Source organism: Pseudoliparis swirei, chromosome 23 (genome assembly GCF_029220125.1).
Source record: "Pseudoliparis swirei isolate HS2019 ecotype Mariana Trench chromosome 23, NWPU_hadal_v1, whole genome shotgun sequence".
Classification (NCBI taxonomy): Eukaryota; Metazoa; Chordata; class Actinopteri; order Perciformes; family Liparidae; genus Pseudoliparis; species Pseudoliparis swirei.
In genome coordinates this window covers 7873837-8438714 of record NC_079410.1, presented here as the reverse complement: position 1 = coordinate 8438714, position 564878 = coordinate 7873837, and the positions used below count along the sequence as shown (strand labels likewise).

The following is a 564878-nucleotide window of genomic DNA, read 5'->3' as shown; positions in this document are numbered from 1 at the left end:
ACTGCTGTGCTCACAAAAACTCAGCTTTACAATCATATTCATATCCCTTTCTGGAGGCAGTAATCATTTGACACACACTCCTCCATGGCAGACTTGATATGAGTGGAGTGGTGTCCCTGAGATGTGTGAGTGCACTGCCAGACATAATGTGTTCAATACATTTGGATATTAGATGCTGATGAGTTCTGCCTTCTCTGTGATGAACTATCAATCTGTCCAGGGTTCACCCGCCTCTCTTCCCATGTGTGCTGGGATCGAATACCCCACAACAGGATCACTGGTTTAGAAAAGGGATGGAGGGATCGTGATCAGTTCTGCCTCTTTTGGGCTGGAATCAGGTCTTAGTAACCACAGACAGAATTCTGTTTCTAGACTTTGTGACTGACACATGGCTAAAATGACATGGCATGTTGAGATGAACATAGCAGTTATTTCAGGATATATGGATACGCAATGTCTACGTGCATTTCCACGAAGGCGAACCCACTAAGCCACATGGGAGAGAGCTGTTCAGTGCTGACTATTAATGTGCGAGTCATAAATATTGTAGATGCTTAATCGCATCTCGCGATGTTGAGGAATCCTTTCGGCAAGCCCAGAGGTAAACCGCCTCGCTGAAATACATCCACAAAGAGAGAGGGAGAAAGACGTTGTTTCCAGAAGCTTAACAAGCTTCCCATTCCTGTTGCAGCATTTGTAGACGTGAATTATTGGGTTGACTCGTTTAGCCCCTCGGGTTTGAAATGGGGCACTAACATTGCCACGGTTGAAGTTTTAGAAAATTGGATTCTCCCAATGACTAACAATGCATTCGCCAAATGGCACACCGTGGTATCTCTTGATGTTATATCAAAATTAGGAGGCACAAACAAATAAAAAAGAGCTGATGTCTCTTGCTTCGTCTTAAAACCCGTCTCAATTCTCTGATCACTCGTTTTCAGTCAGAGGCACTTGAGTTTAGGAAGTGAGCATTCATTGCAAATGGTTATACGGTTATAGCTGGTGCAAAAGGCTGCGAAAGAATTCAAGCAGCAGCAAGGATTCTGCGGGGAGCACTAATCCCCCAGAATAATAAGCACGTTCACTTTAGTGTGGGGAATTCAGAGATAACTGGACAAAAAAGTCAGATCTTTGCCGTAGTCAACAATATTTAAAAAAGCTCAAAAAGAAAGAGGATGTCCGGGTGGTGGGAGGTGCTGCAGAAGCAGGGATTGGAGATGAGAATAAAGGAAACATCCATAATCTGGAACATAAGGACACGGCATTACCTCACCATTTACATATGGGTCATGGGTATGTATGTGTGCATGTCTGTCACCGTTTATTCATTAAAAATGGAGGAGAAGCTGACAGGGTTCAAGCATCCTGCTTCACTGGCATGTTGCGGCTTCATATGATTACAATACAGAAGGAAAGATAAGAAAACAGCAGCACTGGACAAAGAATAATGTAATCCCAATGGCTTAGATCCATCAATGTTCTCGTCAAAAGCCCGCTCCCCACCAGTTGGATTACATCGATTGATCATTTTAATGTTGATCACATATTTTCCAGTCATATTTTCCAATTCAAATCTAAAAAGAGAAAACTAAACAAAAGAAGTCATCTTGACCTTGATCTTTCGAAGTGGTTACTTCTATCATTTGTTGTATTACTTTGGGGAGCATTAACAGGATTATGATGTTAAGAAGCCCCTCCATTTATTTCATTTAACTGTTATTTAAATCCTATTTTAATTCTTCCATACCATAGTGACTGAGTTCTTGCTGAATGCAAAGTGTGAGTTTCAACTTTTCATATTGACCATACAGACAGGAGAAGGGTTTCAATGTTGTCATCTAGATCTTAGCAGATGGCAAGAATATTTCTCAAAATGTACAAATATACCTTTACGGAATCGCCCTTATCCTGAAAATGATGTGCTACAGGATAGACTTGACTATCTTTCTTCTCTGCACCCTGTAATTGTGCTCCACTCAGCATGTTATAAGTTATCGACATACTGGAGGTGAAGGGGAAGGCTCTGCACACAGATACAAACTGTTTCATAGTTTTATCTCACCAATGAAATAGATTTGGGGCATAAAGAATACAATATTATTCCTCGTGTATATGGATGAATTTGTCTCAACTGTGAGTCAGCGATGGTGGGTCATGGTTAATAATGATACAGATGGCAATGACTGTCTGGGCCCCCCGATGGCTGGCCTCTCATACTGTGGCCTGCAGGCCAGCCTCCTACACCCACAGCAACAGATTATAACATGCGTCAACTGAAACACCGATTCAGACAGTAATGTGTCAAATGTGACATATTGTAGTTCATATTTTTATGTATAACACATGTTTCTCTGTTTTGTTCTCTGTTAAACCCTCACTTATATTGTCCGGGTGAGTTTATAAGGATGATTTGGGGGCAAATAACCAGATTGTTTGATGAAAAGATGAGCCAGAGTCACAGTTTTCTTTTTTTTCCTTCTTGCTTATCAAATTTAAAGTTGTTATTCACAGACATGATTGTGATTTCTTTACACATTGTCACAACAATCTACGGAACGAACACACTTCCTTTTTTCTCTCTGCTTATCCTCACTCCCCCTGACTTTGTTCACTCTACGATGAGGATACAATACGATGATGTCAAACAAGGGATAGTAAATGGATATCATTTGCTCCAATACAGTAAGTAGTAACAATACAGTAGCATGCCACATCCTGCGTGTCAGGGAGCAGGAATGCTTTCCTCAAAAGAAAATGTTACGTGCTCCGAGGAGAATAAATGGTCCGTCACGCAACGGTGCAAAAGAAGCAGTGCATGTGTGTGTCGGTGGGTGTGTATGCTGGTTTTTTTTGCACGTGTTTATCCTTCACAGTCGGAGCATCTGCACCCGCACCACACTGAAAAATGGAAGCATGTGTACAACATAGGTGTTCATCTAAACACGTGTGGCTGTACATGCATACATTTTTAACCTTCCATTGTTCTTCCTCAGTTTCACATTAGTATTGTTTGTTTGGGGGTGATGCTTACAAACCTTCTGCACCGCTAAACTAGGCCAATGCCTGGCTGCCGGCAACAACAAAAAAAGAAAGATGGAAAGACAATGATGGGGGGAGAGATAGAGGAGAGAGGAGGTAATGAAGAAATTACATAACAGTGTAAAATACCGTAGAGAACGTCATTCCCTGTCCTTGCCTGATGGTGTTCCTTATGTGTCAGTGACCTGTAGAGTGCGAGTATTATCACATCACATCAGACAGGGAACACTGGTTGGCTGACCAAATACAAAAAAATGGATGGAGGGATGGACAAACAGATGGACAGCTGGATAGATAGGCAGGCAGGCAGGTAGATAGATAGAATCTGAAATGTGTTGATCTTAATGCTATAAGACCTAAGAGGCGTTCATGCTCATCTAAAATGTATCGTTCCATCTTAGTGGTGCAGATTCAACTTAAAGCCTTCTTTATCTTGAACCCTGACACTGGTTGAATGAATGGTGTTCTATGAAACGTTGGGCTTATTGAAAAAATATTGCAATAGTTGTTTTAATTTATGATATTTAAGTACCATTATTATTATTATTATTGACTCCAATGAGGGCAATAACCACGAACAAACTCACACAAGCTGTTCTAGTTAGACCAGAGTTAATCAACAGAATCCTTCGTGACCCATTCTAAGGACAAACAGATTTGGTCCCTGCTGTGACAGTTTGCAGGGAGCAGCTGAGGTGGTACTCGGGGTGATTCATTAGTGCCGTGGTCGGTGGTTAAGTCCCCGTCTCTTCCTGTTGGCGCTGTTGGTGGCGAAGGCAACACAGGGAGGACCCAATGCTTATCCTTATGCTTTCTTTGGCTGCACTCATGCAGGGCCCATCCTGCATATGTGACTACCACTGTGTGATACCTCGATGGTGTTAATGACTCATCCTTCGTGGGAGTTTCTAGCTTTTTTTTTTTCTTCTGATATTTTATCACTGAAGGATAAATTGTAGTCGAGCATCGTGCATCTCATATCAAGATAAGAAATGAGTCACTGTAAATACGACGTTGGCGAGAGCTCAATGAAGAAGATCTATCCATCACGTTTACACGATTGTTGTCAACAATTACATCGTTTTTCTAGACTTGACTTGAAGATGCACAATTTCCCCTACAAATTATTGTGTTGCCTTGGCCAATTAATGATGATGAATGGAGGGCAGGCAAATTACCGGGCAAATGAAAAGTCACAGAAGTCCATTCTCATTTCTCAAAATATATCTGTGGAGCTAACAGTGCAACTGTAGTGAAGGCGAGAGGGCTTGCACCTCATAAATAACCAAGCATTATTATTAATGGGCACAAACTCGATACAAAGCTATTTCCACTCCCATGGCAATATCATGAGAACCAAAACAAACTAAAAGATCATATCCTCAACCCTGCATCATCGTTTCATGTTTGATCTCAAAAACACGGCTCTCGCTTTAAGAATCTAGGAAATGAAAAAGGTCGCTATTTGTGTTGCACCTTTCTAGTCTCTCGACCACTCAAAGCGCTTTAACGCTACGTGTCATCATTCACTCATTCATACACTGATGGGAGGGGCTGCCGTGCAAGGTGCCACCTGCACATCGGGACTAGCTGACCATTCATACACCACAGGAACAGCCTGCGGGGGAATCGGTGTTCAGTGTCTTGCCCGAGGATACATCGGCATGGACTAGCGGAGTCGGGGATCGAACCGCCGACCCTTTAAATTAAGGACGACCCTGCTCTCCCACTGAGCCGCAGTTACCCATTGTATGAAGTCTTTAATTGAAAATTAAAAGATAACACACTAATCTTTCGTTGTGGAGCTGTTATCCACCTTAACACCACCGTGCACTGCTCACCGTGTGATCCACTGTGTTCACAGCGACAGCCCTCGGAGATTACCAACTCCCGGGATTCGGTTTGAGTCGACTTGGTTTTATGTGTGAAGAGCATCACATGCAAAAATGTCAATCTGTCAACAGAGAGTGGTGAATGTACGAGAGACATAAAGAAGGAGAAAATGGAGGCGGAGAAAAGGGGAGAGGCAGGGACATGAGAACTAAGAAACGGGGCTGATAGAAAGAACAAAGGGCTCGGCACCAGATATAAGACGAGCTGTGACAGATCATGTTATTAAAGTCTCCCTCGGCTGTTAAATCTCAGAGACAAGGAATGTGTGCCAGAGAAAGAGTGGGTGAGGATTAAAGATACAGAGAAAGAACATTCTGGACCAGGGTAGAAAAAAAAGTGGCCCTCAAAAAGCCAGAAAGATAAAAAGGTTACATGCAAAATAATAGGTAAACCCGCAGAGGTAAACAAGTCAGAGATGGAGAAAAAAGACAGAAAAGAGTGTGTGGAGATGGAGGGAGAGGTGAGAACAAGAGTATGTCGGGAGGGGGAGATAAGAGAGAGATTTGTGGATTTTGTTCACTCATCGTATCACTCATGGCGATGACTACACTCTGTCTTTCATCGCTTGATTCTCTTAAAAGATTTACAGCACAGACAAAAAGAGGAGGCAAGGCAGACGAGGAGAGAAAAAGCAGCATTGAGTTCACGTGATGAAGTGAGAGAAAATGGAGGACAGGGAGACGGATAAAGACAGAGCGAGCAAGGATGGAGAGGACGGAATAGAGCGAAGACGTAGACTTCTAATTAGAGAGGAAAGTGAGGAGAACGGTGAGCGCTGATAAGCAACACAGGAAACAGGGCAGAAATGAGAGAGAGGGGGGCGGGAGGGGGAGAGAACACATTTAGAGAATCAAATGTGAGATAAAGAAATACAGATTTCAACGGACCAAGAGTAAAGCAGATCTTGAGAGGGATCCAAACATGAGGGTGGCAGATTGATAGCCGGAGCTTTGCAGTTGCATCCGAGCAAAACTAATTGCAGGAGGGGCGTCGGCATTTTGAGATGTATTACCGCCGGCCTAGACTGGTGATAGCTAATGGCAAAGGCATTACAAACAGCTTGGTGCAGCACCACCACACACACACACACACACACGTATATAAAGTCTTACACAAATACACAAATACACAGCTCTCATTTGTCATCGTCAGTTAACCGGGCTTAAATCCTTTGTGTGGTCGTAATGCACACACCTGGATAACCAGATGTGCATACCGAAACCCCAGAAGACGAAACCAGTCTGCCGCTATACTTCAGTGGGATACTTCCAACGTTTCACTGAACCCATAACTCTTCCAGCGGGTGAACATATTGGGAAAAGCCGCTCCATTTGTCTTCCGAGATGTCGGACACAAGATATATAAATTAAAAGTGAAGAGTACTTTGCATTGCAGCTACCTCTTGAAAGGTTAGCCGAGCAGTCAGTCTGTGCTGAACCCAGATTCCCTGCTTGTTATTGCTCCCGCTGTCTCTCCTGATGTCCCCGAAGCACAAACCCCTGTGGTGACGTGTATTATCCCACACTGGGAGTTTTAACTAACTGCCACTTCTCCAAATTAACATTCTGAAAACGATGAGATTTGTCAAACACAATTGCAGTCCTTGGGAAGATGGCGGGCATGGAATGGAACGAGACCAAGAATAAATGCGTCTGAGATGCATCAGTGCTCTTTCAGCACCAGACTCCCTCCCCAAGGAACAACCAGCAGTGGCTCGTTTGCTCTCATGTCGAGAGCCGGGATTGTTTAACACCTTTAACACAGCAAATCCAAGCCATAGTCAAATAATTTGGATATACAGGACTGTCTCAGAAAATTAGAATATTGTGATGAAGTTCTTTATTTTCTGTAATGCAATTAAAAAAACAAAAATGTCATGCATTCTGGATTCATTACAAATCAACTGAAATATTGCAAGCCTTTTATTCTGATTTATTGCTGATTATGGCTTACAGCTTAAGAAAACTCAAATATCCTATCTCTAAATATTAGAATATCATGAAAAAGTATACTAGTAGGGTATTAAACAAATCACTTGAATTGTCTAATTAACTCGAAACACCTGCAAGGGTTTCCTGAGCCTTGACAAACACTCAGCTGTTATAAATCTTTTTTTTACTTGGTCTGAGGAAATATTAAAATTTTATGAGATAGGATTTTAGAGTTTTCTTAAGCTGTAAGCCATAATCAGCAATATTAAAAGAATAAAAGGCTTGCAATATTTCAGTTGATTTGTAATGAATCCAGAATGCATGACATTTTTGTTTTTTTAATTGCATTACAGAAAATAAAGAACTTTATCACAATATTCTAATTTTCTGAGACAGTCCTGTATATATATATATTTATATACAACTAATTTGATGATAGACTCTTCTGTCTGACTGCTAATACAGAAAGATAATTGTTTTAATATATATTTTGTTTCAAAAATGTATTTGAATCTTTTAGAAATGTTTTTTCAATTCCTCTATGTTTGGTACATGTCGGGAAATTGAAAATAAAGCTGACTTTGACTCTTAATATATATATATAAAATATATTTAGTTAGATTAATGTATATATATATATGTTAATATATATATATATATGTGTATATGTATAAAATATATAGTTAGATACATATATATATATATATATATGTATAAATATATATAGTTAGATACAAATATATATATATATGTATAAATATATATAGTTAGATACGAATATATATATATATATATATATATATATATATATACATACACACATTTTACCACTGCATCTCTTGACTGGTTGTGTGGCTTATGCACCACCTGTTGCCGAGTAGAAAGTGTCCCGGTGTGACACTGAAGGGATCCGTCAGCACACCCCAATCCAAGCCCGTAAGACACTGCAAACAACAGTAATGCATGTAAAGCTCCTTGCACCGCCCTGTGTGGCAGCGCTTCCGCTTCACTTGGGAGGTGAACAAAGCTCTGAGTTTGGCTGTTTAAAGTGCGGTCTTGTTTGCTGTTGTTTATTATTGCAATGTCTCAAATTTAGTATCGCAACATGCCAAAAGTGATGCTTCAAAACAAATCAAATATGATCCAATAATTGCGCCTCAAACCTGACACACAGCATCGTGAAAGTGAGCCATTAGCTGACAGGAGGACGATAAAATCTGTAAAGCCCATTGTTCAATGTGTATTGCTCTGCCTGCTATTGTCACATCAGATACAAATGAAACACAGTGTGTGCAAAGCTCATAAAAACATGTCCTGCACACAAACTACGCATGCACATTCACGTACACACACACACACACACACACACACAGAAGCAACGGGAGTTAAACTGGAAGGGTACTCTTTGTTTCTGAGATGAGTGTGTGTTTTAATAAACTCACTGCTCTCAGCTGGACACACACACACACACACACACACACAGACACATTCAGTCCAATCAACATTAGAAGCGGCCAAGAAATACTGCACCAGGTATCAAGCCTGTGTGTGTATTAGTGTGTGTAAAGGGTATTTATTTTGTTTTTTTTGTTTTGTGATTAAGTATTATGGCAGTCTAGAAAAAATACACCATAGGAATCCGAGACAAAGTGATGAACTTACAGAGCCAGAGCAGTATTCACCCCACTGTCCTGGCACCGACTGACAAAACTTGACCTGTGACTACATTCGTGAGATTTATCACCTCTCACTCCAGACTTGTGTTCGGCAGTCCTCTGGCCTCGCAGTACAACATTCCTCCAGTGTTTTACACTCACACTGCCTCTTTCTTCCTCTCAACCCACTCTCCATCCTTCCTCACTTCCACTCTCAGCCCTGTAACCCCACCTCAATGGATGCTCTCAGCGGTCAGTCTTTCTCTCACTCCATCACGATTCCTTCATTCCTTACTGAAGCTGCTCTACTCTGAACCGGTAGCCATTGGTCTCACTCTTGAAAGTAAACTTTCTCCTCACTTACAAAGCCCTCCATAACCAGGCCCCCAGCTACCTGACCGATCTGCTTCACCATCACACTCCATCCCGTCGGCTCCGCTCCTCTGATGCCAACCTCCTCTCCATTCCTCACAGGACCAAGCACCGGACATGGGGTGACAGAGCCTTCTCCATTTCTGCCCCCTCTGGAACTCTCTCCCCAAAATCATCCGTGACTGCACCGAACTTTCATCGTTTAAATCACTAATCAAAACCCACCTGTTCAAAACTGCTTTTAATGTGTGATCGTGTGCTCTGAATGTTCTTATTTGCTTTTATCGTTTGTTTTTATTGTAATTTTTAATGCATAGCTTTTAGGATTTTTTAAATGATGTGTTGTAAAGCGTCTTTGAGTACTATGAAAAGCACTATAGAAATGTTATGTATTATTATTATTAAACTCCTGTGTCTGATGGAAACAGCCCAACATGAGGCCTCTACTCAAAAATAGCACTTCATTGAAATTGTATTCTGCCTAAATGCATTCACAGACATGGATGGAAAATTACAAACGATCTGTGTTACAATTTGAGACATTTCCAGTCGAAAGTTACATTAAAGGAACATTGATTTCTCTCTCAGAAGACTGGCAGTCAGACACTAAAATGGTGTGGAGGTGAGAGGCAGCTCTACTTTATCGACGTGGGTACAACTGAGTGTCGAGACAAAATAACGATTACAAGTGGACGGTCTGCATTGTGTACCTGAGGTCAGCTCGTGGGTCATGTGTGAGGCAGCAGGGAGAAGAGAATGAAATACCCAACAGAAAACAGTGGAAAGACAATGTAGGAGAGAGGGGACAAGTTTGTGATTAACAGGAAAAGGATGCTCGAAAAAAGAGAGAGAGAGTGGCAGAGAAAGTGAGGAAGAGGTGGAGAAACATGGAGGTGGATTAGATGTCACAGAACACCGTTGAGGAAAGTAAACCGCAGTGTTTGAGTTGATAACAAAGACAAGTCTCATTAAAGCTCATCTTGTCCTCTCGGCTGCTTGAGACTCTTTTGAAGCTGTCATCATCAGTGTACCGGCTATTCTCTCTATCTCTCACTCATTCTCTCACACTTCTCACACCTCCCTTGACAGCTTGGCGAGGGTAAGACTATGCTCCCATAATTATGTCTGGCTTTCTTTTCTGTGTGTGTGTGTGTGTGTCTCTGTTTACTACCTGACACCCTCCAGCAAGCCACAGCAGGAGATCCAATTTAAAAAACAGGGCTGGCACCACAGAGCGGTAATAATGTCCAGCACCCACTCTGGTGATGTACACATTGATGGATCTAAGTAAACACACAGGGGAGAGCTCCCAATCGCCTGTCTGTCTGCCTGTAATCATCCAAATTCACATTAAAACCCGAATTAATTATCTCCAAGATAGAGTCCCTCGTCTTACTCCACCTCTATGTTGCTTTTTAGATTATGACTATGGATTATTGATGTGTTTTGTTTGCTTTGGTAATTTGGTAAACATTTCCATATGTGCAGTACTATCACTGAAGCAACAATCATAGGATTAAAAAACTGTAGTTATAAACTTGACAGAGGAAACTGAACTTTTTTACATTACATGTCATTTAGCAGACGCTTTTATCCAAAGCGACTTACAATAACTTGTGGCTTCGGAAATAGTTTAATAAGTTACGCTATTATTTATCTGGCTCTCCATCCATCCGCCCTTCTGTCTAGTTGTCCCTGCCCACTCTTTCTCTCCCTCTTGCCCGTGGGCGACAGCGTTTCTTCCCCGTGCCGATACGTGTATGTAGGCATAACAGCATATGGCCGGTGATGGTACAGAAACAGAAGCTGGCTGCAAGAACAATGGTTTCACACACGGCTGACTGCGACGGCGGTGATCGCTGCCACATTCTCGCTGTTTACGAAGCCAAGTGGGCCTCGGTTGCGCACATAATTTCAAAAGAAGCACACATTAACGACAAGAGGCACATTTGGTGTAAATAATGTTGCCGAATTTCTCCACTTTTCATTTCGAAGAAAAATGTCCAGCGTTGACGGCCAAGGTGGAAAAAAAAATGTTTTGACCAGTAGACGATGACGAAACAACTTTTCATTTTAGTGCTATTGCCCAATTTACTGAACCAATAAGATGCATGAATGGAAGGTTTTAAGTCAGTTACCTTTTACAGACATGCGACAGAGTTGTGATGTCATGAAACAGTTTTGACAATTGCACTAACAGGTTAGAGAATGTTGAGACTTATGAGCACAAGCAATTGACAACAAGTTATATGACAAAATATGACACTGTTAAATATATAATCAGGGTAAACTTGTTTAATGCTTTTAAAAAATACTTTATTTCTTTATCAATGCAGCTAAGTTTTTGTCTTTAAAAGTAACCTTTAGGGCTTTAGACCTATTTACCAACTCGTACGGTGTGCGGTGTTTAAGCGGCTAACAGGTCGCTCTTCTTCTAGGCTATAGATAAGATAACCCTGACATGCTTCCAAAGTTTAAATTTACTCAGGGCTAGGTCTCAGACGACACACTGTTCCTCATGTAGTGCTCCAGTTTCATCTTCTCGGCAATGTGTGCGCTGGTGATACTTGTGTATGTGTAAGCATCTTGATTGACACAAATTACGGCCCAGTAATAACTTCTTAAAACGGTTCCAAAAATACTGTACATCCGCAAAAATAAATAAAACATGTGCTCATTTGAGTCGAGAGCTGCAGCAGAAAGTGACACGACGAGAGGTTGGATGACGCCCCTCAGTTCAGCTCTTCACCGAGCTCACCACGTACTTCTCTAAATCTGGTTTGTGGACACGGAGCCGCTGGTTTGTTCACTGAGCTCACCGGCAGCTCAAGTAGCAGAATACATTTTCGAGAAAATCTGTGAGGTTCACGGCCAACAGAAAATTGTCTGATTTATGTGAACGACGTGTCACGTCGACCAGCTTACTTGACACCAATGGTACTGTACAGTGAGCACATACAGTTGCTAGTGTGTTGAGTCGGTGCAGTGAGACGTAAATGTTATTACGCCCAAGACTGCCTGGAGAAAGTGAAGACCTCATTGAAACAGAAGATTCTTTAATAGCATTTTCATCTCCCTAGAGGGAATTGAGCCATCGTGGATGCAGTTGGTCAGAACTGTCCTGCAACTCGGACGTGTAAATCATGCTACAGTGTGCAGGCTGTGCACAATATGTGCGAGTTAGTGGACAAATATGGTCATAATCTATGAGCACACACCCCCATCTCCTACCCACCTCCCTCTTTCTCTGAGAATAGTGAACATTGGAGACAACATGGACCTAGAAATATCATAGCGCTCATCAAATATACATGCTAGATACACAGGAAAAACACATCCACACATGAGCCAATCCCTGCTGCTACGTATCTGTGCATGAAAACGCACACTGAAAGGAAAGCTGTGTGTGGATGCACAACATCAACAAGGGAGGAATGTTGCTTCATTCCTCTCTCTCAGCCTACTCTCAGTCGGAATATATATTGTTGGCAGAACTGCTGTTGTATAGCAGCCGCTTCTGGATTAGCTTTTTGCAAGCATACTGATCTGATTACACCACTAGATAGGTCAGTTTATGCAACATGTATGGCTCGCTCCATAAGTGGGATGTCTCTTTCTCGCTCACTGTTTCTCCTCCCGGTTTATTGGATTCATACACAAATGAATGACTGAAAGGGACCGCGCTGTAATTAGTTATCTTAATGGGAATGTCAGAGTAGATTAGAAGGAATAACATTAGGCTCATGCAGCCTCCTTTTCTCCCCAATGACAAACGCATATCTTTTCTCCTGTTTTATTTTGCTTGTCCCCATTTTCTCTCCTCCGCTTGCTACACCATTTATTTCTAAGTGTGTGTGTGTGTGTGTGGACTGTATGTTTAAATTGCAATTACAGTTGCATTTTTTCTTTCTGCATTTTTCTCTCTCATCGGCATTCTTACACAAACAAGGGCACATCAGTACTACAATATACAAACACAGTCTAAACTAGAATGGGCACTCGGTAGAGTGCATACCTTCGCATATCACAAGATTGGGCATTGAATTCTGATCATTTTGGCATTAGTTGCATGCCAATTGGATAAAAATTGACCGTGCTATGGTAAAAAGAAGATTTTTTTCTCCCCCCCCCCCCCCCCAAATCTTTTTAATTGGATTTTTGACAGACATCACAATAACGATACAGTAGGTATACAACGTAGAAAATATGGTCTGTAGGAGAATTGCCCTCAAAAAGCCAGAAAGATAAAAGGTTACATGCAAAATAATAGGTAAACCCGCAGAGGTAAACAAGTCAGAGATGGAGAAAAAAGACAGAAAAGAGTGTGTGGAGATGGAGGGAGAGGTGAGAACAAGAGTATGTCGGGAGGGGGAGATAAGAGAGAGATTTGTGGATTTTGTTCACTCATCGTATCACTCATGGCGATGACTACACTCTGTCTTTCATCGTTTGATTCTCTTAAAAGACTTACAGCACAGACAAAAAGAGGAGGCAAGGCAGACGAGGAGAGAAAAAGCAGCATTGAGTTCACGTGATGAAGTGAGAGAAAATGGAGGACAGGGAGACGGATAAAGACAGAGCGAGCAAGGATGGAAGGACGGAATAGGCGAAGCGTGAACTTCTAATTAGAGAGGAAAGTGAGGAGAACGGTGAGCGCTGATAAGCAACACAGGAAACAGGGCAGAAAGGAGAGAGAGATGGGGGGGGGGGGAGGGGGAGAGAACACATTTAGAGAATCAAATGTGAGATAAAGAAATACAGATTTCAACGGACCAAGAGTAAAGCAGATCTTGAGAGGGATCCAAACATGAGGGTGGCAGATTGATAGCCGGAGCTTTGCAGTTGCATCCGAGCAAAACTAATTGCAGGAGGGGCGTCGGCATTTTGAGATGTATTACCGCCGGCCTAGACTGGTGATAGCTAATGGCAAAGGCATTACAAACAGCAGTGCAGCACCACCACACACACACACACACACACGTATATAAAGTCTTACACAAATACACAAATACACAGCTCTCATTTGTCATCGATCAGTTAACCGGGCTTAAATCCTTTGTGTGGTCGTAATGCACACCTGGATAACCAGATGTGCATACGAAACCCCAGAAGACGAAACCAGTCTGCCGCTATACTTCAGTGGGATACTTCCAACGTTTCACTGAACCCATAACTCTTCCAGCGGGTGAACATATTGGGAAAAGCCGCTCCATTTGTCTTCCGAGATGTCGGACACAAGATATATAAATTAAAAGTGAAGAGTACTTTGCATTGCAGCTACCTCTTGAAAGGTTAATGAGCAGTCAGTCTGTGCTGAACCCAGATTCCCTGCTTGTTATTGCTCCCGCTGTCTCTCCTGATGTCCCCGAAGCACAAACCCCTGTGGTGACGTGTATTATCCCACACTGGGAGTTTTAACTAACTGCCACTTCTCCAAATTAACATTCTGAAAACGATGAGATTTGTCAAACACAATTGCAGTCCTTGGGAAGATGGCGGGCATGGAATGGAACGAGACCAAGAATAAATGCGTCTGAGATGCATCAGTGCTCTTTCAGCACCAGACTCCTCCCAAGGAACAACCAGCAGTGGCTCGTTTGCTCTCATGTCGAGAGCCGGGATTGTTTAACACCTTTAACACAGCAAATCCAAGCCATAGTCAAATAATTTGGATATACAGGACTGTCTCAGAAAATTAGAATATTGTGATGAAGTTCTTTATTTTCTGTAATGCAATTAAAAAAACAAAAATGTCATGCATTCTGGATTCATTACAAATCAACTGAAATATGCAAGCCTTTTATTCTGATTTATTGCTGATTATGGCTTATAGCTTAAGAAAACTCAAATATCCTATCTCTAAATATTAGAATATCATGAAAAAGTATACTAGTAGGGTATTAAACAAATCACTTGAATTGTCTAATTAACTCGAAACACCTGCAAGGGTTTCCTGAGCCTTGACAAACACTCAGCTGTTATAAATCTTTTTTTACTTGGTCTGTGGAAATATTAAAATTTTATGAGATAGGTTTTAGAGTTTTCTTAAGCTGTAAGCCATAATCAGCAATATTAAAAGAATAAAAGGCTTGCAATATTTCAGTTGATTTGTAATGAATCCAGAATGCATGACATTTTTGTTTTTTTAATTGCATTACAGAAAATAAAGAACTTTATCACAATATTCTAATTTTCTGAGACAGTCCTATATATATATATTTATATACAACTAATTTGATGATAGACTCTTCTGTCTGACTGCTAATACAGAAAGATAATTGTTTTAATATATATTTTGTTTCAAAAATGTATTTGAATCTTTTAGAAATGTTTTTTCAATTCCTCTATGTTTGGTACATGTCGGGAAATTGAAAATAAAGCTGACTTTGACTCTTAATATATATATATAAAATATATTTAGTTAGATTAATGTATATATATATATGTTAATATATATATATATATGTGTATATGTATAAAATATATAGTTAGATACATATATATATATATATGTATAAATATATATAGTTAGATACAAATATATATATATATGTATAAATATATATAGTTAGATACGAATATATATATATATATATATATATATATATATACATACACACATTTTACCACTGCATCTCTTGACTGGTTGTGTGGCTTATGCACCACCTGTTGCCGAGTAGAAAGTGTCCCGGTGTGACACTGAAGGGATCCGTCAGCACACCCCAATCCAACCCCGTAAGACACTGCAAACAACTGTAATGCATGTAAAGCTCCTTGCACCGCCCTGTGTGGCCTTCCGCTTCACTTGGGAGGTGAACAAAACTCTGAGTTTGGCTGTTTAAAGTGCGGTCTTGTTTGCTGTTGTTTATTATTGCAATGTCTCAAATTTAGTATCGCAACATGCCAAAAGTGATGCTTCAAAACAAATCAAATATGATCCAATAATTGCGCCTCAAACCTGACACACAGCATCGTGAAAGTGAGCCATTAGCTGACAGGAGGACGATAAAATCTGTAAAGCCCATTGTTCAATGTGTATTGCTCTGCCTGCTATTGTCACATCAGATACAAATGAAACACAGTGTGCAAAGCTCATAAAAACATGTCCTGCACACAAACTGCGCATGCACATTCACGTACACACACACACACACACACACAGAAGCAGGGAGTTAAACTGGAAGGTACTCTTTGTTTCTGAGATGAGTGTGTGTTTTAATAAACTCACTGCTCTCAGCTGGACACACACACACACACACACACACACAGACACATTCAGTCCAATCAACATTAGAAGCGGCCAAGAAATACTGCACCAGGTATCAAGCCTGTGTGTGTATTAGTGTGTGTAAAGGGTATTTATTTTGTTTTTTTTGTTTTGTGATTAAGTATTATGGCAGTCTAGAAAAAATACACCATAGGAATCCGAGACAAAGTGATGAACTTACAGAGCCAGAGCAGTATTCACCCCACTGTCCTGGCACCGACTGACAAAACTTGACCTGTGACTACATTCGTGAGATTTATCACCTCTCACTCCAGACTTGTGTTCGGCAGTCCTCTGGCCTCGCAGTACAACATTCCTCCAGTGTTTTACACTCACACTGCCTCTTTCTTCCTCTCAACCCACTCTCCATCCTTCCTCACTTCCACTCTCAGCCCTGTAACCCCACCTCAATGGATGCTCTCAGCGGTCAGTCTTTCTCTCACTCCATCACGATTCCTTCATTCCTTACTGAAGCTGCTCTACTCTGAACCGGTAGCCATTGGTCTCACTCTTGAAAGTAAACTTTCTCCTCACTTACAAAGCCCTCCATAACCAGGCCCCCAGCTACCTGACCGATCTGCTTCACCATCACACTCCATCCCGTCGGCTCCGCTCCTCTGATGCCAACCTCCTCTCCATTCCTCACAGGACCAAGCACCGGACATGGGGTGACAGAGCCTTCTCCATTTCTGCCCCCTCCCTCTGGAACTCTCTCCCCAAAATCATCCGTGACTGCACCGAACTTTCATCGTTTAAATCACTAATCAAAACCCACCTGTTCAAAACTGCTTTTAATGTGTGATCGTGTGCTCTGAATGTTCTTATTTGCTTTTATCGTTTGTTTTTATTGTAATTTTTAATGCATAGCTTTTAGGATTTTTTAAATGATGTGTTGTAAAGCGTCTTTGAGTACTATGAAAAGCACTATAGAAATGTTATGTATTATTATTATTAAACTCCTGTGTCTGATGGAAACAGCCCAACATGAGGCCTCTACTCAAAAATAGCACTTCATTGAAATTGTATTCTGCCTAAATGCATTCACAGACATGGATGGAAAATTACAAACGATCTGTGTTACAATTTGAGACATTTCCAGTCGAAAGTTACATTAAAGGAACATTGATTTCTCTCTCAGAAGACTGGCAGTCAGACACTAAAATGGTGTGGAGGTGAGAGGCAGCTCTACTTTATCGACGTGGGTACAACTGAGTGTCGAGACAAAATAACGATTACAAGTGGACGGTCTGCATTGTGTACCTGAGGTCAGCTCGTGGGTCATGTGTGAGGCAGCAGGGAGAAGAGAATGAAATACCCAACAGAAAACAGTGGAAAGACAATGTAGGAGAGAGGGGACAAGTTTGTGATTAACAGGAAAAGGATGCTCGAAAAAAGAGAGAGAGAGTGGCAGAGAAAGTGAGGAAGAGGTGGAGAAACATGGAGGTGGATTAGATGTCACAGAACACCGTTGAGGAAAGTAAACCGCAGTGTTTGAGTTGATAACAAAGACAAGTCTCATTAAAGCTCATCTTGTCCTCTCGGCTGCTTGAGACTCTTTTGAAGCTGTCATCATCAGTGTACCGGCTATTCTCTCTATCTCTCACTCATTCTCTCACACTTCTCACACCTCCCTTGACAGCTTGAGTGTAAGACTATGCTCCCATAATTATGTCTGGCTTTCTTCTGTGTGTGTGTGTGTGTGTCTCTGTTTACTACCTGACACCCTCAGCAAGCCACAGCAGGAGATCAATTTAAAAAACAGGGCTGGCACCACAGAGCGGTAATAATGTCCAGCACCCACTCTGGTGATGTACACATTGATGGATCTAAGTAAACACACAGGGGAGAGCTCCCAATCGCCTGTCTGTCTGCCTGTAATCATCCAAATTCACATTAAAACCCGAATTAATTATCTCCAAGATAGAGTCCCTCGTCTTACTCCACCTCTATGTTGCTTTTTAGATTATGACTATGGATTATTGATGTGTTTTGTTTGCTTTGGTAATTTGGTAAACATTTCCATATGTGCAGTACTATCACTGAAGCAACAATCATAGGATTAAAAAACTGTAGTTATAAACTTGACAGAGGAAACTGAACTTTTTTACATTACATGTCATTTAGCAGACGCTTTTATCCAAAGCGACTTACAATAACTTGTGGCTTCGGAAATAGTTTAATAAGTTACGCTATTATTTATCTGGCTCTCCATCCATCCGCCCTTCTGTCTAGTTGTCCCTGCCCACTCTTTCTCTCCCTCTTGCCCGTGGGCGACAGCGTTTCTTCCCGTGCGTCGTGTATGTAGGCATAACAGCATATGGCCAGTGATGGTACAGAAACAGAAGCTGGTTGCAAGAACAATGGTTTCACACACGGCTGACTGCGACGGCGGTGATCGCTGCCACATTCTCGCTGTTTCCGAAGCCAAGTGGGCCTCGGTTGCGCACATAATTTCAAAAGAAGCACACATTAACGACAAGAGGCACATTTGGTGTAAATAATGTTGCCGAATTTCTCCACTTTTCGTTTCGAAGAAAAATGTCCAGCGTTGACGGCCAAGGTGGAAAAAAAAATGTTTTGACCAGTAGACGATGACGAAACGACTTTTAATTTTAGTGCCATTGCCCAATTTACTGAACCAATAAGATACATGAATGGAAGGCTTTAAGTCAGTTACCTTTTACAGACATGCGACAGAGTTGTGATGTCATGAAACAGTTTTGACAATTGCACTAACAGGTTAGAGAATGTTGAGACTTATGAGCACAAGCAATTGACAACAAGTTATATGACAAAATATGACACTGTTAAATATATAATCAGGGTAAACTTGTTTAATGCTTTTAAAAAATACTTTATTTCTTTATCAATGCAGCTAAGTTTTTGTCTTTAAAAGTAACCTTTAGGGCTTTAGACCTATTTACCAAATCGTACGGTGTGCGGTGTTTAAGCGGCTAACAGGTCGCTCTTCTTCTAGGCTACCTAGATGAGATAACCCTGACATGCTTCCAAAGTTTAAATTTACTCAGGCCTAGGTCTCAGACGACACACTGTTCCTCATGTAGTGCTCCAGTTTCATCTTCTCGGCAATGTGTGCGCTGGTGATACTTGTGTATGTAAGCATCTTGATTGACACAAATTACGGCCCAGTAATAACTTCTTAAAACGGTTCCAAAAATACTGTACATCCGCAAAAATAAATAAAACATGTGCTCATTTGAGTCGAGAGCTGCAGCAGAAAGTGGCACGACGAGAGGTTGGATGACGCCCCTCAGTTCAGCTCTTCACCGAGCTCACCACGTACTTCTCTAAATCTGGTTTGTGGACACGGAGCCGCTGGTTTGTTCACTGAGCTCACCGGCAGCTCAAGTAGCAGAATACATTTTCGAGAAAATCTGTGAGGTTCACGGCCAACAGGAAATTGTCTGATTTATGTGAACGACGTGTCACGTCGACCAGCTTACTTGACGCCAATGGTACTGTACAGTGAGCACATACAGTTGCTAGTGTGTTGAGTCGGTGCAGTGAGACGTGAATGTTATTACGCCCAAGACTGCCTGGAGAAAGTGAAGACCTCATTGAAACAGAAGATTCTTTAATAGCCCATTTTCATCTCCCTAGAGGGAATTGAGCCATCGTGGATGCAGTTGGTCAGAACTGTCCTGCAATGCGAAGGTAATAATAATGATGACAAATGTGATTAGGTGAGTAAAATGGAAAGTATAAACATATGGGAATATATATTAAACACGGATACATCTACCGTTTTACGATCGAGAAGCGTGATGACAAACAAACGGAGTTGCACATGGTCCCTAACAGCAGCTGGTGGATTAAGCATCAATGTAGACTCACTGGTGGAGGGTTTGATAGCCCACTTGGTCCGGCCATTATTACGAGGGACCCTCAAAGCGAATGCACAAATGGAGTGGAGGTCTGCAGGGAGAGGGTGTACGAGCTGGACTGGAATTGGGCAAATGTGTCATAGTTACTTTGTTCCTCTATTGAGCCTCAGAGACTTCCTATTGCCATGTCCCGCTCATCCACCAGATGTCCTTGGACGTTCCCTCCTCTCCCCATCACCTGACTGCCACACCCATCAACAGACCTGCTGCCACTTCTCTCAGCTGCTCTGGCATTCCCCGCCCACCTTCTCCCCCGCATCTCATTGCATCATAAAGCCCTCCCGACTCGCCGGTCCACTTTCTTTATCCCTATAGTCTTCGTTGCTGTGTGAAGGTTTTTGTTATCTATTGCCGCCTTTCTGAATCTCTGATTCTAAGCTCATTCTTGCATTCAATCATTGTACTTCTCAAAGCTGCCTGTCTCTTTTTTTTCCGGTCCCCTGCTCCATGCATTACCAACCATGACACAACGTACTGATATTCATTTTAAGGTAGACGCTTTATTAGTAGATTAATTAACACTACAAAAACGTGGGAAGTAAGAATGAGGTAAGATATTGGGAGCCAGAAAAATACGAGTTGATGGGATGAAATAACACAGAATTATCTATAAATACAGAGAGCAGCAAATGGAAAAGAACTGAGAAAGCGACAAGAGACATACTTACAGGTTGTATCTTTTTACCTCGTCTCTGGCAGCTTGACTCAAAGCACGAGCTCAGTAAACGTGCACATCTTGTCTGAAAGGAGGAAAGGGCCAATGATGTAACCTAATGGAAGCAGGATTAGTGAATGCTGGATGCAGGATATACTGGCACACTGACTGCCACGGCAACACCACAAAAAGAAGTAGGAGAGGCAGGAACACATGCAGCCAGAGATACAGACATGAGAGTAGGTGAGAGAGTGAGACAAGGAGAAATAGAAAGGACCTATGAAGTATTAATTTGTTTATCTCTGAACAAAATAGGCCAGCAAAGTGAGACAGTGAGCCAGTGCACAAGTTAAAGACTGGAGAAACTGAATGTATTTAAATGAAAGAGGAGAGGAAAATGAAGAGGACATGAGTGGGAAATGTATGTTTCACACTGCATGCCTCATTACAATACAGAGAGTTTACCACACAGGTGGCGAGAAAAGTCATGAATTAAGTGCAGGCCTCGGCTAACGTCTAATAATATCACCAGGTCACTGCTATTTTCATAGTTTCATCACACTGGCCGTGACACAGTAGTTATACAAGGGTAGCCAATACATGGACGTACAGAGCAAATATTGTGCAAATATTATACCTATGATGAATGAAATTGGACTGATAGTGTCTCTAAGGATATGCACATGCACTCCTATGAAGACGCCATTAAAGGGTAAAATAAATCTGCATGTGCAAATAATATGGTATGCAAAAAACAGTGAGTTACCGCTCAAGTAAAATAAACTGACTATCAAAAAGGTCATTTGCAAACACCATTTTGTTTCCCTGCTGCCTGAAATGTGTTATACGAATTTACTGTTGCACACACAACATGCAGAATACTCCAGACAATGCTGACACACACACCCTCTTTCTCTCTCAATCACAAACACACACACACACACACACACACACAGGCAGACATAAACACATTAAAAGTCTCAGTTGTAGGCTGCCACCCGATCGATAATCCCATAATTGCTAAAAATGCTCTTTTATATGTTCTGAATGAGTTTGGGCGGAGGAGGCATGGTTCATGATTAACCCTCTGGAGTCTGGGGTCATTTTCTCGATTTTACACAATTTCTTAAATTCACCTTTTAAAGCAGGACTTTCTAGCTTGATGGTTAAATGGGGTGAATCAGAATGTAAGCAGCCAATTGAATTCTGACATGCAAAAACATTGCTGTGTTTACGACTGTTTAGTATTGTTAGGTTGTAGTGGATTTTATGTACACTTGCACATGTAAATAAGGAAGTCTTATGTTTTAAATAATGCATATAGAAAGATAATTTACATAGTGGATATTAGGGAGGAATATTCCGATTAATGTATTAAGAAGCATAGACAAGTATGATCACTGTATTATATGTGTAACTGTAATGTTGATTTTATGAGGTTTATTGTTATCACAACTGTAGGATGTGGACAGTATGAATGAGATTGGTTTTATTGTGGTAGAGGTGCGTTTCCCTTGAGATCCTAGCTGGTTTCCTGTTTAGGCTCTTATTCTGAAGTCTAAAACCGGGGGTAGGGCTCTAAACCGGAAGCGGAAAGCAGCTGTTACCTCTCTTGGCGCGAAGCTCAGTCTCTTTTGAAATGCTGAGCAGGAGAGAGCACGCCATCGGGGTGGTGATTAAGAACAACACACAACTGGGAGCTTTAAGCTCACTGAATGGAGACTGTAAGTACTAATCTTATTTGTGAGACATTAGATTGACGGTCTGATTATTGGAGGTCGACAGAAACTTTAAAGCAACCAGAAATGATTGTCAAATAAATACTCTTAAATGCATCCCAAGTGTTGAGACTTCTTCCACAAAACACATCGCTCCATCCAGACTCTTTTGAACCCTTTTACTCTTTTAGTATCCATCCCACAAAGCATTCGGTCTCTTCCTCTGTACCCTTCGCTTGATCCATTCCTCTTCACAACAAAGGTGTTTCCCTTCCCTACAAGGTCGTGAAGATGTGTGTGCCGATGTGTGTGATGGTATTGACCGTAACAAGGCCAGTTTCAATACAAATGAGCATGAACAAGAGCCAGAGCCTTAGTTGTACTGATCTCCAAGCAGAGTCGGAAACAACCGGCCTCCGTTCCACATGAAGACTTGCTCTGTCCCCAATGCTGTTTTTGGGTATCAGATGTAGGTCATACAATACACCAAGAGGGAGCATCCAGCTCAGTGTGGGCCGAATGTATCAATCTCTTTCACATCGAATGCAGGCATATGTGCGCTTACAGACACACACACACACACACACACACACACACAAACACACACATAGCGGGGGAGAACCCTCTTGTCTTTAACAGCTTCAGGAACAACAAATAAAAAGCTCAAAAGGATCCTTAACAGGACTAATTTGGATGTAAATTACTGTGGCATTTGGGTCTTGAATAAAAGGCTCGACTGCCATGACACAAATACACAATCATGCACACACCAAACTGTTCATGAGGCTGTCCACGCGTGAAATCAAGCGAATTTCCCGTAACAAACATAACATTAAAAAAACAGTGTGAGGAAGGATTGAAAATGGGTGAAACCCATTTCGACAAGATGAAATTGGTTTCAAAGTGCTTTTAAACGAGGCTCTTCATCTCAAATGCAGGTTCCCTTGTTGACTGAATGGTAAAGTGTTGTCATCCTGGACTCTTCTCAGAACACATGTACAGTGTGAGCACGGTGCTACACCGTGTCCCAGTTCCCTCAGGCTGTTGCTGTGTGTGTGTGTGACAGGCTGGTCCTCATTGGCATTCATGCCGCTGGCAATCACAAGACGAAGTACCTGCTGTGCAAATTGCCAGTTTCGGGTACTTGTTTGCCAAGTTTGATACAGAGCACGGAACAAACAAGTACACTGGAAGCTAGCACCAGTCAGTTTTTTAGTGCACACATACCATGATATTTTACAGATGTTACATGTATAATAAACTTCCTCAAATGCAAAACTTAACTGGCGACAAATGCCGCAGTTAAGTGCAAAGATGAAGAAACTGGACTTAATGTTAGCAGCTATATGTGGACGACACCATCACCGAACGTGGTAATACCAAATCATGTGCTTTCCGTCTGTACAGATATTTCTCTTTCTGCAAATGTTGCCACCAGGAGCAGCTTTAACAATCGAGATGCAGCAGTCAAACCTCTTTCCCTGTTACCTCAATTCCCTGCCTTGTTAGTGGAAAGTAAGCACATCTCTCCAAGAAGCGATACTGCAAAAAACGTCTGACACATGTCGATGAAAGGCTGCAGCATCCCAGGAGCTCAGCCAACATTTTATTGGAAGGAGCCATATGAAAACACCTGAAGCATCAAGCCAATTTAACACCGCTGTTAATGACTTTGAGATCTTAGAGTGACAGGCTGAATGTCTTCCTCGATCTCATCAAGGAAGTCAGTAATTGCCTACCTTAATAGTATCTAATGGTTGATAGTTTCTCTGTTGGTTAACTGAAACCATGTTAATGTTTAAATATGCTCTGCTTGCCACTCCTGGAATGACGTCAGTGCTTATGGCTCACTGCAATCATTATTACTTCAACTAATAACAGCAATTTGACACAGCATGCATTGTAAAAAACGTTTAACGCCCCAGAGGACTAGCTTTTAAATGTAATCGCGTTGAAAATGTAGCCTTGTATTTAGTGAAAAGCACTCACCCTTTAAAAAAAGTTTGGGATGAAAATGTTTAGTCTTGAAATGCAAACTGATTGGTATTATTAAATAAACAAAGAAAGAAAGACAGAGATGCATGTGCATCACTGTATACTGGACAGTGCTATCAAGTGCATTTCCACCCACTGTTGTGACTCAGAAGCTGTTTTACGTTGTGATGTATACTGCTAGGAACACAAAAGCATCAGAAAATTGTATTCTTTTTATTCTGACAGGCTCAAAAAGACCCATTCAGGCCGTTCGGCTTCTATACCTGTCTCCAGCGAAGCAATTTAGAATGACTGACAAGCTGATAGTGCCATCCTCCGAGGGCTAAGAGGCCTTCAAGTATTAAAGGAAAGGGGATTAATGTACATTGGCAGGTTTATCCGTGCCGAACTTAACAGTGTGGCGAAACATACGGTTCACATATTCACAGCTACTGATTTAACAGCTCCCAGCTGATTATGTATGAAACATGTAATTACACTGCATTACAGATGGAGTATCGTATTTAACACGGGACCAACGTCGGATTTCTTCATCTGTCTGTACACGTTTGTTCGTGTATTAGCACTTCTAATTGAATTGCGTGTTTTAAGTCTGTCTCCCTGGATGTGGCTTACACGAGATCCCGATCGTATTGCGGATTCTTGTGTAATTCAAACATAAAGCTTTGAGGTTGTTTTTGCATTTAATGACGATGCAATCTTGATCGCGGGCAAGCATATTTGCCCTTATGCTCGAGAAGTCTGATTACTTCCCAAAGCTGATGTAACACAGAGGCCATTCCTGTATTCGCTGCAGTGGATTTATTTTCAAAGAAAGAAGAATGAGCTGTTCCTTTGATTCAAGGGTTTCCTCATGAGGAGCCAACACTGGGTCCGAGAGGCTCAAGCTCAGAGTCACTGGTGGACATTAGTCATGCCCGCAGAGACTCTGGGTGCTTCTCAATATGCTAACATGTGGCCTCGATTCCTTTCCTCCTCTCCTCCTCCCCATGGGTCTTAGAGGAGAGAGGAATCGAGGCATTTAACAAAATGAGAAATACAGGCCTGCGAGCCGTCTTTTTAAAATGACTTCAATGAAATATTACATGTGGCACTGCTGTCTCAGCTGTCCACTGTTGTGTTACAGTCTACGGCTGTGTTTTATGATCCATGTCAAATGAGCCTAGTGTTCATGACAACTTATATATTTATTATCTATTCAATTCACAACGTGGCATAATGTGACAATAATCTTTGGATACAGTGTTAACTACTCTTATGGAGTGCGGAGCAAAAATAATGAAGATGACGGTTGTCAGAACCATAGAAATCGTTTGTATTTGGGATCTAACATTCACTCGTCAGCAGGCGGACATGCTGCTCCACCAGAAACAATCTCAATGGTTCTGGGAGGTTATTTTAATCTCATTTTAGTTCTGATACTAAGTTAGATAAGATAAAAACAATCATCGGTCATGCCTTTAATTGTGGATCTGCAATCCAATCAGCACCAGCCTGATAAACGCTTTATTTTGTATTATATGTCTAAGCAAGCCTAGAATTCTCTTTGTTTTCATGTATTCAACAATATTTTAACCCCTTCTTGTTAATGCCTAATTTATTACATTTTGTTGCACAGATATTATTTATCTAAATAACTCCAGTCTGTTGTATTCTCATAGTAAAGTATCAATATTGTGTTATACTTATTGAACAATATAAAATACAAATCATTGTGTCTCGTATGATTGGTTTAGACTGGGTTCAACAACATTCTATTGTCAGGGACAGAGTGTCTGATCCGGACAAGACTAATATTAATAACCATATTCATAATAATAATTATTATATTAACCACAAAATGAAGATGAAGGGAGTTAAGTTTACTCTTCATAACATATTTAGAGAAGCAAGACGTTCGTCAATGGCGTCACAGGCGGGGATAGAGCGGAGACAAAATAATTACAACAATTACTTCTTTTACTTTATCTCTGCCTGAAAGAAAGAAAAGCACCCAGCACAATCACACGTCCACACAGACATCATTAATAGCTGTGGAAAGTGAAGTGCTGTCAGCACTAATGACAGTGTTGCCAGTGAAATAAGTGCAATAAAAGCAGGGAGATGGCATAATATATACCTGCGAAGACACAAACTAATGCTTTCATTCCAGTGCTAAACTGGATGCCAAAAGCATCACACACACTCACTGCACAGTGCACATACATGTGTGAAGTCATATCCATGACACACGCATGCAAATAGACACAAATGCGGAATCACAAGAATATTCAGGCGATTGTAAAGTAGAGCACGCGTGTTGTAACCAGAGGTGTCAGTTTCTGTCTTTGAATGTACATTAGATTATATCATCAATGTGCTGTGTGTGTGTGTGTGTGTGTGTGTATGTGTGTGTGCATGTAGGTGTGTGTGTGTGTGTGTTTGTGTGTCAAACTGGGTCTAAAAAAAGCCTTAACTATAATGTATATTGTCAGTGACATGACAGAAGCTGCATATGTGTGTGTGTGTGTGTGTGTGTGTGTGTGTGTGTGAGACACTAGAAAAATGTCAGACATACACCAACATTTGGTGACATAAAAACATAGATTTGAAGCCATCAGCTGCACAAGGGAGTCAAAGTTCAAGAATGAGAAACTCTGAAATACCTCAACTTACGTTTTTTGCAATGGAAAGTTATTAAGACCCGTAACTCTAATTACTTTATTGACCAGGTATGCTGAACCACAAACACAGTGCCTGCTTTAAACTCAGTTGTAATTCTGTAATTCTGAAACAAACTAATGCGAGTAACTTCACAGAGTTATCTACATTAAAAAAATCTTTCTTAACTATAAAGCCTGTGTCTTGAATACCTCACTCAATTATCGATCCCCTGCAACCAGAATACACCTGTACCCAAATAGATAATCACTTTTCAAGTACTGTATATTACTGTATTAAGTACTGTTTCCTCATTGCATTTTTGTTCTTAGCATCCTTCTCATAAAAATACCAAATAGTCTATATGGTATTATTTTATATACTTAGAACATCAGTGAGCTGTTGGCCTGTGGAAATAGCTTTTTATTTGGTGTGTGTGTGTGTGTTAAGTTGTGATAATTGGAAGAGCATATTGTTGTAAATAAAGTGTTTTTCGCAGGATTTTATTTTTGTTTTTGAAAAAGTAATATGCAATTGGAAATTAAAAACGTGTTATACATAAAAATAAATCTCTCACCTGTTTCCTCTCTTTGTTGCCTCCTCTCACTCTTCAGCTGTCTTCATACACAAATGTTCTCCTTTCTCTGGTCTGGCCCTCCGCTCTACGTCCTCTGTGGAAACGTTCTGATGAGGGAAGCTGCTCCTAATACGAGTCGGTGGTTGAGGTTCTACACCCAAATGAGTCGGTTCTTTTGCTCTTCTTGGACTTGGTACAGGTCGTCTGTGGTTCTGCGACAGGAGACCAAACGGGCCCTGAGGCTGAAATGAAGAAAAATGCAAATAAAAAGATGAAAAACTCAACGAATTTAGCATCGCTGGGTATGTTGCAATCCAAAACATTTTTAAATCCTTATTGTTTCATTTGCACGAGTGATGAGGTAAAATAAATGCATATATGTACAGTTGCTTAATTCATTTAATTGACAAGCAATTATTTAAGTATCTCCAATTATGTTGACAAACCAGTAAATATGAGAGACGGCAGTCATGCTAATGATGAAAATAAATACCTTCTGGCAAAATATCATTAATAGAGACACATATAAATAACTGTAAATAATCACTCTGCAAATTCTAAAAGGAAGAAAAAATGCTTTGTGGATGAAAATACTTGAGTTGAGACTACAGTCAGACAGAAAAGGGTGAGAGGAAGAGATTTTCAGAAGCATACAGACTTTTCTCTGCATCATATTAAATAATACTGCTGTTAACTAACTATCTATAACGATGATAACAATGGCTGATCATGTATCAGAAGGGTACAAGGTGCTTGCTGGGTTTATAAGTGCTCCTATAACGTGATGCTTCCTGTTTCAGTCAGAGAGCAGGACACCTGTCACATCACGCCTCAAGTTGTCAAGACACAACATACAGCCTGTCTATGAATAATTTGTGCAAATAACTGTCTCAGAAACTGTCATACATGGCTCCCTTTTCTATGTCTCTCTCCCTCTCTCTCTGCTGGTCTCTCTCTTTCTTTCCTGCCTATCTTTATCTGTCTATTTCCCTCTTTTTAGTACATTCACCCTCTCACTGACAAACACACATACACACAAGCGCACAGACAGCCTGAATCAATTGGGGTGAGCCGGGCCGGCTGCCCCAAAGTGAGCTGAGCGTGACGTCTCATTTCCAGCAGTAATACTCTCCTGGTCCTGCGCCTCCCTCCTGAGTTAAACGGAGAAAGAGCGCTGCATTACACTGGATCATGACTCGGCACAGTAAGGAGACATATGCATGTGAGAAGCAAGAGCGCACACCTCGTCAAAACACATACGCACCCAGCAAAGCACACATCATATGAGCTTTCTGTAACACCCGGTTCTGTTTCTCCTGTGTTCCGTGTCTCCTATGTCTCCTCTCTGTCTTCTCTGTCTTAATTGTTTCATTCCCTGCACCTGCCCTCAGCCACTCTTGTCTCGTTACTGTCTGATGTCGTACACCTGTGTTTCCCCCCCTATATATTGTGTCAGTCTTTCCCTTGTCTGCTGTCGGATTGTCATCTCTAGTTCCGTGTCTTTTTCCCGTCGTCCTGTCTGTCGTATCTGATCCTGCCTGCTTCGACCCTGCCTGCCTGCCCCTTTTGGACCTTGTTTTTTTGTAAACTGTTTTGCCTCATTAAAGAGTGTTTTTTAGTTTTTTATATTGCGTCCAGCCTGTCTCTCTGCGCCTGAGCCTTACCCCGTCACAGAGACCTGACACTTTCACTCACGACACATTATGCACGAGCGCACACTCAACGACACGTTTTGCGTGCACCCTGCAGACACTAAAACTAACACATGCGCTTCTTTTGTAGACGCACAATAGTTCAAGCTTACTCCTGAAATAGATGAGAAGAATCTCCTCAGTGTGCTCTCTCACAACAAAAATAAGCTGAAACTCAAGAAAAGATGCACAAAGCCAGACCTCATTAAAAACCTACACATTTCAGTGTTAGCAAAATAAGCTTCACTGATAAAACTGGAGCACGCTTGAGGCCTACCTGATTGTTGTGTTCCCATTATTTTGTCCATAAGAATTCATAATATGACTAAAAATATAATTAAAGAAAACTCATCTCATTAATTATCTTTAAAGGATGTGTTTTGTACTAGAGGGGTTGATACAGATTTCCTTGGGAGATTTCCTCTCAAAGGACCACACCAGGGTTGTCAGTTGAGCTCTCAATAAACATTGTCCAAATGCAATGCACATTCACGCTTGAACCATTCCAAATTTTTTTTTTAAACCAAATAGTTTTCCTCTGAGATGACCCTAAAGTCGAAGTTTCATATTTCCATCCAAGATGTGGAAATGTAATGGCCAGATTTCTATCCGATCTGAAGGGGATATGTGAGCTCCCTAAAGAATAAATCTTAACATTTTGCAAGAAACCTCTGACCTTTAAAGTCGAGGCAGCAATCTCCAGCTGTGCACAAGCGGTCAGTTCTGAATCTGACAAGGAATTAAAGAGACCATTTACGCACCGTAGAGAATAACCTTTGACACTGAGACTTTGGACACTCCAAGTGACTATTTTCGTGACCACATGGCCTTGCCTTTGATTTGAACACTACTTGTGTAAATCTCATTTGTTCAACACAGAAAAGGCTTTATATCTTTTTTTCTCACAGTATTGGATGGCCCTGGACCTCCTTATCCCTCACAGGGCAATGCATTGAAGTAGCGTGTTTTCTATTGAGTCTCAATGGCATACTAATGGAACGGCAGCGTGTGTGACAACTCTCTCAGCTTCTAGAGTGTATTTAAAATAGGCAAATTCTGTCGAAGCTAAACACCTCCGTAATGTGCCGAACTCTAACACGTCACCATCATTCAAACACTTTTAGTCATGACACTAGCTTTAGCGACGTTTGGAGCTAGTTGACTATATTTAAGCAATAAGGTACGAGAGGCAGTACTGGTGCGCGTCGGGCCTAACAACACCCTTGAAGCAAACATTATTGATGATACAGCATGCCTTGCTCATAGGTACAGTCAGCATTTGTATCGCCTCCTGGGTCCATGGGTGGGTTTGGCAAATGGGTTACAGAATCTCAGATAAGATAAGATAATCCTTTATTAGTCCCACAGTCGGCAATCACAGCAGCGGGTACATGTTAGAGCATTAATAAAAATGTTTTACAAATATATATATTAAATATAAATATATTTAAAAAATATGTGTGGGATATCAAATCTTAACTTCATTCTAATTGCAGTTCAGAGCAGCAATTAGAGAGGAAATGAATGACAGAGCATCACTTACAATGAAATGATCTTTTACATATTCAGTCCTGTACTCAGCATGACTGTCACAACTACTGTATTAAATTACCCTGATAGTGATTGGTTGAATATTCAGCCTGTCAAAGCCAGATTAAAAAAGAAAAAGAAAAATGTTTTAACAGTTCGTCTACATGTGGAATGTTTTAAAGGACCATGAATGTCAAGCGATGCACATTTTCACCATGTGGCCTTTCTATTTAATAGTTTTTCTATTTTAATAAAATTGTTGACATTTCTGGATGAAATGTGTTGATTATTTACTGAAATATTTAAATGTGTGTCTTGATGGGTTCTCGTGGGCCGGTCTGAGTCAAAGGTTCATATAGCGGATTTTTATTTGTCCCTGCAATTTGAGTAAGTTAGGAGAAACGGAGACGTAGTTAGAGAAGAGGACCCAGCCACATGATCAGTTCAAACCTAAAATGGACACCGGTATATGCTCCAGGCCGACCTGCTGTTTCATAAAGCCAGCAATACTCCCTGGAGACGGGTCCACGGTGGTCATTCTTATCAGCATTACTTCTGTCAGCTGTGCAAGGTGCCTCACTATTCCATTCATATTTAATGAAGAAATGAAAAAAAGGTAAGTATTGAAAAGCCTTTCCCCCATTGCTTTTGCCTGTTCAAAATATTGCGAGTAATATTACGAGTGTGCAGTCACACTGTATATTATCTGATTATATGGTGCGTTGAAAGAGCAATGCAAGTTACGTAATAATACCTGAAATGCTTCCATTTTGCTGAATAAAAAGTTATAATATAATCTGTCCTCAACAGGCAAATAATATAGCAGGAAATATCCTTTACACATGAATAAATAACAATATCAGGCAGTTATATAGTGTTCATGTGGATTACAATTTGTAATTTGATTATGCAAACATCCTGCATGATAGCTGTAGCCAATTCAGAATTAATCATGAATGTATAACATTCTGTAATAATTATTTGTATTGCATTCTATGAGACACACACTATGCCAACATAGATTCCTGTTTTCCCAAACAAAATCAATATGTGTAATTATGCTGTGGCTGAATTCATGATATCAAATGTCAATATTTGATTAAACCTAAAAGATATGTAGAAACAAGATGTGGGTATTAATAGTGTTCTGTTTTCCATTTGTAGTCTGAGTCGTATGACACCAGAGCAGACTTTGGTGCAGGTTAAAAGTTTGGAGAGCAAGAGAGGCGGAACGCATGGGCCAAAATGCGAACTTTTTATTACCATTAAATTACTTGTGAAATAATCCGGTTGTATGAGTCATCTCCCAACTCCAGTCTCACAAAGTTGCTAATCTGACCGTATACGATGAGCAGTGCACAGAGAAAGAAGTCTTAGCCTGGAAATCCGCTGGCTACATTGGGAACCCAGAAACATATTGCCCCCAGGGACTTACACGTTGTCAGACCAATGGCCAATGGCATCTGATCTTGGGTTCAACCAGAAGTGCACTCCATCGGCTCAATACACCTTAAAAAATATCAGGCTATGTGTGCATTACAAGGTCCTATGAGGCAAAAGCAGCAAACACTACATCAGTGTTTTAATGAAGACACAGGTTTCTCAATCTGAGGAGAGCAGGTGTGTGATTCAAGAACCAAAGTGATATCACAAAGTCTTTAAAAGCAGGTGGGCCCAGTGAGCGAACAGTTGAGCCGGAGCCCCCGTCTGGTAAATGCGTCACTGTTGGAGAGATAACGACGCCAAAGGCTCGAAGACATGTGGGAGCATTTTTCATCTGGTTTCTGCACGTTTCACAAAACTGGCAAGACAAACTCCACATGTCTGCAATTCCCCAACTACAGAGCTGAACTAGCTTTCTCCAATGCTTTATTAGTTGGTAGCAGAGAGCTGGTAAACTGACAGTAGGCTATGCACATTAACTTTCTTGTGGTATAAAGTTCACAGATTGGAAGGACTGGAAAGGAGGGAGGACTGAAATTGAGCTTCTAACTAATAGGCATACTGTCTATCTCCATTGCCCACCCATCTGTCTTTCTGTCTTTCCTTCAATGTGTCCTTAATAATGCCTGGCAAAATCTGCCACTGAGGCTCCTCCAGAGCTTCAGGCTGGGTGAGAGAGACACAGTGACAGAGAGAGAGAAAGAAATGAAGACAAAAAGAGCATTAATGTGTCAAAAGATAACAACCTTGACATCAGATACTGCTGCAAACCAATGTTTTTGAATACTTTGTTGTATGATTGTGCTGAAGTGTGTTTTTGCATGAATATCTTCTTCCTCAAGGTAGCCTGCTGAATCCTCAGTCTGATTCTTACAGACAGAGCCAACGTTTCGTGCTGTGAACACCACGCCAAGCCAGGCGGAGGAGAAAACAACCGGCGGCTGAAACGCTAACAAAGGCCTGTGGCTAGCTAGAAATGTTAGATGTCAGTATGTCAATCACGAATATATTAATGCTCATAGCTTTCTGATATATCCACATTCTGCTCTTACACAACAAGGAGTTCAGCCGCTTATAGACATTCAATTCTGGGTTCTTTAGTCTCTTGGTGCACCCCACCTTACAGCAGCTTTCAGCCATGTGTCTGTTGTTTGTTAGCAGGTGAAAAACCTTCACAACACAAAGTCAATGGAGAGCAGCACATTGTTTTCTCCTCAGGTGTGGGCGGGACTTAATTGCGCTCCGCCTACATGTCGAGAGACCCTTCATGTTGTGCGTCAGTATATGGTTGTAAGTACAGAAATAAATAATCTGAGTCAATGTGGCTTTTGATGTATGTGTCTCCACACTTAAAGCAGCAATAATCAGAAAAGAAATTATAGTAGATTAGGTTATTATTTTATGTATTTAAGGTATTTAGGTATTATTATTTTACTTTTAATGCAAATGTTGTTTTCTAAGTCTAAGTGTTTTTGTGATAATTGATCATGCTGTACTGCATTTTATGTATTTGTATTGTATTGCAATGTTTTTTTTGCCTGGACCCCATGAAGAATAGTCTCCACTACGGTGTCGACTAATGGGGATCCTTAATAAACAATAAACAATAAACACGTGTTTAATGTGGCTGGGCGGAGTGAAATGCATGCTGGGATATGCTTTAAATATATCCAGAACACAATGCAGCGTATTGCCGTACATATAGACATGAAGACTTTTTTTTTCTCCTGCTGATGCTGGCATCTTTATATTTACACACCTTTTTGGAAGGTAAACAGCTGTGACCATTCATGTCAGATATGCCTGTAAACATAAATCAAAGGTGTTCTAGTCAGCGAGTAACCAAAGTGCAAGCCTGTGCTTTAACCAAACCATCATTAGCCCTCTCCACCTCTTTCGGGGAATGAATGACACATCTCGGAGGGGCGGTGATACTGTCAGGATCAGGTTCCATTGTTTCGTTTTTTGTTTTAGAATTTGATTTCCGAAAACAGAAGACAATAGTAAACAACGATCAGGGTCCGCTGTGAGCTTATGACAGAAGCATCCAATTAGATGGCTATAATTATGTTTGACGTTGTGTCGGACATAATGTCATCGCCACAGCACATGTTCCGAAATGAAAAGGTAATTACATTCCTATACTAATTCCTCAAAAGCGAAAGTAATTAGTGGCTTGATGCATTGCAGTCGTTAAGTGCCTTTGGATAAATCGAAATCCTCCACACACCCACATACAGTATTCCATATTTAACACATACAGTATTAGAAATCATGATATGATGGTTTAACGAGCAGCCAGCCTGCATGTTGACGGTATTTAGCGGCGGAAAGCTTAATGTTAGCCATGGTGGCGGCACGCAGCACGGCAGAAGTTTTACACACACAGCAAAAACCACAGATGATTCCTGAATGACAGCTTATGAATGGCTAGGTCACATCTTAAAGGACACACATCAATCATACATAAATAACAGATAACCATGAGTCAAATGTCGATTTGACCCCTTCCCCACCAGCCTCTGCGTCAAGCTAACGGGAGTTTACACGTTTGTGTTCCTGCCTAACACAGATGATTATGCAGCCAAATAACTGTTTTGTTTTGTCACAGTTATTTACCGTGAAAATAATTATAGATGGATAATCATTTGGTAATAGCAATAGTGAATAAATAATGGCAAATAATGCGTTAGTTATTATTATTTGGGGTTAAAGTTAATGACAGAAATGGCACATTCAGAAAAAAAGAGAGCTCTTCTTGCTCCCCTGAACCCAGTAACAGAGAGGACATATTCCTTGTGTGTATGGTAAATTAAGGTCAAGAAACATACAAACTGTTTTCAAGTTCACTCCGCTATCTGTGTAGCTCCATACAGTAACATCTGGAGACTGTGTGATATTTTAGGGGGTTGTTGCATGCACATCCATAACCATACATGAAGCAATGTGCACGGTATATTGAAACTGCTGTGATTAAATGTGTCACTGCAAATGAGGCCTCTTTTTCCACACATTATAGAACTGTAGAGATAGCTTGCTTTTGTCATGCAGGGAAGGTGTGCTGAAATAAATGCAGAAATAAAACATCATGGAACGAGGTTAGCGTAGATAACAGACATATTCTCTTATCTCTTTTGTTGCACCTGAATCAATCGTGTAACAAAGGAATCTTTGCTTTAGTTTCCAATTGACATTCTTAATTTATTTTTATTAAAGATGGAGTATTTTCCTGTGCCTGAATATAGTGACTTGTCTTTTTGAACCCTAACCCTTGTGTGTGTGTGGGGGGGGGGGGGGGGGGGTCACTGTAGTACTACGTGCACTGTGGTGTGTATTTGGCTTAGGTTTGTGCATACTCCACAGCAGTGGTCGCCAACCCGTCGATCGCGATCGACCGGTCGATCTCGGAGACGTTCCCTGTCGATCTCCAAAATAAAATGAAAATAAATTCAGAAACACATTGTTCCTTGTTTTCGAACATTTTCTGAAGTGTCTTCTGAAACATTTTCATTCTGACTGGAAGATCGACGTCAGAAAAGATCTCCGCCTGATTCATGAACGCCTGAAAACGGGTTCTCTGACAGCCGTGTTCTCAGCTGTGCTCCCCGAAAGAGGGGAACGTACCACTACAGATGAGGCGCAGGGCTAGCTTAGCGTGTACACACTTGGCGTTTTAAAATGAAAACGAGCACTTTTCCTTTTCAAAAAGAAAAACTGCATTTGTTACAAAAAAGCAGCGAGGCGGCTTTGGTGCTGATACTCCGCCTCCGACGCGTCTCGGCACTACTGACCGGCGCTGTGTCTCGCTGAAGCTGAGACCAGCAAACATGGCGAATAATAATGCTTTATTAAGTTGATTCTGGGAGTTTTTCCACGGCAGTGGTTCGGCGCAGACAGGCGCGGTTAAGCGCCATCCACGGGGCGACGACGACACGCCACTGCGCCGCCCTACGTCGTACCGGCGCTGAAGATCCACCTGGAACCGGGCGGCATATTTCAGCGAACCCCGACCACCACAAAGTACAGGACCTCGGCCTTCCTATTGAAGTCCGACGGCGCGCGCAGGCAACAGAGATTACTACACCCGCTGGGCGGGAGGAAGCAATCGCTTTTTTCCTGGCTGGGTGCGGCAACTTCAGACGTGGGAAGAACCGCAAGGGAAACGCTCTTTTAGTGGCCGTGAGTGCAGACACGTCAACCTCTCGCCCGTTTCTTTCTTACACGGGGGCTCAGAGGAGCGTCCTGCTTTTCCGCGGAAGTGGTAGACATGTTAATAGACACTAAGGGCAGGCCCCGCCCCCGCCCGTAAGACGGCGACTCGCTCCCACGAGAGAAAATCGCTAGTCGGAGTTCGCCAACAACATGCGCCTGGGCATCACATTCCCCCTAAGCCAGACGGCGGGGTGTACCGTGGGGGATTACGCCGCCTGAAACGCGCCACCACGCCCGACCGCAATCCCGCACATCCAGGGAGGGGCCGCCCTCTTCCGGTGGGGGCGATTTTTCTTTTCCGCGCACACACACCGGGGCTCCGGGAATTCCTGGGTGGTGCCTACAGCCGCCGCTTTTCCAGTCGCCCCAGGGTCGCAAATACATACGCTCGCGCGCTTCGCTCCCCTCCTTCTGGGGCGATCCTGGCGTATCCATTCCTCCTCCTCCTGGGGAGTTTGGCGGTTTCAGGATCACAAAGCCTGACGCCGTTCTGCATGTCAGGTGGCGAGGGTGGGTCGGCCCGCGCCAGCAGCAGCTGGCGACATCTATCTCCAGTACACACCCCGGGCAGCCGCCTGTGAAATTGGTTTCCTCCTCGGGCGCTTCTGGGGGGGTGGCGGCAGTTCATCGCCGGCACTTGGGCGCTTTGGGATAGCGACCCTTGTTGACCCTCCTCCGGGGTATGAGCGCGCGACGTGCCTGCTGCTTCAAGATGGCAAATAAGTTAATGGGGATCCAATTCAACAAATAATCATCTTAGAGGATTACTAGTACTAAATTATTTGAATTTATTATTTAATATAATAAAACATTAGGGGAAATAGAGAAACACCATTATTGATAACTTCACATATTACACAAGCTCAAAGTACACCGACATAAAACTAAGTCATCAATAAATAAATGTTGAAATGCCTGTACCTTAATGTAAATGTTTACGTTACGGCATTAACAGGTTACGCCTGCGCATGCGCGACAGCCGAGATTCTTGGCGACTTGCCAGGTCTTACCTCCGTGAGTTGGGCTTTTCTGCTGTTGTCCTTCAAAACAAAAGCTCAACATTGAGCTTTTTTTTCCTTGTCTGATGGAGAAATCTGGTTTACTTGAAAGTGATTGCAATTGTATTTATTCTATTATTTGAAAAAGCATCGATGCATAGATGCAGAGTTCAGTCACAGCATCACACTGACTGGAGTCACATGGCTTGATGGCATTGTGATGAGAGCTGAACTTACATGAGTTGCACTGACTGATCATGTTGTCAGTGTTGTGCTGTAATTGGATTGGATTCAATTTATTGTCATTGCTAGAGTCCAGGTACAGAGGCAACGACATGTAAATAAATACAACATTTATATTGGTAGTTCATCCAGCTGCTCATTGCAAATGTGTTTTTTCTTGTTCATATATTGTGCGGTTAACAAATATCTTACTTGTTATATTACACTTAAATTCTGTGTACCTGGTCTCATCAATTTGAACGCTGGACCAAAATGACAATTAGGCCAAATAAAAAGTCATAAGTCCAGTCTGGACCATCGTTTTCTCTCAACGCCTCAAAGGTAGATCTTGCCGGTCATGAAGGCGGAGGTCAGGGATCTTGGCCTCAAAAAGGTTGGTGACCACTGCTCCACAGCATATGTCTGCTTGTGTTTGGGATTCCAGTCTGCCGTAACACCACACCAGTGAAACTGCAGCAGAAGAAGTTTTATTTTTTCAAAGTGCCGTAAAATGAAAAAAGAAGAACAAATGAACATTCCTCGGCTTGTTCTAACAGGGGATCTACAGCAGTCAATATTAGTATTGATCGTGGGGAGAGGTAGCATGTGTTTATCGATCACTTCAACCCAACATTTTAGCCTGCATGACTCTAGACTCTCCGCCTAAGAAGCTGACTAAGGATCACACAGCAGCTGAAGGAACTTGAATGGGAAAAAGGTAAAGTAGTTTTTTACCTGTTTGTTTCTTGTAGTTGTTTTTCTTATTTTTTAAATATGAATAAAGGTACACATGAACACACTGGTTTACTACGTTTGCATTAGGAAATCAGTGGGCAAACTAAAAGCAGCTACTGAGTGCAGATGTGTGTCTGCAGGCTGTAGGTTAAGCGTGAGAGATGTTTTTCTAATCTCTAATCCCCTGGAACAAACAGACTTATTCTGCCCTCCCACCACCCGTCTGTCTATCAGTGCAACATATACATCTACTCAAGTACTGTACAATCAAGTACAATTTCGAGGTGCTTGAGTTTTTACATTTCATGAAATGCTATACTTACACTACACTATATCACAAAACCACGACCTGTATTTGACAGCCATAGCTATAAATGACTTTGAACATCAAAATGAAACACAACATGTCAAATATAACGTTTTTATATAGACTTCCTTGCAGCGTGTTCTCCCCTGTCTGTGTGCAAATACAATATTTTCTATTTTCTAGCTTTGTGTTTTTTCTGTCTGTATTTCTGTATTTGCATTAATTATTCTGGCTATACGAAGGTGATGGTATGTCGAGTTAGTCTGAACATTGTTTTACTCTGTGTCCTATTAATAAATAGTCTGCTTCAAAACCAGAACAATTCAAATTGGGCTGATTCTGGACACATTCTGCTGGCCGAGACATTGAAACATTCAGTTTCTATAAGTCATGTCACACTTGGCATGCAAACAGATGCTTCAGTAGAACACACCGTCATGTACTTATCCAACTAAACTGTGCCGATCATACACACACACACACACACACACACACAAATGGGCAAAAGAGATACTGTCTCTCTGCGAGTGGTTGACAAACCTAAAATATGTATACCCAGATCTTCGCACAGTCTCTACTAAGAGAGGAAGAAAGACGCAGAAAACAATAAGTGAAGAGAGAGAAAGAGGGAGAGATTCAATACAAGAGGCAGGCTATAAAAAAGAGGGTGATGGAAAGTGTCAGAATGTGTGTGTGTGTGTGTGTGTGTGTGTGTGTGTGTGTGTGTGTGTGTGTGTGTGAGTGTATAAAAGGAAGAGAGAGAGAGAGATGAGTGTGCAGCACAGATGCCAAATTAATCTAGGGCAGTCCAGAGAAAAACAAGGCATTATTCCAAAACCCACTTCATATGTATGTGCAAGTGTGTACATAATTGCATTTCTATATTGTGTTTAGTTTGTGTGTGTGTGTGTGTCTGTGTGTCTGTGTGTCTGTGTGTGTTGTGTGATGTACAAACAAATGTGAAAGTTTCTCTCTAATGTGATTTCAGGGGCTGAAAAACAAGTGCAAATATCACAATTTCCTTTTTGCTCAATCTTTGTGCTTCATATTCATCACCTTTAACAATTGCAGTGCTCCGTGCATAACACCCACTTTTCTTCCAGCATGTAACTCTCTCTCTCTCTCTCTCCCTCCCTCTCTCTCTCTCTCTCTCTCTCACATACCCATAGCAAGATGTTTTTTCTTCATCAACCTCAAACGCTGTAGGATGTTGTGTATGTGAACATGGGTGGGGGTTAAAAGGGGGGGGGGGGGGTTGGCACAAAGCAAAGACTGTGGCAGATGGTGTCCTTACTTAACGCACATACAGCACACACACACACACACACAAACACACACACACACACACTGAACACTTACTAAACAGATACTCCATCATACAGTAACATGCTAGCATGCACGGCTCATAATATGCACACATGCGAACATTTCTGCAGAGACTTTGTGAACCTCATCACTCAGTTCAGTTGACATGTATTTGTTCATGTTTTTGACAGTTTCTAAAAATGGTCTTTCATGTCATCATATACTGTACCTTGCTTACTTTGCTGCTACTAATTTCATACCGCTATGTCAATCTTGCCTTGTAATGTGAACTTTAATAAGTATTATATTTGGGGGTTTTGCCCATGTGAAAGCTTCCTGTACAGAACGTGGCTTGTGGTGTTGCTGCTTGCAGCTTTCTCAAGAACCCTTCCTCCAAACAAGTTCCCACTCGACGGCGTACTTCCTTGGCTCCTCAGCAATACACCTGTCATGACATAGTGGTCTCACACACCCAGTTGCAGCTACTCAGAAACACGAGTGAAACGCAGTCGGGTTCCCAGCTAGTCACGATCAGAACTAGAGGCAGAGACATCCACTGACTGAACACGGGTTCACAGGAAGAAACACTAAGGCCAGGCTTTACAGCTTAGGAAAGTGCCTGAGGCAGCGCCCCAACTAAAAGGGCCTCAAACTGCCCCAAAACCATATTAAAATACCCAAAACAACAGAGCTATTTCTTACTGTGTACTTTTTACAGCAGAGGAAAACGTCGGGGAGATGGTCAGCCTATTTGGTAACACTGCAGATTTCTACTCACAAAATATATAATGACATATTTAACTGTCCAGCATTATATAGGAATTGAAAGCTCCATCTTAAATGTAAGTGCTGATAATGCCTCACTTTCACTCTTCACTTAAAACATTTGAACACAGGACTTGTATTGTGCGGTGTAGGGGTCCGAACAGTTTGACGATTACATAAACTGTAGGGTCGGACGCCGTTACCAACGGTAACCACTTGATGAGTCCAGAGCTGAGCTGCAGCATTCAGGCAGTGTGGGACAAACAGAGGAATCCACATGCACAGGTGGTGGGCCAGTTTTAATAAGCAGTCATTACTAGTGTTAAAAAAGTTGTGATGGCAAAAGCTTACACAGTTTTAGTTACAATTGTAATCAATATTTAAAATCAATATTTGTGTACTTTTTTACACAGCAATGTGGTGTGCTCATTATCGCCACAAATACATTTCAGATGGCTCCAATAACTTTAACTCATTAAAAATAATAAAGCTGCATACTCCCACACATGTGACTTTATTTGTAATTGTCTTCCCTCATGTGATGATTTTGAGTAAGACTTGTAATGCAACCATTCCACATTACTGTGCACTGAGAACATGAGTAAACCCTTCTGTGTGAGTGTATAGTTCACTGAAGTCTGAAAATAGCAGCCCGAACAGAAACAGCTGCATGTCGTATGATTCACGCCTTCTTCCTCGGGAGATTATTAAAACCATATGTGTCCGAGTGCTTCGTTTCATCAGAGATCAGACTCGTTGAAATAACTCATTCTCCATTATCGCATCATAGAGGGGTTTTTTTGGGGGGGGGGTGAAAAAAGATCTTATTGATGTGAATTAAATCATTTTATTTGATTCAGAACTGAGAGTTTCAGAATCAATTGATTCCTCCATTCATTTATTTTTTTCAGATTGTATAGTGTAAATTAGGCTCTGATAGAGGCGGGTCAATATTTCTATTTCATCTATCCCATAAAAAAAAAAAGTGACATCTTGAGTTTGAATAATCTTTCAGGTATAAGCATCACTAACACAACATAACATGTCTCTCTGAACTGAAATGCACACGTCTCTCACTTGTGACCACAAGAGAACCGACACCTTCCTTCATGCAGACACAAATTGCTGCGACCCGTTACAACAGCTTCTCCCCGTCAAAAACATTTAGTCAATGTCAGGTCACTTTGTACCACGCTGTCACTCCAATCACCTTAAAGCGCCAAGCAGTGAATCTAATCACGTGTAAGAAGGAATACAGTATCATCGGCTGATTGCCCTCGACAAGAAAACAAAAAAATTGTTTTGTATTCCATGTTGTAATCAACCCCAGAAGAACCGACAGTATATTTACATGGCTCTACTTGCTATTGAGGTCATGAAAAATACTATGCATATGCAACCAACCGACTTAATTCAAAAGAATTAATCAACAATTTGATTGAGGCCAGACTGAGGTGGCACATGTAAAGTCTCTGCTCCTCTTGGCACTTGAACTCAGAAACAGTTTTATTGAACTCAACACTATAGGCTGAAAACACACTGGAGTCTACAGATCTTACATCACCCATCTCCCTATTATATTCACACTTAGGCTGACAGGTGTGAAACATGACCATATACCTGCCGGAAGCCATTCATAGGATTGAGGTGTTGAAGATGTGAGGTTTACTACCTTCCCATTACTGACTCTCTATTCTTTGCCTTTCTTCTTTCCGATTTTAACATTTTTGTTTCCAGTCTTCATATATTTCGTGTTTCTCTTCATTCCCTCTCCTCTTTCCAAGCCTGCGGCTGTCCACTGTCTCTACCCTCCTTTCACATGTCATCCTCCCATGGAACATAAAAGAGCGCTTTCAGCCTATCAACACTTTCCTCCCCTCAAACATGCAGCTAATGAACAAACCCGCAGTTGCTGTTGCATTTCTGACACCTCGTCAGCGAATGGCTGTCTACCATGTCTCTCAGTCTCTTGCCCGAGGGGACCTCCCGCAGGTTCCCGGCAGTGAAGGAGTGACGGTTGTTGTGAAACATGACTGTCGTATTGATTGCACAGAGCACTGCAACAGCTGTTAGGCTGAAAGAGAGCGCAGTGTGCTGTAGCCAAGGATGTGATGTGGTGGATTGAGCAAGTGTGAATGTCTCCCAAGGGTTATCCCTCTCACGATTTTAGCATAATCTCTCCAGAAATCAATTTGGAGGGTGTGGCTGGGAAAGGGAGGCCAGGGGTGAAAGTGAAGCTGGTGGGGAATGCTAAATATTTGAGATTATCAACTGTAAATCAGAGAACTGGCTGTTCAGATTTCCTGGAATACACAGGAACATATGCGCAGAGAGGCTAATTCAAGAAGATGTGCATCCCTTTTTTATACAAAATATGAACATTTGTTTGTTTGTCGACATGATCACTGAAAAATTTACCCATACAGTTTTCATTAAATCGGGAGTAGCACAGGATAAAGAAGAATCCATAGCATGTTTGACATCCGAATCATAGGGGAGCTAAATATCTTTGCACTTTTGTTAAAGTTACAAATAGGGCATTGGGTCTTGGTACACTGCCTAATAGCCTTCTACACTATAGTTATGAATGAACCGCAGTAAAATAGGACTTGCATCTTTTACAACATCGGTTTTATTAATATTGTTGTCTATATATGAATGACTCTGTCAACCTGTCATAGCAGGTTTCAATCCCGTATTTTGAATTTACAGTTTGTGCCTGTACGTTGTATCTAGAATGTGGAAATGCAAACGGCAACAACTCAACAAAGACACTCGTTGATGGTGAGAAATAATGTGGTTCAGTGACACAGTCAGAGGGATAATGAGTGACAGCCACCGTCTGATTTATCAGTCCATTAGTAGTCAAACTACACACTCTGCACATAGCTATTGCATTTTGTGTATATTTGATCAACTTAATATTTCACTAAAGGTATGTTCTGTCAAACAGGAATTGTGGATTCGGATATATGTAAATAGGTGTTTGAATGCCAGCAAACACATTTTGTCGACACTTTAATCGGTTTCTTAATATCTTTAAAATCTCACCCAACTCGTCAGCACATACATACGGAGCAGCGTTCCATCACTGTAACACATCACGTCTGGACCAGCATCCATTTGACCTGCATGCAAGTGCAAGGCAAATTAATTAGGTAAGCGGGGCTCTAAGTGTCTTGGCCTCTCAGTGCACCGAGGTCTGGAAAATGGAAAGGCAGTAATGGCTCTATGGGTGTATCAGCCATTAGAGCCGACTCAAAATCCTGCCAGTCTGGTTATCAATTGGCTCAGACTATTAGTCAATATTCCAGGTTATCTTGGCAATATGTTTAAAAATGGTCTTTCTCTATAATTCTTGTTTTTTCTTTGCTGCAGTAACACAGTCGTTCACATTGTTGCTATTTTCCTCTTATTTTGCTCACCGAGGGAACCCCCCAACATCGGTTAGCATGCCTCGGTGTTCACACAAGAGAAGCCGGCAAGAAGAAAATTGCACTTCAGATTTCTCCCAGAATAACATCCATCAGCTCTGGAGAGCAACCAACAGGCAGCGCTATGGATTCCCTGAATTATGGCAAACATAGTTCAATAGTATTCTGATGAACTGAAGATTACATAGCAACAAGGCAGTAATGCAGTGGGTCGGGGAGGTGGGTGGTCTCCCTACTGATTTCCTCTCGTCCTTTTTCCTGGTCCGCCACTGATTGCAATTGATTGGAGAATGCTCATCATTCCTCCGAGGACAACATCAGGAATCATAGACATCAGAGGCAATGGATTTAGGGACACAAACCAAATGGGACACATAAATGCAACGGGTGAAGAATGAAGCAATGAGCAGAAACCAAAGGCGGGTAACAATGTAGGGCACGTAATGTGCTGCATTGTAGTTTGGCGTGTCTTCCTCGTGTATTTTTCATCAATTCAAGTGGGTGTGGCCAATGCTTGATGGGGCCATGCAGGCTGAGACATGGGTGGTTAAGCCCCTGGGAGAGGTTTTCCTTATTGACTATGTGGTGAAAGCAATTCACTGCACTGTTTGAGGAGGAATCCACCTACTTAGCAAACCGATAGACCCCCTGCGTCATTTTCAGCAGAACCTGATGGAGCACTATTTAAGTATTGATCAATCACTGATTAGAGAAACGGTGCTTTCTTATTGCCGTGCATTTATTTTGTTTAAGACCAACATCATTTGACTGTGGCAGGTTTAGCTGAATTGAATTAAAGTTAATCTTTTCTCAAGCTATGGGAACTAATGTAATGGCACTTTATTTACATTAATTTTGAACGAATTATAGACATGTTCAATCTAAAATATATTGAATCAAAAGTTGCACTTTAATACAATTTATCTTGATGGTTTTTTTCTGCTGGTTTTCAAATACTCTACAATTAGTTCTAAATTGTTAAATAAGTGTCTGTGTCATATTCCACATCCACACTACATATGTTACGTTAGTTATTGTTTCATCACCTCAGTGTAAAAAGTGCATGCTCTAGTCTAGATGATACATGCAGATCATATTCAAGCAAACTCTTGTTCCCAGTCTGTGACGCGTCCAGACGCCCAAAGGCTGTGTGGCGCTGTCAGCACAATGCGCTGTCCGTGGTGCTGAACCACTGCGCTCCATCCACCGTGCCCTAACGTTCAGGACACACTGGAAGACACTTCCGACCGTCTCCAGACGCGGCCCGTTCATTTAACCGGCGCAGTGACGGATCGTTCCCAAATGTTGTGCACAGTCGCTGCGTGTTATCTCGGCAATCTAAAACGTGTGGGCGAGGGAATCTGTGTGGTCCATCGGTCAGTAGTGGGACACTGTTGTTGCTGCTGGTATTGGAAATCTCTCTCTCTCTCTCTCTCGTACACTCACTCACTGACTCTCACGCGCGCACGAGCACGGAACAACTGAAGGCAGATGACAGCGAAGCCCTCATTGCAGGTAAAGTGTGGCGCCTATCGTGCGGCTGAGTAGAGTCACCACTGCTGGAAAGCTGGGCCATTCGAGCTATAAAAAAAAGCAAAGGCTAGAACACACGCGCGCGCGCACACACATACATACACACACGCGCGAGCCTGTGTGGGTGGCATCACCCGTTTTATCCCCTGCGTGATTCCTCCCTCGATACTAAATCCCATCTTTCACATCTGTCCATGTCGCCTACTCTGCCCGCCCGTCCTATCGCCGCAGAATCCAGCACACATCGCAGCCTGGCTTCGTGTGGCACTTTTACTCAATAGACACCGATCTGAATGAATGCGATTTAATATAACAATTACAACATGCAAAAAAAAAATAGCGCTGCAACACTTGTAGCAAAAAGGGGAACATACTTCATAGGCTACCCAGCAATTCATTATTATTATTTTTTTATATCACAAGTCTGCTCAAAATCGTACTTAATGTCAACCCCAACAGAAAAGCCTCGTAAAATCATCCATATATATTTCGGTTGCACCAAGACGGCTCAACCCAACAGCGTTGGAGTCCGTCGTGCAGGTGCATGTTCGCTCCGCCGTCGCTTGTATCATTCATCATACTAAGGAAATCATGAATCATTTCTCAATTATTAAAATAAGTGTCAAGATGGAAACGTGCATTTTTGTACAATACCTTCACTTATTTCCTTTCCAAATTATGCGTCCGTTGGCTGAAGCAAAGAGGTTTTTTTCTTTTTTTCATCCAGTGCTATAACGTCGCAGACTCAGCAGCGCGGCGGGAGAGGGTGACTGAGAGAGAGTGTGTGTGTGTGTGTGTGTGTGTGTGTGTGAGAGAGAGAGAGAGAGAGAGAGATATGGGGGGGGGGGGGGGTGCACAGACCTCTGCTGTAATGTGGTTGAACTGCAGTGGGCATCTGCCTCAACAGCTGGCTTCTTTTTTCATTGAAGTGAATACCTGCAGATACACTCTGTGGTGCCACGTACACTTCCATTGAGGACGGTGGGGTTAAATAGAGCAGATGCCATTATTGATATTATATGGAATACATCATTTATAATTATTAACGGGAACATTCTTAGACACTGCATAAGACCAGGATTCAGCAGATGTTAAACACAAAAGACAGACGCACAAGTACAAGGACAAGCCTTCTTCATTGGTAATTACACGAAGAGAAATGAACAGATGCAGTTGTAAAAAGTGAAAAGGGGAGGGAGGGAAGGGAGTGGAGGAAGAAAGAAGGATTTTGCACCATGATAGAAACAGTTCTTGACGGATTCAGTTACATCAACACACGGGAATTATTAACATTGATGCACATTCTAATGATTCGGGACAATGATGAATTTCTGGAGGTATTGCTCCAAGCTCCCAATATGTACACGAGCCAATAAGGGTGCATCGAGACGATCAGAGAGAGAGCGAGAGAGAGAGATTATTGTCAGCTCTTATTTCTCCTCCCTGTCCCCTATATACAGTATGTTCTTCCAATATGTCCACATGTGCATTTGAAGCTGAAAAAAGAATGTACGATGGGGGGTGGGGAGGGGGGTCCGCTTGTGAACCCAGCTGTGATCATCCAGAGCTGGGACCGAGTGAGCCTGTGTGGGTGGCAGGACGGTTGATTCTGTTTGTTTCACAGAATATGTTAGAGGTGTGATCATACTCAATTAACACTCTTCCACTCCTCATTTCTCACTCACTTTTTTCCCCTCTCCTCGTCTTTCGCACTCACAAAAGCCAGTGCGCACAGACACATGCAAACACACGTGTATGCTACAGCTCATTAACTCGCTTTCTCTCCATCTCTGCCTTTTTTCTCCGTCAGTGGAGGACTATTAGCTCCAGAGACTGATGCGGCACTGAGACTCTCATTAATATGTTCTCATTATCAGTGCCTGTAGTGTTAAGCAAGAGGACGAGGACTTGTCTTGGCTCGACGCTTAACAAATGTGTTATCTATTTCTGCTGGAAGGACGTGTGTGTATCCGTGTGTTTTTGAGCTATACAGCCGATGCTTCCACACACAATAGCCACCATAAGAAGCAACACAGCTGTGCCACTCTACATATTGAGGATTGCTTGCTTTACAACTAATTTATTACTGCAGAACCACATCATTTTCCCACCTTGTCTGGAATGCAGCCATAATAATTGCCACAATAGATTAGAAGAGAAAAGAACAAGAACAGAAGGAAAGATTAGGGAGAGAAACGAGCGGGAGAGTGTTTCCTGACTCATCCCCCATTAGCATGGCTTGGTTTTGCTCCAGCTTTACCTTTCTGATATAATTAATGGCCTAAAGCTAAATGGTTGATCTGTGTGCAAGAGTTGAGCTGGAGGAAAACAGAGGCTGAGAACTGGACTGGAGCGAGAGAAGTCATGAAGGTTTGACCGTGAATGTATCAACAGGGAATTTGTTGTGTCACACAAACCATAAAGAATCCACCTGTACCAAACATCATAGGTCTAAAGCTAGAACAACACTTGATTTGTTGAGATACTCTATCTGGTGTTGTTCGAACAGAGGGCAGACTGAGTAGTCAGACCCTGTTATTATTGGGCCAATATGAAGGTTAAACGACAGCTCATGTTTCATATGCATCTTTTTGTCATGAATGTCAGGTTGTCTTCTGGGACCCGAAATATTCTAACCAGTATGTATTTCTTAATTAACAGCCTCATCCAGCTGTCTAGTCATAAATAATTATTTCCGAACTTCACTCTCAAGTATAAAGCCACTTTGATGAATGGGACTGTTTTTCTGACTGACAATCGATTAACAGCTGCTCAAGTTACTGCCAGGAACTTTAGATAGATAGATAGATAGATAAATACTTTATTAATCCCCAAGGGGAAATTTGTCGTAACAGTAGCAGCACCAATAAACTAAACACACGAGAATAAAAAATAAAATATAAAATATAAAAAACAGGGATAAAAGATATAGATGTATACAAGAAGTATACAAAGTAAAATATAAAATAAAATATATATGTATATATACAACATATATGCCTACACAATACAATTTAATTGTGTATCTCTCTTGTTGAGTGTACTATGTCATCGTGCCACTTGTTAAGGTTTGGGAGTTTATGACATTGGCTGCTTGATATCATTTCAGAGGCCATCTTTCCAGCTGCGTTCTTTCCGCTCTTTCTTAAATATACAGTATACTTTTCCTGAGAAACCGCACAGGAGCCACTCGTCAGCTCCATCTGCGTACGTGTTTCTTCCTCTTGATGTCCATCTGAGATTACATTTGGTAAAGCCTTTTTATAGACGAAAGTGTCGACCTGTTTTTTTAAATGTATGGTTAATAGTGTTTGTACGGCAGGAAAGCTCGTGTGGGTTGTTGTTGAGCGCCTGTGGCTCGCGTGTTGTGTAGCTGCTGTCTGGCTCCGTGTGACTGTCTGCTTTGCCGATGACAGACGTCTCTGCTTTTTTGAGACTTGACTGGCTGTATCGAAGTGAGTTATCAATATACTTAGACCGAAACATAACAGTATTTATAAGGGCAACGTAGGGGTTGCCATCATGAAACCAAAACGTATACAACAGAAAGGCTCCCTTTTGAAACACACAGCAGATGACTTAACCAACAACACAGGATTCGGTTCCAGTTGGACTTCAACAGTGTCGCTTTGATCTTAAAGCAGGCGAGAGGTCAAGGTTTTCATGACTTTGCTCTACTTAAAAAACACTTATCGCCACTTTGAATCGCTAAATGTGTTGAGCGGCTATGTTAAGAGGCCAATTACGTGACACACGTGTTGCCACCAGTCTCACTTTTAATCATATTTACTTTGGCTGAAGACAAGACTGGGATGAATAAATGAAACATCCCTTTTCCGACACATCCGCCACACATTATGGGGCTTTGTGAGGATACTTTTATTTGTTCTCGCTTTCAATATGATAATCCCAAACGCGACAACGTATGAATGTGTGTGTGTTTTCCATGTAATTGTGATGGCTTCATGAGAAAGGTGTCATGCACTCACCTACTATTGATTAAGAAAAGGTCATTGGCATCAAGGACTGTTCTGGTCTGCATGAAATATTAACGCGGTGCTTAATGTGCTGATGATGTATTCAATGCACACACATGGCAGTGCTTCACACATCACAGACAATGAAGATCTGTATGCCTCTTTTTTTAATAGAGTCTTAGCTACGTTAGAAAGATAATTACAGGCATGAAATGACTGCTCTTAAAATCTGCAGGCAGGACTATGCAGTTAAGGTGTAGGAGGCACAGACAGAAAAGTAAAGACGTGTCCGCTGTCTCACCTCCACCCATGGTCCTGCCACCTTTCTGGCACCCATTACTTTGGCTGACGTTGACATTTGACAAACTCCGACACATACGGCACACAGTCAGTTCAGATTGCAGGATTGTTTGCTAAAAGGGGTATCTCAGCTGGCTGGCCTCACGACTCAAGCGCTCCAAGTGTGTTTCCATAGCAACCGAGTATAGTATTGAGGAGAGGAGCAAAGAGTGAGAGACACTGAAGCTAACCCTGAGCACTGTATTCTCTCATGTTTCACTCCTGTCACTTATTTATTTCGGAGGCGGATGTAGCTTGAACACCACGTCAGTGCCGTGGCAGCATGGTTGCCTGTTACGTGTGTTGGCCATGTTAAAAATGTGTCTTGACATATAATTGCGCGTATGCAACTCTGTTTTCAATACATTAACATTATTGCCGTTTACAGCTCCACCTCGGCAAAGATGCACATATTATATATATATATATCTGATCTGTAGGTTGTTAGAAATGCTTTGACACCATTTGGCACCCAAAGAGCCTAAACCACATGGCAGGAAGCAGCGGTAATACAACTGTCTTTAAACAGATTACGGGGCGAAAACGATATACTGAGTTTGGTAAGAAGGACCCATCTAATGTCTTGTCGAGTGAATGTATACATTCAGAGCATTGAAGCCACAGGACTTAATGACCTGATATTAGTGTTGTCATGCAGCAAGCGCAGAGATGGATTAGCTTATCCGCCTGGTCGATCAGAAGTGATTTCTAAAAAACGGTATTTATGATCATGTGATAAAGCTGTTTTATGCATTTCTCAGTTGTCAGTTGAAATTTGCCAGAATGTATCTTAAATAGACTCAGTGTTTAAGACACTGAACAAATATTGAGAGTGTGTGTAGAGTGTGAATGTTGGCTGTGTCATCGGTGGCCTCGTGCCTGGGCAGAGTTGAGGGCATCGTCGCTCGATCCGACTGGGATGCAATCAGCATTCAAGCAGACAGACAGCAGAGTTCCAGCTGATCCTTACACATTATTTAACAAGAATTCAAATACACAAAACGTCTCTTCTAATTAATGTGCACACATGCAAACATACAATCACGCTCACACAACCACAAATTATGAAAGAAGAGTCTACTGTTTACACGGACTGATACACGGTGTTAATTCTAAACTGTGCAAACATATGTCATCATAAATATTTGCACAGCATATTATTTAACGTTTGTGTCTACGCTGTCTCGCTCCCGAGAAGGGGGCTGCTGTGTAGATATCATACTACGGAGCATAAACTAATATTATTTTTATATCAGGGGAAGATAAAGGTGGTGAAAAACAAAAGATAAATCAACTTCCATTGCTCTGCTTTAATGTTTATGACTAAAACAACAAGCTTGCACTGCTTAATGAGTTTTCAGAGTTGTTGTTTAATGTGAGGATGATTACACTCATGCCGATGCAAGTTAATGCATAAAGCTATCAGCACCTAAGCACTGTTTTACTATGTCAGTTACACAGTCAACAAGGGATCAAATCACCAGGAACTCATGGAGGAGCATTAGAAGCCTCTTAACCCTCCTGTTACCTTAGGGTCAATTTGACCCCATTCAATGTTTAACCCTCCTGTTACCTTAGGGTCAATTTGACCCCATTCAATGTTTAACCCTCCTGTTACCTTAGGGTCAATTTGACCCCATTCAATGCTTAACCCTCCTGTTACCTTAGGGTCAATTTGACCCCATTCAATGTTTAACCCTCCTGTTGCCTTAGGGTCAATTTGACCCCATTCAATGTTTAATGTCGGTGTTCTTTCGGGTCAATTTGACCCCAGGCTGTTTTTCACTGTGTCAAACATATAAGAAATATCAACTTTTTTATATATTTAAAGGGCTATTTAGGTAGTCAACAAACAAACATAAAGTACCTCACACTTAAACTTGGAAAACAATATTAATTCTAATAATTTTCTGGAGGTTTTAATTGCTGGGGTCAAATTGACCCCACAGGTAAAATATGTCAGTAAATATAAAGGTAACAGGAGGGTTAAACATTGAATGGGGTCAATGTGACCCTACGGCAGTGGTCGCCAACCCGTCGATCGCGATCGACCGGTCGATCTCGGAGACGTTCCCTGTCGATCTCCAAAATAAAATGAAAATAAATTCAGAAACACATTGTTCCTTGTTTTCGAACATTTTCTGAAGTGTCTTCTGAAACATTTTCATTCTGACTGGAAGATCGACGTCAGAAAAGATCTCCGCCTGATTCATGAACGCCTGAAAACGGGTTCTCTGACAGCCGTGTTCTCAGCTGTGCTCCCCGAAAGAGGGGAACGTACCACTACAGATGAGGCGCAGGGGAAATAGAGAAACACCATTCTTGATAACTTCACATATTACACAAGCTCAAAGTACACCGACATAAAACTAAGTCATCAATAAATAAATGTTGAAATGCCTGTACCTTAATGTAAATGTTTACGTTACGGCATTAACAGGTTACGCCTGCGCATGCGCGACAGCCGAGATTCTTGGCGACTTGCCAGGTCTTACCTCCGTGAGTTGGGCTTTTCTGCTGTTGTCCTTCAAAACAAAAGCTCAACATTGAGCTTTTTTTTCCTTGTCTGATGGAGAAATCTGGTTTACTTGAAAGTGATTGCAATTGTATTTATTCTATTATTTGAAAAAGCATCGATGCATAGATGCAGAGTTCAGTCACAGCATCACACTGACTGGAGTCACATGGCTTGATGGCATTGTGATGAGAGCTGAACTTACATGAGTTGCACTGACTGATCATGTTGTCAGTGTTGTGCTGTAATTGGATTGGATTCAATTTATTGTCATTGCTAGAGTCCAGGTACAGAGGCAACGACATGTAAATAAATACAACATTTATATTGGTAGTTCATCCAGCTGCTCATTGCAAATGTGTTTTTTCTTGTTCATATATTGTGCGGTTAACAAATATCTTACTTGTTATATTACACTTAAATTATGTGTACCTGGTCTCATCAATTTGAACGCTGGACCAAAATGACAATTAGGCCAAATAAAAAGTCATAAATCCAGTCTGGACCGTCGTTTTCTCTCAACGCCTCAAAGGTAGATCTTGCCGGTCATGAAGGCGGAGGTCAGGGATCTTGGCCTCAAAAAGGTTGGTGACCACTGCCCTAAGGTATAACAGGAGGGTTAAAACGGTACAATCAGTCAAATATGCACCTTTAGCAACATCTAGTGGCAGTCATAGAGAACTACACTAACATAATCTGTGACGCGCAATTACGTACTTTGGATTTGACTCACAAATTTAAAGTTTGGCCCAACCAGATGCTGCAGAAACTCTGGTAATGACATCATTAGGCTGCATTCCCTCTGCAAGCCTGTGTGCTCAATTGTGATGTTACTGCTGAGGTCGGATTACTTTTCAGTTTAAATGTGCATTCTATTATTTAATTGTGGCCGACATCAGATTCTAATTGTGCACTTGTGCACAATGAAATTTACCCGCATGAGTAAAAAATGCAATAACTAAAATGTCACTGACGGCATACTACGTCATTTAAATTGATGTGCAGTGGAGATGACGATGATGAGGAGGAGGAGGAGGAGGGGAAAGAGAAACACATGTGTTCGTGTTGATTTTTTGTGAGGCAATGGCAGCTACTTCTGTTCTGGGGGGGGGGCTTAGTCGGAGCCGGGTGCGGTGGGATTGTGAAGGGGAAGTGTGGACAGTCGACACATGTCAATCTCGCATTAATGAACGTCTGACCAATATCACGTGTGGCCCAAATCAGAATTGAAATGATCAGATTCTGAATCAGTGTTATTTCTGCTGTTCACACTGTTCAAACACATCTGATATATGCTAAAATAAATCAGGGTTGGGCCACTTGTATCATTGTTTACCTTGTTTGTATCCAGCCATAACAATGTTCCATATATCTCGCCAACATTTCAAACTGGGCCTCAATGCCTCTAATGACATAGGTGATGTAATCACAGACCTCTAAGCTAAGTGATGGACAGGTTTTACCTGAAACTGATCTATTACTTGTAAGAAATAGAAGTAGAGTAATGTCACTACGCTGAGTATTCTTTTGTTTTTGTTGTATAGAAGCAGCCGTTGAGGTTACAGAGGAGTGGCTGGCACTGTTCAAAGAACCTCCACTGATAAATCATGGTTATTTTTGGCAAATAGGATTTTACGAAGCTTCCATAATCTGTGACCCCCAGTCACTCTGATCTGGGTCTATCGGGCAATTGGTCAGTCCTCCTTATTCTGTGAAATGGATGAGACTGAGAAGTGCCATAAAAGGCTTTATAGCCTCTGTCTATTTCATGACCAGCAGTCTGAACTGGGATTGATGGCAGAAACAATAAGAACAGATATAAAGGATGCAGGAAGTGCCGTTCTATTGGGACATGAAAGTATGATTCTAACCGGAGACACTATATATTCTAATTAAATTATGTCTTAAAAGGATCCAACTGTTATTGCATTGCTTCCAAAGTGTCAACTATGTCATATAAAGCACATAAACTGTCAGGATATGTGATTAAATGCTACATCCTTGAGGCTGAATTATGGATTATACGAGCACACCAAGCAAGCTGACGCAGTGTTCTTTGCCCAGTATATCTGAAATACTGCTTCAAATGTGTTCCTAATGATGTAATCTTTAACAGTATGCTACAAGTTACTTACTTTAATGAAACTCTCATTTGATATCATGACCGTCTGAACCTCTGGTGCAAACAGTATTATGAGCAGTGATGTCCATCTTTGATTTAATTAATTTAGGAGAACAGGCAAAGAGGGCAAAGAACAGCACCTTCAGAAATTCAGAAGATTTCTGTTCCGTCATGTATATATTATGTATACGCATGTCTGATAGAGACCTGTTTGAGACAGTAAACTGGGTTGGTCCTCGCATGTTACCAATCCAAGATAAGGCATGCTTAAATACGTCTATAAATGCGTACAATGTAAATGAGAGATATGCTTGGTGTCGCCCCGGCCTTGAATGTCTCGTGTAAAGTTTGACACACCTCAAAGTGTCCCGGCTCTCATGTAAATTCAGTGCGTATTGAAAGAGAGAAAAAACAACTGAGACACGAATGTTTTTACTTGGGAGAAAGTTTGTTTCTTTAGACTGAGGGTGCAGTCGATAACATGTTGGTGGAAGCTCGCAGATCCAAGCAAATGAATCAGGTGGAGCGATGGTGACAGTTTCAACAAGACTTCTCAGTGTTTTGTGTACACCGAAGGACTTTTAAGGATATTATAATTATTTGATACATATAGTTGTGTGAGCCCTAATGTGTGTGTCACATTTATCTGTTGTGGTAATTTACTCCATGTCCCAAAGATAAAGTGTAGAAAAGACACACAAAAAACTGAAGCTCTCTAAAAGCTTTCAGATATGCACTGCATGACTTTCCAAACTTGAGGAATCTCAAACGCATTTAGCAATTCAATACAAATCAATGAAGTCAACACAACATAAATGAGTGTATTGTTCAACTAAGGACACAAATACACCTGACTACAGTAATTAGATGACGAGTAGCACTTTAGCACTTACTGCTTGAGACTTTACAACATTTTACTTTCAGTCCTGACCAAAGAAAATGCCACGCTAGAACCATGTGTCACCAATATTAATTCAAGGTTTAGAAAGTCTTGTTGAAGTATGTCACCTTTTGCATTCATTATGAAATGAATTATAACTTTAAATATGAAATAAATGATACCTTTTTGTTCCAGCTCTCCCTTCTACTACATCAGTATTTCTCCTTTCCCCCTCATCTCTTTGTCCCTCTGACTTGTCCACATTGTAAGTGCATCTCTCTGTTGAAATAAATCATGAATCAGCGTTAGTGTTGTTGAAATTGATATACAGAACAAACCAACTACTTAAAAAATCCACAGTGTTTACACCTGATTTTCACATACATGGTGGAATCCGTTGGGGCTATGTCACAAATTCATATATTTATTAGGGATGTATAGTATAGAAATAACTTGGAGGACTGCTTGAGGTGATGTGTTGCCTAGTATCTTTTTCCACAAGAGCATGTCCACCATTGTGTACTCCTCTCGCACCTGTAGCATACAAATTAATTCAAAACAATTCAATGCTGTACAAACATACACACAGCGACTGCAAATCAAACCAAAAGGCGAGCTACATCATCTACATCAAACACCATATCCACGGTTTCCAAGATTGTCGGTTACTTTGATCCCATCTGTCTTGGATCAATGAAATGTCCCCTTATCAGGAGGCAAGAGGAAGAACGATCTACCTGAAGAGTCTTCCTCCTTCTGGAGCAGACAGCGGACGATGAAGAGGAAGGTGCCCTGCTGGGAGTTAAGAATGATGAAGAGGATCTGGAAGAAAAGGTCTGGTACAGGCCTAGAATCCAGGTACAGCCCAGTATGAAAAGCAATTTCCAACTTCCATAATTAGAATACCACTAAAACACGTTTGAAGCCAACTTTTACTTTACACTCACGTGTTTTAGTCATATTGTAATACATGAATTACTTGCCTGTGGTATAAATGTCTAAGTACATATGAAGGCATCATTCTCATTTGCTAACATTTTATTCAACTGCATACATATTAATAGCACATTGAAAAGAATAGGTTGACAAGTACTCATAAGTCACAAATCCCGTCCTGCAGTGTGTGACTCAATCCTCCAGGACATCGGGCCACACTGCACGCCACGACACCACAGATAATAACCTTCTGTGGTCCAGTTGTTGGGGGTCACAGACTCAGCAGTTGGGTCAGCAAATTAAATATAAACAGTATTCTGGTTGACACACAGTCTGCACCAGGGTCAGTGGTTAACAAGAGCTGCACCATCTTTATGAACGAAATAGAGGAAATATAAATAGATATAGATGTGTTTCCATTACAAGAGCCTGCATGAAGGCAAACAGATGCAATAATGAGGACTTTAAGGGTGTTTCAATTACAGAGACGTTTTTTCCTCAAGTAAACATCGTTTATATAAGAAAAAGAATAACTAGTTACAGGAAATAAACATGAAAATAACAGATGATCGAAAGTAATACCAAATAAGAGTCTTTGTCCAGAAAAGCTTCACATTCATGGCCGCTTATATTTTTGTTCAGTCATGACACAGGTTACTTTCTTAATTCTCTCAAAAAATCCAATAAATACCGACCTAACTTTTAAAATGTTTCTACTAAGATTTGAAATAGTTTTCAAGGACACATCCAAAATAGTTTGTGGGGAATCGGACCTGATGACCGGTGTTAAGAATAACAATGCAGTATTGGCTCTTCCATCTGATGGTCTTGTTTGCTTATGTTGACAATATCGAGGCTTCAGTATTAAACTGAGAATGTTTCATAAGCAGTTCAAAGTTCCTTGGAATAACTTTAAAGCATCAATGCCTTAAATGTGGAACTAACTTATATTAAGATATGATAAATTACTACGACTCTAACATTCAATTGGGAACATCTTGTTTTTGACAAGCTTATGAGCTTCCTGCTGTCTAGTATACGCTATAGATGAATGAGACAGCACAGAAGTTCATTAGTACATTAGTTTGATGTTTCTTTTTGTTTGTTAATTCCTTAAATATGATTAGTTAGACTATTTCTCCCGAGTTGCTGCCTGTGTTATCTGCAAATTAGGTGGTAATGTTTGTCTTTGCATTACCACTTTATTTCAAAAATAGTCTGAACCCACCAAATCTGTCTGGGAAGATATGAGTTGTGAACACACTGGGTATGTCAGTAAACAACTGGGGAAACTCAGAGAAAACAACGGTTTATTTTACACTCAAAACAAAGTAACCCACAATCGTCAAAGCACTTAATATATACAGATGAGTTAACAAAATACAATGTACACTACCGTTCAAAAGTTTGGGATCATCCAGACAATTTCGTGTCTTCCATGAAAACTCACTTTTATTTATCAAATGAATTGAAAATTGAATAGAAAATATAGTCAAGACATTGACAAGGTTAGAAATAATGATTAATATTTGAAGTATTAATTTTGTTCTTCAAACTTCAAGCTCAAAGGAAGGCCAGTTGTATAGCTTATATCACCAGCATAACTGTTTTCAGCTGTGCTAACATAATTGCACAAGGGTTTTCTAATCAGATATTAGTCTTCTAAGGCGATTAGCAAACACAATGTACCATTAGAACACTGGAGTGATAGTTGATGGAAATGGGCCTCTATACACCTATGGAGATATTTCATTAGAAACCAGACGTTTCCACCTAGAATAGTCATTTACCACATTAACAATGTATAGTGTGTATTTTTGATTAATTTAATGTTATCTTTATTGAAAAAACAGTGCTTTTCTTTGAAAAATAAAGACATTTCTAAGTGACCCCAAACTTTTGAACGGTAGTGTATATGTCATCCTAGAGCCATCTGTGGAGTGATTGATGGTAGAAACACAGAGCTTACATTTGTGAAAACCTTTGGACGGCCCACCAGATCTTGCTATATTTACAAGAACATAGAGCAACCCACTGGCGCTAAGCAGAGCTAACAGCGAGCAGCATTCCTTCACTCTGATTTGAGTAAACGCATGTTGGCTCCATTCATAACAAATGAAACAGAAGTGGTCAGAAAGGATGGATCCGATGCGTTGCTCATGTCTCACACACACATAATGCAGTGGTTGTCATTAGCTTTTACCAGCCAATCATAATCTATGTGCAAAATGATTATTATTATCAGGATGTCAACAAACGTGACCTATAGAACGAACCCTAAACAAACCTTCATTCGAACACGGAAATAATTCATCATTTATTTTAAAGGTATTGTGAAACCAGAAGGTGAGGCGATAAATAATAGTTGAAACCGATGAGGTACACATGCGCACACACAAGTACATTTTATGAAAACAATAAAATAATAATATATAACAACTAATGAAAGTCATTCAAAGTGGACACGGCGTGCACGTCTCCTCGCTGCCGTACGTCTCTTTTGTGCGATGTTCAATCATCACCATGAGCCCGTCTGCTCTTCAGCCTTCTGCCATGTCCTCGGAGACCGACCGAGCATTTTTCTGTGGGAATACATTTTTCAGATTTATTTCTTTTCAATTAAATAAGGGGCATGCACCATTACACAAATGATAATTCCAGCAAGACCTGTGAAAGAATGATGTCTACAGACCAGTGAAACACACAACTTTTTGAATAGAGCCTTGTATTCAACACAGATTCTCACAGGCATTCATATACACTGAATGTCTTCGTAACTCTGTGATGTGGTTTATTATATACACATGACACATGATATTTATTGCACTTCTGTCCATCCTGATAGAGGGATCATCCTCCTCTGCTCTCTCAAAGTTTTTTGGGGGGAGTTTTTCCTGTCGTACATATTGTAATGCCAGAGTCATATGTCAGTAATTGTAATGTCTGAGGCAAATTTGTATATGCAATTTAATATGCAGGCACACCCTGGATGTTGTTTCGTCTGTTCAGCTTACTATTTTCTGTATTTGTGGCTGTTATTAAAATCAAAAATAATTTTCTAAAACAAAAACAAACATTGCACTGGTCCTGGTATCATGCATTGTCGTTGTGTCATCAAAACTCACCACAGATCCTTTTTCTTTGGGCTTACTGAAACAAAAGGACAGCCATTTCTTGTATTCCTCTCTGAGCTAGAAAATACAATGAAACACAACTTATTTAGGTGTAAGTTCATGCTATCAAAAAGAAAGATGGCTGTATTAAATGCTATCATTGCTTGTAGAGACAGGGATCCATGCATAAAGAGTCTACCTCCTTGTTGAGCAGACAGTGGACGATGAAGAGGAAGGTGCCCTGCTGGGAGTTAAGAACGATGAAGAGTATCTGGAAGAAAAGGTTTGTCTGGTACAGGCCCAGAATCCAGGTACAGCCCAGTATGACAAACTGGGCCAGGATCTTGAACACGATAACCCTGTAAACAATGTGAATGTAATGAGTGGTATACAATGACCACTCAGTACAGTATTTATAACACTGTGATTGTGTTGACACTTCCATCTATCAGTTTGCAAAATGTATATAACTATGTGAATATAAATTGAATATCAAATTATGTACCTGCATAAAACTATGAAATTCCACAGATTTTCCATTTCAAACTAAAGATAATCTGAAGCACCCATACCTGGTGTCTTTGGATTCAGAAACACCACTTTTCATGCTGATCAGTGTGCTCTTCAGACTCCATAGAGTGGCACAGAACAATATCCAATTAAGCTTAAAAGGAAACAAGCAGACACAGAAGCTGAGCTTATATAGAGCAGCATATTGCCAAGAAAGAAAGAAAAACAGACGTTTATCCACAGCTGGAAAAGACTTCCTGGCCGACCGCTGCTTAACTTTATCATCGTCACTTTTGCAATATACTCACTCCAAGGATAGCGATCACGGGGCCTGTTAGAGCCCAGTTGAAATTGCGCTTTCTGGAGAGCCAGCACCTGCAAAAGGAATCAGACAATCTTTTGAACCGAGATGCCGAGATACAGGAGAATGTGATGGCACGACGTACTGTTTGTCTTACTCACACCTCTGCTTCAGTAACACCATATCCGTCAGAAAATACCAGTGCAGAAATACCCACAATCACCAATGGGACGCCGTAGCCAATCAGGTAGAGCAGTGGTCTTGGCAAGCCGATCCTCTGGATGACCTGTACCTTTGTCAGTCTCCGGACCAGCAGGTAGAGCTGGATCGCCTCCAGCAGCATCCACACAAAACCCGCTAGAATTAAGTAGTGGAGAAGCCCCGGCATGACGGTGCAGGCAATCTGTGGACACACAGACGTACCTTCAAAACAAAGACATGCTCCTGGAAATAGCCTCAGCAAAGAAGGGTCCAGTTGGGTCACATTTAATACTTGTGGGAGAGACCCCACGAGGGTCTCGCTGTACCTCTTGTTCAACGTATTTGTCGAGCCACAGCATCAGCAGATGGGAGAAGAAAAGGTTGAGGCAGATGTGAAGACGGGCTGTGTTGTTGATCTTGGGGTTGAAGCTACACAGGAGGAAGGTCAAGATGGCCAAAACAAGGAAGAATAGTCCGATAATCACACAGACTTGGTTGAGCCAATCGAGAAAAGGATCCTCTGGTGGCGGCTGAAAAAGACACGGCAACACGTGCAAACACATACTGTCATCAACCTGGCCATGTGTGTGGGAGCATTTATTAGCAAATGCATATTCATACACACACACACACATAGATATATGTAATACCTCCCCAATCTGCATGATGAGGGCAAACGTGGATAGATGGGAGCACCTGCACAGTGTGTAGTTTTCATCTGTGTAGGCAACCCAACAGCCCTCTACTGACCAGCTCTTGGTTTTGTTCTTTTCGCCTTCTGTTATTGTTTCTTTTCCCACTCCTGTCTCCTCTGTCTTTTCCTCCCAGTACACACAGGACACCAAACCAGATTCAGGTACTGCCTGATGAAAGATTTTAAGATAAGCTGAACAATAGCGAGCCTTATTTCTATCTCAGAAGGTAGATGGGTCAATGCACTGGGCAGCACCTTCTTATGTTGGATGGTAAAGTTGACGGGCTCAGTGAGGGTGGTGTTTTTCATTCCTAATAAAATTGCAGTGATGACATCAGAGTTCATCTCTGTCTTGTTCTCCGTTTCAAAGTACTGATGACTGAGGAGACTCTCCATCCCATCTATTACCATTATGGCAGCTGCTGCATAACCTGTAAATATCCAGATGATCAACAGTGGGGTTTAGCATGTTTTTCATCATTAATATGAATATAGTAATGTTTTTCATGATGAGCTTTTTTTCTCACCGTCGTTATTTTTGGCCAAAGCTTTCAGGTTGATCTGTACGATGTTTCCATTAGCGAATAGCGAATAGCTCTCTGTAGTGTTGTCTCCAACCATGATAGTTTGAATATTTAAATCTAAGCCACAGATCAGTCATCAGATTGTGATTATCCACCCAGTACATATACAGTCAATATCTATAGTGAACTACGATGAACTTGGCTTACCCAATATTGAAGTCTTCAAAGATTTCTCACTATTTCTCCGATCTGGCCCCACGAGATTAGACACCACACGGTGTGCGATGCCCAGGATCGTACTGCCGGTGTCCCCGTCTCCTTCGCTACCCGGCTTCACTGACCCGGGATGTTGTCCAACACCTGCCAATTCCTGCAAGAATTTTAATATGATATATGTATAAACTGACCTGCCTGATGATGCAAACACAAAGAATACTTAATGAATCATCAAACGACTGCACTGTAACGGTGGCATGGGTCATTCATGGAATAACCAGTACCATAGATGCTGCGAAGACGTTTTCCACAGTCTGCAGAGAAAGAACACACAAGACAAAGAGGGAAAGGATTATGTAAATGAAGTTGCAGCGTCATCCACACATAACGTGCATCAAACTTCAGAGCATCCAACCGTGTACAATGGCAGAGTTAAATAATTGTTGCATTCATAATCATTGATTCTAAGACAAATAACACAACTTTATAGATCAATATTGCAGGAAGTGGTCTATCGTGGAAATACATAAAGGTAAACAGGTTTTCTACTCACTGCATCTGTTAAACTAACGTCCTCATTGTCTTGCAGTTGTTGATCAATACTTTCAAGAAAAGCTTTTTCTTTCGTCTTATCCTGCAGCAAATACACAAACACAACAACATCTTTCATGTGATAAGCTAAGTGTAGTTTGCAGTGTTTAAACAATAATATATGTTGGCAAATATGTAAACATTTATGCGGCATAAAATATGGAATTATGGTCATCTCTTCCTACTCACATTACAGATTGTATTGAGGCATGCGTAATTTAGATTAGATTCTAACAAAAGCCTCAAACACCTTTGTATTGTTAGAGTTTTTAAAAATCATTACTTCCTCGACATTGCCACATTCCTGGGGATATTTACCTTTTTGGGGGTTAACTCATCTAAAATGTCCGGAAGACCTGTTGAGTCAGTGCAGAAGAAAATGACAAAAGAAATGAGCACATCAGCATTATGCTAGTGCACTTAACACAGTTTACTGTAAGCAATTGCATCCTATGCTCACTTCGACAAAATGTAACGAGCGATTTCCACAAAACTCCAGTTGAAGGGTAGAATCCATTCTGACAAAAGCAATTGAAGGTCCCCGGTACATTAACGCAGCCAGTTAGTTCACCACATACACCAGGTGTGTCAGTGCACTCATCTATATCTGTACAGAGAGAGAAAACACACTGTTAAACACATAGTAGTCAAATATATTGAAGCAAAATCCGACTTATGGTGCCATTCACCTGTGCATGGGTTAACAATGCTGGCTGTCACAACTGGGTTGTTGAGCAGAAAACCAGTGAAGCATTCGCAGGTGTAAGATCCTAATGTGTTTGTGCAGTCGGCATCAGGACCACAGAGGGTGAGATCTTGGAAACACTCGTTAGCATCTGCCAAAATATGTGATACACAAATGAAATAATAAACCAGGCAGCTTTGTGTGTGGCTCTTCACTTCTGCTATAAATCAATAAATAGTGAGTTGCAGTTTTCCATCTGCTCCTATAGTTGCTGAAAAAACATCAATTTCAAATACCAACACAGTCGTTGATGATGTTGGGCTCCAGGAGCGGTTGAAACGGTGTGTATCCCAGCTGACATGTACAGGTATAATCTCCCAGTGTGTTGTGGCAAACTGAATCAGGGCCACAGACGGTCAATCCGGCACACTCATCAATATCTGAGGAAGGAACACGTAACACAGCTGGCATGAAATTGTGAAAATACATAAATAAATTGAAAAGAGTGATTTTACTCACTAACTAAATGCGCTGAAGAAGGGGTTTAACAAAAATATATCACTCAAATAATGTTTTAATACGAATTAATGTTAAGTGTGAACCATGTTTTTCTTGTTCTTCAATGAGAGCCACTGTAGCTGCGTTGTGACACTAAATGCTGTTGAGGGTGGACATCGCAGTGAAGCCTTGCAATACCTTACTTTACATGATCTTGCTTTGTTGGTGGTATATTTTGACAAACGTTCTGGCTTTGTAACATTTAGAACTGCATCTGTTCATAGCTTAGAGGACACGAGAAAAGGTCTGGTTCATTCGGTGGTGTGTCACATGTAAACAGACCGGAGCAAGCCGGAGTTGCGTCGGGTACAAAGTCGTATCCGCTTTGGCATGCACACTCATAACTTCCGGGTAGGTTTAGACAGACACCATCAAGGCCACAGATATCGTCAAGACACTCGTCAATATCTATGAAGGAAGACAAAAATCATGAATAGCTTATCAACCTGAACCTAATAATGTGACCACAGCTCAAGATTGACAGTGAGACATTTTGTAAACGGTACCTGCGCATATGTCGTCATTAGAAGTGGATACTGCTGCAATGAATCCATCCATACAGGTACACACGAATGATCCGAGGGTGTTGTTACATTTGGCGTCGTTAGGACAAACTGAAAAATCCAGGCACTCGTCTCTGTCTGCCAAAAGATGTTACAAACAGGAGTTTAAGCTGCGAAGTACGGTGCATGTTCACAAAATGAAACATAATTGTGTGATGAATTAAATGAATGGGGGGGGAAAAGATAATTACGGTGAATACATTTATCCAACTGTGATTGTCTACAGTTCAGATGGAATACATTTACGTACCAACACAACCAAATGAATCTGATGTGGGTTGGTGAATTGAGGGTATAAAATACCCAGCAACACAAACACAGCCTCCATTTCCTGTACACTCAGCAAGGGGTCCACAGGAGTCTGAATTACACTCATAGTGATCTTAAGAGAAGCAAAACACACACACACACAGAATCAAACAGACAAACAATATATTATTAGTGAAAAGATAGACGTATCTCTAGATACACTAAAGTTAGAATATGGCAAAGGATGTGAGTGAGTAACAACTCCTTACATGTAACAAAACTCATTTGGGAATTTGGGAGTGATGATGGTTTGTATATGTAGAATCCTTCAGGACAGAGGGCCACCGATAGTTGAAAAGAATATGATGTGCAATAAGAGCCAACACCAAATGCAATTTCCGTTTTGAGCAATCCCGTTTCATTTGTTGGAAGGTCAAAGGGAACATAGATAGGTATGTAGGCTCCACCATATTCGCCACCAAAGCAGTTTTGGAGAAGTCTGTCTCCACCAATCCCTGTGAAGCGCCACCAGCTACCAGAAAGACCGCTGTCATCATTTGGATAGCCAGGAAAATAAGTTGACTCAAAGAAGTAATTGCGCCATGTGTCGGTTATGTTCGTGTATTCATCACAACCATCTGTGTGGAACAGAAAAGTGTACATATTTCAATTATAATATATCACCAATAACTAGAATCTTGTTCTGATGTTTGCAAGTGAAAAATTCTAACCAGGAGGCGATTCACAATGGCCAAGGATAAAGAAGGAACCTACAAAGCACAAAGATAGAGAGAGTTATTGTTTTTAGAACCTCTAAATAAATGTTCACATCATTTATATAATCTTAATATTTGTGTGAGATGATATGCAAGTCTTTTATATAAATGAGCTTAATTTTGAACAGGTGCTGATGATCTTGATACAAGACATCATTTATAATTATAACAGCATTTGGGACAACAACATACTGCCAAAACATTTTCTATATTAATTTGAAAACTCAATTTAATTGTTTTAGTCTTGCCGCATTTAGCTACAAAATTAAAAAGCATATGTGCATTCATCGTCTCTCACTCACAGGTCTGAATCCAGATATTAGATATAAATAAATATACTGCCTTATCAGGGTTATTATCCATAAATAAGTTTCATTTATTGTAGTAATTCATTGTCACACATCATCAACGATATAAAACATGAATTTACTCACCCAGGAGCAGTGAAAAGGCACAGCAGTTCATCATGACAGGTCAGACTCCACAGAACATCAATCATCACGGTTTAAGCTCTGTATACGTACATTTAGCTTGTTGACACAGCATCCAAAAACTGTTATCACAAGGTTTGGCACCAATGCAAAAAAACAATGCAAATGTGTTTACGTGTGAAGGAAAAGCTCAAGTCAATTTCTCTTGTAAAACAGTCGTCGTAGTGCAGCCAATCTGTATGTAAATAACTCACAAATCCCTGCAAATACAAATGGAGACAAATAGCCTGCTTTTTTGGGCTTGTTAACTGACATTTTTAATCCAAAGAAAATACTGCATTGAGATCAAGGTTGAAGGAATGAGATGAAAGAAATAAGTTCTTTATTTAGAAATGATCGTCAGTGTCTATCACCATGTAATTGATGAAAAGTATTAATTATATTCAGAATGTATTGATTAATTAGGTTAAACTAGATCTACCACCGAATATTACCAAAAGACTAAATGTTCTGTGTAATGCATTCCAATAATCACATCTGTAATATCTGCGTACAAATCTGGTGGTGGACAGAATAAAAGAAACACGACTAAAAGAAACACATGTCTCGGTTGTTTATCCTTTTTATTCCTGTATTTGTCATGTCGAGTCAGACGAGGTGGATTTGACCTGTATATGTAGAATCATGAGTGTCCATTACCCTCCAGTGGTCAAACTGAGGAACTACAGTACTATAATTAAATTCAATATTACAGTGATTGTTTTTAACAATTCAATTCAATTCAATTCAGTTTATTTGTATAGCCCAATTTCACAAATTACAAATTTGTCTCGGAGTGCTTTACAATCTGTACACATAGACATCCCTGCCCCAAAACCTCACATCGGACCAGGAAAAACTCCCAAATAACCCTTCAGGGGGAAGAAACCTGGAGGAGAGCAACAGAGGAGGATCCCTCTCCTAGGATGGACAGATGCAATAGATGTAATGTGTACAGAAGGACAGATTTAGAGTTAAAATACATTCAATGAATATGACAGAGTGTATGAATAGTTCATAGTAGGCATATTCCACGATGGAGACCTCCACGATCCATCAGGCAGATGGCGGTGGGGAGGAGGAGTGGGCGGAGTCTCAACAGGACAGTGGCGTAGTCATGAGCAGGAATTCCACGACCCAGACGATCCATCAGGCAGATAGGATCTATGCCGTCTCATAGGGTCCGATGACCCCATGAGACGTAAAGTCAAAAGGACTTCCGGGGAGAAAGCAGAGTTAGTAACGTGTGATTGAGAGATGAAAATTCATCCTTAAGGAGAGAAAAAGAGGAGATAGGTACTCAGTGCATCCTAAAACGTCCCCGGCAGCTATAAGCCTATAGCAGCATATCAAGGGGCTGGACCAGGGCAAACCTGATTCAGCCCTAACTATAAGCTCTGTCAAAGAGGAAGGTCTTAAGTCTACTCTTAAACGAGGTGACTGTGTCTGCCTCCCGGACTGAAATTGGAAGCTGGTTCCATAAAAGAGGAGCTTGATAACTAAAGGCTCTGGCTCCCATTCTACTTTTTAAGACTCTAGGAACTACAAGTAGTCCGCATTTAGTGAGCGTAGCTCTCTAGTGGGGCAATATGGTACGACAAGCTCCTTAAGATATGATGGAGCATCACCAATCAAGGCTTTGTAGGTTAAGAGAAGAATTTTAAAAGTGATTCTTGATTTTACTGGGAGCCAGTGCAGAGCAGCTAGTGCAGGAGTGATGTGATCTCTTTTCTTAGTTTTAGTGAGAACACGAGCTGCAGCATTCTGGATCAACTGGAGGGACCTAAGAGATGTATTAGAGCAGCCTGCTAATAAGGAGTTGCAGTAATCCAGTCTCGAAGTAACGAACGCGTGAACCAATTTTTCTGCATCTTTTGAGACAAGATGTGCCTGATTTTTGAAATATTACGTAGATGAAAGAATGCAGTCCTTGAGATTTGCTTTACGTGGGAGTTAAAGGACAAGTCCCGATCAAAGATAACACCAAGATTCTTTACAGTGGTGTTGGATGCCAGGGCAATGCCGTCTACAGAATCCACATCACCAGATAATTGATCTCTGAGGTGCTCAGGGCCGATTAAAATTACTTCGGTTTTGTCTGAGTTTAACATCAAGAAGTTGCAGGTCATCCATGTTTTATGTCTTTAAGACATGCTTGAATTTTACAGAGTTGGTTGCTCTCCTCTGGTTTTATCGATAAATATAGTTGAGTGTCATCTGCATAACAATGAAAGTTTATGGAGTGTTTCCTGATAATATTGCCCAAAGGAAGCATGTATAAGGTAAATAAAATTGGTCCAAGCACAGAACCTTGTGGAACTCCGTGATTAACGTTGGTGGTTATCGAGGCGTCATCGTTTACAAATACAAACTGAGATCGATCTGATAAATAGGATTTAAACCAAATTAGTGCTGTGCCTGAAATGCCAATCGACTGCTCCAGTCTCTGTAACAGGATGTCATGGTCAATGGTGTCGAATGCAGCACTAAGGTCTAACAAGACCAGGACAGAGAGGAGTCCTTTATCTGCTGCCATTAAGAGGTCATTTGTAATTTTCACCAGTGCCGTCTCGGTGCTGTGGTGTTTTCTAAATCCTGATTGAAATTTCTCAAATAAACTATTATGATGTAGAAAGTCGCACAACTGATTTGCGACCACTTTCTCAAGGATCTTGGAGAGGAAGTTGTTCTAATGACAATTGTGTAGCCAAGGGAACACATTTACATAGTTAATGATGACAGGCCTCATAGTCCTTTTAGTCTTTTTTTAAATCAATACATGTGTCAGAAAATGTCCTTTGTGTTTTTCAGGAAAATGTAACTTTCACAATATGGCAAGTATTTGTCATTATTATATGATATAAATACTTAAAACAATGTGTAATAACCAAAAAAAGTTAAGAAACGTAATTTGAATTGTTATCAGGTTTCTCTTTATAAACAAATTGTAAATTGAAACAACACTCGGAAAAAATACCAATACTATTATTTACAACACCAAAGTATTATTTATAATGAAAACGCCACTCGACCCCCACCCACTCAAACTTTCTCTCCCCGCTCTCCTGCTCTGCTCACTTCCACACCTCCCCCACAGGAAATCTCGCTTAGCTTTCAGAATTCGTTGGAATTAAGTCGAAAGCCTAAAATATGGATCTGATTTTAGTTATTGTCATTTAAATGATGTACGTCAATTCCTGCCATTGGTCCGTAACAAAAGAGTGCCGATTTATTTCTATTTTTTTGTCAATGCATACCTAACAATTTCGATCTTTTTGTATAATTATTAGTGTATGACTAACTTCCATGAACATCCGTATGCATACGAATAATAAACACTTGTTTTAAACAACAACCAAAAAGATAACGCCGATATGCCATACTCAATTGTGATTTCAAACACAGTTTACCGAAACCTCTGGTGTACACCTTTCAAAATAAAATCCTCACTGAGGAATTCAAAATCGAAATACATTTAATACTGATGACATGAGATTTTTAATTGCTCTATAAATGAAATACTTGTGATGTGTCCCATGTGGCAAAGTAAAGTGAATTTAAACGCATGGAATTCACAAATAAAGGAGGATGCTAACTTACTAGGAACCACTCTTCATAGTCAGTGTTTCCTCACCGCTATTTATACAAACGGACTACTTACGGTTGAGTACGCGCACCGGTAAATCAGATGCATTTCATTTCAGTTAATTGTCTAAATACATGACTGTATTTGCGTGTCCCTGAATTTAACACCAACGCCGAAGCCGGATAATCTTAGTCAGGGTTTGTACTCAACACAGACTGATACTAAAACGGCTTTTTAGCCTGTTGCAACTGTTTGTGTTAGCATCCGGTGCTAACGGTACAACAACCTATCGAGTAAATACCCGCTCAACATAAGAAGTTACCAAGTTGCATGTTGCCTTTTCTGACTGCTGTATTGTTGATATACTTGTTGTGTTATTAAACAAACGGTAGATAACCCTCGTGGAAACGGGACGATGTTCACTTAATGTGCTGCTGCTTCAATGGATTCTATTCGAGCATCGGATCGCATGTGTACCTAAAAAACACAACTTTAGCTCCTTCAACACTCCGACCAGCTGGCTTGGATACAAGTCCACTTCCCGACCCCATCGTGATGAAGTGGTGCTCCGTCCACGATGCTTTTCTATTCTCATGGTTAAGCCTATCATTAACATAACTCTTCTTTTTATAGTGTAACGACACCCAAATAATTTCAACCCTGGAGACAACCATGACCTCCCTGGTAAGTTTGAGCTCGCTGCTCTCAACGACCAAACACAAAACCTCCCTCGTATACCTGGTAATAAAGTGCTGATCTTGTACTTGCACGTGTAATCTCATGACGAGTTAACTGTACGGTAAACAAAGCGCATTTTTCACATCGCATGTCACGTAGAATGCTTTTTATTATTGTTTATCTCAGCTTGAAAGAGGGTGTCAGTCTGTTATGCTACAGATGGAATAAAGTGCTGAGACCGAAGTCACTCAAAATCTATTCTTTGAATCTGTTTGTCCTGTAGGGGAGCAGTAGTTCCTCAGCCACGGAATACACAGTGCGAGTCCCCAAGTGAGTAGGAAATGTGTCCAGACCAGCCGAGTCATGTGTCTATTGTTCTGGCTGTAACTGTGCCGAGGGTTTGTGTACCTACTGGGCGTTCAGAGATACTCATATATGTTTTGCAGACATGTGTGTAAAATGTGTATATTAAGTGATTGTATGTGTCTGTACTGACCTGTGTGGTAGTCCTTTATGTTGATGTGAATCCTGAAATGTGCCACTACAAACAAATAATTGATTTATTGGACTATATGTTTATACTCTGCGTATTAATGGGAATGTAGTTGTTAATCAGCATTAAATAATTTTTTTATCTGGCAAATATTCTTGTGACCCTCCATTTGTTTTGGTTTATCTGTCCCATAGAAACACCAGCAAAAAGTACAACCTCATGGCTTTCAATGCTGGAGACAAAGTCAACTGTTCAACCTGGACACAGGTGGGCTTCGTCTCAGGGGTGTAGCACAGAGACAAATGACAAGCAGCGTGATTACCCTAAACGAAATCAGAAGTCTAAGATAAGTACCATCTTTCAATTTCACATTTCTTCCTCTCTTCCCAGGCTCGTATGGAAAGAGACATGAGTGGCCGGCGGATATATGGGGACGAAGAGACGGCCGATGGCGCAGCCGGCAGTGAGTTTGGCAAAAAGCAGCGCGAGGAAGCGCGCCGGAAGAAGTTTGGTATCGTCAAACGAGAGTTCAAAGTGGAGGATCAGCCCTGGATTCTCAAGATCAATGGCAAGGCCGGCAAGAGGTGGGGAGAAAGAAACTTCACGTTTGATTCACTCCCATTCAACCATCCCCTTTTGAAACTGGTTAGGTTCAGAGGGAGCACACACGCATAGTTATGACATCACTGACATGTTTTAGATGTAGTTATTATTTACACCAAACTCTCAGCCAACTATTTCAAATCTGTAACGATCCAAGTTGCAAAGTTTTAAAAGCTCTTGAGTGACTAAAGTTTCTACTTTGTACTTTTCTTCAGTGATATCTACTGTTTGGGATACAGCTATTCACTTACTCTGTGTACAGGTTCAAAGGTCTAAAGAAAGGCGGTGTTACAGAAAATGCATCCTACTACATCTTTACCCAGTGTCCTGATGGAGCGTTCGAGGCCTTCCCTGTCCACGGCTGGTACAACTTTACGCCGCAGGCCAAGCACCGAACCCTCACTGCTGAGGAGGCTGAGGAGGAGTGGGGCAGGTGTGAATGGGGGATGAACAGGGAGAGAAACAAATAATGATGAAATGCTTTGTATGTACGAGTACATAGTTGACCTATCAGACATTCTCCCCATTTTACAGAAGAAACAAAGTGGTGAATCACTTCAGCATCATGCTGCAGAGACGTTTCCGGGAGCAGGAGCGTGGCGGTAACGATGATGATGATGACGAGAATGAGAAGTCGGGGAAGAAGAAAAAAAAGGGGGGTGGCAGAGGGGGCGATCTGCGCATTCACGACCTGGAGGAGGACCTGGAGATGAGCAGCGATGACAGTGACAGCAGTCTGGGGGACGGTAAGAAGAAAGAACCGGCATTGTTGACCGACGCGCGTCCACGTTTTCATTCCGCCTGTCATCATGTGCGTTTTCCTTTTTCCACCCACCTCTTCATCGGACAGACGGAGAGAGTAAGGCAAAGTCGAAGAAAAACGCAGGGAAAGGAAAAGCAAAGAAGAAGAAGAAGAGAAAGAGCAGCGACAAAGAGGCCTTGGAGGACAGCGATGACGGCGACTACGAGGGTCTCGAGGTGGATTACATGTCGGATGAAAGCAGGTCAGATCCGTCGCGGTGTTTCACACGAAGACTCCCTCTTTGTGTCCACTCGCCAAACGTTTGTGTTGGCTGTGTTTCTTCTCTTACTAGCATGTCATTCTGTTTTCCAAAGCAGTTCAGAAGAAGAGCCGGAAAAGGGAAAGATCAGAAAAGGAGAGGATCATCCCAAAGGTCAGGCCATCCGCTGCTGGACTTCACTGGTTCATTCATCATTCATTATTGAAAAGAAGACACTGATGACTTTCTGCATGTGTTGTACACAACATGAAACATAGCTCATGATCACTGGGTTAAAAGTTTGGCTGGGAGGGGAGGGCTGAGAATGTTTAGGCACCTTTCGATTCCGAGGGCTACGAGGTGATTATAACACGATTGTGGGATCATCTTGAATTTTAACATGCGTGATGTCTTTTTTCCGTTATCTTTTATAAATTCAATTTAAGTCACAAATAGAAGCGATGTGTCAACTGGAGTGTTACATTTACAAGTGCTGCAAAGACAACCAACAGGAAACTAAATGAAGATGGGTCTATAGCAGCACGCTCGTAGTAAAGATGCATAATTCAGCATGTTCTGAATCATTTGATATAAAAAGCCGCCCTTATTCATAAATAAATATTGAATTATTTGTCTGCTCAAGCTAAGCGACCCTCACCCAAACTCTGCTAGTATTTAGTCTGGTTTAGAAAGTAAACAAGATTCATGTGGATTACATCTGTTGCGTTCAGGGCCAGCGGTAAGCAACGGACAGCCCAGTGTTACAACATTTTACAGGATGTTGAATTTAGTTTTCTGTGTCGAGTCAAAATCGTTCAAGAGAGCATATCTATTTTTATTTTTTTCACCCCACTAAGGGCAATCGTCCATATCAGTGGAATGAGAGTCCTCACTCGATGTACACACACTTTTTATTTGTTAGCAAACATGCATTTTTGTGATTAGTATTTAGATTTTTTTTCCTACCCAAATGTTTGTCCTTTTATAGGGATCGATGAGATGTCCGAAAGTGAGGAAGAGAGTGAGGAGGAGAAAGCCAACGAAGAGGAAGCAAAAGAGGAGGAAGAAGAAGAGGAAGGAAAGAAGACGCCGGTCCAAGCGGAAAAGAAGAAGAAAAAAGGTGCAGATCTGGGTTTCACATCCTTTAATGAGGACTTAATAAACATGAGCAGCCTTCAATGATACTCACTTCTGCTTGATCCATAAAGACACGTGAATTTACATTGTATGTTTTTGTGTCGCAGACAGCAGCGGAGAGTCCGAAAGCTCCGACGACAGTGACATCGATGGAGAGACTCCCTCCGCGCTGTTCATGGTGATTAGTGTGTGTGTGTGGGGCTGCATAAATGGATGTTTGTGCATTTTCTCGGCCTAACCTACACTTTATTATAAAGAACAGTATCATCAGTGACTAAGAGTCAATAATGGGGCTCTATCACAAATCCTGAATGTTTAAAATCACTGTAAAGCAAAATCTACCAGCAGAGCTTTTATGACGTTTTGTTGCGGGTGACTGTGGTTCTGTATTTACATTTCTCTTTCCGTCCCGCTCTCAGAAGAAGCGCACGCCTCCTAAACGTGGAGGACGTGGCTCTGCAGGCAGCTCCAGGACCGGCAGTCGCCCCGGGACCCCATCCATCGACTCCGCCTCCACCTCCAACACGCTCCGCGCTGCTGCCAGCAAGCTCGAGCAAGGTGTTTCCTCATACCCCCATTTATCGATAACTTAAATAAGATGCGTGACATACTGTATTAATGTTCACGGCCATCAACTCTGAATTTGAAGTTGACGAGTTAGTTATTCTATTCCAACTAAATGTCTCTGTCCTGCAGGTAAGAGACCGACTCCGGGTCCCAGCGCCGACTCTCCAGCTGCCAAAAGGCTCAAAATGGAGCCCAGCAGTCAGAGCCCAGCTCCCTCTGGGAAGAGTACGCCTCAACCACCATCAGGCAAATCCACTCTCAGCTCCAGGTACTTGACGGTCACCAGTCTCCCTTCATGCCTTTCAGAAACATTAAGTCATTTAATTATTCTGAGATTTACTGTAAAAACTAAACTGTTTTGCAAAAGTTAAACTTTTGTCATCGTGAACAGGTTAATAACCGAGTTATTTTCTATCCGTCCACCCCACAGTGACGTGCAGCTGACGGAGGAAGCAGTCCGGCGATACCTGATCCGTAAACCGATGACCACCAAAGACCTGCTGAAGAAGTTCCAGACCAAGCGCACCGGTTTGAGCAGCGAGCAGACCGTCAACGTGCTGGCACAGATCCTGAAGCGCCTCAATCCGGAGCGCAAGAATGTGAACGACAAAATGCACTTCTACCTCACTGAGTAAGTGAAGGAAGAGGGCGGAGAGGACATGAACCTCTTCATTCAGAAAGCCATGTTCCCCTCCGAGAGGGTTTGTGTCCGTTTTAAAACATGTTGTGACGTGCCGCGGGATCGGAAGTTGAGACCGTCATCACTGGTGGCAGTTATCAAAAAGTATTATGTTCAGTTAGTGTTAAGCATCCTGCATTTGTTTTTCATTCCCTTAAATCTCACGTTAAATATTAGAAAAACAACTGGATTTCTAGTTGTTCGCCATGTGTGAACAGTTTAACTTGGAACTTAATGATACAATAAAAGTATGGAACTTGTTTTTCTGAGGTAGAATTCTTTCCAATAAAACATCAAATCTGAAGTTGTGTTAGGGTTTACTGTTTGTTCCCCATCCCTCATTTACATGTTTTAATGGTTTAAAAGAAGAAGAAAAAAAGACAATTATTATCTTTATACAAACAGTGTATGGAAACTGAATACAGAAAAGACTTTTGATAAATATGCTTCGTACAAAAGTTGAAATAGTATTTTGAATTTTAATGAGTAATCTGCATTTATGACATACGGTTGTGTAAACAAATCTTTTTCTACAACTTGAATAGGATTATTTCTCCTAAAAGACAATTAAAATATATATATAAATAAAATGGCTCCTTATTTAGTCCTGGAGATGGACTGAAGGTCCACTGTTGTGCATAAGTACGGTTGGAGGAGGAGTTCAGTTGGAAGTCATTTGGTTGTGCTTTGTTTTGAGAAATATTCCATCTTTGCATATTCAGAGATGCTCTGGGACTGTTTGGCTCCCTGATTTCTATCGAGATCATACACTCTTTCTAAATCCTTCCAAATGATGAAATCCTCTTCAAGGAAGGTGTAGCTAAAGAACAACTAATAATACCTTAAGTTGAACTTCCTTAGAGGTTAAAAGAAGAGGCTCCAGTACACCAGAGAGTACCTTCAGCAATGTTTAATGTGGCACTGAATGAAGCAATTTTCCGATCAGAATCAGAAACATTTATTTGCTACAGACACACAAATAATTTAATTTGGTGGCTGGTGTGTACATTAAACAGACAAACAACATAGTGTAAGAATTTAAACAACATTTTCAATCGTATAAAATAAAAGTGCACAAACAACAGTGCTGTAGACAATGTACTGTTATCCGTTTATGCACTTTTATTGTATACCATTGTCCGGTGATAACAACTTTCTACACACCAGAACCAAAGCCCGGTGTACGAGGGCGGCCCCTTTATTTCCGTGCGATGTCGTAGTTGCTCTCGAACCAGCCGCATGTCATCTTTACAGCTGGAAGGAAAGAAAAAAACAAATTACTTTCACCAGGCTGAGGGTGCATGCAAATATCTATACAAAGCTCTCATTTGCATATTGAAAAAGCACATTCATTTGTAAAATTAGTGTTAACAAAAAATTCAATTTGAAGTTGCTCTGCTGCCTCCGTGCAATCATGTCCGCAGCACTATTCAACTTAATTATATAAAATATTGCAATGATACTGTAGGGTTGTGTGATGGTAGAATAGAGCATTGCTTCTGTTGCAAAAGTAGAAGCAGAAATTGCATGGAGAATAGTTTGTGTCAAAGAAAAATGTCAGATGGCGATCTGAGCAGGAAGCGACGTCTCGGGTTACAGGGCGGGAATATACAATACGCGATGTTCCTGTTCTCCGCAGAATTATCATATTATTCAAACTCTGCGGAGAACAGGAACTCTTGCATCACAACTTGGTGACAGAGGTGGGATCGTTTGAAGCTCCGAGAGGCCTCTTCAGAACCCAAAACTGATTCTGCCCCATGGCTCATTAGACAAGAGAGAGGGGCCCGGCGCCCAACCAGCCTGATCGACTTCACAACGATCCAAATGTAATGTTCTTCAAATCTGCTAAGAAGTTGTTTTTTTCAAAATTCTAAATTGAGTTCATAGAAAATGGAACAGATTACGAAGACGCAAATTCAGAACTTCCGAATATAAATGATCAATTCGGAGAATTAAACAAATTCTGTTTAATGATATGGTCTCTTATGATGATACATTGTCTTATCCTGATGTTTTAAACAATTAGTTGACAGTGTCTCTGACAGCTTCTGTGGAAACCTCACGGAACTGTTCACATAAACCAGTTGCTCGGGTGTAAACCGGTTTGTACGCAGTATGCCTGCCTGAAACAAATCGACCCTGGAATCTTTTCCGTTGCATTTGTGGCCCATGGTTGAGTATTTGTTGAGGCTGTTTTTCATCTGTAGTCCCGAGAAATTCTCAGACTCCAATTCCTTTACAGTGTATGTGTGTTTGGATTTGCTGTGTTATTCCCCTAACGACGCGGTGCGTATCGCAGCTCATTCCCGTCCAGGATACACACCTCTCAGACTCTAAAGACATGAACGAGGTCTCATCTGACGACGACAACTCCTCCGTGTAAAACAAAAGGTTTTATGTATGCTTGCTACACACCGATTACACAGTTGTGATTTTTGTTGTGCTTTGGGTACTTTCACCAAATATTTCCAAAGTGAGATTTTTTCATAAATAATCATCAGTAATGTGGATATAACTAAATGGGTAAAGGCAAACAATGTAACAGCTAGAACAGTCTGTTGAGTTTAGGCAAGTACTGTATGTGTCTGTATGAGCCTTTACAACCTGGTAAAGATTGCCATATTAAAATATCCAACATCTGAGATATCTAGTCTTATATCACAATGCCTATATAATAATAATACATTCTCAGTCCTCAAGTGTGTCACGTTAAAATGACACGCTAAAACAACAGCAGCACTGTACGTGAAGTGAGGTCAGACCTTCTGTGAGGGGCGTGAAGACGATGTCGGGGCGGTAGCGTCTCAGCTTGGCATTGCTGGCCGTCTTCTTCATCTGGCCGTCTGATTGGCTGGTGTCGTACTGATGTTGGGGGTCAAGGGGACACTGTCTTTGTGAGTTGTGCGCTTAAAGTAAAAGTGTGTCGCATTTAGGGAGCTCTTGGAAGAAATGGAATATATCATTAATGTTTTACTCTGTGTATAAAATCACCTGAAAATAAGAATGTGTTTTTGTTACCTATTTAGAATGAGCCGTTTCCATCTAGATGAACAGCCGGCCGCCACGTTTCTACGGTAACCCAGAGCGGACAAAACAAACACTGGCGCTAGAGAGGGTTTTGGTGATGACAACCGTAATCTACAGCATGCTCGTCATAGGTTTACCTGAGAAGTAAAACCATATGCATATACACCTCAATATGATGAAGTGCTCTATGCACACAGGGTCTTTGGGGAATGTTGAAAGGATACATGGATTTCGCCTTTGTAGTCCAGAGCCTTTGCAATTATGTCCACGCATTCTTTGATTGAGACTTCATCTTCCTCTCCCACTGATGAGAAATACACAATGAAAAGTGAATGAATGTACAGAGTGCCTCACACCTCTGTTTTAATGCTTCAACTTACTCACATTTGTGTAGGCGTACCACACATTAAAAAAGGTAATTGTATAGTGCCCGCTAAGGACTAGCACAGTACTCACCAGAGAGGATAATTGGTTCAATTTCTTTATATTCTCTCAACACCCAAATAATTAGACGTCCCAAATCCTGAAAGAAAACAACAACAATGGAACTTTCATAGTCGATGTGAACGCATGTTATCACCTATTTATCGTGATACAGTCAGAGATACATTTGGCCAATATACTGTCGATACAGGAAACAATGAAATTGCCATCACAGCACATGTCGACACAGTGAGATCTATGGGCAACATATACCAACACTCGTACCAGAGAGTAGATGAACTGCCTTCTGGGAGCTCCAGAGCCACACACACTCAGTGGAGTTCCCTCCTCTGTGAAAGAGACATGAACAAGTAAACTTTTACCTCTTTTCTTTTTGTTTCTTTGTGTTTGTATGTTTTGCTATTCTCAGTAGGGATGGGCATCGCTTGGGTTTTCCACAATGAGGACATTAAAAACCTCTTTGGCCATATTCCCTGTAGAAGCCGTTATCATGGAGCACTGACAAACAACGGATATCAGACTGTTAACATACACAATATATGTTCTCCATTATATGATGTGATATGTATTGTCATGTGCAGCCTTTATAGGTTTAATCCTGTCACTGTTTTGATGGGCAAAGAGAACAACCAATCAGAGGTACTGAAGATGACACGTGACAAATAAAGTGTTGCTTCTGACAGCGAGAGTTACACTGAAACAAAGTGACGCCCCACGGTCTTTATTCCTCCGTCATTATATTCCCGGTAACACCGGGTATACAGCCGGGATCGCTGTACATCAACACACCTGCTAGCAGACTGTCACGCTCGTAGCTCGTAGCTAGCGAGGTTATAATGGCTAATTTATTATTTCTTGGGCTACTTTTATGAATGCAAGACTTGCAATCAACGATACGGTACTAATCTGAGTTCCGGCTGCTCGTCATCATCGGTCTCCCCGTGTTCAGGGGGACCGGTGACGGTCTCCCCGTCGCGTCCAGCCTGACGCTGGTGTGCTCCACACGGGTTCATGCCGTCACACACGGCTCAGCCTCCGCTGTCAAAGTTAAATATGAGAGGCTCGTAACCTGCTGACAGGGCGGAGTCACCAGAGAAGTTCACAACAACAGTTTTTTTCAATTTCAATCGGCTCAGGCACCGGAATGTGCGTTGCGTTTCGGTCCGGGTAATACCGGTTGTATTGGAACCGGTACCCAACCCTAATTCTCAGTCCTTGTTTATGTATGCAAGTGGTATAAAAACAATCACTTTTTGCCTGGTATGTCTTGTTGATGAGTGCCGACAGCACATGACCATTTTCGATGCTGAAGTTGTCATGGGGACCAACAACGTTGGTTGGGATGACCGCGGTGTAACAATGGCCGTACTGCTGGAAGTACGCCCTGCAGAGAAACAATCAGACTTGATGGAGCACAAACAAACACGATGCTGCCCAACCCCATTTTTGGTTTGTCCTTCTAACCGAATAATGTCCCACCCCCAACAGTAGATGGCATTGTAATTGTACCTTTAGCTAGAAACTTGTATTAAAGCACCTGGCACAGTGCCACTCAAACATGAGGTGTCACAGAGCTTATGGTTGAAAATCAACTAATATACAAATGACTAACTACAAACTATTAAATCATTCAAGCCCTTTGTTGAGCAGTCCAGCGTGTCCACGCCACACCCTTTTCTTACCTGTTCTGGACATCGATCATTCTTTTTGCATGTGAGTATCCAAAATTGGAGGCATGAGGGGGTCCGTTGTGTATCTGCGAGAGTCGGGCATTACAGAAAACATGACGTTAAATCAAAACATGTGGCCAAAGTAAGAATTGACTAACTCCTTTTCATGACTCGATAGCAAGACACACACACACACACATACTTCAAAAGCACTGCAAATCCACCTAATAAACCCACAAATCCCCCTGTAGTGAAGAAAGTAACCGGCAGTGTGTTGCTAAAAAGGTTTAGAGGGCCTACAAACATAGGCGTCAAACTCAAGGCCCGCGGGCCGAATCCGGTTGCAAAATATCGATAAATAATCCCTAAATGTCCAAGAGAAAGATTAATTAAAATTAAATTAAATATACACTTTTATTAATCCCCAAGGGGAAATTAGTTCTCTGCATTTAACCCATCCTTAGTTATTAAGGGGTGAAGCGCCCGGGAAGCAACTGGGGGTTCAGTGCCTTGCTCAAGGACACTTCGACTTGCAGCTAATGGGGAGAGCGGGGATCGAGCCCACGACCTTGCGGTTGAGGGACGGCCCTCTTACCCCACTGAGCTAAAGCCGCCCCAAAGCTAAAGCTGCCTAATGCAGAGGGAGGGCAGTTTGAAGAAGAAGGTGTGTGAGCAGGGAGCTCCACGCCTGCATACATTACATTACATTACATTACATTACATTACATGTCATGTAGCAGACGCTTTTATCCAAAGCGACTTACAATAAGTGCATTTCAACCTAGAGTACAAACTAAGAACAACAAGAATACAGGAAGTAACATTTCCTCAACATAGTCGAACTACAAAAGTACCATAAGTAAGTGCTATCTAAGTGCCACTGAAGTGCTAATCTGTGTTTTAATCCAGATATAGTCGGAAAAGGTGTGTTTTCAGTCTCCGACGGAAGATGTAGAGACTTTCTGCTGTCCTGATGTCAGTGGGAAGCTCGTTCCACCACTGAGGAGCCAGGACAGCAAACAGTCTGGATGTAGAGTGATTAGCTCGAGGTGCAGTAGTCACAAGTCGATTGGCTGTTGCAGAGCGGAGCGAACGTGCGGGTGCGGTGTGACCATATCCCGGATGTAGACGGGCCCGATCCGTCCAGAGCACGGTACGCCAGGACCAGTGTTTTGAAGCGGATGCAGCAGCCACGGTAACCAGTGGAGAGGGGAGGAGCGGAGTGGTGTGGGTGAATTTCGGGAGGCTGAAGACCAGTCGAGCTGCTGCATTCTGGATGAGCTGCAGAGGTCGGATGGCCTTAGCGGTAGACCAGCCAGGAGGGAGTTGCAGTAGCCGAGGCGTGAAATGATCTGAGCCTGGATCAGAACCTGCGCCGCCTTCTGAGTAAGAAGAGGACGTATTCTCCTGATGTTGTGCAGCATGTACCTACAGGAACGCGTCGTCGCAGCGATGTTGGCCGTCAGGGAGAGTTGACTGTCGAGTGTCACTCCGAGGTTCCTGGCAGTCCGGGTAGGGGCCAACACAGAGCTGTTGAAGGTGATAGTCAGGTCGTGGGTGGGGGAGCCTTTCCCTGGAAGGAATAGTAGCTCAGTCTTGTCAGGGTTGATCTTCAGGTGGTGAGCAGACATCCACTGAGAGATGTCCTCTACATGTATGGGCGTGGAGCTCTCCTGCTCACACACCTTCTCCACGCTCACATACATGTATGTACAGTATGCAGGTGAGCTCCACATCCACATACATGTATGTATGCAGGTGACCCCCAGATTACATCCGTCACACATGTTCTGAGCAGCTCACAATTATTTGTTGGATCAGAGTTATGTCCTTTGCAACAAAGGCAAAGTTGTTTTAAGTTTGATCTTTCATAGAGTAATGTGGGTTTCTTAACCCTAGATTAAATGGCTTTAAGTAAGACAAATATAGAAATGTGATTACATATATGTGTCCATGTATATAAATGCATCTGCAGTATTTTTACACTTGAATAAACAATAAGTAAATGCAAAGACAGTTATTTAACAATATGTGAAGGAGTAGTTTACACAGTGTTACAGTTAAAACCGTCCCTTTGAGGGGAACCTGATATAGCCTGGGGGGGGGAATGAGTAAACAAAAGGAAAAAAAGAGCTTACCATGGTCTCATCGATGGGGTATGTGGTTTTGTCAGGGAAGATACAACTGGACAAGCAAGACACAACCTTGCCCACACCCGTCTCGTGGGCAGTTTGTAGAACATTGTCATTGATTTTTAGGTTGTCCCTCTGTGAAAGTGTCAAACTGTCACTGACATAACAGTTTAAAGACAATGTGAATATTTCCTATAGACCCCATGTTGACAGTACTTCAGTCATGATGCTCCATTCACTATCTCACCAAAAAGTGCAGGTTCTCCTTCAAGTGTAGGTAGAGTCCCCCGACCTTTGCAGCCAGATGGATGACATGAGTGGGGCGATATTTCTCGAACACAGCCCTGGTCTGCCCAACGTCTCTGTTTGTGTTTTAAAACCACATTCATTCACAATTAGACAAGGAAAACACGCAGGTTGGAAAGAGGATGTTGGAACCATTGGTGGCTTGATTGACAGGTTTTCTATTCAGTCAAGTATAAGCATGTTTGTTCCAGGCATAGTTGGGGAAAAGAGAAGTATTGAAGTAACTTACACGAGGTCAGCATCCTTAGAAGAGAGGAAGATCCATTCTTCTCCCTCCAGTTTCCCACCTTCTTGCTCCACGACATGCTCAATGGCTTTGCCCACCAACCCAGATCCACCTGTCACCAGGACACGCATAGGCCCCGCTTTGATCGGTGACTCCATCTTCTAAAGATGTGCTGGCTTTTCTGATTAAAAATTACACCGAAAAAAACTAGGTATCCTATCCGCTCAAAACTTGTGAGAGGAGTGAAGCAAGTATTGACAACAGTGGGGAATGCCTTCCAACGCGTATCTCCTCTCTGCCAGTCCTGTTGAACTAGTTCATAAATCTTAAGTACCTAATGCAACTTTTGAGCTGAGGTAAAGTAAATAATTTGAGACTCCGCCTACAACAAGCCTCTACCTTTCTATTGATGAAGAAGATGGGCTGCTGCCATCTGCTGACCATAATGTATTTATAAACACACATATACATATACATATATATATAAGAAATATTAAGATTTCAGTTGACTCATCCATAATGCTGATGTGGCACGGGGGGGAAATGAGTTTGACACCCCCGGCCCAGCCTACAATGAGGGGGGGAAAAGAGCTTACGATTAAGTACTTTGTACTCTTTGACAGAAAATCGCTTTATTAGTGAGAGATATTTCTCGAACACAGCTCTGGTCTGCTGAACATCTGTTTGTGTTTTAAAAACCACATACAATTAGACTGGAAAAACACAGGTTGGAAAGAGGATTGTTTGACAGGTTTTGTCAATTATAACACGTTAATTATAAAAGTGTTCGAGTTCATTAATATGGCAGTTTTCTGTCAAAGAGCACTTTAACTTACAAGTTGGAAAGCATTCTCCACTAGTGTTAACACTTGCTTCAATACTTGCCTTCATACTTGCCTTACTAGAAAACCTGTCAAACAAGCTCCTCTTGGTTGCAACATCCTCTTTCCAGCCTGCATGATTTGCCAGTCTAATTGCGACTTCATTGTGAGATACTGAATGATTCACCATAGCTGAAGTATTGTGGGAATTATTTAGTTATTTTTACAGTATACATAGGTTTATAAAAAATATCTACATTGTCTTTGAACTGTTATTCCAGGTCTCCCTCGAGAAATAGATTTGAAATCTCAAGGGGTTTCACCTGGTTAAATAAAAGTTTAAAAAAATAAAAGATTCACAGAGGGACAACCTACAAATTAATGACAATGTACTACAAACTGCCAACGAGATGGGTGTGGCCAAGGTTGTGTCTTTCCTGACAACCCCACGTACCCGATCGATGGGACCATGGTAAGCTCTTTTTCCGCCTCATTGTAGGCCGGGCCGGGGGTATCAAACTCATTTACCCCCCGGGTCACATCAGCATTGTGGTTCCCCTCAAAGGGACGGTTGTAACTGTTACACTGTATAAACTACTCCTTCACATATTGTGAAATAACTGTCTTTGCATTTAATTATTGCTTATTCAAGTGTAAAAATATTGCACATGCCTTTTGTTACATCCCCTTCTTGGTCTTGGGGATAAGTGGGAGGAATGAACACATGACAGTCAAAGAATAAGTGAGCAAATCTAAAGTAGGAGTAACTGGTTCAAATAAGATATATTCTTACACACACAAAAAAAAGGTTCCACGAAGTGGGAGATTTAACCTGCATACTGATAATTATGGGGGTGTGAAGCTCATCTGCATACATACATGTATGTTGGTATGGAGCTCATCTGCATACATACATGTATGTGGGTGTGGAGCTATACTTTTAGCCATATATTTAGTTTAGACTACAAATCATGTTATTTGATTTATCTGTATGATCTAAAGACTATTTGTCATATGTTATATTGTTGAATGTTATATTCATATTTGAAATAATGCTTTCATAAGGGAATTATTTATATTAAGCTGATGAGGATCAGCTGGTATTCGAGGACGAGGCGGTATACCGAGAAATGATGGAAATGGAATGGAATCAACGTTTCCAGAGTTATTATTTCGAGTGTGCGTGCGTGTGTGCGTACTCAGTCTATTCATGAGTTTCTTTATTAAGCCCTTAAGACAGCCGGGTCCATGTGAGGAGAGCTCATACGATCCTTTGTCTCTCATGTCCACCATCTGATATTTATCACTGTAATTAGGCGCTCTGCTGGGGAGGGGGGATGTGGATGTGTGGGTCGATTTCTATCTGATGAATGGACATAATCTAGTGTTTTCTATTCATTTCCTATGAAGGTCACTTTTGATCAGGAGCACCAGGAGTCTTACAAAGTTGACTAAACCACAAAAGAATTAAATGGAAGTGGTGATCAGCAATTATATAAGTTCAACTGCCTAGTGTGGATGATATATTGAGGCCTTGGTATGTCAAACACAATATTAGGGATCATACGTTTAAAAAATAGTTGCTTATCATTATTGGATTAATAGAAGTCAGTTTGAATCAGTCCCATGTGAGCTGAACGTTGTCCAGCAGCTTGTACGTTTGAGCACGCTTGGGAGTGTGACAGAAAAGTTAAAAGAGCTCCGGTCTTCCAGTGAAGAATAGGATGAAGGAATACAAGTTTACATGAATTTCATTCTTAAATCAAAGAATCCTTCCTGCTGTTTAATAATGAACCAACAAACCAATTAACAAAACAGTGAGTGGTTATTGAAATGATATTGAAAGATAGCACAGTTGTTGTGGAGAAACTGGCTGTCAATTTAAATAAGCCTAAACACGTTAAACGTTAAAGATGCTCCAGTGAAGAAAATCTCATCATACTGTCGAGTTGATTATGATCCCTGAAAATATGAACACTGGGTAACGTACATCGCTGCAAGTATGATGGTCCATTTGAGCACAGGACGGTGAGTGTCTCAACCGTCAATAAATGTCCTGGACCATTCACCACAGATATACATGAGCACAACATATTATCTGCTTAATATCTTAATGGAGATCCTTAACATCCTCTAAATCCAGGTGATGTGTGGAAGTGGCTGTTAGCCTGGGAGGTTCCGACAGATGACGGAGACACGACGTAGCCGAGGCACTTTCTGTCCATTGAACACAGACTCTTCGTCTCTCAGGATTTGGTGAGTGAAGTTGTATCTTGCTTGGTCCCTACGTGGGTGTGATGAGAAGATGATTAATACACATCACTGCACATCTTCTAGTTACTTATCCTGCAGTGAATAATACAACTACAGTACACTCCATGACAAAATGTGTGCAGCATATACTGAACCTCAGAATGTAGAGGGAAAGTCGGGGCAGCAGCAGGTCCATCCATTCACCGGTGGCATCCTCCTTCACCAAGCGCATGATACTGTCTGACAGGAGACTCAACCCGGCGATGGTGCTCCCACAGAACTTTGATAACAGAGAGAATGACAGTAAGAGCACAGTAAAGACCACACAAAAGGTATTCCCCATGGTCGTGCTGAGGATATTGTCCATGTTAGAAACTAACATGTTCTTTAGAGGCAGAGAAGAAGAAAAAAGAGGAACCTACCTTGACACTGTCGATGTGTGGCTTGATGTAGCCCGTCTTGTCCAGATCTAGAACGTGCACAGGCCCGAGGAGTGGACCGCCCTCAGTAAACGCTGCAGATCGGACACGATTCATGACCTCCTCACACGCCGCCCCCCACCTGGCACGCTCGGTCTCCCGGTACCCGTGAATAGCCTCGAGGAGGGGGAGTGTGCGCAGCACAAAAGAATTCAGTGTCACTGACATTTAATTCAGTTCAATTCAGTTTATTTTGTAAAGCCCATTCTCACAAATTACAAATTTGCCTCAGAGTGCTTTACAATCTGTACATATAGAGAAAACAGAAAACATTAGAAAACATTCATGCTATAAGTCATTGAATTTCGAAATAGTTGAAATGATTGTCGCCTGTGGGTGTTGCTGGATGTCACCTAAAGCCAGTGGAAACGTTTGCATACGTTTACTATATGTATATGTTTTAATATAAATATATAGCGTATATGGTATGCATGTGTTTGCATTTTTGCTCAACATCTGATGATGCGACATATGCTCATGTTATCATGTGTTATTGCGCCACATCAAAGCCTGTACTGTCGAAAGTTACTTTTTGTTTGTTGTTCATAAAAACGAACCAAAAAACTTGACCCGGAAACGGAAAGAGAAAGAAAGTACAGGTGACCCACAGGGATACGAGCGGGTGAGTGGGTGGAGTGGCTGCAATGTGGTGACTGTTCCTTTAACTAGCTCACTTGTAGAAGTGATGACACGTTGTAGCTAGCTGTTACCGTTACGAAATGGTCTTAATTAATCATAAAATATGCAACAGGTGTGTGTTAAAGAATATATATTATAGTTTAGCATAGCTTAGTATTGTTTGCATATAGATTATGTGTAAGATGGAAAACACTGAATGGAAGTTAAAACCTCCAGCGGAGCACTCTGGTGTCTGAGCTGATCTAAAGAAAGATAACAGTGACACCTAAGGAATGTTGATGTAAACCCCCCTTCTGCACTGCACTCATCAAAGAAGATGACTAGAGAAAGAGCTCATTGTATTCATTGTTTAGAAAGAGCAATCACAGTCCTTACCTCATCGGGAGGATAGATAACAAGGGTCCAGATGGGGCCATTTATTCTCCTTCTTAGACACTTTAAACCCTCACTGTCTCTCCTCACTGACCCCCCCTTCACCGATCCCCCTCACACGCACACACTCACACGTGGGAAGAAGCCCCCCCCCCCGGTGTGTGGACGACCTTCGGAGAAGATCCAGGCCTCATCCCTGAAGAGATAAGGCCCGAAGGAAGTCTTCTTACAAGAGAGGGTCTATTAAATCAACTATCTCCTCTTCCCCCACCTTTTCACAACATGTGGAGCTTCTCCGCAGACGAGAAGAACCAATGAAGGAGCGGCAGAGGCGGGAGCTGGCAACAAGAACCAATGAGAAGACACCGCCCCCTTTGCTCCTGTCCAATCAGAACTGTTCCTTTCGGCTATTTAAAATGGCCGCTCACACTGAGACGGCGTCTTTTCCTCCGGGGCTGAGGGCCACTGGTCAGAGCTCTGGAGAAGGGTCCAAATGCATGATGTCTACTTGTATCCTGATTTCTGAATAAAACGCTAATAGATATAACGTAGAAGTCTACCGCTCTTTCTTCCAGTGAGTCCTGTCTAGGTGGTGTGTCGCTGTCCAAAACCAACAAATGGTAGCAGAGGATGGTTGTGAAACCCGGTCCAGAAGACCTGAGGAGGACGAGCACGAGAGACCCCAGGACGGACCACTGCGTTCAAGGCCCACTCCAAGAACCCTGATCAAAACACCGGTGTACAAAATAAGGTAGGACTGAACCTATTCATTTAAATCAGTCAGATTGAATACTCTAAATTTGATCAGGAGTATTGGAAGTGAGTATTGAAACTGCATAATTTTTGACTTGAGTTAAAATAGAATAAAGCGTAAAAAGGGAAATCACGATACAGTTTGACAGAAAGACGAGGTGGCCTCGCACGTAGAAGACTCTAAAGAGAGCCGGTGCGGCACCGAAGACGAGGTGGCCTCGCACGTAGAAGACTCTGCAGAAGAGCCGTGTGGCACAAGACGAGGTGGCCTCGTGAGAAGACTCTGCAAGAGAGCCGGTGCGGCACAAGACGAGGTGGCCTCGCACGTAGAAGACTCTGCAGAAGAGCCGGTGGCAATCAAGACAGGTGGCCTACGTAGAAGACTCTGCAAGAGAGCCGGTGCGGCACCGAAGACGGGGCGGCCTCGCATCAGAACACGTGTATGCATAAACTGTGAATGAATGTTGAATACCGGTGGTGAATAAGTGTTGTCAAAGTGGGATCAACAGAGCAGAGTCGAAACCTCACGGTGTCAACGCAAGCTCTAGCCTGTTGAATTGCACGAGTGATAAATAAGGATTTATTGTTTTGAAAGGCACGCTGCCGAGTAAAGAACACATTGTATGGCGATTATGTACTACGTTTAAAAGCAGTTACGAGTTTGAGATTGAGGAGGATACGGAGAAACAAAGAGGTAACTCCGCTTAAACAAGAGCAGAAAACGTAAACACAGGCGGAGGAGACGAGCGGCTGCGCGTCTCCGCGCACGCGCCTTCACAGACAGAGCGGCCCCTCCCCTATCCACTTAGCTGCGCGCGCCGTTTTACACCCTCGAGGCACACAAAGCAGAGAGCAGAATAACAGAGCAAGAACAAGGACGGAAGAATTCCTTCAAGATTGAAGATTTCGCATGAAGATAACTATTAATTGATAGTGTGTGACCATCATTTTCCTTTCTGAAACATAGTTTTTAATAAATACGTATTTTGACAATACTAACAGAAAACGGACATTTGTAGACACCCAGATAAATATAAAAGAACACAACAACAACAATTAGACCCCTTATCTTGTTAGCAGCCCCCTTCCTCCCGTTTACCCTCCCCAACCCACACGGTCCCCAAAGATGAATCCCCAGCCGTTGAATAACGGGTGGTACGGACAGACTGACGACACACGACACCATGACGACTCCAACTATGTACCTGGCAGAGGAGGCAGGACAATAGGCCCATACAATTGTTTCATATGTGAGGAGCCAGGGCACTTTGCCAGAGACTGTAAGAGGCCTAGAGGTAACTATTACGGAAGAGGTGGCAGAGGAAGAGGAACAGGCCCACACAATTGCTACAACTGTGATGAGCCAGGGCACTCTGCCAAGAACTGTAAGAGGCCAAAAGGTAACTATTATGGAAGAGGTGGCAGAGGAAAAGGAGGAAGAGGAAGATACAGAGGAGGAAGTTATGGAGGACCTGGAGGTTATAGAGGACCCCAGGGAACCCCTGTTCAACAACAGCAACAGACTCCCCCTCAACAGCCCCCCCCTCTGCAGCAGACTGCAGCACAACCACAATACATCATAGTCTGTATCCAGCCCCTCCTCCAAATCCATAAGCACTGATCTATCAACAGCCACAGCAAGCCACGTTTGCACCGCTTCAAGCTTAGTTCCCTCAAACCTTATGTCCCGCAACAGGTGGGTCAGCAGCCCATAAATGGGGCCCCATAACAGAGAGATAATATGCATAAAAGAAGCCCGTTCAGAAATAAGAGGAGTAACTACTGGGGCAACGGAGGCTTTAGACGAGCATTAATAATTTTTAATTATAGTCAGGCTGGACATTGGGCTAATTTTTGTCCTTATCCACCATAGGGTTAAGCAGTCTCAGTCAGAACCACTTCAGTACTCTCATAATGTCTAACCCCGCCATAACAAGCACCCAACACATAGCCACAGCCACAAGGCAACAGGGATCCATGGCACCAGGCCCGGACCAGAGACACAAAATTAGGCGTGCCCAGATCCAACAGCTGACAGCGAACTGTACTCACTGAACAGAAGTGTGCCACACCCACTCGCCACCCAATGATTCAACTGGAGACTAAAGAGACACTGAACAGGAAGCAAAGCGTCCGGTGGGACAGAGTAGATGATGATGACATCACACCTCTGCATGACAACAGCCAGCAGTGGAGACTTTGGTTCAAAATCCTGCATCCCTACTCGCCACCAGGGGACCAAAGACATTGTGCCCTTAACTGCACCTTGATACAAGATGAGATCTGAGATCCTGAGGGACTGCCTGCAACACGAGATTGAGGTTCATGAAGACCCAACTGTGGAGGCTTGGAGATCTATGCACTGAACAAGGAGTAGCAGCGGCCGGTGAATGAACACCAGAGTTGCAGATTGAATGCAGTCGTTGACACCGCAGCTCCACATCACAGTGTTTGTCCAGAGTGGAGGCACAGAGAAGAACAATGGTGAAAGCAGAAGTGGAGGCTACGGACTGGGTGCACAAACAAAATGAACACTTTCATTACTCCACATTTGAGAACATGTAAAGAACTGCACACACATCGGAGGTCCAGTTAATATTAGAGACACATGCTTAGACACACACATAGGAGAGAGAACACTGATCATGGGGACACTGACAACATGCTAAACTTATTTCCAGACACTTTTAGGACTAAAGGGTGAACTGATGTGTGACTGATTCTGATAGCTCCCGTAGAGGTAGAGTTAAAACTACGTACGATTCCAATTTAATCATCACCAGCATCCCTTAAGGATGGAACAGACTAGATATATTTTTAAATCATAGAATGGTTGTTATAGGCAGGTGTACTGGAGAGGACGAGGGCGCCCTGGAATACAGTAATTAATTAATCTCCTAAACTTGGAAAACGGGCCTTGATTTGGGGCCAATAAATAAATGTGTAACCCGTTCTTTAATAATTAGGCCGACTTATTATGACATTCCTTACCCAAGCACAATGATGACGCTGTGAGTTCAGACAAGACATGGTTCTCCTGCATTGATTTGACAAACGCAAGCATTTTTTATTTTATTTCTCTCCTTTCTTCTAGAAATTGACTGTTTTGATTGTAGTGTCAGTGTTGAAAATATAGGGTTGGGTTTACTATTGATTTCTGATAAACAATAGTGGTTATTATTACAGTAATGCCATTAGGCTTACGAGTAATTGATTTCCCATCACTATTTCAGTACTGAGTTTTTATTTGTTTATCTTTTTGTTTTTGTTTTTTGATTGACAGTTTTAGAGAATAGTGTTGGGTTTACTGTTTTTTTCTTGGGAAAAGACAGTGGTTATTATTACAGTAATGCCGTTAGGCGTACGAGTAATTGATTTCTCATCACCATTTCAAAAACTGAGGTTTATTTTTATTTTAGTCAGTTTCAAAGGATAGTTTTGGGTTTACTGTTTTTTGGAAAAATAGTGGTTATTATTACAGTCGTCCGTTGGACGTCTGAATGTCGATTTCTCATGAGCTGTTAAGAAACTGACACCTATTTATGCGACGTGCTAAAGTTTTATTTTATTTCTCTCTTTTCTTCGAGAGGTTGACTGTTTATTAAGATTATTATTATTGAAAAGGACGGATTTAGGAATTCCATCCTATTTCAAAAGAGGGATAGAAGCACACAACAATCTATGTTGAGGACAGACTATTAAGAGGAGGGCCAGACAAGTACAGACTAATAGATCAGATATCAGTAGGTTTAGAATCAGGGACCCCAGAGAATCATAAAAATAATTTTTTGAAATCATAATATGCTTGATAAATGAAAAGATGTAATCTTATTTGTGTTCCTTCCATAGTTGTGGTGATAGTAGATGGGGTTCAACGTCGACTGATTCGAAGAAGAGCCGCCACTCCTGTACACATAACTTGCGAGTGTTTGATCACACCCCATATAGTGCACACATGCACACACTCAAGGTACAGAGTTACGAGACGCATCAGGTCCGACAACGGAACACATTTTAATAACAAACTGCTGGGGAAAGTTGATATGCACTGGGCATAACCTACAAGGGCCCCCCGCAAACCACTATAGGAACAGCTGGAAGGCAGACAAACTGTTCTAATGGTCATGGGACTGACCCTTGCCATTATCGTAGGATTAGTCATGTGAGGTTTAGAGAAGAACCTGCCAAAAAGACATTATAATAGAAAAGATTAGGGAGAATATTGTTATTAATGTATGTTGCCTGAGAGTGACTGTATGTTAATATTATAGATTGAAGCCAGTTGAATTACATGAAGGAAAAGAAAGGTTGGAAAGAAAGGAGACAGAAAGGAGACAAGAAGGAGACAGAGAGAGAGACAAATGAGAGAAGAATTAGACAGAAAAGAGAGAGAAATCGCAAGAAAAGAAGACTCTTATTGTGAAAATACTTGGTTAAGCGACTTGACCGGAAGTCAAACCAACACCTACAAGAAGTTGAGAAATATTTCTAGAGAGCACATTCACACGGAGCAGTCTATTGCCCAATCACAGGTGATAGTCGCGAGAGCTAATCAACAATTGAAGCAATTGAGACAATGATGGCTAAATTATCCTCAAAGGAGGGAGAACATTTCTCTCCCATGAGTTATTGACATGAAGACCCATGCGGGGTCTACAAAGAGTTAGGAGACAGTCCTAGACTTGACATATTTCAGAGAATATTCTGGGGAAAAAAATAATAACTGACCAGATCTAAGTTTTTCTCCAAATAGGTTGCTGAAGCCCAATAGGAGCCAGCTGATGAGTCATCAGTGGAACCAGGTGACTGGGTAAGACTCGAGGTTCACATGGGAAGTGGACTGAGCCCAGGTGGACAGGGTGTTTTGAAGTCATAGGACTTCACAGCGCCCTCCAGGTGAGAGGCTTCACCAAGAGAGGAGCACCGTATAACACATTGTACATTTGCAGATCAGCCGGCCGAAGAATCACAACCAGCCGCTGAATAGTTGCCTCATCAGGGTAATTCTGACTAACAGATGTGAGGTCACTTCCACACATTTCTGCCTAAGCGCAGGAGCGAGAGTTAGGACTGCAACATAGGAAGATGGGTGCAGACAACATTGACTCTCACTGCTCACCGTCTCCTGTCATTAATGGCACCTCGATGTGCAAATGTTTTGTTTTTCCCCATAAGCTGGTTTAGGGTTCGAGCACGAGAGAGGAGGGTGCTGGACGAATACCTGCCTGCTATCAGATCCTAGTAGGATTTGAATTTTTCTATGCCCTAGTCAAGGGCCACAGATAGGATCAATTACATTTATTCATAACCAGTAAAGATAAATAAAGTTAGATTGGATTGGATAAGTAATTGAGACTCTGTTGGACGACGGATGGCCATTTAATAGATGATTCCTCCCACACGGGGTGAGAAGCTGTTCCTCCGACTCAGTTAAAGATTGCGAATTCAAGCCTAGAAAGTATTAGATACTTATTAAATATAGAAATTAAAATACAATTTTTCATAGTCAAGTGTCACATTCTGTATAGAGCCGGCCTAGTGGCTGTTGTGTTGTGTTTTCTCATTCTACGTGAAGTGACTTAGAATAACAAAGACAGGACGTTTATGATGAAAATGATTTTAATGCGGACAATAACAAAGACGAGACTCTTATTTTGAAAATACTTGGTTAGTGACTTGACCGGAAGTGACGTTTTGACCGTGGGTTAGTGACATTTGACCCCTCCATTGTTCTAGCGGAACTTTGAACTAATCACTAGGTGTTAAAGCCTGGACTCACCTTTGAGTGAGGATTGGCTGATTTTGAGTCTAAGACTCTGGGGATTAGAGATAGCGGGGTCTCATCAACAGATATCTCAACGCCGGAAGGCTGAGGAAGCAGAGACTGAGGAGCCAATGAAGAGCACGCTCTACCACCCACGATGCTGCACATGGGAGTCATGTCGAATCCAGGGCCCATGCGACACCAGCGGAAGAAGAACAACAAGCCTGGCCAGGACGATCCAGACGAAATCAAGTTCGAGACCACCGGATAAAAGACCCCATCGACAGCAGAGGAGCAGAGGAGCAGAGGACCAGAGGAGCAGAGGAGCAGAGGACCAGAGGACCAGAAGGACTTCCAGGACCCAGACCAGGATGAAGCAGATGGATTGCAGCGGGGACCGGATCGTCAACTGGTTATCAGGATGCCAACCTGCTACTCACCAGCCGCTAGGATGCAAGACCCCCCCCTGCCTGACCACTCTCAATTTCACCTCTTTCCTTCAACACCTGCACACTACAGATTTAACGCACAAAGACCTACTGACTTCCCTAGGATGGAAGATCTAAGAGGGTGGATCGGAGTACCACATGACAGAAACCACGCCCCTATTCCCATCCCTAACAGAGAGAGACACTCTCCCCGAGAAATAGGTATTTTACAGGTCTTATGGGACCTTAATCTAGGCAACGAAAGATTATATTTCAGGAGACTTATTCACATCAAATGGCAGAGCTAAGACAGGACGAGGAGGCCAGGCCATGACAAGATCTGGCATCAAGAGGGAAATAAATATTCCCAGAGGAAGGGTTCACATCCAGCGGATGTGAAAAGAGGGATTGTTAAAGAATATATATTATAGTTTAGCATAGCTTAGTATTGTTTGCATATAGATTATGTGTAAGATGGAAAACACTGAATGGAAGTTAAAACCTCCAGCGGAGCACTCTGGTGTCTGAGCTGATCTAAAGAAAGATAACAGTGACACCTAAGGAATGTTGATGTAAACCCCCCTTCTGCACTGCACTCATCAAAGAAGATGACTAGAGAAAGAGCTCATTGTATTCATTGTTTAGAAAGAGCAATCACAGTCCTTACCTCATCGGGAGGATAGATAACAAGGGTCCAGATGGGGCCATTTATTCTCCTTCTTAGACACTTTAAACCCTCACTGTCTCTCCTCACTGACCCCCCCCTTCACCGATCCCCCTCACACGCACACACTCACACGTGGGAAGAAGCCCCCCCCCGGTGTGTGGACGACCTTCGGAGAAGATCCAGGCCTCATCCCTGAAGAGATAAGGCCCGAAGGAAGTCTTCTTACAAGAGAGGGTCTATTAAATCAACTATCTCCTCTTCCCCCACCTTTTCACAACATGTGGAGCTTCTCCGCAGACGAGAAGAACCAATGAAGGAGCGGCAGAGGCGGGAGCTGGCAACAAGAACCAATGAGAAGACACCGCCCCCTTTGCTCCTGTCCAATCAGAACTGTTCCTTTCGGCTATTTAAAATGGCCGCTCACACTGAGACGGCGTCTTTTCCTCCGGGGCTGAGGGCCACTGGTCAGAGCTCTGGAGAAGGGTCCAAATGCATGATGTCTACTTGTATCCTGATTTCTGAATAAAACGCTAATAGATATAACGTAGAAGTCTACCGCTCTTTCTTCCAGTGAGTCCTGTCTAGGTGGTGTGTCGCTGTCCAAAACCAACATGTGCAGTGATATGATATAATCTCTATGAAATGTGTGTCGAGCCGTTTTTAATCGTAATGAGAGCATAACTTACATTGTCCCAGTGGTCGAACTCGTAGCGTTTCTTCTTCAGGCCCGGCTCCAGCTCTCGCAGGAGAGCCTCTTCCTCCTCCTCGGTGATGAAGCCCGTCCTCACCTCCACCTGTGAGCCGAGTCTCTGCACGAGCTCCCGGCTTGACCCGACAACGAGAGCCTCATCTCGGAGAGGTGACAGGCCGCCGCTGCCGGCACAGGAGCTCCGGCAGCGCTGCTGGCTGGTGCGAAGGGCTGGTTTGTGGATTTGTTTTAACACTGTGAGCAACAGTTTCATTATTTTGTCTTTAATAGTATCCGTCAAACTCGCTACACCGTCCTATGTACCTCGAGCTGTGCTGGGGTTTCGTTGACAGAAGTCAAGCGACTAGCTTACGTGAGACGCCATGTTGAAAGCGCAATGCATTATGGGGGGTGTAGTCTACCAGCAGTTCAGCGCGTCTGTCGTGAGATATTTATCTGCCCAATGTGCGAATAGGAAATAGAAACGTTAGAAAGCGTTTTAAAAAGTTTCAGATACACACACACACACACACACACAACATTCACACACACACAGACCCACACCATTCTCAAATACTATACTTTATGATGTTTGATTAAAAGAAAGTGTTTCCCAGAAATATATTCATAATAGAAGTTTTTTTAAATATATATCAACTAAATGGGTTTTACTGTGGCACCTTGGGAAGGTGACATACAGTCTCATACATGTCTCTGATATAACCTTTTTATATTGAAGATGTATATTTTCCTTCAATATATTTTATTATTGAATACATTTATACTATGACTTGGTTTGGTTTGTTCAGAAATAATTGAAATTTGTTAATTCTTCAGAATTCATAAAGTTTCGTATATTTATTCATTATCACATATTGGTAATATCATATGATAAAGAGCCTATGTAGGCCAGAGAAGCAGATAGCAATGGACAGAGATGAGACATTTTAATTACCACCAATAACTGTGAAACATATTGTTGACAAACTGCTTGAATTATATGTGTTTTTCATATTATTTTCATATGCACGATTCCAGATCTGTATGCATTGCCAGTCTGAAAAATAAAATGAAAAGTTTACGAATTGAAACCTTTTTTCTTGCTATCTTGATTTTATAGTTTTCGGATGTGTGATGAGGTGACAAGGGACTGCAGATGATGCCGTTCTCTCCTGTGGCCACTGGGGGGCAGTAAAGACACATTATTGTTAACACTCAGGTCCCTTGTCCACTCCACACATGTGCCAACATCTGGTGAAAACCTTAAGAGATGAACATTCAGAGAGAAATTGGTGTTTCAAATGTGTCTTTCGCCATGTGAATGCAGCTCGACAAAAGAGTGACATAAGTCCTGACCCCAGGGCCAACACATGTCCATTTGCTGCCTGTTGTCCCCGCTCCCTGACCCTTACCTGTCGAACGGTATTATCCAACAGCACAAAAGCAAAAAAAGAATAGAAAACATAAATTGCAGAATGATTTTTTAAAAAATTCTTTATGTCCCTTGGCCCACAAACTCAAAGATGCTGAACCTATTTGAAATAGTTGAATGGTTGAAAAATAAATGGAGTATCAAAATAAAGAGAAGCGAGCTCTGAGAGTAGATAAAGTGATGTCTTCATCCTCACAAGAGATTCCCCACAAAAAAAAAACACTGGCCTATTTACTACCAAGGACAGGTTATCTCTCTCTCTTTCTCTTGTCTGCTCCCTCTTTTGCTTTGTTTCAAGGCGAACACTTTGTGAGTGAAGTATCAGTATACAAAGAAATATCTCCGTGGACCTTAAAGCTGATGTTTAATTTGTGTATCGGATAGATCGGATCGAAGACGTGCCACTGTCAGGGAGCCAGGAGGAGATGGAGAAACAGATGGAGGAAGAATATTCTGGTTGTGCGGGAGCAGCTGCGTTAACCTACTTAGGAGTAGGTTAATCATTCTAGATGTTTAAAAATGCATTGTGCTAATTTAAGCAGGCTGAAAACGTATTGGGTGTAATTGCATTTTGATCATATTCATGCATAGATACATGTTGTTTTGATACATGTGAGCATAACACACAACATGGACATCCACTGCCCATACACAGGGATTATAGTGCTCCTGCTGCTGGGCTCGGTCAGTGAGCATCCCCTCCTCCTACACACACACACACACACATACAAATAATGTGATGCCCATTTTATTGTTGGATGCCATGTTGCTGCCCCCAGCATTACATCCATCCAGCCATGATGAGTGTTTTGGGTTCACATTCTCATTCCCAGCTCATTTAGAGCTTCTCTACTACTCACTGCATTATCATCGGTCAGCTTGCCCCGGAGGCATCATGATGTACATGCTGTTGAATCACACAATTAAACTACAAAACACCAGAAAATAAAAATACTTACGCAGTGGTTAGTTCGGAAGGTACGTGTGTGGAAACCCGTCTGCAGTTTCTGCACAATGATAACCGCCTAGAGGTCAGAATGTCGCAGGAGAATCTAAAGAAAACCATGAAAGATGAAAGACGCAGCACAGACTGGTTGTTATTGTATCACTTTGGGAGGGAGGTACAAATACCTCAACACTGAGACCGAATTAAACATGAAGAAAGATGATGTATGACTAAGGGAAAGGCTGTAAGATGAAATAAACTGAAAGGAAACTCCAACAAACGTTACACATCAAAGTTAGCTTTTTGTGGCTCCAGAGGTTTGTGAAATCTGCTAAACTGTCCCACTTTTTTTCACTGTCCAACAGTCCAACAATGTTATAGAAGTAGAATAATAAGTGCGTAGATACTCTTTCAGGGGAAGTGAGGTGGACCTTTGGAAAGCAGTGAGAGGGGGAGTGTCGTCTAGTTGTGAGTCTGGCCCGTGTGTCCTACCCTCTGTCTACATGATTTATGTGCATGTGCTCTATTCATTCACTAAATTATCTCACTATCCATTCAAGCTTTTATTATTTTGTTTGTGCTGTAGTGCCAGAATCCATCTTTTCATCCTCTTTGCAAGTTAGTTTAAGCTTCAGTTTAGTTCAGCGTGACCCATTTTTGGCTGAACTTAAATCTTAACTTGTACTTTCCTTTTTACTTCGGTTATGTAAAAATGTGTTATTTCAATGGCACAATAGCAATGTTTGACGTACTGTAAAACATCATGGACCGACGCTATCCACGATGTGTTGTTTTTGATGAAGTCTTGCAGGGGTTTTCATGTACGTTGGCATCGGGTCTTTGGAGGACCAGGTTCAGCAGGGGCGGAGTGCTCTACATGCATCTAACCATTGAATTATTCAGCCTTATGAATCATTGAGTCACGACACTCCTTTTTAGGCCCTCGCCTCAGAGCTCCAGCCTCACAGCTACCCACCATTCCAACATCTGACAGAGAGCGACGCACAACAGAGAACAGTCGTCAGAAGTTTAATGACTTTCTCCGTCTAGTTGTGCTGAATCATTACCTTCATCATCGCTACTGCTTTCTCACAGATGGCAGCATTCAAACATAATGTAAATCAATACCTGACGTTAATCACATGCATGCTAAATATGCTTAATGTCTACATTCTGTAAACTATATTGCAATGCATGAGCATTTTCATATTTTTTTTGATTTTATTGCGTCACAAAGAGGCTTTTTGATTCCCCTTTCAGAAAGAAAGTGTGTCGTTTCAGTGCTTGTTGAAAGACAGCCTATCATGTCGCACTATCTTTCTCTGCCAAATATGCTATAAATACGCAGAGATTATCACGTATCTCTATCTCTTCTATAGAGACCGTGTATGTGTTCTTGTGAGGTAACAATGTGTTATGCATGGGTGGCCTGGGAGCTGTTGCTCTTCAGTGCTTCTGCTGCTGCCTGTGTGGAATAACAGGTTTGGACAGAAGGCTGCTGCTCCTCAAAGGCTCTGAAGGGCAAGAGATCATTTCACAGATCATCACACCCAAGTGTAAACATACACATAAACACAATATACAGCAGGCTGTAAAATTGGGAGGGATTTTTTCTTATGAAATACATTCTTTTTTTCTCTCTGTGTCACTGCATTGTGAATTGTTTGCGAGTTTTTTAAATTTCTTTTATTTTTCAGATTTTCTTAAGACAGCTGGTCGAAGTCAGTGTGTAACAAACTGCAGAGTCTTAACTTTTTTGACACCCCCATCGTAACATGTGCGCTATCATTCAAATGGGAAGCAGTCATAAACTATAGCAAAAGATGAAAAGACAACCGATACACAGACAGCACCTTGTACATTTCTTTGCAAACTACCTTTCTCCTAATTACTTTCTATGTGTCGTGTTGTGGCAAAAATGAAGAGTAGAGAGATAATGATTTTATGTAGCAATCCAGCGGGACTGTATTAATGAGCACAAGGCAACATCCAACAAGTGAACAAGTCCATCTTTTTAGCATCTTTAGCACATATTTGTAATGTATATTTAGCCCCTCCCATCAGACCTTTTAACCAATCACATCAATTATTTGAAGAGCCAGGCACATGATTTACTCTGGTTGGATCAAGGTGACAGTGACCCAACCGCACTGTATAACAAGGGATCGTAGTCCGCATTCAGGAGAACATCTGTTAAATAACAAAGTATAATAGCAAGGTACATCATTATTTATGCTGGCTAACTCTAAGGCGTTCAACCAAGGTTATATGATTTCCCCCAACAGTCGCAGCATGAGAGGCACCCCTCCATCTAACTACACACGTACCCCCTCAACCACAATCATTTACAATGGGCTGCGGTGATGGTGTGGCCATGATTTTGGCACCGGCCATGTTAATGGTGTTATATCCACAGTTTGAGATTGATGATGATGATATGCACTGTGGAGGCGCTCTCCGTGGTCCTGACACGTCCACCACATTAGAGCATAAAGGCAGATTGTGTGACGCTGCATTGTAGCACTTTTTCATGCTGTCAGATCTGTGTATTCATGCTACTTCTGTCTGTCTGGTTGCCTCTCTCTCTCTCTCTCTCTCTCTCTCTCTCTCTCTCTCTCTCTCTCTCTCTCTGGTTATGATGAGGACACAAGGTGCTTGCATTCCCCTTTACAGTGCAGGACAAGGCTTAAAGCCCACTTGGCTCATTTGAAGCCTCCACCGATAATATTTAAATGTCACAATATTAGAGAGGAGATTAATTAATGCCTAAATAACGAAATAATAATTTGTAGGTTTACGGTCGCACTCCTATCGATTGGCGTATATAGCCTCTTGCTATGTATCTCTCCTTATTCAACATCTTGGGGAGGAGTATTAATTCTCCCGGTCTGTCTCTATGATCATTTCCCATTCGCAGAGGTGGCTATTTCTGGAGTCAATCAATTAGGTCACACAGTAGATTAAAAGCATGTTGTCCTGCGACATTGTGGGCTCCAGCCTTCCTCATTTGCTCTTCTCTCGGGCTTCACGCAACCTGGCCCCGGTGGTTCACGGTTATGAGTGATTCGTGACATTCATTGAATCGCCACCACTCTTCATGACCAGAAAATCCAATAAGAATCATCCTTTAAAAAAAAAAATGGAAATACAATCTGTATTCAGGCTGAAACTGGATCCTTGGAGATTTAGTTCGGAAAGTGAAGAGTTGAGCACAGAATAAGTGTATTATATAGAAATGTTATCGCAAGAAAGAAAATACTGCGGCTCTTATTCTCTCTCGGCATTCCATCTAAGTTGCCTTGGTTTTCCTCTGTGTTATGTAATTGAACATCTTTGTTGTGCCTCTATTTTAGTGCAAAGCATATGGTCGCCTGCACCTTGAACAGGCACCAGTGTGTTGGTGGAGCTTGTGGAAAAGCCTCGAAGAGAGGAGAGGATGAGGAGAGGAGAGGAAGCTGCACGGAAGAATATCCTCGATCCTCGGGAAGGGAGGGAGGAGAGAGCTCACTTCGTCCATTAATTTCCAAATGTGTGTTGCTAAGAATAGCCTCCCCCCTCCACCTTCTCTAACAAACACAGGCTGACTCGCGCGCGCACTTTGGCGAGCATGTACTCTACTTACTCACGCGCCCGCGTGCGCGCAGACATTGTCAGTTTGAGTTGCAGCTGTATCCTTGGTCAAGCTGCATGATGTCAACACCCCGCCTCTCCGCCAAACACACGCGCGCATCTGGCTATAATAAGCATAGTTAATAGTCGTAATGACACATATAAAGGTGGAAGGAAATGAGAAACACAGTCACACAGTGGCTGATGCCACCTCATCCTTTACGCCAACAGGCTCTTTAACGCATTTTAAAAAAAATGTTTTGGAGTTGGGTCCTTTGACAGGTCCAGTCCGACTGGGCAGGGCTATAACCCGAAGCGCCTTAAAATAAACGGGCTATGTCGATGCCCCCATCCGCGGCACACGTCTAGAAGTTGGGCGAGCAGCGTGCGTCATGTGCTGCGGCTGCACAACCGATCAGGCTCTCATCACGCTGCACATAAATTGAGACACAGCGATTCTGCGCGCAGTCGAGTTATTTAATCTGTACTCCGGTCTGAATCCCAAAGAAACAGCCGGTCCCCTCCCTTTCATTTGTGTCTTCATCCATTCATGGATCCATCTATCCATCCGTCCGTCTGTCCCTCTCCACTTCCCCTTGGGGCCGCTGGACGAAGAGAGCGGAGGCCGTGAGGAGTGATCTACCCTTCTCCAATGAGAGAGAGCGAAAGGACGCCGTGCCAGGACATTCGGGCTTAGCAGTGCGGACGAAGGCAGACTTTTCGGGGTGGGGATGGTGAGGGACTTTCTCGGCACTGCTGCATCTCGAACAGCTATATCAAGAACATGAGAGGGTGTAAGACGGCGGAGAAGCGGCCGTCGTACCCGTGTCTTTGACGACGCCGTCCGTGTGTCTCTTTCTCAGCTTCTGGATGGCGGCGCAGGTGACTGGAGAGAAGATGGTGTTTGCAACGAGGGAGGATGTTATTGAATTCGTCTGAGAAAAAAATATATTTCATCACCAGCGCTCGACAACAATGACAACGGCCTTTCAAAAGAAAAACGGTATTTCTCCTTCTCTTCCCTATGCTCGAGATTGTGCACTCTGGGGGGGGGGGGGGGGGAGACGCATTATTAACAAATGTCACAATGTTTCTGGTCTCAAGGCTTGTCGGAGTGCACTGGTAAAGCAACTGTAACGTGGCGGGAGGCAAACAAAAAATTGCCACACACTGCCAAACATTGCGGATTTTTCTAAAATAAATAAATAATTTTAGGTTTTCCCCTTGTCAATGCCTTTTAAGTCATGTTTAATGCCACTGACGGGCATTGCTGAAGGCTGATCATTATTTTTTAGATTTATTTCCGGCAGTCTGATTTATTAAGGCCTGTGTGATATTTAAAGGAATTAAGCTATCAATATATGCTGCCATAAGAGTTAAGAAATACATGGTTGTGAGAGTTACATGCTGTGGTGCGATCTGATGCAGGCATGAACCATGGAGAACATGAAACATTCATGTTAACGCGCTACAGTCTCCCCAGGATGTCACGTTGGGGGCAACATCTGCTTTACACGGACATACGAACCAACTAAGACGGAGACACCCGACAGTGCAACCAGTCAGCCAGCCCGAACACACATTGGTTTTCCTCACACCCACAATTGGCTGTCGGCAGAAACGCACAGAGAAGGAGGCAGTCGGCTACATGGGCGTCCTCGTCTGCTAAAACCAGCATATAACTGCAGGTGTTCAGCCGAAGTTTACAAGACAACCCGCTGTGCATATGAGACGTTCTGATCCAGATGGGATGTACTGTTGTGTGGCTGCACAGCTGAGCATTGGTCTCCTTCTCCGCTGCTTCGTGAAGATTGGCTTTCGGTGTCCAGAGAATGGCACGGTTTGGAGATGAGGTACCGGCCAGGTATGGCGGTGGGCCCGGCGGAGGGGGCCCGGGCGGCCGAGGTGGGAGCAGACAAGGAGGACCCCACGGACACGGTCACGGACACGGGCATGGACACGGCCATGGACATGGCCCACCCGGAGGGCCCGGTACCCAGAGAGTGTACAAGCAGTCTATGGCGCAAAGAGCCCGGACCATGGCCCTGTATAACCCCATTCCCGTGCGCCAGAACTGTTTCACCGTCAACCGCTCGCTGTTCATTTTCAGTGAGGATAACTTCATCAGAAAATACGCCAAAAAGATCACCGAATGGCCATATCCTTTACCTGGTGTTGTGTAGTGAGTAGAAGCTACAACTGTAGGCCTTGCCCGAGGATCAGGTAGGCCTAATGTCTGGTTGAGTGGTTCACACGTTCTCTCATTCCACCAGTTGGCAATACGTTACAATAACACAGGCGTAACGAGCAGACGCATCTGTGTACGTCCACGTGAGGAATGTTGTTGGAGGTGACGGAAGAAATGCTTGACATGTAATTTATTGTTAATTAAGAGGAAAGGGCATGGACCAGCGACCTCTTTTATGAGGCTGTTCATCACCATCAATCACATTTGTTAGTGATTCCATGTCACTGTCGCGAGGGACAAGCTTGAAATACTTTTCCCTATATGTGTGACGTGTGATGTGTGTGTTGTTGGCGGTAGTGGTTTGGGGGGGGGGGGTCTAGGGGGCGCGGTTGGTTGCTGATGTCAGCATGTGCAGTATAGGCCCAGCGCCTCGCGCTGTAATAGAGGAACATGAGAGAGTAGGGGGAGGGGAGGCAAGGTGGGAGAGACCTCGAGCGAGGGAGAAATGATAATGAGCTAAAATGTGTGTGTCTGAAGTGTGTCTATCCTCGCAGTGATGCGGACACACACGCTCCCTTATCAGCATGATGCAGGTGTCTTTCCAGATATGGAGAGAGAGAGCGAGAGAAAGAGAGAGAGAAAGAGAGAGAGCAGGTATGTAAGTGTGAATATAGTAGGCTTTTAACTTGTGCCTTGACACAGTATTAATTGTTTCCCCAAGTTAAGCATCCTCTTAATCACACAAGCTGCAGGTGTCACAGAATGAATGTGCCATCATTTTTAACTGTGTGTGGGTGTGTAGTCGTGTGTGTGTGTGTGTGTGTGTGTGTGTGTGTGTGTGTGTGTGTGTGTGTGTGTGTGTGTAGAGGTGTGTGTGTGTGTGTGCAACAACGACAACCACTAAGTGTGGTATAGTGTTCCATTTCCAGCAATTCCCTGCATTTTCATCTTTCATGAAACCAGCATGCACCATTCAGGGGAGAAATAGCAAGTGATTTGAGCATTTTCATTTGCAGGATTGGTGTGTGTGAGTGTGAATGCATGTGCATGTGGAACTATGTTTCTCTGTGAATGTTAATGACAAGAGGGGAAATTGGAGTAATGATTGTATTGATCCATGCTGATGCTTGAGCTGTGACATACACTAATTGGGCTGCTCTGGTAAAATGCAGTGCTACTTATAATTCCTCTGAATCATGTCTATTCACCATCTAAATGACAGACGTGTGTGTTGGTGAGAGAAAGAGTGCGAGAGTGTGCAAATAATGTGATGTTGTATATTCATGGATTTCCTTTCCAAAATACCGTTACAGTCATTTAATCGCTCTAAAACTCAAAGATTTCCATGCGATGTTGAAGAAGTATACTTATTCTGAATTAAACTAGCTGTACAATGTTTCTAAATAGTGGATTTATTACTTTTGAACAATGCGCTTTGGAGTTGGGGTGTCATTCTGGTTATTAGTCAAGATGTATTACTTGCTTACGTATATAAGCAATTGCAGTAGTTTCCATTTCAGGAAAAATGCAGACCTCTTGTGTTTACAGGCTGTACTGATAGAAAAAAAGAAAAGAAAAGTCAAACTAACTAATGGCTGAGAGAAAAACTGTTGTTGAATTAATTTCAACGTTGATGGAAATGGAGAAAGAATACAAATGCTGGCAAGAAAAAAGGGGCCAGTAGCAGGAGTCCCCTGGCGAACCCAACATGTCAGTTGGGAATGCACAGGACACTACAGGTTTACTTTGTACTGCTTTTAAAAGTGGCTAAAGTTGGACTCATTAGTTTGAAGTTCAAAGAACTTTCCTGTGAGTGGTAAGTTGTGATATATCTTTTTTTAAAGATGACATTTTGATACGTCACAGTAGGAAAAGCAAATGTGTAAATAATGAAATTAAAGATGGCTAATTTTGATTCTGATTCTTCAGCTTCAGAGTCGTGTTAATGAGCAGGATGACTTCCTGTCACATTGTGATGCTCACTGCGACACATGAATAACACGGAGCTGTTAATGTTATTAGTAACACCTCCGCACTCTGCTGTGAAAAACAACGTATGTCCCACTGCACAAACTGTCAAATGGATGATCCCAGATAGCTTTTAAAGTCTTTTAGTACTTAATATTTTTTTTATATTTACATATAACATTTTTCCTTCTCTTCCTGTAAAATGGAAATTTAGTGTCTTCCTTTAGTGAAGAATGAATACCAACATTAACACAACTAGTACAATATAAGTTGTATTGTGCTAAGCCCGGATATGAATGAGGCGTTGATCTGGATAACATTCTCAGGTTAATCTAATCATTGATGAGATTTAGAAGTGTAAGTATGAATTAGTAAATTCAAGATTTCAAAATATTATTTGCTCACATGTTGTAATTTAAACTTGTAGTCCCACAAAACAGAAGAAGTTGCTATGTCTTTTGATCATATTTATCATCTCTGTTGACATTAGTGAGACTGGTTGGTTTCATATAACTTCATGACTGGTCCAGAAAGCAGCTGTTGAAGGGTTTCATATCTTGGATATGTTTCTCTTTGGGATATTTCAGGTCTTCGAGCTACACAGTCCCAACACCATCGTCACGTTGTTTGATACAATAACATGAACGCTAGTACGATATAATGTAATCCAGCACAATAGCTCTACAATAACTCTTTGGGAATCTTATAATGTTCAATATTTGCTGAGACTGTGTCTGGCTGCTGATTCAATTCATCGGTAATTCCTGAAGTTGTGCTTTGTGGTGTTGTTATTTATTGAATTGTCATATATGCAAGGTGTAGCTAGTACACAATGTATCCCCCCCCCCCCTTCCCCACCACCAGGGAATATACTTTCACGTCATACTGTCCAACCCTGAGTACGTTTGAGATACAGATGATGTCATTGTGTGGCTTAATGTGGGAAAACTAACCAAGCTGAGGCTTTAAGGAACAAAATGGGTTTCATAATGAAATGCTATTTAGAGATTTTTTTCATAACCTCCTTCAATCAATATTTTTAAAACACACGGAATCTTTTGACAGTATTTCCAGTAAAGGTCTCATTCCTAGTCGTGTATGATATCAACCGTTTTTTCCCCCTCTTTTGTTTGTTTTTGTCAATTAATGGGGTCCTACTGAAGTTGTCACGGGTAGCGAGTGGCAGGCGCTCACGTGCAGAGGAACAGCACAGGACTCAATGTGAATAACACAAACTGTCTTTACTGAGGCAACATGTTCCAATAAGCAAACAAGTTCAAGAAGGGGCAGGCAGAGAATCGGAGGTCAGAACAGGAAGGTCAGGAATACACACTAACACACTAATAACACTGGAAACACACTAATAACACTGGAGAGCTCTGCAGGGGGGAACACAGGTGTACGGCATGAGACACTAACGAGACAAGAGTGGCTGAGGGCAGGTGCAGGGAATGAAACAATCAAGGAGACAGAGGAGACACAGAGGAGACACAGAACAGGGCGTTACAGAAGCACTAAATCTAAGTAAGTTTTACTTATTTAACGTGCTAAAGCTTGAGATAGTTGAGGTACTCACTCTGCAGGAAGTGGTGGTGACAATGCCCTTATCAATCATAAGGTCACCCCCCCCCACCCCCCTGAGGGAAGTGTGGGGTCAAAGTGTGCAGCGTCTCATCAGTGCACGTTTTCTCACGCAACGTGTTAAAGTGACATTTATACAACTTTTGGATCTAAATAATTGACATTAAAATCATATTTGATCGGCTGACAATCAACTTCAATTGATTGTCATTGGCAATGTTAATGGCAAACATTATCTAAATATGTTATCTATTTTAAACATGTTCTAAATACATCATGTGTGATGCAGCTGCGTAACTAGAGCATAATGATAATCATAATAATGATGCGCAGAGTAGCACCCAGTTTCTGTTAGGATATCCTTACTGACAGACGGCAACTGCATTTGAACATCCATCCTCCTGTCAGTCTGTGTCAAGGAGGCTTTCTGTCTGGATATTTCCACAGATACTGCATCAACACATTGGAATTAATAATATCTGTCTCATACTGGCAAACGGCGAAAATTAATGGACCCAAATCAAGATTAAAGGCAATTTAATACTTATTTCAACCAGTTATTGTTGTTATTGTAGTGTTATTACAGTATCTGAAATGTTTCCTTCACTGGCCGTTGGATGGTTAACGTTAGAATATTCTTGCATGACACAATGAAGAAATGGGTTTAGAGATATTGGGGATATAGTTCATTAAAATGTAGAGGATAGTGATTCAGTCATTAGAACCTGCAGCCAATAGACAACTGACTGATGTTTCACTAAACAGAGAGAGATCAGGCTTTTTAAATCCCCAGATGTAGCGTCTCAATGGATTCACACACTATTCAGAAGAATTATGACCTGCAGCTTTATTTAGTTCTGAACTGACTGGACCCATGGGAGTACCATATAAATAACTGTTCTCTCATATCCACATGTAGGTAGAGTAGAGGGATATTTGGTTGTTTAATTAGAATTAGCACTACAGAGTTCATGGTGTTACTGTGCCATTTTATTATTTGAAACAAGTGGTCGGCAAATAGTGCTTTGTTTAATAAATTATTACCGGCATTCATATTTCACACTGAGTTTGATTAACAAACTGAACCTTGGATACAGAGCATAGTGTTCAGACACAGGCCAAACTTTGTATAAAATCAGTGCATTAGCCTACTCAACAGGGAGGCCTTCAACATAATTCCATTACATAAATAATTCCTGTAATAAACCTCATTACATCTTGACATTTGTATATTTCCATATCGCAAAATGTATTTTTGGAAACATATATATACATATTTTCATTATAGCAAGGGAATATACCACATTTCACCAACCTTAACGTTATTGGATATTGTTTGAATTCTACATTGTATTGTATTTGGTAATTATTAATTTTGTATTTTAATAATCAGTGTGCGCAAGTGACCCGACCCTCACCTGCTACCCATAACGTAGGCCACCCCATGGAATACCCACCTGAAATATGAAAGAAACTCGCAACAGTATTAGGAACGATGTCATAGTGATTAAAACGGGCCGCCAGCGAGCTGTGAAATGCGAACGTCAGCATCCAGAGCTGCAAAGTACACTAGAGTCTGACATCTCCTCGTTAAAAGGCAGTAACTTGGGCTGTGGGGTTTTATTTAGTGACAAAGACACGTGCCCACTGTTGAAATAGGAAAACATCAGAAGGACGACGCTGACGCTGGAACCGAGCAACACTCGACAAACACAATCCACCTCCGTGTCGACGAGCTGAAACGTCATCCAGAGTATCACTGTCTCTGTGTGCTGGTCTGGTGAGGCACTTGCATCCATCAACAAGTAAAATACCCAAGCCTATTGAATATGAGCTGAGTCCATATTAAATCATATGATATTGAACTGCAGGGTATCATTGTGTGATCAGATGGTTGAGCATAGCTGTGCATATCAAATCATCTGCGGAGAAGACAAAGGCCTACATGCCCCGAAACTATTGCACAAGACCTCTCCTGTATTAAGAGTGTTTACTCGATATTATGATTGTGCTGATGCCCTCATAATGTGCACACAAAAAATAAAGTTGACCTCTGACCCAAAATGACAATTTGACCTTGCCACATCCATATCAGGAGTTAATGTAAACCATTAAAACCCTAAACATTGATTCTCATCTCTTCAGTTGTAGCTTTAGCACCTGCAATGTGGACATAGATAGATAGATAGATAGATATATACTTTATTAATCCCCAAGGGGAAATTTGTCGTGACATCTGCAGGACACTAATTTTAGCATGTGTAAGCATGATCACACAAACAAACACACATATTCAGCCCTCAATACACACGCATTGCACACACTGTATGGTGTTGTTGCCTGCGTCATCAGCATACACTTAAGTGTGTATTTCTGTTCTGTAAATGGAGAGGAAGTCAATAATATGTTCTAGCTATCTATAGTTACAAGCTCAATAGGAAATATAATACAATTGTAATGTCCTCTATAAACTACCATCCTTTCATAATCATAACATGTGAAGTTAGAACATTCTTTGGAGTACAAAGTTTAAAGCATGCAGTTAGTTGTGCCTAAGAGGCCGTGAGTTGTGAGTTCATGTGCTCGTCAGTTGATCCTATGAGACCCAGAATCAATGAGATCAGATGACCATTCGAGACTAGCGGTGTAATCTCTGCTCAGCTGTTTCACTGAGGATTCTACCTCCATCTTCTGTCTCCAATATACTGCAGAAGAGTCACTCATAGCAGATCTCTGGTGTTTGAGTGGAAGTAGGTTGTGATGACATTTGCATTCTTGCAGGTTTATGTGATGCTTGTTGGATGCGTTACTTCCCGTTTGTGTCAACAAATTGCGACAAGAAGCACTCTAATATGTTCAGAGTGTGTCTGAGTCCGAAGCAGGTTGTTTGTCCCAGTGGTGTACCTGATCAAGCCGCCACCAAGAAACATCAGGTCTCTCACTTCCTTTGCAATAATGTGAGTCGAGACCACACACACACACACACACACACAGAGTGATGAGGAGAGACAGACGAGGAGGAAGTGAGACACAGTCGGGGACAGAGTGAGAGTGCTCCTCCCCGCCTCCACCCTCTTATGTTCTCCAGTTGACGTTAAGGCCTGATTGCTAGGACAGTTTACAGCATTACTACGGAGCATGTGTGTGTTTCTGTACAAGGCACATATTATTATATTGAATCTTTCTTGGGTTCGGGGTTAAAAGCAATAAGGGTAGTGGTCGGTGGGATAACATGAGGAGTGGGGAAGTCAGTAAGACAGAGACATTACAGAGATGGGTGGACTAATGCCAAATGATTGGAGAGAGAGAGAGAGAGAATCAAACTGCCAGTCTGCATATAAATCATTTAACACAAAGCGGTGGAGAGTCAAACACTCAACGACACTGCAGCCAGAGCACTCACACAACCTTGTTTTTGTCACTCCGACAGACGTTGACTTACATCTGATTGCCTCAATCAGAACCCAAAACTTAACCAAACAACGAAGTCTGAACCGGGAAAATGAATGGTTTACCAAATTGGGGGTGAATTTCTATAATGTGACGGGACAGATACTCTCTCTTTCTTTCTCTCTCTCTCTTTGGGATCTCCTCTATACGTTTCACTCCCTGTGTTTTTTGTCTTTCGCTCAAAGCCAATCCATCGCTCTCTTCTCGCTCTCCGCCCTGCCACTGCTGCTCCACTCGCTCCACTGCAGCTCGTCCTCGGTCTAATTGCCCACTTCCGCCGCCTTACGCGATGCTAATTTAAAGCATTTGTTTGAAGTTTTTCGGGGATACTTTGCAGAACATCCTGACAGCTGCACATCTTGTCTGGTTCAGTTCGCTCATAATTGTTGGCAATATGGAGTGCGTCTGTTTTTTTATGTCTTATGATTCCTGTGTGTGTGTGTGTGTGTGTGTGTGTGTGTTTGCCCTCTGGCCTCAATCTGCCAAGCTCATACCTTTAACTGTCTGGTAATAAATGTGTGAATTGATCTGCATCCTGAGTCCGGGCAGACTCCGCACTGGGGATTGCATGAGAACACACAGACAAACACACACACAAACACACACACACACACACACACAGGCATAACATGTACAAAACACTCGCAAGAACTAGAAACAAAATTGAACTAAGTTTAAATAGTTTCACACTTGAAAAATAAATGCTATTTTCTCATTATGTGTTAAATTATTCTTTATCTCTAGCATTATCTTAGGGGGAAAAAGCAACTCAAGTCTCAAGACTAAAGAAATGTGGTGATTTAAAAGATGAACTTTTTTATTATTAAAGACAATACCTACTTCCGTTCAAACAGCAACATCTTTATGGCTTCAATTGATGTGATATTGCTCATCGCCAGAGCATTGTTTTACTTTTGCCGAGCCTGTGTGTGTGTGTGTGTGTGTTTTTTACTGAAATACATCTGTTCTCCCACAGTGTTCTTACTTAGAGGTGGAGCAACACTGAGGTCATTTTGGTGGTGAGGTTTGCCCATCTCTCTCTCTCTCTCTCTCTCTCTCTCTCTCTCTCTCTCTCTCTCTCTCTCTCTCTCTCTCTCTCTCTCTCTCCCTGTTGACTCGAGAAGTGAATTGATCTTTCATTCACATTTTCAAAAATTGCACTGAATGGCTTTTATAGCACAGCCGAGCAGAACGTCTCAGCCATAAAACACGAGAAGTTATTGGAATAAAAGTGTATGTGGATGAAAGATGATCTCTAACATCTTACCAAATGAATACATGTAAATGTGTTGTGACTGGAAGAGCAATGCTGAGGAGGAATGGTTCACCAACAGAAACGGAAATAACAAGCAACAATGTTCTCAGATTGTAAATTGATCCTTTAAAATTATGATGAATGCGTCACGTCAGCTGCTTTTTTGATCCACTGCAGATGGGTGCCCTTGTAACATGTGTGGCGACTGAGAAATGGAAGCAAAATCAATTTGGAAATATGCTGCCGTGTAGCAACTAGGACATAAATCACAATGGAAACATTGGTTTCAATTGCTGATGTGGCTCATTTATAATACAGAACAAATGGCAGTATGGTGTTGTTTGTCTTTAATTGTCGAAATGTAAAATCTATTAGAAAATGTCCGTAGAGTTAAATATGCTTGAGTTGGCCAGGAGAGTATTTGTTTAATCTGATGTCGATAAACATCCACAGGCTTACAGACGTTTTTTTTATATTTCTTATCATAGACAGTCATGTGTAGATATATTTATGTTTTCATTGTTCATGTAAATTCTGATTCTCGTTAGTTGTTAACCGTTGGCACGGATGTTAATAAACTCAAAGTAATTTAGTTCTTGAATTGTTGGCGACAGACTAATTTGCGTCTCTTCGTCCATGTTTACTGTACAGACATGTAGTCATGGCACATTGAAAAGAAGATCACATTTTTCTCTTTGTCATTTTTCTTAATCTCTCTTCTTTCCCTCTGCCTTTTTCTCATTCCCTTTTCTCTTAGCTCTGCATTCTGGCTCCGTTAAATAATTCAGTTCAGTTGCTGGCTAGTTTGGATGTGTATGTGTGTGTATGTGTGTGTGTGTGTATGTGTGTCTGTGTGTGTTGTGTCTTTGAGGGGTGCATTGACGTGGGGCCAGGCTATTTTGGGGATTCTGATACGTGGCGAGAGAGAAAAATAGAGAGTCTGTGATGGATTGATTTTTTTGTATGCCTCTGTTCTTTAGTCACGTGCTGTGGCTGCTACGAGACAACCCGTGCTGGAAACCTGCACTCTATCTGCAGGGCTTGCTGGCACACTCACACACACACACAGACACACACACACACACATACCCTTTGGCAGTGAAAAGCAGGTATCGTGCACACAGTTGAATCAGCAGGTATACAAACACACGTTCTTACTAACACACCCGCACCGCCACCTGAACATACAGCTCATGTAAGAAAATGTCACCCGTACACTGTTATTCCTCACACACACACAAACACACACACAAACACATACACAAACCACCGTCAGCATCTTGTACAAAGTGACAACTCGGCTCTATGTGAGAGGGGTGAGAGAGAGAAGCAGCATCTGGCGTATGGATAAACAGGCAGTGGGCGCCTGTAAAGACGTTACACATTGATGCTAAATCAGCCTGAGAGACGCCAAGCAGGGCTAAACTGGCCTCCTAGCACTTCCATTTCTTTGGCAACGGAGTCAAACGTGGTGCCGAAGTGAGATATGTCGAATCATTGATTACATTTGATTTGATTTTACCTGTTTTCTTTTTGTCACAATATTGAGTGCAGCAGCAAAAATCACAGTTGGTTTTTGGAGCAATATTTTATTGCGTGGCAACGCTTCTCTGTGGAGGCCATTTTCTTGCTGTGGAGTTTCCTGTAGAGAGACTGAGTCAAGGGAATCACTGCCCATCCTCATGAATATATGTGAAATCTCATCGTCATTTCTACTGAGAATATATTGTGGACTTTCAGAGTCTTGGCTAAAGCTTGGAAAACAATTATTATAGCCTTTCATTTTTTCAAAAACACATTGCTAAATGGATAAAATGCAAGGAACGTGTGTGTGATTCATAAGAGTCTATTTAAAAGGTGTGATGCACAAATAAAATGAGGTGAATCAACCTTGGTCTCTTCTATTATATAGCTGCTGATATTCAAAATAATTTAGCTGAATAGTTCTCAAACACAGTGCTTGATCCCATTCACTTGATCAAATCAGTGCTTCTGAGTGAAAAATGACAAGAAAATGAAGTAATCATTTGAGCCGTCCTGCCAGCGCTCTGCTGCATAATGGAACAGGACAGAAAGGGAGAGAGGAAGGGAGGAGAATGTATTGAGGGCCGTAAAAAAAAACAGACGATTTTCTACGTTTTGAGTTATTTCTTTCTTCTTCTTAAAAAGAATCCAATGCAACACGAGCAAAGCACATTCATAAATGATATTTGATTTGTGTTGACTTTTCTACAGGACACCTAAAGTACCTTCTTTATACCGCAAACAAACATACAAAGAGAGAGAGAGAAAGAGAGAATACGAGTGTGATTATGTTGTCCTTGTGGCTCCATTAGTTTTCATATTTGAAAAACTAGACTCTTGTCTTGTAAACTTTAAAATGGAGTATGATAATGATATCAGCCTTTTTTCCCTGACAAACATTTCAAGTCAATGTATTACAGTTAAGTGTGCTTTATCAGACACAAACAAGAGAGATGTCAGAGTGAGAAAGGTCCATTCTATAATGCTTGGTTTTATTAAAAGGCGGACTGGCACATTCCTAAAGGGTAGCAGCTGCTCTGGACTCTATTGGCAGACCAGTGGAGTGTAAGTGAAGTCTCGTGTTGGCCTGTGTGTACAGTGCATGTATGAAAGTGTGTGCTTGAACATCAATAAAGCACTTGCACGGATGGGGTGCAGAGAAGCAACGCCGTGGACAATATGTGAGGGGTAGATATTTGTGTGTCAGCGTTTGTGCGTTTTCATACGTGCGTGTGCTGACATTCTTGCCACGTTGCAACTGTGAGATGTGTGAGATGCGAGAATACAAATGTGGTCGTTCAGGAATGTGTGAAGTGTGTCAAGATATGGAAGCTGTGATGTTATACAGCGCTGTGTGTCACATACTGTATGTGAAAGGATGATGCATCTCTCTCTGTATGTATGCGTGTACGTGTTTATGTATGTGTGTGTATGTATATATGTGTATATAAGTTTGTATGTATGTAAGTGTGTATGTGTGAATGTGTGAATGTATGTCCTGTATGCAAGTGTGTATGTATGAATGTAAGTGTGTATTTATGTATCTATGTAAGTATGTAAATATTTATGTAAGTAAGTACGTATGTATGTAAGTGTGTAAGTAAGTGTGTGTATGTGTATGTGTGTATATATGTATGTATGTAAGTAAGTGTGTGTGCATATGTGTGTATGTATGTAAGTGTGCATGTATGTATGTAAGTAAGTGTGTGTGCATATGTGTGTATGTATGTAAGTGTGCATGTATGTATGTAAGTCTGTATGTAAGTGTGTGTGTGTGTGTGTGTGTTCTGCCACTAACCTACTTGAACAGAGCATACACAACGATCAAAAGAAGAAAATGCTGCCATACTCTCACCTTCTGTCATCCTCGTGCTTTATCCTTCATTCAGCACTCCTTCGCTCTTCGTCTCTTCCTTACTGTTGTTTTCCTCCCTCCCTCTGCTCGGTCCTCCCCCCTCCTCCTCCTCCTCCCACGTCTGTGCCCAAAGGACAGTTGCTCTCTTTCCTAGTGTCCTATATCTTTCATTTAGCCCTCCATATACTTCCCTCCTATCCAACAACCTTTCCTCGTCCCCCCCCCCCCCCTCCCATCTCTTGCTGTCGGTGTCCTCGTGCGTTTGCTCACCTCCTTCGACTTTGAATGGAGATGGCATGATAGAGATATGGAGGACTGATGGGAGGACTCAGTAAGAGAAAAGTGAAATCGGGAGAGATGTAAGAGTCAGAGACGCAATGGGGGAAAGAGAGATAAGAAGAAAAATGAGGAGATAAAGGAATGTAAGAGGAGATGGGGACATAAAAGCAGAGAGATACAGTATGGGAGAAAGAGAGAGGAGGCTCAACCGGCTGAGAGAGAGAGGAATATATCAGTGAGAAACAGGCAGGAGCTTTACTGAGGAGGAGAGAGAGAGCATGAAGACTGTATGGAGCGCTGATGGACAAGGTGAAGGAAAGGCCAGTAGACGTGTGCGTCCATCATTTGGCTACTTTGAGAGCCTCACTTCACTTTTCTTTGTGATACTTCTCTCTTCTACGGCCACCACTGTCCCCATTACAGTGTTTACACACATAGAGACGCACACTTAAAACAAAAGAGCATACGCAGAACACACACGCACAGTGAAAACATAGTGAGGGAGCAACATATTCTCATACCTCTCTCTCTCTCACTCTGTCACGTTGCTATATATAGCACTTGAGGAACATAATTGAAATTGAATGCAGGGACAAAATGTGCCAAATGATCATCACACATCAAACTGTCGCATGCGGAGCATTTCTAATACACAACAGACACACATTTATCCCTGTATTAGTCGCTCTCCTCCTCCCTCTGTCTCCTTGCTCCTCTCCTTCCCCTCTTTCCCTTTCTTGAGTGAACTACACCCGCCTTCTCACAGCCCAATACACGCACACACACACGCATGCATATGCATATATAGATGCACACACACTCACATTTATACACACTCCTTGCTGGGGGGCAGAAAGGCTAATTGAATGGTGCCCTGGGTGTTCTTGTCGATGTGTGTGTGTGTGAGGAAAGCGCGGTCACACGCGCACACACACACACAAACACACACACAAATACACATTGTGGGTTTGAGCTAGAGCAGCTTTTTACACAGAAGTTTGTAACAGACGGGGTGGCTTTAGCTCAGTCGGGTAAGAGGGCCGTCCTTCAACCGCAAGGTTGTGGGGGATGTGGGCCTCCCTCTCTCCCCTAGCGCTGCAGTCGAGTGTCAAGGCACTGAACCCTGAACCCCCAGTTGCTTCCGCGCTCGCATCATCCTGCTCCTTAATAACTAAGGATGGGTTAAATGCAGAGAACTAATTTCCCCTTGGGGATTAATAAAAGTGTATATTTATTTATTTCACACATGCACACATGATGTATGTTTCCATAAATAGAATATTTCCCAGTTCAGCGTCTCCCTCCCTCCCTACTGGGAATGACTGCTCCCGAAGGAAGCAACCAGGTAGGAAAAAGGTGAAGAAGAGGAGAACGACTAGGATAGAGACTAGTACACTAGAAAAGAGAGAGTGAATTAGTTTGTGCAGTCCAAATGTGTATTTCTACTTTATATGTCGATGATATATACACATATAATATTATTCATCTTTTTTTCTTCCTCTCCTACCTCCTCCTCCCTTCTCTTACTCACTCGTTCACCTCCTTCACGTATTTGCTTTTGCATTATTTCTCTCGGTCACTCTCTCCACTCGCTCCCTCTTCTTGAAATGTAACTCTTCATCTTGTGACCTTAACGAGACTGGAGATGGAGATTGATTTAAGAAGACCACCAGTGTGTGTGTGTGTGTGTGTGTGTGTGTGTGTGTGTGTGTGTGTGTGTGTGTGTGTGTGTGTGTGTGTGTGTGTGTGTGCTTGTTAGAGAAAGAGAGCAAGAAACACAATTAGATTTACAATGACACACCCCCTCTTTTTCTCTCTCTCTCCTTCTCTCTCCCTCTGAACCAGCTCTCAGATGTTATGTACAATGAGATAAACGGTGATGTCACAATAAATCTAAATTAGTGTCCAGGCAAACTATTACACACCAACACTTTCATATAGCCTCTGTTTATGTGTGCGTGTGTGCGTGTCAGTATTTGTTTGTCTGTGTGGGTGGTGTGTTACTAGAACATACACTTAGCATATTTAACTGACTCATAATGATGACTCTGTGTGTGTGTGTGTGTGTGTGTGTGTGTGTGTGTGTGTGTGTGTGTGTGTGTGTGTGTGTTAATATAAACAAGAGGGCATAGGTGATATTGTGCTGCATACATTTGCACATCAATTAGGTCGTCTATTTTCATTTATTTATTTATTTGTAATGAAATTCCTTGCCGGATTGACAAAACTGTAACGTGTGTTTTTGATTTGTACAGGTTACAACTAAATAATTGGTTCTGCATGCAACTTTAAGTTTGGGCCCGCTGGCTCATCTCGACATTCATAGTTCTGTCTGATTTGCACCCTCAAAGACAATATGACCCACGGATTTAAGAAACATCAATCAACAATCACTTATTGCTCATATTAGTAAATAATCTATATTGCAGATCTGTATCATCTTGCCAACGTGTAAATAGATGCATATTGACTTGATGTGGGAGTGTTGACAAGAATGACTCATGTTCAGACTACATTCAAACCCGGACTACCCTGACAGGCTTTTTCAAACGAAACAAGTAATATTGATATGATGCAAATCAATGTGTGAAAACAGATACTAATAACATCAACTGAAGATCAATATATTGTAATTATAGCACCTTTTATTGGAAAGTTATGAAGATCAGGCACATTATGCCATGACGATGTACAAAAACCCCTGTAATGTGAAGCTGTGTGTTCCTTGACCCGCCTCACTCCATTTGAGTGGATGATTCTTTCCACCATCATCGCCAACTGCATCGTCTTGGCTCTGGAGCAACATTTGCCTGATGGGGACAAGACGCCGCTGTCTGAGCGCCTGGTGAGTTCAACAGGCATGACGCAGTACGTTAGCCATATGTAATCATGATCAAATACAGGTGACAGTTCTGACTCCTTATTGGTTGATGCGTGCTGCTAGTCGAGTTAAAACAAGAATGATTTTTACCGTTGAAAAAAGGGAATGCTCCGCATGCTCTGTGCTCGACCACAGCACATTATTAAAAATACACATGTATATGCACACAATGTTTATGAAGACAGATTTACAAGGAGATATAATCATGTTATGTAATTTGTAAACCTGTGAATGTAGTTATAAGTTACAGAGCAGGGTATCTTACTTTGTCACCGTCCATCCTTCTTAACCTCTCTTCCTTTCTCTCTCTCTCTCTCTCTCTCTCTCTCTCTCTCTCTCAGGATGATACGGAGCCGTACTTCATAGGGATCTTCTGTTTTGAGTCTGGAATAAAGATCCTGGCGCTCGGTTTCGCGTTCCACAAGAACTCCTACCTGAGGAACGGATGGAACGTCATGGACTTTGTGGTGGTGCTCACGGGGTGAGTGGCCAGCTCACACCTGTTACAACAGTGTGCCCTGGAACACCTTGAAAAACAGTGGGACAATTTCCCACGCATTGAAAAAACACACACAAATGAAAGAAAAAGTAAAGCGTCATAGAAGATCTTGAGTAGTTCAGGAACATTCGTTCTCCTATTCTCCCGAAGCTGAGAATGAACTAGTGGCTATCTATCAGATTTTCCCAAAACAGAAAACATTGCCATCTTAAAGACCTATGTTATGGTCAGGATCATATGAATTGCTTTCTTCCTAATAGTTGAATAATGATAAAGTTGACGTGCAATTTCTAAGCACACAAGAGATGATTTCATAGATAGGTTACAGCCATAGACTTCATCTCTTCTTTGATCAGACTCGCACAGACAGGAGCGTATTAGCGTATGGCTCGACCCCGTATGGTGTACCTGCTACATCCCCACTGCAAATGTCCTGGAAATGTTCTCTCTGAAAGGATCACTGGAAAGGTGTGTGTGTTTGTGTGTTTGTGTGTGTGTGTGTGTGCTCCTTTGCCCTAATGAATGGCCCCATTCTGGGCAAGGCAGCAGTCAGATCACAGAGCGGAACTGCAGGCAGCCAGCAGCCTGGGTAGAGAACAAATGTCACCACAATATCCACAGAGACGAGGGGAGGGGGGTAAGAAAAGAGGATGTACAACAATTCACAGGTGTCGGCAGATAGAAGAGAGGAGACAGAGAAGCAATGAGAACAATATATGAAGCCTCAATGAGAAGGTGAAAGGGAAGTTAAGGGAAGTTATGATTTACAGTGTGGTTGCATTAGGGATTGGTGAAGTGGAAAGTCAGCATTAAATGGATGTGAATATCTTATTGCTGATGAAACTCAGACAAAAAACATTTGCTTTTAATCTAATTTGATGACGATTTTTACAAAGCTTCAGAAATGTTTTTTTAACAACACACTGCATACAGCAGTAATATGGTTTTCCTGTGCCATTACCTCATTAGACAAGTCATGTGTTACTAGAGGCTACTGTGTTCAATGAAAGGATATTGTGTGGGAGTGCTGGCACATATTAATATGTTGAGGTCATTGCATGTTTGTGTGCATGCATGTGGGGATTCATGGGTTACATAAATCATATCCGCATCTTTACTGACAATGCACCAGGGAAACTGGCAATCGCCCCCCTCTGCTCACTTCTCCCTCACACACACACACACACACACACACACTGACTGAGTGAGTGAGCAGTGAACACTCAGTCTTCCAATATGTCCTTGTGCTTTAATAAGAGCAATCATGAAGCCAAGCTCATCTCAGCGTGGCACAGAGCGACCGTAAGAGAGAAGAGGAGTGTGAAGACGAGTGGCAGCGAGACAGCAGGAAGTAGCGAGATGCAGACGGGGACGAGAGGGAGTGCGGAAGGAAGCGAGGCGGTCCTTAAAACTTCCAGTAAATAAATACCCGGTCTCACATAATCCGCCCCCTCTGTTTTGACAGTGAAACCTTCTGAGCAAGCATGACACAGCAGTTAAATAATCAATGTCTCCAGCACCGACATTGCTGGTGTTGAAGTGTGCGGCATTGATCCGATATGCAAGCAGCACATGTTTTCATAATGAATGTCCAGATGAGAGTAACGCCTGTGTCTATAACGATAAACCTATAAACCTGTTTTAGTCGTTGAAACCAACAAACTTGAGCATTGCTTTGGAGGTTGCCTTAGACTCTCTTTCGGCTGCATTCCCAACATTTTCTAAATTAAAAATCTAACATTTCAATTCAATTCAATTCAGTTTATTTGTAATTTCATCACAAATTAAATTTTTGTCTCGAGTTTACAATCTGTACACACAGACATCATCCCCCCAAAAAAAACCATCGGATCGGGAAAACCAAAAAATAAACCAGGGGGGAAAAAGAAGAAAAAACCAGGAAGAGAACAGAGGAGGATCCTCTCTCAGGATGGATGGACAGATGCATGTGTGTGTACAGAGGACACAGATTAGATTTAAAGTTAAAATGAATGATATGACAGAGTGTGAATATAGTTCATAGTAGGCATATTCCACGATGGAGACATCCACGATCCATCAGGCAAATGGCGGTGGGGAGGCGGAGTGGGCGGAGTCTCAACAGGACAGTGGCGTAGTCAGGAGCAGGAACTCCACGACAATAGATGAATTTCTCTCAACAATAGATGAGGTGGTCTGAGAAGTGACGAATCACCCTGGTCACCCATGAAAAGTCAATGGAAATGACACTCTGTGTCCTAAGTTGAGAAGAGATATCACAAGGCACACTTTTGCAAAGGAATATTTAGAGAAATGAAAGGGAAGCAAGATGTAAAAAAAGTGACAAATATAGATAAAAGCAAACTATATATGTTCATTTGCAATGGACACCATGCATACGACACAACCAGTGGCCTTCGTGTTGGTGTCCACCAGCTGTGTTGTGACCATTTTGCAGCAAAGCAGGAAGCTGCCACACAAATGGACAACGAATATGCCGCAGCACTTACAGCACACACACTGTACATCCCCATGATACATTATGTACACTGACGGAAGTCAATACATTTTACACTCACACACACATACACACACTCTTTGTTGTGCTCTCTCTCTATGAATTTGGGCTGCATTTTGAAGATCAAACGCTACTTGGCCTTTCCATTCACCCCTGGATAAAACCTTTGATAGCACACCGACGAATGCACACATACATCTACACACATGCATTTCCACTTCAAACATTTCTTTTCCCACTTAATCCTTGCGTACTTGCTTGCACACACATAAGAAGACAAACATACAAATGACACTTAACATGTCTGAATAGATTAGCTGTTCACACCCCAACCTTGTTGGATGTCAGCGGATTTGTGTGCACCCTTGTTTCCGTGTCCAAGTGTGTGTGTGTGTGCGTGTGTTGTTGACTTATCTGCTGTAGTAAATTCCCAGAGTGATTTGGCTCTAGGAATAAGCTAGTTGTTTTTTATGCCCACTATTGATTATTAGTCCAATTAACCGTAGTTTACGGCCAGCCTGTCCTTGCGCTCTCCCCTCTGTTGCTCCTCCGTATACCCTTGTTCAGGCTCTTTTGATGCCACTGGTACGGGGGAGAAAGAAAGGAAACTTGCTAAATCTATGTGATTGTCAGTAGGAATAATGTCATATTTTTAGCTAAAATATGTCCCCGTCACTCTTTTTTTGTCATTTTAGAAGGATTGGGAAATCACGCTATCTTGAAGTCTCCCAGTTTAAATCGTGTTTTGTGGAGATTGTGAAAAACAGCTGTCACATTCAAATAGTTTAACACTGTATTGAGGCACTACTTGCGTGTGTGTGATATTTTCTTCACCTTACATTGTCTTTGATGTTTCATGATGTTGAATGGAATGTGATTAGAATCAATTGTAGGGTATTGATAATCTAAGTATGTCCAAAATAGTTGAATCATGGCAATAGAGGAAAGCAGGGAGACGAGGAAATGGAGGGATGGAGAATAGAGGAAGCGACTTGGTCAATAATGTGGATAGATATAATTAGCCACATTTAGCTGAAGCCAGCAGGAAAGCAGGCGGAGAAAAGATCCTGTTTGTATAACGTGTTGGTGTCCCAAGAGAACGGGTCAGTGGGGAGGTTGCGTAATAGCAATATTGCTTCTTGTGACAATGCAATTCACGTTTATAATATGTACTGTATGTAGCATCTACGTGACTGTCAAGGAAGAAATATTTTATATATTTGAGAGTTTCCATTGGTTCATCCAAATGACCTACTTTCGAGTGTGCATATGTGAAAAGAATTATGCTCACTCAATATGTTTGATCTCCAACCAGCGCCTGTTTATTGTGCAGATGTGTGTCCCGTGTCTCATCTATGTGTCTATTTCTGTACGTGTGTGTGTGTGTGTATGCGTGTGCGTGCGTTGGGATGCATTTACATTATGGAGAGAAGAGAGGCAGGGAAAAAACAATCAATCAGGCTCCTCCCTTGGCCCTGTTACCAAGGTGATACAGAGATTCTATCAATGAGCCAAGGTCCCTGTTGCCATGGAAACACTTATGAATGAGAATGGGCCGAGTAACCGTGGAGACGGTGTGAATGAGGAACCGCCTCATCGGCTTGACACTGTTTGCGACGGCGGATGCTGTTTAGAAACTGTCCTATGTCCTATTATCATCATTGTCTTCATCATCGTCATCATCTATGTTTTTAGTATCATCATAGTCATGTCACAGAATGAGATGACATAGAAATTACAAGAAAATATGAAATTTCAGGGAAGTTATTTTTCTAGTATGGCTTCTGTATTACATTTTCCAATAATGAAACTGTCCCTCCACACATGCAACCGCACACACCAACGTAAACGATGTCAATGTTCAACATGCAAATTACAAGCCATACCAACCATCATATTATTTCAATCATCCTCCACTGATCTCCCTGTCTGAATATTGTTACTTTATCATTACGCCATTCTATTCATTGCATTTCTCCTGCCTTTCCCACACCACCTGCCTCTCTCCCTTTATTGCCATGCTCTATTTCACTGGTGCAGTGTTCTGTGTTGCCAAGCATCTTCTCGGCTAATGTATCCTCTTGAGCAAAACACTACATCCATACCTGCTCTGTGGGTGATGTTGTGTAGCTGGGGCCGCACTCTGGCCTCCCTTTGAAGCAGAGTGCTCAACACTCTCGTTTTTATTATCAGAGTAGCAGTATACATTTATTGAAAATACAACAATGTGTCAAAGTAATAAAAACAAGCTACTAACTCTAAGAACCTCACAACGGAGTACAGTCAGGTATTATGTAAAGCATTATATGTAAATCACTGAAACAATTGAAGGTGTATATATATATTTGACTTCTTTGTAATGGAGACACTGTTTCTAGATTACCTCAAACATATCTTTGGCATTTCTGAACTGCGACATGTTAGTTATTAATTGGCTGCTATACACCTGACACATGTGGATGCCAAAGGGCAGGAGTGCGCGCTCCTTTATGAACCACACAGACAGCCGAAGTACAGTTTTGCCTCGTGACCAAACCAGGGACCTCTCGGTTACAAGTCGGCCTCTGATGAGGCATTTGATATCACACAATGTCATTACAAGGACCCCAGGGCGTGTGGGGGTCAGGGAGGGGGGGAGGGGTATTTCAGGACAGCATTCACCCATAGATCCTAGGTCGGTGATATTTTTATAGGTTTCCAAGCAGAGCTGGCTGACTTCAAGCCTGTGATTAAAGCTCTGCTGTGTCACTGGGCCTCTTAGTGAAACAGAGGGAAGTGGAAATGTGTTAGAGAGACCGAAACTGAGAGGGAGAGAGGGAGGGAGAGAGAGAGAGAGAGAGAGAGAGAGAGAGAGAGAGAAGTGCAAAGTAGGATGATTCACAGTGTGCGTCAGACGAGGGAACTGACTGGAAGTCTGGCGGCACAAAGAACCATCTCAAACATTTGAATAATACACACACACACACACATGCTGTTTACAAGTCTTTATCAAGATGATGGCGGGTGATACAGGTGCTGTAAAATACATCACATCACGTCTACTTTGCAGTCTGGAGACATTTTAACCGTACCAAGAATAAAAATAGGTTGAAATGAGCAAGTCAGCATCTCTGATTTTCACCATCTGACAGTGCACCCGCTCTCTCTCTCTTCTCTCTCTCTCTTCTCTCTCTCTCTCTCTATCTCTCTCTCTCTCTCCCCATGCCTCAGACTTTCTCTCTCTTCTAACCTCCCTCTTTGTCCCTCCATCTTACCTCTCCTCCCCATCACTCCATCTCTCCTTTTTTAAATTTATATAGTGCCTCCCATCCCATTACAAAACCCAGTCCCTTCAGCCCATCCCTTTCTTGTCCTGATACACTTCTCTGTCCAACTTCACTTGTCAGCTCCATTGATCAGCTCAGTTCTTAGAGGATTTAAACGCAGTGCACACCCAGCTGCTTGTAATGACCTGGCGTGCCGGCTGTGTCGGAGTGTGTGTGTGCGTGTGTGTTGGTGAGAGTGGATGTGGCTGACTGACAGTGATGAGACTCGCTTAAATATTGATTGCCTCTGCACACGTTTGTGCTTTTGCCTCTATCCCTTTAGGATCCTGTCCACTATAGGTTCCGATTTCGACTTGCGGACCCTCAGGGCGGTGCGAGTATTGAGGCCCCTCAAACTGGTGTCCGGTATTCCCAGTAAGTCAAGACTCTTCGTTTGACTTTGAAAATAAAGACTTTTTACTGATTTGTTTTGTGAGCCTGCTGCTTGAATCCCAAACCGCTCCTCTGTTATTCATTCGTTGAGGAAATTACATTTCTTTATGTGCGGATACCTTTTCGATTTTATTGGAGGGTCAATATAGCTCGGCAAAGCATTTTGTGTCCAGGTGTGATGCAGCGACTGTGTTGTTCTGCATAATGCAGCCAAAGTGTTCCAACAAAAGTGGTTCTTCTCCGCTCCTTTATAAAATGTTACAGCGGCTGTAGTGTTCAGCACCACCGCAGTGTTATTAATAGCCTGGACTCCACTACAAGGCTGAAGCTGCAAACCCAGGCATACTCATCATAAAAGTCACCCAGCTTCCTGTGAAAAACCAAATTCGACTTCCATTCCAATATGTGGGGTGATATATACCTTTGAAAAGTGTGATGGGTTCCCACTAAACAATAGTTCACATGAAATTAAAGTTACTGCCAAATCAGAGTCAGAATCAGAATACTATTAGAATCAGAATTAGAATCAGAATCAGAATCAGAAATCAGAATCAGATTTAGAATCAGAATCAGAATTAGAATAATTTATTGGCCAAGTACATTGCACATACAAGTAATTTGACTTGGGGAAAGGTGCATCACAATAAATATAGACATAATGTTGCATTTGAGACCCATTGTTTGTTAAAAAATTTATTAAAGTAAAAACTCAGGTGTAGTTTGTAGATTTTATCTCGACTAAATGTGACCACAGGCTCAGTCCCTCCATAACATACTGTAGTGTGTACCAGGTGACATGCCGCCTTCTCCAATTGGTGCAGAGGAGGTGATACACACATAAGCTGACGGGCCTAAAGAGTCTATGTTTATCATGATGGAAACATTACCACTCCACAGGACCAGCTGGTAGTGGAGGACATGAAGGGTTTATTTTTAGAGGGTTTAACTTCTAAATAAAAAGAGGGAGGAGCCTCTATGTCTTTTCTGCAAATGATTCTAATTGTTGAAAAAAAACATCAACATTGAAATTGGTGATGGATAATAATGTGTTTAACTCTGCGTCCTCCAGGCTTACAGGTGGTGCTCAAATCCATCATGAAGGCCATGATTCCTCTGCTGCAAATTGGCCTGCTTCTTTTCTTTGCCATCCTCATGTTCGCCATCATCGGCCTGGAGTTCTACATGGGCAAATTCCACACAACCTGCTTTGACAATCACACAGGTAAACGAGTGTGTTCCTGTGTGTTTGCCAATAGTGCCGGGGTTCATCTTCGAACTGTTCCAGTTGAGGCAGACTTCCAGTACTTACGGTGCTGAAATTAGAAGAAATTTACTTTAATTGACCTTTTATGTGTATGTAATGAAAAGGGCACTTTCCACATACACGTAGTCTGATGGATTGGTCATTTTTGCATGCTTTGCTCCTTTCCTCAGTCTGGAGTTTAGATAAAAACCTCACTTTCCATAAAAATAAAAAAAGTAAAGCTATAATGATGAATCTCTAATGTACCGAGGAGGTTAGCTTATTTTATTTAATTCCAGAAAGCAAGGGGCAACATCATATTTCGAGCCCCAGAGTACTGGCTATTCTCACAAAACAAAGACAATTTGTGCATATGCCTCCATTGTTTTTTTGAAACACCTCCCCACTTTCATCCATGTGCAGGTGAGATCCGGGAAGAGTTTCCATGTGGGACGGAGCCTCCGTCCCGGCTGTGTCCCGAGGGCACCATGTGTAGGCAGTACTGGCTGGGACCAAACTACGGCATCACACAGTTTGACAACATCCTGTTTGCTATCCTCACCGTCTTCCAGTGTATCACCATGGAGGGCTGGACGGACCTGCTCTACTATGTATGTACTGCTGACACAACGTCTGAACAAATATTCATATAAAGTCAAATACAGCTGCATTGTAGTGTTATGCTTACCCAATATGTCTAGTAGTATAGTCTCTAAAGTGTTTTCATGGTGCACAACCAACATCCAAGATTATTTCCCACTAACATTCAAGTGTTAAAACGCCCAGTGACTTTCACCTGTGCCCACTGAGTCTGCCCAGACAAGAGGTACCAGATCTTGAATAGTGTCATCATCACTCATGCCAAAGATTGAATACTTTCCCGCTGTCAGTGGCAACGGTTGCAAGGACACCAGCGGGAAATGAGGGTCTTTGAGTAGTCGTCTCTCTCCTCATCTCCTCTATCTCTCGGTCCATCTTATTCTTCCCATTTCTTTTTTTCTTTCTTAAAATGTTTTTTTCCCCTCAGCTTTCATTCCTCCCTTTATACCCTTCCTTCCTCTCTTGCCTCTCTCACTCTGTGTCTCTCTCCCTTCGTCCCTCCTTCCCGTTGCTGCTCTATATTTAAAAGGGCCTGTTCAGCCCGAGTTATTCTTACAGCTGCTGGGGAGGGGAGCGATAAAAGTTTAATGCTAGAGAAAAAGAGTCTGCGGTTCATCGGGTCCACAGCAGCAAAACCAGCTTACGCGCAGGAAGAAGGAAAGATGGGGGAAGCAGGAGACAGGGCGACGTTAGACAAGGAGGCTACGAGAAGGAGAGCGTAAAGCGGGGGAAGAGAAGAGGGGGTCTGGAGATGGGAAAGGTTTGAATAAAGAACCAGTGGAAGGTAAGCAGGGATGAAAAGATTGCACAAAAAGGAAAGAAGGAAATTATTAACACACGTCAACATTAAGACAATAAGGAGGAGAAAGCAGGATAAGTGAGTCCCAAGGAAGGAAGTCAAAGGAATGAAGAAAATGGAGGGAGTCTGGACAGTAGGATGGAAGAGACCGAGAGAGAGGGACCAGCGCATTTGGTATATATTATTTACTCTGTACTGAGCAGCTGAATAGAGTGGCATATATGTATTTACTTATTGAGATGACTTGAAGCAAAATCATGTCAGCCCTGCTGTTGTTTATACTTCCAACAGCGGTGGATCGCACTTTTGAGTGCACTGACCTCCATTTGTTCCAATAGCAACCTTGTATTCACATTTAATGACGACTTTAAAGCCATTTTCTAACCTTTGCGCATCTTTTTTTTTTCATTATTACAATATTGCTTTGAAAGTAACACGCCGACCACGTGTGCAGTAGCTTGATGCTAATGAACGCACCTTAATTTGACAAGGCTTAATAAAGGCCACTGGTAATTGATTGTGTGCGCTGGTGCAGAGACGGCGAACAAACCTTTAACTTTCAGCACAAACGGAGCGAAACGAACGCCATCGCATATGATTGATGCACCTGTGCCTGTTTCACGGATTTATTCCACGTGTTCCGGAGACGCAAGAATCTCTAATGTCTCAGTCGATCAAATCTTGGTACATTATGAGTTACCGAGAGCAAAACATGTATTACTTTGTCTTATTTGTGTGCATGTGTGTTTGCAGAGCAACGATGTCTCAGGGAGTGCATGGAACTGGATGTACTTCATTCCCCTCATCATCATCGGCTCCTTCTTCATGCTCAACCTGGTGCTGGGTGTATTGTCAGGGTAAGTGTGTGTGTGTGTGTGTGTGTGTGTGTGTGTGTGTGTGTGTGTGTGTGTGTGTGTGTGTGTGCGTGTGTGTGTGCTTGTGATAGGGTGTTTGTACTTTATTACATGAATGTCACATGAAAATGCAAGGTAGACAATATCTCAATATATGTGGTGTGCATCTGTGCATGTGTGTGTGTGTGTGTGTGTGTCTGCAGGGAGTTTGCCAAAGAGAGAGAGCGTGTGGAGAACAGAAGTGAGTTCATGAAGCTCAGAAGACAGCAGCAGATTGAAAGGGAACTCAATGGTTATTTGGAGTGGATCTGCAAAGCTGGTATGTACACTATATACTGCATGAGTGGTTCATTTCTTTTACACACAAAGACACATTGCAACCATATTGCAATAATCGATCTATTGTCATGATAGTTTGACACTTTCAAAAAAAGTATTGGAGACAGGTGCATCTGGTATTTAGACATTATTAAAGTAAACTCAACACTTTCTGCTGGTGCTTCACAGTAAAATCCTATGAACAAAGACAATGTTGTGGATTTTACTGTGAAGCAGCTGCAGGAAATACTGATCAATCCACACTGGGGTAATAATGATATATTTTAATTGTAAGAATAACATTTGAGCTTAGTCGTGTCGTACTGTAGTTTGAAGCAAATTAACTATCAGGATTCATGAATACACCATTAAATAATGAACATTCAATTCCCAGCCACGTTTATAATGTAGGTTTAGCTCTCCTCACAATGTAATACAAGCTTTATACAAATGATTGTGATGACAATTACCTTTTATAGTTGAACATACGTGCACAGCCTTGATTTGATGTGCATTGCTGTGGAAAGGATTAAAGACACTTGTTTGATGCCTGGATAGAGAAGAGCCACTGTCGTCCCGAGTTCTCTTCATCTCTCTTTTCTTTTAGCTCTGACTCATCTGCTGAGGGCAGGAACGATGGGGAGGCGATCAGAGAAATGGAGGGTTTATGTTGGAAGGAGCAGATAAAGGGGCAGATAGATAGCGCAGACCTTTGATCTTCTTGAAAAGACAATCTACATAAAAACAAGGAAGCTCAAATACAAAAGAGGGAGGGATGAGTAGCGAGCACAGGTGCAGGACAGAGCCTTTGTTTATAGTTTTAAATAAAACCAGAAATGGTAATTGGCGATAACAAAAGATTGATAGATATTGTTGCCATCAAACATTTATTAAATGTGGCATATTAACATTTCTCTTTTTTTCATGTGTGTTTTGTAGAAGAGGTCATCTTGGCGGATGATGACAATGAAAATGATTATGACGGTATGAATTTGCAGATCCTCTTTGCACTGTTTGTGAATGCGTGGCAGTGATTTTTAAAAACGATATTAATACATTCACCACATCAGTACTGTTGGGTTAGAGATTAAACACACCGGTCTTTTTCTTCCATTAACAGGCTCACGGAGAAGAGCCACAAAGAACCATAAGAGCAAAGCAGAGCTTTTAAACCCAGAGGAAGGGGAGGGAGATCTGGCAGTCGGTAAGATACATACTCGCATACACACACACACACAGACACACACACGCACTGACACGCACACGCACACATACACACACTCAAAGGCAAACCACAGGTACATACAGATGGTATCTTATCTTGCATATCAGCATCACCTGATCCTCCTCCCCTCTCCTCTCCTCTCCTCTCCTCTCCTCTCCTCTCCTCTCCTCCCCTCTCCTCTCCTCTCCTCTGCTGCTCTGCACTTCTCTTCTCGTGTTACCTTTGTCTCCTTTCCGCAACCCCACCCCACTCTCCACCTTTCTTTTCTCCTTCCCGTTCTCTCCTCCAACCACTCTTTCTCCAGCCCTCTCATTCTACTCTCCCTGTTTTTGCAATTTTTTTAATCTTCTATGTCGTATATGTTGTGTCCTGGATATCATTTTGGACTCCGCAACAGACGCTGCTCATTATAGCATAATCCGCTCCAACGAGCACAGATCATATGCTTCTGAAAATTAATTATGTGTAAATAACTACTGTAATCAACGGTATGTACAGTATGGAAAGAGGGGTATTCCAAGACGCACAGGGGTTATAATTATGGGAGATAATTATTCAATAGCTGCAAAGAGTTTAGTGGAAGTGATGTTATGCCCACCTGCTCTCCTCATGAGCAGACTGAGCCGGTGAGTCCTGTTTGAAGCTGTTGTTATATTCACTTAGTTTATTCCCCATACGACATACCACATCACCATTGGGACCTAGACTGCATGCGTCATCATTGTTGTTGTGTAATTAATTATACCTCACAAAGCCTACTGTGTTTACATGTAAGTCACAAATCAGGGGAGCAGATTGATTTGTACACCGAGTACAGTTTTGCTTTTCCCAGATACTAATGGAACACAATTATGCCAATAAAGCAGTGTTCACTTCATTGACCCATTTGCCTTGTTTATCCTTTCAGGGTCACCGTTTGCCCGCGGCAGCTTGAAGAGCTCCAAGCTCGAAGGATCGGATTTCAAGCGGCGGGAGCGCCGGCTCCGCTTCCTTGTCCGACACATTGTTAAGTCCCAGGCCTTCTACTGGACCGTGCTGTGTTTGGTGGGCCTGAATACCATGTGTGTGGCTGTAGTGCACTATGACCAGCCAGACCCACTGTCAGATTTTCTATGTGAGTAGGAGGGAGGGGGATACATGCATACTCTGTGCGAGCGTGCACCAATTATCTGCGCAAACACTCTCATCACAGATTACTGGGAGGGAGTGGGTGAGCAAATTCTTAAGTAAATGTGACTAAATCCATGAAAGAGCTGACCTACCCAGCTAACACCCAAACACACAGTGTCGTCTTCTAGCACATGTTCTGGCGGATTCTCTACATTATAAAAGTACATTATATCTACACAAAAAAGAAAAACACAAATGGGAGTCAGATATTTTGAAATTACAACAAAATGCAAATAAGCCAATTAAAAAAAGATTAAAATATAGAAACAAAAAAATGCATTGAAATAATACACAAAAGTTATATAATAATAATAATCATTTATTTTATATAGCGCTTCTCAAGGCACCCGAAGTCGCTTTACAGAGTCCAGTAGTCATACACACTATGTATATATAAGCATCATATGGTTACTTCACCTAGATGGTGTAGTGTATGCAATAAAACAAAGCAGTTTTATATTTATAAAGCATGTTGAAAAACACTGCTATTCCTCCTCCTCTTCTTCCCTCCATGTAGATTTTGCTGAATTAGTCTTCCTGGGGATATTCTTGACAGAGATGATGGTGAAGATGTACGGCCTGGGCAAGCAGGCCTACCTCAACTCCTCCTTCAACTGCTTCGACTGCATTGTGAGTCCCGCGATACAAATCAACACGCATCAGCACAAACTCATGAGCAGGTGCACACGTGTGACATCATAACCAAGCACAGACATATTGGAACTTACACACAACCACAAATACAGGGTTGCTCTGCTGACGCGTGCACAGCTCATCATGATGAATCGCCTCATGCTTGTCTTTGCATTAGGTGATATGCGGTAGTATTTTTGAAGTGCTGTGGTCCATCATCCAGCCGGGCACTTCCTTCGGCATCAGTGTGCTACGAGCTCTCAGGTTATTGAGGATTTTCAAAGTCACCAAGTGAGTCAACTGTATTATAGTTTATATTTAATTTTATATAATAGAGATAGCACTTCACTCAATTACGCACTTTCTGTCTATTTTTTCCAGGTACTGGGCATCTTTGCGTAACCTTGTCGTCTCTCTGCTCAACTCCATGAAGTCCATCATCAGCTTGCTCTTCCTGCTCTTCCTCTTCATCGTTGTCTTCGCCCTGCTGGGCATGCAGCTCTTCGGAGGACAGTCAGTGCTGTTTTCCTTTCACCTCGGCTTCTGTCTCTGTTTCTCTCTATCCTCCTCTCCATCCTTTTTGATATATATTCAAGACATTTATGTCTGTTATTTGCTAGTTTGGTTAAGTCACTTTAGTAGTTTTTGCTGATACTCCTTCTTTTTTTTTTAAAGCATATGTTCTTCTCGTGTGATTCTTCTGTTCTTTTGCCCTCACACTTTTATTTTTCATCTCTCTCTCTCTCTCATTGTTTACCCTGCTAGGTTTAATTTTGAAAGTGGCACTCCTCCAACCAACTTCGATACCTTCCCCGCAGCAATAATGACAGTGTTCCAGGTGAGCAGAGGAGACGACGAGGGAGGGAGGGAGGGAGGGAGGGAGGAAAGCAGAGTGGTAGGAGAAGACGGGGGTTTGATTAGGACAAAACGGTGTAAGGACTTAAGAGGATTTACACATGAGGAAGTGAGACAAAATGTAGCATGCTACTTTTGAATTCTTAAATGTCATTCGTCAAAAACATAATTTTGCTTAAGCTTGCCTACGTGTTAAAGGTGTGTGATTTAGCTAGTATTTAAGATTAATGCATAGTGTGTGTGTGTGTGTGTCCAATGCGCGCTCATAAAAATGAAATAGCTACATGTACTTGGAGTGAATATGACGACTCCATTGTGTGTGTTTTTGTGCGTGTGTGCCAGATTCTGACTGGCGAGGACTGGAACATGGTGATGTACGATGGCATCAAGTCTCAAGGCGGAGTCAACAAGGGCATGGCCTTCAGTGTCTTCTTCATTGTCCTCACACTTTTTGGCAACTGTATCCCTGACCGTGAAAATGCACACACAAAAACACACAAAGCATTCACACATATAGATCTATAAAGCTTTAAAATCATTGTTCGGTCACTAACTACAGACTGAATACACACCCATGCTAATTCAGGCGCATATGTGTTCACACATATATTGACACTTTTCGATCATGCACAAACAGACCCCTACATGCTGGATCCTCTTTAACTCTGTGATCAGACACTCTGCTGAATGTGTTCTTGGCCATCGCCGTGGATAATTTAGCCAACGCACAGGAACTGACCAAGGTACACTGGAGTCCAAGTTTATTTCAAATCTCTGGGCCATTTATTTTCTGAACGCTAAGAATCAATAGAGTATTTCTGATTTCTTCACTCCCACCTAATTCATCTCTTCGCTAATTATTTCCTTCCTAATCTGTCTCTCTGCAGGATGAACAGGAGGAAGAGGAGGCTGCCAGTAAGAAGATCGCCCTGCAGAAAGCCAAGGAGGTGGCTGAAGTCAGCCCCTTGTCTGCCGCCAACCTTTCCATTGCAGCGTGAGTCGCTGTCGCTCTCTCCTTTTTGTTTCCATTTTAAGACAATCTCACATCAGGAAAGAATTATAGGGCATAACTTTCAAACAGTTTTCCAGCAACTCAGCAAGATTCAGCATTTTGGAGAAAGGCGCAGTCTACTGCTCTAACGCCAAGAGCTTTTGGAATGAGGACAATGTTCATAAACCTCCGTCTCACAGTGTGTATAGTGAGCCACTTGACAAGATTACATTAAAATACCAACCATCACTTCTTGATGTTGCTTACATTTGAAACCACATTGATGTTTGGAACTGCCGACTAAGCATTGTGTTGTCACTGCTGCAAATAGTTGACTAAATGACCCTCATCCAGAGCAATCCTTGTTTCTGTTTTAGTTTAAAATGGAACAAACATTATTCATAACAATAACAATTTTCCATTTCTCAAATCCATAGCATTGTTCTGAATCTGTCAACAGTAAATTGACTGATTTGCACACACGCTGCTTACTCTTTCTGTCGAGTTCTCCCGATCTTTACTTCTTTTTATTTCACTTTCTCTGTCTCACTCTTTTGTGCATACTAAAACAGACAGAGAGACACACACACACACACACACACACACACACACATACACAGACACAGACATAAGCCATTGATCCAGGCCGGCCCTCCTCTGGTCAGGAGAGTCAGAGTCTTTGATCTCCTTTCTCTATATACACAGGGGTCTTTCCTTTCACTCCAGGTAAAGTTCACACACTCGCCCTCGTAGAGACACACACATACCACTCTGTGGGCGGTCCTGAAAAAAGCACAACAGGGGAGCCCGCATCTGCTCAGAAATACCTCACGCACAACACGTACGCACACTTCTGACCTTTACCGCTTTGATACATCAGCCTCGGCCCACTTTATATCACACACATATCATCACCCATGGATGCAATAAGAGGAGTCGCCCGAGAGTGAAATAAATACATGCAAGTGACATGTTTCATTGCGTGAATCACACTGTTTCTTGTTACTGTGTGTTAACTGTGCTCTGAGCATTTGTGTCTGTGTCACAGTACACTTGACCTCGGAGTCCTACTGAGGTTAAATATGTATTTATCAATACAATGCACATGTATATGCGTGTGTTGTGTGTGTGTGTGTGTGTGTGTGTGTGTGTGTCTGCATCTGTGTATGTGGGTAAGAGCGAGAAAGTGTGTACGTGGGATTAGTTTCAAAACCAACCTTCGCATAATGAACCAGTACCCTGCAGCTTGCTACGGTCGTGTAACTCGTTGTGTTCTTTAAAACCTAAGAAGCTAGAATAGAGTCAATAGTAGAGTCTTAAATTAGATTTGAGCTAACTGTGGAGATGAAGGGCCGCAGAGTGCATTCCATTTCCCTCTATCAGTGAGAATCCAATTCCCTCATTCACGATATTTAAAAAAAGTAAGACATTGAAATCCCAGTTTAGGAAGTCCTCGTTTTTCCTAGCACGGATTGCAAACTTGGGGATGTCAGTGAAGGATGAAGAATCTCTTAAGAGGATATTCTATGGTAGATGCAGGAGGAGGCGGCCATGAAAGCTACTTAAATCCCTTGGAAAACAGTTGTAAGGCGACATAACTCTAACAAGGACTCTCAGAGTGACAGCACAGTGCGCCATTAAACATCCATACAATCTAAACAGATTTCAGGAATACAGGAACAAGTCGTCTGAATTACTTTATTGATTTGAGTCTCAAAGGCTGGAAGGAGTTTCTCAGTAGTTAATGCACTACTGCTTGTGAAAACAGACTTGAAATTATGCTAAAGTAGCTTCACCATTTTGAATACAGTTTTATTCAGCTAAGTACAACAGTATGAGTACATTTCACAGTGATGGGAAATTAACTGGAAAAACAAAGTTAGAAACATTTCCATATAGATTTGAGCATTAAAGATGCTCAAAACATCAGAGATAATGCTGTGAGTTGAGGAAAACGTGTTAAAAGAAGCAAAGAATAATGCAGGATAAGGGAATGACAGATGCAATTGTTAAGATTGAAGAAAGGAGGACAGTGAAAATGAATAGGATTGTTCTAGATTCCTAGGTGAGTGTGTGTGAATGTGTGTTGCCTGTGTGTGTTTGTGTGTGAAGGGTTGCATTCCAAAATGCTCAATACTTTTGGCAAAACAAATTATTTGTTCCGTTTCTGCATTTCAGTAATATACATTTACTTATTTGAGTTGTAATTCAGTTTTTAACGCACTTTCTTTTTTAATAATAATAATAATGCATTTCATTTTTTATCGTCTTCCTTCAAAAAGAAGAAGAGTGCCACACATATAGTGAAAACAAATAAAACCATTATAGTGACCATTTGTCAGGGTAGGCTGGCTGTTTTATAAATGATAGATGGATAGCCCATTTTGGAATGAAATCCTCCTTCTGTTCTTTCGTGTCATCTCACTCACCAGCTGTTTCCCTCCTCAGCAACAAAGTACACAGTGAGTGTCACAACGCTTCCGACCCCTTTCTGGACTGGTATTTATTTATTTGTTTCTTCATTTCTGAATCATTTCTGTTTATTGACTTTAAAACCATTCCCTGCGTTCTTTTGTGTTTTAGAAAAGCCTCCTTTCCCTGTCCCCTTTGTCCCCAACTTTTTAATGAAGCACCTACCTGGCTTTCTTTAGTTGTTGTTTGCGTTGGCTTATTTTCTGTTGCCTGCACCTCCCAGTACAGCTGTTGCTCTACTGTGGTTGCCTCGAAAGAAAAGGAGTTATTCACTGGAAGCAAGAGCAGGTTCTTGTGACTTCTATTCAATCTAGCTTGGTGGGGACTTTGAGGTGCATAAAGCTTGTTTATTAAACTTTATTGTAGATTATTACAACAACTTCTGACCTTCCCTCGGCGTTATCTTCTATTTTGTGTCCACACATGGTTTACCAAAGCAGGGCGGTGCTGCCCGGTGCTTTGGCCAGCCGCGTAGACTCCTCCCAGAACTTAGTGTTGTTGAGCGTCCTCGTTCGATAGGTCCAGCCAAATGACCCTTTACATGTCTGTGGCCCCCAGTGTGGTTTTGTGTCCTGGCTATTTTCTGTACTTATATTTTGTTGTTAGTTTTCACATCTTTTCTCATGTCAGACAGAGCTGTACATGTCTTTAAACAGATCTCTAATTGTGTCAATCACTCCCCCCCCCCCCTGTCCACCCTGCTTCATGTTGCAGTAAGGAGCAGCAGAAGAACAACAAGGGCATCAACAAGTCAGTGTGGGAACAACGCACCAAGGAGCTGAGGAGGCAGACGCTGGTGACCAGCCGCGAGGCGCTCTACAATGAGCTGGACACCGATGAACGCTGGAAGGCAAGGACAGGGAGGGAGGAGCAAAACAATGTAAAGGACAAGGTCAACAAAGCCCCCTAGACTTGTGCTATCAGTATACACAAGTGATGGGAATGATGATGATGATGATGACTTCTGTTAGCATGTTGCTTACCTGGGGTTAATATGTGTGTCTCGGTCCTTATCTGTTAACGGTAGATTAAAATGTCTTGTGAATTGTAACTTCACAGCCCGTCTTTAATCTCCGCCTCGATGCTGCCTCTCTATCCTTTCCTCGTCTTGCAGGTGAACTGCTCCCGTAACGTCCGTCCAGACATGAAGACCCACCTCGACCGGCCGTTGGTGGTTGACCCCCTCGAGAACCGCAACAACAACACCAACAAGACCACCGCAAACAATTCAGAGCTCTGCTTCAGCCAGCAGCAGCCTGCTGACGAGCTGAACAGACAGACACGCCTCCACGAACACAGCGGCCAAGTCGGAGGTGGTGGCGGAGGAGGCTCGGCTCCGGTCAGGCCTCCCTTGGATCGGGGCGAATCCACAGAGAGCCGACGGAGTCGTAAAGGCGAGCACCACCACCGCAGCTCTCACGTCCGATTGGACGCCACGGTGATTCCTGGGCCAGGCTCGGAGGAGAGGCCTTCCAGGCGGCATCACCACGCCCGCAGCGGCAGTCGAGGGGGCGGGCAGTCAGAGCACAGGAAGCCCAGAACGCATCGGAAATGTGCCGAAGATGGCGAGGATGGCGCGGGAGGAGCCGTAAAAACGGGGAGACACAAGAACAAAGGAGTTGACGGAGGTGGAGAAGGAGGAGAGCGGGAGGGAGCTGGGGATGGCAGTGAGAGGAGGCCAAGAAGAAATCGCCATGGCAACCAAACTGAGGGCGAGGGGAGGAGGATGTGCCAGCACAGAAGGAAGTACGTCTGTAGATAATTGTAACGATGACATTTTTGGTGTATCCTCGTTATTTCTGCTTTCACTTATTTGAGTGTGTGTTTCTATCATACCTTTATCCGGGTATCATTTCTATCCTTTCTCTTTTCTCCTTTTTCCATCTCGAATTTATTTTTCTATCGCCGATTGTTTCTTCTTGCTCCGTATTTTTAGGGATTGCGGTGTCCCGAACCTCTCTACGACACGGCCCATTCAGAAGAGCGTCTCCAGGCAGGACAGCCAGTACAGTGAGGACATGGACAACCTCATGAATACCAAGCTGGTCTCTGGCTCGACCCCGGCCAGCGATGGTCAACCTAATCCAGTTCCCAACCACATTGTGGCCCCAGGCTTTGGATCTGCCCTCCAACTTGCTAACAGTGGCACTCATGGGAGTTTGGTCACATTAGATAGCTACGGGAGCATCGCCCATCACCGTACCAACAGTGTCCTCAGGCTGCCCCACCCTGACTACACAGCATTAGACGTGCCCATTTTTCCATCCACTAATGCCATACTGCAGAGTAAGTGCAGAGGGAATATGTGTCGTTGTTCTTCTATTATCATCCACTTCCTCTTTCATTTTCGTTTCATCTTCACCACTTTGTTTTATCTCCCTCGTTGACCCAGTCAATAAGAATGCCAACACAGAGCCCTTGCCACCAAAGGAGGATAAGGACGACGATGATGATGAGAAGGGCGGTGAAGGCGGACGCAAGCCCATGCCTCCCTTCAGCTCCATGTTCATCCTGTCCACCACCAACCCGTAAATTGGATTGTTACAAATAGCATGCACCCACACTCACCCACACGACATGAATCAACACAGGCTGACACACAGGGATGTATTCTTGAGGTATTCACCCAACATTTCTTTTTTGTGGATCTAGTATTGGACACACACCCTAACACATGCATACATATGCAGAGTACTCTCACAGCTATAAAAAAAAAAGCAAATACATTACCCCTATAAAGATATAGTGGTTTGCACAGCACCAATGCAAGAGAAGAAGAAACATCTATGTTTGTCTTCTCCTAGGTTTCGGCGGTTGTGTCACTACATCTGCACCCTGCGATATTTTGAGATGTGCATCCTGCTGGTCATTACCATGAGCAGTATTGCCCTGGCAGCTGAAGACCCTGTGTGGCCCGAATCCCCTCGCAATAATGTAAGAGAACGAATGCACATTGACGTGCCAATGCTTTTTGTTGCATTCAATATTATGTGCACATGTTATGACAATATATGTCGCTTTTTATTTCACATGCTGGTGGCTTTTCTCCATCCATGTGTGAAGCTGGATCAACACATTAATCATCCAGTGTCACATAAAATCCAATGATACGGACAAATTAAATGTAGACCATTACGATACAATTTTAAAAATATCGCACACCCCAATGTTTGCATCTGAGTTTGAAAATCATCATGTTGCGCATATCCACCCTGTCAAATCGTTTCCACCAGCTGGGTGCAGCAGCAAATCATTCCCTCGTTCTCTTTGTGCAGGTTCTACGTTATTTCGACTATGTCTTCACAGGAGTTTTCACATTTGAGATGCTAATAAAGGTAAGACAATGTGCAGGATCAACAATCAACAACTTTTCGACAGATATTGGGAAGCCTAGCCCAAATGAGGATGGCACACCGTTCCTCCACCCCCGGCGCTTCAGGTCTCATCATCAGTTGTCTTCTGCTCCTTCAGATGGTGGATCTGGGGCTCGTCTTGCACCAGGGCTCATATTTTCGGGACTTGTGGAACATCCTTGACTTTATAGTGGTTAGTGGTGCTCTGGTGGCCTTCGCCTTCACGTAAGTCTCCCTCCTGCTGTCCTCCTCTCTCCCCTTCTCGCTCCACCCTCCCTCCTACCTATCTGCCTCACTGGCACCTTGGAGTACAGCCTCACCTGTTATTCTTTATTCATCCATGAATTCAGTTCTTTTTGTCATACTCTCTCGCACGTTTTCTCTCTTTCTCTCAGAATTTCTATATTCTCTTGTCTCCTGTCTCCTCCTCTACTAGACCTTTTCCAACCTATGCTTACAAATGGCCAATCCTCTATAGTTGGCCATTTTATTCTGCTTTTTCTCTCTCATTCAACTCTACAGTCCTTCCATTTCTTAGCCCCTCGACTAACCCTAAACGCCCAAACATGTTAAAAAAATAGTATCCCAGCATCCCCTTCCTATCCACCTCTTCTACCCCTGTGAGAGGTGAGGACCACCCTTTGCACCTGTAACCCTTTAGTGCCTAGGGAGTTCTAAAGTTAAAAGCCCTATGCGAAGCCTGGCTAGGTCACGCTGAGCTGGCTCTCAAAAATCTGCGCACCTTTCTCCACGGCCAAGCAGGTACTTTAAACCCTACTTAATCTGCATGACTGTGAGGATAAAGAACAGTTAAATTTGCATAACTGCGTTGTGTTAGGGCTTAGTTCATGAGCACGATACTGGGTACAGAGCATGAATTGTGGGATTTAGTCATGCTTTTGCATCGGTGGATAGAATATAAAGGGATGCAGACCTCAGGACTGCAGTCAACGATAAATGTCATGTGATATCGCTGTAGTTTGAAGACATTCGGTATGATACGTTGACAGTGATAATGCTGACCTCCGACACAAATAGTTAGAGGTCATCTGCAGAATCATAAGGTTGTGCTTCATCCGTTTTCATGACTTTAAATATCCAATCTATATTTTCAGGAAATAATCAATGTCTGTGCATACACACCCTGCAAATGTTTATTTTTCAGCCTTGTGTGTGGGGTAACACCTGAGTCACGATCACCTGGGTTATGATAGTAGATGTGGCAGACACAAGCAGCGGCCGCACTTGGAGACCAAGATACTCCGGCCTGTGGATATTGCTTTTTCTTTCTGAAAGACACAAGGAGAAAAAGATTTGCTAGTTGCGTTGATCCTGCCACATGTTCAATGTGCAAGTAAGTGACCATCGGTTTCATGACTGGTCATGAAACAGTCTCAATTTAATACCGATACCTCTATATGACCTACTTACTGGTGTGTAATATGTCTTTTTTTATTTATGAAATACGTCATGAGACATATTATTGCATCAATATATGAATGTATGTTGGTGGCCGACACAAAGCAAACTAACTCTTTGGCTGACATTAGTTGGACGTAGTTAAAGGTTAGCTGCATTTGTCGAGCAAAGCAAGCGCAGCAAAGCTGTCTGTGATTATGAGCATGATACCCAGCATGCAACAGGCTGACAATAGTAGTCTGTATGAAGTCGAGAGGCTAAACCACTGAAGTGAACCAGGAGCTCTATTTGAAGATTAAAATTAATAGTTTTAGAAAGAATTTTCTTCATTATTCAACATCAAGACTTAAGGTGGTGGTGCTCATGAGAAATGCAGTTTTTATTGCGTGGCAACACGACTGCTTTGGTCAGCAGAGGCTGGACTGTGGATTGGATTACATGTATAACGAGTAAAACTACAATTTGGTGTACAAGACAGTCTCAATGGAGACGGTTCCTTCAGTATTATGTGTACAAACATAAACAGGATGATGAAATACAATGCATTTGCTAAATTTTAGACATTTGAGGCCATATGACTGTTTGACTATATTGTCAAATTTCAGTGGAAGTGAATTAAAATGACGTTAGTATAACATCCATAAAAACACACGGTCTCCATAAAAATGAAATGACTAAGTGACATAAATAATTGAATGCATGCTAAATAATGCATTTGATAAACTATACTATCGCCTTTACTCTTGATGTCTTTGATAGGAAGTGGAAACCAAAGAAACCCCTCCACCCGGATTTTTCTTAGCATGATATCCTCCAACATTGTCCCCTCAGTGCTCCGTTGTTTCTATCGGTCTGGACTTCGGTAGCGATCATTCAGCTTTTAAATCATCTTAAATCTGTGGACGCTGAACTGCAGGAAAGACGGAAGTTGTTCCTTATGTCCTAAGACTTGAGCAGAATACCTGGCCGTTCCTGTTTTTAATGATCTCCCCTTCCTCCTTTGCTCTTTTTCTATCTTTTCACCTCTTTCACGCTTCATACCAACATCCAATATCTCTCTTAATTCTTCCTCCACATCCTTCTAACCTAAAAACGTTTCACATAATTAGAGTTATTTCAGGTCAACAAGGAATATGAGGAAGAATGTATGAAGTTGGGAAACTTTTTAATCTCAGTCTTGACATGCTCGTTACAGAGTTGATGTGTTTTTCAAAATGATGTGTCACAGTTCCCCACTAGGTATTTAGGGAGGCAATGATTGCAAACAATGGCCCTCTGCACTGTAGTTTGTACTGCAAGCAGTATCATTAACTTGACGGAAATTATACATTAATACCTAATAATTATACATTACGTTGAGTCCGGAAATATTCTGTTTTGTCATTGGATTCATTTGTATGTATTCCAAGTCCTATGAAATCCATGCACAATGATAAATTAAGATTGTTCTCAAAAGGAACCGATCCTGAGTCCCGTTGGCCTCACATTGTTATGGCAGCTTATTGTGGGCACGCTTTGGAGAATTTAATGTCCCTTCAGCTGAAAGAAATGTCAACAATTTAAACAAATACCACGCCTTTGCTCAGTAGTGCCAGCGTGGAGATGGGGAATGGTGTGTCCTTTTTAGAGTAAATACGAACTTGGCAGGTGCTCCAGGGTTCTAATGGTGGTGCTCCGTCTGTAAGACTGGCTTTTGCTTCTGTCTTTCTCTCTGAATCATTTGTGTGTGTTCGTTAACTCTCTTTCCCCTTAATTTCTAGCTGTGTATGTGTTTTTGTATATATATATTTATCTATCTGTGTGCTCCTGTCCTACCTCCATGTTGTCTAACCTCTGTCTGTTACATATTTATGTGAGGGTCTATATTTCCTCTATCTCTGACTAAGTCTATACTTTCTAGGGAAATGGACTAATAAATAGATGTGTGCAGTGATACAATGAAGTGTTTTTCGAATCAACAGAAATAATCAAAATAATCAAACAGCATGCAAAAATAGCACAGCAGCTAAACATATACATTTAAAGCGATTATTACGTGAATGTTAAATCAGAAAGTAATTATGAGTAAATACATTTGTAACAGAGGGAGAGCATTGTAATTATAGAGGCAAGGCTGGTACATGCTGTATATTAACATAAAGACAAACTCACAAAACAATCAATTAAGCCATTTGAGCCAATGAAGTCTGATTTAACTACGATAGGGGTTTACGACACTGATGGCTGATGGTGAGATCCGAACCAGTCAGAACAGACTCATACACATCCAGATAGTGCCTTAATTCAATTGGTGGAAATCAAATAGCACTCCAGAAAGGCTCAGCAGTCTCAATGGAGATGATTATCGCTCCTTTAATCCAATTCGTCTGGTCGGAGGGCTGCTGGTGTTTTGGACCGCTTGTGCTGCTGTCCTGCACATTTCTGCAGCAAGACTGAGCTAAATGTCCAGACAGGTTCCCGACGCAGAGACACTTGCCTGATGACTGACCACGTTCGGCTTCAGGGATACCTTGACATTTTGCTCATATGGTTTTTCACCAGGCAATATTTGTTCTAGGAGGCACAGTGTGCTTAGAATGACTTCATTTGTGGCCATGTTGATGCATTTCTTGCAATCTTCATGAATAGGGATTTAAGCTCTGACATGTCGTATAGCTTATGAGGTTTCAGCTCACAGTTCATCAATGCATTCGAAAGGAAAAATATGATGTCATTAAATTATTAATGCAATTAATAAAAAGGCATATGGCCTGTAAACTCCTCATAATGAAATGAGGCAGTAGTTTGGTGCTGTGTAACAGTCGCACCTTTAGTCTACATTTTGAGTGTACGTGTTTATGTGCATGTGTGTTAGTTTTGGTAGTGTATGGCTGGGAGGGTTGATGTAAAAAGAAGGTCCTGTGTTCTCTTTTTCTCTCTCTTTGTCTCTCATATTGATGTTTTCCCTCGAAATCCCTCCTTTCTCCGTTCTTTTCTCCCACCCTCTGTCTTTTTGTGTCTCTCTCTCTCTATTCGTCTCACTGTCTCTCACCCCTCATCTCTCCGTTTGGACCAGCAGCAGCGGCGGCGGGTAAAGTCTTTTTCCTCCTCATGTTCTCCCTCTGCACTCTCAGCGCCTGTTCTTCTGATCACACATCTCTTCCCTTTTCATCCATCACAGTTGACTTCTGTACTAGTCTGTTCTTCCCCTTTGTCCATTGTTCACCATGGAACAGCTCTGACTCAAACTAAACCTCAAGTTATCTATCAGGTTCTCAACTGAATCACACAGATACCATCTGAAAAATATCATTCATAGACGGAAAGCAAAAGGACCCAAGAAAATGTGACCAAACAAATCCATGCAGCCATAACGAACTGCATGGAACAAACAACAGAAAAACAATCTGGAAGCTAAGGAGGGTTCACACACACACACACACACACACACACACACACACACACACATTTAGAGCACACACCCATACAAGTGTGTGTTTACTTGCTCACACAAAGTCTAAACACATGCAACCACCAGCAGTCTACCATCTGGTATAACAGCTGGAGACACAGCTGCCTTCTTCCCTAAGAACAACTGTCAGTGACTTTTGACCTTAATCTTTTCCTCTAATATGCAAGAAATTTAGAAAAATCTGGGAAAAGAGTGAAAACTCCCAGACAGTTTTCCATGATGCTAGTTCGGCATTTATCTTTAGTAAACACGTTGTGTTTTTTCTGTTTACATTCAAGCCCTTTGTTAGCATCAGTTAACTCCTGTATTGGTTATTGTACGTAAGTGCATTGTCAGTTAACTGGCAAGCTCACTTATAGTACTTACTTTTTTTCTTTTTATCTGTGTAAAAAGTGTTGAGTGCTGAACCCAAAGTTATTTTCATTTTCTTCACATATGTAGGCTACCTAGAAAAGCCCAAGTTACAAAGCGCTTAAAATGAGGATGTTTGGATCAGCATTTCAATCAAGAAATGCTTCCTAAAATATCGTTGTCTCTGTTTCCATGCTGTTTGAACAATGCTGTGAAACCTGCTTATCCGAGTTGTAGTTTAAAGTGAATAGAAATGAACTGGTTGGGCCATCAAAAGAGAGAGTTTGGCTGTTCATTCAGGTGTTTAACACTTTGTTGACACTGTGACCCTACTACGTTGTGAAATAGTTGTTTTTTTCTCATTTAAATATCTAATGGGGAGCATTTGTAAGCTGTCAGTATGTTAACAGGAGGGCCTTTTACTGTAAGTTAGCACTCTAATAGGGCTCCCGCTAGTCAGCTGCTAGGGCGGCTCTCAAACTCTCTCTGTAAATGTCTCTGTGTAGAATAGAGTTCACCATCACTCAACCTGCTGCTTAAAAGAAGAAATATTGCAGCATGGAAAGCAAGGTTTCAATGCAGCATGAATATATTTCACCATTAGCCGGGCATGTGCACGGAGAGGCTTTAGCCTTCCTTGTAAAGCATTGAAATACATTTCAATTGATTAAGCAAGTGTAGCTTCTAGTTAGCATTCAGACAGGAATGACTCCGGTTGTTCCCATAGCATGGACTGTAGTTGTCAACGACCACCTAGCTCTAGCATGTAGCTACAGCGCTAACCTCACGCGTAGAAATAAGCGGAATATGATCGCAGTGCTGCATGTGTTGCTACGTATTTCACCCAGACGCAGTTACTCATGTTGAGTTAACTCGGACACAATTACCATCAAGGAATCGCTGCTCACTGCCATTTTGGATTTGAAAGGACTGAGCCTGCGATATCCGCTGAACCTGCTGACTCTATTTTCTTTTTTGTGTGTGTGTGCGTGTGTGTGTGTGTGTGTGTGTGCGTGCGTGCGTACGTGTGCATATCTGTTTCTGTGTGCGCACATATAGGGGCAGCAGTAAGGGAAAAGACATCAGCACGATCAAGTCTCTGAGGGTACTGAGAGTGTTGCGACCTCTGAAGACCATCAAACGTCTTCCTAAACTCAAGGTATGCTTACATAGAATATATTTGACCTCAGATTAGAGTTACCCGTACTACTCTGGGAAATCAAAGGCGTGACAACAAATGTCTTTCATTTTTGTTCATGATAAATTGATTCACCTTGAAAGTGATAGAAAGTGATATAGATAGCAGAGCTGCCAACTTTTCAAAAAACCTTGGAGTGAGATTTTGTCGGGGGTGACCAAAATGTTGCCGCGCACGCAGCCACACACGTTGGTGGCTCAAATATCAGGAACTTTGAATTAATGTGGCGTTGTACCCATGTTGTACCCTGCATTCTGGCCTGGCAAAGGTCTTTTACGAGGCATCTTTGCTACTTTAAAGAATTAAAATGTTTTTTAATAACTCTACTCTTATTTACAAAAACATGCCTAATTCTATTGCACAAATGTCCTGTCTTTATGTTAAATTCTTTATAATACATCTTACTTGTTCAAAGTGCTGTTTGGAAAATTGTTGAGAGGGGCCGTTTCCTAGGCCTGCAAATAAAGTGATAAATGCTATGTGGGCAGCCTTAACAAACAATGCTCTGATGTGTTGAGCATGCAGGATACCAAGAGGATAACAAGGTGCTCTCCTGCTGCTTGTTATGACAGCTGAGTTTACATCACCTCACAAAATCACACGTACAAACACAACCAATTATTTCAAGATTGAAAGTTTAACCCTTGTGTTGCCTTCGGATCAATTTGACCCGATTCAATGTTTCACCCTCCTGTCGCCTTCGGGTCAATATGACCCGATTCAATGTGTAACCCTCCTGTTACCTTTATATTTACTAACATATTTTACCCTTGAGGTCAATATGACCCCAGCTATTAAAATCTCCAGAAAATTATTAGAATTAATATTGTTTTCCAAGTTTAAGTGTGAGGTACTTTATGTTTGTTTGTTGACTCCCGAAAGAACACCGACATTAAACATTGAATCGGGTCAAATTGACCCGAAGGCGACAGGAGGGTTAAATATTGAATCGGGTCAAAATGACCCGAAGGCAACACAAGGGTTACGAGAGTGAGAACTTAATTGAACCACATGTCATTAACAGGGCTCTTAAGTTTTGAAGACAGGCACGAGTGACATATCTATCCAGGATGCTTTATTTTCATTGGTTGCTGGAATAAATCTTACCCAGATACAACAGATACGTTCTTTTCTGATTGGCTATTGTGTACCCCATTTCTTTTTTTTGATTGGCTGATAAGTGGCACCTCACAGCAGAACTCCAGGGGAGCGCTTGATTCCTCCACGGTGAGGGCAGCGCGGCCAGCTCATGTTTGCGTGCTGCGGCACATTAAAACATTAAATAGCCGATAGTTTTTTCAGCGTGAGAAATACGATGTGTGGCGGGAGTGCGTGACGTAAGACCGAAATGCGTGACTGTCACGCTCAACGCGTGACACTTGAGAGCCCTGCATTAACACACCGTAGTCTCTGCTCGTTGTGTCTGTTTGAAAATCTTCTTCTGTTGCTAACTTCGGGACTCTGGGGTAAATAGGATGTCTATGCAGCAAATAGGTTTATAGATGCGCTCCTTAGCGCCATCTATCGTCGCGGAGTTTGAAAAGAAACCAACGCGCCTCCGCCCAAAATCAGAATTTCTTTTGCCGTGAGAAATTGGTTGTGTGGCGTGAGAGCGTGTGAAAACATGCAAAAGCGTGTGTCACACGGCGAAACCGTGAGAGTTGGTAGCTCTGAGATAGTGTATCTTAGACATGTTCACGTTGCTTAATCTGCTGCATTACAGATTGGGCCATAATGTACCATCTTAACCTTGTAATGGCATCGAATGCCACAATGTAAGACCAAAACCCAAGTCATTTTAATCCAATGTATTTCTTTCACACAATAACCAACATGTCTCCTTCTGTCTTCCTCAGGCTGTGTTTGACTGTGTGGTGAACTCTCTGAAGAATGTGCTGAACATCCTGATCGTCTACTTACTCTTCATGTTCATCTTTGCTGTGGTGGCCGTGCAGCTCTTCAAGGGGCGCTTCTTTTACTGCACTGATGAATCCAAAGAATTTGAGCGCGACTGCAGGTCAGGAAATCCCCATCTGCGAGCTTCACAATGTCCCGGTCGCCTTCTTAACATTGAGTTGAGGCCCCTTTGTGCATAACGCTTGCCTCTGGTGATTTTAAGAGCCTTTTTTCCTTTTCCACAATGCATCCTCAGAATCTACTCGGGGGACACACATGTACACATTTGGAAACAAACTCTCCCCTCAATGCTGATTATGTGATTTGTGCGTTTCAGGGGCGAGTATCTGGTGTATGAATACAATAACGAAGTGAAGGCGCAGAAGCGGGAGTGGAAGAAGTACGATTTCCACTACGACAACGTGGCTTGGGCCCTCCTCACCCTCTTCACCGTTTCTACCGGAGAGGGGTGGCCGCAGTGAGTATCACAGAACATGCACCGTCACCGTCACATGCGGCACACATGCTTTCCAATTCTAACCCTCCACTGTCCCCCTTCTCTCTCTCCGCAGGGTACTGAAGCATTCAGTGGATGCGACCTATGAGAATCGGGGCCCGAGCCCGGGGTACCGGATGGAAATGTCCATCTTTTACGTGGTGTACTTCGTGGTCTTCCCCTTCTTCTTCGTCAACATCTTCGTGGCTCTCATCATCATCACGTTCCAAGAGCAAGGAGACAAGATGATGGAGGACTATAGTTTAGAAAAGAATGAGGTGAGGAAGGACTCAAATAGGGAAGATAGAGATGAAAATATTGGGGAGGTGACCCTTGGGCAGGAAGAACTACTGGGGAGAGGAAAAGGGGGAAGAAGCCGAACGGGATGAGAACAACAACTTGTTTTTTTGTGTTTTGCAGAGAGCCTGTATAGACTTTGCCATCAACACCAGGCCCCTGACACGCCACATGCCTCAGAACAAGCTGAGCTTTCAATACCGCATGTGGGAGTTTGTGGTTTCGCCGCCATTTGAGTATACCATCATGGCGATGATCGCGCTCAACACGGTCGTGCTGATGATGAAGGTAAACCTTTCAATGCTAATAACATTAAAGCAAAGACATACTAACAACATAACATTATCTACTTTTAGGTTTCCGAAGCTAATATTTCTCTCTCTCTCTTTCTCTATTTCTTGCCGTCTTCACCTCAGTTACAAAACATAAGCACTGGGTTGAACTTACTCAGATGCTGCCGTGTACACTATTTCCTGTGATAAAATAATTGTAATGAATCTGTCTGACTCCCCTCCTTTCTGTGTGTGTGTGTGTTTGTGTGTTTGTGTCTAGTATGACGGCGCTTCTGAGACCTATGAAGCTGTGCTAGCCAACCTGAACATAGTGTTTACCTCCCTCTTCTCCATGGAGTGTGTACTGAAGATCATCGCCTTTGGAGTACTGGTGAGTGGATGCGTGTGAGTTGAGGATATACTGCTCTACTGTATCTTTGTAGAGAGAGCTGAAGAAAAAATCTGTTATTATGACCTGGTGTCACTTTGGACAACACAAATAAATCAGTGCTTGACCACCAGCAGCTGATGACAGCAGCGGCTAACATTCATTGCACTCTGCACACAATCCACTCTTGGCCTATAGCCCAGGAAAACTCTTCTATGTTGTGTTTTTGAGTAATTAGAATTAATAGTCTTAAGAGAAAGTACTTAAAACTAGTCAGAACAGGCAGACTCAATATGCTTGCATGCCTGATAAGCAAAACAATGGCCTTAAAGAGACTAAGATGTAGAAGACATTGGACTCAGCAAATTAAACGACGCTTTTCTTGTTTCAAGTCGTGGAGGCAGACCCATCCAATATTTAGCTAATTTGGGACACATTTTCGGTCTTGCTTTTTTTCTTACATATTTAAGGGAAGACTGTGGGGAAATAATGGCCTATTAAATGTACATGCAAAAAAAAACAAATATACAATGAAATAGCAAACTGCCAGAAGTCATCAGTAAAGTGTGCAGTCATCGGAGCTGCACCGGAAAAAAAGGAGGGAGGGGGGGAAATGGATAGAAGAGATATTTTAGGGGTGAATGTTGGAAGGAGATAAGAACAGAGGGGGAACTGTCATATCCTAATGAGTGGAATGAGATTGAATGACAGACAGGCAGCAAAGATTACAGAGAGGGTGGAGATTAAAATGCAGCGTGCACAATCAAGGCCGGGCCGAAGAGATGTCTGTGTGTGTGTGTGTGTGTTAAGGTGGTTTACTTTAATAACCTCCCCGTGTCCCCCCACTTGTCTAATGCACAGTTTGGCTGCAGGCGAAGTGTAGGAGAGCAAAAGAACAGAACTCGCTGGTCGATGTTCGCCATCCCTCTTTCTCTCTCGTCGCTGGAATTTTAAAGAGAACATTTTCAAATCCATCCTGATGTATTTCTGTTTCGTATACATTAATTACACGTGATCCTGTTTTTTATGATAGATTTTTGAAACACGAAGGAATTGCCCACGACTTTGCGTCGGTTGGGTTGTTTGATGGCGTTGCGTTCTCATGCAGCACAAGTTGTCCGAAGCTTTTCTGCTGGCGTCCGTCCAACATGCCGCCATATGTCTGATCGGATTTATTTCCTGTTCCTGTTCCTGTCGGACACTGACGTGCCTCCCCCCCCCCCTTTCTTTCCCATTCTTGTCCTCTTTCTGTCTGACTTATATTCTCTCTCTGTCTCACGCTTTCTTTCTTTCATCGTCTCACTCTTTTCGTTTCACTGTTGCTGCAATGCCACCATATGTTTTCCCTTGATCCGTCGATGCTTCATCTCATTGCATCGCCCAATTTTTCTGTCAATATTCAATCCTCCCTTTCCCATCTCCCCCTGACACATCCACGCTTTGTCTCACTTCTTCACATCCTCTCATCACCCTCTCAACTTCCCTATTTCTTCCTCTTGCTCCTCTTCTTTTCTCTCTCTCTCTCTCTTTTGTCCTGTTCACAGAATTATTTCAAAGATGCCTGGAATATTTTTGACTGTGTGACAGTTCTGGGCAGCGTTACTGACATCCTGGTCACCGAGCTTGGGGTAAGGAGCAGGATCTGATACATTGTCTTTGTAGATGTGTTAGAGCTCTACTGAGGAGTCAAAACTGTTCACAGGCTGACATGATATTGTGTTAGAAATGTGTGTTGAGTGTCTGCGAAGCTGTTTGTGACGATGTGTTATCTGAGCTTCAGCGTGTGTCTGTGGACTAATACATCTGTCACATGGTCTCCAACACATACAGTAGACAGGACAATAAGTTAGGGGAGAGCAGGAGTTAGAGGCCACTGTCGAGTCTTGCATTGCTCAGTCATGCAGGAGCATAAAAGCCTTCTATAATTGTCCCAGTTGGAGGGCCGAGAAGAGACCAGACTTCAGCTAGCCGGCCCTGAGCCTCTGACAGCAGGGCAGGAGGCATGCTGGGGCTCTGTGGCGAGTCAGTGCACAGCTTCTGCAAGCAATCTAATAGCCAATCTAATTATCAGATTGCATCTCAGGTTGTCCAATGGAGACTTTACGGTTGCATCAGACATCTGTTAGTTACTACGGCTGAAGAACAAACAGTTAGAGCGAAGGAATACAGAAGCATCATAGCTAAAAGCCAGTGGTCTGATTAAATAGATTAGTGTTAGTTCAATTATTGCTACACAGTGCACTAAATTGCTTTCAGTCAGTGATGCCATGACGGCAAGGTAGTTTGGTAATGTAACACCATGATATCTCCACATTATTAAACCACATGATCCTGCTTTGTTAAATGTAGTGTAGTGCCAATTTAAAAACAAGGTAGCACATGGCTGTGAAACTGTGTATGTGTGCTAGTCCGTGTGTGAACGTGCATATATCTTTTAAACTGAGAAAATATTCTCAAGGTGTGTTCAGGCTAAACATGAGGCGATATTTAGACGTACAAATGTGTGCTCCGTTTACCAGAGCATGAAGATGCATCCGTGCGAGTTGAAAATGATTAACTAAATAATTCCGATATATTTCCGCGACTTTATAAATCTATTTCGTAAATGTACTAAAATGAGACGATAACTGTACCTGCTTCTGTGTTAACTTGTGTCTGTGATGACTGTTGATTTCTTTCTTGTTTTTTTATCTTTTTACATGCTCTCTTTAAATCGTCCACAAACTTAACGACGATCTACTGTAAACTACTTCGCCCCTCCCCCTTCTCCCCCAACACCTCCTACTTCCTGCGATTCCATCCAATCAAAATGCACTATGAATCCTCTGTGTCCACCCATGACAACCGGCTTGGTCAATCTCTCTGGTTGTTTTTCGAACCAACCAAAAATCCAAAAATTTGCTGCTATAAACCATATGTCTGCAACATCCACATGTAGATGGTTTGTAATTTTTTGGAGATCTTATTTTACTGCATCTGTTTTAACTGCATCCCAGCAAATGTTATCGCTGTGAAATGTGCACGTTATGCTTGACCCCCGAGCACACAGAACTCTAAACTCCTAGTGAGCTCTAAATTTTAAATTAAATGTGTCACCCCTCTAGCAGTCACTGTATCTATCCATATATTTTTATACAACCGTAAATCCCACCCACACTGTACGCCCTTTACTGAGAACTAGTGTTCAGTTTGTAAAGGATTGGATTGTATAAACTGGAATTTATTGCTATATACTGTATATCCAGTGATATTATCCATCCATTTTATGTGCATACACACACATACACACACACACACATATTACAGTGACTGGGAGAGTGAATCCAAAAGCTTCGCCCGTGGCAGAGAGAACAAGTGATGCATGCTGCCCTTTGCATGTCTCTTGAAGGAACCTTTTATTTTCACAACACACACACACATACACACACATACACACACACGCAGAGCAATACATGACATGCTGTATTGTAGGTGGACCTGCATGTGCCTGCCGCCAGTCCCTTTTGAGCACTTCACGTCTCACTTAAACTCACCTTAACGGCACATCTTTTGTTCTTCACTGTGATACATGGCTGGAGAGCTCTGGATTACATAATTCACCTAAATTGATGTTATTAATTTGTTGTTTTTAAAAATGAAAACATATAGAAATGAATACGCTTTTACTCGATATCAAGTTTAATTGCCACATAGAAACACGGTGTGTAAGGCAACAGACTGAACATATATGAACTTAAAGGTAGTCACTTAAGATATAATGACCGTAGTTGGTGCTTCAGCCACCTTGGTGCTTTCGTTTGTCTGTGACATCACATCAGAACGTCACGGGACTCTGGCAGCCAATCCTATTGGACGGCGCATCAGCTGCCATTAGATTTAGCGGTTTGTGTTAGTTCACATCTGCATGCTGTCGGCTTGCTTCATTTTAAAATATTGCATATGTTGCCTTGAGAGAATTAGTGCATTTTGTTGTCTTTCCAAGGAAATGTCCTGACGTCCCTGCACTGTTAACTAATCACCATTCCGACCACAATTATTACGATGTAACCCAATTGGATGAACCTAGTTAGACTTGGATGATGTCCCTTCCCTTGTGATGTTTGGTTTGGTTTTGTCTAACCTGATGGATATGAAAAGCTTGTTGGAGCCTTGCTGGTTTGAGTTTGGTTTGCTTTGACTTGTTTGGCTCCTGATACTTTTATTTGAGTTTGAATCTTCCTCAGTTTGAGTTTGACTGTCCTTCCTTTATTTATTATATTTCGGTTGTCTAAGAACTTGTTTGCACACTGTGCATTACAACTAACGACTCTTTCCCTTTATCCCAACCCCAAATATATCCTCCTTTCCCCTCTCTATTGTATTGCTTCCCGTTTTCATTTCACTTTCCTATCTTCACATTTCCATCGCCATCCTCTTTCCTCCCCTCCTCTCTATCTGTCGCTCTTTCTCCGTGGTTATGTCGTGGCGGTAATGTAGAATAATTTCATCAACCTAAGTTTCCTGAGGCTGTTCAGGGCAGCTCGTCTCATCAAGCTGCTGCGCCAGGGAGAAACCATCCGTATCTTGCTGTGGACCTTCGTTCAGTCCTTCAAGGTTTCCACCCAATTATACAGTCTAACACACACAAGCAATCCCGTGCATTCACATTTGTAGATTTGAATGAAATACCCGTAACCCATATTGTGTATATATTCATGGACAACGGCCAGGTGCCGCCTTGTATACCATGCACAGTGCACCCGTATCTATCAAACCTCATACCAAACCATTAATCTGTCTCTCCTCAGGCACTGCCTTATGTCTGCCTCCTCATTGCCATGCTGTTCTTCATTTACGCCATTATTGGCATGCAGGTGGGTGAAGGCCTCAACCCAAAAAGTGCTTTTTGGATACATTAAATACATATTTGAGGGATAATGATGCTGAGGAAGATGTACAGAAGGAGAATGATAATGGTGATAAAGGATTTGGTGCACAATGCGAGGGGGATTATGGAAGTGGCTTGTGTGCAGTAAAGGATGTAGTTTTAGGCCCTGCTTCACAAATAAACAGGTACTCCGGTTTTTCAGTGTAAACAATGTGATTGTATTCAACAGCTGTTTGGAAGTATCGCAATTGAAGAAGACGGAGAGAGTGCCATCAATCAGCACAACAACTTCCAGACCTTCGTAATGGCTCTCATGCTGCTCTTCAGGTGTGTGTGTGTGTGTCTGTTTGCGTGTGTGTGTGTGTGTGTGAATCTGTATTTATACAGTGCGTATTACCTTTGTTTGCAACTCATGGTTATCTTCTAAACATCTTATGGGATTCTTGAATAAACATTCGAAACCTGACAGACTCAATACTCCAAATGTGTCATAAATCAAGTGTGTTTTTGTGTTTTGTAGAAGTGCAACCGGAGAGGCGTGGCACGAGATAATGCTTTCGTGTCTGGGGAGCAAGAGGTGTGACCCTCAGACAGGAAATCCGGAGCCGGAGTGTGGCAGCCAGTTTGCATACCTCTACTTTGTCTCCTTCATCTTCTTCTGTTCATTCTTGGTGAGTGTATATTACATAGAGCAAGACCCTCGGCCGCACCCTGTCCTAATTTCATGATCCAGTGCCTTTCACAAATCATTTTATGAGATCACCTTGTTATGTCAGTGCAAAGTCATCTGGCAAAGTATTTTCATTCCAAGAGTCCAGATGGGAAAGACCCACTCTCATTTTTCTTTAATCCAAACAAAGAACTGACCAGATATGCCATTTAAGTCGTTTTGCAGCTCTTAGTTACGACTCAGAGAGGAAGTCAGCTATTCTCCCTTTGACTGGCAACTTGTTTCTTAAAGACACATGATGTATTACTAATTATTACGCTGATGACTTTGTGAAATCAGTCTTGCGTGTCTCTGTTTATCAGAAAAATATTGACCATTTCTGCTTTTGCATGTTTTCATGTGTAGATGCTGAATCTGTTCGTGGCCGTCATCATGGATAACTTTGAGTATCTGACGAGAGATTCATCCATCCTGGGACCTCACCACCTGGATGAGTATGTCAGGATATGGGCCGAGTATGATCCTGCTGCCTGGTGAGTGGTCATGTGCATGCACTCATGGTGCACGTGCACATACACACACACATACCAGTAATCGGGCAGGCCTTAACACATCATGACCCTTCATGATTACTTAATAGCCCAGTGAAAGCAGAAGTGATATCCATAAACGTATCACATTTCTGGTTGTGTTTGCACCAGTAGTCTTCACAAAACCATAAAACCTGCTGGTGCTTGTTTTAAAAAGCGTGTTACTACAGAGCATATATCCCAAGCAATGAAATCTGTAACTTTTCAACCACGCTGTACATGTGTGTGTGATAGTAATTGTGTACAATCAGCACGAGGTGTTTAAGATGGTCCGGGAATAGACAAAAGACCGACAAAGCATTAGTGTCAACTGGTTAATGGAACAGACGTTTTGAGTGGAAGAGCTGCAAGGCGGCTGTAACGGATCTGAGCATAACCTCATCGGGCATCTGGTTATCTCTCTATCAGCCTACACCCCCTCCCTCCTCCTCCTCCTCTTCTCTGTAACGTGTCCTGAAATACCCCTCACTCCTTCCCAAACCCTTTTACTCCTCTGGAATCGGCATACTGTTGAAAGGAAAGTAAATGTGGCAACGTCTACACTCCAAACAAAGCTCCCATGTCCAGCTCTGTAGTCTAAAGGCCGGCGGTAGACATGCTATGTTTCATGGTATCGGTATTCCAGTGTGTTGCCCTCGTGCTGTCCAGTAGACTGCACACAGATGGTTCTAAACAGGGAAAGTGTTGAAGGAAGACGAAATAAGAGAATGTGAGGCATGCTCAATTTCACAGCTAGATCAAATATTAAAATGAGAACGGTTATCCGAAAGAATTAAGGAGAGGGTTAAATAGTTGATTGCAGGTTGTCAAAGGCCAAACTACACGGTTTGAATGCCAGTAGACATTCTTTAGAAATGTATAAAACGATTTCACGCCAACAAATTTAGAATGTTCCTTTCCTTGAAACTAGCATAATAGCTTTTTTCAACCCGACCTCACGATGATATGGAAACCACTGTACATGAATCAGAGGAAAGGGAAGAAAGACACCGGGCTGAAATTGAACACATATTTAAGAGGGAGGGGAGCTGCACATCACAAGCATTTAGCTGTTAACCAAGCACACGCCTTTCTACTCTGTTTGCAATTCCTTAATTACATTGTGCACACATCCAGTTCGGGGTTGGCCTGGAGAGAGGAAGGAAAGGGCTGTCAAGCTAAGGACGAAGAGTAGGACAAAGACAGCACATCAGAGAAGGAGGAAGATTTTTAAAGTGCCCTGTATTGGCTGTGCTGAGGACCACATGCACCACTGTGTGGCATGCAGTGAAGGGAGTAGAGCGAGTGTAGAGTGTGCGTAGGTTCATCCAGGTGCAGATGTGCTATTCACAGTATACATGTTGTATTTTCATATACTGTGTACTTGTCAATCTTGTGCTCTTCCTCCCAATGTTCTTTCTTCTTTCTGAATGTGTGTGTGTGTGTGTGTGTTTTCTCCTGTGTGTATGTGTTTCTTTCTTAACTCCCCTGTATTCTTCTTGCAGCGGGCGCATTCATTATAAGGACATGTACAGTTTATTACGAGTAATCGACCCGCCTCTCGGCTTAGGCAAGAAATGCCCCCATAGGGTGGCCTGCAAGGTTTGACTCCCATTCAAACAAAATCTCTCAACCACACATGCTAGCCACAGCATCCAGGAATGGAGTGAATGCCGCTTTATTTCAATTTTCTTCTTTTTCATTTCAATTTTACAACTTCTTTGCCACCTTGATCGACTTGCATTCTAAACTGCTGTGAGAATGTGCGGGACAATGCAGACACCCAGGGAAGCATGTGGAAATCCACATTAAGAAGCTTTACCACTTTTGTAAATTTAGTTTTTAAGATATAGATATATTCTTTTCCTAAATATTCTTTCATTTTGCTTGGAGCTTATGGCTATAATGAAGCAAGCTACGGTTGCTCACTGTAGTGTTGCATTGTTCTTGGTTTTTTGGGGGTTGGGGGAAAGACAGAAACTGCATTGACACCCCTTCCTCCTCCTCCTCCTCCCCCCCCCTCTCTCCTCGTCCGAGCAGCAGCAGCTTGGTGCTTGCTGTCAGGCTTTGCAAACACACACACACACACACACACACACACACAGGGCCTACGCCTTTATTGTCTTCTGAAACTACAAGAGAACATTTCATTCTCAAATTCCGATCCTCTTGTCTCCCCTCCCTCTGTCATTTACTCCCTCTCTTTTATGACTTGACAAACTGTTAGAGCGTACTGGAGCTCATAGAGAAGCCACACGGCTCAGTCTCTCCCAATCAGCCCAATAACCTTGTCTTTCTGTTGTTTTGTTCTTCTCCTTTGTTTTGTTCTTTTTCTCTCTCTCAATCTCTGTCGCTGCGATCCTTTTCTCTCTTTTCAACTCGACCCTCTGATCAATCGTCTGCTCAATCTCTCTCTCACTGCATCTTTTTCCTCCCAACTCCTCCCCTCTTGTCTTTGCCCCACTTCCAATATCTCAATATCTCTCTCTCTCTCTCTCTCTCTCTTTTTGGTGCTTTTGTTAACGGGGTGATGGCACTGGCTGATGATGCAGTGGCAGGATCAGTTGCAGGGAAATGTATGACATGCTGAGGCACATGTGTCCTCCACTAGGCCTCGGGAAGAGGTGACCAGCACGGGTGGCCTACAAGGTCAGAAAGGACCCCATCTTCGCCCGAGTCTCTTATGGGTGTCGGGGGAGGTTGGGGTAGGGGGGGGGGGAGGGGCTAGGGATTTAAGCGCTTAACGTGGTGTAACATTTAGTGTCGTCGTTTCTTTAGTTCTGTTTCTGTTTCTCTTCGTGGAAAGTGGGGGTGGGCTGGTCGGTGTTGTGGCGTTGTGTGCTGGTGTGGGATTGGCGGGTGGGGGTAGCAAGACAATTCGGGTGAAGGCTTAGGTGGGGTGTGTATCCGCAGGAGGGGACGAGAAGAGGGACCTTCTCAGCTCGTTTGCGCCGTGTACGATGGACACGCGAGCTCACCGACACAAACATGCAAAAGCCACGCACATTAAAATACATCGTGCCATTTTTTAAGCGCATACATCAATGCAGTTGTGTAAACATCTAGAGAGAGCAGACATCAATGATTAGAATTAATTAGGCAAACATTCAACTCATGTAGACACACACACACTGACACAGAAACATGCGTGTGCAGCAGGGCTTGGAAGGTCCGCTAGACTTACGTCCTCTGACTCGATCCGTCCTGTGGATGGGGCAGACACACACACACACACACACATGCACACACAGGAGGAAGTCATATCAACCTTCACATAGATACGATCTGTTATTCCTAATGGTAGAGAGAGCAGACGGGCTTCTCAGCGATGTGTTTTCCTCAGAGAGCCTTTGGTTGCCATACAGAAGCAGTTCTTTTTCAGTCACCCTTCATGAAGCAGCTCCAAGCCCCCGAGCAGCCTTTTCTATCTGCAAGTCCAATCTTCTCTTTGTCCTTTGGTTCTGTCGTCAATGCAGTTCTATTCTGTTTCCAGCCCCCCCCCCCCTCACCTTTGCATATCGCTCCCCTCACATATACACTCCCTCACCTGCCTTCTGCATGGCCGATAACCACCACCACCCCCACCAACCCCATGCACAGACCCCTGTCTGTCAAACAATCAGCACAGACACAATCAGTCTTCGACAAATTGGTATCGGATAGAAACATACAGAAGGATAACAAATGAACCTCTATGTTACCACATGTTCCCGTAACACCTCGACGTGTCTCATGAGACATCATTGGCAGATCACTGTGGGCCTCAGGGGGCAGCCGGCCAAACAGCCTGTAGGCACAGAGATCACTCCATCGCCAACCATCGCTTCATCCGACTCCCTTCTTTTTCTCCAGCAGGCCTGGGGCAAATAGTGCTGACGTTTTAAACTCTTTACGGTTCCATATGGAGCAGGATTTAAATACAAGTGCGGTTTATAATGTGTCAAAGAGGTTGCCAGCCAAGGAAGGTATACCAAACTTTTATATTTACATTCTATGGTTATTTTCGTAAAGAAATGTCCACCTATGATGTCCACTTTGTTACACAAATAGAACAAAAATGAGTTGTTGCCTGTGTGGACTAAAATGTATTATTTGACCCAGGTTTTATTGCACCCCTTGCCCTGTCCTTTTTCTCCCAACTCTACATTTGATGCTTTCCTTTTCTCCTCATCCTTTGGTTTTACCCTCAAACATCATCCCTAAAAGCTTCCTCCCCGTATTAAAAGGTAGACACTCTATCCCCCTGCCCAACAACCCAACATGCTTTAAATGCATGGTTTTCACTTCCCTACCATCTTAATCTGACCCTAGATAATTACCACTGGAAACACTTTCCAGAAGGCCGCCATCTCTGTGTTTATGCCTTACCCTCTCGTACCACTTTCCCTAAGCACCTTGCTTCAAACCTGACCTTTGACCTTCCATCCAGTCCACAGAACAATGACCCATCTAGCTCATAACCCTTTGATCTTCTCTGTCCTGAAGAGCGACAGCAGAGCCTTCAGGCAGGACGGCTTACGTACAGACACCGCCAACTAAGTCTGGTGATGTTTCTTTCTTTCTTTTTTTCTTCTTAATTCTCTCTTTTGTTTTTGTCTATTTTTGGTCACATTTTCTCTTGACACGCTCCAGCTCATAACCTATTAACCTACTGATTTTTGTATCTCTCTATCATCTCTGTCCCTTAGGCTTTCCCTATCAGCTATTATTATATATGTTTGGGCAGAACAGATATTTCTATTCACCTCATATTATCTTCGCCTAAAAAAACAATTATTTTGCATCTTAGCACCAAAACAGAACTTCAATGGTGGCCATTTTTTGTTTCCTCTTCTTTCTTTTTCCACAGAATGCTGCTCTCTCTCACCTATTAACCCTCCAAGTCTGTGCCCATTTTTCACACATTAGACACCAGATAATTCGCGATTGAGCTAGATGCTCTTTTATGTTAGCCGAGCGCCATCTTTTGCAAATTGTCTTATTCCCTTCAATAACATCCACGTTAATACAACTCACAAACTCATTTTAATGTCTCCAACAGAGGATGCTTTCTGTGTACGGCTGTGCAGCTGCTTGTCCTGAGAGGCATATTGCGTGTGCATCGCATGCTGCATGAGGGCGGGATGTGCAAGAAAGGTTTGGGGGAATAGAGATTTAGAGAAAGTGTTGATGGATGGATAAAAGGAGAGGCACTTAATGGGGATATGGGGGAGGCATGATATGCTGCATGTTTGGGTTGTCGCCGTCTTCTGTCACCAAACACACACGAACGTCACTCTGTCATCTGTGAGTTGGTGTGTGAACTCTCTGTTGCAATTATAGACCAACAAGACCTATAAAGGATCAAACAATAAACAACAAACAAAGTGTTCCCCTTGCTTAGATTGGTCCCTTTGTTGTTTTTTGTTTATTGGCTTGTCATCTGGTCTCTGTTATCGTCACTGTGAACCTCCAAACCACTAGGGGGAGCTCTGGATAATAGTAACTTCCACTCAGCCTGTCCTCCTGTTTCTTTGTTGGAGGCTCAGGAGCAGCGGTTCAACCGACCTGTGAGGTATTTGGGATTTCGACAAGCAAACATAGATAACATTATTGCTATACAATAAGTGTATATATAAGTTGAGGGAAAAATCTGAACAACATGTCTTGATTTAGTACCTTTGCACTCACAGGTTCTCTCATATGACAAAACAGATTTAAATCTGTGAATCCCTGAAAATTGCATTAAATATATAATATGGTTAATTTGTCTTGAGTCTGGCCATGTGTTAGAGTTAGACAGACATCGTCTGCTACATACAGATCCTATGCAAAGCTCCTTCGACCTCCTTTCCCCAAACCCCTCCCTTCTCCACACTCCCCTTTTGTCACCTGGAGGTTCCACATACATTCCACTCCACTTGTTTCCCCATCGTCTCACCACTCAACCTGATTGGCTCTCCCACAGCGACTGCTCCGTATGGATCTGCCCGTGGCCGATGACAACTCGGTCCACTTCAACTCCACCCTCATGGCCTTGATCCGCACAGCACTGGACGTCAAGATCGCCAAGGGTGCGGAAGGTTTGGAATCCCTCTTTCTTCCTTTGGTCCAATTTTCACATGCTTTCTTCTCCTTTCTCTTATTTCCCCTGTAGTGCAGCGCTGTCTGCTTATTTCGAATCCTGAACCCAGAAACCTTCAGCTCTTCCTGATGCTTCTCCTACAGGAGCTTAAGTACAGCGTGGTTTCTTTGGCAGCAGATCCTGCGTGTAGCATGTTGTGTGAGGCTGAGGTCCCTTGGAATCGAGGTTCTTTCGAGTCCACTTAAAAAAAACGAATCACTTGTGTACCTTTTCCAGTGCAGTTATGATTTGATCATAGCAATTATTTAAAAACCGTACTAATAAAAATCTTGTGTTTGTTTGTTTTTTCTTTGTTTTCATGTTTGTATGTCCCCCTTATACATTTTTGTATCAATCTGAATGGGTATGAATGGGTTGTATCTATGGATAAACTGTTTTGTGTATATATTCTGTGCATGCCTGAATTTTTCGTCCATGTACTTGGCCATGAATGTCCACGTATCTATCTATATATGTGCGTATGTATCTGTATATATGTGCATGCGCGTGATTGATGAATGTGCGTAGGTGGTATTGACAAGCACCAGATGGACGCAGAGCTGAGGAAAGAGATGATGGCGATCTGGCCCAACCTCTCCCAGAAGACTCTGGATTTGCTGGTTACGCCACATAAGTGTAAGTTGCAGAGTGTTGTGCAGGCGCAGCAATGTGGCTCGGATGCAGCCGCCCTGTGTGCCGCCCAGTGCTCCAACGTTGTTTCTCTTCACGCCACATGAAGGACCGCTTCTCTCAGCCAGTCTCTCTCTTACTGCTGCACCCTCTGATACAGCTGGCACATTACCTCGCACATCCACACCTCTAAACCTCAGACCTGTGAAGACATAAACAGAAGCATCGGAGAAAGCGCCGGCTGCACGGTAGACACAGAACAACGAGACATACAATCCCCTCCCACTCCTGTCCTTTCATTTCGCCGCAGCAACCACACTCACCAGAATACAGCCACCACCAACCCTTCTCAACCTCTCTGTGCCTCCGATCAGAGGGTGCCTCACTATAGATCAACCCTCTATAGACGTCTTTTCACTTCAGGGGTAGTTAGCTGTGTGCCCTAGGCTTGCTGTGCTTGATAAAATATAGTGTCTATTTTTAGTCTTATGAAACTAAGCACAAATGCACAGGTGCTAATGCACTCGTTGCATGATATATAGTTGCTTTAGTTTGTGAAATGCATGATATTTGCTCTCTGGATGTATTGTGCATTTAGCATTACATTTGCAACCAAGATATCACAGATTTATTTATTGTATTTTTGTTGACGACTTGGTTAAATGATTGCAGATTCCTGAAGCGACTGAGTTTTGTATGATCTATATCACAATGAGATGCTTTGATTTCAAGGTTTACCTGTGACAATTATAAATGCTATATCGACTCAAACTAAAGAAAGAAAGAAGATCTGTCTGTGAAAAGACTATTTGCTCAATGTTGTGTGTGAGATGTTTCTCTGTTTGTGTGCATGCCTCACCCCTTTCTACCATTCCTCGCGCTCAGGGTCCATACCAAAAGGTCTAATCTTGCAGGGTAACTTGTCATTCTCTCAGCAGCCACAGACCTGACAGTGGGGAAAATCTACGCAGCTATGATGATCATGGAGTACTACCGGCAGAGCAAGATCAAGCGCTCGCAGGCTCTTCGTGACGAGCAGGTACTGCCGTCTCAAGGGGAATAAATAGCACTCCACCTGCATCCGACCCTTTAAAGTCAAAGGCAGACTGACTTGCACTGAAATCAAGGCTGCGGGGCTGTAGTCCCATTCATATCAGCCTGGGCTGTGACAACCTCTGAAAAAGGACTGACATAAGGATTTGTACAGTCACCTAAAAAGGGGCTGAGACTCAAATCTAACGCTCCATCTCTAACAGCCAAAACAGTGCTGCCACCTGCTGGGCAAAGGGTATTACTCTTTGCTTTGACAATAATTGGAGTATTGGCAGAAAATAATAAAAACAAACATAATTCATGATTCAAGTATACCTTTCACAAGATTAAAATGCGAATTTACGAGATGATTTATATCAAAGCGTAGCAGTTATTTAGCAGTTTGGATTGTTGCCGGCTGACGTGTTGTCAGAGCCCTGAAGGTGCCCATGCCTGAACAACATAGCAGCCCACATAATGGCTCCTTTTGTGTGCACTGCTTTTAAAGATACTGTACCTCCTCACTACCCATCACATGTGCTCGTGACCAGACTTAAAGATGTGCATTATGATACTACTGCACCCTCCTGTCAGTGACAGAGGGGGCCACCCTCCACATTCATTTTGCTTTATTTCATCTTGGTGATTCAGATCATGAGATGATATCCTATCAGAACTCAAATGTACTGGTCCTTAACAGGTTCAAGCAGCCGGCATGAAGCATAAGCATTTCAAGGCCTGCATGCTCGGCAACCTGATATTTCATTGCACGTGTAGAGACACTTCCAATGTCTCTCAAACATTCCCTCAAACCATTATTTCCTGTCCACACATACTGTCCACTCCCCCAGTCCACCTGCTGCATTGTAGGCTGCAGCCTGTCTTGACCGGGTCAGCAGGACCGGCCTACCATACGTTGTAGCAACACCTCTGCAGTGTTTCATGATCCCAAAATATTAGTGTGGATACCTTCAAACAGTATAGTCAAAGTGTTGCATGTGTTTTAAATGTTGTACATCATACTATATTTAGTGTTTGCACTCATTGACGGAAGGTTTGCCACAGTTTGGATTTGAATAAAGGCGGAGAGAGAACTAAAGAATTATTCATTTTAAAATCACATAGCTCAAAGATTAAAACATGTTAATGCGGGAGATAACATTTTAAATGCACTGGAGTTTAATTGTTTTCATCCGAAACATGTAAGTGGCGGTTATGAGGTAGTACGGTAAGACTTTTGAAATGGATGACGAGTGAATTAATGACAAGGAAAGTGTTATTGTCCCATCATTCACCTGCTATGTTCCCCTCCACAGGATTGTTGCAGTGTTTATCTGCCGTGATGTCCATGAGGCCCACTCTATTATTCCTCCCCTGTTATATCGGTCTTCTGTTTTTCTATCAACGTTAGAGTATTTAAAACCACCATCAGATGACAACTGATCTCCAAATGAAAGCCAGAACGATTACTGATCATTATCTTTGAGCCCCAGACCGAGTGTGTGAATTCCACATCTTTATTGGACCTTACAAGCGTCCTAGTGGTTAGAGTCCTGGACCTGGAGGCCTCAAAGGGTCCCAGAATGCCCTCTTTAGTCCATCCATCCCTCTCTCCTGCGAGCTGTTGGGCATCAGTTGCTCAAGACTCCGTTGCTTGCATTTATTCCACTTTTACCTCATTACCTCTGTTGCCTGGCTTCAGCCGACAGCCCTCTCTCTACCTGCCCTCTGTTCCCTGCTCTGCCCCCCCCCCCCCTCCCCCCATTTCCCTGTCAGTCTGCCTGATAGCTGGCGGCGGCCATGTTGTATATCTCACACAGAATCGAACGCCATTACTGTTTCAGCGCGTGGAGCCTCCTTCCCCCGGCCAGGATGGGGGTCCGGGACTTAACAACGCCCTCCCTCCACCTGAGACGACAGAGACTGTCAACGGCCTGTGAGTCGGTCGTCATGTTTTACTTTACGGGAGGCGGTTTGTGGAAAGCACACCAATGAAGGAAAATGAGTTTGGGATGGTGTGTTTTGTGTGTGTCACAGGCCGGTGGAGGGGGGGGTCCCGGAGAGCCAATCGTGGGTTACGGCTCGTGCTCAGGAGATGTCCCAGAAGGCCGGCAGCTGGAGCCCCGAGGGACGCCCTGAGGACGGCCTGGGAAGCATGAGCAACTCTCAGGTAGAACGCTCGTACATGCACACAGCAGGGCCACGCTGAACAGCACTCGCACAACAGACACATAAAACACATCCTTGTCGTACGCCAAGTGCGAGTGGACAAGTACTCAAACACTCGAGCCATTCAGCATTTGTGTTTTACTTTCATATCATTGCTATCAAATGAACTCCCAAAGAAACATTGAGGCCACTTGAATGGTAAAATGAAATGTGATATTCATGTAGTTACAGATTGCAGATCCATCTCCATTGAAATATATGTCCGTTTTATCCATAACCTCTGTGTGTTACATAAATTAGATGAAGCCATGAGGACATCAGGTTTGTGTTTCCTCTTCCTTATAACTGAGTTGAAATGAAAGTTGAAATATAACAGGGCATGGACTTGCTTCTTGTTTCACGTTTTGACTCTGCATTCTAGTGAAGATAGTCTCACATATGAACGTATGCTCATGGTCTTGCCAGTAGTTGAGAAAATAAACAACATTCTACTGCAGTACTGTGTGATCTGAAGTCACCTTGGCACAAAGGAGAGACGCTCAGAGCTCATATTGTTCCATCTTTGCTGCCTTGTTGCCTTCATTATTTATACTCAATAGGTCATTTCCATGTCCTCTGATCTCTCCTGCCTTGACATGTCATGAAACCTTTCTTTGACTAGTTCCATCTCTCGTCACACACAATGTGTTATCTTCATTCAGAGTCTATCTGGCCTTCAGAGTGGTTCACGTCCCTGTCGTCATAAACCTCTCTGCGTGTAGACCTCCTGGAGGCATGACAGGTCTCTGTATCCGTGGGCCCGATAACACAACCACGGCATATCAATCCATAGAGGTCCGGAGAAGTTTACACTCAGGAGGTGGATAGAAGAGAGTGGCTGTCGGCTTCATTCAAACTAGTTTGAGTGAGAAGCTACAGTTAGACGAGGCAAATTAAATGATACAATACGAACAACAACATGAGATATTAGACAAAGAAATGTCTCTAGAGGAAAAACACACATCGCTGCTGCCTGATTCAGCTGCAGTTGCCGAGGTATACTCCAAATAAAATAGAATTTGGCATATTTGCACTGGGGAATTTGTTTGGCGTTACCTGGGAAAGAACTGTTGTATTTAGGCTTGATGGCTGCAGTTTGTGTAAACAAGCCAAACATAGTGGTTTCTACCCGTGCTCTGCCTACATTGTATCAGCGCCTGCACCTGGCCAACACCTTCATGTGATCAGTTTGTTTTTTCACATGTCCTTTGGGCTGCATATGGGATTCCCTTCAAATCCATTCCTGCTGTGACTCACAAGCTCCTCCATCTGGCGTCTTTGCCATTGATCAAGAATCTTTGCATTAGCTTAGCAGTTGCATTTGCTTTTGACAGCAGCCTTTGCAAACACAACAATTTATTTTGTTTGGAGTATACTCATGATCTTAGGACCCAAACAATTGATTCCTTTTTCCATTCATCGCACAGTTTAAAACAAACACAACTAACAAAGAAGAAAAAGTCCCTCCTCGCACTCACACACCCACCAAACTCTCCCACTGACGACGTTCACCTCTCTGAGACCCTCAGTTCTCTGCTTTCTTTGGATAACAAACTTCCCCACCTACCCCTCACCCCACCCCCCCCCCATACTCCGTCAGTTTTCATGGCAGCCGTCACACCATCTCCTGCTCTCCTGCTCTGTTTTCAGACGGTAGAGATGAGAGAGATGGGGCAGGATGGTTACTCGGATACTGAGAACTTTCCACCAATGGAAGGCCATGGCAGGGCCGCTTCCATGCCCCGCCTCCCAGGCGACAACCAAGTGAGCAGCATTCTCACCTTTCCACCCTCTTTCTATTCCCCCCATTGTCTCTGTTCCTCACCCAGTTTTAGTTTGAAAAGATCATCATCTGAAAGGTCTGGCTTGCTGCGCAAAGATTTATTGCTGTGGTTACTGGAATCCATGCTGGAGAAAGTTTACCCCGGGTCAGAAGGGCTTTCTGCTAAATGAAGGCGTTACTGACTAATGACAAATTACTACATGGGCGGTACTGAGCAAAGGCTTATTTTTTAAATACTTTTTTTTAAGCCTAAGAACCACCAATAATGTGAATAACAATAAACAAGATCTGCTATTGTTTCAATATTTCGGGCTAAAACATGGAAATGTTTTGCTGAAATGTTGACCTCCAATCTTGAGTTCAAAAGGACCACAGCAAGGCACAGTGAGACCTTCTGCTCTTATCTCTTCCTCTCATCCGGCCTCCTGCATGGAGATCTTTACCCGTGGGTGTCCCGTTTCCATCTAACACACTCATCCATTTGATCTTGTTTCATACCTTGGTGAGTGCTCTGGTTGTCATATGCGCACAGCATATTTATAAATACAAATGTGCACACGCACACACACATACGATACATACGTACGCACTTCTCTGCCCGCCATTATTTCCTCTTCTTTTGACGAGTCCCTGATTTACATCTCTTTTCTTGATGTTTTGATACTAAACTGTCTCTTCCTTCCTGGTAAAGGTTTTCTCTGTGCTGAACTCGTTGAATTTTGGGGTCTTTTTTTGTTTTGGGGGGGTTTGAACGAGGAGTAGAACCAGCATGATATTGTGTGTGTGTGTGTGTGTGTGTGTGTGTGTGTGTGTGTGTGAGTATGTGTGTGTGTGTGTTGTGAATATGTGTGTGTTCCACTGATCTTTCTGTCCCCTGAAACTCACGCTGTTGCTGTCACTCTGTTGTCTGCTGTTTGAGTTTGGTGTGTGTGTGTGTGTGTGTGTGTGTGTGTGTGTGTCTGTGTGCAGACACCATTTGTGCTCGTACTTTGCTGATTGTCGTCATTGCTGTTGTTTGAGCATTTCCATGGTTACCTTGTCTGTATAACCCTGTTCTGGCTCCAACACCCCAGTCTCTGTGGTAAGTGTGTCTCTTCCACCTTCACTGCTGCTCTAATCAGACTCTCTTTCTCTGTCCCTCCTTCTCTTCTTGTCTTTCTCTTTCCTCTCTCCACTGTGGCACCCCATATCTTTTTGGGTTGAACCTCCACCTAACAATTGTCCTCCACTGTACCCCATTTCTCTTTCACTGTGTCTCAATCCATCCCTCTCTCCCCTCACTTCTCTCCCTCCCTTGGTTCTGTGTGTATGCTCCCTGTGTGACTACACCTTTGGTGTATTTGTGGCTCTTTGTGTGTATGTGTGTGTCTTCTCTGTGCTCATACAGCAGCGGAGGAAAGGGAGACCACGTAGCAGTAACCTCAGTGTATGTACCCTGTCTTCCCTGTATTGTCTCTCTCTTCCTCTTTTTTTCTCTACCTTTCACTCTCACTCTCCCCTAGAACTTCCTTTTTTTCTCCTCATTTGTCATTTATCCATGTTGTCCCTTCTATCATGGCAAGGGCTCTCCTTCAAATTGATTCAGAAAAACCTTTTCTGGCATGATCCGATGCCAGCCCGGCTTCCAAACTGAAGCTGGCATTCTTAGCTATACCTCTCTCGTGCACCTTAGTGCAGCGGGTCTGGAATCCCTGTCATCGTCAACAGTCACGCCACACTGTGTCGTTGGCCTCTGTGTCTCTGTCTCTCTTCTCTCAGCTGCTGCTCGTGCTCTGTTGCTCTCTGTCCTCATGCCTGCAGCGTGCTCGTCTAGAACGACGTCCTCAATGTTTCCCCGCCTGTGTTCGAGTCTCCATTCACACCTGCATGCAAGAAATTGGTTGAAATGCGTTGAAGTGTATTTACGTGTGTGTGTGATGAGAGACAAAAAGAGGAATTTTGGATTTGGGGATGTGTGTGTGTGTGATGTGCTGTTGGGATTCTCAGTGCTTCTCCTATGAGGCCAGATAGATTGGTGTTAAATATACATCCGCCAACCTGTCGGTTGATTTGTCTTACACACAATAACTGGAAAACGGTCCGGCACAGCAGCCAAAAGGATCCAGCACTGAAGAAACCTGATGTGGTTTACATGTCCAGGTCAGCAACTTGTGACGCCATAAGCTCACAGACATAGGCTGTTCTGCTTTCCCGCCTCAGAGTATGAAGCCTCTGCCCTGCAGAGGATGTTCTCATGTGGGTAGAGGGCTCAGGACAACCCCTATGTGCCTGCATGGCTGGAGGAAAGTAGAGCAATTAGAGGAGTTTTGTGCAGCCTGGAATGTGTCATGTTCTGGGGGTTGTGGGTGGTGAGGATGGAGGACTGTTGCAAGTCGTACTAACATCTCTATTTCCTTTATTATTTTACGAAGCAAGTTACAGAAGCATGGAATGCATGGCCATTTGCCATCATCTCTTTTACTTTTACTTTGTTATTCCTTTTTCTTATATACTTTTTGATTTCTCTGTATTAGAGGTCGGCAATTACTACAGTTTCAGCCCTGACACTCAGGTGGCTATCAATGGAGACATGTGATGTGAATGCTTAAAATATATATTATTTTAATCATCTGGAAACATGCAAGATCCATGAAGCCATTATAAATAGTTTCATTTCGAAAAAATGCCATTGGACTTAATTTCAGCATTGGGAGCTCTTCACATTAAATCCTGTTCAGTAACTTAGTGCAGATTGACGGATAGTTTTAATTATTAGATGGATAAGATTGAGATTTTTTTGAAGGAGACAAACTATGATGAAGGAGCACCAAATCTGGCCCATGGGCTGCTTTTTGCCGACCTCTGCCCAATAATCTGTGTACATTTCTAAAACAGCATGATTGCAAAAATGTTACTAATGTGGTAGAGGGTGATTTGGGAGGGGATGTGGGAGGACGGCAGGTGGGTTCAAGGAAATGATGTCATTCACACACAAACATACACACACATACACACAATGTCTCTTGACCCTTGGCAGACAACACCAACTCAACAATGAAAGCAAACATCTATCCCTCCCTCTCTCTCTCCCTCCCTTCCTTCCTCGTGGGTTCTCTCTTTCTCTCTCAGACCATCAATGACAGCAGTCCCATGAAGCGCTCCGCCTCGTCGCTGGGCCACAGCAGGTCTGGGCGGGGCCACAGAGACAAAGGAGGTGCAGACGACTACAACATGGAGAGTGTACCCGAGGAGGGGAGAACTTCCAGACATGGACACCGGCGGAAAGACCGGAATCATCGTGCATCTGAGAGGTCCCTGTGCCGCTACGCAGAGGCTGACACAGGTGGGAAAGAGTACATGTTTAGACAGAGGCTGTGTTGACACAGTAGAAGCAACATGACAACAGCAATTATTATAATGTATTGACTGAGAATAAAAGGTTTTGTACCGCTTTTGAGTGTTGCTTAAGTGTGATGTTGTATTTGTATCTAATGTCAACGCAATCTTTAGTGTTTTCATCACACACCAATAATAACTTTGTTAAACTCCACCACCAGGCGTCGGCACAGACCTGAGCACAACCACCCAGTCGGGCGACCTCACGTCCAAAGACAAGGATCGCGACAGAGATCGCGGCCGGTCCAAAGACCGCAAGCACCACCACCACCATCACCACCACCACGGCTCGGTGGACAAGGAGCGCTATGTAGCAGAGCGAGGGGGCGAGTACGGGCACAGGCACACCCGCGACCGGGAGCACGACCGGGAGCACGACCGGGAGCACGACCGGGAGCACGACCGGGAGCACGACCGGGAGCACGATCGGGAGTACGACCGGGAGCACGTCCGGGAGCACGACCGGGAGCACGACCGGGAGCACGATCGGGAGTACGACCGGGAGCACGACCGGGAGCACGACCGGGAGCACGATCGGGAGCACGACCGGGAGCAAGAAAGAGAGCACGACCGGGAGCACGACCGGGAGCAAGAAAGAGAGCACGACCGGGAGCACGACCGGGAGCACGACCGGGAGCACGACCGGGAGCAAGAGAGAGAGCACGACCGGGAGCAAGACCGAGAGCAAGACCGGGATAGGGAGAGAGAACCGGACCGGCGCTGGTCCCGATCGCCCAGCGAGGGTCGCGAGTGCATGACGCACAGACAGGTGGGCTTCTGGGTACTTGTGTGCATGTGGTGTTCGTAATATAAAAGCAGTGTTCGGACCACATTTGTGTTATGCTGAAACATATCAAACAAGGGCCTATAGTTTGATGGTGCTTAATATATATATATATATATATATATATATAAGCCTTGGTGGTATTTTCTGCGCATAAAGAATCACTAAACTGCTGCCCTCACGTTTCCAATGTGGTGGATTGTTATCTGGGGGACCTCCACATACGTACTATAAACTCACTGTTAACCAGAATGTATTCTATATGATCATTCATAAAGAGATTGGAGTTATTATAGGACAACTTTTTGCTGCTGCCCTCAAATTAGAGGCCGAGATGTGTCGTTGTTCTGAACACCAAGTTGAGTTTAAACTGGCAAAGATAGTATGGGTCCTTCATGTACATTTATATATACATATATGATATGATATGATATATACCTTTATTCGTCCCACAGTGGGGAAATTTCAAAAATCACAGCAGCGGTGCACATCAGAGCATTAATAAAAATAATTATAAAACACAAAACTTAATACTAAATATATATATATATATATATATAAATGTATATGAAGGACATACAGTATATATGTTTGACTATACATGCAAGCAAACATTCATTATTGTGGGTCTAATCATGTGATGGTAAATTCAGTCTCTGTTATCAAATCACTGTTCCAACAACCCCAAAAAAAGATGCATATAAATGTATATTTGATCCCTAGGTGCTGTCCTTATTGCACTTCCTTAACTTGTTTTAACTGCCAATGTTTTATCATGTTACCGTCATTTCCTTTCCTTTTATAGCATCCTTTAAAAACACATAATCTAAAACATTTCCTATTAGAATTGGAAACAAAGAGTATCTCCCTTATGACGCACACCGTTTAGCCTTATTATATTATATTTACAAAAGCAGATTAATTGGGGAAGAATTTTTTTTTCCCCAATTCACTTTTTAATTAATTTCTAGAACTACATACAAAGATAGATAGATAGATAGATATATACTTTATTAATCCCCAAGGGGAAATTTGTCATAACAGTAGCAGCACCAATAAACTAAACACACGAGAATAAAAAATAATATAAAATATAAAAAACAGGGATTAAAGACATAGATGTATACAAGTGAAAGATATAGATGTATACAAGAAGTATACAAAGTAAAATATAAAATAAAATATATATGTATATATACAACATATATGCATACACAATACAATACTAATGACTTCAGTGTAAAATTAAATATAAAATGTCCCACAGCTCACGATCAATACATTCAAACCAAACACATTGGATGTATGTTTAGTCCTCATTTTGACCCTGTTCCTCATCTGTTGCTCCAGAGATCAACCCTTTACCCTTCTTTTCTCCTGTCGTCTTTTATTTCCTTTCCTCTGCGTGACATTTTGCTTCTCTGTGTATGGTGCTGTTTGGAATCTCATCTTTTTTGTCCACATCCTTTGCTCATTTCTGCCCTTTTCTCCTCCACTCCACACACATTATGACTGGTGCTTCTATTCTTGTTCTTGCTGTGGGTCTTGTTCTTGTCTTTCTCTTTTATCTGGACTTTATTGCTTTCTCTCTGCTTCTCTGTCTTTCTTTCTTTCTTTCCTTTATTTGTTTTATACTCTATCTTTCCCATGCTCTTTACTCTACATGTTCTGTCGTTGAATTTGTGGTTCGTTCTTTTTATTTGCTTTATTTCACTTTTTGTGTAGGGCAGTAGTTCGGTCAGTGGAAGTCCCGTCCCCTCAACCTCGGGGACCAGTACGCCACGCCGGGGGCGCCGACAGTTGCCTCAGACCCCTGCAACACCCCGGCCGCATGTTACCTACTCCCCTGTTGTCCGTAAGGCCGCGCCCACACAACCTGGGGGACCACAGAGCCGACCACCAGCCCCCCGCCACTTTTCTCCGGAGCCTGCCCAAGGACAGGGTCCTCCTCCCGCTGGACCCCCTATAGCCCACCATGGCACATCTCGCCAGGGTCATCATCCCCCGCCTCGCTGGGGAGACACAGGTGGGGGAAGTGGCTCCATGGAAGAGGATGGCTGCTTCTACAGCCAGGACTATGAACCCCATCATGAACCACCTGCTTATGAGCAGAGCCCCATGCAAGGTGCCAACCACCCACTGCCACCTCCTCCACAGCCACAGCCACACAACCCCCATCCCCTCCCTCCACCCCAGCCACACCCTGTAAACAACCCCCACCCTCATCCACCGCCCCACCCACAGCCCAGTCGCATCTCGCCTAGAACTGCCGGCCAGGCGCCCCCTCCCACCACCGCCCTGACTGGGCCTGCACAGGGCCAGATGCAGCCTGCCGCCCAGCGCCGCTTACCCAATGGCTACCGCTCTTCTTCGCCATCCACACATCTCCATGGACCCCCACATACTGGGCCTCACAAGGTCCCGCCTCCAGCTGGGCATCCCAGAGGTCCCTGCAAGGGCCCGCATGAACCCTACAGCGAGAAGGAGGCGAACGACTGGTGCTAGCCTCTGGGGATGGGGGAGGGGCGTAAGGAGGGAAACGAATTGATAGATGGACCAAAAGAGGAAGATGGGAGGCTCTGAGCCTGAGCTCTGACTGCCAAGGGAAACCATGAATCTTTCTGTTTTGCCTGTTCAATGTTTTCCTCTCCCCCACTGGTTGGCATGTCCTAGTGATGGTGGGATAGATAAAGGTATAGGTGTCAGGATGAAGGGGTGGTACAAGAATGTTGAGGCAGAATCTGGAGAAACAATTGGTGTCAATGGAAACCACCTCCATTTTCTGCTTGCATTGTTGTTGCATTCATATCTTGATGCCAAATAAGATCAACCTCAAACTGCAGTGTTTCAGGATGCAAGCAGGAGGGGTGATGGACACTAGTCGTTGTGTGTCTTAAATTACGCCTCTGGCAACGAGCTACAGCCACTTACAAGATGTCAAGAGTTGCGACTCGACAAAAAGACACTTTACAGTCAGAGACAAAAGAAAGACCACTGTTTTTGTGTGCATCTCAAAGCTAACTTCAGTTAAGTTAGCTGCAAGAAGAATCAAATCCAACCCTCCCAGCCACCAGTTGAATATTGATGAGTTTTATCATCTGTGTTTTTAAATAAAAACAAAACTGACAATGAGCCCTCCACCTGTATGAGGTGAGGAGGCTAAGTGGGTGAGAGAGTTGGGGAGTGTTGCACGGGGTTGATGTGTCACTTGGTCAAAATCTATTGGACATGATGGCTGTGTTTGGGGTGTTTAACATTGTTCCCGGAGAACGCCCTCCTCCCCGAAACAAACAATGTAACCAACCTCAACCCGTAAGAGAAGAAAAACTAAAAAACGTGGAGATGGGTTTCAGAAACAAAAAACAAACCAACAACTGTTTTCTGCAGTATTTCTTCTTCTATTCCTGCCTCTTCTTCCTCCTCCTCTATTACTTCTTCAAAACATTGAAGCTTGAATCTTCTGTTGCACCCGACACGGCTTCGTTTTTTAGACTTGCGGAGTTGTACACCCTGTGGAATCCTGCATGAATGATACAAAAAAAATAATAATAGCATCAATGAGAATCTACTGTATGTGGGAGGAAGTTTTATTGGTCCTTTCTGTTGTGGTCTCCAGGGTTTCTCTCTTTTTGAGTGAAAATGCCTTTCTATGACATTCCTCTCATTGTACCTTCATTTATACTGAAATCAAGACAGAAGGCTGCAGGGAGATTGGCTAGTTATATATGTATATCTCGAAAAGGAACAAAACGATTACTTTTTGCTTGCTTGTCTGTATGTTCTGTGCGAGATGCCTGCCGCTGATACAGCTGGAATTGCACCATTTTTTTGTGGAGTGAACTTTTTTGTAATTACAGTGGAACAACGATATCCCGGGAAGCAGGGTAAAGTGGATAAAAGATGTGGTGTCCATGTTGGTGACAAAGTCCGACAAATCAGTAACATCTCAAAGTCTTCCAGGGTTTGGGGTTAAAACAGAGACATCCGAGAGGAAGAGATCAATAGAAAGGCCGAGAAAGGAGAGAAACTCTTCATCGTTGTTTTCTTTGTTATTGACCGTGATGATGGATAAACAGACAATATAATAACTTCTAATGATCATGATGATCTTGATATTAAGACAGATTCTCCATATTTGGTTTGATATTCTGTTCCGTATGTTTGTTTTCTTTTGAGCTCAGCTTATCCTTTTTCCAACCCTGAGGTGGAGCTCTATCCCACAGTTGCATTGTGGGAGAATGAGTTGGCGGGAGGCCAAGCATGAGTCAGAGAGCATCCACAGCAGTAAATAGCTCTGTCTTTCTTGTCACTCTTTTTCAAAGCCAATATAGAATTTAGACAGTGGGGGAGTTTCATTGTGAGTCCCCTTTAAAAGCGTGTCAAACACAGCAGTTTCATGCACACTGCATTTAAGTGAATGCATCTTCTCTCCTGCAGATGCTGAAGCAGAGTTCCACCACCGCGTGTGACCTTCCAGTGGCGCTGTATGACAGCGTCCCTCCTAGTTTTTGTACCACTCCTTTTGCTTCACTTGTGATTCAGAGTTGTTCTATCAGTGCACCAAGAACACAGCTCAGCTCATTCTCTCACTTGTAGACCACCTCGTCTGTGCTCCCTTCGTGTAAACACAGTTCAGTTGGGTTGGAGAAAAGATGCCTGGGCCTCGTCATGGTCCTGGAAAACATCTGTGTTCTGTGTGTATCACTCCTGTAAATCTTGTATTTATTTCCGTGTGTTTCTCTGTGTGCCTCAATCTAACACGTGTCACTAACGCACACCACTGTCAGCCCCAACATTATTATTATTTTTATTTATTTGGCCTACGTTTTACCTGGAGGCCTATCACATGTTGACCAGAGAATGCACTGAAAAAATAGAAAAGAAAAGAAAACTGCCTATTAGTGTCTTTCCAACCTCAGTGGAATGTCACAAACAAGTATTTTTTTCAAATCAGAAAGCACACTAAGTATGTAGCTCCAGGTTGTGGTGTGTGTGTGTGTGTGTGTGTGTGTGTGTGTGTGTGTGTGTGTGTGTGTGTGTGTGTGTGTGTGTGTGTGTGTGTGTACACATGGGTAAGTGCGTTTCAGATACATTTTTGGTGTTTTGTTTTTGTGCTTACTGCTTTAGATTTTTTGTCTCCAGAAATCCTTTTGAAACGTTTTAATCAAGTCATCATAACAATCTGACTGTGTGTGTGTGTGTGTGTGTGTGTGTGTGTGTGTGTGTGTGTGTGTGTGTGTGTGTGTGTGTGTGTGTGTGTGTGTGTGTGTGTGTGTGTGTGTGAATGGTAACATGCAAAGCCCCAAACATTCACCATCCATCTTTGTGTCTATGCTGCAGTGAAAACCACTAACACGCTAATTAACCACACAGTCTTCAAAAAGCAATGTAAAGCCGCTACTGAGAAGAGAGAAAAAAAGAATTTTCTTTAAGTACAAAAGATTTTTAAAAACAAGGAAAAAATATCTAGTTCCAGAAATGCATGTGCTATGTGCATGCCACACCGTGGGTTAACAGTCATCTTCAGGACATAAAAGAAAAAAAGCAGATTAATGAATTCAGAGGAATTTAAAAAAAAAAATTAAAAGATATATAGGTAGATAGATGTTTTTAAAAAGCAACGTTTCCTTTTTTTCTTCTATTTTTGAGAACAAAAAAGGTTACAAAATTACCAAAAAAAATGTCTAAAGAATAAAAACACAAAAGAGACTTTGGTGAGTTTGTTTTCTTCTGTTACATGGGGGTTGAGGCACAACACAACCATGTTCGGGACCACCGCAAAAAGAACTGTTTAAAAAATATATATACAAAGAAAAGTAAGTACAGTTCAGGTGGTGCATTCTTCCTTCTACTTTGTGTGGGGGTCAGAGGGCGCAGGAGCCAAGTCTGATGATGTAGCTCCTCATTATAACTGGCTGTGGAACTTTTGATCTCTCACTCACTCACTCTCTATCTCTCTTTCTCTCTCTCTCTCTCTAATTCTGTCTCTTCACACTCTTATCTGTCGCACTCTCAAGCTGTCTCGCCGCTATTTCTACCAGTGCATTTTGTAATTCCAAACAAAACTCTTCCTAAAGAATAAAAACCAGAGAATGCAAACCGCTTTTCCTCATTTCTTGTCCACATTATTGCTTCAGTCTTTTTAACTGTGACGATGTGTGTTGTGTGTGTGTGTGTGTGTCTCATTTTGTGCTTTAAAGGTGTCGCGTGGGGTTTCCTTTGAAACAAACCAAACGGGTGTTTACGAAAATGCACCATTTTTTAATTTAAACGAACATTGTTGACATCTGTTTACAATCTGAGTCTTCTTCTCTGTCTTTGCTTGCTCTTTTCTGTGTAATGTCTGAGCGCATTACCGCCGCCTGTTGGCAGGAATCTGTATTGCACACGACAAACCAAATATGGGCCAACTGATTCATTGGTGCTGGCCAAGTACTGTGGGCTTGTTTTGCTGAAAACTCGATATGAGAAAAACTGCAGAGTTGGGTTATAATTCCCCTAAAATAAAAACATTAGGATTATTAGTTCAGCCTTGAGTGAACAAACCTAACGGGCTGGCTCGGGAACACTGTTATAAATCACCACTTGCTGTGAGTTCAGCTCATATGTTTCTGTGATGCTCGAATAAGAACAAGTGTGGAAAATACCAAATATCCTCAAGAAAAAACAAACACAGTAAGCATTGTAAGCTTGGTTATGCAGAAGGCATAAATGTGGCAGCATATTCCTTCACAGTGAGCTTACGTGTGAGAGAAGGCCATAGGGAAGAGCCCGGGAGGAAAGAAAGTGTGTGAGTGTTCAGAACAGTCTGAATATGAGAAGGCACACAAGGAGAGTGTCTTCACAGACATGTCCAGACGGTTCCGGCCCTGAGTACATAGACAGGGTGCTCTGGTTTCAGCCGGAAGACTAAGCAGCTCAAATGGGGCCTCATGGGCTCACTCAGGCACTTCCCCCCACATTCCTTCTTCTGTTTTCCTGGGCTAACAACCCCCTCCCCCACCCCTCAACCACGGTGAATCCCTGTTGTGCCCACTCGAAAGTCTGTCGAGGCGTTACATCCTGAAACGTAAAGCCAGCCTTAATATTAGACTATTTTAAAGCATAATTATGCAGACATATTTCAAACTTTAGAGTAATACTAATCAATTAATTTGATAAAAACCTCTTCAGCTTCTGGTGGCTCAGCTCAGAACGAGTCGTGCCGTTTGAGATTGAACTAAAGATCTGTACTCTAGGAGTCCCTTATCTTGCTTTATCCATTGTAATGGATTACCGATTATTACCCACACGTCGTCACTTATCAACAGTGGAATTTAGTATTTAACCTTTTGAACCCTTAACCAATGACTATTAAGACAGTAACACATATTGAAGAGCTAAAGGACCACAGTTTTTCTCAAGTGTATGCTTATACAATGTTTCTGTGACCTCCCCCCCCCCCACACACACTCTTTGGACCACAATCTCCTGAATTGTCGCTGCTTTTGTTCTGTAAATCAGACTGGGGGGAGGGGGAGTAAGGAAGGAAACGTCTTCACACCCAAGTCTGTTTCCTATCACACACCTCTTGCACCCAAAGCAAATCCCCAACTATTTTAACAGCATCATTTTGATTAAAAAAAATATATATAAATACCATGGCTGAGACATTATACATTTACCCCTCATTACTGCCATGCTCCCTCTCTTGTAGGTGTATGTCAAATAACAAACATCACTCCAGATTGAGTACAAAAATGTTTAATAAATATTGAGGTAGTTGTCATTGAATGTTTTACATTTGAAATCAACACATTTCCAGTCTTCATGCAGCACTGGTTCCCACACTCACAACATATAACATCTGCTAGGCTGTACATGTTCATTCAGACAGCTCGAGGCCTCATTCGGATGCACCAATGTCCTTAGTTCCGCCCTTCCCAGTCGAAGCCAGTTATCGTGAGCCGTGGCCATTAACTAGGCCAAAAGTCACCGGGGCTGCTTCCGTGTTTCCCGTAACATGCCCCGGCTTGTTCAGAGTCCTGCTCGGGACGTTCAGAACACTCCGTCCCGGCTGTTCCTCCAAACAACCCGTGAAGAGGCCCTCTCTGGATGCGCGTTCACGCTCCCAAGGCCGTGTCGTAAAGTTCATTCCCTTTGATCTGCGCCGGGGTTCAACACGCTGCAATGGCTCTCTGGAGAAGCATGGGGGGTGGGGGTGCTCCCAGTTTACTGCTGCAGTTCACGTAGTCCAGCAAAACTGAATTTACACTGAGCTGCTCAGAGCAGAGTTTGGCTTTTTTGCATGGCAGAAAGTCCGGCTCCATGGCCGCTTTACCGCGTCTTTTCCTGGAATGCTGTGCGGGTCCAGTCGGGCACAGATTCTCCTTGTTTTCTGCGTCGCGCCGGAGCCCGGTGGGAGAGCCCGAGACCTCCACTCGGGTTAAAGTCTGAGGCTTCTCGGTGGCAAGCGAGGCGGCACCCAGGAGCTCGGTTTGGGCGCCAGTTGGCTCGGTGGTCCCTGTGGTCCCCTCGGCCGCGGGCTGCGGTTGTTCGTATCCCGCAACAACACTTTCCACCGTCGCCTGAGCCGCATGGTACATGTCCCGGGCGGATTTCATTACCAGAGTCAGGAGGAGGCTCCGCTGAAGCCGCAGACCCCCTCGCTGGGTGCGGGAGCTGTACAGTTTCCCCAAAGCCACGACCATGATCCTCTTGGCCTCTGCACTGACCTCCATGTCACAGCTTGTTTTGAAATTAGTCCAGGACAAACAATCACAAGTCAATGTTTTTGAATTCAGTCTCCACCCGCTGACTTCACACACAGACACGATACAGACCGGGTGCAGGGAAACTACTTATCACCTCGTTGACGTCACTCCCCCAGCGTCATAAGAAAGAGCCCCGCCTTTTGGTCTGCTATTTCTAACAACTGGCAGCAACTGTGGCTATTTTAATCTATCAAGATATGCGTAACTGTTCAAGTAAAAACCGAAACCATGAGCAAACTTTGATGTGATCAGAAAAATGGCCTTGTGATGTAACAACAAACAAGGTAAACACACCCCAACAGTATTGCAACACTGCTCAAATCCATACCACAACACTGCACATGGTATGGCAATTTATGGTTTATCTATGTTGGCTTTATTTTATAAGCTATAGTGCTAACCTGCATGTTAAACTGACCTATTTAGTTGTAAGGTATATTACATATTACAATTTTGGACTAGCAGTCCACCATCCGACAGTAGTTTTCCAAATCCAGGACAAACACAACATTATCTTTGCACTAGATAGGCTGCAGATCCAATCAGTCCTGACTGTTTTCATGGTAAATTGATTGAGCTGTTGCTTTAATAATCAAAGCTCAACTGGGCATTGAATTAGCATTTATTGGTGGTTATCGAATGAAAGATTGCAGAGGAATATCTTGCCAATAAGTGTTAATTTCTTGAATCTAGTCCACATAAATGGTGTTTCGTCAAACCAAACATTAACCAAAAAATCTCTAATTAATTTGGTTTCAGACTGCTGATGAATTAATCCAGATAGTAAAATACACCAGGCTGTTCTAAATGTTTAAGGACATGTATAAATAAATAAAAGACACATTATAAATTGATCACAATGTATTGGTTCGATTTGCAAAATCTCGAGCAGGAAAAATCTAACCTGTGAAAAACATATATTTTTCGTCTTTTTCACACCAAGGATGAACACAAGGAAGCCATAACAGTCTGTGCGCTCGTTCACTCTCACCCATCCCCCAGTGTGTATTTTACTTCCTTTTTCAGAGAAGATATGCCCATATTAAGCACATCCTGCTCCTGTGGCACATGCAGAGGAAAGCTGATGACGTGTGTGGGAGCCCTCGCTTCCTGAAGCCATTTAAAGTAACAGTCGTGGTGATTGCGTCAGGGCTTGCTACTTCCTTGAGTCCATATTTGGGCAGTGGAATCCATTCCGGCAGTTTTTAACGGCCTCTACAATGTACTCTTAAACCTGTTTACAGTTCAAACTGGATACACTGAATATCACATCGATATGACGGCATAACAATATATATTTGACCCTGTGGTATCAGGTTGAAAGTGTGAAGCAGATTTGAAGAGAAACAGAAAGAGGGTGATCATGTTTTTCCAAGCTGCTCTGTACTTCCAGAGGAATGTGTGGTATGCAATCTGGTGGGGCTGCAGGTCAACAACACACCAGTTGCAGAGGATAACAGCCTGGCGTTTTCTTTTCCTCAAGGCCTGACTGTCAAAAAATGCATACAACATGTACGATGCATTCCTCTGTTGTCGGAATGCATCAAATCGGCAAAAGCAAATACAATTTAGATAATTTATAGGCAATCCTGACTTTATTTTTAATTGATCAGTCTCCTCTCCTGAACAAACAATGTAAGTGTGTTTTAGTGACAATAGCAAATACAAACATATATCCTCCTCCAGATGTTTTTAAACTCAGCCCAGCTCATGGGTATATGTTTCAAATCATTATTCGAAGTGGAGGGACACTTGTTTTGGACATTTCAGTGTAATTGTAGATCGAAGAGGGCCCTCTTGTGGTGTTGCAATAATATTGAAGCAAAATTGTGGAGACTGGTAAATTCAATAAATGATAACGGTTTAATTAATCCAATCGGAAGAATACCGTGTGTCTATCCTGTATTTCCCATTAGATACTACGGCCTGCAGGGAGCATTTCATCTATATCAGGGGCACCCCACCTAAATTCTTTAAAGATATTCCTTAGATGACATCACCATCAGGAAACAGCCAGTATCATTATATAACAACTGCATTGAACTGTAAAATATTCCAGTACGCCTTAAACATATGTTAATTAATGTATTTCCACTAGTGAGCCATAACACACCACAACAGGATGACAGATACAGTACTACATCTCACTTCATATTTCATATTTGCTCTTTTGTGGTCTGCATACACTCTATTTTCTAACTTGTTGTCTGTGCATTAGGTTTATAAAAGTGTTCTTTTATTTCCATGCTGATGCTTATGATGTGTGCTAATTCTGCCTTATATTAAAGGAGCAAGCAATAGAAACAAAACGAAATTGTTGCAATCACAAACATATAGATTATTGCAGGTTCAAAGCAACCTGTAAAAGTCTATCTCAAATGCTGCTTCCTTGGTCAACGTACAGTTAATTATACGGCAACAAAGTAAACCGAGCTGAATAGTAAACACGAGACATCCATCTCCTCTGCTGGATACAGTTAGCCTTGAGCACAACGGTCACATGTTATCCCCTTCAGTGCCAATCCAGCAACACCATCAGGCCTTAAGTCTAGACTGCCCAGCTGCTCTGTGCAGTCTATGCACTGGATGTCCTGCAGTCACTTGTCTTATCAGCCTTACAACACTAGGTGGGGCACCATTATAAGAATGGAAATCAGAAAGACGACTTGCAGTGTTGTCTGGTTTGTGCAAAGAAGAAAGAGTGCCAGTAGTTTATCTCATACCATCAGTAGAAATGTGTTGAGTCACATTTACGTCAGTAATCATCTCATATAGAAGGACCATGATAACCATAACCAAATCCATGTTAATGGGTGCTATTTGACAATTGTCAAACTTAGTTCTCTTTACTTAAGGGAAAGTATAATCACAGTTTAGATACATAACATAAAGTGCACTTTGAGCCCTTATTTCATAATCTTTACTCAAAGTTGAGCTGTGTAATTTTCTCTCAAGTGGTTGATCTGCTACAAAGTAGAATATGAAACACGTCAATAAATACTGGACAGTGTCTCTTCAAGTAAAGTACCGTATATTAAGTGTGAAAGCAAAACTATAGCTAAATGAAGACAGGAACAACTGTGTGGGGTGACATATTCATAATGCACGAGAGAAACTGGTCAGATGCGGCAGCCTCCAGGTGTGAGAACTGAAGTGTGCATGAGGAGGACCATAAAACAAGAGCTTATTATTTGTAGGTTCATGAAAAGGGCTTGCAGTGAACTGCGTTTTAGAAAAATATTTATAAATAAAAATATACATAGAAAAACTGACTTCTTAATTAAGATGTATCCGTAAATGTGTTTTTCAGCATATAAATGAAAAGACAATTGTATTTTGATATTTCAATTAAAAAAGGGAACAATCGTTTTTCAACGCAATATAACATTTTATAATACATTTCAAGATACATTAATAAATCACAACTTAACTTTTCTATTCATACATTTTTGTTCAGACATGAAGTTTATTAAAAACAACCAGACACCCAACAAGCAGCTCAACAGTAACAGCCAGTAAAAAGGAGTCAAAGAGAAATTGTTACAAATCTTTTATTAAGATATTCATTATTTAATCCACTTTGACATTTTCTCTATGATTTGTATTTATTTATTTTACAGTTGTTAATGTGCAATTACCTTTGATAATGTTGGGTCACAGTTACAGGGCTTTCACAAAGTTATTGGCACTTGGAACACAGATAGAAATAGGATGAGCAGGACAGGATATCCACTGGCGCTACAGGGTTACAGAGGGCAAGGAGCAGGGGCAAAGACATGGGCAGACCAATTACTGCACAGGTTGTGAAGAAGCGCCATTTCTGGGTAAATATATACCTCATGCTGCGAGTGCACAACAAACAATCTGACCTCTATGTGTGCGTCTATATATAATATACAGTATTTATCTATACATGTGTATAATCATATTTATATATGTACTGTTTAGTGACAAAAGGTTCCCCATGCCGTGCCACACCTCATCTATTCAAGTGTGTAGGTCTACAAGTGTTGTAAACACATGTTAAATGGTAAAGAAATTGCAATGGGCTAAGAACTTACTGAAAAAAAGAAGCATGACATCATTCTATTCTCAAATTCACACAAATGGTAACACAACCACACTTGCACACCTATTGCAGATGGTTGTGAGTGAAGTGAGAACTTAACATCGACAGGTACAATAACCATAGTTATTCTACTCGAGGCTCATTCAGTTCAGTAGGTCACTATGGTTACTGAAAGAAACTAAGTTAAGTTGTGCCTCGCTTTAAAATCTTCCCTATGGTTTACATTTTCAACTTGTATTCTTCTAAGGGGATCAATGGCAATTGCACTCTGATTTTCCAAATACCTCTGTAAAGGACACACTCAATAACAGCGCTGTATTAATGAAATTGGCAATTGTCATACCTGGTATTTTTAGGCAGAAACATTGACAGATTTAGTAGCCATCATGCTATAAAGAAAATAATATATTTCCATTGCTAGATTGAATGTGAATTTATAATAATGGATTTATTTGGAAAACCTTTAGTTTGATATATTTAAAGTCTGAAATGACATGAAGTCTTGTCATAAATTCTGAAATTATTGGGGAAGAACATGAAAATGTAATCTGAGCTGAATGGTTAACTTGGACAAGTTAAAAGCCAATTGAATGTACATATTAATTTTAAACCACCTAAAACCGCTGCTTTGCCTCTTTCTGAAATGCATGAATAAACTGGAAGTGAAACATGACACCAGCTGCATGAAGGACAGGAAGCACAACGGTCTTCAAAGACACTGGAGAGGTATGTGGGGGAGGGGTGCTCATGTGGCAGCAACAGTCAAATGGAGCGCTTGCTGAGGTTTTGTTGTCATTACCCTTTAGAGAATACTTACAAGTTACTGCATTTGTGTTCCGTCCATAAATCATCAGGTCAAACTTTTATTTCTTTAATAAGATTGACTCAACTGCCTTAAATTAAGACATAGCGATGTCTTCCCGTTTTTCTTTTTACCCTGTACCTTTCTTCAGAGAATCGAACCGTGTTAGAAATGCCCCTCCAGAAGGAGAAAGTAATCAGTCTGTGAGAGTCTTTCACTTTTCTAAGTCATACCCGGGCCATTTTCCCTTCTATCCATCGGCACGAGGAATGACGAATCCCTGTGCTAAACTCCCAAGAGGTCATGTAAGAAGCTTCTAGCGAACACCACCGTACACATAAAAAAGGTCAGTTTTTGACCTTTCATAATCAGATGCATCCAGCAACAGAAAAGGAAGAACACTTGGGATTTAACTCAACAGTCATCTTGATTATTTACAGTAGGAATGTGTGCCACTTCGAAACAATTAACACATGCAGAAATGAAACCAAAGAAGACAAATTCCACCTAAAGGGGTTCAATTGCTACACAATGTTTAAAGGTGCAGGTTCATTAAGGTGCAGAAACCTCCACTCCCATGGAAGGTGCAAAATCATGTTATGCCAAACTCTTAAAATAAAACTGTCAGCCAATTTTTTTTTATTTCCTTATTAGATACATGAATAAACTACATACTAAAATGACACAGCTGCGCAAAAAGGCTCTCCTTCTTTACCAAAGAACCGCTTTGCACACACATGGATAGTACCATAAAATCCATTTGCTTCAAGCAATATGGCCTCCTCATGACATCACTGTACCCACCAGGCGTCTGCTTATTCAATTAAAAAGGCACATTCCAATATTCCATAATTATTTCCTGTGGATGTTGCAGTTTATTTTTAAGAATTTCAGTACAAAAGAATAAACTAACAGTTGTCAGATCAATATAACTGTTATATTTCTACCAGTAATCTTTGAAATCGTGGGCCAATGTTTTATTGAAGGAGGCACACATTGCAGGTTCACAACCTAACAAATGGAGATCATAGACAACAACAACAAGCTGAATCAGTCTCATTATTATTCTATGCTCGTGAACAGAAGATAAAATGCTTAAAATTTAGCAGTTCGACTGCTCATTCCATCACTCCGCACTTTCAAATTAAGATAAAAAAATTAATGGCTATGGGTCTTGTGATAAGACTGCTTTATTAAACTCATTTTTTAATGCAAAAATAGCACTTTTCCATATTTGACAAGACCTCTTTCAATAGAACATGAAGATCGAGATTTTAAAACAATCCCTTTCACTCTCTTTGCTCACACCGTTCCAGGCATGGGCACTTGTATAAATATAGTTTTTCTTCTAAAAAAAATGACCATCTTTGATTACCTTTTGCCCTTCAAATGTTCAATACAATCATCTCAGTAAAAAGCTTTCCCCTTCACTCTGGATCCTTTTTTTTTCAGTTCAAAGATGGAGAAACATGCTAAAAAACTATAAAACAGAAAGATGAGATACATTTCTATCAGACACTGCACAGTGAAACACTCAGGTGCAATTCTCTGGTCTAGAGAAAGATGATGTGGTGAAGAATACTTGCAGGGTGGTGAGTGGAAGATGCGAGGGGAGGAAGAACAGGTAGTGTTAATGTTTACTATTGGATATATTTTTAATTTAATTCCCTTTTCCCAGGCTGGAAAACAAGTCGTCAGGGTTGCGTAGAATACAATGCCACCGACACTTACATTCAGCGTACTCGCCACCTCAACTCCTAGCCTGTCTATCAAGCCATACCTTCCTCCTCAGGCTACACTGGTAACTCACCCCATCACCTGCATTTAAGGGAATGTATTTCATATGCAACAGTGGATGCACTTACACACATTAAAAAGACAAGGGGAGGCAGAGGGCAGTTAGGAGAAAACCCTCTCATTCTCTCCCTTAACTCGACTAACTCCATTGTACAGTCATAAAGCAAAAGTTTAAGTTTTCATGTCCTGGTTACATCAGGGTGACAACAGCTGTTGACCCTAGCAGTGTAGTATATATAGTCAGATGTGAGAGATCAGTGTGGGCCAAAAAGTGAAGTGGCAAGCAGAACTGGGGAATACTTGTGTGGGTGTGTGTGTGTGTGTGTGTGTCACCAAATTTCAAACTTCCCCGGACACAATGTTCAAAATAACGGTCCTCCGTCCCCGCCTACACCTGGTAACGATTCACCTGAAGACCCACCAGACTCCATGCCAGCACCGCCGGCGGCCTCCAGAGAGGCGGGTTCGAAGGCTGGATCCGCCCCCAGGGCGTCATCCTCAATCTTGACCCCGTCGGGAAGGAAAGCAGTGTAGGCGTCGCTCTCAGCCATCAGCAGCTTCAGCTTGGGGATCCAGCTCTTACGGACTACGCGTCTGGCGTTGGTGCACATGTCGGCGGCGATGGCGTTCATCTCGCTCTCCTTGAAGGTGGTGGCAAAGTTCTGACAATAGACTGGCACGGAAAAGGGGGGGAAAAAACATCTGTTAGACGGATTGTACTTTACGATGGGAACGACAACAAAGACAACAAATAACTAATGACATGAAGCAGACAGGAAGCTAATAGAAATAGTGGTCACGGGAAAGTAAGCCCACTTAATGAGGAGTGGTATGCCACTATTAATTATGTCCTTTTAAAAATGTTTTTCTCCACTCGGCACAACCTGCTTGCAAGGTGCATGGAGAGGTATCAGAGCTCCTCCTCTTCCTCACACTTACAATATTGATACTGCATCTGGGCCAAGATTCTACTGTATTTGTAGAATCCAAAATTATCTGAATTACACAAAAAATGTCCAACCTTCATCGACCCTTTAGTTGTTTATTGGTAAATACTGGAAACATCTCCCGAAGTTAAGACATTTAAAGAGATCCTCTTCGCAGGAAGTTCAGTCAGGAAGACTCACTCTACACTCCATTCATCATAATCGCTCAAGTCTCTCTCTCTCTCTCCCTGTGATTACTCCATCAGCCGATTGTGGGCGTTCACTTTAAATTAGCCAACCAGAATCTGAACAGGTCCCTAATCCAATCACATCGATGCTGTCAAACTTTGAAAATATTCTCCTCTGTGCTGCTGTCAGTTGTCTTCTAGCACAATTGGATGCGACCCTGCTCCACCTCCGTCACCTCCAATTAGCATCAGTTCAAAATCCTCAATCACCATCGGAGTGCAGCAACTTCCTTCTTCACCACCACCACCAGTGTCTGGACTCCAGGAGGGACTCTGCCTTATCTGACCTCAGCATCATTACCCCTCGATTACGCTACTTTAGGATGTAGTCGAATTGCCAAAGACTTTGCACCATTCAAATGTTATGCATATGTAATAAATTATCGTTTAATTATAATAGCAGCAGATTTCTTAAACATGTCCTGCAGCCTCTTTCATTTCACTCACGAAATGTCGGGAAATTAGTTTTCATCTTCACAAAGTGAACCCAGACTTCCCTGAGCTATCAAGAGGCGGTACACAAGTTACCCCTTTCCATAAATGTCCAAGCACATTACGACTTATGGACACTCAAACGTATGTGAACATAGGTAGATGTTGCTACCTAGTGGTCACTGTGGGTTATTACCATATGCTAATCAACACCATACGTCACAAGTATGTGTGTTTATGTCAAATATGAATGCATGTAGCACATGTGGGAATCGTTTGCATGCCTGTGCAAACACAAACAGACAGAAAAACATTGCTCACATTTGACCGCATGTAGAACTCTGTTGTCCAGGGGCTTCCGGCTCGGGTCATTGGTGGATGAACGGATGCCTGTTCCACAGCTGTTGGCCAGAGTATTCCTGATGGATCAAAAGTAAGAATGAGAAAACACAGAGCAGATGCCAAAAATTTTCTTGTATCCCTCTAAAGCCAGCAGATCAAAACAAAAACAAATCATTAATCCCGATATTAAAAAGAAAGCTCTCGCTTACTCTACAGGCAGAAAGAACCAACCTGTCAAAGAAGGCGGCCAGCAGCCTCCGAAGCAGCACCTTGTGTCTGGTCCCTGCGCTCACATGACAGTTCATCAGCTGGGCCCGCGAGATATACACAGAAGTACCTGCAAAGAATGCACACGCAATGAAAAACAACACGCACAACCAACCGCCAAACGGCATCGGCACGTATCACCATGCATGACTTATTTATTGTCTCGCTTTGCAAACGGATGTCATGGTTCATGTACAGTCATGAGAAAAGGTCTTCACTTGATGATCTGTTTATCTCGTGACAAGTATGCTTCAGATCAAACATTGCAGCTGTCGGTCGGGAGTGAAGAGGCTCGTTTTTCTTTGTTCGCTCTCTATAAATAAATACATCTGTTTCACAGGTTTCACACGGGGTATAATCTTTATATTAATATTTGTATTAACACCAAGTCAAATGTGTAGCACTGCAATGTGATCCGCATACCAATGCCTGGTCCAGTCATTTGAGGACAGCTTCCTCTGAATACGTGAATAGTTACCCATCATAGATAGATAGATAGATATGTTTATTTATCCCCAAAAAAAATTGCCGTAACAGTAGCAGCACCAATAAAACTAAACACACAAGAATAAAAAAAAAAATAAAAAAAAAAAGAAAAAAGATAAAGATGTATACAAAAAGTATAAAAAAAAAAATATAAAATAAAATATATATATATATATACAATATATGCATACACAATACACAATACAATACTATAATAATATATAAGACAGTGTGCAAAATGCAAAGTGTGTGTATGTGTGTAGTGTAAATGAAAATCATCATTTCGGCTCCTCTCCAACTCGCTTCTGTAAAACTCTGTTTCCGTAAAGACAGGTTTCTCTGAGAACACACAAACCATACCTGAGACTAACTCCAGTTTCTCAGCAGGGTCTCCATCCTCGTACAGTTTGGGATGACAGCGGTTGCCGATCTGAGCAATGAGTTCTACGGGGAGGCATGTGAGGTCTCGGCCTCGCATGCGACCCCGTGTCTCTGTGTGGTCTGGGAGAGCCTCCACACGCTCACCAGCTGCTGGAGAAAAACAACGTTGTGGAATTAGAATAAAACCACATCACTTTAACATACAGAGAAAATAGAAGCGGGGGAATCTAAGTCGTGAAGGCAAAGATTATCTACCATCAAAGATATAAGTGGGTGTCGACCTTAGATTACATGATAGGTATCCTGTCTTTCAGGTGCAACTATACACACCACTCTGTCTCGTCTCCATTACCTGCAGCTCCCATATTGAGCATGCTGTACATGGTATACATGTTGCAGATTTGCCTGTACTGCTCTTCAGCACATTCATCCGTCCCCTCTTCCTCTTCTTCATCGTCATGGTAGCTGATCGGTGAGTCACTGGCGTAGGTGCTCAGGGTGCCGGGGCTGGCGCCCTCTGACATGCCGAGGCCTGCAGCGGCGCTCCCATTGGTGCCGGCGCTGCCACTGAGCCCGCCGCTGGCCACCATGCCCAACAGGCTGGTTACGTTGGCGCCCATACCCATGGCCAGTCCGAGGGCCGCGGGGCTCTGAATGGCACTGCCCCGCGCCGCCTCATGGGAATAACGGGCTGCCTTCCTGGCCCCGCCTCCTCCCCCTGAGCCTGTCCCACTTCCATCTCGGCTGCTGCCTCCCTCCCACAGCCGCTTGGCTACGGGAGTGCAGACCACCGAGTAAGGAGTGGACGCTTCCGGCTGGCTAGAGGGCTGCTCAGTCTTCACCCGTGATACCAGAGGGAGTGGCGTCAGGCATGAGGCAGGCCGGCCCGCACCGTTACTGGTCTGCTTCACCGGGCTCTGGGGCTCCGAAGGCGGGGCCTCCTCGGCTTGAAGGCCCTGTGAGTCGCAGCTTGGAGAGGAGACCTAGAAATGAATGTATATCAACTTTGTGTCAGAATACAGGAACACAGCAATGTACCAACAGGTTGCCAAGCCAAGGATGGTCGGTCTGTTCGTCCAACAGCTCGGCATCTCAACAACCATTGACCAGATTCCCTGTATATTTTGTAGCATTATTTGTGTGTTTTTTAAATAAATGATTAAGTGCCCCCCTTTATTATCTAGAACCATTGTCACACGAGAACTTTACTTCCACCAGCACTTCACTTGGGATGCACCAATCCAGCTTTTTCCATCCTGGGCGTTGGGTATCGACCGATCACGAAGACTGATCTGATACTAGCGTTTCATTATTTGATATAACGGTATCCAATACCAGATTAGTCAATTGTAATCAAACACCCAATCCAGTCATCTGAGTTGGTATCGAACCGTGATCCGATGTCCGTATCAGTAACACAGATGAAAAGCTATTGAAACAACTACAGGGGAGAGTGCTTTCCATTAACAATAAAATTACATTTTAGTAATATAGCTTTCTTTTAATTTTACCCATTGGGATCTCTGACACTGAGACTTTTACTGTCACCTAAATATAAAGGACCCTGTTTCTCCAGATTATATGTCTCAGACCCGGTGTTATTTGCTTTGAAAAGTTTCAACTGAAAACCGTTTCAGCCTTACCTTGAGGAAGAACTCGGTGCCCTTCTCCATGATCTGTTGTATCTGCAGGAAGCCGGCGGTATACATGAGCAAAAACTGGTCCCCCACCGTCATGCTGAGACGGCCTGTGTAGCAGAAAGACAAAATCTGCTGGAAGCTCTGGGGCTGCACAGCCGATGGGAGCTCCACGACGGTCGGGCTCGTCTCATTGCTGCTGCCACCTCCGCTGTTGCTGAAAAGGTCCCGGAAATAAGAACTGCTTGCAGCCAGCACAGCTCGATGGGCCTGAGAAAAAAAACATATATATATAAATCATTCCATTAGAACTTAGAAAATAATATTGAATGCCCGAGTTTAGATTTTGGGTAATTACTCTTCTTTTCACTGAATTATTTAAAATCCGAGAGACTCCTTTGCTATGCTGACATTTTTTTAGCAATTTACTGAATTTTCTGGATATCATTTCAATTTGACAATACCCTAACAGGGTTTTAGTACCAGAATAAAACTAGACTTTGCCTAAAGAAAATACAGTTTAAACACACATCAGTATACATTTAATTATGTAACAAAAGACTAATATATTAACTATTGAGCAAGAATTGAATGCCAAGTATTAGTAAATGTAGTCAGTATTTAACTATCGTGGTTTTATTCCCATATCCCAATCATTTATTTCGACATTTATTCAATAGGTCTTTAACATAATATGAATGCTATAATACTGAATTGAAGTTCTCCCAAAGAAAACCATAATCAAAGTGACAGCTCTCTTAGTTTTGGGGTCGTTGAGAGCCCTAAAAACAAGATTACAGGGCGGACATGGTTCAGAAAATCTGCAAAGATAAGAGTGAGGAATGACATCCAGCCGAGACTCAGGGCAATGCAATTGGGGGCAATCTAACCCATTGTTTTTCCAGACGAAGTAGGAAATGACACGCTATTAAAGAGGTCCAGTTGTCATTCCAAGTGAAGACTACAACGGGTAATTTAACTCATCGTCAAACCTTCAGCTGGAGGGGAAGAATTTCGAAAAAACCTCTCTTAAAATTCATACCGAGATGAAAAGCTGCTCTCTCTGAAAGTGTATCATCATTCCAGGTCGGACTATCCAGTTTCAAAATTACACCAAAAGAAGTCACACGTAACCAAAGTTACCATGGCCGCCACCTGTTTTCAGACTGTCCAAACAACACTTCTTTTGAAGTGTATTGGCATCCCATCCTCCACACAGCCAGGCGGCCATGGAGCCACCGGACTAGTCGTTAACACCCAAGCTTTAGCCTCTCTAAATTCAGCCTGGACTTCCGATCCAAGTGTAATTTCCATTTAAAGACAATAAATCCTCGCTGCCCCATCAGTACCTTGAAGGCATGGCCCTTAACCACCACGGAGACATCGCAGTAGAGGCCTTGCAGCCGCTGCTCATTGAGACACTCTAAGACATTGTTGCCAAAGTTTGGGATCGCCATCTGGAGGGTCTGGGCCATGGTGCGCCGACGCACACCGCCGAAGGGTCTTGTTGGGGGAGAAAGAAAAACAGAAAACATTAAAAAATGTGAGAAGGAAAAAGAGAAATGACACAATCACAATAAATACACACTCTAATATATATATATAAATAAATATACATATATATACATATACGTTATACACCCTGGTTATTACACATAGGTTCAGGTGAAAGTATCTGGCTGTTGCTGTTCATACCTCGAGTCAGCACATGCAGTAACGGACACATTACTGCTCAACAGGGTTTTGAATGTAGTGTTTACACTGCTTTATGGTCATGAGCAGAGTCATGTTTCCAGGTGGGATAAGCTGAGCATGCCCATTCACAACAATGACAAACACGGCATTATCCTGTGCTGTGTCCTTTGTGTAAGAAGCAGGAGGCGCTGCAGCGAGGAGGCGTAATGTAACATGGCTGTGTTAAGACAGAGCGTTCGGGGAGAACGGAGACCGAGAGCAAAACGGGTGAGGAATGTCAGACCCTTACATTAATAGACAATAAAACAGCTGACAGTTTTTCACTGGGACAAAGTAATACCAAACATACACTAAATCCAATGGAAGTTGACTTTTATTGATACCATTGCTACGAGGCGAAGTTATTCACAATGAAACACCTCTATTCCAGAGAGAGAGAACGTCCCGAATAAGCATTCTACCCCTTGGCACATCCAACTGACATAGACCACAACTATTTCTTCACACAGTCCTACTGAAGGCTTTTGGCAGGCTCACGGGACGATGATATTTGAAACTAAGTTTTGTTGAGGCTTCCAGGGATATTGCACATTGCATTAATCCTATACGTCACTTTAGCCTTGCAGTTGTTGTTATTGCCAGCAGCAGGCTGAGTAAAAGCCTTTTTATTTTCTGTCCTCTATGAGCTATATAACCTGAGTGTCCTTAGCTAACTGGGCCATGGTCTGTTATTCCATGTATCTTAACAAACTCCACACGTTCCCATTCACTTCTCCGAACAGTCGAAGGCAAGCATGCCCCCTTGCCCTGCGACCTCAGGTAGATTCCTATTTTATAATTGCAAATTAAAGTGGACCAAAGATTGCCCTGCTGCGGATATGAACCCTGTGAACAGACTCGATTCTGCGAGACAAAGCTTTGTATTCAGTGTCAGGATATGGAAAGACACCAGATATGTTCTTTTGTGTTTCAGAATTTGTACACATGACCTCATTCTACACAATAGCATGGGGAGGATTCTACCTTTCAGTTCAGGGATTCATATAAGCATTATATGCCCTCTGTACCCACAAGCAACATATCACCTCCACAATCACAGCTGAGACAACAGATCCATTGATAAGCCCACGTGGTTGCATTTCATTTGGCCGTAAACCTCGACTTAAAGCAGAACACTGGCCGTAAAGGTTCTCGCATACATACACAGATGAGAGAACAGGCCTAGATAAAGCTGCTTTTCACACGGATGCTTTCCCACTTTAAAATGTTGCATGGCTAAAAAGCTCCATGCACGCACACACACACACACAAAGATACATACCAAACAAAGGCAATCTCTGATACTGCGAGAACAGACTGATTGAAGCCCACCCTGTTGGAGGCAAACAACTAACTTTGGTGTGACTGACTGATGAGGGCTGGAGTGAGCCTCCCCATCATATCCAAAGCCTTTCATTTGGGACCTCGCCAAGCTCCAGGGTAAAGAGAAATGCTCTCTTTGTCTCTGTCTCACTCAAGCTCCATCTCCCTCATACTAAAACACAGATGCGCACACACAAACTCAAACAAACCCACAAAAGGCACACTGAGTCACACACAGACATTAGACAATACTGCTTGTTTACAGTTTGGCGAGCCGCAGTAAGCACACATGCGTGCACATAAAGACACACAAACATAGGGCTGAGAGCAGGGTGTGTTTGCACAGTTTGCCCTGACAGTGAGAGAGAATGTGTGTGTGTGTTTAGTGTGTGCATGTGTGTATGTATGCACCAAGGAGGGGCAGAGAGTCCTGCAGAGATGAGAGGGAGCATCTCACGTCCTTATTCCATTAAATATATCGAGCGCAGCAATGTTCACGAATTAAATTCACCCGAACTCCCCCTGTGGCTTATACCAACCAGCCTGGGGAGGAATGTAGGTCATACATACTCACAACATACTAGAATGTTATGTTATGTTTGGAAGACCGTCTACATATTTCAGAACTTATACTGTGTGACTACTTTCCAGTTCATCCACTTTTACCTTTGAGAACGGCATGGGCTGTGACACTGCTGTGTGGAGGATTAATGTGGAGTCATTGGTGCAGCTGGCACACAATGCAATCCCTCTACAGGCATTTCCTGGTTCCCATGTGTCAATGCCTACACATCAAGACACATGTACCGGGCCCGATTAGTGGTTATTCTTATATAACAGGGGGGGGGGGGGTCCTGAATGAAGCAGCACGGACAGCTTGAAAACTTCTGAACTTCATGTGGTCCCGACTAAAATGTTCTCTCTCTCTGTACAGAGATGTGTACACGGGGGGAGGGATGCCGGGTAATGGGGAACAGATAAGGAGCTCGTTAACACGCCGCGCCGTGTGCCAGTCTACGCGCCGGGAGCACAGTCTGCTGGCACCGGAGCGGGGAGGCGGGGGGGGGGGAGACACACATGATGGCAGCAAAGCCTCGGTGATACCCGGGTGAGGACGACGGTGTGTGTTCCCGTTTACGTGCCGTCAAATGACATTGAAAGATATCAATCTCGATGCCCTCCAGCGGACTCGGCGGTCTCGCGAAGTCCCCCCCTCTCCACCGGGGCTGCCGCCGGAGACATGTTTGATGCCACCTCCCATCCGCAGCAGGCCTATAGGAGGTGGCTAATGGCTAAGCTAACACTACTGTTAAATATTTTTGGGTTCGCCCCGGCGCACCATCCACCTCATGCACACTCAGCCCAGCTGCACAATGTCTAGCATTTCCGCGATATAGTCCGCACTCGGATGTATAAACGAGACACTTACTGCCTGTGCGGACGAGGGAGCTGCGCTGCGACGCCGGGTGTCAAGCCCAAATGTTGCTTATTTAAATATGTTGGTGATGGGGGAAATCGCTCCCCCTGCCATTCTCCATTCTACCGACATCAACAGGTCATCCCAGGACACGCAGCAGCTGAGGGCGAGCCAGACGGAACCAGTGCGGCACGGAGCGGGGGGTGGGAGCACAACAAGGCACAGTTCTTTACAAACGGCGCTCGCAAGTGTTGCCGTGCCAACAACCCCCAAAAAAAGCCTGACTGCCATCGCGTTTTTGCATATTTGAGAGAAGAGCTAGGCTACATTAAATTATATAATTTAACTACACACATTGCCACTCCAAGTTTATGATACGGTGCATTTCCATGGGTGAAAAGGCAACACACAAAAAGTTAAGGGCCGTGCCAACCTCGACCCTTCCCGCAGCATATTTATCCCAAACTTTAACCGTCCCTTATCTAGTGGAGCGTTCATCATCAACCCAAATCCACGGCGCTAACTGAGGACACCGGCATAGACCCCTCTCCCCTCCTCCGCCCTCTCTTCCGCAACCGACGCCGGGGAAACCTCGGATGACCCCGACGGCGGGTCGCCTCACACAACGGCAGGTTAAGACACTCACCCCCACGCCGGGATGTTGATGCAGACTCAGAGCGTCGGTTCAAAGGAGGAGACACGCAGCGCTCTCTCTCCCCGCTGATCCTTGCTCCAGGCAGCCATTCAGTGCGAGCGAGACGCCGATAGCAGAGCCATTGAGGGCGGTACAGTATCCCAGGGGATTGCGGAACACAGAGCCACTGATCGCAGGACGGAACAGGAGAGGAGGAAGACGAGCATGACGCGCTCGTCACTCAATCGCATGATCCTTTCGAGCGCTGCCTCGATTTGGGGAGAACTATCCCACGGCGTGGACTGTTTGCGCATTGGCACAGCGAAGCGGCAGCCGGGAAGGAGGAACCATCTCCCGCCTCTCTCCCTCTCTCTCCGCATATGAGAGATAGAATTGGGAAAAGTAGGCCGTGCGTGTGCCTGTTCCTATTTAACTTGGGTGAACTTGGCGCGCGCATACACATAGTATGAGGATACAGCCGCGCCCTTGTTGCCTGTAAACCAGTGAACCCGTATAAGCAAAATACAGGCTGCTATGACACCTGGCAATTATACCTGCAGGTAACCGTGTTCAACTGATATATAGCTTATAGTTATTAAGTCAACTCTTTATATCTAGACCTCTGCTTCACCACGCTATTCAATTATGAGTATAGCATTCCATGCTTTCTCCTTTCTTTGCATATAGGCCCATGTATTTATTGTGAAGCTGATGTCACAACAAATAAACTCAAATGTTTCATGTGTCAACAATACACATACAATTTCGCATTTGAATGGATTCATGAATAAATGAATTTGCCACTGAATACTGTTATTATTTGTCATGTTTTGTCTAATTTTCTGTGCTTATTTCACAGAACCCAATATCTCAGATGGCAAATTGGAGTTGGAGGAAATGTAAAGTCCCTTGATTGTCTGTTGTATCCATTCTGTGGTTAAAATACTGGTGATTCAATTAACACAACTCTTAATCTGGAGAAAACAACTCTAATGATCCAAAGTGGTTTGCCCTCCTTTAAAATTATGCAAATTGTAATGTGAAAGTATATTACCAACAAGTGAATAACTGAAGTGTCAACTCATGGCATCATCCATTGAAGTCACAACATGTTCTGATATGGCATATATGGACTACATCTAATTTGTGTCTGGCACAGAAGAAAGCACCCTTTTTTTAATTTCTCAAATTAGTGATTTTCCCTATCATGGTGTGCAATCAGTTGCTTTTAAATATAGCATGGCCTTTTGACTGTATCGCAGTGGTATCATTAAATGGTATGCTGTGTTGTGCAAATTCTTCCCTTTCAGCTATAAATAAATATTAGGATTCAAGCAGATAAAAGCACGATAAAAGATGTATTTAATTAAATTGATTTTGTATTGCAAAATTAGAAATGACACATTTGCCTCTGAGGGCTTTACACTGTGCATACGACATCCTCTGTCCCGGGAACTCACTTAAGTTCAGGAAAAATTCCCCCCCAAAAAACGTTCACTGCGAGAAACATCCCTCTATACGGATGGAATGAAGTACAATAGACGTCAAGTGTAAAGAATGAACAACATAACAGAATTGCCATGCAATGCATAAGGCAGAAAGTATTCATATAATGAGAGTTATACAGGCACATGATGGAAAAGTTACAACTACCAATGAGAACAGCAGCAGTGGATATAGTAGAATAATAACGATAATAAAGGCCATTGGCATTACCAATAGCAAAACAACAAGCAATAACAATAATAGCAGGAAAGGTCGGGCAGAAGGACGGTCCAGATATAACCACAATCCATGTAAACTTGTGAGGCGAAAAAGGACAAAGATTCTGGAAAAAGAGCAAAGTTAGTTTAGTGCATTAATGGAGCATGAATTCATACACAGAAGAAAGTAGAGAAATGTGGGCATAAAAAATAAATACAAACATCCTTTACCTTTTACTGTGTCACATCGAAGTCGTCGCTGTGGAGCCAGTTGTTTTTTAGAGGTCACAAGTTAAAAGGAATAATCTAGTGTGAAAAGTGGTCTAAGGTCCAACAGCCATCCAATGGTCATTTCTTCAAAGCAGACTTTGACTTTTTTTAATCATATCTTTTCAATGCATTAAATACACATTTTTCAAAAGGATTTTTAAAAAGTCGTTCAGTTTGGTACGTTCAGTTTGATCATATGTAATAATGTTAAGGCAGCTTCTTTTTAAATCTGCAGTATAATGTAATATACATTTTGAATACAGGGCTATTTCTTTTGTCATCTTACATTATTAAGGATGGAATGCACATACCAGCATAGCATATTATTTGCCATATAAGGATGCTTTTCTCAGTTTATAAATAATAACATCGTTGGCACTTTTATTTTTGGTATATGAGGTAAAAGATGCTGTACTGATCATCAACATCAGTATTTGGAACAATGGAATAGTAAAAAACGAACACACAAAACAGAGTGCCATCTCCTGGTTATTAGTGTCTGTATTATGTTTTCAAGAAGAGCTGATGTGGAATATTTCTGTAAAATCCAAAATTATATCACAACTCTCTTCGACTGTTACTCTCAACTCCAATTTTTTTTTATACACCCCACCCATAAATGACAGTAGCTATATAGAAATAGTCTGAGAAGAAACATTTGCAAAGATATATCTGCAGTATATATATACACAAGTCCAAATAAATTAAGCTTGTATGCCATATTCTTAGCCGCATCCGAGGGCATATTTATTGTCAGTTATAATTGCTCACTACTATCATGTGGCATTTACAAGAACTACTATACTTGTTCCATTACAATATTCTCACTTAACATATTTAGAATAGAGCAGCGAAAACATTCAATTACCCCAATTTCCTCGGTCAAACAAACTCCATGCACCATTTTACCCTGACATGACCATGTCCCACTGACTTCAATGAAGATTCAGACATTTAAGTTGAACCAAAGAGACTATGGTATAGCGAAAGAGAACATCCTTGTTTATCAAAATAGTTTGCAATTAATTTGGATAAAGGGTAGGATGTTAATTGACCTTCCCTTTAGTTGTACTTGTGTATAGGCCTACTGTTAGTTTACTTTGGAACAAAACATAATAGTGTACGTTTTTCACATGCTTATTTAAAACGTCAGATAGTTAATTTCCCTCTGAAATATAGTAAAGTAGAAGTAGAGATTGGCATGAAGAGAACATAATCAAGTAAGCATAGATACCTAAAATGTATATTTGAGTAAATGTACTTGTATGACTTACAGGCCACCAATGGAACAGGAACTCATTCTCGACCCCTCCCCTTCTTGTCAACAGTCCACGCAGGTGAATGACGTCTAACAGATAACGGCTGGCCTTGTACATTATTGAAATACGGTGAAAGTGTAATGAAACAATAAGCCGCAAGAGGCCGTGGTTTATTGGTGTTTTAGATTAGGGTTCTTTCTCTTTGGACATTTCGCCGTTTGAGGTGTCTTCGTTGAGTCACTTCTTTCATCGTTTTCGCCTCGCACATAAAGCAAAATGGCGAGTCTCAATTTCAAATTGACGCTGCAGTTATTTCCCAGTCGTCACTCTTGTTTCTCGTTCAGGGAAAGAGCTGCAACATTAAGCCTACACGGTTTGCAGTGGCTTGTCTCTTTACTTTGCTGTGTTTTATTCAAGTAACACAGAAGAAGCCAGCATGCATAGTGCCGGGATCCTCCAACTGAATCAGTTAAATGCTAATCAGCCATTATCCATTTGATCATTTACACGTGTGCTCTCTGTGAGACGTAATCATGTCTCATGTGAATGAGGCCTGTTGGTGACATTACATTATAGGTTAACATGGTTAGTAGAATATCGCCACCTGCTGGAAGTGTTTATAACGAAAAAAATGCAAATATTGCAATATAAATTGAAATGTTCCTTTTGTTTGGTTCCAACTGTGATTTCAATATTTATTGAGAAGCAACTACACTTGATATCTAAACAGGCCCTCATAATAACTACTCTGGTTTCTAGACAATGACCGTAGAAACATACAAATTCAAACTACCAGCACAATGGCGTGTTCCTGTTGTGGTTTACTGATTGAAACTGCCTGCCTGCATATTTATACACGGTGGGATAGCACACCACTTATTGTGTTGTCCTACACACCGAATGGGTAATCTAGACAATGTGTGTGACTGTGAAATGTCATGTCATGTTGGTCATACAACTCTTGACCGTTATGAAACTTTTCTCCAGAGGTTTTCTTTGTGATGTCTTTGGGGTCAGGTGCAAAGGCAATGCCTGTGACACTGTATTTTTTTGCCTTTGCATATTTGGTTGGTACCAGGGCCTCTAGGCATGTTAGCGTTCACTTCATTGCAGCTTATATTATTAATAAAATACATTAACAGAATACGCATGATGGCATAATGTGGTTGGTGTGGTGTTTTAGGCTTGACATGCTTTGATTTACTGTAGTCACCTTGTCTTTTCTTTTGAAGCAATTGTAACAGTAAGAATGGACAGAGAAAGGACGGAGATCAAGATGCTTTAGCTTGGCTGATAGTGTGTATACTTTGGTATGCTTTCCCCCTTCCCATTAATTTGGTATTTTAATAAAAAATGCATTTTTAGAATGTATCTGTCCATATTTCTCAAGATATAGTATACATTGTACAGGTCATTTGTTAGAAAACCGCCTCCCTGAATAATTATCCTGTTTATGTGAAAAACAGAGATAACAGAGTACAGACAGAGTAACTTCCATCTGATCAATAATGCCCACTGTGGAACATGTCTGCAACTAGAGGTGTGTGTGTCTCTGTCTCTGTCTGTCTGAGCTCTGAAGATGGCATTAAGATTATGCTGATCATGACATGATAAATATAATAACTCTATAACTTTAAGCTGATGTGGTTTAAGAAAGTCCAGAAAGGTCTAAATGCTCAACAGACTCTCTCTTGATAACTCCAAGGAAAAGACAAGATGTGATTAAATGTACTTTAAATCCTTATATCCCAGGTAAAGCTGCCGGAGCATGTGTTCTCTTTACACCACTGCACTATTTCACATTACACACATTAAACGTTGGGAGCTGCTCAGCACAACCACCGCTGTCTACTGTTGGCCACTGTGCACCTCCACCAGGGGCGCTTCAATAGTTGTAACGAGAATAGTTCTCCTATATGTGTCAAGATGTTTGATTGTTACTATTGTCCCTGGTTTATAGACGCACCAGAGGGGTCAAGCAAGGACCCCGTGGGAGGGAGGCTTGGCATATGAGGATGGGAGGGGATGGGGGTGTCAGACTGGGTGACGCTCTCAGGCAGCCTGCTGGGCAAGATGCCCTGCTTCTCCGTTGCTGGTGCCTTGGCACTAAGACTGGCAGCAGCATGCTGTGACTCCATCCCAGCAACAGCGTCACAGATGTGGGCTGGCTGCCAAAGGGTCCCCAGCCAATCAGGGCACACACAGTGCCAGATCACTCCAGAGGTAGCCAATTGGAAGCCTGGATTTGATTAATGTTGTACCTCCCAGATGTGAATTCCTTTAAACCCACAAGGTGTGCGTGTGCGTGCGTGTATGTGTGTGCGTGTAGTACACGCACACGTCGTGTGTTTACGTGTGTGTGAGATAAATAAACAGTCTTGGTTTGTGCTGCCAACTGAATGCAGCTCTGTATCGTACATTTCCAGTTCAGACCTGTCAGTATCTTCAAATTGCGACACAACTGCTGTTCCTCAAAGAGGTGGCGAATCACCCGTGATGTATGTGGTGCTTTGTCTCACTCGAGTGGCCAACGTAAATAAAACAGTGGTGCTGATATTGTGACGTGAAATACTGTAAGGCCTTTCCCTGATGATAAATACTGTTTATTTTATTGTAATCATGAAACACATTTAACATTTTCTAAATGCAAAAATGAGTCGAAGGATGGTGTGCGTGTGCATTTCATTTGATTTTCATTTATTTATTGTCATGTTTCTTCTTACAAAAGTGCCATACAAAATCTTTAAATGTCCACAAAATGGGATCTGATCGGAGATAATCATCATGTATCATTTATCATCGTCCCATGTTGGTTCTCCCAAAACATCTTATCGATGGATGGTTTTCTTACCATGACATTGCATATTAGTTTTCCTTTTCTAGATGCAAACATTTCCTCCATTGTGGGGCCTTCAATCTTTACCTCCACATCTGCACACTCGGGCCGGCATCATCAGGCCAGCTATTTATATTAAAATATAACATCATCAGAATATATTTTTTTTCTAAATATATTCAAATAATAAATATGTATTCAATTATTTCCCAGAGTTTTTTATTATTTTCGCAGTTTCTGCTGGTTTGCTTGTTTGCGCTGCTGCCAGGTTGAGATTTGATTTTGAGGTGTTATGTCCAGCCATATCCAATCATGCAGGGCCAAAATCAGGAATCAGGCCTTCAGAATCTGCATCTAATCAATTGAAATCTTCATCAATGTAGCTGATTTAATCATGTGAATTCAATGCAGCTTTAGGTTGGCTCCTCGGGGCCCCGGTCTCAGCTCCCAGCCAGCAGGCAGCCAGGAGCCAGCTAGCAGGCGGAGGGTTGCACGCCAGTTGACCAATATTTTCTATTGGGAGGGGCCTATGGGCAGGTAGAAGATGCAAACTATAAGAAGGAAACTGAATTTGATACTGGAATTAATATTTGAAAACTGTTTGTATTTCAAACTACAAAGGCGGAAGGAGGAAGGAGTCGAAGAGGTCGAGGAAGATGATATTTTCAATCTTACTTGATGCAATGCCCTGTTAATTGAACTGTTTAGTGCAAGTGTTTTTTTTTTTTTTTTTCTTCTCCGTTTTGCATTCTGCAGCCGAGAGGCGAGCAGAGTGAGATGTGAGAAGAAATTGTGTATCAACTGCAGTCGGGATCAACATCAGACGGCTGTTTAGTCCAACCTCCACCTGTCATTTTTCCGTATTTTGACCCTCACCCTCCTGTTACCTTTATTTTTTATATTTATTTTTTATTTTTTTTGGGTTCAATTTGACGCCAGCAATTAAAAAACCAGAGAATTATTATTATTTAATATTTTTTTTTGTTTTTTAAGTGTGAGGCACTTATGTTTGTTTTGTGAAAGAACAACGACACATATTATATTAAACATTGAAAATTAATCCTAAATTAAGTAATATTGGGTAATGTCATATTGACCAAACAACCTGACCCTAAGGCAACACAAAAAAAAATGAACAAAAGACGTATAGAAGAGGGCGGCGGGCTTTTTTAATTTTATGCGATCTGCAATACCACCACGCCTCCGATCCTCCTATTGAGCAGCCCTGTGGCAAAGCCATGGCATCATAATGATAGTAATAAGGTGGGGATAATGTGGACTGTGTAGACCTCCTCAGGCCCAGAGGCAGGCCCACGGCCCGCCACTGCATCTGCATGAGGACATCCCTCACCTGCCAAGTAAGGAATCGATGAAGAATTATTCAATAGAATTAGCTGCAAGAATCTTACAAAGCAATTACATTAACATAAAAACGATTTTGAAAGAATTTACTCACAAAGTATACCAACTGGATCTTTGTAAGACTCGGATGAATTTGTGAATCTTGGACCCGTTTCACCTTTCCCCTTAAACTTACATGTCAACTCGGTGTTATCAGTCCACTCACTGGATGGCAGTGAGAGAAAACTTGCTGCACTTTACAGTGTAGTTCCATTTTCCTTTCTTTCCTCAGGAGTATGTGTTTTGATTTCATATACCTTGTTGGTGATTTCCTTGTCATTTTTCAGCCATTTGATCTCAAAATCTTTTGGTGTAAAATCTTTGGCAGCGCAGGAGAAGGAAGCCTTCAGTTCATCATCAGTGAAGGCCCAAACTTTAAGAGTTGGCAGCTCATAAACCACAACTGAAAAACAAACATAAATATATGTATATATATCTATATATCTATATAGATATATATATATATGCAGAAGCAATGGTTAAAAATGCTCCTGTAAACTCAAATTACAATAGACTATGCTTTTTCTGTATGTACTTGCACATATGCAAATTGTGATTACGCTCCTCAGATTAACAATTACTGTCGATTATTACAAAATTGCGCATAAAAATGTAAAAAGAAAATCATTATTTCATGGTAAAAAAAATTACATATTAGAACAGCAGAGCTTTAATGCTTGCTTCTGCATATACATTGACTGCTCTGGCAAAGCAAACACAGATTTTATGTTAAGAATCAATAAACAGTGGAAGTGGGGGCAGACTGACTTCAAAAAGAACTAGGATTATGCAGATAGATGGAAAGAAGCAGTTCTGAGACAGGTGCAGAGGACAGACGGTATACAAGCAAAGAATTAAAGTATCAGCAGCAGAGCTTCAGCCTTCTTGTCCACCTCACTCTCTGGTTTGTCTGTGAGGCCAATTATGAAATAAAACATATTGTTATGTCAAGCTACCTTTTTTATTTTTTATTTTAAATGCCTCATTGAGATTAAAAATCTCCTTTTTTTTCCTTCTAATTTAGAATATTTTTATTTTCATGCTCTTCTCCAGTAATGTTCTTTTCAAATGACAGATTGGAGTATGTTTCTTCTCAAATATTTAAAGTATATATATATATATATATATATATGTATGTATGTGTGTGTATATATATATATATATTTATATATATTGAGATCAATTGGATTTGGATGCTATTGTTTTTTAATTTACATGAGTGAAGTGAAAGCAAGTTAATCACGATTTATATTTGAATTAGTTGCAGCTGTTTAAAAAAAAAAACTTTTAATAGATTCAGTTTTCTTATTTCCGCTGTTTTGAAACCACAGACAAACTGAGACGTGGAGCCTCCAGAAGAAGAAAAACTACTTAAGAACTGAAAGTTGACATACAAAAAAGAAATTGCGGTCGTACACAAGAAAACATCTGCTGGCATGTGTTGCACCCTTAAAATGAACTGTTCAGAAACACGTCGTTCTTTTATACATTTAATTAACAAGTTCCTGGTTAAAACAAGCATCGTGTTGTCTTCAGCCTGCATACCGCACCTCTCCTTCACACCCCTCTCTTAAAGAGACAGTGCTCTCTTCCAAAAAAAGGTCAACAAGCACTTTCCTCCCTTCAAAGTGAGCATAGGAACAGGTGTTCAACGCTGTGAAACAACACATGCATTTCAGGGTGCTACACATGTCAAATAATATATATGAAAGCACTCTTTTATATCACAAGTAAAAAAGACTAAACAAAACGGGCGACAACTTGAACTAAGTGAGTGAAGTTAAAAGACTATTTATTAAAATTGGGAGAATAAGTCTTGAGGTTAAGAGACTCAATCTAACTAATTTAACAATACAAATGATGTTCATTGTTAGGTTTCTGCCTTTTCTCGGGAGCCCTGTTATGAAGCTCTGTTATGGAATAGACACATCATGCCTTTTATAGTATGATTTCTACATTCATATCTCACTTTAGAAATATTTCTAATCCCCAAAATTGAGTGGTTTTCACAAAGTGTTCGCTGGAGCTTTATCAGCTCATTTTCTTAGAGTACAACAAGTTCAAGCACTTTCATCGTGGGAGATGATTGGGGTAAGAATGAGTATCTGGGATCGAGATTGGAGATTTTAGATTTTGTTGCCGATTGGATGGCCTCTGTTCTGAAAACTGTGCAGAAATCCTCCAGTTATCAATATAGAAAGTCATAAATCCTTTTAATGCCCAAGGTCTCTAGTCTTCTGTTTTACAGTTTCATGAGGCTGTAATTATCAGAGAGGTCTCAACAAGTCATTTTCATACAGTCATTTTCATAATAGCTGCCAGGCTATGCGATGCTGTTTATGTTTCTCTTTTTGATGCCTGGGACTTCTGATGAAGATGTATACGGCTTGTATGATTCAACTGAGGTGCATTTATGAAAGTACAGTGGTAACCTATTTTTTACTCATTAAGTAGCATATGATTGGTCTAGGAAAGGTGAGGCCCACCTGGTTTTCTCTGTGCCCCCCGACCCATCCGCCTCCCCCTCCCCCGCCTAGCAACTGTAGTCTTTTTGTATATCATAAAAGTGCGTCACTTACTCTGACTGTTGCGTAACACATGTTGTTCTTTCATGTTGTGTCCTTTTAAGCTATTACACATTTTTATTTTTCCACAGTTTAAATATGGTATAATGTAACATTAATGCATCACACCTGCCTTCCAAAATAACAGATGGGAATATTATTAAACAGTAGCCTACATTGTTGTAGAACAACACATGTTGGTAGAAACCATAGAAAAGAGGAAGTCACAAACCACAACCTCTAGTCTGACAAGGAGACAGGTGGTTGACAAGAACTGCAGGAACACTTAGAAAATACCTCAATAAATCCAACAGCACCACTGTGATATTATTAAATGACGTGTATAATCAACAAATATACGATAACCAGCACCTCAACAGATAGTAAACGTTTGTAAAATGTCATTGTGCTCCTGTGTCATATGTGACATGATTTCTTTAAATGGACAAAGCCTATTCAACACTTTACTCTTTTACTATTTCAAGTATAAGGATGATATAACTCTGTGGGGAATTCCACTTTCATTACAACACTTATTTTACAAAAGTAGTCTGTAACTTACATAGCAAGACAAAACCTGTCTGAGTCCTGCTTGTGATGTCAGATATTACTGATCCTGCGACGACATAAAGACATTTTTGTTTTCATGTCGTGTGATCAAAATGCTTTCGTGCTCATTTGTTTTAATCATGGGCTTCAAACAATTCAGCTTCAATGTGATCATTGATGATATCTTCTCAAATTGCACAGAAGCCTTCATTTTACCAATGCATATGGTTATGCAATAGGCTGATGATGTTTATTTAATGTGAAAATACAGCAAACAAGCATTTTAAATACATCTCATTTGTCATTTGTTAATAATCAGATAATGCTGTGAATAATAAACAACATACAATAATAGCAATTGCATATGTAGGCACGTGGTCCACAATCCTATTAATACTATAGAGTTCTTTCCCTCTTCTCTTTCCCATCTGTTGCATTCTGTTTGGTTTCATTTGGGGCTCATGGATAAAAAAGCTTTCAGACGGTCATTTACTCAACTCGCACCACAGGAAAGAAAGCAGTGAGTCAACAGACTGCAAACAATAACAAACTCAATAATAATAAACTCGGGGAATTCTCCAAAGTTTTCCTTCGGCCAAATAAATATAGATTGAAATCCAAAGATAAAGTGAGATACATATTTTTATTATAAGTTAACAGTATTAAATTACAAGATATCTTGTTTATAACATTAAGATGCATTTAATCTTCATGAAATTAGAGTAAATGCTTTATAAAAAAGCACAAGTAATGTTGGACTTTCTATATGAAATGGTGTATATGTACAGCATTAATCTCATCTTTATTTTCCAGCCCAAAGCTTTAAAGATAATCCATATGGGACCTCATCCCTCCTCTCTGGCATACGCAGCTCACTGCTGATTACGGTTTGCACACAGACACAAGCTCGCTCAGAAAACAAGAAGCTGGATGATATCGCGGCATATATAATCATTTCAAAAATACATTCTCAAACACAAGTAGCCACGATCTCGACTACGGCCACCATCATGAGTACAAAACAAGCCTGCATCTTTCTCAGGAGCGGAGCCAAAAGACCCGTAAGTCAAAATGATTTTATGGTTTGACAAGTTATTTCTTAATGGTAGTTGTTTTTTAATAAAAGCATGTGTTTAGATTATGAGTTTTCTGAATATCAAATTAAATAAGTATGTTTATATATCCTGATTATATTTTTCTGTAGTTTACCACGAACATAAATCCTACTATCAGCTGTTGATCAATTATGACACAAATATTGTTTTGTTATTTTGGTCATCCTTATATGGCGCTATTTTATATTAATGGAAAAAGAAGCTTAACACAATAGTCTCGTTATGGAGTAGCGGTGGGACGGTAAACTTTTTAGCACTAGGCAAATATATTGGCACTCAAAATTGTGCACATCAATTTGAATTTGTAGGCAACCTTTGCTCTAGTTGTAATCCCACGGTGCATAAACTTCATAAGATCTTGGATCAATTAGATAACACACTGCAAGATTGAAACAAATGTTTTAATATGGCATATTTAAAGATGTTAGAGGCACACAAACAGTAACGTGTCTGTACACTAATGTCAACCCATATTCACACCATATATACAGTATATATATATATATATATATATAAACTAAACGCTTGTGACCAACAATGACATAAGAAAAAAATGTATATATGACAAGTGTTCTAAATATTGTAAACAATACAGCACATTAATGTGTAAGATTAGAAACAGCTGGTTGAATTATATATGATGGTATACATAATAATATCCAAGATCCTGTGTACATAAAAGCGGATACAAATTGTTAATCCGCATAGATATTCAGAATTGTTATTTGATTTGAATAATGTTGCAATATTCAAACTTAATGTTTCCGAGAGAAATTAATTACAAAAGTAAATTCTGACCAATATGTTTCAGAAATGAATAAAAGTTTTTTTTAAATAGTTCTGAATTGTAATATACCAACATGATATACTATAAATGCATGTGCACAACAATAAAATAGGGGCACAACAATTTAAAACCTGTTCAAAATGTGAAACTTTTGCAATGTGAATAATAATAATGATAATCATATTCTAATGTTATTAAGACACTTTATATACTTTATATTTCATATTTAATATAGACCTTTATATTTATGTTTGCAACTTATAGGAGGAGGTCATTTCCTTGACAAAGATTATTGTGGATATAAAAAAATAGTGGAATATTATTTTTGTCATAGACTACTATAAAACATCCTAAAATGATTTCATATTTATCCATTTAATTATTGTTTTACAGACAAGAACTCTTACATACGATGAGATTGAAGGTAACGTAATTTTACTGACTTTCATATCTACTTGTTAAAGTGTTGCATAATATTGTTCACCTTTTTATATTTTCTGTCAAACGAGATCTAACTTGTTGTGTCTATATGCTCTCCAGAGTTACGTGAAGCTTTTATAGAGTTTGATAAAGATAAGGACGGCTTCATAAGCTGTAAGGACTTGAGGAACCTGATGAGGACCATGGGTTACATGCCCACTGAAATGGAGCTCATAGAACTGAGTCAGAACATCAACATGAATTGTGAGTAATGTCCATCGTTATGAATACGGCTTTCTTCCTTTTGTCAGCCGGTGTGACAGAATTATTATTAGATGCAATTTTTTGCAGGTTACGTAGAATTTGAAAAAGGTCATTCATTACCTCTCTGAGACTACAGTGGATTTCAAACAAGTAGTTCCCTTTTACCAAAACATGTTTCAGAATATATGAAGAAAAATCTAGAAAAATAACCGTTTCTTTTTTTGTTTCAGGAAATGTGTATTTTACGCTCTCCTTAACAATGGTCTCCAGAGACGCAGCATATTTACATATTCGTTTTCTAAATTTGCCGGCAGGAATAATTACTAGTATAGTCCATCTTCTGGCTAATCAATAGTGGGTCACATTCATTTAACAGAAAGATATCATCTTGGTTATTTATCACATTTGACAGTTGAATGTAAACCATCCGATGCACATTTAGGACACTTTACACTCCACTGAGCTTTTGAATTATGTCAGATATTTAAAACCAAGAAGATACATGACCAAAGGAAGTGATGTGTTTGCATTTATAGTCAACATTTTCCTGGTGCAGCAGGGTTGAATGCAACTTATTAATGATTATAGCTAAACTATGCCATCTTTGAGGAATTCACAATGGTTTTACAGCACTCTGACTAATGCCTGCTTATTTGTCTTACTACAGTGGGGGGACGGGTGGACTTTGAAGATTTTGTGGAACTTATGACCCCCAAGCTCCTGGCTGAAACTGCAGGGATGATCGGGTTGAAGGAACTCAAAGACGCATTTCGAGAGGTGAGCTCAATTCTCAACTTGTTGGTCCTTGGCGCTCCATGGTGGATATTACATGAACATACTGTAAGAGCTTAAATCTGGCAAAACAGTATGTTATGATTGCAATAAGAATCTTGAATCTTTCCCTCTCCTTCAGTTCGATTTAGATGGTGACGGTGCAATCACAACTGAGGAGCTGAGACATGCCATGATCAAGTTACTCGGAGAACAAACTAGCAAAAATGAAATTAATGCAGTGGTCAAAGAAGCGGATAAAAACGGAGATGGAACAGTCGACTTCGAGGGTGAGATACAAGCACACACAAACAGTATTATACTTTTTGTATAGCCTTGCATTATCCTCTTCTAAACGTTGAGTCGGCTGAGTGGCTCTAACAAGAGTTGAAGTCACACATTTAATCAATAATATTTAGTAAGTTGCTACAATTGAAAGTGTTTGAGAGAAAGTAGAAACACTCTTGTATTGTTGACTCACTTGTACAGTTCACTGGCATATCTCTGAGCTATGATTCATGATATTAGTTTCACCTTCGCCATGAAAACATCGTGTTCAAATAATGTGGTTGTATTCTTGTTCATGCGTACAATAATGATAAAAATAATGTTTGTGAAAAAAACACATGTAATTTGCCAGGTTTTTACTGTATGCATAATTTACAAATAATATGTATGAGAAATTTTAATAATTGTTCTCAGTTTGCTATAAACCTTTTAAAAAACAGTGTCCGTTTCATAGCGTGTCTATCCTCTTTACAGAGTTTGTGAAGATGATGTCGCAGAACTGAGGACAACGACATGAATGGTTGACCGTGATGAAGAGTGACTGCAGCCTGACCCTGGCATACAATCAGTGACTCTTGGAGAACATGATCTCAGCTTGGCCGTCCCTCGACTGCCGTTGACCTCCCATGCTTCTGTCTCACTAGGGTGTAAAACAGACCACTAACGGCTAGTAGTTCCTTTAACACTGTTATGTGTGTTGGAATGTGGCTCAGTAGATATACTTTATGATACTTTATTCGTGTTTCCATGTTATGCTACTTTGTCCTTTACTTTTCAGAAGCCAATGTTGTAGTTTTTACTCCACGTACTTATTTGAAAATATATGTCACTAGTTGCTTTTCACAATCAGATTAATGAAAGAAAATATTTATCAACAAAAATATGTTATTGTTTCATTAATAGTTGTGGATTTTCCCCACCTTTATCAGCTACAACATCAGTAATGCACCACTACTTGTAGTCCACTAGTATAGATCTTTCTAAAAATGCAATATTCTGCACAGAGTACTTTCCCTGCTATTTGTCAGTATATTTAAATGCCACATACTTTGTGCCAGGAGTAAGATTTAGAATTTTACTTTTAATTGTAACAGAGTAATCTTACGTTGTGGTATTGTTAATGTTACTTAAGTCAAAGAATGTAGTATTTCTTTCACCATTGCATGGGATTCACAAATGTGTTTTCTGGAAGTCTAAATTCCTAATGTTCGAGTTTTGACGAATACTTTATTTATATTTTACAATTTGCAAATTAAAAAAAATAGAAATGCAAGGTGTATACTCCGATATTAAAGAGTCCTGTTTTCTTTGCAAATTGTACATGTATGTAAAATGTAACACAGTAGTTTGACAACAAACATCCTCACATGCTTTTACCCTCACAGACACAAATTCACAGATGCTGTTTTTGAAGAGCCTGTGTTAGTGAGACAAAATATTCCTAATGTTAAGGTAAATAAAATAAGGTAAATAAAAACTGCATGTTGAGTCAGTCTCTCCATCATCGCACTTTGTTCCCAAGCAACACACTGGAAAGCGTTTCATGGAACCCGGACTGACTGACTGTCACCCCCAGGACTACCACCTCTTCTTCCACCTTCCTCTCTCCTCCTTCTTCCCGCTCCTCCTCCTCCTCCCTCTTCCTCCTCCTCCTCCCTCCTCCTTCTTCTTCCTCCTCCACACACTCCTTTAACACACACATGCCACTTTATTTGCATGCACTACACGCCAACTAAAACACACCACTTGAAGCACACACCCAAACACTTTCACATTACTTGTTGTCTTTCTGTCGTGTTGATTGTTGTTTGTTTGTCATGTCCAAATGTTGCACCTTCCACCAAAAAAAATTCCTCGTTTGTGTAAACATTCCTGGCAATAAAACTGTTTCTGATTCTGATTCTGATGTTGGGAAGCTTTGCAGTCTGTTGTGATGATCCTTTTGCCTTTAAAAAAAACGTTTGCCTCATTAAAGAGCGCCTTTTGTTATCCACACCGAGTCCTGTCAATTCCTCTGCGGATGAGCTCCTGCACCTCACTACCCGTGCTACCAGCCCTGACACATTAGATGCATGTGTGCAACTATATCTGAATAAAAATGCTCCATATGAAATCTATTTCATATTTGAACAAGTATGATGAATATTTCTGAATGGCATACTGCCACTGATAATAACAACAGATTTGTTTTATGACCACTTTCGTTCTTTTGGCAACTTTCGCAGAAAATAATCCCTCTCGGGTTGTTAATACTGTTGCATTACAAAAAGGCCATCACGGGAATTGTTGAGCGTGATTTGTGATTCTGTACCGGCCACCAGGTCCATATTCAGAGTTTATATCTGAATTCTCAGAATTTATATCAAGTTTGGTTCTTAAAACCGATAAAGTTATTATTGTTGGAGATTTTAATATCCATGTGGATGTTGATAATGATTGCCTTAGTGCTGCATTCATCTCCTTGTTGGACTCGATTGGCTTCTGTCAGAGTACAGAAACCCACTCACAGCTTTGGCCACACGCTTGATCTTGTTCTTACTTATGGCGTTGACATTGAGCATTTGAACGTCTTCCCACAGAATCCTCTTCTGTCAGACCACAACCTCATAACTTTTGAATTTATACTACGGAGTGTACTCCGTTAGTCAAGAGTGTCTACACTAGATGTCTAACTGATAGTGCTGTAGCTAAATTTAAAGCGATTCCTTCTGTATTTGATTCGATACCACGTCTCAATATAACAGAGGACTCCTGGTCTAACTTTAGTCCGTCCCAGATTGATCATCTTGTTGACAGTGCCATAGGCTCTCTGAGAATGACACTGGACTCGATAGCCCCTCTGAAGAAGAAGACAGTGAGGAAGAGGAGGTTTGCTCCATGGCATAACTCTCAGACCAGCAAAGTGAAGCAAACGTCAGCCAAGCTTGAACGCATATGGCGTTCAACTAATCTCGAAGAATCCCGCTTAGTTTGGCGAGATAGTCTTAAAACATATAAGAAGGCCCTCCGTAATGCCAGAGCAGCCTATTACTCATCAATAATAGAAAAAATAAACAACCCCAGGTTTCTCTTCAGCACTGTAGCCAGGCTGACAGAGAGTCACAGCTCTGTGGAGCCGAGCATTCCTATAAACCTTAGTGGTAATGACTTTATGAACTTCTTTAATGAAAAGATTTTAACTATTAGGGACAAGATTAATAATCTCATGCCCATAACCAGTGCCAATCTGTCCTCAAGTGGAATGGCCTTGGAAACCGCTGTATGCCCTGGTGTATATTTGGAGGGATTTTCTCCTATCAACCGTGACCAATTATTTTCAACGGTTTCTACTTCGAAGACGTCTACCTGTCTCGTGGACCGCATGCCGACGAGGCTGCTTAAAGACGTTTTGCCTTTAATTGGCGGCTCTCTATTAGATATTATCAATGTGTCTCTGCTAACAGGCCACGTACCACACTCCTTCAAGGTGGCTGTTATTAAACCTCTCCTGAAGAAGCCCACTCTGGATCCAGAGGTATTGGCTAACTACAGACCGATCTCTAACCTCCCTTCCTCTCCAAGATCCTTGAGAAAGTGGTCGCAAATCAGTTGTGCGACTTTCTACATCATAATAGTTTATTTGAGAAATTTCAATCAGGATTTAGAAAACACCACAGCACCGAGACGGCACTGGTGAAAATTACAAATGACCTCTTAATGGCAGCAGATAAAGGACTCCTCTCTGTCCTGGTCTTGTTAGACCTTAGTGCTGCATTCGACACCATTGACCATGACATCCTGTTACAGAGACTGGAGCAGTCGATTGGCATTTCAGGCACGGCACTAATTTGGTTTAAATCCTATTTATCAGATCGATCTCAGTTTGTATTTGTAAACGATGACGCCTCGATAACCACCAACGTTAATCACGGAGTTCCACAAGGTTCTGTGCTTGGACCAATTTTATTTACCTTATACATGCTTCCTTTGGGCAATATTATCAGGAAACACTCCATAAACTTTCATTGTTATGCAGATGATACTCAACTATATTTATCGATAAAACCAGAGGAGAGCAACCAACTCGGTAAAATTCAAGCATGTCTTAAAGACATAAAACATGGATGACCTGCAATTTCTTGATGTTAAACTCAGACAAAACCGAAGTAATTTTAATCGGCCCTGAGCACCTCAGAGATCAATTATCTGGTGATGTGGATTCTGTAGACGGCATTGCCCTGGCATCCAACACCACTGTAAAGAATCTTGGCGTTATCTTTGATCGGGACTTGTCCTTTAACTCCCACGTAAAGCAAATCTCAAGGACTGCATTCTTTCATCTACGTAATATTTCAAAAATCAGGCACATCTTGTCTCAAAAGATGCAGAAAAATTGGTTCACGTTTGTTACTTGAGACTGGATTACTGCAACTCCTTATTATCAGGCTGCTCTAATAAATCTCTTAGGTCCCTCCAGTTGATCCAGAATGCTGCAGCTCGTGTTCTCACTAAAACTAAGAAAAGAGATCACATCACTCCTGCACTAGCTGCTCTGCACTGGCTCCCAGTAAAATCAAGAATCACTTTTAAAATTCTTCTCTTAACCTACAAAGCCTTGATTGGTGATGCTCCATCATATCTTAAGGAGCTTGTCGTACCATATTGCCCACTAGAGAGCTCGCTCACTAAATGCGGGACTACTTGTAGTTCCTAGAGTCTTAAAAAGTAGAATGGGAGCCAGAGCCTTTAGTTATCAAGCTCCTCTTTTATGGAACCAGCTTCCAATTTCAGTCCGGGAGGCAGACACAGTCACCTCGTTTAAGAGTAGACTTAAGACCTTCCTCTTTGACAGAGCTTATAGTTAGGGCTGAATCAGGTTTGCCCTGGTCCAGCCCTTGATATGGTGTTATAGGCTTATAGCTGCCGGGGACGTTTTAGGATGCACTGAGTACCTATCTCCTCTTTTTTCTCTCCTTAAGGATGAATTTTCATCTCTCAATCACACGTTACTAACTCTGCTTTCTCCCCGGAAGTCCTTTTGACTTTACGTCTCATGGGGTCATCGGACCCTATGAGACGGCATAGATCGTCTGGGTCGTGGAATTCCTGCTCATGACTACGCCACTGTCCTGTTGAGACTCCGCCCTCCTCCTCCCCACCGCCATCTGCCTGATGGATCGTGGAGGTCTCCATCGTGGAATATGCCTACTATGAACTATTCATACACTCTGTCATATTCATTGAATGTATTTTAACTCTAAATCTGTCCTTCTGTACACATTACATCTATTGCATCTGTCCATCCTAGGAGAGGGATCCTCCTCTGTTGCTCTCCTGCAGGTTTCTTCCCTTTTTTTCCCCCCTGAAGGGTTATTTGGGAGTTTTTCCTGGTCCGATGTGAGGTTTTGGGGCAGGGATGTCTATGTGTACAGATTGTAAAGCACTCCGAGACAAATTTGTAATTTGTGAAATTGGGCTATACAAATAAACTGAATTGAATTGAACCGCTATCTTTGTCTTGTAAATATATGTGCGAGGCTGTAGCCTAATGGCAAAATTGTCCATAAAAAAACATGTGTGTGTTATTATTAATACGAGATGTAATAACACATCATGTTGCATATGCCGCTACTGGTTTGAGAACATCCCAGTGACACAGAGATGTGCAACCTTGGCTTCCAATGACACACTGGACGCTTCAGCAAATTCAGGATTTGCGAGATTTTTAAATTACCAGACTTCCATCCCTTAATGCTAACCTTTGACAGTAACACTCATTATTTTAGTTGTTATAGTATTTATTTGTGAATTTGTCAATGATGTTTAGCTTCCTGTGAAATCCCCGACAACTCCTAGAATAACGTGTTGAACAAATCGCACATCGAATCAACGTACATACAACTTCATATAAAGAATCTCAGGAATAATCCGTTAGTGCGGGGTGGATTAGTTCAGTCTCTGTAATCCTCATCATGGATGAGCAGATGGCAGATAAGACAAAATCACCACTCTAATTCTCATCTACTGACTGAACAACAAAAAAGGAGCTTAATGTACCAGAATGGGTTTTTTGAATGATATTTTGGTCTCTTTAAATCAAGACAGATTCACTACAGGCTATCTCACAATCAAATACATTGGCCATTTTCTGGACAGTTCCATATGAATTACATAAACATGTTATTACATTTTTTTTATCAGGATCATTTTCTACAATAAAAAACAAATACTTGTTAGCTTAACATAAATGGGTCCCATACACATGAATTGTGTAGTTTGAGAATCCTACAGAGCAACTAGTTCTGATGCATGCATACAGTTTCACACGTGCACACGCGTGTACTACTTTATTACTCTGTTATGCAATACACTGAGCCAACACTGATTTACTGATTATTTATTTGTTTTTGGGATTCCAAGCAAAACAGAATTGGAAATAAAACCTAATGTATGCATAAAAAATAAGCAAACCACCAATGTTCTCAATAAACAAAACACAAGCATAGATAGAGGTAATACCAAGTTAAAGAATAATCACAGTTTGGCATTATATATGTTTGGCATTCAAAGATAAATAGAAATGTGCATGTATATGATTTTCATGTTTTCACAGTTTTTTGGTTGAGCTTATCAAAACTATTTTAAAATAAAGCGTCCCAGGCTTACTCGTGCGCTTGTGAACATGCATCAGCAGCTTAAAACAAAGTCCAGTAATCAGGACGAATTGATTTCACATGCAAATAGTATTCACAAGCACAGTTTATGATCAAGACAATATTTAGTTAACACCAGATCTGATCATCTTGTGCTTTTAAGCGACGTCAATTTGTAGTTTTCAGCCTAATTGTCTCACATTTAGCATATTAACTGATGTAATATCATCCGTATTAATGCACTCTTGTGCCATTTGACCCTAAATCACAAATCACTTACATTTGTGGCCAATAGCTTGTGTAATCCTTAGAGCAGAGTCCCACAGTGATTCATCAACTGGAATAATATACAAGACCCACAACTAGCAGGGCTAAGATAAGGCATCCCTGCATGTTGTGTATTATTGGCAGGAAGAAATTCAGAGGTCAGGGCTGAACATGAAGTCCAAAGCTTGTCTCTCTGCTGCGGCCACATTTGGATGCCAGACGTCCACACTCAAAATGACTCGGGGCCCAGCATCTGGAGGCCCTTTAGAAGTAGACATATATATACAACTTTAGGGGAAAGTGTTGAAACACTTTGGATTCAACTGTTTGGAGTAAAAACTCTGAAATCTAAAATGCTTGCTGCTTGTTTCATACACAGAGATCATGTATTGAATTTAAATGTGTATATTTCAACAATGTGAATACAATTAAAAGTAAAAATGGGAGTAAAATGAATTCAAAAAGCATTGTTTATCAAAACAGTATGTTATTCACTAACCCTTGTGGGAGATGGTGTGGAGGAAGGAGTCATCAACCAGGAGGCAGTGTCCTTCTGACCAGCACTGAGGCTCCCCTCCCACCACCAACTCACACAGGGGTGGAGTTTGCAGACCTACAAAAGTGATTTCAGTTTTTAAACTTTGCAAACAAAATATGTTGGTTTTACTAAGAAGGCCATGCACTCCACTCCTGTCTGTGTTTAAAACAGAGAGGATTATAGCCAGGCGGATCGCACAAAACAATGGGCTAAGGAAGAAATTAACCTCAATCCGGATACACAAAGTACCACATTATGTAATAGTTCAGTGTTTAGCAGGTCATTTCTCTTTTCTATTTTTGGTACAGTCAGAGGAGTCAGTGACATGTTTTTTCAGATTAGTCTAAGATGCGGATAAATGCAGATAAGCCACGATGTTTCCCCTGATATCCTATTGTTTATGTTAAGATGGCAACATCTCACCTGCCCAGACAATTGTTTTGTTACTGTTGACATTCTAGTATTGTTTATGTGTGGCAAATAAGCGAGAACTTTATTTGTTGTTTGTGTTGCGTAATGACATCGCCTGATCCTCAAATCCTTTTACTCACCGAGGTGACAACGTAGGCGTGTATTCGTGGGTCCGTATGAGCTCCCCAACGTCGCTCCTGGCCCCAACAGCCAGAATCCAGCAGACCCCAGTGAGTTGCTGCTGATGAATGTGCGCAGAGAGAGAAGTGTCCGATAGGTGCGGGGACAGGAGCGACAGTTGCCTGCCACAGAGACACCTGCACTGTACAAAGGAAACACTGCCTGGCCCTGAAAGAGACAACGACCTGCAGTCACATAGGACTCAGATGAGACGCATGCATCATGATCACATCCTTTGAAAGGAGAAACAGTGGATGATCATAAAAGACATAAAGAGGCGCTGGAACCACAGCACAAACTGGGAGACATCTTATATATTTGGAGCTGATTTATAGAAACCAAACACGTTGTCATGTCTCGTCGATTGTGTTAAGTTTTAGGTTTAAGTCCTGTTTTCCATGTCTGCTTTTATTTTGTAGTAACTGTCCTCTCTCATTTCAGAAACTTTATTTCCTGCCCAGGTGTTTCCTCGTTAGTGTGATTGTCTGCTCCACCCCTGATTGTGTCCACCTGTTCCCCATTTCCTCATGTATTTAAGCCTGTGTCTACCTGCGTCTTGTGTCAGATCGTCTTGTCTCTTGTCTCGTCATGATCGCTCTTTATAGTGTAGTTTTTTGTCCTGGTTTTCTTTTCCAACATAGTATTGATTTTGTTTTGGACTTTGTTCAAAGTCTTTTTCCAGCATAGCTGTGATTTTCTGTTTTTCTTATAAACCCTTTTTTGATACCCCTGAACTTTGGAGTCATGCGTTTGGGTCCTGCTTTTTGAGTCGAGACACACGTTTAAATACGCCATTATCAACGAGCATCCGTTTCTTTTCACAGTGAAACAAATAGCGATGACTTTTATAAATAAGTGTGTTTGCGCTGTCCCTTCACTTGTGATGGGCTTGAGGGGCTTTATTGTGTACCTTTGGTCCCAGACTGGTCCAGCCTAGCTTTGAGTCGATGCCTCTCTGGGAAACGGCCTTGAATTCAGCCAAGATTACAGAGTAGTTGGCTTCCAAAACCTCAACGTCATGTCGATGAGCATCTCGTGGGAAGAAAGGAACACTTGGCACGTCCGGCAAGAAGAAGAGATGAGGCTTCTGTATGGCACAGAGGTCGTTCAGCCTGACCTGAAGTGAGAACAAGGAGGAATCAATGAGTCATTCTTGACAATGTGTTCCTCCACTATTAGCCCTTGAACTAAAGTAGTTCCACATTAGGTGTTAAGAAACTTTTAGACAAGAGTATCCAGTTATACATGCTATGAAGACAAAACGTTGACTCTCATGGAATTTGGTGTATTCAATGACTTATTCCATGAGATCCAGAACATTGGCTAGCATTAGCAATGATGTGTTTATGTGTATCGCCTGCATGGGATGAACTCGCACCTGCTCGCGGAGGCCCTTATGAATGCGGCCCATGCCCACCCAACTGTAGCGCTTGGCATACTCTTGCAGTGCTGCGTACAGTTTCTTGGCTTCTGCAGATGCCTGGGCTGGGAACAAGGCATGACTCAGCACCGGGTTGAGGTAGCCCTGTCTCTGTTCCTCATCCTCCTCCGTCTCCATGGAAATAAAGGGAGTGATTTGATCACTCCTCGAAAGCTTGGACCGTGCAGTACTCTTTGTTCCAGCACAGCTGCCGCCACGGGACATCATGGACCGCCTGGAGCCTGACTTGAGCTTCCCGGCGTGTGCGTGGCCCGGGATCGGCAGGTCGGAGCCCATCCGGTAACAGTGCCACAGAAAGAGTAGCAGGACGGTCCAGAGAAGGCCGCTGAGTGAGTGGACACCCAGCTCAACATAAGGAGGCAATAGCAGTGTGTTCATTGACCAGTGCATCCTTTAAATTGGTGAGACGCGAATAAACTGAAATAGAAAAAGATTGAGAGTTTATGGTAATGCATACATATGTGTAATATGGCAAAGTTCCTTGAAATATTCTCTAACTTATAGAGTAAAATAATGGTTTAGAATGAATTCTGACACTGACTTTGTGGGGTTAAGTAAGACCTGATCTCTGACCTCTCCGATCAAACTGGCTGTGGACGAAGCTCAAGAAGTCAGCAAGGCTTTCTATATGGTTCAATCTTGGCTGCTAATTCATGAAATGTCTGTTTATTCCCTTTAATTCTTTTAATTAGTTATATTTGCCTTTGTAACATTGGTCTACAAAGTAAACAGGCTACAGATGAACCATATCATTTCCCCATCAGCCTCGACTTTTGTCTCTACAAAAAACTGATTTGTGTTAATTAATATCTACTAAATAAATAATAATAACCTTTATGTAATAACAACGTGTGTACAGTTTTTAATTACATTGAGCTGAATTCAAGAAATGTTTTTTTTTTATTAATTACATTTTACTTAATTTAGTTTGAAGCAAATCAGCTGTGAATCATTGAGTCGACTTTATATTTGATCAGGAGAGTCAAAGATGCAGGAAATTTATGAATTGTACTCATTTGGAGGTCTTTGTTTTGAATCATCTAGCATTATGAACATAGTAATTTAATAGACAGATAGTGCGGCCTTTCCTTCATTCGTTGAAATTAGTTGTTCACTTACTTTCAGCTGATGTTGATGACAAAAAAACGTTTGTCAATTACAATATTGACTTTCGGGGGAAGTAATGTAATTTTAGAAAATCACATGGCGACTTATTTGATCTTTTCACCGTCTGCCAAAGTAGACCAGATGTTAGAAAATATAAGATGCCAATACAATAGTAGAAGATAACAGAGCAGGCCAAGTCCTGTGAGCTTTCGATCAAGAGAATTAATTACATTTGATCAACGTGCGTGTGTATGTGGGGGGAGAGGATGGGGGGGGGGGGGAGAGATGGATAGATAGATGGATGGATAGATTTCTTCTTTTTTTACTGTTACCCACAAAAAAACATGTGTGCGAGCTCTAGTGTTTGCACGTGTGTGTTTTAAGTGGGAGGGCTCTTTCCTAATAGGCTTATTCTGACGGATGTGTTTTACATCTCTAACATGCTGTGTGATGATACTGCCCACTATAAACACTATTGCACGGTTACACAAGGTGTTGCACAACGTGTGCTCTTGGATCGTTTGTTTTGCAATCGCTTCAGCATTCATTTTGTTTTTTGCACTGCGCCAGCCCCCACAGCTCAGCTGGCTCATATTTAATGTCCGCATTCCATGTCAGCGCAAACACCCGTTATGGGACACACACACACATGTTCGCCATGCATACAGCTCATGCAGGTATTTAAATGAGCAAACGTACAGTATTTACCCACTGCGTGCTGCGTCTCACATCTCTGTCTGATTGCCTTGATAAACCGTGCAGCGCTTTTGTCGGACGCACTTCAGCACCGGGCTGGTGGACAGCTCCTCCAGCGCTCACAGACTGGATGTGGAGCGCGCCCGCGCGCCGCTGCACTTACCGCTCGCCACCGCTAGGGCGCACCTAGAGCTCCAACGCAAATGCCCTCACATCATAGCCGAATGCGTCAACCACACGGTAACCAGCTCGGGGCATCTCACCAGCACTCACCCCGCCGTGTTCTCGGGGCCTAAAGCAACAGGATACAGTCCAAGCGGAGGAGTGCAGGACGCAGCCGGAAAGATAAAGGTAAGCAGCGAGGCACCTTTCGACGTTGCTGAGATGGCTGTTGGTCTCACAGTGGTGATGACTGATGGCTAAAAAACACACACACACACACACACACACACACAAAATCGTCCTCCGCACAAAGAGGGCCGGGGGAGGTGCGAGCAACGCTGCCTCGTATAGCCCCATCATTTTGACACACACCAGGCTGCCGTTTTCACCGAGGAAACGCCTCGAAGAACCGCGCAGGTGCTTTATGACACGTCGTCAATAACAGGTTGAGACTAGAAGAAGGTTTAGAGGAGACCCGGGCTTTGGGTCGTCTGCTTTGTTGAATTTTGGAATAGCGCATTTTTCGGGCATGTTATTGCAGATTTGGGTGAGAACATGCAGGAGAGAAGCCTGAATATTTAACCCCACACCGTGTGCGATGTGTAGGCCTACCTGCCCTTGTTCTTATACCTGCAACAACAACAAATGCTCGTATTATATTGTCATCTTTTAGCTTCTTCTTCGTTGTATGTATTTAATGGATCTATACCAGATTGAATGAGCTGAGTTTTGACAGTATCACATCGCAATGATAACCGTATCAGAGTAATTGTGGCCTGTATGATGTAAACATGCTACCTGCATTGCGAGTATGTTTTAAAGGATATGACACATATTGTGCTAAGAATTAGCAATTAAGTCAGCATTGATTATTTCCAGCATTTATTTGAAAAATATTTATAGCGATTGAATAACAGTAATTGTTCTATTTACATTATACCATTACAGTTTGTTAATCCGTCTGCTCTCTTTGCCTTCTCTAGTCATTCCATGTTATCCAAAGCCATGGGGTTCACACGCCTTGCTGTGATGCTTTCGGTCACTATGATCCACCTAGTTTCAGGTACTGTATATGTGTTTCCCTACGCATGCTTCTCTGTTGTTCCACCACAAACATGGACAAGTGCAGACTTTGTTTATCTTCCATCTCGATAAAAAAAATGCAATATATTTCTATGCATTTGCTTGCAATGTCCTGCTAATTATGTTTGTTTTCATTTAAGTGTATTCAAATGACAAAAGCCATAATTATTCATTTCAGGTATGAGCTTTATGACTCCTGAGCCTGATACACCGCCAACATTAACGCCAGACACTAACCCTCTGGGTGACCTGGTCCATGCTGCCCTGCAGAGCAAGAAACACTTAGGAGAAGCTTCTGCGAGCACAGGTACATTTACACATCCCTGTATTGCTTGTTTGGGCTTAATGCACCCGAAGAACAGTATGTCTGACAAATCACCGGAGAGGACACACTTTGAATTAAACCTTTGGACTCTGCAGGTACCACCACCAACCCGACACAGGCCGTGCCTGGGCTTGGGCTGACGGAGTCAACAGCAACAGTCATATCACCGGGCCTGCTCACCACGGCTGTAAGCTCCTCTTCTGCAGCCAGTCAGAAAGGATCTAGGAATACCATGTCCTCGCTGCCCATAGAGGAGGAGACGACCACCACCCTGATCACCACGACCACCATAACCACAATGCACATGCCAGGTACCTGCATAGCAACAATAGATAGATAGATAGATGGATGGATAGATGAAATGTCCAGTTTCCAACATAAAGGCAATTTCTTCCCTCACAATTGCATCTTTTCCAACATAAACAGAAGACAGCCACGTTCTCTGTCGTAATCCATTTTCCTAAACCATAGACTAAAAGAAATGATATCATTCATTGCCCCACGTTATGTGATCCTCTTAATTATATTGACCTTTTTGCCTAATTGACAGCGGCCCTACGCCCCCAAGTGGTGGGCGGTTTAACAGAACCAAACCATGACAAAATGGCTCTTACGTCATATTAAATTAACTAACAAAACAATAGTTCAAAGATCTAACCAAACAAACAAACAACAGTGTAAGGTGTGTTATAGGTGTGTGTGATTGATTATAAAGGGGATTTATTGTAAAGTATTTTTACACTGGGCAGGAATGATCTCCTGTAACTGTCTCTGTGACAGCGGAGCTGGATGAGCCTGTTAAAAGTGCTCCGCTGTCCCTGCAGTAGGTGGTGGAGACGGTGGTTCGGGGTTATCCAATATGGATCATATTTTCTTCAGTGTCCTCCTCTCACCAGCTTCTCCAGACGGTCCAGTTTGCAGCCAATGGCAAAGTCACCTTATCAACCAGTTTGATAAATCTGCTGGTGTCTCCGGCTCCAATGCAGCCTACTTGAAGTTCCTTGGCATCCCCTGATTCTGTGTTGTTTATTGATGGCAGCTAATATTGTTCTCATAAATCCACAAGATGTTTGAGCAAATAATTCAGAATCCCACCAGCTGCTTTGGAGCTGCTCAGAAGTCGGTGGGGCCGACAGTGACGACAGATTCCCACTGAATTATTTTGGCTCCTGTTGCGAATTCCTTCATTTCTCTTCTCTGCCTCTCTTTGAAGAAAGAGTAACAAGGAGATCTTGACAGACAACGTAACATGAAACAGTCAAACAATATTAATGATGACACATCAACAGGTTGATGTACAATGTGAGTTACTGTGTGAGCTGTACATATACTTTATATTTTTAGAAACTTGCAACATTGTTACCTCACTGGTCTTTAGTGACTTAATGTTTTTTAAGAAAGCTCTGTAGTCAACATATCTACCTGCTAATAAGGTCAAGTGACCTTTGATAACATCTTCAGTATCCAGAATTTGATGATTGTAATCCAAGTAAACATCCTTATTCCGTATTTCTTAATTCTTAGTCATGGAGACGGTTCCATTGTTTTATTGTGTTTTACTGGGAATTGTCATGTCAACCACTTATGAAGTAGCAAGTAAATATCTAAATATCTTGAACATGTTTACAATACAAAAAAACAAGATACAGTTTTACAGTTAGTTATGCAACTATTTATTGGTTGCTTGACCAGTTGCTAGGCAACCAGCGAAGTTGGTAACCTGTTGAAGTAACTTGTAGCTAAGAAATAGTCTGGCACATAACCTCCGATAATTAACATATTATCTTTTGTATTTAATACTCTTTACGAAATGAGTATTACATACAAAAAATAATCTGTTAATTAGTGAGTTCTAGTCGTGTGTTGCACTTTTCTGACAGAGCAAGAGTAGCTGTATCCTGTCTTTACACAATGTAGACTAACGCTAACTTGCTACTGGTTTTTATTGTTACTGAAACAATATGATTAGCAAATAAGCTTAATTCTCAAACTGTCCATGTTCATTTACTCTTACTTGTGGAAGTGTTGAGTTAACACTGTCAGCTGAATTACTTTCCCCGTTTAAGATCTGTCATACAAGTGAAACGTGTTGGATTGCTTTTCAGTTCTCTTCCTCTTTTACTTTTTTTGTTTCTATTCATTGTTAGCCAAATTGACTGTAAAACCTTTTCCTCTCCAGATACCATTTGTATTACAAGGGGTGGTCAATAATTTGATTCTGCTGAAGCATAGCAGCAGTTTCAGTCATCCAGTCAATAAAATAATTTAGTGTCGGGCAATCCAATAAGACTCCATCTTCACCCACGGCCGTGCTCACTGGTAGCAATTACTTTTCATTTGACCCACCTTATTTTGTGTACTATTACTGACAACTGAATACTGCCACTTAGCGATGATAAGCCAGGTTATTTGTATTATTGCCCCTCGTCTGAGATGAAATGTGCTTCTTGTCGTTCATGGTTTATTTTTTATTGTGACAAACAATATATTCGTCTCACGCAAATAATATGTGGATATTTTTGACACGTAGCGGAGATTTTTGCTCCACAACATCCAGACTAGAGGACTGGCCCCCATTACACAACCGTACCATTATGAAGACAGCTGACAGTCGGCCAATGCCCAGCCAACGTGTGTGTCATTAACCTCGCTGGTCATTCATCTTAACCTTCAGTTCACTAAATCACTCCAGCATCGCCCTCACACACTGGAACGGTATGTGTGGCCCATTGCGTCCTCTAATTTAAGTAATCATTTAATTCCAGCACAATATATATATATATATCATTTATTCAGTGTAAATACTTAGGAGAGTAGGAGGCATTTTGGAGATTCAGTGGACACTTCTTTCTCATACTTACATCACTGATCAACAACAAGGACTCCCACCGATCCTCATCCAATAAACACAAGCTTACTGGGATGCAGGAGCGTTGTGCCTCGTCTGCTAGTTTCTGTGTCATTTTACAATGAAGAGAATTGATATGCAGTCATTGTATTTCTCGACACATTGTTCTTCTCCCGCCCTTTTCCTCTTTTCGCAGTACAATGCAATGCCACCTTGTCAACAATGGAGGATGTTGTCGAGTCACCAGATCCCGCATCGTCGTCCTCATCTTTTCCCCCTCTGGAATGCACCTACAGCATAACTGTGTATGCAGGCTATGGTGTGGAAATTCAGGTAATGTGCTTTAGCATCCTATGAATACATCATTCTTTCAATTATTTAATTTTATTGACATTTTAATTTTTTTCTGGTGTATTCTGAAAAGGCAAATTATCTATAATTGGCTGTATTGAAAAAAGTGTGCAGTGTATTTCTAATTGTAATAGTGCTGCAACAGCAATTTGGTCAATCAGAATGTATTAACTTTAATCTCATGAGGCCACATACACAATTCAACACACACAGGGACATAATGCCTTTTATTATTAAATCAAAGTTAGACCATTTCCCAAAGATCGCTATTCATCTATTGTTTTCATTTGTTTTTCTTAAATATGCAACATCATAGGTTTAATAGTTATGTCATGCCATTACTTAATTAGTTACTAAATTGTCTAGAAAAATACAAGTTGCACGTGAATATGTCCTCTTTTTTCCTGCTAGGTGAGGAAAGTGAATCTTTCTAAGAAAGAGACTCTGACCATCATGGGGCATGGAGGTTCTGGACCAGAGCTCTTGGCCAATGAGACCCTGATGAGAGAGGGTCAGGTGATTCGCAGTACAACCAATCAGGTGTACATTCACTATCGCAGTCTCCAACAGAACAACCACGGCGTGTTCAGCCTCCACTACCAAGGTAAATGAACCCCTCTGGTTTCATAAGGTAACTAGACATGGCAGGTATTTTTGGATCTATCTAAAAACATTAAGATAAGCGTCCTCTCTGCGTAAAAGTTGGAATGAATACCTAACTTGCATATTTGACAGCATAAGCATGGCAGATGTGGGGCAAATGGACATACTTCACATTTTTCAACTCTGGACCTTTGAAAGTTGTTAGATGAGATATTATCCTTCAGGGTTGTCCAAAAAACACTGAGTTCTATACTGTGGATTCGGTTCAACATTTATGAGGAATTGAGAAAGCAACAGAGAAATGTTTTATTGATTAAACTCATGAAATGAGGACCCGTGATGATAGTTGATACTGGTATTGGTGAAGAAACTGCTGGTGGAAGATCGCACCGGCTGAGTCACCGATGACATTCTCACAATCATGGGGGTGAGGATCTAAAGATTTAAGTATCAACATCCAACTGATTACTTCATTAACTATGGTGTGAAAGCTGAATTGGTGAAAGATAGTGACACGTGAATATATTGATTGGAAGAGTTTTGCCAACATAGTTATGTGTAAGATGCTGGAAATGTATCCTCCTCTCTCACAGAGTGGACATTCACCAGGAAAATAATATTTTGAAAATGAGAGAAAATATCTTTTGGGAACTTTATTTTTGGAACATCAACTTTTTATCTTCCACCAAACAAAATAAATTCCTTCCTTTCTGTTTTTTCTACATCAACAGCCTTTCTGCTGTCTTGCTCGTTCCCCATGTCTCCTGAGGGCGGTGGAGTGACGGTGACAGACATCCATCCTGGAGGTCTGGCACACTTCCACTGCGATCCGGGTTTCCAGGTTCGCGGTCACGAGGTGGCTACTTGTGTCAACACAACACAACCACACTGGAGCACCACGGAGCCACAATGTGTCGGTGGGTGAACTCATTTAGAGACAACGCCGCCTTTGGTTACGGTGCGCTTGTTAGGGAGGTGGATTATGGAAAATAATATGTGGGATATTATTTCTCCTTAGCTGTTTCTTGTGGAGGATGGATCCGTAATGCAACAGTTGGCCGGATACTGTCTCCACTTCCTCCCACTGTCAGCAACCACAGTAATGGAAATAACCTGAGCTGTCACTGGTTGCTAGAAACCAAAGAGGGCCACAGACTCCACCTACACTTTGAGAGGATTGCACTGGATGAAGATGACAAGTAAGTTTATGTTTGCACTACTTTGTGTATCGCATGGTCAGCTTAAGACTGTCTGTATGTTTCTTCATGTATCTTTCCTCAAACATAAATGTTCCTTTTCGAGTCAGATCATTCTTCCTACCTTCATTTAATATTCAGTTGAATTGGAAACATTTTTAATCCTGTTTTATTTTTCCAAAGAATCTGGGCAATACCCCATACATATAATGCTTTTTTTGTTGCCTAACCCCCTACCCCATGTAGGCTGGGTAGGTGTCTTTCTTTATTTTTTGGGGGGGTTGGGAGGTTAGATTTCTCACACACTACCCATCCATTTAATCCATTATCTAATGAAAGAAAAACATTAGAGATACCTTCCAAAAATAAAACTGAAAATGGAAGACTTCTGACAAATTTCTATCTTCTAACTAAATGACAACTTTCATAAATGCATCACAAAAGAAAACAATACAATAGTTTTATTTGTACTGTTCTCCAGTGTGATTGCCTTTAATCTGCTCTCCGTGCACATTATTCAGACAGTGATCATAACGCGTCCCCCTCTTCTGGAGCTCACGTCCCTGTGGTTTGTTCCTCTCAGGTTAATTGTGCGCAGTGGAAACAGTTCCCTGTCTTCGCCGCTCTTCGACTCGGACCTGGATGACGTCCCTGAACGAGGGTTGCTGAGTGAGAGCTCAACGCTGTACTTGGAGCTCACAGCTGATTCCTCCGCCATCCCTCTGCTGCTGGCGCTGCGATACGAGGGTGAGACGGTGCATGAGGTCTTATCCACAGTCAGCAAAACACAAAGACAGCGTGTCGCTGTACATCCTTTCAAACTCATTATTGTATAATAGTTAATACATGGGTCAGTATTCTGAAGGGTGGGGCCCTTTTGGCCGTTCCAAAGTTGAGGCTTAAATCAAAGGGTGACCGTGCTTTTGCCGTTAGAGCCCCTCGACTTTGGAAAGACCTACCGGAGGGGATAAGGCTCGCAGAATCAGTAACTTCTTTAAAATCACTTCTTAAAACCCATTTTTATAGAACAGCTTTTAAGTAATATTGTCCTTTTATGCAGTTCTTTGGTTCCCCTAATTTAGTTTGTCTGTTGTTTTTTATTTTATATTTGTCTCTTACCATTCTATTTGTTTTGCCTTGATTTTTTGTAGAACACTTTGTGAACTCTGTTTTTAAAGGTGCTATAAAAATAAAGTTATTATTATTATTAGATATATTATTATCATTATTATTATTATCAATATTATTTTAAGTTGACATATTTAATCTCGAAAAAAACTTCTCAGAAGGTTGACCTTTCTCATCTAGACAAATTAAAGATGATTTAGTTAAATATACACATTTCATAAAGTATATCTAAACGAGGAACGGAGTGCAATCGACAGTCTAGAGAACCAAAACGTTCTATTCATTGGACTGTAGTGTTGAAGAGGGCCATCATGAGCCACATGCAGTCAGCGGTTACAGTCTGCCCTCGCTTCAGTGGCATTTATTTTGGGCTTTGGAGATGCTCACAGCTTAAGCCTTTAGCGTCATACACCTGGTCTTTTTCTAGCCGAGCTTAACGTCACCGAGCAGAAGAGCAATTAGAATAATACCCCCAAGAAATGGAGGGGATAGTGAAATGCTTTTTGTGTCTAATTTCTTTTCATCTTTTTTTAGCTTTTGATGATGAACACTGCTGGGAGCCTTACATGCCTCATGGGAATTTCAGCAGCAGTGACATCACATATCAGCTGGGCACCACAGTTAGCTTCACCTGCTCTCCAGGCTTTGTCATGGAGCAAGGCTCTGGGTCGATTGAGTGTGTCGACCCCAGCAATCCCCACTGGAACGACAGCGAGCCCATGTGCAAAGGTAGGTTTCAGTTTGGAGTTTTTCAGTTGTTATTCAAATAAATGAATTCAATCGGATGCTTTTTTATTTTTTTAGCTAGAATGATAAACGTTCTTATTCCTTGTCTGTTCTTCTGTTGTTTCTGCACTTCATTTTCTTCATCTAATTAAACCAACATTTTCTACGTATCCTTATTTCCAAGACACTCCGCTTTTTTTACATGAAGTGAGAGAGTTAATTATTTCTTTAATATTCTAATTGTAGTGTGTTGAGATGGTGGTTGTAGCCTGAAGACTATCGTCACGCTGACTGTCATCTGCTGAACATCTGGCATGCTGTGAAAAGTGAAGGAAACGGAGCGACTGAGGCAGATGTAAAACTGGCAGAGGCCTTGCACTGGGTCGCACTATTTTTTTTTTCAACCAAGCAAAAGAGATTCTGAAAGCCATATGCTGTCTGGTATTTCTGCTTAACCCTTGTGTTGCCTTCGGGTCAATTTTTCGATTTCCTCTTCCTTCACCCCACTGACCTATGGGTCATTCAACCCCGATTCACCTCCCTGTTACCTTTTTTTTTTTTTATTTTTTACCATTGGTCAATATGACACCAGCTATATTAAAAAAAAAATTAAATTATTTATTAATATTTTCCAAGTTTTTAAGAAGGGTTTTTTATGTTGTGTTTTGTTCTCCCGAAGAGAACACCGATTTTATAAAACTCGGGTCAAAATGAATTGGGCGACAGGAGGGTTAAATATTGAATCGGGTCAAAATGACCCGAAGGCAACACAAGGGTTAAACAAAGCGATGAAGAGGGAGGTGGATGGTAGGATCTCAGTGAGCGGTCTGCAAGGCGAAGAGGTCTGAGTTGTTGTGGTTGTCTTGAGCCTCCACATATGGCAGAAGAGTGTGTCTCTTGGAGCACTTGTATCTTTGATTATAACATTGTGTAGTGTTTATGTTGCTCATATAGGCTTGATATGCTCTCTAAGGAATATATTTGACAAATGGTATAGTGTTTGTGTGTGTGTGTGTGTGTGTGTGTGTGCGTGTGTGTGTGATGCTTATGAACAGTCCTCACTCCACAGTTTCATGCCTAAGTTTTAATAAGACATGCTTGCATGAGAGCGATTCCTAGCAATGTACGATGATTCCGGAGCGTTCTGCAAACTCAATTAAACTGAACACCAAAATGATTTGCATGGAAATAGAAGTTCTACATGTATCACTCCAAATGTGCTCCAGTTGATATCTTCCTAACGACACACGTTCCTCACTGTTTGTGTTGTATTTCTGCAAGGAAAGGTTTCTTAATGCGAATGACTGATGTCCAAAAAAAAAGAGCTTTCTTTTATTCCTTAATTGGTTGTTTTCTCTGCCATATTTTACGCACCACACCTCTCTTCTTTGTGTGCCCTCTGAAATCGTCATCTCATTGATTATTTACTATGGCTTTATATATTTTCTCTCCCTTTATTAGTAATTAATTTTGCTCCAGTTGCTTTGTCTCTGCCCAACTTGTGTTATTATTTCATCACCCCTATCATCATTCTCTCTCTCTCACAATTCCCATCCTCACATCACGTTCTCTCCTCTCTTCTGCTCTGCAAGCTCTGTGCGGAGGGGAGTTGACGGAGCCGTCTGGTACCATCCTGTCTCCTGATTGGCCCCAGAGCTACTCCAAGGGACTTGACTGTGTGTGGCAGATCCATGGCAATGAAGAGAGACGCATTGAACTGGATGTCCAGATGTGAGTATTACTAATTTAAGTTGTTGGTTATTTAATGTAAACGACCATTTATTTATTGTGTATGTTTGTGCATTCTGTCTTAGCAAAAACACACAGTACTCCTAAATATATATATATAGATATATATCTATACATATATATATATGTATATTCTATTTTATTCTTCTCATTTAAAATCTGTTAGCACATTGTGGAAAATGTATATTTATACCAAACTAGACATCTTGTCCGCATGTAAAGTGTACCTAAAGGAGAAAGGAAGTTAACGTGTTGCAGCTTTATATAATCCTCTCCCTCTCCTGTACTGATTACTGACTAATAAAATGCATCAGGTGGGTGGATCTTGAGAAAAAGCAGAATCTGTGATCAGAAATGTCACTTTGTTCTTATCTTTCCCTCTTAAAGTTTAAATATCCGCCACACTGATGTGCTGACCCTTTTTGACGGCCGTGATCTCATGGCCCATGTGATGGGACAATACCTGGGGTCCAAAGAGCGGTTCCAGGTCGTGTCTGGGGGCTCCGAAGTCACCATTCAGTTCCAGAGTGATCCGGATGACTCCAGTTTCATCCTGAGTCAGGGGTTCCTCATTCATTATCGTGGTGAGGACACATCTTACGTCACTGCTTTAATGGCTCAACGTGAAGCATATTGTACCTACAGCCAACCTCGATAAACGTGCATCGGGACATGTGAGTGCTGCCGTTATCGAAGATCATGAACAACCTATTTTATTTCTTTTCGCTGCCCTCCGTGCAGAGGTGGAGCCGAACGACACCTGCCCCACTCTCCCTCAAATTGACTTTGGCTGGATCAGCTCGTCCCACTCCTCCCCGGTGAGAGGCAGTGTGCTGACCTATCAGTGCCAACCGGGATATGACATCAGTGGCTCTGACATCGTCACTTGCCAGTGGGACCTCTCCTGGAGCAGCAGTCCGCCTACATGTGTCAAAGGTGAGACGAGTATTGGGAATAAGATCTCAACTCCACGCTGTCACTTCTGTGTGTATCAACTGAACCGGTACATGTAAAGTGGAGATTAGATGGAAAGATGGAAAAGTTGTTTGTGAGGTTTTTAGTTGTATTCTTAAACAAAACACATTTAAGTTTTGACTTTGGTCAAAAACATTCAACGGCGTCTGCGTCCGCATTGAACTGTATCTGCTGACGTCTGAAGTCTGTCCTGCGTGTCCCACTCTGTCCCCCACAGTGCAGCAGTGTCCTGACCCGGGCGAGGTGGTGAACGGAGCGCGCTCCGTGCGCCCCGAAGCAGGCTTTGCAGTTGGAACCGTCGTCCGTTTCTCTTGTAACCAGGGTTACCAACTGGAAGGTCCCAGCCAAATCTCCTGCCACGGACGCGACACCGGCACCCCCAAGTGGAGCGACCGCAGCCCAAAGTGTGTCTGTGAGTCCCTTTCTTTATGATGCTTGCTGCTGCACGTTAACAGATGAACTGCCAACACATGACTGTCCCCCGTGTGCTCTGAACAGTGAAATATGACCCGTGCCCAAACCCCGGTGTCCCGGACAACGGTTACCAAACCTTGTACAAGCACAGCTACCAGGCGGGAGAAACTCTGCGTTTCTTCTGCTATGAGGGCTACGAACTTATCGGCGAGGTCATCATCAGCTGCGTTCCCGGCCATCCCTCTCAGTGGAACAGCCCGCCGCCATTTTGCAAAGGTAAAAGTTCATCGTCTCTCCACCTTCTGACTGGAAAATGTCCAGATTTTTAATTTTGAGGTTGGATTTTTGAAGATTAGCTTTCTTGTATTGGATTATGAAGATGTTTTGCTCTTGTCTACCATTATTTTAGTCACAGAACGTTGATTTTATTTGAACATGTGAGATCCTCAAGCTGCATTTTAGGACTTCGGTATATCATTTATAATCTTTTATTTGACTTGTCTTTCTCTTTTGTTCTTTTCACACAGTGGCATATGATGATCTTTTGGATGACCACAAATTAGAAGGTGATTTACTCTTTTCCTATTTGTGATGTATATATAGTGCACAGTCATAACAATCTGTTAAATTAAATGCACAACGAAGGTGTCTCTTGTTGATGTGTTTGCCATTTTAGATTCAGAACTAAATCAAGAGTGCATTGTGAACCGAAAAAACATTACGGTTGATGAAAAGCTTATTTCTGTAATGATTGTGGTCGGCTGTCTCACAGTGTCCCAGTCATTCGAGCCGTCCCATCAGATCCTGAGTGAGAACATTGCTTTGGCAATAATTCTGCCAATCATCCTGGTCATCCTCCTGATTGGAGGAATTTACATGTACTATACAAAGTAAGTATACCCTATGTAACCAAATGGACATTTACATAAACATGTAGGGGGACATATTGGTAGATATTGAATATCATATGAATAAGTATGTTTTTGTGTACCTGAAAATAAGAATTGTTGCATTTTAATTACCTTATAATGAGCGGTTTATACACACAAACGGAACGGTTCTTTCTCACAGAAACCAGCATAATGTGTCTACGGTAGCCCAGAATGGACAAACCCAACCGTGACTCTCGATAGGCTCATGTTTATGTTGTCAGTCGGCCACTGGGAGTCGGTTCAGTTGGTTGCAAACTGTAACCTCGGCACAAGCTGTCCCCAACTCCTCCAGATTGCACCTTTTAAATCTTAATTGATTTGTCAAACTGAATTTAAATGTTCTCTTCACATCAGATTACAACAATGTATAAACTGTAGCCTTCATTCATCTGTTCATATGTCCTTTTATTTCCTCCCTCACAGCATATGCAGACTAGAATGGAAGCCACTCTTCTGGAAGTCTCTCTCTCACACACACTCCTACAGTCCCATTACGGTCGAGTCCGACTTCAACAACCCTCTTTATGAGGCAGGGGTACGTCAGTGGCTGATACTTTTCCTGTAATTCTTAGTTAGTTTCATTTCGATTCATGTGTTTATCTAAACGAAAGAGTCTGAATGAATTTTTAGTGATTGATTTCTTACTCTGCCCACAGGATACGCGGGAGTATGAAGTGTCCATTTAAAGGAGAAAGTGCCTGGGTGAGAATTGAAAACCAGATTAAGATTCAATCTACGGGAAGACAAATTCTTTCGTATGCTAAGGCCTCACTCCCCATTTATCATTCATTTATATGTATCTTTCTATTTTTCCATCACTGTATTTTTAGTTAATGAATTTGTGGAAGTGCTTTAGATTTGTTGCACTGATATAGTGTTCTGCCAAACGTGGTCCTACTTCACGGTCCAATTCTCTGTATCGCTATGACTGGTGCCTTATGATGGGTAAGAAATTGAAAAAAAAAGTACAACTAACAATGTGAGAGGAAGATGAGCAGAAGAGGTGAAAAGGGTGAAGGGAAATTGATTGATTAATTTGTTTTAATTAAATCATTATGAGGCCAAAGTAGTCGAGAACTTGGCAATACTTAAGTCATGAGCGTACTCACTGAATGTTTTTCTGTCATTTTTAGAGTGGTTCATGTTACATTTTACGAAGTTAAGGTTGAAATAGGGGGAAATACTTTAATTTCAATCATAAAAAAAGATGTTTAAAATACAACAGTTATTTTTTCTCTTTCCTCACTTGGTCTCTCTCTCTCTCTGTGTGAAATACACACACACACACAAATTGAATGTAAATATCTGACTTAATATTGCTTGAGGTTGATATATATACTAAATGATATATAAAACCCTCATATATACAATTATACATGGTGGTGGGAGGTTATATATTTTCATTATATATGTAATGAAAATTCAGTGCCAAAATATAATGTAAAATAATTGAATGTTCCTACGTGTTTCATCTGTTGTTGCAATACTGTTTACAAAGGCAGTTCATTTTATTCTTCGCTGTTTCTGGAGTGCATTGTCACCCAGTGTCACATGACATATAAGGAAGAGGTGAAGACATGAATGTCATTATGCTTAGAGCATGCACTGATTGTAAATGATATTGCTTCTGCTCAATCTTGCAATTATCATTATAGTTATTGACAGTTATCATTGTTATCAGATTTGATGTTGTATGCACTATGTTGATGAAAAATAACAAACTTAGCTGCTTGCTGTGATGCATTATGTATTTATTTACAACTGATTGTTTCAACAGTGAATAGTCTCATTCTCTGTGCCAAATGAAGGATCCGGGAGACTGTTGCTTTGTAGCTTTAATTATTCTCTTATCATCAGTAGCATTCATTTGCTTCATATATGAATACACTCTTTTGAAGGCAGTACAGTAATTGCTGAATTGGAAATAAAGTTTCTGTTGAATGGTGTAAAACTTGTAGAAATTAGCAATATTTTTTTCTGAATAACAATGCTATACCTACATCTGTACGCACACGCAACATGCACTGTATTGATACATATACAACTCGTCCAATGGAGAGAAAAATAATCACAGTGGGAAAGTGATTTTATCTTTGAGAGATACTTTCGAACTTTGGCTTATTGCTATTTTCTTCATGTATAACAGACAAGGAAAAGAAATAAAAATACACAGTGGATCTTTTTTTTAAACCCAATATTTTAGGGTTCACACACTCAATTATTAAATTTTTAAATGAAAATGTAGCCATGATAATGTTTGTGTATCTTTATTCCACCTAGATTGTTTGAGTTTGGTTACTTTATTTTATACTTACCAGAAGTGTTAGCATGACATTGACAAACATTGAAACTTGAATTGTTATTGATTTTGAAAACCATTGTTGATACCACTAAAAAAGTAATGATAGATCAGAGTAGAGATACCTGTGTTATTCCCCCTGAAGAATGTGGAGTTGTTGTATCTGCAGTGACCAATAAAGGATAGTGAACATGATCAATTCACGATCATTTCTGGTTTTTGATTGTTTCAGTTTGGCCACATTATTTTTTATATTTGTCGGAAGTGGTAGCATACTCTCAAGCCTGCGTCCTAGACCATGACAAACGTATTGTTGATGTTCCTCACTGTGACCACTAAAGGGCAGGCAACACCTGTGACTCCATGTACATGCAGGTCATTCTCATCCCAGAGAGAGAGAGAAAGAGGCAATCAAATATATACTGTGAATATATTTTGTTGCACGATATATACACAAAAACGAACATGGTCATGTTGTGACAATTTCTTAAATTCTTTGATTTCTTCACAATTTTCTAAAAGTATGTACCTCACGTCTGCTTTGACGAATATTGCTGTTCTTCACACAGCACACTAAAGGGCAGTATACACCTATGACTAAATAATATATTAATTCAGAAAAATGTCATCACGCTTGTTTCTAAAATAACATTATTAAATATTAAAAATCAGTTGATAAAATTGAACAATTGTCATTTAAGTAACAATAGGAACAGTTATATTAATATTAAAAACGTTAATATTGATATTACTGTGCAATAGTCACAGTTGGTCACTGGCGGCTAGTAAAGACTATTTATTGAATACAAGTGCTGTGATCATTTATGTGAGTTTGTACAATTATGCCAATGTCCCAGTTGATCATCATCTGGAAAATGGTTATATGGGCATACTATTTATGTAGGCAGTCGCTAGTGCAACGTTAGTGTAAACTTTCTAATAATGTGGAGCTGTTGTATCAATAGTGAATAAGAGAGGATAACGACCGTCGTCATGATCATTTCTGTAAATTGGTCCCTGATTGCTTAAGTACGACACTATATTTCTTACCGGAATATGAACCAACGTTTTAATTCCAGCAGGTGGCGCTAACGCGCGTTACAAGCTGCTGTTTGACGCGCACCTTGTGACGTAGAAGAAGAACGCAGCGGAAGAAGATGTGCGAGTTTCGTTTCCGAGTGACCTACTTAGCTTCTCCTGTTAGCATCAGTTAATAATCGTTTTCTCCCACAATGGAACTGGCCGTTCTCACGATAGCGATTAGCATTTTTTGATGGCAAGTTTGAATTGTTCCCCCCCAAGAAGCGATTAAAAACGAATGCGCATTACGAGCTTAAATCGTCACTAAATAGACGGGCCGTTGTTAGCCCTTTTGATTCAGCTTGCGAGGCTGGCTGCGATTAAGATGAGTTGTCAAACGTTCGCTGCGTTGTGTGTTTCGGGCTGTTCGTAAGAGCCGAGTATCGATTGGTAGCTCATTTATCGCTTACACACCCAGCTATCTTGGCTCAACGTTAGCTAGGTTCACTTCTGCAGCTCCCTTGGATGTTCGGTACACTTGTAAGTACACTTGTTTTTATAAGATAACGTGAACTTAATATTATTTGTAATGTATTAGCCTCATCAGTTAGCGTCTATCTATCTAATAAGTAACGAGCTAGATCGTATTCGTTGTTCAGATAACGGTGCTGTGTGTTCTGTTGACACCTGATCGCAGCGCTCAGCTGTAAACTGAGAGACAACAGCCGCCTCAGTCAGTTTCAGGACGTGCAAGCTTGTTATGAAGGTATATTACATTACAGATTAGGGTCTGTTCTGAAACGGTGTTTCCTTTATCCCACTACGATGAGGTGTGTAAAAAGCTCGGCAGACAACTGATGCCCTTTACACACAGGGACCCCCATCATTACTCGTTAGTTGAATTATACTTGAAATAAAATGTATGTCCATTTAGGGTATTTTCACCTCCTTGTATTGTGTCATGTTAGTAGAGAACGAAAGCTATTTATTCTAATGCAGGACACAGAATGGGTGTGGTAGTGAAGAGGATTCTTCAGTCGCTTGATTGGTGAGAACCATGGGAATATCAGCTCAATTTCAATTTGAGATGAAAAGACTGATCAACAGCAAAGGATATTCATTCATTATTATTTTCTTTATTTAAAATATGTATTGTGGTCGCTCAATTTCTTGCTCAAATATTGTCCTCACCACAATTTTCTTTTACATGAATCCATATTCCCAGACATGATAGTAACTTATTCTATTTTCCTGTGGGTCTTGCGCAATTTGAATCCATTTAAATAGTTCATACTGGATCTTGTACTGCATCTGGTGTCCACTGCTTTTGTGAATACAAATAACCACATCCTCATCTATATACAGAGTATATAAAGACGACTTCAGATTCAGCCATTATACGTGGAAAGCTGAACAAATCCTCATTAACTTTTACATTCATATATAATCCTTCATTTCGTGTACCTTCACTAACAAGTCATCATATTCTTCTGTATTACAGTCAGGAAGTGACTCTTCAGCCCCATGTCTGCTGAGGCTTCAGTAGGCAGTCATGCTGCTGACTCTGCCCAGTCTGCTGTTTCCCAGCCTGCCTTCCACAACACGGATGAGTTTAGAAATCGAGGTCTTCTGGGGAGCAAGTATGTCAAATTAAATGTGGGTGGCTCACTACATTATACCACTGTTCAGACATTGAGCAAGGAAGACAGCGTGTTGCGGAGCATATGCAATGGAGCAACAGAGGTTTCCATCGACTCGGAAGGTGAGTGTCTGATCAGCACTAACATTTTTACTGGATCCACATTGTTGTTGTTGAATGTCTTGAAGGCTGTGCTCGTGAATTTTAATATGATTCCTTGTGCCTTAACAACGCACTTATTTAAGGTGCCTCGTTTTGAATTTATATCGATTCTAAATTCCTGAATGAAATTACAAACTTTTAGTTTTACGTCACGATTACCTTCTTAAGCCCTACACATCTATCATAGTGTGTATTTTATTCAGATGTAAAACATTATTTATACAATGGAGGGCAATTGTGCAACTTTTGTGAACTTGAGTCGTCCAGTTTTGTGCTGTAAGAAATTAACCATCTAAAATATTGTCATGAGATTTGTCTGCAAGATGTTTCACTCGCATGCTAAGGGATTGTCTGCACTGACTGTTATTACCAACTGTATCTTATGTGGCCTTTAGGACTGGTTATATGGGAAAGTTGTGTCTATGCTAGCAGTGTTCATCGTGAAGGACTCGGTGCACACTGGGACCATTATGAAAACAATACTTAAGCTCATTAAATGCTGCAAATAACTGAAAATATGTTTCCTGCTGGCAAAGGTTGGGTCATTTTGGACAGGTGTGGCCAGCATTTTGGACTTGTTTTGAACTTCCTCCGAGATGGCTCAGTACCACTTCCAGAGGACCACAAAGAACTGGATGAGGTTCTGAAGGAGGCCCAGTACTATCAGGTGCAGGGACTAGTCCAGCACTGCCTCAGTGCACTGCAGGTAAATAGCTATTTGGCAGACTAAAGAATAAACTTAAAGACGTTAACGTTGACCCTCGTGTTTTATGATGGTGTTTCACATTTTATTCCAGGAAGGATAATATAATCAATATTTACAACAAGTGTTGCGGCTGTATTTTAATGTTCTTTCTTTGGGTTCACCTTCAGAAACAAACGGATGTCTTTGAAACTGTGTGTCGCATCCCCATGATCACCTCAGCCAAAGAAGAACAGAAGATGATTGCTACTTGTAGAAAGGTAAATTGCATTTTATCTCAATCAAATGAACTGCTGACCAATTTGTTCAGATTGCTTATCGTCTAAATGCCTCATTATCCAGCGGGCTCCTGTGTACCGAGGGTGACACGGTTTCTCTACAGAATAAAAAGTAATAGCCGGTTTGAATTTATTTAGAATTGTGAGTCATATAAATGGTTTATCTTTGTTTTTGTGTTCAATGAATCATTTATCAGTATTTCTTTATGTATATGTCTGTACACACAATTTATGAAGAAAATGTTCCATTTATCAGCGACATAATCACTTGGATTTATTTGTTTTTTGTCTCTACAGCCGGTAGTAAAATTGCAGAACAACAGAGGAAACAACAAATACTCTTACACCAGGTAAAGTAATACGTCTGACTGCATGTGTCCTACAGAGACTGAAAGAGTATCAAAAACAATTTGAAGAGAGCCAGATGCTGCCATAACAAATGATCAGTGGTTCATGTGTCACTCGAACTTCATTATTTGGGTTTTGATGGGAAAGTGCTCATTTATCTTCTCCGTTGATACTTACTTGCTCATTGTCTCTCCCCTGTGAACAGCAACTCCGATGATAACCTGCTGAAGAACATTGAACTGTTTGACAAACTCGTGCTCCGATTTAATGGCCGCGTCCTGTTTGTCAAAGATGTGCTTGGGGATGAGATCTGCTGTTGGTCTTTCTATGGGGAAGGCCGCAAGATTGCTGAAGTATGCTGCACTTCCATTGTCTACGCCACAGAGAAGAAGCAGACCAAAGTAAGCTTGACATATTGTGTACACCAACTCCTTAAAGCAATAGTTTTTAGACATTTTAGCACAAAGATGGGAGGCACCTCCAAAGATAACTAACACACACATATCTGGGACCGAGCAAGGCCAGGTGTTACCTCGTTTCCAGTCTACATGCTAAGCGAATCTATCCTGCTCGATGGGCCAATTTCCATACTCGCAGACTTTGAGGTGCGCTCCCGCCAAGTCTGAGGGTTTAGCGCCGTCCCGCAGTCAAATCATCAGTGTTTGACTGATCCCTGGCAGACATTTTGAGCCCTTCAGGCTTTGCCTCAGGGAATTACCCACAATTCAATGTGCAATGTGACACAAACATGGGATTACCAGTGGAACCATGGAAACGTTTTTTTTTAAACTGGGCATGGGCGTTCAGTCTGGAAAATGTCATTTATTCATAAACATTACGGATTAGACGGCTTTATTTATCAAACGTTTAATTTTGTCATTGAAACTTTTTTTGACAAAAAAAGGAAATCGACTATTTTAAATAACCTCATTTGGTGAGGAAAGAGCTTGGAAGACATTCAAATCAGGGTGAGAAAACACACTGGACTTTGGGATTGGGCCTAGCTTTGTATTTAACTGACAGCTAGAGGGCGTTATCAATATTCTCATCTAATTCTACACCAGAAAGTGAATTGTGTGTATTTTTCAAAATGTGGAATGACTTTGTTAAGCTGTTGATGGCATTGTTGTGTTTAAAGTAGGTACATTTATTATTGCTAATAAGTTATTTTTTAGCTATTGTGTATTAATGTTACTGCTTTGATGTGAAATAAATTATTAAATGGCAAGTCTGAATTGTTTTTTTTAGGTTGAGTTTCCTGAGGCTCGAATCTTTGAAGAGACCCTGAATATCCTCATCTACGAGAATGGCAGAGGATCTGGTCCAGGAGGCTTACACCTGTTAGATTCGAGAAGCCCGGGTTCGTCACTGGGAGGTGATGAAGAGGGTGCTACGGGAGGGGAAAGGCGAGTAAGACGGATCCACGTAAGGAGGCATATAATGCATGATGAAAGAGGGCCTGGTCAGCAAACTGTGTATAAGGACTAATAATGTGAAGCATGAGGCTCGGAGAGTGAATGAATATATGTTCATTTTTTTCTTGATTGCCAGAATGAAAGAGATGTCCTTGATCATAGCAATAGCTCGGTAGCTAGTTATGTCATTAAAATATCCTAATACGTCACTGCACAGAAATGTAGGAGTCGATGACTGATCTGTAACTGAAGTAAGAGTTGTTTGGACATGAAAAATGCTTCTGTTTACAAGAAGACAAATTGTGTACATTATTTAAATAGGAAATGTGTAAAATTACCTGGGACATAAAACTGGCATAAATATTGCTTTTCAAATGCTATGGAACTTCCTGTATGTTAACGAATGGGTTCAAAAGCCATCTCCACCGCACCTGTTAAGGGTGGGTGTTAATGACATGCACTGGCACCCTCCTCTGACTTCTAGGAAACGCCGTCAGTCTGTTGATTCAGGTTGTGAAACATCGGCGATCTATTCATAAGTTGGACTGATATACAGTCATGAACAGGACGGTCAAGTTTAGCCGAGATATGTTAACACTGGAATAAAACTGATTAGCCATTTAAGGAAGGTCGTCTATGAATGAGATTGTTGAGCAGCTCCATTTTCTTTATTTAAATTATTACTGCTGTTGCTTCAAGATGTTTTTATCAATTAATTTATGAACCTAATTTATTGTTTGGTATTTAACTTTTGTATTGTATGCAATCTTTGTGTTAACTAGTGCTCAAGTGAGTTAAAACGTTTGAAATGATATGATGCACTCTATAGCACACACCAGATTTATAATTTACTTCTGTGAAATGACTAAATAGTGTACTTACATTTCAGTTTAATGTGTCATGAGGAACCGTGATCATTTCTTTGATATTGTATTTTATTCTGAGCCATGATCTTTTGCTTTATGTTTTTTACTGAACCACTGAAATTTGCTGCAAGTTATTGACCATAAAGTGACGATAGAAGCAATTAATACTTGGTTTTATTTGTATTCCCCCCCTGAGAGGATACAAAAACAATTTAGATTGTCACCATTGTCTTGAGTAAACCTGTTATCTCTGAATATTGGGGGGGAAAGCATTGAATGAGAAAAATATGTTTCTCAGAACCTTAATAATATCACCTTTTTGAATACCTTCAAATATGCACTAATATGACTTCCGTCCTATTGTGGTCATGGGAATGTTCTGAATAAATTACTTGTGAAATCAAACTTTAGCTTCTTGGTTTTTCTTTCTCTTTTCACCTAAAGTTATAATTAGTGCTGTGAAAAATAACGCGTTAATTCAATTACAGGTTTAGCTAGTTTTTTTTTTTACGCATGCGCAGAATGAGCTTCCAATTCGTCTGTTGTTGGTCGTCGGGACGGAAAAAAAGTCACTTGCAAAATGAGCTTCCAATACACCACTTCAATCTGAACTCTGTCCGCTCTCATGCAGACGGTCTGTTCATCGGTAATGTATGGAGGACTTAAAATGACTTAAGTATAAATAAATAAATAAATGAATGCATGAATAAATACAAGAATAAATAAATAAATGCTTAAATAAATGTATAAATAAATAAATAAATGTATAAATAAATAAATGCTTAAATAAATGTATAAATAAATACAGGAATGAATAAATATAAGTTATAAATCAACAAGACATCATTAAATAAATATATTTCTGCATTTCTGTATTTCTTCATTTATTTATTTCTCTATTTACGTGTCCACACGTATTTCTTCATTTATTTATGTGTGACATTTACGTGTCCGTATATTCAAATGAGCTGGGGCGGTCCGAACCTCTGTCTAAAGCATGATTGGTCACAGGAGTGTGATGCACCTGGTGTGTTGTGCTCTACTACTTCTGCCTGGCACATGACGCTGAAGTTGACTCGCTCAGCTCACCGTTAGCAGAAGTTAGCCTCGACAGCTTTTTTACTTCAGCCGTTTATCAATTCCAAGAACACTGAGTACAGACTCGTGTTCTTTTGAGTCTCGTCTTTGTAGTCTGGTTTTGGGAGTCCAGACTCGAGGACGCAGGACGGTCTTTCTGGTCTTGTGACATCACCACATCAACTGTTCTTGCGCATGAATTTACTCTTATTCACTGTAAAATAATTTACAGTGGAGTAGAATGTGTTGCGGTGTTCACTGTTGTTTGGCGTAGGCTACGAATAAACGATAATAAATATACAACGTCTCGTAGCTTTCCTGACCCAGGGTCGCTACAATATGAAGTTATGAATCTTAACCCTCAGTCAAATTGACGTAACGTTATCTTTTAGTAAATAATAAACTCGTTGTGCTCTTTAGATCCTCAAAAACCTAATTATATCTTATGTTTAGCCGCTACGGAGACGTCAGAGCCAGCGGAGCATTTCAAAAAGTCCTGCCGAGATCAGGCTTCTCTCGGCGGCCACACAGCGCGCTGACCGCCCGGAGCTCAGAGGTCCCGCGAGCAGGACCTCAAATCTCCGTCGCATATCCTTATTAGGCTGAATCTCGATAAACCGACCACAGATTTGATGCTTAAACAACTAACTTCTCGGCTGAAAACATCCTTAAATTACATTCCGTGACTCAACAGTAGTATTTAGAATGTACAGACAAGAATGCATAATAAACGCTGTTCGTCTACAGATCCAAGTGCTAGGGATCGATTGCTTCTGTCTGGCTCCCTGACTTGACCAATCCTGTTCAACAATGAGGTTCGGACCGCCCAGCTCATTTGAATATACGGACACGTAAATGTCACACATAAATAAATGAAGAAATACGTGTGGACACATAAATAGGGATATAAATAAATGAAGAAATACAGAAATGTAGAAATACATTTATTTAATGATGTCCTGTTGAGTTATAACTTATATATATTAATTGCTGTATTTATTTCTGTATTTATACATTTATTCTTGTATTTATTTATTTATACATTTATTTAAGCATTTATTTATTTATTTATACATTTATTTAAGCATTTATTCATTTATTCATGCATTTATTTATTTATTTATTTATACTTAAGTCATTTTGAGTCCTCCATAGTAATGATGCTTCCGCAGGTTCACCTCCGGAAACCTTGTTACGACTTTTACTTCCTGTCGATCAGGGGTCTCAACACGTCGATCGCGGCGTAGTGTCGGTAGATCGCATGACATTAAAAAGATTGGCCCGCCCCCTGACATGTTCTCTATAGCACGTCTTTGTTCTTTTATTAAACTAAACGTCTGTTGTTGATCGTATCTCCACAGCAGCATGTCATTTCTGTCTCTTCGCGTTGCGTTAACACTTATCGATCTCCGTCTCGCGCGCCACAGAGCTCCGTGCGCGCGCATCGGGACCGAGCAAAAAAAAAGTCACTTGTCAATCTGTCCAGTGGCGTGTCCAGACCTTTTTGACTGGGGTGGCCCAAGTGGGGAACTGACTTATGTAGGGGTGGCATGAAGTACGAGTGCACATCGGGGCGGGGGCACGGAATAGCATTAATTTACCATTTTTGTCTCTACTATCCATATCTACTTTAATTACTTTATAGTGTCTTACATTCCTGTGTTTAAAGTTTAATTTAAAAGATAAACAGACCTACCAATCTCAACAGAGTGACACCATACAAATGTAATATAAAACTTCCATACTTTATTCTTTAACAACTTGTACAGTACTGTTTAATTTAAAGAAAATGCACATTCTCAGAGTAAGTGCCAACAAACTTAAAATAAAGTAATAATGCCAACAATATTGAAAACGGTCACAGTATAAAGTAAAGTGCCAATAAAATAAATACAATTAAAAACTGTCACAGTATAAAGTAAAGTGCCAACAAAAAACAGCCCAGATACATTTAAAACAGTTGAATTCTCCTGTTCTTGTGTTGGCTTGCAAACAGTTTTATAAAGTCATCCATGTTCAATGCCTTAGCTCTTCTTGACTCAATGCTTAGCACACCTAAATGGCTTAGCCTGCTATCTACCATTGTTGTCCTCAAATGGTTTTTAATTAGCTTTAGAGCAGAAAAGCTCCGCTCACAGGCAGCACTGCTGACTGGAAGGGCTACAGCTATTTTGCACAGCCTGAAGAGCTCATGAAACACCTCTTGGTACGGTTCTAAAAATCAGATAGAAGATAGAAGAATCTGTAAGCAATAGCCTCTTGTGCTCATTCCAAGCAAACATGGCATTAATGTGAGACTCAGATTTCTCATGCAACTTAAAGCCAGCATCTTTGTACGTTGCTTTTTTCCAGTGTGAAAAGCCTGATTCTGAGGAGAAAACAGATTCTGACGCGCCAGGCAGGGAGAAGTGTCTGCATGCGTAACAGTAGGCTGAATCTTTGCTTTGTGAGTATTCAAGCCAGGAATTGTGGTTAAACCACACTGGATTGAACGCCCTCCTCTTCTCACCTTGGAGGGTTCTTGGAAAAACCTTTAAACGAGGCTGAGAGGGACCTGCTGCTCTTGACTGTGAAATATCTGAAAGTGACAAAAGCATGAGAATTGGATCAGTGTCATGTACTTGTTGGGACAGAAGTGCTCATTGGGGCATTAGTACAGATGAAAGAATTGAATTAAGTACAATATATTTCATATGAAATATTAAGGCATACCATGAGGTCCAGGTGGGGCCACAAGGGTTGCTGCATCACCATCCCCACGTGTCACTGCATGGCCTGCAGGTACTGCTGGATGGTTCTCAGTGTCAGTGTCATTGTCAGAGAGTGGCTTGACACACCTGAAGTAATATAGGATTTAACAGTTGTATCAATTTATTTGTATGTCAAATTAGTCATATTTAGCTTTTTCACACCTGTATTGTTAAAATAGGGCTTTGCCCTGAATCTCAGTATAAGCCACTATAAGTATAGCAAAAGTGAAACATCTCAAGTCATAGCAGATAGTTTTATAAAGATGCATACATTACATACCCTGATGTGCAAGTGAAGATGAAGGGCCTTCATCACCAGTATCCTTGTCTGAGTCTACAAAAACACATACGTTGTCATCAGAATGATAATAAAATCAGCCTTTTTGTAAGTAGGCTAAGTGGTATGTTACGCAACCCAGATGACTAAAATGAAATAATGACTATTGCACTTCTACACTAATTGAGAAGTTAGTGTCAACTTTAGTTTCAATGTCTGGCAATTAACCACAATGTCATTGATATTATCAAGGCAATCAAATAAGTGCTTACTAAAGAGAAATCTGGAACTATCAGGATTTTACATACCCATGTGTACAGCTGAAGCTGGAGGCTCCTGCTGTACATCCCTAGCAGAGTCAAGCTGGCTCTCATCCTCAGACTGACTAGCACTGCTGGCTTCTGCTGCTCTGTTGTTTTGGATTTCTTTCTTTTGAAGAATCCTGAATGTTCTGATTTCTTTCATACTGTAATAGTCGCATGTCATGATGCATGTCACTATATCTTGCACAATACATTTAGCCTAATTATGAATGCATGAATGAATGTGACATGCAAAACTTACTCAGGTCTAATGTTACAAAGTTAGAAGAGATACAAGACAGATTTACATACTGTAACGTTAAGTTAGCTAGCGTTAGCATCAGCGTTAGCATTAGCGTTAGCGTTAGCATCGTTGACAATAACCAAACAATGATGACGACAGGTTTGCTAGTAAGCTGAGTCAGGAAATAATAAAATAAGATGGGAAAACGTTTTAGCTTTTAAACCATTCACACATGTGTATCAATAAGTCTACTCACATCTTTCAGGAGCTAAGAATCCTGGACAGGTTTGCTAGGCAGCAGCTGAGTCAGTCGACACTGTCGACAGTCGCGATGATGACAGACCTGCACCACATATCGTGAAAATCAAAAACGTTTTAGCTTATTACAGTTCAAACTTTTTAAACCACTGACTCATTATGTGTAACTGTTATCAATAATTCTAGCTACTCACATCTTTCAGGAGCGAGTAGCCGCAATCTCTTGATGTCTTCTTGATGTCTTCTTGTCGGTTGAAAATGAAAGTTCGGTAGTCACACAATTCAAACGTTCCCGCCTCCGTGGGCAGATAGCCAATCATAGTTTAGCATATGGGGTGGCACCTGGGGTGGCCAATCAGATTCCAGGGGTAGCACGTGCCACCCCTGGCCACCCCCTAGACACGCCCCTGAATCTGTCCCCGTGTCCGGGCCGGTGAGGTTTCAGCTTTGCAGCGGTGTCCCCGCCGTCCCTTTCATCACGGCCCAGTTCATGAAGAAAACCCACACAGTCAGTTTGCCTCAGCAGCTGCTAGAGGAAGACTAGAGGCCTTTAGATTGTATCATGGTGGAGTTAATGGTTGACAAACAAGAGAAAAATGTTCTGTTTAACCCTCCTGTTACCTTTACATTTACTAACATATTTTACCCTCGGGGTCAATTTGACCCCAGCAATTAAAACCTCCAGAAAATTATAAGAATTAATATTGCTTCCCAAGTTTAAGTGTGAGGTACTTTATGTTTTTGTTGACTACCTAAATAGCCCTTTAAATAAATAAAAAGTTGATATTTCTTATATGTTTGACACAGTGAAAACAGCCTGGGGTCAAATTGACCCCAAAGAACACCGACATTAAACATTGAATGGGGTCAAATTGACTAAGGTAACAGGAGGGTTAAACATTCTGTTTAGGATGAAGATGTATTAATGTTCCATATGGAAGAAAACTGCTAAATAACTGCTGAGTTGCAGCACCATTGTTTAGAAGAATGTATAAATGTATATATATCTCTGAATATAATGAATGAGATTAATATGATCCACAAAACCTTAATAATATCACCTTGAAAATTTCAAAATTTCAATCGTTTCACCTAAAGTTATAATACATAAATTGTTTACTTGATATGCTCCAAAATGTTTCATTCATTTAAACTGCTGATAAAACTGTTTAACAGATGCTCAATTCAGTGGCCTGAATTATTTGGATGTGATTCAGCATTACTGTGCCCAATGTATAGAGGTCCAGATTGTATTTATTTTCCACAGCACTGACATTAAATTAATAGACATATGTACAATAATATTAAGGCACACTAAATTCTAAATCTGTTCAGAAAATGTAATATTTGTGAAAATGTTCTTTGGTGCTACACAATTTTGAGAATTTAGTAAATATTTTAATAGTAGATGAAGAAATTACTAAATAAAGATAACCCTTTAGTAAAACGCATAAATAAATAAATCCATAAATATATATATATATTTATTTATATATATACACACACACGAAGTACGTTGGTGGAGGTGAGTTTATATATTTTATTTTGAAAGGGCGTTTCTCTGGCCTGCTCTGATGTCACTTCCGGTAACTTGTTGCGTTCTTCACTGCCGCCAAAAACAAACCACCATAGCTTGGAATGATGGTGTCAGCTAAAGAGGCAAAGGCTATCCGCAAGTTCGTGTGTGGTCAGCTCCGCGGTGAGCCCGACCTCAGGTACAGTTCACCGGTCTGGGCGGTTCAAATGTTTCCGTGTTTGTTGAGAGTTAATCTTGCTAACTTTGGGCTCCAGACGATGGTCGACACACACGCCCATCGACCGTTCCCTGTTTCTCATTCCAGGGTCATCAGCGAGCTACCCACCAGCTCGCTATAACTCTATCGCCCCAATTTTCCCTTTAAGTTAACTCAATACGCACATCGTTTATTGTCTTAATCTAATTTAAATCAGTATTGTGTGTATATGTAACGTTAGCCAAGTTGTCAGTCTCATCATGGTCTGTGTTAGAAAACTAAATATTCTAATTGATTGCCTGTTGCTTTAAATACCCTTTTCTCTCTCTCACAACATGTCATTTTCTAATTTCTTATTGCAGCACGCTGACCTTAGGGATTTTAAAAAAGAGATATCTGGAACACGTGCAACGTGAATCTTTAAGTCCAGAAGCCAGAAGTGTTATGAAACTGGTGGTGAAAGAGCAGCTGCTGAAAATGCAGGTATCTGAATCCTTCCTACACAGCTTGTTTCTTTAACCCTTGTGTTGCCTTCGGGTCAATTTGACCCGATTCAATGTTTAACCCTCCTGTTACCTTTATATTTACTAACATATTTTACCCTTGAGGTCAATATGACCCCAGCTATTAAAATCTCCAGAAAATTATTAGAATTAATATTGTTTTCCAAGTTTAAGTGTGAGGTACTTTATGTTTGTTTGTTGACTCCCGAAAGAACACCGACATTAAACATTGAATCGGGTCAAATTGACCCGAAGGCGACACAAGGGTTAAGTGTTTTAACTTTCTGCAGGGGGGTACTTTATAGTTCTGTAGTTATTATTGTCACTCTGTACAATTTGTTTTTTCCTGCTAGGACAATGACGAAAGTGAAAGTGAGTTGGAGACCAGCAAGAAGCCTCAAAACAAAAGAAAAAGAGAAAAAGAAAGGGATGAAGTGATTTGTGGGGAAGAAGATGATGAAGAGTCAACAGCAAAGAAAGCACGTCATCTGTCAAACTCCTCATCAGGTAGGTTGTTTTTATGCATTGCATTGCCTCCTAAGCTTTACTAATTTAAGGCATGTTCTACTTTATAATTACGCAATAAAAACATTTCCTTGACCGTCATCAACACGAGGACGAGAGCTGCAAGAACATATTATTTTCATTATTTATTAATCTGCACATCATTTTCTTTAATAATTGTTTGGTCTGAAAAATATTTGCCATTTGCAATATCTCAGGGTTGTTGAATTCATATGAAGTTGGTGGTCTAAGGTCACTGACACCTAACAAAACATGTTTTGCCATAACCCAAAAAGAAATATGCAGTTTAGGACAGTTTCTCACAGATGTAAAATATAATGAATACATTATATTTTGAACAGATAAGTGTTAAAACTGCAGCATGACTGTTTGGCAGAAGCACACTACCATGAGGATGTAAGTCTAACTTTAGTGAGTTGCTCTTTTGTAAACCATTGTCTTTTCTTGTGCGGTGAATGACAGAATCGGTGGAAGAAGATGACTGCAAAAGAGGAAGTGAGGAAGAGGAGGGAAATAATTCTGAATCTGAGGATGCAGAGCAAGAAGTGAAAAAATCACAGCGAAAGACAAATGCAAATGGTAAACAACCTATTAGCAGTAAAGACTCAGTGGAAGAAGACGACTGCAAAAGAGGAAGTGAGAGTGAGGAAGAGGAGGGAAATAATTCTGAGGACGCAGAGCCAGAGGTGAAAAAACCACGGCGAAAGACAAATGCAAATGGTAAACAACCTATTAGCAGTCAAGACTCAGTGGAAGAAGACGACTGCAAAAGAGGAAGTGAGAGTGAGGAAGAGGAGGGGAATAATTCTGAATCCGAGGACGCAGAGCCAGAGGTGAAAAAACCACGGCGAAAGACAAATGCAAACGGAAAACAACCGATGAGCAGTAAAGACTCAACAGATGAGGAAATTAATAAATCGGAAGAAAACGAGGAGAAGGAGAAGAGTCTCTGTGAAGACGATCCAAAAGTGATGAAGAAAGCTAATGCTACAAAGAATGGAGGGAAAAGAAGCAACAATACAAGCCAAAGAGAGAAAACACCTCAGAGCGATGAAGAGAATGAAACTGACACAGATGGCAAGTCAGAAAAGAGTGAGAAAATCAACGGCAATGACTCCTCAGACGACAATACAAAAGGTGACTCCAACTTTATGTTTGCATATCCAGTACTTAAATGTTTATTAAATTCACGTTTTGATTTGACCTGATATGATTTTGTGTCATGCAGAAGAAAAGGTCTCGGAGGAACACACAAATAACGACTCTGATTCATCATCACTCCCCTCATTGGAGGATGAACAGCATAGCAGAAAAGAAAAAACACAAGATGATAAAAAGAAGAAAGCCCCGAAAAAAGTGGCGAAAAAAGAAAAGGGCGCCAAAAGTCCAAAGGTGAGCTGATGGGTGATGTCGAGTTTTGTAAACATTTAATAAGATTTGTCCGACCCTTTTTCCTGACTCTTTATATTGAGTAAATGTGCCTCTAAAGTACTTTTTGAAGTCAAGAAACAAAATATTAGATGAAAAAAGGAATAGGAGAATACTTGTGTAGGTAATCGTGGAGTCAGGGTTAACGCCTCTCCTCTGCAACCTTTCTCTCCTCGGATTCGTCCTGCAGGATGCCGACAAAGCTGTTGTCAGGCTCAAGCGGTACATTTCTCTTTGTGGTGTGAGGCTGAATTACAAGAAGCTCCTGGACGGCTGTCGCTCTGTCCGCTCCCAGGTGGCTGCCCTGAAGAAGGAGCTTGAAGATCTTGGTGTCCACGGTCAGTGGGAATACATTCACCTTTCAACAGACCACACATTCTGGGCACAGTTCCTCCATGTTTCCAGTTTATTCTAAGTGGTGAAAGAATAAAGGTGATATTTCACAGCATTAATGTGCAGGTACTGATGACATCATTTCCCTCAAATTACATTGCTATAAAAATAATCATGTCTTTGACAATAGGCATCATCAACCTTGCCATTGCCGGCTGTAGGCTAATCACGTAGTGTACACTACCCATGTCCATTACTCATGACATCTGAGATGATCTGTGACTCCACCTGCCTCATAACAAATGTTGAGGCCAAATGGCCGGGCTCCGTCCACGACGCCAGAATATTGTAGGAAATTATTGAGGTGGACTCATGAGAAGAATAGAGAGAATCTCACTTTATTTTCACAGCTTCAATTGATTGAATTTCTGATTGTGAATAATGCATGCATACTGATTCGCACACACATATTCAAACTCCTAGTTCTAATATGGTCTTCTCCACATGAATGCATGTATATACAGATATATAGTACGTGATACATAAGTGCATACAGTACATATATCCTCATAAATATTTCCACAACAAGTATAAAGCAGAAATAGTGGTTATTTTCTTCAATAGTCATGGTGGAATCTGTTTCCATGGAGATAGGCCACGCCCCCCTCTCCAGCACAAGCCAAAAACAAAACCTTTCAGTAGACTGTATGTTCATCAGTTTGTAAAACAGCATTTTGCATCTGAATTGTGTAAAAATTTAACTTTTAATTTTCCTGAGTGGTCATAATTTGTTTCACTCGGGGAACCATTGGTTGGTTAAAGTGATTGTGTGTGTGTGTGTGTGTGTGTGTGTGTGTCACAGGTCAGCCATCTATCATGAAATGCAAAAAAGTCAGAATGAAAAGAGAGGAATCTAAGGAACTAGCTGAGCTCGATGTCAGTAACATCATTGCCACAGAAGGTAACTATGTGGGTCTTTTTCAGAGTGTTGACACTCATTACAAACAGTTCTAGATCTGCAAAAAGTATAAATTAATTATGCTAGGCTATTATAGCATATTGGTGGGGAAATGATGGTAACATTGTTAATGTGACTTGTTTGCACTCTGAATGTTAACATAGTTGTTGAGATGAAGTGTAGAAGTGTACTGGTTTTTCCAAATAGAAAACTAGCATCCAAAGCAATATCATATCACATGTGTAGCATTTACCACACACTGTGAAATAGTGTATGTGTCTGTGTGTGTAAATATATATATTATATTTATTAATCAAGGAAAACAATGTGGTAACCTCTTTCAGGTCGACCAAAACGCAGAGGAGCCTCAGCATGGCAGGAACAACATAACCCTCCGTCCTCTGCATATCTGCGCTCTCTGAACTCTGGCTCTGACAGTGACGAGGAAAGCAATGCACGCCGAGGGCGGCGGAGAGCCACCGACTGGGCCAACCTGCAGGGGGTCATCAGTGACGATGCAGACAGCAACTGACCGACACACCTCTTATGCTGTGTCTAGACGCCATATGGATCCTGGGATTCCCTTTTCTTTGTACAACTTGGGGTTTATATGTTATTTTTACAAATGTATTTTAATGTTATATTTCAAATAAAGTTATTGTGATTTTATGGAACTACTTTTTTTATTTTAACCAGCGAATTGAACCGTAGTGTGTCAAATGAACTAAAAACTATATAGAACGGGCAGAAGACATATAAGGTGTTACAGGTACCAGACAACAAAGTAATACACTACTAATAAAATGGCAAAGCGCAAATTCTAATAATTTGAGCTACACGACTTTTATATCGTTACCTCAGGAAATGTGTGCGGAACGAATGTAAGGAGGCTCTTGTATGTACGGAATATTTCGCAGACGGACCGGTCCGCCTTCACCGTTCCCTTCATATCTGCTTCAGGTCAATGAGATGTTTTTTGTTCATTACTATAATGTCAGCACATTTGTTGCATTTTTGTGTGGCTACGGCAGCGTATTGTTGTGTTGTCGCTAATAAATGTGTCGCTACTGTATTCGGACAACGCAAATGCAGAAAGACCTTTATTGATAACTTCACATATTACACAAGGTCAAAGTACAAAGACATAAAACTAAGTCATCAATAAATAAATGTTGAGATGCCTGTACCTTAGTGTAAATGTTTACGTTACGGCATTAACAAGTTGCGCCTGCGCATGCGCGACAGCCGAGATTCTTGGCGACTTGCCAGGTTTTACCTCAGTGAGTTCGGCTTTTCTGCTGTTGCCCTTCAAAACAAAAGCTCAACATTTAGCTTTTTTCTTGTCTGGTGGAGCAATCTGGTTTACTTGAAAGTGATTGCAATTGTATTTCTTCTATTTGAAAAAGCACAGATGCAGGAGTCACAAATGGGGATCTCATATTTATTATTATTATAATTATTTAAATCTTGTTGAAAAAAATCACCAAATCAAAGACCAGGAGCTGGATTACTGACAGACAGCTGCTTATGAACTAACTACAAGCTCACAGACAGAGTTCAGTCACAGCCGTCACACTGACTGGAGTCACATGACTTGATGGCATTGTGAAGAAGCTACACATAGACAGCTGTCTGAAGGTCTGTGATTTTGGGTTAATCATCAAAAAAATTGCCCCCCCTGAGAATTTTTTCAGGAGCCGCCACTGTCCGGATATAAAATATTAACTGCATACTTGTGACCCTCAACCTGCTGCAAGCAACCCGCCCGTGACCCATGTCTGTGACAGGGATATCACATAAAAACAGGAGTAGAAGTGTACGTTACATTTCATGTCCAGGCTGGTTCAAAATGGCTCAAACGAATGTTTTATAATACAAAATGTGTAGTTGTGGCGTTGAATCGTCTGGTACTTTATTGTTATGTGTAAACAGCTGATTTACTAAGTAATAGTCTAAATCCATCAGTAGGGGCGAGATCCCCCTAGCGACGCTGGCACTCAGTGGCACTTGCCAGCACTTGCCAGTAGTTGCCGCAGCTACTCAGTGGCACTAAGTGGCACTTGCCAGTAGTTGCCAGCAGATTTCCGATGAATTTACACCAACTCACCTTTTTGTTTTGAGAAATGCATCTACATGTGTTGACAAACTTCCTGTTGTGGTTGTAGAAAGAGGAGAGGACTGTAAACAAGCAGGAAAAACAACCTAGTAAAGCAAAAAGCAACGCAGGATATTATGTCGTAATAATTCACTAAGTTGGTGTATTTACTTCACTTCATGCGTACGACAGTATGCATTGATGATATCTTTATACAATGCATAAATTATATACATGAGATTACAGATATGTATGTGTTCACGGCCAAGCCTCTTTGCTACAGAATATACAATTTCATACAATGAAAATAATAAATATTATATAACCCTTTCCCTATAAATTGGAGTATTTTATTTGTACTTGAAACCCAAACTACCCTTTTCATGCAGGAATGGATGATGATGCACCAGATGAGGCCTTGGCTGAGTTCAAGACGAAGCACCTCGGAGGATGGGGTGTGGCTCAGATAGCTGCTGGCACTGGGCTTACTGTATATGCCATGTGGGTGGGAATCATCCAGCCAGGCTTCCGAAAAGTCCCCTTGAGGCTACAGGTAGGGTCTTCATTTTAATAACACTTTGAATAACTATGTAACTTTTTGAACAATCTGTACAACAATTGTTTTTATCTGAAGCTTTTTATTTTTTATTTCAGGTGCCGTACATTCCTGCCAGCAAAGCTCAAGTAAATCATGTAATGACATTGTTTAGAGGTCGAAAGGGGGGCTTTGTGGATTTGGGATCTGGTGATGGCCGCATTGTAAGTAAATACAAGTTATTTTGGCTCCCTTTTATTGCGCTGGTGAGCAACGATTTTTAACCGTAGTCATTTTTAACCCTCAAGGTCTTGGAAGCACATCGGCAGGGTCTCACTCCTGCTGTTGGTTATGAGCTCAACCCTTGGCTTGTTCGCATGGCCCGCTTTCATGCCTGGAGAGCAGGCCATCATGAGGAAGTGTCGTACCGACGGGAAGATCTCTGGAAGGTGGGACATGTCTCACTTGTATTATGGCATAACACTCTTTGCAACAACTTGATAGTTAGATTGGAAATGTCTCCACTTCGAGAAGAAAAAGTTAGCAAGAACAACACAGTCTGACTCTTTCAATCTACATTTGTTTACTAGCAGATATGGATGCGAATGGATTAAACTTACTTGTGACTAATGCACATACAGGTACCTCGTGGTCTAGGTTGGCCTTAAACTTAACTTTATTATTCCATTTAAAAAGTACGGAAAAGCACTGGGATTTTTAGCATGTTATCATTGTGTTTTTGTTTTTTAAAGATGTATTGTAAATATAATGGCCTATTTACCACTTAACTTGTATTTCATCACAGGTCGACTTGACAGGATGCAAGAATATCACAGTGTTTTTGGCTCCGAGTGTGGTGAGTAATATATTTAACCGATATAAACTACAATAAAGACTATCTCAATGGAGCACACAGACAACAACAAAAATGCTGAAATAAAGACATTTTAAGATTCTTGATACCAGAAACAAATCTCGAAGAATAATCTTTCAGCACATGGTTCAGATTCATTATTATGGATCATTTTCAGTACATTTCTGTTGACATATTACAGTAATTCTATATTGTGCTCTTGTGTTTATAGCTTTCTTTACTGCAGCAGAAGTTGGAGACTGAGCTTCCCGAGGATGCCTTGGTTGTAGCTGGTCGTTTCCCCTTCCCTAACTGGACACCCTGCAGAGTTGAGGGACAAGGTGTGGACAGAGCCTGGGCATATAGCATGCAAGCACAAAGACAGCACACCTTCAAGAAAAATGACGTGCCCACAGATAGCAACCTCAACAATGAACTAACCAAGACGAAAGGACCCACTTGAAGCAACATGGATGTTCCTGGTATTTTACCCTCTATAACTGTAACAATAAGGCATACTGTAAGTCATTAACTTACTCCTTATAAGATGTAAATACCCCTTCCTGGAAATTGTTGGACATTTACCCTAACTTGACTGTCAGTTGGACTTTTTTGATCTGTTATCATGAGTTTGAACCTGAATCTCCCGAGCAAGGGTTCGCTTCAAGAACACTGTCGATCTTTTTAAGAATGACCTGCCTGGGGTGAGCCAGTTTAAAAATGTTGTATCACCTGTGTTTGTTCTGCTGTGTTCAGTGAATGCCACACAATTAAAGATTATTTTATTTCTTAAGTGTTAATTGATTTGAGTCATTATTAGTAGTAGAATTACTTATATTACTTTATGATTCGTTAACAAGCCTATTTATAATAAGACAACTTAAGTGGACATTTTTGATTCTATGATGCAGCTGGTTTTCTACAGGTGAATTCATGTGTGTGTGAAATTCCACTTGGCCGACATTCAATATTGTGTACAATAAATAATTTAAACAAAATGATGCATTCATTTCACGATCCACGTCCTTTCAGAATATCATAAAAAAAGGCGACATGGGGAGAGAAATATCAATGTTCCGAGAGGTGTAGATTGAGATTTCATCAAATGTAATAATGTTTGGAAGATCCTGTAAATAATAAATTAGTTTTGAAGAAATAAACGTGTCCATGCTGTCCAGCAAAACACGATATGAGATGAGCTTTTTGTATATGGTTTTAAGATAAGAATGTATAGACGAAAAATATATTATAAATTTCACTTAAAATACACTGCTGCTTACTTTTTAAAATGTATTTGCACAATGTTACAAAAACGTGTTCAATATGTATCCCGAAAAAAATGCGTCAATTTGAAACGATTGTAACCGGAGATCGTGCTTTTATTATTGTGACTGATTTGACACGAGCTGATTGGTTTGGTTATTTTTTTTACAGCAAAAGAGGAAGTTGCGAATTGATCCCCGCAACCAGCGAGCTAGCTGTATCCTCGAGCCGCCCTAAGCCCTGAGGAGCAGAATAACAGGAACGAGCGCGCACTGTGTTTTACATTTTGTCTATTTTTTTAATCACGTGTCAGATGTATAACTTAAGTGTGCATGTGCACCCGCTGTGAAAATACAAACGGTAAAGACGAGTTGTCTTGACAACCGGCCACAGAATGATGTATGTTTGACAGCTAGCTAACTAGCTAACATAAGTGTGTCTTCATCCTTCTGGAGGAGCTAGTAGCGAGTTAGCCATCCGCTGCAACGTTAGCAGCTGGGGAACTTCGCTCCGGACCGCTTGACACAGAAAGCTAATTAACGTTGCACGTTTCTCCCGAGTTGGAGCCGGTGTTCGCTAACGGTTAGATGGTCCACGTTTAACTGAACGGGAGATGCAATCACAACAACAATAATGCTGATAACTGACCAACCCGCGATGATTCAGTCTGATGCCGAACTAGGTAACTTTGGCGAAAACGCATTTTATTCGAGCGAGGTGTAAGTTAAATTAACCGTGTTAAACGTTGTTATTGGAGGCGAAGTCAACGAGAAGCTCGCTTGGTGGTGTGTTTCGTGTCGACCCGAGCGGGAGGGCAGACCACGATGAGCCCCCTCTGCGGTTACGTTAGCCAGCAACACCTTAGCTAACGTTAGCTGCAGAACGGACGAGCCAGAGAGCTCATGTTGTCGTATTTCTGTGATTAATCCGAGAACAAGTAAACTGAAGAAAGCATCTCGGTCAACTAAACATGGTAAGTATCTTTTTTTCCCCCTCAACGTGTTATTTGGCTACGCTAGTTATTCACGTGTCGTCCTGTCTTTCTTGCTAACAGCTAACGCGGGTGCATAAGGGATTGTTTCATATATTTGAACAGGAATATCCAAAGTTATATCTATGAGTTCACGTGTAGTTACTGGTGGTAACAAGTGTTTGGTTTTATGCATTTAATGTCCTCCGTGCAATATAACGGTTTATGAGAGGCCAGGTAACGCTATTTCACGGGATGTGACAGCTCATTAAGCCATTTCACTGCACAAGACGCCCATCTTGCAAAACAGAACATTTGCTGCGACGAGTGAGCCTCGGCAAGTTGTGGCTTATTTGAGGAATTCAGACATGCCTGCCACAGGAGCTGCTCTTAAAAATCTCGATTTGCTATCTTGTTTATACTAGGCAGGGCCTACTTCTCCCACCTGACGTTTTGTCATAACGCGAATGCAATTGTTTAAATTATGACTATTGTTGACCTGTATGACAAATACCTGTATGGAATTAGCTTGCAACCCTCAATGCTGAACGGATCTATATAGGAAAGTCAGTTCGCAGTTGTGAACTTTAAAAGGGCCAATCGGTGTAAATTGTGTTTTTCATGAAACTATGCCAGTACATACACAAACAAATCAGATATTCGTATATTGATTTCTTGTTCGTAAAGATGTGTTTTTAGTCGCTTATGATTGGTCTTTATTTGGGCATCTGTTGTGCATGACAACTGAACTGTGTCTGCCAAACTGACAGATAGTAGTCAGTGGGAATTCTGTGATGCTAATGGGTAGATGATTGGGGAAAAAAATATAACATTCACAGGTTTTGGATTTTGCATATTGTCAAATGTTTTGTTCTCAACCTTTTTTGGCATCTGATAGGCTTCAGAGGAGGCATCATTGCGTGCGCTGGAGAGCCTTATGACGGAGTTCTTTCACAGCTGCACAACCAATGAGCGAAAGAGAGAAATAGGTAAGTGTGGCCTTGAAAACCTTGTCAAACATTTATGTTTTTTTCCAATCTGATGCTCTCTCAAATTATGTTGGCAATTGACACATTAGCCTGACCAAGTCCTGATCCCCCTATACCATGTACTGGACACTGCCATATACTCTAACATAGGTTTCGTCGTCACTGTAGAGTATTTAATGTGACCTGAAGTCATTTGCTTTCTATTAAAAGTATTTCTTGCGTCACTTGTTATACACTTCCTGTGTTGTGGCGCATTACTTTCAGTCCGTCTGTAAGTGAACTACTTCAATGTCATGTACCTCTGTCATGTCGACTTCCTTTTTTCTGCAGAAGAGCTGCTGAATAACTTTGCACAGCAGACTGAAGCATGGCGCCAGTGTTTGTTCTTTCTCTCCAATACTCAGAATGAATATGTAATGATGTACAGCCTAACAGTATTTGAAGTAAGTCCTTGCAGTAGGAGATTCATATTTTTTGTTCATAGCACTGCCTAGAGTTTTGTATACTTTAAAAATATAAGAACAAAGAAAGGTATTGTTTTAAAGGGACTGAGAACATAATTTGTTTTACGCTGTACTTGTTTCCTCATTCCTTTAATTCTGCAAAACAAGTTAGCTAAGAACTGGCACAAAATATTGTCTGGATAAACTTGAAGTCTCTTTCAGACGCAGCTTTGACCACTGATTGTTCCCTTTTACTTCCAGAACCTGGTGAACAAGATGTGGATCGGTGTTGCTTCACAAGACAAGATGGAGATTCGCAGCTGTCTGCCCAAACTCCTCCTTGCTCAGCACAAAACGGTGCCATTTTTTATCCGAAACAAACTGTGCAAAGTCATTGTGGACATTGGTCGCCAAGACTGGCCAATGTTTTACCATGATTTCTTCACAAACACCCTTCAGGTAAGCCCTGCTGATGTCATTTCTGCTATTGAAAGATTAAGTGTACATATCAATCATCAGTAAATGGGTGCTTTTTTATATGTTCTTAAATACAAAAAAAATCGACGAAGACACAAAAGCCACATTTTAAAACAACAAATTAACAAAATCATAGCTTCCGTTGGACTAAACAAATAGTTTTCTGTTAATGGGAAGATGCTATAAATACGTGTCCCTCTCATATTGTAAATGCTTAAAGCAAATTTGAGCAATTTGGGCCAATTTGTGTGAAGAAATGTTTATTGTGTGGCATGTAAAGTATTTTTTTTAAATGTTTCTCTCGGAGTGGGCAACATTCAGTAATCTTTATTGGTGGAGCTAATGTCTGTTCATCTCTTGTAAACCACAGTTGATCCAGTCCCCAGCTCTCGCTTCATTGGGGTTGATGATGTTGAAAACCACGTCAGAAGAACTTGCGTGTCCTCGAGAAGACCTGAGTGTCGCCAGGAAAGATGAGTTGCGTAAACTTCTGCTAGCGCAGGTACCGACGGTGCTTGGACTGTTGACTGGTGAGAACAACCTTTAATACTTTGTGCACAAGGGATTTCCCAATGTATTTTTATTCTTCTCCCAGTTGTAATTGCTGATAGGTCAATTGTAGTGACTGTGCAGAACTACTGGTTGATGCATGCACATGGCTGTTTGTAACTGAAGTCTGAGTTAACAGTGTAAGGGATGTAAAGGATAGCCTGAATACAAATCCAATGTTGAGACTATTTTGGTCGATAACTTTCCCTATATATGTAGATAATTGGGTTTTGGTCACGTCTTGTTTTTCAGGCATTCTGGAGAACTATTGGGACAAACACAGTGTCATAGCATCCACCCCTCCTCCCTCGCCCACCTCAGGGGAAAGTGGTGAGTAAATTGTCCATTAGTAAGTTAAAACTGCAAAAACATGTTTGGAATGTTGTGATGATTATTGAATAGTTTTGCTTATTTGAATTTTCTAACTTTGATGACTGCAAGCATTTCATGGAGAGGTTTGTTGTGTGTTAACCTGACCTTTTTGTGTGTGTTCAATCCATCAGTGGAATTGCTGGGCAGTTTGTTTCAGGACAGTCGGTACTCAAAGCTGCTTTGCCAGCCCATGGCAACATTGGACAATGAGAGTCAGCAGCTCTGTTGTCTTGTTTTGGAGTGTTTGGCTCACCTGTTCAGCTGGATCCCTCTGTCCACGAGCATCACACCCACCCTGCTGGCATCCATTTTTCATTTTGCACGTTTTGGTTGTGATCTTCGGACAAAGGCCAAGCCAGGATCCTTCATCTCCTCAAACTGCTGCTCTAATGGTCAGCTTAATCCTGGGAATATGCCACCAGCACCGAACGGAGGGGGGCGAAACGGACAGCAGAGCGAGGGCAACAAGGTGGATCGTGCCCGGCTTGGTGTATACGCCATGACCTGTATCAACGAGCTTGTGTCAAAGAACTGTGTTCCACTGGATTTTGAAGAGTACCTGTTGCGCATGTTCCAGCAGACCTTCTTTCTCCTGCAGAGACTGACGCGAGAGAATAACTCTCATACAGTCAAGAGCCGCCTGCAAGAACTTGATGAGAGGTATGGCTCAAACCATTAGTTTATTATGTATGCATACACAAGGCATGCAGACCCCGGAGTGTATTCTATCATGGCAATGTCACCATGAGGTCTGCAATTAGTCATATTGACTTTTGTTGTACTCAAAGCTAATTTGCAGTCAAAAGTTACAGTTTTATTTCTTGGAGCATCTCTTAAAAATTCCGTTTGTTTCATCACTGCTTCTCTTTCTCTGTGTCTGTGTGTCTGTATATGTATGCATGTATGTATATATATATACACACACACAGGCGATCCCAGACATAAGTCATCAAGCATGTATCACTTCAGCTGTGCCATCTCAATAATTGTTAAACACGCTGGCTGTTTTCATGCGCGGTGTTGCCGTGTGTGCCGACACACGAGCTGCATTTTCTGTTCTCAATATGGAAATTAGGGCCAGGGTAATGAAACATTTGCTGACTAGGCACCGAGCCTTGATTTATATTATCAACCCACATATACTCTGGGAAGGCTACCTGACTTTAATGTTTTATTTGGTCAATGTTTTCTCTTTCATCTTGCAGTTACTTGGAAAAGTTCACAGATTTCCTGCGCCTGTTTGTCAGTGTTCACTTGAGGCGAATTGAGTCCAGTCCTCAATTTCCAATCGTAGAGTTCCTTGGCCTGCTTTTCAAGTTCACCTTCAACCAGGTAATGATAATTGTGTCAAGCAGTTGCTAATTTAGTAGTTTATTGCTACAGGTGTCTTGAAAAATTGTTTTAACAGATTACAATACCTGCTTCTCATTGGTTCAACAGCCTACCCATGAAGGCTACTTTGCCTGTTTGGATATTTGGAGTGTCTTTTTGGATTTTTTAACAACCAAAACCAAAGACAGACTCGCTGACCGGGAAATTGTTCTAAATAGGTAAGTCGTGCATATGCATTGAAGTGTATAAAATGCCTTATTTGCGTTATTAATTTGTTGATACTTTTTTTTATGATGAGATTTTTATATATATATATATATTTATTTGTGGTTGGACAGGTACAAAGATGCCATAGGTCTTTTGTTAAGGGAAGTTCTGAATCGCATTCAGTTCAGATACAATCAGGCCCAGTTAGAAGAGTTGGATGATGAGACTCTGGATGACGACGTAAGAACAATTTTCATATATTTCAGTTGCACATTTCTTCCTTTTTATGCATGTTTCGTGTCTCTGCGGTTCCTTGAACTCGATAGTAAAAGATGATCATATTTATTTACATATTAGCCTCTTTAAGATGGACAGACATTACAAAGGCCTTTATCACCACTCCAAAGTCTGTATATTCTTTTTGTTTGGTAACTATAGCAACAGACCGAGTGGCAAAGGTACCTGCGTCAGAGTCTGGAGGTGGTTGCCAAAGTGATGGAGCTGCTCCCATCCCATGCATTCTCTACTTTGGTAAGAGACCCGTTTTGCTGAGACCGTGACAGTTTGTAAGTTGTTTAGGCATATTAAAGTGGACTTCATTTGCATATTATCATCTTTGAATTCCAGCTGTTGCACATAAACTGCAGAAGTGAATTTACTTATCTGACCTGGAACATTATTTGCTGGGTGCTTAATATGTTTGGTGTCTGCATGAATGCCGACAACAATAAAACGCAACATCTGGGTAGGCACTGTAACTTTCCAAATCATTAAAAGGATAGCTTAGATTTTTTAAGGGAGTACTTATCCCCAGACGGTATTTTACCTATTGTAGATTGCGATCAGCACCCCTAGTTTGGAGGGCCGACAGGAGTACCGCCAACACACTAGCAAAGCAATGTACTGCTGTGGACGGGGTCATGGTCAACATTTAAAATGTATTAATCTGCGTCGTGTGTTGACAGGTGACCTGCCCTGTCGGTATCATGCCTCTGTTAATCATTTGTCTACATACCCTTAGAAATGCATAGTCTATAATCTTGTTCTGTATATTAGTTATTAAAAAACCATACACACACACAGCAATCACTTCCCCCGCCACTGTTTGTGTCGCTGTTTCAGCCTTCAGTTAAAAATGTATTGAAAAAAGATCGATGTAATCGTCTCAAAACGTGTTTTTAATCTAAAGAAATCTCCTGCTTCAATTCTTATTTGCTTGCGTCCAGCGTTTCAAAATGATGTTCACTGTTTGCTCTCCAGCGTGGCGCCACAAACACACAAAGCTCCTATAACTGTGAATGCGTAATATTATTTAGTATTTATTATCTTAGTTTTTTATAAAAAGTAAAAATGTAATTCTGTTAAATATTATTCCATGAGTTAGTCTGGAACCATTTTCTCAAAATCCCTTATGTCTTGGGTGTTAGGTGTTTGTATGTATATAGTATAAAGTAGCATCTAAACCAATTAAAGAATATACAAAAACAGGTTCACATGGCGCTTGATTTTATTAGCTATCAAGATATATTTTTGGATTTATCAGAAGCGGCGTCATCCTTATTCCTCTTTTCTCTCTCTAGTTTCCAGTCCTCCAAGATAACCTGGACGTATACCTGGGTTTGCAGCAGTTTATTGTCACCACTGGCTCAAGTGAGTCTTTTTTTGTCTTTTTGATGAATTATAATAAATATATTATAGTAAAATGTTTTCATTGATCCGTCACATTGTTCTTCTTTCAGGTCGGAGGCTTAATGTCTCAGCAGAGAATGATTGCCGTCGACTTCATTGTTCTCTCAGGGACCTCAGCTCTCTACTTCAAGCGGTCGGGCGCTTGGCGGAGCATTTCACCGGGGAGGTTTTTGCTGCACGTTTCAATGACGCCCTGGCAGTGGTGGAGAGGTCGGTGCTCTCATACTCATCCCACATATTAATAAGTGGTTGTTATAAATACATCATGAGTTCATTTTTAAATATGTTTTTCATAGTACACAAGCTAATGATTATTTTCATTGTTGAGAAATCTGATTATTTTCACAATTAATTTATTGTTTGGTCTATAAATTGTGAAAAATGTATCCCAAATGAAATTTTAAAATGTGAATTTTTAGTCAAAGATATCCAGTTAACTATCATAAAATATCTTCACATTTTAGAAGCTGGATTCAGAGAATTATGGCTTTCTTTCTTGTGTCTGAAAGCAATACATTGATTATCAAAATAGTCAACAGTTAACTCAATGGCGAGTAATCATTTAATACATTCTGCAGTCAATAATGAATCTTGACTAACTCTAAGTTGGTTGGTTTCTGTTTTCCTATTAAAATATATTCATTGTGTCTCATACTATCCCAAGTGGTATACATTTACAAAAAATAAGTGGTGGTGTTGATTTTCAATTTACTGTTACTCCATTAACGAGGAAATTATCACCATGTGTTTCTTTTTCAAGGTTGGTCGAAGTGACTTGCTACGGCTCTCGGACAAGCCTTTATGACCTGGAGACCGCTGTGCCTTCTGTGCTCAAGCCAGACCTCATTGACGTGTGAGTATCACATGTTTAGAGCCGACCCCGACACGGATGTCACACTATTTGTACACAAGTTCTTATTACAAGGTGACACTGTTCTGTTATCAAATGCTCTTTGCACCATAACTGACTCAATTATAGATGAATGGAGAGTTTGAATAAATATACACTCTTACCAGATGTTTTCCCCCACATTAACAAAAGTCACTGCAAAGCCGTTCTGGCTGTTCGCTCAATGTTGGTGGAGTTACCTCCCGTTCATTGCAGTGAGAGCTACTGTTTTACACAATCAACTACGGAACAATTGTATTTCTGTGACTGACTCCAGACCAGTCTTTATGTAATTGTAATGTTAGGCTTCAGGGCTTATTAGAAATGAATAACAAACCTAATGAATACAACCATATACTGAACACATCACAAGTAATTTTGGAAATTAAAATTTGGAAAAAAAAAGGTTACACTCGGTAAAGAAAGAAGAAGCAAGTATGTTTTATTGCGTTCATCGTATCATGTTCTAACTGTGTGTGTGTGTGTGTGTGTTTTATTTATTGCAGACATGCACAGGCCCTTTCTGCTTTGCAGGCCTACTCTCATTGGCTGGCACAGTTCTACAGTGAGGTCCACAGTCAGAACCAGAGCCAGTTCATGAACCTCATCACATCTACAATAGATGCCAGTAGCCCACTCATCACAACAAAGGTAGCTTGCTTCAATATCATTAATGTAGAATCTCTTATTTGGATAAATAAAGACATTAAAATATTTTTATCTGAAGACAAATCTAAGTGCAGTTAGCGGATACTTGATGTAAAACAAAATGGTTGGTTTCATGTTGAGTGGTTCATCAAGGAGGAAGTATGATTTGGGAAATATTAACCAACATTTAAAACCTTGTATCTCATGTTCTCAGGAGCTTCTTATTGTGTTTACATTTAATGTTATTTATCTGGCATTTTGCCTTAATATTAATTTTGCTTGAGTGTTATTGTTAGGTGCAATTTCATTCAATCACATCTTGTACATGGCGGTGTAATTAGTGTGATAAAATATTCATCATTTCTTCCACCTACTGTGTGATGTTAATAATGCAAGCAAATAGTTTAGAACATTGGGGAAGGAAGATGTGACCATGTTAGTGACAAGAGAAATGACATGGTGAGTGTAACCAATCGGTTTGTCTTTATTTCCAGGTACCTGACAAGCTGATGCTCTCAGCATGCCATCTGATGGTCTCCATCACCTCGACAGTGCGGCCTGTGTTTTTGGTCACTTTGCCAGCTGTTCGGAACATCTTCAACCTCATTACGTCAGAAAATCAGACCCGCAGACTTCCCCAAGAGGTAAATATTCGTTGCTTTTGTTTTGCATGTGATATGTTGTCATGTAATGGATTTATTCGGTATTGCAACTTTGAATTTAAATAGTTTTCCCTCAAAGTTGGAAGTTCTTAAAATGTCCTTAATAGAAGTAGAATTTAAGCAATTACTCTTTGTATGTTTGTGTGTACACAGGAACACAGGTTAGTGTGTCGGGCTTTGTCCAACATGCTGCTTCTCCCGTGGCCAAATTTACCAGAGAGTGAGCAGCAGTGGCAAACGCGCTCCAGCAACCATGCCAGCCTATTGGCAGCACTCACTCGAGAATATAAGGGAATAAGAGGGACAGTGAACATTACTCCACGGCAACCCGATCTGGATAACAGTGAGTTTTTAAAAAGAATTCTTGCTCTGTTTTTTATATTTGTACTGGCAGCCCTTTTCTCACCCTGCCATTGTTTTGACCCGCTCTAAAGAGTGTTCTCTGACCGTCTTGTTTCTCCTCCAGTGAAAGCAGTGATGCAACAGACACTGCCTGTGCTTCGCGATATAGTGGACAGCGTCTCTGGGGAATCCACCAAATCACGTCAGATCTGTTACCAGAGTCTTCAGGAGTCGGTCCAAGTGTCCCTCAGCCTCTTCCCAGTGTTTATTCAGCAGCCAGGTCAGTGTCTCTCCTTCCCAGTGTGGTTATCCGTCTACAGTTTGTTATGTCTCTGATCTCAGTGTGAAGATTATCCAACCACATGGGAAGAGATATTACTCAGCATTCTAGCAGCACATGCATTGTGATAAAGAACAGATACACACCATTTTATATTCTTAAAGTCCCATTGATTATGTAAAATACAATATTTATCATGTTTAGTACAAAGATCCATATTCTGTTTGCATATAAATAATTGATAGCACTAAATTAAATTAATAATACATATGTATACAAGTATAAATATTTTGTAAATGTCTCTTTTTTTTAATCCTGGAGACCTCAACAAGCTTGGTCACAAGAGGTTGACTGGCCAGCTTTTTAATTGTCACTTCTCTTTCCCAGATGTGACAGATGAGATGTTGGCCTTCTTCTTGACGCTATTTCAGGCTTTAAGAGTCCAGATGGGTGTTGCCTTCACAGGACAGATCATTCACACTTTCCTCAGCATGTTCACCAGGTAGTATTCCCCCCTGTCTTGATGACTAAAGGTTTAAATGGCATTGGGGGGGGGGCGGGGGGGAACCCTGAGAATGCCGCTATCACCATATCACACTAATTCATGTAATGTCCCTTGTTTGTGCTCCAGGGAACAGCTGGCAGCCAGTATTTTGCAAGAGGGCAGTGCCGGGTGTCGAGTGGTACAGAAGTTCCTGAAAATCCTACAGGTGGTGGTGCAAGAGCCCGGTCAAGCGTTCAAGCCCTTCCTTCCCAGCATCCTCTCCTTGTGCATGGAGCAGGTTTACCCGGTTGTGGCAGAGGTCAGTTGCATAAAGATTCATTCTGGAGTTTATTTTTGCATATGCTACAAAGTCTACCTAGTGTAACGCATCGATAATTGGTCAGTAGAAGAAATGTATTTTTAAATGATGTAATTTCTCAATTTGTTATATATTTTTTTATAGCATTCATCAAATATCCTGGAAAAAAGTTGTTCATTTATTCCCTTGTTGTCGATAGCGGTCTTCCCCAGACGTCAAGGCAGAGCTGTTTGAGTTGCTATACCAAATACTTCACCAAAACTGGAGGTACTTCTTTAAAACGTCAGTCTTAACAAGTGTCCAAAGAGGAGCCGCTGAAGATACCATGGAAAATGAGGCCCAGTTCACAGCTGCCATGCAGGTGTGTGTGTGTATGCATGCATGTGTTGTAATAATCGTCATACCATTTTAATATCATTGTTAATTCTATCCACTTCATTTCCTGACTTTTGCTGCAATGTCTTTCACAGGCTTTTGGACAGTCTTTCCTGCAGCCTGACATCCACATCTTCAAGCAGAATATCTGTTATTTGGAGTCACTCAACAGCAAGCACAAGTTGTATCACAGAGTAAGTTGAGCTTTTATGTCAGTATCTTTTGTTTTTAGAGGTGAAGCATGTCCTGGAACGGAGTTCACTCGCGTTACAATTCTGAATTGAACTCATTCTGCTTTACCAGCCTGCAGATTGTTCCCTCGTCTGCCTTGCACCAAATCTCAGAACCCATGAACATAATTAAACTCCTGCATGATGAAAGTATTCAATCAACTGTTTCGATAAAGACCTGTATCCACATGCGTGTATTTATTGAGAACAACAGTAAGTGCTCATAACCAATGTATACACTTCATTGTCATTACTTTATTGCACTTCAGAAGCTTTTCCGGACCTCGATGCTCTTCCACTTCATCAACGTGCTGCTGCAGGTCCTTCTTCACAAAAGTCACGACCTTCTTCAGGAGGAAATCACCCTGGCTATTTACAACATGGCCTCTGTCGACTTTGATGCCTTCTACTCGGCCTTCATGCCAGAGTTCCTCAACGGCTGCCAGGGTGTGGACTCCAGCCAACGAGCGGTTCTAGCGCGAAACTTCAAGCTTGAACGGGTAAGAATTTTATTTTTTAATTAACATTGTCTTTTTTTTCTTCACTTTACTGAAATCACAGCTTAAATGCGTATGCAGTGAGCCTATGGTTCTATTTAAAAACAAATTTAATGTAAATCTATATTTCTAATTAAATGAGCGGGCAAACAAACACTTATTTGTGTGTGCGAGTCGATTAACCTTTATTAATAGGCAGCAACATCTGGGTCTGAAATTAAAGCCATCGGGAGACACCTCCAGAAAAAAGTCTGATTGAGTAGAAGTCGATGAGAAAATGACAATACTTCTCTCTGGATTTATTGCCTAAATAAACCCTGATTTTATTTTCTCGATCGCTAGTTTCAATTCTTCTTCAATACGGCATGATGTTCATTTTGGTTCTGGTTGCAAAATACCAAAATGGCGACGAACAAAATGCCGAACTCCTGGCGTCAAAGCGGTCGTGCGCAAACCGATGAGTGACGTGTGTTGAATGTTAATTTGGTTTTATTTGTAAATTAATATTCCTGTTCAACTTTTCTCTTCTTTCTCAAGGACTTGCCGTCGTTCACTCAAAGCGTGCATAGACTGGTGAATGACCTCCGCTACTACAGACTGTGTAACAGTAGCCTGCCGACGGGCACCATCAAGCTATAGCACAGTGACTGCTTGAAGCACTCCACACGTCAACTCTGATCTTCAAGGACTGCCTGTGCCGACCACTTTGCCCAACACTCTTTCTCCGATCCGGCGTTGCTCCACCTTTTCAAAGCAATAGGAAGGAACAACACGCATCGTATTGTCAAGAAATTGGAGGTTGAGGATGCTGCTGATGTATTTCTTTGGTCTCTACTGTAGAAGGATGGCGCTTTTTTTAATATTTTTTTTTTTATAAAATAAATATTAAAGCGTCCTCCTAATGTGTTGCCAATGATATTTTTGGCAATAAATGAAACCTGGTCTGCAGTTGGCTTTTGCCCGGACCCTGAGCCGTCTGAGCCAGGCCTTCTTTCCCACGCGTCGGTAACAACGCTGGGACTGAGCACTTTCAACTCATTTTGAGTTTTTTTAAATGTCTGCTTTTATTCATTTTGCCTTCAATTTTTTCATCTCCAAAGGAGACGGATTCTCAACTTAAGATCTTTCATATCATTCCATTCTGATAAAGAGAAAAACTTGCTTGATTAATAAAGTGCTTTTTTAGTAAAACATTCAGGTATTGATTAATTCAAGTTTATATTGATATGTGCCCCACTTTTGCAGTGTTGTCACAGTATTGCTTGAAAGAATAATGGTTGTATAAAGAGATTTCAGACTTTTCTGTAAGTTTCCACTGTTTTGCTTTACACTTGTCTGTGGCTTCTTTTTGATATCCCTTTTAACTTATATGCTACTATATCTATTTATTTTATTTTCCCGGGATCTTTGAAAACACATGCACCGATAATCAAATAGTTAGTTTGAGTCTTTACGGAACTAATGTATAATACAAAGCATATTGATATGAAGCATGTGATGAATGCTGTGAGGTCGTAGGCTGCTGGAGATACGGAGCTTCAACAAAGGAACAATCTAACATCTTCAGTCGGTGAAGCAACTCCACAAACTCCACATTATGAGATGCATCATCTTTCCTGTAGGTTGAACTCTGAGGATCGGAGCTTTAATATAGGTGTCTGTTGCTGTGATGATTTTAGATGTTTAAGGTTCCACCGTGTTATTTTGGCTGCTGTCTTAATGCTGAATGCAAATGTTGGTTCAGTTATGTTAATCGAAAATGCAAAGTGAACTTATTACATTTAAAAAACAGGCTGCAGGTTTGCGTGGCGGCACAACCTACAGGTGAACAGAACTAATCGATTTGATAGCTGGACTTGCCCAGTGTGATTAGAGCTCGTTTTGGGCTCCAAATCTCATGTTTCTGCTAATTATTTACTAGTTATGTCTTTCATGGAGAATATATTGGAAGAAGATGGAGGGGGCCGTTCACCGATCAGAAGATCAGGGGTTCGATCCCTGGCTCCTCCGGTCCTCGTGGGAGATACTCATGCCCAAATTGCGCCCATATGGTTCAATTCCGTTTATTATGTATTGTCTGATATCACAAATTACAAATTTGCCTCAAAGGGCTTTACAATCTGTACACACACGACATGGACAGAAGCAATGGGTGGATATGACAGATTGTATGAATAGTCGGTAGTAGTCATGGACCACGATCCAGACCTCCACAATCCATCAGGCAGATGGAGAGGAGTGGGCGGGGCATTTGTGAAGTCACAAAGACTGGAGAGGAAGCCGAGTTAATAAAGTACAATGGAGAGATGTAACTTCAGTTAAGGTGGAAACATGCAGACACACCCTGCACTATGTCGTCAGTGTATGAATGTGTGTCTGTGAATGGGTGAATCTACGAATCTACTGTGAAAGAGTAGAAAGGCTCCATCTAAATGCAGGTCCATTGTTCATTGTGGGGGGTTCGGCTTACATTTGGTGCCGTTTGAACATTCCAGACGTTCAATGCATCAAAAATGAACCCACAATGTAAGTCTTTTTAAATGTTATGTCTTCTGTATCTGTCAGTGCTGAGACAATAACCAACACATCTGCTTTACAAACTGTGAGTGGAGTTGGGAGTGTTTCTAAAAAAACATGTTGAGTTGCATTGTGGGAAATGTAGGATTCATTATAGTTTTGGAGCTGAAGATAAGAGGTTCTATAACCTTGATTTTGGTTTCTTGCAAGTCCACCAACTTCATGAACATGTGGTTTTAATGTGAAGCTTAAGTTTGGATATGATGTGGAACTTTAATAAGGCTCTCAAAGTGCATAATGGGTACACGTGATATATATGTCTGAATTATGGGTCAGTGCTGGAATATGTTTGGTTGTATTTGTTTGTGCAGGACGAGCAGGACAACATCTGGCTTCACTGGAGTTAAACGTGTTTGAGCCGGAGGGTAACTTGGCAGACTCGGGGATGACTCGTGAGTTTGATTGAGACGGGCTGACTTCCACCGCGAGAGGCTGACACGGCGCACCATGGTCCTGCTGCAGCGCGGCGGCGTGAAGAGAATCCTCCAACACTTTTATTCCGGGAATCATGGAAACACCAAAAGTCTGCTGCCTGCTGCAGACGGAGCTGCGGGCCGCAGGAGAAACTCAAGTAAGTGACTGGATGTGTATCAACTGTCAGTCTGCACAGATCTTCTCTTCTCTTCTCTTCCTCACATTGTGCCACTTTTCTCTTCCTCAATGGACTACATAACACTGTGACGTTTTCATTTTGAAACGTACCGATTAATCCCAAAACTTTCTCAGTGTTGAGCATGCAAAGATGACGTGCATGAAGATTTAAATGTTTGATGTTGAACATTATCAACACTTTCTTTGCGCCAAAAGGGGGATGTGCCCAAACAAATGCGCTTGCCAAACTCCTGGGCTCATGAACTTAGACTGGAGGGTCAGGGGGACACGATATGCTGGTGAAACGGTGACCTGAATGTCTGAAGATTTGGGGTCATAGTTTTTTATTGCGTGTTTTCGTATGTTCCTCCCGTGGCACAAAGACTCAAGGGAAAGCAGCAATGTAGCTACTCAACGATTCTTCCTGCTTTAGTGTTTGAAGCGCGATGCCCGCACACTGAGCTCCTCCTCGTGGCGGGTCACGTGTGTAATTGATTGCATGCAGTCGTTCATTGGCTCCTGTTGCAGCTGCGGTTCTGTGCGGAACAATTATTTTTTGTAAATACAACAATATCTAATGTGCCCATTTCGTGTTGCTCTCAGAGGGTACAGCTGTGTTTGGAAACCGATGTGTGTGTATGTTTGAGTGTGTGTGTGCGTTGGATGTCCCCCTGCATGTTGCTGACTTTGAGTAAATATTTGTCCTCTTCCTTGTAGGCTTGCACTTTTTACTCCACTGTGTATTTGACTTACTTTGTAGAATTAGATTGTTAATAACCTCCAAAATACAAATCAACTATAAGCTGATGCATTGTTTAAGATGAAGCTATACCCCAAAGCATATCAAATAGCTGAAATGATATTCGCAAAAGGTACACATGAATGCTTAAAACTTAGAATATATAGTTTTCTAGATTTGGCCTTAGTGCTTTTAAGTATATTGCATTGCCAATATGTATATGTCGTGTTTTTACATTAAAGTGTTCCTACTTTGTCTGGTGTCCCAGCAGCTGTCCCAGACGTAAGGGAGCGGACTCTTATTGCTGTAAAGCCAGATGGAGTTCAGCGTCGTCTTGTCGGACAGATCATGCAGCGGTTTGAGCAGCGCGGCTTTAAGCTGGTTGGACTGAAAATGTTGCAGGTAAAGAAGTCTGGAATAAATGTTTGGTTCTGTTAGGGTGGTGTTTTCTCCGTTTAATTTCTAACTTTCTCTGTCGGGAAGGTGTCTGATGATCTTCTGTCTCAGCACTACTGTGAACTGAGGACTAAACCCTTCTACCCCAGCCTGCTGCATTACATGACCTCAGGCCCTGTTGTTGCCATGGTGAGGGTGTCTCTATACTCCTGTATTGAATTATTCCTAAAAACATTTTTTATGAATGATAGAATATCATATATATCAAAATACACAGTATTTCTGCTTCCAATTGGTCCATGTCTCGAATATCCTGTTTTTGTGTTTGCTTATGTGGGTTCTTTTATTTTCATCGAGGTGTGGGAAGGGCACAAGGTAGTCCAGACGTCACGGACAATGGTGGGCCATACGAACCCAGCGGAGGCCCTGGCAGGCACAGTCAGAGGAGATTTCAGCTTTCACGTCAGCAGGTAACATGCCATTTGATCTCATTTCGGGTAAAGTAAGTTTCAGGGTTGAACGACAACCTCGTGACACCGCCACCTTCTGGATATTGCATGTGCTTTTTCTGTGTCTGAGGTAAAACATGAATGTGTGTCGGTCATTTAAAGGAATGTGGTTCATGCCAGTGATTCACCGGAAGGGGCACAGAGGGAGATCCAGCTGTGGTTTCAGAGAAAGGAGCTCCTGAACTGGGACTGCTGTGACCAGACCATCACCTGTGAGCTGTGAAGATGCAAAGATCCTCAAAGGTCTGTCTCTTGTGACAGTCATTCAAAAAGTCATTTTCAGTGTTCAAATAATTTACCTCAAAGTGCATGGAGAGTCACAAAGATGGATGTTTAAACAAATGTGGCCGAGTGTTATTTGTTTTCATAAATCAAGCTATATTAGCAAGGACACACATAAATGCATCGCTGTGACCTGCTTCATTGAACAGTGAAGGAGGAGATTGGCCTTTGGTGTCATGGGGAGTTGTGTGTAGTAATCGGACAGATGCATTTTATTAATATATGCAAAACATTGAGGTGGAGCCATAGTGGGTTAACTTAATTAAATGTGAATGACAGATGCATGAATTGTGACCTAATATACAGCTGACATATATGCACATGACTCAAAGCAGGGCTAACATTAATGTTAAATATGATTTTAGTACTATCAAGCAATAAAGACGAGCTGATTTGACAAGTTTTCATTGGTTCATGACGTTCACCCTCCAGCTGCTCTGTCTGATGGCCGTGCACAACTCCACGAGGCAATATTGCAAAAATTATATAGAAATTATGTCTGAGTTGTTTTTGGAAATAATAAGGACACTAAAAACATTTTCGCAAAGTGTTGAACTATGTATGTAATTATTCTACGTGACTGAAATTGTGTGAATTGTATGTAAACAAGTATATTTCTGTGATTGAAATTGTAAAGTAATCCTCCTACCTCTGTTAAAAAGAATAAATTAATTAAATAAGTGAGGGAGCAGTTGCAAGTACACAACTAGTTGACATGGAAATAGTTCATAGTCGAGCCACAATCCAATAATCCATGTTTACACTCGAACATTCAACCTCTGGTCAATGTTATTTGTTAAATGTGCTGTTGCTGTCTGTTAAAACATTTAAGGATCATGATGATGATTTACCTTCGCCTGTTTTTAATGAAACATGAATGATTCAGATGTCATGTATGTTGACATCTTCAGTGTCACTTTTTAAAAATGTTTCATACAGTTGAAAAAAACGACTTCAAATATGTGTATAGATTTTAAATTATTTTGATTATAAAATGGAATATACAAAGAAAGGTAGCAGTCAATTCATAGATATGGTACAAAAATACACATGTTTTAAATGTGTTACTGTTGTGTGTACATTATGTTCTGATAGACTCTAAAGCTGAAGTCACAAAGACAAATCCAGCATCAGAAACATGTTAGTCTCCATAAAACATCATACAAAGAGTCAAACTGAAATTGTGTAATCTTCATGTAACAGTTCAATGTGTATTTGGTCTTAACTCGGATACATATGCAAGCAAATATCTTTTAAAAATAATAGAAATGTTGACGATACTAAATCATAAAAATTTTTAACCAAATTCCCTTTTCTTGTAGCTCAAAAAGCAGTTTCAGTCCATTGTTAACGAAGAACTCTAATCATAAGAATGTTATTAGGTTTATGTTTTCTCCAATATTGCCTAAATAAAGGATGATAGAAATATTGAAATAGTAAAAAGTATAATGTTACCAAATGGTAAGAATAGTAAAACATTTAAATAATAATAATTAAAAACATGTAAAAATCAAAAACAGTATTATCAGTGAGTGAGCTTAACTTTCAACACAGCTTGCTCATGCTGATAAATCTGTAACACAAAGATACAACATGATTAAATATTAAAATCCACCTGTAACATCATGTTCCAGCATCAAGCTGTATATGCAATATCACAGTTATCTCCAAAGATCGGTGTGTCGGTGAATGTTGGAGAGCTCCGTCACATCGAGTCTTCCTCTGAATTCAAGCCAATCTTCAGCTTCTGCCTCTCCATCACCTTCTCTAGTTCAGTAGATTTGTGCACATCCTGAGTAGGATACAAGATCAAATGTATTTTAACAAAGAAATATTAATATTCATTGTTAAACTCCTTTAGTACCAAACGAAGAACATGAGAGCTATCTCGTAATTAACAACTGTAACATCTAAAGCTCTGCAACGATGAGCTCTTTTGGAACTGATGTGTATTTTGTGGTTTTTGAAAAGCAAATACTATTTTGTCAATGTAGGTGACAGTGTATTAAAATGACAAGTCTGTGCATAAGTCAAGGCTGAGCAAACAACTCATGCATAACCTCACATAAACACAGACACACACACACGCACACAAAAAACCTGGACAAACCTGGAGAAGGGCCTTCTGCACCATAATTTGGCTGTAGACTCTTGCACCTTCCTCTGGTGCCACCGCGCGGAGCTCCTCCTTTTTTAGGGAAAAAATCTGCGCTCCATTTAAAATGCCCAGACCCTGAACTGTCCTGAAAGAGGCGGAAGAAGCAACACAGTCAGTATACGTGTCCGTTCAGCTTAAAAGAGCTATCATTGTCAAACGTTCACCTATAAACTGGATATGAGTGCTTTCGTCCGATAGAAGAAGCCAGTTGTATGAATTGAAATAATCTAAAAAGGACATGTAAACTTCTCTTAAGAGTCCTTTTCCTGATGTAAGAGTGTCCTCAATGTCCAGTATCAGTCGTGTTTCTGAGCCCCAGTCTCTTTAGAAGACCTCTCATGCAGTCGGCCCTGAGCACTCCGGCTTCTGCCTGCCTCCCTTCAGCTATTTGGCTTGGGTCTCCTCTATAACCGGTTATAAGTTCCTTAGTAACTTTAAGTTGCAATACATAAACATAGCCAGGACATTTGATGGCGCTATTGTGCACTAAATGAAATCAGCTGCTCGTGCCGCATGTGTAATGCAACAGACTGTTTCGATGTCTTTGATTTAATTCCCTCATTGTTCGCAGCACCTCTGAGGTTGTGCAAATTCATGATCAAATAGTGCACTATTACCACATTGCACAGACGTAGCAGATGAGGAGGCGTGGTCATTCAGGAGCCGACTGGATTGTAAGGGACGGAGTCCGCAGACCATCATGCATCAAGCCCTCTGAGGCTAATTTGTGATAATGGGCTATACAGAAATAAACTGAATTGAGCACTCACGTGTCAAATAATCCCCCCTCAAACAACTTGGTAAGATGTGGCTATAAATTAACGTATACGTTGTATAAACTAGGCTTCTACCAGGGTTGTGTCTGCGCTTCCTCTAGCAGAGCACACTCACTGTGGACTGAAGCCCTTGGTGGTCAGCCAGGCCGCCACCTCGGCCGACGTTGAGCGGTAGTTCAGGGGAGAAGTGTCGGCTGTGCGGGAGACCGCCGTCGGACGGACTGGGGCTCTTTTCTCAGATAACCGCTGAACAAGCTCATCATTTATCATCAGGACTGCAAAGACAATACAGACAACACATCATTTGTTATCAAAGCGTTATATTGTGCTCAAACCCCAGACTTGAGTTGTGTTTAGAATGATAAAATGGGACAGGGATGTCTATGTGTACAGATTGTAAAGCACTCTGAGACCAATTAGTAATTTGTGAAAATGGGCTATACAAATAAACTGAATTGAATTGAATAAAAGTGCATGGAAGGTGTTAACATGTCAAATGACTTTTAGACACACCACATAGAAAGAGGTCTGTATGTGGCCAGTTATCAGTTGCTAATGCAATTTACGAGACAAAATACTATTGTGTGAAAGAGATCATCTGACATGGGATATGAGGGACCAGCGGTGGAGCATGGCACTCGGCGTCTTCCTCATTAAAATGAATACATCCAAATGCTGAGAAAGAGCTCTCTGTGCGCTGGAGAGTCCTTTATAGCACTTAAGTGACAGAAGAGAGACGGCGCTAACTGCACTGCGGTTATATGGTGAAAGAACTTAAGAAGTTTGTGAATTTGATATTCTATCAAGTCCCTCTCGTGTTTGTACACATTGATGATTTCAACATGTATGTGCATGGTACCTCGGTCATTGTCTTCTCCCTGCATTGATGGTAAAAACATGCTCTGTGGTCGCATTGGGCTTATAGGACTGGGCCCAACTGGGCTTGATGGAGCATATGAGAAGAACTTTGGAGGGGAGACGGGCATTTTCTGTTATGGAAACGAAGGAATGAATAAAAACTGTGAGATTGTCTGAAGCACTGACACAAACAACAGTGCTCTGTGTGTGTGTGTGTGTGTGTGTTGTGTGTGTACTTGTACCTTTGACTGACTGTGCACCGCTGGGCTCTCCCTCTCAGGGTTATTCAGAGCGGACAGAGGCTCCAGGATATTAGAGGGGACGAATCCTATCTGGTCGAAGCGATTTTGACACTTCCACCATTTATTTGACATATTAATGACCTAAAAAAGAAAAGATCAGTCAAGTGTTGTGATACATTTGGAGAATACATCTACTTTTACAGGTGGGTAGCAAATTCTAACTATGGATATGTACCTCTAGTGTTTCTCCTTGGAGCACGGAGAGCTCGCTGCTGTTTCTAGCCACAAAGTCATAACTGCAGCAGTAAAGCCTCTCGCCCTCTGGAGGGAGCTCATTCCCATCTCTGAAATAGAAATGGTATTTAAAAGATATGCAACTTGTTAAAAAAACAAAAAACATTAACAAAGTGGAGTCAGATGTCAGTAATATTAATCACTAATTTAATAAATAATTATTGTGAATGCAGTATACTGTCGATTGTGGACATTTGGGACTGGATTAAGTTGGCATTATTATCACATAATTCCACCTGGTTCTGTAATGCTTTTTCCGAGGCCTACAGACTTACACTTCATTATTGCCTTGACCAGGAAGCTCCGCTGTCTGTTGAACTTGGTCCTGTAAACTTCTACTTTCCCTCAAAGCGTCTTGTTTGTGCTGTGACTCGATGGGATCTTCGAAAAGATGACCTGTTGAATCATAGGCCTGAGGCATCCACCCATCCAGGAAGACAGGCGAGTATGGAGGTACAGACACATTAAGGTGCGCACTGAAAAGAGGACACGAGCAGTTTGTTAGTGCAACACTCTCACACCAAGATGTGCACACACATACACATGCACACACACATACCAGGGTGAAGTCCAGTTGGCCCCTAATGAAGTCCACAGGGTCTTTTCCTCTGCAATCAGATGCTCCTGGAGCAGTAAAACTGCACCACTGGTCATAGCAGGACTGACCACCGATGCTCCTAAAGCTGGCCCTCCAGTGGTTTGCATCATCTGTAAAAGAGAGGGTTGCTTGAGTTAGTATCACAGATAGAGAGAGATATCATGTACTAAGAGAAACAAAAAGAACGACTCACCAGTTTAAGAGGCACAAAGATCCGATGCAGCAGCTCTGGTGCATAAGGCGATACAATGGCTGACTTGAGACGGTCCTAAATAAACCAGCAAAATGGATAATTTAACTTTGTCATTTTCAGAGGTTTTATCAAAATGTGCTTTTACATTTACATTTCCAGAGTTGATGGATGCTCTATTATAACTAGTTTAATCTCACCAGCAGACTGAGGGAGTACTTGATTTTCTGAAAGAGGTCCACGAATTCTTCCGCTGACGGAGGGCAAGCTTTCAGGGCCAACAAACCATCTGCACACAGGAGCACAACCACAGCTCCAACTCAACAGCATACCCATAACTCATGCATTATTAACAGCAAACGCATAACTCCACCCCGATCAGTTGTTATTGTGCATGCATTGATTAGAACTTGATATTAGCTTGTGGCATTACCATTTGTTGCATTATTTAATTATCTAGAACAAGTTGCTGCCAAGTGTAAAAGCATTTAGTTTACACCTTTAAGATAAGCGGCGCTTGTTCCAGAAAGTACTCCCACAAAACAAAGACAGTGGTGGTGACTAACAACAATCTTCTATTTCATTATTAATACATGCATACGTGCATTGTATTTCTTTTATTTAGACCACCCTAATCAAACCATGACTACAGTAGAGAGTTTGGATGGAAGGACCCCTCTCACCCTCGTGGTCCGTCTTCTTCTTGCTCTTTCTGCTTTTCTTCTCCCCCCTCTGGTTGAGAACGATCTGGGCCTCAACCGTCTGCTGCAAGCGGGCCATGAACCGCTCCACGTCGTCAAAGCAGTGGTTCATAAACTCCTGAAGAACAATACTGTATGTTAACCATTTACCAGAGCGACTTACAAAAAGTTAAAGTTCATATTACTAGCCATTTAAAATGTTATATTAGTGGGTTAAACAACATACAAGGAGGTGAATCTGAAAAATGTGTCATTTCCATGGATTCTATTTACAAACCAATGCAATAGCCCTTTAATCAGTAAATGTGTAATGGTTATATTGTTAAATATTTGAGTGTATGAAAGAGGCATTGATACGTGTGCAATGTTCTCGGGTATTCCTCTTATGTTGTCTTACTGGAACACCACAGCCACTGAATGTCTTATCTTATGAATGTGAATGTCGTATGGACAACTTTTCAGATCAGTGATTAAGAACCTTGTTCCAAACACCGCCCAAACCAAATAGGTTAACTCTGTTTACTTTTAGTTCGTTTTTTGTTAATGTGTAATATGTATTATGGTTGCTATGTTTTATATATAAAATATTGTTTATATTGTTTGCTTCTATGATGTGTACATCTGTTTTGTTGATGTAGTCTTAATATTTACATTTACAACAACAGCATCGCCACGAACTACAGCTTTAAATAGTGCTCCAGTGCTGAGGTCCTGGATGCATTAGATTGTAAAATAGATCACATGGCGATCTGAGCTCATGATGTGCTGGACAACTCAAACCTCCAGCTGAGCCTCTGCCTCTCACTCAGGAAGAAATCAAATCCCCTCTTTCATATCTGTTACAGGCTCTTGTTAAATTAAATAGTGTACAATTAATTATTCCACATTGTATAGCATTTTATAGCAATTCTTTTTCTAATAATTAGATAATTAATAATACAATTACTAATTATTTTTCTTCCAATAAGTTTTAACGTGGCGATGTCAGGGCTGCTAGAAGTTGATTCATTACTTGTCATATCTGTGAACAGAGAAAAGTCAATTAAAGGTCTTGAATAATGTCAATTTTGTTTGAATTAGTTTATATCTTGCATTAAATAATTAACACTAACATATTTTTATAACGACATAAAAAACAGAGTGTGCTCACTCGCTGTGAGCGCTGCTCGTGCAGACAGCATTTAACGGAGCGGAGCAGCGCATGCGCTCTGATCGCTCTTTTAATGAAGTATCGATACTAAAAATATGCTAAATCACATCGTGTTTAACGTACGGGTACTTTGTTAGTATCGCTACACCGTGCAGCGTGACAGCAGCAGATGTAGCGGGCTAACATTCAAGCTAACCTAACTTCCCAAACGCTGTCGACATCTGAACGCTGATTGGCCGAGACGCGACACGTCCCATCAAAGATGTTCTATTGCGAAGAGCACCACTTCACATTTTCTCCGCGTCTCACTGCAATCTCAACGGCAGCGGGCCAGGTGAAAAAAATAATAAATTGGAACGCGTCTCTGGTATTGTTCAGAGGGCCGGTCCAAATGTGGAGGCGGGCCGTAGTTTGGGGACCACTGGTTATAAGTATGCTAAATATATACATTTTCAACATATATTTGATTTAGATATAATCACTGCTGTCATGTTTCTTCTGGTGTATAGACACAAGTTGCTTTATTGATTAAACATAGATACATTATGTCATATAAATATGGGACAAAAAAATAATAGTAATAATAAGCTATTCTTGATTATTTGTAAGCTTTATACATAAACCCTTTAGTCAGTGTGCAAACATGCATTTACAAATGTATCAATCCAATTACTTACCAATTCTCTCTCTGCATTGAGGTGAGATGGATAGTTTGACTCCTCAATGGCACTTTTTTCTCAGCAGAGATAGAATCATGAAATGAAAGCAAAATTTGACAAAAACACAAAGCCAGCTGTATGATGTCACTAGCAAGAAGCAGGATATTGTGCCCAGAGAATAAACATTTGTTTTTGTGGCAACATTTAAAATCTATCTTCTCTGATTTTAAGGAGAGCATTTCTCCTTGAATTTAAGCCATGAGAAGCAACGTGATGTCAGCCTCATGTGGATCTGTTTGTATGGCATATTATCTTTTTGATTATTGAAATGTGTATGATGGAGACACACACATTAGACAGATGAATATACTTTACCTTTGTGAACATGTGTGTAAATGGGCAGGCCATCGGGAGGAGGCTTCTTCCCTGGCACTAACATAACTCGGACACCTGAATACTTTCCCGGGGCCACCGCAGGCGGTGTTGTATACATCTGCTCTGCGAGGATGCAGAGAGTAAAATCATGCATATACATAAAAAAAGGGGATAATGCTCATACTATAACAAACTTTAACGTAAATGGTTACCAGTATTTCACCTTTTATGTGATGGTTCCAACACCTCATTTCCTGTTTCCTGGGAAATGCATTTCTCCACTCTGCGTTATCTCATTATTACTTAATGAGAATCTTACCTTGCTTCTTAAATGCTTTTACTTTTCTAATTGGACTTGTCTATATGTTTGTCAATGTAAAGAAAATGATGAATGAGAGTTAATTATAATCACATTCCACGAGGTGATTGTAAGAATGCTGAGTATTCACACTCCTACCTTGACGAGCATGTGAGTGACACATGCGCACAACAAGAAAAACCACTGTCATTAGACGCATAGTATGCAGATGACACAACATGACACTTTAAAATTAAACTGTACGAGCTGAATACAAAAGGTCCTCACGAGTGTTTACTTTGCAAACACATTGGAGCTTAGATATATTAGACTTTGTAAAGCGACTTCGGGTATTTAGAGAAGCGCTATATAAGATTAAGATTAAAGATTATATGTCTTTCACTCATCGTCCTGCCTTCCCTCTGTCAGCCCTCGTCTGACAACATGTACTGTTCAAGCAGTGAATATGGCAGAAAATATTTAAATCATTTACAATTTCTCATAAAATGCTCAGAAAAAGCCCTACGCGCAATTAAAAATTATTAAATATTCTAACGTATCAAGGTGAAGTGAAGCTGCTTCAAAAGTCTCCTCTGAACACCATATTACTGACAAACTGTCCAGAGGTGTACTCTCAAACACACATAGACAGTCACAAACACACACACACACACACACACTCACACTCTGTTCGCATAAAGTAAACTCATAGAATCCAGACGCATCACTGTACCTTTTAGTGCGGTTTGAGTGTTTAAATCCGAGGCACAGAGACCAGCTCTCGTGCTGAGTTGCATGAGCTCTGAGTTCGGATACACAAGGACGTCCCACTTTCTTGAGATACGTAGAAACGAGAAAAACAAGTCTGGCTTTCTGTGTTGCATTCACTCCCTTTTTGATTCTCTGATACACAGACCAACACACACACACACACACCCACTTACTCACTCACATGCTGCTCCCTCCCATTCTGCTCTCTGCAGCTGAGCTTCTCTTTTCTAATGACAAGCATTTCATGCAACAACCGCCTGTGCCACAGGGCTAAAGTGACACATGATATTCCAGATAGGTATAAGGCAGTCTTCTTCAAACTTCCCACCTTTATACATCTGGGACATTAAGTTTCATTTTGAGACCAGGCCAAGATAAACTTCAGAGTTGAGACAGTTGAGTGACAAGTGTGTCACTCAAAATAAATTAAAGATGTGAATGCAGCTTTGGCACTTCCTCAAAGGAGACATGTTATGAGTTAATCAGCTTTACTGATTTGATTTTGATTAGAAAAGTAAATGACCGATGTAAGGAACACTGTGGTAGTTAAATTGCATAGAATGTCATTACTGGGATGTCTCAAGATTATAGAGTAAAGAAGAGTTTGTTTGCAACCAGCGACAGGAAGACAAGTCCATTCAATTACATCCGAGAAGGCGGTGAAGGATGTTGACAAAACATTACATATCTGGTTTCTGATCTTTTTCAGAGCACTGCTTCTGTAGATACTAGTGGGTGTGTGTGTTCTTTCAGAAAATCAATGTCAATAGGACCCAAGACAAACTTCAGCTTTATTTATGTTGAGTACAACTACAATAATTAGTACTTTGCGAAGAAGAAGTTGCTTTCTGCTAAACATTTAAAGGAAGAAGGATGTAGTCATACTTTGAAAAACTGCAGATTAAAATCACTAAGATAAGAAAAGCAAAGATAAGATACTCCCTAGGTCAGGCACGTGCACAGATAGAGCCCTAGTGGTGCTCAAGCACCAGCCCCTTTGCCCTGGATGAGTAAAGTGCCCTTTTTGCTGGAGCCACTTTTTTTATTCATCAGGATTTAAGAATAAAAGTTACTCTCTGTCATCAAGTCCCCCCAAATGTGTTTTAATATCCGACGGGGCTCGCCCACAACATTAGCGCTGCTGAAAACATGACGTCACAACTGGTCCGACGATTCCTAAAAAAATAAATAAACAAAAACTCACGAAATCCGTGATTTCAAAGCCTCGTCCAGCTGTTTACTGACGGTAGTTATGTTTAGAGAATAGAGAGAGAGAAGAGAGAGAGAGAGTTCTTATTCCGTTGTATTTAACGGGCTAGTCTAGGATTTTCGTGGCCAGACTGAAAAAAAAATCATAATGCCTCTCTGGTATTGTTCAGAGGGCCGGGCCAAATGTGGAGGCGGGCCGTATCCGGCCCGCGGGCCTTAGTTTGAGGACCACTGCTCTTGGCTGTTGATGTCTATCAATATCGCTCATATTGAAAATGACGTAAGAGGGCAATACGGATCCGTATCAGACCAGCGAGGAGGGCAATACGTGGCTGGCATGACGACCCATTAGCCAATCAGAACGCTTGTACAGTTGTTGCTATATAATATTTAGGGCTGGGCACGTTAATGCGTTAATCTTGCGTTAACGCATCAATTAATTAACGCCGACAATTATTTTATCGCGCGTTAACGCAGGTTTTATTATTTATTTTCTTATTGTTAAAGTGTGTTGCTCACAGGCTTTTATTTTGTAAAAGTCTGCTACTGATTGCTGCGGAACCGGAAAAGAAAGTCATTCGCGGTTTAACAAACATGGAGAATCTCAACAAATGACGGCAGGTATGAGACGCCCTCAAGACACACATCACACGGAGAATACACAAGTTGTATGAAAAGGAGAGGACTGCCAAAGCGACAGCTTCACAACGTGCACCCTGTTGCTCTCACTGGGGACGACTGGACATAGGGTGACCAGACATCCTCTTTTCCCCGGACATGTCCTGCTTTTGAGACCTAAAGAATGTGTCCGGCAGGGATTCCAAAAACGTCGGGATTTTGCTTCGTCGGATATTTGTGTTTCTCTGGGTTTTCATAAACTAGTATTTACCCCTTACAAGTTTTGGAAATGGTATCTCCCTTACGTTCCACCTTCTTGCGTGAGCTGACAGAATAGAGAACAGTCATTGGTCGACCGATCTCAGGGTTGCCAGATACACGATAATTATCCTCCAAATACAACCATTTTGAGCCTTTGGTACGATACTTCACCATCTCCAATCTGGTAACACGGAGCACCTTGCCGCTTCCACTAGTTCAGACTTACTCATGATGTGTATTTTGTGGCCCCCGACATGCCTGGTTATAAATGCATAATAATTATAATTAGCCAACCAAAATCGTGTGAAAATTAGGTAGTGCGCCTTTAATTTAAGTTCCCGCCTTTTTATCGCGCCAGCTCATCTGTTAAAATATTTTGCACCTTAATTAATGATGGCGACAAAGAAAAGGAAAGTGGATGACGAAAACAGGGTTTTCAACTCTGCATGGAAAAGTGAATTTGCTTTTGCGGAGATACACGGGAAACCAATGTGTCTCCTCTGTCAAAAAACAATCTCTGTCTCAAAGCGAGCGAATTTACAACGCCATCACGAACAGCTTCACCCGGAGTTTAAAGATGCCTATCCACCTGGCAGCGACCTGAGGAGAAACTAAATACAAACGTTGCTCAGTGGGTTTCAAGCCCAGCAATCCATGTTCCGCAGCGTTGTTAAAAGCAGCGACAACGTTACAGAGGCCTCGCTCAACATCGCCTGGAATATTGCGAAAGCCAAGAAGCCAGCTACAGAGGGAGAATTTCTTAAAAATACATTTGCGGACTCTGCGGAATCACTGTTTTCGGAATTTAACAACAAGGACGACATCATCAGACAAATCTCAAAGCTGCAGTTGTCTGATTCTACCGTGACCAGGAGAGTGGAAGTCATTTCAGACGATCTTTTATCAAAGTTGCTAAAAGACATTGAAAGTGCCGAGTACTTTAGTCTAGCATTCGATGAATCCACCGACCGCACCGACATCGCGCAGCTTATAGTCTGGGTGCGCTTTCTCAAAGGGGACACATTTGCCGAGGAAATGCTGGCTTTGCTCCCGCTAACAGGGCAAACACGGGGAGAGGATATTTATTCTGCAATGATTAGCTTTTTTCACGGACCAGGCAATAACATCAACTTAAAAAAGCTGGTTTCTCTGACTACTGATGGGGCTCCTTCCATGGTAGGAAAGGAGAAAGGATTAATTGCTTTGCTCAGAAAAGATCCTGAAACGCCGGACTTCTTCTCATATCACTGCATTTTGCATCAAGAGCAATTGTGCAGCAAGCTGAGAGGTGGAGAGCTCAAAGTGACAATGGACTCTGTGACACGAACAGTCAATTTTATTCTTGCACACGCATTGAAACACAGACAGTTCCGTTCCTTGGTCCAAGAGTTTGAAAGTGCATACACTGACTTGGCGATGCATGCGGAGGTCAGGTGGCTTAGTCACGGAAAGGTCCTCGATCGCTTCATGGAGCTGCTACCAGCTGTGCGCATATTTTTGGAAGAGAGGGGCCGACGTGATTTACTGGCACCCCTGGAAGATGACACATTCATGCACAACACCGCTTTTCTGACTGATATAACGCGTCACTTGAATTCACTCAATCTTAAGCTTCAAGGAAAACAAAAGGTTCTGCCGATGATGATGAATGATGCTGTTTGCGCAGCAGCTTGAGGTAGGAAATTTCACACACTTTCCTGTTCTACAGGCCCAAGTGTCACAACCAGGTTCATTTTCACCCACCCCTTACTGCGCCTACCTCATGGAATTGAAAGAGGAGTTTTCCTCCCGGTTCGCGGACGTTAAATCCTTGGAACCCGTGCTGGCATTCACAGAGAATCCCTTTGCTTGTGACATACAGGCTACTTCAGTCTCAGTCACATCTGGGCAATTTGGAGTCGAAAGGGCTGCGTTTGAGGAACAACTCATAGAGCTGCAGCACAACAACATCCTCAAAGAAAGACACAAGGAGGAGAGCATTGACACATTCTGGATATCCTGTGTTCTGAGGAACACATACCCTGCATTAATCCTGTGCGCTCAGAAAATCCTGACCTGCTTTGGATCTACTTATGTGTGTGAAAGCTCCTTCTCTGCCATGGGAATAATAAAATCAAAGCAGCGTTCCCGTCTAACTGACAGACATTTGGCAGACTATCTCAGAGCAGCTACAACTGAGCAACAACCAGATCTGAAAGGACTTGTGAAAAGAATGCAGACTCAGAGCTCTCACTAGGAATAAGTAAACAGTTGTTTGTTATATTGTTATTGTTATTAATATTTGTGAAATGCAGACTCAGAGCTCTCAATAGGAAAAGTAGCAATTGCAAACTTTATCAATGTCATCAATGCAAAGCTATTCACTCCAGTGTTAATAAAACATCAGCTTGACCAACACTTGTCATCCTTGGAAACGCAGTCGCTACACTACATTTGTTACTGAAATTGAGAATATTTGTTAAATATTCCATGATGCTTTGGAATGCATTAAAAATGACTAGCAAGACAGCATATTAAACAGCAGTAGTAAATACAGTGAATAAAATGGTACAAATATATGTTAATAATAATGTGTGGCCCTTTGCACCTGTTGTGGTTTAAATGTGGCCCTCTTGGCCTCCGAAGTTGAGTACCCCTGCACTAGTTCATTGTTGTTTGTGCGGCATGCTATAAACTACTACCAGCGCCGCCGCTCCCATAATGCACTACGCGCTGTGCGTAGGGCACCACGTCCTGAGGGGGCTCCACAAAACAGGCAACTAAAAAATCCTCATAGTTATAATAATTATAATGCCGATATTATTTCAGTCTAGAAATATTAGGCACCTTTTAGGCATGTATATCACAAAACAGGCAGAACAAGAGAGATGTTTAATCTCAGCACCCCCCCCCCCCCCCCCATTCACATGCCCTGACTGTGATGAAAACAGAGGAGAGACATTATGCTGAAACGTGCATGGGACACTTTACTGAAGTTGCACAGCAGTGGAATGTGTTAGATAAAGTCACCACACTGAGCTCAGATAGAGCACGAAATATGATCGCTGCTGCCAGACAACTGCCTTGTGATCACGTCCCTGCTTCACAGTCTCCAGCATTCTGTCACAGTGTCTCTGCATAACAGCGTTTGACAATGTCCTGACAGATTTTATGGCACTTTAGTTCATATGGCAGTACATTTAAAATAACTGTCAAGTTCTAGGAATTGACAAACTGCACTGAAAGTGTTTTCTGGTGTCTCACTCTAACAGGGACAACAAATGTTATGGCACTTTCATTCATATGGCAGAACATTTAAAATAGAAGTGCACTATACACTACTTTTGAATTAATATTTGGATTTTGCGTATACAAATGCGATTAATCGTGATTAATCGTGATTAATCAGGGAAATCATGCGATTAATCGCCATTAAAAATGGTAATCGTTGCCCAGCCCGAATAATAATTCATCTTTATTCATAAAGAAAATTAAGCTAGCGGTCTGATGCTGCCCAGAGGAGACGCAGGTGGAGGACAGCATCATCAGTGTATTGCTGCTTATGCTTCAACTCTGTCAGAATTTTTTTTTGGCATTGGGTGCCCTTTTTTTGGGTTTGAGCACCTGCCCCCCAAAATGTCTGTGCACGTGCCTGCCCTAGGTACAAGAAAAGGAGATATGGGCATGGCGTTAAGGAAAACTGAGCAATTGGTGAACAGTGACCCCTGCTGGTTGTTAGAGGTCATCATCAGCTGCAGCCGCAGCTCTCATCATGTTGCACAGATCCAGAAGGTTATGAACAGGTGGTCACTCAGAAGGGTGGAGGAGAATGAAGCTGACACACAACTGCAAGCAAAATGGATCCAGCTCCATGCCTCATATTTTCTGCACGTTCTACCAACAAGCCTTTAGTGTTGCAATGCATATAAAAGACATTCACTTCAGTGCCATAACACAATAATATATTGTAACTACCACTGTTCGCACTGAACTAATAACAGTTGGTATGCAACAAATTGATTCATATACCGTTTTATTATTACACATAGAAGACTATTTGTTATACAACATTTTTAGAAACAGCACACAAGCATTTCTATCTTTTTCTCCTGGTGCTTCAGAATTTATCGTGGCATTGTGACATTTCAAACATATCCGTGCTAAATGGTGGGGTGGAGGCATATCCGGGTCAACAATCTTCAGGACAGCTGCTCTGAAAGAATCCAGTGTTGATTATTACAACTTTATACAAACAGAAGGTCTTCTTGGCAGCTGCCTGCACCTGGTCTGAGTTAAAGCCAGACTATGGCCAAATTCTTGCTATTAAATCAAGTATAGTCTGCTGAAATTACTCTTTTTGTATGTGTTTAACCTAATCGAATAAAGAGTCATTTACATGTATTACTGTTAATATGATACACATAACTTTGAGCAACAACAGGTCTCCTCGCAGCCCCACAGTTATGTTAGACATCCCCATGCCTCTGTTTTTCATTTGGTGGAAGTGTGCACTTTGTAATTGGCAGTCAAAACATATTCCTCGTCATAACTTGCCTGTATTCACATGCATATGAAAAGAAATACACAAACTATGTATTCTGAATATGATTAATGTTAACCCGAGGGTTTCCTCAGTCACTTAACATACACTTGAATGGTGTCTGTGAAAAATCTGTTCTTCTGCCCAATATACAGGGAACATAAACTTGAGTTCATGCTAATTTTGGATTCCTGAATTCATTCATTTGTGCGAGCAAGGAGCCGATGGTCATCTTGGCACATTTTGTCCACCAGGGAGTGTAGAAATATATCTGGCATATCGCCAACAGGTGGCTAAAAATGTTACCTATACTAACTTAGCTCGGCTCCGTTATCAGAGAGACTGGCTTTGTTTGCCAATGTTTAACTGACATACATTCATAAAATATAATCAAATACACCTTATTATCTTAAAGGCTAATTGAGTGGCCCACATTTATTTTAATTTGTTTAACTCTAAAATAGCCTATATATGTTCTGGTCGACGTGGTATCGTTATGCCTGCTGGTTGATGATCTCACACACATCCCGTTTAACTCTATTATTTAGTCTATTGAGTTGTTCCTCCCTTATTTGCTGTGGCAACAACCCGTCCAGTCAAAGCGCGGATTGCGTGAGCTGATGGGAGTTATTCTGGACTTAATTCGCCGCTAATTGAGCGCACATTATGTGTGCGCTTTTCTTCTGCGCTCCTGCAGAAACCCTGTTCTGACTTCTACTAAAGACACAGTGGGCGCCTGTGCCTTAATTGCACGAATACACGCGCAGTTAATAATCGTCGGCTTGTTTAAATACAGTCTCAAGCGGCGCAGTGAGTCTGCCCACATGTCGGTGCGCGCGACTCTCTCCAGCGGTGTCCTGTGTCCAACCTGCGGGCTTTCACAGCGGAACATCCAGCCGGGTGTCGTCCTGCTCGGTTAAATGTGTTGGGAAGGGCCGTTCAGCCCCCTCAGCCCCCTCAGCGCTCCCATTGGCTCCATCCGCAGTAACGTCTCCTTTATGCCTCCTCCGGTTTGGCGAAGGCAAAGTGTGGCTGCGCAAGAAACGTGGCAGCAAAACAAATACTCTGCTCGAGGCGTTCCTCTCTTCGCACACTAGTCGGTTGTTTTGTTTGTTAGCGCGACTATAAGTCACAGTCGAAGACAAGAAGGGGTTTAAAAAGTAGCGCTGTGAGAAAGAGAAGAAGTGACGAGCAGAGAAACCAACTCCAGGACTTGTGGAAACTCAAACGTCACTCCTCTCCCGGAGCGCGCGGTCAGCATGGTATGTCCACAACACAGACAAGTTCTGCTTTTACCTGTAAAGTCCGCGTGCTCTTATTGTTATCTAACTGTCTGTATTGCTGTACTGACTTTCCCTTTCCCCCCCTGTTGTGACTAGTATGACTTTCCCTACCTAACTCCTTTGTTACTTAACCCTTGTGTTGCCTTCGGGTCATTTTGACCCGATTCAATATTTAACCCTCCTGTCGCCTTCGGGTCAATTTGACCCGATTCAATATTTAATGTCGGTGTTCTTTCGGGAGTCAACAAACAAACATAAAGTACCTCACACTTAAACTTGGAAAACAATATTAATTCTAATAATTTTCTGGAGATTTTAATAGCTGGGATCATATTGACCTCAAGGGTAAAATATGTTAGTAAATATAAAGGTAACAGGAGGGTTAAACATTGAATCGGGTCATATTGACCCGAAGGCGACAGGAGGGTGAAACATTGAATCGGGTCAAATTGACCCAAAGGCAACACAAGGGTTAACAGTCATGAATAGGCTTTGAGGCTCACTGTACATAATCTCTGCCATGCAGCTGATCTTCTGTATGCTCGCTCACATGCTGATGTCTTCCGCCACATATATGTTTAAAAAACCTCCAACAACTGTCAAAGCTATACTTTTTTAAATATGTATTTATTTATTTCATGTCTGTTGAGTCCATTCCCTCTGAGGTTGTGACATTAACAACACTCCTACACCTTGAGCAAATGTGGATGTAAACAACCTAAAATTAGAGCTGTCAGGCAACACTTTAACCTCCACGTCATTGTTTCATTTGAACTCAAATGTGACAACAGGGTTGTGCAACTGTCCACAAACCGACTGACTACAGTGGAGTCAGTATGTAACTCAAAATATGATTTAATAACTTGCATATACAGATTATCCGAGTATCCATTAGCAGTGAAGAGAGGGACGTTTGTGAGTGGTTCCATGAATGACAGCTACTCAGATTGTGCAATAGGATGGTGTGTGTGTGCGCGCTGGGGCTGGGGTATCATATGTGTATTTACCTGTGGAGGGTGTTGGCACTTTTCTTTTGGACAATGCATACTGAGATAGATTCTTGATGTAAACCAGGTTGAGGCAGGTCGGGAAAGTGACTAAATAAACGTTGTTTTGACGAACATGTTGGTGCTAGTGGATTATAGCTGACAATATAGTGCAGCTCCTTGGTGCAGTTGTGCCACAGCTGTGATTTATTTATATAAAAAACAATGTCAATAGGACCCCAGACAAACTTCTGTTTTATTTCTCTTGAGTATTACACAGCTAGAATAATAAGTACTTTACCAACAAGAAGTTTCTTTCTGCTAAACATGCAGAAGGATGGAGTCATACTTTGAACAACTGCAGATTAAAGTCACTAAGATGTTTTGGTTACACACTTTTCTGGTCTTATGTGCAAGTGGAACTCTCCTCTTCCATTTCTGAATCATGAAACATGTCCAGTAAAACTATTCTATCGTAAGTTAGATAACACAAACTGCCAGACTAGATTAAGTCTACATTTGACTCCAGTGCTCTATACCTTACAAAGTAGCAGTTTCAATAAATTCAGACCTTCTATTGCATTATTATTATTGCATTATGTCTTACGGATGTTGCTATTCGTTTTGTGGGTCACTCTGTGTACTTTGAGCAGTTTTTAGAAAAATCTTGACTTGACTGACTTTAGTTATTTAGAGTCTATCTGATGAAATGAATGTGTACTCAAAAAACAGCAGCATGTCAGCATTTGGTTTCTGTGTAAATACAGGGATCGTGGATGACATGGGGTTGGGGTTAACATTCTGGGAATCGAAAGAATAATTTATACTGTGGGTAAAAAAAAAAATTGTTATCCATTTAAATATGATGGAGTACATTCTGGACAACATGTACTGAAAGGGATTTTAACTAAGATTTACGAAAGACGGTTGAATAAATTAATGTAATATGTTTTGACACCAATGTATATATTTACACAAAGTGCTTTAAAAAAAATCCTAACCCATTTCTATAACTATGAGAACAAAAACAAGTGTGTCTTAGAGATAAGCGAGGCGTGTCTTTGTGCGTTTACTTCAATGAAGACAGAAGTGTGGTTTCCATCTGTATGCAGAGATAAACCGCCGGCTATAGACTCAGCTCAAATGAACAACCACTCTGTGTGTGCTGAGCGAGCTATATGGGGCAATGTAATCATTTAAGGTCAGCCAAGTATAGAAAAAGAGAAAAATGTATTTCGCAGAAGACTGTATCCAAGTCACAGAACTGAAGAAGAAGGACGGACGTTTTCTTCTCTACGGCGTTTGAAGATGTTTGAAAAGTTAAAAGTTTCTGAAGAAGTGGAAAAATATACGAGAAATACCTCAGCCTCTCACTTTCGAACACATTACCGTCGTGTGCACAAGACAACCTGATGCATGCTTACTGTGTTGCTTTTGGACCAGTTTGAAGGTGCACTGCAACATCCAAATGTGTAAATCTCAGTTAGAGTTGAACTGAATTGATGCAAACTTAGATTTTAAGGTAATTTTCTCTTTTTCAGTCACTTTTGAAGGGCATTTAGTTTTTATTTGAAAGAACAACAACACTAAGGTTACTCACACATCTGATAGCCAGACTGTATCAGTTCGTAACATACTATAATACTGGATCGGATTCAGGTTTCCTTGTTCAATGACTATTCAAGGTTAGCTAAATCTGGAGATAACAAGGGCTGCAACTAGCAATTGTGTTTCTCAATTATTGTAAAATAGTTTAATTGACTAAGTCTTTAAATATGAAAACATATCTTTCAACATCTTGCTATGCCTGATTAAATGTTGGTTTATTTCAATTCAATTCAATTCAGTTTATTTGTATAGCCCAATTTCACAAATTACAAATTTGTCTCGGAGTGCTTTACAATCTGTACACATAGACATCCCTGCCCCAAAACCTCACATCGGACCAGGAAAAACTCCCAAATAACCCTTCAGGGGGGAAAAAAAGGGAAGAAACCTTCAGGAGAGCAACAGAGGAGGATCCCTCTCCAGGATGGACAGATGCAATAGATGTAATGTGTACAGAAGGACAGATTAGAGTTAAAATACATTCAATGAATATGACAGAGTGTATGAATAGTTCATAGTAGGCATATTCCACGATGGAGACCTCCACGATCCATCAGGCAGATGGCGGTAGAGAGGAGTGGGCGGAGTCTCAGCAGTGGGCGGAGTCTCAACAGGACAGTGGCGTAGTCAGGATCAGGAATTCCACGACCCAGACCTCGATGATCCATCAGCAGATAGGATCTATGCCGTCTCATAGGGTCCGATGACCCCATGAGACGTGAAGTCAAAAGGACTCCGGGGAGAAAGCAGAGTTAGTAACGTATGATGGAGAGATGAAAATTCATCCTTAAGGAGAGAGAAAAGAGGAGATAGGTACTCAGTGCATCCTAAAACGTCCCCCGGCAGCTATAAGCCTATAGCAGCATATCAAGGGGCTGGACCAGGTGAACCTGATTCAGCCCTAACTATAAGCTCTGTCAAAGAGGAAAGTCTTAAGTCGACTCTTAAACGAGGTGACTGTCTGCCTCCCGGACTGAAGGTGGAAGCTGGTTCCATAGAAGAGGAGCTTGATAACTAAAGGCTCTGGCTCCCATTCTACTTTTTAAGACTCTAGGAACTACAAGTAGTCCCGCATTTAGTGAGCGTAGCTCTCTAGTGGGGCAATATGGTACTACAAGCTCCTTAAGATATGATGGTGCATCACCAATCAAGGCTTTGTAGGTTAAGAGAAGAATTTTAAAAGTGATTCTTGATTTTATGGGTAGCCAGTGCAGAGCAGCTAGTGCAGGAGTGATGTGATCTCTTTTCTTAGTTTCAGTGAGAACACGAGCTGCAGCATTCTGGATCAACTGGAGGGACCTAAGAGATTTATTAGAGCAGCCTGCTAATAAGGAGTTGCAGTAATCCAGTCTCGAAGTAACGAACGCGTGAACCAATTTTTCTGCATCTTTTTGAGACAAGATGTGCCTGATTTTGAAATATTACGTAGATGAAAGAATGCAGTCCTTGAGATTTGCTTTACGTGGGAGTTAAAGGACAAGTCCCGATCAAAGATAACGCCAAGATTCTTTACAGTGGTGTTGGATGCCAGGGCAATGCCGTCTACAGAAACCACATCACCAGATAATTGATCTCTGAGGTGCTCAGGGCCGATTAAAATTACTTCGGTTTTGTCTGAGTTTAACATCAAGAAGTTGCAGGTCATCCATGTTTTTATGTCTTTAAGACATGCTTGAATTTTACCGAGTTGGTTGCTCTCCTCTTGTTTTATCGATAGTGTGCTGCCCTCAGTATATGTGCTGTTATACACCTCGGCAGTTAGACGAACTCCTTCCTGACATCATGACTCTGAAGACCCTTGTCCGTTGTCCACAGGTTTATTGACATAGGAAAGTGTAAAACTAAAACACACAAAGAGCATAATGAATACAATGACTCGATGTGCATAAAACTTCTCAAAACTAAACAGTCACGAAAATAATCATCTGCAATCATGAGTAACAACAACACAAATCAATACGTACCAACGATGCTATCAAAAGGTACAAGATGTATGCAGATTCCACTGGATTACAAGACTAATGAAGACAGCGTCTCTGAGCCATGCTCTTGTTTACTTCCTGATTACAAGCTACCGGAAGTTACGGGACATTTCCTGTTTTCAAAATAAAACGTATTAACATGCTGGCTTAACAATTGTAACAAAACACTCCCCGCCTGGCGTGAATACACGCCACTCAATAGATCCTAGACAGTTCTCTTCACTGGGCCTCTGGGGGGAGAAGAAGCACCATCTCAGAAACAGGCCTAAGAAAAAGTTTAGTCACTCCTGTTCGTGTGACCTTGATCTCGACCTTTCGCACCTTCCCGTCTTCGCTGGGGAAGGTCTGCGTTACCAGTCCAAGTGGCCATTCATTTCTTGGTACTTGGCTATCCTTGAGGAGAACAACACTTCCTGGGTTGATGTTCGGCTGAGTGGACTGCCACTTCTTGCGTGCCTGTAGTGTCGGGAGGAATTGCTTTCGCCATCTGTCCCAGAAGGTGTTGGACAGGTGTTGGACCTGCCGCCACTGGTGTTTGTAGAGGTCTGAAACTCCAAACTCTCCAGTAGGAGCAGAAAGGACATTCACTTTTTGAGTGAGAAGAGCAGCTGGAGTAAGTATAAATGAGTCATCAACGTCAGTTGTCACTGGAACAAGAGGCCTGCCATTTATAATGGCTGTCACTTCTGCCATGAAAGTCACTAGCACCTCATGAGTAAGTTTGTCCTTCAGACGAAGGAACATGGAGTCCAAGATTCTCCTTGCAAGACCAATCATTCTTTCCCATGCACCGCCAAAATGGGAAGCGTGCGGAGGGTTAAAGGTCCAAGAGCAACCTTGGCCTGACAGGTAAGTCTTTATCGTTGTGTCGTCAATGTTTGAAGGTATCTTCAACTGCTTGCAAGCACCAACAAAGTTGGTGCCACGGTCTGAGCGGATGTGTTTGACAGGACCGCGCACAGCAAGAAAGCGCCTTAGCGCGTTGATGAAGCTGGATGTGTCAAGGGATTCTATGACTTCAATATGAACCGCTCATACACGTGAAGATCACGGCCCATCGTTTACTGTGGGAATGGCCTCCTCTTGTTCTACGTGAAGAGACATTCCAAGGGCCGAACACATCAAGCCCGACATTCGTAAAAGGCGGTTCCGTCGAGAGACGATCCGCTGGAAGACTGGCCATCTTTTGAATTGTAAGTGGGGCTCTAAGCCTTCTGCAGGTTACACACTGATGGATGATGCTGCTCACTTTTCTTTTGCCACCAACTATCCAAAAGCCAGCTGTACGAACAGCCCCTTCTGTAAAGAGACGGCCTTGGTGATAGATTTGTTCGTGGTGATGCTTGATGAGTAAGGTTGCAACCTGATGTTTACCAGGAATAATCACCGGAGTCTTTTCACTCTGATCAAGGTTTGCATTGTAGAGGCGGCCTCCGACTCTCAGAAGGCAGTGTGTGTCAATGAAAGGATCCAGATTTTTGAGAGGACTACTTTTAGGGATCTGCTCATGTTTTGGATACATTTGATCTCTTGACTGTAGACTTCCTCCTGTACTGCTTTAATGATGATGTGCGACGCTTGATCAGACTCCTCAACAGTGTATCCTGTTTTGCAATGATGCCAGCCCTTACAAGGGCTGTTCTTCAAGGTCATGTTGAAAAGACGGGCTATGTGTATGAGACGAATAATGGCCCGAGTTAGAGACTTCCAGGATGAGAACTTTGCGAATCGTTGAGAACCAAGCTGCTTGGATGTTGTTGTAGTACTCAAAGTGGACACCAGAGGGCGAATGTCTGGGTCTGAACCCGGGTCGACAAGCTCGTAGGTGCTCTCTGCAGCACTTGTCTCCGGTGTGTACAGAGATTTGGGTCCACTCAGCCAGTTTGTGTCGTTCAAATGGCCTGCAGCAACAGAACGTGTAGCGTGGTCTGCAGGGTTCTGTTCTGTTGACACGTAGCGCCATTGATCTGGGTGAGAGGATCTTCGGATACGTAATACCCGGTTACTTACATATACATAAAAGCGCCTGATTTCATTAGAAATGTAGCCAAGGACTACCTTGCTGTCTGAGTGGAAGATTGTAGCATCGAGCTGAAGGTCTAGTTCTGACGAGATTAAGTCTGCTAACTCCGCTCCAAGCACTGCTGCGCAAAGTTCCAGTCTCGGAATTGTTTGTTCCGGACGAGGGGTCAGCTTGGCTTTGCCCATTACAAATCCCACATGGTTGTTTCCAGCAGAGTCAGTTACTTTTAGATATGCCACAGCGGCGATAGCTTTCGTGGATGCGTCAGAAAAGACGCACAATTCCCGTCTGACAGCTGCTGTGGGTGAAGTTGTAGTGTAGGCTCTGGGAATAGAAAGCTGGGACAGATCTTTCAAAGATGATCTCCAAGATGTCCATGCTTCCTCCATTTCTTGGGGTAAAGGTGAGTCCCAGTCGCCGTTCTCAGTTGTGAGTTCTCTCAGAATAGCCTTGCCTTGTATTGTGACCGGCGCTGCAAACCCTAGAGGATCGTAGAGGCTGTTGATTGTGGACAAGACACCCCGTCGAGTGTAGGGTTTTATCTCATCAGAGACGCTGAAGTGGAAGCAGTCGGCCTGGAGGTCCCAATTGATTCCAAGACTACGCTGCATTGGCAGCGCATCTGCATTGAGGTCCAAGTCTTTAAGGTCTTTTGCACGATCTTGGCTGGGAAGGCCTCCATGACCTCCTTGTTGTTTGCTGCGATTTTGTGCAGCCTTAAGTTTGATTTGGAGAGAACATTCTGTGTCTTTTTCAGCAGGTTGACGGCAGCTTCGACTGTGGGCAGAGACTTCAACCCGTCGTCGACATAGAAGTTGCGCATCACAAACGTTGGACGTCAGGGTCGATGTGGAGCTCACTACCCTGAACAGACTGGTGCAGTCCATGAATCGCTATTGCGGGGGAAGGACTATTTCCAAAGACGTGGACCGTCATTCGATACTCCACAATGTCTTTGGAGGGGTCGTTATCTTGGAACCATAGAAAACGTAGGAAGTTCCTATCGTCTTCCCTTACTGAAAAACAATAGAACATCTGTTCTATGTCCGTTGTAAAGGCAATTGCTTCCTTTCTAAAGCGTATCAGTACACCGAGCAGTGTGTTGTTCAGATCAGGCCCGGTCAACAGCACGTCGTTGAGCGACACACCGTTGTACTGGGCGCTGGAATCGAAGACCACTCGTATTTGGTTTGGTTTTCTTGGATGGTACACACCAAATATTGGCAAGTACCACTGTTCTTCATCCTCACTGCAGGGAGGGGCTAGCTCAGCGTGACCATTCTTGAACATCTTTTCCATGAAAATGAGAAAGTGGTCTCTCATTTCAGGCTTCCTATCAAAGTTGCGCCTGAGCGACTTGAGACGGTTTAAAGCTTGTGGCCTGTTATTGGGGAGCCGTTGACGTAGGCATTTAAAAGGTAATGGAGCTACCCAACTGTTGTTTGCATCTTTTCTTAGCCCTTCTTCCATTATTTTCATGAAGGAGATGTCCTGGATAGATGGAGCCATGTTGTCGTCATCTTTGGTCTGCTTGAATATGTTATATCCTAGGCTATCAACTTCACAGTTTGATATCTCCTCAGGATGTGTTTGGAGGTGGTTTGTGACCTGGGTGTCACTGTATTTTTCTTTTACATTGAACACGTTAGGACACGGGTCAAAGAGTGTAGGGCGTCCCCGTTCCGTGGTGTTCGTGAAGAAGGTGCTGACTGTCTGTGGTTTGTGAACGCGGCCTAAACATACATTACCCACGATGACCCATCCCAGATCCAACTTCTGAGCATAAGGTAGGTTGTGTGGGCCATTGACCTGTTTGCGGACTTTATGGACTCTGATAATATCCCGACCTAAGAGAAGCATAATTGGGGCCTGTGGGTCGATATCTGGGATGAGGTGTGCAACTGACTTTAGGTGCGTGTGATGAAAAGCTGCATTGGGAGTTGGAATCTCATCTCTGTTATTTGGAATGTCATCACATTCTATGAGGCTGGGTAGTGGGATGCTGACGGTCCTATCCAAAGATTCCACAATGTAACCACTGGCTCTTCTTCCTGTCGCCTTTATTCCAGCACACGTTTTCAATGAGTAAGGAGCACTTGGACTTTGGTCATTGAAGACTTCGAAGAACTGTGAACGAACTAGTGATCTGTTGCTCTGTTCGTCCAGAATCACGTACATCTTCACTGCTTTGTCAGCGTGACCGGCTGGATACACTTTCACAAGGGATACTTTAGAGCAGGATCGGTCCGTCACGTCTCCGCCACAGACATCTGTACATTTGCTGGTGACATGGGGTTGTGGAGAGCTATCCTGCTCCCCGCCATGCTCTGGAGGCAAGTCCGTGCCTTCAACCCAGGGTGCAGGTCCAGGGTGAAGCGCTGTGTGGTGTCTTTCACTTTTACATTCATAACATCGAACATTCAATGTGCAGTTCCTTGCAATGTGTGATGATGAAGCACATCATTTGAAACAGATGTTATTCTCTTTTAAGAATGTCTTTCGGTCTTCGATATGCTTTTCTCTGAATGTACGGCATTTGCGTAGAGGGTGAGGTTTTTTATGGATTGGACACAGTTTGTCACATTCATCGAATTTCGTTGGAGGCTCTCTAGAATCAGAGATGGCTTTTGGGAATATCTCTGTTTTGTTAACATAGACTTCTCGCTGTCTGTTTGGCTTCCAAGCTGTTTTTTCTGTCTTGGGAGACATGTCTGAGTGAGAGACAAAGCTGAAACTTGGGTCATTTTTGACACTAGCTTCATTGCTAACAAAGTTCTGAAGCAGGCAAATGGGGATATGAAACGTGCTATTGTCGCTTCTAGGATGCCCCAACTGTTGCCCACTTTTCCTGCTGATTGAAGGTGAGCTTCTGTACAATTGGGTTGACGCCTCTCGCTGTATCAAGGAAAGAGAGGCCGGGTAGATCTCCTTCAGCTTTGGCTGACTCTAGTTCCATTAAAAGATCACTCAGCTTTGTTAGTTTAGAATAATCTCGGTTTGTTATTTTTGGAAAGGCGTCGATACGTTTGAACAAAGCATCTTCTATAACTTCTGCGGAGCCGTAAGATTGTTCAAGTCTGTCCCATATCATAGCCAAACCCGCTGCTGGACGATTGATGTGTATCGCTCTTATGTGCTCGACGTGTTCTGCTGACTCTTTGCCGAGCCACTTAAACAGGAGATCCATTTCATCGCTTGGTGTCAGGTCTAAACCTTTGATTGCGTTCTGAAAAGAACGTTTCCAGGCTCTGTAGTTCTGAGGTTTGTCATTGAAATGAAGTAGGCCTGTTGCCACAAGCTCACGACGAGCAAAGTATCTCACGAAGTCGCTTATGTTGGAATTGACATTATTGGTGTTTGAAAATGTGGCATAGGATTTAAGGGCAGGATGACCTTTGCCGTTTTGAGGTCCAAGACTCTGCTCAGGTGTGGCATTATGGTTGTCAAACCGCACATTGCGTTTCTTATCGACATTTTCATCTTCATAGATGTAAGGCTGCTGTGAGGTGAGGCGAGTTGGTTGAAAAGCTGCTTTGTCGCTATGCGTATGATGGGAAGCTATATTGGCTTGGGTTGGATGGAATGAGTTGGCTTCAGATTTGATAGATGCAGCTGGAGTTTCGTAGTTAGCGCTTGGGCCTCTTTCTGTTACAACACCATCATCAAACAGCTGAGCTTCTGTGTTTTGTGATTTGGCTTGGTCAATCACATATTGTTCTGTGCGTTGTGCAGCTTCCAAAGGACTGGAGTCCAAATTTAACATGCAATGTCTTTCGCTATTTGCATCTACCGCAGCTTCAAGGACTTCAGCCTCAGCTACGGCTGCGGCTGTCTCTTTCTTGTAATTGAGCATTTCTATTGAGGCTTCTAGCTTAGCTTTTCCTAGCTTTAGGTTCATTTCCTCTTCGGCGTAGGACATGCGTGCTTTTGCTGCCTCTGCTCTTGCTCTTGCCTTTGCTGCAGCAGACCCCATTGATGATGCACGTGAGTGTGAAGCGGAACATGTAGCGCGGGACTGCGTCTTTAATGAACTTGCTTTCTCGGCCATGGCGTTGTCTGGTGACGTACCTCTGTTTAGAAACCGCTGTGATGGTCATCCACTGGCTGCGTGTGATGACGTTGTTCGTAGCGTCTGTCAGCTGGCTGCGTTATCTTGCCCGCTAGAAAGCCGTTGTTTTACTGTGCTGCCCTCAGTATATGTGCTGTTATACACCTCGGCAGTTAGACGAACTCCTTCCTGACATCATGACTCTGAAGACCCTTGTCCGTTGTCCACAGGTTTATTGACATAGGAAAGTGTAAAACTAAAACACACAAAGAGCATAATGAATACAATGACTCGATGTGCATAAAACTTCTCAACACTAAACAGTCACGAAAATAATCATCTGCAATCATGAGTAACAACAACACAAATCAATACGTACCAACGATGCTATCAAAAGGTACAAGATGTATGCAGATTCCACTGGATTACAAGACTAATGAAGACAGCGTCTCTGAGCCATGCTCTTGTTTACTTCCTGATTACAAGCTACCGGAAGTTACGGGACATTTCCTGTTTTCAAAATAAAACGTATTAACATGCTGGCTTAACAATTGTAACAAAACAGATAGATATAGTTGAGTATCATCTGCATAACAATGAAAGTTTATGGAGTGTTTCCTGATAATATTGCCCAAAGGAAGCATGTATAAGGTAAATAAAATTGGTCCAAGCACAGAACCTTGTGGAACTCCGTGATTAACGTTGGTGGTTATCGAGGCGTTATCATTTACAAATACAAATTGTGATCGATCTGATAAATAAGATTTAAACCAAATTAGTGCCGTGCCTGAAATGCCAATCAACTGCTCCAGTCTCTGTAACAGGATGTCATGGTCAATGGTGTCGAATGCAGCACTAAGGTCTAACAAGACCAGGACAGAGAGGAGTCCTTTATCTGCTGCCATTAAGAGGTCATTTGTAATTTTCACCAGTGCTGTCTCGGTGCTGTGGTGTTTTCTAAATCCTGATTGAAATTTCTCAAATAAACTATTATGATGTAGAAAGTCGCACAACTGATTTGCAACAACTTTCTCAAGGATCTTGGAGAGGAAGGGGAGGTTAGAGATCGGTCTGTAGTTAGCCAACACCTCTGGATCCAGAGTGGGCTTCTTCAAGAGAGGTTTAATAACAGCCACTTTGAAGGAGTGTGGTACGTGGCCTGTTAGCAGAGACACATTGATAATATCTAATAGAGAGCTGCCAATTAAAGGCAAAACGTCTTTAAGCAGCCTCGTCGGGATGGAGTCCAGGAGACAGGTAGACGTGTTCAAAGTAGAAACCGTTAAAGATAATTGGTCACGGTTGATGGGAGAAAAGCCCTCCAAATATACACCAGGGCATACAGCGGTTTCCAAGGCCATTCCACTTGAGGACAGATTGGCACTGGTTAAGGGCAAGAGATTATTAATCTTGTCCCTAATAGTTAAAATATTTTCATTAAAGAAGTTCATGAAGTCATTACCACTGAGGTCTATAGGAATACTCGGCTCCACAGAGCTGTGACTCTCTGTCAGCCTGGCTACAGTGCTGAAGAGAAACCTGGGGTTGTTCTTATTTTTCTCTATTACTGACGAGTAATAGGCTGCTCTGGCATTACGGAGGGCCTTCTTATAAGTTTTAAGACTATCTCGCCAAACTAAGCGGGATTCTTCTTTCAAGCTTTCGTGACGTTTGCTTTAGTTTGCGGGTCTGAGGGTTATACCAGGGAGCAAACCTCCTCTTCCTCACTGTCTTCTTCTTCAGAGGGGCTATCGAGTCCAGTGTCATTCTCAGAGAGCCTGTGGCACTGTCAACAAGATGATCAATCTGGGACGGACTAAAGTTAGACCAGGAGTCCTCTGTTATATTGAGACGTGTTATCGAATCAAATGCAGAAGGAATCGCTTCTTTAAATTTAGCTACAGCACTGTCAGTTAGACATCTGGTGTAGAAACTTTCGACTAACGGAGTACACTCCGGTAGTATAAATTCAAAAGTTATGAGGTTGTGGTCTGACAGAAGAGGATTCTGTGGGAAGACGTTCAAATGCTCAATGTCAACGCCATAAGTAAGAACAAGATCAAGCGTGTGGCCAAAGCTGTGAGTGGGTTTCTGTACTCTCTGACAGAAGCCAATCGAGTCCAACAATGAGATGAATGCAGCACCTAGGCAATCATTATCAACATCCACATGGATATTAAAATCTCCAACAATAATAACTTTATCGGTTTTAAGGACCAAACTTGATATAAATTCTGAGAATTCAGATATAAACTCTGAATATGGACCTGGTGGCCGGTACAGAATCACAAATAAAATTGGCTGTAGTGTTTTCCAGGTTGGATGTGAAAGACTAAGAACAAGGCTTTCAAATGAGGTGTAGTGTAATTTAGGTTTAGAATTAATTAATAGGCTCGATTCAAAGATGGCTGCTACTCCACCTCCTCGACCGGTGCCTCGAGGAATGTGAGTATTAATATGACTTGGAGGAGTCGATTCATTTAGGCAGACATATTCTTCATGGCTCAGCCAGGTTTCAGTTAGACAACATAAATCAATGTTTATGGGCTCAATACATACTGTGTATGATTACTTTATTTCTAAAATTGCAGCAGATACATTTCCCCAACTGCTGATTTATTTCTCGATCGCCGTGTCACCATGACAACAAAAGCCTGTTTTAACCTTTTTCATTAAAATGGTCCTCAAAATGTTGTCAAAAAAAGTCTCATATCCTTCTCATAGCAAGTCTCCTGCCTTGTTACCAACTCTACCCACCACATGGTGCACCCATACCATTCAGCACCACCCACAGTATGAACCAATGTCATCCTAACACCTCCCCCTTAATTTCCCCACCCACTCCCAACCACACAACCCCGAAGACTCTCCCTCCTTCGCCCAGAGAGATATGCTGGGTGGCTGCTGCTCTTCCCACCTCTCTATTTGTGTGTGCACACATATTTGTGTCACTCTCCCGCAGTTTTCTGTGCATGTGTGTTTGAGTGTTTATAAAATCACCTGACGGAACTGCCTGTCCATGTGTGACCAGCCACATACCGTTCTGGGTCACCCCCTGTGAGTTTCCATTCTCACCAGCTGACAGCCGTGGAACAGCTGGGTCATGTTCTAAAACGCCTCAGGCTATTTTGAATCTTGCTCACTCATAAGTCAGCTGGTGAGAGTGTGGAGTTCAAGTACGGTCTGACGTTCTTCTGCTTAGTTGTCTTCTGGGTCTTTTTCTATCCAATCACCTTTTTTAATTTGGATGATTAATCACTAAAAAAAGAAAATGTAGTGGACAACCCAGAACAATCTATTCATTTTGGAAATGTTGCCTAAAGATGCACTCTTGGACAACTTAAACATATACCAGCTACCAAACAACATATTATATGTTATTGTTATTCTTAAGATATTAGTGATATTCTGAATTGGGAAAGTTACTATGGGAACACCCCGGCTGTGGCAAAGCTAGCCGTCATCAGTGAGGCTAAACATTGATTTAAAAACAGTAATTGGTAATTTAGTAGTTGCATAATTTCCTTTGATTCTCCCACTAACAATTATAACTACTACATAGAGAGATGATTACAGAATTTAAATACAATACAAAAAGTTGCAGCCATGAAGTTTCAAAAACTGGTTGTTGTTTTTGTGACTTGAGGTTTAGGTTTAAGTTTTATAAACCGCAGAGTAACAGACGAGATCTCATAGTCATTCTGTATTCTTCCCGCATATCATCCGTGTTTATTTATTAAATTGGAGTTCTGCATGAGTTGCATCACATTATATATGGCACGTCAAATTGAGAGACCACACACTCCACCTTTCATTCTTATATTATTCGTTGTTATATGACTGATGAATGATACGTGGGACTAGTGGGTATCTGCAGACATAGTAAAGGCACTCAAACATATTCAGTGTTGCATCTGGTGCCGAACGTAGATTCTCACCTTACATTATTCGTTTTATCAAGTGAGGGTCTCATTCATATCCTTTCTTCCTCTTTTCTTGGCATGATACATCATTTGTACGTGTGTTTGGACTGTCTCATGTCAAAACGCTAATCACGGATTATCAGTTACGTTTTCCATTCTCCGTCTTTGTTCATTTCTAGACGGAAAAACCTCCACTGGACAGTAACGAGGACCGAGCCTGGCTGAGTGAGGGTCAGTCTGTAACTCGGCTTACAACCGGGGACGGTGGCGATGGAGTTGAGACGTGCGTTGCCGACCGACCGGCATGGGACTCCAAGGTCCAGTATATGTTGGCACAGGTGGGGTTCAGCGTGGGCCTCGGCAACGTGTGGAGGTTCCCATACCTTTGCCACCAAAATGGAGGAGGTGAGAGGTGTGATTTTGAATGACTCATCACAGTAGCGGACGACTTTATGTTGCACTCGTTGGTATTTGTGATGCATTCGACAAACAAAATATCGAATGACACGTTAAAGAAATGCCTTCATGTATTAACATATTCCTTTCCTCCTCCTAGGGGCCTTCATGCTGCTGTATGTTTTTCTTTTAGTCATTGTGGGGGTTCCACTGTTTTTCATGGAGCTGGCAGCTGGACAAAGCATTCGCCAAGGCAGCATCGGTGTATGGAAGCACATCTCCCCAAAGCTGGCAGGGATCGGTTACTCCAGCTGCATTGTGAGAGAGGATTTCTTATTTTTGTTCTCTTAACATCGTTTTGTTCTGGGTTTGTGATCGCACTGTACGAATGAAAAGTTATTCTTTGGTTAATTTGTTAGTGGGGTTAATTAAAAGCCCAAATGGGCCTAACATAGTCTCTATTCTCTTTCCTGACAAGCAAGAAAAAAACTAATTTGTATATGTTGTATCTATGACAATAACCTCTGTAAATATAATATTTAAATTTTTAACAAATACATTTGCAACGATATTACTCATAGATCAAGATTATTTCAGCCATGGATCTAACTTTCATGTTTGGGTTTAAAGATCGGGCCATAACCAATATTTTAGATCTGAGCCCCAGAATGAAAAGTTTCATAAGCATGCATGTCTTCCTCCGCTAGTCTCATGTAGCAGTACTCTCTCATTTATCACCTCAACAACTTTGCTCTCATTACTAGCCACCGTGTATGTATTAAAGGACGCTGATGACCTCATGCTGTAATGTGAGAGAAGCGGTGCGCTGTATTGCTGGCGGCTTGTTGCGTAACACTTTCCCATTCAGACGAAACATGGCGATAAGCGAGTGGGCAACAACGTTCTACGCACACACAAGTGTACTTCATGTACTTCTGTGTGCTACGTGTTTTTTTCTTACTGATTTCTTTAGCAAAAAGCCTTATTTAACTTTTAGTCCCAGTCAATATCAGAGTGACAATTCATTACAGCTCGGCTCTAAACACAAGTGTCAACCGTTTATTATCTCTTTTGGGTGACGCGTGCATTACATAAAAAAATTAATCCTATTTTAGGTTTGCTGTTCTCCTTTTGGAAAACATTCAATTGACCTCGGAATAACTTTTCCCAGACTGCACACAATAGAGGTCAGCACATACTCTAGCCAATATTGCAAAGGCCTTGCTATGTAAATATTAAAAATACCTTAAGTAAATCATTCATGAACCCTTTCTTCCCCTCTAGGTCTGTTTTTACGTGGCTCTTTACTACAATGTTATCATTGCATGGAGCCTGTTCTACTTGGGTAATTCCTTTCAGTATCCTCTGCCATGGGAGCACTGTCCCATTGATGTGACCACCAATAACACAGGTACTGACAGAACTGAGGTGTTAATCCAAAAGGTGTCACGTCCTGTCGATGCCAGCCGGGTCTACAACGTTGTCTGTTCTCTATCGGCAGTGAAAGAATGTGCAGGTTCCTCCCCAACGTCGTATTTCTGGTTTCGGAAAGCTCTCAACATCACCAATTCTATCACAGAATCGGGAGAGTTTAACCCCATCATGACGGGCTGTTTATTGGCGGCTTGGGCAATTGTGTCCTTGGCTATGATCAAGGGCATTAAGTCTTCTGCAAAGGTAAGTTAAATATTCTTCTCTTTTTCACACAGCCCCAAGGGCTTTCCCACGAGATAAACTTCCAATACCTACTCACATTATGTGTGTGTCACAGTTAAAGGACTAAGGTGATATTTGGGGGGATCTGGCAAAGGATTAGACGAGAAGATACAAACCAATATTGTGTGTTTGGTAATAAAAGGCAATTGCTTGCAGCCCGTTAGCTTATTTTAGCACACAGACAAGATTAGTGAAATAGTGTGTTAGTGTTATTGCTGAAAGGCAGATCGTATTTCCTCCGGATGCGGCCAGGCTAGCCTTAATACTCTAAAAATATAGGATCTTTGTCTTTTCATCTAACTCTCTGTCAAACGCCATGAAGGATATTTCCTTGAATGTCAAACCATTCCTTTAAACATGCTCTGGCACAGAAATCATCTTGCGTTTATATTTCCAACTCTCAGGTGATGTACTTTTCCTCAGTCTTCCCCTATGTGGTGCTCATTATTTTCCTCATCAGAGGGTTGATGCTGGACGGTGCGATGGAAGGAATCACCTTCTTGTTTTATCCTAAAGTAAGCCCACATTTCACCTTCTTTTTGATTATCATCATGTGTTGATTTGAACATTTTCTAATGTACAGTAAATTAAGTGTTTTGAGATTTTCTTCAACTGTTGTCTTAATAAGACTTTGTTTTGGAATCATTTTTAGCTGGAAATCTGGGGTAGTGTGCAGGTGTGGCGCCAGGCTGCTACACAAGTGTTTTTTGCCCTCGGTCTTGGCTATGGCTCCGTTATCGCATATTCCTCCTACAATCCAGTCCACAACAACTGCCACAGGGACGCGCTGATGGTCTCCGGCATCAACTTCATGACGTCTGTGCTGGCCTCGCTGGTGGTTTTCGTTGTGCTGGGTTTCCGTGCCAAGAACATTGCGCTGCGCTGCGTGGCTAAGTACGGATGTCTCTCTGTCTCTCTGTCTGTCTGTTAACTTCCCTCAGTTTGCACTCATTAATGTCAACTACAATATTTATAATGCTGCTGAAATAACAAATAAGCCCCAACGTTCTCTCGAAGACCAGACTAAATAATATATAATATATTAAATTGCTATCCAATGTAGGCACCGTTGCAGTGGATTGTTAAATGTAGGAAATTAATTACTCAGCTGGTTGAAAAAAGTATTGAAGGCAAACACTTCCGTGCATTGACAATTGATGAATTACTAAAGTAAAGGTGGAATGCTAAGCAGTATTTCCTGGTAATTAAACATATTCTTGATAAATATTCTGATATTTATTTATATTTGATCCTTTTACTGTAACCTCTTCCAGAAATCTCGGTCTTCTGAGCCTGTGGTCGTCCTTTGAATCCAACCAGCACGTGGATGGCGTTGGATGGCCTTGGATCAACATGACAGATCCAAGCTCTGTGTCTCTAGACGAATACAGAGAGTGGTTCAGTCTCCACGGCGCAACGGTGGGTCCTAACCTCACGGACTGCAGCCTGGAAAAGGAGATGAATAAGGTATACCTGAGATATCATTTTAATTATCTTTCTTTATAAGCTATGCAACACGTGTCATGCTTCACAAAACCAGAAAATACCATCAGGAGACTTTTTAATGGCGATAAATAAAACTCAGAAAACAATTTAAAAAGCAGGTATCAAAGCATGAAGTTAAACTAGTTAGCAAAGACAAATCATATTAACATTTCAAAGAAGGGTTGGTAATTTGTTTTAAAATAAGAAATGAAGGACTTTTTATGTTAACTAGATCTGATGTGGTGGAGGTAATGCGAGTCTTCAAAAGCTGAAGCATGTTCACCCTCGAGGCATTTATTTACACACTGGGGGCGCGGTGAAAATCTGAATTTTAAGGAGAGGTTTATCCATGTACCATGAAAAGTTTTTAAACGGCTACCTTTTCAAGAACACATCTTTAGAGAGAGAGCGAGAAGGATCACCACAGGATGCTTTAAGGTGCAACCTGGCTCACTTTATTCAAACTAAGGGGAACATTTAAATAATAATAGTAAGACGGTGTGGTACCGAAGTTCCCAGGACCCCGGAGGAATCTGTGAGGTACTATAGAATATCCAGCTGGCCCGAGGAAGAAAACATAGGACACAGTATCTCGTTGGTCTCTTGGTGAGATGGGAGCAAGCTGTGATAGAGGAGTGTAAGGATAAACTAAAGACACAGAGGCTGGGGTTCGAAGAGTTATCTTATATAATAGTGTTTATTTTACCCCCCTTCAGCAGACTACTACAGCAGTGCTTCTTGTAGAAAGCTATCAGATTATTACTACAAATAGGGGTCATAACACTGATTGCATAAGATTGGGTAATGTACTTGCTGAGGGAGGCTGCTGGAAATACCAATCCTTACTCAAGTATTTAGTCTTCTCTTGGATGTGCATGCTATCAGAATACGGGTTTGTACTCTTCAGTCAACATTTATGAAATGAATGTTCAGTATAACTCTACCTTTTCTATCTTCCCTCTGTATGTGTGCAGGGTGTTGAAGGGACAGGCCTGGCATTCATAGCGTTCACTGAGGTGATGGCCCATTTCCCTGCCAGCCCCTTCTGGTCCACACTGTTTTTCCTAATGTTGCTCAACCTGGGCCTCAGCACCATGTTTGGGACCATGCAGGGAATCCTCACACCTCTCATGGACAATTTCAGCTTCTTGGGCCGCCACCGGACCCTGCTCACCGGTAATGCACTCAACACGAGTTCTCACGATGCTCCGTTATCGTAGGCACAATTGAAAATGACTCTTCTCCAGGCGCATTTGGTCCGATTGAAGGTTTTAGACAATTCATATGTAAATATTCCACTTTAGGCCAGATATGTAAATGACTGACTATGTATAGGCCCGCCAGAATTGTTTTCCTTTTGTCTTAAAAAAAAAAAGTCAGACATTTCTTGCCTCCAAAGACTACAATTGTCTGCATGCAGTTATACGGTGTCATTAACACTGTCTGCCTTCCTTTTTGTTTTTTAGTGTCCAGCTGTGTTTTGGGGTTCTTAATAGGACTTTTGTTCACTCAGCGCTCAGGCAACTATTTTGTGACCATGTTTGACGACTACTCTGCAACTCTACCATTAGTCATTGTTGTAATCTTTGAAACCATTAGTGTGGCGTGGGTTTACGGAACAGATCGGTAAGAGACCACACATTATTCCTCGTCTGTTAGTCCTTAGTTTGAAAAGATGCATCCCCTGTAAATGTGTTCTGTCCCTGCAGCTTCCTGGATGACATTGAAGTCATGCTCAAATGGCGCCCTCCAGTGGTGTACAAATATCTTTGGAAGTATGTCTGTTTGTTGTCGATGATTGGTCTTCTGGCTGCCAGTTTGTTGCGTATGGTCTTCAAAAGGCCCACATACACCGCCTGGAATCAAGAAACGGTAAGACACCGAGCAGCGGCTGTGTGTCCTGCACCAAACAGTTTAATACACAAAGTCCTCCGTTACAGTTTACAATATATGTGACATACTCACCAAGATGTATATATTTGATCTCCTCACTTCACTCAATAACTGCAAAAACAAATACCAATTTTTTTCAAGCTGTTGAAGCAACTTATTCTGTACTAATTGTATTAATAATGTGTTTTAATGTTGTGATTATGTAATTATTTTGATTTATATCTTTAAATATACGTCTTATCCTCATTAGACATATTGTGGCAGGCAGGGGAGCCTTGGCAGAGGCGGGCGAAAGGAGAGACAGGACCCAGGGGGGACTGGCGACCTGTACTGATATTTATTATATATTGTATATATTATATATATGTGTTGTAATGTATGTTAACGCATTATGATTAAATTTAAGGATTATGATTATAGTTTTATTAAATTATTTATTTAATTTTTTTGCGCTTGAAACCGCCTGTTGTTTTGGCTCCAGCTCCGCCCAGTCGTGCAGCGTGTCGTTCGTGTCGTCACGTTGTCTCTCCGATCTCTGTCTCCTCGCCCGCAAGAGGATGCCGCCGGCGGCGTCGTCTTCGGCACGAAAAAAAAAAAAAAACATCCCCCCCCCCCCAACAAACAACTCTTCGGAGCTCTTCTTTGTCTTGAGAAATGTGTGTATATATATAATTAATTAATCATGATTAATCCACAGAAACCTGTGATTAACCTGATTAAAAATTCTAATAATTTCACAGCCCTAATATATATACATGTTCATATTTATATTTATTGATATTCTAATAACAGCTAAAAGATACTGCTACCTGGAGGAATAATGTAATCTTACTTTGTAATTATTTCGTGGTCATAACAATTAGTTTGGTGTTTTTGACGGTTAACTCTTGAGCAGTTTTGTTTCTCTGACGCGCTCCGCCTCTTCCTCTCTTTAGGCCTCTGAGATGACTCTTGAGTACCCTGGTTGGGCTCTTGCTATGATTGTCATGCTGATAATCTTTGCCAGTTTGCCCGTGCCTATTGGCTACATCTATACCACACTGAAAAACCACAAGACCTCTGACAGTCAATCCGAGGAGCGAAGCGGCCAAGAGATGCACCGTGAGTTGTACACCAAGTGCAGCTCCGCTGAGCAGCTGGATTTCCACCACATAATCCCCACTGAGGAAGACGAGACTCAACCCCGGACTGCTTTCCTGCCGATGGGCAACGAACACTACCGGCTACTGTCCCAGCAGGAGGAGGAAGATGATGATGAACAAGATACAAGGGTTTGAGCATAGCTGTGTGAGGATGTAATGTTTACATGTTGAACTTCAGAGTGCATAAGTAAGAACCCGCAAGAGAGATTGCAAAGGGGAGGGAGGTCAGTCATAAACTTCTTCATATTCATATAAGAGTTGTGGTTTTGCACTCATTTATCATATTCAGTAAGGTCAACATTGTTGGCAAGCCAAAGTATTTTTTAAAGATACATTATCGAACGAATCAAAAGACTTTTAGATGATGTCTCCAGTTATGAAAATATAACTCCTTTTATTCATGTTTTGAACCACTCCCATTGTTCAGACAATACAAGCACTCACCGATATGTCAAAAAGGAACAAGCTGCTATATCTGATGAAACAAATCATTTATTGTAGGTTTTAGAGGAGGAAAGTGACAAGCCGTTGTCTTTGGTTTCTGCCGGCCTCGTTTCATATGTTTGCCGGTGAATTGACGAAGACAGCACTGGACAAAAATAGGCTTTATGAGTATTTTTAGCTAAATGCCAAGTATGAATTTGCATGAAAACATTCTACTTGAGCAACTGTGGTGCTTGTGCGCGAGAATGAATGAATGAATGTGTGTTTGAACCTTTACTTTACATTTCTGATGGTAATCAGTGTGGATGTAAAATCACAGATGTTAATATGTCATTAAAATTACTTTATTTTACATTATATTTGTATTATTATTATGAGCAATGTTTTTAAATGTCTACGTGCTCAGAGTAGCATAATTGTACTGTCCTAGATGAGGACTTTAAATAAACCTCTAGATGGCAGCAACCTGATTGGATGGTGATTTATGATGATGATTTTATGATTTCTACATCAGCAGTGAATCCTGAAGTTATTTACAGCTTCTAAGGGTCAAAGATCATTTTGATTAAGATGATGATTATAACTTGTGATTATTTTTCTAATTTTCTGGAAGGCAAATGAAAAATATTTTAATTGTTTTTTTCATGGAGATGTTTAACATGAACAGTGGCATTGCTGAAGAGCTCAATACACTGAATAGTAAAGTTATATTAACTTTTTGCTGTGTATGAGATTTTTCCTGAACAATGCAGATCACGTTTGTCCTGAAATCCCATGCATGTGGGAGTGATCATCATAAATCTAGTATTTCAAAACTAATGTAGTTAAGCAACAACACCAATCTCAGCTTTAAATAAATTAAGGCTTTTTGGAGTTCAATATTTTAAAAATGTGTTATTATGATTAACTATGTGTAGGTCCTTTTTATATCGGTCTATACATGAGATTGTATGGGTTGGCTTGACGTTCATCATCAAATCTCAGTTACATAGGATTAAAAAGAAGAACATAAAAGGCTCCACGCCAAATGTGCCTCAAAGTCAAACCTAAAGTGTCTCCCCGATCACACTATAAAGAAAGGAATGCCCAATTGTTCATCCCACTTTCCAGTGCACCTTTCTGCGGCAAGTCTGAAATGAATCGGAGGCTGGTGCGTGTAACTGAGGGATGAGAGGGGGAGGGGGGGATAGAGAGAGAGAGAGGACTTCGCGCGTTCAGGCAGGACAGGAGGGCGCGCGGGACATCAACAAACCAGCCGGGTCAAGAAGCTGCAAGGATGGAGATCCGACCAGACAGGTTTAAGGCGGCCGCGGGTAGAACTCTGGGGAAAATTAACAGGTACACACCTTTTATATAATATTCCTGAGTCCACCTTTGACTTCTCCCCATTTTCACGCGTTTCGGTGTTTTTGTTCTGCGGGACACATGCAGTTCATCATGCTGCGGGTTCCCATCCTCTCTCTTCCAAACTAACTCTCGAGTCGAGAAAAAGTTTCTTAGATATTAATTCCAATGGAAACAGAGGCGACTGTTTGGTTAAAGCAGCAAACATCATGTCGCGTAGCGGCAAAAGACCCGCTGTGCGCAGCGCACACACAGATGTCACTGATAGAAGACAATGTTGGGCTGTCTTTTTAGGGATTGTTAATTTATATTTTCGGGAAAAATTAGGTTGATATCCACCATTGAAAAAAAAATCAGGATAAAAGTGCAATGAACTCGTTGCCTGTGTTTGTTCGTGTGTGCGTGCGTGCGTGCGCGTGTGTTTGGGACACGATGTTTTCTCGTTGGATGCTTTGTTGCACACATTTCCTCTGAAATGTTGCTGTTATTTCTGGAACTCTTGCTTTCCTGCAGCCTCTCTTGTTTGTTTGTTTGTGTGTGTGATTGTTTGATTGCTAGAGTCAGATTTGGCCCAACTCTAAGTGGATTAAGTATGTTGGAGACGAGTGTGTAGCGTGGTTACATAATGTTTCCATGCGTTTTCAGAATGAGATGGAAAGTTTGATGGAAAATCAGTCATATCCATCTATTCATCCATCCATCACAACATGTTATCAAACTTAATGTTGTATAAAGTTGTCTGATCAATCAAGAGAATAAAATATATTAATCTTTAATGCAAAGCTGAAACGATTAGCTTCTAATTGATGAGTCGGTCAACAGACATTTAATTGGCAACTATTTAATAATTGGTTAATCCTTTGAGTATTTTTTTAGCAAATATGCCAAACACATTTCTTTCTTCTCACTTATACTTTAGACTATTTTGAATATCTTTTTGGTTGTGGACTGTTGGTTGAACAAAAAAAGCAAGACAAATATTAAATCTGTACAGCTGTGCCATCGCCTTCATGATCTTTGAGAAATAAAAATAAAAGATCGACATATATACTCTGGTTTAGTACGAGTGATGTTTACATGTTAATAAATTGCATATCAATACAAAAGTTGCAACACAGATGCGTGTTTCGACAATATTTCAGTAAAAAGAGAGAGATTAAAGACACTGATGAACCTCATGCAATAACCATTGCTTTAAGCTTTCACTCTCAGGATTTGAGGTAGCAACCAAACGTATAAATCCTGTCCTGAAATAGCCTGTTTTTCAGTCCAGCTGTCGAGCCACGCAAATCCCTAAACTCTCCCCTCCCACCCACTCCCTCCCAGCCCATGCCACTTCCTCCAGCCGCTCCCTCCTCCATCTTCCATCCTCCATCCTCTCCATCCATCCATTGAGCCATTGAGACAACACGGATAACTTTCAGCCTATCGGGTTCTCCCAGATTAACGGACATGCACATCTCCGGCTTCTTCTGACTTACTGATTGTGAGCCATGCGTGTGCACGGCCACAGCTGATGTAAAGAGATGTGATGTGTAAAATGGATCCAGATTGATCCAGATTGGGTTTAGTGATAGTTTCCTTGGATTAGCCAGTTAACTCTGGTGTTATGTGTCCACAGTGTGAGGTTACAGACAATGGTTTTCAAAATTAAATGATGCCGATTGATTTAAGGCAGGCATCTATGTATGTCTGTAGTTGTGTGCATGTGTGAATATGTTGCATCCTGATCACAGGAAATCCCTGCAGCATGTGAATAGATGAGTGTGTGTGTGTGTGTGTGTGCCTGTGTGCCCGTGTGCATGTCTGTGTGTGTACACACATCTCACCACCTCCCAGACAAAATCCCTCCTGATGAAAGCAGCCAGGAGTTCATCTATTATTTAAACATTTTCTCCATCAGAATGCATCTCCTGTTTCTATATTAAACTCCACTAGGTAAGCATAAACTGCATCACTCTAAGGTCAAGCACACTGTACATTCCTACTCTTCCTATTCCCTCTTTTCATAATGTTAAATTATATATAATTTAATCAATTCATCTCCTCATACCAAGGAACTATATATCCACAGCACTATGTACAATATAATCACATACAACCGTCTTCACCACGTTGGGTAAAGTTATTATGAATATCCCATCACACGATGGTGTTAACATTAATACAAAAGAACATCAAAATGAATTTAAAGTTGAATTTAAAGTCAAATCCATTCTAACGACTGCCTCTCATCAGTTTAGGGATGTTGATGATTTCAGTATAATCATTGTCATTATGACAATAGCAGATACTGTGAAACATCATGGACTGGTTGTCAATGTGGTTGAGGAAGAAAGAAATCGCTCACTGAATCCCAGGATGCTTTTGGAGACTTGAAGAATTTGAAAAGAGACCAAAATTATACTTTTTAAATGTTTCAGCTTGTGTTCTCTTTCTTGATCTTTTGACTTTCTGTGTCATTTCTTCGGTTATTTGCAGTTATGCTGCGTTCATCCATGATGTCAGTAATGCTTCAATATATTTACACGGCCTCCGTGCCTCACTGAGTTTGAGTAAAAAAAGAAAAAAGTTTCTATTAATCTTTGTCTTGGCTCAGATCATCATTCGGTTAAGATAGTGAGAAGCTGTGCATGTGTGTGTGTGTGTGTGTGTGTGTGTGGGTGTGGGTGTGTGTGCAGATGCACTCACACCGTGATTGAGTTATTTGATGAATACATCTATGAAGGTCACACATGTGGGTTTTTTAATGTGTGTGTGTGTGTGTGTGTGTGGTCCACAGGAGAGAGTGAAAAAAAAGCAGTGTGACAGGATGGGGAGGAGGGTATCTCCCTGGGTGACACAGTCCCACCGAGACCTAATCTGTTCACTTCAGGGAGAGTGAGAGGCTCATGGAGGAAGTATGAAAGGGGGAGACACCACAATTGAAATAACAAAATTGCTGCAATTTTATTAGAAAAAAATTCCTCAAGCTACCGCCCATATTTTACACACCTGACCTTAAAGGGCGAATAAGGGGGGAATTGATTTTAGATAAAAGCTCTGCAGTGGCTGGGCTGAAATAAGGAAAGTATGGTTTACGTACAGCACAATGAAGGATCAATTTAGCACATGGATGTGGAAAATAATGACCAGGCGTTATATAATATTGTTACTGTCAACCTCCCTCGCTGTCTCTCTCTCTCCTCCAACATCCTCTTATCAGAGGATTAGACAGAATGCTCTGTGAATTGCTGAATTGTATATACACGGTAACAAAAGTCTCAGGTCACCAACCAGCATGTGAGACTTTTGTTATTTTGTTGAAGTTGATATATTATTTTAAAATCCTAAATCAGGCAACAGTTTAACAGCAAATGTGAAAAGATACATTTTAAATATAATATAATCTAACATATAATACCAAAAAGAAATATGATGACGGTCCATCACATTGACTGTAAATAGATATAGTGTTTAAGATGTTTCACATTATATATGATTACATATTCTAATATGATGGGAACATTACAATTAAAAGAGTAAACTAAATATCTAGGACTGTTAATTTAATGAAATAAGATGCATAAATGCGTTACCTTAGGCTGTGGGAATGTAGAATAAGCATGTTTCACTAACTTAAACTATTAATCTCTTAGTGTTCGTGTTAATAGACTCAAAACATCTAAACACAAAGTCGCTTTGATTGACTCTTTCAGGTTGACTTTGTACATTTCTACGTTGTTGGTTGAACTTGCTCATCGTGCTCGGGTGAAAAGCTCACGCATGAGCTCAATTTGAGGTGTTACTGAGTCTCCACTGAGCCTGTTACTATTGTAATTATGATATTTCAGAGAGCCTGAGGTCACGGGACTCCTGCCTGCTCATGCTCTCTCGCTCATTAATGATTGCCAGCTGAGACCAATCAGGGGCTCCGCATGCTAACGAGAGAAGCTACATCAGCTGAGCGCAAACTCACAGGATGGTCCTCACGCAAAGTCAAATGTCTTTTTACTCTGTGTTTCAAACTTCGACTTGCTCAGAGACTTAGCAAGCGCTGACCTATGTTACAAGTATGTGTAAACACACTGGAACATTGTAACTCCAGAAACTTGGGAGGCCCTCAGCTAGTCAGCTATTCTGAGGCCCTTACACACACACACACACGCACACGCACACGCACAAGAGCGCGATTGCCCTTTCGTGGGAAGCATCTGTAATCAACGGTATTTCTGCTGTGGGCTAGCCTCGTTAGCTGGTAGCGTATGTGCAGGTGTCAGGCTGCAATCTGTCGTGAGGTTTAATGAGGATCCTCCCGCAGCTTTCACAAGCTTGGAAGTAGGAGTTTCAATCAGGGGGTGAGTCAGCACGTTTGTCTACAGAGAGGACAGCGGTGTGTGCATCCAACTGATTCAACAGAAAAAAAAGTGCACACCCTCCTTTTCATTACATCAGCTTTTTGATCCACATTTTGCTTTTTATTTATATAACTTCATCTCTCTGTTCTTGTGTGTAATGCACTGTGGAGGCCTGAGCACCTTCTATCAAATAAATAGCCTGTTTCTGTATGTGCTGTATTAAAAAAAGAAAAATAAACAAAGGTTTATAACAGTCAGTTTGTTCATAACACTTTAAGTAAAACTGGTAATTCTCAGAGAAATATGTTATATTTCACTGAGCTCTTTACCTTCACAGGAAATATTGTGTGTTTTTGCACATTTGAGAAATTATAGAAAATAACGACATGTAATTGAAAGTGAAAACAATCTGATTTACAAAATGACAGAAAACTGAATCAAAGGGCCGAATGAGACGCATGCCGATCTACGGCCAACGATATCCTGTGCTTCCATATTAATTTCCGGAAGTAAATCATTTTTGTAATCCTAATCTCAATGTAGTAACGGATTAAGAAAGAGAGAGAGAGAGAGGGGGGGGGCGGGGGATGCAACGCTCTCTCTAATCTCTTACAAATTCCACAATGTTGCTTTACAAAGTATTATTTTTTTGTTTTAATTTGAGTTTTACTTTACATTCAGAATATCTCCTGATGATCCAGTCTTAATTTATTGGCATAGCTTTTATTTTTTGTGTCTGTTTATTGGCGATTTGCATAGCTGCATAAAGAGATTATGCAGACGGGCATAATTGAGGAATATGTGCAGACAGGCTAACAGATATAGTGACAGATCATGATGTAAAAGCTAGAGTGAATTATTTATCTCATCCAAAAACACATCAATAATTTAGCAATGGTGCCAGAGTCGGACTTGTCTTGTGTTAGTGTGCGTGAATAAGTTATCTTGGAGTTTCTTTGTGCTGAGAGAGATGAATTACCTTGAACCTTATCTTGAGACAGAGCCGCTTTCAATTCGTTGAATTTTAGTAAAACTCAATTTTAAGCAAGTTTTTATCTCCTCACCGTCCTCGTCACATGGAGCCAATCCTTGTAGTTATTATGCACGTTACTGTGTAAAATTCTTCAGCTCACTGACTAACTGAATCAGCCCATTGGAAAGTGGACAGTTGACACAAGTGTGTGACTTGTGGTGAAATCACATACTGTATTCTAAAAAAAACACACACGAATGAAAGTGTGGCACTGTCTGATTTAATCTGAAAAAAATGTGTGTGTAGAATATATTTACTTAAGTGTGTGTGTGCGTGTGTGTGTATGAGTGTGTGCGCGTGAGTGTAAATCTGATTACAAAGTCACATTGTGGGGATTTGCCTTCCTTTCGGGGACATAGTGCACATCAACGTAACGCAAGTCGTTACATTATAGGGTAAGGGTTTGTTTAAGGATAGAAGTGGTTATGGTGAGGGTAATTCTAGGTCTCCAGAAAATGAATGTAAGTCAATATAATGTCCCCAAAAGTCATGAAAATGCAACTGTGTGCGTGTGTAAATAAGGGGGGGTTGAGAGTACGGAGGTTATGACACACAGATGGTCGCTCTCCTGTCTTCTCTGTTTGACTCCTGAGGAAAATGTATCACCTCCCATTCAACAAAGATGGTCAGCCTAAAATAAAGTCACATGGGTCTCTTCTAAGGCAAACTGATAATTAACAAAAGCAATTTAATGGTACATACAGAATTTCTTTGTAATGAGAAAAAAAGGAAATAATTTTAGATAGAAAAAATGAAAGTGTGCATAACAGAATGGATTATTGTGAGGAAATAACACCTCAAATATTGATTACTCTGTCTACAAAATGTTGCCGTTCAGTGAATTAGCAATCTGAAAGATGTTAGACTCTTTCTCTCCCTTCGTGGTCTCTGTTCGCCGTCTGAATACCTTCATAGGATAAACACAGAGAGCCTCTAGAGGGCTCCTGTTTGGGTCTGAGAGACTGGACATCTTGAACAGCACCGGTCCTGGAGGAGTGGACGGTGACAGCTGCTACCACACACTGAGAAATGCTGAGTCAGACACGACGCCAACATGGTGCATGTTGTCTGCATTGATTTGTGTGTGTGTGAGAAAAAGAGCGAGAGAGGAACGATGAAAAGAAGGGAAATTTTACAAAATCCTAGCAGTGAAAGAAATGCAGAAAAGCAGAGGGCCGCGTGGTGTCTGGAGGATGTACACGAAAGAAAAATAGAAGCACCGTCTTTCCTCAGGGATCTGACACCATATGTTTCTCGCTTTTCTCTCGATTTCTTTTTAAAAAATCGCCTGAACCACGATTGTTCCTTTACTTCACTTTTGAGCCAATGTTTCCATGTTGTGTTCCCCAGAGGAGATGTGCATCAGCGTCTCACCTTCACTCTCCCCCTTTTTTTCATGTGAAATATCTGTAGTTTATTATTTGCCAGTCTACATTTGAGTGGCTGAACCCTCAACAAAAAGAATAAAGTAACTTATATATTCTTGCAGTTGGACTGTGAGAACTGAGTATCCCAGTCAGGCTCTGGAAGGAATCAGAAAGATGTGTAACTTCATAGTTTCTCCCTCGAGTGTTGTCCGTCACTGTAAACGTATCTTGAAGTGGTTCAACCAACAGAATATACAAAAAATTATGATTTTTCATGGCAGAAAATGTAAATATCTTGTGCATGATTTTATAAACAATTCCCTGAAGCCAAAGATATCTTTGGAAGTATTTTTCTGCAGAGGCTGGCTTGTCGCTCTCCTCTCCTGTACACTCTGTCTCTGTCGCCCTTCAGGCTGATTGAGAAGCGGCAGCCCAATGGAGAAACCATTGAACTCTCAGCCGAGGGCCGTCCTGAGCTGGTGGAGGAGAAGGAGCTGCCGGTGGTGGACTGTACCTGCTTTGGCCTTCCGAGGCGCTACATCATCGCCATCCTGTCTGGCCTGGGATTCTGCATCTCCTTCGGCATCCGGTGCAACCTGGGGGTGGCCATTGTGAGCATGGTGAATGACCACACTGTCTTCAAGGGCAACAAGGAAGTGCTCGTGGTAAGTGGCAGGAATCAAAGATGTTGAATGTATATTATCAGTTTGTCTTTGACAAGGACGTTTGCCTTATTCCTTATCTTAATCAACGCTGTACTTACTCATTTTGTACTGAACATTTTATTATTATTATGAATTAGTTTACCAAGATATTTACAAGCTGAGATCATATCAACCATGAGATCCAATGGCAGTTATCTCTTCCGTTTGGACAGGAGGACACTTGTGTATGAAGTGAAAGTCACATCTGTTCTTCTCTCCAGGCTGCGCAGTTCACCTGGGACCCGGAGACGGTGGGAATGATCCACGGCTCCTTCTTCTGGGGCTACATCGTCACACAGATCCCGGGTGGATTTATATGTCAAAGATTTGCAGCCAACAGGTGAATGTCTTCACATTACAATATAATCGGGCATTCAGTAACCCTGTCTACAGTAAATAGGCTAGCTTTTGTGCAAGGCATGAACAAAAAAAATTAACACCCATGGAGCCTTTTCAACATCGTCCTTACACTCAAAAAAACGATTCAAGCCCTTCTTAGAGGTGACACATTTAAATATTGTTTGATACATTTAAATAAATCAATTACAAAACGAAGATATTTATATTGAATGGGTGTAACACAAAATGTAGGAATACTTTCATTTATTAGATTTATTTTGGTTACACTCACAAAAACGATTCAAGCCCTTCTTCGAGGTGACACATTTAAATATTGTTTGATACATATAAATAAATCAATTACAAAAATAGATATTTATATTTAATGGGTGTAACACAAAATGTATGAATACTTTCATTTATTAGATTTATTTAGGTTAGATGGTGTGCATATCAACTCAAAATGAATGTGTTTCATTGGGGACTACTCTTTGCGCATGCGCCTTCTGAAAATCAGTTGTTTGCATGAGGTGCAGACATTTTCAGGGCTGTACGGTGGTGTAGTGGCTAGCACTGTCGCCTCACAGCCAGAGGTCCGTGGGTTCAATTCCCAGTTGGGGCTTTCCTTCTGTGTGGAGTTTGCATATTTTGTTAGTTAGTTAGTTTATATTTTGAGTTGGACAAACACAAATTTATTTAATTTATTGAATATCGTTATTTTATTTTAGATGTATTTGATACAAATGAGTTGGACTAACTTAATTACATTTTATTGCACTGATGTGCTAAATTTGAGTTGGAGTTGCATATAATTATTGGATGGAAAACCTGCCAAAAATTTAATTGAGTTCATCCAATGAGTCATTTATTTGAGTGTATAAGCAGATGTCCTTATAGCAGGAGTGAGAGGAAAAGCAAAGGAAATAACTTTTCATCTGTTACTGTTGAATATCAGCTCTGAGGCAGCATGTTTGTTCTCCCGTGTGTTTCAGAGTGTTTGGCTTCGCCATCGTGGCCACGTCCGCCCTCAACATGCTGATTCCATCTGCTGCTCGCTGCCATTACAGCTGCGTCATCCTGGTCCGGATATGCCAGGGCCTTGTTGAGGTACAGTATGTCCCTGTGTGCACATGTGCTGTGTAAGAGTTTCCCAAGATGCTGGAGTGATGTCCTAACTGTGTTGTGTCCTGCAGGGTGTATCCTACCCAGCCTGCCACGGGATCTGGGCCAAGTGGGCTCCTCCTCTTGAGAGAAGTCGATTAGCCACGACGGCCTTTTGTGGTAAAGTTTCTCACCTCATTTCCCCCAAAACTCAATATCTCTTTTTTTCGAGATGCAGAAGTAATGAAAAAGCTCAGTCCGTGAAGAAATACAAGTATTCAGAAACTGTGACTTTAAATGAGCCGAACAGTATTTCGGTATGGTATGGTTGTGATGTCACTATACAGTATATATAGACAATTTCCCAGTTTTAAAGTTATATATGTGTCGCAGTTTATTTCCGGCTGCAGCGTATGTGAATGACATCAGCTGACAGTCAGTAAACACAGACCCACGCTATTGCCGAACAACACCATGCTGATGAAAGGGTTAATGAATGCAGGTGTTTATTCAGATAGACAATACGGGAGGGGGGGGGGGGGGGGGTGAGCTTTTGAACATTTAAGCATGGAAACATGTTTTTGTAGAAACCCAACATACAAGTATGAAGCTGGAAAATCGTATGACAAGTAGTCTTTAAAAGTATTAGACATGTGACATATGACCGCTGAATAATAATATGTATTAAGCAATTTAAGCACCAAAATGTCTGTATGATTATAAGGATAACTAATACTTTGTTGCTTTTATATGTGATGCTTTCTTAGGATCCTATGCCGGGGCAGTGGTGGCAATGCCTTTAGCTGGGATACTGGTGCAATACACTGGGTGGCCTTCAGTCTTCTATGTCTATGGTTAGTATCCTATATATCTTACTGATGGGCATATATCTTGATAAACTTAACTTCACAACATTGGCATCAACCTGGAAGGAAGTGTGAGCAGCTCACTCATCTGCCCTCTTCTTCTACTGTACCCATGCCTGTGTCTTCTGCTTTCTCTCTCCTCTTCCTCCAGGCGTCTTTGGGATATGCTGGTATTTGTTTTGGATCCTGGTGTCGTACGAGAGCCCCGCTGCCCATCCCACCATCACACCGGAGGAGAGAAAGTACATTGAAGATGCAATCGGAGAGTCCACCTCCTTTCTTAATCCTCTGCATGTACGGCTCTATATGATTGTAACACTGACAATCTGTTAGACCTGCACACAAACACTGGATATACACATGTATTTATACACACTCAGCGGACTCTCGTTCTTGATCCGTCTCAGTGAATTCAGCAGCTCGCAGTAATATCATGTTCCTTTGGACGGCAGAAATTTAAAACCCCGTGGAGACACTTCTTCACCTCCATGCCAGTCTACGCCATCATCGTGGCCAACTTCTGCAGGAGCTGGACGTTCTACCTGCTGCTCATCAGCCAGCCGGCCTATTTTGAAGAAGTCTTTGGCTTTGAGATTAGCAAGGTGAGACTATATCGTCTATAAAGTGGTTTGATTGGAACTAAACTAAACTGAAACACTTCCACTGTTAAATGGAAATCCTGGTATTTTTCAACCTCATCACTTTGGCGGGGTCATAATAAACAAGGATTGCTGTTGTGTTTACAAATACCTAATATAGAGTTGACTAGTGCAACATTATTATGACATATAGCCAGAAAAGCCATGCTTGAGAAAATAAAAGGCTAAAAAATACAACAGAATTCTTCTTCACAGCGTGGTTTGGTCCGTTAACCACATTTTATGAGAGGTGTCTAATTATCAGTAGGTTATGTACACTTGTGCAGTCCTTATATTGATATTTCCATGTTTAATTCAAAAACAAGACTGATCATTTGGGTCTGGGGATGGCGAGATTACACCATTGTTGTCTTTATGGGCTTTTATTTGATAGCATACAGTAGACGAGGAATAGAGGTGACAGGAATTACCGGGAAAAACTGAAAACCTGAAAAAAAAACTGAAAAAAAGATAATTAATTCTCGAATGAATAACCCTATGTTTATGTCTCTTTTTCACACACACACACACACACACACACACACACACATGCACACACTCTTCTCCGCCTTTCCTCTTTCAGGTGGGAATGGTGTCAGCGTTACCCCATCTGGTGATGACAATCATCGTGCCCATTGGAGGCCAGTTGGCCGACTACCTGAGAACCCACAACCTGATGTCCACCACCAACGTCAGGAAGCTCATGAACTGTGGAGGTGAGTGTCCAACAGGAAAGGGTGATCGTTGGAGGACGGTGAAGCGGAATGAAAACAACTGTGTGAAAAGAAAGCTCAAGAGCAGAAAGTCAAGGGCAAACTGAAACGGAGAAATTAAAATGGTATTTTGCTTTTGTTATAGTGAAAGCAACATAAAAAATGGTGTACTATTTGATTTTGATTGCAATAATGCTAATAATAAACCTGCCTGCCAATAAAGCCCCATTGAATTGAATTGAAAAAAGACAGAGTTGTCCAGTGTTGTATCAGTGTTTCTTCTGCATGTGCATAAACACATGTGTTATTTCGAACATAAATATTATGCATTACTATACAACACGTGACGTTGCTTGTGGAGGCAGAGTAGCAACATGTGGATGGTTTTCTTTTTGCATTAGATGTTGATGTGTTTTTGTGATTCAGGTTTTGGGATGGAGGCGACCTTCCTGCTGGTGGTGGGATTCTCTCACTCAAAAGGTGTTGCCATTTCCTTTTTGGTCCTCGCTGTGGGATTCAGTGGATTTGCAATCTCAGGTGAGAGATGTTATAAACAAGTATGCTGTCTACCAGGCCAAGCAGTAGTCCGGGACATAATCCTCTTAAAACGGAAAAACCAAACTGTTGTTTTTTAAACTTCACCTTGCTGGCTGTTTCCCAATGTTTCCATTAATATAAACTATGTATTTAACAATGACGTCTTGCCTTCACAATTATTTAAACAGTAAATATCTCCTTAGTCTGGTGTTGAGAGAAATGTCACTACATGGTGTCTTTTTTTAAATTTATTTTTTTACTTAACTGTGAAAATCTGCATCCCATAAAAAAAGAAATGGAGGAAATGATGTCGTGCACTGCCTTTGTTATTTCACTCAGGGTTTAATGTCAATCACTTGGACATTGCCCCTCGATATGCCAGCATCCTGATGGGCATCTCAAACGGGGTGGGGACGTTATCTGGAATGGTGTGTCCCATCATAGTGGGAGCCATGACCAAACACAAGGTAAAAACCCTTCATCTGTATCCACTTTACAGTGTCGCTTAAAAAAAGTGTCAAACTCACCTGTTCCACATGTCTTTACATCATTTCAGACACGCGATGAGTGGAAGTACGTCTTCCTTATAGCTGCCCTCGTACATTATGGAGGAGTGATTTTCTATGGTATGACTTGACTTTGACTTTAGTGTTTTGTGAGGCATCTGTAGAAGACCTCAGTCTAAATACTGACCGCACTTTGTCTCTCACTAGGACTCTTTGCATCAGGGGAAAAGCAGCCATGGGCCGACATAGAAGACACCAGTGAGGAGAAATGTGGTATTATAGATGAGGATGAACTGGCCAATGAAACAGAGGAACTCTACCATGGAGGCGGGCAGTACGGGGCCATGAGCAAACCAGTTGTCGGTTCCAACGGAGGACGGACCGGAGAAGGAGGAGGTGCAGGCGGAGGCGGAGGCGGAGGCGGGCCTGGATGGGTGTCGGACTGGGATAAGTCTGAGGAGTATGTGCAGCCACCTGGATACAACTCGTACATGTACGGAGGAGAAGAGGAGAGGGAGCTGACATAGAAGATCCACATGATACAAGTTAAAAGAAAAGAAAACAAGACGGAGAAAAAAAGGAAGATTGTTTGGAAAGGGATTGGAAGAGAGTCACTGCTATACTGAATGGACCTGCTGTGTGCTTTTGTACAATATTTACAATTGCACATATTGCGTGTGTGTGTGTGTGTGTGTGTGTGTGTGTGTGTGTGTGTGTGTGTGTGTGTGTGTGTGTGCGTGCGTGAGTGTAGGCACGTGCATGCAGGGGTTAGAGTGGTAAATGTACACAGTACTCAATATTCATTAGCAAAGAACTGAACTGATATATCTCAGATTATCCTTCCTGCTCTTGAGCTCGTTCTGATTGGTCCGGTGTTCCGTTTCCACGACATCCCTGAAGAGATCCAGCGTGCATGTGCGTTTGTGTGCGTGTGTGTGTGTGTGTGCGTGCGTGCATGGTTGTTGGTGTGTTGCCTGTACAGCAACTCTCTCAAGCCACTGGCATATTTAAAGTTTAATGTGTAAGCCACAAACTTTAATTTCTTTTGCTGGGAAAGCACTTTAGGGGCTCAGTTTAGTTTAACTAAATGCAACATGGGATGCCAATGTTGTAGTTATCTCCCACTTTCTGGTTTATATTTCTCCAAAGGCTCTAAACCTTAATATAAATCACATTAAGCATGTCGTTTAAAGAAAATCAATACACAAAAGAAAAGCTAATTTTTGTTTAGGACCGAGGCCCCTTGTGGACAAACTTGTCCCGCCACTGGTGAAGCATATCGTTAATTTCCCCTTTCCTCTGCAACGTTGTGTTTCCAAAAGCAATGCACATGTTAAGTATTCATTCATGTGGCGACGACTTTAAAACTAGTATGAAGGAGGAGAATGGTGCTTAGGTGTTGTGTCATTCCGTGCTTGTCTTGATAGAGTTGTAAAACCTTTGTTCCAACAGCCTCCCCTTTGTGTGTGTGTGTGTGTGTGTGTGTGTGTGTATTTGAATCTACAGAGGTGTGTGTTAGAGCTTGCTTGTGGTGTCTTGCTGAATCTCACCTGGGTCTGACCCGACTACGTCAGGTCCAGCCAGGCTTATGGGTCACATGATCATCTGATAGTTGGGACTTTCCATTTGGCGAGTGCGCTCCCATCAGAGAGGTGGCCCAGAATATCAAGATGAGTGTGATAGTGCTTAACCAGCGAGGAACAACAGCTATAATATTCCCAGGCATCACAGCATGTGTTGCATCATTTTCATCTTCTCCTGTGTCTCTTTGGCTGATTGTCCCGCCGTCGTCCTCCCGGTATTTAACAGGACGCTTCCTGTCTTCCCCTCCCTGCTTGGTGCTGTTTCCATGTCTTTAGTACCTCAATTTAATTCATGTTTGAGTTGGTAGGTCAGCGATTTTCAATGTGTGTGTGTGTGTGTGTGTGTGTGCGTGTGTGTGTGTGTGTGAAAGAGAGAGACAGTGAGTGTGTCGTTGTGTTGGGTGCAGGTGCTGATACATTGTGCGGTGAGCGTGTTTTAATGAGCACAGCGGTGCAGTAGCTCCCCCGCCATCTCTCCTCCTTTTACACACACACACACAGTAAACCGATATCATGCATTTCATGCAGTCAAGAGCACCTTGCACACTATTTGGTATTTACACAGATCAGAAACACCCATGGCAACAGAGTGAGATTAGGAAGTAGTGTCACACACGTTCAAGGTGTGTGTTAAGCTTTGGTAACAATGATGGCCAATCACATCAGCTCCTCTCATGCCCTTTAAAGCAGCACCATCTCCTTCTTGACGCACTGACAGCTGGGTAATGTAGTGGAGAGTCCAGAGGTGCGTCTCCTGAGAGGACACTAACATGCTCACACAGGAAAGGAACTGTGGTGTTGCTACAAGCTGTACAGTACAACGCTATGCGCCTGCACATGGAGCCAACATGCATGACACATCATGTGCACACACACACACGTGCACACACAACAAACCTCTGCCCTCTGTGTGCTCAGGCCAACACACAACTCTCTCTTTTTAAGGAAATTGGCAGATGGCTCCTTTTCAGATCAAGAATCTAGTTCCTGTCAATTCACAGAGGGCTTGTGATTCTGAGCTCACTTTGTGGGCACTAAACTGCTGCAAGGTTAAAATTAATATCCGATTCAAATCAGGGTTTAACGGTAAAATGTGTTGGTGAGTCAATGAATTATTTTTAAAAAGGGATTAAGGCAAATTTTGTTTTCGAGTGAAATATCTAAAAGTCCTGAATGATTATTCCTGTGAACTTTTTAATTTGTCAGTGTTGTATCTGTGTACTTTTAATCAAGTGTATCTTAGTCTAAGTTCATGTCTGTTCCAGTTTTGTCCTCCTCCTTGATGAAATGTGTGGTGAGTATCAGTGTAAAAATAATAAAGGAAACGATCATATTTAAACGTGGAAACATTTGGAAAATATTCTATGTATAAAAGATGTATATGTGAGATATCCTTGTGTGCAATAAAAGGTAAGCAATTTAAGAGCAGGTCACTATTCCAACACAATCATGTCATCAGGATTTATTACCTATTCAGTATAATGACGCATTCCATGTGTGGTTTTTTTACATCATGAGCGTGATGTCAGTTCTCTCCCTCTCCCTCTCTCTCTCTCTCTCTCTCTCTCTCGCACACACACACAGACAGATGGATGCAGGATTATCTCTATGATTTTAGGCACAGATTAGATAGGAGAGCAGATGCACTCAGTGGGAGAAACATGGACGTCACAGACAAGGGAAGTGAGGATGGAGGGTGGGGCATGTTGATGCTCTCTCTCTCTCTCTCTCTCTCTCTCTCTCTGTGGTGATTTGTTTAGTTTACCAGGGGGCTACGAGCTTCGCGACTCATCTCAATGTTATAGTTTTGGAATACTCTGTTCATTCGTTTCGAAGTGCTTTAGTTGGTCTTTATTTTGAAAAGATCCACCGGAAGTATTCGCACTATAACACCTGTATTTACGTTATTTTGACGAATTTAATATTGTGTTGCAGTTGGTCGCTCTAGACGGCGATATAAACATGTATCTTTACACTCAAATGAGACGTAAACTGTCTTCTTCCCTGGTATCTCTAGAGGTAAACACACCTGCTCTTTACAATTGTTTGGCATTTCCCCCAAAAAATAGTAAAGAGCAGGTGTGTTTACCTCTAGTGGAAAAAAGTTCTGAACAATTTCACCAAAGTGATATTAATAAGGGTTGTACTGTCATTACGTTAAGACTGTGGAATAGCACACGTCATTTTATTAATATAGTTTCTGACCTGAACCACTAGAGGGCAGCAAACACAAACTCCTGATTTTCAATAACTCAGGTCAGCTCCACCGCTCAGCACTCAGCAGACGCTCGGATGTCTGTAGTTAAATCAGCCGACACTGAAATGTGTGTGCAAATAAGTTTATATTGACAATCATGGTAAACACATGCAAACGACCCAGATCGGGAGCGAGCGCAGGATTTAGGAAAGTTAGCGGAAAGATCCACTTAAAACAACGTCCGGTTTTCAAAATAAGATGTCCAAAAATCGTATACTTGCAAATAAGGAAAATACTAGATTAATGGTTTTATATTCACATGTATAAAACATGTGGACTGCAACTAGTGAGTTAAAAATGAATACAACTCAATTGTGCATGAAGTGTATTTCTTTTTTATTTTAGCGGTTAATTGAAAGATAATTAATTAAATTGTATCTGACCGACTGATATGTTCAGGACATGTTCAAGGTTCAAGGTTCAAGGTTTTTTATTTGCCATCTGCGCCTAGACCAGCAGTCCAGACAGATCGGAATTATTTTTGCAGGGTTCTCCGAGTCAAGAGGTACAAAACAAACACACTATAATAACAATAACAGTAACCGTAATAATAATAGAAATATGAAACATATCTAAAAAAACACAGTACAAAAAACACACTGTACATAGTGTGGTAAAGTGTATGCAATATTCACAGTACTAACAGTAATAAGTAGGTAAGTAGGCTAGTGCTGTACCTGGCTTGTAAAAGGAAAGAAAGAGGGGGAGGGGACAGTGATATGGGGATATTGCACATGTTCAGATGTTGGGGGAAGGTTGTGTGGGGCTATTGCACTGATTGTAGTGTTGCACATTTTTCACAGTTTCAAGGAGTGCCTCTTTCTCAGTAGCTGTGTTGTGCCATCAGTCTGTGGCAGGGAAGAAGCTGTTGAAGAAGCGTGTCCTGTGGGTGACGATGCTGTCCGCTCTGCTGTGTCTCAGGTTGTATGTGCAGTGTTTGTGTCTGAGCAGAGAGTGAGCTGGATGAAGTGAGTCTCCAATGATTCCCTCTGCTCTTTTCCGACAGCGCTGCACATACATAGAGTCCATGGACGGAAGTTGTGTCCCTGTGATCCTCTCCGCAGTCCTTATGACTCTTTGCAGAGCCTTCCTCTCTGCCTGTGTGGTGTTTCCATACCACACAGTGATGCCTGCGGTGAGGATGCTCTCGATCAGTCCTCTATAGGCCTGGGTGAGAGGGCGACAGTTCAGACCAGCTTTCCTGAGCATCCTGATGAAATAAAGCCTTTTCTGGGCCTTTTTCACTGTGGCTGTGGTGTGAAGAGTCCAGCTCAGGTCAGATGTCACCTGCATTCCCAGGAATCTGTACCGTCAGCCCTCTCCACCTCAGTCCCTTTGATGATGAGAGGCTGTAGAGGGGGAGGGTTCTTCCTGAAGTCCAGTATTATTTCCTTGGTCTTGTTTGTGTTGAGGATGAGGTCGTTCTCCTCTCCATAGACCAGGATGTTGTTCACCAGGGTCCTGTAGCCCGACTCATCCCCGCTCCCCTTGATGAGCCCCAGGACGGTGGTGTCATCGGCGTATTTGATGAGGATGGTGTTGTCCTGGGTGGAGGTGCAGTCATGGGTGTACAGGGTGAATAGTTTGGGGCTCAGGCAGCAGCCCTGTGGGGATCCTGTGCTGACTGTGAGCTCGGTAGACACCCGTCCTCCCATTCTCACCACCTGGGGTCTTTCTGTCAGAAAGTCCAGAATCCAGTTGCAGGTGGGAGTTGGGACGCCGAGGTCAGTCAGCTTCTTGATTAGTTTTCCCGGGCGGATGGTATTAAAGGCAGAACTATAGTCCAGGAAAAGCATCCTGGCATACGTTCTGCGGCTTTCCAGGTGTTGCAGAGTGTGGTGTAGAGCTATTGCTACCGCGTCATCCACTGATCGGTTGGGGCGGTAGGCAAACTGGAGGGGGTCGACATTGTCCGGGACCGTGTGGTTGATGTGGGTGAGGACCAGTTTTTCTTGGCACTTCATGGCGACTGGTGTGAGTGCCACTGGCCTGAAGTCATTTAAGGTGGGTGTGTCTGGTTTTTTGGGGACTGGTATGATGATGGAGGATTTAAAGATACGGGGAACTACAGCCTGAGATAGTGACAGGTTAAAGATGTCAGCATACACTCCGGCTAGTTGTTCCCCACAGACCTTTAGGACTTTGGGGGGAACTCCATCAGGTCCCACAGCCTTGTAGGGGTTTACCCTCTTCAGGGCCTTCAGGACCTGTGTGTGAGTCACCTGAAAGGCAAAGTCCATGGGGTCACAGGGGGCTTTTGAGGGTGTGTCCGTATTCAGCCTGTCGAACCTGGCATAAAAGTAGTTGAGGCTGTCTGGAAGGGTGGGATCACGGGGGTCTGTGGTTGTTGTGGTTTTCTTGTAGTTAGTGACAGACTGGATCCCCTGCCACATCCTGCGCGTGTTGTGGTTGAGATAGTAGCCTTCAAGTTTTTGGGAGTGAGCCACATCGAAATAAAAATAAAGTATCTTAACTTTTCTAATTCAGATGTTTTGCAAAGTAAAAATTGAACTGATTTTCTACTTTTCAAATAGATAATTTCTGACATGTTTAGGTGGTATAACGATATTTTTCTCAATAATTCAAAGTAATAGATTCTTCAAAATAAAAGTCCTACATTTATTACGATAAACTGGTCATTTCTGAATATTTGAGGCTCTGTAAATATACTTTTCTTAATAAGTCCAGTCAATGAATGATGCATATGTGTTCAGGACATCTCTGACTCCGTATATATCAGTATGTACATCAGTAGAAGCCTTTGATCTCACCCTGTAATTTGATATTTTACTTTGGAATATCTCCTAATTGGTACAGTATCAACTTGTTTGATTGTCAGTATGAGTGAAGATCTGAACACATATGCATTGCCTGGATTTATAGAGAAAAGTATTTTTAAAGACCTTTTAATATTCAGAAAAAAGACGATTATTTTTAATGAAATATTTATATTCCTAGATTTGCTTTTTGAAGTACATCGGTATGACTTTTACTTTGAAAGATTCATAAATTAGCTTTTTAAGTTGATCTTAACAAATGCAGGGCTTTCACTATGGAATATCTCATAATTGATACAGTAAACGTGTTACATGTTCTGTGTATGTGTAGACAGAGTTGTCTTCAACATATATGCATCAGTCATGTTTTGGATTTTTTTGAGACAAGTATGTCACCTCAAATATGACACCAGAAAAGGTTGTAGAATAGAAACCAAAAAAATATTTTTATTGTTATTATTATTATTTAATAACGACTATACTGGTTTCAACTGTGTTTTAGACAGTTTTGTAGTAAATACAGTGAAGACTCATTCTAACTCACTCATTAAGGTTGGTAAAACATTCACAATGATTACAATGATTGTTTCATAAAGTTGGGAACTATTTCTATGAGACATATCATAAGCATTTGGATTTGTATGAATGCCCTTAGTAATATTACATTTCGATCAAATACAAAAGCAATGTATGCATACATTGCTTTTGTATCTGGTATAGTATAGGTTACATAAGTTTACATTTCCCAAGCAAGTGTGAAATACAAAAAAAAGTATGTTCAATTAGTAAAGATCTACTAGGATATATAAATGTGTGCGCAGAGCTGAACATTGCAGCCAAGTAATAAAATATATATATACAAATGTGTCAGAACAGATATCTGTATGTTTAAGAAGAACGTCTTCTGTGAGAGAGAAAAGTTTGCCTGAGATGCCACGCCCAATTGTGGTCCCCTCTGTTTATGATTGGACAGATTTGTTAGCCGTTGGAGGAAGTTCAAAACTAAAGCTCCACTGGGATTGGCTGGTTACGACGTCAATCAGCAGGCCGTCGTTTCATTGGCTGTTGAACGACGGGGATTAACCTGAAAACGCTGCTTTCAATGAGCTACAATGGAGACTAAATAGGAACTCGATCGGGATTCAGGCTTTTAATTTATTCATTAAATCAAGTAAGATTTGTCCTCGTAGCTTCTTAAATCAGCAGTACTTTTTTTTTGACACGTAATACGAGTTAGAAAAACAAAGTTCCGGACAGATCCTGAAGTTTGTCTCCAAGTGTGTCGAATAAGGAAATCGTCTCCGGCTAACGCTATGTAGCGAGCTAATCTCGTTTATCCACTCGTAAACCTCAGCTGCTCACACACCGTCTCAAACTCGACGTCAAGGTAAGCTCGGCCCATTCTTTCACGTGGATTTAGTAACTATAAGGAAGACTGAACAGAAACACGAGTTAACGTCAGCGGGTGTTCCTTAAATCTGAGTCGGTCTTCTTCGCCATGTCGGCGCAGGGAGGAGGAAGAAGAGGGCGACCATATCCTGCGGTTTGATTTGTTGTCTGCTACCTGTTGGTTTAATCCCGTCCAGGAATGACCGAGTACAAACTGGTGGTGGTCGGGGCCGGAGGTGTGGGGAAGAGCGCCCTCACCATCCAGCTCATCCAGAACCACTTCGTGGATGAATATGATCCGACCATCGAGGTGAGAGACGAGCCCGGAGGCGCAGTGGGAGTGTAATGAAATAAATAATTCTTCAAAAGTTTACAGCCAAGCTGCTTGATCAATGTAATGCGTTATTAATGCGAGTTACTCTAATGTGGATTTTAAGGTTTGGATAGTTATTTAAAAACCAATTAGAAGTCCTCAATGACCTGTTGAGGAGAAGAACCGTACACAGGATATGATGCTATTCCCTCTCATGAAAGAAGGACTCGGATCTTTCCTTTTATTTGTGAAGATTAGGACCCCATAACATTTTTTTATTTTATTTTTTGCATTTAAAAGTTATATGTAAGAATTTGTGTTGTGTTTTGGGTGTCTCGTCTCATAGGTCCACGTGGGCTGGACATGTGTATTGGCATCGCACAATACATAAATAGCTTAAATAAATGTGACAATAGGTTATTACAAGTAAAAGTCCTCCATTGAAACCTAAGGAAGATGCATGTTTAAGTAATGTACTTTAACAATGAAGTGAAAGTATTCAATATGCAGAAGAATCCAGATCACAATTCCTAAAGTATTTACAAGAAAAAAAATTAAAGCATGCTTTCCTATATTCATCTTTTTTACATTATTCCCAGATTTTTTTTAAATCTCCATTGTCGGGCAGCGTTTTATACGTTTCTTCAACAAGGTCTTGTTGCTACATGATGCCGCAGTGTGACTTAACAAAAAAAACATGGGAATTTTCATGATGCAATCCATTTCCTGGCAGGTGTGTTTGTTCTACCTGTATGATCATGACTCTGTTGTGTTTCAGGACTCGTACAGAAAACAGGTGGTGATTGATGGAGAGACTTGTCTGCTGGACATCTTGGACACGGCCGGTCAGGAGGAGTACAGCGCCATGAGGGACCAGTACATGAGAACGGGAGAAGGCTTCCTCTGCGTGTTTGCCATCAACAACACAAAGTCCTTTGAGGACGTCCACCTGTACAGGTACGAGATGCTCCGGGACTCGCGGGTACTCATGGCCATTGACGCATATCGGTAATTTAAAAAAACAGCTGGAAGTCGTAAAATGATTAATACTCAATTTTAATAGTGTCTGTTTAACTTGCAGTCTGTAAGGCAGCTGTCTTTTTGTGTGTCATTCTATACTATGGCTTTTAATGATATGATATATACCTTTATTCGTCCCACAGTGGGGAAATTTAAAAAATCACAGCAGCGGTGCACATCAAAGTATTAATGAAAATAATTATAAAACACAAAACTAAATACTATAAACTAAAAACTAAATACTAATACTAAATATACAGGGGGAAAACAAAGTAAAGTGTTGAGTTTGCCAGGATCTCCAGCGATCTAATTACTTGCTATTGGAGCACTTTATAAAACATTTTTACTGTTGTGTGTGTGTATATAACTTTTTGTGGCTTTGTTAGTATGAAAAGTATTATGTTCTATAACTTTGTTCATGACATTTCATTATGACCTCCCATAGTGTCCTGTGCTGGTCAGAGAGTCTAGCACGACAAAGGCTGCTTGCTGCGCTGCAGGAACTTTACTTGTATTCTTCCGTAACACAGATCTATAGTTCTTAAGAGTTCTGGAGTGCGATTTGTCCACGAGAATCTGGCGAACATATTTGAACTGATCCAAATGCATGAAACGATGCTTAAGAAAATCTTAGTTTTAAAGATAAAAAGTAGCGTGGCCTCCTCCACAGAGAGCAGATCAACAGGGTGAAGGACAGTGACAGCGTTCCCATGGTGCTGGTGGGGAATAAGAGCGACCTGAGTACCCGCACCGTGGAGTCCCGGCAGGCGCAGGAGCTGGCTAGAAGCTACGGAGTACCGTTTGTCGAGACCTCTGCCAAAACCAGACAGGTAGACCCTCACCTTTGTAGTAAATTAGCCAAAGTGCTTTCATGAGCCTTCTTTGGCATCTGCAAATCGATGTCTGGAATAAAACTTCTTTTCTTTTTTTTTGTGTGAAAATATTTTTCCGTCTATCTTTCAGGGTGTGGAGGAAGCTTTTTATTCGCTCGTACGGGAGATTAGAAGATACAAGGAGACCAATCGCAGCAACAAGAAGAGCAAGAAGAGCAAGAAGAACACTCATAGACGCTGTGCAATACTTTAGCCAAGCGCACACGCACAAGCTCATCCTTCACAGCACTCGTTTCACACTCGCCCTCACACACTGCACCTCCTCTGTCTCAATGGAGACGTCCAGCACCGCTCCGGACAGGGAAGCAGGCGTGGCCAAATCCATTTCGTCCTGCCGTCACAGTTTCCACCTGCAGTGTGTCGTCGCATGATATGCAGCCGTGTCTGTTGAACGCCGTGGAGTCACTTGTCTTCTTTTTTTGTCGCCCAAACGACTAGAAACTACTTTCTTTTTTGTTCAGGTTAGCATTTGTGCAAACTTAATCCGAGTTTGTGGTATAATTGATTGTGTCTGTCAAGGTTGTACTCTAATTAGAATAATGTCCGGCCAGTGGTACAAACTCTTCCTGTGGACTGGTCAGCGGTCAGTGGGTCCGCGGTGGTGCGTCACAGCACTTTGCACCGTTGCCACGGTTGACGCATTCAGTTAAAAACTTCTGAATTGTTCTAGCTTTATTTGAGAGGTGATGCTTGTGATTTTAACATGGAAATGGTGTCAAATTTACGAGGATAGTTTTAATACAAAACATTTTGCTTTCAGATTGGTTAAAACATCCGTCTTCCCCTCATGTTTTTCTGAGGTGACCGTGTCCTCTGCGGCTTGAGACACAACAGCAATATCTTTTTCTCACTATATGCAAATTAAAATGCTGTAACAGGATAAGATCACGGCCGCAAGAAAGCCTCATAATTGTGTTCGAGACTCCGAGGTGCACTTTATCATTGCCAGTTGTGTGTTTTAATGGTAAAATTAAGGATTAGAAAAGCGTTTCCCCAGACTGTTATGCCTCAGGTCCTGATGAAACACCATATACCCGAGTGCTTTGTCTAATGATTGAGATCTGATGCCTTTGTCCACCATTGACCTCCGATTGGGAGTCAGCGGCAGTGTACTCCACTCTGTATTCCAAAGACAACTTTTAATGCAGTTGTGTCTGTCAGTGTTGATGGTTTGTGGTTCTACATTCAATATTTAAACTCCACTGATGTTGAAACCAGTGTATGATTCTGCAGGAAATCTCTAGAGCTCAGACTCATGTTAACTGATCATGATTGCTAAGGATATTCAAAAGGGCATTGGGTTGTTTTTTATAGCATTGTCCTCTTAAAATTAGTCAGCCTCAATGTTGTGGATTACATTTATATAGATTAGTATTAAAGACAAATTCCTGTGATTTAGAAACTTGTCCACTTAACTAAAATCAAAGTTCAATGAGCTAACTTCAAATTATTCCTGCTAAGGTGAATCCAGCAGCTTTCATTATATGGACTTAATGTGGTTCCAATAAATGTTAAACGTTCAAATCTCTCACTGACAGCTATGTCAATTCTGTAATGCACTCTGCTATAATGAACAATTAAATGATTTCAGCTTTTGTCCCGTCTGTTTTGTTTATCCATGTTTACAGGTTTTCAAGATGTGAAAGGCAGTCAATAAGGTGCGGGGCACGAGAACGGCTCATGTAGTGTATCTGCAAAGTCATCTTTGACAATTAATAAATCATAATTGTCAAACATGGCATTTAAGAGTATCATTTATAATAGCAACATTTCTAGGGGATAGTATACAATTACTTTTGTGCTTTAAAAAAAAAACTATTTTGCTATGACTTACAACATACTATGATTTATTGTAATGCTAATATGAATAATTTATGGTGGGTTGGGAGCAAGCTTTCTATTTCCTAGAAAGGGAGATTTAAGGAAAACAAGCAGCCGCTCAACACTTCAGAAAACCACACGTGCGTCTCTTATGTTTTATACTCACTCACACGCGCAGACGTCCAGCACAGCCCCAGAGGGAAACATTCGACGCGGTCACAGTTTCCACTTACAGCCGTAACATTTTCCATTTGTTCAACCTCTTACAAGTACGGTTCTCAAAGAGATGCAGGACTTGAGAACGTCTCTAAACACACCAAGCGGAGGAAGTGGTGCATTTACGCCAGATCTGATATTAACCACTAATAATAAAGACCATCAGTAGCAAGTGGAGACTGGAAGGAATGTTATAAGACAACAATGTAAAGAGGACGGCAATTAAAGTTATTCTTTCCATATCGGAAAAAGTTTATACTTTTGCCTTGAATTTAGATTTCACGTGACGTGTCCTGTATGCAAAGAGGTTTACGTGTATAGAGACGCCGCACTCGCTAAAGGTGCTTCGTTATCCTGTCAATTTACTCACTTCTATTTTTTGCAGTGATTGTAATGACCATACATGTCAACCGAAAAGGGATAGATTGCTTTTAGATTTTATTTTACAAAAGAGATCGACATGTCAGTCCATTCATAGTAGAAAACATAGAAACATTATGATATAAATGCATTTTTACAAGCACCAAAACACATGGAAAGAAAATACAGTGATGTCCACGGTCATCTGAAACGAGGCACACAAAGAACGAGTGTGTGCGCCTCTCACCAGCCGAAACGATTCACCAGATTGCTCTGGTCGTCCAAATCTTTCTGAACCTTCTTCCTCATGTAAAAGATTGGACAATCCCGACTGTAGAGGGGTCAGGAGGGACGGTGTTACAGGGTAGTCGGGCATAATTCTGCAGTGACCACAGTGACAGTAAATATGTGTGCGCGCGTGTTGCGTATGTACCTGGTGCAGAGCACATCCTCGTGGAGGGAGCCCTGGCAGCGCTGACATTGAGTCCACAAGCGAGAGAAACGCTCCTCCAGGGTGTTCAGGTGAAAGATCTGTCATGAAAAAAGCACAATGGTAGAAACTCATCGGTCATGACGGGGAAAGTGATGCACGTTTTCAGATATTAGCCTCTTAATTCTTAAATTAGTTGCACTTTTCTCCAACAGCACACTAGTATACAGCAGCCCCAAAATGATGAAGTAAAAAGTAGAGAAACTAAACTGAAGTGCATTTGCATTCCCTAATGTACACATTTATATAAAATTCCCTTCAATGAATTCCCTGAGTTCTGAGGGCATTATAATTATTAACACCAGACAAAAACCAGACATTACATTTTTAAATATAGTTATAGATGGGACTTTATATAAATAAACTCAGCCCTTTTAGTGAATAAAATAAGTGAAGCATGAAGTCCTCTTGTATCTTGCCTACCTCCTTCTGGTACAGTTCAGACTCCTTCTTCTTACAGAAATTGCACACTGCCGCTGCAATAACACACATGGTAGATGTCACACATAAAGTTCTTTATCACCTCTCCCAGGCAAAAAAAGACTCATTGAAGCCTCACTTAAGGTTAAAAGAGGATAATAAAGTAGAAAGGAATATCTTTAAATTCTGATCACACCATCCGTCTTGAGCACGGCTTTGCAGCCGATGCAGGTGCTCCTCTTTTGAGCGAAGGCCATGAGGCCCCCGATCTTCGAGGTCAACACAGTCTTACAGCGCGTGTGGTCGCCCCCTGAAACACACCAGAGAATTGACAGCAACATTACGTTTTAAAACTTGAAAATATAGTTCATGCGTGTCATTTATTCAACTAGCATATTGATATTATTTCTTATTCCTTTTAGTATTTCACACGTATATTTATGAGAACTGTTCAGCTTCGGTTGTTATATCGCTGACAAGGTTATTTATTGCACATGATCAATCTTCAGATTATAAAAACACTTTATTCTGTATAGTTACTTTAAAATGTCAAGAATAATGACCAACTCCAAATGTGTATCGAAAAGATCTAAAAATGTTAAAAAAAGTCGCTAAAATGTCAATCAGTAAATGGGAATAAAATAAGTCTCCATGACTAGTTTTACGAAGACTATGATGCGTGTGTTTTTGAAGACCTACTGAGCAGGACGTTTTCTGCCTTGCTCTCTCCCAGGATGGGCTCAAATATTCTCAGCAGGGGCTTGGACAGCTGCTGCTCCAGGTAGTATTGTGTGTCGATGGGAATGTTGTTCTCCAGCACAAAGATCGGGTCCTTAAATGACATGCGGAAGAATCACGATTATTACCAAGATCAATAATGGGATGCACAGATAAAATAAAGTAATTTTGACAATGAGGGATGACATTACGGACCTCCGACTTCATGTATGCCGCTACTCCCTTGGCAGCCTTAATGATGACGTATGGGACTCGGTCTCCCAGGTTTGGGGCGCTGCCAGCATCTCTTTTTCTCATCCTGTAAAACATCCGTGTTAATGAGTCAGTTCAACCACACACTAATATTTAACCTTGGGATTATTTTCTGACAGGAGCCGACCTCTCCGCCAGCTCCACGTGGGCCTGTTTGCCAGCGTACTCCTGGGCAGTGCGCGTTAGCTCCTTGGTGATGACCAGCTGACTGATGTCGATGCGGTTGCACAGCAGGTCGGAGATCACTTCTTTAGCGTGAGCCACAGCACCCTGGGGATCCCTGACGAAACATACCATCAACTGGGATTATTCTCTCACAATTTAACAGCTCATGAATTTCTTGATCCTTGGAAAAAGTTGCAGGGTCATAAAGTTTGAAACATTTAAATTATTTACATTTAAATTGATGAAATCCCCATTGAACTTGTAACATTAACTGACAGTGCATGTACAGTGAGTGAGTGAGTGTACCTGTCTATGAGGATTCTCTGCAGACAGGTGTTGATAAGGTTAGCCACCAGAGGGCAATTGTCTCTCCGGACAGTTTCGATGCCTTTACATTCCATCTTCTCATGCGTGTCGGCACTGGCGGAGAAGTAGAGACCCGCGTAACGCTTCTTGTTGATCAGCAGGTACGGGTAGTACACCTGTGGAAGTGATAGACATAGGCTTTCATTAGCTGAGCGGATGCTCCAACTCTCCTGTGCTCCCAAATCCTAGCTCTTACATTGAGAAAGTTTCTGATTCTCAAAGATGCACTCGGGCCAGATTCGCTCAAACGACAACTTCCACAGATCTTGAAATCACTCGACCAAGTGCTTTGATAAGTTGGTCGACGAACACGTCACCTTCTCAAACTCCAGCTTGATGGGCGGTGTGAAATGGGACGAAATCCACTCTGCTGCCTGCGTGCCGATATCCATTGCCTCCCTCACTGTGGCAACTCCGAACTTAACCATGACGGAATCTGTGTCCCCATAAATAACCTTTAAAAGATAGTAAACAAAAATAAAATGTAGACACTCACACAAAGTGAATTCGTCGACAACCTCAGATAGTCGGTCCCATACCTAAAGTTTGCTCAAAACTAAATAACAGTGTTTATTGGTATACAAAAGCTGATATGAAATTTGTAATTTGTGAAATTGGGCTATACAAATAAACTGAATTGAATTGAATATGTTAATACCATGAATGGTTAACCATTTAAATAAAATAATAAGAGTTTGGGTCAGAATCGGCGACGCTACTTGTGTTTCCCACCTTGGCATCAGCTTGGTAACCATTGGAAACGGTGTACTTGGACTCCACCAGTTGTTTGGTTTGCTCAATCATCTGTCTTCCAAAACCTGTGACGCTCTAGATGAGAAGAAGAGAAAAGTTTTAAAGACGTTGAGCATAAAATTATCTGCAATATTGGAACATGCTTTATGGACGAAAAAACGGACTCATTATAGGCCATAACTTTCAATACGTTAGAAAAACGTTTTATCCCATAACGACATGTAGATTGCAGCAGTTATCTTCTCAACTTTGCACCTAAGGAAGTCAACTATAACAGTCCGTTGGGTTCATCTTTACACGTACATTAGCTCTAATATTTAAGAGTAAAGACTTGTGCTGCAGCGGAGTACGAGAGCAGTTCTCTTTTCCCTTGTAAATGTTTATTTGACGCTCATTCAACGAGCAAATATGAAGGGCGCGGTTATGTTTGTTACTCAGATCAGGAGACAGATTAGCGGGAGAGCTCATCTGGTTTGTTCTTCAGAATCTGTGGCTCCTGTGTTATGTAGCAGGATGCCGTTTGGCTCAGCGTGACTGTCTGCTTTGCCAAAAATAGATCACTGATGTCGACTGCCTGTATTGAAATATGGTATCCCTATCAGCCTATCCTCATGGTATCACGTATTTCAGATTTGTTTTCTCAAAACAGTAACACAGAGTAGATGTCAATTGATTTGGACTAAACATTAGTAGAAGACCCAGAGTCAAGTGCTCACCTGTGAGATCTCTAAGCAGGGCAGCTTGCCCACCTGAGCACCAGTGAAGCCGTAGACGGAGTTCGCGCTGATTTTGAGGGCCAGCTGTCGGCCGTCCAGCATCTGCCTCTTAAAAGGGTCGGTCTCCTTCTTTAGCTCGGTTTTGGCCCTGTGGACCGACATTGGGTTAAGATGAGGAGGAAACCACTTCTGACTGCGACAGCCATTTGATATTTTCCCAGAGCAACCTGAACATAACCACAGCAAGAGGAACAAATTAAACACTAGTTGTGAATCAGGGCATAGCAGTAAATATACATGTGACAGTACAGTGGGAATTTAGCTGTGGTCCGTTTAATTTTGTGACGCATTTGAATAATTCAAACCTCTTTCTGGCGGTCAGCAGGTTCTCCAGGATCTCAGGTAGAAGTCCTTTCCTTACAGAGCTCTTCACAAACGCGTCGCCAGTGGGAGTCTTGATGAAGTCCTCTGGTGCGAGGCTGAATTTAAAAAACGCTTCCAACATGAGCTCATTGCGTTGATACTGAACATAAATGCTTAATAGGTCATTAAGAAAGAAGGGACCAATGAAGATTCAACAAACGGCTCACCTCTGCCTCTCGGTTGAGCCCTTCTGCAGTAAGGTGGTGTAGCACAGATTGTGAGCCATCATGATGGACGGATACAAGGAGGAGAAATCCAAGGTGGCAATAGGTACGCTGTAATACCTAAACAGGGTAGAAAGAGGTGATTGAAATGTTTATGAGAATATTACACGTACCAAGAGCAGAGAGGAGTCACACACTCGCACAATCAAAACATACATACCCTTTCTCTGGCTCAATGACAGTCGCTCCAGTGTAGTCTTCTCCTCCTTCTGGCTTCATAACAGGCATGACCAGGTCCTGTTTCATGGCCTGAACGTGGACAGACAGACACTTACAGTTTCCAACCTTTAAGCCGTAAATAAGCACGCGTATTTGCCCCGTGTGTTTGCCTGTGTTACCTGTCGCAGGAGCTGAGAGACGACTTTGATCTGCTGTCCTCTCGAGAGCAGGTAGGTGAGAGGCACACCGGTCACTCGGGCCATCTCCATGTAGTTAATCACGCACATCAGCTTCTGCAGCAAGCGCAGCGGGAGGTAGGCGTCTTTGAGGCAGTAGACGGCCAACCGCCGACGCGTCTGTTCGTTTCCATTCTGAAATAAGTCAAAACAAGGGGGGGGAGGATAGATGTCAAAAAAGCAGCAACAACTCGAGGTTCGTTTTTTAAGCTCACGTCATTTAATTAAAAGAAAAATTAGCCATGCATTTAAATATTGATTAATGATGGCATTTGAAGCTGCTTTTATCCAGGGCTTTACCTGCAGATCAGTGATGATGGAGTGCTGCACATCCTCTTTCTGTTCTTGCAGGAAGTGGAAACTGACGGCGTTCAGTGTGTACGAGCGCAGTTTATAGTCCCTGAGGAGAACCTGAGCAAAACACAACAAGCAGACCGTGTGAAGTCTCTTTCTGAAAATGTTCCTACCCAAGCAATGCACAACCAACCAACTGGGTATTGACTTCATATATTGGTCAAATTGTGATTGCCGTTGCTGCGGTTGAAACTTACCTGCAGCAGATCAAACTGAACCCGGCCCTCCATGTTAATGATCTTGTTCTCTCTGCGGCCCATCTGCTTGCTCTGGAAGTTTTGGTCTCGCACGACTGACTTCATGTCTCGCACTCGGCCAAGGTAGGAAAAGAAATTTGCCTGAACACAAAAGAACAGGTTTTATTTTATTTTTTTAAAGGGCAAACTTACTCCAAACAGAAATGGGAAATCTGAAGTATTTTAACTACAAATACATTCTTTTTCGGAGATAGTGTTTATATGCATTTATATTAATCTGGTGTTTTTAGGCCTTGGCATTGCATATAAGGGGTGGGAAATAGGGCTCCATCTCACCTTTACAACCGTTGCCCTCTTGAGCAAGTAGGGGAAGTCAAAGTTTTGGATGTTGTATCCAGTGATGATGTCTGGGTCCACAGTCCTCAAGAACTCTGCCCAGCTCTGCTCACAGAAACGTAAACAGAAACTCAAAGACGTGATAGATGATCAAGAAACCGGGAAGGAGGAAAACATGTCAGAATACTTTTTGTTTTTCAGTGCCTCACTGAAGCCAATGTGTATACCTGCAGTAGCTGTTTCTCCTGTGTGAAGCACAGTATCTGTGAGCCCACAATGCTGGCACAGGCCTGGAGAGTGAACACGGTGCGAATGAAGGGCTCCGTCTCACCCTGCCGCTGCACCATCGACGCTATCTGAATCACAGGGTCTTTGTCTGCTTCTGGGAAGATTCCTGGACAGAAAAGAGTTGGCACCACAGTCAAACTCTGCACTCGCTTTTCATCAAGTATGATCGGGCCTCGTAGAAAACAAATGATGGGGCAATAAAATGTCTGGAGTTCAATGATAATGACAAAGAGAAACAAAGAAACACACCTTTTCTTCCTGCACACTCGATATCAAAGCTGAGCACCCGGAGTGGAGCGATCCTCTGCCAGTCTCCTTCAGCAGGGTGGCTTATGAAGTCTGTCCATCCCACATCCACCTCATACTGACACAAAGACACCTGTAGGACAAAAACAGTGAAGCGATAGTTCATGAGCAGTCAGTAAAAGCCTGACTAAACTATTTTTTAAATGAAGGCACTCAGAGGGAAGGGAACTGCTGACCCATGTAGTCACATCCATTTGTTCTGCTGTGTGTCAGACCTACCTTGCCAGGGTACCGAGAGTCTGTCTCCCCCATGCTCTTCTCTTCACGCACTCTGTACTTGTTTTTAGGAAGTTCAATCCAGCAGCATCCCACCACATCACTGTCCACCATAAACCTGTCAATAAAGGAGAGGCTCATTAGGCTGAAAACTACAGCTTTAATGTTGCTTTTACTCATCAGTTGTTGTGAGAAATCTAGTTCCAAAAGCTAACATCTTTAGCATGTTACATTTAAGTCCAAATTGGGTTGAACCTCAATGGAATCCTTGCATTTAAACATGTGAAATGTAATATATTGTAGAATGAAAATCTGCTTTTGTCAGGCTAAAACATCAGCCACTGCATCATTTGTAACTGACAAAAGTATATTCTGAGTTACATACATCTTATAACTAAATTGACATTTGAACATGAGATGTATTTTCATGTTTTGGTTTTATTTGGTTATTTGACATAGACCACAGGTTGCATTAAGCTAGCGCTCTGCTGAGGCAAATAGCCAAAGGGTCGTCAGTGTGGGAAGTTCACAATACTTTCTTTGCTTACATGAGCCTAGAAAACCTTTCGTTTATAATATGATATTTGTCTCTTAACTGTTGCCTTTTCCATATTATGTGCTCACAGTGTGAGTTATGAGCACACAAGAAATGTTTAAATCAATTTAGTGACATCTTAAAATTCCACGACTTTCTCACACACACACATACGCACGCACCTTATCTCAAAGTCGATGTTGGCCTCATAGGATTGGTAACCATTCAGGGGAAACAGTCCGAACTTGAAGCCCAGCTCCAGCAGTCTCTTTGCTGGGGCGATGAGACGAGGCATCGCCATAGTTATCCGCAAAAAATCCAGACTGCGTTTCCCATGGTAACCATACATGCCTGGAGAAAAAAGAAATAAGAACATTAATGGGATCCCCAGAATGAGCTGGGAAATGTTGCGGGTGAGAGGGAAGTCTGGGTCAGCCGACCCCGGATTAAACAGATGAGAATAGATGGAAGAACATTAACGCCAAGAACGATGATAAAGCATTGTAACTTAACTTTATTACATTGCAAATACATTTATTATCAAACGTTTTGGAACTAGGATCAGCATTCTTGGTTCACATCAATGAACATCCTTCAAGAATTAATTTAAACAACTATAGAGAACTTTAGAGAATAAACATTTGAACAGCACTTGTACTCACTCTCTTTGCGGGTGATGTCCACAGCCAACACTGCGACAGAGATGTCCTTATTGGACCGCAAGTCCTTCAAGACAACAGAGTTCAACTCTTTTTTGAATTCACCCAGGTGATCAGATGTGAAACCTTTTCAAATGAAGCAGAAAGAGGGAAAGATTGCAAGATCATGAAGAAATTAGTTATACGGAGAGCATTTTAATAATAATTGACTAAAAGCTATGTAATGAGAAAATGTGTCATAGAAATAGTAAGTATATTTATTCACATACTTTATGTTTTAATAAAATAATGATAGTACTCACCACTTGGTGCTGGAACATAGAAGTAAGGGGCAAAGCCGTGGATGTGGCAACACACACTGTTGCCACTGTCTGTCACCCCAAACATCCGAATGATTGGGGCTTTTCCCTGTGACTGACCCGGCATGCCAGCCACTGTTGGCCCTGCATAACACAAAAGTGGGAACAACTTGTACACCATTTCTTCTCACCTACGCCAACGGCATTTGATCACGTGGACATGTTCTAAACTTATCTAGATTAAAAAACAAAGGAGCAAAGACAATTCTAAGATATCTATGATAAATACCTAAATAATGGCCAAGATCAATCTGCTGAAACACCAATGAATCTGATGATGGGTTCAGTGAAGGGGCAATAGGCCGCCGCCAACGAGGGTTTAGGTCTGTTGAGAAGAGGTCACCTGAGGAAACAAGGAAGTAAGAAAACAAAGATCATTATTTTGTTATCTCAATAGCTTTAGCCAAGAACTGCTAGGGTATCGTAAGAAATTGAACAAACACAGTAAGGGTAATTTCCAGAAACAACAGTTAACTAGTTCCACAGTTTTTTAGACAAGTCTCTATGTCATTATCATAACTCAATAATCTATTGTTGTGGGCTTTTCTCTGCAATACTCACCTACGGGAATAACGTCATGGCTTGACTGGCTCTCCATCTCCTCTGTCTCCATCTCTGTTTCTTCAAACATGGACAATTCCTCTTCAAACTGCGATGGACTGTCTTCCCATTCATTAGTTGTTTTACTCCGTTTGGCCTGGGACGCACCAGGCTTATGAGGGCCACCATTGTGTCTTTTATGGTCCATGCCTTTATGAAACCTGTGTTAGGGAAGATGGTTACAGAGAAGAAAAAACATCTTAACTCAGCTGAGCAGTCACTGGGGACAGGATAGCAATACACCCTTTAAATATAGGAGTAAATAAATAATAAACAGAATAAAATCAACACATTTCTTCTATATTACTTTAAAGCGCTTAACACCTAAGCTTAAAAACTATGTGTATATTCGTCGAACTGTGTCAAAGAATATTTATTATGTAGTGAATACTCTTTGACACTTGTCTAGGCTGGATGGTTTGTGAATAATAGCTGAAATAAGTAGGCTAAAGTGCCGTCAGAAATAAAACATCCAATTAAAAGTTGTTTAAGGTATATAAATGAAATAAATAAACAAGACAACTGGCACCAACAACAGAATAAGAACATAATAAAGTTGCCCGGACAGTTTAAAAGGAAAGAATGCCGCAGACAACACAAGTCATACAGTTGACATCACAACTAGTACCAAATACTAGGTAACTTACATACTAGTATTAGCTTACGCTAAGCCACATGTGCTATATATGTTAATTAAGTGCACTGTTGATAAGATATTCACGTGTTAATGCTGTACTTTCACATTCAACATCTAACGTTAGATGCCAGACCTCAGTGTGTAACTTGGTAACGTTTATGTATGAATTATTTTCTGGGAGTGTGTTTTCCTTTGTGATAAACTACAACAGTAAGCTAGCAAACGCCGTGTAAACACAGCGCAGTCTCGCGCCAGAGCCGATCTTACCGAAACGTGAACGTTGTCTAGTAAACTGCCGATCAACTGATGAAGACCAGCCGTTGGTGCGTTTCTTAAGAAGCTGTAAATACCCGTCGAAGTTACTTCTCGATAACAAGCCCCCGGTTGACAACAAGTCCCGCCACTCGTCTTCAATTTGTGAACTTTCTCCCGCGAAAGCGCGGAGAGCTTCCGGTTTGTTGCCAGGCTCCACAGCGAATGAATGGACAATGACGTCACCGACGAGGTAAAACGGTTGTTTTGGACAACCATCTTTTTTTAAATGAACTTCATCCAATCATTTTCCAAACCTAAACGCTGTGTGTTTCTTTTCTGTATTGTATTTAAAGCATGGAAGTATAGGAGACAATTGCTTAAAAACAAATTATGTTTTAGGTTTCCCTCAGATTAGGTTTAATTACTTCCTTGATGATTATTTTGAGTTGTTTTATTGTTGTCAATAAAATGTTTTATGGTTCACAGTGTGATAATTATATTCCCCAGTAATAATCATCATTATATGGTTTTATATTGTAACGATAATACAGTATATAGGAACCCAGTTTATGGACGGAAGTAATAAACAATAGGCCTATAGTAAAAAAAAGTACAAAAAGGTACCATTCAATACTCCAGAGTGAGTAAACTTGAGTGTTAGATAGTACAGCTGTAGTTGTTGAGGACATTTCATTGAGATCAACCTCTCCTTTGCGAGAGAAATTTCAGAACAAATTACATATATGCAAGATTAAAACTTAAAACAAATCTGTTACTCTGACACGTTTACACTAATCAGATCAATAACTATTAAAAATATTAGCAGGCTATGAAGTACCTTGGAAAAACCTGTTTATTGCTGCAACGATTCATAATTAGTTGTATTGGTCGATCGACAGATATTGTGAAATTAAATGGTCAATTCATTGTTAATGTTATTTTTTAGCAATTCAATATGTTATGGTTATAATTGCTTTAATGTTAGAATTTTCTTCTTCGTTAATTCTTCTTACTTCCTACTTAATTTGCTCTTGTCTCATAATACATGATAGTTAATGCAATATCTTTATCTGTTGGTCAGATAAATCAAGATGCCATGACTTTGCACTGTTTCTTTCCATATATTTTCTGGTGTTTTCACCACAGATCAATAAAATAAGTCTGTAGTTGGAGGAACTTTTCAGGCTAACCTATTATATGGTTGAGTGTATAGTTTTTCACTAGAAATGGGAAATCCCCCAAAAATATTGAACACGTCTTTATAAATAAAACCACAGGACCCCTGTGTGTCGATGCACAGGTTGAATACTGCTGGCTTCCAGACACAGATAAGCACACACAGTCAAAGGTCACAAGTCAACATCTCTATAACTGGCAAAATGTATAGAGCGTTGCTCAGTGACACCTCCATGAAGATCTTTTCTGAAATCAGGAGTCTCCGATAATTACTCTTACAACAGGTTAATTTACCAATATTTACCATCTGTTCAGTCTATTTCAGGATGAAAGATTGTGGGAGGTTAGACCGATGGCAGCCAGTGGAAAGGGACAGTACATATTAGATTACAGAGATATGTAGAGGGGTTGGGTGTCTCAATGTCACTGATCACGTTGTTTTCTTAAAACTATGCTCTCAACCTTAGAAGACATTATAAATAACTCTCTCCAACCTCATTGGAAAAAAAGAGATAGAGTTGGCCGGTTTCCCCTGACCCCCCTATATTGTATGGATGAAACTATAACTGCCCAACCACTGCAACGCGCTTCAACCTCCGCTCAGCCAATCGCGTCCCTCGGCCGAAGAAAACGCCCAGTACCCGTCACGTTGTGTTCAGGGGCGGAGATAAAAACGGAGATTTAAGCCAGTAGGAATAAAGCTCATGAATAATGTGATAGCAGAGACCCCGCATTCACAACACGACCTTCTTCCTGAATCCGAGCCCACACCATCCCCCACGTGTGACAGCAAACGCACCAGACCAATGTGAAGCGCTGTCATTAGAAAATCCGCCCCCTTTTTTTCTCATTCTCAGCTGGTTACATTTTTGGGGGGATTGACTGCGACAGCTGCCAATGTGTTGTTGATCTTCGTGAAGTTCGGACCAAACCGAAAGGTGAGCACAAATGTCTTTTTTTATTTTTCCAAGATGATGATATCTGAATACTTCCTCAACAGACGAGGACGCGCATCGGGACGCTTTGTCCGGTGCGCGTGTCAGCAGCTGCAGTACGTGCTTGATGTCACGTTCGCTCTTCCGCACAACAGCATGCATATTCTGTTGGTTTCATGGTTCGGTTGTCGCCTCAAGTCTATTGACGTGCAGTGTGTCCTCTATTGCCTGATTTGGGTCTCTTCCTTTCCCTGACGTGTAGGCCCAGTGGGCCTTCAAACATATGAGTTAAAGGGTATGACATTGTAAAGGGCATGACGGGGATACTTGTTACTGCATGTCCGTGTGATTGTCAGTAGTTCATTATATAGCATCCACACGAAGGTGCCCCTCCACGGAGACCTCCAGAGAATTCCAGGGGCAGCACTCTCACTTTATCACTGTGGTATTACTCTCTTTAACAGGGTGGTGGTTTGTTCATAACCAACCTATGAAACGCCTATAGGAGTACTGCTCCTCTCAAAAACGAGTTTGGCTTGTCTTTACTTCCCTTAAATATCTCTGCATAATTGTGTGCTATTTTCACATTGAAATAAGAAATATGTGCCTTTTCATAGATTCTAAATAATGTATGTAGGGAGAAGTAGTACATGTCATTTAGGAGATTTTTAATAAAGTAATTTCATTTATATTGTGGGAAAAAAAACATCTGACACACATAATGATTCCAAGCAGATTATTTTGCTCTATTGTTCTTAAGCACGTCTAAAAGTGGTCTCGTGGTCTATCTGAGGAACATGCAAATAAAGGGAAGTGTATTTGAGAAAATTGCTTGTCATCAGGTTGAAAAGCACTTTTTAATCATATGAGTGTTCTTGGCCGTTATCAGTCTTGGACAGTCACAGTCTGACACCAAACTCCCTTTGGTCCTCTGCTATCAGCTAGTCAGAACAATCACTTCAGAAATTAAGATCAACTTGTCAATTGTAGGGCTTAATCTTAGTTTGAATTTCTGCAGCAGTGTAAAAAGTTGCAGCAGGATTGTTGTACAGGTGGAAGTCTGTGTGTAACCCGGTCTTTGTGCACGGGTTAGTTTCTGTCGTTTTTAACACATCTTAACACCATTTCAATATTTCATAGTAGCATATCAACAAGTGCCACAGCATGAATGGCTGCATCAAGTTTCCACCCCTGATCCGTGCCCTTGAGCTTAACACCGTTAGTCTTATTGTCAGTGCATTTTACACTCAGTCAGCAGGAATGCACCCCCTCACAAGTCTCCAGCACTAATAGGAAGATGGGTAATTAAACATATTCTGCTGCAGTAGGATTCAGTTCAGATACCAATTTCACAGAGAAAACTTGTAGTTGTTGTTTGTGTGTGGGTCTGTGTGTGTTTGTGCACATGTGTGCGATGTTGTGAAAAGCAGTTGTAGGCAGAAGAAGCCCTTTGACCATCCAGATTATAGACAGAGCAAATACTGTTGACACACACTCGCTTACGCACATACACGTGTATACCTTGTAGATATCAATCAGTGCTGTGTGTGTGCTACAGGGGTTTCTATAATAACAACCATAGGTTAGGCTTATTAAGTCACAACACATGTTAAATGTTTAAAACATGCAGTATGTTACAAAGTCAGAATATTGAAGAAATCAAATACAAAATATGTTTGTACAAATTCAATCATTTTACCCCAAAGTATTTTTATATTGGTAAAATAAACTAAAAAGACTGATTACACCACAGAGGTATAATGTAATGGTCTTGTGAAATAGGAAATGTGACTGGTTGATGACATACTTGCAAAACGTTACGCTGTTTATAAAATGTGTCATTTACACTGAAGGTTTACCTGCTGCTGTTATCCAGAGAAACTTTGCATTTAAATAAATGAAAACAAAGAAGAGGTTTAGATGTAAAAGCCTTGTTCTAAGTGTGAATTACTCACACATCTCAATACTTTTGGTAAAGTGTGTCATGTACACTACCGTTCAAAAGTTTGGGATCACCCAGACAATTTTGTGTTTTCCATGAAAACTCACACTTTCATTTATCAAATGAGTTGCAAAATGTATAGAAAATATAGTCAAGACATTGACAAGGTTAGAAATAATGATTTGTATTTGAAGTATTAATTTTTTTCTTCAAACTTTGCTTTCGTCAAAGAATGCTCCTTTTGCAGCAATTACAGCATTGCAGACCTTTGGCATTCTAGCTGTTAATTTGTTGAGGTAATCTGTTGAAATGTCACCCCACGCTTCCTGAAGCACCTGCCACAAGTTGGATTGGCTTGATGGGCACTTCTTGGGACCATACGGTCAAGCTGCTCCCACAACAGCTCAATGGGGTTGAGATCTGGTGACTGTGCTGGCCACTCCATTACAGACAGCATACCAGCTGCCTGCTTCTTCCCTAAATAGTTCTTGCACAATTTGGAGGTGTGCTTTGGGTCATTGTCCTGTTGGAGGAGGAAATTGGCTCCAATCAAGCGCTGCCCACAGGGCATGGCGTTGCAAAATGGAGTGATAGTCTTCCTTATTTAAAATCCCTTTTACCTGGTACAAATCTCCCACTTTACCAGCACCAAAGTAGCCCCAGACCATCACATTACTCCACCATGCTTGACAGATGGTGTCAGGCACTCTTCCAGCATCTTTTCACCTGTTCTGCGTCTCACAAATGTTCTTCTGTGTGATCCAAACACCTCAAACTTGGATTCATCTGTCCAGAACACCTTTTTCCAATCTTCCTCTGTCCAATGCCTGTGTTCTTTTGCCCATACCAATCTTTTCTTTTTATTGGCCAGTCTCAGATATGGCTTTTTCTTTGCCACTCTGCCTAGAAGGTCAGCATCCCGGAGTCGCCTCTTCACTGTCGACGTTGACACTGGCGTTTTGCGGTACCATTTAAAGAAGCTGCCAGTTGAGGACCTGTGAGGCGTCTATTTCTCAAACTAGAGACTCTAATGTACTTGTCTTCTTGCTGAGTTGTGCACCGGGGCCTCCCACTTCTCTTTCTGCTCTGGTTAGAGCCCGTTTGTGCTGTTCTCTGAAGGGAGTAGTACACACCGCTGTAGGAAATTTTCAGTTTCTTTGCAATTTCTCGCATGGAATAGCCTTCATTTCTAAGAACAAGAATAGACTGGCGAGTTTCACATGAAAGTTCTTTTTTTCCTGGCCATTTTGAAAGTCTTATCGAACCCACAAATGTGATGCTGCAGATAATCAACTAGCTCAAAGGAAGGCCAGTTTTATAGCTTATATCTCCAGCATAACTGTTTTCAGCTGTGCTAACATAATTGCACAAGGGTTTTCAAGGGTTTTCTAATCATCCATTAGTCTTCTAAGGCGATTAGCAAACACAATGTACCATTAGAACACTGGAGTGATAGTTGATGGAAATGGGCCTTTATACACCTATGGAGATATTTCATTAGAAACCAGACGTTTCCACCTAGAATAGTCATTTACCACATTAACAATGTATAGAGTGTATTTCTGATTGATTTAATGTTATCTTCATTGAAAAAAACAATGCTTTTCTTTGAAAAATAAGGACATTTCTAAGTGATCCCAAACTTTTGAACGGTAGTGTACCTTTGAACACAGTTGGAAGGTACTCCCATATCATCTGAGTGTGTTCTGTGTTTACTCAGAATGCCGCTGGCTCGCAGCCTCTCTGTCACGTCCCTGTCAGGACTGGAGGAGTGGGACGAGGAGTTTGATTTGGAGGACGCTGTTCTTTTTGAAATTGCATGGGAGGTCGCTAACAAAGGCAAGTGTGTGAGTGTGTGTGTGAGTGTTGCGTGTGCAGAAATGTGTTCCTTCCTTGAGGGCTTTTGTGTCTCCACTTACTTTTTAACGTTTGTTTCCATATGTAAACACTTCATGAAAATACATGTTGAATTCACTTTGTAAGTTGCTTTGGATAAAAGCGTCAGCTTCATGTAATATAAAGAAAACGTTCGTAGTTTCCATGTTTATGTCTAATCTTGATCATTATACCTTCAGATCATTTTTAGTTGTAAGAGAGACCCGTCAGGAAAATCCCTCATATACTTCCGGTTGAATCATATTATTTCTTTGTCTCCACTTTGTGTGTGTACGTGTGGCATGTTTGCTGCATGTGTGAAGTTGGAGGCATCTACACCGTCATCCAGACCAAAGCCCGTCTGACCGCAGAGGAATGGGGGGAGAACTATTTCCTGGTGGGCCCTTATGTGGAGAGCAACGTACGCACTCAGGTGGAGCTGATCGAGCCCACCAACCCCGTGCTGAAGAGAACCATTGACAAGATGAACTCCAGTGGGTGTAAGGTACTACCACACGTGCACAGTTAACACATATACGAGTTCAATTTGTATGTTCCACTCAAGGTAATTTATTATTGCTATAAATAGTTTAGGGTTTATAGAGTAAGATTTGAGAATATATGTGGTGAATGTGAACTACACTTACAAGTTGGAGATCATCCCCTCCTTCATACTCGGCCTCAACCACGTCTCTAAATGCAGTGACATTTCCTCTCAAAGGTTAGAGGTTGTATCAGTGTCTCTCTGTCTCAAAAACACACTCCAGAAATAGGTGTGTGTGTGTGTGAGAGAGACACACACATAAACACAGGGAGTAACTCCACTGCACTCCCTGTGTGTGTGTGTGTGTGTGTGTGTGTGTCTCACACACTCTCACACACACACACGTTATGGGTCAAGGCTAGGAGTGGTGCTTTTTTTTTTTTTTTAAAGGGATAGTGCAACCTATCTGGTTCACGACTGACAAGCCAAAGAGCAGAGTTAATTACATTATAATGTGTTTTTAAGATATGTAGGTGTATTAGTACATATAATTATGTCCTGCATTCCAGTTCAGCCATACTTGAAGCTTAAAGTTACTTACTTGTATTGCTATCTATGTCAGCTAGACACACTTCATCGAGGTTAATCTTAGATTGTGTGGTTAGACTATGTTTTACATTTTTTTTCTTTCCTGAAAGTAAATTAAGTATTGTTTAGAAACAGAAGGACAAAACCAATTGAAGTCAATATTTCCTCTCTAACTTGTTTCTCCATTTCCCTGCAGGTCTACTTTGGGCGCTGGCTTATTGAGGGCAGTCCCTATGTTGTTCTGATCGATGTTGCGTTTACCGCCTGGTCTCTTGACAGCTGGAAGAGGGAATTGTGGGACCTTTGTGACATCGGCGTGCCATGGTTTGACCGTGAGGCCAATGATGCCGTTCTGTTTGGCTTCCTGACTGCCTGGCTACTGGGAGAGGTCAGCAGCAAGACAAAGTGACAAAAATGTCTATAAAAATGTGACATTTAATTAGTTTTTAGTCGTGTCAAAAGGAGGAATTTATAACTGTGAAATAGTCCTTGACTATTTTGAATGCTTGCAATTTCAAAACCCTGGAAGATGCATGCAAATATGGTGTATCTGAATACATATTGGTGTGTATGTGTGTAACCCTGTTTTCTCCTGTATTTCAGTTTGCAGCCCAGAGTGAGGAGCCTCCGCACATCGTGGCCCATTTCCATGAGTGGTTGGCCGGCCTGGGCTTAGTGTTGTGTAGACATAGAAAGCTGCCCGTCGCAACCATCTTCACCACTCACGCCACACTGCTGGGACGATACCTGTGTGCTGGAAGTGTGGACTTCTACAACAAACTTGCAGATGTGCGTGTCTACTGTGTGCATTTTATTGAGCAGCAGTGAAATTAAGCAAAAACTAAACGATAGAAAGAGGCCATTTAACTCTCTTTCTCTCTTTCCTGTTTGTGTCCCTTTTCAGTTCAACTTGGATAAGGAAGCAGGCGACAGGCAGATTTACCACCGCTACTGTTTGGAGCGGGCGGCTGTGCACTGTGCTCATGTCTTCACCACTGTGTCACAGATCACAGCCATTGAGGCAGAGTACCTGCTCAAGAGGACACCAGGTGTGTGAAATGCAGAAACCTCCTCTGGTCATTTGCCACTGGTCAGACACGGCAGGCCTTGAATGTGCGAGGATACGATGTGTTTCTCACTGCTTTCTTCCTGAATGCTTTAAACTTGCGTGCGTTACACTTTTAATTCATCCAGTTAGTCGTCTCCTTAAATCACTGTTCCTCTGTGTCTGTGCTTTTCCTCTCCCACCACAAACAGACATTGTCACTCCCAATGGGCTCAACGTGAAGAAGTTCTCAGCCGTGCACGAGTTTCAAAACCTCCACGCTCAGAGCAAGAATCGGATTCAGGAGTTCGTCAGGGGACACTTCTACGGGTCAGGCACGCATCAGTCAACATTCACAGTCCAAACTGTTATGATAGTGAAAGAGTACTCGACCAGAATGTGCTGGTTGTAAAGCGCTACACTCATCCAGCTCTTGTGACATATTTACCTTCGCATTGAAAATGCGGAAGGTAATGTTTTGATCGCCGTGTATTTGTATGCGTGCGTGCGTGTTATTCGCACAAGTCAAAAAGTATTAAACCGAATCGCATGAAATTTGGTGGGATGATTGGTTATTATCCGGGGACCATTTGATTAGATTTTGGGATCGATCGGGTTAAAGGTCAAGGTCATGAAAAAGGTCAATCTTCTCGAATCTCATGAAATTTGGTGGGATGATTGGTTATTATCCGGGGAACATTTGATTAGATTTTGGGATCAATCGGGCCAAAGGTCAATATCTTCTTTTTACCATATTTATATCCAATTGGCATGCAACTAATGCCAAAGTGTTCATAATTCAATGCCCAATCTTGTGATATGCGAAGGTATGCGCTCTACCGAGTGCCCGTTCTAGTTTGGTTTGTGTTTGTCCACCAGGCACCTCGACTTCAACCTGGACAAGACTTTGTTCCTGTTCATCGCTGGAAGGTACGAGTTCACCAACAAAGGAGCCGACATCTTCTTGGAAGCTTTAGCCAGACTCAACTATCTACTTAGGGTAAGAGTGTCGATGTGTCAACAAATGTGCGTGTGTGTGTGGGAGAAGGACGACAGTGAATCTTGGGTGTGAAAATGTAACCCCGTATTCCTGTACGGTCTGACTGTTGCAGGTCAATCACAGTGACGTGACCGTCGTTGCGTTCTTCATCATGCCGGCTCGGACAAACAACTTCAATGTGGAGACCTTGAAGGGCCAAGCAGTCAGGAAACAGCTCTGGTGAGGTTTCTTATTATGTTGAAGAAGATGAAGCCAGACAGCCAAAGTGCTTCACTCATCCACTGTGAAAAGGGCTTTGGAGTTATCTAATAATTTATTTTTTTCCGCTGACAGGGATACTGCTCAGACTGTGAAGGAACGTTTCGGAAAGAAACTCTACGAGTCACTTCTTGTGTAAGTTGGCCACTTACAGTCTATTTTCATTAAATATGTAACATATGAAATGTCTTATAACGCCATCAAATAAAAGGTAGCAAACAGCCCACCTTTAGATACACGTAATCATCCTGTTTCCCCATCAAACCTAGATATACCTTGATTTAAATGCTCTACAAAATGTAGACTTTGTGTCTTCATTGTTGAAAGTTTATTCATGCCACGTTATTGTAGTCATTTTACAAGTCTAAAACAAGCTGCTTTCATCAGTGGACAACTGCCGGATGTGTCAAAGATTCTGGACAAAGAGGATTTTACCATCATGAAGCGCGCCATCTTCGCCACTCAGAGGCAGTGCCAGCCTCCAATCTGCACCCACAACATGCTGGACGACAGCAGCGACCCCATCCTGAACTGTGTCCGCCGTATCGGCCTTTTCAACAGCTCTGCTGACCGTGTCAAGGTGAGGCCAGCTGGCAGCGGTCCATAATGCCCACAAAAAATATTTCTTCTCACCTTTTGTACATGTTGTTCTTCAGCAAGAGTGGAGACACGTTTGCTTATATACAGTACACTAAGATTCATTTGTTGTACTTCTTTTTTCTTGCCAAATGTGTTGATGATTTAAGTTTCTGCAGTGACTAGAATTCCACATTTAGATGTTTTGCTGCTCAAACTGTTTTCTCCAGTAAATATGAAACTGATTGGCTTCTCCCTCCTTTAGATTATCTTCCATCCTGAATTCCTTTCGTCCACCTCTCCTCTACTTCCGATGGATTACGAGGAGTTTGTAAGAGGCTGCCACCTCGGTGTCTTCCCCTCTTACTACGAGCCTTGGGGCTACACACCAGGTATGACTCATGCATGCTGACGAGGTGTATAGATGTACGTGGGTTTATTGTAGAATATACAACTTATTAATCGGACCTCACTGTTTCTATCACCGTCAGCTGAGTGCACAGTCATGGGAATTCCGTCAATCTCAACGAACCTGTCAGGCTTTGGCTGTTTCATGGAGGAGCACATAGCAGACCCCTCGGCATACGGTGCGTTTTTTCATATTTTATTTGTTTAACGCCAAGATTCTCTTCTAACAGATAGCCAGGGATAACTGATTCTTTCTTTCACATCAAAATGTTTTTTTTGTGTGCAGGTATTTACATCCTGGACCGTCGGTATCGGGGTGTCGACGAGTCGTGTAACCAGCTCACGTCCTTCCTGTTTCAGTTCTGCAAGCAGAGCCGGCGCCAGCGGATCATCCAGAGGAACCGGACTGAGCGTCTGAGCGAACTCTTGGACTGGAGATACCTCGGCAGGGTCAGATGACAAATCTGAAAGTAATATTTTGTTTGTGTGATCATTGCTCAACTTCAAGATGGATTCATGTTGTTTTTTCTCCTTTCCTGCACTAGTATTATATATCTGCCCGTCACATGGCCCTGGCTAAAGCCTTCCCTGACACTTACATGTATGAACTTCACGAGCCCACCTCAGTAAGTTAACACATGTTTGGATGAGAGATATGCCAAGTTATCGCTATTTATTTGTTATTTCACAAATCCTTACACACCGATTGAGATTCCGATGCCTTTTTGTTTCTCGCCCATCAGACCTCAGGTTTCCGGTACCCTCGACCAGCCTCTGTGCCTCCGTCTCCAGCTCTGTCCCGCCACTCTTCCCCCCGCCACAGCGAGGCCGAGGACAACGACGAAGAGGAACGCTATGACGAGGATGTGGAGGCGGCAAAGGACAGGGTGAACATCCGCCAGCCCTACGCTCTGCCATTCAAAAATAAGTCTTCTGCTGTCCCGGGGGCCGATGGAAACGGCGATGATGACGAGATGTAGAAAAACTGAGATATGCACAAACACACACGTATACGTACATGCTGAACGTCACTCGTGAAACTTTATCTGCGGAAATCGTTTAAAGTCATCCATGTAATTTATAGTTGTGTGAATACAAGTGATTCATTTAAAATCGGCTTGTTGTGAGAATTGCATCACTGTCGGTGTCTTTCCAACCTGTTTGTACATCAGAATTTTTAGGAAATATCTGTCTGTTGATATATTTTGGTATTGTTTCAGTTCCACCAGCAGTGCAACCAGTGGTTTGCTTTGAGGAGTAAATGCAGCAGCTAGAAAGGGCTAAACGACAGCTCAATATTGAAAACAAATCAGGATTGCTGGATTTTGTTGTGTACTACTAACACTGTAGGTCGAACACATTGTAACAATAATAGAAGATTATTTTGAGAAGCTGGAGGGTTTTAAATACTTGATTCAAATGTGAGTCGAAGCAGGGAAAGAACACAACCCTCCTTTATACCAGAGGGTCAGCTGGGCACTATCAAAGCTATTCTCCTGGTTTAAAAAAGGCTCATGTGGAAACTTTGAGTACAGAAGTACGACAATGATGATGATGATGATACGACTTGAATGCGACTGTCCACCCTGTAGCATCCTTTTCTTTCTTTAAAATGCCTTGTTTACTACACAACTTCCTAGAGTGAACATATAATACACAACAACAAATAGCAACAGAAACAAAAGGTTTTCCTCATTCTGAGAATACTGTGTGTGTGTTTTCATTTCTGTTCTGTGCCTTATTGTATGAAAGCCCTTCAGTGGCATCACAAACAAACTCAGACTCTTTTAATGTCCGCGCTTGTGTGGATTATTCCTGGGTTTGCCTGTTTTGACAAGTATTACATTATGAAGGGAATAAAAGGGAAACAGAAAGGAGGGAAAAGGGACTGCGATGGTAACAATGTTTTCAGGGAAAGAATATAAGAGATGGCTGGCAAATAGAGATTATTTTACGTATGATCCCCCTCCCTGTAGGAGTTTTATCACGTGTCAATCTTGTACCAGATTAACTAATAAAGTTTAAATATGTATATACCTGTTTGTGTTTTACAAATGACAATGTTTGACTTGTTCTTTGTTTGCATGCCGTTTATTGGAACACACATTCAAGGTTCTGTGGGTTTTCAAGTTCTCAGTAACATCCGGCTCCAGTGGCACCGTCCACACCGATTCATCTCGATCTTCTTGCTGCGTCGCGGTGAGTCCTGCAGAGTTGTCCTCCGCTTCAGCACAAATAAACTCGGCCCCCGTGACCTTTGCAAACTAAAAAGAAAAAAAAGAATATAAAGGGGAAATGCAGAACTGCCAACAATTTACTTATTTGCACATCGACACATTTAAGATCTTTTCTCGAATTACCCTAAAAACTAATGTTACGACACACGAACTAAAACACTGTTTTCAACTGACTGGGGACAGCAGTAATGGTTTAAACCCGAAACTACAGGGGGCCTTAAAATACTGTTCTTTTAACTCCACTTAATTCATCTGACAGCAGTTAATACAAGTTACCTTTGTTTTTATGACCTTTTGTCACAAGTTGTCCAGGTTGGTAACCCCTGGATAGTAACTACCTACTGGATATGAACTATAGTTCCTCCCCATTTAGGTTACCAATAAATGCTTCTGATTGATGGATGCATTAGTTTTAACAATATCTGATCCTGCTATATTATTAAGTCACAAGGGCCTTTTGACAATAGTACACTTTGCTGATAATACTTCTGTACTTTTACTTTAGTATGCATTTGAATGCAGGGTTTGCACTCATAATGAAGTATTTTGAGGTTCTTTCACACTAAAGCAAAGGATCCGACCACGCAGGACTCACCTAGTAAACTATTCCAGAAGGAGTTGTATGTTGCACTGCCGGTCACAGCTCCGAGTCTGGCGGGATTCCTCCTCACTGTGTGCACTGTGAAGCCACCGGGCCCAGTCACCTCCACCTCAACCACATGGTAGTCCCTTAACCTGGGGCATGAAGAGGTATGAATAGTGTGATATAAACAGCGATAAATGGCTGCACTCGCTCAATCTGATTTTTAGAAAGACTCACGCTGTGTCAGACACGATCTCTCCCTGAACGCCCATAAAGCCAAGTGCTCCTGCTGCCACTGCTGCGGCTGCCATGGTGTTAACGTTGTTGGGAGCAAGTGGGCACAACTCTGCCACTGAGCCTCTGAATAAAACACGCCGGCCCTCCTCCTCCGTCCAATCAGAGAGGACGTCTCCGGTCAGCCGGAAGCAGGATGGATGCTTGGACATTCTTATAAACAAAGCCTGAAAACAAGAGAAGAAACGGATGTAAACCATGACATGCTTTTTGTTATCGCCACACCTGCACTGCCCCAGTGGGAGTGTACCTTCAAGGCTCCACTGTCATTCAGCCTCTGGATGTCCTGGCCTCCCCACAATGCACCACTGGGGATGTAGAGTGTCCTACCGTACTGCTGAGCCGCCTGATGCAGCTTCTGGTTCAGACCAGGATCAGAGAGGGCAGAGGGAGAGCCCACCTGAGAGGAGGAGAAGAAAAGGCACATGTGTTCTCATTTTCTGTAATGGATAAAGACAGAATGAATTTGATTTGAAGAATTTCATTATCATCTGTTGAAGGCAACACAATGATGCAATGCTATCACGCTGAAATGTATTGTAAACATATCGATAATTCCTAAAATACAGAACCCTAAAAGACTGTTATAACTTAATATCCTTTTTAGAAAAGACCAGCCAAATACAAACCTCACTTATCAACACAAGTACACCTGTCTTATTCTGATCTGTTTAGTCTTCTTACAGTTAAGGAGCAGGAACATAAGAACAATATTATATATATATATATATATATATATAAAATGCAAAAGATCAATAGAAATAAGCTTACCATGAAATGGGACTGAGAGAGGAAGTGAAAGCCAAATTCTTTCACTATCTGTGGATGACACACCTCGATAATAACATCACATCGCCTGTGAAAAGAAACCAGTTTTACGAAACAGTGTTCTCAAATGATGTCAAGCATGTCGTCTACGGTAGCACAGAGATCACATAAGATGCAAATACTGGTGTGATGCATGCAGGTTTCTGTGTGTGCTTGCACCTGTTTTCAAAGGATGACAGGTCACAAAGGATGAGGTCATCAGGAACTACACCTTTGAGCTTGTCAGAATTTCTGTTCCAAACGAAAGCCAGCGTTAGACCGAGACCAGCTCCATCTTTAAGGATCCTCTCCACCAGGTACTGCCCTGAAACGCACACACACGCGATGAAGAGAGCGTAACGTCACAGATACAAAACTCAAAAAGATGTACATCAGAAAGTGTGTGTGAAATATAAGAGGGAGAGTTCAGACCGAGGTGTCCGTAGCCTACAACTCCAATTCTTTGGGAGGAAGAGCTGGTTGCCATGTCCTGTGCTGACAAAGGAAACATGCTGGGAAAAGAACATTCACCTGCAACTTGAACACACACACACACACACACACACACACACACATACACACACACACACACACACACACACACACACACACACACACACACACACACACACACACACACACACACACACACACACACACACACACACACACACACACACACACACACACACACACACACACACATACACACACGTATGCTTTTGACCCTACTTACTATCTTCTTTATTGCTCTCCTCACCAGATAATCTCAAACCCCAGCAGAACTCCCAACGTGAAGCACAAGTGGACCACGACTCCGGTAATTGTGAGCAACCACAGTACAAAGTTTGACTCCGAGGGGCCAAAGTTAATCATTGTTTGAGCCGAGCTCCTCCTCCATTCATTTAAACAACTTCAAATCCAGATGCATTTACAATTTCTTGTAAAGTGTAGCAATTAATTAATCTGACGCCGTGTGAACATCTAGTGACGCTCAAACAATGCCATGTGCTATTTTTCTCTATTTCTTTTAAAGATTGTCAACCACAAAACTTAAAATAATCTTGTGCAGCAGCTGTTTTTTTTGTGCCTACACATTAAATATATTTGAAAATGGGATGGTGTTGGAGTTTAAGTTGCCAGCCTTCACATATATTTATGAACTATTGATCTCTCTTCTCGTAGTGGCAGAGATGATTATGTTACATCACCTACAAGGTTTAAAGAAAGTCTCTTTCTGGACATTTTCTCACTATTAATGAATGCGTCATTACCAACAATAATTGTAAATTCACAAGTAAGAAATCAACTTTAACATATATGTTTTCTACTCGTTCAACTTTTCTCCTCATGTGTTAATGTTAGCAATAAACTCAAACTGTCAAAGGTCAGACATTTGTCTATGAGAACACGGAGAACATTGATTATCAGAGAGCAATCAGACAGCAAAGATCGGTCCAAAGTTCCCTGCTATGAAAGACCAACAGGCAGAGAGACGTGGCAGAGATTCGAGACAGGAGGGAACAAGACGAGCATCTGAGGATTACATGTGACGACAGAAAAGAAAGTAGAAGGCGTCAAGAAGACGAGACCGCTTCATCCAACCGAGAGATCTACTGTTTCTGAGACGATGGACATCCTTGAGACATATAACTATGACAAGCGGCAGAGGAGAAACACGGTACCTACAAACCATTTATGTACATTCACTGGTCAATAGTTGTTGAACAGACATCATTCTCTACGTGGAAAGGCTCAAATGGTCTAAAATCCTTATTCCAGCCAAATTAATGTTGTGACTCGTCTCCCCCTTTCTTTCCGTTCGTCCCTCTCTATTAGTCCTGCGCTCTCTTTCTTTCTCTCCTGCCTTTCTTTTTGTCTGCAGCGGTGTATTTCTACCTGTGGACACCTGACTCACCCGCATCCATCACATCTGCTGGTGTCAAATCAGCACCAGTACTCCTATTGGCTGCAGCCGTGCTGAGCTGGAATGGAGGTCGCAGTGTGCTGGGTGTGGTGGGAGGATTGGTTTTCTCTGCTGTTGGCGACTGCTGCTTAGTGTGGCCTGAGCTGTTCCTTCATGGTAAGAGTTTGCACAAAAACCCATCCCAGGAAATCCGTCTGATGATGGATAAGCATCTGGGGGTGAGGGGCTATAATTCTGGGGTCTGGAGTTGAGAGAGGACGTGTTCGACTGGATTGTTTGACAAGTAGCCAGTTTACAAGATGATTTCAAATGAATATAAAGCTAAATAATCAGGCAATAGCATTTCAGCCAATGTTTTCCACCTCTTTTGCTCTCCATACAGACGGATTACTTGGATTTAACCAAAGCCTGCTCAAACGTGATTGATCAATACTACTCAACAAACCGAAACCAGAATACTTCCGATATCAAAACGGACTGTGCGTTCAAACACCCATACTATAAGTATGGCAGAAAGATGTCGAGTACTTCCTGTTGCATAGTGTGTCAGATGCAGTATGTCGAAAATACCAAGATGCCCTGGCCTACTACATCCTGTCTCCTTTTGCAGTATGAATGCCAGAATGCTTTTCTAGCTATTGACCCACAATCCTTGGTGGCATTGGCGCAGCAGACATATGAGCAAGAGGGTCAAAGTTCATGGTGCCATGTTATGAAGAAGTGGTACGTCTTAATTGAATGCATACTACATTCATCAGTATCTACAGGCAGCATGGATTAAAACTAAAAAGAAAAAGTATGCGATGTGGAACACAGCTCTTGTCCCATTGCCTACAGATTATAATCGTATATTATACTACATGTACTTTATAAATATACATTAATATGTATTTTTTTTATTTACTTGCGATCAGTGGAACCCTCTAACTCAATGGTTCTCAACCTTTTTTTAGTGATGTACCCCGAGAAATATTATTTTCAGCCGAGTAACCCCCGACCAGTGCAAAGCATTTGGGGTTGAAAAAATGTTATGCGCAGCATTTTGCATATAATACATACAATTCAGTTTATGAACTTCCACTTATAGTTTTTTGAATATTTATTAAATAACTATTTTTAAAGGCTTAAAAAAAAAAAGTAAAACAAATCTCACGTAACCCAAGGAGTACCTTCCCGTACCCCCGTTTGAGAACCACTGCTCTAACGTAAAGCTCTAAATATTTGCATTTTGAAAATCATTGATCTAACTGCTGTTTGTCCACAACATCTCGCACATCTGTTCCAGGAATGGGTGCATTCGCTGTGGCTCACCTGCTGTACTCGATGACCTTCCTCTCCAGTCGTTACGCAACATATGCCTCCTCCTCTTCCTTCTGGACTCGCTCTCTCTATCTGATCCTGCTCACGCTGGGAGGAGGTTTCTACATCTACATGTATCCATTCCTGCAGAAAGTGCCAAACTCTGAAATACTGCTTCCAGCTGTGGGGCTCTACATCGTCCTTATTGTTCTGATGGGGGCATTAGCCATCAGAACCCACAACGTGGCAACGCTGTTAGGGAGTTTGTCCTTCATGGTGTCTGACCTGTCACTGGCTGTGCAAGTTTTCAAGGCGACAGCCCCGATGGAGCACGGTCACGCTGTCGTCATGGTCACGTATTATTTGGCCCAGCTACTAATCGCTGTGGGCGATGTAAATGCAGTGGAGGAAGACTTGTCAAAATGGAAGTGGTCCTAAACAACGTCCCAAGAGTCTGAAGTATCTCCATCACCCTGGTAAAATCATACAAACTATAAATCCTTTAGGTTTTGGAGTTTCTAATATCAACCCATCAAATTCTGGAAAAGAGGGGGATAGAAGGAGGACAGTACTGGTCAGCACTTGAAAGCTACTGGCTGGTGCCAATGATGGAGTAAAAGAGCTGCTGGAAAGTCAAGTTTGAATAATCATGCTAATACCCATAACAAAATATTTTATTGTTGCATGACATGAATGTTTATGTGTGGTTGGGCATGTGGTGGCAATGTTTTCCACATGAAATAATTATGTATATAAAATACAACAATTTGTTTTGTAAATCAATGTTATAAAATAAACAAGGATGTACTGAATTCTGTCCTGATTTTAGCAACTACTAAATTGAAAAGAAAATAGTTTCTTCAGACAAACCTAACTTAGAACAATTAAAGATAAGTTGCACATTTAGCATTGGGGTGTATCCATTGACATTTAAAATAGGAAGTACTTTACATAGTACCTGTGATGGGGATTTGGTTTGATATCATGATGAACTTTTCACTGGATTAAAATGACAGCTGACTTAAAAATTATTTTATACATCAGTTATTTACACACTCAAATCCAGCTCCTGCTTGAAATGCAAAATATGGACAACATCTGTTTTAACAGTAAAAAGAAAAGTTGCTTAACATCCATGAGCCAGATAAAGAATGTTCTGTTACATCTTTGCACACTGAAACCAACACAGGGGAGTTTATGAGGACTTCAGCGATCCATCCCATTGTCATCCGACTGTTGCCCGGGGAAACAAATAACCCTCAACTGCTCACAGAAAGCCAGTTCCTCCTGTTGGGGACAAAAATGTGGCTTTAGAAGTTTTCCTGGACATGCAGTCTAAACCTTGATGATTTAAAAACTAATACCTTCATCGGACTACAACGCTCTACAAGTGTCGACATGTTAGCATCTAGTTAGCACTTGAAAAGGTTTATGGTCAACAGTTTGGTTGCTTTTTGATAGACTTACAACTGTGCACAATATTTTAATGACACTAGATTTTGCAATCATGCACTTGTAGTTTTGTACATGAGAAAAGACAACTCCTCGGCTAAATGTTATTTTGGAATTCTCACAACACTTGAACCCAGTTTCACCTTCAGGCTCAAAGACTTAGGAAATACCTGACTCTCTTCTTTTCCTTGGAGCTCTCTGGTTTGCTCTCTGAGTAACTCCTTCAGACCCAGAGAAGGATTCCTGCAGTCTTGGAGACCCTGCGGACAGTCTTCCACCAGACTAGACAGATATCAGACACACAAAAAGGTGTCATTTCTGAAGCGAACCATGAATTGATGTCACTTGTGAGTATTCCAGACAGGAAGCTAGAGAGTGGCTCTTACCAGCAAAGGGCGCCCAGCACGTGTTCATGGAAAGGTAAGTGTGGCGAGCGGAGAACCGATACCAGCTGCTGGACCATACCCATAGAGACAACTGCGTCTGCAGGACGGAGAAAACAGATAAAGATATTAAAAAGACCCACAATTAAAGAAGCACCTTTCACAGTCAGTGCTAACATGCTTCGTAGAGCTGCCTGAGAAGATGATCCCTCACTCAAAGATGATCGCAGGTATCAAGAGTCCCTTACATACTTGCTATCGGGTGATACCAAAGTATCACCATCAGAATTGGGAGTTCGAAAGCAAGATGGTATGAATGCCAGCTTTTTGACCAAAAACTAAATAATAAAAAATAAGTCCACAGCTTTGTTGAAGGGCACTGTTCTGTGTGGATGCCTCGCTCCTTCGTACCTTTCTGCTCGGGATGCGACGCCAGCAGGTTGAGCAGAAGGAATGCGGACTTGGTCCTGAGCTTCTCGATGTCCGATTGCATGCCTCGCATCAGCACTGAGACGCCATCATGGGACAAGAACGCCTGGAGGCCTGACTCCTGCTCTCGAACCAGACCTAAAGTCACCACCAGATGAGTTACGATTAGTACTGTATCCTGAGCACAAAGAATTACAATCCAGTCCAAATGCTTTCCACGCTCTCCTTTAGTGTTGTCAGAAAACACATTAATGCCCCCGTTTGAACTACGAGTCTGAATCGAGTTTCAAGTCGCCAGTATTGAGCAATAAGGTCTTAAATACTCACATGACACAGCGTAGAGAGCTTTTACTCTGACGGTGGAGTTGGGGTCCGAGTCTGCCAGCTGCAGCAGCTTCGGCAGAACCCCGGTGCTAAACAAGTGGACCTGCACCTGCGGCATGTTCTGAGCACAGATAGCGATGAGCTGGGCAGCACGCCACCTAAAGCCACTTTCGGCATGACACAGATACTGGGAGATACACAGGTCCAGTCCTCCAAGAGTCATTAGATCTGTGAAGTAGAGAAGCAGGGTACAAACTCAAGTATTTTTTATTCATAACCTCTATCCAGCTATTGCCTCATACTAACATCTGACCTATAGACTGCTTGGAAAAAGTAAAATACTATTTATTACAAACCTCTTGCATTGTCCAGGTTCTCACATAACTCTGACACGATCGCAAATGCTGTTTCTCGCTCATCTTCATCCTCTTCATCCTCTCCCTCCTTTACGCTCTTTCCCTCCCGGCGCAAGACGGCCAAGCACCGCTTTATCTGCGTCACTTCATCCATCTGCCCTTTACAGACATCTGCTAGAACATCTCTCAGCCATATTTTCCTCTGTAACAGAGAAAGAGTATTCGTATAATAATGTTTCAGCATCCACACATTTGAGGGAAGGTAGAAGTCTTCATAGATACAAATAAAATGGAAAATCGTTAACCCTGTCCTTTAAAAAAAATGTAATCTTCATCAGTCCAAAAGTCATATAGAGTATCTCAACATAGGAGAAAAACAGCTAATCTTAAAATTGTATGACATTAACCCAGTGATTTTGGGCCTCTTTGTATAAAAATGTGTTATCGCAATCAATAATCAAAATATTGAACGAATGATGTCCATGGACTCAAATTCATCAAATACCTCCAGCTCTGCTCGTGTCACAATTATGGTAATAATTTGTCAGTAGGGGCGAGATCCCCCTAGCGACGCTGGCACTCAGTGGCACTTGCCAGCAGTTGCCAGCAGTTGCCACTACTAGTCAAAAAGTGCCACTACTAGTCAAAAAGTGCCAGCAGACGGAGGGTCGGCCAGGCGCGTCTGCGGCATGTCTGCGCAGTGACGAGTCTGCGACGACTCAGTGACAAGCTCCACTGAAGTGCCCGGACAGCGGAAGAAATCACTTTCATGATCACACAATGGAGGAGCTGCGGTTTAGCTAGATAGATAGCTAAAATAGCTAGATACACAGATGGATGTGTGTATATATATAAAAAGACACTAATTAATATATATATATTAATTAGTGTCTTTTAGACACTTACTGACAATATGCAATAAGATAGTGCTTTACATTACTGCTGTACTATATTTAATATTGTTTTGCTACTACTACGTTTCACTTCGTAACCTATTACACTTATATACCATGATATTGTAACGTCTCGGACGTTATGGCACTGATGACACGGAGACGGGACGACGTTATTACTCCTCCTTTATTGGGCATCCACCAACACAGACAGCGTGCTCCTCTCAGCTCAGCAGCTCGAACGTCAACAACAACGGTTCCCGTCAACCACCCTTAACTCCCGTTTTCCGACAGGTTAACCCCGCCTCCCCTCTACTCCGCCAATCACAGGCACGCCCCCTCGACCAGCATGCACGGTGCCACACTTTGATTGACAGCCACTTCACAGGGTCGCTACAATATATTACGAAGTGAAACGTAGTAGAAGCAAAACAATATTAAATATAGTACAGCAGTAATGTACAGCACTATCGCATATTGTAAGTAAGTGTCTACAAAAAGACACTAATTATATATATATATATCCATCTGTGTATCTAGCTATTTTAGCTATCTATCTATCTATCTAGCTAAACCGCAGCTCCTCCATTCTGTGATCATGAAAGTGATTTCTTCCGCTGTCCGGGCACTTCAGTGAAGCTTGTCACTAAATCGTCGCAGACTCGTCACTGCGGCCGACCCTCCGTCTGCTGGCACTTTTTGACTAGTAGTGGCACTTTTTAACTAGTAGTGGCACTTTTTGACTAGTAGTGGCATCTGCTGGCAACTGCTGGCAAGTGTCACTGAGTGCCAGTGCTTACACTTTAGACTAACAGTGGCATCTCCTCAAAGTAGAATTTCATGGCGGTATAACAGTATGACATGGTAAAACAATAAATTATATATATATCTTTTAAAAAAATTATTATTAAAGAAAGGCGGGTACATTATACATTTTGTAGCGACCCTGTGAAGTGGCTGTCAATCACAGTGTGGCACCGTGCATGCTGGTCGAGGGGGCGTGCCTGTGATTGGCGGAGTAGAGGGGAGGCGGGGTTAACCTGTCGGATAACGGGAGTTAAGGGTGGTGGACGGGAACCGTTGTTGTTGACGTTCGAGCTGCTAAGCTGAGAGGAGCACGCTGTCTGTGTTGGTGGATGCCCAATAAAGGGAGGATTAATAACGTCGTCCCGTCTCCGTGTCATCAGTGCCATAACGTCCGAGACGTTACAATATCATGGTATATAAGTGTAATAGGTTACGAAGTGAAACGTAGTAGTAGCAAAACAATATTAAATACAGTACAGCAGTAATGTACAGCACTATCTTATTGCATATTGTAAGTAAGTGTCTACAAAAAGACAATATATATATATATATATATATATCCATCTGTGTATCTAGCTATTTTAGCTATCTATCTAGCTAAACCGCAGCTCCTCCATTCTGTGATCATGAAAGTGATTTATTCCGCTGTCCGGGCACTTCAGTGAAGCTTGTCACTGAGTCGTCGCAGACTCGTCAATGCGCAGACATGCCTCAGACGCGCCTGGCCGACCCTCCGTCTGCTGGCACTTTTTGACTAGTAGTGGCACTTTTTGACTAGCTGTGGCACTTTTTAACTAGTAGTGGCACTTTTTGACTAGCTGCGGCATCTGCTGGCAACTGCTGGCAAGTGTCACTGAGTGCCAGTGCTTAAACTTTAGACTAACAGTGGCATCTCCTCAAAGGAGAATTTCATGGAGGTATAACAGTGTGACATGGTAAAAAAATTAATTATATATTTTTTATTATTAAAGAAAGGCGGGTACATTATACATATCATGGTATATAAGTGTTATATATTACGAAGTGAAACGTAGTAGTAGCAAAACAATATTCAATATAGTACAGCAGTATTGTACAGCAATATCGTATTGCATATTGTAAGTAAGTCTAAAAAAATACATTATCTATGCAAGTCTGCGGCACTTGCCACAGACTTGCCACTGAGGTGCCACTGAGGTGCCAGTGAGTTGCCAGTGAGTTGCCAGTGAGTTGCCATTGAGTTGTCGGTGCCAGTGATTGCACTCGCCCTCTCTCTAATTTGTATGACCACATACTCTTTATTAGGCCTTTGGTCCTGTGAGGACTAACTGAGCTCGATAGTCTGGACCCAACGAGGTGTGTTGCCCAAAGCTCCTTCAGGTTGTAAATGTACATTTAACCGACCCTTACCTCCTCGGACATGGGCTGAAAACTGTCAGGTCCCCCTGGGGCTGGTCCAACATCCACTGCCAGCTGCAGGACCCCCTGGAGGTTTTGGGGATATCTCCTGGTCGGTCTGTCTTCTGCCATGATGTGCACCGCTGAGGTGGAAACACGACATCAAAAGAATCAGCGGGACAGGGACAACTGAAGAGTTGACGTCGTCACGGCCTGTGAACATGAATCCCAAACACAGGGCGCAAACCCAGCAGACAGTGTCTAACTTGAGTCTAAAGATGCTATCATTACCTAGACATAATATTACAACATTAATAATAATACAACATAAAGGCAGTACCCCTACACAAACCTTAATCTTAACACAATTTACCTCGACACGAGTCCTGTGAAGAGTGTTGAATAAATGGACACTGGGTCTTTTATAGTATCTTAGCTCCCCTTCCCAAAGAGTAACACGAATGAGCTAGAACATTCTAGCTAACGTTAGCTGAACTCACGAGTCGCAAGGAGGCTGCCATGATGTACCGTTACCGTAAACGTTTAACCAAATTGGCAAGCAAATTGTTTTTTGCCGAATTATTTACTCACCTCTCAGTCCTTTCAGTCTTCACACTTCCTACGCTGATTTAGTTCGACAAAAATATGATACAGCAAGTTTGACAGTAACACAACCAAAGCATGTAAAGGGCACAACGTCAAACGCCACCATATTAGCGTGTTTACGGTAAATCGCGCATGCGCGAAGATCAAAGTATTTCAGTAACAGAGAGAGGAGTCCCTCTGGCGAATCCCTTCTTATATCCAGTTGACGGTGAAATCCCCCTTCCCCAAACTAAGGAACCGTGTACAATATGAAATACCTCTATTAAACTATCCATTCATTGATCATCTTTCGTTGAGAGGGGGCTGTAGTCGATCCCAGTTGACATTGGGCGAAGGGTACACCCTCGACTGGTCGCCAGACTATCGCAGGGCAGTATTAAAATATATTTGACAAAATATGTGTTTTTAGGATTTGTGCATCAAATAGATAAATTAAGGAAGTTGGATAACTTTACAGCTTAACTATTCAGAACTAATTCAACTGGTATCCTAAAACTAACAGTTGACGAGTTTAAAATAATAACTCAATGTATGTCGCTGTCGTGAGCTGCTTGGTTTGACAGCTGTGGACCTTTACGGGTACTCTCTTTATTCGTTGTTCGTCTTTGGTTTGGGCTAACCATCCAAGATGGCGTCGCTTGTGGGACTGCGTGCATGTTTCTCCGGTAAAATCTTTTTATTCTCTTGTAGTTACCGACGAATTTCATTTCAGTATGTTTGCATTCTCTTAGCACCCGCTTTGTTCTGCACATAACAGTAGATGCTTTTTACTTTTATAGCAACATAATCTATCGTAACAAAAAGAGACTCTTCTGTTTCTTCGTTAGCCGAGCAAGGTCACGTTACCAATGGGTTTTAGCTAACGACCCAGCTTGTCGAGGATGATGGCTGACTGATGATTATTTAAACATGCTTATATTATAGAAAGTTATGTAGCTACCGAAGTTCACTGTTTAAATATCAAACAGTTGCTTAATCGGAGGCTCCTGGTTTTCAGGATTTGTTTGTTGTCGAGCGCTGCATAGTTCCTTTCAGCTAAGGACTTTGCTCAATGCAGTTCTGAATAAATAAGCATATACAATAGTATTTGAGTGTTTGCTTGTAAATAAAATGACACTCCTGCTTTATATTTTCGCTTATTTGACACCAAATTTGAATAGGCAACAACAACATGTGACTGACCATCTGCTACCTGATGGACATTTCGTGTGACTAAAATAGAAAAGGATCGTTTAATGCCTTACATGATGCAAAAATGGCTTCAACAATTTTCCATTCTTAGTGGTGGAATTATAGAATAAGATACTTCTACTGGATTATCCTGTCAAATAATCAGCAATTACCTTAATTTACATGCTCACCTTTTGTTTCTCTCATTTTAGCTCTTCAGCTGTCTTCGCCGAGCCTCCTGCACAGCTCCTTCAAATTGGTGAGTGTGCCCACAAACTGCAATGTACAGACTGTTTATCATGGGTTTTGCAACTGTATAACTCCTGGCTTTGTCATGTAGGGAGCTGTGCCCCTGAGTCGGCGAACCTTTGTTGCAGAGGCTAAGAAGACATACACCAGAGAAAAACCTCACGTCAACATTGGAACAATCGGCCACGTTGATCACGGCAAGACAACCCTGACTGCTGCCATCACAAAAGGTAGACACACTGACGTCCCTGCTTTTAACTCCTACACACTGAGATATTTTATGTGATCTAGACTTAAATAGCTCCACTGGCATAAGGTAAAAAGTCAAGGTGAGAACAAGAAATCTGAATTGTGACTGATGTGTTTTTGGGTCCTCAGTGCTGGCTGAGGCTGGTGGTGGGAACTATAAAAAGTATGAAGAGATTGACAATGCCCCTGAGGAGAAGGCAAGAGGAATCACCATCAACGCCTCTCATGTAGAATACACCACAGCCAACAGACATTATGCTCACACAGACTGTCCTGGGCATGCCGACTATGTCAAGGTAATCTGCTTTAATTCTACAAAGCACCTGCAACCAACCTCAGGATGCCACTTAGTTGTAGTTCTTCCCAATTTAGAATCCTTGTTTCTTCTTAAGTGTTTCAAGCTGAATTATTTACATTATAAATTACATAAAAAGGTAATTAATTATCTTTAAATATCCTGAACTTTTTTTCAGAACATGATTACTGGCACATCTCAGATGGACGGCTGCATCCTGGTGGTGGCGGCCACTGACGGCCAGATGCCTCAGACACGAGAGCATCTCCTGTTGGCAAAGCAGATAGGAGTCGAGCATGTGGTGGTTTTCATCAACAAGGCCGACGTCGTGGAGGACAAGGAGATGGTGGAGCTGGTGGAGATCGAGATCCGCGAGCTGCTCACAGAGTTTGGCTATGATGGCGAGAACACGCCTGTTGTGATCGGCTCAGCCCTCTGCGCCCTGGAGGTAAAGGAAATGCTGGCAGTCATTTGTCTCAGTTTAGTTAATACTGGGCTGATCTGAACTACTGTTTAAATCACTTGTAGGTTAGACCCTGTTGGTACATGTTGAGTCTGATGTGATGCATCTGTATGTGAACTGACTGAATTTTTGTTTTGCTCCATCTCAGAACAGACAGCCTGAACTTGGTGTAAATGCAGTGATGAAACTGCTGGATATTATAGATTCTTATATTCCTCTCCCCAAAAGAGAGCTTGAAAAACCTTTTCTTCTGCCCATCGAAGGTGTTTATTCAATCCCAGGTATGAATACATTACAAAGAATGCAGCCTGTAAAGAATGCATTTTTCATCTCAACAGTGAACTGTAAGGCTTACAATTAAGGAGGATGCTCGGCAGAATGAGTTACTTTCTAACTTCTATGAAGTTCCCTGTGTTTAGTGACATTTAACAGATTTTCTCTGCTAGCTGTAAAATGCAGCATCTCAAACCAAAGTCAGAAGGTGGTGACGCTTCAAAGTAACTTGCTTTAAATTTAAATGTGATCACTTGTGTTGTTTAGGCAGAGGTACTGTGGTGTCCGGCACTGTGGAGAGGGGTATCATCAAGAAAGGAGACGACTGTGAGTTTGTGGGCCACAATCGCAACTTCAAGTCAGTGGTTACAGGTGAGTGAAAGGAAAAAACAACAGACATTTAGAGAAGGAGCTGCTGTTTACAAATCACATGAACCACCAGGTGACATATTTAAAGAAAAGCCAGAACCAAACGCTATTGCTTCCATACCGGGCATGAATGGTTTGATAAGTATACAAATGTGAATTATATGTCAGTCTTCTCAAGATATGCACAGTTATCACAGTTATGGGAGATGTGCTTATGTATTTATCTTAAATATTGAGTTCACACAGCCTCAGGGGTCCACACACATTTTAAACAGTATGACCTGGAGTTGATGAGTTTCTGATCTAAAAATGCTGCTGAGCATTCGTCTGAGTTCAAGGTTATATAATAGTGTATGGCTATTGGTGTGTGTACACAATAATTGCATCTTGCGTTGTTTTCTGTTTGGCTCAGGTATTGAGATGTTTCACAAGTCTCTGGATCGGGCCGAGGCTGGAGATAACCTGGGCGCTCTGGTCCGAGGACTGAAGCGAGAGGACTTAAGGAGAGGGATGGTGATGTGCAAACCAGGAGCCATCCAGCCATACCAGAAAATCCAGGCCCAGGTCTGAGAGCACACCGTTTTGGTTGTTATACAGCCATACCTCCATTTTTATATATTTCTGTACAATTAATCGAAAGGGCTAATTTATAATTGGGGACAAGACCAAAGTAAATAATCCAACAATTATAATGGCCAATAACGGTTATAAAGGGAATCTGGGAGACCAGCCAGATGCCACAGTAATGACGGATCATTCACTGAGTTACTGACACTCTCTAGGCACAGACAATTCAGTGGCTTGTTCATTTTTGTAAAATGTTTTTCTATTTAAAAAATAAAAATACACGCCTCTCTGTATCCAGTAATCTAAACTGTGACGTGTTTGTGCTTGCTGTGTTACAGGTGTATATTCTGAGTAAGGAGGAGGGAGGCAGACATAAACCGTTTGTCACCAACTTCATGCCCATCATGTTCTCTCTCACCTGGGACATGGCCTGCAGAGTCACTCTGCCCGATGACAAGGTTTGTGCATTTCAACCTTTCAGTAAAAGTTTGAATCCCATCGACAACAATTCACCCAGATGGTGCATGCTGTGAACATTGTGTGCTTCGTGATGTTTCAGGTCTAATCTGTAAAAAAACAGACAGTAACCACTAACCACTCTCCTGTCTGTTGCTCACGTCTTTTTTCAGGAAATGGTAATGCCAGGCGAGGACACCTCCTTGACGCTCTCGCTCCGCCAACCAATGGTTCTGGAAAAAGGCCAGAGGTTCACCCTGAGAGACGGAAACAGGACCATCGGCACCGGCCTGGTCACAGAAATCCTTGCGGCTAAAGATGAAGACCAGGTCAAATGGGGCTGAAGGGAAACTCTGCAGACCACTGGGGAGGGGGGGGGGGGGTTAGGATATCTGATCGGTTTCTGGTCAAATCAAATAATTCTAGAAATATACAAATAAAGTACATACACCCATGCACGACCCTCAAACAAGAAAAGACTAAAAGGAATTTGTGGCTCTGTTGTGCAGGTTCACCCAACCAAAATACCTGACGTGGTAAGCTCTGTCGTTATGTCAAAATACCAGACTGTCAGAATTATGCCATTTATGTAATAAAATGTATTTAATAATTGAATGCCTCCTTTGTTTGTGTGGTTTGGGCTTTTGCTAGCTAAATGTATTTCACACACAAATTCGTACAGAATCTTAATGCATAATTCTGGAGCTAAAGACTTACAACATGTTGACTAGTCACAGGAGGAAAAGCACAGGTGTTTCTAATAAGACTAACGATGGCTCAGAGCAGCTAAATTAAATTCAGCCACTTTTGATTTAATTAGTTAAACCTGTTGTTTTCTTACTCTGGCAAGTCAAGATGTGATCTGTGTAAAGGTACGTACACACCAAACGCGTGAGTTTACTTGCTCGACCATTTGCCGTGTTCACCCCATAAGCGTCGTGACGCTCTGCGAGGGGCGGGGCTTATCTCCGTGGCTTGCCTCCGTAAAAAACGTGATCATTTTCTTCACCCACCACGGAAGATGCCACATGAGGGCAGCAAAGAGCTGCTTCATTATTTGCTTAATGATTAATTATCTATAGTTAGGGATTCAGTTGGAGGATCTCTCGCATCTAAACTTTTAAATGAGCTTCTGTGAAAACAAGTTCGATTAAATGTACAAATAACTTAGACACCTTCATTCTACAGATTGTGATTGATATATAGTTGACGATCACCATTTGTTCTCTTGGTGCAGATGATTAGAAATATGAAATAACCCTGCTGATCTCTTCCTCAGCATTGTGTCCTCAGAGGCAATGGATTAAAAGTGGGAATGATCTGTCACGCATTAATTATAAAGAATTTCTTTACAAAAATGTTTAAGATTTACTGCACCAACTACTGCACAAATAATACAATATTTGATCATATTTCTATATTATAACTATTACTATAATCAGTTGTGAAATGTAATTATAAAATTAAGAAATATATATTTAATGAAACAATTACCCACTAATCTCGATGAGAACAAGCGTATCTTAGATGGAGACGAGTCGGCCTGAGATGGAAGCCCATGGCTGACATTGAACATCTTAATAAATCCTAATAGTTGTTGAAGGTATAGCGTCCTTTAGCAGATCATTTCAGTGTGATAATCCAGGTTGGCCATGTTGGTGTTTGTGTGCGCTGAATATTCGGTGTCCTCTCTGCTCGCTGGTTCTCCAGTTGCTCCGTCTGCTGTCGGTATTTGAGTCGGTTCCTCCTGTAATCCAATCGGCCTGTTGCTGTAATCAAATACTGGACATCTGCAGAAGTCGAGGTTGGAGCTGCTGTAGTACTACTGAGTGATGTGCTCAGCTGGAAAATGAATGTCTCCAGAGGAAAAGTAAGTTATATGATCAGACTGTAAACACTAACATACAGTATGCTGGTGGTCAGTGATACAGAACTGTTTTTAACTCAAAGAATTCTGATTCACTAAATGTGATTCAAGCCAGCGTGTGTCTGTGACCGATGATTGATGGCGAGACACATGTTCACATGCTCTTCATGTTGGTCACAGCAACTCACAATAGAGACAAATCAAAGGCTTTAGAAACATCAGCAACGTTATTAGTGTAATTGCTTGAATAATAGAGCCCCTCCGAGCGATATATCATTATAAATCATTATTAGGTTACTGATACTGATGCGTCATTGTTCAGCATCACTCTGCTGTACCTGATTCGGTTAAAACTAGTTTTATATTCATATAATATATCTTGTTGGTCATGATATTAGTGGGGAGAAGTATCAAGGTGCAGAAAATGAAATACTCAAGTGAAGTACAAATACCTCAAAATGGTATTGTTCTTATATTTTGTTGAGTTAATGTTATCTGATGTTGTTTTAATGTGTGTAATCATACATAAAAAAATATGACTTTTAAAAATATTGAGGATTACGTTATTAATTACACTAAAAATGTTGTTGCGTCTGCTTAGGACTCTATTATAGTGTGTTTACATACTATAATGTGTTTTTCATATTGTATCATATTATTTGGTGTACAAACAGACAACATTGTCTGCATGTTTTTGTACATTGAAAGTAAAATGCACACGGTTGCTTCACTTGGGACGGTGACCTCGGTTCCCTCTGTCACTTGTCTAGGAGGGTTTTTCTAACCAGCGATATTCCATTCACAAGTTCACTTCTCTAACTTTTGAGCTGTACACAACCCTCAAAAAGAATAACATAACACTGCCTGAGCTATCTGATTCAGCTGTGAATGGAACGGGAGGCTGCAATGTAATATCACAAAGATATGAAGACTGGTTTCCCCGGCTTTTTTTGTTTCGATGTCACGTCCCGCGCCAAGGACGACAGGATTCAGGACTTATTTCCACAAACTTCCCACTGACTGAATCTGACCAAAAGATCTCGACATCTGAGTCTTGTCGATAAATGGTTACATTCCTGAAAGAAAACACATTAATAAGCCCAATATCACCCAAATAGCGGATCCATGACAATATTTATGATTAATTAATGATTTCATGTTTTCATCAATCAAACAATCCAGTTAAATCAGAAACACAACTTTCTAGTCTTTTTTTCGGCAGTCCCTAAAACATTGAAACTTCAGCTATGCAGGATTTTCATCCATCAATAGTTGAAATGATGAGTTAACAGAACATGCTGGACCAATGGTATTCAAGTGTACGGCTGAAGCAGAGGAAGTGCAGCTGTTGCATCGTGTTACTTTTTTCCACCCTCCACCTCCCTCTGGCAGCTGAGGGGAAACCAGCAAAGAATAGAACTGCTGCAATTAAGGCAAAATTTGCCTCTCAACAGCCCACTCTGCATGTTGGAAGATTGACCCCTCAACAGCTTCTTCATCCTCCAACACTGCCGAGTGGGTGGGAAGCATCCCAGTATATTCTCAGTGCTCCTTCCATAGCGCAGCGCATCTCAAAGGATAAAGTACTGTTCAAGAACAACAATTAGACTTTCATTCGGCGCTGAAAATATCTTCCCAAAAGTGAAATGCATGAAGGGGGAGAACATCTTATCCTGTTAAATGCCACTGTGATGGGATTTTATGCCAAGATAATGTTTTAATATCTCACACACCCACTCTTTAGCTCTTTAGCAGATAGGTCTAATTTAATAATAATACATTAAAACCAGATCTGGGTAACATTACACTTAGGTAGACAGGCACAGTGATATTCTACTTAAATGTGAACATGTCTTTGTAATTGCTCTGGTTAAGTATTTCAGTTATTAATTAAAGTAAAGTAATTTATTATATATATGTCATGCTGCACAAGTCCATACAGATTCTGGAGTGTGTGTGTGTGTCTGTGTGTTTGTGTTTGTGTGTGTGGGGGTGGGTGGGTGATCTATTTTTCAATGTTCAAGGTTACAGGGCAGGGAAATCAAGCAGGGCTGCCAAGTCTTGTCTGTATCTATGCAAAGACTTGGCTGATTGGTTATACGAATGAAATAAGAAACCTCTGACCCAAACCAGATACTGTGCCACCAAATCACAGCCAAAAATGACCGTCCATTCCTCTGTGTTAATCAAACCGCTCCCACTTTCCCTCTCTGCTGCACTCGTTTGTTGTGACTTGACAACAAATGCAGTAACACACATGCAATAAGATGCAATAAGATACTTATTAGTTGGAATGCTTCAGCAGTCCAACTATTGTTCTTGTCTTCTTTAATAAACTTATAATTATATTTATTCCGTACCTTTTTTGTCCCTCTTCTAGTCCTTCATATATTCAGCTATTTAAACCATTCAAATATAAAAAAATTCAGCTTCTTCAAAAATAGAGGGGAAAGACTTTTCATATTTCAAATGTTTCAAATTTCTGTATTTTTAAATACTTTAATGTTATTTGTAATTCATCAGATGGAGAAAATCTTCAACTTAAAAAAGCTTACAGTATCTTCATATTTTCAGCAAATGCATTTAATGTTCACATAGCCTTCACCTATTACTGTATATTTTCAAATATTTGTCATATTTAAATTTTTAAAAATGATTCATTTATTTATGGGAGGACAGGCTCCTCCCCGTCACAAAAAACAGGCTCCTCCCCCGTCACAAAAAAGGCTCCGCCCCCGTAACGGAAAACAGGCTCCGCCCCCATAACGAAAGACAGGCTCCGCCCCGTCACAAAAAACAGGCTCCGCCCCCGTAACGAAAGACAGGCTCCTCCCGCGTCACAAAAAACAGGCTCCGCCCCGTAACAAAAAACAAGCCCCTCCCCGTCACAAAAAAACAGGCTCCGCCCCCGTAACAAAAACAAGCTCCTCCCCCGTAACAAAAAACAGGCTCCGCCCCCGTAACAAAAAACAGGCTCCTCCCCGTCACAAAAAACTGACTGCTTATCTTTTCCAGTTATACATTTCCACCCAATATGTTTGTGCTTCAACATTTTCAGCAGGAAGTTTCCCTTTTTGATATGTTCAGATGTTTAAGCTATTTTCAGCCTATTTCAGCTTTTGGCAGCTATTTTCACCTATGTTCAGCTTTTTAAAAAAAGATGTCAGCTATTTCCAGACATGTTCAGCTATTTCCAGACATTTTCAGCTTTTTCCAGACATTTTCAGTTCTTCATTTAATATTTCAGCTATTTTCAAACATTTTCAGCAATTTATTTTTTATTTTTCAGCTTCAAGCTTTCAGATGTTAGCATTCCAATGCATTTTCAGCAGGAAATGAATATTCTAGTTGTAAAATAATCCCTGCACTTTGTGTCCGTCTAACATGAAGTAAAAAGAAAACTCTTGGCTTTGTGAGATGTTTTTTATTGTGCAAATCAACAAAAGTTACTTTTTTTTAGTTGTCTGTCAATTTATATGTTGTTGTCATAGAAAAAAAGTTTTTTATTTGAGGTGCAACTCGGAGTCAAGATTGCTTTTTATGCATTTAGTGGAAGACAAGAAGAGGTCGTTTAATTCAGTCGAAACATTCCAGCTCCTTCCTTTGATCGAAAAATGTAGCCTAAGATATTAACACTGTTTAAAAAAATAATGTATCATTACTTATTGTCTATTCAGCCAGAAACATCATAAAACCCCAAATAATAACAATTTATATTGTGTATATTCTTATTTACACTAGCGGTCTGACAAATGCACAAATTAGAGTTCTTCCGTCTTACTCAACCTGCTCTTGGTTGAAATAGAAGTAGAACCACCATTTTCTTTCTGGAGCAAGACCATTCTGATACGTTCATCACAAATCAGCAAGAGATAAAGACAAATGTGTTGATATTCGCTGAAATGGCAATCAGAAATATGAATGAACTCACTTGGATGTTTTTGCTTGAGAAATGCGGAAGAAAAACTAATTCACGTACAGTCTGACCTAACATCTTTATTACGTGTTGTCCTATTAATATACAAAAAAAGAAAGAGACTTATTAATGCCCCTGGCCAAAAGAGCACAGAAAAACAACAGAAACCATTATAGGCCATCAGTGGATTCAATACTAGAACCAAATTCAACTAGAAAGGTGCACTCAGTGGAGTGCATATCTGCACCAGGTGTGTCTGCTGGATTGTGCGCTTGAATGAACACAACCAACAACTAGCTAACCCGCAGTCCGGACACCAATAGCCTGTGAGGCATCGTAAAAACATACTTAATTCAGTAAAAAACAACACGTATGCAATGTGTGCCTCAAAGTCGTTGTATAAGACACGTCACACGACCTTGCTAAAAACAAAATGAACCCCCTGACAGGGTGTGTGCTGGCAGTTCCGTTAGCTGTGAGCTGTTAGCCTAACAAAGTGAACAAACTGTGGGTGCAGAGGAAAGAGTTTGAGTGAGGAGTCAGCCGGCAGTCGATGGCGGTCAAACAGGCAATAAAAGGTGTTTTGAGGACGTGTACCGGAGGTCCTTGAGCATGCAGCCATCACTGGCCTCCCTAAATATTCTGCAGTCTGCTGGAGCAGAATGGGAGCTCGGCCGTGGAGTGACCCAAAGGTGCACCAACACTCATGGACACTCCTGGAGAGTTATGAACTCACATTGCAACGGGCTATCTCTGATATTCAAAATACAACAACTTGTTAAATGCACTCTGAATGAAAAAAAAAATTCTGCCCCCAAATTTCAACCACTGCAAATTGTAGATTTCAGGGAGTATGACGTTAGGTGGCAGATTTTAATATATTGAATGTAATAGGATTATAGGAATTATGTATACGCTGTTGATTTGAGCTTGTGAAACATTGCTGAGAACATAAGAGCCTGTGAAACGTCTCCTTCATGTGTCTTCTCAAAAGGACATTGAGCTGAGCAACATGGGATCCTGGGGGTCTCGCTGTTTTTTGGATTTGGGGTAGTTTCCTCTCGAGCCATCCCAGCCAACACCAGCCAACCTGAGATAGTATTAGCGGTGGTCCTGATAATAAAAAATATATTTTTTATTCTTCTTTTGTGAAACCGGAGACAAACAGTAGTAGGCTATAATATTTTGAAATAAGAAAAAATAAATGAAACTAATCTGTGTCTTGCCTGTAGTATGGAATCTAAATAGGGTCATGTTCGAGTGAAATAGCAGTCTGATCGTACATTTCTTACTTCTTTGTCTTATAATACTACGACTGACCGCTGGCAATATAAAAAACGAGGCTGTTTCTATATTTCCAAATATTCTCCAAGGATCATCAACTGTTAGGATGCTTACCTGTTAGCTTTTGCCTCCTCATGATATCATCATCTAGTCACAAGTGCATTAAGACATAAAAAAGTCAGATTAAAAAAAAGTAAGAGTTAGCTGTAGTTGTCAATGTTTCTGCAAAACTGTTGAGAAATAAATCTACTCAGGTCAAATGTTTCCTTCTGGTTGAAATGCAAAGACAGAGATGAATAGTTTTCCTTTTAATACATGATGCATGATCACCATCAAGTGTGTTTCCCTTTCTGCCATGGAAATATGTAAAACTATAACTTGTCATGTGTTATATACATGCAGTCCATCCATGTATATTAGTTGTATACATGCCAATTAACCAAGTCATCCATTGACATTGTATGATTCAGAATAGTCAGTGTTATTGTTCATAGAAATATCAATAATAATATAATTAAGAAGAAAAGCAGCTGTTCCTCTGTTTTTAAACAATTAATCCGGATTAATCTTCTCAATGTTTAGTTTTCTAAACACAATCTGCAAATGTCCCTCAGTTGCAAATTGTATATTTGAGTGCTGTGAACATCACCTAGAGGAGGTCTCACCAAAACTATGAAGGATGTCTCAAAATATTCATACAAAATGATGCTTATGTCATGCACTTTACGACCATGGATCATCTGCTAGTTGAAACAGGACAGTTAGTTTGCATCTGATAACACTCCGTAACCATCCCAGTGAAGCAAAAGTTATTCCAATGAGAAATGTGACAAGTTTCATCATTGTTGTCTGTTGCAGATCAGAACTGCTGTTCCTCCACCTGTACAGGTATTCTCATGTCAGTAGCATGACATCACAGGGCTCTTCACACGCTGCATTGTTCTGAAACTTAAAGTAAACAAACAGCAACGACAAAAGGTCAAATCTCCGATTCTCTACGGGAGGACCTTTGATCACCTCCCTGCTCATTACCTAGCTCCAATGAACACTCCCTGTTCTCCTCTTTCTCCACATCTCCCTCCTCCTCCTCATCCTCCTCATCCCTGCTCATGAAGGCCAGCTCGTTCTCATAGCAAAAAGAGTTGGTGCCAGATGCTGGGAATTTTCTATCCTCCATGTCCTTGGCACTACATCCGGGGGTTGAGGGTACTTCGAATGTTTTGTGAAAGTAGGCGTAATCTATCCTGTACTGGCTCTTCTCCTCGAAGATGACGGGCTCAAAGCGGTGACCCCACAGGATCTCTGAGGGCAGGTAAGAGCTGCGTGCCTGCGTCGTCATGGCCGTGGCCTCCACCAAACCTTCAAGTATAATCACTATCTCAAAGTCGGATGTTGCGAGATCTTGTTTACTGATGCCAAACAGTGGACTTTCTTCATCTATCTCATGGATGACAGTGAGGGGTGCAACCAGAAACAGGCGGTCCGTGCCTTTGTCATAGCCGACGTTCATGTCGAGCTGATCCAGGGGGATGTATTCGCCTTCCTCTGTGTAACGGGGCTTGACGAGCTGGGCTCGCACATGAGCTTCCACGATGTGGCTTTTCCTTAGATTAGCGACCCTAAACATGAGGCACAGCTTCCCATCGCGCAAAGCGATGACTGCGTTGTGGCTGAACAGTAGAGTCTCTGCGCGCTTTTTGGGCCTTGCCATCTTGGCCATGATGGCACCAATCATGAAGGCGTCGATGATGCAGCCCATGATGGACTGAAAGACCACCATGAAGACGGCTCCCGGGCACTCCTCTGTCACACAACGAGCACCGTACCCGATGGTGGTCTGGGTCTCAACAGAGAACAGGAACGCTGCCACAAAGGTGTTGACCTGTGTGACGCAGGGAATAAAACTGTCGTCCCCTCCGGGATGGTCCATGTCACCGTGCAGGAGGCCGATGACCCAGAACGCCAAGCCGAATGTTAGCCAGGACACCACAAACACCAGGCCGAAGAGCAGGAACATGTATCGCCAGCGGATGTCCACACATGTTGTGAAAATGTCCGATATGTACCGCTGTGACTTCTCATCCATGTTTGAGAAGTGGATGTTGCATTGGCCACCCTTGCTGACGAACCGGCTGTGGTATTTGCGTCTCGTGTGAATTTTGCCATTGCCAAAGCTGCCCACAGCAGGCATGGTACTTAGTCTCAGGCCTTCCTCTTCACAGGACACAAAGTTGTGGTGGTGGGCCCTTCCCACACTCATGCCTCAGGGGGGCACAGCCAGCGGGGCTTCACACTATCAGCCCGGCTCATACAAAACTGACCAGGCTCACAGGAAGTGTGACAGCTCCGCCCCAGAACAGGGTGTCAACTGGAAATGAGAGGTGAGCCACGAAAGTAGTTTCCTGTAGAGGAAGGACAGGTGGAATATTATTATACGACATTATACCATTATCATTTTGTACATGGTATTTTCACCTGAAAAGTGGAAAATGAATGCATACGCTTCTGTTTAAACAGAAAGTTAAGATAATAATATGGTAATGTTTTCAATAGTTCATTCACAATGTGTTGCTGCTTCTGGGCTCAGTGGAAACATCACACATTGAATACACCGGAAAAAGTCAATAAACATGAAGCTCATGGCCACGTGCATGTTCCAGTTAATCACTTCACAGTGAAATAAAACCTATTTTTTCTCACACATTCTTTATTTCTTGACTACTTTTACTACTACGTGTTTAGCATGGACTTTTGCTCCATGTGGTTTATTTAAAAAAAGATCCAGACTTCTCTGAGTAGTCCCTCTAACAGCTCAGGGTCTGGTTTCTAATAATAGCTGCTGGTTTGCAAAGCCTTCCCAGCCAAAGCTTGTACTTTTACTTAATAATTTGTCATTGTTTATTAAGTAACAACTATTGTGATTGTTCCAATTTCATTGATGGTGAATGTAATTTACAATTATCTGTGTTTTGAAGCCATTTAAACGTTGGTTTATGCTGCAAACATGGACATGATTCAGTTATACATAGGTTGTCCAACACAATCACACTTCATTTGTAATGAATCCATCCAGACATTTTTTTTCTTTAGCCCGACCGCTCTTTGCCATCTGCTCTATTAGAAATACTCTGGTGTATACAATACATGTTTTTTTGATCAACAAGGTACAGAAATAGCCAGCTAATCCAATGCCCTGCCATTTTATCTGATGTATATTCTGTTTCCTCCAGCTGGCACAACTATTAGAAGCACTGGAGTACTGTGATGAGGCTGTGTCATTCTCCTGTGAGGCTGAGCTGGAAAATAATACGGGCTGAAAAAGACGGGGCAGAAAACCGTGTGTATCCTAGAAAGAAAAGCCTCAGATAATAATGGTTTGATGGTAGGAATCAATATGGAATCACTTCAGACACATCAATGGAAACATATTTTTTTTAAATGAGAATTTTATCCCGTAACTGCAGCCTCATAAAGCTTGTACTAGATTTGGTGTCCTACATATAAAATATGGAACATATGATTTCCATCGCATTGTGTGCAATTGAGTTTTTTAAAGCCTGTATTTAAGAACCAGTATTATACAATATACAAAAATCCTTCCGAACACCCTGCTTCCCATATAACACATCACACCAAGCAACAGGTTTATAGGTCTTCTATTTCTGTATTTTATTCTGCTTATAGTTAGTAGTCTAACTATATTTGAATGTTGTAGATAAGTGAACTTTGTGAATAACAACATATCAACATGCTCAAATGCTTTCAGTGTTTAGCCGGTATAATGTCCACCACAGTCGCCGCTTTAGTTTAGCATGTTAGCATGCTCACATTGGCTCATTAGTATGAAGCACAAACTCGACCTGACGCAGATGAGTAACATTACATAACTACGATACCAGGTATTTTGGTCATTAAAAAAAGGAAAGAAAGAAATGTTGACCTAATGTTGACGCTGGGGGAACATTTAATTATACCACATTCATATCCACCTCAGAATGCATTGTAAACACTCAAGTTGTAGTTCAAATTGAAGTATATTGTCACTTGTACAATGAACTGCTCTATAATCCTGTGTGTAGACATAACACACCAAAAACATACAGCGGTGACAACTTGAACACACATCTCACCACAAATTCATAAATGCCATCCCTATATTGATCATATACATGCGTTAGAAACAAGACAAGCTTCAGTTCGATTAGTTATGTATATTTATGTCATTGCTTGTTTGATTTTCAGCTGCCCTGATTCTTTATATGAATCATTATTATTCGAGATATAATTTACAGACACTCACTGATGTGATTTCCCACATTTCAAGGCATACAATACGACACTGTCACACCACCACACTGCGGACCCAAGGGACCCAGAACGAGACTACGCTCCGCTCAGAGAACATGGAAGAGATGGTGTTTTTTTTCCTTTAAGAGACAAGATGCAGTAAAATATAAAATATTGTACCTCAGCGCTTTAGGAACGTGCGGTTATAAAGCAACTGGTCACAAAGTCTGCTGTGCAGGTTTCCTCAACACGGCTACTCTACAGCTCTGGATAGGCAGACAGTAATACACTGTACATACAACATAACAGGTATAAAGGAATTGGTTAAGTAATTGTTAAGTACAGACTCAGGGATTGATAAAAAACAAAACTCACATTTCACGCGGATTCGAATATGGTTATGTGTGTGTTTTACGCAGTAGTTTCTGTTTTTCACAGCTCTGGTTGCTAAGAAGCCAAGGTTATTAATATCTAATATGCTGTGCGACTGCTCGTCAGCTCTCAGAGGAGCCACACTCTGCCTGCTGGGCTGTGATCTCAACGCCAGAGCAGAGAGGAGTCTACTTCTCTGCTGACGTGGGTCACAATAGAGACGGAAGATTATCTGAACAATAATGGACAGTCCACAGGTCTTTCATTAAAAGAATATTGACTAAAGTAATACATTTAAAAAATATAAAACCACAAGCAGCTTACCTTGTGTGTAAGGTTTTTCAATAATTGTTGATTTCCTTTTCCTTTTCCTTCAGAGCCCCCAGTCTTTCAGCCAAACTGCTGCATGATTCTCCTCAGGCTTCCTTTTTTCCAACTCTTCTCTTTTGTTACGGGTAGAACCACTCTATCCTCGGGAGGCAGAAAAGTAAATAGCCACAGAGAACCATCATGTCTGTGCCTCCTGGTTTCAACACATCTCTTTCTCCACTCAGTAAGCAGAGCGCTACAGTCACTCCGACAGTCAAGCCAAAAGTTACAGCTCGATTGATATCCAGTTGATCAGAAACAGACAAGAAACGACAAAATCACTCAGTTGAACCACTGAAGTCATCATTTTGACCCTTAAAATAGCACAACGACTTGATCGCCGCTATCCCACACTGGATGTCTCTAGGACTCACATGACCTGGAGGGTCCAGTCCGATAAAAAAAATCCATCCCTCATATCTTATTTTAGAGTAATGGGCAGTCGACAGCCTCTCACTGGGTATCCCGGCTATGTGATCTTGTTCTGCTGCAGATTCCCACTCTGTATCCCACATCCAGGGAACTGTTGCTCAGTGCTCAGCTCTCGTCCTCCCCCTCCCTTCCACGGTGTCACTGTAGATACTTGGCATTTGGAGATGCATGCTCTTCCCCTGCAAGTGTTGCACCAGCGCTGGTCAGCGGTGTTCAGAGCTGAAAGAACCAACTGGTTTATTCAGGACTGATGGAGGGAGACAGGAAATGGCTCCAACATATACCATTGTTAAACTAATTTCTCGGGGTTTGATTAGGTTAAGTTGTCCTCCTTACTTCATGACATCATTGCTTTTAATGGATGTATAGAGTGGTGCTTCTTTAGAGCCTCTCTTTCTTTTAGAACAGACAGAGAGAAAACACACATCTGGCACATATGGATGTATCATTGGTCCAGAGGTCAAATCTACCCTTTTGTGGGTATATATGTAAATAAAAAAGTAATTCACACTGCTATTTCATACCATACTCTGTAATGTGGTCTTTGTTTTTAAACTCAAACCAAACAGACCACAGAGGGGGTGGTGTGGTCTCCATGTTGACTCAAAGCAGCCCCTGTTGAACACGCTGGACTTTTAAAAAAGCCCATGGAGGCAGTTCCTAGCTGAACATCCTTTATTATTCTCATTTGTTTATGCATGCTTATATCTGAAGGAGGAAATCAGTGTACAAAGTCAAGTGTCTTTAATTATAGACTATGAGTCTGGCAGTTGTGTGAGACTATTTTTACAAATAGCAGAACACCTAGAGCTAGCATGGTATCTACTATGTGTACACAGCATTACACTTAAAGTACAGCGGAGGCTCATGGGAATGCCAACAGTTTGGCAGGTATTTAGTCATAAATAAAATATATTGAACAACCTGTTTTTTCTATTTCACATGGTTAAAAGTTGAAAAGTCTAAAGGTCTGGAAATCATGAATGTCTGGAAAAATATGTGGCCCAATAAGTGAAAACGTTGATCTGTAGTAGCATGAGAGGGACGGTCTGTAACAGTTTAGCTCCACACCTTCCTTTATTAGTTGTTTTGATCCTGTCTGCCTGTCTCACTAACTGTCATGTCGTTCCAGATCCTGCTTCCCATCTCGTTAGTCCAACTCCCTTCACCTGTTCTCTAACCTGCCTCTGATCACGCCCACCTCGTCAATCCCTCATTCCCTTCACCTGGTCCTCATGCCCGTCTCACCTGTTACCCATTCCCTCATTAGTCCCTGTCTACTTCAGTCCCCTCACTTGCTCTTGTCCTCTGCCAGATTGTCTTGTGTTTTCCAGCCCAAGCCCTCGTGCTTTACGTATTGTGTCCATATTGTTCTTAGTGTTCTGTTCCTGATGTTACTCTGAGTAAAGATCATTATTTGCATTTCCGTCTCCTGAATCGTGCTATTGGGTTCACCCTAATTGTCCTGTGACAAAGTCAGGGGATCATCAAAGTCTTCAGGGTTCATCTTCTGGACATAATTTATTAAAAATAATAATACAAATATTGTGGCAATCTATCCATTAGTTAAAAATACCCTATAGTCTAGAAAACAAATGTGGACCTAATGGTGGTGTCTGAAGAAAAGTCACATCATCAGTAGGATTCATACTGTGGGGACCGCGAATGTATGAATGTCATGAGCATATGAATATTGAGATTTTTCAGTACGAAGTGGTGGACTGATAGGAAACTTTGCCACTGAGCCGTGGCAGTGGAGCAGTGGCGGGCCGTGGGCCTGGGGCCTGGGCCTTCAGTGAGGTCCTACACAGTCCCACCCGAATTAATCCACCTCTTATTCCTATCATTATGATGCCATGGCTCTAGACCAGGGCTGCTCAATACGTCGATCGCGGCGTAGTATTGGTAGATCGCATGACATTAAAAAAAATTGGCCCGCCCCCGTCATTTTCTCTATAGCACGTCTTTGTTCAGTTATTAAACTAAACAGCCGTCTGATGTTGATCGTATCTACACAACAGCATGTCATTTCTCTCGGCTCTCCGTCTCGCGCGCTGCAGAATGCGCGCATCGGGACGGAGAAAAAGAAGAAGAAAAAAGTCACTTGCACTAGTTTGTTCACTAAACAGGGCATTGTCGCACCCAAAGCAGATTTCAAGTATATGCTCGACCAAATCGACATCTTCTCCTCCTTCCGCCATTGTGGGTTGAAAAAACAGCTTTGTAGTCCGCGAATTAATTCCTTTATCAAATTCAGTTTCCTAGTTCTAAGGTTCTGCATATACCTGCCCATAGGACCCGCCTCTCAATATTGATAATCCAATCAAAAGACGTGCAGCACTCCGCCTGCTAGCTGGCTCCTGTGCCGGTTCCGGGGCCTTCTCGAAGGCCTAGAGGAGCCAACTCTAAAGCTGATTGGTTGACACAACATTGTCATTCCCATTCACTTGAAGCTACCAGCGCCCGCAATGTTGATTCTGAAGGCCTACGGGCAGATTTGAGCCCCCTGGCAACACACGATGGCTGAATATGATTGGATAAAAGATCTAACATAAAGACCAGCCCTCCAAATCTCAACCAAGAGGAACGCTATGAAATTAAGAGAATAATTCTTACTCTGGGAAATAATTGAATACATATTTGTGGGGAAATATATTTAGAAAAAAATATATATTCTGATGATGTTTAGGCCAGCAGAGAAGGCCTTGCTGGCCCTGACGGCCCGCCACTGCAGTGGAGTTAGTATATTACATTTAAAACATGTCAATATTAGAGTGAGAGTTACTTCGCCTTACAACGTCATTCAATACTTCTGTGAAACTACAATTCATTTCCAAACACCCCATATTAATAGATATCTGCTATGTGCAAGCCACAACGCATCTCCTGCTGGTTTTTGTATTAACAACCCAGTGCCTCACTTCTCTTCCCAGGTGTTTGTACTTATTTCACAGGACAGAAGCAGCAGCAGTAGTTCCAGTAGTGGCCTGGCCCAGATTCACTGGATGCCATCGCAGGGGCAGAGCGGGTGGATGGTGTGTGTGACACGGCAACATGACGGCCTCCGAGGAAGCCATGGCAGTCTGAGTATCAGTTTTGGAATTTGAATAGGAAATAATATTTGACCTTTGTAAGTATCAGTGCTGTTGGATCTGTCTTCACTTAGTAAGACCAGGGTATATCTGGATCTTTACAGGCGGACACGCATTCACATTTACAAAGAGAGACATCACAACAGAATGTTCACGCTCTTATCTTTATAATAATATTAGTATTTATAATAATTATAACAACAACAAATAATAATAATAATAATACTAATAATAACAATAATGCAACCTTTATTTTTTATAATGCTTTAAAGGGTGCTCAAAGGTACTTTACAAGGTAAAAACAGAAACAGTCAAATTAATCACAATTTAAAAATGCAAATAAGTGACATTATAACATTATGTGACATTACATAACTATGCATCGCAGATTAAATCGGTGCGTTTTGAGGGCAGTTTTGTAAAAGGGGGTGAGGGAGAATAGTTTTAGGACAGCATTAACTCAGACGGTTTAGCCGACATTTTATATGTATACAGAAAGTATATTGAATGTAATTAAATAACCTTAAAATACAAGTTGCTTTGGGTGTGCGCTCCTGTGTGTTGTGGAGTTGTAGCTTTACATCCACACTGTATTACTACACTGTTACTATGAGATCAAGCCTGTAACGGGCTAATGGGTTCAGATATAAGATGGCAGACCAGATGGGGATGTGAAGTGTGCTAAGGGGACAGGCGTCGTACCCGGCGAGTTATTTAAAGGCCGCCTCACTGCGGCACCACAAAGTGGGCCAGGCTCGACCACACTAGACACAAGCTGCAGTTTGATAACCTTTCAGATCATAAGCACAAACTCTCCTGATTCATGCCGAGTGTTCTTTCATAACGAGGTTATCCCTGTGTGGTATAAAAGACACAGGATGTTTACTCAAAGCTCAGTCAGACATGAGCATCACTGTTTCTGGCAGGACACTCAGGAGTAGGCAGGTACTCCAACGATACCACTGTGTAACCGTCTGTTGGTTCAGTCTCAGCAGCACTCCTGCTGCTCATGCTCACGTTCTGCAGCTCCTGCTCGTTCTGCTATTAGTTATAGCTGTATGCACGTTCTATAGCTGTGAGATATAATTACTGTTTTTGAATTAAATTAATCAAAAAGTGAACAATTTATCTGCCGTTAACTTATGTGTTTGGTCTTAATAGTCCATTTATTCGTAAAATCTTTGAGCCAGAGTTTGAAACTCTTTGCCGCCACGTTTGTGCTGTGAGTTTCTTTTTTCAACTTCAATGGATGAAGATTTATTTACAATAACAGCAGAAAGAAAAACTAATTCACGTCCACCCGTGGAATAATAATAATAATAATAATTCTAACTTATATACTAAATACACAAAGACGCTTAACATAGAGATATGTCTATTGCGATAACGTCCAACACATTGGTGGCTGGCCTGTGTAACATAGCAGTGATCGCAGGGGAAAGAGAGCTAAAACATGAAAGATGGAGATGTACTGGAGAGCGGCTGAGTGGTATTCATGTCTCTGTTGGCAGCCGACATTGACAAAAACAACAAGAGAGGCGTTGTGCCCGCACCCAACAGAAATAAATGCTGCACATACACAAGACACAGGACTTGTTTAGGGAGCTGTTCACTAACCTTCCTGCTCCACTCTGGCTGTATCCTCCAGACCAGACTAATCAACATCCTGCCTCATCAAATTCAAGTGATAACCTCAGGGAAACCATGGAGGCAAAAGGGACAGGAGGTTGAACTGCAGGTCCCTCTCTCTGGAACACGACTTCTGCATTCAATCAAAACACTTTGATTAAACCTTAATCTACCTCATAGAAGCGGAAAAGGAAGTGTCTTTCTCCTCACGTAACATTAAGGTTATTTGAAAAGTTTAACGTCAAGTTCTTTTCCTGTTGAAGGAATCTAAACGTGGTGCATTTTATCTCATTTCATATTGGATCATTGTTTATCGAAAATGTACTTTGTGTATATATTTTGTTTTCTCTGTATATTTAGTATTTTAGTATTAGTATTTAGTATTGTTATTGTGTTTTGTGTTTTATTTTTTATCTTTTATTAGTGCTCTAATGTGCACCCGCTGCTGTGATCCTGAAATGTCCCCACTGTGGGACTAATAAAGGAATATCTAATCTAATCTAAATCTAATCTAATTTATGGCTTGTCAAGATATTTCTCTGATAGAAAGATGATGGAAATATGCTTCACACATTTTACTTACAGCACATACAAGTCGACTGTAATAAAGTGCTTCCCCAAATACCAATCAGCCTCCTCGTCCTCCGTACCGAGGCCGGCGTTGCCAAACTGATGTTGGTGCCAAATTTATATTTGTCTCAGGTGAACAAACGTAAGATCTATCCATTGTCATGGAAACACTGATGAAATTGAGTTGCATGTAAATTGCTCACCTTTGGACCTGATTTCGTAACTCCAAATCAGATTGGGGGAAAAACAAGTCCATGCAGCGCTTTCTTCTTCACGCCAATTTCAAACCGCAGGCCCGTGTCATTTGTGAGAGGAAACAAAAGCATATCCGTGGTGCCCTCAGCTTCAGTGTGAACGCCACTGAAGTGCAGCATTGGGGAAGCAGGCGGTGCACGCCGCTCAGAGCGGCGTCTGTGATGGTTGCAGTAATTGATCTTTTCATGAATAGATGGGCCACTTATGTTTACAGTCTGAGCAGGTGCACCTGTGTACTGGTGTTTCTACATCAGCCACTGATCAGTCATGAGGACTGGGAGCGCTTGTGGGACAGCTCAACACACACACACACATACACAATTCATGCAACACCAAGAAGCATACCTTTATTTCAGATACAAAATGTTATGCATTATTAAAAAGATAGCCTCTTGGTTCCATCAAGCAGCAGAACAGAAACAACCCAACTGCCACGAACCTGGATCATTGAAATTCCTATCATGGCAAAATATTTGAACACACAAACAAATCAAGTTTGAAAAATCATACACAAAATAATCCCAGCTCAGGGTCCACTTTGAGGCCGCACACAATAAGTATTGTCATTATCAGTTTATCTTCTGATGTTATTTCACTTTATTGATGAGGGGTTATGTCAACAAACAGTCAGAAAATAATGAAATGCCCATTTACTGATTTTTAGAGGCCACGGTGATATCCAGAACAGCCCAAACCCCAAAGACTGACTTCAGGATTAATCAATCATGAGAATAGTTTCTGATAAATATTCTACTTATTGAATAATAAATTCATGAATATATTTCTTTCAGCTCTAGCTTTTTCCAAAGCGTTCAACCACATCTTACATGATGCATCAGTAGATGAAAACTTCAGAGCTAGCAAATTTTAATGAATGTTAAGAAGCAGCTTTGCTCTTTCACAGTGTTGGCTCACATGATGGCTTTCACATGCAGTCACAAGGAAGGAAAGACGAGTGTTGGGTTTTAATGAGGTGCGATGTTCCTCTTTAAGAATATGACTCCAAGTAAAAAATGAAGTGTCCTGTAAGCACACTTGAAGTTATAGGAGTGACTCTTTTTTTTTATACACAGAAACCAGTTTAACATTTATTGTTAAAAAGTCAGTCGGTAAAGTTAGAAAAAACACTCAATTTGAGATAATTTGAGGTTTTCTCATATCCGAGGTTAACTGAGGCCACATGTCACACATCTCTGAATAACATATCAACAGCAGTTGATGACAAGTTCATTCACAAGTGATTGCAGAAATGTGTTGGGCTCTCTTTTGAAAGCCGGGCCCCCTCTGACTCCACTGGTGTGATGCTGGAGACCCTGAGCATCACTCTCAGGCTCTGTGCCAGCATCATGCTCCATTTAATGAGGTACTGTACTGTAAGTGTCGTCCCTGGAGGCAGAGACATCAGTGTTTTCCTGCACCAGCCTCCTCCTTTGCTGCCGGGCTCCTGAGAGCTCCGGGTCATTCGGTGTCACTCTGTCGATGACAAACGCGGAGCGGCACAGCTCGTGGTTCAGTTTTCTGTGGTTGCCACGAGTTAGTGTGATCTGATGTGATGTCTACACCAGCACTCAAACTAATTAACTTTAGGCACATTTTTACAATGTTTTTTTAATTTTTTGTATTCTATAATTCCCCAGCCAAACATATCAGGAGACTTTTTCTCTCGTATTATTGTTAGCCCACTTAACTTAATATGTGTTTTTATGGTCAGGAACCATAGTTTTTGTATTGTGTGTTTCTGTGAGGGACACATCTCTGGGACGATAAGAACCATCTATCTTTACAACATTAAAATGTGCTCTTCCTGCAACCCAGTGATTTACTCTCATAGTCAGATAATGTCAAAGAGAAATGGGGAAACATAAATAATTAGTTTTGGTTATCAGGAAAATACTTTATTGTTTGAATTTATATAACTGAATGTTGCCAGAATACAACATCTTCACACATCAAGCTGCTCAGGTACTGATATCAAAGATAACCTTCCAAAAATGATTTCCCTTTTGCAGCTGAAATATTTCTAGTAGGCCGACTAAAACGGCAGAACGGATTTTACAACAGGTAGTGACGTCACCTCTCTGCTGGGAGAGTACATGTGGTATTATGCTACCTCTAGTGGTACAATGTGCTCATAACAGTTATAAATAACGAACGGTACACAATGAGTAATTATGATAAACCACATATTGTTTATAAGGTACACTGTGCAACGCACTGATGTAAAATATATAAACAATAATAATAATAACATTTATTTTCTAGTACATTATTTGAAACGTTCAGCTATAAAAGTCAGTGTGTGCTGCTCCCTCTGGTGGTATTCTGATGCTTCTTTCTCTTTCGCCTTCTCACACACAAATACATATTTTGCACAGTAAAAAAGTAACATATGAAATAACACATACGGTGTAACAACAACAGTTACACATAATAAACAGAGATAGATCCTCTGTGTTCAAACTGCACTGACCAAACAACAGAATTACTCAGAAACACAGATTCATCCAGCTCATCCTGATTTGATCAGAATGACTCAAACAACCTCTTTCTTTCTTGGGACAGAGAGACCATCTTTTAAACTCTGCAAGCCAAACACACACACACACACACACACAATGTGTCTTAATCTTTGATTGAATCACTTTACTGTGAGGTGGAGGTTTAAAAAGGTTCATATGAAAGTAACGTTTATCATTTATCATTGAACACTTTTTACCTTTGATCTCACTCCTCTGATCTGACGTGTGAGTGTAGATTTGACTGTTCTCTTCAGAAAAGCAGCATTACTTGTTTTTGTCACAGCGTCCTCTGAGAAGACCAGAAGGTGAGAGGGAACATAAAGGAAGGTCATTAGAGGAGTAGTTCTTCATTCTGGAGGATGCACTTGTTCCCTTTCTTGACGAGAGTTAGATGAGGAGATGACTAGAAATACAGTTTGTGAACGTTGTTGCCTGTGGACAGGTGAACTGGTTTCCCTTATGCTAAACTAATCCGCTGCTGGCTTCATATTTACTACACACATGTGAAAGTGGAATCAATCTTCTCATCTAACTCTTGGCAAGAAAACGAATAAGCTTATTTCTCAGGTTTGAATATGTGTGAGAAGAAAAGAGTAATCAGAACATTTTATAATGTACACAAAGTAAAAAGTGTCTTACCGAGGGTCGTCTGTCCTGAAGCGTCTACTTGGAGACCAAGTGGCGAACTTGACATCTTCCAATTTGCTGACGTGATGATGGGATTCATCCTGGCTGTGATAAAGGGCCTTGAGCTTGTTCTCGGCGTATATTTTGTCCTATTACACACACACATTAGTTTTTAGTTGCTCTTTTCTATTAAATATTTGTATCAGACCGTCAGGGCACATGAATAGAGATGTCAGTACCATTCGAGTAAGCTTCAAATCTTCCTGGAGAGAACAAGCTTCCTGTCTGAGGAACTGCATTTCTGCCTCCTTCGCCCGCAATATCACCTGTAACAAAAGTGCATCAGTACACGTGGTGTACTATGATAAAGGGAGACAGGATTATGAATGCAAACACATACTATAAACCCATGAAAATTTATCTTTTCCAGCATGCTTACATATGTTTGCATATAAATAACCCATATAACTTCAAATTAGATTTAATAAAGATAAAGGCAGAACAGAAACTCAAACTACGTGTCAAATTAGCTGGAAACACAAATATATACAAACCACTTTGACCATCGCAAACACTTACCTCCATCTCATAAAAGTCATTTATTTGGGGTGCGACTGGTGACCGTTTCCCATTTCGTGATAAATGTAGCGGAGACATTTCCTCTGTCTCTCCCTTGAAGGGACGACATGGGACAGGGGGAGAAGATGATGCATTTCTAGACGGTTTTATAAAGACATACATGCATGTAGGTATGTCAATTGAATGAAAATACTGAGCTAACTTTGTGAAAACAACATGTGTGTACCTGCTTATTCGTGTGCTCCTGGTTTCCCCTCTGGTACTGCACCACGGACTGCCTCTCAGCGTGCAGCTCCTGGCTCAGCCGGGAGTTCTCCAGGCATTTCTGAGTGTGCTGAACCGACAACGCCTCGAGCTCCTTCTGCACCGACCGGATCTCCTTCCTGCAAAGCAGAAGTGAGTGACAAAAACTGTACGAGCAGGAAACAATTGGTCAAAACACTATTAATACCATATTTACAAGAAATGGTGGGGGGGGGGAACTCCCAAAAATAAATGGTGAGACTACAAGAAGCACATGGAAGAAAATTGGAAACATGGATATGATAAAAAAAACTGAAAGTATATTTCCCAAATTGTTTGATTTTGCTCATCTCTTGCCAATAATAATAATAACTTTATTTATTTAGCACCTTTAAAAACAAAGTTTACAAAGTGCTCTACAGAGAGTCAAGGCAAAACAAATAGAATAGTAAGATACAAATATAACATTAAAAATAAAAATAAAATTAAAAACTGAAAACTAAATTAGGGGAACCAAATATCTGCATAAAAGGACGACTTCACTTAAACGCTGTTCTATAAAAATGGGTTTTAAGAAGCGAGTTAAAAGAAGTTACTGATTCTGCGAGCCTTATCCCCTCCGGTAGGTCGGTCCAAAGTCGAGGGGCTCTAACGGCGAAAGCACGGTCACCCAATAAAGGGTTATATACCAGATACATGTCCTTATAACTTCTACAAGTCTGAATAAAGTAGGACATTAATGCCAATTTAAACATGAGGTCACTCTCACTCCCCATTTCCTCGTATGGTTAGATGCTGTGTCGCTCTTCAAGTATCAGCACCATCGATAGATCTGCCGGGTGCCAGTTCAGAGCGTGTTAGTCCGTCCTCAACTGTGTGTGACGGAGATGACGCTGCCAATGCTTTACATCAAGTTATTCACTGGAACTGGAAAGTGGAGCGACTCCTTTCTATATATGTGTTTATACATTATAATAGTACAATGTGAGTGCACATTTTAGCCTGTGTTAGTATGTTTTTGTGAAACTCCACCTGGGGTAAAGGTATTCTATCTGCCAGCTATTAAATAAAAGTTATTAAAAAACTCCAACAAAAGAAGGAACCTGAAGTCACTCACTCATATTCAATGTGCAGTTGAGTGATGTCAGCGCTCTCCTTCATGTGCTGAGACTGTCGGCTTTTCTCCAGCTCCTGTTTATGCGTTCTCCTCATCGCGACAATGGCTGGAGAAAGATATGACAACTTCATTAACGTTTGCATTTTTAAGTTGATTTTTGGAAAACATCTCTTTTAATACTAGACAAAGGCTTCTTCTAAATATTATTTTCGCCGATCTCATCCATTGTAAAAGGTATTTCTTCACATGAATTGAACTAATGCAGTTCATGCATCCTGTTACCACATTATTCATGTATCAGTCAATGTGCAACCTTTTTACAACTTCAGCAAAAAATCCCCATCACATTAAAACCAATAAAAAGAGTGAAATTCAGTTTGTATTGCCTCAACAGGCCGAGTGCTTCATTGTGTGTGTGACTCGTTGGTTTACCTGCCACCGTGGCCGCCGTCTCCTCCTGCAGCAGCTTGTCTCTCTCCTTCTGAAGCGCCGCCACCTCCGTCCGATGCTGCTGCTGCAGGTCACCCATCAGCTGCCTGTGCTTCTCCTCCATAGCAGCAACATCTTGATCACAGGATGCCTATTGAAAAAGGTTCTCTCTTTAAAATAAGTAATTATTTACTGCTTACTAAAGAGATAGAGTATTTCATACAGAAATAAGGTCTTTCGTAACTCCAGTTTTGCCAGATCTTTGTGATAAGCCTCTCTCATGGCTCCTGCACCATCTGCCAGCATCATTTCTCTCACCATCTCAGTCTGGTCTGGTAGGGAGGAGGTACTTTCTGTGCAGTTTTTGGACTGTTTCTCTTTGAAAGAATTGGTGTAATAACCATGCAGGCGTTTCATCTCCTCGTCATGGATATGTTGCAGTTCCCTAATCTTCTCTTGAAACTCAGTTTCCTTTTCTTCCATCCGTTCCTCTTGATAATCGTTGATCTTCCGTAAATCTTCCAGGAGTCTCTGGTTCCCAGCCCCAACAGAAATTATCTTTTGCTCTGCACACTCTAGTTCTCCTCTCAGTTCACTGTTGTCCTCCCGTAGCTGACATAAGTGATGAAGAGTCTCCTGCTTATCCTTTAATGTGACATCCTGCTCTTGCAGTTTCTCCTTTAACGCCACACGTTGCTGCTGCTCTAAATCCAAGGTCAGCCTGTCTGACAGATAAATAAACTTTGCCTGCTCCTGCATCCAATTAAGATCAGCTGCTGAAGCGTTTTCCCAATGATCATCCACACTGCACTCTCCCGCATTGCCATCAGAAACCTCCTGGCAGAGTTGGTGTAAGAATGTAGCTCTTCTCTGCAGCCGGGATATAAGTCTCTCCAACCACTCTGGTTTTGCCTCTGCCTCTACCTTTTGGACATCAGATTCCTCTTTTTCAACTGGTTTAGCAGCTCCTTCTGAATCTGTCTCCTCTCCCTGCACTCGCTCCTCACAAGAAGCCAACTCTGGGGGGTTGATATATGCCGGACTCGTCTTTTGAAGCTCCACTTCTTGATCATTTACTTGAGTCACGCTCTCATGTTGCTGCTGACATTTTAAAGCAGCATAAATGAGCTCCGCTTCAGTACAGACTCCGCCGATGGCCCTCTCTAAACATCCAATGTTGTCCCATTCTGCTCTCCCAGTATGGGTCCTTTTCGGTGTTTTTAAAGCCATTCTTTGCAAGATTATGCTTTTGTACTTGTGTGCCAAATCGCCCTGATCCTCTCTTTGTGCTAAGGATTGTTGCCCGATGCCATGTTGACTCTGAAGGACAGATACCATTTTTTCAACGACAAATAGTTCCCTAATTAAACACTTCCCAACACTTTCCACGTCATCCTCCGAGGGCAACGCGCTAAAGTCGCTCTCCCCTCCAGCTGCCTCATCATTGAGGATCTTGTCCTCCCATTTACTGGCGGTGTAGGACTCCTGCTGCTGTTTCTCGGCCTCTTTCTCTCCTTGCCGAAGGCAGGCAGCAGCCGCGGCGAGTTGCGTCTCAAAGTCTGTCATATTAATCGGCGTGGCCTGGAGCCTCTCTCTGCAAGCTTGTATGATGTTCAGTGCGATGTGAAACCGACCAACCAGCATCCTGCAGCGGCTCTCTGTCTCCTGGGAGAAGCGCTGGCTCTGCTTGGCCTGACTGTGAAGAAGCAGACTGAGGTGCTGAGCACTGGCTCTGCTGCGAGTGAGCTGGGAGCAAAGGTGAGGGTCCTGGCACCTGACGTCACCCTGGTGCTCCTGCAGTCTTGGCATGATATCCCTTAGCTTCTCTTCTGTTACATAAAGCTTGGTTTCAAGAATCTGGATCGCAGACATAACCCTTTCTGGGTCATCTCCTGCCTGGTTAACTGCATCCGAGCTGTCAGACAACCGGATATCGACAAGATCGGTTGTCTGTCTCTCATTTAGCTGCGAAGGCTCTGAGGATTCATCCTTCTGCTGACAGGTGCAGCATTTCAATACGTCATTCAGCTTCACTCCTGTCTCCTCCAGGCTATTACCCAAGACTTCCATCTTCAGCAAAACTTCACTCAGCTCTTGCTCCTTCCTGTCCAGAAGCCTCTCGTAGTTTTCTCGTATGTCCTGCGTTTCGTGCTCCTTTTGCTGCACCTTCCCTAAGGCCAGCTGCAGGTCCTCGCTAACTCTCTCGTAGGAGTGCTCGAGATTGTAGTAGTGCGTCTCCTCTGTCTTCAAGCGGCTTTGCAGCCTGCTCCTCTCCCCGTCGGCCTCACACAACTGGTTCTGCAGCTCTTGACAGTGACGATCCAGCTGCTCTCTGTCTTCTTGAAGTGTCTGCACAGCAGATACTGTGCAGACGAGCTCCTCTTGAAGCTGTTGTTGAGCCTCCTCGATGTCCCTGGTCCACGTCGGCGTCTTGTCCAGGCCCCCCGCCTGCCGCTCCGCTCGGTCCAGTCTCTCCTGGAGGTCTTGCGAGCGTTGCTCTGCCCGTGCCAGGCTGGAGGCCAAGCTCCTCCGTTCTCTGTCCTGACTTCCTTGAAGGAGCGTGAGGTGCTTCTGCAGGCGAGCCTCTTTTTGAGCCCGCGCTTCCTGATTGGCATGAAGTTCCGTTGTCACCTCTTGAAGATGTGTGTGCAAGCGATCGGCCTCCTGCCGGAGACTGTTGCAATGCTGCATCTCCTGCTCCAGCTGTGTGAAGCGCGCCTCAGCCTCCCTCCTCTTCTCCTCGCTGGAACTCAGCTCGGACCTCAGGGAGTCCACGCAACGCTCCCACTGCTTCTCGTGAAAACGCAGGCGATCCTGCTCCAGATGGGCCTGTGCAAGTGCTGTGGCATCACCCGTGACAAGTAATTGTGCTTGTTGAGCTAAGAGATCGACCCTTTTCCGTAGTTCAACTTCCCTGGCTTTCTCCTGGCTCTTAGTTTTAGCCTCCAGCTCAAAGCGGAGGTCGTGGTTCATCTTCTGCAGTTGCCGTAAAGCCAATGCTTGTTCCGAGTTGGAGTTTGAAAGAAGATCACTCTACAGGACAAAAGGAGGCTTTAATTGGGAGAAACTGTGCTTTGATAGATAGATAGATAGATAGATATATACTTTATTAATCCCCAAGGGGAAATTTGTCGTAGCAGTAGCAGCACCAATAAACCAAACACACATGAATAAAAAATAAAAAATAAAAAATAAAAACAGGGATGAAAGATATAGAAGCATACAAAGCAAAATATAAAATAAAATATGTATATATACAACATATATGCATACACAATACACAATACTAATGACAATTAAACTAAATATAAAAACACCAAATATAGACAGTGTGCAAAATGCAAAGTGTGTGTATGTGTGTAGTGCAAATGAAATGTGTGTGTATGTGTGTAGTGTAAATAAAATAAATGAAAAGTGTGAAGTGCAGATCAACATAGTGTGGATATGAAGTTATTATTGTAGTTATTGCACTATGATCTGGCAAGAGGTGATCTGTTATAGAGCCTCATAGCCGTCGGCAGGAATGTTCTCCTGTATCTGTCCTTGTGGCAGCGGAGCGTGAGGAGACGTCTGGAGAAAGTACTCCTCTGTCCTTGTAGTCATGGTCATATTGTGGATGTTTGAGTGTCTTCTGCACTATACCTGTGGAAGAAGCCATTCTCTTGATTGCATCGCTCTCTCTTGTTGTAGCTCTTCCTGCAGATTCCTGTTCAACTGCTGCAGTCGAGGCAGCTCCTTGTGCGTTTGTTCCAGCTGTAGAGAAATAGTTATGAAACTATCACCCCAAACAGGTATTAACTTATTCATGCATTCAGGTGGACATGTTTTAACCTATTGTTTCAATTACATACACACACTCTCGAACATAATCTCACCTCTTTGACAAGTTGCCCAGTTTGCTGCTCACAGGGAAGTTGGTCGTTATCTTTCGAGCACTCCCGGGTGAAGTTTATCGATACCTGTTGCTGGTCGCTGCGGCGTGTGGTTTTAACTTGCTGCCAACTCTGCTCAGTTTTACTCAGCGCATCTGAATGTTCCTCAAAACACTCCACATTTGACCGGATTGCAGTGGAAGTAGAGCCGTCACCAGCTCCATCAAGACACGTTGATGCATCCGTCACACCTGGAGCACAAAAGGTGACACACAGAAGAAGTAGGCCCCATATTGTGAGCGCCTCCATACGATGACATCATGTTTCTAAAAATTAATTACTAAAGAAACACTGGGATGGAAGTTTGTTTCAGTTTGTTCAATGACTCACCAGTCATTTCGGTTCCATCAAAAAGCGAACACTGAAAACAGGAAGCACCCTCTTCCTCCACCACCAGCCGTGGAGGACCGATGGGAGGCGGGGCAGAGGGGGCGAACGTGGACATCGCTGAGCTTCCATCAGCAGAACGCTGCTCTGTCTCCAGCTGCAGTTCCTCTTCTTTCTGCTGAAGATGTGTTTCCTCTGCACAGTCACTGGTTTTGTGCTCTTGCAAAAAGCTGTCTGGGTGTTCAGCTTTCTCCAGATCCTCCTCTGACTGAGAGTCTGGATGCTGGGAGAGGCAGCTGTGAGGAAGGACAAAGAAACAAATGTAAGACTATGAATGTTAAATCCACTAAATAGACAGAATATGGCCTGTTACGAGTAATGATGTAAACTGTCAATTAAATCAGTCTTGAGGGCAGATTACTATACTATTTTATTTACAAATTTGACACCAATTATGCAGCACTTTTAACAACTTCATTTACCTTGTGCCGTCAGGTGTGAGACTGGGCCTCACGTTCTTCAACACTGTTTGGACCCAGTCGCGTCTCATCCCAGAGGTCAGCGCACAGAGTGTGTCGACTCTATTTCTGGTCTGTGGAAAGGTTAATATTCTATTATTTATCTGGGAGGTGTCAGTTTATCGAAACATTTTGGATTACCTTGATTTACCCTCTTAGGAATTTTCTTGATTTAATATGTTTGATACATTTAATGTTTTCTTGATGGTGCATTTCTCAAATATGTCCCTTAAACATTGTAATGTAGAACATTTAATTTATCAAGGCATTTATAGAAGACTTCATATATTTAATAACAAATGTAGTATCGTTGGTATATGAAGCTTTCTTGAAGTTAGTTGAACTCTCACAATGTGACATTCATTTAGCAAAATCAAAAACGGATATTTGAATGGCAAAATAAACTGATTTTAATATTTAACAGGCTTCTGTGATTATGATATTGCTATTGACATGATTTTTACTACTTAATGTCACATATGAAGTACCTGTTTTTTTACTTTATTGCAGTGATGATGTCGTGCAGTGGTGGAAACCAAAGAGGAGGAAGACTGTGCTTTCTCATCATGACACTGGTCTTTGTTGTCCCTTTCATGATCATAACATAAATGGAACAAATTAACAGACACAAACATTTATATTAATTTTACATTAAAGCACAATAACAGCATTTTACAAAGCAACCATAAAACAAAAAAATGCAGCACCCTCTAAAACAATCAAAAAAGATACATAACAAACCTGATTTGCTCCTGAGAGGAAGACAGACGTCCAGAATCCAGTTCTTTCTTTTCTGCGATTGTTTTTTTAACTCGTGAACTTGGGTCTGTATGGTCCGAATCTGTTTCAGGGACAGCAGTAAAAGATATAAAACAATTTTAAAAAAAACATATTTTCTGACATTTATCAACAAAAGTGTATAAAGCTTCTATTTTGAAATTTTTAAAAACTTTTTTGACTTGGAGCAACTTAAGAAAATACATACATTTAAAAAAACAAATTAAGAGTATTGACTGTAAAATAATTTAAATGGGATAAATATTCTATAAATATGTATAGCAGCATTAAGAACTGGAAAAAAATAAAAACATAAACAAACATGGTAGCCTAACATGTCATTACCGTCTCTGGTGGCTCTTTGGTCAAGCCTGTTGAGGGAGCGGCTGCTCCTCATGAACGAAGCAGCAGTGAGAGACGAGGTGTGGAGGAACGAAAAGCTCCGGCTGCTGCAGAAGCGCAGAGCTCGTCTGGCGGAGTGCGATGCTGGTCTTGGTGGCTGAGGCTGCCTCTTTTCAAACTGCCACCAGCTTTACTGCCGCCAGCAGTTGCATCACTGCCTCTGCTGCTGAGGCTGCTGCTCCTTCCACAGCTATCTATGGGTTTAGACGTCTGGCTGCCAGCGGGTTTACCTCTGCTAGGTGCTGGTAATGGTACTGGTAATGCTGCTGCTTCCTTTGGGGGAGAGAAAAAAGAAAGCAAGAACAGCGGTTGTCTGAGAGAATAAAGTCACAAATAAGACAGACTTTGAGGTTTTGAGTTCTGTATGGTTTTCAGGTTTGAGGACGATAATATTTAAATATCAAACATCGCACCTATACTGCTCACCCCCGGCCCAACATGGACTCTTTGACCCACACAATCCAATCACCAGGGAGAGAAACCTCTTAATCTCCAAAAGAGCTTTTAATTTGCTTAAGTGCCGTCTGACCGACACTGTCACACACACACAGACACACACTTGAACTTAATCACACTTGAGCATTGGAAAGCCCTCAGACGGGTGGTTTCTTCCAGTCTTTAGAGACGCAGCCTCACCAACTGCTGAGGCCATCAATCTGTGGCCGAGCCTCAAGACAGAAATCAATGAGAGGAGGCTCCAGGAGTCCTGACTTAGCGGCTTGTGCAGGTAATAAAAGCAATGACTTCATCTATGGCCATCAACGGCTTCATAAATTAAACCTAATCAATGCACATCTAGCAAAACCCCACAGCGACTCTGAGGAGAGGACGTACAGTACATGGGAGATAATAATTTTAACACAATTGTATGCACACAGTTGGTATTAGCTACTTCTGGAGGATGGGGGAGTTGTTATTGAGATGACGAGCTTCATAAATAAGTGAGCTTCAAAAAAAAATATTACGGGAATTATTGTTCAGTAATCACTGAAATAAACAGCAAAACAGATTCAGTGGACTCAAACAAATCAAATGAGTATAAGTCAGACCCTGAAAGGTATTTTGGGATTCTTATTTAAAGGACCTGATGCTCCAATAAATGAGAAGACAATCTCACGATTTAACACAATGTTAACAACACTGCTGTGTTGAACATCATAACCTGGTTCAGATGGGATTGTGATCTTTTTTGTCAACTTTTGAGTGTCTTGAATCTTGTTTATTGGTTAAATATGCTCTATATACAGATGATTTCAACACAGCTGAGCAAGAGTCCTGGTATGCAGGTGAAAATACTTTTTTTTATAGAATGAATGGACAATGAAAGTGTCAAGTAAGTCATATTTCAGATGTTTCCTAATCCTCATTACACTTTGTATATATTTAGGAATAGATGTTGAATTGATGAATGTGAGACAATCAAACACTTGCTTCAGACGATAAGCATCTGTAAATTGCAGTGTGGAAGTCACCTTTCCCCTGGTCTTCTGTGCAGGTGTGTTGGTCTTAGAGTTTACCAGGGTCTCAGGCCACCTGTTATAGATAAGATTAAGACAGTTCATTAAACAATCATTGTGTGTGTTACTATTACATTTTCATTTGGATATATTCAGGGATAGAAATCGAGGCATTGGTGTGCTGATCATTTTACACTTTATGTATTTAGTTTAAAAGCCAATGAAAAGCTTGTGGATGAGTTTCATCATAATTCAGGTGAAGTGCTAAAGACAAGTTATTGATCATTTCTGTGCTCCAGGTAAATAGGACAGATGTATGTCCAGAAATAATTAATTGAACATACTCACTGTTCCTTCTCATTCTGACATGACTCATGTATTCAATAACTCAGCTGTCATATTGAGATACCGCATGCATTAAAACAATTATTATTAAGATTTTATAATCAGGTCAATCCAAAAATATCATTAAAGCAATGATAACTAAGTAATATAGGACATTCTGTAGATAATGCTGACTTACCTCGGCGCCTTGGACATCATTTTCAGCAGTAGATTGAAAAAAATAATAAGTGAGACTTAAGATAAACGTGAAAAGTTTTGTCTGACGCTGTTATCCATCTGCAAAAGAAGTGTGCTCCCTCTCACTCTCAAAACCAGAGAGAAGAACTCACAAACAGGTTTCTTCAATCGTGTCCCAAAGAAACAGGAGCCACACATAATCCCAGACAGAGTTGACAAACTCCATTCGAGTTTTAGAGGATTAAACCAACAGTTTAACGGGATTACGTCACTGTAATTTTAGTGATCTTGACATACCTGCCCACAATGCTGAGAAATACTGCCAATGTCTATCAAGTTTATATCACGACACCGTATTTAATTTATATGAGTATATCAGTGGTATAAGAAAACATATGAACCCCAACTGAGAAGGATTTGCAGCTCAAAGACCTACAGCTGTCACTGAGGATCTGTGAGCTGCGACTTGACCTGAACTAATAAGATAACACACTAGTCTGACCAAAAGTACTTTTTATACCCAAATAAATCAATTATCAGCAAATGTGACCCAAAAAAAGTGTAGAGCAGTCAAATTGAAAATTGAAATTCAGTATAATAATTTAAAAAACACCTACCATTTAAAATATTTAAAGCAAATTCCTTCAATCAGGACAAGCTATAACTGAGGTGATCAAATGTAGGCTATGACACATGGAAGACTTCACTCACATGTGGGTCCAGAAGTGCCACATCTGCATACAAAGTGCCATTCTTGAGGAAACGCTGCTGCATGCTTCCTGCCACTGTGTCCAGCGCCGCCGCTCCCATAACGCGCACTACGCGCTGCGCGTAGGGCACCAAGTCCTGAGTGGGCACCACAAAATAGGCAACTAAAAAAATCCTCATAGTTATAATAACTATAATGCCGATCTTATTTCAGTCTAGAAATATTAGGTACCTTTTTGGCATGTATATCACAAAACAGGCAGAACAAGAGAGAGAGATGTTTAATCGCTCAGCACCCCCTGTGTCCATTATTTGATTGTGGAAACAATCGTATTTGATGTTTCGGCATCAGTCACAGCCTCATCTCTCACATCTCTCTCTCCATGGGTTCTTTCTTCTTCCCCGTTTCTGTGGCAGAGTGGGCTCCACCTCCAGCTCAGTCTCTCTTCACTCTGCTCCTGTAGTTGATTGTTTCCCACTGGACAAATGTGTTGGCCGCTGTCCCCTGGCCAGCCCACCCCGGAGCATAGGTCAACGTAGAACACTGCATTTACTTAGAGTCAATGACAGATTTCCCCAACAGTAAACTGAAATCGACATTGGGTATTTTCAAGAGCTCTAATTGTATTAATTAATACGTTTATTTGCCAAATCTCCACCCAAAAACTCCACTTTGGACGAATTAATTATTTTTTTCAGGGTGTCTTGAATCCTGCATGTGAAAAATGTACTATCTGTTTGAAATCCACGTGGTTTGAACGCCAATATTTCTGTAAAACATACAGAAAAAACGTCTGTTGTGTGTGACAGACTTCATTTTGCGTCCGTCTGCGCCGTTTGTCTCCTCTCTGACAACCGCCGGCGTGTGATTGGCTGGCGGTCACGTGACCTCACAGCTGATTCCGTTGGACGAGGTGTTGTGCTTCGACCGTTCATCATTTCATCTTGCCCATTTCTGGTTAGCAAAGCTGCAAAGTAGCATAGCAGCCATCGTCAGTTGGACTACTATATACTATGGCACAGGCGGCGCAGGCGACTGTCTTCGACGCAAGCAACTCTCAGATACAAGTGGAACACGATAAAAAGCGTCGGCAGTTTGTCATAAGACTAAATGGTAAGTGCATCATGTAAACATTGGCGTGCTAGCTGGCTAATGCTAGATCAGAGGGTGTGCTTTTCTTGCTGCCAACATCGTCGTCGTCGTTTCCTTTTTGACAACTCCAGCTGCCATTTCAGACACAGAGACGTCATTCATCTCGCACAGTCGCGATGTCACGTCTTTATTCAGATGCTAGTTCGTGTCAGGACCGAGAAGAAGACAATGCTTCTCGGTCAAAGCTGCTGACTTTCTTTACATGTACCGTCAGCTTGTTTTTCGGCAATATATGTTTTTCCTTCCACTGCTGAAAGCAAATTTAAAACCGTGAACAGAATCCACTCACAACAGACATTCCTGAGGATCAACCCTTACTGACGGAGTTCCCGAATAACCAATTATCTCCCCAACCTGAATCAGTGATGCCTAAAACACCAGTCATACATTCCTTGATAAAACATAGTGTGTGTTATTAATTAGATCCATATGTGAGGAGTGGGATTTCATTTTCAAACCCAATTAACAATATAACTATATTATTTTATAGAACTTAGTTCCCTTTGTTATTATCTTTTGTTTTTTAAAGGTGTATGATATACTGAAAACAGACGAGCTGCTTCTGCAACTTGATCATTACATTAGCCGGTGATCTTACACTCTGATTTAAATGCCAACATGTTAAAGTTAATCTGACATTGATTGTGTTGCATGCCTGAGGTCGGAGTGTTTGTGTGTTGTGGTGGTCATCAGTGATCCTCACGGTGAGCAATATTTATAAATCTGCTATAACAGTTGTGCCCTTAAACATTGACATTTACATTTGCATTTGTATGTATTATCAGTATCCAGAGTTGTTACTTGGGGGTTGAGTGGAGACGAACACAACCAAGAACTATGTCCTCTGTCTCCCCTCAGGATCTCATGATCGTGCAGTCCTTCTGTATGAATACGTTGGGAAGAAGACGGTGGACTTGCAACACACTGAAGTTCCAGATGCTTACAGAGGTAGAGGAATAGCAAAGCACCTGGCCAAGGTAAAACTCGTAACGGGTGTTATTTTTCATTTATCATCATCTGTTTTTCTGTCCGCTATTTTTTATTTTATAGCACCAATTTGTTGTATGTTGACCTTATTTTCAAATGATCAATTGGCTTTTTACAATTTACTAAGATTATTTACAAATAATGACTGTTCGTAATTGTTCTACTTGTATATGGGAAGCGTACTAGAGCACACCTCATGTAGTTTACTTGACCTGCACAAAAACAAATATTCAATCAATGACCAAAGTGTTCATTTAAAATCCATGATAACAATTGTTTATCATTTAGATGTGATGTTGTGCTTCTCTGATAACAGGCAGCCATGGATTTTGTGGTGGAAGAGGATCTGAAAGCTCACTTGACCTGCTGGTACATTCAGAAATACGTCAAAGAGAATCCTCAACCTCAGTACTTTGAACATATTTATCAATGACCATACATGGCTCTGACAGAGAGGAGAAGGAGAAAGAGACTCCCGGGGAATAAATACTGTGTGACACCTTGCTGTGGAGTTACAGGTGACGTACAACAGAAGACCCGTCAGGCTTTGTTAAACATGACATTGAGTGGCTCCAGAGACGACTGATCTCACGGCACAGACGTCCGTGAGCCGATTGTTGGGTCTTCGGGTCGGTAACACGGGATTACGCCAGAAACAGGAAGTGAATCAGCTGGTCACCACTCGTAACAACATGAGCAAATAAATTAACCTCAGACGGAAACGTTCAGGATGCATACTCTTCACTGATTGGAAGCAAAGGTCAGGCCTGTGATGGGCACAGATGTGAGTCAAATCTTATAATAGTTTTTATTGTCCTCCTTTGGACTCGTTGGATGTGAGCAGCTCTCCTTGAGGAACGACCCAGCTGTCTTTCTCTATGATGGGGATGGCGGCGTTTCTGATGCTCAAACAGGAATGAATTTTACATTTCGACCCTCTTCTGATATTCTTTTGTTTTTATTATTGTTCCATTTGCCTTTGTCTTCTTGCGTAGAAATATTTTCTTCAGGCTGAAATGCTAATTTGATGAGTTGTGAATGCTAAACTAATATTTAAAACAACTTGGTCAAAAGAGGAAGAGATTGCAGAGAGGTATAGGCATTAATTTAATGGGTACTGGGCAGTTAAATAAATTAAATATAATCTTTCTTTTAAATTGATTTCCCCAAAATCTAAATTTTGTTCCACTGTTACTCTATCCACTCCCACTCTGTCAAGTAACATAAGTGTACCGTTCTTCATTGGAGTCGTACATTGATCAGTCAAAGATGCAGGGATTTGTAAACCAAAGAACACAAACTGAGGATGTCCAACTTTGAAGACAAAGCTCATGCATGTGTTAAATATTACAGACACATGTGATAAATTGGGTCTGAAGCTTGTCCCTGTGTGGTACAACACTTCAATGTGGATATGGATTCATATATCTGACCAAAACCAGCATTTTAAAAAACAGCACTGTTATTTTCAGGGCATTTACATCGTATAGCGTCCATTGTCCTCAGTAAAATAACACTGGATGGCCGGATCTTATACGCTTGTTTTCTTCTTGTCATTTGATCTGTTTTTGTTGTTGTTTTTGTTTTTGTAAACCCACATGACTACTTTCACCAGCTGATGCAAACACGATGAAGGTCATCATGGATGTTTTTACTCGTAAAACAAAACCAAACCCTTTCTTGGCTCTTCAGGAGCTTTTGCTGTTGACAATCTTTAGTGTTGAGGAGAAAACAACCTCAGGTTGCTCAACACTGGCAGGACACACAACCTGCATTGCAGACTCTCTTAAACTACTTTAATCACCTAGAATTAATTGCAGGAAACCATATTTCTTTTTGTAAAACATTCCTTTAGGTTACACACTCCTATTGATAGACCCAGAAATCCAATGACTTATTTCATTTATGTTTATATTTGTGTACCAATTCTTGTCATATTGTTTTGTGCTTTTTACTTTTTTTCCATTCTTGTTGTCTATTAATAAATAAAACAATACTCATTACATGATCGATGTCAAAGTTTGTAATAACAAAACAGATAGATACACATATAGTCAACTTTAAAGAAGAGATTAGGTATAGTACAATATATTTACGTGAGTACATACCTTTGTAAGTTCACTAAACTATACTATATATATGTATATTGAGGTCACTTTAATATATTCATATTACCATCCTGCAACAAATAGCCCCAATTTAAAGAAAGGAATTTTGCAAAGTTACTTAAACTCTTTGTCACATTGTGTGCTGTTAGCAATGCCGGGGTGAGCCCCCCTAACATGGGTGAGCTGAACAACTGCTTGTCTCCCATTTGAATGCACAGCAGTTCAACTACAACGAAACATCTCCTGGTGTGCTCTGTGACGGGAAGGAGCTCTGTTCACTTTCCATGAACTCAAAACACCAACTTTAAACTACAATGTATGTCCAGAGTCCACTTGAATGACGATGGGACCATGAAAGCAATGTTGGTCTGCAACCAGGGGCGTAGCTAGAGGACGCTGAGGTCATGTCCTCTGGAGTTTTTCTGTACATTTGGGACCAGGGGGAGGTTTTGTTCAATAATAAACATGCCCCAGTGGTAGTTATTTTATAGCAGATTTCAGTGTGTTCAAACTGAATATTCGACGAGTTTCGGGCCAGCAAGAACCTAATTAACTATAGGGCTGCAATGCCTACTGATATCTAACTTTGACAAATATAAACATATCTTGAGCCTTTTCTTTTTATTTGATTAAATGAATTTACCAAGTTAAAACATATTTTAAACTTTGCCTGGATGTACTAATGTACTCTAAAGTAATATACATGTAATACTATAAATCTGAACCTGTCCGATCCAAAAAAAGTAAACAAACCTAAGAATCTGACCAAGTTGCAAGTTTTCAATACTTTAATAGAATGTATGAAGGTGAAATGTAAACAAAGAATGTATATCCTAATTAACACGTTAACTGGTGAATAATTTACCAACAAATAAGCATGTTCTTGTTTAGCCTTACATCACATCAGCTGAACGGATTATTGATAGTATATTAGACAAGGTCATGTCGAGCAAGCATGGTTTAAACATCATTTAAAAAAGCACTCGGTTTCAGCTGATCCCGCATTCCTGAACGTAAACATGAGTTCCATCTAAAGCGCTTCAGGTTACAGCACGACATGGACAGGGAGCCCACACTCGCCACGGTGACGCACAGGGGGGCACAATATGGGTGAGCACTCAGAAATCTGCAAACACAAAACCTAATGGATGAGACACTATATTGCATGATGTATAGTTTATGTTATAATAACCCATGCATGCAATCTATTTGCACAACTATTTAAATATCTAAATACAATCTTGTATTTATTTAATGTTCAATTGTAATATACTTGATTATTAATTATTATATTTCTAACAAGCATACCTACGTTTATTTGCAATACATTCATTTATAATATAGTCTGACCTCTCAAACTTATATGCGCTATTATAAAATACGTAAAGGTACTCTTGTTTTGTGGCTTCACGGGAATAGTAGTCCCCATTCGAGCGGAAGGGACGCGTCGAACAGCGTCGACACACTACATTACCCACAAGACTGTGCGCTCTCATACGTCAATCGCAATCACGGTTGTATCTCCAACATGGCGTCGCTGGGAAGGAGGCGCGGTGTCCCAGTGAGCAGGGAGAGGTCAGTTACTTCACATCTTTGATATTAAACACACATATTTAAATGTGATGCGCCGTTTAGTCGATGTCGCCATTTACCAGATCCCTGAGCACACACGTCGCCTGGGACTGGACGTGAAATGGCAACGCGAGAGGTCGGATTTTTACCCCAGGCTTAGCTAACATTAGCGAGCTACCGTGCACAGCTAGCTGACGTTAGCGAGGAAACAAACTCGCAGCTCATGTGATGTTTTAGTGATATTTCACACGCGCTGGCCAACCGTGGGGAAAGTTGTGCTTGACCTCCCCTGTGCGCGAGCGCTGTTGTAATGCGCCATAGCTCACGTGCGACACGTTTGTGTCTGGACCCAGTGTTGTCCGCTGTGCTGCTCGACCTGTTTAGAAAGTAGACGGTCCTTAACTTGGCTGCTCAGTGCAACTTTTTACCAGCTAACGCGTTGGTAAAGCATGTTATCGAACTGGCGTGTGGCCCGTTCCCTGTGATCCCAGGACGGTTTCCACTCGTGTCCAATGCTCCTTTAACCAAAGCCCGAATAAGCTCGGTGTCTAACCTTATCTCACGTGAGGCTCGTCGCGAGGGCTGTTTGCCATCTTGTCAAATTGTGCTGGAAGGCCTCGGAGGGTTAACACTGGTGCGCGCGCGTACACACGTTTGTCATTTTAAAATAACCGAAAGAATATGTTAGCAGAAAATGTTATTTGATTAATCTACCAGATGGAAACTAATCAACGCGTAAATTAATGTGTCCATGTAAAAAAAAAAATGTTGGTCACAGATTCGCTATTCCTTCTTTTTTTATGTATAATTTAATATTTCACACTTTGGAGGCTGTTAGCTGTTTTTGATCAGACAATTTTTTGACAGTTATCTAAACTTGTAATGCCCATTTGTTGTTTTTTAAAATGTCTGCAACCTAAGTTTACACATTTGTGATAATTAATATCCAAATGTTGTGTTTGATATAATGTAGGAATCGTTCAAGCATACAAATTGGCTGTAAAACTGCACTCTCACTATACTATATACTTCATTAAGTATCTACCAATTTAACTAAATGTTATGGGGATTGTTTGTAATTTAATCATTATATAGTTGAGCATATGCACTATTTTATTGCTGATTGATGGCAACAAATTAACTTTTTCCCGACACTTAAACCATACTTTTCAAATAGAATATAACATCTGTTCCATGTGAATTTCAATCGAGAACATATTTACTAAAATAGCCAACTACGATTTTTTTTGCCTACGCTATTAAAGACAAAAATATTGTCAGGTTCTTAAACTGGGCAAACCAATCTTGGATGTATCATGTCTTGTTATTCTGCTCCTTATCCTTTCTCTCTCTATTCCTCGCTGTACGTCTTGTTTCTGAACAGGGGCGTGATGCCGGCGACAGACTGCTACATTGTGCACGAGATCTACAATGGGGAGAATGTGCAGGACCAGTTTGAGTACGAGTTGGAGCAGGCACTGGAGGCCCAGTATAAATACATTGTCATTGAGCCCACACGCATTGGAGATGAAACGGCCCGGTGGATTACTGTGGGCAACTGCCTGCACAAGACGGCCGTGTTGTCAGGTACCGCTTGCCTCCTGACGCCCCTTTCTCTGCCCGTCGAGTACTCGCGTTACGTGGCATTGCCCGCTGGTGCCTTCAGTGTGGCCTGTGCTGCCCTTTATGGGATTTCATGGCAATTTGACCCCTGCTGCAAGTACCAGGTGGAGTACGACAGCCAAAAACTCTCACGGCTGCCCCTGCATACACTCACCTCCTCGACGCCCGTTGTATTGGTACGCAGGGATGATGTCCACAGAAAGAGACTCCATAATACGATAGCACTGGCTGCCCTGGCATACTGCGCCAAGAAGATCTACGAACTCTATGCTGTATGAGTGCACTCTGAAGAGGGTTTAAGAACCAACAGAATAAAAGGAACAAAACCAACAAACGGCACCTATCCACCCCCAGATGTAAGAAAAGTGGAAGCCAAGATCGGGCCCAGCAGTTAGCTCCGCACATGCAGTGGTTGCTTCCATTTTCAACTTTTGAGCAGAGGGATATAGTTAAAACTATAGGAATTGTTTTCCCCTTACTTTTTCTTTACGTCTGTGACAACGGCACTTGTATCTGTAGTACCCTTGCGCCGCAGCCCCTGCACCCTCCACCTGCAACCTTCATACTCAAGCAAGTGCACAAGGGTACGACAGCAGTTCCTCTGGATTGAATTCTACTGCAGTTGAAACGGACCGACGTGTGTCGAGTCCCGAGCTCTGTCCCCTTTCCCTCGTAGTTTTACTGTACCCCCTTTCCTGCTGATCAGTACATCACCCTTTCATTAAACATTAGGATATTTCAAACTAACTTTTCTGTATTTTATTTTACTTTTTTCATTAAATTCTACATGATGTTCAGAAACGAGCAAATAGTTGCAACTTCTTTGAGATTGTGTCTTGTTCATGTGGATATTGTTTAGAAGAGTGTGAGAGATCGTATGACGATGCTCTGGCCCAATGGTTTTTGGAAACACTACACAAATACTTACTTTTGAAAAGTCACATTTTACACATGCGTTTAATAATGTGTATTACATTGACAACAGGCTAAACCCTCATAGTTAAAATATAATCACTACTTGACTTCACAGAAAACTATAAATTCATACTTTCTTTTTGTATGTTTATCCAATGGTTCTTGTTCTGCGTCGCTGTCTAGATCAGCAGTTTTAAAATGTTGGGTCGAAGGAGGAGGTAAAGGTGTCGTCGACGTGGAGGATGAGTTGTGATATATATAGGAGACTTGTAATGATTTAATAATTACGTGCAATTCAGATGTGAATTAGTTGAATATCAAGAGTAACGGTGACCTTGTCAAGGTCACTGATTCAAAGTACATCTCGTACAAATAAATGTTCACGACAAGCTGATGGAGAATTGTTGACTTTGCCAGCAGGATTTTAGCAAATTGACACGTGTTTATGAAAAGTTTCCTAAAGAATTGTGTAAATCCCTTAAAGGTCTATCGAACAATGTATCAAATAAATTGTAAACTTGCCTGTGGTGTTTCAGTAAGTCCTGTGGTCACACAACGGGCAGTAGCAGTCCATCACTAAAGGTACTGTCTTGCCTTCCCCTCACAATATTCTGTCAACATATTACATTGTTTAGATGGACAGTGGCTAAAAACAAGCAGCTTTTCACCTCAGTAAATCGTGCTCACATAGGTGAAACTTATAGTTTCTTAATGCATTGTGAAAGTATATGAAAGCACTTTGGACAACAGAGGATTCACTTTGTAGAAGTTCCCAGCTTTTCTTTTCAAATTGAAACTTTTTGCACAATTTGCAACAGACAAAAAAATGCAGTTGTGTGCACAGAGTAGGCACATTTATCCAACTATGCTTTCTGACCATGCAAACACTTATGGGATGAGAAACTCTTCTGGTTTGTGGCCAGAGCAGGATCATTATAAGTGCTGCGTGATGGACTGGCTGTAAACATTTTAAGGAAGCACTGGGTCTGCTGGCTTCATAATGGTCAGCCCCTCCCCTGACTTTAATTGAACTGCATGAAGAGTTTATCCAAAGTGTCACTCAGAGACCCAAATCAGATTGCTAGTAATTAATGGACCTATTATCTCTGTAAATATGGGGTGGAGTCCAACCTCGTCCATCAGACTTTAATTCCAAAATAGTTTAAAAACTGGTTTTGAGAATCAAACACTTGTCTTTTAGGTAAAAAATATATCTAGGTTTATTTGGGTGCTTATTTTCTCAAATTGGCAAGTACTTCATCACCCACAATCCATTGCGGGGGACACAGCCGGTCGCCTTTCGAGAAACGAATCTCCGCTCGTCGGATCGTCACGTGGGGTCTCTGTCAGACGAACCCGGAAGTGCTCGCAGCCCGACTCACGCCGCTGTGTCCAGGTGAGCTGCAACTGTCATGAACTCTGGTGTTTAAGTGAGTGTCGCGTTACAGTGTAAACACGAGCCAACGTGGGTTTAGCAGTCCGAGAGATATATTACACTCGACTTGGATCTCTGTGCACTTTATGCCAATCGTCCTTGTTCACGGACTGTTTTCACTTCTAAACGAGCATCTAAGTTAACCTGGTGATGAACATTCTTGCCATTGTTAGCAATAAATGATCTGCAGTTTTAGATCAGATGTTATAATCAGGGGAGGTTGTGGTTTGTCGATTGCTAACCGGAATTGGTGAACACTTCACACAGGGAAACAATTGCTTGTTTTCACACTAAATGCATTAATGTACCATCTGCAAGACAGTTTTTAAAAAACTGTTAGACATACGTTCAAAATGTGTTGCAGAGTCCTTGGAGACGAGACAAGTGGAAGCGCTTTAAGCTCAAACCACTTCACATTTAACCATCACACTCCCTCTCTGGAGAGCTTACAGAACACAACATTTTTTTAACCAGTTATGGTAGTTGCTTATGAAGTAAAGACTAGCACAGCAACAAGGAGTGGTTTTCATGATCAAATATGTTATATTATCTTTTAAACAATTAATCCAGTTACAAGTTACCAGAGTCATGTCTTCAAATGTCCTAATTAGACTGAAGTTCAGCTCACAAAACGAGACATTTTAATATCCAATAGCGGCACGAATTAAATTCCCAATTCACTGTCATTCCTCATTGATGGAGCGCAGAAATCACCTATTGCTTGATGATCTGTCTTTCATGTTCACAGTGTTGTTTTAGTTGTCATCTGAGAGACATATTGGGTGAACATGTGCTGCTTTAACCAGACCTGTGTTGGGTGACTTCTCTGTTGTACTATTGCAAATAACAGTTTCAGTTCAATCTGTTTAATCTTGTCAGGCAGAGTGACTGTGGGACATGGAGCGCGTCATGGGAGGAGGACTTCAGCTGCTTTTATTCGGTGCGGGGATCTTGTTGCTTTATCGAATACTTGTCCGCCTCAGACCAGGAGCGGCCCTGCAGGACGCCGTGGTGGTCATCACAGGGGCCAGCTCTGGCCTCGGGAAAGGTCGGCCTCCATTTCTTCTCCTCCGATCATCTTACATGTCCATGCTTTCTCCAAACCGAGTGACACAGAGGAACACGCGCTAACTTGCCGGCCTGGTTTGATGTCCACCATGAACAAGAGGTGTGCTTTATGTTCTGCAGAGTGTGCTCGGGTCTTTCACGCTGCAGGCGCACGGCTGGTGCTGTGTGGACGAGATGCAGGCCGCCTGCAGCAGGTGGTCCAGGAGCTCACAGCGAGTTCAACAAGCTCAGGACCACAGGTGTGTCACACAAAGGAGTAGCCCTCGCGTAAACCCACGGTCAACGATAACATTCAAATATGGTTTTACTGACCTAATTTTCACAACCACCAGACTTACACTCCCTGCACCGTCACCTTCGACTTGTCTGACACCGCCACAGTGGACGGAGCTGCGGAGGAGATCCTGAAGTGTTACGGGCATGTGGACGTCCTCATCAATAACGCTGGAATCAGTTACCGCGGCAACATACTGGACACCCACCTTTCAGTTCAGCGGGATGTCATGGAAACAAATTACTTTGGGACCATTGCTCTTACTCAAGGTTAGTGAGCGGCTCTGCCATACATACGTTATTTAAAGGATCTTTAATTAAAACAAGGAAGGAAAGTAGTTCCAGCATGATCATTACGGAGCTCGATTTTCATGGAAATGTTCGGATGTCAGGAGCACAATATTTGACCTTTAGTCCGGTGTTTCTCCTTCCTCTTCCCTCCCTTCACAGCTCTTCTGCCCTCCATGGTTCATCGCCGCAGTGGTCACATCGTTGTCATCAGCAGCGTCCAGGGCAAAATAGCCATTCCTTTCAGATCCGCCTGTAAGTTGTCTTCACTCGTTTAATTAAATCAAACGACGACAGAAAGAGTTTGTTTCGGTCGGTGTAGTTGATTGGAAATGAAGCAGGACTCTGTTGTTGTCGCTTTTCTCACACATCGGTCAGATGCCGCCTCAAAGCACGCCACCCAGGCCTACTTTGACTGCTTACGGGCCGAGATCGAGCACTACGGGATTCCAGTGACCGTGGTCAGTCCCGGGTACATCCGGACCAGCCTGTCGGTCAACGCTGTCACAGGAGACGGCTCCAAGTACGGAGGTGAGGCAGTGCAGCGCGTGACTGCGTTTACGTTCCCAGCCATAGAATCGTTGTGTGTAGTCGTTGACCTCCTGACTCGCCGGTATCAGTGACGCAACCGTCTTGCTTGTTCTTGCGACACGGTTTTTCAGTTTTGGATAAAACCACAGCGGCGGGTCGTGACCCCAGAGACGTGGCTCAGGCGGTCCTGAAGGCCGTCCGTCAGAAGAGCAAAGACGTCGTTCTCGCCGGACCTCAGCCCAATCTGGCCATTTACCTCCGCGCCATGTGGCCCGCACTCTTCTTCAAACTCATGTCCTCTCGCGCTCGCAAGGAGCGGAGGCCGAAAGACGAGTGAAGCTGCAGCAGGTGAAGACCGCGAGGCTCACGGACCAAAACATGAACGCGGCGGCTTCACGCGGACGCCAAATGAGCAAGAGGTGTGGACAGATAGCAGCTTACACAAATAAACCATCTTTCATTGATTTTACACCTGTGATTGACCAGACTTTGTCCTCGAAGTCTAAAAGTGGAATGTCTCCCATTGACATAAAGATGTCAGCATGTGATGCTGATTTTCAAATTGACTCGGTTAACAAATAAAAAGCTAAATTTGTTCCCTTTTTGCAGCAATATTGATGTTAATCAAGTGTAATGATGTCAGGTCTTCAGCTGTTATCCTAAAAGCCTTCAGTGTCACATTTTGAAGATGGAAAGCGAGAACAGATGAGATGTAATTCGTCGTCACGGTGAGCAGCAGAAACAAGTTTATGAGAACAACTTAAGTATTGTTTATGTTTTGCAGAGGATTTATCCACAGCAGTTGCAGATGGAAAAGAGAAAATCACTTTTTGACAACGATCTCATATGGATACACGGTCCAGCAGCTTGCGTGTTGTTTTTCGGTCACATGTACTGTACTCCACTGGAAATGATTATCAAAACAAATGATTTTAATACGCGTGGAGGAAGGAAATCCCGCAGGAAGAAGAGTTTGTTGTGGTCTGTTTAATTTCCTGTTTGGGTCGAGCGGTTTTTAACCAGTTTTATCGCTTTATTTCAGTCCAGGTGAGGCTCATCACAACACCCCTGTACAGTTTCACTGGAATTGTGTCTCTACACCTGTTGTTCACATACACCTGTTCATATATCTTTCATCCCTGTTTTTTATATTTTATTTTTTATTCTTGTGTGTTTAGTTTATTGGTGCTGCTACTGCTACGACAAATTTCCCCTTGGGGATTAATAAAGTATATATCTATCTATCTGCAGCAGGAAATAAAATGTTGACATGTTTACATTTACAACTATGAAACGGTCATACATATCTCTGTTCAGTGTATTCTTAATTAAATGAGCCGATTCGTTTTGCTGAGTGAGAATGTTCAGTCGGGTTCAGCATAGAAACCAAACTGTTGGTAAAAAAACTATTTAACGGTTTGTATTGGAACTGGTTTACCACTAAGTACACACACTGAGTACACACACTGAATAAAACAAACAAGGTTTTTATAACTATCTTTATACACAGAATGAAAACACATTATACAAACTGAAAACAGTTCATTCTTTCTTAATATTAAGTTAGACAAAAAAATTATATTTCTGAAATGTTAACAATAAATAGTCCAAATAACAATTTACGTTATGTTACAAAAAGCGCAGTAAAGTTTATTGACATTTGTACAAATAAATCCTTCAACAAAAATTCAACATGCCAGATTCAAAGATGAACCTGCTGTTTATTCCTTATTAAGAATCATCTTCATTGTATCTAGTGTGTGAAGATGAAGCCTTTTCACAAATGAATAAACATCGCAAGAGCTTTTACACTGTAGCGTCAAAGCCCTCAAGGTGCTTGGAGACAAACATTTTAAATCCTATCTGTGGAATGATAACAAGAGCTCTCCTAAAGTGTACACTCCGAGATAAGATTAAACATGTTGTCGAGACAAAACGTTCACAATACTGTATATTGATGATGCTGGTTAATTGAAATTCAGAAAATGTGGATGTAATAAGTATGGACGTCACGTGGTAGGTGTGTGGTTGCTGTTCACAACAGCACATTGCATCAAATCTACATGGGGAAAGCACTTTAAAGCATCTTTTGACCTCCAACCTCCCCGCATGGGGAGTGTTTTTACTAGTCAATGAAGTATTAATGTTTTGAACACAACCAATCAGGTTACAAAACTACTTTAAAAAAAAAAAAGCTTAAAACTATGGCTTTATTGTTTAATATAATTTCATACTTGTGCCTGTTCGCTTGAAAGGGAGTGTAACACCACGGACATTTTCTATTTTAGTTTGTCAATAAAAATGAATATGGAGTAACTTTCTGTTCAGTCGCCTGAAATCAGCTCGACTCGCTTCTTGCAAGAGAGATAAAGTAAATGATCGATGTTATTTGTCAAAGCAGTCGAACGAAATACTCCAATAGAAGTTATTTAAAATGCCAAAACTGAACGTCGACCTGTTTACGCAACAACAAACAGACCCGAAGAGCATTGCATCGCTATTCTCGTCTCAACATACTTTAAAAAAGTGAGAATCCGCATGAAGCGACTGCACATTTAACTCCAATGTGATTTCAGCGCAAACTTTAATTGAAGTAGTAAAAATCAAAGCTGCCGTTTGGCCTGTAACATTTGACCGGCGAGAAATGACAAACCTGATTCCGAACACGCATCACGGCATGCTGCGTTCCTCAAATGCAACCAATAAAACCTCAAACTGATCAAAAACATCTGGAAAGGAGGGCAGTAGTTTTTTTGAACTTTGCCATTACTTTGAAAATCTCCCGTCGGCGCCGCTACTTGGATCTGGCCTGCACATTGTGGCGGGTTTCCACATGTTGTGGGCTTAATCTCAGCGAATAGGAGACGGACACACAGAGCAGGAAGAGACATAACAGATCAGTCAAAATGTTGTTTGTTCAAATATGGCATAGTTTGTTCCCGTACATGAGGTTGTGTTTTGTAAACGCATTTGTTTTTCTAAAGTGTTCGTTTTTTAAAGGGCGTTTCCACTTAAAGAACAGTTCAGTGACACCAACGAGTTTTGAACTCGCTTTGAACAACGGTCACGGTTCACTGCTATTATTGCACTTTTACAAACAGGAGGGGGGGCAGGGGGGCGGGCGTCTTTTCTCCAAAGTAGAAGGGATAGCGTGGAGAAAAGTCTCGACAGAGCCCTTCAAGATGCCCGTGGGTTGCTGGAGCCAGGACCTCTCATGGGGGGATGGAGGGCTCGTTCACAGCCAGCTCCTGGGCCAAGTCGTTGAAGCGTGCGATGTAGTCCACACTGCTCTCACTCATCATGCAAGCAAGCTGAGAGTCCATCTGCGAGCACAACCAGAGAGCGTTCAATGCACAACAGTACGGACACCAGCCTGAGCAGCAGCTAGGACTGAGGAAAATAGATTAAAATCCCCCTTTTTTGTACCCAGAGAGCTCCGGAATATATGACATTCGAGGGATTTTGTTACCATTGAGCCGTTTCCTCAACTGTCCGTAGCTTAATGTATGACAGTGGTGTCACTCTTCTCATTTGTCTTTCCCAAAAAGGTCGAACTAATTACAAGGAAGCCCATTTTTAGACTGTCAAAGAGTTTACAACTGAAAAAATAAATAACAAGAACGTACCTCTGCCACATCAGGAAGGCCACGGGACTGAAAGGAATCATGGGAGTTGCAGTCCAGGAGACTGGGACCAAGCAAAGCTGTGCCGCTGGAGGGGCCAGAGGGGGTCAGGGTGGTCCGCTTGCCCTTATCAGGAGAGACCATGCTGGCTGGAAGGGAAAGAGACAGACCGTGAAGTGAAGGGACAGCAGACAAAGTCCTCTTCACGGGCTCCGCTGCATGAGGAAGTCCACAGGTGCGTCTGTGTTATTGTGCATTAATAAGATAATTAAAGGCACCAAGTGTTCTTTGTGAATGTTTACTGAGATTACTGGGTTTTACTTTATTGGCTCCTTTGTGATATTAAAGCTAATATGTATGGTTTTACAGTCAAAATAGCAATCTGTGATTTTTCTACAGTAACTCAGGCAGAAGTCGACCCGCTGTATGTTCAGCTTTTTAATTTTTTTAATGACGGGCAAAAACTAATCAATGAGTTGATGTTAGAGTTTTCAGTGACCTGCACTCGGAATTTATTCTGACATTTTCAATTCAACAGTCTGTGTGTCTGTCTCACTCTTTAACTCTGATTTATAGTATCTAATATTTGGACAGGAAACACTTAGTAGTGTTCAGTCGAGCTCCAAAGAAGATCTGATGCATGCCCTTTGCGGTTAATTATTTAGAATAGAAAAAAGACTTACAGAGGAGGCATCCCAGTGTGGAGTCAGACGAGTCGCTGGGGTACCACTGGGGGTCGTGGCTGGGCGACGGGATCCAGCCTCTGGAGGGGCTGACTGAGGGAGACGAGGCCAACAGTTTGGAGCCGTCGCTGTTGCTCAGCTTGGCTGGAGACAGAGAGGCTTCCTCACCTGCAGCATATCAGGCAAACACACATTTTTGCTTCAGTATATTCTTAATTTAATGCTAATACACAACTGCAATTTCTCAGTTTTAAAGAAATAAACATCCCACACGTCAGGTTTCCGTGTTGTTAGCATATGGGAGAGAATCTGCGACGCACCATAGTGGGCGGAGTTGATGGCGAGCTCGATGATGGAGTCGCTGATGTGCATCTGAGGTTCTCCGGGGGCTAGAGCCTCTTCGGGGGGGCCGGGGAGAGAGATGTCCAGGAGCGAGGCCACGCTGGGGGGAGAGAGGATCGAGTCCCTACCACCGGTCACTCCAGAAGACGATGGAGGGTGACCATTCTGTAAGAATGAGACAATAACAACACTTATTTAGAGGCTGCTTTGGTAAGATTTTCTTCGATTTCATTCCCTCAACAGATGAGTTTTCAGAGCAACATGCATGTGTTTTCTACCCAGCTGGCCAGGCTTGGATAGAATGACAACCGAAACTTGACTTTTCACTGTTGTGGGTCCCGACTCAACATCAGCATCTCATCGTTTTACACTAATAACTGCAGTCAGCCATCATCGTCAATAGACTCATCCTTCCCCCTCACAGCTAAGTAGTTATAAAGTAATTATCTCTCGAAGTAGAAACCGAGTGAGGCAAAGCTCCCAGTTTGTATCAGTGTGAGTGTGTGAGTGTGTGCTGCTGACCTCTGGGACATTGTGCTGGAGGAGTTGAGCGTCTGGTTCCGCATCAACAATGGGCGTGGTGTGCAGCAGGGCGCCGTTATCAACAGCGGGAGAGTTCAGCTCCCGGCAGGGACTGCCAGGGATGATACCTGCAGACTTAGCAGCCAGGTCAATGGCACCTGAAAGAGTATTCACCGTTTAGAAACACAAGGGATCTGTCACATCAGCACTAAACCCAATTAGTAGTAATAGTAACGGAGCATGTGAGGATGGACCAAAAAAAAAAGTAACCTCAGCAATTAAACGCAGCAACAATGAATATAAAGAAGTGAACGCTGGAGAGAATAATGAGAAGCTGGAAGAATGTTCTTTTGGTCTTTTTACTCCTGCACAAAAGAGTATTTGTGCATAGTGACTGTCAGAGATCATGTGGGAGTAAAGAACTCAAGCATTTTCATATCATTCGAAACTGGAACACAATTTTGTCTAAAAATCCATTGAATCCGCAGTGTCTTACAAAAGGAAAAACTATATCTTTAGAATATTGTTGTGTGTGTGTATGAAGCCCTTAACTAGGACTCTGAGATGGCAGAACAATACAAACTGCAAAGAACTCAACGGACTCAATGTGAAGGGTTACTTTTCCTTTGACAGGTCCAACAATGTGCAGCTCTCTGTGTGGATACATTGTTTAGTAGTCTTCCTGTTGTTGAGCACATTGAAGGAGTGAAAAGGTCACGTCATCGGAGTCCATGAAGAGGTCAAACTAATACTCGTACTTCCACGGTGCAACATCAATTATACTGCATCTAGAATTTAGTTTAAAACAGGACAAAAAAAAGAAAATAGATGAAATCATGACAACAGAACGTACTGGAGAGGCTGGCTGCTGCAGAGCTGGACGCTGCAGGGGAAGCTTTGGACAGGAGGGGGCGGGAGGAAGGAGCCAGGCGAGTGTGGATTGGCCGGAAAGATCCAGTTCCTGAGGGAAGAAACAGGAAGTGAGAGCGGGAGATGAGCAGAATGGCTGTTGAGAACGAGAAATGACATTTAGTTATGTACAAAAAGCATGTTGGACGAAGCCTTTTCAAAGACCTAATGTCAAGAACACAAGTATGACAGTGTTATGCGACACTATAAGTACAATCATCTAAACACGTCTATCGTCTGCTGACAACACGCTGTCCTGTAGGATCAGGAGGCCTGAAGAGTACCTGTGGCAGAGGAGTTGGAGAGGATGGAGAAGGAGCACACATGCTGAGGAGTGTCTCCTGTAGTTCGTGGTAGAAGTGTTCGCTGTGGGCGAGACAGAAGCCACTGAACTAAATGCACAGAGAAACACTAAAAACACATTTACAGTTCAAAGATTCAACCGATTGCCCAACACGATAAGTTAGGGACTAGATCGAGTGAAACGCCGCTCTGTTCTCCTCTTACCTGAACTACGAGTGGTTTCCGGAGTTGTCTGTTTCGAGGTTTTCTCTGTCTCGAAAGGAAAAGATCCGACTGCATCTGTGAAAGAAAAGGACACAGCGCATAGTTACATTTGTGCCTGTGGACGCGAGACATATTTAGTTGGTGTAAAAAGCAACGCGTCGCCTGGTCTTACACTGATGGAGTCGAGCTGCTGTTTGAGGGCGAGCTCGGCTTCCTTGTTGGGGGAGAACATTCGGTTGTGCCGCGAGCAGTTGGGGGGCAGCGTGGTGGGCACCGCGAACATGCCGCATTCGGCCTCGCCGCTCGCCGCCGACCCCAGCAGAGAGCGGGGGAGGTTGCGACCACCTTAAGAGGGGGAGGAAGTAAGAGATGTCATGTGTGCCAAGCATTTAAAACCATTGAGCAGCATCCAAACACACACGAGAGAAACTGGACTTTCTGTTTCCTGGGGTTTTCTAACAATACACAAAATGGAAAATACAGCACACAAAGTATTGTTCAATCAGTCGGCTATGAAGCAGGAATGAGTTGCACGATACAGTTTCTCCTCGTGGTCAAAGAACAACAACTACAGCAACATCAGCACAAACACACATTACCCCCAACAGCAGCAGTCTTACAACGGGCCGAGATTTAAAGCTGACATGTGGGATATGATTCACGATTCATCAAAAGTTGAATGCGTTTTTTAATGCTCGAATACCTGAGACTCCAGCAGTTGGCAGGTGGAACCGGGCCCCGCGGACGGAGGCCTGCTGCCGGCCACAGCTGGGGCTGCGCACACCTGCTCCGGGACCCTTCCCTGGAGGCGTGAGGGCCTGGTTCTGCTCCTCCTGGTGGGTCTTGTGTGGGGATGGAGCAGTGGAGCACAGCTCTGGAGCCTGGAGGAGACGATAGATGAGACACGGCCTGCTCTACGCGTACATGTCTCAGCAATGCTCTCACTGGTGTTTCAAATAGCGTCACAAATAATCATGACATTTAGATGGGTTTTTTGCATCCTGGGTCAAATAGATATCTGGCAACCGGCAACCATAAAGTAACAAGTAACATCTAATCCCTACCAAAGGTTTAGGATTGACCTCAGTGGCAACCAGCTTGAGCAGGCAGCGCAACACGTGCTGCGTCCTGAGGGGCTTGAGCTGGGCTTGTCCGTTCTCTTGGTTGTTGAAAGGAACTGCGATGGGCTGCCACTCGTACTCCAGCTGCAGCTTGCCGGGCTTCCCGAACATCAGGTAGAGCTCGGCCAGCGTGACGTTCTCGGCGTCGCGTGCGCTCCAGCCCTCCCCTCTGATCTGCTCCACAGCCCGTTCCCTGGCTGCCGGGGCAGCGCCCTGCGACATCCCCTCCTCGGAGCCGGACACCGGCGGTTTGGCGGGGGGAGTCCGGTTGGCCTCCGGGGAGGAGCTGCTGGCGTTCTGCTCCTCGTGACACGGCTCCGAGGAGCTTTCTGCGGCACTGCACAACTTCTCGAGGCTTTTGCTCCCTGCTAAACCACTACTGGCCTTCACACCAGTGCCGATCTTCCCACCTTCCAAGGCTCCTATCCCAGCCCCCTCTTCCCGAAGAGCCGCGGTCTGCTGAGAGGAGGCGGGGACAGACACAGACTGAGGCCTCTTCTCCTCTACCTTCGTAGAGCAGTCTTGTGAAGGCTCGGGGTTAAGGGGCTCAGTTCGTCGACTATCGCACAATGCAGTCACTGAAGCACCGGCGGCGGCGGTGGCGGCGCCGCCCCGTCCAGATTTAGTGCCAGTCCGAAGTGAAGGCGCCGTGTGAATACCCAGGATCTGAGCCGCGGGCAGCTCCTTGGCATTCGGCCGGCTCTTGCCACTTTCTAGCCAGTGGACAGTGCAGGAGGCCTTGGAGTGCACGACACGTGCCACACCAGGCAGTGTGGTCAAAGTGCTGCTCTCAGCGGGGTAGAGGAAGAGGTCGTCCTGCTGGGATTCGCTGGGAGATGCTGTGCTGGATGGGCCGACCTCCAGAGCCTCCCTCTCCATGAGACTCTTTAGCTGAAGCATCACGTGTCAAGGACTCAGACAGAAATAACAGAAATAGACCCGTTAACAGTTCACAAATGGTTAATGCTGACGTGGAATACCGCTGCTCCAAATCACACACCAAAGAAAATAAAAATGTATGCAACGTAGAAGCTTGTGTGTGAAATAAAGAGAACCCTCGTCTTAAACACAATCCATTTGATCAGTTACGGGTGGGAGTGTCACGAATTCCCCACCATCCTAGTTAAAGTCATCCTGCGTACATGTTTCATAAACTCTCCTGTCATTCCAGTTGCTGTCATCCTCACCTGATTGTCCCTCATTCCCTGCACCTGGTCCTCACGCCCTTCTCACCTGCAGCCCATCACCTCATTAGTCCCTCACTATTTAGCTCCCTCACTTCCACTTGTCCTCTGCCAGATTGTCTTGTGTGTCACCGCCAAACCTTCCAGCATTACTAGAGTTTCTTCCTGACCTGCCTGTTACGACCCTGTTTGCCTGTTTACCCGACTCAAGATTTTACCTGCCCCTTTTTGGATTTGTTGCCCTGTTGGACTGACTACCTGGTTTTGACCCTGCCTGAAACACACAGTAAACTGCCTCCTCCTGCATTCCGGTGTTTGTCGTGCTTTTGGGTTCCAGTACCTATAACCCTTACAGGGAGAGGTAAATGATCTGAAGCTCTCTGCTCTACTGTCACATGACAACCTTCTACCACGGACGTGCGCCCTCGCACTGTGCATCCCTTGTTCTAAACCGCAATGCAATCAATACTGCTCGAAAAAAATCATACGATGTTTTAAAAAGGATACGATCCGCTGGTCCTGGTATGCCCACTTCTGTTTCAGATAATCAATCAGGCTGGAGACTTTCCTGTGGAGCTCCACCACCATCCTGCGTCGGAAAAGACACAGAAAGAGATCCGTGTTGATGTACAGGCCGCTGTGGCAACACGGCACTGGGCCGGTGATCTAGTAACACATAACGCACTCTTAGGTCCAACACCTAATTAAGACACATATATATGAGAATATAGATTCACTTTAGCCACTGATCCGGGAAACTTAAAACATTCTATACATAAATACTTTTCCTACATCTAAAAACTGGCGTTGATTTGCCAAAAGACAGAGAATATAGTACATAAGCAAACAATAAAGTGTTTTCACGTTGTCATGATGTGGCTGAAAACTGCCGATTCCCAATCAGGGGCTAAAAGTGTATTCCAAGTTCTGCTTCGAAGCCGATTATTAAGAAATCACGATTGTGTTTGTTGGTCATAGACTCCACTCAGACATTAGTTAACAGGCCGACCTGAGGCGAGGGTTGTGGGCTAGACTCTGAACGCGGGCCCAGGAGTGGTTGCTGCGCGGTTGGAGCTCCACGGCCACCTTCAGGGGCAGACGCACTGGCTTCTGGTCCTCTTCGTCACTCACTCCTGTAAAGACACGAAGACACAGCGGGATGGAACGAGTAACAACGACGACGATCTCACGCGGGAAAAGTCAAAGTGTTTTTGAGCAAAAAGGCCAGCGTGTGAAAGTATGATGTTATAACACGGAACTAATTACTGAACCTAAAGTACAACATGAACAGTACAATACAGCCGACAGCGAACCAGTCGCCAAACTCGCTGGTACTGAAGAGGAAATAACAAACCGGGACCAAGACCTCGCCGATACAGAGCTAAAAACAAACACCGACTGAATAAGAAAGATCATCCTTGGTTCAAGCAAATGTTTCTCCAACTTAAGTGGCAGACAAGTCGTGTCCTTCATCTCCCTCCTCCTCCTCACTTTGCTCCCACATTGTTCCCATGGAAACACCACTAGCCCACACGCTGCCATTGTTATTGCCAAAACCCCGCCCCCACAAACCCTGTGCCTCACCGTCACGTGGTTTGTATTTTTTTTAGCCATGAAGTTTGTTTACTTTGAATGTATGCACTTTGTGTCTGTGAATCACACGCTCACCGTCTGGGTCACAAAGTTTCTTCAGTGCTCGGCACATGGGGGCTTTGATTCGCAGGTTCCTCCCTTTGGAGCGCACGGTGGTGGCCCTGGTCAAACAGACGCTTTCATGTTAAGGACAACTTCTTGGGTTCACATACACGTCTCAGAATCAGTGGAACAATTGTAAAAGCGCTGTCGTCACATGTTAAACACAGCTTGTGATATTTAACATAAAAACTGAAACCGTGTGAGGAGGCCATGCATTTTTCCGCTCTCGATTTTGACTACAGACTTACCCTTGTTGGATTAGTTCGTTCAGCTTTGACACGTTCTTATCATCCATTACTGTCAAAGATAAAACACAGAGCTGTTTACCACATCGTCCCTCAGGAGCAGCCGCCCCCCGTGACTGGGAGGGGGCAGCGTTTCATCACCTCCCTTGTGTCCCAAACCAACAGCAGAACAACACTCACTCAAAACCATTTCAAAAAAGTCATGCATTCAAACTCAAGCACAGCCTTCACTTACACCCGCCAACTTTTTTGCGCAGCTCGGCGTAGCAGATGAGGCCGTACAGTTCTTGAGAGGATTTCTTCAGCACTCTGGAGTACACTGAGAAGAGAAGGTGGCACAAGTCACAACAGTGCTGTAGAGAGGGATTCAGGACGCATACCCTTTGAGTCAAGTCTCCCTACCGAAAGAAATGTTATTTCAACACTAGTGTAGGAATTGTTGAAATAACACATGGTCCAGGCATGAATATATATTAAACTTTTCTTGTGAGACAAGGCGAGATGGTACAAGCTGTACGGTATTATTGTAAAACAACATGTCACGTGGCGCTCCAACTCTTTCGAAATAAAGAGTGTTTTACCCTCAAACTTTCACTGAGACTCAGTCGGGTCCCACCTGTTTTGGGGTGGCAAAGATAAAGAGGCAGCTCACCGTTGGCAAAGTCAATGTGTTTTGAGATCTTGTGCCAGGTCCGGTAGTAGAAGTGGCGAACCTGCTCCTTGTTCTTCACCATGTTGGCTGGCTTTCCCCTTTTCTTGTACTTCATTGCAATGTTGTTCTGGATCGCCTCGAAGTCCTTCCCATGCTGGGGACCAGAGTTGAGCACAAGATGTCAAAAAATAAATCGAAACTTTTAAATTCAAAGTTGTGGCACATAAGGAAGTGCCACCTTGTGACTGATGACGCTTTACCTCATAGAGGCCCTCAAAGAAGCTGTTTTTGTCCTCTGTGCTCCAAGACTCCCACTGCCGACGGGCCCTCTTCTGGTTACCAGCTTGCTCCTCCTTCTCAGCTGACCCCTGGCCCTTGGAGGCCTTCGACACTCCGCCCGTGGAGCCGGCCACTGGCCCCGACTGTCCCACTGTCCCCTGAGAGGAGGAGCCATTCTCTGCCCCTGAGTGACACAGACACAGGAGGCATCAACACCATCAGTCAAGCAACATTCAGAGAAAAAAACTTCAAAATTCAAAAATGTAAGAATTGAAACAAACAACATGGGTTGTTATGTATGGCATGCAAAGAAATAATTGTAGTTTGTGGTTTTTTTCGGGAGATGCTAAAATGCATGCACACAAAACCGCCCACTGCAACTATACTGCACAATCTGCAGAGCTTGTGGTTCAGCTCTGGCAAGGAGACAGGAAAAACAATCAGTCCCTACAGCACACAGGTCCACAACCAACTCCGTATGGGCCCCAACGACTGTGTTTACCCCAGAACAGAGCACAATGCCAGACACAATAACACATGCACAGAGGCAGTTGCTGTAGATATTCAGCCAAAATGGGTTTTCATTTACAAATACAAATCTCTGTGGGTCATAGGCACTAAGCTAGATGTGTCCCTCTGAAAATAGATGTGGACCAATATAGCATCATATAAAAAATAAGTAGGGCTTCCTTGGTCGACTGGTCGACACCTGGGCAACCTAAATAAACATTTGATGAAACGATCACAGCTCGTTCTAACAACAATAACAGAAAGTCAGTCATTAAGAATGACAATTTTCAGGAGAGAAAAACACTGATATTCTCTCATAACGGAGCAGAATAATTATACAAACTGAAACAAGTCCGTAATATTTCCTCACAACATCTGTAAGTGAAAAACTAAATCCTCAAGGAAGGAAATACTTGCTAAATTACCTACTGGTCGGATCAGTGGATGAGTTAAATTGTTGAAGACAATAAACTCAGTCTGCTCAATTTTTCTATTTGCTGAAAATATTTTTTTAAGCAAATAAAAGTACAAGCAACCGTTTATAACAATGCTGCTCTTATAATCTGCTCTCATGCCCATGCAGAAACACTGAAGCATTTAACCTGATTTATTGTGTCTACACTCACCAGTCAAAACAGGGTTTTAAACCGTAAAGGCAAGTTTACAAGTAACTTAAACTAAAACCTAATTGCAAATTTAACATCTCTGCGTGAATATTATGTTGAACATAAATTGTTTACAGGAGTTTTTTTGCAACTTGGAGCAGTCCCAAAAAAAATATCTGCCCAGAGTAACGACCCAGCCAGTGGCCCAGAGGGAGAACCCAACAAAGCCAGCAGCAGCTTAGCCATCCCTGGTCAACAGAGTGTAAACACAGTGACAACTGAGGGGAGACCCCCTGCCGATGCTCACTTCTCCCCGAGCTGCTGTCATCACTTCTCCCGGAGCTCACAACATCCAGTACCTTTCGATTTCGCCCCTCCGTGTCCATTGATGGTCGAGCCGATCGAATCCTTCCGGATCCGTTTGCTCGCTGGTCGGACGCTTGATCGGAGAAAATGATGCTGGTCGTGACACGGAGGGGCGGGCTCCGCGGAGGACTGGGAATGCTGGGTCGAGTCAAAACCGGTCCGGTTCGGCGGAGAGGCCGGTAGAACCGGAGCAGAACCGGGGCTGAGACCCGTAGTTGATGGATTAAGAATTTCCACTCCGTCGTCTCCCTTTGTACTGCGCTCCTCGCTCGCCTGCTCTCCGCTCTCCTCCTCGTCGCAACCTTCGGGCTTTCTGGACGGATTCCTCCTCCCTTCGACACCGATCGCCTCCCTGGAGCCCAGTGTCATGCTGCCAACACACATTCAGGGGAAAAATGTTCACATTGGGAGCAAAGCGGTGTGTGAAATTAACTTCTAAAGACGACGTTCCCTGTCTCTCAACATGGCCGCCGCTGTTTGTTTCAAATCCCCTCTCCAGTCCCGACAAAACAACACCAAATATATGCATTAAACGTCTTGAGATAAATTATATTCAACAACCGAAATACTTTAGGAACTGGCGGCGGTGTTTTACCGAGTGTCTTTCGACTTGAAAGGACAATATTGTCGGTTGAATTTCAACTAAATTCAAATGCGAGCGCTTTTCAGTTTAGCGCCCTGCAGAAACGACAACGAACCCCGTCGGTGGATTCGACCTCTAAATAAAGTGTTTATTTTAAACATATTTTTACCCATCTTCGTGTTCTTCGCTAGTAGGCGACGTCTTCTTTCTTTTCACCATGAGTCCGACCGGTTAGATTGGAAAATACGGTTCAAATCGAGCATAATAAAACCGAGACCGATCTCTCCGCTTTCTGCCCTCTCCTCGCTTCTGCTTCGACTGAGCTGAACTCTCTGCGCAGTTCAACTGTTTTCTATCAGCAACATTACTCAATGCTTATTTGCAAAAAGAAATAAAACTACAACACACTCACAAATCAGACACATTTACTGCATGCATCCAGGAAGACTTTACCGCGGCATATGTCAGTGGAGCTCATCTGAATGGAGAAGCATAGATAGTTGTACTAACCTGTGCGCAAGTGGACTTTGTTTGCCACTACGTCACCATCGCATGCAGAAATTATGTCTGCAAAACGATGTATTTCATATACATCCTGCAATTACAAGGTTTTGTGAGCATGCTCTAATTGCTGGCATCACTATCGCCTCATACACATACTAATCATGTGTCTAGACGAGGCGGTATGTGCCTGGTGAACATCAACAACAACTGTATTACGTGTATACTGTATTTAAAATGTGTAAACATGATAGAATGTTGTGTTTCTCGATTATCATATACGAATCCATTTATTTCTGAATATCCTGGAGTGTGACAGCATAGAAGGATGCCAGCGAGAGAGAGCTACACAAAGAAATACCTATTGAACATGAGTAGTTTGTGTATGGAAATGTCGAGGGACGTCCCCCTTTCTACATCCCCACACAGTTTTTAAATCCCTTTTTTTAGTCATCTTAATGCAAAATCTCAGATTCCATCAGCCACAATGTACAACTGACCTGACAGCAGTGAGAACCATGAACTCCTAGTATGTGTGTTCATATTTACTTTTGCTGGTCGGAAATATTTCAACTGGAAGTTGGTGTAATCTTGATACATGAATGTAGATACAATTCATGTATCATCAAAACACGCTATTGTTTTGATGTAGGTTCAAGTTAGTCTAACATCTCACAGCATCACACTTATTTCAGAGTTAAGTTGCCTTTACAATGTCATAGTCCAACCACTGTCTCTGCTTTTACACGAGAAGGTTGACACTATTCTAAGAGTATGACGTGGTGATGGCTAATACTATATACGGCATAAACACTAAGTTATCGTTAACGTTGCTGTACTAAGCTGTATTAAATACATGTAATAGTCGTCTCCATACAGAACGTGGTACGCCTAGCATCGCTACTGCTGTCGGCCAGCTAACTCTGGGACAGTCAAACAAGCCATCACGTGGCGAAAACGGCTTCTAGCGTCCCGGTTATTATACCCAGAGCCTCAGACAGTTTGTTAGATGGATAACACGAATCAAAGTTTAGGAATTACCTGATGTGGAAGCCTTTTGGTGGTATTAATAATCGAGACACGGACTAGCATTGCCAGCTGACTGCATCCGTCCAGCTTGTTTCTTGTTACCGATGACAGTTCCTGCAGTTGGATGGAGCACGCGTTTAGACACGCCCATTACGACTCGAAAACAAAGCCTGTGATTGGTCAGAAAAACACGAGGACGACGGTTAGAACTTGATCGACAGACAGATCCGCCAATTGTTAGTGAGAGAAACGATGCCGATGGACCAATTACCATTCTTTTCCGGTCATGCCGTATACATTTCCCAATATGTTTTTAATTTTTTACATTTAAAGCCAGTTTTACTTCTTTGATAATCTAACACACTGTTAGTAATAAAGCGTTGTTTCAACAACATTTGATTGCCGCAATGACGGTTTTTGGCGGTTTAAAAATAAGTTCCGCCCAGAAAGTGATTGTCATTTTTCACGATCAAATCACTGGCCAAACCCAGAGGACGCACTTGATTTCCATCCTGTCGTAGGCTACGCCTAAAACGACCCGGCCAAACGGATTTAAAATCTGATGTTTAAGACTGGCAACGAAACACTGCTAGTAAGCAAACAAAATATAATACAAAGGGCTTTTAATTCAATAGCATCTGCACGTAAGCTTGGTAATATATCATACTCTAGCCCACAAATGCCTTTCTTCAGGCCAGTCGCACCGGTGTTACAAAACAAGCGTCATATATCAAGAAAAGTGCACGGATTTGGTCTCTGTGAAAGACCAGCGGAGTGGAGTTTCCTTTGTTTATTCGTTTAGTTTTTATATACGACCTGTACAACAGATCAACAGATGCTAAATAAACTGCGTCATTAATAATGTAATAATCACATCACAGTATTGTCTCGGACGACTTCTACCCAATGGTTTCCAAGATCAATATTTCCCAGCGGGGCACCGGGTGATTCGAAACGAGCGCACCTCACCACTCGGCAGATTGGGGCGTTGGACCACTTATATCCCTCCGTGTCGCTGTTGGGAGGCGGACTGACATTCTTCACCAGTAGATTTGAGCACGCGCAGACGGGCGGTACAGTTGGCAAACTGACGAAATTGTCTTCGGAAACGTGTAGAATCAAACACAAAGCGACATTATGACTTCGACTAACATCTTTCAAGGGCTGGATACCGGCACGAAACCAAGCTCGAGGTAAAGAATATGCTCGTGTAGCTTGGTTATCTCTGTAAGAAATGGCCGACAATGTCTTATTTCAAGTGTCTTATTGGAGTTTTTTTTTTACCAACCTTTAAACCTAACATTAGCAATGAGCGACGCATTACGCGAGTTAAGGGTGTGGGTTTGAGTTGTCTCGCGTTAGCTAACTTTAACAGTTAATATTTAGCTAGCTTTTAAGCTAGCCGGCCAGGCGTTGTCTGCTGCGCCTGCGGAAATATAAAAGACACCTCGGACTGCTCTTCTTTGTACTCGCCGACGGCGGCGTTTAAGTTTCCTTCTAGTCCCACAATATAGAGTCCGCTTCCTGCATGCTGTGTGCTTTTAATAACTGGAAAAGTGTCGCAAAGCTTCAATTCTAACAAGCCGGAGTTTTCAGACGTACGGACGGCGCAATGCCCCTGAATACAACGTTACGTTACCCTGCCAATAGTCAAATAACTCGCAGCTAAACAATAGATCTTTATGTACACAACAGAAATAATTAGCATACTTTTTCTCATAGTATAGTAGCCAGTAAACATTAAACTCCATTACTAATTGATTAAATGAGACTGTGATGAATACATGTGATGGGATCTTATTAATGTGCTACTTTACTTCATTCCCTGCAGGGTGTTGCAGCCTCCCGGAGGTGGCTCCAGTAACTTGTTTGGTGCCTATGAAGATGACTCTGCAGCACCAAGAAGACCTAATAGGATGGCCTCTAAACTCTTTGCTCCACCAGAGGAGTCCCAGAGTGCACCCAAGCGCTCCAATCCTCCAGGTCAGATCAACATGCCAGGGCTAATTGATATGCAGAGGTTGGCCAGTCATACCCCTTATCAATGTCCATAGTGTGGAAAGTGTTATTTAGTTGGATAATTTCAGTATGCACACTGTAAATGTTCTCTCTGTCTGAAATGAATCCACCTGCAGGTCATATGGAGTATCTGGTATAGTCAGGAATGTAATCAGTTCAGACTACTGTTAAAAGATTGACTGAGTTTACAGACAGACTGCTGAGTCACCATGACTGCCTTATCTGTTTATTTTTTCCCTGTGGTGTTGGCACTGCACTGTAGTATGTGTACAGTATATCACACCATCATTTTCTTATGCACGTGGGGGATAATGCTGATAATGAAAGATGACTGCTCTTGATTAAGCTCAATTCAGATGTCAACATATTTCCTAACTCCATATAAGTTCTGTCAGTGTCATTGGTCTGCAATACCACAAAATTGTCAGGGTAGTTCAACATGCAATCAAAATTAATTGTTACAAAGTGTGCAATTATGATGCTGTCACTGCTGCAAGACATATCACGCATATTGGTGATACTTTGTGTAGGTGGGAAGAGTAGTGGAATATTCGGGGATCCTGAACCTCCAGCTCGGCAACAGAGACACAAAGCTCCCGGTGGACCAGCCAGCGACATATTCGGTGCTGCAGAGAGTGCACCTGTCTTAAGCCGAAGCCACCCTAATAAGCCAAAGGTAGGCCGTGCACCTACATTTGGTACTCTTTTTGCCACCATTTAAAAGAAATATTTCTTTGTATTTTTCATTCCTTTTTTTCTTAACCCTTGTGCAGTTAAGGTTCAACAGTCTGCTTGTTGCCTCTTATCAAATATGTAATACTCATTTGATCCTGTATGACTTTAACATATGGCAACTGTGTCACATACACTGGTGCATCAATCAGTCATCCCTATGGATCAATAGTGTTTGTGCAACCAAAGTATTTTAACACAGCTGGGTCCATTGCAACAATCTCAGCAGTGACTCAAATAAATTCTCAGCAGCCTCTTCTTTAAGAAATCAATAAAAATGTCCAGTTTTCTGCAACATTTTGAAGCTGTTTATTTAACCAGTTTATATTTGTGTTGAGATTATAATCTTCTTTTCAAGAAACTACTTTAATTTGAAGTTGCACTGATGTGCGAAGCTATTTTAGTTTCATTCAAGCAACATAAGGAGGAGTTGTTTTTACACAGTGATACTCTTATCTCCATCTATTTTTTTTCAGGACTATTTAAGTCTGGGACCTGAATCCGTATCATCACCTGGTAAGTTGCATCACAAGAAATGTTTTCTCTTTTAGATTACTTTTATATCGAGTCATCCTACTCTTAATAACGGGTATTATTATAGAGATCACAGGGATTAGAATTAATGTAGTTTTTTTTATTTTGCACCCATTGGATATCTATCTATTCTATTTACCCTTCAATTAATAAAAAATCTTTACCATTTGCACACGCATGCCTATTTAAGCTAAATATGGGATTTCTATTGTATATTTTTGTTGGAAATGGGTCTTTATACTTTTAGGATCTGTTTTTGAATTTCTGAAAGGTGGTTTTGTTTTCGCCTCACAGCACCAGAAGCCAAGGTCAGCCAACCTGAGGTGAAGGAGGAGGTGGCCCCCCCAGCGCCCATGCCGGCCAAAGAAGAGCCTGCTGCTGTCCCAGCCCCTGCTGTGTCCGAGCCCCCTCCTTCCTCACCCTCACCTCCTAAGAAGACGCATCCGACTGTCGAGGTGAAGAACCACGAGCCTCATCTGGGACCCAAGCATCGTTCTCACAACAGGGTCCTCAACCCCCCTGGAGGAAAGTCTAGTGTGGTATTCTACTGATCAGCTAAACGTGCATCTCCTCCCTGTTTGTGTTCATGCACTCTTTGTCTGCTCCCCTGTCAATCTTCTCTCATTCCACCACGGTTATTTCACCTGTACATTTAAACACGGAGCAGGACGTTTTGTTCTCACCAGATTCCTATTCACATATGTTCTCCTCAACTTCTTGCACTTTTGGCCCTATTTCTTGCTTCCAGCTCTTTGTCTTATTTTTCAATGAATCCTACAATCACCACTCAACAGGCTAGCTACTATTACCTAATCACTTTTACTGTCACACTGTTCAATTGCAGTTTTTTTGATGTTTCTGACAGTTTTGAAAACATTTTTCCATCTCAGGAATGGTTTAGACGTTGTCGTTGTTGTACAATCATCAGCTTTAAACAGTCCTAGATTTAAATGACTATGTAAGAAAATCCCACCGTACAAATTCAAGACACGCATTTGCTAAAATGTTGACGCCTCTTGTTTGAAGCATTATTATGTAGCCGTTCAATCAGCAGGGGGTGAATACATCGCCTATGTAAATTGTGACGGGGAGTTCCACTAGTGCCACCTTCGTTGTGTGTTGCTGGATCTTTATTGGATTGATGCATGGAACCTTGTATTTTGCGGTTTTACAAAATAATACATGTGTTGGACTCAAACCAACGACTATAAATGAAGCCGTAGCACATTTTCATCTTTCTTGACGTTTCCTTAATCATCCCGTCATCTCAACATCTGTCTAACATTAATAATCTGCTGCCGAAGCATAATCTCTGTTCAAGGATAAATGCCAAAAAGTGGAATGAAACAAAGATTAATGCAATTGTTTACTCCTTAAAATTCCATTTTGATTGTATGTGGATGTATTGCGCTGGTACTACCTGCTTTCTCTTTGTTGCTTTCTTTATCTGAGAACATGCCTTTTTATGTGTGGGGTAGGCCTCTGTTTATGTTTTAAATTAAAACGGCTGGAGACGAGTGAACTCTGGACAATCGTGTGGTCTACCTGAGTCCAGGTGGCCTAATTGATAAAAACCCTTTTCACCCAATTCATGACTCACATTAATGCTATTCTGTTGCTGGCCTGCGCCCCCCCCCCCCCCCCTTCCCCCATTCGTGTTGATGTGCCTGGCAGGCAATGAGCGTAGAAGAAAAACCTGTGTATTGCAATAAAACTGTTTTGCATTAAAAAGTTTATTTTGTTTACTTTCTGAAAGCATGGCAAATTCAAACTTTAATTAAAACAAACAATGTAAGTAACCTTGTTAAATGTTTGTCGGGTTCAGTTTCAATACACGTACACTAATACTGAGATGGACATGAGTCCTATTTGTATGATACCTGGCAACCCACAAAACCAGGTCTCCCTTTATTCTTAATTAAAGAATGGATACATATGTTGAAGCACAAAAAGAAAATGATACTTGAGCAACACTTTCCTAACAATGAAGGCCAGACACAAAAGGGCTCAACTTGATGTCATGCCTGAAATTAAATTCACATGCTCGGATCCTATTGGGCTTACAGTTGTAAGCGCGTTATGATAAATGTGTTGTAGCTGATCGTTTGGACAACTGTGACTGTCTTGAAAACCCAAATCCTCTTTCACATGCAACTTCTTTGTAATGTCTTCAACTCGTGTTTCATGGGCTTATATAATGATTAGGTATTTTAAAACCAGGACATTGCGTGACTTCCTCATTCATAATAACTTTTTTAACGAGCGCAAGGCTGATGAACGACATACTTCTCGGTTAACTTAAAGATGGTGCCGAACGGGCTTCCTTTCAGCCAACAACATGGGACAAGTGATGCTCACGAACACAGGTGTTACATCTGTTTGATGACCTGTCTCCAGGTTGAAGGCTGGAGCTGCTGCTGTGAATTTCTCATATTTATCCAGAGAAGTCCCAGCCGTCAAACGTCTCCAGATTATCAGTTGAAGATCAGTCGGAATCCACTTGTTTACTTATCTTGATTAAAACTATCTTCTCGTTACTGTATTCGTTGTATGAAATATTTTTGCTTATTGCAACGGATTTTCCTTGTTATTCATGGATTGGAGGAAATTTGTTTTAAAAGGTTCTTTAGTCAAGAAGTAAATGACAAAGAGCTTAACAATGACTGCAAATAGTTTTTAGTATTTTACATGCTAAGGAAACTGGTATCGTATTTATGTCTCACAACTTTAACCAAGTTCTGCTTTGTACACCTTGTGGTGCAATAGTTGGCCTCAACCTCAAAGCACCTGTTGGTTACAAAGCACCTTCTGAAGAAAACCCACTGGTGTGAAATGAAAATATAGTCAGTATTTCACTGCCACCTGCTGATTGAAATCTGAACAGCTGGAGCCTCTGTTTGTCTGACTATTGCATGTTGTAAACATTAATACTGCCTTCTCCTCTTTCAGTGGAAATAAAAGAAGGTTAATGTGAGTATTGCTCTGTATTAACTGGTTTTATATTGTGTGCTGTTGGAAATGGTTGTTAAATATGGAGGTAGATGAAATAAATTTATACAGTAGTCTTGTTGAGCATATTTGTTACCTGTTGATATTATTAATCCTTTACAGGAAAATAATGCCTACATTTGCAATAATTTTATAAGAAGTGCAACGTTTTTAACTCGTGTGCTTTTGCAGCAAGAAGCTGAATAATGACCATATTTTAAATCGGTGGGAATTAGTATCTCAACTGAAAATAGTATATTATCTATTTAAATGGTCCACAGGTATTATATGGTGTAATCGTGTATAACTGCTTTTGTTTATTTGGAATTTATATTTATTGGCGAGTGCATTGTCACTATTATTACACGTTAGCACCAGGTACTGTACTACTGTAGACTTCCGTCAAGTCCGCTAAAAAGATTAGTTATAGCTTCCGGTTTCAACTTCCAAAATAAAACCACCGGCTAAAATGAGACTATATGAACCAAATTCAATTTAGTAATATGAAGTTTAGATGGAGGAAAGGATCACATTAATGAGGAAATATAGAAGGAAATAACTTTTTGAAGATCTATTTTCATTTTACTTTCATGTAGATTGAATATGCCAACAAGATATCAATGTATGGAGGTTGGCCTTTTAAAAAAATGTGGTATGTAAATATGTGGATAGTTTTGTTTGTTGCGGTGGTCGTTGTCAGATCGTGTTTCTGTTTTATCCTCAACTGTCAAAAGAGAGAACGGCAAATTTCATAACATTTCTATATAAATGCCCATATCTTTTTGAATCCGCCAGTTTGTTTTATTTATTTGCAGTCTCCAAAATTAAACTGGGATGAACACAATGTAAACATCGGGGTAACATGATCATAATTTAAGTAGTTTCCTTTTGTGGCTTTATTTTGAAATCGTAAAAGGGACTTCCGGTATAGTCTGCCCCGACTTGACGCAGTGAGTCCGCTGCTTCAATGCAGACGGTGTGACGTCATCCAGAGTCGGTCAGCTGGCTCCTCCATCCGAGCAGCAGAGAGAGCCTCTCCCATAGGGAGACATCACCATCAACGCCCGAGTCAGCCGCCCGCTGGATCAAACATGGAGGACGCGCTATAGTGGCTTATCGGGCTCCTGCGGGGATCGGCAGCGTTAGATTATTTATTTAACTATTTATTTATTTATATATTTATTTCCCCTGCCAGCAATGGCCGGGGTCCATGGCTGCGGCTGCTGAGCGGCAGGTGCGGTACCATCGACGAAGGCATTTCGCTTCATGGGCTCAACGAGGGCCGAACCACCGGCTGGTCCGCTCCGCGCGCACCGCTCCTCGGATCCGATGCTCTCTGCGGGGGGAGAGCAATAGCTGGGCCGCGTCAGGAGGCGATACACCCGGGCTGGTGGAGGAGGAGGGGCCCCCCTCCTATACATCAAAATATTAGCGCCAGTAATTTCAAGGTTATGCGCCGTTACGCACAGCAACAGCCAGTTCAGTCAATCTGTTGCTGAGGCATCATGGCGTAGGCTCATTGTGTTGTTTATTTGATCAAACACTGGGATTGAATGCGCCTCTTTTTTTATGCGCTGAGCTGATCCAGCCCTAGTGACAGTCTCGCCTTACAGGCCTGAAACGCTGTTAGAGCGCAGCCTCCTCATCTGGAAAGCAGGAGCCGGGTCCAAGCCGCCAAGATGATGGAGCTGCAGATAGACGAGGTGGTCTACCAGGACGACTACGGCTCCGGGTCCGTGATGTCGGAGCGGGTGTCGGGCTTGGCCAACAGCATCTACCGGGAGTTCGAGCGGCTGATCCGCAGCTATGACGAGGAGGTGGTGAAGGAGCTGATGCCGCTCGTGGTGAACGTCCTGGAGAACCTGGACGCGGTGCTGACGGAAAACCAGGAGCACGAGGTGGAGCTGGAGCTGCTGAAGGAGGACAACGAGCAGCTCATCACCCAGTACGAGCGGGAGAAGGCGCTCCGCAAGCAGGCTGAGGAGGTGAGTCACCCCCCAAACACACGCACACACACACACACACACACACACACACACACACACACACACACACACACACACACACGCACACACATCTTCACGCTGCTGGTTCCACTGTCATGGTGTCCAGTCCGAACTGAGAGCTTCACCAGACACGTGACTCATGTGTAGGCCTCTGACATGAGTTCATTTTTAGTCTCCATGCTGACACATGGTCAAGTTGTCTTCTACCAAATCAGAATAACAAATGTGGTGTCAGAAAAATCGCCGGCCTATTATGACATATAGGTGAAATGAATGTGTAAAGCACAGAAAATGATGTCCTGCAAAATAAAAATAATTCAGAAAATACCCTTTTAATCTTAATCTGTTTTCCAGGGATTTTGCAGTGACAGCAGTTAAAACCAGACGTTTATGTCGGTAAACCGTTACCACATCGCAGACGGTCATGTTTCTGCAGCAGTGAACATGTGTCAGTCATCTTACACAAGATGCAAGTCACCAGTACTCAACCGTTAACACGTTCAACTTGTAATAGTTAGTGTTGAGTCCAAGCTGTCATAGAAACACATTTACACGATTACAGGTTCTACTGTCACAACTTTGATCAACAATACACAATCCTAACGTCTGTTTTTATAATAAATGAGTTATCAATTCATTTGATATGGCTGTTTTATGATACCGGGTGCTTGCACACAGCGCAATTGACGTCTCAAATGCAAATACTGAAGCCAACACAAAGTAAGGACATGATGGTGTTCATAGGCGGAGATAAAGGGACAGCACAGCGCTCTGAGGGGTGAAGTGTGTGAGCCTGAGTCTCAGTGGGCGTTGAGAACGCAGGAACACAAACAAGAAAAGTGGACAACACCAAACTCCACCTCCAATCGTTTCCCCTTCTTCTTCTTCTTCTTCTTCTTCTTCTTCTTCTTCTTCTTCTTCTTCTTCTTCTTCTCCTTTGACCAGTGTAACAGCAGCCGTAAAGCAACTTTAATCCTTCTCCCATCCAAAGAGGCCTCAGCGTATCACTGTCAGCCCGGCTGATTCCGCTTAGCTCAGCGTTTAATCTGTTTCATCTGCTGCTCCCTCCGAGTCGCTCATCTGGCTGCTTTTCACTCTAAGCTGTTAATTGAGGGAAGACTTGCTGGTTCATATTACATTTTTAAGTTTTAGTATTTTTAAGCTTATTTCAATGTCATGACAGCAACAAAATAATCCAGTAACAAAATAATCCAGTATGTTTATAATAAAATAGTGGTTGCCTTGTAAGTAATACTTTAAGACCAACAGGTACTGCAGGAACGAGTAAGAGCTGAGAGCCCTGTTACCTTAGGGTCAATTTGACCCCATTCAATGTTTAATGTCGGTGTTCTTTCGGGTCAATTTGACCCCAGGCTGTTTTTCACTGTCAAACATATAAGAAATATCAACTTTTTTATATATTTAAAGGGCTATTTAGGTAGTCAACAAACAAACATAAAGTACCTCACACTTAAAATTGGAAAACAATATTAATTCTAATAATTTTCTGGAGGTTTTAATTGCTGGGGTTAAATTGACCCCAAGGGTAAAATATGTCAGTATATATAAAGGTAACAGGAGGGTTAAACATTGAATGGGGTCAAATTGACCCTAAGGTAACAGGAGGGTTAAATGAGGGATGTCAACAGGCCCAACCACTTTAGCTCTTTTCATAACAATGATAACAAAGTTGAAACTGTAATGTAATGTAATGAAACTTAAATATATGACGACTGTATAACCCTCATGTATAAACATAAAAAATGCATTAAGCAGCCGGAAGGTCTGTTATTTTTATAAATAAGACAATACTTCAAAAGCAGACCCTGTCTTTCCGACACATCTTCATTTAATTGTCAGATATTTTCTCAAGAGATAGATTTAAAACTTCATATGCGACTCCCACATCCACGATTGGAGTATAAAGTTCCCCGTCTATCTCGTTGAGCCGACCCCTTCAATATCATTTAGATTCATGATGCTGAGTTTCTGTGTCCAGGGCAGGTTGTGGTGAGTGTGGCACAGACTCACACGCTGCCTGGGTTTCATATCAGACCCACACACATTAAATGTCATGGCTTTATATATTAAGCAACCAATGCAGACGTTAATATAGTATCGTCTTCTCTTATGGGCGTTCAGGACTCTAACTGTTGGCATCCAATGAGAAAAATCGATTGACATCTTCAGCTCAAATAAGTTGAAACACTTGAATGGGATAAATAAACAGAGAGCATTTTGTCTGACTATCAGAGGGGTAAAATGGGGGATGGGACAGTGTGCGAGGGGTGGGGAATCAATAGTGCACAGAGCACACTGAGGGAGCCTGGCACTGTAACGTGATTTGTGTTTATGAGGAGCAGAAACCGAACGGCAAAAACACAGATGGAGAAATAGACGTTAGAAGTTTAGAAGGCTCAAGGTGTCGGAAAACGGCTAATCCAAAGAAAAGGCGGCGTGAGAGAGAATCTCAGGGCCGCAGGATAAATATGAACGCACCGCACCCTCTTGCAAGATACCGGGAAGAACAAGCAAAAAGCGTCTCAGATTACAGGGTTATTAGGCTCCAGCTGATGGTAAACAAAGCCACAGCGCTGTGTCTGCTCATGCCGCCGCCAGCAGATCCAGATCTACCGACATTTTGTAGCATCTTAGTGGTTTCCTGTCTGGCCCTGCGTCCGCCTGCCAGGGGGACCCCCGTCCCTTTGTCGCCAACACTCCTCAAAGGGTTAACGCATCGATGGTCTCGGACCCCCTTTCACCTTCTCTCTCGCTCTCGATGGGATTTTCTTGAGTTGGTTGTGAACGTAAAACTGATTTGGTGTGACTCGTCGTCTTGGAGCCCAACGGGACAGCGGGCTTCTTGTCCTGCAGGTTCGACGCGGTCACAGAGGCTTTTTAAAAAAAAAACACATGTAACCTGGGAACATTTCTTCAAGATCGTGTACGATAACAAACAAACGGACCTTCTGTGGTCGGTTCTTCTGCCTCTAGTTCAGTGTGGCTCGTTGGACGTGTGACCACATTGAAGTCAAACGCACTTAGCTACGGTTTGTCTGGGAAGCTCATCACCAACGATGAGTTATTCATCCTGGACAGAATAACACATGAAATACGTACATTGTGTTATTCTACGTACATTGTGTTATTTTACTTGTGTAATTACGGTTTGCATGAATCAAAAGTCCTTTAGCAAAAGTCTAGTCACCAACCCACTGCGCACTGTGGGCCTCCAACGCTGCGTTGACGTGACTTTACAGGACCAGTTCGGCCTTTTAAAGAGACGTAAAGAAGAAGAGACACTCTTTTAGTGTGAAAATGACATTATAAGTCCTAGAAAACAGTGTGCTGCCCTTCCAGATATAAAAATGACATATTATATGAAAAGAATACAATAGTTTGTATATATCAGCATCTTTATTTGATGTATACACTTGGTTTTCAGTCATTATATAGTTAGAAAACCTCCATAAACATCACAGTAGGACCGCTGTTTATTCAGCTTTGAAGTTGACGGTAATAATATGTAAATTCCCTTTTTGTTGGGTCAGATTTGTTGTCATCGAGTTGATTTGCTGTAGAAACGTGTCTCTTTGAACGAGACAACCAGAACACCCCGTGCATATGGCGATCACATGCACCGTGGAGAACACGCTGTGCTGGATCACGTTCTCAGTCGGATCCGACTCAAGGTCATCGATCGCGTTGAAGTCGTTTTGTGCGGCGGGTATCTGCACCATATCCCTGGTTCTGTAGTCTCAGGGCAGTCAGAGGATTACAGAATTAAGACTTTGTGGACTTGAAAAAAGGTTGTCAAAAAACAGGCAAAGTGAAAGGGAAGTAGATGCCTTTGTGTTTGCCGGTTCCCTTAGTTACGGTATAATATGGACACTATAGGACCAACTGAGGTATTTTAGGAAGCGGTTGGCCAGCTCCAACCTTTCTGTAGGAGACAAAGGCGTTACATAGATCATGTTCCTCACACTGAAGTGCAGTTTGTGTAATACAAGGCCTACATGTTGTTCTTGTGTCTGCCATCAGAAATTCATTGAGTTCGAGGATGCGTTGGAAGCTGAGAAGAAGGACCTGCAGGTGCAGGTGGAGTTTCTGGAGCTGCAGGGGAAACAGCAGGAGCTCAAGACGAAGAACTACTTGGACCAGAGTGAGTGATGAAGGTCCAGAGCTCAACTCAGGATCACTGCAGTCCCAAGACACAACACAGGAGCTCACAAACTAACAGCGACCATTAAAAATGACTTTAGTTGAACGGGCACAGGTTTGATTTGATGTACTTCACATCTCGTCCTGTTACCTTCTCTTAGTAGCTCTGCAGCTCTTTTTCTTCAGATACACAAATAAAAGAAAACATAACACAAAAGCTGAAACAGGGAACTAGAAAGGGAAGTAAAAACACGTTTGGAGGACGTTTTATCTTGAGACCATAAGGCTTTTGTTGACTTAGAATACATATTTGCTCTCTTTTTACTTAGACAACTCCCTGTAACTTTTTCTGTCTGGAGCTCTAACCAAAATAGCAAAATATCTTAAATTCGGGGGGAAAAATCAAATGTTGAACTGTTCTGTGTCTCCCAGTCACTCGGCTGGAGGAGCGAGAATCGGACATGAAGAAAGAGTACAACGCTCTGCACCAGCGCCACACTGAGGTAGGAGCACCTTTCATTTCTAGCATATTCTATTTCATATTTCCATTGTTTATCTCAAAAATCCACAAACATATACCTGTTAATTCATAGTATTGTGAATTGTGTTTATATTATCATCCTCAAATGATCCTGCTATTTAGAAGCTGTCGTATTGTTCAGGTGCACAGTTTTGCTTTTTTACACCATTTTCCCCAAACCACGTGTTTTATGTTGGTGCCGACTATTTAAACCTTATTGTTGTAGAGTTTAAATGTTTCATCATAGATTCCAGTCGGCCGCTAAGAAACCAGTTGTAATTACAGACATGTATTAATGTTATACATAACTAAACACAACCAAAGACATTAGAGAAACATCCACAACAAAGATTGTGCAATTAATGAAATAAGACAAAAGAGATTTGTAATAAATAAATAAGTCATATTATCTGATTTTATTTGTGACTCTAGCCTATTTTAGACTGTGTGGAGTATTAACGTCCCATCGTAACAGCTCAATAATTCACTATGTTAAATGGGTATTGTCTTTACGACTATAAATAATCATATAAATGATTTAAAAAAAAGTTTAAACTAATCTGATTGTCCTTTTGGATCACACAATATAGTTTAATATATATTTAGTTCATTATTTCTTATGATTTAATCATTATAATCTTTACCCACCAGTCCAGGGGTATTTCTCGTGCGTTCTCATCCATCAACATGTTCCTCACATATCTCTTCCCAGATGATCCAGACGTATGTCGAACACATAGAGCGGTCCAAAATGCAGCAGGTGGGGAATAACAGCCAATCAGAAACCCCCGGCTGTGGACGAACGTGAGTCGATCTAACGTGTGTGTCGGAGTCAAAAAGCTGTTTGTACGTCTTTGTGTGGAGTTGAATTCTAACTTCCACCCATCGTCTTGTTGCCGAGGCTTCGTGTTTCGTCCTGAGTGTATCTTGATGCTCCGATCCTCTCATTGTGTGTTGACGCTGCCGTTTGTCTGTCCGGAGCCACGATGAACGACTGCTACTCTTCCCCCTTTCACAGAGAAGAGAGGACATTATGAGACGTGTGGGAAATAATTAGGAAGAAAATTAAGTTCGAAGTTTTATCGCCAGCTTTCCGTTCTCATCAATTGGCCGACCGATGAGTCCAGAATGCTAATAAAACGTGAAGTAAGACGAGAGGTTGGACATCTGGTGCAGCTTCTGAAGCAGAAACACAGTGTTTATAAAGCACGACGCTCGCATTATCAACACTGATGAGACTCGAGAGACAAAGTGATGATGATCTGGAGTTTTGATAAGAAATGGGCTGATCTTCAAAAAGTTCTGAACTTTAAGAGAAAACTGGAGTCAACTTGTAAAGGTGAAAGAGTGTGAACGAATGAGAGTGAATGTGTGTGTGTGTTCATGTGTCATGGCATGTTCCCGTCACCTGTCTTTCTCTAATCACGGTCTGTCTGTCTGTCTGTCTTGCTCTCTGTTGCTGCTGTGTACACAGTCAACGCCACACATGGAGGAAAAGGTAAATCCAACAAGGTCCCACGAGAGCTCCGCGTACGAACCGGCCTGATTTACACTTCAGATGGAACTTAAGATTTGCTGATGCCCCTCCTCATATGTTTGCCTCGCCTCGGTTCAGAGGTCATGTCAAGCAACAATCCCATTTTCCAGTTTTCTCCTCTTTCTCCCTCACAAGTTGCCTGTCTGTCTCTCTGTCTGTCTGTCTGTCTGCCTGTCTGTCTCTCTGTCTCTCTCTCTGTCTGTCTGTCTGCCTGTCTCTCTGTCTGCCTGTATGTCTGCCTGTATGTCCCTCTGTCTGCCTGCTCTGCTTGTTTTTATCTCAGTCTTCAGCAATTAAATGGGAATGCATTAATATTAAACAAAACATAAACAGGTATTATAGTCTGCAGTTATTGTGCTTTAAATTTTTTTAAATTGTCTGATAATGAAAGAAGAGCTAATTCCTTTACTGTGCATTTAAAGGAATATCTTTAGATTTGTTTTCTGTGTTTAGTCCTCCACAAACGGTAGTCATCTGTATTTCAATGACTTGCATCTCTATCCCCAGTGAATGAAGAGAGCTCATGAATCCAGTGTGTTTGGACTTCATGCTCTCAGGGCCCTTGTGGCTTTAAATGGGCCATTTTGCCTCTTTCCTTATCTCGCTCTTTTTCTACATTATTCATATTTATTATATAAGGATGCCAGTTTGTTTCACGAGAACAAGCATATTTTGGGAATGCATCTTACGCATGTTAGGAAAACCTCCGACCCTGGAGAATAGAAAGAAACAAAAGAAGATGGATTAACAAACACTAATCGGCCTCGCGTTAATCCCCACCCTTCTCTGTGTCTCCTGTGCCAGCAGCAAAGCGGAGCGCCCGCCTTCATTGAGCCTGTACCCCAGCGGCGAGGGCATGGTACGTGGGGGTCTCGGGGGGGCTAGGATGATGCCCGGGAAAGACGCCTGGCAGGTCAGCGAGCTCGGCCGGTCGACCTTGTGCTCCGCCAATCAGGTGTGACAGACAGCGGCCCTGTCTTCCTCCTGCACGACCACAACCCGGGGAGTGGAAAGGGGGAGGGGCCAGTCCTACCGCTGCCCGTCCCGCTAGCCACACCCACACGGACCACCTCCCTTCCCACGCCTGCTCGTGTCACTCTTTTTTTTAAAATCCAACACTTGGATAAAACGTGTGATTTGTTTGGTGTCCATGTGGACTCAAGCGAGCGGGGCCCATTTTATTTCCCATGGAGTGTGTGATCATGGCGCTTCTCGCCCATGTGTCCTCATGTTTTACTTTAATACTTTAAGTTCAAATGTACAAATGTCCCTTTTCTTCTTTTTTCTTTTTAAACTATTGCTTTGTTTAGTGGCTGAGCTAGTGAGCTAGAGCTTATGAGCCATACGCTTTATTTTAGACTTATTTTATGTGTCGTTATTTGTACTGTGACAGAAACTTTGAGCTGGACAACCTGTAAAGTCCCAAAGAAATTGAGTATTTGCTGAGAATTAATTCACAACTCAAAGACTTGACTTGAGCTATTAACTTGAGCTAAACAATTTTCAAACAAAAAACATCAACATTATTTTTATCTGTGGGTTTCTTGCATCACGAAGTCACCGAAAATCAGCATTTTCATACATAAAGTTGCCATAAATGTGCTGAAAATGAAAATAGTCAAAGAAATCACAAAAAAGAATAGTGACAATAGCATGTCCTTTAAATCCATTGTGTCATTCATGATGACTTGAAGCCTTAAAAACGTAATGGAATTGTACCATAAACCAGAGAGCAGCTGACAAGAAATTCCTAATGGACTCTATTTAACGCTCATGTGACGCTCATGTGACGCTCATGCTGTGTGTCTCAAACCACCCAGGAGGATGGATCAGAGTCCGACTCCGTGGCGGCCACACCCAGCAGCGCAGGGAGCAAGTCCAACACGCCCACCTCCTCCGTCCCCTCCGCCACCGTCACCCCCGTTAACGAGGGCTTCCTGCCGCAATCCGAGTTTGACGCCATGCGGACTGGAAACCGCCGGAAAAGTTCCAAGCGGCTCAGCCGGAATATGGAGGTGCAGGTTTCCCAGGAAACCAGGAACGTCAGCATCGGTAAGAGCGTGTCCCCAAAATACGTCTACAGGCTAAAAACCACTGTGCACAAAATATCATCAAAACGTTTGCGTTGAAGTTTTAAAGCTCTGTCGTGTTTCCTGCATGTTTTTCCAGGCATGGGAAGCAGCGATGAGTGGTCCGAGTTTCAGGAGATCATCGACTCCACGCCTGAGCTGGACATGTGTGTGGACCCCCGCGTGTACGGAGGAGGGAACAGGTACACACGCCGCGTGGCGCCTCCCATTTACCCGCGGCATCAACACTGACTCTCTCCACCACGAGAGTTGGAATATGCCAGATCTCTGATGGACAGCAGTGTAACACATGTACAGGAATGCCAAAACAAAGTCTCATATTTTGATTAAAATGAATAGAAAAAGCTTATTTTAGTTCATACTGCTACTTCCTCATTGGTGTTTCTTTTCTTTTTTGTCCCAGCTGTATTTATATATTTATGCTATTTGTATGAATTTTGGTGAAAGTCTGAGGACTTGAGTGAGATTGCTTGGTCCCATCCTAGCGTTGGTCTAATGAAATCTACTGTGTGCTTCAGCCCCTCCCAGGGCATCGTGAACGAGGCCTTCGGCATCAACACGGACTCTCTCTACCACGAGATCAAAGACGCCAAGTCGGACATCATCGGAGACGTAGACGCAGGCGCCGAGCTGCTAGGTACGCACCGGACGGCTGTAACGCGTGTTAGTTTTATCGACTTCAGTTCTTATCCAGTCGCAGCTTCGTGATATCCGTCCCTCTCGGTCCGCGCGGTAAGTATTTCTTCTCAAAAGGAAATGCCTGAACCCGGCCGCCTCCTTCGCCTCCTCCTGGTGAACGTGGAGCTCGACGTCAGATTCAGTGTGTAGATCCAAAGCAGAGGACGTCATGGCGGCTGCATGTGCGCGTCACACCGGACGGCGTTGGCTTTGCGTTGCGTCCGGGCAGGAGATCCATGTGCCGCTGTGTGTGAATTATGCGTGACCTTTGACCCTGCATGGCGCCGGGCCAGCAGTTCATCCCTGCGTCACGTCATGAAAAAACATAAAGTCCCTTTTTGGCTTTTGGCTGCACGCCAAACCCCAGCTGCCCATTCATGCAGTGTTACTTTATTATTTCTGTCTTTCTACTTTTACTTCTTTTGACTCTATTGTTGGGGCTAAGCATGTTATGTTCAAGGCTGACTAAACAAATCCTATTTTTAAAAGTATAATTTCTATATTTCTCAGATTTCATTGCTCTTAATGTGTTTGCTTATTATTTATCGTAGAGAGTGTGTTGAAGCCCACACTTGGTGGATTTGGTTTCTCTTTATTGTTAAATTTTTTAAAGTTTTGATTTATTGTCCCCTGATTTTTATCCAGCAGAAATAGAAAAGGAGCTTTTATCTGTCTTCTTGTCCATCTGATAACTTCTCACCCGTTTCTTTCTTCCCTTTTTATGTGCTTCTGCTGGTGACACCCATAGGGGAGTTCTCAGGTGTGTATCTGAACCTGCATTGGTTGGTATATTTTTTATTTTACTCTGTTGACTCTACTTTCTAAACTCCACATCTAAGAGAAGTTATTAACCAGTGTATACAACATTAAAATAGGCTCATTGTTATTATGCTGCTATACAGTTATAAATATGTTATTTATTCATTGCTTGGTCGTGTAATTGGAGTTTCTGATGATATAGTAGATGCCTTATAGTCATACACATGGAGTAAAATCTTTTTTCTTATTGCTTTAAAGTCACAGTGAACTTATTGTAATCAGTCTGCATTCCTTCAGCTTTCAGTCAATAGTCTTATTTATAATGCACCACTCTGCCAGACTTACAGTCCATCCCATTGGTTCAGAGCCCTCCACTCAGCTTCATGTTCGAATAGGAAATGCATCGCCTCACAGTGTGCTCCTCAAAAGTCTGTTTCACTGGGACTTTAAAACAGATCTGATGATATTTGCTAAACTCACCTGTCGGGTCACAGAAGTATTCTCTTGTTTCAGTTTGAGGGCCAAACAGCAGCGTGTTGTTCTTTAGCTCTGCTGCTCTTCTTCAAGTCCTACAATAATAAAAAATGCTTATGAGCATCTTCTCTCTTCCATTCCTTTCCTCTTTTCCTCTCTGATCTTCAACTTCACCTCTCTAAACGTTCTCCCCTCCCTTCTTCTTCTTCTTCTTTTGCCTCCAGTTCGTGATGATTTCTTCGGTAAGGCTCACTTTGCCCACCATCATGGTCACATTTGCTTGTTTCGTCATTCCCTGGCCTCCAGCTTACTCGTCCTTCTAGTTCCTCCTTTGTGTCTGTTTTTGTTTTGTTTTCTCGTGGCTTTATATTTACATTGTGTACCACCTGTGCATATCGCATACCTTTTGTTTAGATGTGTGTCAATATTGAGCTGCTCTTTTACAGAACAGTGGAATAAAAATACTTTTTAATGCGTTTGGAACACTGCGGGATAAAGATTGTAGAGAGAAGATGTAAAAAAAATAGTAAAAGATAAATCGGTAGTGTGGTGAATACGTCCGGAGACAACACTCTGGCTTTTCTTTTGTTTGTCCTCATGTCAACATTTGTCTCTGAGTTTAAATCTCTGCTTAACGTTTGTGTGCTTGGCTTCTGTTGCACAGTCCTCGCTGCTTGCACGTACACTTTCAATTACTGTCTGGCAATTATTTAAATAATAGAGATTTAATATCAAAGTCAACCGGTTCAGCGTGACATTGACACCCCTCATGGATACGGGATCAACCCCGAATATATGTGCACTCTGGATCTGGCAACGCTTTGAATGACATGACTGACTTTGGGGGGCAGAAGTGTTGTGGTTGTTCTGTAACTAAGTGTTGTTACAAGGTTGTAAACTACTAAACGTTAACATGTTAGTCAACTAACTTAAAAAAAAAAAAGTATCATGAGCAATATTTTAAAGCAAACCTTCCTTTTAAACTTGATTTGGCTTCTTTGTTAACATGAGTGTTGAAATCAATAATCCATCAGTTTGAATTTGATTGATTTGGCTTTTGTGGAGGTTTCATTTGCTCTTCAACAGACACTTACTGGTCTGAAAGGCAGTGTTGCCATGTAACATATCTGGTCAAATGCATTTTGCTTATCGATAAATGGGTGTATTGACTTCTGGATGTTTTCTATTGTGTGTGAGGATTAACAGAGATGTGAATGTGACTGTTTCAGGGATGGGCAAGGAGGTGGAGAACCTGCTGACGGAGAACAAACAGCTCCTAGAGACCAAGTAAGATGATGCATGTCTGCTAGTGTTTATCCTTGCACATCTTCCGCCTTTTCAAATGGGCTTCATACATGCTGAAAGATGTGTTTGTGCTCCAAGAATATGTTGAAATGCGTGTGACATTGCTCTGGTAGGATCGTGACGTTTACCAATCTTTTCTTCTGGACTCGAAAGCCCATCTTGTAGTTTCCTCGAGCTGGTTTCAATGTCTTACCTCCTGCTGCGTCGGCACTCTGCTCCACAGAAATGCTCTCAACATTGTGAAAAACGACCTTATTGCCAAAGTGGACGAGCTGTCGGGGGATCAGGAGGTGCTGAGGGAGGAGCTGGAGGCTCTGAGGCAGTCCAAGAACAAGGTGGACGCCAGAGTCAAGGAGCTGGATGAAGAACTCAAGAGGTGAACAGTTTAGGATGAAAACAATATGCTCCTTTTTAAATTAATGTCATGAGAAAACGACATTTGGAGATGTGACGGACGACAATGAACAGGTTAAACTATTCTTGCAATACCTCAAAAAAACGGTTTAAACTGTTGACCTGCAATCAAAACCTGAGTGACCCTTCACTTCTCACCAAATGAATACATCCTGGCACCAGACACTGAGGACACGTAACATCAGAGTCACTGGTGAAGTACGAGAGGACAAAATGTCTGAATTCATGTCAGTTTTTTCTGTGCAAAAGGAGCTTACTGTCTTACGGATTTATTTTCTTTACTTTAGTTTCACTATTTTGTCGCTGTGAAACCATTTCAACCTTTTTTCTACAGTTCAAATGTTCTTCTTAAACTCTTTTAAAACCAGTCTGTGTATGACAGATGAGCAAAAGGTTTCATAGTAAATAAACACGTCGGTGTGGCAGTTTATTTGTGCTCATGTTGTAATAGGAGGCCTTTAACCAGCAGATAACTGATGTGGGACCAGCTACTCCTGCCATAAAGTGCATTTCTACACCCAATGAATCTTCTTAAAAACGCCTTTGAAGCTCGACGGCTTACGTCAGAGAGGAAATACATGGTAGTATATTTTGTATGGTTGGAAAATAAAGAGGATCAACCTATGAGACTTCCCACAAGTTCAAATACTCTGCTATGCTTGTGTCCTGATGTATATTTTTGTCATTGTCAGCTATTTTTCACTCAGGGACTCTAACTCATTCCTGCAGAAGTTCAAAAGCCAAAAAAGGGAAATCTAATTTGTTTTAACGGTGTTTTTGCGTTCGGGCTGCAGGTTGAGAGCAGAAGCTCTCGGTGCGTCCCGGGACTCCAAGGACGAAGCAGGTGATGATGTGAGTGAAAAACGTCTCCATCCCCCTCTGCTTAACTCGTCCTACACATTGAATTGGTGTGCATGGAGGTATCAATGTCATTTTCTCCATCACCACCAGTACAACCCTAGAACAACTTGTAACTCCACATATTTGTTGTTTTGTTGATGTGTATTTCTAATACATTAAATCAGGACACAACATCTGTCAGAAGTCTGCACGCCTCTGCCGGTACGTCTGTGTTTCCGGACCTTGTGTACGAATCACTAACTGGCTCTTGTGTGGCCAGTTCTCATCGCCCATGCAGGACGGCGACATAACGATGACGCAGCGGCGGCGCTTCACCCGAGTGGAGATGGCCCGCGTGCTGATGGAGAGGAACCAGTACAAAGAGAGGCTGATGGAGCTGCAGGAGGCCGTACGGTGGACAGAGATGATCAGGTAGGCGAGAGAGAAGGCTTCAAACTGGAGAGGAGACACTCGGACGACCTCTGGACGGGTCGGGAGCGTCTGCTGGGTTGAGACTCCACATGTGCGTCTGACTTCTATTCCCACTCCTTTGACTCACACCTCTCTCTCCTCCCAGGGCGTCCAGGGAGAGTCCTCATATCTCGGAGAAAAAGAAATCCACCATCTGGCAATTGTGAGATTCTGCTTTTAATAAACGTTTTTTTTCTGAGAGTACGTGTTTACTGATGCCCTGAATTAATGAACCGGTGAAACATCAAATAAAAACCTCTTTTTTTCTTCCTCCATCCGCCAGCTTTGCACGTCTCTTCAGCACGTCGTCCAGCCCGCCGCCCGTCAAGCGGCCGTACTACAGCGTCAACATCCACTACAAGTCGCCCTCCCCCGCTGGTTTCTCTCAGCGACGCAGCCACACCATGTGTCAGATCTCCACCTCCAACCGCACGCTGGAGTTCTTCCCCGAAGAGTGAGCAGCACCCGGCCAACGCGGCGCCACTAAACCCTCCGTCACGTCTCACTAAACCTCCGTCACTGATCTTCCTCTCACTCTGCTTTGGTCTGAACGCCTGGTCGCTCGCTCGCTTTGAGAACGACACAAAGCGATGAGACGTGTGTTTACGTTCACACACACTGTTCTCATCCTTCACATCACATTCAGGCACAGCTCGTCATGCATGAGGAAAGGAAATATTCTGGATATTGTCTCATGTGAATCTTGGGTAAAAAGCCTTTTATGGCGTTTGCACAGCCGTTATTAAAGAGATGATTTGATCCTTTTATGGTAGAACTTGTAAAGTTGCACATTTTCAGTTTTAAGTGAGAATAAACACGACCGGCAACATTAATAAACATTTCTTATACTTTACTCTTTTGAGTGTAAAGCAGGACATCTCATTCTCATATTGTTTTCAACCTCTCACTTGAACATTTAAACATAAATACAACACTCTCATATGGATACAAATTCAAAAAATATTTAAAATCTTTTCATCACTTTTGTCTGATAAAATAAAATGCATTTCCTTCAGCTAGAATGTAGCTTAGTTTAATGTCTGCTGATAACAAATGATGTCGCTTTATTGCCTTTCTCTCTCTCTCTTCATCTCTTCATCGCTGCTGGCCGGCCAGGCTGCTAACGCTTCGCTGTTTCTCTCTCTCTCTCTTCTCTTCCCCGTCCTCCCATTGCTTCCAGACTGGCCAGTAACAGTGTTGCGTCTCTCCGCAGTGACTCGGCACTGTTGGCTCGTCGAGAGCAGCGACGTGAACAGTACCGGCAGGTCCGCGAGCACATGCGCCGCGATGACGGCATCATGCAGGCCTGTGGCTGGAGTGTGCCGTCTCGCTTCAAACAGGTGGGCACACACACACACACACACACACACACACACACACACACAGACACACACATACACACAGACAGAGACACATACACACTCACACAGACACACAGAGACACACAGACACTCACACACACACACATACACACAGACAGACACACAGACACACACACACACACACACACACAGCCAAACATACACACACACACACACACACACACACAGACACACATACACACAGACAGACACACATACACACTCACAGACAGACACACACAGACACACAGACACACATACACACTCACACAGACACACATACACACTCACACAGACAAACATACACACTCACACAGACAAACATACACACACACAGACACACATACACACAGACAGACACACACACACATACACACACGCAGACACACACACAGACACACAGACAAACAGACAGACACACACACTCACACAGACACACATACACACTCACACAGACAGACACACAGACAAACATACACACACACAGACACACACAGACAAACAGACAGACACACATACACACTCACACAGACACACATACACACATACACACAGACAGACACACATACACACTCACAGACAGACACACACACAGACACACAGACAAACATACACACTCACACAGACAAACATACACACTCACACAGACACATACACACTCACACAGACACACTCACACACACACAGATACACAGACACACACATACACAGATACACACAGGTGCTTATGTAATGCTGAACACATATTTGTCTGTTTGTATCTCTTTGTAAACGGTTCATGAGGGATTCAAGTGTGTTTGGTCAAACCAAAACATTTAAATAAACATATATAACTGATAAAGTGTGATTTACATCCAGAGCTCAAACTCGTTGACTCTGGTTTGAGTCCATAATGGAAATATGATCCTTTCATGTTGGTTTTGGTCTTTTTATGGGATTTATTGACAATAACATGTGTTTCTCATTTCTCCTTTACATTAAACCAACACCTGTATGAAAAATAGAAAAAACATCAGTCTTCTCCACTTTGGTTTCGAGTATTAAAAATGTTTTTTGGCATGGGATTGTGTATGAAATGTGCCGGCGGACCCGTGTGTGACCCAGGTGTGTGTTCGTAGGCAGGGGTCTCTAACACTGGCCTCCCACCGCCGGTGGGGGGGCAGACAGACATCGCTCAGGACAGCTCGCTGAAGAGACCTCAGGCGAGTGGGACCGAAAGAGTTGAGCATGGCTTCCCTTCTCTTATCTCGTATGAATTAACCCGATTGAACGGTGACGGTTACCTGTAATTCTGAGACCGTTGTTTTGTGTATTTTTCTAATTTCTGGCGACAACATGACGCCCAATCAGGTTATTTCCAGTGTTGCGACAATAGAGTTTAATAGCAAAATAATCGGACTCATATCTCATAATTTGGTGCCACAATTTGAATAGAAGCTTCTTTCTAAAAACATTATTTTGCACCGTTTTGACGTGTAGCTAGATAAATCCACTGTGAAAGAGGAGTTACACTTTAAGAAAGCGGCGTGACATTTTTCTTTCTATGCACGTATAAAGTGCATACACAAACGCTGAATGTTCCTGTGTGTTTCATGAGAGGCCAGCAACATTGTAAGAAGTTGTTTCTTTATGGAAGAAGATAATTCACTCCCTATGACTGTCTCCTGACCTCTCATCACCTCCTGCTTGTAGGCCACTGTCGAGAAAGAGGACAACCGCATGAAGAACGTCCCGGTGCCGGTGTACTGCCGTCCTCTGGTAGAGAAGGACCCCAACAGGAAGGTGAGGCGTTCAGGGGATGGGAACCACCGTAGCGCTAATCAGATATGTGTTTTAATGGTAATGCAGAAGGATTTCTGTGCAGTTTTACACTTGAAGGATTTAACAGCGATCGGTGAATGTTTGCTCACCTTAAATCTCAGTTTAACACATGTAACTAAACAAAAGACATGTGATATCACAACTTGTCTAGAGGCCAATCGTGGTCCTATGTGCAACTGTGGCAAGTAACTCAGGTAGTGAGACTGAGGGGAATGTCTCGATTAGATTCCATGCTTAATGTCCCACCTGGAGGAACAAAGCTTGGTCCTTATTCCTGAACCAAAATCACAATAACATCATTAAAACTAGAATGGGCACTCGGTAGAGCGCATACCTTCGCATATCACAAGATTGGGCATTGAATTCTGAACATTTTGGCATTAGTTGCATGCCACTTGGACAAAAATGTATCGTGCTATGGTAAAAAAAAAGATGTTGACCTTTCCATGACCTTGACCTTGACCTTTGACCCGATTGATCCCAAAATCTAATCAAATGGTCCCCGGATAATAACCAATCATCCCACCAAATTTCATGCGATTCAAGAAGATTTTGACCTGTTCATGACCTTTGACCTTGAACTTTGACCCGTTCGGTCCCAAAATCTAATCAAATGGTCCCCGGATAATAACCAATCATCCCAACAAATTTCATGCGATTCGGTTCAATACTTTTTGAGTTTTGCGAATAACACGCATACAAATAAATAAATAAATACACAGCGATCAAAATATTACCTTCCGCATTTTCAATGCGAAGGTAAAAAGGCTGCTGTAACATTCATTAAAGTTGCTCTCAAGTGTGACACAATCTAAATGTTTTAATGCGGCATGCATGTGTGCTTGTAGTTGTGGTGTGCAGCTGGGGTGGACCTGACGGGATGGAGGGCCAGCAGCCAGGAGTTGGTACCGGCCAAAGCTCCGTCGGGCGGCAGCGACCCGCTGCACGCCGACGAGAACGGAGCCGGCAAGAAGAGCAGCCACAGCTCTCCAGAGAAGAGGACGGTAGGAACCCAATTTAGGACATTTATTACTCCTAAGAGTGGAGTTCAAAACTAACACTGCACACTCAACTATTATCATCAATCATATATTCACATATAATGAACGAGGTTAAGGACCCAGTCTGTCCTCTTTCAGTTGGTCGTCATCGTGTTAACACCCTGTGGTCTCCTCTGTCCGCCCAGTCAAATGAGCTCCAGGAGACGGACACCATGAACAGCCGGGTGTGGATCCTCACCAGCACCCACTCCGCCAGCAAGGTGGTGATCATCGACGCCAACCAGCCGGGCTCACTGGTCGACCAGTTCAACGTCTGCAACGCCCACGTGCTCTGCATCTCCAGTGTTCCAGGTGAGAGGGGGCGCCGTTGTTAATACTGGCGGTGTTACTACACCTGGTATGTCGAAGGGTGGGAATTGTATTTGAAAAAAACAGTTGTATGCAGTTGTGTAGATTTGTTCTCATCGATTTGTATCCAGCTGCCAGCGAGAGCGACTATCCTGCAGGAGAGATCGTGTTGGATCCGGGTGACGGAGGACTCGGAGCGGGAGGCGATGACGCTGGCAGTGTGGAGGGCATGTTGGCCGGGATCACTCTGGTGGGCTGCGCCACCAACTGCAGCGTCACCCGGAGCAACTGCTCCTCACGCACCGACACGCCCATCATGGACAAGGGACAAGGTGGGCTCATCCTCAATTATACCAGTGTAGAAAGGTGTAAAGTTGGCCAGTTTGTCTATTTAGTTATTTTAATGGCGGTGTGTGCTCCAGCTCCCGCGGCTCTGCCCATGAATGGGAAGAGTCCCCCGGCCCAGTCGGCCGAGGAGGCCATGGAGGCCACCGAGGTTTCCGAGTCCACGGCCAACCACGCAGAGCTGAGATCCGGACCCCCGGGGCCGTTTACCGAGCACGTCTTCACCGACCCCCAGCCTCGTCTATCGGACGTCTCCGACAGGTAGGAGTCCGGCGTCTGTCTGTTTAAAGACCATCAGGTATGGCGTGATTAAATATATGGACACGTCCACTCGGGGAAATATGAGCTCCCTTTCTCACGAGAAGTGTGTATGTCGTCTGCACACACAGGAGCGTGTGTCAGTCCAAAGAGGAAACGTGTCAGGAGTCGGAGGACGGAAGTGAGGAGACCAAGAGCTACGCCAGCGTGGCCCCCACCATGTGGCTCGGGGCCCAGAACGGCTGGTAAGTCACTCGTTGAGATCGACTCAGAACCCACACAGAAATCACATCTTACAACCATTTGCTTACATAAGTTTATATTTTTTAAGAAATTAGTCACACTCTGGATGGGAAGACTCTTTCTGTGTCACATACACACTACCGTTCAAAAGTTTGGGGTCACTTAGAAATGTCTTTATTTTTCAAAGAAAAGCACTGTTTTTTCAATAAAGATAACATTAAACTAATCAAAAATACACTCTATACATTGTTAATGTGGTAAATTAATATTCTAGGTGGAAGTGTCTGGTTTCTAATGAAATATCTCCATAGGTGTATAGAGGCCCATTTCCATCAACGATCACTCCAGTGTTCTAATGGTACATTGTGTTTGCTAATCGCCTTAGAAGACTAATGTCTGATTAGAAAACCCGTGCAATTATGTTAGCACAGCTGAAAACAGTTATGCTGGTGATATAAGCTTTACAACTGGCCTTCCTTTGAGCTTGAAGTTTGTAGAACAAAATTAATACTTCAAATATTAATCATTATTTCTAACCTTGTCAATGTCTTGACTATATTTTCTATTCATTTGATAAATAAAAGTGTGATTTTTCATGGAAGACACGAAATTGTCTGGGTGACCCCAAACTTTTGAACGGTGGTGTAAATATCATGACGCGCTTCTTTTGAACTCTATATGCAGTTTGGTTTTGCTCTGGAGTTTCTTGCCTCTGTTCTCCCTCAAGGCTCTACGTCCACTCGGCGGTTGGAAACTGGAAGAAGTGCCTCCACTCCATCAAACTCAAAGACTCTGTGCTCAGCCTGGTGTAAGTGGCGGTGACAGTTGAACTCTGTAACAACAGCTAAATGTTGTGTCGTTTGGTCCGTGTGAACTCCTGTAACCGCAGCAGCCTCCTCTCGTATTGCAGACATGTGAAAGGTCGCGTGCTGGTCGCCCTCGCTGACGGGACCCTCGCCATATTCCATAGATCGGAGGGTATTTGGATTTTAAATATTTGTTTAAGCAGAATGCCCATACATCAAACTTCTAGTTTCATGGTACTAAGAAAAGCCCAATTTAAGCTTTTTATATTTTTAAAGATCTTCTATCGCTGCACTGATCAGCACTGATGTGAAATAGTTTATTTTGTGTTGACATGAATGCAACCAACTGATAGTTATTAATAGATAATAATCATTTAAACTTTATTTTGTCAACAGACGGCCAGTGGGATTTGTCCAACTACCACCTCATGGACCTCGGGCGGCCTCACCACTCGATCCGCTGCATGGCTGTCGTGCATGATAAGGTTTGGTGCGGCTACAAGAACAAGATCCACGTGATCCAGCCCAAGAGCATGCAGATCGAGGTGAGTTGAGAATCCGCCGTCACGTCATCCCGCCGACGAAAGAGGCCGACGACGACGTGAAAAACTCTAAAGCCGTGAGTCAATCCACTCGACGCGTCACTGTCTCGCGGCTCTGTAGAAGTCCTTCGACGCCCACCCTCGCAGGGAGAGTCAGGTGCGGCAGCTGGCGTGGATCGGCGATGGTGTCTGGGTGTCCATCAGGCTGGACTCCACCCTGCGGCTCTACCACGCGCACACGCACCAGCATCTCCAGGATGTGGACATCGAGCCGTACGTCAGCAAGATGCTGGGTGAGACGACCTCGTTGACCCTTTGGAGGGAATCCGTGGACCCGCGGATTATGTTCACTGCTCAATGTGGAGCATGCGCGTGTTTCCTTCTCTCCGTTCACTCTGCTTGTCGTTCACAGGCACGGGCAAGCTGGGCTTCTCTTTTGTGCGAATCACAGCACTTCTGATTGGTGGGAATCGCCTCTGGGTAGGAACTGGGAACGGCGTGATCATCTCCATCCCGCTCACAGAGAGTGAGTTTGATTTCCACGGCTCATGACATGTGACTTGCCACCAAAACGTTTGACGTGAGCTTCATTTAAATACAGATACAAAGGGTTTGAAGCGGCGCACTTGAGGTAGAAGAGAAAACATTTGAATCCACATTTGAGAGTTTTCATCAAAACCTTCAGTTTCCAGTGGTCTTTAAATCTCCTCGAGGCAGTGTTCTGCAAGGAGGATATTTACTGGTCAGATTTGTTTGTCTGGATGTTACTTATCTCAAGATTATTGGGAGTTGTTGTTGTTGATGTGAATCCCGCAGCACCATCATGTGGTCCCCTCACATGTTGGATTGAAGCCCCTAAACCATGAGACGCAGTGGAGAATATTGTTCTCCTTGATTCCTGAGTTCCATACAAATAGGACATGACTTTACTTATTATTATTTATTTATTTTACAGACACTGCAGAAACTAACATCAGCTCACATCTTATCAGATTGTATAATTGGGTAGCTGAGCGGACCAGCAAGGGGGTGTTCCCCCCTCATGCTGCGTTCATCTTGAGCGTACTCCCTCCTCGGCCCCTGAACTCCCCCGTCTTTCTTTTCACTTTCTGTTTTCCTACCTCCCCTCAGTGGAAACCAGTGGTTTCCCCTCTTTCACAGACGGTCTTGGTCATAACTGTTACTGTCCTCTTTCTCCTCTCCTCTCCTCTCCTCATCCTCCTCATCCTCCTCCCCCTTTCCTCCGCCTCCCGTAGCGGTGGTCCTCCACCGAGGACAGCTCCTTGGTTTGAGGGGTAAGTGGGAGCGCTCCGTCTCTCCTGCTGTTGTGATTCTTGCCCAGTCGAACCTTCATGTCTCCTGCAACCGAGTCTGCAGAGTAAAGCTTCCTGTTTCGTAAAGATGACTTAAATGTGAACGCCATTGAATATTTAGGCACTCAATTAATCCTTTTTGAACTGTGGACATTGAGTTTAAGGTCACCAACAATATTCTGTGTGTAATTCTTTGTCTTTTTAATGTAAATTAGAGCAGGGCTTTTACTCATTGGTGGCTTTGCATGTTATTATTATTTCTATTGTGCTTCATCGACGCCTAAAACATGTCTCTGCATGGAGAGGGAAAAAAGTGCTTTAAGTGTCTCATACTTTTTTGTTTTTTTTATATTCTAAAATCACTTCTCATTTTCAGTTGATCTGTGGAGATATCTGGATGTTGTGGGTGTTTATTCTTTTTTTGTAATCCTTGTCATGCCACCACATATGATTTGCTATGAGCACCTCCTGGTTGGTTCGTCTTCTGACTCCCGTGGGCTTCTTCTCTCAGCCAACAAGGTGTCGCCTACGTCGTCCGGGGGAGTGATCCACGTGTACGGGGACGACGGTTCTGAGAAGAGCACCGGCAGCTTCATCCCGTACTGCTCCATGGCACAAGCCCAGCTGTGTTTCCATGGACACCGAGATGCCGTCAAGTTCTTTGTCTCTGTCCCCGGTAAGCACAAATACTATGACTCTTTAATCAATGTGTTGACATTTTACCATGCATTGTTTTTCACAGACTATACCAGTGGTTCTCTATCTTTTTTCAATGATGTACCCATGTGTAATATTTTTCGGCCAAGTGCCAACTAACCAGCGCAAAGCATTTATGATTAAAACAACGATGTAACACATACATTTAATATAGAATATATACAAATCTGTTGTGTTTATTCCACCTACTATACTGTCACATTTTATAATTGTTTCCAAAATATAATGCAATGACTATTTTGTTTTCTTTTTACATATTATACAGTGACTTTATGGACATACTCACTATAACTTCTAAGGACATGTTAAAATGTGATATTTGATGATGTTCTTATGACTTTTTTGCCATACTATACAACGATATTTTTATTTTTTATAATACACTATACTATGATATATTAAATTGACATTTGTCTTCCGTGTGACAGGCAATGTCCTGGCTACACTAAACGGCAGCGTGCTGGACAGTCCATCGGAGGGCAGGGCTCCACAGCGCCCCCAGAGGCGGAGGCCCAGAGTGTTCACAACGTGCTGGTGCTGAGTGGAGGAGAGGGCTACATCGACTTCCGTATCGGTGAGCAGCCACACCTTCACATGAACATGACGTCATGTACACACGTGTATACATTACTTCAAGCTGTGTGATGAATGATGAGAAGAAAATCACTTAAATTATGTTTCTGAATGTTGTGGATTTATATTATATATATATATATATATCTAAAAATATTATATATATATATATATATATATACATATATGTATATATTCATATTTAGACATACATATATATATTATATAAATATATAAACAATTATATGTATATATGTATATACATTTACATACATATATATATGTAAATATATAAATTATATATATATAAATTATTTTTATGAATGTTGTTTATTTCCAGTTCTCCATTGTATATTTATATTATATATATATATATAAATTGCACATATTATATAAAGAATTCAAAGAAATATTTGACATAATATAGATGTATATATATATATATATATACACATATATATATAATATGTCAAATATTTCTTTGAATTTGTATTGAGCTTTGCTTATTTCCTGATGTTTTAAACAAATGCAAGCCTGTATGTTGTAATATTGGTTCGTGAAATCCAGAAATAAGGAACTAAAACGACTTTAAAATATTATCAGCAAAGAACAGTTCAGTGTTAAATGTTCTGTTGACTCGTTTTCCTCAGGAGATGGAGAGGACGATGAGACGGAGGAAGGAGACAGTAGTGTAACGTCTTCGCAGGTCAAACCTGCTTTGTGTAAAGCTGAGCGGAGCCACATTATCGTCTGGCAGGTGTCTTACATACCAGACTGACACCCGGATCTGCTTCAACACCCACACCCGCGCATCTCCTTCAAGAAACCTCTTCCTGCCCCCCAAAAGCTTCCAGCCACCCGAACCTTGTAATTATCCCTGGTCGTGTAAGAGTTCCTTCTTGGCTCTAAAACGACCCTCCAAGCCATGTATGGTCCCTTGTAACTATTATATCCCCTCCTGCCCCATCACCGTTTAACTTTAAGGCCTTGTAAGTACCTCCTCTGATCTAGTAACCTGCCTGCCATCCTGTTTGTCCTAACTATCTTCATGAGCCTTGTACCCCAGCCTCATAACTACCTCCCTCCTCTGTATCGATCTTATATTCACCCTGTAAGCACACTGTATCTCTTCCTATATTTACCTCAATTGTCCTGCATCTGCCCCAGAGTTACTCCTCTTCTTCCTCCACTTAGTTTGTCACCTGTGAAGCCTCCACCTCATCTTATCTCAAAGCCCAGAGCCCCAACATGCATCAAATGTACCAATAGCAAAAAATAAAATGCAAGAACACGGGTACAAAATTGTGAATGGAAACACTGACTTGCATTTCCACCAGAAATTTGATTTTTTTTTCTTCCCCTAACTGCTAATCAGCAACTCCATGATCGTTAATGCTGTCATTTGTTTAAATGGATTTCACGGAAGATGTGTTTACGGATCGACACTGTGCGAGGGTAAAAACAAATCCGAGGAGACGGATTTTAAGATTATAGTGTATAGCGAACCAGTTTGGATCACGTGGTCCAACATGGAACACATGGAAAGTCAAAATGTAGGTGAAAACAGAAGTTTGGGCTTTACGAGGCTCGACTAATGATGAAAAAGAAAGCCCTCGTGAGGATGTAGTGACAGGAAGGATCTGGTGCCTAATGTGAATCAGTCATGCGAACAATTGAAAAGCATGCGACGCTTAATGCGTCACGGCTTCAGCCCGATCCTCACCCGACTGGCTGTTGATCAGGCGGTTCGTCGTAAAGCAGGTGGACAGTGATGTCGTCGTTCTGTGTACAGGGAATATTGTAGAAGTCCAGACACACCGAAGCCATTCCTTTGTTCAGTATGGAAATTCATGCATTGATCTCTGTGTGGATTAAATATTAAACATGTGTGCTGAAAAAAACGTACAGCTGATGTGTTTGTGTTTTACTTTACAAAACAAACATAACTGACTCAACATATTACAAAAAATATTTCTTCACCAGATTTCTTGTTTTTGACGATTTCAATACAATTCAAACTGCATCATGGGATTTTAGAAAAGCACAAATGTGACGACGAGCATTTTTTTAGAAACTTAATGCAGTGCAGTTTCTTAAATTTGAGCATCTCATTTTAAAACTTCTACATTCAAGTATTCTTATGTGACGTGATCCGTTTTACACACTTAAAGAATCTAAATTTAAAAGTACAGGGAACTGAAACACGTGTGCAGAAAGGCAATAATGGTGTTAGTTGATTGCTGTTCATGGCTCCTATGTTGTTGGGGTCTCACTGGAAGTACAAGTACAGGAGACACGTATATGTTGGTGGACATTCTCACCATAACAATTGCAAGACAAAGAAAATGTATGTGCAAAACGGTGGTAAACAATTGGGCTCTTATGTACCTTAAAACTTACTTTGCATAGCACATGACCTGAATATTTATAGATAAAGCTTTGTGTAGAAATGACCCTGCAGCCATTTGGTTTCCGTTCCCTGATGTGTTATCGCTCGATGAACATTATGAATTACAAGCTTTTATTGCTCTACTTTCCAAACATATTGCTAAAAAATTGTAAACACAAGCTACAAGGAAAACTGTAACAGAAGCAGACTGCTGTGTCGCTGTTGAAGTTATTGCTCACTTAGTGCATGTTTGCTTTGGAGACACATTTCACCTCGGAAATGTAATGTAGTTCAAATAGATAAAAAAATACAATTGCAATGAGGTCTCTTCTATCGTGTGGCTACAAGACACTAAAGCCAAAGAAAAAAGCATCTTAGGTATGATGTGCTCCATCTTGTATCGATATATAGTGTCGGTATCACACGGTCGGTGCCGTCAGTCGTAGATCCAGCGGCGGCTGTTGTCCTCCCAGCAGTGAAGCTCGTTCTGTCCGAACCACAGAGAGATCTCCTTCTGGGCGCTGGCCACGGAGTCGCTGCCGTGGATCACGTTCCTGCAACACAGAACCAGAACACTCACATGTCTGGAGCATCCGGATACAGTCGGACCAAATTCAGATTATTAATATGGCCATTTATCTTTAGAATTGTATTAATATAATTCTTTTATGAGCTGCAATGCATACATATTTTAATGAAGCTATTGTGAATTTTCTCATGGCTATTTTCTCAAATATTTTATAACATACTATGACTACTTTTTTAATGATTCTTTCCAACACACTATACTAACCATAATTAATAATAATAACCTTATTATTATTAGGGCTGCAACAACGAATCGATAAAATCGATAAAAATCGATTATTAAAATAGTTGGCAACGAATTTCATTATCGATTCGTTGTGTCGCGCGATTATTACGGCGCTCAATAAATCACGGAGTATAGAAAAAGTAGAGTTGAGCCCAGAGCGGCGCAGGGGAAACAAGAGCGCAGCGGAGAGACGGAACGCTGCGTTGTGAGAGCCAATCAGCGCTGAGCTGCTCCTCTGTTGATTAATCTAATTGGCTGCTGCTGCTCACGTGGCGCTGGATGCGGAAGTCATTCACGTAGTCGGAGACATTCACGGAGCTAAGTGCGCCTCCGGGTGACGTTATGAACCCAGACACCAGGGCGCTACATGTCACGACGTGTGTGGCATTTCCACAAGAGGATAACGTAGACAACGTGGTTATTTATTCCGTGGCGGATAGCGGAAAATATTTTTCCACGGAGAAAGGCAACGGAGATAAGCCACGACGCTACTCGCTGTGAGCGCTGCGCGTGCAGACAGCATTTAACGGAGCCGGAGCAGCGCGTGCGCTCTGATCGTGCGCTCTTTTAATTAAGTATCGATCCTAAAAATATGCTAAATCACATCGTTTTTAACGTACGGGTACTTTGTTAGTATCGATACACCGTGCAGCGTGACAGCAGCAGATGTAGCAGACTAACATTCAAGCTAACCTAACTTCCCAAACGCTGTGGACATCTGAACGCTGATTGGCCGAGACGCGACACGTCTCATCAAAGATGTTTTATTGTGAAGAGCAACACTTCACATTTTTTCCGCGTCTCACTGCAATCTCAACGGCAGCGGGTGAAGAAAAAAAAACAATCGGAACGCGTCTCTGATATTGTTCAGGGGGCCACATGGGGACCACTGCTCAGGAGAGGAAAGCTGTCAGTCTGTTTGTGACGGTTCATCACCATGGTGACCAGTGAACAGGGTTCATCACCATGGTGACCAGTGAACAGGGTTCATCACCATGGTGACCAGTGGATCTCCAGGACCTTTCCATGACTTTAAACCAAATTTCCATGATTAAACATTTTGTGAAAACTGTCTATACGTGACAAAGTGAGAAGATGTAGTGTTTAAAATAACAATGAGAATTCCAAAGCATACCGTATATATACCGTGTAAATTAACATTTGAATAAAACAAATTTGCATTACTTTTCCAAATATTTTGGGCTTTAATTTTGTTCAATTACTTTTCTAGGCCTGCTAATATCCATTTAAAAATTCCATGACTTTTCCAGGTTTTCCATGACCGTACGGACCCTGTTTTGAATAAAGGCTTGAAAATTAAAGTTTTTTTGTTTTTTTATCCGATTAATCGATAAAACAATCAACCGATTAATCGATTATCAAAATAATCGTTAGTTGCAGCCCTAATTATTATAATAATTATATTACTTTTTCCCTCCACTCTCTCGACCCAGTGGGAAACTTAAATATAATGCAGCCCTCACACCTTTCACAGTTCAGCTCCACCCCCTCCTCACTCTATTTTTCAGTCACTCCCACCTCGTCACCTGTTCACTCACCTGCCTCTGATCACTAATCAAGTCCTTAATTAGGCTCCTTCCTTCCAGACACACCTGGCCAAATTGCTCTTTGTTTTTTTCATGCCAGACGCTCCAGTACTTGTTCACAGACTGATCTCCTGCCGCCGACCCTGCCTGTCCCCGTTGAACCCGCTAGCCCAACCCCCGGGGAACCTACCAGCCTTCTGTTTAATCGTTACTCTGCCTGCTGATTCCGGAGCTTTAAATAAAAGTTTACAGATCCCTGGAATCGTGTGTTTGCATTTGGGTCCAGCTACGAACCGTTACAACACCTTTCATTGGTCACACCTGTTGCCTCCTGTAAACAAGGCCTCACATTCCCCCTCAGAGGAGGAGAGCTGAACCATCAGCTGATATTACCGGCCCACTTCCACGCAGAAATCCCCTCGGATGGTTCCGGGCAGCGAGTCAGCAGGGTTGGTCTCTCCCAACATCTTACGTGCCGTCTTGACTACGTCCAAACCCTCCCACACCTGAACAAACACAGAAACGTACAGGACTACAGCGTGCAGAAGGAACAAATTGATCACATTCGTGTATGGAGGCTGATGAAATAAGTATTGAAAATAAGACTTTTCATCCGAAATGAGCGGCTTTGATTTCCTCTTCATCTAGAGGACCGTTCAACAGCAGCTGCGAGTTATTATCAAAATTAACCGCCCTCTGAATTTGTGAAAGCCTTCAGCATCGTGTGGACACGTGTCCGGCGCGTGGGAGAATCTCACCATCACTACGATTGGTCCCGAGCTCATGTAGCTCATCAGTCCCCTGAAGAAAGGCTTACTCCTCAGGTCCCAGTAGTGTTCCCTCAGAAGATCCTCCGACGCCTGATGACACACAAGACAGACAGACATCCATTTAAAATACAAGCACTCATTTATCATATTAACCATGATCATGTATATGGGCCATGAATGAAGATGAAGAGAAGATTAAAAAGGCCGAAATCCCAAAATACCTGCACTAGTTTGAGGCCCACGAGTTTGAACCCTCTCTTCTCAAAGCGACGCAGGATTTCTCCCACCAGCCTCCGCTGCACGCCATCTGGTTTGACGGCCACAAAGGTGCGCTCGTTCTCACCGGTCCAGCCTGGGATCATAAATAACATCGCACAGAGGGCAAATCAACAAGTGTTTCATAAAGTGAACGCCGACGGCCTCGGGCAGCTTGCATGCGTCAGACTGAAGAGAAGCAGCATCGTTCATTCAAGAGAGGGCGGCCCCGAATGATCGATGACAACTCAGACAATAGCTGCGTTTACTTTTGCACAGGGCGTTTATTAGTCTCAAATCCCATGTGTTATACAAATATTATTTTGCTTGCAGACAGAATCTGCACCCTGTGGATACACACATAACTAAACTTAACAAAAGATACATGCATGTACGAACAAATTTTATTTGTTAGTGTTTAGGAGTGATTATAAGATTCACAAACATCCCTTTCTGGTCTTTACTAGCAGTCCCCTCGGCCTCCTCGCTTGTGTAACTCCAGAGGCACAACAACTTTGACAGCGTGGATCCCGCTGTGACCTTTTCTCGGCCTCATTGCAGTCAGAGCTGTCACTGTCAGCGTTCACGCGCTCCACGTGAACCCCACCGGCACCCGTAGCAGCGCACTAACGCGAAAGCTATTAATAGGACGATGAATCAACGTATTTGTACAGCGAGGAGGACACGTGGATTACGCCGCTATGAGTCCTTTAGTACACGAGCCATCTGTAGTTCTAGCCACTCGGTTAGTAATCACACTTCAAAGCCGAGCGACTCTCACGTCACACTGCGTCTGTTTAACGACACCATTTCCGGTTTCCCCGGTGAACGGCTCCTTCTGGCTGTTGAACCGATCCGGAGGGGAAACAGTGAGCATTTGTCGTCCGGTGTGAAGGTCAAACTCGGCAATAAGGAATGAAACGCGGAGAATAAACGGAGATTCAGCACCAACCTGACTGAAAAAAGTACGAAAACAGGGACAAAATCAGGCAGATCATCGTACTGGCCCGTTGGCGGAGGAACGTCGCTCTGGAGAGAGGGATGAAGACGGACGCGCGCGCGCACGTTTCGGAATGTTTCCTGAAGCGCGGGCACGCGGTGCCCCAAAATTTACGAAGGGAAATCTGTGGAAGTCCATTTCCGCCGGTTGATCAAAGTTAGAAATGATGAAGTGAATTAAGTAATGGCAAATGGTTTACTTTCTCACTGTAAAGAGCGACAAGTTGAAATGTTTTTATGTAATTATCTGATTTGTTTTGCACTTTGTGGAAGAAAATCAATGACACTACTCTGCACTATTTTAAATGTTAGTGTAATTTAAATAAACAAATAGACTTATTATAAATCAGATAACACTGGAGTTTATACATTTAAGTGAAATTCAGTTTCTCTGGGCTTATCGGTCCACACTGTATTCATGTGTTCATTCATGGCACAATCCTGAGACATGTACAACCAAGTCTTATCCGATTAAAAAGCCATGCCTAATCACACGAGCGTATCCAGTTATTCAGGTTGGATGTGGGCGGAGCTATAATGGGAGTTATGTGACAACCATAATAAATCCTTTAACTTTGTCATTTTCCCTGCCAAAATATGTCCAACAAATGTGAGTGAAGATGTCATTAAGAGGGTGGTATGAGGAGAGTGCTGTACATTTACCACATCCCTTAAATGTAGCTTCTAAAGCATTGAGAGTATTTGGCTGATATGAAGCCTCCATATGTTATTTTTTCCAGACACTTCCATATTGAGGGCCAAGTCTGATGCATCAGTGCTCTCGAGTGAAGTCAAAACTATTCAATCAGAAACATGTGATAAGACCAAAATAACATTAGAGCTGTACTAGACGGTTTAATCAGCCAAAATAACATAATATTAAACGTTTGCCTGCGTGGTCAAATGGTTGAGTCTTATGCTACTCTTTTTCCTCCGATAGCACACAAAAAACTGATTTTAAGATCTCAAATTATCAGAACCCCAGTCATCATGTTTAATGTGCATTCTCAGCTGTAACCTCCTTAGTGAAATACTCTGATAATAATAAAAAAATAGATAGCCGCAGTATTTTATCTTACATTTAATATTTACCACATTGCACAGATACACATCACACTCCGAGAGGCCAGTGTCAGATAAAAATAGCAGAGAAATCATTCGAGTCCAGGATTTATCGGGATCTGGAGGTGACGGATTCCAGTGTGCTTGGACAGAAGAAATCCAACTTCCATCAACACTGATTTGGTTCAAAACATCCAAGATTGTCATCTTCAGAACCACAAGTATCACACCGGTGTCCCCTCCGTGCTCTCATTCTCTTGCTCCCTCTTGCGGAAATAGTCTTTGTTGAGCAGGACATCCCTCTTTAAAGGCAAGACCGGCTCCTCGGCCACCGGGCTGCCGAAGACCTTCTTGTGCTGGGCCAGCAGCATGGCGCGGACCAGGGGAGGGTAGAGCACGTAGCGCACCGGCGGCTCGGGGAGCGGCTCAAAGTCCTTCATCTGCTGCTCCATGTGTTTGGGGACCAGGCGCCAGTCGTGGTACATTACCTTGTCCAGCTCCTTGACCTCGCCCTCAGATTTTCCTGACAAGCACAAAATGCAAGAAAAGTAATGCGTGCCGTTTGTTAGAGTGCAAACCCCCACAAGACCGCTGAACCCTTTGATGACAACACATTCATGTCCTCAATGCTAGTTATGGTTCGATTCAAATAAAATATATGTGGTACAATCTTACCCTTGAGGGTGAGGATGCCCCATACTTTGCCGTGATCCATATTCTAGAAAACACAGGATTTAGGTGTCATCTGGTGACATGTGCATCCAAACAGACCTCGCGACAAACACAACTGCATTTTCCCTTAATTCTACACTCGTGGCCGTGCGTAGATGCGAGCCGCTCTCACCTCAGCAGTGTAGTCCACCTTGACCTTGGTGATCCGCCAGTAGCTGGGCTCTGGGTGGTCCTCCAGCCAGGACTTGCGGGTGAAGAGGCGGCCCATGCCGAACATCCTCATGCCTGCCAGCAGGGCGAAGAGGCGGCTCTCCTTGCGGACGTCCGGCCAGGCCAGCACAGGCAGCATCTTCCCCGTGAGAGGCCGCTTCATCGTCTCGTAGTCCAGGGCGTACTTCTGAGAGTCCCGCGGCCGGGACTTCAGCTCCCGGTACGCCCGGACCTTCCGAGCCATGTCTGCGATGAGACGAAGGGGCCTTTTTTTCACCATGGCGGGAGTCTGACGTGCAGCAGTGCTCACGGAGAAGCACCGGCCAACGTTTATCCTGCGAGATATAAAGTTAAGATACGTTATTTAACTTAAGTAGCAGCCCTTTGGTTTCAACTAACACGTTCATGTGAAGCATTTGACACATTACAGCCCTGATATGACGTTTCCCAGGCGAAGAGATGGTCAAATAAAACACACTCTGCTCTACTCACAGCGACTGAGAGTTGTTACTGACCGATTTCAGAACTATCGATACGGATTAAACTCAGATATCAGAAATTAGAAGTACCTGAATGTGGAGGACCAGCTTGACTTGACCTCCGATAGCGAGACACACAACTTCCGGTTTCTTGGCCCGACGGTGAAAAGTTCCCTGAAAACTGTCTCTGCTCATTTTTGTTCCGCATTCGTAAAAATAAGCAGAACACCTATCAGTTAGCACATTAATCATTTATTAATTATGGATTAATGGAATGATAACAAGTGCACATTTATAATATAAGAATGGATATTAATGAAGATTTTCTACACAACTTCTAAATACTCATTGTATGAAGTGGGTTCTATCTCAACACTTATTTGACAATCTCAAAAAACGTGTGTTTACTTTAAGAAGGAATGGTGCTCTTGGACTTTTTACAGATTTGGATAATCATTTGTTTCCCATTTTTGTGTATTGTGCAAGGTGTTTTCAAAATATGTAAGGAACTTTCTGACATGGGCTTCATGTCCATGTCAATCTGACACTTTACTGTTTCCTCGTTTTCTTTTATTTTGACCACAATAGAAGTTATGTGAAATTCTCTGATTCATAAAGCAAAATGGTGAAATTGGACAAGTGTTACTTTTTCCCCAGTTCAAATCTGTGTATCGGCCCCACACCAATGATATCAGGCAAGTGTTACTTATCAAATGAAAAGATTTTTAAAAAGAATTTTAAATGTAGTTGCCATTTTTTGATGATAAAACATTATTAGACATCTTGAAATGTCCCCATGGCCAGTGTTACTGCTACTTAATGAACACATCCAGTCATTTGTGCATTCATTTATTTTCAGCTGAAAAGCATGCCGATAAATTATACAGAAAAAGGCGAGTAAAGGCCTTCACGTACAGTATTATTAATATGACACGGTATAGAAGAAACACTTATCATTGTTTTATTTACAGTACAACTGTAAGAAAAAGTGCTTGTTTACATCAACGTGAAGACAAATGCTGTGAAATAAGACACAAATACGTCTGATGGACTACAACTAATCTCTTACATTCCCAGATCTACAGGGAATATTCTGATCACTCGTTGCACAGCTGTACAGGATTAAGTGCGTCATGTCATATGACTCGTGACTAACGATCATGGTCCTCTGCTGCCTTCACCACTGTTGTTGGGTCAGTGCCTCCATCCTAACAGCTTAAAACACACTTTCCTTCTGAACACCATTATCGCATAAGACGCTTGTATTGCAAAGGAGGACAAATCTGTGTGCACGTCTACGCGAACCAGAACCCTCGAGGAGCGGACATGACCGAAGAATGGTGACTGAGGCAGCAGTTGGCAGACAGAATAGCTTCAATTCCAAAGCCAAATATCTTTATACTATTTCTTTATACTTCTATTGGTATATTTTGGAACTCCAAAGGGAACAAAAATAAGAGTTATTTACGTACCCGACCCAAATGTTTCCCTCCTCTGTCATTTATGATTAAGTAATACTTGAATTGATCTTAACACCACTCAGCCCCGAAGGTCTGAGAGGTGAAAACCACCTCACTGCTGTCCTCTCATGTGCTCAACATGTATACTATACAGGACTGTCTCAGAAAATTAGAATATTGTGATAAAGTTCTTTATTTTCTGTAATGCAATTAAAAAAACAAAAATGTCATGCATTCTGGATTCATTACAAATCAACTGAAATATTGCAAGCCTTTTATTCTTTTAATATTGCTGATTATGGTTTACAGCTTAAGAAAACTCTAAAATCCTATCTCATAAAATTTTAATATTTCCTCAGACCAAGTAAAAAAAAGATTTATAACAGCTGAGTGTTTGTCAAGGCTCAGGAAACCCTTGCAGGTGTTTCGAGTTAATTAGACAATTCAAGTGATTTGTTTAATACCCTACTAGTATACTTTTTCATGATATTCTAATATTTAGAGATAGGATATTTGAGTTTTCTTAAGCTGTAAGCCATAATCAGCAATAAATCAGAATAAAAGGCTTGCAATATTTCAGTTGATTTGTAATGAATCCAGAATGCATGACATTTTTGTTTTTTTAATTGCATTACAGAAAATAAAGAACTTTATCACAATATTCTAATTTTCTGAGACAGTCCTGTATTTACAAATGTTTATTATTAATACAAATGATTCGTTATTATCTCCAGGCGCAGTCTGAGAGGTTGTATTGAAACTAATTTTCTGCTGTTTGGAAGCTAATTCGTATAAAACAAGGAACTTTTTAGAGCCAGCTTTCAGACCAACAACGAAAGTGTTTGATACTAAAAGGATTTAGAATGGAGTTTGATTAATTTGTCAAGGGGAGTCGGTAGAGGAAGTGGTGGGAGAAGGCATTGGGAAAACCGAAACACACTTGCAGAAACAGATCAGAAAAAAATAATAACGATAAACACTAAAACTGCTCATCATCTCACATTTTGTCAAAGAAACAATAAAGGTATAATAGCGATGAAATGTTACTCTACATGTGCAGCAGTCTCTTCTATTCATGATCTGATTTCAAAGAGCGACACTGAACAACAAGGATTTGCTGCTCACGTCTTTTAGAAAAGAGGAAACCTTTTCGTTTCTACAAACACGAGGCAAACCATTCCAACGGGAGACTTTGAAAAGCTGGTGACGGATGGATGTTGCCAGAAGTGTACAATGAAGATCTCACATTTTTTCCCCTCTCATGTTTCTCTAGAAACCAGAACCATAGATACATTTAGTTGTTTGGCGATGATGGCTGGAATATATTCCTTTTTTTCTGAGCACTAAAAGATGCAAAAATACATTCATTCATTTTAACTTCTTGGGAAAAGTTTTTGATCTGTTGAAACGTGCCAAAAACATTTTTGCCTACAAGCTGTAACTTCGAAGGTAAGAAATACAGAATACTCTAAGACCTCTGGGGTGTCACTTCCTGTCTGTAACACTCACGAGACTTAGTGTCTCCCTTTGGCAACCCAACAGAAAATTGCAGATGCCAGTAACATATTACTTTGATAATGCACAATATACATTATTTGCATATAGGTTGAAAACACAAAGCATATAAAAGGGATGCACCAATGTTTCAGTCCCAATACAGACACTGACACCTGTGCTTTGGGTAACAGTCGATACAGACATCTGTTTTTAATAAATTAATAACCTGTTTGCCTCAGTGTGGAAGTGACTGATATCTTTATTTTATGTGCAAGGAAAAATTGCTTTACTAACTCTGTAAAACAAAAGTAACAAATAAATACACAGACATACATTTACTGAATTGGTGTACATCATTTAAATGACTTCAGGAATTACAATTCATGAGTAAAACTTGTTTTAAATGCACCAACTTGGCCAAAACTCGAACAGGAATTCAGATTCCTGTATATAAAGTCTATAAACATAGAATATAATTGAATAGATTGTCCCCTTTGTCCCTATTTGAGTCAACATCGGTCCAATGTCAGCATCAGTGCATCTCTAAAATATACGGGCTCATGTTTTAAACCCCCTTTTTGCAAATGTACCATGGGGACCATCAGAGTTTGGCCATTCGTGACTTCAGTGTTACACTGTCCAGTTCCTCCCTACGTACCATTCCGATCCGGGTCATCTTCTTCGCCACTGGATAATATTGATGTGACAGTCGGCCCGTGTTTGAGCTGGGCAGTCACGTCCAGCGGCATCTCTTCCTCCGACAGGCTTCGGGGTCAGAAGTGCAACCCTCTGAGTCGCTCTCAGAGGAGGACGGTGCAGCCAGAGGGGGGGCGGGCAAGCAGGAGGGGCGCTCAGGCCCGTCTGGGCTTTCCTCTGTGGTGCCACTGTTGAGACTGAGCACCCAGCCCAGTTTGTTGTGGAGCAGCTGGCGAAGGCCTGGCGGCAGCGGCAGCACGTCCAGGGTGTCCATGCAGTCCGGCAGCAGCTGGCGAAGGCGGGCACAGCAAAGGTACAGCAGGGAGGTGGGCGCCGAGCAGGACCGGATCACCTTCATGCTGCTTTTCGCTGCTGTGGAGCACGCCATCGGATAAAACTTCTTATGCTGGAGCTCTGTGGCGGCAACACCTACATCGAGAATGGTGACAAAAACGTGTAATATCTTGTTACTATACCACACCTTGGGCCACGTGTATTACTGTTAGCTGAGAATACCCACTAAACAGATGTGTACACAGGTGCGTCTCTTGGACAAAAGCAGAGGTTTCAGAGAACCAGAGTCCCTTTAGAAAACATCTTATTTTCATGCAGCAGAGTCTTTTCCTTTGCTTCCCGTCAGTCTACTGGGTCAAACAATACGGCCTGGGCTCTCAGCAGCACCGTGTTGGTTTTGGGATGGAGGAGCAGCGAGGAGCAGCGAGGCGAAGCTCCGCCCCTGGACGAAAGGGCTCTTCACCTTACGCCTGAATCCTGTAGGCCGAAGGTTGCAGCGAAGCCAGATCTAGGGCGGTCCATAGTGGTCTGGCTGGAGACTGTTCTGAAGAAGTTTCTGGTGAACCTGCAGGATTTTGTCAGATTCCACTGGAATTGGACCCGGTGTCACCGATAAAAAGGTTTTTGATGCTCATGTTTACTTATGAAGGTCATTTGTAGGCAATAGTATTAAATTGATATAGTATTTTAAGATGCAGGTGTTGAGGTTTGTGAATTACCACAAATGATACTGATGATCTAATACTCCAAAATCGGTATCAGCTAATGTGACAAATTTACATTAAATACTGTAACAACTCTCGGGCCGTTACCCGTGGGTTTCCCCCAAAAGCTCCAAGGATCAGCCGACAACAACAAGGTTCCGTTGGACAGCATACTTTGTTGTGTTCCACACAAAACAGAGCAGACTGCAAGATTGCGCCTCTGCTCACTCCTCTCCCTTAAACTCCAGCTCTGCTGCCCTTTTTTATGAGCAGCATCGGCTGCTGACTGTTTGCCAATCTGTCAGCAGCCGAGGCCAAATTGGAGACAGCTGCCACAAATACATTGTATTTTCAATGTCATTAATTGTAGTGTTTCTGCTTTGAAGCAGGTTCAGTGACAAAGTATTCTGTAATGCTGATGATGAGCTACAAAACAGAGCAAGATCAATATATCGGCAGGCATGAACTGTCCAGAAATGCTAAACTAGGTTTGAGCTCACTTGAGAAGTGACGTTTGGCCACAAGAGAGCAGTGACAAGTATTCATCACATTAAAATAAGAAAAATATTGTTAATAAGTTGACGGGATCTAGATTAAGATCGTTATGGCATGTACTCGTGTTGATACTAACCTATACACTTGCGATTCTTGAAGAAAGTGAGTGTGCCGTGCCACGTGTCCAGATGGATCCCGATGATGGATCCCTGGCCAAACCGGGAGGAGAAGTTAATCTTGTCTCCTTTATGATGCAACAAGCCTGACAAGAGGAAGACCACCAGAGGTTAAACCTACACACTTCCCATTGTGAGAAGTTACTGGGACATCATAGCATGTGAATCTCACCCGTGTAAGAAAGACCCCAGCTGTCTGAATCTTTTCCCAACAGGCTGCAGAACGAGTGTCTGTATTTGTCTAGATTGACATCAAAAGTACCGATGCCGACCATCTGCACAGATGTGAAGAACAATTCAGAGACAAATATGTGTTCAACGCTGGGATCTCTTGCGGAGCCGTGACATAGGACCAGCAGGTCAGAGTTATGCGATGAGGCGTAGAGGTTTACCATGTCTGATCCATACACTGGAGACGTCATCTTGATCTCCCAGAAGTGCTGCCCTTCGTCCAGCTCTTTGGAGCCACGGATTGCTGCTGTGCCACAGCTGTATTCAGAGTGGAAGTTCACTTTTCGATTGTCGCAGCTCAGTAACGTTGTTGTCGATCGGCTGTTGCCATCCCAAACCCAGTCAAACTCTGAAACGTCAGAACTCAGTCAGTCATTCATGGCCGAAGAGACAAGATATTTGACTGAAACTGGCTTTTTACCCAGTGTCAATTAATACACGTCACATGTTATATGTAGAAAAACATGTGTGAGCAGATCTCCGAGCTCTATAAAAACAAATAACCCAATTGGCTTAAATGGTGTAACACACGTGACATCACCTTAGGAACCTTTAAATTATAAATTGGGCCATTGATATGCAGGAGCTGTCTTGTACCTTGGTCATCCTCGCCACAGTGGCAGTCTTTAACTTGGTGAAAAGCTCGCAGGCGAGGGTTATAGTTGGTCTCAGCCTGGGAGTCGCAGCCACAGAAGGATTCTCCAGTGACAGGCACGGCACTGGGGACCGGGGGGACCATCACTGCGGGGGAGTCTGCCTCAGAGTCTGAATCTCTGTACTTGGGAGCAACAAGGGAGGAAGGGAGATAGAAAGAAAGAAAGAGAGAGAGAGACAATTAAAATGCAACATTGCTTTTGTAACAACCTAGTTATTTTTGGTGGGTTTTGTTGGCTTGCTACAAAGTAAACATCAGGTATCGGAAAAAGTACCTTTTATCTCCATCTCTAAGATTGTAATAGGGAATTGCATAACTGAAACCTCATCTCTAACAAGCAAACACTGTTTTCAATGGCCAAACGTGAGTCTTTAAGTCTGACAGCTGACGTGCATTTGGCTCGTCCTCTCATGGTGGCGACACATCCTCTCTCCTGCCTGGGCGGAAACAAGTCGTCATCATGGGACACAAACAAAAACTCCCCATTCCAGTGACACTGTCTGTTCAGAGCGTTGGGGCCCACGGGGAGGGGGTGGGTTGGGGGGACAGCAGCCCTCGTATGCTTACCTCTCGGCGGTCATGGCTCCATTCTTCAAGTGCCCGGGCATCGGCGTCCCTTCTTATCCCCCCCAAACATATCTCCATGCACAACTGTTCCCGCTGCTCCTGGACATGGCAGCCACCGTGTCTCAGCAGGAGAAGAGGGTTCAGTCCAGATGCTGAAAATTAAATTGGACAACATATGATAATCATACACAGAAGTCCTGATATTAATTCACTTGGGTACCTTTATTAATTGATGCTTGTAGCTTTAACATTGCATGTGTACTCATAGTTGTTTAATGTTACACTGTTTGATATCATTTAGTTCTTCGTCGATGTCCTGAGGTCTCAACACTAACACGAGCTAACGTTACTGTACAAACCGTATCAGTTTATAATATGGTATCAAATGAAGCCCAGTGAGCGTTAAGGTAACTAACCTAACTAAAGTTAGTTTAATGTAGTTAGTGAGTGCGGCAGGTTAACAACTGCTTGATGTAACGCCAACTAGTGGGCAGCTGCTAGTCTTGTGGCTTGACCACAAAGTATTGTCATTATCAGCTAAACGAGTTTTGACGTTGTTTTTCTCACTAACTCTAGTTGACCATCTACTCCGGCTAACGGTAGCAGCTAACGGCAGTTACACAGACATCCCCTTGAACCGCCAATGCGTTAACATATTATCGGGATGTAACAAGGTCAGAGACGTCACAACTCAAGACAGCTGGCTATATATATATATATATATATATATATATATATATAAATATATATAGAGAGGGAGCTTAGTACACGAGTTGATGTCGGGTTACTACGCGGTGCATTAGCCACGTATTACAAGAAGGGCGTAATAACTCGGCTGGTGATTCAGATTCACACCTAGCTTAAACCAGCTAGTTAGCTTTGGTTAAGCTGCGCGCTGCTATGCGCGCGAGGGAAACCCGTGAACGTTACCTGCCTTGTGACCGACCCGCGTCCACGGGAACCCCCGTCAAACACCCCGGAGACGGCGCTCCTCGAAGCCGCTGATTCTGTGATCGTTAACACGCGGCGGAGCTTCCTTCTTCCACCATGACCTAGTTTACATCAGCATAAACACGAACAGGCTCTCTGCGGGAGCCGCTGCCTTTCCACTGTTGTTAGAGGAACGAGTGGTGGTGAGGTATTCAGCAGAGGAGACGATTATGTTATTTAACTAAAAGGTGAATAGCACAAAAAAAATATTTAAATATCAGTCGAAGTTTTGTATTATTGTTATTGCTTTGTTTTTATTGTCAGCAAAACAATGTACCAGTAGTAGAGTGTTATGTGTATTAAGTGGAGGATGAAAGTATTCAAAATTATACATTGCAGTATGTAACAATACCAAAAACTATTTTTTAAAATCTGAAACAATAGTAAGTTGCATCTATGAGCAACTGGTTTAGCTTGCTGTAAATGTCCTCCTGCAGACTGGCTGCCAAAAGACCCTGAAGCGAGGGACATTCTTTGTTTGTGCAAACATGTATTCAAAAAAGTATATTAAGCTAATAAGAGGTTTTAACCGTCTGATTGAACTTGCACATATATATATATATAATAGACAAATCGATGTCCTCCAATTCCAAGAGGGGAAATTATACACAAATTAAATGTTTATACATTTTTGGTTGTGCGCTGCTTGGAATGAAAAAAACACCTCAATTCATTATGCATCTTTTTATAGTTCTGATTTTGAACACTGCAGCATGGGCGAATTAACTTAAGATGAAGCAATCAACTCCCTTTGGCTCCCTAATCCGAATCATACCAACAGATGCTTTCATTCTAAATATTAAGAGAAGGATCTGAATCCCTTATTGACAAGTATGTTTTCACATACAAGGAACGTCATGGCGGGTTGTGCAACAAAAGATCATAACAACATTGAAGTCTTCAGGATGAATTGAATCATGTGTCATTATCTCTCACTTTTCATTTAGCCATCTATCAATTTATTGAAGATTGACCCAATTTCCACTTTGATGAAATGCTGACAGATGCTTGAGACTCTGAAAAGCCTAAAAGACATTGCGGCTGCAAGTTTAGTCAATGAGCACCAGAAGAAAAGACTCGACAATGATGTTCTGGAGGAGGTTGAGTTTTATTTGGAAATCTGACAGGCATGGCTGAACAGTGAGCTCTCACCTTTAACAGAACCAACAAACAAAAAAATAAAGACCGGAGCACTACAGGTAAACGATACTAGTGTTGGAGAAGGTCATATTAAACATAAAGACTTGCACACACATTTTTCACTCAGGTCATTCAGACACACACACACACACACCGTCAACTCCATGTCAACATGTGGACATCCTCCATTAATAATCAAACTACATCCAGAGGAATTCCAAGCACTTAGAACAATTACCAGCAGTGCAATGAATCTAACTATACACAGATAATTTATATATTTTATGTATATAGGGTTTTCAATAAACAGTATTCCATTTAGACAGTTTCATTAAGTCAAAATCTTCATAAATAGTGAATTCCGATTCCAAAAATGGTCCCCGAAAAGAACATGGGAAAATAAATTACTGGCGAGCGTGATTCTTCAGCCGTCTCCAAACGGAGAATGACGATCAAAATCTCCAACAGAAAACAGAACTCAAAAGAGGGGAATGAGCAGAGGGTTACACATTAATACACACTCACAGCACAGACTGATTACTACATTTACAGGAGGAGGAGGGACTCTGGTTCACTGTACAGGTTAAGATCAGACAACATATCAAGCAGACTGTCCACACATCATCCCACAACAACCAATACATCTTCATGCCCGTTCAGTACTCACAAGACCTGACACAACTGGATGGCTTTAAACAATATGGATAGATCACATTTACTGAGGACACAGCGGTCAAGTGGGCCGCTGACGTGTTTCTGTTGCCATCCCATCCTGTCAGACCCACGGGGTGTTATGGAAGTAGCTCTCCTAGCTGTTCTTGCTGCTTCGGTGTGGAATGAATGAGATTGTGTTTGATGCGGACATTTATTTTGTAGACAGGATGAGCGCCACGATGAGCCCGTAAAGCCCCAGCACCTCGGCGAAGATCAAGATCAGGATCATGCCCACGAAAAGCCGGGGCTGCTGGGCGGTGCCTCGCACTCCGGCGTCGCCCACGATGCCGATGGCGAACCCGGCCGCCAGACCGCTCAGGCCCACGCTCAGGCCCGCACCGAGGTGCAGGAAACTCCTGTTGAAAAGAAACAAAATGACACACGGTAAGTCCATCTGAAACATTAAATAATACTATAAAATAAATAGTTTGGATTAGGAATCGGCTCGACATTCAGGATCGTCCAAAACTTTTCTTCTTAACTCCTCAACGCAACCAAAGAAGTGACCCATGACCAGATTATCATAAAATATAAAAATGCAGCGTTATCCTGTCACCAATCGTGATTTAGTTCATAAACTTAAATGATGAAACCAGAGAAATGTAGAGAAACATTGGGCTTCATGCTTAGAGTGTTTTGCGTCACTAAACATAAAACAGTTTCAGTAAAACAAGTTCTGTCCGGTTAGCTCTTCACTACCTGCCCGCCTGGTAAAGGTCTCGGGGCAGAGGGTGTCGTAAGTGTGAAGATTGTAAAGCACTTTGAAAATGAAATAAAAAATGTCCCGCGAAGAAAGAAATCAAACATTTAGCAAAACAGATAAACGTCTTTGTCGGGTGGTTAAAAATAGCTTCAGGACGAGTTGACCCGTGAATCTATTTCGGTTACTTGATTATTTCTTCTATTGTGTTTGTAAGTTAAGGAGCTTGCCGTTTAAGTGCATGCGCTTCAACTCAACAGCGTACAAACTACGTAGCGCGAGCAGCAGAACACGATTAATGCAACGACAAACAGTTCTAATCGGCTCCTGCATCGGAGGTTCATCTTACTTGTAAAGGGTGATTTTCTCGGAGATGTTGTTTGCTATCAGCACGGCCACCACCAGCCCGTAGATGGCTATGATCCCAGCCATGACCACGGGGATGATGGACTTCATGATGAGCTCTGGCCGCATCACGGACATGGCGGCGATGCCTGTGCCGCTCTTCGCCGTGCCGTACGCTGCTCCTAATGCTGCGGGAGAGGAGAGACTTCCCGTTAACTCAACTGTTGATTCTTCACTTACAGACGACTCTTGAACAAACAAACAAAACAAATCAACACAGACAAGATATGGATTTGCTTAAGCACTTGCTTATGTGGGTGCGTTGACACTTTCGAGGGCGATGTGCTTATCGACTCACTATTGTGTGAATAGGCAACAGATAATTTTATAACATCGCCGTAGCAAACTACTCTTTTCCGTATATTATTCAGAGAAGATTTGATAATGGTTTTCTTATTCACTATGTTCTGCTCTTCTAAATTGCATAAAACTACAACATAACTGATCCGTCCCATTTTAAAAGCATCATGGGCCACTTGTGTACTGCCGGCTTCCTCACTGTGCTGCCCATAGATAATTGATAAGGATGGACATCACATGTCCAGGAGGTCTTCAGCATTACACAGATGTCTCCTAAACTGTGCTTGATTGAGCGGCCTTGAGTGTCACCTAAAGAAATCCTGGACTGTGAACAATCAAAATGTTGCGAAACATTAGCAGCACACAGATTTTACTGAAGTGTATAATATATTTCTGCTTCAAAGCGCTGAAGCCCGAATAACACTGCTGCCGAGGTGTTTCTTTGTGCCTTGATGTGTGAAGCATATGACTTAAAGCAGAGCTGTGATGTACAAGTATAACTGGGTTTTACATGTTCCCCTCAGATGACAGTACGATACTTTAAAAAATAATTGGGGATTTAACTAGATACATTGAAGCAACTGGGTGTCGGCCACATTAAAAGGCAATCCACATTAAACATAGTTTCTTGGTCAAATTCACAGTAGGGGCGAGATCCCCCTAGCGACGCTGGCACTCAGTGGCACCTCAGTGGCACCTCACTGGCAACTCACTGGCACCTCAGTGGCACCTCACTGGCAACTCACTGGCACCTCACTGGCACCTCAGTGGCAAGTCTGTGGCAAGTGCCACAGACTTGCATAGATAATGTATTTTTTTAGACTTACTTAAAATATGCAATACGATATTGCTGTACAATACTGCTGTACTATATTGAATATTGTTTTGCTACTACTACGTTTCACTTCGTAATATATAACACTTATATACCATGATATGTATAATGTACCCGCCTTTCTTTAATAATAAAAATATATAATTTTTTTTTACCATGTCATACTGTTATACCTCCATGAAATTCTCCTTTGAGGAGATGCCACTGTTAGTCTAAAGTTTAAGCACTGGCACTCAGTGACACTTGCCGGCACTTGCCATCAGTTGCCAGCAGTTGCCAGCAGTTGCCAGCAGATGCCACTACTAGTCAAAAAGTGCCACTACTAGTTAAAAGTGCCACTACTAGTTAAAGTGCCACTACTAGTCAAAAGTGCCAGCAGGCGGTGGGTCGGCCGCGGTGACGAGTCTGCGACGATTTAGTGACAAGCTTCACTGAAGTGCCGGACAGCGGAAGAAATCACTTTCATGATCACAAAATGGAGGAGCTGCGGTTTAGCTAGATAGATAGCTAAAATAGCTAGATACACAGATGGATGTGTGTATATATATATTAAAAAGACACTAATTAATATATATATATATATATATTAATTAGTGTCTTTTGTAGACACTACTGACAATATGCAATAAGATAGTGCTGTACATTACTGCTGTACTATATTTAATATTGTTTTGCTACTACTACGTTTCACTTCGTAATCTATTACACTTATATACCATGATATTGTAACGTCTCGGACGTTATGGCACTGATGACACGGAGACGGGACGACGTTATTAATCCTCCCTTTATTGGGCATCCACCAACACATACAGCGTGCTCCTCTCAGCTTAGCAGGTCGAAAGTCAACAACAACGGTTCCCGTCAACCACCCTTAACTCCCGTTTTCCGACAGGTTAACCCCGCCTCCCCTCTACTCCGCCAATCACAGGCACGCCCCCTCGACCAGCATGCACGGTGCCACACTTTGATTGACAGCCACTTCACAGGGTCGCTACAATATATTACGAAGTGAAACGTAGTAGAAGCAAAACAATATTAAATATAGTACAGCAGTAATGTACAGCACTATCGCATATTGTAAGTAAGTGTCTACAAAAAGACACTATATATATATATCCATCTGTGTATCTAGCTATTTTAGCTATCTATCTATCTATCTATCTAGCTAAACCGCAGCTCCTCCATTTTGTGATCATGAAAGTGATTTCTTCCGCTGTCCGGGCACTTCAGTGAAGCTTGTCACTAAATCGTCGCAGACTCGTCACTGCGGCCGACCCTCCGTCTGCTGGCACTTTTTAACTAGTAGTGGCACTTTTTGACTAGTAGTGGCATCTGCTGGCAACTGCTGGCAACTGATGGCAAGTGCCGGCAAGTGCCACTGAGTGCCAGTGCTTAAACTTTAGACTAACAGTGGCATCTCCTCAAAGGAGAATTTCATGGAGGTATAACAGTATGACATGGTAAAAAAAATAATTATATATTTATTATTATTAAAGAAAGGCGGGTACATTATACATATCATGGTATATAAGTGTTATATATTACGAAGTGAAACGTAGTAGTAGCAAAACAATATTCAATATAGTACAGCAGTATTGTACAGCAATATCGTATTGCATATTTTAAGTAAGTCTAAAAAAATACATTATCTATGCAAGTCTGTGGCACTTGCCACAGACTTGCCAGTGAGGTGCCAGTGAGGTGCCAGTGAGTTGCCAGTGAGGTGCCAGTGAGTTGTCGGTGCCAGTGATTGCACTCGCCCTCTCTCCAAATTCATTCCTAAATGTAGCTGGCCTCAACATTTAAAAACTGAAGTTTCATGCAATGTGCTTGACAGATTCTTTTTAATTTATGGGAGAGAGCTCTAGTATCGGGTTGGTACATATACAGGATTTATGCATTTTAAATGCATTGACTGCTAAAAGTTGTAGATGTACATCTCTAGATTTACAATCTTATACAAACTGAGAAAACTCTTTATTTTCCATGGTCAAACTCCACAAAGTGTCACCTGATGTCATAATAAAATCATCAATGATTTCCACATCATGGAGACAGGAGTCAGCAGAAATTGACATCCCGTGATTGACTGTAAATCCCCCCCAAAATACTTCTGTATAATGTTTTATGTCCTCGTTGACAACCTGGGTGTACTCCACCTCGAGTGAATGATGGATGAATGGATGGATGGATGGATGGCTTCCCCCCATTGACGTTTAGGCCTAGATGCTGGCCCTCCAGACTCAAAATTAAACCAGCGGGTAACATGCCTGGGACTAATCCCCAACGAGAATCGTATTCATCATATAATTCACGAGGATCTAGACCTCCCCGTGCTGTAAACCATGTTCATTATGACAGATTAAAGAAGCTCTGCTCGGTGCAGCTGCCACCTCAGAGGGTCTGCGTCACCAAGAAAGGCAGCATCACATTCCCGACATGATAGAACCAAGCTGGTCGAGGAGGCAGCGAGCGACGGCGTGACGTGGAAACCTTCCCCCGCCTCGGCCTCGCGTCCCTGGCAGGTGCGAGTGTGTGCGCGCGCGCGTGAACCGTGACCGACTCAGCGAACACCCCAACACCGTGTACCCGGAGACAGACCGATAATTCAACATCTGGCTGAGCTAGTTCGTCGTTGTATCGAGATGTCGGATGAAGGAGCTGGTGTAGTTACCGCTGAAGACCATGGCCGCAGAGGCTCCCATCACAGCGAAGAAAGGCGCGTACTCGGGGCTCTCCTCAGAAGACATTCTCGCACTTTTCTCGGGGCGACACAGCTACAAGGCAGCTATCTTCTTCCTTCTTTTATTTTGTAGGTTTCCTCCTTTTTGTCCGACTGTCAGCTCTGGATAGGTTAAAACGCTGAGAGGGGGGGGGCGACAACGTAATTTACAGCAGGAGCACCGGTGTAGAAGAGGAAAATGGCGATCCGGAAAAAGTCACATGACCAACCGACTCGGAACGATCCATTTGCTTGGACGCGGGGGTGCTAGACAACAAACAGGGTCGAGATTACTAACTATTGTTTTTTAACGCACCGTAAAGTTTATCATACAAGTTATTCTCAACTGATTGTACATTTTCTGAATGTTTGTACACATCAGTTTGTAACACTACAATATATTATGTGAGTATTGTGGACAGTGTGCATGCTATAATATGGTATGTTCTGCTGCAAGTATACTGACTGCAGTTGAAACGCTAGTTTATTACATGCTGGCGTATTAATTGTAGGTTTCAAGTAGATTGTAAAATCAACCATAAACACTGTGTTTGCTCTATAATTTATAAATACAACAACAAATAAACAATACTAATATAGAGACAGTAATACAGTGTCCATCATATCCAGGAGGCTATAGCCAGCAGTATGTTGTATAGGCCTATTTTGTACCATGTCCATAACCTGGCAAGGAGAGGTCATTTAAAATCAACATTAGACTTTCTTTAGGAGGCTAAATAAGACTGTCTTTATTGAGTGACCTGGAGACACATCCTGGACCTGCCTTTGTCAAGGTGACACTGTAAAATCTTATGTCAGCAATAAGAACATGTCAATGCATAATTCACATATGAACATTTTTCTTTTGGGCAGATTTTCTGTAAAGATTACATTTTCATTAACGACCTATTTTACCTTCTTTACACGGTTTAGTTTCCTAAAATGTGCTTTGCTCTCCCTCAGGGAGTCTTGAATGCTATACAAGTGTGTTATAGTTTTATATCTGAAGACCAGTTTTGGTCAAACATCTCAGGATATTTGTAATAGCTGTAAATAATCCATCTCCTTGAAAGTAAGCATGTACAGTTGGCTTTCCAGAATAAGAATGACATAATTAAATGTATTTATTGAGCACTTACTGTACCCAAAAGAATAACCAGGCTAAAAAACAGAAACAATACATATATTTTAAAACACCAGAGGAATAATCAAGAGATCAAACATTACATAATGTGACATCACTTATCCTCCAGAATATTACAACGGAAATGTGTAATTTTAACTTTAATACACACCACAACTGCATACTGAGGAACGGCCTGCAAAAGAGTATTCTCTGCATGAATAAATAATTTAATTAGAGCGCTGTCCTGCACCTGATGTCTGATCTTCAGCACCGCCACGTGTCCTGGAGCAAGGCACTAAATCCTCACCTGCTCAACCAAACATAATAAATGAATGTAGGACTAGTTTCAAAACAATTCATACATTGTGGCTCATAACCCTCATACAAGATTTATGATGAATTAATACATGCCCTTTGGAAATTCAAATTTACATTGATGATGAATAAGAATGTTTTTCTTTTGGCCCATTTGGCAAAAATCCAATATATTGCAGCATATGTTTATAGTATGTAGTAAGGTGAGTTTTAATGACACTTCAGCTCCAACTCCTTCACAGGGATTTCATGAATTATTTAAGATGAGGTCTCATCAACTTACATTCCGTATACTGGGGTTGAAAACATGGTCGCTACTTGGTTGACATGTAGCATGCAGTGTCTGCTGCACTGTAACATACTATTGAGGATTAGAGAAGAAAACTAAAAAAGAAACATCCCTCAGTGCTACTTGTATAAAGTTTATCTCTGCCTTTAGTACAATTGTGTCTTGATGTACTTAAATCTCACACACATGACTGTCAGCAGCCTCTCCACTGCATGCCATAAAGACATTCTTCGCTGTGGTCAGAGATCAATCATGTGACCTGGTCCTGCTCCAAGTTCAACAATCGGTTCCTGAGCGTAAGAGATTATGAATTTACTTTTGTTGGCAGAGTATATAGAATTACTTGTTTGCTTTGCTGCTAGTTTTAAAAACCTGAATCATTTTAACGTTGCAGCAAACAAACGGACGTGTGTTGCAATATGTGTTGTAAGCACACTCAACGCTCGATGTTGTGAAACATTACTTCTCTTTAAATGTGCTATCTGATTTACGGGCACTTTTAAAGAGACACGCCTTTTGGAAATCGACCTTCAGTGTTGTAACGCAGCCGAATGGAACCCTCAGGGTAACTAACACAGCAGTAGTATATACACATGAATGTATATTTACTACCAGGTACCAACATAGCATTAATCTAACAGTATTCACATCGCCATCTGCCGGCTGAGTTACTGCCTAGCATCCTGCTGGATTTCCTCCTCCCTGTAAATGTGAGCTCTATACATGCTTAACATGTTTTCATAATAAATTACAAACGGAAATTGTGACCTTCAGGACAGTTTGTTTCAACACCATAAAGGCACATGCATCCGCTAAAGCTAAAAAAATGAAAGAAGATGACGAAATCTCACATGTTGGAGCTTAGACATGCATGTTGTCTTGGTGTTAAATATTAACATTATCCTAATAATTAAAAGTATGCACGTGTGGGAATCAGGCACGATTACGTAACGTGTAATAAAGTATCGCAAGCAAAAGAAAACAGAACGCAGGTTAAAGACACTGTATTTTAATGAAAGATTAGGTTAAAATAATACACTTTTAATGAAAGAAGCAGACATAAAAAATACACCATAAATATGCTACATAATCCTAATCACACTTTGCGCTAACACGAGTAAATGGATCTGTAGGGGCGGCGCCGCGTTAGGCTACACACATGTAGGATAGATCTCATCAGCATCAAATAAAAGTGAAGGTATCCAAACTGAGCAGTGGAAACTCGAGGCGAGCCCCAGGCGAATGCTTCTCGACACCATCCAGCTAAAAGACATCTCAACGCACTCACACTAAAATGTATACCTACAAGCAGAAGACACTCATACCAGATTTAAGAAGTCCTGCAGGAGACCTTTGTGGGCTTTAACATCCTGATTGCTTTGAGCAAAATATGAACAAGTGTTCCAGATCTTTCCATAAAAAACATAGTCACTGATAAAAATAAAAAAATAAACCCCCCACTGCTTTAAGCATCCCCGCCATCACTCAAAAGTGATCTCCGGGTTAAACCGGATATACTCTACTCCGTTTGGGCCAGACATTTATAAATGTTCACCTTGAACTCAAAAGGAAAATCCCAAATACCGGCGTCTGATATGCAAGGTGGTCAGATTATTTGCCTTGCGGTAGCCTCGTCCCCACACGGCGAGACCGTTTAGCGCTCCTCACCCAAACACACGCTTTAAAATCCAACACGCACTCCTGCCCGTGTGACTACGTCTCCCAGCCGCTCACACACACACACAAACCCTGCACTCATTCAGTCCACGTCCCAGCACAACTAGCAACCTGGATAGCAAGATCAGCACATGTGTTGTCGCGGTCGCTGGAAAAAACACGAAGAGCAGAAAAAGATAAGGCGTCACATGCTATTCTTTGCGAAGCCGTACTAAGTGAAAGTGTGACACGGCGATGGCTCGTACGCGGGATGAGGAAGCTACACTGGAACCCTTTTAACATGAGGGGGATGCAACCTTTGAAAGAAAGTCATGAAGAAAGATGAAAACGTCCCTCTCAGTCCCAGCCGTTGTCCTTTATCATGTGGGACAGCTCGATGATGAACTTGCCCTCCTTGTACTTCTGACTCAGCTCAAAGGCTTGTTCCTGCAGGAGGGAAGTGCATACATGTTATCAAAGAGGAGATTGAAGTAGCTCCAAGCAGACTTTCACCAGACGCATGTACCATCCAGGACTAGGCTCATTAACGGACATGCAGACACTCAAAATGTGTCATTTACCACAACTATCGTACTTTTGTTTTTCCCTCCAAAGAAACATTTGAACTAATTAATGTTGATATATTTTAGGCTAAATTATGACTTGTTACACGCTACGGTTAAATAAATGAAGATATTTTTATTACAAAACATTGTAAAATATTAATAATATTTAAAAAAATAGTCACAAGTTGTGGTAATGCGAGCTTCACTTTCGAAACTACCGATTATTAATAACCTATTTCTCCATGGAAATAATAAAAAGAAACTATGTCATCTTCAGCAACATCATTTGTTGTGGGTTAAAAGGAGACATGGTAGCTTCTGGCTCTACATGTTTACACAGCCGGGTTACAGCGGCTACAAAGACACCACGAGGGGACCACGAGAAAGGTGATTGGTCAGCTTGATCTGCCTTTGTTTTCCCCCACGAGGCATTGTGTGTGCGTGTGCGTGTGTGTGTGTATGTGTGCGGGTGTAGATAAGCTTCTGCTTTTCAGTAACACATTAAGTAAAACCACTGCAAACCTTGTTTGCCTCCTTCATAAAAGTTACCACGAACACATGATACAAATCCCCCCCCCCCCCACCCCGAGGGAATAAAAGTAAAGCAGGGCTCAGATCGGATCTCTTGTGCTCCTCCTGCTAATGTTACTGGGGAGCCATAAACAGGTGAAATCTGATGCTAAACTGTAAATCAAAAACCGACATCAGCACAAACATGTAAACACGCCTGCACTTTGTTCACATGGACACACTCACATATTTCCAGCCCAGCGTGGTGTGACAGTTTTCACAGTAGATGTCGGCGACCGCGTGGAGCCCTGTGAGCAGCAGCCTCTCCTCCGCTGGACCACAGCCGACGTTCACTCTGAGAAACAAACGCAGTGTTGTCAAACCGCATCTCCTCTCCGACTCGCAGTAATTGAACTACTCTCGTTGACATTTTACTAGCCTGACCTACTGTCCTAAATTGCTTTTTTAAAGAAGAAAGAAAAAGAGAGACTGCGGTTCATGTAACGGTCACGAGGCTGAACAGAGCTCCACTAAAACAGGGCATCAGCATCGGTTTGATTTAAAACTTTAGAATTAGATTAAGCGAGTTATTTATGAGTCTCCCGTTTCAGGGCGAGAGCCTGAGTACTTCTGACCCACAAACCCAGAAATAGCGCGACTAAAGTGAACGTCAAGGTTCGAGAAACAATCTAATTATCTGTTGGCAATGTGGTTTGTGCAAACATGTCTGATACTGGGACTTTGTTTTCATGGACAACTCGACTATCGAAATGATACACTGGGAAAACAAGATCACACATCCACAAACTGATTTGTTTCTCTGACTCACTAAAGTATTTCTTTACAAACACTGATCTGAAAAAGATTTGATATGGTGCTAAATAGAAAGCAATAATAAAAGAAAGTACATTTTAAAACTGAAGTCACCGTTTACCCCTCTACACATCGACTATGGAGATAAAAATACGATTGGAAACATTGTGCCAGCGTTTCGTAATATTAAAAACTAAATACTCACACAGAGTTGAAGAGGTAGGCTCGGCCTTGACTGCCTTGGAAAGACTAAGAGACGTGGATGAAAAGTAAAATGAGGAGAGTTAATCATGTGTCCACTGTGGATCAAACGCAACACAAAATCATAAAAAAAAATCGTCTGCCAACTTTAAGAAGGAGATTTCTCTTTGTATTAAGTCCATCCAGTTTTTCCAGTCTTCCTACTTCATAAACTATGTGAGCGTCACGGAGTGACATTACGTGCCACCTGAAATGATGATCCACGACAAAAGAGAGGCGGCATACCGACCTTGGAGATGAGATCATCATGGTTTGCCAGATGGGCGCGACAGTGCACACAGCTGTAGCGACGGTGGCAGGAGTCCAGATAGGCCTGGAACGTCTTGGCCTTCGTCAGCTTCACCATGTCTGAGGGAGCAGAAAACCAGATGGGAGTTAGTGTCTCCTAAGACACAACTGGTGTAACCGTACATGCAAATTCAAGATTCTCTGTTTCGGAGGGGAAGTGAACGATGTTCCACACGGACAGGTTTTACATCAGCTGTAAACACATCTAATAATAACAACGCTGAAAGGCTTTCCCCAAACATAACCCGACCTGTTAATAAACGTTTTGTGATGCTGAATCTGACTACTTTCAGTTTGACAATCAATCTCTTATTCCAAATATTTACCAAGAACTTGCTGGTTGCAACTTTACAAATACTTTGCTGGCTTTTGTCCTTTTTTTATAGGATAATGTAAAGTGAAATGGGTATTAGTAAAAGACATACAACTCTGGGCTCAGGCACCGTTATCTCTTTATTGACCAAATTAAGACTAAAAATGCCAAACTAAACAAAGGATAAAAAGTTAGGCAGCAAGGTTAGTCTAAAGTATTATTTTGACATAGCAAGTCCAAGTTCGTAAATCAAAATATTAAGATTTACAACCTCATAACTTTGACTTTCTATCTCATAATTGTGACCGTTTCATAACATTGTGATTATTTCTGTTAATCATATGAACATTTCATATATATTTATATCTGCAGACATTTCCATCTATTTGAATAATCTTTATTCGCTCAGTATATTTATATAATTTGTACTAAATCTACAAGAATGTACAAGTAGAAATACAGCTTAAATCAAGGACACGCAAGCTGAAGACAGTTGGTAAAAATAAACCTGTTATGCAAGAAGGTGGAACCAAATAAATAGGTGTAACGTCATATAAAAATACCTAAATTACTCTCGTAAATAATGTCGCCTGTCTTCTTGAGGCCAGTGTGCAGAGACGGAGGTCTAAAAACAACAACAGTTACCCGAGGAAATCACAGCTGCGGCGGCCAGCTTCCTGCTCGAGAATAGTTCGCACAGACGCTCCTCGCCTCATGCGATGCAACCAGACAGCTTAACCCTCAACATAAGCCCCGTGCGCCCTGCTGCTCCCCACTGGCGGCCGTCTGCCACACGCGGCTAAAGATACACATCGGCCACCTAGCTTGCGCGCGAGCTAGCTGGCTGGCTCGCGCATTACAGCAGCTCAGATGCGCATTGCAGGAAATCCTCGGCGTGTCCCGTCGACTCACCTGTAGAAAGCTCCTCGCGCTCTACACGGCGGACCGATATGAGCGACAGCTGAAAACCATCTAATGAAAGCGGGTCGTGTGCGGGTCGGCTCGGTCCGACGGTGGGCCACGCGCTTGTCGACTCGGACAAAGACAACACGGCCAGCCTCCCCACCCCCTCCTCGTTGTTGCAGCGGAGCTCGTTTTCCCCGCGTCTCTCTCCCTTTGAATCCGGAGTCGCTTTTCAGAGTTCCTCCGCGGTCTCGGGTTGAAAACGGGAGCCGAAGTGCGACGATGCTGGCGGGCTGGCGGGAGGACGGCGCGGCGCGGCCACGACTGCAGGGGAAATAAAATGTGGTTTGTTTATGAAAACGCGCAGAGGAGGAAGTCTGAAGAGGGCAAAACAGATCCCCGTCGACCAATGGGAGGCGGCGGGTGACGTCTGAGAATCTGGGTCAACCAATCAGATCCGACTTCACATGAGCCCTTTATGGCTATGGGTGTGATTGTTGTTATGCTATTAGTGGGTTATCGCATCCTGCTGGTGGATTTAGGATAAAAGTCCTTCAGGCTGGCTGCAAACGGGTCAAACTTACACAACGTGCGGAACATGTGTTTTCAGTTGTGTGATGGGACCCAGGAAAGGGGTTTCTAACCTTCTAACGACAGGAGAGGGGCTCTGTTTTAAGGATCTCTTGATTTATTTGCATATAGCTGTGGTCGTGTGTAAATGTGGAGCCTCGATGTTGTATGCAGGCCAGCTGCGAGGAGGTACACGTTACCTCAGCACAGCACCATCACGCCTGAGACATTTATTAACACCTAAACACACTGCAATTAATTATAAATATCCAACAATATTTAGACAAACACAACATATTTAAATTTTGCGATTTCATTTGTAGATATTTTTTTTTTAGGATTTATTGAATATCTAATAGTTGCAGATTCATTTTTCTGACAAATGACTAAGCAATTAATTGATAAAAGTTGATCAAATAAATAAAAGTGAGCTCTGTTGAAAAGCCGTCCCTGTAAGGTTTGATGTATTTTGCCTAGAACACTATTTTAAAGGTATTTAGTTCCAACATGTGTAATATATAGATCTAAGCTGCTATAAATTGCTGTTTGTTCATGGTTTTCTGTTTGCAAATGCTGTTTATATATATTTGTACAGTTCCACTGTTGACCATATCTGCACTGAATTTCTTATTTATGGTATACTGCTTCTTTGCACTCTCTGGTCAGATATAAAACTACATTTCGTTGCCCCAGTGCAATAAAGTTGAATCTGAATCTGATCCAAACCACATTTAATAACGACACAGATATTACTGGTGGAAAGCCATGTGTCTTGAACTGTCGCTGCATACCTGGTTGTGCATTATTTCTCTTCTGGGTCACTTATTTAAACCGGTGCTCTTTGCATTTATTGTATTAAAGACTTCAGTCTGCACTGATCCACGAATAAGCCATTAGCTCACTTGTCAAACTGCAAAGCACAGCCAAGCAGGTTTAGAAAAATGCAGCCTTTGTTTCCCCACTTGACTGGTTGTTTATTCTCACAGCGGTGTGGCCGGACTTTGACCGTAGCCTGGGAAAATGAGGACACAGGTGAAGCTAACTGCACGTATAAACCCTGTGTTGATGTGTGCCTGTACAGTGGCTGTATTAAACACTACATTAATGACACTGCTCACCTATATGGATTTATTTGTAGAACCAAGGAAGTATAGATTTTCTTTGCTTTAATTTCCAGCTTGTTCGTGGTATTTTCCTCTTCCACAAAATGGATATAAAAGCATGAATCCAAGTGAAAAATATTTAATTTCTAAAGTCGAGCACTTATTAAAACCAATTAAAATATGCCAGAAAATCACATCCAAAACAGTCTAAACAAAGTCACGCTGTCTCTCTCATCAGGATAAATGGGATGTCAAAACATGGAGCAGCTGGTTAAATATTCACTTCAAGTAACAAACCGATTTACTTAAATAAAACAAAACTCCATACTCCCAACAAACATGAATGCCACCAAGATCTCTCTCTCTCTCTCTAAAACCCTACACCCGACACAACCAGTCAGCTACCATATCATTTCATTCATAAACACAGAGGAAAAAATCATAAACCTCTCAGTCACAGAGTAGAAAAGGGGATTCTAAAGTTCTTCTTCTTCTACTTCTTCGCATATCCATATGTGTGCATATGCACATATACCTATATGCATACATATATTTCCCCTTTTCAACATAAAAAAGAAAAGAAAAGTATTTATTCATGTATTCCTCAATCTCCTCCCCCACATGCACATTCGTCGAGTCGCTCTTACACACACACACACACACACACACACATACACAACGCACTTTCACACATGCACAGACACACATACGAAACATAAACTAACATAAAGATTGTCTAACTGTCTGTCTGTTTTTTTATCGATGTGCACTAATTAAAGGGAAAGATTCCTCCCGACAGCGTTGCCGTGGACTCGCGGCTGTGTTGGCCAACTGAGGCTGGAGGCCGGCGGAGAGGAACAGACAGCAGATCATCTGCTGAAGAGCTGCATGACCGTTTGGTTCCCGCAGACCGACAACTCCTCGACTGATCTCGTCACAGAGGAGGAAATAATCCTCACACTTCTTGTATTTACTTCTCTTTCACAGTCTTTACTTTACACAATCGTCCTCAGAAAGCTGCAGTGATTGTCTGCTGTTGCGATGTGAGGCGTGTTTGGGTTCAATCCCGACTCGGGCTTCTGCAGAGGTAGCGGGACAGAAGAGTCGGGTAGTCGCTCATCACCCCGGTGGCCCCGACTTCAAACGCAGCCTTTATGTCGTCGTCTTTATTGCACACAAACAAATGCACCTGCAGTTAAAGAGAAACGAGTCCATCACAATGAAGAAGAAACACGCGTAAAATAGTGTTTACCGCCTTATCAAATAGTGAGTCAAGCTGATGAGAACAAAACAACAAGGGTGGAAGTTAAATTCAGATCGAGTCCAGTTCTCCGTCATCCGTCCTGCAGTTCTGAGCTACGGTACGTGACTTGAAAATCACTAAAAACAAAAACCCTGCTGTCCGGAATCTGACGGCGAGCAGTTGTCTCAGTTGTGACAGACGAAAAAAAGCCGACATCAGCTTAAAGTGAGCCCTCGGAGCATCACTGGTTCACGCTGCAGTGAGGACAAGTAACGGATGCAGCATTGAGATCTTCTTTGCGGAGTACTGGTACAAACATATATTGTAGGCTTCTTTCCTATCATGATGTATCACAGATGATTGGCTCACAGGGTTTTACTGAAAAAGCTTTATCTCCAGTTCCCTTTGTTCCGATAACATTCACACGAGCCCACGTTCTCCCGGTGTGGTTCTCCGCCGGAGGAAATCTGACCCCTCAGTTTTAATGCGGTTGACAAGGGGACGAGCTTTTCTTAGTCACCACCTCAGAATCCCTCTGAAGTATTCAAATGCGTTGAGGCCCTCAGCAGCTGACAGGACTGTGACGTATGAATTAATTTGTTATGCTCAAACTAGTCAGTGACCTCTCGTGACCTCAGCCCAGCAGAGAGGAGTCCCATCAGGACAGAGATGATGCACCTGGCTGTTCCTCCTGGAACACTGACCTTTGATGTTCAATAAACAGCCCTATATGGAAAACTCAGAAAGCTGTCGGGAGTATTTCTGGTTCAACGTCGGACTGCTAAAGTCAGATTATTAATTATCTATATGGTGTTGCCCATTCTTATCTCAATCGTGTTCGTACGTTAGGTTCTCGTCTTCTATCCATTCCTCATGCACCTAAACATCGTCAACTCTGCGTCAACGTTTGTACTTTCATACCTGAATTCCCCGAGCTGCCAGGTGGTTGAACAGACTCTTCCTCATTGTTACTCTGGAATGACAGCAGAGAAAAATACTTATATTTATGTATATATATATATATATATTTTTTACAACAATAAAAGTAAAACATTCTCCAAAATTGGCAGTGAAATAAAGATTTGTGTACTCCAACATGGGATTCTGCATTAAAGCGTCACACTTGTCTCAGCGGTGCTTCAAATTATTTTTCTCTGACGTGGTTGCTGACGACCATTCTTGAGTTCTACATCAAAACAAATTCTCAGGAAATGTGACTCGCCTTTCTATCAAAGAGATGACCAGCTTGTTCCTCAGGATGCGCTTCTCAGAAATGAACGTCCTTGAGTACAAAGAGAGAGAGAGAAACAAACCATTTGTACCAGGACACATTAATCTCTCATCAAACATCCTTATCAAGCTCAGGCAGCGGGCGAGGGTTTCCTGTGTGATGACACACCTGTTGATGATGCGCGGCAGGTAGAACTGCAGTAAGCTCTCTCCCAGCGGCAGGAAGGGCAGCAGGCCGCTGTAGAAGAGCAGCAGCAGCAGCAGGCCTCGGCTCTCCGAGAAGCTGTACGGCATGGAGCCGTTCTACCGAGAAGCAGAGAGACAGGCGGGGTGCTGACACTGATGCAAACACAGTCCTCTCTTTAAAAACAAGCAGTCACAATATCAACTAGAATGGGCACTCGGTAGAGCGCATACCTTCGCATATCACAAGATTGGGCATTGAATTATGAACATTTTGGCATTAGTTGCATGCCAATTGGACAAAAATGTATCGTGCTATGGTAAAAAAAGAGTTTGACCTTTCCATGACCTTGACCTTGACCTTTGACCCGATTGATCCCAAAATCTAATCAAATGGTCCCCGGATAATAATCAATCATCCCACCAAATTTCATGCGATTCAAGAACATTTTGACCTGTTCATGACCTTTGACCTTGACCTTTGACCCGATCGATCCCAAAATCTAGTCAACTGGTCCCCGGATAATAAACAATCATCCCACCAAATTTCATGCGATTCGGTTCAATACTTTTTGAGTTCTGCGAAAGATTTTGACCTGTTCATGACCTTTGACCTTTGACCCGATCGATCCCAAAATCTAATCAACTGGTCCCCGGATAATAAACAATCATTCCACCAAATTTCATGCGATTCGGTTCAATACTTTTTGAGTTCTGCGAAAGATTTTGACCTGTTCATGACCTTTGACCTTTGACCTTTGACCCGATCGATCCCAAAATCTAATCAACTGGTCCCCGGATAATAAACAATCATCCCACCAAATTTCATGCGATTCGGTTCAATACTTTTTGAGTTTTGCGAATAACACGCATACAAATAAATAAATAAATAAATAAATACACGGCGATCAAAACATAACCTTCCGGCATTTTCAATGCGAAGGTAACAAAGGCGAAAGAGAACAGAAATGGGATGTTGGCTGTGAATTGAGGCCGCACAAGTAACTTTGCCTCCCCCTGGTGGACTATGTACCGTTCTGCGGCATTCCTTCAGGATCCTGGACCTCACCGAGGCCCAGACGGTGATGTCCTCTCTGTTGTAGCGTCTCACCAAGTCAGACACCTGGGGGGGAGGGGAGAGTGAGACATGATGGTGGATCAGAGTGAGACATGTTGATGTGCTCACAACCAGAATGTGTGGACTTTATAAGAGACCACTTGTAGTTGCCGAGCGTCACAAAAGCATGGTTTCATTATCATATTGTGGAGATTCTTTTACATAGTTGGGAACGTGCTGAAACTGCTTCCCTTTCCTTCGGTTTACCGCACCTTTTCCATCAGCTGGATGTTGTTCTCTTTGATCTCGACGCTGACGGGCGTCTCAGGGAACTTCCTGAACACGTCCTCCAGCAGAGCAAACTTCCTGTCTGCACCGCTGCTGTAGCGACCTGGAGGAGGGGCGTGTGACAGCTAAGGTGAGCATGCACACACACACACACACACACACACACACAAAAGGTACACACACGCCTCCTGTCCTACTTCTTCCCTTAAGGTCTTTTCGTTAATGATTGGGAAGAAGAGAATGTGAGGAGGAACTCACCTGCATAAAAGGTCACCTCCAGTCTCTCTTTGTACAGAGGCAAATCCTAAAAGAGTTGATAAGCAGATGGAAAGAGAATGTTGTATTATAAAGTTATTCTTTTATAACATTAATTGTGATTACCATGAGATACAAATGTTCATCCTCATGGAGGCATTCTTGGTGTAATGTAGAGGAGTTGCTGCAGGTGATATTTAGATGGATTCACCTGAAGGGATTTCAGTAATGAATTGACCATTTACTCTGTTTCAGAGGGACATAAATGATAATATATCTACACATATACAGATATTTTCGTGTTGTTTTGACCTCTCGTCCACATGCTAATATCTGTGTATGTGGAGACAGGGCCTACATGTCTATTATCAAAGAGCATGTTGTGTGAAACGTGGCTCCAAAGCATCGTAGGGGAGTTTAAAGTGAATGTTTCAACTTGAAACATATTTATTTGATATGTAAATGCTAATAATTCATGTTATATATGAGACCCTGGTCCCCCTGCCACTTGCCGTTTGGCCTCAGCAGGAGCTTCGGCCTCAGCTCGACCTTGTGACCTTTGTCCTAACAACAGCACCGTAGGATCCAGCCTCTCACCTGGAGGTTGAGTGAGGAGATGGTGACGTCGAGGCCGGTCTGCCTCAGCAGATTCTCATCATGTGACACCACCACATGTCCATCACGGGTTAAGTGACAGTCCATCTCCAGCATCTGTGTGCCCTGCTCCACCGCACTGGAGAAGATGGAGGAAGACATGCATTTGTTCCTCGTACTGTGAGCTTCTGTTGACTTCTGCCCCTCCAGCTCTCTGAACTTTGAGACGGGCATCTCCCAAAATACTGTCACGGCTTGTCATCATAAACAATTAATATACTGTAGCAAACAAAGGACTGTTATTTTATAGCGTACATCCTGGAATGCAGCCCCAACATCCAGCATCTTTGACACCTTAAATACTCTAATTTATATTTTAGCAGTAAAAGTATATTTATGCAGATATATTTCTAAAAGATGTTGTCATATTGTATTAGACAGCAAACAAGGCAAGTGGAAAGATGCTAAATGTAAGTTCCCTATTCATTCTCCTGCAAGTCATTTTATAAACATGGATACTCGCTCAGTCTCTGCCTTATTGGACCGAAAAGATGGAATCAGAGTGAATTATTAAAGCTGGTGTTATTACAGTTTCCATGTGTATCTCAGTCGATTCAATATGTTTTATTCGCGTGAACAAGGACAATACTGACAAAAACGTCAAGTAACATTATAACGAGAAATAACAATGTACGTTTGTCCGTCCCACTAAGAGCCGGCTTCTGCTCAAGGTTTCAACCCATTAAACAGGATGTTTCCCCCCCGATAAGTAAATAATTGACATAAAGGAAGTCTGCCCCACATTTAAACCAGCCTGTGAGCATTAAGGGCAACTTGGCGTTCCTCGTCTGGTGCTGCTCGTGGGGGGCTGTTGGGTCTCCTGGAGTTATAGAGACCTGCTCCACATGAGAAGTGTGTGTTTGGTTCGGTACTCACTGAGTGAACGCCTCCATCGTGCTCTCTAGCCTCTCTCCACATCCTGATATCAAACAGAGGAGAAAGGGCTGAGGCACCAATCCCAAAGATCAGTCGAAGAAACACACTTTGCTCCTTTCGGAGAATACTGCATCGCTGTCTCTACTGTAGGTGAGGAGGACACACACTCACCTACATACTCACATACTGTGAGTTCATCAGTGTTGAAGAGATCTCAGATATCACTGAAACTATGCCAGATATTTCACGAGCCAGAGTTATAAAGTTTGCAATCAGTGTCGTTTTGGTTTTATCTTTAAATCTTCGCTTGAGCTTTTTTGCTCCTTGTTGATTACATTACAGAGAAGAAAAATCTCCATCAAACAAACATTTGTTTTTAAAGTTAATTAAGATTGACAGCCTTTCCACCTTCACCTCTTCGTCCGAAACGAGCGCTTTAACCCCGGGTGTGTGCGACAGGTGAGTTACCTCCTCTGTGTGAGACGTGTGTGCAGTAGAAAGCGGAGCGTTTCTTCCTGTGGAGAATGTGTGGGTTCTTCAGCAGGTACACGGAGCTGAGAGTGTATCCACCCAGAAGCGGCAGGATGAAGTACAGGGAGCTGATCATCCTGCACACTCGTCTGTGCACGACCTCGCTCGCAGGACGTGGGACAGAAGAGCTGCAACGATCCCCCTCCGAGAGCACAGATCAAACCGCTTCACCGAGGACAAGCTGCTCTCCGTCTTGCTTGGAAGATAAGAAACTCGCAAAAACTGGACCGACCGGAAGAGTGCAGAAGACCGTCACCGTCTTGCACAACGTCGAAACCGTGAGAATCGTAAAGATATGTTAATAACCCACCAGCTCATAACCCAGAGCTCACCTCTCCCCTGCCTGTGGCAATGCGTTCTGTAAAGAATACCATTCTTTACAGTGGTTTTGTGCAGCTGGGTCACTGGTGTGTGTCACACCTGGGCACCTGGGATTGACTTCATGATGCCTCATTGTTTGCAGTGTGAGGTTGGCCATCTGTGCTGCAATCATGACAGTAACTAACATCGGAGGGTAAATAAGCAGCTGTGGGCTATTTGCCCGTTTCCAGATTGAATGTGATCATCTTAATATGTGCATTAACATAGTTTGCAGCTGATGTTTAGGAAAGACCCCAAGGCCACATCCTGGAGTGCTGCCTGTGTATATTTGACAAAGGAGAGGTGGTGTGTGGAGATATGTGGACTCAACGCTGATCCACGAGGACCCAAATATATGAACACAATTACACGTTCTGGCTATACATACAGCACGCAGTCGGCAGAGTGAAGTGCTGCTTTGTTCCGGTTCAATAGCAAAGCTGGACAAACAATGGACCCCCCGCTCTGAATGCAACAACAAGCCTGGGTTTCACCAGAAGCGAGAACAATATTCACACAACAGTTCAGTGAAGCTCCTCTTTGTCAGTCCTGGTCAAGCGAGGTCATTTCGACAAATCATGCTCCACGTTAGCCGGCTTGTATTACTTATAATGCTTAAATAGCAACTAGAGATCCTGGGAACGTCAGGGTCGGCCGGGCGTAGCCGTGCTCAGACATGTCGTGTTCAGGAAGGTGGGAAAGCTGCACAGCTGGAAGAGCAAGTTGGCTTTCACATGAGATGCAGTTATATAATTATTTATTTATTCATTTATCACACGACGGTCTTGAAGTTCTGGTTCAGACTGCTCCGCTCGGAGATGAGTCTGATACAAGTGTCACACATTAGGGCCATGTCTCCATGGTTATAATTGTCCATGGCAACACCAGCTGAACAGCGTTTCCACAGCAACAATCAGTGACAGCGGCTCCAAAGCTCTGCTGCATGTTTTTCTTTTGTTACACTTTTTACTGATTTATTCTTTCTTCTTCCCCATTAATGTGTCTTTGTAACTTTTTCAAGACGAACGCTGTAGTGACCCGGGGCGGGTTTGTACACATGTGTACGGGGAGGCCCACGAATAGACAGCCAGACAGGTGTCTTGTGATGGACGATGTGAAGATGCACACCGTCAAACGATTAAAATCAAAAAATTGATTACAATGTTAAGATGTAGAACGTGATTTATGGTTTTTTTCCCTCTATAATTTGACTTTAAGTCCCTTAATGCAAAGGTTCTCATAGTAGCAAGCCAACCACCCATCTGAAGTCTGACCATTGGTTTGCTCTATAGGCTGCAGGAGTTCAGCCTGAAATGGTGCTGAAAACAAGTAGAAAGGAAAAGAACACAAAACCAAACAAAAAACAAAACATCCACACAGTTGTAACAGTATCAGGAAATTTTATTTAATTATATGTATATAATTCCGTTTCTTTGTTAATCGTTTAATTCATAATACCCATAGAATATACAGACTATAACCCTCAATAACTCATATCTCTTCCACAATCTACGTATATGTTAAAATAATTCCTTACAAGATCTTGGAGGGGAACTCAACAAAAAAACAAGATTGAACACTGCCAATAATAATCACACCCAGAAGAGAAATTACAAATAAAAACGACCTAATTTGTAATAGATACAACTTTAACTCCCTTTAATGTAAAAAAGAAGAAAAAAAAGAAACGAAAACACAACAACTCACCAATATAACAACAACAATAGCAATAATAAAGAACAGCCATTTAAAAACAACAATATCTGGAAACAGGCCTAATGACGGTCGATACTGTGTGAATGCATGTGGTGTGTTTAAGTGCAACTTCTCACTAGCACACAGAAACACTCCTCAGAAAGAGAGAGGAAGTGTCTGTGTGTGTGTGTGTGTATGTGTGTATGTGTGTGTCAGGAGGATTGCAAAATGTGGTCCTCTTGGTTCGTTCCCATGGTTACCCAGTGGGATGTTTGGTCTGATGGCAGGTTGGTTGGAGAGAGAGAGGGGAAAAAATTAAAAAGGAAAGCAAGCTGGGCCTCGTTACTGGTGGCCAAATACACACAGGAAACGCAAACAAAATGTCTGTGCGACTGTTTTTGTGCCTGTTGAAAAGAAAAACGTAAAACGCACAGGTAACTGCAGGGAGGACCCAACACACACGAGAAAGAAGAAAGAAAGGTCTTGGCTTTATGTTACTGATGAGCAGATACACAAACACGTGTCCATAAATTACTGCAGACGATCAGTGAGCAACACACACACACACACACACACACACACACACACACACACACACACACACACACACACAGAGTGGCTGGAAAGACAAAGTGCAGACGTGCTGATTGAGTTATGCGAGTTTCCTGCATGTGTGATCGTCCATGATCTGTGATCCAGGAGTCAGGGGCAATGATTTTCTGGCAGAGGGAGGAAAGAAGTGGGGGCAAAGTCAGTTATAGGGGGAGGAGGAGAATGGAAGGGTGGGGAGGGGGGGGAGGCAGCCCTTTGAGTAAAGCGTGGAGAGAGCCGGGAGGTTGAAGAAAAGTCTGCACGTATCACCACATGCACCAGAAAGCCTCGCACCGGCTATGGCTTCTGAGAAAACAGCCCATAAAAACAAACTAACCATTTTTGCTGCGAGAGGGAGAAGCCGGCGAGCGAGAGTCTATTAGCATCACAGGCCTGCCCTGGGAGAGAGAGAGAGAGAGAGAGAGAATCCAGTGCATGTGTTGGTCCATTTTAAGGGGGCTTCTCTACTGGTCCCAGTGCAACAGGCATAAATTAGTGCAGACTGAGCTGGTGACTGAGCTGGACCCGCTGGTGGCGCTCCACCGAGCAGCCGTGAGCGGCCACATCCAGAACAGAGAGGAGGCGGGACTACAGACGCAATACACATGCACACAAAGAAACGTGTAGCATTGAAAATCACCCACATTGCAGAATAAACATCCAGTATGTGCACAGGTAGCGAAGCAAACACACGGGGGGGAGGGGGTCATAAACGGCACAACCAGGAGGTGGCGCTGGATGCACAGCACTCCACTCTGGGTTTGACTATTATGTTTTTGTTTGTTTTTAGTTTTTAAATGACACTCACATCAATATCAAAGTCATAGTTACAACTGGGAAACGACTTTTCGAAGTGCTCTGATATACAACAAACAGTCTTAAAGATGCAACTTGTTGAAATGTGAAGCCGTCCATCCTGCATGACACTTTTTTTTCCAGCGGCAAACAGTTTTCTTTGTAGTTGTAGAAGAGCTCTTGTAAAAACAACAACAACAAAAAGTCCCAACTGGCGAACACTAAGCTGCAGCGACAGACTCCGGTAGCTCCGGACGTTTACATTCAAACACTTGCGTCAATGAGCCAGAAAGAGGATAATCTGAAAATGCTCGTTTGGGAAAGTGGACTTCTCGTGACCTCGCTCAAGTGCGGCCGCTTTGAATTCATGAATGGGATTAGGTGTTCGGCCCCGGGCGGTGGAGGCGTTCCGAATCAAACGGTAGCCGATGGAAACGCGGCGCAGAGATACAGCGCGGCGGGACGGAAACGCTGACGTCATCCTGGCCCCATCTTCCAGAACATCGTGTCGTGTGTTCGTGGCTCTGAACACGGAGAAGTTTAGGCTGAAGAGGAGCTGAGAAACAAGCGCTTCAGTGGTGCTCCCAGTAATGCACTGCTGTGCTGCAACGCATGTGTATCAGAAATGTAATCGAGTAAAGGAGCGGAGCACTGACACTGGATCAGCCATTTGGTTTTGGTGTTATTTTTTTTAATGAGACACGGGCGTTTTGGCTCGAAAAATGGACGAAACAGTAACGCTGGACCCGTTTCTGAATCCACCATATAAACAAACGAGGTTCTGGAAAATGGGCCGCATGCATCATTTATCGAAATGAAGGTACAATTATAGAAACCAGACGTAATGCGTTTTCATTTCTATTTTGCGCCTCCTGAATAAAACCGAATTCCCACAAATGAAGGGTGAGTTCGGTTCGTCTGCCCTTCGAAGGTCAAAGGTCAAGAAATGTGTCTACGGTAGGATTCAAAACGACAGATGGAGATTCCTTTGTTGCTTCCCAGCCAAATTTCCTGCATCTTTATGCCACTTTGGTTGATTTGAGGAACGCATGCATTCGTATGATCATACAGTTTGTTTTTTTAAGAAGAGAACAAAAAAATTGAAAGAGCGACGACGAAGAAACCTAGAAACCTGCCAACATGCCAGAAAAACATTGAATATTTGTCTCAAAATAAAGTGTAAAAAAACAAAAAAAGACCCCAAGACATAGAAACGACTCTGAACTAATCTGAAAACACTTGAACAACAGTGTACAAACAACAACTCCGACGAGCACACTTCAAAGAAGGAAAAAAAAAAAAAAAGCTTTTATATACACATACACCCGATTAACATCCCCATTCTTTTAGCCCTCGATTTTTCCAGGTTGTAATTTACATGAGCAAGACAAGAGAGTTATGGTGTTGGTTAATACAGTAGTTTATATGAGAGGCAGCGACAGAGAGAGCTCAGACTGACGGATCAGAAACAGGTGCAGGAGAGAAGGGGACAGAGAGTTACTGGAGCCGGGACAGGATGAGGCAAGACGTCCAACAGGAAAACAAATGTGAGGCGAGAGGAGGGAGAGTCCAACATGGACAAAACTGAAACAGTACGAGTACAACAGACCCTACCACCCCTCCTAACCACAGAAAATCAAAGATTAACTTAGCTCTCTTGCAGTAGAAAATGGAAAGATAAGCAGTTCAATGTTCAATTCTTGTTTTCTTTTTTTGTCGGTTTCTTGAAGATGCGGTTTTTTTCTTTTTGTTTTAGCATGTCGTTTGGAGTCTTCTCGCTCAAAGCTTCTGTGTGGCTTTGTCACTCTTTAGGGCTAAAAACGAAAAAAAGATAAGAAAAAGAAATGCACTTAGGTCCCACTGAGAATAAATATTAAGCCTCATTCCTATTCCCTCAATATCCCATTACTTCCTACAGGACAAATGTCCATTACAGCAACAATGAAGCCCTGCAGAACTCTTCAGCCAAAGAGGTTCAGACCAACAAGTCTCTGTGCCAAATCTAACCGCGTTGAGCTGGAGACAGTTGACGTTACGGAGAGGAGAGTTCATCGTGCGTTGATGCCGGTGGTCGCTCCGGTCCTGAGACCCGATTCTGACCTGAGCCGCCCCGTTATTTTTCATCCCGTAGCGTTGCATTGTGCCGTGACGATGTCATCGCAGTTGACGGGATTAGTGGTCAAATGCAAGACCAGAAAGTGATTTGTTGAAAATGTTGAGGTTTAAAGATGATACTGCGAACATTACTGAAGTATTTGAATGAAACGGTTTCCCCTTCCCCCCCTGAAAGGGTTTTTTCTATTTCTTGGGGAGCTTTTCCTGATCCGATGTGACGTTCTGGGACAGGGATGTCGTATGTGTACAGATCGTTAAGCCCTTTAAGGCACATTAGTAATTTTTTATGTTGGGCTACATAAAATAAACTGAAATTAATTGAATATATTATATTAACCGACTTCTGACATCCTGCTGACAAACACGATAAGAGTCATTTATGATCAGATGGAGCTGCTCCTGGACATCTTTTATATTACAGAGTCCACTTCAAGACCAATTCCCTCACGTCATATAAACCATGGACCTCAAATATGAGCCGCGGTTTACTGGACAATATGCCGTCGTTGGGGATTTGTCTCGGTAGTTCTACGTTTCTCTTGACCGTCGGAGCCACTTATGTACATTTACTCTCGTCTTTTAACTAAATGAGAGTGAACGGTTTGAATGAATGCATTAATGACATTTGCTCCACTGACATCTAGTGGTATTTAACCACAAGTCGAATCAGAGCCCCTCCAGTTTTAGAGGTCGTTACAGTTCCCTTCAAAAGAACACAATGCTGATCTCATCAATCTCTACTACAGCTCACGTACGTGTGTCTGTCTATTTACTGCACAACGTGCTATTAATCACCCCCATCAAATACTTCTTGATGTACGAACGAGCCAAACACGGGCAAGAATGTTGCCTCTAAACCTGTTAAGACTTCAAGCCAAGAGAATTAGCTTGATGTGTAACGGCATCATCAGGTGAAGCACCTGTAACATCTGCTCAAATATGTCTGCGTTTTGCAACCTATCGCGGCAGAACCTCGCGTTGACGTAACCGTGTGTGTAATTATTGCAAAGCAAGCAGTGTTCACGTACCTGTGTGTCTCAGGAGCCCTGGTAGGTTGCCTGGAAACGAGCGGTTTCCTCGTAGATCAGTTCCTTCAGCTTCTCTTTGGGAAGGTCGTCCAGTTCCATGGAGAAAGTGAAGGGCTCCTCTGCTACCGGCTACACACAAACACACACATTTAAAACACCTTCCACTAAAGCTGTAGAGACATTTCATTCAGATTGAGCTTTAAAAATAAAGACTTGGTGGTAGAATTGAGAAGTTTTGTTGCAACATGCTGCACACACACACACACACATATAACGGTAAGGTTAAATTTATATAAAAGCTTTCAGACGAATGCTGCAAAGTGGGGAAAGCTGGAGAGACTTTATGCATCCCGAACAGCGAAGTCAAGTGTTTGAAATGTGATCAGGACACGAGAATACAAACATTAAAAAACACCGGTGAAGAAATCAGAACTAGTCTAAATTTAAGACTTTTAAGACTTTAGACCTTTAAGACTTTTAAAGAAATTTAAATTAAAAAAATTAATACATTAATTTAAATTAATTAATCAAAATAAACACACTGATGTCTTTAAAAAATTTAATTATATTAAAATAAAACACTGTCAAATAAATGTCATTTTATAAATTATAATTATTTATAATTATATTTACAAAATGTTAACACATAAGTCCTAATATATTTAAAAATATACAATAAATAAAGCAAATTGAAAAAAAATTGCAAAAAAAAAAAAAAAAAAAAATAAAAAAAAATAAAATAACAATAAACAAAAAAAAAAAATTCAAAAATAAAATGTGTGTGTGTGTGGGTGTGAGAGTGTGTGTGTGTATGTCTCTATGGTGTTGATGTGTGTATGTGTGATGGATGTTTTTGCAAATTTTACTGATATAACCCTTTTTGCAAAGTAAAAATATCAAACTAATCTTTTCAAACTGTTATAATAACTTCCAAAAATTAAAATAAAAAAAACAAAAGGAAAAAAAAGAAAAAACAACACACACAAAAGAAAAACAAACACCATTTCATCAACACATCACACATTGGATAGGACAATATAAATAGGAATAAATAATAATTAATAAATTAAAATACTATTTTTGTAGTGAAGACTCTAGCTACATATGTAGACACAGACACATTGACATGACTCACAAACTACTACAATTTTTTACTTATTCTATTTTTACCTTTATGCGTATTATATTAATTAGGTGCGCCTATGACTAGCTGTTATTAACTTGACACATGAGTAAACAACATACATAACACATACATATACATATACATTATTATACTGTGAGATGCTGAAGTAGGTCCTGGGTGAGCTCCCATAGGCTCTGGTGTCATCCTGTCCTGACCAGGTCATTTCACTCTCACGGGGTCATCCAGCTGTCTGCTCGCGGTGGTCTGGGGTCTGTCTCTCTGTGGTCTGGTCCGCGTCTAGAGGACAGAGATTGTGCAGTGATGAGTTGTGGTCTTTGAAGGCTTGTGGTCTTCCGTGAGCGCTGTTAGCAGGCTGGATTTCCTCGGTGACGCGCAGAGGGAGAGAGAGCGGCGAGCGGCGCAGCAGCAGCAGGGAGCCTGGCGGCGCCCAGCGCTGGTGTCTCTGCTCTGCTTCTCGTTTTGTGAGATGCCTCTGCTGAAGTCTACACAACACAGACTCATTCATTTCACCCACCGTGACCAGACCACCCGAAACTTTTCACTCGTTCTTTTCAAGCCGTTTTTCTCCATGTTTGCTTGCGAAGTAGTAGCAGCGTAGAGGGGGGGATTAGGATGATAGGATTGGTGCAATGTCACCACGGTGCGCGCGCATGATCACAGAGCGTGATGCTCCCGCGCGCCATCGCTGGAGCCGAGAGCCGAGAATTGTGCGGGGAGTTTCACTGTTATATAGAAACACTGGAGTTGATAAGCGTGTCTTCTTGTCTGATCAATAAGCTGTGGTGAGGTGCGTGGCGGACACTGGACAGCTGCTGATCACTCAACACACCACCTGCACAAATAAGCAGGAGTGTAAGGCAGCATTTTTTGGATTTTTGGGAGACCCATTTGACCCCAGGGAAAACCCTGGACATGACACCCAAAAAAAAAAACCCAATCCAATGGGGATTTAAGACAATTTAAGACTTTTTAAGGCCTTATTTTTAGGAAAAGCAATTTAAGACTTTTTAAGACTTTTTAAGGACCCGCGGACACCCTGGAAATCCACCATTTGTATTTCTCCACAGCAGCAGGAGGATTCAGTCCAGACGTAAACCGAGATGAGATTAGGTTCTTTAACCTCCCTCCAGCTGAACCCTGGAGAAAACTCGAGGCTAATTGCATTCCCAGCACAACGCAGAAAAAAGGCTCACAATTAAATCTCGGCTCATGATCGAAAACAATGGCAAACATGTTAGAATGAAAAAAGGCCCTTCTGCCTCCAACATTGTTGCAAATCTCATAAATGAGGAACAGTGTGGCATTAGGCTGGATATATTGGGAGAAATGGAATATAATATTAATAAGCATGTTTTTCCTCTGTAGACGGTAGAATATATAATATTGACAGAATGAAAAGGCATTATTTTCCCCCTCTGACATCTTTCTTAAAGCAACATGCACGTTATTTTCACAGATTTTCTTTCGCTGCAGCAATAGTGTAATAATTGATAAAACGGCATGAAATAAGGGGTTCTACCCCTCCGTACCTCGTCTGAGGGATCGTAGTACTGCTCCAGGTAAGGATGAGCCAGGGCCTCCTCAACGCTGATGCGCTTCTCGGGGTTAAAGGTCAGCATGCGGCCCAGCAGGTCCAGAGCTGCGTCAGATTCACCAAAAGCTTCAGTTAGTCCAATGGTATTCATCACAATAGATTTATAATTATTTACTTATTTTATTTAGGTCTAATAGTACTTTTAAAATAGTTTTAAGGGTGAAAAACTAAAACAAACAAACTGCTGGGTTTCCAGCTCACATATTTCCCCACTCAACACACTACTGATATTGTGTAGAGAAAAGTCCTTAAAATAGGGTGGCACTTCTTAAAAAGGTGATGCCTAGACCCTCTCATCTTTGTATCTGTGGAAATATACAAATAATTCAACCTTTTACTATATTTTTTCTTTATACAAATGTCATGAACATTTTGCAATTTATTATAACTTCACTGGATGTTCTCGTTTGAATCGCTAAACTTTCCTTTCCTTCAGGCTTATTGTGAAAGCAAACAAACAAAAAAAAGCCCCTAGAGCAGCTTCAAACAGATCATCTGACAAAATGATCACACATTAAAAGCCTGTTATACGGATAATATTCTTCAGGGTTATAAACCCTTTGCTGCTCCATTTCATCAGACCTTTCTCAACATGTAAAGAACAACCTGCACCATATGCTGTTCCTGTAAATATGTATGTCTTATTTTCCCCCCTTTACATTCCAGGCTAACAAACGTATGTGGTGCGCTGCCATTACCTTTTGAGTCTGCCTTGTAGAGCGTCTCCCAGGGGATTCTGGGTTTATGAGGGAGGGACTGCAGGTAGTTCCTCGCCTTCATGTTGATGATGCAGTTCAGATCGTCCTGAGACGGAGAGCCGAGGACGCCTGCACACAGAGGAGGGCGGGGGATGCTTTACAATGAGCCTCATTTCCCACCCAGACGCGTCTCGCTCTGGTTACCTGAAGCTGGCTAAGTTACCCGAGTGAAGAATTTGTAAAAGGTTACAAGTATACGCTTTAATTTACAACCAGTTCAAACAGAACTGGGCAAACAAATAAAATCAGACTGGATGCAAATGCGAATCATCGTCCGGCAAATAAGAATAACCGATAATCGTACACGGTTCTTCAAATAGTGTCCACATGTTGTAGAAATGGGGTAGAAATGAGTGAAAACTCACCCAGGATGTGGTTGAGCTGGTCCAGGTAGTGTTTCCCAGGGAAGATGGGCCTGTTGGACAACATCTCCGCCAGGATGCAGCCCACTGACCAGATGTCAATGGACTTGGAGTAGCCCTGAGACACAAACACACACTGTGTCATCGAACTGAAACGCTTTCCGTCCCAACACAGAATCCACATCGGTTCCTCACACACACACCTTTGAGTTGAGCATGATTTCTGGAGCCCTGTACCAACGCGTAGCCACGTACTCTGTCAAGAACCCGGTGTGGTCGTGCTCAGGGTCGGCTATCCGTGCCAGGCCAAAATCACAGATCTGAGGAAGAAGCGAAGGGTCAGAAACTTCATACTCATAAACTGAAGCATTCGAGCATGAGTAAGACTGTACACTTTCCTTAAGCCCGAGGAGAACCCTTCAGATACAGAACTGCCAGTTCAGTTTTATGCTTCTCTCAAACGTTATTCCTCCTGCTCTACTTTCTAAATCTCAAGGCCTCATTTTGAAATCCAAGTCATGTTTATGTTTATTCAAAACACCGAATTGCAGGAAATGTATTTGCAGTTAGTATTCCAGACAGTCGAGTAACACCGTTTACAACACTCAGAGGGAAAATAATTAATATTATTATGATGTGTAAATCAAGTATTCTAAATTATTATTATTATAATTGATGAATGATGGTTGGCTGCCGGGATTTCACAAGTGTTCACCGAAGATGTTCAACACGGCAAAGATAAACCCTCGTGGCTCATAACGCAGCCTGGACTACAGCTAGTATCAATTTGTGAAAAAGACAACCGGACATTCCGGAAATAAAAGCAAGACTTTATCTCCAATTAAAATAAAAAGAAGAAATGCACGGCTCTACGAACAAAAACATTGTTTTTGAGGCTATTTGGCTTGTATAACTCCCTAAAATCCAAAAAACACATTTCACTTCTCGTAAATTCACCAAAGGTCAGCATTAGATAATGACTCATTTGCATATTTAAGTGTAACATTTAAGAAAACTTGTAATACAAAAACTAATAGTAAGTCTTAATGTCAGTAATCACCTGGCGGAGTTTCATGGTTATATATATTAGTTATTTCTAATGACCTTTTGTGGAGTCTTGTAAAATGTATGAAATGTTACAGAACATATCACCAACGGTTGTTTTCTCACAAATAGACAGAGCCAGTAATCTCCATTTAAGCAGCACTTGCATGCATTACACGTTCCAGATTAATTCTGTATATATTCTGAAGGTTTTTACAGAGGGGATCGTGTACATACCATGCATAGCCGTATCTATAGGACGTTAGATAAAAGAAGACTTCCAAAATCCCCTCTGTGAAAAATTTTACCGGTAATCTAATGTCAACAAAATAACGCGAGAACTTTGAACCTGGCTGATTTATGCTAATTAGCACATGGTTTTTTTCAATACCCAATTTGCATATAAAATCATACAATTCCATAAAACTTGTAGTAGAAAACAAAATTGTCCTAGTGCAAGTAGTCAAGTGGTCCTAGTGCAAGTAGCATACCTGCAAACTCATGAGGGGTGCAGGTGACTTTTTTTTTTGTCACCACACCACATCCACGTTGTTTGAAGCCTCAAAGCTTTTAGAACCACAACTACAGTCATTTTATTGTTCTGACCACAAATCTAAATAATGATAATAAACAGTTTAAGAACAAAAGGTCCTCCGCTCTGACTCAGCCCTGTAATGATAGTAATAACAAATATACATTGTCATTATATATAATATAGTTAAAGTCATTCATGAACCAACTTTTTTTTTGTTACCTGAACAGTCCTCATGGACTTGTCCCTGAATCTGTTCTGTCTCTACCTGTTTGTCACGATACTCATATTATAACTTCTATACATATTACATACCTGCCATAAATATCATGATACCCGATACCAGAATTCAATACACCATACAAACAATATGGTACCATAATTACGAGACTGGTATATTTATCTATAATAGTAATAAATAAAACATCTGTATGGTTCACTTTTTACCAACTTTTCAACACTTAACAAATGACAGTAATATGAGTATTAATACAGCCAGATATGAATGAAACTACATGGTTCCATCATAGCATTGATTATACACTATGAGGCCGTTAGTCTCTGACCAGATGATCCACAGTTCATCAGGATGAGCAGCTGGAGAGTTACAGAACTTTACAGACTGAAACATTTCACTTCTGGCATCTTTTTATTTGTTAAGCCGAAGTCTCTAAAGCTGCGCCTCTTCTCTCGCTGTGAGCTGCGCAGCGCAGTGTGCGCAGACAGCTCGACACGGAGCAGCGCGTGCGCTCTGATCGCTCTCTTAATGAAGTATGATACTAAAAATATGCTAAATCACATCGTGTTTAACGTACGGGTACTTTGTTAGCATCGCTACACCGTGCAGCGTGACAGGAGTAGATGTAGCGGGCTAACATTCAAGCTAACCTGAACCCCCAAACGCTGTGGACATCTGAACGCTGATTGGCCGAGACGCGACACGCCCCATCAAAGATGTTTTATTGCGAAGAGCAACACTTCACACTTTTCTCCGCGTCTCACTGCAATCTCAACGGCAGCGGGCCAGGTGACCCCCCCCCCCCCCAAAAAACCAAAAACTGTTCGGATCTCAACGATTCACGTGGATGACCTATTTTGAGTTCAAAACGGTGAATTTCACCGAAAGGTGACAAGTTTGCAGGTATGAAGTAGTCAAGTGGGGAAGTTGCATGGTGAAATATTAATAAAATGTTTTACCCTGTTCAGCAGGAATGGGAAAAATTTACGATGTCACTATTCAACTGAGAGTATTTTGATAGAAAGTATCTGCAATTAACACATTTCAGCCAGCGTTTATGTTTTGTAGTTCAACTGTTCCCTGATCAGTGAGGGGTCATGAAAAGCCAGGAAGGGCTGAGGTCAATCCATCGCCCACATCCAACATTCCTGAGATTCCTTTTCAATTGTGTGCAGCGCTGTACGTTACAACTTGTACCAATGGTTAAATAAACATAAAAGGCTCTTGTGTAAAACGGTTAGCTAGATAAAAATAGGCATTTAATTTAAATGCGCAACATGTGTGAGATTAAAATAAATCTATACATATAGATTTTAAATCACAAAGTGTTTCACGCCGAAACAACTGCAGGATTTCCACAATTATACAACTATATTTGCTTAATGAAACACCAATATGTGTCTTTTTTTTGCTGCCCGACAAAATGACAAAAAAAGGACACAGTAACCTAGTTAACAGAAAAGATGGGTAGTGTGTGTCTTCTGACCTTGAGGTCGCAGGTGGTGTTGATGAGCAGGTTGGAGGGCTTGAGGTCACGGTGCAACACGTTGGCCGAGTGAATGTACTTGAGGCCTCGCAGGATCTGGTAGAGGAAATAGCAGACGTGGTCGTTGCTCAGCCTCTGGGTCTTCAGCAGCTTGTACAGGTCCGTCTCCATCAGGGTCTGCACGATGTAGCTGGGAGGACGCGCGGGTCAAGGAGGACCACAAAGAGGACCGACAGCGTTTATTGACACCAGGAGAAACATAAGCACCGCTTTGGAACAGCAGTATAGGTTTACGAATACACATAAAAGTATTCTAGATGTGTATCGTGTTTAGAGACTTCACTGTAGTCAGATATTGGTGCGTTCATTTTGTTTCCTTCAGTCCACCGCTCTGCAAATTACGACAGTCTGAGAGGACCGAGCTGAATAATGTGCATCCAAACTAGATAAAATACTCAAAAGGATCAGTTTTAGAAGATGTAAGATCAACATAATTTATGCCTCGACATCACAGTACTTCTTATTCGTGTAAATCATCAGTTGAAATATGTTTACAATGCCAGTTAAAAAAAAATCTCAAAATATAAACTGTAATTTTAAATAATTATCAGTAACACACAGCACCTAAAAACTATTTTTATAATAATTTATATTTAATATTCAGCCAAAAATGTTGAAGCAATGACGACCACGAGAAACACAATTGCCTCAAAGTTTTCCTTCTTATTACCCGTTAAACTGAACTCGGGAGGCACTAGAAGGCGAGAGCATAAATGGACTGAAATCTGGATTAATAACTCCTCGTTCATTTGTTTGGAGCAGCCACTGCAGAATTGACAATTCTCCCACACACTTAAAATGAAAAAGAAAAGCTGTTGCAATAAAGGTTCGCTTCAAAAGTCAGTGTGGTACCCGGTATTTGAATGCATTACGACCAGGTGTTGAGATGAATATCTTTTCAGAGCATTGAAGAGTTCGATTCAGTCAATGCTCGGAGAACAAGGGACGCAAATGACTCTCGCTGTAAAGCCTTGAAAAGGATACACATCCCTCATGCTGTCAATGTTCCGTGCCCTGAGAATGTCGTTGATGCCGATGATATTCTCATGGTGGAAACGCAGCAGGATCTTGATTTCCCTCAGTGTGCGCTGGCAATATGTCTGGTGCTCAAACGGGCTGATTTTCTTGATGGCTACGCGCTGGGTTGAGACGTTGTCGTTAGCAGAGCTGGAAAGGGAGGATGCGGAAAGAGGCACAAAACAGGTTTCATATTACACTCTGGTCAATCCACACACAATGACGTTATCAGAAACTGGGCTGACACTTGGGGGTAAAAAGGGCGTAGCAGACTCCTCCGCCAAGATGCACGTCTTTCTGCTGAGATATGTTGAGAGCTTCCATCTGTGCAGTGTCAATGTGGTCTAGGTGGAGAGTAAATGGAGGAGCAGCTGGGAATAGTGCGTTTCTGGAATCCTTGAATTCTCTGTCCCTTTGTGAGAATGAATGAATAAATATATATATATATGGTACTTTACGCAGACACTTCAACAGGAACACCAGTTACAGCACTTCTTTCCTATTGCACAACATGCTGCATAAACTGGGCAGTTCATGAGCCTGTACAACCTTTGCTCAAATGCTGTGGCAGAAACCCAGAACACAGAGTAAACATCCGTTTAAGGCACATTCGGACACAAAACATCTGTACACCCTTGCTAACGATATAGCGTGGATCCTAAGATTTAATTCATTTGTGTTGTTCTTCCACTGTCCCAACCAGTGGGTGTTGACAATGTGCTGACACATGTCTGTTTGGAAAGGACAGTTATCTCATTGATATGCATGTGTGGGCCCCGGTTCTCACGCGAAATATGCATCTTCACATCTGATCCCGCTCACAGCTTCAGCCTCCATTGCGATGACTTGGCATTCATGCCAAGTGCAAAAGGGTTGCTTAACATGACCACACAAGGCTGGGGATCTCTCACACGCGCGAGGAAAGGCCTCGCGACAACTGACAAAAATCACACTCTGCAGCAGCTTTTTTCCCCTGCAGGCTTAACGTTTAACAATTCAGAATTCAAATATAGATAAATGTGGTTTGGAAGCTGATGCCGGACATGTTAAATGACTGAGGCCCTAACTCAAATGTGCGGTTTGACTGCAGTCTGCAAAAAAAATCATCATCGGATAGCAACCTCCGTCCTGCGCAATCACTCCCGATCTTGTTTCATGTAAAGCTCATAGCCACGCCTGTAGCTAGCGAGCTAGCTCGCTAACCACAACACAAGCCTTCGGGTTCAACAGCGTCTGAATGTCGGGCAGCGGGTTGAAACACACACGTCGACACCGAGCCCAAGTTCACAGGACGGCGCGTTGAGATTAGCTGGCTCACGGTATTTGATTAGCACACGGTATTTGCAAACAAACGGCTCACGTTATCTAGCACTTTTTTAAATAATTATTTAACGTTGGACACTACGGTGGCCCAGCGGAGACGACGAGCACAACTCACCAGACCATTCCGTACGCCCCCTCCCCGATGTAAGACAGGTTCGTGTAGCGGGGGCCCACATCGAAAATCTGTCCCTTCACGGACTCGGCCTTGAGTCCCGCAGCTGCGGGCGCTCCATCCTGCGCCACCGTGCCAGCCGGGGCGGCAGCGGTAGCGGCAGCAGCGGCGGCGGCGCTGTTGGAGCCTGCGGCCCCGACCGTCGCGGTGCTGACTGGGCATGAATCCGCCATTCTCGCTCTCCAAACCGCTCCCGCTCTGTCAATGTGTTGCTCCGGGGAACCGTCGCCGCTCTCAGATCGGTTTTAATGTCGGTGCGGCGCTTCGAGCCAACGGATTGTTTGACTGACGGCGCAGAGCGACTCGAGCGGGGCCCTCTCTGCTACCCGAGTGTAAATGGATTTCGTGCGCGAGCCCGGATTTAGTCTCAGCGCCGGAGCGTAAATGCGCGTGCCAAATTACGGTAATACAGGTGCGTTAGATATCTTCATGAGGGTGGCTCGTCTGTGCGGAGTCACGTCCGTTGGCTAGAGGCACCGCCCGTGCAGCTTTCGTAGTTGACGTGAAACAAGCGCAATCTGCAAAATAAACATGCAGCAGCAGCTTCGAGTGGGCGTGCCGAGATGTGTTGCATGCTGCCTGTTGTGACAAGAAAACCCGACTTTATGATTAAATAGTCATTTTATCGATTCGCATGTGGTTATCTACAACTGTATGCCACCCACCACCGTTATGTTTTAGTACCTTGTGATAGCCTGTTTAAGGACGTCGCTGTATGTCACGATTTACGTGATAAAAAACAGGGTGCTTTGATTATATTTGACAGTAAATTATGATACTGTGTATGTATATTTGAGATATAATCATATTAATGTATAGGAAAACCTGTTATTACAATTGTGGACGTTTTTAAGTCCCAATTAGTATTGACAAATAATTATTGTTAAAATAGATATGGATGAGATTGTATTTGTTATCATTTGATACATGTAGTTTAACAAATTAAATTAAAATTCAATTTTATTATCCTCGCACTTTTCTTGACAGTGAGTCACAGATTTGAATTTTCATTTTCAACCTAATACACAAATGATTGTTAATCATTGACACTCATTTAAAGAGGAATGTATTCGTCTTTAAAATAAAGCATAAACACAAAAAGGTGCAACAGAATTGTTTTTAAAAAGAGTCTATAATACGTTTTAGATATATAATATAGCGAATCGGTTTCAATAAATGTATATTCCCACTTTTTTTATTTCTCTGTGAGAGACATACATACCATAATAATCTTATCACCATGGAAACGAATGCGACTGCCGTGACCACACCCCTTTGCACACGACACAGCGTCGGGCAGTGCACTTCCTGGTTACTCGGCGCTGCACGCCTGTTGTGGCTGTTGATGTCAGACTATTGATTGTTTTCTTCTCAAGGAATGGTACATTTAGTCCTAGGACGATACTGCATCGGCCGGATTCGTCTCGCGCTCACTCTCATCGGACTTCCGTATTCGGTATGCACCCTTGAAGTCAGGTAAGACGGTATAAGGTTAATTAAAAGGTTAAACTAGAAGCGTTGATTATTTGATATTATGGGACAGTTTTAGCTGTAATCAAAAGTAGACATAGTTATGTGCTGTTTCTGTCTAAGTCCTTAAAACTGGCAGGTGATATGTAAGTCAATATGATATATTAGTTTCCATGTAATATCATGTTGATATGAAATGACATGTCAAACTAATAATTGCTTCACCAAACCATCATTACTTTAGTTTAGACAATGAATGTATATCGCGGTATGTCATGATATGATTGCACTGCTGGATTTAAATGGGATTTTATGCTAGAAGATGTATCCTCTCATCATTGGGGGGGGGGGGGGGAGGAGAGTATATGATATGAGAAGCCAAGAGTGCATGTGGAGTGGTGCTGCACATGCACACATCATTGAAAGCAGATGTGGTCTTACTTACTGGATTTCTACGTCTCATATTTCTTCCCTTGCAGGCCGGCCATCAGTACCATCAGTAGCAGTTGCTTTAACCTCTCCACAACAAGTGTCTGGACAATGCCATCCCACGCAGCGCCTCATGTCAAGTCCAGATGCCCCGAGTATCCCGGGTCCAAAATCAAGCGCTTCCTCGTGCCCGATGACAAGATGGGCTGGAGTCAGAGCTGGCCGCAGTATAATCCTGTCAGCCACACCGACCCTTTAGTAGAAAAGAAACCAGTTTGGGCTGATCCTGATATTGGGTGAGTTCTATATCTTAGGACTGCTGTGTAAGAATGAACTGTAGATGTAGTTATTTCCTTAGCTGCTCTGCTGTGAGACATTCTGACCGTTGAACATGCTCTTAGTTTTCAAAGATCAGCTGATGTTTATTCATGCCGATTACTTTTTCTTATTTTGCAGCTCTTTCTCTCCAAAGTTTAACGCTGAGGATGCTGGTGTGGACAGGACGAGCTTTGACGGCAGCTACAAAATGGAAAAGGGAAAGCCACTGTAAGTTATCGCACACATTACATTACATGTCATTTATTACATGCTATGTCACAACAGTATTGACAAAAAAAGAACAACCAACCTTAAGTACAAATACAGAACAACAGAACACAAAGAAACATAACACAGAAGAAGAACAATCACGAAAGTGAAAGAAAGCTGTGTTTTAAAAGAATCTTTTAACAAATCGAAAAGTTAATCTAGATTCGGAAGGAGATAGTGAGGAAAGATTGTGTTTTCAGTCCAGTGGGGAGCTCGCCTTTCCTGATGTCAGTGGGGGTCCTGAGCAACCACTGAGGGAGCCGGACAGCAACAGTCTGTTACAAAGGGTTAGCTCGAGGTGCAGGAGTCACACCGTCGATTGGCTTGCCGACAGCCGAGGCGTAGCCCGCGGTATGTGTGACCATATCCCGGATGCGGGCGCGGCGGGGGCCCGATCCGTTCAAACGCGCCAGGCCAGGTGTAGTGTTTGATGCCGGGGAGGACGGGAGTGGTGTGGAGCGGGAGGCGGGTGGTGTGGATGATTTCTGGAGACTGAGACCAGAGCTGCTGCTGTATTCTGGATGAGCTAGGCAGATGATGAGAGCAGGAGGGTAGACCAGCCAGAGTTGTTGAGACAGTCAGTGAGTGAAATGACGAGCCTGGATCAGAAACCTCGCCGCCCTCTCTGAGGTAAGAAGGCCTTCTCCTGATGTTGTGCATGCACATAGGACACAGCGTCGCGTGATGTTGCAGTGTTGGCTGGTTGTCAGAGTTGTGTGTGTGAGTGGTTCAGAGGTTCCTGGGGTAGGGTAGGGGCCTACACAGAGCTGTTGAGGGTGGTAGTGGGGTGGTGGGTGGGGAGGCCCCGAAGGAAATAGTAGCTGGTCTCTTGTCAGGGTTGATTTTCAGGGGTGAGCAGACATCCACTGAGAGAGTCGGTCAGAGACAGGCAGAGAGCGCGCGCCCTGTGTTTCGGGGTGAAGTGGAAGCAGAATCAGTTCAGTGGGTCAGTAGCTATGGTAGGAGTAGAGATGAACGAGATGAGAGCCGAGAGAATTTGAGAAGAGCAGGGAAGAAGAGAGAGCAGGACAGGACGGAGAGAACCCCAGTAGTGAGAGAGGGAGAGGACAACACAGAGAGACTTCCCCGTAAGTTACCCGTAGGTGGTAGGAAGAGAAAGGAGAGAGTGCAGTGCGAAAGTGATCCCTGAGTCCTGAAGAGAAGAGATAAGGATCTGTGAACCACTGGTGGTTGCAAATGCAGAAAGGTCTAGAAGGATAAGGACAGAGGAGAGAGAGGCTGCTCTAGCAGTGTGAAGCTGCTCAGAGACAGCAAGGAGGGCAGTCCAAATGAAATGGTTCAGAGAGGTTAGTTTAGGGTTAAAATGGGTCCAAAAGAAAGTCCCAGTAACACGTTTTTGTGTATTAGTTTATTTGGTGTCTTATGTCCAAGCAAACATTTTCCAAGTGTTACTTTCATGTTTTTTTTAGCTGCACATGACAGGGAGTCATTTCATTAAAATTATAACGTCAAAGACTTTGCTTAACCGAATCCCCTCACCCCCCCGCCCTAGGATTAATTTGACCCCCCTCAATGTTGTTTTATGTCGGTGTTTTCGGGAAACACAAACACAAACAAGTGCACTCATACTTGGAAAACAAAATTAATTCTAATAATATAATTTTTTTCGTTTTAATTGCTGGCGTCAAATTGAACCCAAATAAAGGTAAAATATAAAAGTAATAATAAAGGTAAGAGTGAAACATTGATGAAGGGTCAAAATGACCCATAGGCGGGGGGAGGGTGTAATATTGATTTGGGTCAAAATGACCCTAAGGCAACACAAGGGTTAAAATGGCAATAGAGAAGGATTTTGCTTAAACTTATCATTATGAAGTAAATGTCGATTGCGCAATGTGATAGCTGAAGAATTATGACACCCTCGTTGTTTACTTTAGTTCCCTATAAGCCTCACTCTCACAATGCAGTTCTGTCACCGGGCGATCTCCCTGGAAGGATTAATGCTCGATTTAAACCACAAAGGAAAAGGTTTCAACCATTGCGCAACCAAAAGTTGAAGAGGATTGCGCCTTTGTCTATGAGAGTCTTTAATTGGAGGTCTAAGAGTTTTGTGTTTGTAATACATATTTATTTTTTAATGCCAATAAATGCATTTGCTTTTTACTGGTGTAGAAATCCTCACGGACGCACTGGGGTGACTGGTAGAGGTTTGCTGGGCCGATGGGGACCCAATCACGCAGCAGATCCCATCGTCACCAGGTAACCCTTTCTCGACTTTACCCATCTGTGTTATCCAGATACGTGCTCACTAAACCAAAGTCCAAGTGAGCTATGTGATTACCACCGTGCTATTTAAGCTGCAGTGCATCGGAACAGTTTCCTGTCATGTTAAAAAGATGCTCAGTTGACAAAAGGAACTTTTCAGTTTTCTTTTCGTGAATACCCGATGAACAGATGTGTGTTTGGTCACTCACTGTCTGGCAGATGGAAAATAGATGCCAAAAAAGCGAAGATATCTCACCCCGTCTCCAAGCGGCCTATCCTGCAGTTTGTGTCCATCAAGAGGAAAGACTGTGGGGAGTGGGCCATTCCCGGGGTTGGTGGCTTTTACATTTCTCTTTCAAACCGAAATGAATTCACAGCCAAGACGTGTGAGTTAGGGTTTGAGTGTTTTGGTGTAAGAGGTCACGGTCCTGTAACTTCCTTGCTTATTGGTGTGGGTGTGATTGTTCTGCAGGGGATGGTCGATGCAGGGGAGCAGGTCTCTCTCACTTTGCAGCGGGAGTTCTCGGAAGAAGCCTTGAATTCGTTGACGGTCCCGGCACCAGAGAGGGCAAAAATCAATGAGCGCATCGGCAAACTCTTCAAATCAGCAGGGTTTCAGGTCCGCCGCCGACGCCCACTCACTAGTTCCCTGCCACATTTCAGTCTACAAGTTCTTTTATGAGGAAAACTAGAATATGTTTTTTCCTTTTTTTCTTCAGGTCTATAAAGGCTACGTGGATGATCCGAGAAACACTGACAATGCTTGGATGGAGACGGTCGCTGTCAACTTCCACGACGAATCGGGTATCAGTTATTTTATTTAGATGTCTTTTTATTGTAAAAAACAAATCTTTAAAATGCAGTATTTAATTAATACGACAACAGCTCCAGCAATGTTTTAAAAAAAACGTGTTCTTGTAAAAATGTCTCTCTGGTGACAACAAACATGTTTGACATGTTTTTTGTAGGGCGATGACATATTTGTTGTTGTTACCGTAGGCAACAGTGTGAGCGAGCTGCCGCTGCAAGCCGGCGATGACGCAGGACAAGTCCAGTGGGTTGATGTTGACTCGTCTGTCCCGCTGTATGCCAACCATTCCCATTTCATGGAGCTGGTTGCCAAAGAAAGGAAAGCTCACTGGTAACCAAGGACGACAGACTGACATGACGACGATGAAGGAAACATGGAGCCTTGTTGTTCCCTGAGATAAGGATGCATTACACCTAAACTTACCTCACTGATGTAAACACAATAATCATAGTTAGTGAAAGCTTATCATGTATCTCATTAGGTTCATCCGTATGCCCACTATATAATGCCTAGCCGGTTTAGATTAATATAGCAGAATATATGAAAGCTACGGTCGGCTCACAGGACATGTTAGAGCTACTCCTTGATTTGTGTAAAGAAAATTTTGAAAATAAGGATAAATAATAAATAAATAAACTCCCCGCTTAGAAGAAGCTTAACATGAGACTGTAGCATGCAAGGTGCTGCTGTGTGGCACGCCACATTATTTCTATTGGCACAAATTATGCTAATTAATTCAACGTTAATAAGGATCACATGAACCCAGATTGATATTGGAAGAACAAACACAATGAGATGCTGAACATAACACATACTACATTAATTTAAGTGTGATATTATAGGGAGGACGATCAAAATGAAAAAGTGCAGCCGGACTTTGATCTCTCGGTGTGAATAGAGTAAGAAGATGTGCTGGAGCTGCCCACACAGCCCAGCAGTGCCCCAGAGCGGAGCACAGACGGGCTAGAGGGCGAGCATGTTTTCAAGTGGTAACAGACGGTGGAAGCAAAGGCCGGTTCGCACGCGACAGCCTGCCTTTTAACGAAAATCGGAGGGTGTCGTCTCACTGCCGGGCGCACTTTGAGTATCTGTAAGAATTCAAGATACAGACGGCAACACGTGGATACTGCTTTCATCAAGAGGCCGGTAACGACACACAACCAAGCCTTTGCAATGAGACAAGTCTGCTTTCTGGTGGAACTAACAGATTTCACGAGATGTGACGTGAAAATTCTGTACGCAATGAAACTAGTGAGCACGTGAACTAGACACGAGCGGGAAAGGGAGATGAAAGTGGCTGCAAGAGAACCTAATAAAAGAAAAATCCAATTCGGATCGTATTCGTCTTTTTGCTGATCAGGCCTCAATATTTGTCTGCAGGATATGATATTCAGTTGCACTACGGTACGATAGCAGCAGCAGCATCAGTGTGTGGGTAGGTTCTGCTGTTCAAACCCGTTTCTAAAGGCATAATCTTTAAAAGGATCACACTTATGCAGATAAACACGCAGCTCTTATAGACTCCCAGTACACCAGGCCACTTACCATCGGCTCTGAAACATTTACAGTCAGAGCGCTTGCAGCGTTTGATGTTTCAGGAAAAGGAGAGTACTTCCCATCCAGATGTTTCTGTTTTCTGAAAGTCATGATTATCTTACTTTTTACTCAACCATTTCTTATGGGCTTTATTTGTTTCTGATTATTGTGATTATAGCTGGTGGCTAGTACAAGACAAATACAAATAAATAAATGGCAGGATGAGTGGTGGAATAATTGGATTTTGATTAGTTTTATTATAGTGTCCAATGTACACAGCAGGATTTGCTGAATGAGTGTCTGTTGTTACTTAGTAAACTTGCACTAAAAATAACTGACACCAACAGGTCTGATCTTGTGTCTCTTTATTAATCCGGACTCCCTCATAGTATATAAGTGTTTTGACGGTGGTTATTATACATGGTGTATTGTATTCTCTCACAGGTAATGTAACAGCAGCCGTCGTTATGTTTCAGCCTACACAGTCGCATTAGAGACTATGCATTATGCAGTGCACTTTGAGCTCAAAAGATCATCATAATTGTCTGTTGTTTCTCTTTCCTCATTGTGAAAAGGAAAAAATTAAATCTATGGAAAAATCTATGATATTGTATTTGTCTTCAATTGTAAAGTTGTGTGCTTTGAGCAGTGGGACGGCTTTTAATACCTGCCGAATGCAGACCCAAATGCTCTATGGTATAATTCTGTATAATAGGTAGTCACTCTAGTCATTTACTAAATTGAATGTCATGCTTTCCGGAGTGGCCTTGAACTACACATATATTCTCCTCACTAAAACAGCAGCAGGCCATACTGCCTTATTACTACAGTTGTATTTTCCATATGTAAGGACAACTTAGTTAGACAGGGACGGGAGAAAAAAAAAGAGACTCTTGAAGTTGAGAACATTTACTTGTTATGCTGTAATTGCATGGTGTTGTCAGGCCAGGCTCAGTGAAGCTTGAAAACCCGTTCCATGTGTATAGGTCTACGGCCTCCTATACATTTACTGCAGACAGTTATTACTGCAGCAGAAAGTCTTGTCAATTCTTCAAATGTAGGTGTGATTTTTGAACAATGCTGTAATCTTTATTAGTACAGGTAAAAGTGTCTTGTGTGTCTTGTTATGTCTATTACTAAATTGAAAATGTGTAATTTCATTCCATATCCCACTTTGAGATGGGGATTGTGAGTGGACCCTTTCTTTTTATTACCTTTAGTAAGGCAACAGAGGAGGAGGAGCCTTTTGTTTTTTATAATATCAAACATCTTAAACATGTACTTATTATTGTAACGTCTCGGACGTTATGGCACTGATGACACGGAGACGGGACGACGTTATTACTCCTCCTTTATTGGGCATCCACCAACACAGACAGCGTGCTCCTCTCAGCTCAGCAGCTCGAACGTCAACAACAACGGTTCCCGTCAACCACCCTTAACTCCCCTTTTCCGACAGGTTAACCCCGCCTCCCCTCTACTCCGCCAATCACAGGCACGCCCCCTCGACCAGCATGCACGTTGCCACACTGTGATTGACAGCCACTTCACAGGTTCGCTACATTATTGTTCTCCCACTTGACTGGCTGGTGTTGGGTTTCCGTGTCGAGCTGGTCTGGTTAAACGTATGACTCGACGTTAAATCAATAGAAAAACTACATTACCCAAGAGTCTGTGCGCCAAATAAAAAAAAGCCGCTTTAGTTGACGACGTGGCCGAGGTACGTCTCAGCCCCGTGCTTCAGCAGACCGGGGCGATTCAAACAGGGCAAACCGGCTTTGTTCGTAGCTCGGAGTTCAGAAGAGCCTCTGGTTTCAACAAAGCGCTCTAGAAGTGTGACATCATCACCGTCTAGCAATGTCTGGGAAAATCAAGAGCCGAAGTGCTGCAAACGCGGACTCGATCACCGGTGGCGTGTCCTGCGATGAGCGCATCTTGCGGGAATGTCATCAACTGTACACGGATCCCGGCAGTGGTGAGTTGGCTGACATGTTCCGCTGGACTGGAACACTCACTGGAAACCACTCCAACCCTCGCCTTTGCGACAGTTAAGTTGGCGGCCCTGTGGTTCGCCGGTCAGCTCGCTAGTTGACCGTTAACTAGCTGGGCGTTGAACTAGGGCTGTGATTCAGCTGACGTTGCGCTAGCTAGTTGTAATGCTAGATGTATTAGCCATGCCCAGCTGGCAATTACGGATCTATGAGTCGGCTACGTCACAGCGTTGATGCAATGTATGCAAGCTCGTTGGATAACCTAGAGCTTGTGTAATGGTTTAAGAGTCCGTGCACGAGAGACACACAGAGGCCTCGCTAAGGATTCTGGGTCATCCGAAAATGAATGAATGAATGAATGAAGTATAGTCATTTATTTAATTTAAGTGGTAGCACCCAATTCTACTTACTGGACACATTTTAAGAGACACATACTTGATAGATGCATCTTAATAGACTCATCCTAATAGACACATCCTAATGGACACATCCTGATGGACACATCCTGATGGACACATCTTCGATGGACTCATCCTAATAGACACATCCTTGATATGTATCATGTTCTGTCCAGGGTTAATCTCAGTAGCTGAAACTGTTGCTGTGAAGTTGCTGCCGCCCAGAAAAAAGATCACTGTGATGCTGATGGGCAACCACTCTGCGGGGAAAAGCTCCTTCATCAACTGGTAAACTTCTTTTTTTTAAGTGCGTCCCGACATACTTTATAGATATAAAGTCCATCACAGAGTATATACAAAAAATAATAATATTATTTTTTATTTAGGTTTGGCCGGTGATAAAACGGACAAAAACCATGCGTTTATCCTTCATCTGAGCATCACTGCTCAAACTGAGTTTGACCTTTTCCTATTTTTCTTTCTTGTTCAGGTATATCGAAGAGCACATCCAGCGCACTGGAGTGGCTATTGAGACCCAAGGCTTCAACTTCATTACAAGTGGGCGCAAGAGAGAATCTCTCACAGTGAGTGAGACTGCGCAAAATAACAATAAGCCTTTTATTGTAGGAAAGGATTTGTTCCAGAAAGAAGCAACACACTGTGAATTTTGAATTGTATTCCTCATGTCGCAAACTTGACTGTTTCATGAATGTTTATGTAACTCATGATAATGAATTATAATAATAACAATAATAATTCAGATTTATATAGCGCTTTTCTAAGTACCCAAAGACGTTACATTTTATGACATTTAAATTGATTTAGTTCCTTTGTCCATCCATTATCAATACCGCTTATCCTCATTAGGGTCGCGGGGGCGCTGGAGCCGATCCCAGCTGACATAGGGCGAAGGCAGGGGACACCCTGGACAGGCCGCCAGTCCATCGAGGGCACATATAGAGACATACAACCATTCACTCTCACATTCACACCTATGGGCAATTTAGAGATGCAATTTGTAGTGTTTTCAGTTCTTCGGGAGATCCTGAAACCTGGTTCACAAACTATACGACTAATCTGGTTCTGTTTTTCTTTAGGGGAATGCCACACTTCATCTGTATCCACACTTCAAGCCCCTGCAGGAGTTCAAAGGTTAGATTCAGCTCAAATCCCAAATACTCCCCTATTCTTTTCTAAAGAGTTTATAACATGTTGCTCAAACGCGCATTCAAGTTAATGAGCTAATTATAATCATAAACAATGTTTTCTTTCATTGTATAGTGATCACTGCTGATCTGTGATGTTCTTGAATGAATTTCCAGGTGTTTCGGAGTACCTGAGCACAGAGATCTGCACGTCGCGACAGAAACGGTTCAGCCTGGTGACATTCGTGGATTCGCCAGGGTTGGTGGACGGTGACATGAAGTATCCCTTTGACGTGGATGAAGTTATCATGTGGCTGGGTGAGTTGCTACGAACCAACCTCGCCCGTTGTGGTACAATACCGATAATTAATTTCATATTAATGTGTTACATTGCTCCCTCCCACCGTCCCACCCAGGCGATGTCTGTGACCTGGTCCTGGTCTTCTTTGACCCCATGGGTCAGGCTCTGTGCAAGCGCTCCCTCAACATCGTGGAGCGTATGAACGAGAAACACGGAGATCGGCTGCGGTTCTACCTGAGCAAGGCGGACGAGGCCGGAGGGGAGTCGGACAGACAGGTACGCGCAGCAACAACATGACATTATCCACTCCTCTTATATGAACAGTTTCCACATGTATATGAATTACATGACTGCTGTGATATATCTCCAGTAAGACCCCTCCAGGAGGAATGATGACCTAAAATAGAACATGTCCTCTTCATGTTGCTGTGTGTGGGTAGTTTAAAGGTGTCAAGAGTCTTTTCCAGTGCGGGTTTTAAAATAATGCATTCTCTTCCCTCTGACTTATTGCTTTGTGTTTATGTGTTTATCTGTCTCAGAGAGTAATGATGCAGATTGTCCAGGAGCTCTGCAAGCGACCAGGACTCAACAAATGTGGTTTTGACATGCCCGCCATCTACATCCCTAATCCAAATAAGGTAAGAGTTGCCCTTTTATTGAGCTCTAGGTGATTGTTCACTGCGGCGTAAATTTGTTCTTGGCATATATTTCCAATGAGTTTAAGGATCGTGATGTAACTTTACTGACGGGTGCCCGCTGTCCCTTGCCGTAATCCGTTCTCAGCCCAGTCGCTGTGTGAACCAGATTGAGGAGGTTTGTCGCACCATCGAGAAAACCATCAACCAAACGGTCCAGAACACCCTCAACTCTCTGGAGAAGGACTGCGAGCTCATCAGCGAGGCCATCACCGACAAGCTGAGTGACGACCGGTCAGTCGCGGAGGCGCTGTGTGCCCCACAACACAATATAGATTCATTCTTTTCTAAATGGCAGTCGTACACTACCGTTCAAAAGTTTGGGGTCACTTAGAAATGTCTTTATTTTTCAAGGAAAAGCATTGTTTTTTTCAATAAAGATAACATTAATCAAAAATACACACTATACATTGTTAATGTGGTAAATGACTATTCTAGGTGGAAATGTCTGGTTTCTAATGAAATATCTCCATAGGTGTATCGAGGCCCATTTCCATCAACTATCACTCCAGTGTTCTCATGGTACATTGTGTTTGCTAATTGCCTTAGAAGACTAATATCTGATTAGAAAACCCTTGTGCAATTATGTTAGCACAGCTGAAAACAGTTATGCTGGTGATATAAGCTATACAACTGGCCTTCCTTTGAGCTTGAAGTTTGAAGAACAAAATTAATACTTCAAATATTAATCATTATTTCTAACCTTGTCAATGTCTTGACTATATTTTCTATTCAATTTTCAATTCATTTGATAAATAAAAGTGAGTTTTCATGGAAGACACAATTGTCTGGATGACCCCAAACTTTTGAACGGTAGTGTAAGTACGCCGTGTTTTAACGCGATGCCGTCAGAGAATGAGCTCGGCCCTCTGCTCTCACAGGCAGACCAGTGCTAGGAACCGGCGGGCGCGCTGCAAGAGCTGCCTCCTGACTCTGCTGGGCTTCACCGTCCCGCTGGCTCTGATGGCTTTACTGGTGCTGGGCATTCTGTCCCAGGAGCTGCTGGAGGCGGCTCTGGGCCCCGAGGGCACGGAGACGCTCTCCCTCTACCTGGTGAGTGTTGAACTCGCTCTCGAGGGTGCTGTTGCCTCCCGTGTGACGCAGTGGGGTCTGATTTGAGCCGCTCCTGTCATCCACAGACTCCGGTGGTCAAAGTGTTTGAATCGCTCACTGTGGAGCAGCAGCTGTACGGCTGTGGAGGAATGGTCCTGTTCTCCTTCCTCCTGCTCATCATCGCACGCTTCTCCTTCAGGTTAGATGATAACATCTGTCATCTGCTGCTTTACTGTTACTTACTGTAAAGTCAACATTTTTCTTCATTGTAATATATATAATTTTTATTTTGGGGATTATTTTTCTAATTATATTTCAGTTTATTTCTTTTGCTTTCTCCAATGTACACAACTATGCTTCACTAGAAGGGCCCTCAGAGAGCCCAGAGCTCCGCCCAGGCCAAATGCCTTGAGTGATTCCACAACGGGTTCATCTTTGGTTTCATAAAAATTGGCCCAGTAGTTTTTCCGTAATTCTGCTGACAAACAGACAAAAAAACAAAACATCCTTGGCAGTTGGTTGATTAATTACTTAACCCTCCTGTTATGTTCGTTTCTTACATACAGCCGTGATGTTCCCGGGTCAATTTGACCCGGTTAATGTTGAATCATCCAAAAGTGGTCAGAAACCAAAAAATTCTAAAAACTATAGTTTGTACATCATCACCAACAACATTACTAACAATTAAATCAGTTTTTAGTGGAATTGAGTTATTTACCCCTCCATAGATCAGAGTTCAATCAGGAGCACTCACTCGTTTTAATGAAAAATACATGTTCAAACTATTTTTTAGGAACATTGAAAGAATCTAAATCTAAATTGCATTAGTCTACCATAACATGTATTTTCTCCTAAATTTTATTTGCATTTTGTAATTGTTTTTTTTTCATGGGGTGATGTAGATAAATAGAGATGAGACACCTGTGCTGTTCAGGGTCATAATGACCCGCCCACTAAAAATCAAGCCAAATGAGTCATAAAGGATTTGTATTGAAAGTAAACTTTAGTTATGTTTATTTTTAGTGTTAAGATGCATAAATTATATGATAAAAGATGACCAAAGGCCAGCACACAGTCATCCTCTTGTTGCAGTCGTATGTATCTGCAGAGTGTAATGTTGTAGGACTTCTCAGCAACCATTTTGTATCTTTGGCCCTCCCCTGCTAAGGCGTGTGGAGTTTCCCGCAGGGAAAAATAAAGGTTCCCGTCAAAATAGTATCTGTATTTCTCGCACAGCTGGGGTCGTTAGAAAGAGAATGTGTGTGGGTCTGAGATTGGGATGAGACAGGGTGTGTGTCTCTCCCAGTCAGACAGACAGTATATTAGAAGTACTATAGGCCTACTACATATGTATTAGTTGAGACATGAAAGAAACCCTCACATTAGTGTCCCATGTCCAATAAAAGTGTATTTAGGGGGAAGTTAGAAGATGATAAACATTGTTTAGTCTGTAAAGTGTGCTTTTCATGTAGGGTGATGGGCACACAGCAGGATAGAGATGGTTCCCATAACAACCACCTGATTCTTTTGTTTGAAGTTTGAAATGTGTACAACTTTATATATGGGGTTGTGAACGGGGTGTGTGTGTGTGCTGATATGTGTGTTTGTGTGTGTGTTGGTGTGTGTGTGTTGAAACTTGGTGGGAGGGAGTAAGAAAGACTGTCCTACATTTACAAAGAAAGAAATAGTCTAAACGTGACTCTTCTGATGACTTTTAGCCATCACTTTCACAGCCGGGTCAAATTGACCCGGGAACATCATCTCTGTTATATAAACCTGCAGGGGGGGGTTGCAAATACATGATATTTTTTTTGTATTTTTTTTAACGTTGATTACACTAAATAAGGTAAGCAGAAGAAGTTTTATACAGAAAGAGTACTTAGAAGTATTTTTCCTAGATTTTCAAACTTTGAAACGGGTCAATTTGACCCGCAACATAACAGGAGGGTTAATCATTAAATTTATTTATCAAACAATATGTGGAAATATCTTCCTAGTTTTAGTGAAAAGGATTTTATGCTTTGTTTTTGTCATTAGGTTTTGGGGATTTTAGTCACACAAAAATGGTGACCAAATGTGTTTTTTAATAATTCATTGTGATTAATTGATAATGACAATATTTGTTAGATGAAGCCATGTTTGTACATAAATTACATGTGTACTGGATGTAGTATCTGAAGTTTGTACATATGTTTCTCTGGAATATTTGACTGTTTACAACTAAAAACGAAGTACTCAACTTCCCTTGTGGAATCAAGAACATAATCTATTTTAAGCAGGTGCATGTGATTTGGGGTTCCCTTGGATTTGCAGCTTTGCTCTTGACAAAGGATCTTTTTTTTAAATCCCAACTTGAGCTTCAATATTATTACAAATCTCATCAAATTCCCTTCAATCCTCTGCAGGACTCAACCGACTCTTTCAGGCAAACAGAAAAAGCAACTGCATGAGAAGCTGGAGTACGTTCAGGAGGTAGTCAAGAGCAAGAAGGTATGCTGTCTGTGTGTGTGTGACTTTAAAGTCATATATATACAAATAAACAATAGATGGTATAGTGTTGAACCTTCTACTGTGTCCCTCTAGAAAAAGCTGTATGACGAATACCTTCGCCAGAGTGTCAGCGACCAGGACATGGACTTGTAAAGACGGACCGCATCCCCACGCCGGGCCAAATTAAACGAAAGCGTCGCCGTGGTGCGGATGTAAACGATGAGCACATGGTACACTCGTAGAAACCCATCCGACATCGGGGGCTCTGGATCCTGTAAATTCCAGTTAACTGTTTAGATGATCTTCCCTCTGTTAACACTCTAAAAACACACTAACTGCAGATTATTGATTTGGAAAGGGGCTCTTGTTACCCATTACGTATTTGTTGTGAGCATTTATATACTTTCATTATGTGCCTCTGCTCCAGTAAAAATAATTCAGGCTTATACCACTATAAGATTTGCAAAGTATTGATAGTATTCCATTATCAGAGAAATTGTATTTTGGTTAAAGAGCATGCAGCACTGGTTTACATGAGTAGCTGTGTATACGTTTTTGGAGACTTTCACCAGCATTTTTTTTACAGAACTTTAACTGCCTAGTATTGTAAATTGAGTTAAATATTTGGTTCTAATCAAATCATGATTGTCTATGTTTGCTAATATGTAGAATATTCTATTACACACACACACACGTCTGTAAATCAGATAGATATCCAGCAAACATTTTTCCAGTGACAACTTTTTCTATTTCGCTTCTACATTGTGACCATGTTTTAATTACAGAATACTTCAATAAAAAAGTGTTGAATATACCATCTCTTTCTTGAGAAACGGTATCTACACCCACGGCCTGCTCTTCTTCTGGCACACTGGCGCCCTGATGAAAGGAATCTACTTAATATCTGTGTTTCCATTAGTCTGAGGCAGCATCGCTTTCCTTCTGGCCACACCCTGTTTGACTGCAGATGGAGAAAGCAAAGACAGGAGGCCTCTGGAGATATCGCATTTCTAGATGAAAATCGAAGAGAGGCCTGTTAGAGTATCGGGGGTTGAACATGATCAGTTCTATGAATAGACCCACAGTTATGGCCCTGATGTGTGTAGACGGGTCTGCTGTTATCACAGATTTATAACTGGTTGAAGCTAAATGTGTACGTGTGTGTGGCTCAGTCACTTGGATTGTGCATTTTTTTAAATTTTATTGAAAAGCAAACACAGGAAACTAAACCTTGAATAGGCATGCCTTTGTCAAGCAAAGGAAGCAGGTGCAAAAAGACCCCTGCTAATATCAAGGCTGCTTTTAAACATCTCCCTTGACTTATTTCACCCGTCATTGTTCAACAGATTAAGTTTATGTATCCCTTAAATAGGATTAACTGCAACATGAACCACTATCAAGTCCCGCTGAACATGTACGATATTCATCGCGATTACACAATCTTTTGATAACACGCAGCCGAGGAGCAGTTCACACTTTGCACCTCCAACTAGCTTTGTGGAGAAGCTGAATCTAAAAAAATTTAACTGGATTGTTTTCATTCATTCATTCCTCATTTATTAAAAAAATATTCTTCTGTAATATTGTCAGTGTTGGGACATAAGTCAAAAGTTTAACAACCTAAAAATGTTTAAGCTGACTTAGGACTTGATCTAACTCGTATCATTAGGACAATTGTAAACATTTAGTTTATGAAACACCAACTTGTTCTTCCATCAAATGGGAAATTATTATATATATGTTTAAAAAATACGCCTTTTTTTCAAACATTGAAGTATCTCAATGCCCAATCTGCAAAGGAAACAAAGTAATAATGACGTCCTTAGTAAATAAATGATGCTGCAGTCGTATAATCTTTAAGTATGCGGCTGAGTGACCTCCAGTGGTCACCACTCGTGATGTCCGGGTGTGGCAGCGACAAGAAGAAAACACGTTCACACTTCTCTTGGTGTTCAAACACAATAATAAATACAAACAGTGACATTACAAGTCAAAGCAAATGGGGAGAGAGCTTTGCGAACAGGAAGGAGGTTGACGTGATTTCCGCAGGCTCAGACCGGGGAAAGTTGTTTCCTGAAGTTGACGTTTCCACCCCAGAGTCCTGCTGCCCGGGCAAAATGACTGCGACACGTTTCTCGGACTCTTGAGAGACGTCGTTGGTGTTTTTATTTATTTATTTTTTATTTTTTCTCCGAGAACATGAGCTCCAAGACTGAAGACGCAGGTAGCTAATACTACATAAATAATTAGCAACGTTCAACTTGAGCCGGCTTTATTTCTCATGTGACGGCTTGTGAGAGGATTAAATCCTGACACTTTCAAAAAGAAAAGCGTCAACGTGAACTTGTTGCTTTGTGAGTGAAACACTCTGGTCAGTTAAACGGCTCACGGCCCGTTCGCATCGCTGACCGCCATAGGAATGAACGGGTGCTGCTAGCCGCGAGCTAACTGACGTTCAACCGGTGGTTTGGTGTTACGATTTAACAGGCGACCCTGTTAACTGGCGACTTACAGCCGAAGGCGGCCGTTGTTGTCGTAGTTACGCCAGCTGTTGGATAAAAAGACGATAATACGTAGCATGCCGCATTGTTTATTTTGTATATGTCATCTATATATACGTTTTATATGAGAGGGGTTGACAGTGGTATTCACGAGGACAGCTACGTGTTCTCATCCTATTTTCTATAGCTGTCGTAACTACGACGACAACGGACGCGTTCGGCTGAAAGTCACCAGTTAACACGGTCGCTTGTTAAACCGTAACACCGGACCTTGTCTAAACCACCCGAACGCAATGCGAGCTCTCGGTGACACGTCTTCAATTAGTTATTATTGCAGCTACGTGACGACTGTAACAACTTGACACTAAAACAAGGTGGATCTGCTTGTCACGCTAAGCGTTTACCTTCAAACTGGAACTACAGGTGTTGCTGTGAAGTTGTCCAACATCAGAAGACAGACATTCTCAGCTGTGCTCACCAACAATACGTCAGAGAAATATAACACATTGTGTACATGTGTGCAGGAGTCTTTACAGCCGTAAATCAATTGATAAGTTCATTTTATGTGGCACCTGTAGTCATATAAGGTAATCATGATGTAATGTAAATAATAGACCCCGAAGTTGTGTTTTTAGATCAGAGATCCAGGACCCTGACAGCTGAAAATAGGTTATTGAATCACCTTGATACTAACTAGTGTTAAGAGAATAACTGAGTGTCAGAGACCCAAGCTGTGAAACTGGATGTAATACACAACATGTTTAGCTCTATAACTGTTTATTATTGATATATATCATCTCTTTGAACTGAGCCCAGATCTGGGTATGAACAATATTACAGACTGTTATTTCTTTTTCTGTGAATGACTAAAGATTCCCATATGAGTCCACATTTTGAAGATGCAAACATCTTCAAAGATGCAAAGAAGATGCAAACATCTTATAAACGACGGAATGAAGCTTAAATACGTCTCTGTCATTTTCAGAGGCGAGCCTGCAGGCCCAGCTAGCCGAGTTCCGAGCTCAGGCCGAACACTGGCAGGGCGTGGCGACGATCTGCGAGCTGAGCAAACAGGAGGAACTGGCAGAGCTTCAAAAACAATGTGATCAAGAGATCCAGTCCCTGCAGGAGGCTCTCAGAGGTCAGTGTGTGCGTTTATGTGTGTGATAAGCACGGTGAGATTGTGAAGGACCTTGTGTGCACATTTATCTGATTTCATATTCTTAAGTATTTTTTTCCTTTCATTTTTTCTTTCCCCGTTCGTGTAATTTTGAAACGAGACCAAATGGACACACACGTAATATTTTCCTGTTTACTTTAAATCAATAGCATAAGTTAAACATTTTATTCAAAGCTCAGAATGAAAGATCAAACTAAAACATTAGCGTATAGTTCAGGTACAAAACAAGGAATCGGGAGAGGACAGGGAAACGGTTGCATGTCGGTGAAGTTATACTTCTTTTTAAAACAATGTGTTTATCGTTATAAATTGAAAGTCTTGCTAATATAATACAATCTCAAATGCGGCTACCCGTTTACTTTTTTGAAGTATTGTGAGTTTATGAAAATATATCTTATTTGATCTCAACCATTGAGACAAACCGGATGCTGTTCATCTGACTGGAGAATGTAATCATTATTTCATGATCCTGTTGTCTCCACAGAGACGGCAGCGCAGTATGAGGCTCGGATATCCGTCCTCCAGTCTCAGGCTGGGGAGTGGAGGAGAGCCGGGGGACAGAACGTGGTCAGTGTTTGACTTTGTGTCTTTTTTTCTCTCAAATTGTTCATAAATGTCCTGGTCGTAATCCCAGGCGTTATTTATTTTTCTCTACCTGTTAGATCAGTGGAAGGAGAGGCAGGACAGCTGCAGAAGTCTCCAGTAATGACGCCCCCACGTCGACCAGCACCAGCAGCCTGGCGGAGGCCGAGGCCATGTTGTCGACGGACAGGAGGCACAACCAATCAGCTGAGCCCGAGGCGGCGGTGGTGGAGGGCGAAGGGACTCCTCCCGCATCGGAGGCGTATTTTTCACTGCGGAACTGCGACTCGGCCTCGTTGTCGTCCTTCTCGTTAGACACGCCCTCTCTGCCCAGAAAACTCCACGCTCAGGAGGACACCGACTCTCTGGTCTCCACGGGAACTTTGGTGCCCGAAGCCATCTACCTGCCGCCGGCCGGACACCGGCTGGTCACGCACGGCGACTGGGATACACTCAGTGATCGGGTACAGTTTCTAAAGTCGGGTTTTACACTTTTACGACGGAAGAACATTCACGCAAAGTTCTCAGTCCGACCAAAAGCTTCCCCGAAAACAAATGACGTGGCGGTGTAATTAGGATGTGATATTTTTTTCCCGTGCAGGTGTCAGAGCTGCGAGGGCAGGTGTGTCGGCTGCAGGTTGAGAAGGAGGAGCTGGAGAGGGAGCTGGACACACAGACCAACCACACACACAAACAGGTGAGCAGCACGCCTCTGAGTCTGCAGCAGTGAGAGTCAGTGCAGACTGACACGCATGTGTGTGTGTGTGTGTCCAGGTGTCAATGCTGCAGTGTCAGGTCCACACTTCAGAGGTCCTCCTCCAGGATTTGCAGAAATCTTTCAGCCAATCACAGAATGCCGTCCAGAGTCGGCTGGTGAGTGACTTGAGGTCGAGTGTTTGTGATTTATCTCCAAGGAATACTTTCCTCACTGTAAGGTTGCCAGCTCACAATATAATGATTCTACATTTTAGTCATGGGTGTTACAGATTAAACTAACAGTGTTTGATTTGTGACCTTTTGAGGTATTTGCCATTGGAAAGGCCAGCTGTTAACCTCCTCTTCCAGGTTTTTTGCTCTGCTAAGCTAACTGGCATATTTAGTGTGCAGACATAAGATTCATCTCAAATGTAAAATTGTTTGTGGTTGGTTGTATTTCAACCATCTTGATTACAATGAGAACGATGATGAAAACATAAATGAAGTTGCGGCTCTTAAAGTGAGTTTTTTCCATAAATGCGTATCCCAAGTGCTTCATGACTCACTCGTCCATCACGCGGCGATTAAGCCAACAGTAGCCACTTGATCAGTACGTTACGTATTACATAAAGTACGGTGACCTCATTCAGCAGACGTAGGTGTTCACATCTATATGTGTGTGTCCAGGCAGAGTTATCCTTTTCCCAGAGGAAGGTGTGCAGTGAGCTGTCCCGACTGAAAGGAGAGGAGGTTGAGGATGAGGGACCTGACTCCAGCTCATCATTCCCAGCAACACTGCAGGTAAAATAACTGCTCTAGGTTTTCGTTTGCAGCATATCTGCTTGACTAGCTGTTTTTCTTCATTTCAGATAGTTGTTGAGATGACTGTAAATTATTGAAACAACTTCATTAATTGGAGGTTCATTAATTGTCAATGTCCTGGCTCTGCAAGGATATATATATTTTTGTATCTGTTGTTAGTTTTACATTTTTATTTGGTGTCTTTTTAATTTGAGGTTCTTGAACAACTTGTCTAGCAGGTGGTTTCTGTTTATGTGTCTGCTGCGTGGCTGACTGACTCTGACCACCAGGGGGCGCACTGCGAGGAGCGTCTTCGCATCGAGATCGTCAACCTGAGGGAGCAGCTGGCCGCCCGGACAGAGGAGGACGGTCTGTGGAGGATATCATTATTTAGGGCAGGTTTGCCTTACTGACGGTCTTGACACAGTTTTAATTTCTCTCTCTCTCTCTCTCTTCCCCTCCTGCCTGCTCCAACTTGCAACTACTGTCATTAGAAGTTTTAGAAGGTGAGTCTGCAGTTTTATTATTACTCTGATAAGCCAATTAAGATTGGTGTAGCGTTACATTTCATTCAGATTTATTTCACTTCATAAGAGGCCACTTGTAATGAGCATGTTTTCTGTCGCTCCTTGCCCGTGCAGTGCAGCTGTCCAGTCTGAAGACGGAGACGGAGAGGATCCAGAGTCAGAAGGACCAGTTGCAGGCTGAACTGCTGGCCTGCCGCACTGAGCTGGACGCCCTGCGGTTGGCGCTGTCTCATGTGCAGCGCACCAACAAGACCCTCAGTGCTGACAAAGTAAATGCAACCTGCTTCTTTTAACTCCACGCTGCCTGTGTGCCTCAGCGAGGTCTGTTGTGCTGATTATTTATACAAATTAAGCGTTAGTAATCGTATGAACAAACAAAAAAAGGACGATCTTAAAACAACTTCCTGATTGATGGAGTCCTTGAACGGAAAAAATTGTATTTTCATCCTCTGAGGAATCCTGATTAATTAAGTGATTAATCATGATTATTGGTCTGTTTCAGGAAATTAAGAAATAAATGCACATGTCGTGTGAGCCTGCTTTACAATATGAACATAATGAGAAGCGAGTGTGACATGTGGTGGGCCATGAATCCATAATACTGGATTACTCTTACATTGCGAGTCCAACAAATCGTGACGTGCGTTCTTTCGTCGACACTACGGCTAGTTGCCAAAGACATACATTGTCTTAACGATTTTCTCCGCGGCTGTCAGGCATCCATGCATCAACAGTGTCTGGAGCTGCGGAGCCAACTGATCAGCCTGCGCTCGCAGGTGGACACCAGCCAGACGGTCCAGATGGACTTCGTCCAGCTGTCCCAGTCGCTGCAGGTAGGAGGCAACACGTTGGAGAAGTTAGCTTGAGAGGAGGAGGAGTGGTGGTGGTAAACAAATGGTCAAATCGTCAAATCAATTCCATATATACACATCAATGTTCCCCGTCTGCCCCTTCAGATGAAGCTGGAGGTAATTCGGCAGGCTGAGAGCATCGAACAAGTCAGGGAAATCCTGGAGGACGGAGTCAGTGAAGCTGGTTCCCTGCCTGCAGACGCTTCGTGAGTTTTATATATATATATATATATATATATACTGGAACCAAAGAGCACGGACCACAATTCACTTCTCCAATAAGGACCGACCGACCACATGAAATACTGTGGTGACCACTGCGACCACCAGCTGGTGCTGCTAGCACCTCTAACATGGGATGCTCCTAAAGAGACATTGTTTTGGGGATCGAGGTGACGGTTACCATGTCGATGACTGAAACTGTTGCTTTACCCCCAAAACTTAAATGCTTTTGGGTAAAAAAAGAAGAAAAGTGTTCACATTACCTTTTTTCTAAAATCCAGTAACACTTTTATTCCTCTCCTAACACTCGTAAATGTAATCTGTTAAACTGACATGAAACGCTCCGCAGTCTGTATTTCACTGTCACTAATTGAAATGCAAACATTTCTTTGTAAAGCAGCGGATCACAGTGCAATAATGAATAACTGCGGCACAAAGTAGAAACTCAGACGGGGTTGTGATCGTATGCATAATTGTCGTCTTTTTGTTTTAACTCGGCATCGTTCACTGATCTTGTTCGCGTAGCTTTTAAACTCCAAGTTAGTTCACGGTTGTGTATTTGAACAGACGTGAACTCTATGAAGAAATGTGAATGTGTCCCATCCCGTCACTTTGTTCTATGTTCATACATTTTAGAAAGGAAATATAGGCCGTCACAATCTTTTCTTCAACCTTTGAGTTCATATTCAAACACTATGAGAAGGTTTCTCAACCAGAGACGCCTGCTATTCAGAAAGGGTCAAAGGAAATGAAAAAGACTGATGTGCATATTATATTTCTCTATGCGATATACTTTAATATACTGTGTGATTTGATCATTTCCATCCAACCTCAGTTGGAAATACACGATCTTGAAAATACAAAGTACAGCTGCTGCACGAAACCTTTGTTACCTGGAGAGAGATGATAGTTTAGTCTTAAGGTATTAATACGGGATTATACATCAACGTGTGACTTTATTGTGATAACATCTGCCGCTGTCTCACCTGTGCAGCAACTCTCATAAACCAAACAGCATTCGTAAATGTGTTATTTTAATGTTGATGCAACACTTACTAACCCTTAATAATAATAATAATTATTATTCCTGTTGTGCTCCATTGAATGACATAACCGTAATCAGAAATAGACATTCAACATCTATTAATACCATTGTTTACATATAAAAAACTTTTGAAAACGACATCCAAGACTTTCTTGAATACATATCTTTATTCTTTAAGAATAGAATCAACACAATATTTTGAATAACTCACCTACATATTAACTTCAGTACATACACAGCAAAAAATATTTTGCAGCTTTCTTTTGGTGTTTTTTCAGATGGCTTATTTTGTTTTCTTTTGTTTTCACGCCGCCAAATGTTTTGATCACGGCAAGCGGCTGCTGGCTCCTCCAGCGGCAGCGCTCTGCCTTTTCCTCTCCATCCTCTGCTCTCTCTCTCTCTCTCTGCTTCTGTCGCTCTTTGCCTCTTAGACTTTCCCTGCAGAGCAAAACAAGCGGGTCAGCTGAGCGGTACGGCAGCGTGCCGAGGTTTATGTTGTGTCGGAAAATGCTTTGAGAGAAGAGTCCGTGTGTGTGGCAGCTGTCTCTCATTTGGCCTCGGCTGCTGGTGATTGGCAATCAGTCAGCAGCCGAGGCCGCCCTCATAAAAGCTCCCAGTTGAGAGTGGAGCAGGGCAGAGTGAGCAGGGGCGCAGGTTTGCGGTCTGCTGAGTATTGTGTAGATACAAATAAACATGGTATCCAACGAAACCTCTGTGTGCCTGGCTGATCCTTGGAGCTTTTGGGAGAAACCCACGGGTAGCGGCGTGAGACCTGCTACAGTGTGTTTTGGGAAAAACACTAATTGGATTTGTTGCCTCTCGTTAGTCGGATGATGAGCTAAACTCTTCCTCCATCCCAGCTAGCTTAGCATAACCAAACAGCTAGCGTGTCTCCTCCAAACATCACTAATTAACACACTTTATTTTCTTGGTTTAATAAATGTAAAAGAAAAAGAATTTGCTTTTTTAACGAGATTTTTTGTGGCTGGGATCAGTATCTTCCGGGAGTCTGCTGGTTGCCTGGCAACTGCTCAAAGACGAGAAATAGTCAGATACGTTTGACATTTTTAAACTGTTTGCAGCCTGGATGGATTTTCTATACAAGACAACACATTTGCATATTCCCCAAAATCAAGTCTTGATGGATACATTTTCTCGGTATTGAACCGACCACCAGTTTCACAAAGTGGGGAAGAATTATTCAAATTAGAATAATAACTACAAGTTAAACTCATTTAAAAAAAATAAAGATTTGAGGAAAAGGTTTTTTCTGAGCAAAGTCAAATTAAGAGAAGGCTGCTTTTCCAAAACCACCACAGCAAATGAGCTGTTATGGTCTGTCGGGGAAATAATCCAGCAACGTTTTTCTTGCATGTATTGGATTGACATTAAATGCGTAGTTAAAGCGTGCTAATGTTGCTTTGTCTACTTCTAGAGCATCTACAATCTACTGGAAGCAATAAACTGAAGTAACCTCTTCAAACTTTAAACATTAAACACCCACTATGCACAATGCTGGGACCAATTATTCGATTTCTAGTGACAATTCCAAAGCGGTAAAGCCAGACGAACTGATCCCAGCTACACTCAAAGATTTGCAAGACGGAGACAAAGTCAACAACAGATCTGTGCACGATGCCGAGTGCTTGAGCCTTCAGGGGACCTTTAGTTACGGGGTGTGGAGGGGGGGGCAGGTTTAGACTGCCGGAGAGGGAATGAGGAAGAAGAGCGTCCAAGGAGAGGAAAGTTAGAAGCATCCCATTACAGTCAACAGAGATTAAAGGAGGTCATTAGTGGGAGATCATTAAAATTGTGCGAGGAAGAAGAAAAGAGGTTGAAATGACTCATTTAATCAGGAGGTAAATTATTCCATTCATCAATATGTTCCTTAAAAATCAATTCAGTGGAGACATTCGTAGCACGGGTTCAGGTTAAAATGTTAAAGTATGAGGATGAAGTCATGTAACGTTTCATTAAAAAAACATGTATATTTTAAAAGGTCTGGCATCTTGTAAATATTCTGTTTGAATATCACCTCAGCTAATCGTGTCAAGCGTCAGTCGTGTTGCACTCGGGGTCATAAACTTGAAATCATGTGGCGACATCTGCGTTTTATGTACACGATGCGTATCTGACACCGAGCGGCTTCCTCACTAGAAACACCACGCCGATGCAGAAGGAAGGAACCATGTTGTATCTCACAGCTTACCCTCCAGATATGTGCGGGCCACAAACTTGAGAACCTCGTCAATGAGGATGACCGGGAAGGAGAGCTTCAGCACCATCAGCCACTGCTCCACGTTCAAGTGAGTGAGCTTGAAGATCATCTGTGGGCGAGAGCAACGTCGCTGTAAAGCTGCACAACCAGATGTGCAATAATACTAACGTCAGTGCTTATGACTATGTCGCGTTATTCCCTCTGAAGAATGCGTTTTCATTTCCGTGAATTTGTATCTTCCCACTATTGGTTAAGCTGCAAATTCACTTCAGAGAAAAAACTAATCAAACCATTTTCGGAGCTCACAAAGCTGAGCAGCTGGTTCGCTTGTGTGCCTCCTCAAAACCCCCGATAGTAATTTGGGCAGCTGAGCGGTTCCTCATCTGTTAAGTATTCAAGCAATGGCAACGTGGAGGGTGTGTGTGTGTGTGTGTGTGTGAGAGAGAGAGAGAGAGGGGTCGAGGGATGTTCGTGGTGCAGGAGGTCAGACTCACGGGCAGGGGGTCGACGTAGATGATCATGAAGTGAAGGGACATGGAGAGGGTCATGGCGCCCACCAGCCAGCCGTTGCTCCAGGGGGGCATGCGCACCAGGGACTGGTTCTCAGACAAGCTGGGGGGTGGAGGAGGAGGAGGAGGAGGAGGAAGGTGGGGTTGGATGGGGGAGGCGGAGGTGAACGTTAATGCAGACTGAAAGTATTTGTGTGCTCAGGTGAATGTAAGAAGACAAATGTCGACAAAAGGACCTGAAGAGTGAGCATGTGACACTTTTATATGTTGCATCTTGAAGGAGGAGGAGATCGACATGTTGTGTATTGTCTCTTCTTCATAATCATAATAACATCATAGAAATAGAGATATCATACGACTTCACATCTCTGCATGATGGGAGTGTCTGTTGCATTAGTGAGAATAAGTGCTCACCATGGAAAAAGTGACAGACATGGGTGTAATGTTGATATATGTTCTATAATATGCATTATTACTTCTGCCGACATCGCTTTTTACTGTTGTTGTTATTGTAGTTCGATTAGGAGCGAATTTTTACTTACAAAAATAAAATACTGTTATGTAAAAGCACCAATACAGAAGTTTACAAATGTAGCATTTTAACCCCCCTTATAAAGACAAGTACAGGAGTATTATCAGATAATCGTACTTAAAATATCAAAAATAAAAGTACTTTTTCCGCCAAGAAAAGTGTGCTACTGACTTGTAAGCGGAATAGAAGTACAAAGTGTCATCAAATGGAAATACCCAAGTACTTTAAGTGCGTACTTTGGCTCAGCGCTCGAGTGAATGTACTCTACTCGACGCCGCTGGTCAGAATGCCGTCTATTGTTCACTGAGGGCGTCGCGGTGCGTGCGGAGCAGGAAGTGAGTTCCTCGTGTCGTCGGACCTGTTCAGAGCGTTGCACATCTCGATGGTGACCAGCACAGACAGAGCCATGGTCATTGGGGGCGCGGCCTCAAACACCTCGCAGTGGATCCCAGAGAACTCCTCGTTGCCCTCGCTGCACTGCATGAAGTGCGACTGAGGGGGGAGACGGAGACATACGCTCTTACTCTGAAACTCGTTCACACAGACTGTGTCTGGATGGCGTGCGCTGTGTCATCGGCCACCATTTGTAGGAAGAGTACACAAATATTAGAGCGTTGAATACTAACCAGCTGGTAGAAGGAAATCATTGGGCCTTCATCACAGTACAGGAACCACCAGACGGCTGCTGCAACAGTTGCAGCACCAACATAACCTGGAGGAGATATTATTAAAGTATTTCAATATCTAACTATTCATCCGACAGTTAACATCCACAGTCTTCACTGAACGTGTGGCCGCCAGAGAGTTTTTGATGGAGTCGTTGAAGAAATCAATCTTAACTTTGTTCACGGTGCCCGGAAGGCGGATGTGTCACCATGGCAACGACATCATTGAGAAAGAACATTCCTCTGTGAGTCTTATTTTGAATGACAGCGCGGTCAAAAAATGGTCTGAGGCCGTTTCAGACGAAATAAAGGAAATTGCCACGACACACAAACGCCACCAGGTGAAAAGAGGAACGTGATGCGTTTTCACCTCCGATGGCCATGTATCTGAAGAAGAGCCAGCCTGAGATGAGGGGCTCTTTGGGGGAGCGGGGGGCTTTGCCCATGATGTCCAGGTCAGGAGGGTTGAAGCCCAGCGCGGTGGCGGGCAGACCGTCCGTCACGAGGTTGACCCACAGCAGCTGGACGGGGATCAGAGCCTCGGGCAGACCCAGGGCCGCCGTCAGGAAGATGCTGCGCGTCGGGGAGAGGAAGCCGATTAGTATCAGTTCTGACTCTCTTGTAAAAGGTATGATTCCACCTCATGACGCACTCACCAGACGACCTCGCCGACGTTGGAGGAGATGAGGTAGCGGATGAACTGCTTCATGTTGTTGTAAATGGCTCTGCCCTCCTCCACGGCGGACACAATGGAGGCGAAGTTGTCGTCGGCCAGGATCATCTCAGAGGCGGACTTGGCAACGGCGGTGCCAGAGCCCATGGCGATGCCAATCTCCGCCTTCTTCAAGGCGGGGGCGTCGTTCACTCCATCGCCGGTCTAGGTGAAGGGCAGAGAGAGATGAGAGGCGGTGAAGATGACGGTTTCATTCCATTTCCAGCGAGATGGAACGACAGCGTGTCTTTCCGGCTCACCATGGCGGTGATCTCATCGAAGCCCTGCAGGAACTCCACGATCTTCGACTTGTGGGACGGTTCCACTCTGGCGAAGCAGCCGGCCTTTCGAACGGCGATCTTCTGGTCGCACAGGTCGAGGTCATCGAACTCCCGGCCGGTGAAGGCCTTGCCGGTGACATCCTCTTCCTCAGTGAAGATGCCGATACGACGGCAGATGGCCACAGCTGTGCCTTTGTTGTCACCTGGGAGGACGGAAATGTAGATTTTGACGTATCTGTGACAGTTTTTTTGGGTTTGAGATTCAAATACTGCGCGTGTTGCGCCTACTGACCGGTGATCATGATGACCCGGATGCCAGCGGCCCTGCACAGCTGAATGGAGCCCATGACTTCCTTACGGGGAGGGTCCAGCATGCCGACACAGCCCACAAAGGTCAATTCAGTCTGGAGAGAAAAAGGACAACAACATATTTAGTGTCCTTTAGAGATACTTTCAAGCAGGAGAATAAACAACAACATTCCAGCAGTTGTTTTCCTGTTATCCACGGTCACAGGTGAGTCACGGTCTTCTTGTACAATCCGACGAGTCTTTCATTTCCGCCTTGACGTTTCTTCATCCTCTACCTCATAGTTGACGAACTTGGTGGAGTCCACCAGGTTCATGTCCTCCTTCCTCATCGGCGTGTCGGAGGTGGCCAGTGCCAGACAGCGGAGGGTGTCGCGCCCGGTGCCCCACTCCTTGATGACCGACAGGATGTTGTCTTTGACCGGGCCGGTCAGAGGAACGCGGCTGGTGCCAACGCGAATGTACGAGCACCGGTCGATGACACCTTCTGGAGCGCCCTGTGGACAGAGTGAACGCAACAACAGCATCCATCAACGTCGGGTATTTGACTGTATGATTCGATTCATTGAAGTTCATTTTGGTAATTTCTTGGCTGTTTCATCGTGAAATTAAAACGCCCCCAAAAGCGCCGCTGTGACCTTCAGGACCTCGGTGTGGACTTTGTGTCACACGCTCACTTTGACAAACATCTTGTTTCCTACAGGAGTTTTGCCCGACTTGGCAGGAGAGCAGTAAACCGACATGGACTTTCTGTCTCTGGAGAACTCCAGGGTGAACTCCTTCTTCATCAGCTGCTTGATCACCTGTGAGGAAATGAGGAAGAAGAAGGTCAACTAGGGGGAAATGATCTCAAATCAAGGTTGAGTCTTGCCCATCGATTAGGTCACTGTTTGTATTTGTATTTTTTCCACTAATTAAACATTAAACACATTTTTTTGTTACCACTTCAGGGCTGTGGACATTCACATATTATTATTACCTTTAAGTTGATGTTGCAAACTTGTGATAATCCTTCAATGCGTTACACTAAAATGGGGGCGACTGGGTCAGTGCTTAGCAGATCCGTCTATGAAACAGGGGGTTGGTGGTTCAATCCCCACACGAGTCAATGTGTCCTTGAGCAAGACACTAAACCCTGAATTTCTCCCTGTAGCTGTGTCTACGGTGTATGAATGTAACATGTAAAGTGTCTTTGAGTATCTTTAAAAGCGCTATATGGATTATTATTCTTATAACATGCTACGTGCTTCATGGAATACTTCCGTATACTCACAGAGCAGCACGCGTTTGCCCGCTCCACCTTGGACAGGCCACGCACTTCAGTGTTGAACACGTTCATCTTCTCCACCAAGCAGGACAGCGCTGTTTCTGTGGCCTCGCCCACTTTCTCATAAATGCCCTTGGACTGCACCGCGGAGCAAAAAGACAGAACAAAGGTACATTTAAAGATGCCCGCGGATCACAACTGACCGTTGAGCGTCATGAACACACGTTGTGCTCTCAGACCTCGTTGTAGTCCAGAGAAGAGTCGTTGCACAGAGCGCAGATGGTGGCCAGCTCGACCAGTCCGTCGTACTGGCCGCACTTCACCGACATGCCATTCCTTGTACTGGGAAGAAAAAAGAATGAAATGAAATATTCAGTTCAAAAAAAGAACAAGTTTTAACAATGTGTTATAGTGTTGGTGTGTGCATGGTCCTTCACCAGAGAATGCTGGTCATTTTTGAACGATCAATATTACACCCCCTGCCGCTCGGGTTAATTTGACCCCATTCAATGTTTAATGATTGTTCTTTCGTAGTCAACAAACAAACAAAGTGCCTCACACTTAAACTTGGAAAACAATATTAATTCTAATAATTTTCTGGAGGTTTTAATAATTGAACTAAAGGGTAAAAAATGTAAAAAATAAATATAATAATAGGAGGGGGAAGGGTGAAATCGGTCGGGTCAACCCAAAGAAGGGGGGGAGGGGATATTTAATCGGGTCAAAATGACCCGAAGGCAACACAAGGGTTAAGATGAACTTTGAACTCTTGTGACACTTACATTTCTCCCTCGGGGGTGTACTTAGAGCCTGAGATGTCAAACTGACCGAGGGAAACATTGTCAGCCTCGACTTTGTCAATGACGAACATCTGCGTGGACACAAACGACCACGCGCATTACATCTGCTCTTGTTTCCCGTCACCTATCTGGATCGATGCTTTTGGTTCTGTGAGCGTGAACCTACCTTGGTGACACACATCTGGTTGGTGGTGAGGGTGCCGGTCTTGTCGGAGCAGATGACGGAGGTGCAGCCCAGGGTCTCCACAGAGGGCAGGCTCCTGACGATGGCGTTCTTCTTGGCCATGCGGCGTGTTCCCAGAGCCAGGCAGGTGGTGATGACAGCGGGCAGACCTGCGGTGGAGCGAGAGATCAGGCATGGAGGTGCTGAATGAAATAAACAGTCACTGGTGGAAGATGGACAACAACATGAAGAAGAACTAAATTAAAGAAAGAACAATTTGACATGTCTGCTCAAAGCCAGCTGCCACTATCGTTTGCTAACAACAGTTGTGGGGTCCCTAACCCCATCAGCTGGAGGACACCAGGCCTGGGGTATTCCTGTAGTGGGGGGGGGAGCCCTTCAGTCAGATCTGTGTTCAGACTCTTGGCAGAAATCGACTCTGACGACGGTGGGAAAAGATCTGGAGAGCGTCCAGTTTGGTGACATTATGGTGGCGTCTGTCTTTGCAGACGATGATGTCCTGTTGGCGTCGCGGGGGCGTGGTGTGTGATGAGCATGGCCACCGTTTGCAGCTGACCACCTCTAAATCATCGCTCCCGTTCAGGCGGCGAGAAGGTTTCTGATTCGAGTGTTGATGGCTCCTACGCACCGAGGGCAGACCAGTTAGACGTCAATACAGAGAGCCGAGTGACTATATATAAGCGCTTGATTTACTGACCGCACGTCTTCCAACTGGCATCTATTGTTGGAGTTGGGCTTCCTGTCTGTGACAAACAGAGTGACAAGAGCCAGATAAGCTGCACCGGTCACTAGCTGAAGATCCTCTGTGAGTTTATCGGGGGGAAAAAAGAGTTGGTGAGCAGAGATCCCTGTCCAGACCAGGACACATGTGGAAGGTTATGGTGAGGTTAAAAAGATGGCTGTCATCAAAACCACCAAAAACAATTGACGGTGGTTGTACTCGTCTGGATAGTTCACACCTTGAGCAAATCAACTCACACTCCAAGAGGCTCTGATTATAAAAACTCAAAATCAATGCAGCAGAGAGATGTTTTTTTTTTTATTCCACATGTTCTTCTTCCTACTCAAAACCTGGCACGTGTACAACATTACATGACTTTTTTAATACCTGTGAGCAAACTTTGATGAGCACAATCGATGGACCTCTTCCTCAACGTGCACTGTCGTAGCGATCCATCAGCCAGTGGTTTTCATTTGATTTTTAATGGACCGTCACATCAGGAGTGCGACGCCAGACGCGCCGTAGACCGTCTCAGAGTTTACCTTCGGGGATGGCAGCCACAGCCAGAGCCACAGCAATCTTGAAATAGTAGACGGCCCCGCGGATCCACGAGCCTCCGTGGACGGGATCGTTGAAGTGGCCAATGTTGATCATCCACACGGCCACACAGATGAGGGAGATGACCTGGAGGACGGGCAGTCAGGGGGAGGTGTGAGACACATTGACATCTCACTAATATTGGTCCTCTTTTTTTACAAAATGAATAAATAGTTAAGTGTCACCGTGGTGATCCTGTTTCAGCCAGTCGGCCTCACCCACCTTGGAGAGCTGCTCTCCGAACTCGTCGAGTTTCTTCTGCAGGGGGGTCCTCTCCTGCTCGGTGGCAGCCATCTGGTCACGGATCTTTCCGATCTCAGTGGAGACGGCCGTTGCTACGGCGATACCGGTGGCTTTTCCTGAAGCGATGTTGGTTCCCTGATCAGAGTTTGAGCAAAGACGGAGAGGAACCGTTCGAAAGTTAGCCGCTCGATCTGGATCGAACGGAAACATCTCAACTATTGGATGGATTGCGATGACATTTTGTGCAGAAATTCACGATCCCCAGAGGATGAATCCGACAGACGTTTGTGAACGCCTGACTTTTCATTGAGCGCCGCTATGATGGTTTACTTTTGTGTTCTTTAATTATATATCTTAACGGATATTGGGGAAATTGCCATGACATTTAGTTCGGATTGCTTTCACGTCCCCCTCAGGATGAACTGTAATAACTTTAGTGATCCTCTGACTTTTCCTCCAGCACCATCATCAGGTCAAAATTCGATTTCTCCAAAACTTTAGTGCTTTGTGTTTGGTCCAAATGAGCAAATGCTAGAAGGCTAACTAATACGTTTGTCTTCTAATATGTTTGTCAATTGGTTTTATTGTTACTGTATTGTATGTTGTTACTTTCCTAGTTTGTCTTTCTTTTGTCGGGCCTCACTGTTGAGCTTTCTGTTGGTATATTGCCTTGATTTGGCTTTTCTTCATCTCTCAAAGTACTTTGGAAACTTTGCAGGTTTTTAAAGATGTGATAAAAAAAGTCTCACAGAAAACAGCATGTTCTTCTTGTCCTGGTTGACGGCGCGGGGGTCTGGGACGGCGTCCGTGTGTTTGATCACGCTGACGGACTCGCCTACGGGAGACACACCGGTGTCAGGTGAGGGGCTCAGGTTCGGAAGAGGACATCAACACACCACGTCTGTCTGGCCCCCTGATACCGACCGGTGAGAATGGACTGGTCCACACGCAGGGTGGTGGATTTGATGGAGATGAGCCGGATGTCGGCTGGCACTTTGTCACCAACTAGTGTCCACACAAACAAAGACACACACACACAGAGACACACACGCACACAAAAAGTTCATCAGGCCATTTTGATTTGTCGAGCAGATTTTCTGGCCGCATGACGGCACAAACAGCTTCATGGCGATGTGACTGCAGCAGGACAAGGGGATGGGGGCTTGATTGACTGGTTTTTAGCACTGTGGGTGGATAGTGTTGTTGTTGAAAACTGATACCACAGTCCCAGACAGAGGGAGGGGGAGATCATGAAATGAAAAGAACAGGTGTACAGCAAACAGAGGGAGAGGGAGAGACAGAGGAGCGAGCCGGCCGGCGATATTAAGGGTATTTATACTCAAGCCTGTGTTTTTTTTCTTCCCGCGGCAAGTTCCTTCAGTTCCCCTCCACCCCTTTTTTCTCTGATTGCCTTAAAAGGGCCCATGTTCATTCCCAAGGACATCAAGAGACATGTGCTCACACACACACACACACACACGCGCACACACACATACACACACGCACACACACACGTGACTCTTTTGTAATATCCGAGCGAATGAGCCCAGAAGCTTGATTTCTTCGTTCTATGAAAACAGGAGTCAAATGAATTTAGAGTTTCTAGTTCTCGTCATCGAGCTCCAGCTCAGAGGCGATTATCATCTCTCTGAAGTGACGGTCAGCTCCTAGAACACTTGCTTTCTCCATCCAAGGTTCAGAAGTCCTGAATAAGCTGCAGAGATGAGTTTGGCTTCAGTATTAGTGTGTGCTACATCGTTAAAGTGGGCTCTGAATATTATTAAAGTTTATTCTTAGTGATTTGACTTTCACATACAAGCCAAAGTAAGCCTTTTTTTACGAGACTTTATCATCAAACTGCTGCTTCTTTTACTTCCTCATCTCCCGACTAAAAAAAGGCCATCACAAGTTATGTTCTTTGACCCTGAGGATTCACTGCTGCTGCACCGATTGTTTTTACACTTGACTGTTCCTGACGTGTTTTTAGTGGCCCAACAGACTTTGAGGTAAGGCGGTGGAAAGAGAGAGAGACCCTTCAGTGTGGTGAATTTTACCGGAAACTTCCACCACATCGCCAGGAACGATCTCCCTGGCCTTGATCATCTGCACGCTCTTCCTGTCCGACCGGTAAACCTTCCCCATCTCCGGCTCGTACTCCTTCAGAGCCTCGATGGCGCTCTCTGCATTGCGATTCTGTTGCAAACATACACACAGAGCAAAACATCAAACATTTGTATTGCTGTCAATTGTACGTTAAAAGTTGCAGATTGCGTGACGGATGGATGTCACAATGGCAATTATTCTTTCATTGCCAGGTGCAGTTAGACACCCATTCAGCAACAATTCAAATATATAAAGGAAATAGAACTAAAGTTAATCCGTCCTCAAAGAACAGGAGAACAGCAGCAGTACCAGAATTCATCATTTGGGTAATGCGATGCTGAATTATGGTAAAAGTTTGACATTGAACACATCTTGAGTGACCGTGGTGTGAGTCCGCTGAACGACAGGTTGATGAAGTCCACCACATGATGTCGGCTTTAGTCTGTGGCTTCCGCCTCAACGTGTAAATCCCCCGTCTCCCCCGTACCCACCATGTGGGAATCTTTGTGCATAGTTTCCAAATGACTGCCGCAGGATTCATATGAAACCCCCCTCCGACCCCACACACACACACACACACGCACACACACACACTCCCCCAGCCTGTGGTAACCCAATCGCCGCTCTGTATTTTTACTGTGGATTGTAACAAAGCAGACTGCAGTTTGAGCCTTCAAGGGTCCCAGTCCGCCTCCCCCCCCCTCGCCACCGCGTCGGCTTAACCTTTGGCCTTTTCACCTCCGGCTGACGTCATCTCTCTCATTCTGGACTCCCTCGAACTCCAGAGCTCCCGTGTGCTCGCTGTAAAGGACACGGGCTGCGACCTGAACCATCGCGTGGGATTTATTGTGTGTGACTGTTGCTAAGTATAAAAGTATATTTAGGTGTGTGTAAAAGACATGCAGGGGCAGGTATGTGTCCTTGTGATTGTTCCTCTCTCTCTCTCTTTCTCTCTCTGTGTGTGTGTTCACTGACCTGCCACACTCCAACGATAGCATTTGCAATGAGGATGAGGAGGATGACGAAGGGCTCTACGAAGGCAGTGACAGTCTCCTCACCATCCTCAAATAAAGCCAGCACCTGAAAGAGATGGAGAGGGAGAGCGTGTCAGAATGAACAAACCTTTTACTTTATGATGTTTAGGATTTCTGGGAAGTGAGGTGACATTTTAAATACCACTAAGTCTCGAGCGAACAATTATTTTTGTGACAAAATTCCCATCACAAGTTAGCTTGTTGTGTTTTGACCGACGGTCCAAAATCCAAAGATATCAATTAACAATCATATGAAAACACAAAAGCAGCACACACCTCACATTCAAGACATGGCAGCAACACTTTTAGCAAAATCACTAAAGACTGAAATGTCTTTTATTGTTGATCTACTGACAACACTTACTCACGCTGAAAGATTTAGTCTAACATGAAGTCACGTTTATCATAAGTCACGTTTATCATAATTCCCGTTTATCAAGAACAAAATGACAAACATTATCTGATTTCAGCTTCTAGGATCTTTCTTTCTTTTTTTGATCAGCACTGTTGTTCGAATAAAACTTTATTGACATAAAGTTGAGCTCTGGAAAGTACTGACAGGTGTTTTACAAACATCTGACATCAGTAATTTGGGAAGATTATTTAAAAAAGCCGAGTTGCAGCCCCACAGAGGTTGCAACTAGGGGCTTTTTCAAAATGTTATTTTATCACAGCGCCATTTTATTGTTGATGCTTTCTGCATCTCTTTATAAACACTTCTCAAAAAGCATTTTTTCGTATTTGTTATCTTTGGGTTTGTGGATCTTTGTAGTGAAAGATCACGCTGACTTCATCTTGAGTAATTGATATACTTCATAACTGTTTTCCTTGTTGTGCGCCCGTCGTCGCTCGGGGCAACGGTGTCATCGTTTACTGCCGGTCAGCGTTAAACAGAAGAAAGAACGGAGCATCTATTTATGACAGTTACGAACTATCGCTGGATCCTTGTTGTCTCTCATGTCACCCTGTGTGTGAAGTCTTTCCTCCACATGTGACTCTCCAGTCCCACTGTGGCCTCCCTGGTGGGACTCTGCTTCGGAAAGCCTCCTGGTTGACATTGACACGGATGAGTCTCAGGCCGGCGGAGCGAGGCCCGTCCTCCTCCACGAGCTACGCCGTCCGCCTTCCTGCTCCTCCTCCTCCTCACAATCTGCGATTTGCTTTCGCCTGCTCTTCATCTCACATCTTTTCTCACCCTTTTCCAAAAATAGTCGCCCGGGCTCTCTGCGGCCTGTCTTCGCCCGGCCTCCCTTCAAAGACACGATCGATCTCCGCGCTGAGGGTCGGAGGTTGTGAGCCGCATTCCTGGCGCGTATGAATAGGACGACCGTGTCTCTGCAGTTCAAACTTTTAGAAACCGTATACCACTCTGAATCTATTGCGCTCATTTGTCACACAAACAATGCCATTGTGCAACCCAATCCTCGAACCCCCACTCCCTGTCTCTCACTCTCTCCTGCTGCGGCAAGCCATCCCTCGTTCCCTCCATCCCTGACCTTTGTCTAAGGATACAGTTTCTCATCCTGGCTTGAGACTTTCTTAAAATAAAGCTCCTGCTATGCATATGTGCACACGCTCTCTCTATCTCTTTATCTTGCTCTCTCTATTTCACACACACACACACACACACACTCACACACACGCAGCCGTCAGGCCTTCTAAGGCCATAGTGACAGCTGTGCAGGGAGGCCGGAGGGCAGAGATCGAGGATTAAGACAATGTGTCCAGCCTCCTCTCCTCCACAAAACTGTTTTTGGAGAGAGCAACAGAGGAGAGAGAGAGAGAGGGTGAGAGAGAGTGAGAGAGAGAGAGAGATTCCTGGTGTAAATGTGAGTGAGGACATGGATCCAAATGTAATTTAATAACTCGGCGATGTACACGCTGTGTGTGTCGGCCAGAGTGTGTGTGCGAGTGTGTGTGTGTAACGACAAAACACACCAGAAAAGATGCAGCTCACGGTTCACAGGTCTCCCGTCACCGTTGGGTTCTTATCGAGCACTTCTGTCTTCTACTTTGTGAGACTTCACTTCTCTTTGTGAGACATGGTTGCTTTATTTAAAACAACTTTGAATGAGCAGCTAATATTTAATATTTCACTCTCTCTGTTCGGTAGTCCCTAAAATCAGACAGAAACATAATCATTTAATTGGGGGAGCTTGTTATGGGCGAGTGGGAGAGGCACGCAAGTGCTTTAATTGTTGATACACCGTCTGATTGGTCGGCTCCAACATGCTGCATGCATGAGTTTTATTAAGTGGTGTACATTTAGCTAAAATGTCAAATATGTTATATACAATTTATAAATTTAGGGTTTTCAGATTTCTACTAATGATCTTCTGTATGATAATATAGTCATCAATAATAATGAAATCCTATTTTGTGGCAAACTATTACAAACTGTTAAGCAACGGGTCTGAACTTTAACTTCATACTCTCTTTTCTTGGCTTTTCTTTTCATTCCTATGAGAGATGTTTGTTCCTTTGGTTTGGACTCGGAGTTATTGTTATATTATGGCTCTGGTGATTTAATATGGAGCACATATGTCCAAATTGCTTCTAAGCGTTAGATCCTTAAATACACAGTAACCCCTCAGCAGGCGTGTGTGACTACTGAACAATGGAAATACAAACACACGTATCTTGGAAAAGAGAAAAGTGAACAAACTCACAAAAGAGATGCAGGCGGCCAGCAGTAAGATTCTGACCAACAGGTCCTCAAACTGTTCCACCACCAGCTCCCAGATCGTCTTTCCTGTGAAACATGTTCATCAAATCACATCAAAGACAGCATTCAAGTGTGTGTGTGGCCAATTGTGTGTGTACCTAGATATTTACATGGTATAAAACAACGTCATCTCAATAATATACGTGTTTGTGCATGTAAAATGGTCACCATGAAAGGTTAAGCATGAGAAGCATTGATTGTAATGAAGCCAACGATAAATATATATTTATATATTTAATATCTGACACATAGATTATCTCCATGGTGTTCAAACTTGTGTGGATAACTTTACTTTCTATATTCTTTGGGACAAGTTAGTACAGTAAAACTATCGTGGCAGGTATGACGTGGCAGTTAAAAAAAGACGTGTTGTTGAAGACATACATCCAACATGTCCGACTTTGGCTTATTAGTACGTTGGGTCACAATAACCAGCGGCAGCAGGAGAAGCGAGTGTGTGACTTGTCGTGCCAGGAAGTGAGAGGAACAGGTGTGTCCGCATGGCACAGAGTTAAAAGGACAGTCAAACATAAGTAATTGAAAAGCAGGTGTTTGAGGCTTAAAGTGGACTCACCCTCCTCCGCTGGCAGCTCTGAGGGTGAAGAGAGACAAACAATATCAATAAAGAGCATAAATGCACTGCATCGTTTACATTTAAGAATCAAACCCACCTGACAGAAACTATTATCTATTGCACTATTGATAGGACTCTAAGTGGTTAATTAATGGGAGGAAGCAGCTGGTTCCTTGAACCTCTGCCAGTTCATAAAGTGTCTTTAATCACTGACCTTTACAGTTACCTTCATCACTTAGTTACTCTATCAACATACATTTATCTGCTGAGATGCCCCTCGAACCTTCACTGCAACCTGTTTAGCACGATTAAGTGCAAAGAAGAGGCGATAAAACGCTCTATGTTACTCTGGGTTTTATTTATTTTTTAACAAATAGGCATTTTAAAAAGCGAGTTTAAACTGCCTTTACAATGCTGGTGTTTTCTCAAACTCAAAGTCCTTCTGCACACTTTGTTTTAAAAAGGGCATTCAGCTGCATCTCACGGCCTTCGCTCAGCTCCATCCCACTGAGGGAGGCCGTTGGTAAATGAGTAGCGAGGTTGACCTTAAGTTGAAAGGGTCATTCGCTCATAAATAAAGAATCTTCAATCAAAAATAAAGCCGGTGGGAGCGATTGTCAGAAAGCTGAAACTCTGATGCACCTGCTCCACAAACATCCCCGCCTCCCACGCTGTTAGACCTTCATCAAGAATATCACACACAGTGCCAGATCCTCGTGATTTCTCATCGTTCTCATCCTTCTCTTTCTTCTCATCCTTCTCTTTCTTCTCTTTCTTCTCTTTCTTCTCCCCTTCACTGTGTTTGAGCCATTCTATCTCAGGAGATCAGTGTTTCTGCCTCTGCGGCTTTCACTCTCTCTTCCAAAAATTCACTCTCAAATCCAAAGATACATGTGTGCTCCTTCATCCTGAGATTCATTTATCACTCAATTCACTACTACTCTTTCTTTACACCTTCCAATGCTCCATGCATCCCTCCCTCCCTCCATCCACCCCTCCATCCATCCATCCATCTCCCTCACCGTTGAAGCCATATCTATCCAGGTTTTTCTTGAACTGCTCGGGCGAAAGGCCGATTTCTTCAGTGACGCCGAAGTGAGACAGAACGTCTTGCGACTCTTTCATGTGTGCGTTTTCCATCCTCGCTGAAACGGAGAGGCTTCGGGAACAAAAGGGATAGAAGACACAGAAACATTCACATCAAGTCTGAGGCCGGCCGGACACCGAGCAGTTAAAACAAGTGAAGCTCAAATGTTCACCCACCACTTTCTGGAAGTGTGGGATTGGGATCAAAAACTGGCAACCCCCCTGCTTTCACAGTGGCTCTCTCTCGACCCCCTCTCTCTCTCACTCACTCGCTCTCTCTCTCTGGGTTGTCGCTCTCCTCTCGGAGCCCTGGACTGACAAAAAGTGCAAACCGGCAAACTGTCCTGAAAAGTTTTATACAGATGAAAAAGTCCCCTCATTGGTGCTTGCTCACCATGCACTGGCCTCTCATTGGCTGAGGACGTCACAACTAGGTGGGCAGGGATGGCCCTGTGCTCTAGAGTATGCAAGGGGGGGGCAACAACTGCAGAGGGGTCTACTGCCCTGCATGCTGGAAATAAGATGTGCACTAGAGAACATGCTCAGGGGCAACAACGGCTTTCTGAATGAGAGGTAGGGGACACCGATGAGCCGGTAACTCAACACCTCTTTGTGGATGTTTGTGGACACAATCAAAAGAAATGTACTCGTTAGTTTACAAATGAAGGATTAAAAAAACACATTTGATTATCTTAAAGTATCCATGCATGGGCCTTAGGTTCATATTGAGCCCCTTTGGAGGGGCCTGAGCCCTCGGGTTACACCCTCTGGACTAAACTTCCAAACAGTTAAATACTCCTTAAATGTTGTTTTAACAATCTAATACAATAATATATAATCATTTGAAGAAGAGGGCATAACTTTAAGTCAGTTCTTCTGATGATACTTCTAGACTTTGCTTTTGAATCCCAGACTTTTATTTGTTTACATTGTTGAGCTGCTACTTTTACTTGAGTCAAGGATCTGGGTACTTCTTCCACTTCTAGACTGTTCATAAAGCAGTGGTTATAAATGTGAGAGTTATGCCCTCATAACTACTGAAACACATACGGATGCAAAGCAAGCCGGGAGAAAAGGAAAGAGGAGACGTTTGTTGTTGTGGGATCCTTCTATTGCTGTGGAAACGGAGCGTCTCTACAGTTTGGGAGAGACAGATTGCTGATGAGGAAGTAAAAAAGAACGCCGCGTGACCTGAAATGTGTCTTCGTGATGAAGACTCTGCATGAATCCGTTTTCACTCGTCTGTTGTCTCCGTCTTCAAACCGCCACCAGTAGCATATAACAATGTTTTCTAACCACACGGGGGCACCAGAATCCAGCTGTGAACACAA

At 42.2% G+C, this 564878-nt stretch overlaps 43 protein-coding genes, 1 long non-coding RNA gene and 1 gene segment (V, D, J or C); 23 read left to right on the top strand and 22 right to left on the bottom strand.

Moving 5' to 3' along the window:
- Window positions 1–57884: 57884 nt before the first annotated feature.
- On the bottom strand, window positions 57885–63934 carry LOC130188816 (adhesion G protein-coupled receptor E2-like). Of its 2 annotated transcripts, XM_056407326.1 has the most exons (17): window positions 63723–63934; window positions 63431–63577; window positions 63202–63348; window positions 63060–63097; window positions 62704–62784; window positions 62435–62464; window positions 62142–62304; window positions 61938–62051; window positions 61666–61841; window positions 61367–61579; window positions 61043–61246; window positions 60677–60918; window positions 60523–60589; window positions 60277–60368; window positions 59904–60063; window positions 59717–59782; window positions 57885–59173 (listed from the first exon to the last, which is right to left on the bottom strand). In XM_056407326.1, exons 1-17 carry the CDS (start codon window positions 63913–63915, stop codon window positions 59132–59134), a joined length of 2175 nt encoding a protein of 724 aa, XP_056263301.1. In that variant the 5' UTR covers window positions 63916–63934; the 3' UTR covers window positions 57885–59131. The 2 variants fall into 2 exon arrangements, with proteins under 2 accessions (XP_056263301.1, XP_056263300.1); XM_056407325.1 differs by having other exon boundaries at window positions 61043–61579.
- Window positions 63935–69701: 5767 nt separating this feature from the next.
- Window positions 69702–75090, top strand: gtf2f1 (general transcription factor IIF, polypeptide 1). 3 transcript variants are annotated; one of them, XM_056407434.1, is made up of 14 exons: window positions 69702–69721; window positions 70262–70312; window positions 70590–70636; window positions 70994–71066; window positions 71190–71383; window positions 71665–71835; window positions 71937–72148; window positions 72253–72406; window positions 72522–72577; window positions 73392–73523; window positions 73648–73718; window positions 73960–74098; window positions 74237–74375; window positions 74538–75090. In XM_056407434.1, exons 2-14 carry the CDS (start codon window positions 70301–70303, stop codon window positions 74740–74742), a joined length of 1605 nt encoding a protein of 534 aa, XP_056263409.1. In that variant the 5' UTR covers window positions 69702–69721; window positions 70262–70300; the 3' UTR covers window positions 74743–75090. The 3 variants fall into 3 exon arrangements, with proteins under 3 accessions (XP_056263409.1, XP_056263408.1, XP_056263407.1); XM_056407433.1 differs by lacking the exon at window positions 69702–69721 and adding an exon at window positions 69768–69825; XM_056407432.1 differs by lacking the exon at window positions 69702–69721 and having other exon boundaries at window positions 69851–70312.
- A 591-nt stretch (window positions 75091–75681) lies between these two features.
- On the bottom strand, window positions 75682–83090 carry LOC130188887 (GDP-L-fucose synthase-like). Its single transcript, XM_056407435.1, has 10 exons — window positions 82598–83090; window positions 82310–82424; window positions 82069–82197; window positions 79943–80016; window positions 79511–79644; window positions 78525–78589; window positions 78273–78339; window positions 78041–78120; window positions 77552–77651; window positions 75682–76040 (listed from the first exon to the last, which is right to left on the bottom strand). The coding sequence occupies exons 1-10, from the start codon at window positions 82750–82752 to the stop codon at window positions 75985–75987; spliced, it is 975 nt and encodes a 324-aa protein (XP_056263410.1). The 5' UTR covers window positions 82753–83090; the 3' UTR covers window positions 75682–75984.
- A 2070-nt stretch (window positions 83091–85160) lies between these two features.
- On the bottom strand, window positions 85161–96127 carry alkbh7 (alkB homolog 7). The gene is made up of 4 exons (XM_056407071.1): window positions 95457–96127; window positions 86091–86264; window positions 85824–85948; window positions 85161–85699 (listed from the first exon to the last, which is right to left on the bottom strand). The coding sequence occupies exons 1-4, from the start codon at window positions 95730–95732 to the stop codon at window positions 85579–85581; spliced, it is 696 nt and encodes a 231-aa protein (XP_056263046.1). The 5' UTR covers window positions 95733–96127; the 3' UTR covers window positions 85161–85578.
- Window positions 96128–103277: 7150 nt separating this feature from the next.
- On the top strand, window positions 103278–177526 carry cacna1aa (calcium channel, voltage-dependent, P/Q type, alpha 1A subunit, a). Its single transcript, XM_056406829.1, has 51 exons — window positions 103278–103603; window positions 118285–118390; window positions 118768–118907; window positions 125011–125102; window positions 126190–126342; window positions 126787–126974; window positions 128516–128619; window positions 128820–128935; window positions 129874–129918; window positions 130055–130138; window positions 131067–131273; window positions 131847–131959; window positions 132141–132253; window positions 132344–132475; window positions 132728–132800; window positions 133160–133277; window positions 133493–133560; window positions 133705–133811; window positions 136257–136307; window positions 136995–137160; window positions 137395–138026; window positions 138217–138566; window positions 138673–138808; window positions 139085–139214; window positions 139556–139615; window positions 139752–139858; window positions 144114–144122; window positions 145914–146013; window positions 147909–148069; window positions 148286–148426; window positions 148521–148722; window positions 148865–149029; window positions 149294–149404; window positions 150946–151029; window positions 152340–152342; window positions 153878–153994; window positions 154189–154254; window positions 154498–154595; window positions 154789–154939; window positions 155344–155471; window positions 157013–157109; window positions 161455–161569; window positions 162139–162246; window positions 163176–163279; window positions 165093–165208; window positions 165310–165442; window positions 167131–167244; window positions 170372–170585; window positions 170800–171011; window positions 171318–171407; window positions 173148–177526. Exons 1-51 carry the CDS (start codon window positions 103278–103280, stop codon window positions 173925–173927), a joined length of 7536 nt encoding a protein of 2511 aa, XP_056262804.1. The 3' UTR covers window positions 173928–177526.
- Window positions 177527–179149: 1623 nt separating this feature from the next.
- ier2a (immediate early response 2a) lies at window positions 179150–180263 on the bottom strand. Its single transcript, XM_056407397.1, has one exon. The coding sequence runs from the start codon at window positions 180140–180142 to the stop codon at window positions 179579–179581; it is 564 nt and encodes a 187-aa protein (XP_056263372.1). The 5' UTR covers window positions 180143–180263; the 3' UTR covers window positions 179150–179578.
- Window positions 180264–183708: 3445 nt separating this feature from the next.
- On the bottom strand, window positions 183709–196774 carry LOC130188792 (nucleus accumbens-associated protein 1). Of its 2 annotated transcripts, none has more exons than XM_056407285.1 (8): window positions 196683–196774; window positions 192912–193065; window positions 191569–191832; window positions 190278–190908; window positions 189905–190075; window positions 189023–189128; window positions 188771–188868; window positions 183709–187516 (listed from the first exon to the last, which is right to left on the bottom strand). In XM_056407285.1, the coding sequence occupies exons 2-8, from the start codon at window positions 193035–193037 to the stop codon at window positions 187206–187208; spliced, it is 1707 nt and encodes a 568-aa protein (XP_056263260.1). In that variant the 5' UTR covers window positions 193038–193065; window positions 196683–196774; the 3' UTR covers window positions 183709–187205. The 2 variants fall into 2 exon arrangements, with proteins under 2 accessions (XP_056263260.1, XP_056263262.1); XM_056407287.1 differs by having other exon boundaries at window positions 189905–190072.
- A 5910-nt stretch (window positions 196775–202684) lies between these two features.
- Window positions 202685–206752, bottom strand: LOC130188526 (immunoglobulin heavy constant mu-like). The segment is given in 3 exon segments: window positions 202685–202833; window positions 204258–204542; window positions 206719–206752. Coding segments are annotated over 3 exon segments (468 nt in total).
- A 1351-nt stretch (window positions 206753–208103) lies between these two features.
- Window positions 208104–212385, top strand: cabp5b (calcium binding protein 5b). Its single transcript, XM_056407431.1, has 6 exons — window positions 208104–208313; window positions 209548–209578; window positions 209695–209838; window positions 210506–210615; window positions 210752–210899; window positions 211372–212385. Exons 1-6 carry the CDS (start codon window positions 208263–208265, stop codon window positions 211398–211400), a joined length of 513 nt encoding a protein of 170 aa, XP_056263406.1. The 5' UTR covers window positions 208104–208262; the 3' UTR covers window positions 211401–212385.
- Window positions 212386–217258: 4873 nt separating this feature from the next.
- Window positions 217259–222307, bottom strand: asphd1 (aspartate beta-hydroxylase domain containing 1). Its single transcript, XM_056407976.1, has 6 exons — window positions 222173–222307; window positions 220304–220783; window positions 219836–220042; window positions 218886–219093; window positions 218296–218409; window positions 217259–218058 (listed from the first exon to the last, which is right to left on the bottom strand). The coding sequence occupies exons 2-6, from the start codon at window positions 220754–220756 to the stop codon at window positions 217949–217951; spliced, it is 1092 nt and encodes a 363-aa protein (XP_056263951.1). The 5' UTR covers window positions 220757–220783; window positions 222173–222307; the 3' UTR covers window positions 217259–217948.
- A 112-nt stretch (window positions 222308–222419) lies between these two features.
- On the top strand, window positions 222420–237155 carry sez6l2 (seizure related 6 homolog (mouse)-like 2). The gene is made up of 19 exons (XM_056407975.1): window positions 222420–222520; window positions 223315–223394; window positions 223593–223721; window positions 223835–224050; window positions 226784–226920; window positions 227350–227542; window positions 228273–228458; window positions 228560–228740; window positions 229321–229484; window positions 230400–230594; window positions 232184–232322; window positions 232728–232924; window positions 233082–233276; window positions 233533–233727; window positions 233814–234005; window positions 234257–234295; window positions 234502–234619; window positions 235085–235196; window positions 235318–237155. Exons 2-19 carry the CDS (start codon window positions 223322–223324, stop codon window positions 235345–235347), a joined length of 2691 nt encoding a protein of 896 aa, XP_056263950.1. The 5' UTR covers window positions 222420–222520; window positions 223315–223321; the 3' UTR covers window positions 235348–237155.
- Window positions 237156–238127: 972 nt separating this feature from the next.
- Window positions 238128–243796, top strand: kctd13 (potassium channel tetramerization domain containing 13). The gene is made up of 7 exons (XM_056406841.1): window positions 238128–238520; window positions 239482–239742; window positions 240318–240487; window positions 240655–240744; window positions 241060–241112; window positions 241316–241511; window positions 242359–243796. Exons 2-7 carry the CDS (start codon window positions 239505–239507, stop codon window positions 242596–242598), a joined length of 987 nt encoding a protein of 328 aa, XP_056262816.1. The 5' UTR covers window positions 238128–238520; window positions 239482–239504; the 3' UTR covers window positions 242599–243796.
- A 6120-nt stretch (window positions 243797–249916) lies between these two features.
- On the top strand, window positions 249917–254453 carry hirip3 (HIRA interacting protein 3). The gene is made up of 8 exons (XM_056407251.1): window positions 249917–250014; window positions 250395–250515; window positions 250889–251042; window positions 251523–252197; window positions 252289–252452; window positions 252679–252826; window positions 253684–253782; window positions 254124–254453. Exons 1-8 carry the CDS (start codon window positions 249938–249940, stop codon window positions 254309–254311), a joined length of 1626 nt encoding a protein of 541 aa, XP_056263226.1. The 5' UTR covers window positions 249917–249937; the 3' UTR covers window positions 254312–254453.
- Window positions 254454–254707: 254 nt separating this feature from the next.
- On the top strand, window positions 254708–258062 carry antkmt (adenine nucleotide translocase lysine methyltransferase). The gene is made up of 6 exons (XM_056407317.1): window positions 254708–254739; window positions 256264–256427; window positions 256529–256633; window positions 256718–256858; window positions 257215–257265; window positions 257495–258062. The coding sequence occupies exons 2-6, from the start codon at window positions 256266–256268 to the stop codon at window positions 257723–257725; spliced, it is 690 nt and encodes a 229-aa protein (XP_056263292.1). The 5' UTR covers window positions 254708–254739; window positions 256264–256265; the 3' UTR covers window positions 257726–258062.
- A 673-nt stretch (window positions 258063–258735) lies between these two features.
- xpo6 (exportin 6) lies at window positions 258736–271582 on the top strand. Of its 2 annotated transcripts, XM_056407505.1 has the most exons (24): window positions 258739–259498; window positions 260394–260484; window positions 260815–260927; window positions 261189–261386; window positions 261775–261934; window positions 262206–262283; window positions 262457–262985; window positions 263531–263657; window positions 263766–263875; window positions 263996–264104; window positions 264303–264395; window positions 265445–265514; window positions 265604–265763; window positions 266314–266406; window positions 266949–267093; window positions 267585–267734; window positions 267906–268095; window positions 268219–268374; window positions 268762–268876; window positions 269006–269177; window positions 269377–269538; window positions 269648–269746; window positions 270052–270282; window positions 270817–271582. In XM_056407505.1, exons 1-24 carry the CDS (start codon window positions 259496–259498, stop codon window positions 270916–270918), a joined length of 3456 nt encoding a protein of 1151 aa, XP_056263480.1. In that variant the 5' UTR covers window positions 258739–259495; the 3' UTR covers window positions 270919–271582. The 2 variants fall into 2 exon arrangements, with proteins under 2 accessions (XP_056263481.1, XP_056263480.1); XM_056407506.1 differs by lacking the exons at window positions 270052–270282; window positions 270817–271582 and adding an exon at window positions 269856–270045 and having other exon boundaries at window positions 258736–259498.
- A 1444-nt stretch (window positions 271583–273026) lies between these two features.
- nme4 (NME/NM23 nucleoside diphosphate kinase 4) lies at window positions 273027–276054 on the top strand. 7 transcript variants are annotated; one of them, XM_056407720.1, is made up of 5 exons: window positions 273027–273427; window positions 274458–274588; window positions 274670–274771; window positions 274940–275052; window positions 275194–276054. In XM_056407720.1, the coding sequence occupies exons 1-5, from the start codon at window positions 273304–273306 to the stop codon at window positions 275312–275314; spliced, it is 591 nt and encodes a 196-aa protein (XP_056263695.1). In that variant the 5' UTR covers window positions 273027–273303; the 3' UTR covers window positions 275315–276054. The 7 variants fall into 7 exon arrangements, with proteins under 7 accessions (XP_056263695.1, XP_056263694.1, XP_056263701.1 ...); XM_056407719.1 differs by having other exon boundaries at window positions 273028–273427; window positions 274455–274588; XM_056407726.1 differs by lacking the exon at window positions 273027–273427 and adding an exon at window positions 273801–274005.
- Window positions 276055–276332: 278 nt separating this feature from the next.
- eps8l1a (eps8 like 1a) lies at window positions 276333–284514 on the bottom strand. Of its 2 annotated transcripts, none has more exons than XM_056407717.1 (14): window positions 284406–284514; window positions 283375–283497; window positions 283018–283076; window positions 281173–281308; window positions 280690–280778; window positions 280493–280567; window positions 280261–280409; window positions 279977–280177; window positions 279643–279751; window positions 279408–279548; window positions 279167–279296; window positions 278423–278582; window positions 277484–277616; window positions 276333–277165 (listed from the first exon to the last, which is right to left on the bottom strand). In XM_056407717.1, the coding sequence occupies exons 1-14, from the start codon at window positions 284467–284469 to the stop codon at window positions 277079–277081; spliced, it is 1656 nt and encodes a 551-aa protein (XP_056263692.1). In that variant the 5' UTR covers window positions 284470–284514; the 3' UTR covers window positions 276333–277078. The 2 variants fall into 2 exon arrangements, with proteins under 2 accessions (XP_056263692.1, XP_056263693.1); XM_056407718.1 differs by having other exon boundaries at window positions 283375–283492; window positions 284406–284483.
- Window positions 284515–291853: 7339 nt separating this feature from the next.
- Window positions 291854–314449, top strand: slc6a16a (solute carrier family 6 member 16a). Its single transcript, XM_056406433.1, has 12 exons — window positions 291854–292312; window positions 307083–307308; window positions 307460–307617; window positions 308584–308710; window positions 308801–308976; window positions 309420–309530; window positions 309668–309909; window positions 310290–310482; window positions 311475–311676; window positions 311967–312126; window positions 312210–312372; window positions 313329–314449. The coding sequence occupies exons 1-12, from the start codon at window positions 292310–292312 to the stop codon at window positions 313668–313670; spliced, it is 2103 nt and encodes a 700-aa protein (XP_056262408.1). The 5' UTR covers window positions 291854–292309; the 3' UTR covers window positions 313671–314449.
- Window positions 314450–315189: 740 nt separating this feature from the next.
- On the top strand, window positions 315190–330470 carry slc17a7a (solute carrier family 17 member 7a). The gene is made up of 13 exons (XM_056406434.1): window positions 315190–315317; window positions 322473–322725; window positions 322986–323104; window positions 324096–324210; window positions 324297–324384; window positions 324972–325058; window positions 325222–325364; window positions 325523–325672; window positions 326292–326424; window positions 326848–326958; window positions 327298–327425; window positions 327515–327584; window positions 327672–330470. Exons 1-13 carry the CDS (start codon window positions 315256–315258, stop codon window positions 327989–327991), a joined length of 1779 nt encoding a protein of 592 aa, XP_056262409.1. The 5' UTR covers window positions 315190–315255; the 3' UTR covers window positions 327992–330470.
- Window positions 330471–335192: 4722 nt separating this feature from the next.
- Window positions 335193–339291, top strand: zgc:55558 (GTPase KRas). 2 transcript variants are annotated; one of them, XM_056407681.1, is made up of 5 exons: window positions 335193–335468; window positions 335668–335780; window positions 336562–336740; window positions 337474–337633; window positions 337767–339291. In XM_056407681.1, the coding sequence occupies exons 2-5, from the start codon at window positions 335670–335672 to the stop codon at window positions 337887–337889; spliced, it is 573 nt and encodes a 190-aa protein (XP_056263656.1). In that variant the 5' UTR covers window positions 335193–335468; window positions 335668–335669; the 3' UTR covers window positions 337890–339291. The 2 variants fall into 2 exon arrangements, with proteins under 2 accessions (XP_056263656.1, XP_056263657.1); XM_056407682.1 differs by having other exon boundaries at window positions 335193–335470; window positions 335654–335780.
- Window positions 339292–340154: 863 nt separating this feature from the next.
- Window positions 340155–349936, bottom strand: pold1 (polymerase (DNA directed), delta 1, catalytic subunit). Of its 2 annotated transcripts, XM_056406892.1 has the most exons (27): window positions 349790–349936; window positions 348847–349046; window positions 348515–348628; window positions 348229–348369; window positions 347930–348052; window positions 347450–347618; window positions 346736–346850; window positions 346460–346589; window positions 346150–346316; window positions 345923–346027; window positions 345587–345727; window positions 345336–345446; window positions 344979–345170; window positions 344801–344889; window positions 344584–344700; window positions 344359–344472; window positions 343994–344141; window positions 343257–343352; window positions 342842–342979; window positions 342465–342640; window positions 342121–342273; window positions 341937–342039; window positions 341703–341835; window positions 341200–341313; window positions 341007–341059; window positions 340527–340624; window positions 340155–340424 (listed from the first exon to the last, which is right to left on the bottom strand). In XM_056406892.1, exons 2-27 carry the CDS (start codon window positions 349031–349033, stop codon window positions 340337–340339), a joined length of 3315 nt encoding a protein of 1104 aa, XP_056262867.1. In that variant the 5' UTR covers window positions 349034–349046; window positions 349790–349936; the 3' UTR covers window positions 340155–340336. The 2 variants fall into 2 exon arrangements, 1 of the variants encoding a protein (XP_056262867.1); XR_008830624.1 differs by lacking the exon at window positions 340155–340424 and having other exon boundaries at window positions 340588–340624; window positions 341143–341313.
- A 1833-nt stretch (window positions 349937–351769) lies between these two features.
- Window positions 351770–362098, top strand: gys1 (glycogen synthase 1 (muscle)). 2 transcript variants are annotated; one of them, XM_056406769.1, is made up of 16 exons: window positions 351775–351891; window positions 355551–355669; window positions 356029–356210; window positions 356974–357165; window positions 357381–357566; window positions 357682–357826; window positions 358035–358152; window positions 358702–358822; window positions 358935–359041; window positions 359156–359215; window positions 359468–359660; window positions 359922–360048; window positions 360148–360243; window positions 360351–360514; window positions 360610–360690; window positions 360808–362098. In XM_056406769.1, exons 2-16 carry the CDS (start codon window positions 355552–355554, stop codon window positions 361042–361044), a joined length of 2127 nt encoding a protein of 708 aa, XP_056262744.1. In that variant the 5' UTR covers window positions 351775–351891; window position 355551; the 3' UTR covers window positions 361045–362098. The 2 variants fall into 2 exon arrangements, with proteins under 2 accessions (XP_056262745.1, XP_056262744.1); XM_056406770.1 differs by lacking the exon at window positions 360808–362098 and having other exon boundaries at window positions 351770–351891; window positions 360425–360514.
- Window positions 362099–362133: 35 nt separating this feature from the next.
- On the bottom strand, window positions 362134–364801 carry aspdh (aspartate dehydrogenase domain containing). 4 transcript variants are annotated; one of them, XM_056406778.1, is made up of 8 exons: window positions 364746–364801; window positions 364418–364475; window positions 364166–364310; window positions 363950–364034; window positions 363429–363578; window positions 363122–363345; window positions 362897–363036; window positions 362134–362328 (listed from the first exon to the last, which is right to left on the bottom strand). In XM_056406778.1, the coding sequence occupies exons 2-8, from the start codon at window positions 364470–364472 to the stop codon at window positions 362291–362293; spliced, it is 837 nt and encodes a 278-aa protein (XP_056262753.1). In that variant the 5' UTR covers window positions 364473–364475; window positions 364746–364801; the 3' UTR covers window positions 362134–362290. The 4 variants fall into 4 exon arrangements, with proteins under 4 accessions (XP_056262753.1, XP_056262752.1, XP_056262751.1 ...); XM_056406777.1 differs by having other exon boundaries at window positions 364418–364480; window positions 364722–364791; XM_056406776.1 differs by having other exon boundaries at window positions 364722–364791.
- Window positions 364802–364997: 196 nt separating this feature from the next.
- On the top strand, window positions 364998–367788 carry tmem86b (transmembrane protein 86B). Its single transcript, XM_056406779.1, has 3 exons — window positions 364998–365666; window positions 365825–366068; window positions 367198–367788. Exons 1-3 carry the CDS (start codon window positions 365616–365618, stop codon window positions 367647–367649), a joined length of 747 nt encoding a protein of 248 aa, XP_056262754.1. The 5' UTR covers window positions 364998–365615; the 3' UTR covers window positions 367650–367788.
- Window positions 367789–367867: 79 nt separating this feature from the next.
- hspbp1 (HSPA (heat shock 70kDa) binding protein, cytoplasmic cochaperone 1) lies at window positions 367868–373913 on the bottom strand. 3 transcript variants are annotated; one of them, XM_056406773.1, is made up of 8 exons: window positions 373824–373913; window positions 373245–373375; window positions 370156–370357; window positions 369803–370027; window positions 369458–369613; window positions 369050–369146; window positions 368834–368945; window positions 367868–368498 (listed from the first exon to the last, which is right to left on the bottom strand). In XM_056406773.1, the coding sequence occupies exons 2-8, from the start codon at window positions 373362–373364 to the stop codon at window positions 368418–368420; spliced, it is 993 nt and encodes a 330-aa protein (XP_056262748.1). In that variant the 5' UTR covers window positions 373365–373375; window positions 373824–373913; the 3' UTR covers window positions 367868–368417. The 3 variants fall into 3 exon arrangements, with proteins under 3 accessions (XP_056262748.1, XP_056262747.1, XP_056262746.1); XM_056406772.1 differs by lacking the exon at window positions 373824–373913 and adding an exon at window positions 373585–373721; XM_056406771.1 differs by lacking the exon at window positions 373824–373913 and adding an exon at window positions 373606–373720.
- Window positions 373914–374445: 532 nt separating this feature from the next.
- Window positions 374446–378544, top strand: tufm (Tu translation elongation factor, mitochondrial). Its single transcript, XM_056407030.1, has 10 exons — window positions 374446–374503; window positions 375221–375267; window positions 375349–375487; window positions 375636–375802; window positions 375980–376249; window positions 376413–376545; window positions 376805–376909; window positions 377319–377470; window positions 377812–377931; window positions 378103–378544. Exons 1-10 carry the CDS (start codon window positions 374467–374469, stop codon window positions 378271–378273), a joined length of 1341 nt encoding a protein of 446 aa, XP_056263005.1. The 5' UTR covers window positions 374446–374466; the 3' UTR covers window positions 378274–378544.
- A 4656-nt stretch (window positions 378545–383200) lies between these two features.
- Window positions 383201–390527, bottom strand: kcnj12b (potassium inwardly rectifying channel subfamily J member 12b). The gene is made up of 2 exons (XM_056408080.1): window positions 389980–390527; window positions 383201–387398 (listed from the first exon to the last, which is right to left on the bottom strand). Exon 2 carries the CDS (start codon window positions 387254–387256, stop codon window positions 385976–385978), a length of 1281 nt encoding a protein of 426 aa, XP_056264055.1. The 5' UTR covers window positions 387257–387398; window positions 389980–390527; the 3' UTR covers window positions 383201–385975.
- Window positions 390528–399220: 8693 nt separating this feature from the next.
- On the bottom strand, window positions 399221–399799 carry LOC130188212 (uncharacterized). Its single transcript, XR_008830582.1, has 3 exons — window positions 399728–399799; window positions 399388–399474; window positions 399221–399297 (listed from the first exon to the last, which is right to left on the bottom strand). It is a non-coding gene; the product is annotated as an uncharacterized LOC130188212 (long non-coding RNA).
- An 11303-nt stretch (window positions 399800–411102) lies between these two features.
- natd1 (protein NATD1) lies at window positions 411103–414302 on the top strand. Its single transcript, XM_056407219.1, has 3 exons — window positions 411103–411273; window positions 412171–412289; window positions 412616–414302. Exons 1-3 carry the CDS (start codon window positions 411174–411176, stop codon window positions 412730–412732), a joined length of 336 nt encoding a protein of 111 aa, XP_056263194.1. The 5' UTR covers window positions 411103–411173; the 3' UTR covers window positions 412733–414302.
- Window positions 414303–415893: 1591 nt separating this feature from the next.
- tmem11 (transmembrane protein 11) lies at window positions 415894–419039 on the top strand. 2 transcript variants are annotated; one of them, XM_056407113.1, is made up of 2 exons: window positions 415894–415982; window positions 417364–419039. In XM_056407113.1, exons 1-2 carry the CDS (start codon window positions 415936–415938, stop codon window positions 417878–417880), a joined length of 564 nt encoding a protein of 187 aa, XP_056263088.1. In that variant the 5' UTR covers window positions 415894–415935; the 3' UTR covers window positions 417881–419039. The 2 variants fall into 2 exon arrangements, with proteins under 2 accessions (XP_056263088.1, XP_056263086.1); XM_056407111.1 differs by lacking the exon at window positions 415894–415982 and adding an exon at window positions 415993–416115.
- An 829-nt stretch (window positions 419040–419868) lies between these two features.
- Window positions 419869–423459, top strand: dhrs7b (dehydrogenase/reductase (SDR family) member 7B). 2 transcript variants are annotated; one of them, XM_056407159.1, is made up of 7 exons: window positions 419869–419913; window positions 420832–421000; window positions 421141–421259; window positions 421353–421563; window positions 421744–421836; window positions 421960–422112; window positions 422244–423459. In XM_056407159.1, the coding sequence occupies exons 2-7, from the start codon at window positions 420850–420852 to the stop codon at window positions 422447–422449; spliced, it is 933 nt and encodes a 310-aa protein (XP_056263134.1). In that variant the 5' UTR covers window positions 419869–419913; window positions 420832–420849; the 3' UTR covers window positions 422450–423459. The 2 variants fall into 2 exon arrangements, with proteins under 2 accessions (XP_056263134.1, XP_056263135.1); XM_056407160.1 differs by lacking the exon at window positions 419869–419913 and adding an exon at window positions 419932–419947.
- Window positions 423460–423594: 135 nt separating this feature from the next.
- Window positions 423595–437557, bottom strand: cramp1 (cramped chromatin regulator homolog 1). 2 transcript variants are annotated; one of them, XM_056407158.1, is made up of 20 exons: window positions 437481–437557; window positions 435349–435725; window positions 433856–434058; window positions 433596–433749; window positions 433179–433262; window positions 432947–432995; window positions 432672–432757; window positions 432013–432136; window positions 431511–431592; window positions 429763–430710; window positions 429402–429579; window positions 428871–429043; window positions 428699–428773; window positions 428476–428557; window positions 428136–428243; window positions 427283–427440; window positions 426739–426925; window positions 426419–426586; window positions 425739–425884; window positions 423595–425435 (listed from the first exon to the last, which is right to left on the bottom strand). In XM_056407158.1, the coding sequence occupies exons 2-20, from the start codon at window positions 435722–435724 to the stop codon at window positions 425325–425327; spliced, it is 3492 nt and encodes a 1163-aa protein (XP_056263133.1). In that variant the 5' UTR covers window position 435725; window positions 437481–437557; the 3' UTR covers window positions 423595–425324. The 2 variants fall into 2 exon arrangements, with proteins under 2 accessions (XP_056263133.1, XP_056263132.1); XM_056407157.1 differs by lacking the exon at window positions 437481–437557 and adding an exon at window positions 436108–436390.
- A 923-nt stretch (window positions 437558–438480) lies between these two features.
- Window positions 438481–442487, top strand: jpt2 (Jupiter microtubule associated homolog 2). Its single transcript, XM_056407026.1, has 5 exons — window positions 438481–438661; window positions 439300–439451; window positions 440018–440163; window positions 440696–440735; window positions 441048–442487. The coding sequence occupies exons 1-5, from the start codon at window positions 438606–438608 to the stop codon at window positions 441302–441304; spliced, it is 651 nt and encodes a 216-aa protein (XP_056263001.1). The 5' UTR covers window positions 438481–438605; the 3' UTR covers window positions 441305–442487.
- A 2264-nt stretch (window positions 442488–444751) lies between these two features.
- mapk8ip3 (mitogen-activated protein kinase 8 interacting protein 3) lies at window positions 444752–470229 on the top strand. The gene is given in 33 exon segments (XM_056406440.1): window positions 444752–445726; window positions 449789–449909; window positions 450341–450411; window positions 451141–451232; window positions 452773–452878; window positions 453786–454017; window positions 454135–454237; window positions 454574–454692; window positions 455482–455493; window positions 456191–456208; window positions 457196–457253; window positions 457495–457647; window positions 458480–458537; window positions 458806–458957; window positions 459103–459159; window positions 459280–459450; window positions 460210–460336; window positions 462050–462139; window positions 463027–463182; window positions 463365–463530; window positions 463659–463859; window positions 463950–464133; window positions 464262–464375; window positions 465101–465181; window positions 465284–465351; window positions 465576–465724; window positions 465843–466014; window positions 466134–466247; window positions 466978–467016; window positions 467546–467710; window positions 468180–468248; window positions 468251–468325; window positions 468975–470229. Coding segments are annotated over 33 exon segments (3927 nt in total). The 5' UTR covers window positions 444752–445420; the 3' UTR covers window positions 469103–470229.
- A 4-nt stretch (window positions 470230–470233) lies between these two features.
- On the bottom strand, window positions 470234–475524 carry nme3 (NME/NM23 nucleoside diphosphate kinase 3). Its single transcript, XM_056406439.1, has 5 exons — window positions 475052–475524; window positions 474066–474196; window positions 473833–473934; window positions 473468–473580; window positions 470234–471267 (listed from the first exon to the last, which is right to left on the bottom strand). The coding sequence occupies exons 1-5, from the start codon at window positions 475095–475097 to the stop codon at window positions 471150–471152; spliced, it is 510 nt and encodes a 169-aa protein (XP_056262414.1). The 5' UTR covers window positions 475098–475524; the 3' UTR covers window positions 470234–471149.
- A 640-nt stretch (window positions 475525–476164) lies between these two features.
- Window positions 476165–477685, bottom strand: mrps34 (mitochondrial ribosomal protein S34). The gene is made up of 4 exons (XM_056407408.1): window positions 477612–477685; window positions 477005–477377; window positions 476836–476878; window positions 476165–476683 (listed from the first exon to the last, which is right to left on the bottom strand). Exons 2-4 carry the CDS (start codon window positions 477320–477322, stop codon window positions 476385–476387), a joined length of 660 nt encoding a protein of 219 aa, XP_056263383.1. The 5' UTR covers window positions 477323–477377; window positions 477612–477685; the 3' UTR covers window positions 476165–476384.
- A 669-nt stretch (window positions 477686–478354) lies between these two features.
- spsb3a (splA/ryanodine receptor domain and SOCS box containing 3a) lies at window positions 478355–485385 on the bottom strand. Its single transcript, XM_056407823.1, is given in 8 exon segments — window positions 478355–481603; window positions 482804–482929; window positions 483016–483118; window positions 483236–483423; window positions 483672–483852; window positions 484297–484358; window positions 484361–484448; window positions 485227–485385. Coding segments are annotated over 7 exon segments (1095 nt in total). The 5' UTR covers window positions 484404–484448; window positions 485227–485385; the 3' UTR covers window positions 478355–481211.
- Window positions 485386–486375: 990 nt separating this feature from the next.
- On the bottom strand, window positions 486376–492291 carry atp6v0ca (ATPase H+ transporting V0 subunit ca). The gene is made up of 3 exons (XM_056406812.1): window positions 492058–492291; window positions 488190–488373; window positions 486376–487496 (listed from the first exon to the last, which is right to left on the bottom strand). Exons 1-3 carry the CDS (start codon window positions 492131–492133, stop codon window positions 487292–487294), a joined length of 465 nt encoding a protein of 154 aa, XP_056262787.1. The 5' UTR covers window positions 492134–492291; the 3' UTR covers window positions 486376–487291.
- A 2537-nt stretch (window positions 492292–494828) lies between these two features.
- On the bottom strand, window positions 494829–499511 carry ypel3 (yippee-like 3). Its single transcript, XM_056408166.1, has 5 exons — window positions 499155–499511; window positions 497871–497989; window positions 497586–497629; window positions 496814–496922; window positions 494829–495938 (listed from the first exon to the last, which is right to left on the bottom strand). The coding sequence occupies exons 2-5, from the start codon at window positions 497985–497987 to the stop codon at window positions 495849–495851; spliced, it is 360 nt and encodes a 119-aa protein (XP_056264141.1). The 5' UTR covers window positions 497988–497989; window positions 499155–499511; the 3' UTR covers window positions 494829–495848.
- Window positions 499512–500941: 1430 nt separating this feature from the next.
- On the bottom strand, window positions 500942–508836 carry gdpd3a (glycerophosphodiester phosphodiesterase domain containing 3a). Of its 2 annotated transcripts, XM_056408163.1 has the most exons (10): window positions 507073–508836; window positions 506605–506647; window positions 505672–505807; window positions 505078–505123; window positions 504804–504922; window positions 504508–504597; window positions 503461–503594; window positions 503284–503343; window positions 502983–503034; window positions 500942–502007 (listed from the first exon to the last, which is right to left on the bottom strand). In XM_056408163.1, exons 1-10 carry the CDS (start codon window positions 507209–507211, stop codon window positions 501879–501881), a joined length of 948 nt encoding a protein of 315 aa, XP_056264138.1. In that variant the 5' UTR covers window positions 507212–508836; the 3' UTR covers window positions 500942–501878. The 2 variants fall into 2 exon arrangements, with proteins under 2 accessions (XP_056264138.1, XP_056264140.1); XM_056408165.1 differs by having other exon boundaries at window positions 505672–506834; window positions 507073–507086.
- A 39-nt stretch (window positions 508837–508875) lies between these two features.
- On the bottom strand, window positions 508876–523769 carry mapk3 (mitogen-activated protein kinase 3). The gene is made up of 9 exons (XM_056408158.1): window positions 523396–523769; window positions 521925–522107; window positions 520881–521070; window positions 517784–517900; window positions 517584–517698; window positions 517159–517287; window positions 516396–516505; window positions 513720–513848; window positions 508876–512390 (listed from the first exon to the last, which is right to left on the bottom strand). Exons 1-8 carry the CDS (start codon window positions 523623–523625, stop codon window positions 513729–513731), a joined length of 1194 nt encoding a protein of 397 aa, XP_056264133.1. The 5' UTR covers window positions 523626–523769; the 3' UTR covers window positions 508876–512390; window positions 513720–513728.
- nudt9 (nudix (nucleoside diphosphate linked moiety X)-type motif 9) lies at window positions 523143–531115 on the top strand. 4 transcript variants are annotated; one of them, XM_056408162.1, is made up of 9 exons: window positions 523143–523276; window positions 524829–524928; window positions 525402–525647; window positions 525808–525897; window positions 528073–528159; window positions 528385–528496; window positions 528638–528784; window positions 528885–528969; window positions 529165–531115. In XM_056408162.1, the coding sequence occupies exons 2-9, from the start codon at window positions 524831–524833 to the stop codon at window positions 529308–529310; spliced, it is 1011 nt and encodes a 336-aa protein (XP_056264137.1). In that variant the 5' UTR covers window positions 523143–523276; window positions 524829–524830; the 3' UTR covers window positions 529311–531115. The 4 variants fall into 4 exon arrangements, with proteins under 4 accessions (XP_056264137.1, XP_056264134.1, XP_056264135.1 ...); XM_056408159.1 differs by lacking the exon at window positions 523143–523276 and adding an exon at window positions 523798–523864; XM_056408160.1 differs by lacking the exon at window positions 523143–523276 and adding an exon at window positions 523807–523855.
- An 806-nt stretch (window positions 531116–531921) lies between these two features.
- On the top strand, window positions 531922–539397 carry si:ch211-11k18.4 (uncharacterized). The gene is made up of 12 exons (XM_056408079.1): window positions 531922–532487; window positions 533078–533189; window positions 533392–533485; window positions 533999–534053; window positions 534224–534364; window positions 534463–534623; window positions 534887–534985; window positions 535131–535276; window positions 535924–536095; window positions 536182–536294; window positions 538501–538585; window positions 538679–539397. Exons 1-12 carry the CDS (start codon window positions 532370–532372, stop codon window positions 538736–538738), a joined length of 1356 nt encoding a protein of 451 aa, XP_056264054.1. The 5' UTR covers window positions 531922–532369; the 3' UTR covers window positions 538739–539397.
- A 1119-nt stretch (window positions 539398–540516) lies between these two features.
- Window positions 540517–552532, top strand: rabep2 (rabaptin, RAB GTPase binding effector protein 2). Of its 3 annotated transcripts, XM_056406505.1 has the most exons (13): window positions 540517–540809; window positions 542072–542227; window positions 542751–542833; window positions 542929–543312; window positions 543450–543545; window positions 543623–543721; window positions 544232–544345; window positions 544636–544714; window positions 544840–544851; window positions 544987–545141; window positions 545589–545705; window positions 545829–545929; window positions 552499–552532. In XM_056406505.1, the coding sequence occupies exons 1-13, from the start codon at window positions 540785–540787 to the stop codon at window positions 552500–552502; spliced, it is 1425 nt and encodes a 474-aa protein (XP_056262480.1). In that variant the 5' UTR covers window positions 540517–540784; the 3' UTR covers window positions 552503–552532. The 3 variants fall into 3 exon arrangements, with proteins under 3 accessions (XP_056262480.1, XP_056262479.1, XP_056262481.1); XM_056406504.1 differs by lacking the exon at window positions 552499–552532 and having other exon boundaries at window positions 545829–547699; XM_056406506.1 differs by lacking the exons at window positions 540517–540809; window positions 552499–552532 and having other exon boundaries at window positions 542135–542227; window positions 542934–543312; window positions 545829–547699.
- Window positions 547136–563834, bottom strand: atp2a1 (ATPase sarcoplasmic/endoplasmic reticulum Ca2+ transporting 1). Of its 2 annotated transcripts, XM_056406502.1 has the most exons (25): window positions 563725–563834; window positions 563484–563620; window positions 562462–562479; window positions 561832–561914; window positions 559104–559208; window positions 558080–558218; window positions 556950–557030; window positions 556775–556860; window positions 556005–556160; window positions 555728–555869; window positions 554447–554613; window positions 554263–554351; window positions 553720–553822; window positions 553487–553618; window positions 552891–553016; window positions 552492–552710; window positions 552200–552311; window positions 551887–552110; window positions 551571–551791; window positions 551285–551487; window positions 550876–550961; window positions 550608–550741; window positions 549703–549820; window positions 549200–549317; window positions 547136–547428 (listed from the first exon to the last, which is right to left on the bottom strand). In XM_056406502.1, exons 2-25 carry the CDS (start codon window positions 563599–563601, stop codon window positions 547418–547420), a joined length of 2991 nt encoding a protein of 996 aa, XP_056262477.1. In that variant the 5' UTR covers window positions 563602–563620; window positions 563725–563834; the 3' UTR covers window positions 547136–547417. The 2 variants fall into 2 exon arrangements, with proteins under 2 accessions (XP_056262477.1, XP_056262478.1); XM_056406503.1 differs by lacking the exons at window positions 561832–561914; window positions 562462–562479; window positions 563484–563620; window positions 563725–563834 and adding an exon at window positions 560358–560441.
- Window positions 563835–564878: the final 1044 nt, after the last annotated feature.

What these genes read in the sequence shown, in the direction of transcription:
- hirip3 (XM_056407251.1), top strand. Translation starts at nt 249,938, where the DNA reads ATGATGGTGTCAGCTAAAGAGGCAAAGGCTATCCGCAAGTTCGTGTGT. An exon ending in AGGGCGCCAAAAGTCCAAAG is followed by an intron (nt 252,453 to 252,678) that starts GTGAGCTGATGG and finishes TTCGTCCTGCAG; the next exon opens with GATGCCGACAAAGCTGTTGT. An exon ending in TAACATCATTGCCACAGAAG is followed by an intron (nt 253,783 to 254,123) that starts GTAACTATGTGG and finishes AACCTCTTTCAG; the next exon opens with GTCGACCAAAACGCAGAGGA.
- nme4 (XM_056407719.1), top strand. Translation starts at nt 273,304, where the DNA reads ATGGTCCTGCTGCAGCGCGGCGGCGTGAAGAGAATCCTCCAACACTTT. An exon ending in GGGCCGCAGGAGAAACTCAA is followed by an intron (nt 273,428 to 274,454) that starts GTAAGTGACTGG and finishes CTGGTGTCCCAG; the next exon opens with CAGCTGTCCCAGACGTAAGG. An exon ending in TTGGACTGAAAATGTTGCAG is followed by an intron (nt 274,589 to 274,669) that starts GTAAAGAAGTCT and finishes TCTGTCGGGAAG; the next exon opens with GTGTCTGATGATCTTCTGTC.
- jpt2 (XM_056407026.1), top strand. Translation starts at nt 438,606, where the DNA reads ATGACTTCGACTAACATCTTTCAAGGGCTGGATACCGGCACGAAACCA. An exon ending in GGCACGAAACCAAGCTCGAG is followed by an intron (nt 438,662 to 439,299) that starts GTAAAGAATATG and finishes CATTCCCTGCAG; the next exon opens with GGTGTTGCAGCCTCCCGGAG. An exon ending in CAAGCGCTCCAATCCTCCAG is followed by an intron (nt 439,452 to 440,017) that starts GTCAGATCAACA and finishes TACTTTGTGTAG; the next exon opens with GTGGGAAGAGTAGTGGAATA.
- zgc:55558 (XM_056407681.1), top strand. Translation starts at nt 335,670, where the DNA reads ATGACCGAGTACAAACTGGTGGTGGTCGGGGCCGGAGGTGTGGGGAAG. An exon ending in AATATGATCCGACCATCGAG is followed by an intron (nt 335,781 to 336,561) that starts GTGAGAGACGAG and finishes GTTGTGTTTCAG; the next exon opens with GACTCGTACAGAAAACAGGT. An exon ending in CCTCTGCCAAAACCAGACAG is followed by an intron (nt 337,634 to 337,766) that starts GTAGACCCTCAC and finishes TCTATCTTTCAG; the next exon opens with GGTGTGGAGGAAGCTTTTTA.
- kcnj12b (XM_056408080.1), bottom strand. Translation starts at nt 387,256, where the DNA reads ATGAGTGTGGGAAGGGCCCACCACCACAACTTTGTGTCCTGTGAAGAG.
- ier2a (XM_056407397.1), bottom strand. Translation starts at nt 180,142, where the DNA reads ATGGAGGTCAGTGCAGAGGCCAAGAGGATCATGGTCGTGGCTTTGGGG.
- kctd13 (XM_056406841.1), top strand. Translation starts at nt 239,505, where the DNA reads ATGTCTGCTGAGGCTTCAGTAGGCAGTCATGCTGCTGACTCTGCCCAG. An exon ending in AACAAATACTCTTACACCAG is followed by an intron (nt 241,113 to 241,315) that starts GTAAAGTAATAC and finishes CCCTGTGAACAG; the next exon opens with CAACTCCGATGATAACCTGC. An exon ending in CAGAGAAGAAGCAGACCAAA is followed by an intron (nt 241,512 to 242,358) that starts GTAAGCTTGACA and finishes TGTTTTTTTTAG; the next exon opens with GTTGAGTTTCCTGAGGCTCG.
- dhrs7b (XM_056407159.1), top strand. Translation starts at nt 420,850, where the DNA reads ATGGAGCGCGTCATGGGAGGAGGACTTCAGCTGCTTTTATTCGGTGCG. An exon ending in CAACAAGCTCAGGACCACAG is followed by an intron (nt 421,260 to 421,352) that starts GTGTGTCACACA and finishes CACAACCACCAG; the next exon opens with ACTTACACTCCCTGCACCGT. An exon ending in CATTCCTTTCAGATCCGCCT is followed by an intron (nt 421,837 to 421,959) that starts GTAAGTTGTCTT and finishes CACATCGGTCAG; the next exon opens with ATGCCGCCTCAAAGCACGCC.
- atp6v0ca (XM_056406812.1), bottom strand. Translation starts at nt 492,133, where the DNA reads ATGTCTTCTGAGGAGAGCCCCGAGTACGCGCCTTTCTTCGCTGTGATG. An exon ending in TGCGGCCATGGTCTTCAGCG is followed by an intron (nt 488,374 to 492,057) that starts GTAACTACACCA and finishes CCTCTCCCGCAG; the next exon opens with CATTAGGAGCAGCGTACGGC. An exon ending in GAGAAAATCACCCTTTACAA is followed by an intron (nt 487,497 to 488,189) that starts GTAAGATGAACC and finishes TCTTTTCAACAG; the next exon opens with GAGTTTCCTGCACCTCGGTG.
- nme3 (XM_056406439.1), bottom strand. Translation starts at nt 475,097, where the DNA reads ATGATCTGCCTGATTTTGTCCCTGTTTTCGTACTTTTTTCAGTCAG. An exon ending in TGGGCCTCAAACTAGTGCAG is followed by an intron (nt 473,935 to 474,065) that starts GTATTTTGGGAT and finishes GTGTGTCATCAG; the next exon opens with GCGTCGGAGGATCTTCTGAG. An exon ending in CGGGACCAATCGTAGTGATG is followed by an intron (nt 473,581 to 473,832) that starts GTGAGATTCTCC and finishes GTGTTTGTTCAG; the next exon opens with GTGTGGGAGGGTTTGGACGT.
- atp2a1 (XM_056406502.1), bottom strand. Translation starts at nt 563,601, where the DNA reads ATGGAAAACGCACACATGAAAGAGTCGCAAGACGTTCTGTCTCACTTC. An exon ending in CTTCTCTGGACTACAACGAG is followed by an intron (nt 553,619 to 553,719) that starts GTCTGAGAGCAC and finishes TCCGCGGTGCAG; the next exon opens with TCCAAGGGCATTTATGAGAA. An exon ending in GGGCAAACGCGTGCTGCTCT is followed by an intron (nt 553,017 to 553,486) that starts GTGAGTATACGG and finishes ATTTCCTCACAG; the next exon opens with GTGATCAAGCAGCTGATGAA.
- hspbp1 (XM_056406773.1), bottom strand. Translation starts at nt 373,364, where the DNA reads ATGGCAGAAGACAGACCGACCAGGAGATATCCCCAAAACCTCCAGGGG. An exon ending in AGCTCTCTACGCTGTGTCAT is followed by an intron (nt 369,614 to 369,802) that starts GTGAGTATTTAA and finishes TGGTGACTTTAG; the next exon opens with GTCTGGTTCGAGAGCAGGAG. An exon ending in GTGCTGGGCGCCCTTTGCTG is followed by an intron (nt 368,946 to 369,049) that starts GTAAGAGCCACT and finishes ATATCTGTCTAG; the next exon opens with TCTGGTGGAAGACTGTCCGC.
- cramp1 (XM_056407157.1), bottom strand. Translation starts at nt 436,157, where the DNA reads ATGGTGAAAAGAAAGAAGACGTCGCCTACTAGCGAAGAACACGAAGAT. An exon ending in GAAACTTTGTGACCCAGACG is followed by an intron (nt 432,137 to 432,671) that starts GTGAGCGTGTGA and finishes GTGTCTTTACAG; the next exon opens with GAGTGAGTGACGAAGAGGAC. An exon ending in CATCAACTCCGCCCACTATG is followed by an intron (nt 426,587 to 426,738) that starts GTGCGTCGCAGA and finishes GATATGCTGCAG; the next exon opens with GTGAGGAAGCCTCTCTGTCT.
- alkbh7 (XM_056407071.1), bottom strand. Translation starts at nt 95,732, where the DNA reads ATGAAACTGTTGCTCACAGTGTTAAAACAAATCCACAAACCAGCCCTT. An exon ending in AGTTCGACCACTGGGACAAT is followed by an intron (nt 86,265 to 95,456) that starts GTAAGTTATGCT and finishes CCCCTCCTCGAG; the next exon opens with GCTATTCACGGGTACCGGGA. An exon ending in CACACATCGACAGTGTCAAG is followed by an intron (nt 85,949 to 86,090) that starts GTAGGTTCCTCT and finishes CTGTTATCAAAG; the next exon opens with TTCTGTGGGAGCACCATCGC.
- cabp5b (XM_056407431.1), top strand. Translation starts at nt 208,263, where the DNA reads ATGAGTACAAAACAAGCCTGCATCTTTCTCAGGAGCGGAGCCAAAAGA. An exon ending in GGAGCGGAGCCAAAAGACCC is followed by an intron (nt 208,314 to 209,547) that starts GTAAGTCAAAAT and finishes ATTGTTTTACAG; the next exon opens with ACAAGAACTCTTACATACGA. An exon ending in TCAAAGACGCATTTCGAGAG is followed by an intron (nt 210,616 to 210,751) that starts GTGAGCTCAATT and finishes CCTCTCCTTCAG; the next exon opens with TTCGATTTAGATGGTGACGG.
- ypel3 (XM_056408166.1), bottom strand. Translation starts at nt 497,987, where the DNA reads ATGGTGAAGCTGACGAAGGCCAAGACGTTCCAGGCCTATCTGGACTCC. An exon ending in ATGATGATCTCATCTCCAAG is followed by an intron (nt 497,630 to 497,870) that starts GTCGGTATGCCG and finishes CACGTCTCTTAG; the next exon opens with TCTTTCCAAGGCAGTCAAGG. An exon ending in CCACGCTGGGCTGGAAATAT is followed by an intron (nt 495,939 to 496,813) that starts GTGAGTGTGTCC and finishes TCCCTCCTGCAG; the next exon opens with GAACAAGCCTTTGAGCTGAG.
- tmem11 (XM_056407111.1), top strand. Translation starts at nt 416,030, where the DNA reads ATGCGCCGTTTAGTCGATGTCGCCATTTACCAGATCCCTGAGCACACA. An exon ending in GTGAAATGGCAACGCGAGAG is followed by an intron (nt 416,116 to 417,363) that starts GTCGGATTTTTA and finishes GTTTCTGAACAG; the next exon opens with GGGCGTGATGCCGGCGACAG.
- slc17a7a (XM_056406434.1), top strand. Translation starts at nt 315,256, where the DNA reads ATGGAGATCCGACCAGACAGGTTTAAGGCGGCCGCGGGTAGAACTCTG. An exon ending in CAAAGATTTGCAGCCAACAG is followed by an intron (nt 323,105 to 324,095) that starts GTGAATGTCTTC and finishes CGTGTGTTTCAG; the next exon opens with AGTGTTTGGCTTCGCCATCG. An exon ending in CCTTTCTTAATCCTCTGCAT is followed by an intron (nt 325,365 to 325,522) that starts GTACGGCTCTAT and finishes TTTGGACGGCAG; the next exon opens with AAATTTAAAACCCCGTGGAG.
- tufm (XM_056407030.1), top strand. Translation starts at nt 374,467, where the DNA reads ATGGCGTCGCTTGTGGGACTGCGTGCATGTTTCTCCG. An exon ending in GACTGCTGCCATCACAAAAG is followed by an intron (nt 375,488 to 375,635) that starts GTAGACACACTG and finishes TTGGGTCCTCAG; the next exon opens with TGCTGGCTGAGGCTGGTGGT. An exon ending in AGGTGTTTATTCAATCCCAG is followed by an intron (nt 376,546 to 376,804) that starts GTATGAATACAT and finishes TGTGTTGTTTAG; the next exon opens with GCAGAGGTACTGTGGTGTCC.
- slc6a16a (XM_056406433.1), top strand. An exon ending in CCTTCTTGTTTTATCCTAAA is followed by an intron (nt 309,531 to 309,667) that starts GTAAGCCCACAT and finishes AATCATTTTTAG; the next exon opens with CTGGAAATCTGGGGTAGTGT. An exon ending in GCGCTGCGCTGCGTGGCTAA is followed by an intron (nt 309,910 to 310,289) that starts GTACGGATGTCT and finishes AACCTCTTCCAG; the next exon opens with AAATCTCGGTCTTCTGAGCC.
- LOC130188792 (XM_056407285.1), bottom strand. Translation starts at nt 193,037, where the DNA reads ATGGCCCAGACCCTCCAGATGGCGATCCCAAACTTTGGCAACAATGTC. An exon ending in GAAACTGGAGTTAGTCTCAG is followed by an intron (nt 189,129 to 189,904) that starts GTATGGTTTGTG and finishes CATTCTTTGCAG; the next exon opens with GTACTTCTGTGTATATCTCG. An exon ending in CTGGCCGCCTTCTTTGACAG is followed by an intron (nt 188,869 to 189,022) that starts GTTGGTTCTTTC and finishes TTGATCCATCAG; the next exon opens with GAATACTCTGGCCAACAGCT.
- LOC130188816 (XM_056407325.1), bottom strand. Translation starts at nt 63,915, where the DNA reads ATGTATTTTCACAATTTCATGCCAGCTGTGTTACGTGTTCCTTCCTCA. An exon ending in ACGTTAGTTTAACAGATGCA is followed by an intron (nt 62,465 to 62,703) that starts GTGAGTAGAAAA and finishes CTTTCTCTGCAG; the next exon opens with ACTGTGGAAAACGTCTTCGC. An exon ending in ACGTCTTCGCAGCATCTATG is followed by an intron (nt 62,305 to 62,434) that starts GTACTGGTTATT and finishes AAATTCTTGCAG; the next exon opens with GAATTGGCAGGTGTTGGACA.
- aspdh (XM_056406775.1), bottom strand. Translation starts at nt 364,496, where the DNA reads ATGTTTCCTTTGTCAGCACAGGACATGGCAACCAGCTCTTCCTCCCAA. An exon ending in TCTCTCAGTCCCATTTCATG is followed by an intron (nt 363,579 to 363,949) that starts GTAAGCTTATTT and finishes TCCTCCTCTCAG; the next exon opens with GTGGGCTCTCCCTCTGCCCT. An exon ending in GAGATCGTGTCTGACACAGC is followed by an intron (nt 363,037 to 363,121) that starts GTGAGTCTTTCT and finishes TTCATGCCCCAG; the next exon opens with GTTAAGGGACTACCATGTGG.
- LOC130188887 (XM_056407435.1), bottom strand. Translation starts at nt 82,752, where the DNA reads ATGGAGTCACCGATCAAAGCGGGGCCTATGCGTGTCCTGGTGACAGGT. An exon ending in CAAGACATACCAGGCAAAAA is followed by an intron (nt 78,590 to 79,510) that starts GTGATTGTTTTT and finishes TCTCTTTCACAG; the next exon opens with AGGAGGGAACTCCACTGAGT. An exon ending in ACTACAAAGGCGAAATCCAT is followed by an intron (nt 77,652 to 78,040) that starts GTATCCTTTCAA and finishes CCCCAACATCAG; the next exon opens with TACGACACCAGCCAATCAGA.
- tmem86b (XM_056406779.1), top strand. Translation starts at nt 365,616, where the DNA reads ATGGACATCCTTGAGACATATAACTATGACAAGCGGCAGAGGAGAAAC. An exon ending in AGCGGCAGAGGAGAAACACG is followed by an intron (nt 365,667 to 365,824) that starts GTACCTACAAAC and finishes CCTCTCTATTAG; the next exon opens with TCCTGCGCTCTCTTTCTTTC. An exon ending in GCCTGAGCTGTTCCTTCATG is followed by an intron (nt 366,069 to 367,197) that starts GTAAGAGTTTGC and finishes CATCTGTTCCAG; the next exon opens with GAATGGGTGCATTCGCTGTG.
- gdpd3a (XM_056408163.1), bottom strand. Translation starts at nt 507,211, where the DNA reads ATGATCAGCTCCCTGTACTTCATCCTGCCGCTTCTGGGTGGATACACT. An exon ending in TGAAGGAATGCCGCAGAACG is followed by an intron (nt 503,595 to 504,507) that starts GTACATAGTCCA and finishes GCTTCTCGGTAG; the next exon opens with AACGGCTCCATGCCGTACAG. An exon ending in TGGCAGCTCGGGGAATTCAG is followed by an intron (nt 502,008 to 502,982) that starts GTATGAAAGTAC and finishes CTTTAACTGCAG; the next exon opens with GTGCATTTGTTTGTGTGCAA.
- asphd1 (XM_056407976.1), bottom strand. Translation starts at nt 220,756, where the DNA reads ATGCACTGGTCAATGAACACACTGCTATTGCCTCCTTATGTTGAGCTG. An exon ending in GGACCAGTCTGGGACCAAAG is followed by an intron (nt 219,094 to 219,835) that starts GTACACAATAAA and finishes TGTCTCTTTCAG; the next exon opens with GGCCAGGCAGTGTTTCCTTT. An exon ending in CCACACCATCTCCCACAAGG is followed by an intron (nt 218,059 to 218,295) that starts GTTAGTGAATAA and finishes CTACTTCTAAAG; the next exon opens with GGCCTCCAGATGCTGGGCCC.
- natd1 (XM_056407219.1), top strand. Translation starts at nt 411,174, where the DNA reads ATGGCACAGGCGGCGCAGGCGACTGTCTTCGACGCAAGCAACTCTCAG. An exon ending in GTTTGTCATAAGACTAAATG is followed by an intron (nt 411,274 to 412,170) that starts GTAAGTGCATCA and finishes GTCTCCCCTCAG; the next exon opens with GATCTCATGATCGTGCAGTC. An exon ending in TAGCAAAGCACCTGGCCAAG is followed by an intron (nt 412,290 to 412,615) that starts GTAAAACTCGTA and finishes CTCTGATAACAG; the next exon opens with GCAGCCATGGATTTTGTGGT.
- pold1 (XM_056406892.1), bottom strand. Translation starts at nt 349,033, where the DNA reads ATGGACCATAAAAGACACAATGGTGGCCCTCATAAGCCTGGTGCGTCC. An exon ending in CTGAACTGTACCAGAAGGAG is followed by an intron (nt 340,625 to 341,006) that starts GTAGGCAAGATA and finishes TTTTCATGACAG; the next exon opens with ATCTTTCACCTGAACACCCT. An exon ending in GAGGATGTGCTCTGCACCAG is followed by an intron (nt 340,425 to 340,526) that starts GTACATACGCAA and finishes ACCCCTCTACAG; the next exon opens with TCGGGATTGTCCAATCTTTT.
- mrps34 (XM_056407408.1), bottom strand. Translation starts at nt 477,322, where the DNA reads ATGGTGAAAAAAAGGCCCCTTCGTCTCATCGCAGACATGGCTCGGAAG. An exon ending in AGGTGGACTACACTGCTGAG is followed by an intron (nt 476,879 to 477,004) that starts GTGAGAGCGGCT and finishes TGTGTTTTCTAG; the next exon opens with AATATGGATCACGGCAAAGT. An exon ending in GGGCATCCTCACCCTCAAGG is followed by an intron (nt 476,684 to 476,835) that starts GTAAGATTGTAC and finishes TGTGCTTGTCAG; the next exon opens with GAAAATCTGAGGGCGAGGTC.
- antkmt (XM_056407317.1), top strand. Translation starts at nt 256,266, where the DNA reads ATGGATGATGATGCACCAGATGAGGCCTTGGCTGAGTTCAAGACGAAG. An exon ending in GACGGGAAGATCTCTGGAAG is followed by an intron (nt 256,859 to 257,214) that starts GTGGGACATGTC and finishes ATTTCATCACAG; the next exon opens with GTCGACTTGACAGGATGCAA. An exon ending in TGTTTTTGGCTCCGAGTGTG is followed by an intron (nt 257,266 to 257,494) that starts GTGAGTAATATA and finishes TTGTGTTTATAG; the next exon opens with CTTTCTTTACTGCAGCAGAA.
- eps8l1a (XM_056407717.1), bottom strand. Translation starts at nt 284,469, where the DNA reads ATGCAACTCAGCACGAGAGCTGGTCTCTGTGCCTCGGATTTAAACACT. An exon ending in TCAATGCAGAGAGAGAATTG is followed by an intron (nt 281,309 to 283,017) that starts GTAAGTAATTGG and finishes ATTGTTCTTCAG; the next exon opens with GAGTTTATGAACCACTGCTT. An exon ending in GGTCAAGGCAATAATGAAGT is followed by an intron (nt 279,752 to 279,976) that starts GTAAGTCTGTAG and finishes TTTCTATTTCAG; the next exon opens with AGATGGGAATGAGCTCCCTC.
- gys1 (XM_056406769.1), top strand. Translation starts at nt 355,552, where the DNA reads ATGCCGCTGGCTCGCAGCCTCTCTGTCACGTCCCTGTCAGGACTGGAG. An exon ending in GACTCAACTATCTACTTAGG is followed by an intron (nt 358,823 to 358,934) that starts GTAAGAGTGTCG and finishes TGACTGTTGCAG; the next exon opens with GTCAATCACAGTGACGTGAC. An exon ending in GCCTTGGGGCTACACACCAG is followed by an intron (nt 360,049 to 360,147) that starts GTATGACTCATG and finishes TATCACCGTCAG; the next exon opens with CTGAGTGCACAGTCATGGGA.
- si:ch211-11k18.4 (XM_056408079.1), top strand. Translation starts at nt 532,370, where the DNA reads ATGTCTGGGAAAATCAAGAGCCGAAGTGCTGCAAACGCGGACTCGATC. An exon ending in GCAAGAGAGAATCTCTCACA is followed by an intron (nt 533,486 to 533,998) that starts GTGAGTGAGACT and finishes GTTTTTCTTTAG; the next exon opens with GGGAATGCCACACTTCATCT. An exon ending in AGGTAGTCAAGAGCAAGAAG is followed by an intron (nt 538,586 to 538,678) that starts GTATGCTGTCTG and finishes GTGTCCCTCTAG; the next exon opens with AAAAAGCTGTATGACGAATA.
- gtf2f1 (XM_056407434.1), top strand. An exon ending in TGACAGCAGTCTGGGGGACG is followed by an intron (nt 72,149 to 72,252) that starts GTAAGAAGAAAG and finishes TTCATCGGACAG; the next exon opens with ACGGAGAGAGTAAGGCAAAG. An exon ending in AAATCCACTCTCAGCTCCAG is followed by an intron (nt 74,376 to 74,537) that starts GTACTTGACGGT and finishes TCCACCCCACAG; the next exon opens with TGACGTGCAGCTGACGGAGG.
- sez6l2 (XM_056407975.1), top strand. Translation starts at nt 223,322, where the DNA reads ATGTTATCCAAAGCCATGGGGTTCACACGCCTTGCTGTGATGCTTTCG. An exon ending in TATGATCCACCTAGTTTCAG is followed by an intron (nt 223,395 to 223,592) that starts GTACTGTATATG and finishes TATTCATTTCAG; the next exon opens with GTATGAGCTTTATGACTCCT. An exon ending in ATTTACATGTACTATACAAA is followed by an intron (nt 234,620 to 235,084) that starts GTAAGTATACCC and finishes CCTCCCTCACAG; the next exon opens with CATATGCAGACTAGAATGGA.
- xpo6 (XM_056407505.1), top strand. An exon ending in TCTTCACAAACACCCTTCAG is followed by an intron (nt 261,387 to 261,774) that starts GTAAGCCCTGCT and finishes TGTAAACCACAG; the next exon opens with TTGATCCAGTCCCCAGCTCT. An exon ending in AGTGTTTATTCAGCAGCCAG is followed by an intron (nt 268,375 to 268,761) that starts GTCAGTGTCTCT and finishes TCTCTTTCCCAG; the next exon opens with ATGTGACAGATGAGATGTTG.
- cacna1aa (XM_056406829.1), top strand. Translation starts at nt 103,278, where the DNA reads ATGGCACGGTTTGGAGATGAGGTACCGGCCAGGTATGGCGGTGGGCCC. An exon ending in GGAGTGGATCTGCAAAGCTG is followed by an intron (nt 128,936 to 129,873) that starts GTATGTACACTA and finishes TGTGTTTTGTAG; the next exon opens with AAGAGGTCATCTTGGCGGAT. An exon ending in ATGTGCCAGCACAGAAGGAA is followed by an intron (nt 138,027 to 138,216) that starts GTACGTCTGTAG and finishes CCGTATTTTTAG; the next exon opens with GGATTGCGGTGTCCCGAACC.
- nudt9 (XM_056408159.1), top strand. Translation starts at nt 523,837, where the DNA reads ATGCGCGTGCCAAATTACGGTAATACAG. An exon ending in GTATGCACCCTTGAAGTCAG is followed by an intron (nt 524,929 to 525,401) that starts GTAAGACGGTAT and finishes CTTCCCTTGCAG; the next exon opens with GCCGGCCATCAGTACCATCA. An exon ending in GCAGATCCCATCGTCACCAG is followed by an intron (nt 528,160 to 528,384) that starts GTAACCCTTTCT and finishes ACTGTCTGGCAG; the next exon opens with ATGGAAAATAGATGCCAAAA.
- rabep2 (XM_056406505.1), top strand. Translation starts at nt 540,785, where the DNA reads ATGAGCTCCAAGACTGAAGACGCAG. An exon ending in CTCCAAGACTGAAGACGCAG is followed by an intron (nt 540,810 to 542,071) that starts GTAGCTAATACT and finishes TGTCATTTTCAG; the next exon opens with AGGCGAGCCTGCAGGCCCAG. An exon ending in CATTCCCAGCAACACTGCAG is followed by an intron (nt 544,346 to 544,635) that starts GTAAAATAACTG and finishes TCTGACCACCAG; the next exon opens with GGGGCGCACTGCGAGGAGCG.
- mapk3 (XM_056408158.1), bottom strand. Translation starts at nt 523,625, where the DNA reads ATGGCGGATTCATGCCCAGTCAGCACCGCGACGGTCGGGGCCGCAGGC. An exon ending in GGGGCGTACGGAATGGTCTG is followed by an intron (nt 522,108 to 523,395) that starts GTGAGTTGTGCT and finishes CTCCCTTTCCAG; the next exon opens with CTCTGCTAACGACAACGTCT. An exon ending in ACTACGATCCCTCAGACGAG is followed by an intron (nt 513,849 to 516,395) that starts GTACGGAGGGGT and finishes GTTTGTGTGTAG; the next exon opens with CCGGTAGCAGAGGAGCCCTT.